Source organism: Lithobates pipiens, unplaced genomic scaffold, assembly GCF_037356315.1.
Source record: "Lithobates pipiens isolate NorthernLeopardFrog02 unplaced genomic scaffold, aLitPip1_a1.2 Scaffold_19, whole genome shotgun sequence".
Lineage (NCBI taxonomy): Eukaryota > Metazoa > Chordata > Amphibia > Anura > Ranidae > Lithobates > Lithobates pipiens.
This window is the reverse complement of record NW_027507764.1, coordinates 226133091-226709806: the sequence shown is the minus strand read 5'-3', so window position 1 is coordinate 226709806 and position 576716 is coordinate 226133091. Positions and strand designations below refer to the sequence as shown.

At 44.2% G+C, this 576716-nt stretch overlaps 1 protein-coding gene and 1 non-coding gene across 3 annotated transcripts; both read right to left on the bottom strand.

Moving 5' to 3' along the window:
• Positions 1–140160: 140160 nt before the first annotated feature.
• On the bottom strand, positions 140161–454111 carry GRB10 (growth factor receptor bound protein 10). 2 transcript variants are annotated; one of them, XM_077491758.1, is made up of 17 exons: positions 453618–454111; positions 394306–394391; positions 357615–357699; positions 315658–315874; positions 307755–307893; positions 244292–244448; positions 215713–215828; positions 212457–212531; positions 209683–209820; positions 199280–199390; positions 193354–193452; positions 189772–189843; positions 180885–181001; positions 147228–147294; positions 147055–147142; positions 143922–144015; positions 140161–141541 (listed from the first exon to the last, which is right to left on the bottom strand). In XM_077491758.1, exons 2-17 carry the CDS (start codon positions 394351–394353, stop codon positions 141395–141397), a joined length of 1770 nt encoding a protein of 589 aa, XP_077347884.1. In that variant the 5' UTR covers positions 394354–394391; positions 453618–454111; the 3' UTR covers positions 140161–141394. The 2 variants fall into 2 exon arrangements, with proteins under 2 accessions (XP_077347884.1, XP_077347885.1); XM_077491759.1 differs by lacking the exon at positions 394306–394391.
• Positions 303097–303215, bottom strand: LOC143999645 (5S ribosomal RNA). The gene has a single exon (XR_013278107.1). It is a non-coding gene; the product is annotated as a 5S ribosomal RNA (ribosomal RNA).
• Positions 454112–576716: the final 122605 nt, after the last annotated feature.

Below are 576716 nucleotides of genomic sequence, written 5' to 3'. Positions count from 1 at the left end.
CTATGACCTATTCCTGACCACTGCACTATTTATATTGTACAACAGTTTCTGATTCCTAAGTAGTCACTGATGGTGGCTCAGGACTCATGGACACGGTAATTCTCTTACCTTTCTCTTACCTTTATCACATACCTTCCCTATTTTTCTATATTTCTTTTTCTATCTGCTACCTCGTGTTTCCCTCCTCTTTCCTTTTTTTCTTCTTTTACTCTTTTTTATTGTTAACCAGTTCCCATCGGCACTATAGCCGAATGATGGCTACAGCATAGACCTTCATTGCCAGGAGGTCATCAATAGATGTCCTACCCTTTGCATGCTCCCTGCGTGTCCCCTGCAGGGCGCACGCGACGCTCGCTGTGATCCCCGAGTCCATGAGACTCGGATGATCACAGATTGGAATAAGGGGGCCGATCCCAGCCCCTTACCACGTGATCAACTGTTAGCAAATGACAGCTGTTCACATGATGTAAACAGAAGATCATTTTTTTTCTTCTCTCTCGATCACCGGCTTCTGTGTAAGGGACATCGATCCCGAAGAGGAAGAGGCACAGCCACTTCATCTGTAACCACCAGTGCCTTCTGCCAGTGCCACCTGCCAGTGCCCACCAGTGCATATCGGTGCCACCAATCTGTGTCCACCAGTGTATATCAGTGCCACCTATTAATGTCCACCAGTGGTGCCAATCAATGCCTCATCAGTGTCACCTACCAGTGCCCATCACTGCCACCCATCAGTGCCCATCACTGCCACCCATCAGTGCCAGCTATCAGTGCCAGCTATCAGTGCCACCTATTAGTGCCCTTCGGTGCCGCCTATTAATGCCCTTCAGTGCCACCTGTCAGTGCCCACCAGTTCCACTTATCAGTACCCACCAGTGCCGCCTATCGGTGCCCATCAATGCACCCTATCTGTGCCCATCAGTGCAGCTTCATCAGCGTTTGTCAATGAAGGAGAAAAATTACCTGTTTGCAAAATTTTATAAAAAATATAAAATTGTTTTGCATTTTTGTTCAAACTTTTTGGCCTTTTTTCATTTTTTTTAACAAAAAAGAAAAAACCCAGAGGTGATCAAATACCACCAAATGAAAGCTCTATTTGTGGGGAAAGAAATTATAAAATGTAATTTGGTTGTTTCGGTGTTGTATGACCGTGCAATTGTCGTTCACCGAGTGACAGCAATGAAAATTGGTCTGGGCAGGAGGGGAGTTTTAAGTGCTCAGTAAGCAAGTGGTTAATGGTTAACTAAATTGCTGACCATCCTGCTGACTTTTCTCGTTGTATTAAAAACCTTTGTTTGAAATATATATTACTGCCAGGTTGGGCACTAGAGTTGATGCCTTTTTGACTAAAGCTCACTATGTCCCAAGGCCTACGACAATTGACCCCCTTTGTATCCTAGAAGCTACAGTATTGTTGCTCTTCAGTGTTTGTAATCACCAGCTTGATTTTCTTTTCTTTTTTTTTTCTTTTTTTTGTATATCAACCACTCCTACAACATCCTTTTTTACTGTGACTCAACCCATTTATATGTCACAATCTTTGTTATGTTATACACTAGAAAGTCAAAAAAGGCAGTTTCCAATGCATAGTTTGCAATTGCAAAAAATCTGCTTGCTTTGAAGGTATCTGGTTTGCTCAAAAGTGTTGCAAAACGCTACAGTAGAAACTGTTCTGTAGAAAAAGGAGGACAGACAACTCTGAGTAGTTTTCATTATCACAAAAAAAAAAACTCCATCAGCATTTTTTACTGACAAAACATGGAAAATGTATTGGCGGAGCACAATTTTTACTGACAACCTGAAAATGACAGAACTCCTATTTAATGTAGACAATCAATATTTCAACAGTATAAACACAATATGGAAAATCGGACAATACCCATAACAAGCATTTTACCTGGATTACACTTAAATAGTCAACACAGCATGATAAATTATCAACCCCTGATATTTACAGACAGTTGTAAAAAAACACAGATTTTTACAAATTGTATATTTGCGGATGGTTGGCAACCCTGATAGAGATGCACAGTCCTTTCTGCATTCTGCATGTGACAATCTAAGCAACTCTGGCTCTGCAGCAAAATGCCACTACCCTGTTTCCCCTAAAATAAGACCTAGTGTGATTGTCGGTGATAGCTGCAATAAAAGCCCTACCCCCCAAATAAGCCCTAGTTAAAGTCCTTGTAGGTCTTCTTTTCAGGGTAGGGCTTATTTTTGAGGAAACAGAGTAGGGCTTATTTGGGTGGTAGGGCTTATATTGCAGCCAACACCGACAATCACGCTAGGTCTTATTTTAGGGGAAACAGGGTAGTAGTAGTTTTAAAATGTTGGCATCTATTTTTTATTCAAACTTCTTTGTTTCTGCAGCTGAAGAAAGTGAGGTGTATAGCCTTGCAATATATATGAAAATTATTTCTATGGTGCCATCTTGTGGCCATATTGGTTTGTAAGTGATTGCCTCTAAGAAGTGCATTACTTAATATGTATGTAAAAGCAAAAAAACAAAAAATAAAGCAGTACATATAGTAGATGTACCTTTCGCCTTTTATTTTTTTATTTTTACTTTAAACACCTTGCTGTACAGAAAACTATTGGCTGATAAGCCAGAAAATGTATTCATCCTAATTACGGCACACAGCATTTTTACAGATTTATCACCCCTATCCCCATAGAACCACATCCTGAAACATTCAAAATTTCAATATGCATATCTTAAAGTGATTCAAAAGTCAAAACACTTTTTACCTCTTACCTGAGTCCTCAATCAATCCAGAGCTGTGCATGGCTGCATCTTTTTTCTCCACTCTCTTCCTCTTCATACAGTCAATAAAATGCTGCAAGAAGAAAATGGGGGTGGGGCCAAGCCGCACTGTGTGTGTCTATGGAGCGTGGCTCCATAGACACAAATAGCTCGGGAGCAAGCACCCACTGCATGCCCCCATAGCAAGTGGCTTGCTATGGGAGCACACTGAGAAGAGGAGGAGCCAAGATCACCAAGGGGGACCCCAGAAGAGGAGGCTTGGGGCCGCTCTGTGCAAAACCATTGCACAGAGCAGGTGAGTATAACATGTTTAATATTTAATTTTTAAAAAAGTGCCTTTTTTTTAATTTACATAATCTTTATTTATTTTCATATTAATTTTACAACAAACTTTATACAGTTAAATAATCGGTTTTACAAATTAACATTTCTCTCCCCCCCCCCCCCCCCCCCTATTCCCTTCCCCCTCCCCTTTTAGAACATGGCAGGATAAGTCAGTAAGACCCTTTTTCACAGACTGTGATCGTGATTCTCCTAACATCTCATCCTTCTTATCACCTATTCACAAATTTTCTCTTTCTTTATTCCCTCGCTCATTTTCTCCTCCAACCTTTCCTACTCCCCATCCTCAGTCACTCCAAACCCTTACACTGGGTATCCCAACCTATCCAGCCATGGTTTCCACATTTTTTTAAAGTCATTATAATTTCCTCTCCATACATATACTACCTTTTCCTTCCAAACCGTCTCTGTAATTAACTGCCTCCAATCTGCTATCGATGGGGGATTTGCTGCCTGCCACCTCTGCGCTATCAGTTTTCTTGCCTGAAATATACACCTCATTACTGCTCTGTTTATACAAGCCGATCCTCCTATTCCTTCATTCAGGCCCAGCACACACATTCTGGGGTTCCCATTAACCGTCACTCTGAATATTTCACTCAAATCAGCAATAACTTCTGACCAATAGCAAAACAGTTTAGGGCACCACCAGAACATGTGTGTCAGATCCCCAGTCTCCTGACATCTTGGGCATCCATCGTCCACTCTTCACCCAAAACTAAATAATCTCTTCGGCGTGTAATATGCTCTATGTATCAGCATCAGATGTGACACCTTCTGGGCAGGCGAAACGGATATCGAGTGCCCCCCCCTCAAGTATCCTCATCCACTGCTCATCTGAAAATTTTCCTAATTCCTCCTCCCATTTCCTTCTACTTTTGAGCTTTACTGGGCTTTCTATACTCCCTTCACATATATATGGGTAAATTTCTGCTATAAAGCCTTTTACTCTGTCTTGGGAGTTTAATCTACTGTAAATGGGGGAATTACTCCAAACTGGCCCTAGTATATCAAATTGTTTCTGTAAGGCGTGTCTAATTTGTAAGTATTTATAAAATGAATTCCGCTCTCAGCGCGTTAAATGTTTTTATTGTGTTTCCTTCGTACAACTGGGCCAGCCTTTCAATCCCCCTAGTTTCCCAATCTTTATGCCTTCCGATCATTTCCATTTCCTGTAGATTCGAGTTATTCCATAGGGGGGTTTCTTTAGTCATCCCTCCCAGGCCTTTTATCGCCTTTACTGCCTTCCATACTTTTAAAACAAGTTTTATTGTGGGCATTCTATGGGGAAATGAATTTGCCTCCAAAGCCTCTACTATAGTCTTATGAGATGTCTCTATAGTCATTAATGCCGTGTTTGTTCCTCCACAAAACTCCTTACTCATCCCCAGATGCTGCAGTTGGTCAGCTAAAAAATAGCTTCTTGGATGTGGTACTGCCATTCCTCCTTTCCTTGTTGGTAACTGCAGGATTTGTAAGCCAATCCTTGAAATACCTCCTCTCCATATGAGTTATCGAAATAGTGTTTCCATTTTTTTTAAACCATTTTATGTCTATCCATATCGGAGAGTTGTGCAGCAGATACAATAACTGAGGCATCCACAGCATTTTAATCAAATTGCATCTTCCTGCGACTTTCAGATTTCTGTTTTATTTTTAAATTTAGCTATTAGTGGGACTACATTATCACTTATATACTTTTTAGGATCTCTTTGTATGTATATTCCTAGATATTTTATTTGTTCCACCACTTCCAACTGCGGGATTGCCAGAATACCTTGACTCCCTAGTGTATCTACAGGCATCAGAGCTGATTTTTCCCAATTTATAATCAATCCCGAGAAACTACCAAACTCCCCAAGGACCTTCATCCCCTGCCTGAGGGACTGCTCTGAGTCCCCCAAAAAAAGGAAAATATCATCCGCGTACAGCGCGATCTTCTCTTCCCTCAGCCCTCTTTGGAAGCCTTCCATATTAGTTTTGGATCTTATTGTGATGGCTAATGGTTCCATTGTGAGGGCAAAGTTTAGGGGTGACAATGGGCACCCCTGTCTTGTCCCTCTCTCTAATAGTATCTTATCTGAATACTCGTTATTAACCCTAATTCTAGCACTAGGGCCATTATAAAAAGTTTTTATCCATGCAATAAATGTAGAGCCAAATCCAAATTCGCTCAGTACCCGCCAGATGTATCTCCATTTTAGACTGTCAAAGGCTTTGACTACATCTAAAGCCATAATTGCCCTTTTGCCTATATTTTCTGTTGGTATCTGCAGGTTAAGGTACAGCCTTCTAATATTCATGCTGGTGGATCTGCCAGGGATAAATCCCGTTTGATCAGGATGTACCAGTCTGGAGACAATTTTATTCAATCTGGCTGCTAGTACCTTGGCTAGTATTTTAGCGTCCGTGCACAGAAGGGATATAGGTCGGTAAGATTTAGTTTCCAGGGGATCCTTCTCCTCTTTGTGCAGGACAATTATCGTTGTTTCTGTCATTGAGGTGGGCAATCTCCCTTCCTCCTTTGCCCAATTTAATACTTTGAGAAGCTCTGGAAGCAAAATTTTCCCATAATGTTTATATGTTTCCAATGGGAGACCATCTGGTCCTGGGGACTTCTGATTAGCCATTGCTGTCACTGCGGATTGAATTTCTTCTAAAGTTAATGGTGCTTCCATTATCTCTCTCTCCTCCTCAGTAAGGGCAGGAATTTTAATATTTCTAAAGAATGTATCCATTTCCTCGTCTCCCAGCGCCCCCTGCGATCTGTACAGTTTTGCATAATAGGATCTAAAAGTATCTATAATCACTGAGCTCTGTGTTGAGATTTCTCCCTTCTCTGTCCTGATCGCGGGGACGGTAGATAACGAGGAATTGGTCTTCACTAAATATGCCAGCATCCTCCCGACTCTTTCCCCCTCCCCATACGCCACTTGTTTCTGAAACAATCTTTTATTCTCAATTTTCCTAATGATCATTGCTTTATATTCCTGTTGTTTATCTAACCATATCTTTTGTTTCTCTGTGGTGGGGTTTACTACATATTCTCTTTCTGCTTCTGCTACCTCCCTTTTAACTATGTTCTCCCATTCTCTAGATGTTTTCTTAATTTTCGCTACTTGCTGAATAAGGATACCCCTAAGGTAGGCCTTTAGTGCGTCCCATATCACTCCTCTTGTGGCGGTCTCTTTATTAAACTCTATAAACTCTTCTAGCTGAGATAGCACCTTATCTGAGTCTCCAATTATCTCAAACCATACTGGGTTCATTTTCCATACTTTCGGAGGTCTTATCCCCTCTAAATTTACTGATACCGTCACCAATGAATGATCCGACAGCCCCCTAGGTTGGTATACTATTTCCCTTACTACTTGATTAGCTTCTTCATTCCCCAGAACTAAATCTATTCTTGAGTGTGAGGAGTAGGAACTTGAAAAACAGGAGTATTGTAACAAGTCCGGATTCCGAACTCTCCACAGGTCAGACAGTCCCCCTTCTTGCATAAACCTGGATAGCCGGCTCTCACCCTCCCTCTGCGTATATATTCCTGGTGAAAACCTATCCTGATTCTTATTAATAACCTCATTAAAGTCCCCCACTACTACAACTGGAATCCCAGATTTATCCACTATAAATTCCATTAGGCAGTATAACACATCCAATCTAAACTGGGGTGGAATATAAATATTTGCGAGGACATACTCCCGATTTTCAATTACACAGTGCAAGAACACGTACCGCCCCTCTTTATCAATGCTGATCTGTCGAAAGGTAAACGCAACTTCTCTTCTTACCAGCACGGCCACACCTCTTGAATAAGAGGTGTGCACTGAGTGGAACTGGGCTTGAAATTTCCTACTGTAGTTCTCCAACTTGGAGTCCTCAGTTAGATGTGTCTCCTGTAGGCAGATCAGCCCTACATCACATTTTTCGAGGGCATCAAACACCGCTGCTTTTTTAACAGGTGTACCCAACCCCCGCACGTTCCATGAACCGATATTCAAAGCTCTAGCCTGCATAGCTTAAAAGAGAGGGAAGAGAAAAGAAAAAGAGAAAAAAAAAAGGGGCAAAAGAGAGGGAGGAGAAGAGGAAATCTCAAGGTTATAATTAATGCTACTTGGCATCATGAGGAAGCTTCTCTGCACCCCAGTTAGCAGGCTGAGACATGAGGAGGGACAGGAGGAAAAAGAAGAATCCGCTCCAAATAAAAATCATAATAACTTTGTATATCCCCTCATACATTGTGATAACATTCCATCCTAAACTTCCCACCTGTGAAAAAAATGTAAGCTTTTCATATATTCTAAACCTTATTTTTAATTTATCTTCTATTTCTGTACAGACTTCATCCTTTTCCTGTGCATTATATCCCACTTTGTTCCTTATTCCCACCCCCCACCCCCCCTTACACCATTCTAGGTTACCCCTATGGGCTTTTTCTGTGACCGAAACATACCCACCCATACCTTCATACCCCCCCCCCCCTCCCACTCTCGTACCTTCTCCCTCCCCCCTCTCCCCTTAAACTCAACCTGTGTCTCAATTTCAACCCTTCTTAGTCTCATTCATATATTCCATTATACTGTGTGTATCCCACCGCAAACCAAAACATATATTGTGCTTATAATTCAAGTGCAGTGTACCCAGTTATGTCCCCATATCCAAACACTCTCTCCCTCCCCTCCCCCCCTACAAAAGGGGAGATTAGGGGGGGAGAAAAAAGAGAGAGACGGGAAGAGAAAAGAAAAAAAAGAAGAAAAAAAAAGAAAGAGAAAAAAAAAAGGAGAAAGGGGAGGTGAAGTTTTCCTCCTTCCCCTTTAACCCATCACTTCCTCATCAACCGATCCCCCCTTTCCTCCACCCAAGCTGCCACACCAGCTGGAGAATCAAAAAATAAGGTCTCTCTTAGTGCTGCGACCCGTAACCGGGCTGGATACAGCAGAGCGTATGTAACGTCTAGTTTCTGGAGTCTACGCTTGGTTTCGGTAAACTCTGCTCTGCGCCTCTGCAGATCTGGAGAAAAATCAGAGTAAAATGAAATTTTGGCCCCTTTATAAATGATGCTTCCCATTTCTCTGGCCTTACGGAGCAAAGCTGCTTTGTCTTTGTAGTTCAAAAATGCAAGTAGCATGGATCTAGGCTGCCCCCCCCCCCCCCCGGTGCGGAGTTCTAATCGGAACTCTGTGTGCCCTTTCTATTGCAAACTGTTGAGAAAAAGTCTCTCTCCCAAAGATTTCAACGAACCATCTTTCCAGAAACATAAAAAAAAAGTGCCTTTAGTAAAGCTTGAATAAAGTTGCAAACTTGCCAATCCCCTCCCACCCATTTATCTACACTACTGGCTACTGAGGCTGCACATTTAGCAGTAATTTGGAGGATTGGAGTAATTTGGAGGCAGGCTAATGCTTGATCCTCCCAAGTGGTGGTGTCTGCCATACATTTTTGGAGGCTATTTGCAAGTTCTAAAATCTAGGCATGGGCATGTTTCATCTGTTACTAAAAATAAAGCCCCCTGTAAATAAAGTTGCTTCGTACTGACCTGTCCCAGTAAAACAGTCTGTGTTTCTGAAAGCCCATGTATTACTACAGAACACTGTAGTGATGCAGAAGCTGGTAGGGGGAAATAGAGAATAGGGTGGAAAAATAGGATTTTTGCTGAAACTCAGTTTCTCTGAGTTCATTGACAGACAAAGCCTTCTTTATTCAGAACCATAGGGTTATATTGCCTCCTACAGGAGTAGGATACTAGGCAGAAAAAAGACTTGGCTACGCCCATGGGCATTCCTAGGTGATATACACCCCTCTCTCTGCTATAGGCCTTCAGTTATGTAACAAGCAGTATTAGAAGTATTAACTCCATAGAGGGGCAGGTGCTTTGTAACGACACCCCGGGTATGAAAGGGGTTAAAGCTACCGAACACTCCAATCACCCAATTAAGAAACCCATACGAATAATTCTCCCCCCCCCCCCCCCCCCAAGTATGAGACAAGGCTCTCTACGGAGGGTCAAACAGGAATCAGACTCTTATTAGAACCAGAATACATTCTTATATACAGTAGAAGAGGAGGCCCCCCTCCTGCTTATATTACTCTAACAATACAACTTTAACCAGAAACAAAATTATTATGAACTAATTAACTAACCCCTTAAAGCAGCAAAGGTGACTCCGTGCCGTCCTGAGCATTGTATGATTAGGATAATTAGGATTTCACTATAGGTCAGACTTGTCACTGAGCTTCACACATTAGTATAAACACAGGACACTTTCTCACAATAGCAGGAGCTAATTACATTTAACAGCACAAACAGTGATCTCCCCTCCTCCTCAGCCTAGTAGGCAACAAACTACAGTAGGAGTAGACTGCCCGGCTCCTACACAGTTCTAGAGGCCAATGTGATCAGCTCTCTCAACTAACATGTTGAGCTCAGAATCAAACAAACCAAGAATCGTCTTTACATATATTAAATCATAGTGTAGCGCTAAAGAACAAACTATTACATAGCAATATGTGATCATAAAATATTTTAACCAATCACAAAACTCATATAGTGTGCAAGAAATACACCTTAAGTGTATAATTCATAAGTGTATATAAAAAAAGTCCAAAGACAAAAAATAAAAAATAATAAAAGTCTCTGTATAAACGTTGATCGAATCCAAACGTGAGATAAAGGTCACCATCCACCTTCCTTAAATGAGACTAACATGCAGACACCATGTGGTATTCCCGTCACCTTTCAAGATAGAGGCTTACCAGATGTAATAGACCCACACGAATCTACACTCGGAGGGTCACACAGGCTTGTGTACTCGTATACGAGATTTTTAGACGTAGTATTTCCAGGAAAGTAGCGAATCAGACTGGATGTCTCGGCTAGTTGACAAATCCTTCAGCAGTAAAATCCAACTCAAATAGTATTGAACCCATACAAAGAGAAAATAGGGGCCACAATAGTGTAATTCCGTTTAAGAAAAATATTTAATAAAAAGGTAATAAACTTACATGTAACCAAAGAATCAAGCGCTTAGTCAGTAAAAACAGTGCTACAGCAGGAGTCCCGACGCGTTTCGTCCTCCACAGACGTCATTTGACCCCAGATGACGTCTGTGGAGGACGAAACGCGTCGGGACTCCTGCTGTAGCACTGTTTTTACTGACTAAGCGCTTGATTCTTTGGTTACATGTAAGTTTATTACCTTTTTATTAAATATTTTTCTTAAACGGAATTACACTATTGTGGCCCCTATTTTCTCTTTGTATGGGTTCAATACTATTTGAGTTGGATTTTACTGCTGAAGGATTTGTCAACTAGCCGAGACATCCAGTCTGATTCGCTACTTTCCTGGAAATACTACGTCTAAAAATCTCGTATACGAGTACACAAGCCTGTGTGACCCTCCGAGTGTAGATTCGTGTGGGTCTATTACATCTGGTAAGCCTCTATCTTGAAAGGTGACGGGAATACCACATGGTGTCTGCATGTTAGTCTCATTTAAGGAAGGTGGATGGTGACCTTTATCTCACGTTTGGATTCGATCAACGTTTATACAGAGACTTTTATTATTTTTTATTTTTTGTCTTTGGACTTTTTTTATATACACTTATGAATTATACACTTAAGGTGTATTTCTTGCACACTATATGAGTTTTGTGATTGGTTAAAATATTTTATGATCACATATTGCTATGTAATAGTTTGTTCTTTAGCGCTACACTATGATTTAATATTTGTTAATGATTCACTGTTTTATATCCTTGTGATTGTGATAGCAGCTTTGTTTTTTCTGTTTGGATAGCGCAGTGTCACAGGGTAACATCGTCTTTACATATATCCTGGCAAATATTGTGGATAAATATTACTGTCCCATTTTAAGTAATCCAAGTTATATTTTCTCAGTCATCCTGTGCTCAAGAGTGGCTCCCGTGACATGGCTCCCTCCTTGTGAAACACTCCGGCAGACCCGGCCTGATCCTTCTCGGGTCAACTTGGGGATGTCCAGAACTAGGAGGCCAGAGTGACGTCTGTTTACCGGGTCAAGCCATCAGCATTTCCATTTTGCTTACCGGGTCGGTAACAGAAGGTGAAATTGTAAGGTTGCAGGGCTAAGCTCCACCGCAGCAACCTGCCATTGTCTCCTGAGACTCGGTTAAGCCAGACCAATGGGTTGTGGTCGGTGACTAATGAAAATTCCTGTCCGTACAAGGGTTCAACTTTTTAAGGGCCCAGACCAGGGCCAAGCTCTCCTCTACTGCCGTATATCTCACTTCCCGGGGTAATAGCTTTCTGCTCAGGTATGCAACGGGGTGTTCTCCATCCTCCCCGATTAGGCTCAGCACAGCCCTCAGTCCAAATATGGAAGCGTCTGTTTGGACAAGGAAACTTTGTTAGGTACTGGGGCAACCAAGACAGGGGCATTTACAAGTGCTTGCTTGAGGGCTGGACACAGCATTATTACAGACAGCAGACATAGTCACACCAATACGCAGAGCACCCACCTGCAAAAACAATTTGGGTTGGTTCAATAGAAGATCTGAAGGAGCATGGAGAAGGAACTCAACAATGAAAAACCACACAAATTACAAATCACTCACAAGATACCACAAAGCCATCTTCATTGAAAAAAAGAACATTTCTCCAAAACCATCTAAAAAGCCATAAAACGGCCTTGAGCACTCTTCAAACTAGTCACCCAGACTATGAACCCCACCTGTTTAGAGTCAGCAGCAAACAAAACATAAGAATTCTGCAATGAGTTATCTGATTTTTTCATTGACAAAATCGCAACCATTCAGGAAATAATTCAGCAGAACATAGCAAATAACCCCACTCGGTCAGAAGAAGAAAAAAAACACACAAAGTTTCTACAACCACTGAGATTTACTCTGGTCCCAATCACCATTGACACCACCAAAACCATCATCAGAAACCTCAGAGACAGCACATCGCCAAACGACATAATTCTCACAAAACTTCTGAAAATGTACCGACATCCTGGCACCTGTCATAACATACCTCATAAACCAGTCATTCAAAGAAGGAATCGTCCCGACCTTATTCAAGCAAGGCACAATCAAACCCCTCCTAAAGAAACCTAACCTTGATCCCAAAGACCCAAACGACCGCAGACCTTTCACAAGCCTCAACACCTTCTCCAAAATGATCGAGAAAGCAGTAGTAAAACAGCTACAACTCTATCTGGACACCCATAAACTCTTGGACCCACTACAATTGGGTTTCTGCCCTTGCCATGGGACAGAAACTGCACTCCTAAAAATCTGGGACGACACCCTCAAAGCGGCAAATGACCGAGAATCATGTCTCCTGGTGCTGCTGGACCTCAGTACAGTGTTGGACACAATAGGCCACAAAACCCTGCTCACTCGTCCCACAGAAGTAGCTGGAGTTGCAGATTCAGACTTACCCTGGTTCATATTAAGGATGAGCTGAACACCCCCCTGTTCGGTTCGCACCAGAACCTGTGAACAGACCTAAACTTCGTGTGAACTTTAGAACCCTATTAAAGTCTATGGGACTCGAACGTTCACAATCTAAATTGCTAATTTTAAAGGCTAATATACAAGTTACTATCCTAAAAAGTGTTTGGGGATCCGGGTCCTACCCCAGGGGACATGGATCAATGCAAAAAAAGTTTTAAAAACGGCTGTTTTTTCAGGAGCAGTGATTTTAATAATGATTAAAGTGAAACAATAAAAGTGTAATATTCCTTTAAATTTCGTATCTGGAGGGTGTCTATAGTATGCCTGTGAAGGGGCGCATGTTTCCCGTGCTTAGAACTGTCCCTGCACAAAGTTTCATTTGTACAGGAAAAAAAGTATTTTAAAATCACTTGTGGCTATATTGTCGGCTCCCGTAATACAGAGAACACTCAATGAGTGTTCTCTGTATTAGCCGACAATTCATTCATTGATAAAAAAAAAAAAAAAAGCGTGGGGGTTCCCCTAAATTCAATTACCAGGCCCTTCAGGTCTGGTATGGATATTAAGGGAAACCCCGCATCAAATTTAAAAAAAAATGTTGACGTGGGGGTTCCCCTAAAAATCCATACCAGACCCTTTATATGAGCACGCAACCTGGCAGGCCACAGGAAAAGAGGGGGGGACAAGAGAGCGCCCCCCCTCCTGAACCGTACCAGGCCACATGCCTTCAACATTGGGAGGATGCTTTGGGGGTCTGTGACCCCTCAAAGCACCATGTCCCCATGTTGATGTAGAGAAGGGCCTCATCCCCACAACCCTGAGTGGTGGTTGTGGGGGTCTGTGGGCGGGGGGCTTATCAGAATCTGTAAGCCCCCTTTAACAAGGGGACCCCCAGATCCCGGCCCCCCCTGTTTGAAATGGTAAGGGGGTACTTTTGTACCCCTACCATTTCACAAAGAAAGTGTAAAAATGGTTAAATAAGACAAACACACTTTTGAAAAATTCCTTTATTAAAAATAAAAAATTTAAAAAAAGAATCCAGTGGTGCTAATCCACTCTTGCTATCCAGCCATGGATCTCCAGGGTCCAGCGATGGATGATCATATCCAGCGACGGGGGATCTCTCAGTCCAGCCCTGTCCATACATCTGTCTTCTGTCTCCACTGCGGAGACACTGCGGGGATCCCAGCGCTGACGTTCCTTATATTAGGAGGGTGGGGCCACCTGTCACCTGACCCCGCCCCTCTGACGCTGGTGAGGGGAGAAAGGGATTCCCTAATGACGTATGGGTAACCCGCCCCCTCTGATGTAAAGGAAACCTGCGTTACATCAGAGGGGGGCGAGGTCACTCATACGTCACTGGGGAACCCCATAGTTTTCCTCACCAGCGTCAGAGGGGGCGGGGTCAGGTGATGGGTGGCCCGCCCTCCTAATATAAGAAACGTCAGCGCTGGGATCCCCGCAGTGTCTCCGCAGTGGAGACAGAAGACGGATGTATGGACAGCGCTGGACTGAGAGATCCCCCGTCGCTGGATATGATCATCCATCGCTGGACCCCGGAGATCCATCGCTGGATAGCAAGAGTGGATTAGCACCGCTGGAATCTTTTTTTTATTTTTTTTATTTTTAATAAAGGGATTTTTCAAAAGTGTGTTTGTCTTATTTAACCATTTTTACACTTTTTTGTGAAATGGTAGGGGTACTTTTGTACCCCCTTACCATTTCAAACAGGGGGGGCGGGATCTGGAGGTCCCCTTGTTAAAGGGGGCTTCCAGATTCTGATAAGTCCCCCGCCCGCAGACCCTCACAACCACCGCTCAGGGTTGTGGGGATGAGGCCCTTCTCCACATCAACATGGGGACATGTTGCTTTGAGGGGTCACAGACCCCCAAAGCATCCTCCCAATGCTGAGGGAATGTGGCCTGGTACGGTTCAGGAGGGGGGCGTGCTCAGATAAAGGGTCTGGTATGGATATTTAGGGGGACCCCCACGTCAAATCTTTTTTTAAATTTGACACGGGGTTCCCCTTAATATCCATACCAGACCTGAAGGGCCTGGTAATTGAATTTAGATGAACCCCCACGCTTTTTTTTTTCTATCAATGAATGAATGAATTTTCGGCTAATACAGAGAACACTCATTGAGTGTTCTCTGTATTACGGGAGCCGACAATATAGCCGCAAGTGATTTTAAAAGACTTTTTTTCCTGTACAAATGACACTTTGGGCAGGGACAGTTCTAAGCACGGGAAACATGCGTTCCTTCACAGGCATACTATAGACACCCACCAGTTACGAAATTTAAAGGAATATCACACTTTTATTGTTTCACTTTAATCATTATTAAAATCACTGCTCCTGAAAAAACTTCAGTTTTTAAAACTTTTTTTTCCAATGATTCATGTCCCCTGGGGCAGGACCTGGGTCCCCAAACACTTTTTAGGCCAGTAACTTGCATATTAGCCTTTAAAATTAGCATTTTAGATTTCTCCCATAGACTTGTACAGGGTGTTCCGGCTTTTCGAATTTGCCGCGAACAGCCCAAATTGTTCACTGTTCGCTGAGCAGGCGAACAGGCAATGTTCGAGTCGAACATGAGTTCAACTCGAACTCGAAGCTCATCCCTAGTTCATATCCTTTTTAGAAAACCGATCTCAGAAAGTGAAACTAGGAACATTCACTTCGGAAGCACGAAAAATTACATGCAGAGTCCCTCAAGGATCACCCGTCACCCGTGCTCTTTAACATCCATCTCCGCCCACGCCTCAAAATCATCAGAAACCAGGATCTACTTTATCACTCCTACGCGGATGACATCCAACTCTACCTTCGCATCACCAACAAAAAAGACCAATACCAGGCCCTGGAAAACTGTCTTTCATTGATTGATGATTGGATGACGGAGAGCTCCCTTAAACTCAACGGATCTAAAACAGAACTCCTCTTCCTTCACGCAAAACAAAACAAAAACCCTGGCACGATGTCTACACCACTCACCATCCTCAGATAACCCATCACCTCTAGTACTAAAGCCAAAAGCCTCTGAGTCATCTTTCACTCAAACATGACGATGGATGCACAAATAGGATCAGTATTCAGCGGATCCCACTACCTTCTTCGCTTACTGTGTAGACTTATCCCCTTCATCCCGGAAGGAAATACAGCAGCAGTAGTTGGAACAATCGTCAGTTCCCAACTCAACTACACAAATTCCCTCTACCTAGGACTTCCAAAATACCAAATTTCACATCTACAAACCATCCAGAACACAGCAGCCAGACTGGTAACTGGAAAAAAAACCTGGGAATCAATCACCCCTTCCCTGAGGACCCTCCATTGGCTAGCCGTGAAGGATCGAGTTACATTCAAGACCCTCTGCCTCACTCACAAATATGCACAAGGAAAATCCCCGCAATACCTCTGTGACAAAATAAAGCACTACACCCCAGGTCGCACTCTCCGGTCAACTAACCAGAACCTCCTCCACATCCCCAAAACCCATTACAAATTAAAAGGCGAACAAAGGTTCGCAATACAAGGACCATGGCTATGGAATGCTCTACCCGTGGACATCTGCTCAGAGGAAAACGATCTGGCCTTCAGGAAGAAGCTCAAGGCCTATCTCTTCTGAAAACCCAGACGTACACTGGTAGCAAAAGTGCCTTGAGGCAATTTAGTCCACATATGTAGCGCTATACAAGTTATTCTTTAATTCATTCAAATGCAGTTTCACAAGCTGGAGACCACAGGACCTGCCTAGGTAAATTATTTCTCGTCAGGTCAGTCAGGGGCTTGGCGATAGAACTATAACCAGGGACAAAACGTTGGTAGTACCAAGAAGGCTAATACCTGGGTCTTAGTATGGGGTGTGGGCCAGTTTGCTACTGTCTCTACCTTGGCTGGCTCTGATGTCTGGTTACCACACCCTGCTTAGTGTCCCAGGTCCTGCACCTCCGCCATACCTAGATGGCACTTGTCTGGTTTCATGGTCAGGCCTGTGGCCCGAATCTTGTCCAGAACCACCGCTACGTGAACCAGGTGCTCCTCCCAAGACCCACTGTAGATCGCAATGTTATCCAGTTATGCACATGCAAAATCCTGCAAGCCACCGAGGAGCCTATCCACCATACATTGGAAGTTAGCTAGGGCATTTTTCATCCTGAATGGCATGACCTTAGATTGGTACAGGCCAAACGGGGTAACAAATGCCGACTTGGGGATAGCATCCTTGGCCAGGGGAATCTGCCAATAGCCCTTACACAGGTCTACTGTAGTTAAATAACGTCCCCTGGCTATATGATCTATTAGTTCGTCTACCCTGGGCATTGGGTAGGCATCAGTGGTGGTCTCCTCTAGGGATGAGCTTCGTGTTCGAGTCGAACATACGTTCGACTCGAACATCGGCTGTTCGTCCGTTCGGCGAAGCCCGAACATTTTGGTCCGTTCGCGCCAAATTCGTGTGGCGCTCACGGCCCACAATGCACTGCGATGGCGCAGTGCATTGCTGGCTCATGATTGGCCAAGCATGCACTGTGACCCCGCATGCTTGGCCAATCGCAGCGCTAGCAGTGAGGAGAGCCATGATTGGCCACAGGCAGGATGCCTGTGGCCAATCATAGCTCAGGCTGTGTAGTGCACGCCCCACACTATATAAAGCCGCCAGCGTGGCGGCCTTGTGTAGTGTGTTGGCGTCTGAAGCAGTGGGTGTTCTGTGTACCTTCAACACAGTACACACCGATCGTTTTCGGCCGATTTTCGATCTTGCTGTTGTGTAGTGGTTGTTGTCTGCGTGCCCTGACCGCAGTATACACCGCTATATTCACCTCACCTATATAGCTAGTGATCTATCTTTTATAATAGAGCTTGCAGTCAGTAGTGTTAGGAGCTTGTGCGTGCTGTCTGCGTGCTCTGTACCCAGTACATACCGCAATATCCACCTACATAGCTGTTCTCTATTTGAGCCCACTTGCCATCTGCAGGAGTTATTGGAAGTTGTGTGTGCCTCCAGCACAGCACAGTATACATCTGTATATACCCCTTTATCTCTGGTGTTCTATAATAAAGGCATCTGCAGGAGTTAGTGGGTGTTGTATGCCTCTAGCACAATATACACTACCCAACTGCTTTTTTACCCAACTCCCTTCAGGCCATTACCATGTCTGGAAGGCCAGCAGGGAGAGGCAGACAGGCGCGAGCCGATAAAAGAGGGCAAGCAGGCTCTGTGTCTAGAGACAACAGTGCTGGTCATGGACGCGGTGCATTGTCATCAGCACGTGGCCATGGGACACGCTTGTCCTTTTCGGCAGCTGGACATGTTGAGCCGCAACATGCCAACGACTTGGTAGAGTGGATGACCAAGCCCTCTTCATCCTCCTCATCCTCTCTCACCCAGTCTCAGGGTACTAGCAAAGCAGCTGCCAACCCATCGTCTTCCCTCCTCTCAATGTCATCATCAGTGACTCCTTCCCTAGACCCACCACGTCCTCCTGAGGAGTCTCCTGAACTCTTTGAGCACAGTTTTGGGTACATGCTCCAGGAGGATGCCCAGTGTTTTGTGGGCTCTGATGATGACACTCAGCTAGAGGAAGGCAGTAGCGTGAGCGCAGAGAGAGGGGATGCTCAAGAAGGACAGCAATCTGGCAGTCATGTTCCACAAGCTGCAGCATACTGCCAGGTTTGCTCCAGCGATGAAGAGGGAGGGGATGATGAGGGCACTGACTCCACGTGGGTGCCTGGAAGGAGAGAGGAGGAGGAGGAGGAGGAGGCACATGTCCAACGAGGCAGGATGCCCTCCGGGGTCCAGCTTAGGGGCAGCACACTGACTGAATCACACCGCAGAGCTCCGCCTGTGCAGGGCGCTGCCTCTGCGCGTTATTCTAAAAGTTCTTTGGTGTGAGCCTTTTTTGAGACGAGTGCATCAGATCGCACCGCTGCTATTTGCAACATATGTCTCAAGCGTAGCTCGCGTGGCCAAAACATCAGCCGCTTGGGCACCACATGCTTGACCAGACATATGTTGACCTGCCATGCAGCTCGTTGGCAAGCGTACCTCAAATACCCACACCAAAGAACAAAGCGGACCTCTCCTTGCTCCTCAACAGCTGGCATCTCCAACCCCACTAGACCTTCAGTCCACTCTGAAACCTGCTCTGAGAGGAATGAAGGTGTAGAATTAGGTGTGTCACAGCCAAGTGCTTCCGGGAACTCTGCTAGCGGTACACCCACGTCCGATTATAGCAGGCAAATGTCCCTGCCCCAGCTGCTGGACCGGCGAAAGAAGTTCACTCCCAGCCATCCACATGCCCAGCGGTTGAATGCTAGCTTGGCTAAATTGCTAGCACTTCAACTGCTGCCTTTTCAGTTGGTAGACTCGGCCCCCTTCCGTGAGTTTGTACAATGTGCGGTTCCTCAGTGGCAGGTCCCCAAACGCCACTTTTTCTCACGGAAGGCGATTCCGGCTCTCTACCGGCATGTGGAAGGCAATGTCCTTGCCTCGCTGGACAGGGCGGTCAGTGGTAAGGTGCATATTACCGCTGACTCATGGTCCAGCAGGCATGGACAGGGACGTTACCTGTCTTTCACGGCCCATTGGGTCACTCTTCTGGCAGCTGGGAAGGATGCAGGACAAGGTGCAGTAGTGTTGGAGGTTGTTCCGCCACCACGCCTCCAAAATGCTACTATTGGTTGTGACACACCTCTCTCCTCCACCCCCTCCTCTTCTTCTTCCTCCATGGCCTCTTCCAGTGCTCTGTCCTCAGAACCAGCGGTGCTTCGTAGGCGTTCCAGGGGCTACGCAAGTACGCAGGCAAAACGATGCCATGCCGTGCTTGCGCTGGTTTGTTTGGGGGACAGGAGCCACACTGGGGCGGATGTTTTGTCAGCTCTGCAAGGGCAGGCCGAGAGGTGGTTGACGCCACGCCAGCTTAAGCCAGGAATGGTGGTTTGTGACAATGGCACCAACCTCCTCTCCGCCCTCCGACAGGGACAACTGACCCATGTGCCCTGTGTAGCTCACGTCCTTAACCTGGTGGTGCAGCGGTTCTTGGGCAGGTACCCCGGCTTACAGGATGTCCTGAAGCAGGCCAAAAAAGTCTGTGTGCATTTCCGCCGATCATTTAATGCCTGTGCTCAGCTGGCTGAGCTCCAAAAGGAGTTGAACCTGCCCAAGAACCGCCTTATATGTGACATGCCCACCAGATGGAACTCAACGTTGGCCATGCTGCAGCGGCTGCACACGCAGCAGAGGGCCATCAATGAGTACCTGTGCGACTACGGCACCAGGACAGGGTCAAGGGAGCTCGGTTTTTTCTCACCACGCCATGATCACGCATCACCATGATCAGGGATGCATGCACTGTCCTGTCACCGTTTGAGGAGGCCACAAGGATGGTGAGCAGTGACAGTGCATGCATCAGTGACACTGTACCTCTTGTCCACCTCTTGGAGCATACGCTGCGTGGAATAATGGACAGGGCACTTGAGGCAGAACAGAAGCAGGAAGAGGAGGACTTCCTTGCCTCTCAAGGCCCCTTTTATCCAGACAGTGTTCCTGCTGTGCCACCCATCACACAGGAAGAGGATGAGGAGGAGGAAGAGGAGGAGGAGGATGATTGTGTCAGCATGGAGGTGGAGGCTGGCACTCAGCATCAGCAGCAGCAGCAGCAGCAGCAGCAGTCTTGTAGGGATGATTTACAGTCCCAAGAAACATGTGGACTTGTACGTGGCTGGGAGGAGGTAGCTGCGGATCATGTTGTCCTTAGTGACCCAGAGGACTCCGGACCGAATGCCTCAGCTAACCTACGCTGCATGGCCTCCCTGATCCTGCAAAGCCTGCGGAAGGATCCTCGTATTCTTCGGATCAAGGAGAGGGACCATTACTGGCTGGCCACTCTCCTTGATCCACGGTACAAGGGTAAGGTTGCCGACCTTATCTTGTCATTGCAGAGGGAGCAGAGGATGAGACATCTCCGGGAGGCCTTGCAGAAAGGTCTGTGCAACGCGTTCCCAGAGACTGGGAGGTTACAAACTCCTGGTCCTGGACAACGTGTTGCTGAGGCATCGGTCAGAAGGAGCGGTGGAGAAGGTGGCCGTCTGACTGATGCTTTCAGACAATTTTTTAGTCCGCAGCCCCAAGGAATGATCGGTTCCAGCACCCATCGCCAGCGTCTGATTTACATGGTGCAGGAATACCTAGGGGCAAGGTCAGACTTGGACACCTTTCCCACCGAAAATCCTCTGGCTTACTGGGTCTTGAGGATGGATCACTGGCCAGAGCTTGCACAGTATGCAATTGAGCTACTGGCCTGTCCTGCATCCAGCGTTCTTTCGGAACGCACCTTCAGTGCTGCTGGTGGCTTTGTTACCGATCACAGGGTGTGTTCCTGTCCACCGAATCAGTTGATCGACTGACCTTCATCAAGATGAATCAGTCTTGGATCACCCACAGCTACCAAGCACCTGAAGCTGATGTAACAGAATAATTTGTTTTGAAATATCACATCCCTTCAAGACTGCCTATGCTGATGCTGAGTGACTGTCCTGTTATGTTGATTGTCTATCCTTTTCCTCCTCCGCTGATATGTTGGAAGAACATTTCTGGTTCTGGGTGATGCCATCAGCCCAATTTTTCTGCCCCTGTTTAACAGGGGCGTTTAATTACAATTTTTGATGCAATGCTTTGCAGCAGGGCTAATTCCTGCAATAAAACTAGAGTATATGGGAGAGGTTGCAGTGTGGTGGCACCAGCACCAGTGCCTAAGGCCAAATTTTTCTGCCCCTGTTTAACAGGGACATGTAATTACAATTCTTGATATAATATTTCACAGGAGGGCCCCTTCCTGTGCCCACCCAGAGTAACGGTGAGGACTTATAGTGTTGTGGCACCAGCACCACAACCACCAAAGGTCAATTTTTCTACCACTGTTCAACAATGTAATTACAATTCTTGATATAATCGTTCACAGAAGGGCGCTCCAGCGCCCACCAAGAGTCACTTTGAGGGCTTACAATGTTGTGGCAAAATCAACACCTTGTTCCGCCATTTCTGCAGAGCATATAGGGCAGGCCCCTACTTTCAAACATCCAACTTACAAACATCTCCTACTTGCAAACGGAAGGAGCCAACAGCAAGTGAGATGAAAAAAGATGGACGACAAAACAAATTATACAGGGGTGATAACCCTTCCCTATGTTTTCCAAAAAGCTTAAAAATAGTTTTTTTGACTGGAGCTACACTTTAAAAATGTACCAGTTGAAAATTACAAACAGATTCAACTTAACACAACAAACCTACACAGTCCCTGTCTTGTTTGCACCGCCTGTATACTGCTGTTCTGAGTATATAGGGCCTGGGGGCCACACGCATTTCCTTTTTTAAATATGGGTACAGGGTTCCCCTTAATATGCGTACAAGACCCAAATAGGCTGGTAATGGGCAGGGAGGGCTACCCATGCCATTTTTCTCAATGATTTTCAACCATATTGCAGGAACCAGATATAACATTAAAACCGCAAGCAGTTTTAAATGGTGTTATTTCCGTTTAATGTCATTTTGTGCAGGGACTGTTCTAAACACAGGAAACACGTGGCACTTCACAGGCATCCTACAGACACCCCCCAGGCACCATATTTAAAGGAATATTTCACTTTTTTTTTTTTCACTTTAATCGTCATTAAAATCAGTGCTCCCGCCAAAACGGCCATTTTTAAAAACATTTTAGGCATTGACCCATGTCCCCTGGGGCAGGAGCCAGGTCCCCAAACCCTTTTTAGGACAGTATCTTGCATATTAGCCGTTAAAATTAGCACTTTTAATTTCGAACGTTCCAGTCCCATAGACTTCAATGGGGTTCTAGCGTTCGTACGAATTTGGGGTCCGTTCGAAAGTTCTGGTGCGAACCGAACCGGGGGGTGTTCGGCTCATCCCTAGTCTCCTCATTGAGTCGCCTATAGTCCACGCAGAACCGGGTAGTTCTATATTTCTTAGGCACCAGGCTACAGGCGAGGCCCAAGGGCTGTCAGAGGGCTCAATGACTCCTAACTGAATCATCTCCTGTATTTCCTTCCGCATTCCTTCTCGGACTGCTTCAGGGATATGGTAGGGGGGCTGTCGAAGGAGTTCTTGTCCAGGGGTCTCTACCTTATGCACAGCCAGGATCGTGTAGCCCAGTTTTTGGGTGAAAGTTGCCTGTTTCTCACACAGAAGCCTCTTAGCCTGTTCCTTCTTTGTGGGTCTTAACTGGTTCCCTAGCTGTAGGAGGCTAATGAGGTCAGTCTGGGGGTCTCTCTGTCGCCCGCAGCAGGGGCACATACTGCAGCAACATCCTCCTGCCTTTCCTGATACTCCTTCAGCATGTTCACATGAAAGGTTCCCTGGATTATTTAATCTGCAAAGCTGGCAACATAGGTAGTATCACATACCTGGACTACTACTTTATACAGGCCCTGCCAAGATGCCTGCATCTTGTCGGTCTTCACAGGCTTGAGCACTAAAACTTTCTGTCCAAGCTGGAAGATACGCTGTCGGGCCCCCCAATCATACCATCTCTTCCGTCTCCTCTGGGCCGCCTGGAGATTCTCCCTTACCATCAGAGACAGTTGCTCCATGTAATCCCTGAGTTCCAGAACATAGGGCCCTATGGGGGTCCCCTCCTGCTCTGTCTCTCCCTCCCAGTGTCCTCTGAGATTGAGGGGTCCACGGACCCTTCAACCCATAGAGTAACTCGAAGGGAGAGAACCCAGTAGATTCCTGGGGTACCTCTCTGTATGCAAATAACAGGCAGGAATCTCTCCCAGTCTCTGCAAGCGTCCGAAAAGGTCCTTAGCATTTGCTTTAGGGTCCCATTAAAGCGTTTGCAGAGACCATTAGTCTGGGGGTGGTAAGGTGAGCTCAGCAAGGGCTTAATATTGCACACCTTCCACAACTGCTGGGTGAGCACAGTGGTAAACTGGGTTCCCTGGTCAGAGAGAATCTCCTTAGGGCCCACTCTAGTAAATATCTTAAACAGGGCATCAGCTACTGTCTCTGCTTCAATGTTGGACATAGCTACTGCCTCTGGGTAATGGGTGGCATAGTCCACCACGGTGAGAATATACTTCTTCCTGGATGGACTAGGCCTGGCCAAGGGACCCACAATGTCAACAACTATGCGGTAAAAGGGCTCTCCATTAATAGGCATGGACATAAGTCTGGCCTTATGGTGGTCCCCTCGATTACCTACCCGTTGACATGTGTCACACGTTTTGCAGTACTGTCGCACATCCTGGTTAAAATTGGACCACAAGAATTATTCTGTGTAATTCTATGGTACCTCGTGCCCGATTCACAAAATCTCCACCTTGTATTTCTTAGGTACCACCAGCTGTCATTTCTGTGAAGGGGCTTTATTTCTCGGGGATGGCTTAGGGATCCTATACCGTCTATCCCCCACCCATTCATAAATCTCCCCATCTATTCCCCTTTCCTGAGTATCTGCCTTAGCCATATACTTGGGTAAGGCCGGGTCCTCCCGGGTTTCTCTCCCAAATGCTTCTTGGGTATCCCAGCCTAGGGGAGCCTGATCTAAGATACATGTCAGGGAAGATAGTCTTACCTGGGTTTCACCAGCAAGCGGGCCAGTTCCAACAGCACGGATCGGGTAGTCACTGGGTTGGCTTCAGCGGGGCCCATCAGGGCGTAAGCAGAAATGAGGGGAGCCAAATCATTCCCCAGCAGTACATCCGCTGGCAAATCCTTCATCACCCCCACATTCACATGTCCCAAACCAACCTCCCAATCCCGGTGAACACGGGCAACAGGTAGCCAGAAAACGGTGCCTCCTGCTACCCTTACGGCTACAGTGTCTCTGGTGTGTTGGCTCTCTGGGATGAGGTTCTTCTGTAGTAGGGTCATGGTGGCACCAGTATCACGTAGGCCATTGGCTACCTTTCCATTAACCCGGTTAGCTGCTTGTACTGAATCAGCCTCGTGCAAGAGGCCCCAATGTTCTTCCTCAACGCAGTGAGCTGCAGGCATGGATGTGGGAGGATTTCCCCCTGCTGGCTTTCTCCACAACTGGGACTGCTTGGCTGGATTCAACTGACAGTCTGGCTTTGTGTGCCCTAGAAACACCTGATGGGTTTTAAGTAGTCCTGGGAGTTGAACCTGGGCTGCTGAGAAAAAGGAGCCACTGGAGGTGGTAATGTAGGGCAGTACGCTGATCGATAATTCACCCAAGCTGTTGTCTTGACCACAGGGTTATCCAGTTTGTGGGCATCTGTGTATTCATCAGCCAGACGAGCTGCATCAGGCAGGGTGAAAGGTTTTCGGTCCCGGACCCACTCTCTGACTTCTGGGGACTGCTTGTCAAAGAAGTGCTCCAGCAGGAACAGATGCAGCACCTCTTCCCCAGATACTGCTTTGCATCCAGTGACCCAGTGGGATGCCATGTGGTGTAGACAGCATGCCCACTCTGTATGAGAGTCTCCAGTCTGCTTACTCGTCTCTCAGAACCGCCTTCAGTGTGATGGCATACCCGGTCAAAAGTGCTTCTTTTACCAGCCCGTAGTTTATAATCTCCTCGTCTGGGATGGCCCTGAACGTGTCACTGGCCCAGCCGGACAATTTCCCAGACAAAATGGTAACCCATTCCTCTGTGGACACCCGGTGTAGGGCACCGGGTGGAAATCAGAGACAACCTTTGGAAGGAATGAAGGACAAGGACGAAGCACCACCTTCTCCTTATGAATCACCAGGTAGAGCGTGCGACAGGATAGCGCCGCCAAATCTGACACCCTGCGAGCAGAAGTAATAGCCACTAACATGGGTGAAGCCTACTGACTCTCACCATGAAATGTACGCTTTCTACGTCTGATGATATACCTTCCTGGAAGTAGACTTCCTAGCTTTGAGTAGTGTCAGAATCACCGACGCAGATAAGCCCCTATTCTTCAACACCTCGCTTTCAACAGTCATACCGTTAAAGCCAGAGATGGTAAAGCAGGATGGAAGATCAGACCTTGGAATAGCAGATCCTCTTGAGAGACAAGCGCCAGGGGTCCTCTGTGACCAGACGCACCAGATCAGCATACCAGGACCCGACAAGGCCAGTCTGGGGCCACTAGAATGACCGGAATTCCTTCAGCCTCAATCCTACGCAACAGCCGTGGCAGAAGCTTGAGAGGAGGAAAGGCGTAGATCAGACGATACTGGCCCCATGGAACCACCAGAGCGACGTCCACCAGAGGGTGCCAAGACCTCCTGCCAGTTTTCCACCCCCGGAATGTGAACGACAGAGATGGCTGGAACGAAACGCTCTGCTCACCATAGAATGCCGGCTATGTCCAGGCTAGATAACACACTCCTTGTCCCTCCCTGGTGTGGCATTGTCTGACTGGATCTGTCCAGGAGCCCATGAAGTCGATCCATCCAATGATCAAGAGTCTGATCACCCGGAGTTCCAAGATGTTGATAGGTAGCCTGTATTCCTCTAGGGTCCAGTTACCCTGAGCCGAGCTCAAGACCAGGACTCCTCCCCACCCGGACAGACTGGCAGTGGTGGTGACCACTGTCCAGTACAGAGGGAAAAAGGATTTCCCCTGCTGAAGAGCTGGGGAACAAACCACCAGATCAGGGACCGTTTGGTTCCTTGACTCAGCCAAATCTGCCTGTCCAAAGACTCAGAACATTTTTCCCATTTTAACAAGATCTCCTTTTGCAGGGAAATCTTGTGGAACTGAGAAAACAGGACCGCCTTGAACGTAGACACCATCAGGCCCAGCACCCGCATGCAAGTCCGCAGGAAGACCCACCTGCTGGACAGCAGTAAGTGGGTTGCAGCCTGCAATTTGGTTCTGCTGTAAATATTTAGAACATGTTCTATTTCTAGGTCTGGCAGAATTTTTTACATAAAGGTCCAATGGGTTATACACATGATCGGAATATACGATGAAAAGCTCCCGTCTGACTTTTTCTGTTGGACATTCTTCTCGTGTGTACCCAGCATAAGAGGTTTTCATTTTTCACTTGCAGCTTTCAGAGTTTGTAAAAGACCTACCTAAAACATCCATTTTTGAAAGCATAGAACCAGTAGAATTATGAAGACCACTGAGCTTCATAAAAACACACCGTGGGGCTTAGCCCCACCCTCTGCTTCCTCCTCACTGTATTTGATTGGCTCTCATATATGTTTATCTCCTATGGACCAGACCATATTTCTGCTATGTGTCTGTTCATGAGTCTATTACTTTGTAATTACTTATGATAAAGAATTGATACATACCGTATTTATTGGCGTATAGCACTCACCCTAACTTTAAGAGGGAAGTTTCAGGGAAAAAAATTCCACAGACCCCCTGCACATTACACAGACCATCTGCACAGTACACAGACTCCCAGTACGGTACACAGCCCCCTTTCATTATAAAGCCCCCCTGCACTCCCAGGAGACCCCCAGTCTCTTGGGACAGCATTGCCAGCATACTCTAAAGTTGAGAAAACATCACTGTCAGCCTCTTCTCATACACCGCTCCTCCTGTGTCACTGTCGTAAATAAAAGCTTCTAAATACCTAAATTAATGCCATTCTTTTTTGGACAAGGTCATGTGACTGCTCTCCTCTGGTGTTTCATTAACAGTCACATGACCGCTCTCTCCTCCTCAAATCAAAAGATAAACTTGAGCAAGAGGCAAAGGGGGATGAGGAGAGTGGCCAGAAAGAGCAGCGTTAATTGGTTTCCATTTACATTGAGGGTGACACTGGAGGAGCGGTGTATGAGAAAGGACTGGCAGTAATGTTTTGTTAACATTAAAGTATGCTGGCAGTGCTGTGCCAGGGCTAGGAGAGGCAGGGCAGTCATCCTGATAGCCTCCCCCAATAGGTGGCACCTGGGGTTGACTGTCCGATCCCTTCCCCCGTTGGTAAAATAAAATATTGGCATATAACACACAGGCACAGTTTACCCTCTATTCTTGGGGAAAAAGTGAGTGTCATATGCAAATAAATGCAGTATATTGTTTTTGGGAGGGGGGGGGGGGGCAAACGGGGCTCTCTCGTGGCCCTAAAGTCCTCTGAGAATTTTCTTACATTTATTTGCATTTTAAGGGGAAAAGGAGTAAAAATCTTAAAAAATATATATTTTTTCAGGTTTGATCAGTAATATTTTGAACACAAGTACCATTAATGTGAGAAAAATAGAAATTTTATTTGGCTGCTTGTTCTATTTACTGCAACATTACAATTAGATTTTTGGTACAAAGCATGTTACAGTTTTTTTTGTATACATTTAATTTTTCTCATAGTGCATCAGCAATTTGTGGTTCTTACGGACTTAAAATAAAACAGATATACCCTAAACCATGTATTTTTAACAGTAAATCCTGAAAGGGTTAAGTAGTAAAAAAAAAAGTATGTGCTGGTTAATTAACCACTACAATACAGAGCACTTTCACCCCCTTCCTTCCCAGCCCAATTTTCAGCTTTCATCGCTCTCGCACTTTCAATGACAATTGTACAGTCATGCTACACTGTTCCCAAATGAAATTTTTGTCATTTTGTTCACACAAATAGAGCTTTATTTTGGTGGTATTTATTCACGACTCTGTTTTTTATTTTTTGTGATATAAGCGCAAAAAAAGCGGAAATTTGAAAAAAAACAATATTTTCTTTTTCTATTTTAAAAGAAATCCAATGAAATCTAATTTTGCCGTAAATTTAAGCCAAAATGTATTCTGCTACATGTTTTTGGTAAAAAAAAATTCCGTTAAGTGTATAATAATTGGTTTGTGTGATCACAGACATATGTACGCAAATGATCATGTACATATGTATGCAGGTGATCACGGACATATGTGTGCAGATAATCATTGGGACATGTGATTTTAGTGGGACATATGTGGGGGGCATGTGTTTTTATTATTTGGGGACATGTCTTTTTATTATTTGGGGACATGTGTGTTTTGGGGACATGTGTGGGGACATGTGTTTTGGGGACATGTGTTTTGGGGACATGTGTGTATTACACTAGACTAGTATCAGTGAGTAAAAAGCTGTAAAAACAGCTCATACTCACTGATCACCAGCCAGCTGCAGTGATCAGCTCTCCTCTCCTCAGCGATGACTTCCGTGTGAGGCGAGGAGAGCCGATTGCCTAGCAACCGGCTGTTTGTTTACATCACATGGCGGCTGTGATTAGACACAGCCGTCATGTGATCAGGAGGGCTAATCACAGAGCCCTCCTGCCAATCTGAGATGCGCCGTGTCCGGGTGACACAAGCGATCCCCCTCCTGATGGAGGTTCCTGAACGTCCAGTCAGAAGGAGGCGGCTCCCACCCAGCTGTTTATATACATTGGCTGGGTGGGAAGTGGTTAAGAGTTAATTCCCTGTGCACACAATAAAAAATTCTGTGTCAGCTGTAGCTCTCTCATTCACAAATCTGTCTGACAGGGAACGCAGGATATAAGATAGCTACTATTTTACTTATTTGTTGTTGTTTTGGCTCAAAATGTTACATTGAATTCTCACTGAGATTCTGTCAGAGTGAACATTCAGTGAGGAAGGCTTCTGACTAGCTCCCAGTCATAGAATCTCACGGGAGCAGAAGGAGATAAGAAAATATAAGAAAGTGCAGGGCGTACAACAGGGCTCGAGTCTTGCAGGAACACATGGGAACATCGTTCCTGTACTTTTTGCACAGCAGGAACTACGTTCCTGTTAGCAGCAGGGCTCAGTCCGGTACACAGAGTCCAGCCTGGCCGTGGCCAGTATGAGGTGTGCGACGACGACTCCTCTCTCAAAGCCCGGTCCAACTGCATGTGCAGCTCCACGCTACTTCCGGGTTTATTCACACTGGGGTCGGTGGAGCAGGAGGCAGTGGGGAGGAAGCTTCTGGCGGCAGTGCTGCGAGACCTGGCTGCTCTGGAGGGATGCAGGAGGCTGAGCCGGGAGGAGGCAGAGGGTGAGCTGTGTGAGGCATTGCTGCAGCTGCTGGGGGTAAAAGAAGGCTGGTGCACAGAGAGGTGTGTGTGTGTGTGTGTGTGTGTGATGCGGGGGTGATCTGGGTGCTGCTGTGCATGGTGTGTGCTCTGTATTATATGTTACTGGTCACACTGATCCCCCCACCCTGTCACACTGCTCCCCCTCTCCCCATCAGGCTGCTCCCCCCTCCCCGTCACGCTGCTCCCCCTCTCCCCATCAGGCTGCTCCCCCCTCCCTGTCACAATATATACTATATACACACACATTTTTTTATTTTTAAGGCGGGGGGGAATCTTGGGCGAGTTCCTAGACTTCTTTTCCCAGGACTTGATCCCTGGCGTACAAGACACATCCTGTGTACAGAGGAGGGGGTTTTATGGACGTTTGTAAGACACCCAAGGTAGGCAACTGGTTATCTCTGTTTTCCCTCCAGCACAAGATGGATGGAAAAATTGAAAAAGGACACAAATATAACAAAAGTTGCACCTATCCTGTTCTGATTGGACTTAGCAAGAGACCTGTTCACAGATCCTCTGTTGGCACTGAACGGCCATGTGAAAGGTGTAAAACGTTTATGACAATATTTAATATTTATTTATATTTATGAAGGTGTAACCTACTGTGGTAACATGTTAGTTAAGTGTTCATTGTATGACTGAAAGTTACTGTAAATTTTTACAATGAACTTTTCTTATTTGCTCCCTTTTGGCCATTTAAACTGCTTTACATATGGGAGCAGTCTAAGGAGCCTAACTCACATTCATTTATACGCATACTAGGTCAAATTTAAACAGGAGCCAATTAACCTTTAAGCGTGAATTTGGAGTGTGGAAGGAAACCAGAGTATCTGGGAAAAAACCCACACAAGTAAGCATGGTGTCAAGTTCTGGGCTGAAAAGACCATGTCCCTCAATGACTAAGCAAACCCAACGTCCTTGGATGTAGTGTCAGCTTCTATTGCAGGAATTCTGAGAACTTTTGTGAACATTAGTTGAAGATGAAACACAAATTTAGATGCTTGTAATAAGCCATCATGACTAAAGCATAAGTCTCCCTAGATTTTTTTTTTACATCTTTTCGAGAAAATGGGGGCCTGCTTCTGTAGTGGAGAAGTCCCTTTTAGATACAGTCTGAAAGATTAAAGTCAACACCAAAATGGGGCAGAGGGTAAAACCAGCCAATTCAAACTGGGATTTAAGGACGGATTCAAACTGTCACTATCAGTAGGATCTCAAAAGATGAGCATTCTCTCAACTATTGGTTTTCCTGTTATGACCAATGGCTCACAAACTTCCTCTCTAGTTGTACAAATTCAGACACACTCTGGTAGAGCCTAGGATGCTTTTTTTTGGTTTTGTTTTTTTTTTTGTTTTTTTAGGGAGCCCTAAATGACTGGAACAGCAGGCTGATCCTCCAGATGCAAGGTAGAACGTATTGCATGTATAAAATTTAAAATGTTTCAAAATGCTAACCACAACATACAAGGCCATCCACAACATCGCTCCCAGCTACATCACCAACCTCATCTGTAGATATTGCCCAAATCGTCCCCTCCCCTCCTCCCAGGACCTCCTGCTCTCTAGCTCCCTTGTTACCTGCTCTCCTTCAGGACTTCTCCAGAGCCTTTCCCATCCTCTGGATATACCGGGGCAGGGAGTTCCAATCAGCCCCTAACCTGTCCACCTTTAGGAGATTCCTTAAAACATACTCTTATGATAACTGTCCCCAAGCCACCCCCATTAAATCATTTGCTGCATCAATTACCTTTTGTACCACCCCCCCCCCCCCCCCTTTAGAATGTAAGCGCTATGAGCAGGGCCCTCCTGTCCCTTCTGTATTGAACTGTACTGTAATTGTGCTGTCCCTCCTCTACATTGAAAAGCTCTGTGTTAACTGTAGGCACTATATAAATGGTATATAAATAATAATAATTTTTTATATGTGAATGTGTGCTATGACACTGTACTCTTGTGGTTGACCAGCTTGTCAGAAGTCTCTAACAGGAGATTTGACAGCTGATCCCCAAGAGCAGTGGGTCAGAAAGAACAGGCACGCAGGCATTTAGCACGGTGGCTTCTCTGCATCCTTATAGAGTGTTTAAGGTTTGATTGGAGATGGGCTCAAAATGGTAATGATGCTCCTCCAGTTTATGGAGAATATTATAGGGAATACGTACGCAGAGTGTCATCGACAGGTTATTATTTTGTGGAGCCGTGGGTTTCAAAGTTGGCAGAGTGGACGCAGGCTATGGAGAGTCATAATACATTTTCCCTGGAAGATTAAAATTGAGGTTCATAAGAATATGATAAATGGTTTATGTCTCCGTGACGAGAATGCTTTTTCATCTTTTGGACCCGATCCTGAGTGGGACATGAGATACATGAGGAGTAGGTTTAAATTGGTTGAATGTTGCTCCTTGGCGGAAGGCAATGCCTCCACCAGAGGATAATACCAAGGGTAAGAGAAAGAAGGATAAAAAAAATAGGCAGAAAGGTAAAGTACACAACTCAGTCCTGATCCGCCACCCAGCCTTTGAGAGAACAGTATTCCCCTTTTCTCAAAAGAACTCCTTCTGTACTCCGGCATAGATGTATCCTTCTGGATATAGTCAGATCTGTCCTAGTATGGGTAAAGCTGACTTGGATGTTTTAGTTCCACAACATACATTCCCTACTGCTTCGGCCCCTCAAGAGAGACAGGATGTTCTGCCACTGGCACCTGTGGTGGTCCCACCACCACTGGACCAGGTCCAGAACCAGGAATTAAAAGATAGATGGTGGTGTTCATGCTGGCGGAGGAAAATTCTCTGACCCAGCTTAAGCACACCTAGAAATACAGCAGGAAAAAGAGTCAGATAGAAAGGTTAACTAAAATAGTTAAATGTCAAACGGAACAGGTAAAAAGAGTGAAGGACAGAGAGCTTAAAACTGGTCGTGCAGCTAAGGATGTGTGTGCCATGGGAGGGAGCACTGCTGCCTTTACTCTTAAGGGACAGGTCCCTTCTTGCACCGGACACAGATCTCAGGACCACCTGTCTAGCAGGGAAGCAGGAGAAGTTAGTGAGGAGGCACAATTGGAACCCCCTCTCCCCCCCCCCTTTTCTTTTCGGAAGGGGATTTGTTTTGAGACCTTTCTCATTGGAAAGGCACGGCTCCAATTTTTCAGACAGTATTTTTTTGTCACAGGAAGAGATTGAAGGCATCACAGCTTTGGTGCAATCTTTCCTGTGGCAGGGGATAATAATAATAATCCTGTGCCCAAGGCAGAATGGTACTTACAGATCTGTGCAGGATTTGAGAGAAATTATTAATCTTATAATACTGATAACATAGTTAAACTGACAGCCCCAATCATCCCAGATGTATCATCACTGATTGTCTCTATACCCCACAGTGCTAGAGTTTTTTTTCTCCTGTCATTTGATTTAAGTAATGTTTTTTTTCCCCATTCTTGTTGACGAGGAGACACAAGTGCTTATGATTTTTTCCTGTTTTGAAAAGACCCAGTATACCTGGGCCGATTGCCTTCAAGCTATGTTGACTCACCTGTAGTCTGCTCAATAGCGCTCCATGAGACTCTATGCTCATGTTTGGCTGAAAATTGTTCTGTCCTCCTTCAGTATATCAACGACTTACTGTTGTGCAGTCCCTTCCTGATGGTTTTTCAGTTAAACACTGTTGGTTTTATTGAATTGTCTGTGTAAAGAGAGTCATAAGGTCTCTCAATCCAAGATCCAGCTCTGTCTCTGACAGGTTGAGTATTTGGGGTTCACACTCATCCCCAGGGAACGCAAAGTAAGCTCTGTAAGGGTTACAGCTGTCATGGGAGTGGCATGCCCACTAAACAAAAGACATGCTGTCCTCTTCAGGTACGATTGGTTACTGCCGCCAATAGATACCTGACTGTTCCCGTTTTATTAAAACATACTTAGACAAAGCACTTAGAAAGAAGCTCCGGATTTAGTGACTTGGGATGATGAGAAAATACATGCATGTATAGGGTTAACAACCTGCAATGGTTATTTCCCGGGGTTGAGACTCCATTTGTATTGTTATTTGTGCACAAGGGACAATTGTACAACCATGGCAGCCCGTTCTAGCCCAAGACCTTAGGAGTAAGCTGAGATCGGTAGCTTCAATTTTTGCCAAAGTGATTCCAGTCCAAGGCATGCCGGCATGTCTGCACGCCCTAGCAGCCTGCTCCATGGGTATTGAGATGTCAGCCACGATAACTCTGTGACATGCTACACATGTACATATCCCACACCAAGTATTGTTTTTGTTTGAGTCTGAACATTCAAAATGTGGCCGTTGAGAGGCTCACTGGATATTAAGTTATTCTCCTCTCCATTGTTTGGTTTGAAGGCAGAGGTGGATGAGGTGGTAGAACAACATGACTGTATAGAAGTTATACATTCTGTGACCTCATCGAGATAGGATCTAATGTATTTAGTGTTTTTATGGGTGGTTCATGTTGCAAACTTTATAACAACATGTATTATGCAGGTTTTTGAGGGGCAACAACTAAATATTCATATAGATTCCAAATATGCTTATTGAGCACAATTCCCCATTCTGCTTTTATAAATGATCTCTTAAAAGTCATACAGTTCCCCTAACAGCTGGCCATTATTCACAGGGGCACAGGGAAGATCTTCTGTATTGATCATCACAAGGTTTGGAAATGACTCCAGATGGGGGTCATTGCCAAAAAGAGGGGAGTAGGTACACCTCAGAGGATCATGGAATGGGACGGAGGGGGGATAAGCAGCAAAGGTTTTAAATGTAGATAATTTTATAGATATTTTTGTATATAGAGAGAAATTATAGAGATGGGGCTGTCCATTGCAGATCAAGTCAGGCAATGGGCCAGCTTTCATGTCTAAGGTTAGAAAGATTAGAAATGTTACTGGAGGCACATTTGCCAGGTGGGAAATTGTGCTACCAGCAATACTAGCAGAAATAAAAAAAATGACACCTGCTGAATGAAACATCTAAGCTATCACCATTTGATGTGATTATGGGGAGAACATTTCCAATACCCTGGGCAAAAGGCCAACCTGTTTCTATGATTTGAAATTGATTCAAGAAGAGTATTGTAGAAAATTGATTCAGACTTTGAATGGCATCTTTGGTGATGTGTCTGTCTCTTCACAGGAATCAACACACCCTTTCCAACCAAGAGATGTGGTCTTGATAAAGCAACTGAATAAATTCAAGGGATCTGGATTCCCCTTTGGGCCACGAACAGCGGTCATCACAATGACAAGAACAGCAGTCCTGACAGAACAGTGTCCCCTAGTGGACCCAAGCGACCAGAGAAGAGGGTAATAAAGAGGGCTGAAGCAGGTGAAACAAGACCCCTGAAATAGCACAACAGGCAAGCCGAAAGAAGACACAGATGATGTTCTGGCTACTGTCTCCCCAAACTTCTGGGAAAACACATTGTGAGCTTAGCCTCCTGATCCTGGTGGTATTTTTGCCAACATGGATCATAACAAGCTGTTTGTATCACCCAGATGCCCATTTAGGTCTGTTTGTTTTGAGGACAATTGCAGTATGAATGAGTCAAAATTGCCCAATATACTGTACACAATGTTGCTCATGACACTATGAGCAAGTCACATCGAATGCAGAAAAGAAATGTAAAAACATGTTCAACGATTGCATCTAATCTTGCAAGGTTCTTGATTTACAAATTATTAATGATATTATTGTTTATTAGTTAAGGATTTAATAATAATTTACCATTTATGTCTTTAAATGAATTCAGATAATGATAATAATACTTTTGGATCTGTGTGAGTAAACTTCATTACCTTGATTGTATAATCATTATTGCATCTAATATGTATGTCATTTGTACATGCAATAAAATCTTTGAACAAGGAAAAACATTTTCAATAAATGGCACTTTAGGAGTACTGAGTATAGGCTCCGTGTTAAACAAAGGATAGTTTTGTGGCATGGGTGAAGAGTGCTTAAACCCACACGCAGGGAAATTTTACTTGTTTGCCTAATCACTCATGTGTCATTTTTAGTGCTAAGATACCTCATGACAAGATAGTGTAGGGAATAGTTGTGTTCCTTACTAATGCTTCTACGTGTGTGATAAATGTTACTAGAAATCCAACGTCGTATCAGTGGAAAAAGTGGAATCATACTCACCCTCTTTCTTCCTTTTTTTTATATAGAGGAGGTTAAACCCCATATGAGAGGGAAAGCTAGATGGACTGGGTCCTCCATGGTATGGCCCATAGGTTCCGATAACTTATAACCAATGGTACAGAAATTAATAATAGCTCACACATTGGTTCTTATAGCTAATACCTGAACTAGCACCTATTTGTCTAATCAAGAAATCCAAGTAACTTTACTATACCAAATGTATTTATCTGTAATCCTAGCCTTTGTAGATACGACCCTGTCTGTCAGTACACCCAGCACTGCAGAGGACATGCAGCCCCAGCCAGTCTGGGCCTGGTGACAGCTGGCAGGAGGGGAGGAGGAGGCGGGGAGGGGAATCCCATAGACAGCAGACATGGTTGTTAAGGACGCAGCGACCCCGCTGCTTAACAACCAGTAATTACCTCTATTCATTTCTTTACATTTCAGCTGTTAGCGGGGAAATCCCACTGACAGATGGAAAAAAAAAAACTAGAAGGTATCGGTTCAGGGTATCGGTAAATTTCCATGAGTACCGATACCCTTAAAAATGCTTAGTATCTGCACCGATACAGGTATCGGTGCAGCCCTAATCAGTACTTAAATGATTGTATTTGGCATAGAGAGGGAGGTAATTTCTTGTTGTACCCTGTCTACTGACCCTTGCACTCTGTGTTGCATACCCTACTACTTTGTGGCATTAATGTATCTCATTTTCTTATACTATATACACTATGCTGTGTATGTCATACCTCTGATCACTGTCCTAGGTACATTGGGCTATGACCTATTCCTGACCACTACACTATTTATATTGTACAACAGTTTCTGCTTCCTAAGTAGTCACTGAGTATGTTAAAGTTCTTCTTCAAGGTAGCATTTGTGCAGAAAAGCATATGTAATGGAAGAGTTTCATTTTCTACATATGATTACGTTGAGATTGGTACAAAACTTTTAGACTCTTGTGTGTGGCACTGTAATTAATGCTTTTTTTGGGGTGGTACAAGGACTGCGTACCGTGTACACAGTGAGTAGGTTCCAGTTTTAAGATAGCACAATTTTAATACATCTGCAATTTGTCACAGCAATCACACCTCCCAATTTTTATCATCATGCCCATGGCTCAAACCACTCTAGGAAAAAAAATTATAATCTACAGCCCTGCAGGAAGACATTTCCAAGGGGCTAACTAACCTCTGAGTAAAGTGTAGCAAAAAATACTTTTAAACCTAATTGGCTGACCTTTGATAAGAGCAATCAGCCAGGGTATCTGAAGCTGCTGTAAGAATAAATTGCCATTTGACTTGACTAAAACAGTGTCCCCTTTACTCTCAAAACAATTGTTCTGGGTCTACCTCCACTTGCATTCTCTAAAAACCAGCCAAAAAAATGTTGTCACGTATTATTACGGTGGCAAGGACTCATGGGCAAGTCACGGTAATTCTTTCTATCTTTATCACATACCTTCCCTATTTTTCTATTATATTATATTTCTTTTTCTATCTGCTACCTCTCATTCCTCTCCTCTTTCCTTTTATGATGGCAACCGTGTGGACTTACATTGCCAGGAGGCCATCAATAGATGCCCTCACCTTTGCATGCGCCCCCCTGCAGGGCACACGCAGTGCACGCTGTGACCCCCGAGTCAATGAGACTCAGGTGATCACAGTTTGGAATAAGAGGGGCGATCCCAGCCCCTTACCACTTGATCAACTGTTAGTCAATGATAGCTGATCACGTGATGTAAACAGAAGATCATTTTTTTTCTCCTCTCTCGATCACCAGCTTCTGTGTAAGGGACATTGATCCCGAAGAGGAAGAGGCACAGACCCTTCATCTGTGCCCACAAGTGCCATCTGCCAGTGCCACCTGCCAGTGCCCACCAGTGTATATTAGTGCCAAACAGTGCTGCCTATCTATGCCCATCAGTGGTGCCAATCAGTGCCACCTAGCAGTGCTGCCTATCAGTGTCACCTACCAGTGCCTGTCACTGTCCATCACTGCCACCTATCAGTGGCCATCAGTGCTAGCTATCAGTGCCACCTATCAGTGCCCTTTAGTGCCCCCCACCAGTGCCACCTATTAGTGCCCATCAGTGCAGCTTCATCAGCGTACATCAATGAAGGAGAAAAATTACCTGTTTGCAAAATTGTATAACAAAATATAAAATTGTTTTGTATTTTTGTTCAAAATTTTTGGTCTTTTTTAATTTTTTATTAACAAAAAAGAAAAAACCCAGAGGTGATCAAATACCACCAAAAAAAAAAAATGGGGAAAAAAACTCACTATGTCACAAGGCCTACGATAATTGACCGTCTTTGTATCCTAGAAGCTACAGTATGCTGTTCTTCAGTGTTTGTAATCACCAGCTTAATTTATTTGTGTATCAACTACTACAACATCCTTTTTTAAACTGTGTGACTCAACCTATTTATATGTCACACTCTGTATGTTATACACTAGAAAGTAAAAAAAAGGCAGTTTCCAATGCATAGTTTGCAATTGCACAAAATCTGCTTGCTTTGAAGGTATGCGGTTTGCTCAAAAGTGTTGCAAAGTAGAAATCGTTCTGTAGAAAAAGGAGCACAGACATATCTGAGTAGTTTTCATTATTACTAAAAAAAAGAAAACTCTCTCAGCATTTTTTAATGACAAAACATGGAAAATGTATTGGAAAGCAATATAGCAATTTTTTTACTGACAACCTGAAAACTCCTATTTAATGTAGACAATCAATATTTCAACAGTATAAACACAATATGGAAAATAGGACAATACCCATAACAAGCATTTTGCCTAGTTTACACTTAAATAGTCAACACAGCATGACAAATTATCAATCCCTTACAGAGAGTTGTAAAAACCACAGATTTTTACAAATTGTACATTTGCGGACGGTTGGCAGCCCTGATAGAGATGCACAGTCCTTTATGCATTCTGCATGTGACAATCTAAACAACTCTGGCTCTGCAGCAAAATGCCACTAGTAGTAGTTTTAAAATGTTGGTTTCTGCAGCTGAAGAAAGTGAGGCGTATAGCCTTGCAATATATATGAAAATTATTTCTATGGTGCCATCTTGTGGCCATATTGGTTTGTAAGTGCTTGCCTCTAAGCAGTGCATTGCTTAATATGTATGTGAAAACAACAACTTTAAAGACCTTGCTGTACAGAAAACTATTGGTTGATAAGCCAGAAAATGCATTCAGCTCCTAATTACAGCACACAGCATTTTTACAGATTTATCACCCCTATCCCCATAGAACCACACCACATCCTGGAACATTCCAAATTTCAACGTGCAGATCTTAAAGTAATTCAAAACATTTTTTACCTCAGTTATCCCTGCCTTAAGGTAAAAAACGTTTTACCAATTTCTGTCCCTCCACCTCCCTAAATACTTATCTGAATCCTCAATCGATCCAGAGCTGTGCATGGCTGCATCTTTTTTCTCCGCTGTCTTCCTCTTCATACAGTCAATCTAATGCTGCAAGAAGGAAACGGGGGTGAGGCCAAGCTGCACTGTGTGTGTTTATGGAGCGTGGCTCCATAGACACAAACAGCTTGGGAGGGGGCACCCACTGCATGCCCCCATAGCAAGTAGCTTGCTTTGGGAGCACACTGAGAAGAAGAGGAGCCAAGATCGCCAAGGGGTGTTTCCAGAAGAGGAGGCTTCCATTACATAACACATTACATACGTATGACATGTTTAATATTTAATAAAAAAAAAAGTGCCTTTAGTAAAGTATAAAGCATTGAATAAAGTTGCAAACTTGCCAATCCCCTCCCACCCATTTAACTACACTACTGGCTACTGAGGCTGCACATTTAGCAGTAATTTGGAGGACTGGGGTAATTTGGAGGCAGGCTAATGCTTGATCCTGTGTCAGGTACATAGCCTGTCGGCCAGATATACCATGCTTTTTATAAATTACTGTGCCTATACATAATTTATTTTGATGGCTTGTAGTTTCATGAATTGTTTTTTATATTTTTAAATAAAATTATTTTTTGTACTGGAGTGACCTACTCTAGGTGGAGGCCTTTTTTTCCCACTTTACTTACCTTTATGTGCACAATAGTATTTTCCGTGGAGTTCAAGACACTGACAACCTACATTGGATATCTTGATTGAAAGTTGGGTGTTCGACCATCTCCTTTGGAGGACCATTTGCGGTGGATTTATTTCGATGCATGACTGACTCACCACCATGGTGTGTGGGTCCACACCTTGGGGTAAGAGTACCCATTATATTTCTTTATTGAATGTACCTGTTATCTCCTTACAAGAGGTTTGCTGGTGGAAGTTGAATGACAAGTATCGACATCTCTACACCATTGTATACATTTGAAGTCCCCCTTACAGGAACTTGATTGTGTTTCATGAAGGACTGACTAATTAGTGTTGAAGAGATTTGATCGCTCTTGTGATCTTTGATTCTATGTTCAGGATACATTCCATTTTTTATGTGATTTATTACAAACTGCACAGATTTTTAATATTAACTTTTTTGATTTAATGTCATGATTTTTTTTTAACATTCATTTGTCTCACAATTATTGTTTGGTTTACTGCCACTAGTGAGTTTATATCGCAGATTGTTTATCACATCTGAATTTATGATTATCTTATATATTTGGTATTCTTCTGATGTTCACTGTCACTAGTGATTCACTTAATATAGCGCTGCATTTTTTTGTTTCTTTCACTATTTTTTTATATTTTGGTAGCGCAACTATATTTTTATTTTTTATTGATTTAATGCTTGATCCTCCCAAGTGGTGGTGTCTGCCATACATTTTTGGAGGCTATTTGCAAGTTCTAAAATCTAGGCATGGGCATGCTTCATCTGTTACTAAAAATAAAGCCCCTGTAAATAAAGTTGCTTCATACTGACCTGTCCCAGTAAAACATCCTATGGTTCTGAAAGCCAGTATTACTACAGAACACTGTAGTGATGCAGAAGCTGGTAGGGGGAAATAAAAAAAAGGGTGGGAAAATAGGATTTTTGCTCCTGAGTCCATTGACAGACACAGCCTTCTTTATTCAGAACCATAGGGTTATATTGCCCCCTACAGGAGTAGGACACTAGGCAGAAAAAAAGACTTGGCTACGCCCATGGGTGATATACACCCCTCTCTCTGCTATAGGCCTTCAGTTATGTAACAAGCAGCATTAGAAGTAGTAACAACTCCATAGAGGGGCAGGTGCTGTTGTAATGACACCCCCGAGTATGAAAGGGGTTAAAGCTACCGAACACTCCAATTAGCCGAAAAAGAAACCCATACGAATAATTCTTTCCCCCAAGTACAAGACGAGGATCTGTATGGAGGGTCAAACGGGAATCTGACTCTTTTATTAGAACCAGAATACAGTCTTATATACAGTAAAGGAGGAGGTCCCCCCTCCTGCTCATATTACTCTAACAATACAACTGTAACCAGAAACAGAATTAACATGAACTAATTAACTAACCCCTTAAAGCAGCCAATGTAACACTGTGCCCTCCTGGCCATTGTATGATTAATTAGGATTTCACTACAGGTCAGACTCGTCACCGAGCTTCACACATTTCACACAGGACACCTTCTCAAAATAGCAGGAGCTAATTACAATTAACAATACAAACAGTGATCTCCCCCCTCCTCAGCCTAGTAGGCAACAAACTATAGTAGGAGTAGACTGTTCGGCTCCTACCCCATTCTAGAGGCCAACATGTTGCATTCAGAATTTAAAAAAAAACAAGAATAGTCTTTACATATATCCTGGGAGAAATTGTAAATAAATATAACTGTCCCATTTTAAGTAATCCAAGATATATTTTCTCAGTCACCCTGTGCCCAAAAGTGACTCCCGTCACAGCTGTGTTTCAATGAACTCAGAGAAACGTATTTTACGGTAAGTCAAAAATCCTATTTTCTCATTTGTTCATTAGCAGACACAGCCTTCTTTATTCAGAAACATAGGGATATCCCAAAGCAGTGTCAAACATGAGGGGGGGGGGGGGGGGGCAGCCAACAAAAATACAGGCCAACCAGACAACCTGGAGTTCAGTGAGAACAACTGAAGCTCAACCTGAACATCAAAAATAACCCCTTCATGAGGGAAAAACCCTCCAGACCGCAGTCTGCAGAACCTTGCGGCCAAAAGATGCATTCGCAGATGCCAGCACATCCACCTTGTAAAATTTTGTGAAAGTATGCGACGACCAGGGGACCGCCTTGCAAATTTGCGTCACTGACGCCTGATGACGGAAGGCCCAAGAGGCACTCAACGCCCAAGTAGAGTGCGCCTTCTCCGGGAAGGGAGGAACCCTATCCTTGATAGAATAGACCTGAGTCACCGTCTGTCTGATCCATCTAAAAATGGTCACTGAGGAAGCAAATAGCCCCTTCTTTGGTCCGTCTGATCACGAACAGGGAGTCTGACTTCTGAAAGGACTTAGTGGCTGCCAAATACACACTGATTGCCTGTACCACATCTAAGGTGTGCAAGGCAAATTCCCTCGGATGTTGCAGCCTGGAACACGAAGAAGGCAACATAATGTCTTTATTTAAATGTAAATCAGAGACAACCTTTGGAAGGAATGAAGGACAAGAACGAAGCAACACCTTGTCCTTATGAATCACCCAGTAGAGTGTGCGACAGGATAGTGCTGCCAACTCTGACACCCTGCGAGCAGAAGTAATAGCCACCAAGAAAGCCACCTTCTGTGATCACATAAGCAGGGGAGTTTCTTGAATATTTTCAAACTAAGTCTTCTGTAGAACCAAAAGTACCAGATTCAAGTCCCACGGTGGCAAGGGAGATCGCACTGGTGGAACCACATGTCGCACTCCCCGAGTGAAGGTACGCACCAGGGAATGCAAAGCCAGGGAGCGTTGAAAGAAAACTGCAAAGGCTGACACCTGGCCCTTGACAGTACTCAAGGCCAAATATTTTTTCAATGCCCCTCTGAAGAAAAGTAAAAATTTGAGCCACCGAAAAGGAACGTGGGTGAAACACCACTGACTCACACCATGAAATGTACGCTTTCTACATCTGATGATATACCTTCCTGGAAGTAGACTTCCTAGCTTTGAGTAGTGTCGGAATCACCAACGCAGATAAGCCCCTATTACCCAGAGACGGTAAAACAGGGTGGAAGATCGGCCCTTGGGATAGCAGATCCTCCCTGAGAGGCAGCTGCCAGGGGGCCTCTGTGACCAGATGCACCAGGTCAGCGTACCAGGACCAATGAGGCCAGTCCGGGGCCACTAGAATGACCGGAATTCCTTCGGCCCCTACGCAACAGCCATGGCAGAAGCTTGAGAGGAGGAAAGGTGTAGATCCTGGCCCCACAGAGCCACCAGAGCGTCTGAGGTGTCCACCAGAGAGTGCTGAGACCTGGCAACAAACCTCTGCACCTTCCTGTTGATTTAGGATGCCATCAGATCTACCTCTGGAGATCCCCTGCATAGACAGAGCTGCTGAAATACCTCCTGATGAAGGGACCACTCCCCTTGGTCCAATACTTGGCAACTGAGGTAATCCTCCTGCCAGTTGCCCACCCCAGAAATGTGAATGGCAGAGATGGCTGGGATGAAACGCTCTGCTCACCGTAGAATGCCAGCTATGTCCAGGCTGGCTAACACACTCCTTGTTCCTCTCTTGTGGCTGACATAGGACACCCCCATGACATTGTCTGACTGGATCTGTCCAGGAGCCCCTGAAGTCGATCCGTCCAATGATCAAGAGTCTGATCACCCGGAGTTCCAAGATGTTGATAGGTAGCCTGTATTCCTCTAGGGCAGTGATGGCGAACCTTGGCACCCCAGGTGTTTTGGAACTACATTTCCCATGATGGTTGGCTACACTGCAGAGTGCATGAGCATCATGGGAAATGTAGTTCCAAAACATCTGGAGTGGCAAGGTTCGCCATCACTGCTCTAGGGTCCAGTGAGCTTAAGATGAGCTCAAGCCCAGGACTCCTCGCCACCCGGACAGACTGACAGCAGTGGTGACCACCGTCTAGTACAGAGGAAGGAAGGATTTCCCCTGCCGAAGAGCCGGGTAAAGAAGCCACCAGATCAGGGACCGTTTGGTTCCTTGACTCAGCCAAATCTGGCTGTCCAGAGACTCAGAACATTTGTCTCATTTTAGCAAGATCTCCTTTTGCAGGGATCTCATGTGGAACTAAGTGAATGGGACACCATCAGGCCCAGCACCTGCAGGCAAGTCCACAGGAAGACCCAATTGCTGGACAGCAGTAAGTGGGTTGCTGTCTGTAATTTCTGGAGTTTGCCCTGGCCCGAGCGGAATCCAGAGTCAAACCCAGTTAAACCAATTTCCAACCTGGAATCAGTGCAGACTTTTGGTAATTTATCAGCCACCCAAAATTTGCCAGACTCTGAACAGTGACCTCTATGTCGCCCCTCAGGGTCACTGGGGACTCTGCTTGCAGCAGAGGGTAATCTAGGTGGCCCAGAACAGCAATTCCCCGTTGGCGCAGCAGTGTCAGAAGCGGGGCCAGCACTTTGGTGAACCAAAAAGCGGAGGCAAGACCAAAGAGTAACGCTGCAAACTGATAATGCTCCTCTCCCACAGCAAAAGCGGAGGAACCGCTGATGCTGTGCATAAATTGGAATATGCAGGTGGAGGCAAGAAAGTCCCCCTGATGAAGAGATTCCAACACAGAGCGAATGGACTCCATTCTGAACTCTCGTACCCTCGCAGATCGGTTCAGGGCCTTGAGGTCCAGAATCGGATGTATCATACCCTCTTTTTTGGGGATCGTAAAAAGGTTTGAATAAAAGCCCTGGAAACGTTCTGACACTGGAACCGGGACAATCACCCCTTGGAGCAATAGGCCTTGCACTGCTCCCCGGAGGGCTAACAAGTGGTCCAGAGACAGATTGGACAGAAAAATTCTGGTTGGGGGGCAAGTCTGGAACTCGATCTTGTAACTAGACAGAATCAATTTGTAGACCCACTTGTCATTTATTAGAAAGGTCCACAGGCCCGGAAACTACCGAAGATGTGCCCCCACCCGGAAGGGGGGTGAGGGCACCTCTTCACCCCGAAGGAGCCTTATCTGGGGGTCTGGAGAAACCTGCTATCAGTTTTCCCAACCAGGGTCGCTTGGAGCCTCCCAAGGGGGGCTTAAAAGACTTTGAGCCTTTGTCAGTGGGGGGGACGAAAAAAACTTTCTGTGCGCCGAGAAGGAAGGACCACGCTTACGACTTGCGACTGTAGAAGAAAAGTACACTCTTAATGATCATCCAGAGTGGCCTCAAATGATCGCCTTGAAAAAGCAGATCAGTTAGGGCTTTTTTAAAGGCCTGGTCCCCAGTCCAACACTTCAGACACAATACCCATCAAAGCACTACCGCTGAAACAGACAGCTTAGAAAGCAAGGAAGCTGCGTCCAAAGAGGCACTGCAGACAAACTGCAGCCCCTGGACCAGTTGGTGCGCTAATTCAGTGAAGGCAGGAGGAAACTGGCCACCCTCCAGGTCACGGCGCAACAGCTTCGCCCACTCTGTTAGCGTTTGAGACACCAGGGCAACAGCCAAGACCATCCGAAGTGCCGAACCCGCAATAGTGAACATAGTGCGGCTCAGAGACTCTGCCTTCCTGTCAGCCGGATCTTTCAAAGGGTTTTTATTTTTGAAAAGGCACTTGCTAGTACATAGATACATTAAAAAACAGTTGTCAGCAGGGCAGTCCTGCTGCCGGGGAACAAGTATAACACAACCAGACAGTAGTGCAAACATAGGGAAAAATGACTGAAAATACAGATAGCATCCCCCACCGAGGCGGTAGGGGCCAAATGTTGAACTATAGGGTAACACCTTATTCAGTGCCCATAACTAGCATCTGTCTGGATGAGCAACCAGGAGACCCCCCCCCCCCCCGACACCACTAATAGGGATCTTGCTGGGTCAGGGCAGGGGTGCGGCCCCTCCGATCCCCCCCTCCCACATGGAATATGGAAATATGCAATCTGTCTGTATGATAAACCTGTCTTTTATCAATCTGTTGAGGTAAACAAAAGAAGAGTGATCAAGAGAGATAGAAAAGGGAAAAGAGGGACGAAAGGCGGACAGAGGGGCGGAGAAGGGGGAAGCTACTCCTGAAGAATGGTAAGAGGATGGGAAGCGAGCTCGTCCACCACTCAGTCAGAGAGAGTCGACTCTATTGTTTAGATCTTGATGTCCGGGAGGGGCCCGGGGGCACTCCCGGCAGAAGGGAAATTCCCATGTACCGGGCCCATGGATCCCACACCTTTCTAAATTTAGGAGTAGTGTCTAGCAGGATGCCTGACATTTTTTCTTGGGACATAATCCAGGATATCTTCCTCTTGGCTGTGAGGAGAGAGGGCCTGGGTTGTTTCCAAGCAGTGGCTATCGCAATTTTGGCACCTAGAAAAGTAAAGTGGGTCAGTTTCTGAGTGTTTTTAGGTAGCGAAGGAACATGAGTGTTTAGCAACGCAACTTCTGGGGCTCTGGGGAACTGGCAGCTCGTTACCCTGAAAATCATGTTAAAAATTTTGCTCCAGAACGATCTAAGCCTGGGGCATTCCCACCAAATGTGAATCATAGAGCCACGATGTTGACACCCTCTAAAACATAAAGGGTTTGCCGTGGGATAAATTTTAGCTAACTTGGAGGGAGTGAGATACCATCTAGTTATCAATTTGATGCTGGCTTCCATGAGTGAGATGTTTTGGATCCCTCGGAAGGATCTAGCCAGGGCCGTCTGCCAGGTCTCCAGACTGATAGAGGTTTGAAGGTTGGCCTCCCAAGCTGCCATATAAGGAGATTTGCCCGTTGGGCCAGTGAGGGCCGAGTAGATTACTGATATGCCACCCCTCTGCTACCCGATCCTACCACACCAGGTTTCGTATTCAGTAAAAGCGGGAGGAAGGGGCTTGTTCTTCCATAGCGAGTGTAGAAAGTGAGATATTTGCTGGAAGCGGAATCTCTCTGAGTCAGGGAGCTCCAAGTGTTCAGTACAGTGGGAGAGGGTGATTGGACCCTTGGAGGTAAAGTAATGTCCTATCCGGTATAGTCTCTTGTCTAACCACCATTTGAAGGCGAAAATATTGAGACCAGGAGGGAAATCGGGGTTGCGAAATATGTGGGCTAGGGGGCGCATTGTGGAGACCAGGGACGGCTCCCAGCAGAGAGTGTCCCACAGAGCGCAAGAATGGCATAGGGTGGGAGAGAGGATGGGCGGCCTAGTTTTGGGAGGGCACCACAATAAGTAGTCTAGTGTGAATGAGGGGACCGCTCGGCGCTCAATGGACATCCAGTCCGGCTTCTCATGTTTGGAGTAGATCATGGAGAGTTGGGCCAGACAGGCTGCAAGGTAGTATTTGTGGAGATTGGGTAGACCCAACCCACCCCTGCGTCTATGAAGGAAGAGTGTGTTTTGCGGGATACGATACCCCTTTTTACCCCATGTATACTTCAATATCTTGCTTTGCAGTGATCGGAGGTGATCCTTCCATACCGGGATAGGGAGTGGACGGAAGTAGTATAGGATTTTAGGGAGGAGAGTCATTTTGATGGAGTTAATCCGGCCAAGCCAGGATAGTTTGTGTTTGGACCATGACCGGAGGTCAACTTCCAATTGCCTGTATAGTTTGGGATAGTTATGATTATACAACATCTCAGTCTTAGGAGTAAGTGAGATGCCCAAGTATTCGATGGAGGTATCACTCCATTGGAACGGGAAGGATTGTTTAAGAGAGTTAGCTAGTTGGGTGGGGAGAGATATATTAAGTGCCACAGACTTAGAGTAGTTAACTTGTAGCCCTGAGATTTTGGCAAAGTTGTCTAGGACTCGGGATAAATTGGGCAAGGTGGTTAGGGGGGAGGTGAGGAATAGTAGTATGTTGTCAGCAAAGAGCCCACATTTGTGTGTTTGGCTGCCGCACTGGACACCTCTGATATCCGTATTGTGGTGGACTGCTATTGCTAGCGTTTCAAAAGCTATTGCAAATACGAGGGGTGAAAGAGGGCATCCTTGTCTGGTACCCCTAGTAATGGGTATTGGTGTGGAGTGGTAACCCTGAAGTCTGATTTGAGCCCTCGGGTGAGAGTAAAAAGCTTGTAATAAGCCAAGGAAGCGAGCCCCAAATCCCCACCTTTCAAAGAGCTGGAAGATGTACTGCCAGGAGACCGAGTCAAAGGCCTTCTGAATATCTAGGGAAAGAAGGAAGCCCGATTGTTTGGGTCCCCCCTCCCAATTAGACTGCAATATGGAAACAATGTCTACCGCCCTCCTTATTTGATCTGGTCCCTGCCTCCCAGGGATAAACCCAACTTGGTCCTTGTGGACGTATCGCCCGATGAGGGAAGCCAACCTATTGGTCATTACTTTCGTGAGAATTTTGAGATCATTATTAATGAGAGAGATTGGTCTGTAATTGCTGACATCTTCCAAGTTCTTATCAGGTTTAGGTATGACTAATGAATGCTGTGTTTAGGTGGGGATCTAGGGGGCTTCCATCAGCTTTGTGCTTGCCGAGATTGGCTAGGTGAGGGGCTAGAGTATTAGCAAAAGCCTTGTAATAAGGGATCGAGAGTCCGTCAGGGCCTGGAGCGGAGCCTTTGTGGAGATCCTTTATGACTCCCAGAATTTCCTCTGTCCTAATGGGGGAATCCATTATTTGTTTGTGAGTATCCGAAATAACGGGAATGGGGATACCTTCCAGAAATTGTGGAAGGAAGTTTGTTTTGGGAGGGGAAGGGCTGCTGTAAAGGGAAGTGTAGAAATCCTGAAAGGCGTTCAGTACTTTGATCGGGTTAGAGGTGGGCGGCTGACCCGCAGTTCTGATCTTAGGGAGGGTATTCAACTTGGTTCTGGGGGAGAGTCTATTGGCTAGGAGTGTGCCTATTTTGCCTGCCTGAGTGTAGAATTTATGACCGGACCAACGAATAGCTTTTTCAGCTTTACTGGTTAGGACAAGGTTGAGTTCTAATCTGGTCTTTTCGAGTAGGGAGGTGGGGACTCGAAGAGGGTCTTTTTTGTGTAGGGCTCTGAGTTTTGAGTATTCCTTTTCCAGTTTGAGAATATCTGATTGCCGTTCGCGTTTAATTTGGGTTCCCAGCTGTATGAGCTTGCCCCTGATAAATGCTTTGTGCGCCGCCCACAGAGTTTCGGGGGAAATATCTGGCGTCACATTGATGGAAAAATATTCCTGTAGTGCTTTGTCAAGTTCTGCTATTCTTGTCTGTTCAGACAGAAGAGATTCGTTTAACCTCCAATGTCTGGAGTGCCTCCCTCCCGATCCCCCGAGGAATGCCACGATTACCAGGAAGTGGTCGGAGACCACCGTGTCTGTGATGGAGGCTTTGATGACCTGGGGCAGGAGCGAAGTAGGTACAAGAATGTGGTCAATTCTCGCGTAGGATTGGTGTGGGGCTGAAAAGTGGGTAAAATCCCTCTTTGAGGGGTTTAATTCCCGCCATGTGTCAGACAAAACTGACACACAATCAATTTGGGGACCCGCAGGCTTGCTTTAGAGGGCCGGGTCAAACGAGCATGTAAGGGAGAGGATTTGTCAAGGCCTTGGTCGAAGGCAACGCTAGAGTCGCCTCCTACAATGACAGTCCCTTCTAAATGGGGGGCTAGGGTGCACAGCAGGGATTCAAAAAATTTGACTTGGCCTGTATTCGGGGCATAGTAGGAGACCAGGGAATAAAGGTGATCTTCCACAGTGCCCTTTATAAGAAGGAATCTTCCCTCCGGGTCTGCCATTTCAAAACTTTTGTTGAATTTGCACGTTTTGGCTACCAATATGGCTACCCCTTTGGTTTTAGATTCTGCGTTGGCAAGATAGAACTGGGGGAAGTGTGTGTGGAGGAACTTGGGACTAGATCAGATAGGAAGGTGCGTTTCCTGAAGTAGGATCATGTCCAGTTTCAGGGACTTATATTAATCAAGAACTTTTCTTTGTTTGATGGGGGAATTAAGGCCCTGGATATTATGGGAGGCTACCTTGAGCCTGGCGTCTGGGTGATCAGTCATGGAGCAGAGGGGGAGCCCAGCATCTAAAGACGGCCTTACTTACCCAGTTAGTGACGGAGCTCCCAGCAGCGGTAGTGGGATCCTCAGCCTGTGGTGGTCTCGTTGAGTGTAGAGCAGCATGGGTGTTCCAGTACATGCCTAGAAAATATGACAGTGTCAAACAAACAATTCGTAGAAGTAGCTTATCAAATAGGGGGGAGAGAGGAGAGGATAGGAAATGGAAAGAGAGTGCTCCTGGAGAAGGAAAGAGGAGATCGGGGCAGGAGACACCCCCCGAAGTCCTAAGAATGATCAATAACATCACCTGACCCATGAGGTCAGATGTCCCGACCCTCAGGCACCCGAGAGAGACAGAGGGTGGGGGAGGCGCGCAAGTGGTCCCTTGCAGAACCAGGGACCCCCAGACGGGATAAAACCCAATCCATTAACATAACAACAGAAAAACATGAGGCACGGCCTAACATTGTGTTTAGGTGGCTCAGAGACAGACCATTCAGAACTAAATAATAACCATTAAATGAGTCTCCAGATATGGGGTGGTTACTTGAGTCTGTAGCCCTCTGTAGTGATTTCTAAGAGTTCTTCAGGGCTTAACAGAAGGGGGAATGGGATAGGAGTGGGGTAGAGGGCAGTCCAGGGGAGGGTATGGGGGACAACAAAGCAACCAGGGGTAGGAAAGTCTGGGGCGGGGTGGAGGTGAAAGAGGTCCTAGTGAGGAGCAGGGCCCAGCAACGGTGGAGGACAGGTCTCCCGATGGATGGGGGAGAGACCTCTGGCCCTCTCCGGGACCTCGAGCGAACAGTTACAGAATGAATAGTAGAAATTCAATCATGGGTGCTTCTCAGGTAGGTGCATTGTCCTTGACTTTCTTGGCTCTTCCGGAGGTCCACAGCGGAGATTGGGGGCTGTTGGGTGTTGGCCGTTTGTGTGAGCCATGTCCAGAATTAGAAGTGTCCATGTCTGCCTCTTGAGATATATATTTCAGCCGGGTGAGAAGTTTCTCCCCCTCAGGGAATGTTGAGAAAGCGTATGTTTTCCCTTTGTCAGCGAACCGGACAGCAAAGGGGAAAGACCACTTGTATTTTATTTCTCTCTGCATTAGCACAAGCAAAAGAGGTTTCAGAGCTCTCCGCCTCTGTATGGTGGAAGGGGAGAGATCTGCAAAAATCTTTACCTGGTGACCCTGACACGTGACTTGCTGCAGAGATCTGGCTCTCTTCATTACTTCTTCCTTCACAGAAAAATGGTGGGGCTTGACAATTACGTCACGTGGGGTACCGTCCTTCTTAGGAGGGCCAAGGGTTCTATGGACCCTGTCAAGTTCCAGTTTTGGAGCTGGGATATCAGGGATTAGCTGTGTGATTAGGTCATGGACCGCTGTGGAAACATCCACTATCGATTCCGGTAGCCCATGGATTCTAATGTTGTATCTGCGTGACCTATTTTCAAGGTCATCTATGCGGGCCACAGCCAGGTCAAGTTGCTCCTGCACCGAATAAATGTGCCTGGAGTTTTGGTTGGATCTAGCAATGGTGTCCTCCATTTTGTGTTTGATCGTTTCAATCCGTGAGCCCAGGTTAATAAAGTCAGCTTTTAGTTCCCCCGTGATTTTCAGGGCAGTTTGGGAGAGTCCCTTCTCCAGCAGTTCAGAAAATTTACAGAATAAGGCATCCATGTGGGAAACTGGGTCTGTGTGAGAGACCTCATGGGTGGCCTTGGCTGCCTGGGGAGCCATGTGTGTTCCTGAGGGGGATGGGGAGAATTCCTGGAGGGTGCGTTCCAGGAGGGACACAGTGGAGGCCGGGGATGGCGTGGTGTCCTTGGGTAGGGGACCCTGAGATTGCCTGGGGTAGCATGGAGAGGTGGAAAGTCTGTTTCTGACCTGTAGTCTGCCAAGCCTGTGGAGCGGCATTCCTGGGACAGGAGCTGTGCTGCGGCGGCCATCTTGGATTTCTCCCTCTCATCCAGCGATGCGAACAGCGGGCCCAGATTTCGTTTTGCCGGTCATCCGATGGTGTACCCCGGCTCTTAGGGAAGCTATCCTTGCTGCTCGTGAAGCGTTAGGTTGGCCGTGCTGTGCGCTGGGGTCCCGTTGTTCCGTGAGGCAGCGGAGCTCTAGACGATTGCGGCCATCTTGGGAGCCTCGCGCATGCGCACCTCATGTCAGCCGGATCTTTAAAGGCAGGAGAGTCCTCAACCGGAATCATGGTGGTTTTGTTCAGCTGAGAAACTGGGGATCCACCACAGGACTCTCCTCAAAGGGATAACGCACAACGAAGCACTTTAGGATCATAAAGGGATGTTTTGGACGCTCTGATTCTTTATAGACAAACTTGTCAAACAAGGAAGGATAAGGGAACGGTCACAAGCTGCGCAAGGTGGCTTGTGAGTGCCAAAAGGGACCAGCACCTCCACCGCAGCCTCCATTTTTAAAATTTCCCGCACAGATGCAATCAGTGCGTCCACCAATGTTTTCTCCTGCGCAGCCACTGGGGCAGAGGAATCATCCTCACTGTCTGAAATATCTAGGAGCGCGGCCGCAGACCACACAGGGTGGGCCCCATCCACGGCAGCCGAATAAGATCAGGATCTGATGAGGCAGATGAAGCAGGGGAAGGCGGGGGGCGCTTCTTGCTAGTGCGATGTGCAAAAGCCACCTCCACTTGGGACCAAAGGACAAAGGACAGTGTGTCAACGGATGGCTGGGACCCAGGGGGACCTGCAGCCTCTGATAGGTGGAGAAACATGCTCCTGAGACTCCATAGGAGAGAAAAAAAGAGACCCCCACACCAAGAGTGACCACAGCAATGGGACACCCCCCACACCGGTAGCGGTACCAGATCACCAGGACACCCCACAGCAGAGAAAGGAGGAATCCCCCAGACTCACCACCCCACCAGCGTAGCGCATGCTGCCTCAGGTGTAGACCCGCACACAAGTGGTGTCTGAGGAAGAAGAAAACACAAGAGTCAGTGCCAGGTTTAAAAGGAGGAGCTTCCGCCTGCTAAAAACGCCATCCTGGCCTACACAGTAATGGCCGCCGTTGCCTGAGCCAATATATACCATTTCATGGCTGCCGAGCTACACAAACATGGCTGCTGGCCATAGGAAGTCATCAGGCACTAGGGGAAAGGATGCCAGCTACAGCAATATGGCCACCAGCCACGCTACATAGGGCTACAACAGATGCAAGCGAGAACACTGAAGCCTCCCAGGATGAGAACGAGAGAGAGGGGATCTGGGCACCGGACCTAGTGCCTCTCCCCCCTCGGTAAGCACAGCACCTGGCGGCACACCCCCAGCCCACCAGTACTCAATCCTGTCCCCCAGAATCCACCAAGGCACACTACCCCATATGGAGGGGGGAGGGGGAAAGAGGGTTACCAAGGGACCTCTAGGACCAGGAAAAGGGGACAGCGAAGAACCCACAGGACTGACTGACCCGGAGAGGGGCCCATGTCTGCAACAAAATACCCCCATGGGGAGTGGGGGACATTTACTCACCATACCAGGACAGCTCCAGACAGAACCTCCTCAGAAGGGGGGGGGGCTGTCGGCCATGAGGGACGCTGCAACTCTAGCCGAGACCCGGTCGTAAGCGGCCTCACGAAGTGTTTAACTTGCAGGGCCAGCCCCCGTCCAGTCGACCCAATGCATATCTGCGCTCTGCGTGCGCTGGGCAGACTGGGGTGACCACTGGATAGAATGTCCAGCTCGTCGCCCAGCCTGCCAGTTGATTGTAGTTCTCACTGGAAAAATCCAGGAAAAACAACAAATATAAAAATTTCCAGGACTAGAGATCCCAGCAGGGAACTAGGTCCTTACTCCTGACTAGGCAGAAAAACACTGAAGGCCTATAGCCGAGAGGGAGGTGTATATCACCTAGGACTGCCCATGGGCATAGCCAAGTCTTTTTTCTGTCTAGTGTCCTACTCCTGTAGAGGACGATATAACCCTATGGTTCTGAATAAAGAAGGCTGTGCCTGTCAATGAACGAATGAGAAATGAGAAATGCAGGTCACCCTGTTTCCCCTAAAGTTCTGCATCAGGGTATAAAAGGCCTTTTAGGCCATGCCAGAGTCCTCTGATGTGAATAGTGGTGAAGACAAGGAATGAGTGTCTCATCTGGGAGTGTGTCCAACTGGTCAGAGCTATGGAAGGGTCATTGGAAGAGACTGGTATAATGATCAAGACACGTTGATTCTACTTGGTGATGGAAGGCGAATTAACCTTTAAAATCTATACTTCTGATTTATTAATCACAAGATATGATATGGGTTAAATGAGAATTTTAAAGACGAGGAGGAAAAGCTTTAAATATAATAACATTTATTAAAAGTAGTTGAAAGTCTAGCTAACACACAAATCTCTATCTATGGTCTTACATCAAGGAAGAAAATACTAGGTTGAAATATAATATTTACATGCAGGAATACAAAGTATATTCTCTAAGACAGTGATCTACAAGCATATTTAGTTACAAGCAACACCTTTAACCATAATTACCCATCCTTACATACGTTCCACTCTTGAGGACTGGTTTCCCAAAAAAAAGACCTGTTACCTCCCCTTTGCTCTGAGTATATGCCTTCATGCTGATGCCCCATAGGCTCCCTTAACTTGATCATGATTGGAGGGCTTACTACAAAAGTCGGCCCCCTTTCATGCAAATCCTTGTGACTATTCTGGGAAGAAGATTTAATTGGATTTCCCCAGGAACTTAGCAATTGATTATGGTTGCCTCCCTTCATTTCATACCCCAGCATGGGGTCCTTTGAAGTGAGTAGGTGTGGAACAATGGAATTTGTTCTCCATGGTTGGTATCTACAAGTCTCGGCCCCGCATTGTCTGCTCTTAACAAGCACCTGGGGGGAGGCATTTTACCTGGCTTTCATAGATGCCAGCCAAATGAGATCTATTTCTAATTACAATATTTTACAGATATTAATGAAGATTTCACATAAACTCATAAGGCAACACTGTGGACTTCATATACATGAGGCAAGTAGTTCAAACTCTGTGGTGCTCCCAAGCAAAGGAGGTGTTAAGGGAAGACATTGTTTGCTGGCGTTCTACGTCTAAGTGACAACTATGTCTACTCCTGTGTAAGGCATTCCATGACAAAGAATTCTGCTAGTATGTCAAATGTGATGTCACAAAAAACTTGAAAAGCTACAGTAAAGTGCAGAAAATGTACTTTATGTGTGGACATGCCTTTATTTATGAATATTCAGGCCTTTGGAGGGGAATGTAGTGAGCACCAGCAAACTGCTAATCGCAAGCCCCCTTTACAATTCTGACGTAGTCTGATGTGAATAGTGGTGAAGACAGGGAATGAGTGTCTCATCTGGGAGTGTGTCCATCTGGGCAGAGCTATGCAAGGGTCATTGGAAGAGACTGGTATATTGATCAAGGTACCTTGATTCTACTTGGTGATGTAAGCTGAATGCTGTGGACCCTGTATACTTGAGGCAAGTGGTCCAAACTCTGTGGTGCTCCCAAGCAAAGGAGGTGTTAAGGGAAGAAATTGTGAAGTGCAGAAAATGCATTGTATGTGTGAACATTCCTTTATGAATATTCAGGCCTATGGTGGGGAATGTATCTAGCACCAACACCCTGCTAATCGCAAGCCCTCTTTATAATTCTGAGGTAGTCAGCAGGATACAACACATCCCCTATGCCAGATGTTGGGATCTAGGAGTAGACGGGAGTCAGAAGCAGGAGCGTTGGGCTCTGAGCAGTGTGTCTTTTTATCAGAATACGTCACATGTGCAGTGTGTTCATGCATGCTTGGCTCTATGTAGACATGTGCATTCGTTTTCGTCCGAATGCATTTTCGTCCGAATTTCAGCTATTTTCGTTTTCGTTTTGACAAACGATAACGAAAGCACAAAATCCGAAAAACGAAAGATCCGACATAAATAAATGCTTTATTTTCGTTTTCATTGTTACAACAGTTCGATATAGAATAGGAGATTCGACATGACTCTGACAACAATCTGTGTCTATAGAACCTGTGTTCGAATGTGCCTAACCTTACCTCTATTAGTCCAAGATTATATAGAGAAAATATTCGACAGAGAAAAAAGATTTGACAGAGAGAAAAGATTCTGCAAGATACTGTCCTAAAAAGTGTTTGGGGACCCGGGTCTTGCCCCAGGGGACATGGATCAATGCAAAAAAAAGTTTTAAAAACGGCCGTTTTTTCGGGAGCAGTGATTTTAATAATGATTAAAGTGAAACAATAAAAGTGTAATATTCCTTTAAATTTCGTAGGGGGGGGTTGTCTATAGTATGCCTGTGAAGGGGCGCATGTTTCCCGTGCTTAGAATTGTCCCTGCACAAAGTGTCATTTATGCAGGAAAAAAAGTCCTTTAAAATCACTCGCAGCTATTATGAATTGTCGGCTCCCGTAATACAGAGAACACTCATTGAAAGTCATTGATAAAAAAATAAAAAAATAAATTTAAAAAAAAAGCGTGGGGGTCCCCCAAATTCAATTACCAGGCCCTTCAGGTCTGGTATGGATATTAAGGGGAACCCTGCCTCAAATTGAAGAAAAAATTTGACGTGGGGTTCCCCCTAAAAATCCATACCAGACCCTTTATCCGAGCACGCAACCTGGCAGGCCGCAGGAAAAGAGGGGGGGACGAGAGAGCGGCCCCTCCTCCCTCCTGAACCGTACCAGGCCACATGCCCTCAACATTGGGAGGATGCTTTGTGGGTCTGTGACCCCTCAAAGCACCTTGTCCCCATGTTGATGAGGACAAGGGCCTCATCCCCACAACCCTGGCCGGTGGTTGTGGAGGTCTGCGGGCGGGGGGCTTATCAGAATCTGGAAGCCCCCTTTAACAAGGGGACCCCCAGATCCCGCCCCCCCCCCTGTTTGAAATGGTAAGGGGGTACAAAAGTACCCCTACCATTTCACAAAGAAAGTGTAAAAAATGGTTAAATAAAACAAACACACTTTTGAAAAATTCCTTTATTAAAAATAAAAAAATAAAAAAAAAAAGATTCCAGCGGCGGTAATCCACTCTTGCTATCCAGCGACGGACGGTCATCTCTCCAGCGATGTCTCATCTCATCCAGCGCAGCGAATCCATCCTTCTTCTGTCTCCTCCACAGAGACACTGCAGGCATTCCGGCGGCTGACGTTTCTTATATACGGAGGGCGGGGCCACCCGTCACCTGACCCCGCCCCCCTCTGACGCAAGGGGAAACCCGGGGTTCCCTGTGACGTATGGGTGACCCCGCACCCCTCTGATGTAACACAGGCAGGTTTCCGTTACATCAGAGGGGGCGGGGTCACCTATACGTCACGAGGAACCCCGGGTTTCCCCTTGCGTCAGAGGGGGGCGGGGTCAGGTGACGGGTGGCCCCGCCCTCCGTATATAAGAAACGCCAGCCGCCGGAATCCTTGCAGTGTCTCCTCCACGGAGACAGAATAAGGATGGATCGCTGCGCTGGATGAGATGAGACATCGCTGGAGAGATGATCGTCCGTCGCTGGATAGCAAGAGTGGATTACCGCCGCTGGAATCTTTTTTTTATTTTTTTATTTTTAATAAAGGAATTTTTCAAAAGTGTGTTTGTTTTATTTAACCATTTTTTACACTTTCCTTGTGAAATGGTAGGGGAACTTTTGTACCCCCTTACCATTTCAAACAGGGGGGGCCGGGATCTGGGGGTCCCCTTGTTAAAGGGGGCTTCCAGATTCTGATAAGCCCCCCGCCCGCAGACCTCCACAACCACCGGCCAGGGTTGTGGGGATGAGGCCCTTGTCCTCATCAACATGGGGACAAGGTGCTTTGAGGGGTCACAGACCCACAAAGCATCCTCCCAATGTTGAGGGCATGTGGCCTGGTACGGTTCAGGAGGGAGGGGGGGCCGCTCTCTCGTCCCCCCCTCTTTTCCTGCGGCCTGCCAGGTTGCGTGCTCGGATAAAGGGTCTGGTATGGATTTTTAGGGGGAACCCCACGTCAATTTTTTTTTAAATTTGACGCGGGGTTCCCCTTAATATCCATACCAGACCTGAAGGGTCTGGTTATGGATATTTAGGGGGAACCCCACGTCAAATTTTTTCTTAAATTTGAGGCAGGGTTCCCCTTAATATCCATACCAGACCTGAAGGGCCTGGTAATTGAATTTGGGGGACCCCCACGCTTTTTTTTTTAATTTATTTTTTTATTTTTTTATCAATGACTTTCAATGAGTGTTCTCTGTATTACGGGAGCCGACAATTCATAATAGCTGCGAGTGATTTTAAAGGACTTTTTTTCCTGCATAAATGACACTTTGTGCAGGGACAGTTCTAAGCATGGGAAACATGCGCCCCTTCACAGGCATACTATAGACAACCCCCCCCCCTACGAAATTTAAAGGAATATTACACTTTTATTGTTTCACTTTAATCATTATTAAAATCACTGCTCCCGAAAAAACTGCCGTTTTTAAAACTTTTTTTTGCATTGATCCATGTCCCCTGGGGCAGGAACCAGGTCCCCAAACACTTTTTAGGACAGTAACTTGCAAATTAGCCTTTAAAATGAGCACTTTAAATTTTGAACGTTGGAGTCCCATAGACTTTAATAGGGTTCTAAAGTATGCTATATACTAGCTCCGTCGAATCTTCTTTATACATTCGACAGACACCATAAGCCTTCAAAGACAGATTCGACCGTGATTCATGTGGATTTTTGGACAAATGCAATTTTTGAACGAAAAACCAAAAAAATAAAAACGAATTTCGGGAGTAACTAAATAAATTAAGTTTTCAGACGAAAACGAAATTCCGAAACAAAATATTTTACTCTGCACATGTCTAGCTCTATGTTATAGCAAAGCCTCACTCTACATGCCTCTGCTGTACAGGGAGGTTTCCCTAGATACTGGTATATGGGTAACACCAACGAGAGACTTTGCAGTTTGTCGAACCAGTACAACTGAGACCCTGGTTTTGGTATGTGTGGAGTGCAGGGAGCTAACTGGGGACTTGACACCTTGGGCTTTTTGTGGTGTTTGCAAGGCCTTCCTTTTTGAAGTTCTTCCTGGGAGTGAAGCACCATGAGAATGCAGAGGTCTGCGGGAGAATCAGGCTTTGTTTAAAAGCAGGAGGAATGCCACCTGGGATTTCTGGACCTACTGACATTGATGCCTAGACTCTATATATCGGCTATTATAGCGCAAATTCTGTTTATAGTTTGTTGTTTACACCAGTGTTAATTTTGACATCAAATTTCAATTTAGTTTTAGTTTTTGCACTAAAATGCCATTTTTGTTTTAGTCCTATTTTAGTCATCTGAATTGTTTTAGTTGTATTTTAATTGACTAAAATCCCCAATATTTTAGTCAACTAAAACTCCAGTACTTTTTAGTCAACTAAGCCCAGGTTCACACTGAGCTGCTGGAATGAAGCGGAGTTCAGCTGAACTCGCACAATTTTACTCCTGCATATCAGTCCTGATTTCGGCCACGATTTCAGAGACATCTGCACAGATGTCAATGTAAATCACAGCCCGAAATTGCAAAACGTAGTACAGAAACTACTTTCTGAAATCGGTGCAGCACCACAGATGCCGTCAATGGCACCGCGATTAGGACGGTGCCATTGACGGCAAATGCTGCCGATTTGACATACAATTTTACATGTCAAATCGCATATCAAAACGCTCCAGTGTGAACCAGGGCTAATGGGTTTAATTAAATTTGACTACATTATTTAAGCATTTATTTAGAATTGCCAAACTCATATACTCCTGGAGAAAAATAGATTATTATGTTAAAAGTTATGGTATTAAGGCTTGAACATGCACTACAGATATACACACTTTATTTAGATGTCAGTAGTACTTACCTGTAATTGGTTAAAGGTGGTTTCTAATGGTGGTTTCTAACGGTACCTATAAAAAGAAAGAAAATGTGTCAGTACTAGCAACAGTTCACGGGGACTGAAGAAAATAGGATTTTTATAACAGCTTACCTGTAAAATCCTTTTCTTTGAAGTACATCACGGGACACAGGGCCATAGATTACTATGTGGGTTATAGACCACCTTCAGGTGATGGACACTGGCACACCCTGAGACAGGAAGTCCACTCCCTATATAACCCCTCCCACTACTGGGAGTACCTCAGTTTTTGTAGTAAAGCAATACACGTGTATACCAGAAAGAAGGGAGGGACCTCTGTGTCCCGTGATGTACTTCAAAGAAAAGGATTTTACAGGTAAGCTGTTATAAAAATCCTATTTTCTTAATTGTACATCATGGGACACAGAGCTATAGTAATTACTATGTGGGATGTCCCAGAGCAATGCCAACTGAAGAGAGGGAGACAACAATATTAGGGCACCATGAGATTAGAGGATATATACTGCAGCTTGCAACAAACACACTGCACCAAAGGCAATATCCTCATGATTTTTTACATCTACCTAATAGAATCTGGTAAATGTATGGACTGAAGACCAAGTTGCGGCCTTGCAGATTTGAGCCATGGAGGCTTGGTGATGCACTGCCCACGAAGCACTAACAGCCCCTGTGGAGTGCACTTTGATTTGAAAAGGTGGAACTTTCTACTTTAAACCATATGATCAAACAATTACTTGTCAAATCCATTTAGAAATCGTAGATTTCGATGCTGCCTGTCCTCTTAAGACCTTCAGACAATACTGAGAATCTGAGCAGTCGCCTTCAAGTAGACTTTGACTGCTCTCCCCACATCAACAGAATGTAGTGACTTTTCTTCCGTAGAACCGGGTTCTGGAAGGTAGAACAATATCCTGGTTTAAATTAAAACTTGACACTACCTTCGATAAAAAGTTAGGATGAGGACGCAATACTACCTTATCCTTATGATTAATTAAACATGGCTCTTTACAAGAAAGAGCAGTAAACTCTGATACCTTTCTTGCAAAAGATATGGCTACCAGAAAAACTAGTTTCCTTGTCAAAAGGATCAAGGAAAGATGTTGTATCGACTCAAAAGGCTGTTTCTGTAATGCTGATAGAACTAAATTCAGGTCCCAAAGATTCAGGGGTGACCTAACCAGAGGATTAAGCCGTGTTACCCCCTGAATAAAACTATGAACCAAAGAATGCAAAGCAAGTGGTCATTGAAATAATACCGATAAGGCCAAGACCTGGCCTTTGATATTACTCAAGGCCAGCTTCTTTTCTAACCCCATTTGCAGAAAGACAAGGATTCTACCTATGACATACTTCCTGGGGTGCCAACCCCTGGATTCACACCAGGAGACATATGCCTTCCAGACTCTATAATATATGATTCTGGGGGCCGGCCTCCTTGCATTAACCAAGGTAGATACCACCTGACAGCCCACGCTTCTTCAGAATATGGGTCTCTATAGCCAAACCATTAAATTTAGCATTTGTAAGGTAGGATGGAATACCAGACCTGGCGAGAGAAGGTTTGGACATGGTGGTAGGGTCCATGGGTCCCCTACCTCCATCTTTATAATCTCTGCAAACCTGTCAGGGCTGGCTTAGCCCTTCCTTCTCTGGGCTGGCTGATCAGCTGTTGGCTAATTGCCAGCTCTCATCTCTCTCCACAGTTACCAGCTGTTCCTGATACTGCTCGTCTGACCTGCCTACTTAAAGCTGTCTAGCTCACTTCATCTCTGCCTTTGCCTTGGTCACATCACAAGAAACCATCTCCTGCGGTTCTGTTTAAAGACTGGCTTGATGACATCCCTTCTGACTCCTTATCCTGTTTGCTGTTGCTCCACTTGGATCCCTGACTTCTGGCCTGGCTGATTACCCGATCTGGTTATTGAACTCTGGACTGGCTGAATACTCAATCCGGTTAGTGGACTCTGGATATGCTTTGACTACATTTACTCTATTTACCTTTTTATTTTTTATTAACAAACAAGTGTGATTTAATTGTACTTCTGTCTCTGACTGGTTCATGGTGTCTTACAGTAGGCGAAGGCCATGAATTCAGAAGATACAGTCAATCCACTTGTTGGTAATATTTTTTCCAGATTGTATGAGCAAGATCACTGCATGGATCAGTTTGCAATCGTGTTACAAACACTCCTGAGTCACACGGTTAACCTGGAATCTCCCACTGTGGCTGCTCCGGTACAACCTGAGTTGCAGGCCATCACTGCTGCTGCGCCAGTCTCTGTGCAGGCACTGCCTCGAGTATTACCTCTATAAGAGGTATGTCTGGTTCCGCTCCGCTTCCCCAGCAATTTGGGGGCGATCCAGTTCAATGCAGAGGTTTTCTCAATCAGGTTGAGATGTACTTCGAGATGCTGCCCCAGGTGTTTCCCATGGACAGAAGCAAAGTAGGTTTTGTGATATCTTTGCTTTCTGAGAGAGCCTTGGCCTGGGCTACCCCTCTATGGGAGACGCAAAAACCTGCTGTCTTGAGTTACCCTGAGTTTGTGGCCTCCTTTAAAAGGGTATTTGACGTTCCTGCATGCTCCGCTTCTGCTGCCAAGTGCCTCATGTCCATCAGAGTACGAGAACTGTTGCAGACTACGCCATTGAATTCCGTACTCTGGCAGCAGAGGTTGCTTGGAACAATGAGGCCCTCGTGGCTGCTTTTTCTCATGGTCACTCAGATTCCATCAAGGATGAGATAGCAGCTCGAGATATACCTACCGAACTGGAGATCTTGATCTCGTTTGCCATCCTCATTAACTCCAGACTCAGAGAAAGACTTTCTTTTAAGTAGCGCTTGCGGAAGCCTCCTGTATGTTTGCCTCCAAGCTTTGCAGTCCCACCCGTGCCTCCCTCACCTCCCATGCCTCCTGGTACCGAGTCGGTCAGTGAAGATGAACCCATGCACCTGGGCTTCACGTGTCTCTTCGGATGAGAAAGCCTTTAGGAGGAGGGAGAGATTGTGCCTTTATTGTGGCCAGACAGGTCACATTTTAAAGTCTTGTCCTACCCATCCATGGAACACCCGAACCTTGAGGTCCTGTCATGGACAGACCTTAGGTGGCGTTGTTTCATCCCCAGTTATCCAGGATAAGCCTCTGGTTTCGGTAACCCTTTCTTGGGCTGAGTCGTCCACCGAGATACAAGCTCTAATTCACTCTGGGGCAGCAGGCCTGTTCATTGATGCTGCATTTGTTTCGCAGCACTCAATTCCGCTGCAGCTGCATGACACTCCACTTGCTATTGAGGCTCTTGACAGGAGACCTTTACAGCCTGTCCATGTGACTCATGACACGGTTCCATTGTCCATGGCCATAGGGGCTCTTCACCATGAGATAATCCAATTCCAAGTTATTTCCTCACCCAGGTTTCCGCTGGTTATTGGTTATCCTTGGTTACAGAGGCACAACCCCTCTTTTGATTAGCTCCATGCTGGGGTTCTCTCCTGGTCACCAAAATGCAGTGAGACATGCTTCCTGAAGGTATCCAAGGTCCTGTGCACCTCTTCACTCTCCTCCCTGCCGGAAGAGTACCGCGATTTTAGCGATAACGTTGACAAAGATCAAGCCGGTAGTTTGCCTCCACACCGGTCTTATGATTGTGCAGTTGACCTTCAACCTGGTGCCATACCATCCCGTGGCCAGGTTTACCCTTTGCCAGTCTTGGAGGATAAGGCCATGGAGGAGTATGTTGCAGATGCACTCTCGAGGTTTCATCCGCAAATCCTCGTCTCCTGCTGGTGCTGGTTTCTTCTTTGTGAAGAAGAGCGGTGAACTGAGACCTTGTATAGATTATAGGGGTCTCAATCGTGTCACGATTAAGAATGCCTACCCAATTCCATTAATTACAGAGTTATTTGACCGCCTCAAGGGAGCAACGGTTTCCACAAAGCTTGATTTAAGAGTGGCATACAATCTCGTGCGCATTAAGGAGGGCGACGAGCGGAAAACTGCGTTTAATACCAGAACAGGCCATTATGAGTACCTGGTAATGCCTTTTGGCCTTCGTAATGCCCGGCAGTTTTCCAGGAATTTATTAATGATGTCCTCCGAGATTTGTTGCAGTTATGTGTGGTGGTTTATCTCGATGATATCCTCATATTTTCCAAGTCCCTGGAGAGCCACCACACAGATGTCTGTCGTGTGCTTCAGAAACTAAGAGAACAATCTCTATTGTAAACTGGAGAAGTGCGAGTTCCATCGTGAACAGGTTACATTCCTGGGTTATGCCATTTCCACTACTGGTTTTTCGATGGACCCAGAGAAATTTTTAGCAGTCCTACAGTGACTTCGGCCCGTGGGTTTACATCCTCTGCAGCGTTTCCTGAGCTTTGCCAACTACTATTCATAACTTCTCGTCTCTGGTCAAGCCCCTGACTGATATGACCAGAAAGGACGGTAATCCACAGAGTTGGTCTCTGGAATCCATTAAGGCCTTCGAGACTCTCAAGGCTGCCTTTGTTTCTGCTCCTGTGTTGGCACATCCTGATCCTACCTTGCCTTTTATCCTAGAAGTTGATTCTTCTGAGACTGGAGTTGGCTCCCTTCTGTCTCAACGTCCTAACTCTGAGAGCGCTATGCATCCGTGTGGCTACTTTTCCAAGAAATTGTCACCTGCTGAGTGCAATTATAGGATTGGTGACAGAGAGCTGTTGGCGATCATTTTAGCCCTGAAAGAATGGAGACATCTCCTTGAAGGTACCACTGTGCCGGTTCTTATTGTTACTGACCATAAGAATCTTACATTCTTGTCTGAGGCCAAGTGCCTCTCTCCCAGAAGGGCGCGATGGGCTATTTTCTTGTCGAGCTTTAATTACATAGTACCGGGTAAGAATGAGACAAAGAATGTAAGCGCTGATGCCTTGTCAAGAAAATTTTCCTCCACGTCGGAGTTGGTTCCTGTTCCTGTGATTCCTCCTGATTGTATCTTGGCTACGGTTCGCACCAGTCTTCTCCTTTGGGTGACAAAATTATTGCTGCTCAGGTCCATGCTCCTCCTGAGAAACCTTGTGACCACTGCTTTGTCCCACAGAGTCTCCGTACTGCCGTGCTCCAGACTTGCCATTCTCCCAAGGCAGGTGACTATCCTGGGAAGAATCAACTCATTTGGGCCATTTCCCAACAATTCTGGTGGCCTAGTCTACGGGCTGATGTTAATGCCTTCTTAGCTGCCTGGTCCGTGTGTGCTGAGTAAGACTCCACGACACCTTCCAGTATGCCTCCTACAAGCCATACCCAATGGAGAGAGGCCCTGGACCCACCTGTCAATTGATTTAATTGTAAAGTTGCCCAACTCGCCACAGAGTGAGCCAATTAGTCCTTGGAGCAATTCCTATATTGCTATTTTTCTGACCACCATAACAACTGGTCAGACCTATAACCTTGGGCAGAGTTTGCTCACAACCGTGCCTTGAATTCTGCCTCCCAATTGTCTCCATTTATGGCGAATTGTTGTTTCCAACCTTCCATGTTGCCTGACTCGTTTGTTCCACAGAGTATTCCTGCGTTAGAGGAGCATCTCTGTGGTCTTCGTTCCACTTGGGCACAAGTCCAGGAGGCTTTGCTTCATGCTAACAATAGGTACAGACTCCATGCTGACCGCAGACGCCTGCCTGCACCTTCCTACCAGGTTGGGGACAGGGTCTGGCTGTCATCTCGCAACCTCTGACTGCATGTTCCCTCACTGAAGTTTGCACCTCGGTTTATTAGGCCTTTCCGTATCCTTCACAGGATTAACCCAGTGGCTTAGGCGTTGGACCTTCCTCCTAGTATGCGCATCACAAATGTTTCGCGTCTCTTTATTGAAACCGTTGGTCTGCAACTGATTTACCACCTCAGTGCCACATCATCACTAGAGATGGACGAAGTTCCGACGGGACGTTTCGCGAACGCGGCCGAAAGATCCCGAACCGTGAAGTTCGCGGCGGGCCCCATTGACTTCAATGGCAGGCGAACTTTAAAAACCTACAGGTCATATTTCCAGCCACAAAATAATTACTAGCTGTGCACACATAGTCCCACCACATGGCCACTGACATAACACATGTATGAAGTGAATCTCGGATAGACAACTACAAGCATTCTTTTTTTATATGTGAAATTTTGACAATTCAGGACTAGGGATGAGCCGAAAACCCCCCGGTTCGGTTCGCACCAGAACTTGCGAACGACCCCCGCGTTCGGTACGAACGTTAGAACCCCATTGAAGTCTATGGGACTCGAACGTTCGAATTGGAAAGTGCTAATTTTAACGGCTAATATGTAAGATAGTGTCCTAAAAAGGGTTTGGGGACCTGCCTCCTGCCTCAGGGGACATGGGTCACTGAAAAAAAAAGTTTTAAAAACTGCCGTTTTGGCGGGAGCACTGATTTTAATGACGATTAAAGTGAAAAAAAAAAAGTGAAATATTCCTTTAAATATGGTGCCTGGGGGGTGTCTGTAGTATGCCTGTGAAGTGCCACGTGTTTACCGTGTTTAGAACAGTCCCTGCACAAAATGACATTAAACGGAAACAACACCATTTAAAACTGCTTGCGGTTTTAATGTTATATCTGGTTCCTGCAATATGGTTGAAAATCATTGAGAAACATGGCATGGGTAGCCCTCCCTGCCCATTACCAGCCTATTTGGGTCTTGTACGCATATTAAGGGGAACCCCGTACCCATATTAAAAAAAGGAAATGCGTGTGACCCCCAGGCCCTATATACTCAGAACAGCAGTATACAGGCGGTGCAAACAAGACAGGGACTGTGTAGGTTTGTTGTGTTAAGTTGAATCTGTTTGTCATTTTCAACCGGTACATTTTTAAAGTGTAGCTCCAGTCAAAAAAACTATCTTTAAGCTTTTTGGAAAACATAGGGAAGGGTTATCACCCCTGTATAATTTGTTTTGTCGTCCATCTTTTTTCATCTCACTTGCTGCTGTCTCCTTGCGTTTGCAAGTAGGAGATGTTTGTAAGTTGGATGTTTGAAAGTAGGGGCCTGCCCTATAGTATAGCGGTATGTACTGGGTACAGAGCACGCAGACAGCACGCACTATCTCCTAACACTACTGACTGCAAGCTCCATTATTAACCACTTGTTAGCCCAATGTTTACATAAAGTGAAAGATGAAGTTATGCTGAGTAAATAGATATCAAACATGTCACTCTTCAAAATTGCACATGCCCGTGGAATGGCGCCAAACGTCGCTACTTAAAAAATCCCCATAGGCGACGCTTTAATTTTTTTTTTACTGGTTACATGTTTTGAGTTGCAGAGGAGGTCTAGGACTAGAATTATTGCTCTCGCTCTAACATTCTCGGCGATACCTCACATGTGTGGCACATGCGAGCACATGGGGACATGGGCGCTTTAATTTTTATTTTATTTTTTTATTGTTCATTTTACTTTATTTATGTTAGTTTGAATTTTTTTTCCCCAAAAATATATTTTTGATCACTTTTATTCCTATTACAAGAAATGTAAACATCCCTTGTAATAGGAATATGGGGTGACAGGTCCTCTTTACAGTGAAATCTGGGGGGTCAATATGACCCCACATCTCACCTCTAGGCTGGGAAGCCTGAAATAAAAAATAAAAAAAAGATTCTGGCTTTGATCGTACTGGCGAGTTGGTAGAAGCACCGGAGGGCGGTGAGGGGTGGGGGGCGTCTATGGCTGGGTATTTCAGGGTATCACCGAGTATGGCTGGGTATCTCTGAGTATGGCTGGGTATGGCAATTTATGGCAGGGTATTACAGAGTATTGGCGGGGTATTGGCGGGGTACTACAGAGTAATAGCAGGGTACTGCAGAGTATTGGGGGGTACTACAGAGTAATGGCAGGGTACTGCAGAGTATTGGGGGTACTGCAGAGTAATGGCGGGTACTGCAGAGTAATGGCGGGTACTGCAGAGTATTGGGGGGTACTGCAGAGTAATGGGGGTTACTGCAGAGTAATGGGGGGTACTGCAGAGTAATGGCAGGGTACTGCACTGCAGAGTAATGGCAGGGTACTGCACTGCAGAGTAATGGTAGGGTACTGCAGAGTAATGGCAGGGTACTGCAGAGTATGCACTGGTATTGCAGAGTATTGGCAGGGAATTGAGGGGTTAAATTCGGTGAGCAGCGATGTGGGCACTGCAGATGCAGCCCACATCGCTGCTGACACCGATCTCTTTCCCCTCCGCTGTACCGATCGGTACAGAGAGGGGAGGGAGGAACAGGCGTCATAACATGACGCCGGTTTGTTTCCAAGTGATCACTCCGTCATTTGACGGACCAATCACGTGGTAAACGGCCGCTATGAGCGGCCGTTTACCGTGATCCGTGATGCGACCCGGCGGTCACGGATGCTCTCGAGTGCGCACACCTCGGGGCACGCGAGAGCAGAATTCTGGGAGGCCGTTAATTAACGGCCTCTCAGAGTTAAACAACCCCCCTGAAGCCGTTAATCGGCAATGGGCAGTTAAGTGGTTAAAGCTAGATCACTAGCTATATAGGTGAGGTGAATATAGTGGTGTATACTGCGGTCAGGGCACAGACAACAACCACTACACAGCAGCAAGATAGGAAATCAGCCAAAAACGATTGGTGTGTACTGTGTTGAAGGTACACAGAACACCCACTGCTTCAGATGCTAAGTAACACACTACACGAAGCCGCCTCAAAGGCGGCCTTATATAGTGTGGGGCGTGCACTACACAGCCTGAGCTATGATTGGCCACAGGCAGGATGCCTGTGGCCAATCATGGCTCTCCTCGCTGCCGGCGCTGCGATTGGCCAAGCATGCGGGGTCACAGTGCATGCTTGGCCAATCATGGGGCAGCAATGCACTGCGCCACCGCAGTGCAATGTGGTCCGCGCGCGCGTCACTCGAATTTTGACGTGAACGGCCCAAACGTTCGGAATTCGCCGAACGGCCGAACAGCCAATGTTCGAGTCGAACGTACGTTCGACTCGAACACGAAGCTCATCCCTATTCAGGACTCAGGAGCACATGAGGGCAATGGAGGAGAGGAAAGGTCAGGGTAGGCTATGACGAGGGTGCAGGAGATGATCACCAGCACCGTGATATAGAGCACTGACACCAGCACCGTGATATAGAGCACTGACACCAGCACCGTGATATAGAGCACTGACAACAGCACCGTGATCTAGAGCACTGACAACAGCACCGTGATATAGAGCACTGACAACAGCACTGTGATATAGAGCACTGACACCAGCACCGAGATAGAGAGCACTGACAGCAGCACTGATACCAGCAACTCGCTGCTGGGCCCCAAAAATATGATACTGCTCAACCTCTTCAAACAGGAGGGTACGAGCATATAGTACGGTGTGCTTTTTTTGTACAAGGAAGTGAGCCAAATGTAGACAAAAGGTCTGTGTGCTCGATTAAATAATTTTTTTTAAAGTTTATAGAGATACATGGTCTACTGGTCACATGTGTTGAATTCCTCGGAGATCCGTGCCTCATTCATTTTCAGAAATGGGAGGTAGTCAACACTGTTGTGAGCTAGGCGAGTGCGCTTATCGGTCACGATCCCCCCTGCTGCGCTGAACGTCCTTTCAGACAGGACACTGGATGAGGGGCAAGCCAACAGTTCCATTGCACATTTGGCAAGCTCTGGCCAGAGGTTAAGCCGGCCCACCCAGTAGTCCAGGGGTTCATCACTCCTCAGAGCATCCACATTGGCCGTTAACACGATGTAGTTGGACACCTGTTGGTCTAGGCGTTCCCTGATGCTGGATCCGGATGAGACCTCTCGATGGGTCGGCTGAAAGAATGACCTCATATCAGAAGTCACCAACACATCTTCAAACCGCCCTCTTCTTGCAGGCGCTGTTCGATTGGTACTCGCAACTCTTTCTCTGTGAGTCGGAATTGCTCCTCCAACAGCGCACGCAAAAGCAGAATGCAGCATTTCTCGAAGCAAGGCCTGGAAGTGCTCCATTCTGACAGCCCTCTGTGACGGTGGTAACATTTCCGCCATTTTGTGTTTGTACCGGGGGTCTAAGTACGTTACCACCCAGTACTGGTCCTTGACCCTTATGCTTTTTATACGGGGGTCCCTGTTAAAACACTGGAGCATGAAGGCCCCCATTTGCACTAAACTGGAAGCGGTGTGGTGGCCAGGCTCCTGCTCATCATCCAGGATAATGTCGTCCTCCTCGTTCTCCTCTCCCCATCCACGCACAACAGGGATCCCAGAAAGGTTTAAAGCATGCTCTTCTTGCTCCTCCTCATCAGCCCCGGCACCATCCTCCTCTGACTCCTCTTCAGACTCCAGGAATTCATCCAGCATTGCGACTTACTCATCTTCCCGCTACTGCTCCTCCACGGCTTGATCAATGACATGACGCAATGCATGCTCCATAAAGAAGGCATAAGGTACCATGTCACTGATGGGGCTATGGCTGCGACTGACCAGTTTGGTGATCTCATCAAATGGCCACAGAAGTCTGCATGCGTCGCGCATGAGCAGCCACTGGCGTGGTGAAAAACCCCCAGCTCCCCAGAACCTGTTCTGCCGCAGAGTTCATACAGGTAGACGTTAACTGCACGTTTCTGCTGGAGCAGCCTATCAAGCATATAGAAGGTTGAGTTCCATCGCGTCAGGCAATCGAAAATAAGACGTCTGACCGGCAGATTGTGTCGCCGCTGAATGTCAGCAAGGCGAGCCATGGTCATGTAAGATCTTCTGAAATGGGCTGAGATTTTCCTTGCCTGCCGCAAGATGTCCTGGACCCCAGGGTATTTGACAACGAATCGCTGCACGACCAAGTTTAAGATGTGTGCCATGCATGACACGTGCATAATTTTTCCCTGTTTCAATGCGCTAAGCAGATTGGCACCGTTGTCACACACCACTTTACCAACTGTCAAATTGAGCGGTGTTAGCCACTGATCTGCCTGTGAACGCCAAGCTGAAAGGAGTGCTGGGCCAGGGTGGCTCTTGGCTTCCAGGCACAACAGACGCAGCACGGTATGGCAACGTCTCACCTGGCATGTCGAATAGGTTCTGGAGAGCTTGGGCGGCGCAGCGGAAGAGACGCTAGCAGCGGAAAAGGAGGAGTCAGCAGAGGAGGAGAGGGAGGAGGATGGAGTAGGAGGAGAAGGAGAAGAAGAGCAAGGCCTGCATGCAATCCGTGGCGGTAAAACCAAATCTACATGGGTGCCACGGGTTACATGCTTGACGGCCATCAGAAGGTTCACCCAGTGGGCAGTAAAAGTGATATACCTTCCCTGCCCGTGTTTGCTAGACGTGTCTGTGGTCAGATGTATCTTGGCACCGACACTGTGTGCCAGAGATACATTCACTTGCCGCTGAACATGGCCATATAGCTCTGGGATGCCCTTCTGTGAGAAATTCTTCCTTCCTGGGACCTTCCATTGTGGTGTTCCAATGGCCACACATTTTCAAAAGGCCTTCGAGTCCACCAGTTTATATGGCAGTAGTTGGCGGGCTATGAGTTCTGACAAGCCAGCCATCAACCGTTGGGCAAGAGGGTTATCCGGCGTCATCAATTTTTTACGCTCAAACATTTGGCCCACGGAAGCCTGCCTTTTTGCAGAAAAACGTGAGCTTGCCGTGATGGAAGGTGGAGTGTAGGACAATTGTGAGGAGAGAGGAGAAGGAGAAGTAGAAGACGAGGCTGGACGGTGAGAGCCTGGAGTGTGGCTTTGTGTGTTCTGTTGCTCCCACTGGACTCGTTGATGGTAGCTCATGTGCCTTCTTAAGGTGGTCGTCCCTAGGTGAGTGTTGGGCTTACCGCGACTTATGCGTTGACTGCAAAGATTGCAGATGGCAACACTATTGTCATTAGCGGACACGTTAAAAAAAAGCCCACACTGCGGAGCCATGTGCCGGCGTCCTGGGAGTGCCAGATGTGACCGTACATGCTTGATGCCTTGCTCCTGATACATTCGCATTCTGCTTTGTCCCTCCTGTGCAATGTAAGTTCTTCCTGCTTCTCCTCCCTATCTGCTGGTCCATATCTCCCTCTGAACTCCCCTCCTCTTCCTCTCTTGTGGGCACCCACGTGGCATCACTAGACACATCATCATCGACGTCACCTTCCCCACCGCTATAATTAGAGATCTCGGAGTAGGCAGCAACAGCGGGGACAAACCTCCTCCTCGCGCTGATGTGGGTACTGTCATCAGACTGCTGAGCGGCGGTTGTTGCTACCTCCTCTTCCTGATCCAATGCCAAGAGTGGCTGCGCATCTGAAATGTCTTGATATGGATCAGAAAATAATGTGACTCAAGAAGAAGGTGGTGTTGGTGGTGTTGGTGGTAGTGTCTTTGGGGGTGCACATAGCAGAGTGAAGAAGAGGGTGCAGATCGAGAGGATGAGGAGGGTGCAGAAGAGTAAGGCTGAGTGAGCCACTCAGCCAAGTCTGGTGCGTCCTTTGACGTAATCGCACGCACCTTCTGCAATTTGCCACTTTGGCTCAAGTCTGTTGCTCCTGCCCTACCCATACCACCCCTGCGGAAGGGCCTGCCTCTTCCTCTGCCTGTCATTTTTTAAACTACCCTGTGACAAAAGTCTCTAGAGATGTGCAGTATGTATGTGGAAGAAGGTATATAACAGCCCGCTTCAATCTGTTGTTTTTGGGGGCCACTGATCTATCACACCAGTTATAATACTTTTTTTTATTGCGTTTGTCGCTCTCTGTAGTATTGCTGTAGAACCACTCAGCAGTCACAATGCTGCACAGTGGAAATGCACTATACTATGCTTTCTATATGTGCAAGTATTTTATACGTGTATTACACACCTATATACTGCACACCAAATAGTACACCTATACCAGTCCTTACAAGGACCTTTGTGGACCAAGTAACTAGTGATTTGCAGACTGTACCTCAGTCCCTACACTGATAAAGGACTGCTGTAGAACAGGGCAGTAATCTGCAGCAGTGCACCACAACCCTCCAAATAGTACACCTATACCAGTCCTTACAAGGACCTTTGTGGACCAAGTAGCTAGTAATTTCCAGACTGTACCTCAGCCCCTACACTGATAAAGGACTGCTGCAGAATAGGGAAGCAATCTGCAGCAGTGCACCACAACACTATATATTGTACACCTATACCAGTCCTTACAAGGAGCTTTGTGGACCAAGTAGCTAGTGATTTGCAGACTGTACCTCAGTCCCTATACTGATAAAGGACTGCTGCAGAATAGGGAAGCAGTCAAGTATAATATTCTTTCTATATTTGGAAGAAAGTATATTATACGTGTACAATCCTATATACTGTACACCTATACCAGTCTTTAACCACTTTCAGACCGGACCATTTTGCTGGTCAAAGACCAGACCACTTTTTGCGATTCGGCACTGCGTCGCTTTAACTGACAATTGCGCGGTCGTGCGACGTGGCTCCCAAACAAAATTGACGTCCTTTTTTCCCAAAAATAGAGCTTTCTTTTGGTGGTATTTGATCACCCATGCGGTTTTTATTTTTTGCGCTATAAACAAAAATAGAGCGACAATTTTGAAAAAAACGCATTACTTTTTACTTTTTGTTATAATAAATATCCCCCAAAAATATATAAAAAAACATTTTGTTTCCCTCAGTTTAGGCCGATACGTATTCTTCTACATATTTTTGGTAAAAAAAATCGCAATAAGCGATTATTGATTGGTTTGGGCAAAAGTTATAGCGTTTACAAAATAGGGATAGTTTTATAGCATTTTTTATTAATAATTTTTTATTATTTAGTTTTTTACTAGTAATGGCGGCGATCAGCGATTTTTATTGTGACTGCGACATTGTGGGGGACCCATTGGACATTTTTGACACATTTTTGGGACCATTGTCATTTATACAGTAATCACTGCTATATAAATGCAGTGATTCCTGTGTAAATGACACTGGCAGTGAAGGGGTTAACCAGTGGGTGGCAGTGTAGGGGTTAAGTGTTCCTAGGGGTGTGTTACTAACTGTGGGGGGGGTTGGGCTTTCATTTAGTGAACACTGATCTCTGCTCCAATCACATGGAGCAGAGATCAGCGTCACTAGTTGCTAGGCAGAATGGAGAAATGCTGTTTACACGGCATTTCCTCCATTCAGCCGTCCCGTGAGACGATCGCGGGTATGCCCGTGGCGATCGAGTCCGCGGGTCCCGCGACCGGACATCACGGGGGTCCCGACTAGCGCGGGAGCGCGTCGCCAGCGGCGTGCTCCCGATGGCAGGGCGGCTTGAAGATTGGACGTACACGTACGCCAATATGCCTGGCCGTGCCATTCTGTCGACGTACATCGTCGTGCGCTGGTCGGGAACTGGTTAAAAGGACCTTTGTGGACTTAATAGTAATAGCTAGCTAGTGATTAAACTGACTGCCCCTGCTGCACACAGTGTCCTGTCCCTCCCTGCACTGACAAAAGACAGGATGCTGCAATCACCAGCACAGCAGTGCACTCAACCCTATATACTGTACTACACCTATACCATACCAGTCCTTAAAAGGACTTTTGTGGACCTAATAGCTAGCGATTTGTGTCACTACAGTCTCTCCCTGCTCCACACAGCGTCCTGTCCCTACACTGAAATAAGACAGAATGTAAAATGGCCACCAGATCAGGTCTATTTATAAGGTAGGGGGAATGTCCAACTGTCCATGTGCTGAAATGTCTCAATTGGCTGTCCTGTACCCCATGATGGATGTATCATCATGGGTCAAAGTTCTTTCACACTGTAAACACATATGTCCGCCGGGCGAACAGCGGCAATAGTCTGCTGATCGGACAAATCGCGAACACGCAAAATTTGCCGCGAAACAACCGCCGGGCGAACAGTTCGGCCATCCCTAATCCTAACCCTATTCAGGTTGAGAACCATGAGTATGAGGTACAATCCATTGACTCCCGTAGGTTCTGTGGGCACATACAGTACCTGGTGCATTGGAAGGAGTACGGTCCGGAGGAGCGCTCCTGAGTTTGATCCTCGGACATACATGCCCCTGTCCTCTTCCGTGAGTTCCATAGATGTTTTCCCTCCAAGCCCGGTGGCCCTCCGAGGGAGAGGGGTCATTGAGGAGGGGGTCTTGTCAGGGCTGGCTTAGCCCTTCCTTCTCTGGGCTGGCTGCTCAGCTGTTGGCTAATTGCCAGCTCTCATCTCTCTCCACAGTTACCAGCTATTCCTGATCCTGTTCGTCTGACCTGCCTACTTAAAGGTTTCCAGCTCACTTCATCTCTGCCTTCGCTTTGGTCACATCACAAGAAACCATCTCCTGCGGTTCTGTTTAAATACTGGCTTGCTGACATCCCTTCTGGCTCCTTATCCTGCTTGCTGTTGCTTCACTTGGATCCTTGACTTCTGGACTGGCTGACTACTCAATCCGGTTAGTGGACTCTGGCTATGCTTTGACTACGCTTACTCCATTTACCTTTTTATTTTTTATTATTAAACAAGTGTGATTTAAATTGTATTTCTGTCTCTGGTTCATGGTTTCTGACAAAACCAAGATCTCCTGGGCCACAAGAATCACCGTCTTGCCTTCCTGCTTGATACTGTGAAGAAGTCGGGGAAGCAACAGAACAGGAGGGAATCTGTGAAAACGGATTCCACGGTCATAACAAGGCATCTGTTCTGCAAGTTAGCGGATCTTTTGTTCCTGACACAAAGTTGTCGATCTTCTTGTTGAACCTGGACACAAACAGATCTATGTCCAGAACACCCATCTTTGACATACTGTCAGAAAGATATCAGGGTGAAGAGACCATTCTCCCGGGAACAACTGCTGGTGACTCAAGTAGTTTGTCTGCCAATTCTCTATTCCTCAAATGAAGACTGCCAATAGGCAAGGTACATTGTTTTCTGGCCTAGGATATTATAAGGTAAATGAGGGAACCATCTTGTTAGAAGACATCCATTTTGGGTATTGGAAAATTACTGTTAGCATGACATAGAAATCTATTGCTTAAGGTCATATGTGTTTTTTACTTGTACAATGTATTTTATCACAAGGTTAGTTATCTGTTCAGAACAGTTGGATGTGGTTAAGCTACTTCCTTTTAAGAGCAGAAGTAACTTTATGGCGTTAGACCACAGGCCTATCTTGGATTACATCTAAGAAACATTCTAAACTGTGAATATATATATTTAGCTTTTTGTTTCTAGGCAGAAATTGTTTGTACAAAAAACCATGATGACGTAGTAAAATATACTATCTTGCATATTTTATGTGGCAGTCCCTGATTGGTTAAACCACAGGGCTGTCCTTCTGTTCAAACTAAATAAAATTGTTGTGTGTGCTTCAATAGGCACATTCATTATTCACGTACAATAGCGTGTATGTGTAATGTTTTGTCCACCGGTGAAAGGGACCTCCGCTCTTCAATCCTAGCCTAGGCTACCAGGGGTATTATTAAGAAGACGAAGCACCTAACAGTTTTGGTACCAGGAGTGGGGTTCGTCTCGTCTTGCGACAGGTAAGTCACTTTACTCTTTTTTACCTGATTGGTGAATGGTGTAAACACTTACTCTGTCCAGGCGGCCGCTACGAACTTAGTTTAAAATTAAAAGAAGTAACTGTGCCTTCGCGATGAACTAGGCTGGTTCCTCGGGAGGTTAAAAGGGCTCGCAAGGAATTTATAGGTTTAGGGGAGTCCGACTAGGTTGGTCTGACTTAAAACTATTGGTGATAGTATTTTTAACACGGGAAGTAGTAGATTACGCCCGTGACAAAGGGATTGGTGGAGTGGACGCCCATTTGAAAAATTTTTTTTTTTTAAAAAAAAAGTGCACTATAAATTGATAAATGTATTGCAATACGGTTATTTCATGTCTTAAAGTATATTAAGAATATGTCTGTTTCTCTCTAGGTACACGTGTAAGTATATAGAGTATAAGTTTTAATATAGAGTATAAGGAAAATAATTGTTGTTGTTTAAATAAGTGCAGAATATGAGGAGCCCTCTTGTAGTGACATAGTATCCGCCTGCCCCCATTGCACGTTAGGTCTACTCTTCCTAAGAATAGATGACAAGTGGATTTTACTGACCACCAGACCAGGGGGGTTCTCTTGCAGACTTGGTGTAAGAGGGGTATATCCCGCCACCAGGAAAAATGTACCCTTTATCGTATATTAAGGGTGAATCTTCATAGTTTTATATAAGTCCATCTGCCCCAAAAAAGATCAGGGATCCTACTCCCAGACCAGAGACCGGATTGTTGGACAAACCGGGTGTTATCACCTGTGTCCTGCCACTAGACACACACTGCCCAGACTACTAGATGGGGAATACTGCAGCAACCCAAGCCATGGCCACCCCATCACCCTATGAATTTGTCAGTAATATGATCCCTGGCCCCCAGGTAGAACCATTTTGGACACAAGTCCGGGAAAGGTGTCAGCAATTGGGAATCCATGACCCAGGACCCCAAGGTCCTTGTTCAGAGGAAGACTGGCAAGAAGTCAGTAAAATTTGTCAGGTACATAAGCATTCTTATCCTCCCTGCAAAGGGGCTGACCCACAATACATGAAGGATTGTTTCTGTGCATGGAACAAATGCCTTGGAAAATATAGGCAATTGTGGACAGCAAGGACATTGGAAATCCCAGTGCCCTTATAGGACTGGACAGATTAGAGCAAGAGGCAGAGGCAGGGGATTTAACCCCCAGACCCGCCCACAGTATCCCCGTTATCTGCCATACCAGAACCCTCGTCAACCACTACCCCAATATCCTACACAGCCACAAATAATGCACCGAGGGAAACTCTGTTGGTATTAATGGGACACCTGTCACCCATCCCATCACTCCACCACTGACTGTAGCCACTCCAGAAGGACAGAAATTATGTACCCAAACTTTTGCCGTCTTGTCCTCATGCCCTGTGCCCCGTATGGGACGGGACCTCTTGGCACAACTGTGTATTACCATTAAGTTTAATAAAGAAGGTTCCTATACCGCTAGTTCACCATTATGTGACTTACATGGCCCTAAGCGACATGCACACAGAGGGTTCCCAAAAAGACATGCACACAGGAGTTTCTTTCTAATGATACCTTCCTCCCTTGACCATCACTCAATTTGGGCAGAAAACAAAGGTAGTGTGGGCTTTATTAATTGCACACCATATGCACCCCAAATGCGGTCAGATGCAGGGATACAATATCAAAAACAGTATCCCCTACCCCCAGAGAAAGTCAAAGGCATCTCCCCTCAAATTAATGATTACATATCAAAAGGTATCCTGAGACCAATCATCAGTCCCTGGAACACGCCCATTTACCCTGTAAAGAAGGCCAGTGGCGAGTGGAGACTCGTCCAAGACCTCAGAGCAGTAAACAAACAAGTGATTCCCCTCCCACCCCTAGTCTCAGACATCACTTTTATTTTCTCATGCATACCGGCAGACTCTCTATGCTACACAGTAATTGATTTAGCGAATGCTTTCTTTAGCATTCCCATTGCAGAGGAAGCCCAACCTATGTTTGCTTTCTCCTGGGCCGGGGGCCAACTAACCTGGCAAGGGTATGTAGACAGTCCAGCCGCCTTCTCTATGGTACTCAACGAGACTGTCAAGTCTTGGACATCTGAGCGAGGGTCGGTACTGATACAGTATGTGGACGACTTGCTCCTGTGCAGTCGAACTGCTGAAGAATGTGCGGTCGATTCAACATCACTGTTACAACACCTAGCTCACGCCGGGCATCTAGCCTCAAGGAAGAAAATACAATGGTGCCAGCCACAGGTAGAATACCTAGGGTGCATTCTAAAGGAAGGGACAAGGCTAGTGTCCCCCAAACGTGCCGCAGCCCTTCGAGCTCTCAGTCCCCCAAAAGACAAGGCCGCCCTACTCTCATTTTTGGGTGCAATTGTATATTGCCGCCAATGGATCCCTGACTGTTCTCATTGTGATAGTATCCTAAGAGAGGCTACTGGCTCGACAGCCCCTAAATTAATAGATTGGACTGAAGACAGACTACAAGCTTTTCAAGCTCTATTAAACAGTCTGTCAAATGCTCCCGCCCTAGGGTTGGTAGACTATGGTAAAGCTTTTCAACTATACTGTGTAGTCTCGGGGACCTCTTTTGCCGCCGTGCTAACACAACAGCATGGAACAGGCTACCGCCCTGTCTCCTACCTATCTAAAAAAAAACTCCCCATCCAAGTACAGGGAATGCCATTCTGTCTCCAAAATCTTGCTGCCTGTGCAATGGCTGTACAAGATGCAAACAAATTAGTGCTAGGTCACCCATTGACTCTCTATACCACTCATTCAGTCACGCATCTTATTCAGAACATGAATACCCAACATATGACCTCGCAAAGACTTAGTGGTTATGAGATAACACTGATGAACACTGATAACCTCACACTCAAATATGTGCCTGCCAGCAACCCCGCTGTGCGCCTTTTGCATTCCATGTTGCGTTTACCACATGACCCAGACATTATACATGACTGTTCGGAAAAGGTTGCTGCTATTACCAGTCCCAGACCGGATCTCACTGACACCCCTATCTCAGGTGCAGAGGATGTTTTCGTTGACGGTAGCTGCTCACGTCCCTCTGACTCCACCTTTTTAACCGGTTATGCAGTTGTTCAACTACCAGACATCGTACTGGAGGCAAAATCATTACCTCCTTCTTCAGCCCAGGTAGCAGAGTTAGAAGCCCTCACTAGGGCCTGCATTCTATTCACCGGTAAAGAGGTGAACGTCTACACAGACAGTAGATATGCTTTTGGAGTGGTGCATGATTTTGGTGTGATATGGGCCAATAGAGGTTTTAAAACAGCAGACAACAAAATAATTGCCAACTCCACACAGATTAGTGCTCTCCTCCAAGCCATTCTTCTTCCAAAAAAGGTAGCCATAATTAAAGTAAAGGCACACTCCTCTGACAGCAGTCGTGTTTCAAAAGGGAATGCTTTTGCTGACAGAGAAGCTAAAAGAGCTGCTGCCTTTTCCCCTAACCCACCTGCCCCCACAACAATGTTTTTCAAGGAACACTTCGCAGCACCTAACTTTAAAACTGTCATAGCACAGATGCAATCAATGGCCACAGAAGATGATGTCCATTTTTGGACAAAGGAAGGATTGACCAAAGACCCTGAAGGTCTTTGGTCAAAAGAGGGGAAGATCCACATGCAAGAACAAAACTATCACCCTTTGAGGTCCTCATGGGAATCCCCGCAAACATAGAATTACCCCCATTAGACCAAGACACTGATATTGACATTTATTCCCAACAGGAAATGTACGTGAAAAACCTGGTAAGTATGCTCCACGAAATAAACGAACAAGTTTCTGTCACCTTTTTTCCCTCTTCCCACAGAACCAACGCATCCCTTCATCCCTGGGGATAAAGTGCTGATCAAACAATTAGCACAAAGAAAGAGTATCGGACCGGCTTTCTCAGGACCATGGAAGGTGGAAAAGGTATCCAGGACCGCAGTGTTAACAGACCTAGGAAACACCTGGATCCACGCCAGCCGTCTTAAAAAGTGTCCCCAGCTTCCCTCGACTCCAGAGCCCCTGGCAGTGACAGAGAGCAGCAACTCCCAAGAACAAGATCTACAAGAAGTTCAGAGAGGCATAGAACAAATTTCCCTGGAAGATCCCACACCCCCTCAAAAGGACAAAACAGAGCCAACAACTGCCGGGATGAGAAACGAAGAAGAAGAACAGAACTCTTAGATAACAAATAATCAGAACTTTAAAAAAACAAAGATGCTTTCTCCATCAGTGTCAGGGAAGGCTGTATGCCTTTGGGGTAGTCTGGTACTATTTGTATTCCTGCCCACATGGTTTATAGCCAACTGTATATATCATCCAGAAGATTTAGGTCTATTAAAAGGGATATGTGGACCACCTAAGATGAATAATACCCCCGGCCAAAGACATAGTAGAAGTATTGTACCCGTTAATGAGTCACCTAAGGGACTGACTAACAAGATGTTACTACTAAAATTCAAATATAGCTATGCTCAAAAATCTGGTTTTGAGAAATGCTGGATTTGCAGCAAGCTACATCCCAGTACAGCTAGAATCCCTCTCATGGCAGTCCCCTTGAATTTTACCCCCCTCCTTAATGGAACACCCCCTATCGTCCTAACGAATGTTACTAGGACCCGTCCAAATAAAACCCTCACTTTCCAAATTATAGGTAGAAGCCACTTCCCAGACTGGTGTTTCCGACTGGGAAACACCACAGATGGAGCCGAGGTTTGCAAACAAGCAAAACTTAACATTTCAATGACATCATTTAACAGTCCTTCTTTCTTCCATACTTCAGATCCCACCCTAAATGCCACCTTTTTAGACTTTCTTAGCTCCAGTACCAAGACTACAATACACCAATTAATGTCAATACTGGTGCTCTCTGGCCTTTCTGATACTCTTAGGAACGTGTTCCATAAACGACCCCTAGCTCTAGGAAATACCATATATATATGCTGCGGCAAACTCTGTCACCCCTGGATCCCAACCAAACCCCAGGGGTGGTGTTACCTTGCAGCCCTGGTTCCTATTATGGGGGTATTAGGGGATAACAAGGGAAGTCACCTCCTTGAAGCCAGCATGCATCCTAGATATCCCCTTAGACACCGTAATAAACGAGAATTGTTTTTAGGAAAAGATATGGCCTGGGCATGGTTCCCTTCCTGGACAGGGTGGGGAATTGACCTAATGAAAAGATTAAATAATTACACTGGCATAATTGATGAGATTCTGGAGGAAAATTCTGATGACATAACCAAACTAAATCTAGAAACTAGGGCAATTAGGAAGCAACTAGAACTACATGAGTTGGCTATAGAAAGTATGAGTGCAGCCCTTACTGGCCTCTGTGAGACTACTGAGGATTATGAGTGCTGTACCTGGATTCATAATACCAGCATCGAAGTCCCAGACTACTATGACGTTATTGCTCAACACAGGGAAGAGGTAAATAAACTACAGAAAGAGGCAAGGAACATAGGAAAAAAACTGGGATCCCTTCTCGAGCAGTTTTAGTTTTGGGGGATTAATATCTTGGCTCCGAAATGCTGCCATGACAATTGTCACTGTGATTCTCTTCATTCTATTTTTATATGCCTGTTATAAGATAATCAAATGTTTATGTAAAAAGGGAAACACGGTCGCTCCGAAGGATCTGAAACTCACTTCCATTGTTAAGGATCCAACGGTATGGTATAGAAACCAAGAGCACAAGGGTTCGGAGTATGAAGCCTGTGCTATTAAATTAGAAAAGGAATGATCATTATGTAAATCACAGAATGATCAAAGGAAGGATTATAAGGTAAATGAGGGAACCATCTTGTTAGAAGACATCCATTTTGGGTATTGGAAAATTACTGTTAGCATGACATAGAAATCTATTGCTTAAGGTCATATGTGTTTTTTACTTGTACAATGTATTTTATCACAAGGTTAGTTATCTGTTCAGAACAGTTGGATGTGGTTAAGCTACTTCCTTTTAAGAGCAGAAGTAACTTTATGGCGTTAGACCACAGGCCTATCTTGGATTACATCTAAGAAACATTCTAAACTGTGAATATATATATTTAGCTTTTTGTTTCTAGGCAGAAATTGTTTGTACAAAAAACCATGATGACGTAGTAAAATATACTATCTTGCATATTTTATGTGGCAGTCCCTGATTGGTTAAACCACAGGGCTGTCCTTCTGTTCAAACTAAATAAAATTGTTGTGTGTGCTTCAATAGGCACATTCATTATTCACGTACAATAGCGTGTATGTGTAATGTTTTGTCCACCGGTGAAAGGGACCTCCGCTCTTCAATCCTAGCCTAGGCTACCAGGGGTATTATTAAGAAGACGAAGCACCTAACAGATATGATTCACCTCTCTCTGGGCCGCAAGACTTCTTTTGCCCCCTTGGTGATTGATATAGGCCACTGCTGTGGTATTGTCGGATTGGATCCCGACAGGACAATTCTGTGTCCTGAACGTCCAGGCCCTCAGGGCCAAGTGCGCTGCCCGAATCTCTAGAATATTGATAGGCAAGGTAATTTCTGATCTGGACCATTTCCCCTGGCACAGTTCACAGTTGCCTCTTCCAGGACTGCTCCCCAACCTGAAAGGCTGGCATCTGTTACTACCTTCCAGATAATTGTTAGGAAGGATTTTCCCTTCTGCAGATTCTTGGTTATCAACTGAGGCTCTGGCACACATTTAGAGACAAACACATTGAGGAATCTAAAGCTTGGACCTTCTTGTTCCAAGCCGATAGGATACTGTTTTGCAGCAGTCTCAAAGGAAACTGAGCATAAGGAACGGCCTTGAATGAAAACACCATCTTTCCCAACAACCTCATGCAAAGATGAATAAAAAGATTCTTCTTTGCCTCGACTTCCTGAATCGGCTCCCTTATGACACTGATCTTCGCCTGGAGTAAGAATACCCTCTTCTGGACTGTATCTATGATCAGACCCAAGTATTCCAATCTCCTTGATGGTTATAAGGAAGATTTCTCTAGGTTGAGAATCCAACCTAGGTATTCCAGGTAGTTGACCGTGGTGACCATACTTTGGTCTAAGCAGGCTACCTACTGGTCTATCAAGAGCAGATTGTCTAGATACGCTATGATCGTTATACCCTTGGCCCTTAATCCGTCTAGAGGAGGGGTCAGGACCTTCGTAAACACTTCAGGTGCAGTAGCTAGACTGAAAGGCAGAGCTACAAACTGGAAATGAAGATTTTCTACCTCGAACTGTAGATAAGGTATGCATCCTTGATGTTGATTGACGCCAAAAGTTTTCCTTCTTGTAGGATGGAGACTACTGATCCAATTGACTTCATGCAAAAAGAGCAGACATTCAAAAACCGGTTTAGATCTTTGACAGATGTCTGACATGTCCATTTGGTTTTGGTACCATGAAATTTTTGAATAAAACCCCAATCCCTACTCTTCTATGGGAACCCCCGATATCACCTTTTGAGACAAAAGATGGTCCAATGCTTGAAATGCTTTCTTTTTCTCTGGATCCTTGGGAACATTTGATCTGAAAAAACGAGGAAACAGGGACTCTCGGAACTCTAGTTTGTACCCTAGAGTAACTGAGGAAGCCACCCATTTGTCTTGACACTATTCCTGCCAAACCCTTGAGAACTGCAGAAGTCTTCCCCCCACTCAGGCGAGTGGGGGTGCCCGTTCATAAGGAGGCATTAGTATTTTGTTTTGTAGGTTTCCTTCCCCAGGACTTCTTTTGTCCCTAGGATTGACCCTGAGGTTTACCTCTTGAATTTGATGGTGGATGCTGTCGAGACTGCCTGGAGGCTGATACTCCTGGCACTGGGGAAGAGGCTCGTTTAAATGAAATACACTTACTCCTTTTCCTAACTGGCAAAAAGGTACTTTTCCCATTATAAATTCTTTGTATGTACTTATCCAGATCATCACCAAACAGCCATTCACCACAAAAAGGAAAATTAGCCAGGAGCTTTTTGCAGGGCTCTTCAGCTGACCAATTTTTCAACCATAGTATTCTACGCATATGTACCAGCCCAAGTGTAAAGCGTGAGGACTGGAGACTAGAATCTCTCATAGCGTCTATTGCAAAACATAACGCCCCTAGTACGTCGGCCAAATCTTGGGCCTGCTGATCAGGAATAATCTTGAGCACCTGTTTAAACTGGTCTCTCAAGAAATGACATACACCAAGTGCTGCCAGTACAGGCTGAGTCACTAAACCTGCCAGAGAAAAAGTGTATTTTAATAGGAATTCCAACTTCTTATCCATTGGATCCCTAAGCATTTGAGCATTGTCTACCGGGCAAGTCAAACTTTTAATCACAGAGGATATGGAAGCGTCAATTGCTGCACCCATTTTTTATGAAACTTTTCCTCCATAGGATAAAGTGTTGTAAGGAGGATAAAAATGCTTATCTGGGTGATCCTACTCAGAATACATAAGCTTTTGCAGCAATGAGTGGACAGGAAAAGAATACACAGCTTGGGGAGGCTTTAGCTAATCAAAACAAGAAGTATGTTTATCAACTGACTCAGTTAAGGGTAGCATAAATGAGAGATTTGAGTGATTTGCATGACTTTCAGAAGACCCTGCAACTTTCAGAAGGGAAATTACCAGATTGGCCCCAAGACTTTAGGAGAGGGAGATGGAGGAAGATGGAGGAAGTTGGGGTGGGGGGGGGGGGGGAGGAGGGAATGGAGGGAAGGGGAAGGTGGGGGTGGTAAGGGTATGATGCTAAAAGAAGTATAGGGTGTATAAAATCACAAATAGGAATGATGGTAATTTATAGTAATAATGTCATAAGGTGTATTAAGAATGATTTGATTTAATATGTATTTACATGTGATAATAGCATAATTTGCACTTTAAATATGTATAATATGGGGATGATTTGAAGTATAATAGTAAAGAAGATATTTATAATGGGTAATAATAGAATAATGCTACACTAATAATATTTTTTGTTGGACAGATTAATGTCTGCCTAACCTTAAATGATCACTAACATTGTATAAGGAGGCTCCCCCCCCTCTTCCTCCCCCCTCTCTCCTTCTTTCCTTTTCTCTCTCTCTCTTTCTTTCTTTTTTGTGGGTTTGGCAAAAATGGAACTAGAGGCAATTCGGAAAAAAACAAATACATGAATGGATAATAAGTAGATGGAATGAAGAAAAATATGGAGGAGAATATAAACAACTTGCATATGCCAAATGGTAGTAGATCTGGATCAGTAGCTTGATTACCCCCTCAATGGGGACCTCACCTTTGACTAATATAGTCAAATATAGGGAATAAGAGGTGTCATAGGGGTGGGTGGGTATATAAGTGGATGAGGTAACCGAGTGTGTGAGGGAGGGATGGGGGGGGGGGGGGTAGCGAAATAGGGTAGGTATTAAGTGATTTGTGTGTAATTATTATTATTATTTTTTATTTTTTTCTTCTTGTAATGGGAAGTGTGACATTTTGTTCTTTCAATGTAAGAGGTCTTAATTCCCCCTCTAAAAGAAATCAATTATTACATTTCCTACATAAAGAAACATTTTCGCTCAGATCACATACCCAAAATAAACAATAGAAATTATAATACATGGATACATGACACATTTTTGTATTCTAAATCAAAAGGGGTATCGATTGCGTTCCATAGGGATCTGCCAGTCCAAATATTACAAAAATATGAAGATAAGGATGGGAGATCTTTAATAATAAAGCTTATGCTATATGGAAAAAAAATTCACAATAATTAATTTGTATCTCCCTAATTATGGACAAATAGAAACTGGTGTAAAAGCCCTGTCGGACGCAATGGAGAAAGCGGAGGGAACAGTAATAGTAGGTGGTGATTTAAATTTTCTAATGGATATAAAGAGGGATACTACAAATATTCAAATGCAAAAAAAAAATAATAGTATTAGAATAAAAGAATTTAAGGACATATTGAGAAAATATCAATTCATAGATATATGGAGGGCTCAGCATCAAATGGAAAAAAACTATACATACTACTCAAATATTCATAATTCATATCACAGATTAGACTATTTTTTTTAAATAAAGATGGTTTAATGATGAAACCAATAACAAAAATAGGCGGATTTTTATGGTTGGACCATGCCCCAATATATATGGAACTTACAGTGATTGAAACAAAAAAAAAGTATGGGATATGGAGATTAAATGACAATTTAATTAAAGATAAAAAATGTGAGGTAGAAATCCAACAAGTCATAGAAGAATTTTTGATAATCCATGAAGTAGATGAAACCTCACCCCCAATTCAATGGGAAACATTAAAATGTGTGCTAAGGGGAATATTTATTAAGCACGGAGCAAGAATAAAAAAAGAAAAAATACAAAAAAAATCTCAGTTGGAATTGGAGATTAAAGAATTAGAAAGAATACATAAGATGAGTATGAAATCAAATGATAGAGTTAGATTAAAGGAAAAACAATTGGAATTGCAATCAGTGCTTGATGAAGAATCCCTTCAGATAAGAGATAAAAATAGAGCACAATGGTATAAATTTGGAAATAAATCTGGAAAATATTTAGCCAGAGCACTAAAAAAACAGCAATCCCCAAGTTATATAGAAATTTTTTTTAAATCAAATGGGGAAATGACGTATGACCCTGAAGAAATATCTGAAACTTTCCATACATATTATTATAAACTATATAATACAAAGGATGGACAGGAATATAAGGAAAATGAAGATAAGAGAGGAAATACGAAAATATGTAAAGGAAATGGCCATATTTAACTGCTCAAAAGAAAATATGGAGGGGTTAGAGGAGGAAATTACAACAGAAGAGATCCAACAGGCTATTAAAGAGCTTGCCTTGGGGAAAAGTCCAGGCCCAGATGGATATACCGCTAGATTTTATAAGACATTTAAGGATTTAATAATACCCATTCTCAAGAAAACATACAACTCCATATCTTTAGATCAGCCATTTGCGGTACAAAGTACAGAGGCCCATATTGTATAAATATTAAAACCTGAAAAAGATCAATCATTATGTAAAAATTATAGACCTATATCTTTAACAAATATAGATATAAGAATATTCTCAAAGATTTTATCTAAAAGAATATCGGCGATTATATCAAACTATATAAATCTGGAACAAACAGGATTTATGAAAGGCAGGGAAACAAGGGATAATATTAAGACATGTACATTGGTTGAATACGCTCAGAGATCTGCCATCCCTACCTGCCTATTGGCTATAGATGCCAAGAAGGCATTTGATAGGGTGGGATGGCAGTTCTTAGAGGAAGTATTGAAACAAACAGCAATGGGGCCTAAGATGCTAGGAAGGATCATGGCATTATATAAAATATCAAGGGCTAAAGTGAGAACAAATGGGATATTATCGAAGTATATAAAGATTTCAAATGGAACCCGACAAGGGTGTCCTTTAACACTAGTGATGGACGAACGTTTCGCCCGGCGGTCGTTTCGCGGCGAATTTCCGACTTTCGCCGTCCGCGGGTTCGAACGCCTTTTTCCGTCGTTCGCCCCGGCGGACTTACGTGTTTAATGTATACAAGAACTTTAACCTTTCGTGACACGTTTATCATGTGTTACAGGACAACCAATTGAGACATGACAGCTCATGGACACTTGGACATTCCCCCTAACCTATAAATACACCCGATCCGGTGGCCATTTTACATTCTTTCTTCTGTCACTGTAGGGAAAGGATCCTGTGTGGAGTAGGGACAGAGAAAACGCTAGCTATTTGGTACACAAAAGTTCTTTTCAGGACTGGTATAGGTGTTAGGTCAGCAGCCTGAGTTTCTTTTGTCAGTTTAGATAAAGGGACAGAGCGCTGTATGCTGCTATTTTAGGGACAGCTCAGCCAGATTAGTCTTTCTTCATCATCATCATCATCATCATCATTAGCTGTTACTATCAGGTCCACAAAAGAGCTGTTCCAGCTAATCGTTCCAGCCTACTCTTTTTTGCCAATTTGTATAGGGACAGGCAGGAAGCAGTGTGTCAGGCAGTGAGGATAATTTTAAAGACTTGCTGTTACTATTAGTTCCACAAAGGTTCTTTTCAGGACTGGTATCAGTGGTACGGTAATAGGCTTGTACACGTATAATATTCTTTCTTCCAAATATAGAAAGAATATTATACTTGACTGCTGCCCTTCTGCTGCAGTCTGCTAATCATTCACAACTCACTTGTTCCACAAAGCTCTTTATCAGGACTGGTAACTTGGTCTGTCTAGGGTGCTACGGTACATAGGCTTGGGTGCGGTACAGTCTGCTGTTCTGTAAGGACCGCTATCGGTCCACAATACATAGGGTTGCCGTGCACTACTGCTGACCGCTGCCCTATACTGCAGCAGTCCTTCAGCGGTATAGGGACTGACGCACAGTCTGCTAAACACTAATACACAACCTGCTTGGTCCACAAAAGTTCTTATAAGGACTGGTAACTTGGTATAGGGTGCTACGGTACATAGGCCTGAGTGCGTTACAGTCTGCTGTTCTGTAAGGACCGCTATCGGTCCACAATACATAGGGTTGACGTGCACTACTGCTGACCGCTGCCCTATACTGCAGCAGTCCTTCAGCGGTATAGGGACTGACGCACAGTCTGCTAAACACTAACACACAACCTGCTTGGTCCACAAAAGTTCTTATAAGGACTGGTAACTTGGTATAGGGTGCTACGGTACATAGGCCTGAGTGCAGTACAGTCTGCTGTTCTGTAAGGACTGCTATCGGTCCACAATACATAGGGTTGCCGTGCACTACTGCTGACCGCTGCCCTATACTGCAGCAGTCCTTCAGCGGTATAGGGACTGACGCACAGTCTGCTAAACACTAATACACAACCTGCTTGGTCCACAAAAGTTCTTATAAGGACTGGTAACTTGGTATAGGGTGCTACGGTACATAGGCCTGAGTGCAGTACAGTCTGCTGTTCTGTAAGGACCGCTATCGGTCCACAATACATAGGGTTGCCGTGCACTACTGCTGACCGCTGCCCTATACTGCAGCAGTCCTTCATTGGTATAGGGACTGACGTACAGTCTGCTAATCACTAACACACAACCTGCTTGGTCCACAAAAGTTCTTATAAGGACTGGTAACTTGGTATAGGGTGCTACGGTACATAGGCCTGAGTGCGTTACAGTCTGCTGTTCTGTAAGGACCGCTATCGGTCCACAATACATAGGGTTGCCGTGCACTACTGCTGACCGCTGCCCTATACTGCAGCAGTCCTTCAGCGGTATAGGGACTGACGCACAGTCTGCTAAACACTAACACACAACCTGCTTGGTCCACAAAAGTTTTTATAAGGACTGGTAACTTGGTATAGGGTGCTACGGTACATAGGCCTGAGTGCAGTACAGTCTGCTGTTCTGTAAGGACCGCTATCGGTCCACAATACATAGGGTTGACGTGCACTACTGCTGACCGCTGCCCTATACTGCAGCAGTCCTTCAGCGGTATAGGGACTAAGAGTTTTGTCACAGGGTGATTTAAAAAATGACAGGCAGAGGAAGAGGCAGGCCCTTCCGCAGGGGTGGTAGGGGTAGGGCAGGAGCAACAGCCTTGAGCCAAAGTGGGAAGTTGCAGAAGGTGCGTTCAATTACTTTAAAGGACGCACCAGACTTGGTTGAGTGGCTCACTCAGCCTTATTCTTCTGCACCCTCCTCATCCTCTCGATCTGCACCCTCTTCTTCACTCTCTGCTATGTGCACCCCCAAAGACACTACCACCAACAACACCACCACCACCACATACCTTCCGCTTGAGTGCAAATGGGGGCCTTCATGCTCCAGTGTTTTAATAGGGACCCCCGTATAAAAAGCATGAGGGTCAAGGACCAGTACTGGGTGGCAACGTACTTAGATCCCCGGTACAAACACAAAATGGCGGAAATGTTACCGCCGTCGCAGAGGGCTGTCAGAATGCAGCACTTCCAGGCCTTGCTTCGAGAAATGCTGCATTCTGCTTTTGCGTGCGCTGGCAGAGGAGCAATTCCCACTCCCAGAGAAGGATTTGCGGGTACCAATCCAACAGCGCCTGCAAGAAGAGGCCGGTTTGAAGATGTGTTGGTGACTTCGGATATGAGGTCATTCTTTCAGCCGACCCATCGACAGGTGTCATCCGGATCCAGCATCAGGGAACGCCTAGACCGTCAGGTGTCCGACTACATTGGGTTAACAGCCGATGTGGACGCTCTGAGGAGTGATGAACCCCTAGACTACTGGGTGGGCAGGCTTGACCTCTGGCCAGAGCTTGCCCAATTTGCAATCGAACTGTTGGCTTGCCCCTCATCCAGTGTCCTGTCCGAAAGGACGTTCAGCGCAGCAGGGGGGATTGTGACCGATAAGCGTACTCGCCTAGCTCACGACAGTGTTAACTACCTCACATTTCTAAAAATGAATGAGGCATGGATCTCGGAGGAATTCAACACATGTGATCAGTAGACCATGTATATGTCTATAAACAATTTTTGGAATCAAGCACACAGACCTTCTTAATTCATTTGGCTCACTTCCCTGACCCAAAAAAGCACACCGTACTATATGCCCCTACCCTCCTCTTTGAAGAGGTTGAGCGGTGTCATATTTCTACTGGGGCTGCTTATTATGAGGGGTTCCCACCATCCCTGTGCTGTGCTGACTTCCTCCTGGGTGTTCTTATTATGAGGGGCTCCCACCATCCCTGTGCTGTGCTGACTTCCTCCTGGGGGTTCTTATTATGAGGGGATCACACCATCCCTGTGCTGTGCTGACTTCCTCCTGGGGCTGCTTACGGTGCTGCTGTCAGCGCTGTATGTCACGGAGCTGCTGTCAGCGCTGTATGTCACGGAGCTGCTGTCAGCGCTGTATGTCACGGAGCTGCTGTCAGCGCTGTATGTCACGGAGCTGCTGTCAGCGCTGTATGTCACGGAGCTGCTGTCAGCGCTGTATGTCACGGAGCTGCTGTCAGCGCTGTATGTCACGGAGCTGCTGTCAGCGCTGTATGTCACGGAGCTGCTGTCAGCGCTGTATGTCACGGTGCTGCTGTCAGCGCTGTATGTCACGGAGCTGCTGTCAGCGCTGTATGTCACGGAGCTGCTGTCAGCGCTGTATGTCACGGAGCTGCTGTCAGCGCTGTATGTCACGGAGCTGCTGTCAGCGCTGTATGTCACGGAGCTGCTGTCAGCGCTGTATGTCACGGTGCTGCTGTCAGCGCTGTATGTCACGGAGCTGCTGTCAGCGCTGTATGTCACGGAGCTGCTGTCAGTGCTGTATGTCACGGAGCTGCTGTCAGCGCTGTATGTCACGGAGCTGCTGTCAGCGCTGTATGTCACGGAGCTGCTGTCAGCGCTGTATGTCACGGTGCTGCTGTCAGCGCTGTATGTCACGGAGCTGCTGTCAGCGCTGTATGTCACGGAGCTGCTGTCAGCGCTGTATGTCACGGAGCTGCTGTCAGCGCTGTATGTCACGGAGCTGCTGTCAGCGCTGTATGTCACGGAGCTGCTGTCAGCGCTGTATGTCACGGTGCTGATGTCAGTGCTCTGTATTACGGTGCTGCTGTCAGTGCTCTGTATCTCCTGCACCCTCTTGTTTGCCTACCCTGGTCCCTGACCTTCCCTCTCCTCCATTGCCTTCATTAGCTCCATAGTCCTGAATTGTCAGAACAATTTCCCAAATAAAAAAAAAATGCTTGTAGTTATCGATCCCAAATTCACCTCATACATGTATTATGCTATTGTCCAGGTGGTGGGACTACGTGCTACCCCCTAATAATTACCCCGTGGCCGCAAATTCGACCTAAAGGTTTGCGAAATTCGCCTCCCATTGAAGTCAATGGAGCCCGCGGCGAACGGTCGTTTTCGCGAACGTTTGTGTCCGTTCGCGTTTCGCGTTCGCGAAACGTCCCGTCGGAAGTTCGTCCATCACTATTTAACACCCCTCATATATTATGATAATGGAACATCTTATGGAAACCATAAGGATAAATAAAGATATGAAAGGGATAAAGAATACAAGATGGCTGCTTATGCAGATGATCTATTATTGTATATAACCAACCCTATAATTACAATACCAAACTTAATAAAAGAGTTTGATAGATTTGGAAAAATTTGTAACTTCAAAGTAAATTATGATAAATCTGAACTAATGAATATTACATTAGAAGAAAAAATGCAAACTGTCTTACAAAAGGATTTCCCGTTTAAATGGAAACCAGATGCGATAAAATATTTGGGAATATACATACCAAGAGATGTAAAACTTCTGCAAGATATGAATTATAATTTTGCAATTTACAAGGTAAAAAAACTCTTAGGAAAATATGATAAAATAACGTACTCATGGTTTGGGAGAATAAATATTGTAAAGATGGAAATTTATGCTGTATATTTTTCAAACTGTACCCATTATACCATCAAAAAAGATTATGAAAGATTTAAGAGAAATGGTAGAAAGTTTTCTATGGTCGCATAAGACCCCCAGAGTATGCAGAGAAGTATTAACTAGAACAAAAAATAATGGAGGACTAGCAATGCCCGATTTCCTTAAATATCTTCAAGCAGCTTCCCTAATGAGAATAATAGATTGGCAGCATAATGTAAATGATAAGCAATGCATAAAGTTAGAAGAAGATATACTAGGGGTTAAAATAAAATATCTACCATGGATAAAAATGAAGACCAGAGAAGGAAATGCCTATCTTCGTAAGAGCAACCTTAAAAATTTGGGACGATATGATAAAAAAGGTAAACTGTCATCTTTAATAGGCCCTATGACTGCATTATTTGCCAATCCTGAATTTATACCAGCCTTAAAAGATAATATATTTTTGAAATGGAAAATGGAGGAACATGAACGGATAATACAAATCTTGAAGGATGGAAAAATGCCAACACTTCAGGAATTGGGGCAAGAACATAAAAATAAATGGTTTCAGTACTTTCAACTGAAAGCATATATTGATCCAATTGTAACAACGATTAATAGACAATTAATCATATTTGAACAAATAGCAATAAATAAGGATAAAGCAAAAAAAAAAATTATCTAAGATATATAATCTATTACTTAGTACTGGTGATATTAAAAAAATAGTAGGTGTAAGAAAATGGGAGGAAGAAATGGGGAATGAGATGACAGAGAAAGAATGGGAAGAGATATTTGCAAGACTATATAAAATACCCTTAGCCACTAAATATCAGGAAAAAATTATAAAATTATATTAAGATGGTATAGAAGTCCAGTGGTCATGAATAGGGATGAGCTTCATACGACTCGAACATCGGCTGTACGCCCATTTGGCGAATTCCAAACGTTATGGGCCGTTCGCGCCAAAATCATGTGGCGCTCACGACCCACAATGCACTGCGCCATCGCAGTGCATTGCTGGCTCATGATTGGCCAAGCATGCACTGTGACCCCGCATGCTTGGCCAATCACAGCGCCGGCAGCGAGGTGAGCCATGATTGGCCACAGGCAGGATGCCTGTGGCCAATCATAGCGCAGGCTGTGTAGTACACGCCCCACACTATATAAGGCCGCCAGCGTGGCAGCCTTGTGTAGTGTGTTGGCGTCTGTAGGAGTTAGTGGGTGTTCTGTGTACCTTCAACACAGTATACACCGATCGTTATCGGCCGATTTTGCTCTTCTGTAGTGGTTATCTGCGTGCCCTGACCGCAGTTTACACCGCTATATCCACCTATATAGCTAGCTATATTTCTCTTTTTTAATAGAGCTTGCAGTCAGTTGTAGGAGATTGTGCGTGCTGTCTGCATGCTCTGAACCCAGTATACACCGCTATATCCACCTATATAGCTAACTATCTTGCTCTTTTTAAAATAGAGCTTGCAGTCAGTTGTAGGAGATTGTGCGTGCTGTCTGCGTGCCCTGAACCCAGTATACACCGTTATATCCACCCACATAGCTCTTCTCTAATTGAGCCATCTGCCATCTGCAGGAGTTAGTGGATGTTGTGTGTGCCTCCAGCACAATATACACTACCCAATTGCTGGTTTTCCCATCTCCCTTCAGGCCATTACCATGTCTGGAAGGCCAGCAAGGAGAGGCAGACAGGCGCGAGCCGATAAAAGAGGGCAAGCAGGCTCTGTGTCTAGAGACAACAGTGCTGGTCGTGGACGCGGTGCATTGTCATCATTACGTGGCCATGGGACACGTTTGTCCTTCTTTTTGGCAGCTGGACATGTTGAGCCGCAACATGCCAACGACTTGGTAGAGTGGATGACCAAGCCCTCTTCATCCTCCTCATCCTCTCTCACCCAGTCTCAGGGTACTAGCAAAGCAGCTGCCAACCCATCGTCTTCCCTCCTCTCAATGTCATCATCAGTGACTCCTTCCCTAGACCCACCACGTCCTCCTGAGGTGTCTCCTGAACTCTTTGAGCACAGTGTTGGGTACATGCTCCAGGAGGATGCCCAGTGTTTTGTAGGCTCTGATGATGATACTCAGCTAGAGGAAGGCAGTAGCGTGAATGCAGAGAGAGGAGATGCTCAAGAAGGACAGCAATCTGGCTGTCATGTTCCACAAGCTGCAGCATACTGCCAGGTTTGCTCAAGCGATGAAGAGGGAGGGGATGATAAGGGCACTGACTCCATGTGGGTGCCTGGTAGGAGAGAGGAGGAGGAGGAGGAGGAGGAGGAGGAACATGTCCAATGAGGCAGGATGCCCTCCGGGGGCCAGCTTAGGGGCGGCACACCGACTGAATCACACCGCAGAGCTCCGCCTGTGCAGGGCGCTGCCTCTGCGTGTTATTCTAAAAGGTCTTTGGTGTGGGCCTTTTTTTGAGACGAGTGCATCAGATCGCACCGCTGCTATTTGCAACATATGTCTCAAGCGTATCTCGCATGGCCAAAACATCAGCCGCTTGGGCACCACATGCTTGACCAGACATATATTGACCTGCCATGCAGCTCGTTGGCAAGCATACCTCAAAGACCCACACCAAAGAACAAAGCGGACCTCTCCTTGTTCCTCATCAGCTGGGATCTCCAACCCCACTAGACCTTCAGTCCTCTCTGAAACCTGCTCTGAGAGGAATGAAGGTGTAGAATTAGGTGTGTCACAGCCAAGTGCTTCCGGGCACTCTGCTAGCAGTACACCCACGTCCGATTATAGCAGGCAAATGTCCCTGCCCCAGCTGCTGGACCAGCGAAAGAAGTTCACTCCCAACCATCCACATGCCCAGTGGTTGAATGCTAGATTAGCTAAATTGCTAGCACTTCAACTGCTGCCTTTTCAGTTGGTAGACTCGGCCCCCTTCTGTGAGTTTGTACAATGTGCGGTTCCTCAGTGGCAGGTCCCCAAACGCCACTTTTTCTCACTGAAGGCGATTCCGGCTCTCTACCGGCATGTGGAAGGCAATGTCTTTGCCTCGCTGGACAGGAAGGTCAGCAGTAAGGTGCATATTACGGCTGACTCATGGTCCAGCAGGCATGGACAGGGACGTTACCTGTCTTTCACGGCCCATTGGGTCACTCTTCTGGCAGCTGGGAAGGATGCAGGACAAGGTGCAGTAGTGTTGGAGGTTGTTCTGCCACCACGCCTCCAAAATGCTACTATTGGTTGTGACACACCTCTCTCCTCCACCCCCTCCTCTTCTTCTTCCTCCATGGCCTCTTCCAGTGCTCTGTCCTCAGAACCAGCGGTGCTCCGTAGGCGTTCCAGGGGCTACGCAAGTACGCAGGCAAAACTATGCCATGCCGTGCTTGCGTTGGTTTGTTTGGGGGACAGGAGCCACACTGGGGCGGATGTTTTGTCAGCTCTGCAGGGGCAGGCCGAGAGGTGGTTGACGCCACGCCAGCTTAAGCCAGGAATTGTGGTTTTTGCGACAATGGCACCAACCTCCTCTCCGCCCTCCGACAGGGACAACTGACCCATGTGCCCTGTGTGGCTCACGTCCTTAACCTGGTGGTGCAGCGGTTCTTGGGCAGGTACCCGGGCTTACAGGATGTCCTGAAGCAGGCCAGGAAAGTCTGTGTGCATTTCCGCTGATCATTTAATGCCTGTTCTCGGCTGGCTGAGCTCCAAAAGAGTTGAACCTGCCCAAGAACCGCCTTATATGTGACATGTCCACCAGGTGGAACTCAACGTTGGCCATGCTGCAGCAGCTGCACACGCAGCAGAGGGCCATCAATGAGCACCTGTGCGACTACGGCACCAGGACAGGGTCAGGGGAGCTCGGTTTTTTCTCACCATGCCAGTGGGGCATGATCAGGGATGCATGCACTGTCCTTTCACCGTTTGAGGAGGCCACAAGGATGGAGAGCAGTGACAGTGCATGCATCAGTGACACTGTACCTCTTGTCCACCTCTTGGAGCATACGCTGCGTGGAATAATGGACAGGGCACTTGAGGCAGAACAGAGGCAGGAACAGGACTTCCTTGCCTCTCAAGGCCCCCTTTATCCAGACAGTGTTCCTGCTGTGCCACCCATCACACAGGAAGAGGATGAGTAGGAGGAGGAGGAGGAGGATTGCGTCAGCATGGAGGTGGAGGCTGGCACTCAGCATCAGCAGCAGTCTTGTAGGGATGATTTACAGTCCCAAGAAAACCGCGGACTTGTACGTGGCTGGGAGGGGGTAGCTGCGGATCATGTTGTCCTTAGTGACCCAGAGGACTCCGGACCAAATGCCTCAGCTAACCTACGCTGCATGGCCTCCCTGATCCTGCAAAGCCTGTGGAAGGATCCTCGTATTCTTCGGATCAAGGAGAGGGACCATTACTGGCTGGCCACTTTCCTTGATCCACGGTACAAGGGTAAGGTTGCCGACCTTATCTTGCCGTCGCAGAGGGAGCAGAGGATGAGACATCTCCGGTAGGCCTTGCAGAAAGGTCTGTGCAACGCGTTCCCAAAGACTGGGAGGTTACAAACTCCTGGTCCTGGACAACGTGTTGCTGAGGCATCGGTCAGAAGGAGTGGTGGAGAAGGTGGCCTCCCTAGGGGCAAGGTCAGACTTGGACACCTTTCCCACCAAAAATCCTCTGGCTTACTGGGTCTTGAGGATGGATCACTGGCCAGAGCTTGCACAGTATGCAATTGAGCTACTGGCCTGTCCTGCATCCAGCGTTCTTTCGGAACACACCTTCAGTGCTGCTGGTGGCTTTGTTACCGATCACAGGGTGCGCCTGTCCACCGACTCAGTTGATCGACTGGCCTTCATCAAGATGAATCAGTCTTGGATCACCCACAGCTACCAAGCACCTGAAGCTGATGTAACAGAATAATTTTTTTTGAAATATCACATCCCTTCAAGACTGCCTATGCTGATGCTGAGTGACTGTCCTGTTATGTTGATTGTCTATCCTTTTCCTCCTCCGCTGATATGTTGGAAGAACATTTTTGGTTCTGGGTGATGCCACCAGCCCAATTTTTCTGCCCCTGTTTAACAGGGGCGTTTAATTACAATTTTTGATGCAATGCTTTGCAGCAGGGCTCATTCCTGCACTACAACTAGAGTATATGGGAGAGGTTGCAGTGTCGTAGCACCAGTGCCAGCAGCCCAATTTTTCAGCCCCTGTTTAACAGGGGCATGTAATTACAATTCTTGATATAATATTTCATAGGAGGGCCCATTCCTGTGCCCACCCAGAGTAACTGTGAGGACTTATAGTGTTGTGGCACCTGCACCACAACCACCAAAGGTCAATTTTTCTACCACTGTTCAACAATGGCATGTAATTACAATTCTTGATATAATCGTTCACAGCAGGGCGCTCCAGCGCCCACCAAGAGTCACTTTGAGGGCTTACAATGTTGTGGCAAAACCAACACCTTGTTCCGCCATTTCTGCAGAGCATATAGGGCAGGCCCCTACTTTCAAACATCCAACTTACAAACATCTCCTTGCAAACGGAAGGAGCCAACAGCAAGTGAGATGAAAAAAGAAGGACGGCAAAACAAATTATACAGGGGTGATAACCCTTCCCTATGTTTTCCAAAAAGGTTAAAAATAGATTTTTTGACTGGAGCTACACTTTAAAAATGTACCAGTTGAAAATTACAAACAGATTCTACTTAGCACAACAAACCTACACAGTCCCTGTCTTGTTTGCACCGTCTGTATACTGTTGTTCTGAGTATATAGGGCCTGGGGGCCACACGTATTTCCTTTTTTAATATAGGTACGGGGTTCCCCTTAATATCCGCACAAGACCCAAAGGGGCTGGTAATGGGCAGGGAGGGCTACCCATGCCATTTTTCTCAATGATTTTCAACCATATTGCAGGAACCAGATATAACATTAAAACCGCAAGCAGTTTCAAATGACGTTATTTCCGTTAAATGTAATTTTGTGCAGGGACTGTTCTAAACACGGGAAACACATGGCACTTCACAGGCATACTATAGACACCCCCCAGGCACGATATTTAAAGGAATATTTCACTTTTTTTTTCACTTTAATCGTCATTAAAATCAGTGCTCCCGCCAAAACGGCCATTTTTAAAAACATTTTAGGCATTGACCCATGTCCCCTGGGGCAGGAGCCAGGTCCCCAAACCCTTTTTAGGACAGTATCTTGCATATTAGCAGTTAAAATTAGCACTTTTAATTTCGAACATTCGAGTCCCATAGACTTCAATGGGATTCTAACGTTCGTACTAATTTGGGGTCCGTTTGAAAGTTCTGGTGCGAACCGAACCGGGGGGTGTTCGGCTCATCCCTAGTCATGAACAGAATAAACAAAGAGAACTCTGAAACCTGTTGGAGGTGTAAGATAGAAAAAGGTACTTTAGAGCATATCTGGTATAGTTGCTGGAAGATAAGAGTATTTTGGGGTAAGGTAATAGAATTATATCAGAAGGTGACAGGTATAAGAATAAAAACAGATATAAAGACAGTATTATTCTCCCATACATTTAATAAATTAAAACAGAAGGAGATAGAATTTCTGCATCAGATGACTTCAGTAGCTAAAGCTGTAATAGCACGTAAGTGGAAAAAAGGAGAGTCCCCAACAATAACGGAGTGGAAATGTGAGATGAGCGAAATGCTTTCTATGGAGACACAAATAAGACAAGAGGGATATGTAGACAAACAAATTTCAAAGTATTTTGAAAAAATGGGAGGAATTGGGTACCTCAGGGAACTTGTAAGAATTTATGTAAGTGAGGGGGTGGGGGGATGGATGAGGTTGATTTGTTGAATGTTGTGGGGGGTTTTTTTTTTCTGTAATGAAATTTGTAATAGGGTAATTGTTGAATTTAAGTTTTTAAAATATAAAATAAAGAGAAATTTGAAACAGATTGTGAACCTGATCCCTCCGCATTTGACCCCTCAGAAGAGGAGTAGTCAGTTTGAGGGTTCTGGGGAATGAAAGGGGACCTATCGTGCTTAGTCCCACTCTGGAATGTGAATTAAAGCTGCTAACCTCTACTCCAATCCTAATATGGTTGAGGAAAAAATTTGTTCAGTAACAGACAGGAGCTTTTGTTTCACCTTCAGGTTATACTGCTGCCTACAGGAGAACAGGAACTGTGGGCCAGCGCAGGGAAATTCCTACTATGACCAGCCTCTTCAGATCTGTCAGGGGAGGATGCCATTTTAGAAATGATTTCACTGCTTGAGCAATAGTCCAGCAACTGCTATTAACATTTAGCCTGATGCTTTTAGTAAATGTGCCAAGGGAATGCCTGTGTTACCAACCTCTCACATGCCCCTTTTTGCTTGTGTCCCTCCGACAGCTTTGGCCAATAAATAGAGTTTTTAAAACCTACTCCTGCGCTGGGCATTGCCGCATGCCAATATTAATGTTTTTATAAAAATAAATATTTTATTATATCTTTTCATGTGACAACACTGAAGAAATTACACTTTGCTCCAATGCAAAGTAGTGAATGAACAGCTTGTATAACAGTGTTAATTAGCCGTCACCTCAAAATAACTCAACACACAAAAGTGAGTACACCCCTAAGTGAAAATGTCCAAATTGAGCCCAAATTGTCAATATTTTGTGTGGCCACCATTATTTTCCAGCACTGCCTTAACCATCTTGGGAATGGAGTTTACCAGAGCTTCACAGGTTGCCACTGGAGTCCTCTTCCACTCCTCCATGACGAAATCACAGAGCTGGTGGATGTTAGAGACCTTACGCTCCTCCACCTTCCATTTTAGAATTCCCCACAGATGCACAATACAGTTTAGGTCCAGAGACATACTTGTCCAGTCCGTCGACTTTACACTCAGCTTCTTTAGCAAGGCACTGGTCATCTTGGAGGTGTGTTTGGGGATGTTATGCTAAAATACTGCCCTGCAGCCCAGTCTCCGAAGGAAGGGGATCATGCTCTGCTTCACTATGTCACAGTACATGTTGGCATTCATGGTTCCCTCAAACTGTAGCTCCCCAAGTGGTGGCAGCACTCATGCAGCCCCAGACCATGACACTCCCACCCACCATGCTCGACTGTAGGCAAGGCACACTTGTCTTTGTACTCCTCACCACCACACGCTTGACACACCATCTGAACCAAATACATTTATCTTGGTCTCATCAGACCACAGGACATAGTTCCAGTAATCCATGTCCTTAGTCTGCTTGTCTTCAAACTTTTTTGGGGCTTTCTTGTGCATCATCTTTAGAAGAGGCTTCCTTATGAGACAACAGCCATGCAGACCAATTTGATGAAGTGTGCAGCATATGGTCTGAGCACTGACAGGCTGACCCCCCCCCCCCCCCCCCCCTTTCAACCTCTGCAGCAATGCTGGCAGCACTCATAAGTCTAGTTGCCAAAGACAACCTCTGGATATGATGCTGAGCACATGCACTCAACTTCTTTGGTCAACCATGGCGAGGCCTGTTCTGAGTGGAACCTTTGCTGTTAAGCTGCTGTACAGTTTTGGCCACCATGCTGCTCCTCAGTTTCAGGGTCTTGGCAATCTTCTTATAGCCTAGGTCATCTTTATGTAGAGCAACAATTCTTTTTTTTTCAGATCCTTAGAGAGTTTTTTTGCCACGAGGTGCCATGATGAACTTCCAGTGACCAGTATGAGAGAGTTAACACACCTGCTCACCATTCACGCCTGAGACCTTGTAACACTGAAGAGTCACATGACAATGGGGAGGGAAAATGGCTAATTGGGCCCAATTTGGACATTTTCACTTAGGGGTGTACACACTTTTGTTGCCAGCAGTTTAAACATTAATGGCTGTGTGTTGAGTTATTTTGAGAGGACAGCAAATTTACACTGTTATACAAGCTGTACACTCACTACTTTACATTGTAGCAACGTGTCATTTCTACAGTGTTGTCACATGAAAAGATATAATAAAATATTTGCAAAAATGTGAGGAGTGTACTCACTTTTGTGAGATACTGTACATACATACAGTATATACACACACAGCGGGTAAAATAAGTATTGAACATGTCACCATTTTTCTAAGTATATTTCTAAAGGTGGTATTGATATGACATTTTCCCCACGTTGGTAACAACCTATGCAAGCCGAAAAAAATGCATTGGAGGGGCGGAACGCCATGACGTAGACACGCTGGGAGTCTCCTCCCGCCTCATCCGGCCCCACGCCGCCTCGCTGTCCCGTCGGACGCTGTCTCGTTGCCTCGCTGCTTCGCTGCCTGTAGTTCCGGGTCACCTGGAGTGCCTGGATAGAACGGGGAGCGACGTATGATGACCGAAGGAGAGGGACACCAAGTCTGACATCTTGGAAAGCTGCTGCGGGCGAGAGCGCAGCGTTACCCCGCCGATCCGCCGCTACAAAGCTAAGTGCACCCCTCACCCTCAACCTGAAGATGTGGTGACGAGAATAGTAGATCACCTGAAAGCCCCCCTGGAGGGATAAGGAAATTACCGTAGAGGTAAGGTAAAGAATTATGCCCCAGAAAGAAGACAAGTCGGAGGTCTGAGGTAGGATAAACTCTCATAGATTTCATAGAACTCCTCCCTTATACTGCCTATTATACTGCCTGCTATCTGAGAGGAGTCACAAGAACCACTGAAGTGACTACATATGTGACCGTGTATGGGATGCCAGGAATTTACCTATCCTGCCTAACGGAGGAGGTCCATGGTTTAGCCCCTCCAAGCTGGAGTAGAAAAACATAAGCTTAAACAAGGAATGTGCAGACTATCCTGAGTGTTTAAGACATTATCCTGTTGGTGTGTCTCACATTCCCCTATATAAATAGAAAAGGATGGTGGAGTAAGGACACAGAGTATCCAAGGATAATCTCACGGGCCCAGGGTGAATAATCAGTGTTGTATCAGTGTTGTAATAGCAAATGACTGAAACTCTGTATTTGATTTAAGAGCCCACACTATAAAGAGTCAAACAGGTAAAGACCCTCAGGGGGCCGACGTTTTGTTTGACAATACCTTGAGGTGTGGAAGATAATCTTGTCATCTATAGAGGAGGATAAAGAGGGAAGGAGTAACAAACGGAGTACCTCCTGAAGGTGAACCCTCGGACTGAGACTAGACTAGGAAGAAGAACGGGACCCAGATGGGAGCGAAAGACTAGGACTGATTGGGGGGACTTAAAGAAATTATAGGAACATATAAGGAGATACAAGAACAAATAAGGATAAGGACACATAAGGACATGAAATAAACAGGAAGAAGAGAGAAGAAAAACACCGGAATGAAAGTTAAACTGACGATGGAGAAATAGGGATAGCGCTAATAATCCCAATAATTTAAATAAGTATTTGTGTGTATAGAAGATCAATAGGAAAACGGGCTTTGGCACACATAACGGAGCAGATTTGCTAACTTAGGATCCCTGTACTTGTCTCCCCCCTTACCCCCCTTACCCTCCCCCCCCCCACGATTTTACAGGTGGGGAGGTCGGGGAGTAGAGAAAGGAGTAACGGGGTGTTGGTGTAGTAGTAGCGGGTAGTAATAATATCGGGGAGGGGGATAAAGGAAAAAGGGGAGGAGAAGAGAGTGGAAAAAAGAGGAGAGGAGAAGAAAAGGGAAAAGGGAAGGGGGGAAAAAAAAAAAAAAAAAAATGAAAGGGAAAGCAAAATCAGGTAAAAATATACCGCCGGTGCCTAGTCCAGGAGGCATCCAGCGATATATGGCAAGTATGGCCAGCACAACAGAGGAGGGACAAGTTAGCCCTAAAGTAGGAACAGCTCGAAGATCAGGGGCAAATAAACAGAAGGCTACAGAAGAACTTAAAACTGGTAGAGTGAATGAGGGGAAATCGGGGGACCCGAAAGAAAGTTGTATCTCCTCACAAATTAGTACAAGAGCCCAACAAGAAAGGGTTGAACTAAGGGAGGGGGGACTAGATACCAGAGGGACAGGAAAGGGACACCCACCAACTCAGGGAGCAGAAACCCCCTCAATTAAGGAGATGTTAGAGGCAATGTTTGCTAAAATGGAGGATTCGATAAGAACGGAGATAGCAGGATTAAGGGCAGATATAGGGCAGGTCCTGGAAAGGGTAGAGGAAATAGAGGATAGATTAGATAAACAGGATGAAAGACTGGATGAGATGGCAGAACAAATGGCAACCCTCCAGAGAACAAATAAAGAACTACAGTACAGAATTGAAGATCAGGGAAATAGGGGGAGGAGGAAAAATGTCCGAATCAAAGGAATACCAGAGAACTATAATACTGAGGACCTGGGAAGCATACTTCAAAAGCTCTTTAACCCACTCTTAGAAAGGGACCCCTTGGAATCACTAAGATTAGACAGGGTCCATAGGATCCCCAGTAGAAGGGTAGCAGGGGGGGATTACCCAAGAGACGTAATAGCAAGGTTTCATTATGTAGAAGAGAAAGGGCAAATAATGGGGAAGTTGAGGACGCTTCCTGGGCTGTCCCTGGAGGGAGTAGAACTACAGGTGTTCTCGGATCTAGCCTCAGAAACCCTAAGGAGAAGGAGACTGTTAAAACCCCTAACTCAACAGATGACTGCATTGGGCATAACATATCAATGGGGCTTTCCAGCCTGTCTAAGAGGAAAAAAAGATGGTCGCTCCGCAATACTACGCTTCCCGGAGGACCTGAGGGGTTTCTGTGAAAAATTAGATATACCCCCCCCCCCCCAATTACCTGGATGGGAAGAGGATATTAAAGAAGACAGACCCGTACAAAGGAGGTTGAGATGGAGGAAGGGGAGAAGGGAGGAGCTAAATGAGGGGGACATAATTAGAAGATAACATAAGAAGTTAAAAAGAGAAGGTGGATACGGAGGGGTGGGGGGATGGCTGGGCGGAGGGCGGGGAGGGGGGGGGGAGGCTTGTAGCGGCCTACTGGTGTGAGTCCTAGAGGTAAATATGGGGAGGAGTGGACACCAAAGGGAAAAGTGTCAAGCCCATATGAACAACGCAGAAAGGGGGGTCCTCCGAATAACCTGTGAAAGGAAAAGCGTTGCGGAGGGGGGGTTGGGAGGGTCTCTTTTTTTTTTTTTGGGTGTTTTTTTTTTTTTTTTTATTCGATCCCGATCTGTCCCCCAGCAAAGGAAGGGGGAAAAAAAGAGGCTCTTTGGATCGAGCAGGTCCCTAGGCTCTTAAGAGAAATATGCAAATAATGGCTACTATTAATGTGATAACATATAATGTGAGGGGTTTAAATACAAAGGAAAAAAGATATAAAATCAATGAAGAATTGCACTTCATGAGGGGGAATGTAATTTGTTTACAGGAGACGTATATAACCAACAATTCGGGAATCAAACTGGCCTCAGCGCACTTCCCATTCTGGTACTATGGGGATTCACCATCGCCTCACTCAAGAGGAGTAGCGATTGGGTTTGACAGGTTATCAAGATTTGAAATTCAGGACCGAATAACCGATCCAGAGGGGAGGTACCTATTTATAAAGGGAAAATTGGGGACAATACAATATACAATAGCAAACGTATATGCCCCAAACAGAAACCCCGATAGATTTATCAGGAAAATATTAACAAAACTTGAGGAATTCAGAGAGGGTAAAGTGGTACTAGTAGGTGATTTAAATTGGTGCTTGGACCCAAAGATAGACAGCTCGGCAGGTGCAATAAGAGCCTCGGAACAGAGATATAAGTTAGTGACTAAAACATTGTTAAATGCCCAGCTAGTAGACGCCTGGAGGATCAGGCACCAGAAAGAGCGGGATTATACTCATTGTTCGGCAGTGCATAAAACTTATGCAAGGCTGGACTATGTCTTTATAGATCATCAATTAGTGGCCAATCTGAAAAAAGTGGAAATTAAGCCCATTACTCTATCAGATCATGCCCCTATAATAGCTCAATTAGAAATACAGGATGAGAGAGGGAAGGAAAGAATGTGGAGGATAAATGACTCCCTCCTCCAAAACCAAGATGTCAGTAGACAAATTGAAAAGGAGCTGAGGAATTTTTTTGAGCTTAATGATACAGAGGAAACATCTAGAGCGACCCTATGGGAGGCCCATAAAACAGTGATAAGAGGCAGGTTTATCGGGATTGGTGCAGGAATAAAGAAGGAAAAACAGAAAAGGAAAACCGAATTATATAGTGAGATTGAACAGCTAGAACGGACAACAAGACCTAGAGGGATCCAAGAGAGTCAGGAACTAAAAAAAAAAAAAAAGGGAGTTGGAAGAATATTTAGAGCAAGAAAAGAGAACGATGTTTTATAAGATAAATAAGGAGAGATATCAATGGGGGAATAGATCGGGCAAATGGCTGGCAAAAAGAGTAAAGGAACAGAAAAATAGGACATTTATACCTAAAATTAGAGATAAGAACGGGGAGATGAAGTTTGCCACCCCAGAAATTGCAGAGAATTTCCAGTCGTACTATAGTGCTCTATATGGGATAGGAGGAAGAAGCAGTGAGGGAGGAAATAGGAAGGAAGCTATAAGAGAATATCTTAGGAATCTCGATTTTCCAGGAGGGGAGAGGGAGGAGATGGAGGCCCTAGAGGCTCCCATCTCGATAAGAGAAGTCGAGAGAGCAATTAAGGGAATGCCACTGGGGAGTAGCCCTGGCCCAGACGGATACTCCAGTCTGTACTATAAGAGATTTCAGAATCTCTTGGTACCAAGACTGTGTGAGTACTTTAATGCAGTAGGAGAGGGTCAGAGCTTCCGCAAAGAGGCACTTCTAGCTCATATTACTTTAATTTTGAAGGAGGGAAAAGACCCAGCTGCATTAGAGAGTTATCGTCCAATTTCTCTATTGAATTCTGATATGAAGATATACGCAAAAATAATCGCTGAGAGACTGAGAGCTCTCCTCCCTGTATGGGTCCACACCGATCAGGTGGGATTCGTGCAGGGACGGGAGGGAAGGGACAACGCTGTGAAATCTATCATGCTGATCCAAGAAGCAGTTAAAGGGAAGACTCCAACAGTTCTTATGTCAGTCGACGCCGAAAAGGCCTTTGACAGGGTCGACTGGGAGTTCATGTATGAGATCCTGGTGCATAAAGGGGTGGGAGAAAGAATGATGAGATGGATTAGGGCATTGTATACTCAGCCGACTGCTAGAATAAGAGTTAACGGGTCCCTGTCTCGCCCCCTTGAATTGTTCAACGGGACGAGACAGGGATGCCCTTTGTCACCGATGTTGTTCGTCCTGAGTCTCGAACCCCTTTTGGGAGCAATTCGTAGGAACCAGGAGATCCAAGGTATCCGGGTTGGAGGGACAGAGTATAAGTTATCGGCATTTGCAGACGATGTCCTATTATATATAGTTAACCCTAAAACATCGATCCCGAGGATATTGAAAGAATTAGACTGTTATGGAAAATTATCAAATTTTAAGATAAACCTTAAAAAGACAGAAATATTAAATCTCAACTTAAATGAGGTAGAACAAAGTAACCTCGCAACAAGCTTACCCTTTAAATGGTGTAAGGGAGAACTAAACTATCTGGGGATTAAATTAACGGCACTAAGGCATAGGCTTTATGAGGCAAACTATATCCCCCTATTAAATAAAGTGAGAGGGGTAATGAAAAACATGAGGTATAAGGCAGTATCCTGGATAGGAAGAGTAAACGTAATAAAAATGATTATATTGCCAATTGTAAACTACACAATACAAATGATACCTGTCCCGGTCCCAATGAGTTTCTTTAGGAAATTCAAATCAGTGACCATGGCTTTTATATGGCCCCTGAAACGTTCGCGTATAGCATATAAAGTATTAGTGAAGGAAAAAGAAAGGGGAGGAGTAGCATTACCAGAATTCAAAAAATATTATGAGGCAATAATAATATCTAGAATAGCAGATTGGATATATAATCAGAAAGAAAAAGGTTGGGTAGACCTGGAAACAAGATTGAGTGGGGTATGTCTAGATAAAATCTTATGGATACCATCGCAGCAGCGGAATTTAGGAGTAGACACAAGCACTGTAACAAGACATACACTAAGAGTATGGGATACTATTAATAGGGTACACAAATGGACTCACAATTCACCACTAATGTCACTGTTGGACACAAATTACTTTTTGCCAGGTAAGGAGGAACGCTTATATTTCAGTAGATGGGCAAGTAAAGAGGAAATAAAACTAGGAGAAATTATTAAGGGAAATAGACTATATACATATAGGGAACTTACACACGAGTGGGGACACAAGCCCTTAGATAAGTGGAGGTATGCTCAAATATCACATTTCACTCAAAGTTTGCCACAACCACTACGGGGATTAGAGGAGTTGAGACCTCTAGAGAATTTATTCAAAGAAAGAAAGTGTTTAACTAAAAAAGTATCAAAAATATATAAAATATTAAGACACGAAGCTGATTTAGAACTTCCAACATACTTAGGGAAATGGGAAGAGGACATAGGGCCACTAAAGAATGAGGAACATAGGATAAAAATACTTAAATCAACACACTTAGTTGCAAGAGAAGTCCGCATGATAGAAATGTCTTATAAATTGATATCAAGATGGTACATGACACCCCAAAGAATACAGGAGTGCACTGGGGCAGAGCAGGCAATGTGTTGGAGGGAGTGCTCTGAAGAGGGCTCCCTAAAACACATTTGGTGGGACTGCCCGAAAATAACCCCCTACTGGAGTAAAATAGTAGAAATTATAAGTGCAGTGACAGGTATGAAAATGGAGAAAAACCCCTGGACATGCCTCTTCCATGATACGGAGTTAGGAGTAATCCAATATAGAAACACGATAGTCCCGCATCTATTGAATGCAGCCAAAGCGTTAATACCCCGGTATTGGAAATCCATACAGATACCAAAAATAACGGAATGGGTACAGAGGGTGGAGCAAACTAGGGTAATGGAAGAATCGTTAAATAAATTACAAGATATAGAGGAAGAAGGCCATGGGGTGTGGCAGCAATGGCTGACATTCTTGGAGGGGCGGGACTGCCGTGATATGATGGAGGGGTAAGGGGACAGAGAGGGGATCGAGGGGGAGGGGGGAAGGAGGGGAGCAGACACCCTTCATTCCCATAATTTTTTTTTTTTTTTTTGGGGTGGGGGAGGGAGAAGGGGAAGGGATTTAGAGGGTAAGGGGGGAAAAGGGAGGGAAGAAAGAAATGTGTATAAGTGCTGTTTTATATTTGTATAAATAAGAATCTGTTAAATAAAGAAGAAAAAGGGAAAAATAAAGACTGCCACAATGATGTTAAGTGGATCAAGCGGAATTCTGAGCGCTAAGCTGAATAGAACCCGCCGGAATAAAGTAACTGATAAACTGACTGAGATGGCAAAAAAAAAAAAAAAAACAACCTATGCAAGCCATGCAAAGAAACCAAAACAAATAAGTTCAGAAATTAAGTTATGTGTAATAAAATAGAATGACATGGAAAATTTATTGAATATGCTAACTGAAATGTTTTCAATATTTGGTACAAAATCCTTTGTTGGTAATGACAGCTTCAAGACGCTTCCTGTATGGAGAAACTAGCTGCATGCATTGTTCAGGTGTGATTTTGGCCCACTCTTGGATTGGATTCAAGTCAGGTGATTGGCTGGGCCATTCTAGCTGCTTTATTTTCTTTCTTTGAAACCAAATTAGAGTTTCTTTGGCTTTGTGTTTGGGATTATTATCTTGCTGAAATTTCTACCCTCATTTCATCTTCATTATCCCGATAGATGACAGTAGTTTTTTTTTATCAAGAATGTGTTAGTACATTTTCTATTCATCCTTCAAATATATGAAGTTTACATTACCATATTCTGAAAAACAGCCCCACACCATGATGTTCCCAGCTCCAAACGTCACAATTGCTATGGTGTTTTGGGGTGATGTGCAACGCCATTTGACCTCCAAACATGGTGTGTATTATTGCATCCAGTGAGTTCCATTTTTGTCTGTCCAGATCAAATTCTTCCAGCATTTCACAGGCTTGTCTAAATGATGTGTAGCAAACTTGAAGGCTGGATTCACACTGCTGTACAGAGTGGCTCACAGCAGGGGTCTGGTGCATCCCCGCTCTCCATTTCAGGGACGAATCAGGCCCATATTTGTGGCTGGATTCAGACCTGAAATGGACCAGAAGATGCACAGGAGGCTTCTGCAAACCGCACTGCAGCCATCCCCGAGCTGTGAGAACAGGCTCCTGACATGCGAAATGGATGCAGGGAAACCGGCATCCAATTTTCACTAGCGTGAACCCAAAATTTAACAAGCTTCAACATGCTTCTCCATCAGCAATGGAGTCTTGTGTAGTGAGCGTGTACACAGGCCATGGCGCCTTATTGCATTACTGTTTTCTTTGAAACAATTGTACCTTCTAATTCCAGGTCTTTCTGAAGCTCTCTACAGTTTGCATGGCTCTTGGGCAACTTTTCCGATAATTCGTTTCACTCCTTTGTCGGAAATCTTGTGAGGTGCACCTAATCGTGGTTAATGTGAAATTATGTTATTTCCATTTTCAGATTATGGCCTCCAACAGTGCGCACTGGAACATTCAGAACTTTAGTAATCCTGCTGTAACGAATACCATGAGTATGATTTGCAAAATTAAGGTTGCGAAGGCCTTGAGAGAGTGCTTTGCTTTTACCCATCATGAGCAGTTTGTGACACCTTGGTAATGAGGCACCTTTTTATAGGCCATCATTTTTTGACTGAAACAGCTCATCTTAATTTGCACTGACTTATAAATTTCATCTGGTGTCTTGGCTTTCCATGCCTTTTTGCACTTCCCTGTCTAAGTGTGTTCAATACTTTTTCCCTGCGTCATTCCATTTTTTTTTTTTTTTACACATAATTTAATTTCTAAACTTATTTGTTTTGGTTTCTTTGTACGTATGGAGTGCATGGGTTGTTACTGACATATGGGGAAAATTTCATGACAATAATACCTTTAGAAATATATTTACTTAGAAAAATGGTGAAGTGTTCAATACTTACTGACCTCTTACATAGTTTGGTTGAAAAAAGACAAATCCATGCAGTTCAACAAATAAAAAAAATCGAAAAAAAAAAAATCATACAATCCCATATTAGGGCTAGGCAGAACACCCCCCCTGTTCGGTTCACACCAGAACTTTCGAACATTGCGAGAGTTCATAACCAAATAACAAATCCCATTGTATGCATACAATGGTTATGGGGGTCTGGGTACTGCCCTGGGGGACACATGTCAATGATAAAAGTTTGTTAAAAAAAACAATTTTTAAAATGAGCAGTGATTTACGGATGTTTAAATTCAAATTATATGTGAATCAAGCCTAACTGAACTATAAATATATTATAGACTAAATAGACTAAACTGATCTTCTACACTGACAATAGTATAACAATAGCACACTAACTCGCTAGTATCACTGAACAGAGCCCTCTTTATCTCTCTCCATGCCAATATCGAATTGCAAATGGCCGCTATCGAAAGAATACTTTTATAGTGGGGGGTGTTTACTAAGAGCAATGAGCCATGAGTGGATAGGGTCACCATGACAGCATCCAATTATGTCTCAGAGTGCTATGTGCCCTGATTTAGCTAAAGCAAGCAGGAAGGCTAAAAAGAGGCAAATTGGATATTTCCTGGATCAACTTTACCTATCAATGTTAGTATCCAGTTATATGTACATTTAGGAAAGAATCCATGCCTTTTTAAAGCAGTCTACGGAGCTGGCCAGAACCAGCTCTTGAGGGAGTCTATTACACATTTTCACAGATCTCGCTGTGAAGAAACCTTTTCACTTTTTGGAGTTTAAATCTCTTTTCCTCTAGATGTAAAGAGTGCGCCCTTGTCCCCTGTAATGACCTATGACCTGAATAACTCACCACCAAGTTCACTATATGGACCACTTATGTATTTATACACGTTGCTCATATCCCCCCTTAATCTCCTCTTAAGAGAGAATAAATTCTGTTCCTCTAATCTTTCCTCATAGCTGAGCTCCTACATGCCTCTCATCAGTTTGGTAGCTCTATCCAGTTCTCTGATATCCCTTTTGAGAGCTGGTGCCCAAAACTGAACTGTATATTCCAGATGAGGTCTTGCTATTTATACAGGGGCAAAATTATATCTTTCTTTCTGGAGTCTATACAGATCTTAAAACAAAGAAAGGACTTTGCTCACTTTGGAAACTGCAGCTTGGCATTGCATACCATTAAGCTTATGATCTACCCAAACCCCCAGATCCTTCAACATTGATACCCCCAGTTGTACTCCCTCTGATATGCCTCATGCATGCATATTCTTAGCCCCCCAAGTGCATAACTTTACAACATTAAACCTATTCTGCCACATAGTTGCCCAATTAGAGCATTGAGGTTGGCTTGTTGGTTATTCAAAGCATAAGTCTATCTATGGGTGCCAGAAACTTGATGTCCGCCATCACAATACACAGAGAACTATGTAAACAAGGTAGATCTTCGTTTTGACAGGGTAGAGGGAGAAATGGATTTTGTGTTCCTGCAAAGCAGGGAACAAAATCCATCGCTGGCCTTAGTAAAAGCACCCAACAGTACACAAAAACACTGGCTAGGCATACAGCTAACCTATTGATCACCCTAGATGTTTAACCTCTTCCCAGCCAATGTCATTAATACAGGGACAGTGAATATTTTTAACACTAATATTGCAGTCCCACTATAAGCCACTGATTGCCCCCATTACTAGTATATAAAAAAAACAAAAAAAAAAATGAAAATTCCATGAATATATCCCATAGTTTGTACATTTTTTTTTTTTTTTTTTACCAAAAACACGTAGCATAGTATATATTGGCCTAAATGTATGAAGAAAGATGATTCAAATGTTTTTTTGGATATGTTTTATAGCAGAAAGTAAAAAAAAAAGTTAGTTTTTTTTCAAAATCGACAGTCCTTTTGTTTAAAGGGCAAAAAATAAAACACAGTGGTGCTCAAATACCACCAAAAGAAAGCTCTATTTGCAGGAAAAGACTAATTTTATTTGGGTACAGTATTGCACCACCTCGCAATTGTCAAAAAATGGCCTGGTAATAAGGGGGGGGGGGTAAATTTTCCCGCAATAAAGTGCATATATTGTTTGCTCGGAATCATTAATACATTAGCTCATAATAAAAAATGGACTTCCAGACTAAGGTAAAACCTCACAAAGTGAGGTTGACAAGGGTACCCCTAAGAGAATAAAAAAAAAAAAAAAAAGACAATATGGATCACTTCCTGACTAAAGTAAAACCACACAAAGTGAGATTGACAAGGGTACCCATAAGAAAATAAAAAATAGACCATATGGATCACCACTCAGGAGAAAGAGCGAGGAACAATGTGATAAGCCTGCCTAACCTTGGTTTATGTGAGTGCATTGGATGATTTTTTTTTCTATTCACTTAAATAATTTTACACTAGGACAATCGTACGCTTTGTTTTTGTCTTTGGTTTAGATATGCTTCTGCCCCCTGGAGGACTCCCAGAGCTGCAGCGGTCAAGTGGTTGATGAACTTTCATGTATACACAGACAGGGTTTATCAGTCAAGAAGGGATGTGTAGATCACTAGTGTTTTCTTTGTGTAATGCCACATCTTGAAACCCGAAGTCTGCTTTGAAATATTAGCCTTAGAGAGACCTTGCTGATGCAGTAAAACTATCTTGTGTCTTGTTGCTATGCTCAGTCTTGTCATGGTGTATGACCTGTGACATGAAACAGTCTTCCACAGCCTAACCTTAGTAGCAGAGTTTTGCTGTTCCTCACTCGGTTTTAAGCCTCCTACAAAGCATTAACACCTGCTTGGTATAATTGGTAAATTATACATGGACTCTAATCCTACAGCATTCCTGTCTTTGTGCAAGTGTAAGAATTGATGCTGGTTTGAAGACAAAAAGATAGGTCACACTAAATATTGATTTGATTTAGATTTTTCTCTTTCTGTTCACTCACTTTGGATTTTGTAAATTGATCACAATAATTAAAATAGATATTATTTGAGCACTTTACAGAACTTCCTCACAGCCGTCTAAATCTTTTACACAGTACTGTAAATTCGCACGAGTAATAGCCAAGGGTAATATTTAGAGCCTCCATAGTTTTCAAAATCACTTTAAGGCTGGGTTCACACTGCTGCGAGGGGAGATCCGGATGTGATTCGCACCCGCCCTGCAGTGCAAATCACATCCGATCTCCGTAGCGATGCGAGTTCAGCCATACAGATAGTATGGCTGAATTCGCATCGCTCCTGCAGCAAACTCGCACGGGACCCTTTTTTTGGTCCGCAACAGAATCCCCATGCGATCCGATTCCTGTGCGAGTCGGCAGATCGCACTGCGATATGCGGACGGATCTGGGGGTGTCATTAACATATCATTGACACTCCCAGCCGTCCGCATAGGGCAGTGTGAACTGCCGGCGGGAGTAATGCGATGCGGGAAAATGCCGCGGATTCGCGGCGTTCCCGCATCGCAGCGGTGTGAACCCGGCCTAAAGTTGGATAGTGATCCATATGTACATAGTTTTTTCAACAGCGAGGGGGTCTGAAATGTAGAACTAAAAAGGTAGGCTGTGACCTTATGGTGAGGGTCACTGGTCAGAAAACCTTTAATGGTTGGTTAAATGATGTAGGAAAGGTTCTAGTATATATGCAGAGTAACGTTGACAGCCGTATTTCATTCCATTACTGATGGAGAATGGGATTGAGCCAAAGTCATTAACTTTGACTGTTAGGAAGACATAGAGAGCCTGTATCCATAACAGAATTATGAAGAATAGTCAAATCCACTGTCAAAGGCCTTTTTAGTATCAGTGAACAGGTGTATCATAGGGACACTGGAACTACTGGTCTTAGCAATAAAATTTATGGCCCTAATCATGTCTTGAGCTTCCCTAGTTTAGATAAATAAAACTTGGTCTGCGGAGAGCTGCATGCCATAGATATTCCAAGATATGTTGACCTTTTATTCAGGCGTTGAGCCTCAACAGATCACTTTTAATAGTAAGGTTAATCGGCTGCAGCAGGCCCAGGGACAGCGGCACATTAGCTCTACTCCAAGGCATTTTCAGTCCACACGCTAAAGTCATTTGACCAGGCTACAAACCAAAGGTTTTCCCAGTACACTTACCAGATAACCAGCAAACCACACAAAATTACACCAACATGTGTTAAAATAGGTTTTAGTTGTAAAACATTTGCCAATATAAGTGAAAGGCATTGGGTCTCATCAAGCCCCCCCATATTTATATATATATATAAAAAAAAAAGTGATTTTAACCACTTCAATACTGGGCACTTAAACACCTTCCTGCCCAGACCAATTTTGAGCTTTCAGCGCTGTCGCACTTTGAATGACAATTGCGCGGTCATGCTACACTGTACCCAAATGAAATATATATTTTTTCCCACAAAAAGAGCTTTCTTTTGGTGGTATTTGATCACCTCTACGGTTTTTATTTTTTGCTAAACAAAAAAAAAACGCTAATTTTGAAAAAAAAAAAAATTTTGTTTCAGTTTCAAAACTTTGTATATAAGTTTTCTCCTTCACTGATGGGGCTACACTAATGGGCACTGATGGGCACCGATGAGGTGGCACAGATGGCCATGGATAGGCAGCATTGTATTATACTGTACTAATGGATGCTAATCAGTGCCAAACAATGCATGCCAATCAGTGATGCCCATTGTGGGCACTGACTGGAATCCCTGGTGGTCTAGGGTGGCATACCTTGTGCTGGGCATCTCTGGTGGTCCAGTGTGGGCATCCTCGGTGGGGCTGCACTGATAATCGATCAGCACAGACCCCCCCGTCACAGGAGCAGCCAATCGGCTCTTCCTATTTACACTGTGATCAGCCGTGATTGGACACGGCTGATCATGTGGTAAATAGTCTCCGTCGTAGACTCTTTACCAAGAATGTAGTCATTCTGACACCCCGCAACAACGATCGTGCGATTCGCGCCCCCAGGGCCATGCAGCGGCTCAAAATCCTGATCATGTCATATGACGTCCGGTCAGGGTTTGGAAACCACTTTGCCGCCGTGTTTCTGTTATAGGGCAGGCAGCAAGTGGTTAACTTTGTTTCCATGTCTATATAACATGGAGATGCCGAAATGACAAATATGCCAGGGGCAGTCCTGCTCAAAGGCATAGGAGGATGTGGTGAAACTAAAAACGATATGTGCATAAAGTGCAGTCCTACTGCTAATATTCGCTTTTTCATGATGGTGGATTTATCCTGGCTAAACCAAAGGCAGGCATTTTTTGTACCTTCCATTTCCCTCTGTCTGATCAATTGGGCTCTGTTCAATCTTGACCCACAAAAAGGCAGCTAAGCAATGGCAGGCATCTAATTCAATAGTGGTGTAACAAGTAATTATGCTCTGCCTTAAAAATAGCAGCTGACACAGCAAATTAGATAAATTGCAATACAAAGGAAAACAAATAGTGTAGCGCTTATAAAAACGTATAACGCAAGTTGCTATACCTAAATAAACACCACTCAAAATTATAAAGACATATACAAATTGAACACTGTAACCAGTGACAAATACCACAAGAAAAAGCCCAAAGTGACAATGTTCAGAATGTGGTTCAAAGTTCCATGTGAAATAGAAATGTATTCAAAACTGTGTAAATATCCCAACCGTGAACAGGATATATAGCTGAAGTGAGCGGTACCACCACCAAAAACTAGGAGGCTTACCATAACATTTGAACCCACAAGAGCATATGTTCTGAGTCAAACGGGTTTATGTCGTGTAAACAACCAATGGGATGAACACTGGAATCCTCGGGTGGCTGGAACAGGAACACCCGGCTGTCCTCAAAGTGGTAGATGACTATATAGGTGTATCTCAGAGGACAATAATCAAATGTCAATGGACGCAGTGAGTAGAAGAGGGAGAACAAAAAAAAAAAGGGGCCACAGAGCAATTCCGTTTAGGTACACAATAAATTTAATGAAGTTAGAAAACTTACATTTAGCAGGTTAAAATCAGCGCTTTTAAAAACAAATGGCGGCAGTGGAGTTTTGACGCATTTCATCTCCAAGGACATCTGGGTTATCCGTCCACTGCAGCCCTCCAGATATTTATAGAGGATATGTCCCCATACATGAGAGCCAAGCCCCCATTGTGTTTCCAATGATTTTGATGTTATTTCCGGCTTAGAAAGATGGCCAACTAGCGTGCATTCGACGCCTCAGTCTGGACCATGTATGATGTATTCTAAACATACTAACAATATTACTTCTGGTTTATAAACATGGCTGACCATCGTGCGTTTAACACCTCGGTATAACTATGATAAAGCGTTCCAAACCTCAACGTGAAAAAAAAAAATCAGCCAATAACAATATGCAAATCAAGCCTCGATATGAGAGGCGAATAGTAAGACGTACCTAATCCAGCAACCCCGAAGGAAGGCGCATGGTCGCATGATGTAGTCGTGCAACTCAAGAGCACAATGAGCTTGCGGTCCGAGTACCAGGAGATTAACCTGGCCTTACTGGCCCGAGAGTCTCCTGTACCCCGCTGCTAGCTCATACTTGAAAGAATGTGTAGAGATAACTCTTTAAAAACGGCTTCAGAGCAGACGCCATCTGCCGGGAGGCCGTCCCTTACTTGTTTACTCCTGTTTACCAGGAGCGTGCATCGGGGAAGTTCTGTCCTGGCCGTGTCCCTCGGACACAGCCAGTCACAGATCGCTGTAAACGGCCAATCACAGCGGCCGTTTACAGCACGATTGGCCTATCCAATGACAGATGATCTCATATGTAAACATATGAGATCATCTCTCAGTGCCGCTCTCCCTTCTCACACAGACAGCATGGGAGAAGGGAGAGATGAACGGCTGCAGCGGCCGTAAGTGGAAAGAATTTTTTATTTTATTTTTTAAAGTAAAAAAAAAATGCCATCCACCCCAGTGCCATCCTCCCCCAGTGCCACCTGTTAGTGCCATCTGTCCCCAGTGCCATCTGTCATCAGTGCCACATATTAGTGCCATCTGTCATCAGTGCCACGTATCAGTGCCATTTGTCATCAGTGCCACCTGTCAGTGTCACGTGCCATCTGTTGTCAGTGTCACGTGTCATCAATGCCACGTATTAGTGCCATCTGTCATCAGTGCCACGTGTCATTGTCCTGGTGCTCCAGGGCCTTCAAAAGTGTAATAGGTAGTCAACAAGTTAGATGTGTAACTTATGCTCCTAGAACACGTGATGGCGCTCCCTGCATGTTGGGCCTTTCTATGTGGCCAGGCTGGGAAAAAGTCCCACACATGTGGTATTGTAATACTCAGGAGTAGCAGAATTTTTTTGGGGGTGTCATTTGTGGTATACACGTGCCATGTGAGAAAAATAACCTATTACAATGACAATTTTGTGGAAAAAAAAAAAAAATCTTAAATTTTGCCAAGAATTGTGGGAAAAAAATGACAACATCAAAAAGCTCACCATGCATCTTACTAAATACCTTGGAATGTCTACTTTCCAAAAAGGGGTCATTTGGGGGGTATTTGTACTTTCCTGACTTGTTCGGGTCACAAGAAATGAGATCGGCCACCAGTACATCAGATGTGATCAATTTTGTATGACTCGCACCAGTTTGTAGACTCTCTAACTTTCACAAAGACCAAATAATATCCACTAATTTGGGTTATTTTTACCAAAGATATGTAGCAGTATAAATTGTAGCCAAAATTTATGACGAAAAATTAATAATTTGCATAATTTTGTCACAAAGAAATATGTTTTTTTTCAAAATTTTCGATGTTTTTTCATTTATAGCGAAAAAAATTAAAACCCCAGAGGTGATCAAATACCACCAAAAGAAAGCTCTATTTCTGGGGGAAAAAAAAAAGGACAAAAAATTCATTTGGGTACAGTGTTGCATGATTGAGTAATTGTCATTCAAAGTGTGAGCACTGAAAGCTGAAAATTGGTCTGGGCGGGAAGGGTGTTTAAGTGCCCAGTAAGCAAGTGGTTAATGACATTTATGAAAATTGGTTGCTAATCATCATCCACATTGTGTTCCCACACAATCTGTTTTCCCAAACAATATCAATGGAATAAAAAAAATCCCCAAAAAAAACAAAAAACAAAAAAAACAAACACATAAGCTTGCCTCTGAAGAAGCAGAGGGGCTCAGTGTAAATAAAATCGAAAACCAATGACACTATAGTTTGTGAATCAAATATATTTACCACGATGAAAATTGAAGAAAAAATTGTGTATATAATTAGACCCATCTGCATAATTCCACTGGGCACAAATGTGTAGAGTGGATGGATGGCAATAATGAAATGTGCTGAAGCACTGAAGGAAAAAAAGAAAAAAAAGAAAAAAAAAAAGAAAAACAAAAACATCCTTCTCGAAAAATAAAAGGCATTAGGCATCTGACTCAATAGTGGTTGACCCTCAACTTTTCTCAGATCTTAGGTGTCTGCTCCATGGTGTATTTCTTTGCATTACTCTCATCAGATGTCTGCAAAAAATGTTAATTTCATCCTTAGATAAAATCAACTGCATCTCTCCCACTTATCACATCTGGTCAATTCTTCATTAGCAGTAAAAATTGAAGAAAAAAAACCCCTGCAAAACAAGGGCATATTGTGCTAGTATGCATCACATACTAGCACATTATGATATACTCACCTTAGAATGCAGCCCTTCCAGCAGTGCCCACTCACTGATAAGAGGGCAGGCCTCTTCTCCCGCCCTTTCTTCTGGGATCATGGGCTCCAGCACTGAGTGGCTAGAATTGCAACGACATCACTCCCGTGCATGCTCACGGGAGCCCTCGGTTCCAGCAAGAAGCTCCGAAAGGTCCAGCACGGTATGCCAGACCTTCAGAGCTCATGCACAGCCGATGTCAGCGGCTGCATGCAGGGCAAATATCTTCAAAACTGTGCACGTTTAGGAAATAATTTTACCTACGGGTAAGCCTTATTATAGGCTTACCTGTAGGTAAATGTAAAGTGGGGTTCACAACTAGAGATGGCCTTGTGGTTCGCCCGGCGGTCGGTTTGCGTCAAATTTTGCTCGTTTGTGATTCGCCAAACCGGCAGACTTCTGGCGGTGTTCACGGCGGACATATGCATTTACATTGTGAAGAACTTTGACCCATGACACATCCATCATGGGGTACAGGACAGCCAATTGAGACATTTCAGCTCATGGACATACCTCCTAACTTATAAAAACAAATCCTGACCTGATCTGGAGGCCATTTTACATTCTGTCTTGTCAGTATAGGGAAAGGACGCTGTGTGGAGCAGGGACAGTCAGTCTAATCAAAAAGCTATTACGATTAGGTCCACAAAAGTCCTTTTAAGGACTGGTATAGTTGTACAGTATATAGGATTGTAATACACTTATAATATACTTTCTTTCACATATAGAAAATATATTATGGTGCACTGCTGTGCTGCTGAGTGCTGACCGATTGTGCAGCTGTCTTTTCTCAGTGTAGGGAGGGACAGTTTGGTGTTTGGAGCAGGGACAGTCTGCAATTCACTAGCTACTAGGTCCACAAAGGTCCTTTTAAGAACTTGTATAGGTGTACAGTATATAGGGTTGCAATACACTTAAAATATACTTTCTTTCAAATATAGAAAGCATATTATACTGCACTGCAGTGCTGTCGACTGATTCTGCAGCTGTCGTTTCTCAGTGTAGGGAGGGACAGTTTGGTTTTTGGAGCAGGGACAGTCTGCAATTCACTAGCTACTATTAGGTCCACAAAGGTCCTTTTAAGGACTGGTATAGGTGTACTACTTGGTGTGCAGTATATAGGGGTGTAATACACGTATAAAATACTTTCAAATATAGACAGCATAGTATAGTGCATTTCCACTGTGCAGCATTGTGACTGCTGAGCGGTTCTACAGCGATACTACAAAGTGACAAACGCAATTAGAAAAAAGTATAACTGGTGTGATAGACCAGTGGCCCCCCAAAACGACAGATTGAAGCGGGGTGTTCTATACATTCTTCCACATACATACTGCACTTCTCTAGAGACTTGTCACAGGGTCATTTAAAAAATGACAGGCAGATGAAGAGGCAGGCCCTTTCACAGGGGTAGGGCAGGAGCAACAGGCTTGAGACAAAGTGGCAAATTGCAGAAGGTGCGTTCGATTACATCAAAGGACGCACCAGACTTGGTTGATAACTCTATAAACAATTTATATAATCTAGCACACAGACTTTCTACCTTTGGCTCACTTCCTTGTACAAAAAAAAGCACACTGTACTATATGCCCGTACCCTCCTGTTTGAAGAGGTTAAGCGGCGTCATATTTTTGGGTGCCGCAGCAAGTTGCTGGTATCAGTGCTGGTGTCAGTGCTCTCTTTCCATCTCAGTGCTGGTGTGGTCTTAGTGTGCTGGTGTCAGTGCCCTCCGTCACGGTGATGGTGTCAGTGCCCTCCGTCACGGTGATTGTGTCAGTGCCCTCCGTCACGGTGATTGTGTCAGTGCCCTCCGTCACGGTGATTGTGTCAGTGCCCTCCGTCACGGTGATTGTGTCAGTGCCCTCCGTCACGGTGATTGTGTCAGTGCCCTCCGTCACGGTGATTGTGTCAGTGCTCAGTCCCTATCGCGGTGCTGGTTTCAGACAGTGAGGGAGATGGCAGCGGAGAAGCCAATCAGCAGGCAGTGCCAGCACCATGGCTGAGGATCAGCACTGGACTGGCACCTCCGGACCACCGCAGTGGAGCCCTGCATAGGTGGGGGTAAGGGCCGGGCAGAGGGAGGGGCTCAAGCACAGGTTGGCACACTGGCACAGGATTGCGCTGCCCTGACTGTGGCACTGATCATCTCCTGCACCCCCTTCATAGCCTGGCCTTGCCTCTCCTCCATGGCCTTCATGCGCTCCTGAATTGTCAATTTCACAGATAAAAAAGAATGCTTGTCGCTGTTGATCCCAGATTCCCCTTAATACTCTTGTTATGTCAGTGTCCATGTTGTTGGACTACGTGTGCACAGCTAGTAAGTATTGTGTCTGAAAATGACCTGGAGGTTTTTAAGGTTCACCTGCCATTAAATTCAATGGGGTCTGACGCGAACCTTGCGGTTCGCAAACTTTTGGCCACGTTCGCAAAACGTCCTGTCAGAAGTTCATTCATCACTATTCACAACCATTTTAAGAAAGCCACATCAGCTGTCATGATTTCCATTGCAAGCACATGTTGAAATCCTTTTTTCTGTGCGATTACTGCAAGTCAAAAAGCATACCAATACTGGAGGTGTCTATAGCAAGATCTGAAATGTAAAATGTATATTTTGGGAATGGGAAGTGAATGAGCTAGAATGGGTTAGTAGGGGGAAGGCTGAGCAATAGGCCTCTCCACTGTAGTACACTACCTTATTTAGTGGGAAATTCATGAGAATTAGATTAGATCTTTCAATAGTGACTGGATTAGATTTGAATACCTACCCTCCAACAAACCAAATTTTGTTATGTTTATAGGTTATATCCCTGCTTATCTAGGCCACTTGTCCTCTCACTACCTCTGATTTCTCGTGCCTCTGGAGCTTAAGAGCCACTTCCTTTGGGGGTACTTGTGTGTGCTCACTCCTAAGCCCCACTATCTGTCTATAGACAGCAGGACTTCGTTCTGCCCCCCATACCCTTGTCACTCGCTTTAACAGCAGTCGGAGCCAATCGTCCGTGCTGCCTCAGCAAAGCCGTGAGACCAAGTAGTAAGGGGAGAGAAGAGTTGCAGAAAGGCACAGCACTGGATCAAATGTGTCCGGGAAAGTAATAGGGGAGGTGAGAGGGCTATTTACCTTAATGCAAGGAATGCACAAGATATTCTCTTGCAATTCAATGTGCAACAGAGCTCAGGGTGGCAGCAGAAAACGCAGCACAATGAGCCAATCAGGTATTCTGCAGTGCTTGTATGCCAAGGAGCATGCTGGTACGAGCAATAAGCACAGCGGCAAGGATGAGCTCATTAACAGTACTGTCCAATCCCAGGTGTGTATGTGTGGTGTGGATGAAGTATTACAGCAGAGAAAAATTGGGTCTTGTTGGGCCCTTTAATTTGGTTTGCCATAGTTTTTTGCTGATCTTCTGAATAAGATCTATATATGATAGATAAAATTAACATGGTTCTTTTTTGACATGCATGGGGCTTTGCTGCACTTCCTGACTGGGTACCCTTATTGCCGTCTGTGTGGTTGGCTAGGTAACTTGTAGTAGACGTGTGATGAATATCCGGTGGAGACACCAATTTGTGTGGTTCACATTATATAAAGGACCCGCACCAAACATCTATTCATGCTCTGAAGAAACGCAAGTCTTGAGTGAAACGCCTCAGCAAAACACCATCATGCTGTGAAGTGAAGGCACAGTCTGCCAGAGACATTCCCCTACGCAACACCTCCAGATGTTCGTAGGTATGCGGAAGTGATTCCTGGATGCTAGCACGAGCCGCCAGCCGCGCAAGCTGAGCAGTGAGCATCCCTTTCTCATCTCGTGAGGATATCAACTTCTACCTTGACAGCTTGGAACGAACTGGGAACTTGGAGAGTGGTGCGCTGCATCTATATCTACTATACCCGACAGGGGAATTGATTACCTATATACACCTTCCTTACAGACATCTACTAGTCTTTCCACCAGTCCTGGTGGTATCTGTACTGTGAGCCTAGACTGTCCAATTGTGAGAATCCAGGTGGCTTCACTTGCTAAACCCCTTCCTTTATTTCAATTACCTGGATCTTCCGCTGATGTATTTAATTTCCTACATCAGGGAATGTCCCTAACATGGACCACACTCACCTATTTCCTACTGCAATTATCTGTGGAGCTGCTATTTCTCTCCTGCAGAGAAACGCACTATAATGACCTGCTCTGCTAGTATTGTGATTCATACCCTATTAGAGCCACCCCCCGTGAATTTAGTGGCCCATGCCTTGTATGGAGTGAATGCTTGTGGTAGCTACCTGTGCCTTCAAACACTGGTGGAGGTTATACCCATTATTTTTGCCAGTGTTTATGTGGGATTCTTCAATAAAAGATGTTTTGATAAACAAAAAAAAAAAAAAAAAAACAGTATTAAGTAATTCTTGGAATCTTTGCCCTTTTTTTCTACTTCTGCCCTGTCAGATGGGCTGCGCTGTGTGGCAGAGCTGTCTAAACCCCAGAATTGGATGAAGAAAATCATTTGGCAAGTAAAACTGCTTCTGTATGCCTTTTATCTGTGCATTTAGCTTTTCTTTTTGAAGTTCAACTTTAAGATCTGAAAATTTTAGGAATGTGCAATCGTAAAACCTGGCTGAGACCAAGAACAAAACAAAAAAAAAAAAAAAAAAAAAAGCAACAAGTTTCAAATACAACAAATGTGTTTATTTCTATGTTACAAGAAAGAGTTATCAGTCCCTTATTTGTACAAAAATACCTGAAAGGTTACATTTAGGTTCACAAGCAAGCAATTTAAACTATTGAGCAGTATATTGATTACATGATTTACCTTAACATTCCCTGATCACTTATTCCATATGTTACAGTCAATGAAATTTTGCATTACAACATTCTCATTGAGACAGTCATTAAAAGATCAAAATTGAAGGTTTAAAGTGGAAGTAAACTCCCCTATCGTTTTCAGCCAAGGAATCTGCCATCTTTGCATCTGTTTAATCTTAAACTGCTATGGTGCTGCACATGTGATTCGTTATGACACCAGCCAATGGATGTTTGATAGCCAATGTGCAGTTAGCATTCCCAGCATGCCTTTTTTTTAACTGTTTAAATCAATGGGTTTACTTCCACTTTAAGCAAATATCAAAAAGCACAAACCTGACAATTACTGGATTCTGTTTACATGTGACCGTGGACAAATTTTTATCACAGCTAAACAGTTGCCTACCATTTTTATTTTTTTTACTTAAAAATGCCCAAAAAGTAAACACTGAAGGCTCAGTCAATCACAAAGCTTGCAATAAGTAGGACATTTAAACCTAATCCCATTGCAAGTTTGCTTAAAGCCGACCTGTCACATACCCACAGAGAAAGCACTTTGTAGTCTAGGGCAATACCCAGAGTGGTTCGCTAGTAAGTGATATCACCGAGACTCTTGTGATTTAAAATTCACAGGGCCTTGTTTTCAGCAGCTGGTTCCTGCTGAGAAGCCTACAAACTCATGAATCAGACCACAAAATGAATTTCTCTAGTGCACATAGATGACATGTCCACTTTAAAATAAATCAAGCAAATATTAACCCCTGGAAAGGTGCATGGGTTCTCCAAACCCCCAGGTATTTAGTGCATTAAGACAAACCAAAAAAAGTAGAATTGAATGGGTACATGTCAAAAAAGGTCAAGCAAATTATTCTATACTTAAAAACAATTTTACATACACAGTTAGGTTTCTATGAACAATTCTGAAAATATATATAAAAAAAGTTTGGCATCTAACTTGATGTATTAAGGAATACTACACAACATTAAGAAACACAGAACAAATTGACAACAAATCAATCCTGAGCATCCCTTTACATACATTCATTTGATACAAAAATATTGTCCTTCAGCCCCTTGCATTCTCTTCCTGGCTGGTGTGGGGTTGTGCAGTAATGCACAAGCAAAAAAAATTAATAGTATATTAAATTAGGAAATAGTTTTTGATGAAAATATTGCACAATACCTTCCAAGGAAGCAGAGTATTTCAACAACGAGTTCAACATAAGCATAAAACAATCTTTTAGAGTAGATCATAATTTAAATGCATTGAATCCTTATCGTGTCTATAGTGACGACTATCCACATTTAAAATGATGGGCAAGTTACATTGCTCACAACTTTTTCATTAAGCCTCTGGTCATTTATACAGGCATTAAAGTTCAACCCATAAATATATTTTCAGCTTAAAGTATAACTAAAGGCAAAACATTGTTTTTCGTTTTTGGGTTTGCGATTAGAATGCGGGTCAGTTTTTATTGCTGTCTGTGTGGGAGATCCTCCCTCTTCATTTGTCCTCTTTACCATGAACATTGAAAGCAAAAAAAAAAAATCCCGAATTTTGGGTTGTCACAAGAAAAGAGGGGAAATCTTCTAATGCAGACACTAGTTTTAATGACCTGGGGTTCCCCAAAGAATTCCCTTATTTGCAGGGATTTCCTCTCACTTCTTGTTTGGCTATGGAGCAGGAAGTGAAGGTAAATCTCCCCATTGGGAAAAAAGGGCAAAAAATAAAAAAATAAAAAGCCGTTGTAGCTATTTTATCCCAAATTGAAAAAAAAAAAAAAAAGTTTTGCATATAATTCTACTTTAAAAAGTTGCAGTGTAGCAAGGAGAGATCATTCAGGGTATCATACATTAAAGAGGGGGAGCCAGCTAAAAAAAAAAAAAAAAAAAATTAAAATTTGTATTTAGACTGTCCAATGTACAGGCAGTTCCTCCAAGTTAAATACCCAATTTTTTTGCCATATTCAGGTGCGCTATATATACACACACACACTAATATTTTACACACACAGTATTAAAAAATTGGTACTGGCACACAGCACCGAGCAATCAGTCTGGGTGCATGCATAGAAGAATTGCAGTAGAAACCATGCAAAAGTAGATTTAAAAGTGTATTCCTGACATTTTGAGAGACTTATGAATTTACTTTGCTATATCAGTAAAGGCTATAAATTATATTAAATATATAGGTTTAATTTATTATAACCGTCTATACTGAAAGTTTTTCCCCTTCTATTGTTTTAACCTATGGTTAAACTTTCAAAGATTTATACTTTATCAATAGCCCACTAATAAGGTTTCTATTAAACAAAACAAAAAGCAGAGTTCTTATCCACTGTGACCAGTCAGGTTTTATTGGTTATTGGATACTATGGATAACAAAAATGTGTTTGTTCCAGTTTCCTATAATACTTTGTAATTTAAGTATAAGAAGTAACAAATAACAGACCTATAATAAGAACAATGTGTTGGTTGCCATTTCTAGCCACTTCTGAAAATGCTGGTTGTCTAATCATGCCGATTTGGTTATTAATGATGACCTGTAAAAAAAAAAAAAAAAAAAAAAAAAAAAGCAAATCCGTAATTAAATTTTCACTGGCCATGCTTACTCCAGTTTAGAAACAAGGTATTTTAGCCAGAGATAGTCAAACAGCATTTTGAGAAGGTTGTCTGCAATGACAGCTTCCTTATTTCTCTTGGCCAATTTCCTTTCAACACTTACAGGCCCACCTTTTTTGGGACACTACCTTCTAAATTTTATTTTAAAAACAGAAACCCTGACATTGGGCATGTCAAAGCATCTAAAGCACTGTTGGGCAATATGAGGCACTATAAAGAAAAAAAATCTAAAAAGAAGAATAAAATCACAATTTGACTAAACGCAAAATGCAGCTCAAAATAGTCAGTGCCAGAGTGCAACATTAACCGATTCCAGACTGCCTCGTGTACACATACTGCAGCATAATGGCACTCCTGCACGAAACCCTATATATATATATATATATATATATATATATATATATATATATATATATATATATATATATATATATATATATATATACATATACATATACATATATACATATACACACACACCGCCGGAGCACCCGCTGCACAGCAGGGGACCAGATGAGGTGGCCGATGATCGCGTGCACAAGCGCCAGCACGGGGATTTGTGTGTATAATCCCTGTGCTGCCAGAGGAGACCAATAATCCTATACAGTTAGCACACACGGAGGGAACACATTTAACCCCTTGATTGCCCCCTAGTGTTAACTCCTTCCTTACCAGTGTCATTTACATAGTAATCAGTGCATTTTTATAGCACTGATCGCTGTATAAATGTGTCAAAAGTGTCTAACCTATCTACTGCAGCACCACAAAAACAAAAATCGCAGATCACCACCATTACTAAAAAAAAAAAAAAGCCATAAATCTTTCCCATAGTTTGTAGACGCTATAACTTTTGTGCAAATCAATATACGCTTACTTTTTTAACGAAAAGATGAATATATAATCAAACTGATGAAGACTTTTTAATTTGGTGGATATAGCAAAAAAAAAAAAAAGTGCCAAACTGAAAAAGTACCTTTAGCAGTTTAAGTCCTCAAATAAAGTTTTCTTTAAAAATCATTCTAGTAATAAAAAATGTACATCTGTTAGCGATTGTTTATTCATGCTCATATTACACAAAACATAGGTCTATCCGTGGTTTTGTTGCTGAAGCATCAAAAGAGAATCTATTTCATAAAATTGTTTTCAAAAAATATAAGAGGCAAACCTAACCTACTTTGTCTTGATAGATGGCAGGCTTGTAAACAACTTTGGTCAGCTTTACCAATATAATTTTGGCTATAGAGGCCACTAGCGATAAATCGCAAGAGAATCCAGCAGGCTGGTTGTACCAAAAAGTTGAACAACTTCATACATTAGGCCTGCCTATTACAGGTCGAATCTTGGCCGGTTAAGCAGGAACTGGCCGAGATTCGAACAGTGTATTGCCATCTCTTGCATCTTCCGTTCACACATTTTAAGAGGGATTTAAAAAAGGTAAAACCTCTGTGTTTGGGGCAAACTTTCTACCAGTAATATACATGTTTTGCATTGGCAAAATGGTTCATTTAGGATGTGCAAGGCAGGCCAATAGACTGCAATTTTTTGCAAGAAATGTGCACAATTACCCCATCAACAGTGTTGACAGGAGAATCCCTCCTGCCAAGCCAATGTACTCTTCTGGCTGGGGGAAAGCTGCCCCTGCCAGGAGAAGACCGTGATTATCGCTAGTAGCCTTTTGCAATAATCTCAAGCAAATCCAAAAGGCTAGTTGTACCCAAGTTGGTTTAGTGATCAACTTTGTACATTCAGCCTGCCCATTAATGGTTCAAATCTCAACCAGTTCCTGCTGAACCAGTTGAGATTTGTATGGCCGACCACACAACTGGACAGGAAAAACTTTTGTCTTATTAGAAGTTCTTGGAAAGACCGCATACGTGTAAGGAGTGCCGAAAAAAAACTTAATAAAATTTAGTGTACAAAGTAAATTTTCCACCCATTTTGGGTAGAGCGGTGAGGGATTACAATCCACGTTGGTATTTTGTCTCTCTGCTGTCATAGGGACACAGTAAAAAACACAATTCTTCATGATAATTGTGACCCAAGCAGAAAAAAAAAAATTTAGTTATTAGAACAGGAATAGGGGAAGTTTCTTCCATTGGAGACACATGCTCTGGTGATGGTCTAAGGGCGAACGCACACATACTGCGATGACAGGCTTCTACTGCACTGTAAAACATCTGACTGCAAAGAACACAGGCAATCCATTCCCAATGCAAAGTAGCCTAGACATGCTGAATTGTATTACAGTGAACCATGCTGAATCGCATTACTATGCACGGCAGCGCAGAACATTGCCCTGCAGTACATTGCCATGAATGAAGTGTACACTTCAAAATTTGCACAAAAAAAAAAATAATTGTGCGATGCACTGAATCACACACCACACTTCCCCCTACCACAGCTGGCAATGAAGAACTACAGGAGCGGTAAAACACTCTGGCAGGTCTCTCGTGTGAATACAGCCTAAGAGAAGTTTCTCACATTCCATTGTGCCTTGAGACAGGAAGTGGGAGGTAAATCTTCCCTAATGATACACAAAAAAACCTGACAGGTGTTTAACCATTTCCTACTCTATTAGAACATTTGCAATGATCTAGTTTTCATGCATCAATTCCTAAACTGTAATAAAGATACCCATAGGTAATGCCCGATGATGCTATACCTACAAATATTGACTTAGACAAAAAAAAAAAAAAAAAAGTCAGCATAAAAGGGAACCCATAAGTTTCATAAACATTCAGGGGTCATGGTGTTGTTGCCATATTTTTGCATAGGTATCTTCTAATCTAATACTAAAGAAATTGTACCCAAATTCTAAATTCACAATAAAATGTATAGAATCTTTAATTACTCATTAGGTGCCAAAATTATGATAATTTGGTTAAGGAATTTACAATTTCTACCTAGAACATACAAGTTTTAAACCTGACCAACTTAATAGAACACCTATATTCAAGTATTTGAAACTTTCCTTTTGCCATTTGCTTATGCTTCCGACTATAAGCTTATGTCTGTATATGTACAGAGATGGAATATTTTACCTCCCGCTTTGAGGTTGTATTCAAAAAGTTAAAGTTTTCCACCATATGAAGGCATTTGATTGAGAGTATTGCCATTCATTCAGACAAATCCCTCAATAATGGCTTCTATATTTGATCATGATGCATGTCAGTGACCCAACAATGGACCTTTATCTTGGTAGAATCAGAGATCACTTTATAGTAGTAACTTAAAGTGTTACTAAACCCACAACAGTAAAATCAGTCTGTATATGCAGTAAAGCATGCTCGTTATACTCACTATGGAACCTGGAAAGGGGTTAATCCTTTGCATTGTTTATAAAGGCGGTTTGATCCTGTCTGATCCTTTTCCACTGTGAAAAAAACAAAAAACCTATTTACAGAGCCAGTGGACGGGCTGCACATGCTCAGTTTGGTGTGTATTCTATTTTTTTTCTTGGGAGGGTGCATGTAATCAGCACAGGGCCAGTCAGCTTTATCCAGACATGTCCTGATAGGATCAGTGCAGTATGAAAAGTCCTCCTACACGGTTTACCAAGTCACAAGGCTCCTATATACTGCTAATGAGAAAAGGTTTTTCACTAAAATAATTACATTTCCATGTACTATGGGAGACCAAATATAGTAAATGCAGGTTCTGGGTTTAGTAACACTTTAAAAATCAGCCACAATTCTTGGGTGAAATTAATTGAAAAGTTACAAATCTGCTGTGTGGATTGCACACATAATAAATTATTAGGGAACCAGTCTGAACAGAAGTATGGAGGCAGCTATTGCATGGCTGTTTTGCTCATCATTCCCTTCAGTACTTGGCGAGTCACTGATCTGGAGCAAGTATGCGCACTCAAATATGCGTAATAAGTAGCGAGGCAAAAGCAGCCTGGATCCTGCACCTTCAAAACAGGTCAGCAATGATCACTCACTTTCCTGGCAGATTTTGCTTTGAATTGTTGACGCTTCAGTAAACACCTCCTAAAGAAAATATCTGGTGACATTTTGAATTGTAAGATGAATAACCATTTGTTCATTTTTATTCTGTTTTGGACAAACAAGTTCCAAACAGTCCATATCATTAAAGACTTGTAAAATTGGGCTTCAGCTTTGTATAAGGCTAATCATACAGGAGGAAAATTTATTTTTTGCAACCATGGGTTGCAGATAAGAAATTTGCATGATTACATCACAGACTGCTGGTAGGGGAATCCCTCCCGCTGAGCAATTGTCTTCTCCCAGCAAGGGGAAGCGATCCTCGCTGGGTGAAGACTGTGATTATCGCTAGCGGCTATAGCAGCAGCTGGTGATAAATCATAAAGTACAGTAGGCTGGTTGTACCAAAGTTGATAGATGAACTTGGTACATTCAGCCTGCCCATTAATGATTCAAACTGTGTATGGCCAGACCAAGACTGATTCAAGTAGCTTTGGGGAAACTTTTTAAACTTCTTAGCTCCAGTTTGAGAAGGTTAAACACAGATGTGGTTGTCACTTTAAATAAGCTACCATCAGGCTTCAGGAAGTAAAAAAAAAAAAAAAAAAAGCCTAGAAAAAAAATACAGGCACCCAATTTAAGATTTTTAAGCTGCCATATTTTTTGTGTTATGCATTTATATAGACCAGATGTTCCCAAACTTAACTACCGCCCACTTTCCAGGGGGGAAAAAAAAATGCGTAACACCCCCCCCCCCAGAAATCTACCTTTAAAACTAACAAAAGACAAAAATGTATGCTTTGGTTTTTTGCATCTATATTTCTACCTAGGGGAAAGATAAAAAGGAGATTTACTTACCCGATCCTTCGCTACTCACTGAGCAAAACTGATCTCTGTAGCTCCTGCCCCTCCATGCTCTAGCAGTTTTGAGTCCCGACAAAGCCCAGAACTGTCTCCATAGCCATGCGCTGGACGTCAGGAACAGTCCACCACTGGAACAAGGGGGAGCGCTGTTTGCTGGAGGAGCTGAGGTTTGGGAAAGTAGAAGGGCTTCTCATCTTTCCTGGACTAAATAACACTTAACCCTTGCAGTGTGGGCACAGCCCCATTGAAAGGGATCTTTATTCTGCCTGGAATTGGGCTTTAACACCCATCATCAGTCTTGTCCACAGATTGGATAATAAAGTAAAGTATAACCAAACACACAAATGCAATCACCGACATGTTTTTCAAAATTTTCTAATTATACAGCGTCAACAGTTTGTGCAGCACTTTACAATGTTAGGGCAGATAGTACAGTTAAAATGCAATTTAGTATGCTTTGATTGCCCCCTTACGTTTATTCATTGTGCTCCAATTGCACCTGGCTCGTTGCAGCACTCCCCAGGGGGTGGTATTGCCCACTCTGGGGAAGCACTTAATTTATCTAAGCTTTATGCTTAACCTCTCAACACTGGAGATTAGAAGAGAGCATTAAAGTTGCCTGAAGCTGGTTGAAAACTTTACTAAAAAAAGTGGGGATTAGCATTTTTTGCAAAGTTGAAATAGTAGTTTGGACCAAGCTGGTCCAAACTATTACCTTCACTAAGATGCAGTGGTTAAAGTGCTATATAAACTGTATGTAGCCTCAGCTACACAGTAGGATGGAAAGTCCCCATCCCACACTCTAAACCAAATAGTGTTAGACTGTGCCGAGCTTCCCTTAGAATACAAAGCTCCATGTAAAGGCTTCTCCACCTTACCCAGCCAATCAGAAGCAGCTTTGTATTCATTCACAGAATACAAAGTTCCATGTGAAAGGCTGAGCGCAGTTCAGCCCAATGCAGCTCTCTCAGCCGTTGCATCTTAGTGAAGGTAATGGTTTGTATGGACCAAGAACGGTTTAAACTTCACTACAGGCTAGATATCAGCTTTAATAAAAGCTTCTACTCTTGCCCATATGTTGGTGGTTTTAAAGTGGACTCTTTGGGATTGAACAGGGAAGAATTGGACCAGTGTTTCTCAAAGCGCCCCAACAGGTCATGTTTTCAAGTTCTCCATTATTTTGCACAGTCGATTTGATCAGTTTAACTGCCTTAGTAATTACCACAGCCGTTTCATCTGAGGGAAATCCTGAAAACATGTTGGGGCGCCTTGAGGACCGGAGTTGAGAAACACTGGTCTAATGCTTCTCTGTTCTATCCCAAAGAATCTACTTTAAGACCACCTACATATGGGCAAGAGTACAAGCTTTTATTAAAGCTGATATCTAGCCTGTAGTGAAGTTTAAACCGTTCTTGATCCCTTCAAATCACTAGCTTCACTAAGATGCAGTGGCTGAGAGTGCTGCGCTCAGCCTTTCACATGAAACTTTGTATTCCATGATAAAAAGGAGAACACACACTGCATTAGACACTGGTTTTAAGTGTCCCTACCAAGATTTTCCCTCATTTCTTGTTCTTTTTACAGTGGTCCCAATAATGTTAGGAAATCTCACCAAAAAAATGCAGCAAATGTAAAAGATCCTCCCCCTTCCTCCACCATAAAAAAAGGAAACATTAGGAGTACCACTTTTAAATTCCTGAACCCACAGAAAAACATACAAGATAAATAGATAACAGACATTACAAATCTGAACTCTGGTATCCTCAAGTAGCTTTTGTCTTATTTAGAATCTTTAAACTTGAAATAAAGTTTGGTCATGTTACCATGCAAATACTGTATTTATACTAGGCCATCTACATCATGTATCATATGTAAATAAACAAAAACATAGAGCAATCATTTTTTGAACTGCAGCACACTACAGCAGTGCGCTTTTTTGGGTAGATTGGGAGGTGGTTATTTCCCCTTTAAGGATTGTGTAGCCGATGTTACACACCAAGAAGAATTCCTCCTCACTTTGTCACAGTAATAGGTGATCAGATGAAAAGTGATGGGTAATTTCTCAACTGTGAAGAACTTTTTTTTTTTTTTTTTAAGTGGTTAGGTGTTCCAATCTCAGGAATTGTTTGCACTGCTGTTTCCACATTTGTGTAATCTCCCTTGCTTTATACCAGTGTCACATAGAAAAAAGAAATCTGCACAACAGGTTCACAAACAAAATTAGTGTGAATTTGGGCATGAAGATTTTACAGACTGGCGTTCAGTTTCATATAAAAAGGCACACCAGATTTATTTTTATTACCAGGCAACACAAAAAAGTTTGAAGCCCAAGTTAAGCAAAGAAACTAATAATTTGCATCTATACACACACACACACACACTAATATATATATATATATATATATTAATATATATATAAAAATAAAACACAAGGGACATGTCATATGAACTGTAAGTTATGAGTGGTGTCCCTCGTCTTGAATCTTCTGCTTTTAGTAGAAATCTTGCAGTGTGGGGGTTAATACAGCTAGTGGGGTTGTCAGCAGCTCTCCTCAAGAGGGCTCAGCTATGCCCACCCTTTCTTCACTGAACCTCCAATCAGAAGCTGCATCACAGCTTCTATGAATGGAACATGATCTCTGCATGAGAAGGAGCGGATGAAAGATAGCCCTGCCTCCGCCATTCACAGATCCTGTGTCATTCGTAGAAGCTGTATTAAGGCTTCTATGAATGGCAGATCTGACAGGAAAAACTGGGCATAATCAAGCTCTTTGGAAGATTATGGCAGCAAGAGCTGGCATTTACGACAGCAAGATATCTACCGAAAGCAGAAGAATGACCACAAAGGACACAGCATAAAAGTTAGGTCTCTTGTGCTGATTCTTCTGTGTTAAGTTTTAGTCGAAACTTGCATGTTTCAATTGATGCCTTTCAAAGTAAAACTAGCAAACCGTTCGCAACCTGCATTGTGTTAATTGTGATCAGGTATTTCTCCTTCATACCCATTAGACCGGTCAGACCAGCTAGTTTACCGATTTGCCTTTACGGTTTTAATGACCGCAGCAAGGTGGAGCCCAACAGAATATAGCAAATAAACCTGGATCAGATCTTTTTTCCTCTCTCAATACTTAAATTGTTCTCTCAACTTACTTGTTTTTTTTCAACTTACACTGGTTATCTGTCTAATGAATACTCCCTGCTCATAGCCTCCTCTCCCGTGGTGTCAAGTTGTAGAATACCACTCACTGGTCTGTGTGAAAGCACCAATGAAAAACACACTGCTCGTCTGAAGGCTCTTATACCCAGATAATGGTATATGTCACCATCTTTCTTCTAAATGTCATTTTAACATCTCTAGCCTGGCAGTTTAACAATTCACACTTTTAGCCATGTAATTGGGGGTAGTTTTGATTTTGCACCAACAGCTATGCAGGCTAACACTCACAATGGGGTTATGCAAATAAACCCCCCACCCGTCTCCAAAGACCATGCAATTAGGAAACCTTACACTGCATACTTATTTCCAAGTTCTGGCTCTTACCAAGCAGGGGAATGTAGCACTGCTGTTTCCACACAGAAAAGTGTTCTTTCTTTGCAGTTTACTGCCAGGGTAGATGAGTTTTTGCACTGGCTGTGTGTGTAAATGGTTAACTTTTACAAAACTTTTAGCTGCAAATGCATTGTGTTTAGCCAAATTAGCAATAACAAAGTGGTATTAAAGAAATCTTGATGTAAAGAGCAATTTCATCTTACCAAAATTTGCATGATCAAAAGCGTTTTGCCCTATCATTTACATGTCCCCTTAAAATGATCCCACCACTAGAAAGTCAGCAAAACTGTATACAGAAAAACCTTGGATTGCGGGCATAAATCATTTCCAGAAACGTGAATTTCCCCATAAGAAATAATGGTAACTCGTTCCACAAGTCCTTCAGTTTATAGTCTATATAAAAAGATTATAGCAATGTGATAGATTGTGTAACCATAAAATGGCAATCCACAAATGGCTGCTTTCACAAGGGGGTTTAGAAGCAAAATCAAACAGAAGCTACAGATTATAAACAAACAAAAAAAAGAGGCGCCAAGTGTAGCAATATGCTTACATTTAATGATGGTACAACATTTAGCAACTCACATGGCTAATAAAAGAGGAACATCTAAGTATTCAGGTATCCGGGGTAAAGCTCCACAGACTATCCTCCTCACCGCCGGTTCTCACTGCCGTCAGTCTAACCATGACGGGAAGAATAGCCTGCAGTAGAGCGATCCAAAGCGAAGCTTGACGCACAGTGTGGAAGGGATGCCGTTGATGGTCTATGAAGACAGCTTTTCCCCCGGATGCCTGCATACTTGCGTGCATCTTTTAATCAACAATGTGAGTTGCTAAAAGTTGTATCTTCATTAAATGTCCCCATATTGCTACACTTAGAGGCACCTCTCTTCTCCTTTATACTCAGTTGTGACATAACGCTACTTGTAAATCAAGACATCACTTGTTTATAAAAAAACAAACAAAAAAAAAAAAACAAATACATCCATACTTTTCAAAAAATTTACTACTCTTAGCCAAATTGGAACAGCCCCCGCTTTAATTATTATGTGCGCTTATTCACATGCCATAAATTTAAAATTAAGGATTGCTGCTAATCATTTACTCTGTTTTGAAAACTCCAGCACTGAAAATAATTACTTGATTCTGTTTAACTTCTAAAAAGTTAAAAAAAAAAAAAAAATCGAGCCCGCAGGTGTAAACCCTTGTGTTTTTCAACTGAAAGCATCCTATGCATTAGGGTGAAAAAACTTCTGACACTGACCGACCCCCTAGACCAGTGATGGCAAACCTTGGCACCCCAGATGTTTTGGAACTACATTTCCCATGATCCTCATGCACTCTGTAGTGTAGATGAGCATCATGGGAAATGTAGTTCCAAAACATCTGGGGTGCCAAGGTTCGCCATCACTGCCCTAGACCCTCCGTTATACTCACCTGAGCCCATTTGTTCCCTCTGAGATGCACTTTTCCTGTCTGTTGTCTCGGCTATTGATTGGATAGATTGATAGCAGCGCAGCCATTGGCTCCCGCTGCTGTAAATCAAATCCAATGATGCGGACGCTGGGCCAAGTCCTGCATTCTGTGTGAACGTACACAGATGCAGAACAAGGAAGTGCACCCACATGGGTGTCCACCTTATGAGAGCCTTCTCCAATGTGGAGACTCAATGCAGGGGAGGAGCTACCAGCACCTCCAGAGGGAGAACCCAAAAGTCGAAGGCTTAGTGCCACTCTGTGCAGTTGATTTTGCACAGTGAATGCTAGTATGACTTTTTAAACAGAAGAGGGTTTACAACCCCTTTAAGTATATTTAATGACAAGTATTAGTAGTATAGATTAGTATGTCTATCAGTGTATGGCTCTAAGTATACATTAAATAAAAAATTTAAAACAAAAAACTGCAAATATAGATCAAAAATGTTAAGTAGGTGTAAATGTAAAGGAAGGAACAGAAAAAAAAATATGGGCCTGTTGGCAAGGTATCCAGTACTATATAAAAAGAGTTTTTAAGGGTATTGAGGTCAGGTAGAAGAATTTTAAGATAGCGGGGGTGCAAAATTAGGGTTATTCATGCAAGATATCCAGGGAAGCCATACGTCCTGGAAATTAGAATACTGGTCATAACTGTCGATAGTTCTTCCATTCTCACAAGGTTGTTTAATTCAATTATCTATTCTGTTTTTTTTCAGGGTTTACGCTTATTTTCTTTAAAGTATTGCTGTGTAAACATGAACACTGTGCGGTTTTCTCAAATTTGACTTAAAAAAATATAAATAAATTTTAAGTTCTGGGCTTTGTACTAAACTGAAAATGTAACCAACTTGTATGCTACTTGTATAACAGGCCCAATCAATCTTAATGCAACCACACTTTCGGCATTGCTAAAAATTTAATTTTAACTATACAAATTCAACATTTTGAGCAAATCTAATTAGATACATTAGCAAAACACATCAGGTCTATTTATATAGGTCTTCAGACAAGATTCACACAACTCATCCAAGATTCACACATTTTCTAACTGGATTCAAGTGGAAAAATATATGAATTCTGGGTGAAAGTTAAGTGAATATTGCATAAAAAAAAAATAAAAAAAAATTAAGCTCATTAAAATAAAAAAAGTTGGAACAGGGCACTCCAATAAGTAACTCACAAGTCTACGTGTTGAACATTTGCGCTGCACTGTACCAATTGAATTGCCTGCTTCTTGATAACATATAGCTCTATTTCATATTCCAAGCCCTGTACAGTTTGCAGTACATGGTCATTCATAGCACGTACAGTCTCTTCAAGCATGCAATATAAGATTCATAATGCAGTAATAGAGCATACTTTAGTTCCTTCTCTCAAATGCCAACTGAAATGGAAGCTACTGACCTCTGCAATGGTGTTTTGAATATTTATATCCCAGTTCAAATATGACCCAGCTATAGCCTAGTACACGGGCCGATTGCCAGAGAACATTTGGCCCATGTGTAGGGTAACCAGTGTGACAGAAGTTGGCCGTTTGGCTGTTGGCCAAGCATGCTGGAAAACCAGCAGCTCACCGTCTCCTGATCAGTGCTCTCAGCCAATGGCTGGGAGCGATAGCTGGAGCGTTCTCGTGGGGATGCCAACCCACTGTCAGAACACAATAGCACATCAGGGGAGATCGATGTACTAACATCAGATTAGTAGAGTGGCTCCGACCAGAGCTGTCAGTTTTTTTTTTTCTGTTCTACCCATAAAAAAAAACCTGATAGCATGCACTAGGCTTAAGTCCGCACACTGTGGACAAGCTTTGTTTACAGTGAATGCTACACAGGGTGGTGGTAGTTAACAGCATATCTATTCATAGAATAAAATGCTGTTTCATTGTGGTCTTTGTTTATGGTAAAAAAAAAAAGCAGTTGCTCGGTTTCCTGTAAAAATGTAAGAACACACCACACTTCAACTCTAATATACGTAATACTCAAAATCTGATTTTGTAAAAAATGTATGCCAACATTTATACCTTTGTGAAAACCATGAAAACTAATATCTCATTTCTCACTACTTTTTGTCACATTCAAAAAATTTGATATATGCCTTAGTTATATAGAATATGGCTAGTAATTTTAGTAACTTCAGCTACCAGAAGTTAAGTTGTTCATACTTCTACAGGCACATTATAGTGTGCAGAAATGCAAAAAAACAAAAAAACTGAATCATTGTTGCCCTTAGCAACCAATCTTTTTCCTTTCCAATTTGTACTAAAGCATACACAGAAGGATATTGGTTGCTATAATCAAAAGGCAATTTTATTTTTAATATGCTACCTACCTGTCTAATACAACAGATACATGATTCAAGCATTGCATTTTTATCCTAAATATACCATTGAGATAAAAGTATATCCACACATTCTTAAATGCTAAAAACTTGCCATATCACACCTGTATAGGTAGGTTAAATTGTACGGTCCAATTGTACTTCATTGAATTCTTAAAAACAAGACAGGTACTGAAAAGGAAATGTACATTTGGCAACACCAGCATACTTCACAGTACTGCCCTGGTCAATAGGTAGAAAGTACAAATTATTCCAGTTAACTGGAAAGTGTAAATGAATTGCTAGGCACTAGATACAGATGTAGAGAGGCAACAATCCACATACTTTTAACAGTCACAGTCAACATATAAACCAAGTAGAGATAAAATGTTTAAACACTCAAGAAGCTTAAATTTTAAACCTAATTTGTATCATTTTTAAACATGTGGAAAATTATAAAAACAGGAACAGTTCAAAGTTCTGTTCCAATATGAAGAAAATAGATGGCTGATGTCAAGAGTCATTGTCCAATCAGGTCAGCACACATTTATGCCTTTTCATCTCAAAGTTTCTTTTGTATGCTTTACCAGACACTTTCTCCGGTAAGAACAGCAATAACTAGCAAGAGTTGGCCTGTTTCTTGATTCCATGCTAGAGTGAGAATGCATAGTTACTAAAGTTAAAGCATTCCTAAACATGATCTAAAGCTCCCATGTATCTGGTTTCCCAGATTTTTTTTTTTTCTAACTTAGTGATAGCTTTAATTTGTATGTACCAAAATGATCAGGATAATGTAGAAATAGTCACCTGAAAACATTCATCTGACATGCTATAAAAAAGGTAAGAGCAGGATTTTTCCCCCCAGCATGACAAAGAAATCTAGGCAAACCCTTGCTCATTAAATCTTCTTTGTAAAAAGAAAAAAAACTGACCTATCCATAAAATACAAGACTTCTTGTGAATAGAGAAGGGGGAGAGGGGCAGATAAATATCAGTACAACAGCAGCAGCTCTCAGAGGCAGCACTGGAAGAATAGTTAAAGCTATACTATCTGGCAAGAATATAATTGAAATTAAGAAAGGGCAACAATCCTAAGTGGCCTACACCTTTTGGAGAGTAAACTTTTTACACAGCATACTTTAAGAAAAAAAGGTTTGTCTGGAGGTCTGCTTTAATTTAATTTTTGGTTTAGGAATTTTAGCTCAGATTTTTGGGAGCTTTAGGGTTCATGTCAAAACACTTAATAGCCAACAAGCAATAAAATGTACCAATACAGCATAGAGACTGAAAAAACTCTGGTAAAAAAATACCCTAGTCACATGATTTATTCTATTTAATTCTTGTATCAGACTTCATGAGGCATTGCTTGATAACTAAAACCAAGAGGTCTAATGTAATAAAAGCTGTAATTGTTCCAAGTCAACATGAAATGGCACACAAAGAATTGCAGGCTTTTGCTTTTTAATCAGCCAAGTGCACGGTTGTCAATGCGGTGATCAAAAATTCATAAGAAAGTTCTGCCAGTGTGCAACATGGCATTACGTTCAAATAAAAAATACTGTACATTAGAAAAGGCAAAAAACAAAAACATACATAAATCAAGTTTCTTCATTTTATATGAGGCAAATACATGGAATAAAGTAAAGACAATGTGCTCCATAATCTAAAATACAGTGTTTCTATACCATTGTTGTATAGTACAGCCGATATGTTTCAAGGAAAATTTTACTGTCATGAGTGATTCTCAAGTAACATAGCCTTGAATTGTAATTATCTGTTGCTCTTCTGTTAACAGGATTTAATGTCATAATTAAGCTCAATATTCTATAAAAACCTGTCATATGTTACAATGAAATCCCAAATGAGCATGGTCATCCCCTTTAACAGTGGTAGATTTAGGGGTGTCAAACACTGCAGAAATACAATAAAAACATGAAAAAAAAAAAAAAAAAAAAGAAAGAAAATGTATTCTAGGTAGACCTTATCACAATACCTGGCATATTCTGAATGACCTTGGCCATCGTGTCCTCTACTGTATGATAACAGTGACTTCCTGATAAACAATATAGATGACTAGACAAACTGTAGTTCAGACATTTATGCATAGTTATCACTTACAGACTCAAGCTTATTAGGACAGACGTTTAACAGCCATTTTGTTTTTGGTGAATAGAAAAAAAAAAGGGCCAAAGTAAAAAAAAAATTAAAGGGAATAGGCTTGCTTCAGATTGAGTAAGCTTTTTAAAAGATGCATGCAGGTGAAAAGGAGCACAAGCTTGTCAGAAAGTTCTTGATTGTATCTTCACCATAATTTTAGGTCGTAGCATATATAATAGTTTACCAACTGTTGGGTGATTTAAATGCCACACTCGCTCCTTTTAAAAGGCTGCAAATCATAAATCAAACAAAAACAAAACAAAAAACACAAAAAACATGAGTGCAAAAAATGTATTTCAATAAAAAAAAAAAAAAAAGTAAACGCATCAGTCTTAATGGTCAAGATTATTCCAGGGCAATAGTCCTTATTCCCACCCTTTTCTTGCTAAACTATCTTCCACTTGTAGCCAGTCAAAGACATTGTTCAGGGCTTTAATTCTGATGAGCAACCCTGCCTTAGGATATTTTCAGCTTTTTTGCATTTTAAAAAATTCCCAGTCTACAGCATGGCGGTGCATGGCTGATCTGCAAAAAACAGCCTATTGTGATAAACTGGCACCAGTTGATAAATCCAGAGTCAGAAGGTGCATGTTTAAAACACAAATCTATACCCCCCTCAAAACACAGGGCCATCCAAGCTTTACTGTTACCAAACAGTCTTTTCTTGAAGGTCATAAGGCTACTATGATGCAGTGGTGCTTGAGCTTGCAAGGCAGGACTCCTTTGTTTAGCTGATAAAACTCAACAAGCTGAATTAAATCTGTGAATTTGGTATTGCCATCATCAAGGCTAAAGAACAACTGCCCGTCATCTTCACACTGCAAACACAAAAGTTTAAGATGTAAAAATGCTTTTATTGTACAGATATTCTAAAAAGAAACAGGTCTGTTCATAAAATTCAGCAATGGCTTAGTTCTAGTACTTGAAATAGAAGAGATGAAAAAAATAAAACAAAAAAAAAAAAATAACTCTGAAGCAAAAATTGCAGTGAGGCAGGCACCATTTGGAACCAGAACAGGCCCCCTAATCTGTGTGATTAAACTGTTAAAATGATGTCCAGTTATTACTTTTTCTTTGATAGACTGGGAAAGTATTAGAACCCCTGGAAAGTTGTAGTGCTTTGCTGACCTGCATTAGAGATTTCTCCCCCCTCTTGCTGTCCCCCATGACAACGGCTTCACAAGACTGGCAGAGGAAAAAAAATCCCCAAAAGCAACAGTAAAATGGGACAGGAGTTCAAAATTCTCCCCCATACCAAGGGGGGGGGGGGGGGAGAAAATAAATAAAAAGGGAGGTCTGGAGTGGACATGACACTTTTTTTAGTGGAATGTGGCCCAAAGAATGAATTTTTACGTACTGCTACTAGTGAAATCTAAATTGGTCTCAAAATGTGGGCAAATCAACACAAGCATATGATCATGCATAATTAAAAAAGGTAACATTTGGTGAAAACTGCATTTCAAAACACTCCAGTAAATCCAGAGCTGACTAGGTAGCTGCGATTTTTTGCACATCATACCTGTCCTGCCTTCTCTGCCCTCCTATTGGTACTTAGATGATGGTCTCAGACATTAATGTGTTGGGAAAGGGAAGGGCTAAGCCAAAGGTTTAAAGAAAACGTTAACATTTGCATACAAAAACTTGAAACAGCGAGACCACTTTGTCATGCGCATCACTGAGAGGCAAATATAACTTGTCCACATAATGTAGCTCATGTGGACACTAGGCTTGCCTAAAAATCAACGGAATATATTTTTACATTTCCTGCCATTTAAATGAACATTTGTAAATTTGCATTTTTAGATAATTTTTCATGTATTCCTGCGGGGTAACTTTCTTCAGATGTATAACTGCTTTTGCAATAATCCCGATCTACATCTCATAAGGAATTGCTATATGAACAAATTACATATTTTAACACATTTTGTACATCATACTTAATATTTTTCAGTTTTTATAGCATTCTGCAGGGGTTAAGAATGTTGTCCTTACTTTGTGAGTAGAATTTATAATTTGCCCCATATAAATCTAGAATATCTCACTTTCATGTAGTCTATACATAAATTTCCTGGAGTCCAGCTTAAAAATGCAATGTCCATTTATGATTAATACACCAGTGAAAGACTTGCATGTCTTGTCCCTCTCCTCTAGACAGTTAAAACGCAGCGATGACCTAATCTTTGTTACACTTCTCTCTATTAGCATACTTATTACCCTGCAGCTCAATTAACTGCCTTGCATTGCTTCTGCACACCTGCCTCCCCCCCCTAGTTTGAGCCATGGTGTTTGGAGACTGAAAGAGGCAGAATACCACAAGTCAAATTCATATACTTTCACCGCTTACATTTGAAAAGCATTCAGTCTGGGTTTACACTGACAGGAGATTGTGATACGATCTCAATGGAGCCGGTTCATGCAACTCTGGGGCGGCTGCTGAGCAGATTGCACAGGAACCCTGTGCATCTTTTGCTCGGTTTCAGGTCCGAATTGAGGCAAACATTTGGGCCCAACTCGTCCCTGAAATGGAGAACAGGGACACACCAGACCGTTGTCAGCTGCATCCATTTTAAGTGTGAACCCAGCCTTAAAGAATGTATTAATGAATGCAGAGCCTTAATTTAAGGATGTTTTAATGAATTGGGTACTACATAAGCGTGACTTTTATATCACCTCAATTCAGTGCTAGCATCGTAGCACAGATTGATATATGGTCCTGGATGAATAACATTCCAATTTAAAATGACAGCACATAAATTTAAACAGGGAAAATAGATTCATCTGTAGGTTAGACAAAAATTTTGTCCCTGCCAAAAAGCTAGTCCTGGACATGAATAAAAACGAAAAAACGAAAAACACATGCTGGAAGATGACATGCACCGGAAATGCAAACAACTCAAGAAACAGATATGAATAGTTTTATTAAAGGCTGTTCTACTGTGATAGCTACAGTGTGGCATCTTAAACACAGACATTATAATGTGCAAATGTTTGTGCCCACCGCTTTCATATTATGATTGACAGCAGACAGTCTGCCCTCTTAGGTTCTGAAATGCAAGATTTTTTTTACTGCAAAGCAAGAAAAAAGGATTAAAAAAAAAAAAAAAACACTATTGAAAGACAATTAACACAATAGCCTAGTTATTAAAAAATACAAGAAAAATCAGAGGGGGGATGTGAAGCAATGCAAGCAATACTTACAGGTAAAATCTGGAAATGCTTTATTTTCTGGTGATGACACAGTGTTAGCGCAAACGCCTTTGGATTACTCTGACTATCTCGTATGAGAAAGAGGCTGAAAAGAATTAGGTCCAATAATTGTTTAGCAATAAATTTAAAAAAATGTCATTACAACCTAATGGTTAAAGTGCATGCAAACAATGATCTTTTGTAGATCTGTAAAGAGCTGAGAAATATTAGAACCCATGTCAGATTTTTTTTTATGTGGTCTGTGTTCCCCACAAAGATTTAGCCCTCCTGGTGACCACAGCCACAAAAAAAAAAAAAAAAGTGTGATGGCAAACCCAAAAATGTTAGTTACCAGAGCAAAAGGTTAAATATTTTAACAGACTTCTGTTGACAACTTTCTAAAGACTCATACACACGGTACGTTTGTTGGTCAACCGAGCATCTGTTTGTCAAAAGGGCGTGTGCCAGGATCTTGTCTTGCATACTAATGGTACACATTTGTTGTGCAACAAACACGAACATAGTGATGTACTGTGGAGGAATTTCAGCTCCTTTAAAGCTACTCTTTGGGCCCCCTTCTGCTAATTTTGCGTTTGGTGAGCATCAACTCCGAGCATACGTGTGTTTGTACTTTTGAGTTGTGCGACAGATTTGTGTAATGACCATCTGAAAATCAGAGACAGTTGTCCAACGAAAATTTACTAGCCTGTCATCCAACATCTGTTGGTCAAAAGGACAATTGTCAAAAGGAGTGTACTAATAGTCAGATTTTAGGACAGTCTGTCAACAGACAGCCCTCTGCCAACAATCGCATTGTGTGTACGAGGCTTAAGTCAAGCATGCTGACTTGGCCAAAATTCAAGCCATGGGCAGCTCTGCCAGCTACTGTATATATAGACACATGCAGCATCCATTGCTGCCTGAATTCCCCAAACAGTGATTGCATCTGATTGGCTGCAGTCTGTTTGGCTGACATTTTTCTTCTTTTCATCTGGCTCCCTCAATTTAGAAAGACTTGTTGAGCTAGGTAGAGCCATCCACAGATTAAATTTTGGCTAGTTCAGCAGGCATCTAACAAAAAGTAACCATGCATGGCCAGCCCAAAAGGGGAAGCTCTGCTTATCTGCCTTCTCCCCTATCCCACATTTAGCACCTTTTTGGGGGGTGCCTTGTTTTGACAGGTACCCACTCCTACTTGTGGGTGATCTCGCTATGACTCACCTCCTCCTACCCCTGCCGATGGGCCATTCACAAAATGCAGCATGCTTAGTGCATGTGCAGTAGGGAACAGATTGAAGCTGCAAGGCTTCACTACAAGGCAAGGCTTCACTACCCTTACAAGCAATGGCGGCAGCAACCCAGAGCCGATGGAATCTGCTAGGGTGAAGATACTGTAGGATCCCTGGGCAGGTAAGTTCCCTAATATTAAGTGAGCAGCTACAAATACTGTAGCTGCTGACTTAACTTTTTCTGAAGGAGCCTGTAGCTCCTCTAGGAGGAATACTATTCTCTAAAGAAAATGTCCCCCTCCTGTTAAGTCTCTGGAAAAAAAAAAAAAAAACTTGAAGGAAAATTTCCTCAAGAGGACACAGAAAAAAATTAATTTAAAGAGGATTTAATCTTTCTACCCATCTAAAGTTTTGGTTATACATAATATTAGACTAACTGCTCAAGGACTTCCCCATGTACACATACTGCAGCAGGGCAGGGCAGCCCTTTAGCATGAAATCACATACCTGCACGTCATTTTTCATTCAAGGCAGATCACCGTTCTGTGACAGAAGATAGAACTCTTGTGTTTCTGCTAAGCAGGAACACGGATCCAAGTCTTTTTACAGTACAAGCACCACCCCCACACAGTTAAAGTACTCCCTAGGGACACATTTAACCCTTTAATTTGCCCCGATGTTAACCCTTCCCCTGTCAGCGTCATTAGTACAATGACCAGCATATTTAACACTGATCAATTAGTGTATTCGTGTCACTGATGCCCAAAAAAGTGTCACTTTGTGTCTGACTTGTCCACCGCAATTCAGTCACTGATCGCCGCCATTAATAGTAAAAAATACATTAAAAAAATTCCATAATATCATCCCATAGTTTGTAGACCCTATAACTTTTGCACAAAATCAATATACGCCTATTGGGATTTTTTTTTTTACCAAAAATATGTAGCAGAATACATATTGACCTAAATTAATGAAAAAAAAAAAAAGATGAATTTTATTTGGGTACAGTGTCACACGGCCATTCAATTGTCAGTGTGCAGTGCTGTAATCACAAAAAATGGCCTGGTCATGAAGGGCATAAAACCATAGGATTTAAAGCCAATTTTAGCCTTTAATGTAAAGTAATACTCTAAGCAATTTACATTTTAGCATATAGCAGACAACTATTAGACTAATACTCTTCAAGGAACAGTAAAATAGCAATAGGTTTCTTTTGTAACAAGTTTTTTTTGTGGTGAAAGGTTATACTATCAGGTTTGTATTGCTGCCTGCCCTCACAAAGGAGTGTCACCCACTGTCTTGGGTTCAGAGTCATCTGTGCGGTGATGAGGAAAAATATTTTAGACGCTACAACTGTGCAAGTGACAATTGCCCCAGATGGTATTTGGTAAAGTGACCGAAGGAAGAATATTATATTTGTCAACAGTACTATCCTAAGAGTCCATTCACACAGGGGCAACTTTGGATCCGCCTTGAAGTCGTCCCAAGTTGCCGCAAATTGGCAACATGATAAAATCAATGTAAGTGAATGAGAGCCATCTTAACGTACACTACTGAAGTCGCTCTGACTTCAGAAAAGGTTCCTGTACTTCAATCCGACTTCTAGGAAACTTGTACCCATTGATTTCAATGGAAGTTGCTTCCAAGTCTGATCCCCTGTCTTAACTGAAGCAACTTTCCAGGAAGTAAAAATAGTTTTCCGGGTAAACCCCTCCCTCCCACAGAGCTGATTATGCGATTGGCCACTGGCAAAATCCCCTGTCCTGGAGGCAACTTCAAGTCGCCTTGTAAGTTGCCTCAAGTTGTGCTGTGATTCATACTCAAGTCGTGTCCAAGTTTCCTCCCAAAGTCTCGCTGGAAGTCGTATTGCCCCTGTGTGAATGGACTCCATGCTTTTTTGGTTTTAAAGTTCTTACCCATCCACAAGCCCTTGTTGTTTAATGATTGTTTGTGACTCTTCTCGAGATATTCTACCATGGAACCAAGGCTGTGTCCTATGAATAACTACAAAAAAACAAATGTTGTTCCAATAAAGCAGGGCAAATGTACAATTTTTACTAAATATAAAAATCAAAGTTCAGTTACTTACCTGTGCTAAGTGTAGAAGGATGAAGTGGGCTTTGGCTTCCTAAAACATTCATCCGTGAACTGCGTTTCTATAAAACAAAAGCCACAGCCTATAAGACTAAAATTACAGTAAAAAACCCCAGCAGCAATTCTGTTATATATGGCACACATGTAAAGAAATGTAAAGGTCAGGGACTACAAGCATAGACATCAAAAAGGCAAACAAAAAAATGCTTCAGGACTTTGTGCACAAAGAGGGGTATCAAAAGCCTAAGCTACATGTGCTCTTAGGAGTTTACAGAGTATACACCCCTCCTGCAGGTAAACAATCCCTCTACTGTCTTAGAGATCAAAATAAGCACAACATCTATTGCTTGTCCAGGACCCATCCCTGACATCCTTTAAATTATAGCCACCTCGGCCATATCTGCCTCTACTCTGAGGTGTGGAGGCATAAGATACCCTTACAATTTACGAGGAGACATCAGCATTTTAAAATCACCTAGGTCTAAGCTCTACCACAAAAACTATTTCTGGAGTGGACAGGAACCAAGAAGTCACTCTGGCTTTTGCTTCCTTGATTTGACTCATCCAGGTCAGGGAGCCTAAAGCCCATTTTACGGCAGCTTCCAGATTTTGCTTCAAATCCTTCACTAAAGAAATCTATTAGTACAATAAACTCCAAGTAAAAATTTCCAGGAGCAACTAGATCTGGATGTTGGCATAATGCAGCCTTAACCATCAAGAAATCCTCCTCTGCATCATCATTCAACTGAATCACTAGACTGCCTGCAATTTGTCAGGTGTGTCAGTGGTGAAGTTTAATACAAACCATCTGTAGTACTTTACTACTTCCATACCGGGCCTATTCTGGCACTCCTCTCCGACATGTAAAAAACTTTTTGCTAGAAAATTACTCAGAACACCCAAACATATGGTTTTTTAGCAGACACCTTAGGTAATAAAAGGCGGTTGTTGCGACTTTTTATGTCACACCATTTGCGCAACAATTTTTCAAACTTTTTTTAAGAAAAAAAAAGTCATGAATTAAACAAAAACAGAATTAGCCCAATTTTTTTGTATAAGTAGTTAATATGGGCTATTGGCGCTTCCTCAGGTGATTATAATTGAGCTGTTAAAGATACCGTTAGTGACCCTCACCATTTCACAAGCCTGAACTAGATCTATAGTAATAGTGCAACACTTTCCCTATTGCATATATATATATATATATATATATATATATATATATATATATATATATATATATATATATATATATATAATAAATATATAAAAACACCAATAGTGTGCACCTATCCGTATAGGCAATAGCCTCTGCTAGTGGATGATAGATTATATTTATAAAGAGAGCCTTAAATCAAGAGTCAGACATTAGAAAAATAGAAAAAATATATATATATATATAAATAGGATCCGTTGTAAAGTGCTTTGTAGATAAATCGCTGCTGAAGACGTCTGAGGAAACGCATACAGTGTCACTGCGCACACTACGTCACTTCCGGCTTGTCTGACCCGTTGAAGCTGGAACGCACTCCGCTCGCAGGGTTTCTTTTGCTAAGCCGGTTATACTATTTCAGCTAGCACTAAGGCGCTCTGGATTTTATACTTTTTAGTTTATTTTTTATTATCGTCTACTTTTTGCTAGTTTTATTTATTTTTCATCTGGCTTTTGAATAAGCAGGCCTCTGGGGGTACAATACATTTAGAGAGCAGGGAGACTAATCCCCACCTATGGACATCTATACTGGGGGGCACCAATGAAGTGGTGACACTGGCCTCTTTTCTAACACCTGTTTAACAGGGGTATAATACCAGCTTTCTCCTGGAAATATATGTATTTTGTCCCCCACTAGCTGAGGTATGGTACTGCTTTTCAAATTGGCTATATTTGATTGATTTGTGATATATTTTTATTTTTGTAATAAAATATATATATATATATATTTTTTTTTTTTTAGAGAAGTGGTCTGCAGACCCCCCTTTTTTCTGTGACCTTTATAAACCTGTTGAGCACCAACCCTATAAAGACTTTAAAATAATGTGGTAAAAGTTTTTCCCTAAAAAAGTTTTTTTGGGTATCCGACATACTATACCATGAGAGCTGTTTTTTCTCCCCTTTGAGGAACTACTACCGGGCATAGATCGGTTTTCTGCACGACGAACCAAAACCTGTTGCAGAGCGCGGAGGATACAGCCAATTGGTGGAACCCTCAATAGCAAGACGCACAGTGGAGCAGAACCTACATGCTTATAACCCCCTAGGGGGTGCGTGGATCTGGTGAGTGGGGACCCAAAAGGGGGAATGAGCACGAAAGTCACCTCTCCTGAGCCGGAATTTTGCACATTGCTGGACATTTATCAGAAGAACTATTGTGGACGGACTACCTTGATACTTTATGTAGTTTTATTTTCAACATTATTTCTTTTTTCCTTTTTTCTTCTTTTTTACACTTTTCATGTGGATAGGAAGCTCTTATGCAATTCTTAGTATAATTTTACATACATACATACTTTTTTTTCAAGCTGCTAAAAAATAGGGGGAATAAGCCCTTTTCCTATATATATATATATATATATATATATATATATATATATATATATATATATATATATATATATATATATATATATATATATATATATATATATATATATATATATATATATATTTATATATTATATCCCTCTGTTGATGTCTGCATAGGAATCACTTATCTGTGGGTTAATGATTCATGCACTTATTAGTTTAGTTTACACTAGCTATGTGTTGTGATAAGTTCACATAGGTATTGCCACCGTATTACTATTTGAGAGTCATAGGGGTAATACGTATAAGCACTAACAGTAAGGATAATTATTGATGTTTTTGGAATTTTGCTATTTTTATATATATGAGGGGAATACCTTTATAATCTAGTGGAATCAACCACATTTACCTACAAAGCACTTTACAACAGATCCTATTTATATATATTTTTTCTATTTTTCTAATGTATAACTCTTGATTTAAGGCTCTCTTTATAAATATAATCTATCATCCACTAGCAGAGGCTATTGCCTATACGGATAGGTGCACACTATTGGTGTTTCCTATATATATATATATATATACACACACACACACACACAGGCAATAGGGAAAGTGTTGCACTATTACTATAGTATATAAACCTTAGCACGGATTTTAATTAAAGCCCATGGATCTAGGGGCGGCAGCAACCTTTTTGCATTCTCTTTCTGTGCGACAGCACTTATTTCCTTCCTCATAAGTGTTTTCCTATTTATCCTGTTTCCCTCCACAAGCGCGGCTATTTCCATATAACTGTTCCAATTTTTTTGTATAATGTGAAAGATGTTACATAGAGTAAATAGATATGGAATGGCGCCAAACTTCGGTACAAAAAAAAAAAAAAAAGATTTATAATAGGTTTCATGTTTAGAGTTAGAGGTCTAGTGCTAGAATGGTTGCTCTCGCTCACGTGTCGATATCTCACGTGTAGCCTTAACAGCATTTACATACGTGGGTGGGACTTGTGCTTTTGTGCGCGAGCACACTAGGACGCTTTAAAATTGTTTATTTTTTGTAATTTTATTTTTGCACTTTGATAACTTATTCCTATTACAAGGAATGTAGACATCCTTTGTAATACAAATAGCATGACAGGTCCTTTTTAAGGAGAGATATGGGGTCTATAAGACCCCACAACTCTCCTCCAGGCTGGAAAGCATCAGATTGTAAAAAAAAAAAAAAGCAAAAAAAAACACCACACAAAATGTAATGTTTTCCAGCCAAGATCGCCGATTTGACATCTGCGGCCTGGGCCTCCGATGGTCACAGATGACTAGTGACCATCTGGTTACCGGAAAACTATATGCTCTTCATCTGGCAGCTTCTTTCTCTGGGTCCCCGATGGCACGGGAGAGCACGGGAGAGCACAGAGAAGCACCGGAGGGCAGCGGGAGGGGGTTGTCCCATTCAGTATCCTGCAAGAACGCTCAAGTGGTGGAACAGCCTCTATGATCACTCTTATGGTGCACAGGATCGGCGGCAGAAAAGAATGATATCTGAATGATGCCTGCAGCTGCAGGCATTCAGATATTCCCACTGAAAGTCAAGGTGGTCATAGGATGTACCGCGGGTGGGAAGAGGTTAAAGTACTGTAGATGCTGTCCCTTAAGGAAAAAGCAGGTCATAGCATTATTGGGCATATTTGTGCAACTGGTGCTACACCACACCTAAGCACAACATACCCCAGGTACCTTGCTTCCTCAAACCAAATTCAAATTTCATGATTAACCGTCAACTCTTCTCAGAGTCCTACACGACCTGAACCATGTAACTTATGATGCCAAGGATTAGGTTCAAGGTAGATCAATCAAAGGGGGGAGAGAATAGCAAGGCTTATGAAAGGTGGTGGGACGCATAACCCAAATAACATGCATTTGTATTGTATGCAGTATTCTTCCTGCCTTTCTTTACCAAGAGTCTTTACCAGCACCCCTTGGTAAAGTCCAGTTTAGTGATGTATTGGACTGGTCTCAACTCCATTTAGAAAATTCATCCACCCAAGGCATCGTATGTGTGTCAAACTTGGACACTTCAGAGTTTTATGGATGGCAAAGCAATATTAGACTTCAATTGCACACAATTCGGCTTGAGCAATCACTCCACAATTCTTAAAATCGACATCTAGTTCTAGTATTAGCATTTGTTCTGAGATGGGCTTTGAGCCACTGGGATGCAACATGGATTTACAGATATTCACATTTGGTTCCATGTTGTCAAATTCAATTTGTGAGACCTGGCAGGTCCTAAAGATTTGCTTGTTTCTCTTCATAAACTAACTTGCTTGCTGTGATCTGGCCAGGGTTACTAGGCACCTTCTCCCAGTCGAGAAACTTGGAACCCCAGGTTTGTACTAACCAGAGTGGACATATGTTCCTTGTGTCTCCAGGGTTTCAAGCAGTTCATGCCGTAAATTTGGTAGGGTTTTCACGTTCTAGGCTGATGTACCCTGTAGTTTACTACCTTTTCCATGACCACAAAGATACCCATTTGGCCAGAAACACTCCACCATGGGTTTTAGCAAGGCCATCAGATTCCCAACTTGAAATTGGCTAACCTGTTAACTCCTCTGTGCTTCTTGAATGCTCTAGAATGGTTTCTTCACTAAAGGCATTACATCGGCAACCCTCCTGCACCAGACAGGAGTTTTATTGCTGCGTGGTCTCATTTTTCAATGTCGCTTATTACTGAATCAAGGCATTCATAAAGTCTCCACCAATACATCAGTTTAAACTGAGGATCCTGTGGATGGGTGTGGAATCACTAATATGGCAAATTATGCAGGACGTAATCCTAAGCATTACCATCTCATTGTACAACCCACTTAAAGACTAAGCTCTTGACGGGACTACCCATCTATGGGTAATGGACCTTGGCAGCTGCCCAATTGGGAACAAATCACCTTCGCTAAAGGGTCACTCTGCTTAATCAGGATCTCCTTACAAAAAGCTGTCTTTGAGAACATATAGAACTCTTGTGCAATTGCTTTAAAAAGGAACAGACTCAGGATATCTTTTTTTTTAATTGATTACTTTTTATTGAAAAAGATTCTTTCATCAAAAATGTACCCAACAACGCAGGCGAAGTCATACACAACATGCTAGTTGTACCTGACCCGCCTGCTAAACACCCCTCCCCCCAAAACCCCATGCTACGAACACGTGCTGCTGGCCCTGGCCAACCCTATTCTTTTTTTTTTTAATTTCATAATCTTTATTCATTTTCAACATACTTTTACAAAATATAAGCAAGAAGAACATTCTCTATAGCATGTGTAGCACATATTTCTCCTTTACAAATACAATAATACTTTAGTGAGTAATAAAAACCTTTAGAAAACATTCCTATCCATGATGTGTCAATGTTTCTTCTATCTAACCCCTCTTTTCACTCATTACTCATATAATCCTCCTTCCCCTCCTACTTCCTCTCTCTCTACCCAACTTTCACCTCTCCCATACCTCATTCTGGGTATCTCATTCTATCCAGCCAGGGTTTCCACATCTTTTTAAATTCTTTAAAATATCCTCTCCTCAAATATATCACCCTCTCCTTCCATATTGTCTCCATAATTGCTATCTGCCAGTCCGCTACTGAAGGAGCATTTTTTGCTTGCCACCTTTGAGCTAACAATTTTCTTGCCTGAAACAAACATCTCAGTATTGCTTTATTGGTATGTCGCGATCTCCCTATTGCTTCACCCAGGCCCAGCACACATATCCTGGGATCCCCCCTGATCGTTACACCAAATGTTTCATTCAAGGTGATAACAATCTCTGACCAGTAGCGAAACAATTTTGGGCATCGCCAGAACATGTGAGCTAGGTCTCCAGACTCTTGACATCTAGGGCACTTATCTGCTCTACGTCCGAAACTAAACAGTCTTTTTGGTGTATAATAGGCCCTATGCAACAGCATTAAGTGTGACATCTTCTGGGCAGGCGAAACTGAGATTGAGGGCCAACCCTATTCTGGTTAGCCGGCAGGGAGATGGCAGGGCACATCAGGGACAGACTCAGGATATCTAGTTGCAAAATTGAACTACCAATATGCATCCGTGTCCTCTGGTTTACTTAACTGGATTAACCAAAAAAGCAGTCCCATTGTAATGCATAAAAATGCAATGTTGATTATGGGTAGAGGTACCAAAGGGTTTCAGAAGTGCGACACCAGAACGGTTAACTGGCAGGAAGCCCAGTATCTTATTCTTCAGCCTTCAAGCATGCCCAGCAAAACCAGTTATCCATACCTCACTACTTAGTCTCCTGGTATTCACTCGGTGCTTCATTGCGAGATAAATTGAGCACCATCAGCCTATATAGCTGAAGAACCAGCAAATACTCTATAACCTCACTGTGGATCTTGGCAATTTCATAATGAAAATTATAAACTGCAAAAAGAGGAATCCGTACAGTCCTTTCCACCTATGATGGAATACATCAACTTTGTTACCACCCCAGCCTCTTTACTATTGTCACCATTTACACAAAAAAAACAAGGTTTAACCTGCCAGGTCAGTCACTCCAAGCAGTCTTGAATGCACAAGTGTCATCATGCTGCCTGAGCTAGGAAAGTCTTGGCAGGGAGATGGTTCACAAGTACAGTACATATAAACTGCCCCTCGCAAAGGTCAAAAGCACATGGGGAAATCTTTTAAACAAAAGGACACCCTCCAGATGTCTTCACGTTACACAAGCTACTCCTGTAGTGGACATCAAAACCCAAGGCTGGAGAGCGACAGACGAGGATAATACATCACAACCTGCTCCACAATCTGGGGCATTTGGGACCTCAGTGGTGATTGATAACTCCAGCTATGCATTCTTTGTGCCTGGGCAGCAGCAGTCACCACAGCATCTCAATTTTCACTGATCATGATTACTGGTCTCACCAGGTGGGAGGTAATCTGCAATGAGAAAAAAGGGGCAAATAGGCCATCTTATGGTTCTTGGGGCCACCCCTCTCTGTAGTCCTCTCAAACAAGGTGAGGTATGCCAGGAATCAGTGCAAATCTATAAAAATAGAATTTTTGTACTCACCGTAAAACGCTTCTCTGTAATTCACCGACTGACACAGCTCCTCTCTTTAGACCATTGGGTTGTTATGCCACCTTTAGGAAAGGACTAGGCATAACATGTTAACATGTAATATAAAAAAACTCAGAACTTCTAGTTACCTTAGGTAACAACCCCATCAGCCTGCCTTGCAGTTTCAGTACGTCAACAAGCAGTATAACTTAAAGAAAAATAGGAGGGGCGGGTGCTGTGTCAGTCGGTGAATTGCAGAGAAAAGGATTTTACAGCGAGTACAAAAATCCTATTCTCTGATATTCACTGACTTACACCACTCCTCTTTAGACCATTGGGACATCCCCAAGCAGTGCCAAAATGAGGGGTGGGAAAAACAGCATAAAACTTCATCCACCATAGCATGTGGAAACTAGTATAAACTTTTACCCACAAAAAAAAAAAAAACAGGGTGTTGCTCAGAGAAGCCCTATCCTCAAAGCACACCAGAACTGCAGTAACAAATGCAACAGTGCATTTACTGAAAAGTACTGCGTTTTTTCCCCAAAAAAAACAGGAAAAAAAATGTATGTGCAATTGCAATTATACAGCCGCCTGCAAGACTTTACAGCCAAAACAGGCATCAGCCGATGCACTGACATCTACCCTGTAGAATTTTGTAAAAGTGTGAACAGACAACCAGGTCGCCGCTTCACACTTGAGCGACAGGCGCTTGATGTCGGAAGGCCCAAGACTTTCCGATTGCCCTTGTGGAGTGGGACCGCCATGTCTTTTCGGACCAGCCACCGAAACAAACTGAGCCTGACTTCCGAAATGGAGCTATGGTAGACAAATACACCCTCAGAGCCTGAACCACGTCCAGGGCATGAAGGGCCACTTCCTTAGGATGTATCAGCTTAGGACACAGATGGTAACAATGTCTTCATTGATGTGGAACGCCGAAACCACCTTCGGCAGAAAAGAAGGTCGCGGACGCAACACCACCTTATCCCTGTGGATAACCAGATAGGGTGACTTGCAAGACAAGGCCGCCAGTTCCAAAGCTGATATTTGTCCTTTAATGGTGCTTAAAGCCAATTTCTGGTCTACTCCTTGCTGTAGAAACAGCAGGATCCTGGCTATAGAAAAGGAGCGCGGATGCCACCCTTTCTCCTCACACATGGAGATGTAGGCCTTCCAGGTAAGATATGTCTTCTGGGAAGAAGATTTCTGTGCTCTCAGCATAGTTGGGATCACAGAGTCCAAAAGACCCCAGTTCAACACCTGGCTCTCAATAGCCATACCGTTAAAACCAGCATGGGGAATCGGATGTTGAGACAGGTCTTCTCGTAACGGTAGTCGCCAAGGGGCATCTGCCACCAGGCGCACTAGGTCTGCATACCAGGGGCGCTGGGGCCAATCTAGGGCAATCAGAATTACTGGAATCCCTTCGGCCTCCACTCTGCGGAGCAGACGTGGTAACATTTCCAGCAGAGGAAAGGCATAGATCAGTTGTTACTGATCCCACGGAGCCACCAGCAAGTCTGCCCAAGTATCTCTTGTCCTGGACACGAAACTTGGCACCTTCCAATTGAGACGGGAGGCCAGAAGATCCCCGTCTGGTGTGCCTCACCGCAGGCACAGTAGCCTGAACACCTCTGGATGCAATGCCCATTCTCCTGGGTCCAGATAGATTACTTAGATAGTCCGCCTGCCAGTTCTCCACTCCCGGGATGTAAATGGCTGACAGGGCAGGTACATGTCGCTCTGCCCACTGAAGGATGTGAGTGACCTCCCATGTGGCGGCCGAGTTTCTTTTTCCTTTTTAGCAATTGACGTATGCCACGGCGTTGTCTGACTGGGTCCTGATCGGACACCCTCAAACTCTTATCGACGATGTGGAGAGGCATAGCCTGATTGCTCTCAGTTCGAGCACATTGATGGGCAACTTGGATTCCTCCACCGACCAGAGGCCCTAGGTCAACTGAACTCCCATTACTCCACCCCAGCCGGATAGGCTGGCGTCCATTGTGATCACTGTCTATTTTAGAGGTAGGAACGACTTCAAGGACCGAAGTGACGGGGACCTCAGCCACCAGATCAGGAAAATCCCTGACTAACTGGCTCACCTGAATCTGCCGATCCAGAGACAACGGAGAATTGTCACATTTTGTCAAAATCTCCTTCTGCAGGACTCTGGTGTGAAACTTGGCATATGGTACTGCCTCGAAAGGAGGCCACCATGAGTCCCAGGACTCACATGCAGAAGCATAGCGACGACCACCTGTGGTTCATAAACAGTTTTACCGCAGCTCTGAGTCTGCAACTTGTCTCCATGGAAACACTCGCTTCCATGGAGTCCAGCAGTAAGCCTAGGTACTCCAAACACTGAGTTGGTACGATCACCGACTTTTTTAGGTTAAACAGCCACCCAAATTCCTGCAGGGTCTGCATGGTGATTGCCACATCCTCCTCCAACTCTGAGGCGGAAGATGCTCTCAGGAGGCAATCTAGGTATCCCACGATCTCGTTCCCATGTTGCCGCAGCAACGCCAAAACAGGAGCCAAAACCTTGGTAAAGACTCGAGGGGCTGATGTCAAACCAAAAGGGAGAGCCACAAACTGGTAGTGGGCTTCCCCAACTGCAAATCACAGAAACTTCTGATGACGAAGGCATATGGGTATGTGCAGGTACGCTTCCTGGATGTCCAAGGACACCAGAGTGCAGCGACTACTGAGCGAACAGATTCCATTCTGAACTTCCGCAAAGTAATTGAGGGCTTTTAGGTCCAAGATTGGACGTACCCCTTCCTTTTTAGGGACTACAAACAGGTTTGAGTAGAACCACTGCAAGATTCCAGAACAGGTGCTATCACCCCGCGACTCAGCAGGTCCCTTACCGCCCCCTAAAAGGGCCTCCCGGCGAGCCAGGCGTACGGGTATGCTGGAGGGGAAGAATCTGTTTTGTGGCCAAGAGAGGAACTCTATCTTGTAGCCTGAGGAAATCAGATCGCAGACCCATTGGTCGGACAGCCGAGAGGCCCACCAGGCTGCAAACTCCCGAAGGCGACCCCCCACCCATTTTGCGGGCGGGGGCAAACCTTCATGCGGTAGCACTTGTGCTTGCAGCTTTGAGGTTCCAGGGATGCTTTGGTCCTTCAGAGGTCTTCCTGTCGGGCCGGGGGACGCTTGGTCAAAGCCCCGGGCAGACGAAAAAGCAGCTTGTGAGCGGAGAAAGTTTGGCCCTTTCCTACGGCGTGGCTCCTTAGACTTCCTGGCCTGTGTGAGTAGTGTACCCTTACCACCTGTGGCATTTTTAATAATGTCAAAGGGGATCCAAAGAGCCGGTCGCCAAGGAAGGGAAGATCCGTCAGGGCTTTTTTGGATGCCTGGTCAGCAGACCAGCATTTTAACCAAATCAGGCACCTCAGCACCACTGCCAACACTAAAGCCCTGGATAACCGAGGAAGCGTATCCAGGGCTGCGTCACAAATGTACTTCAGGCCTTGCACTAGTTGGTCTGCTAGTTCCAGGCAGACAGGAGAAGCCTGTTGCTCTCCCAATTCGCGGTGCAACAGTTATGCCCACTTGGTTAGTGTCTGCGACACAAGGGTGGATGCCAGTACTAGTCACATGGTTGACCCCACAACCATAAACAAGGAACGAGCCACTGCCTCGGCCTTCCTGTCCGTGGGGTCCTTAAATGCAGGAGTCCCCTCTACCGGAATTGTTGTTACTTTGTTTAACCTGGATACTGGGGGGGTCCACAACCATTTTTTGAGAAGGCTCTCAAAGGGGCAACGCACGGCCATGTATTTGGGGACTGAAAAGGTTAGTTGCGGTCGACCCCATTCCTTGTAAATTAACTTATTTTGTTAAGTCAGATACAGGAACACCTTAGGTGAACGGGCTGGCTTACGGGACCCAAAAAGGACCGCTACATCAGCAGAGGGATCTGCTGGCTCCTGAATATTCAGGGTATCATGCACAGCAGTGATAAGTGCTCCAACAAGCGCTTTTCACGCACGGAAGCAGACGGGGACTCATCCTCACTGTCAGACCGGTCCTGGTCAGTGTCATCTGAAACGACAGCAGGGGTCACCAGCCTCAGCAGGGCCCGAGTCTGCGTCAGCTCTCCCCGGAGGACAGGGGGGGGGGGGCAGGGGCCATTTTTTTCCACCTTTGCGCCCACGCACCGCCCCCCATCTTGGCAACGAATGAAATTGAGGACCGCCGACAAAACGGTTGCAATTTCCTGAATTTTGTGGGATGAAACCCCAGTTTCCGAAGCCATGCTGACCCTACCCTGTCTGCCACCTGATGGGGACTTAGGACAGGGATGGTCCCACCCTCCTAACTGCTGCTGGCCGAGAGGCTCTTTCCCACAGGACTAACCACCCTGACTGGTTCTGTGCTGTCCAGCTAGAAGTGCCTGTGTCAACTCCCAGGTGCATAGGAGATCACACTGCTCTGTCCAGAGCTGTTGTAAATGGTGCTGAAATCGATCACATGTTCAGGCTCCAAGAAAATGGCCACCAAGCATCCAGTATAAAGGACATAAACAAAGGGAAAATGGCTGCCGAGCTACAGGAAAGCATGCTGCACAGCCAGCCAGCCCAGTCCCCCCCAGGTGAGAGCCCCCCGGAGAGCCCCTGCATATGACACACACCGCTCAGCAGCCTCATGCAGCATCCCCCACAGAAAGGGAAGATAGCGACAGGGAGAGAAGAGAGGGAGGTGAGGGACCCCTGAATCGACCTCCCAGGGAATGCCCAGCTGCTCAGCCCCACCGAAGCAGGGAGAGCTGTACTTACCAGTACTGCAAAGCTGGGAGAAAATACACAGACCCACTCTCCGATCAGTACGAGGTGGCTGCTGGCCTGGCACACTGACTCAGACATCAGTAGCCCGGCCATGTGCGTTTCCCTGGAGCATTAACGCTCACCGACCAATTCTGGAGCGGAGGCATGTCGTGGCTGACCGAGCATGGAGCTTTGGGCTACACGCCCGCTGGCCAGGCTGGGGAGACTACAAGGATAAGAGTATCCAGCCTGTCACCCAGCTGACTGTTGATAGCAGATCACAGGATCTTTAAACTTACGCAAAAAGCAAAGCTTCTGCAGAAAAAACATGGACCATTGGGCCCACCAGGGTTCTTAGGTCATTCACTAGGCAAAATAAAACTGAAGCTGCAAGGCAGGCTGAGGGGTTGTTACCTAAAGGACCACCCCTTGGGTGGAACTAGAAGCTCTGAGTTTTACATTACATGTTATGCCTAGTCCTCTCCTAAAGGTGGCGTAACAACCCAATGGTCTAAAGAGGAGCTGTGTCAGTCAGTGAATATAAGAGAAAAGGTTTTAAAAAGACAAACAAAATAGGGCTTCCTGCAGCAAACCATGTACAACAAACCAGACTCAGGACTTTTACCAATAACACTATCCAGCCAGAGAACTAAGCAGGCAGAGCTTTTAGTAGTGCTCAATTCCTCCTGACATGCTCAAAACTCCCTGTAAATTTCACATGTGCTCTCAGGAGTCCAAGTATAAATCACTACCATAGGTAAAGTAACCCTCTACTGTCCCTTAATGGGACCATAAACCAAATAAGGGGGGAGAGATTTCCTGTTCAGTAACCATGCTTTATGTGCTGTATAAGATGTATACATCTCGATATTGCAAATTGTGTGGCAAGACTGACAGGGAGAGATTAGTCAGTTGACCCATTTAATCCAACTTATTCTAGAGGCACCACCATGTGCTATCAATTCTGTATTTTCTGCTTAGTGAAAAATGTAGTACAAGGGTGTATTTATTTGGAGTTTTTTTTTTTTTTTTTTTTTTTTTTTTAACTGCCCTGTTGGTTGGAGAAGCTTTGTTGAAATATCAGGGGTTTAACCACTTCAGCCCCAGAAGATTTTACCCCCTTCCTAACCAGCGCACTTTTTTGCGTTTCGGCACTACGTCGCTTTAACTGACAATTACACAGTCTTGCAACGTTGCACCTAAACAAAATGGATGTCTTTTTTCCCCCACAAATGGAGCTTTCTTTTGGTGGTATTTGATTGCCTCTGTGGATTTATTTTTTGCGCTATAAACAAAAAAAGTGACAATTTTGAAAATATCCAACATATAAAAACCTTTTTCCTCAGTTTAGGGGGATACATATTCTAAATATTTTTGGAAAAGAGTTAGCAATACGCGTATATTGATTGGTTTGCGCAAAAGTTAAAGCATCTAGTTTTTTTTTTTTTTACTAGTAATGGTGGTGATCTGAGATTTTTACTCAGGACTGCGACATGGCGGACACAGACAATTGACATTTTTAGGACCATTGGCATTTTTACAGCGATCAATGCTATAAAATTGCATGGATTACCGTAAAAATGTCACTGGTGGTGAAGGGGTTAATCTCTAGGGGGTACTTAAGGGGTTAAGTGTTCTAGTAAGTGTTCTAGTAGGTGTTCTTTAACTGAAGGGGGGAGGGGACTGTGCAGGGGAAACAAGACGTCTATTCATAGAGACGTCTGTTCATACTCTGTATGAACAGATGATCTGTTTGTTCTCCCCTCAGGGAACCGCAACACACAGATCCTGGTTCTCGGTGTGCCTGAACGATCGCGGCGGGGCGGTGGCGATCGCGACCGGCGGGGGGCCGGTGGCGATCGCGACCGGCGGGGGGCCGGTGGCGATCGCGACCGGCGGGGGGCCGGTGGCGATCGCGACCGGCGGGGGGGCGGTGGCGATCGCGACCGGCGGGGGGGCGGTGGCGATCGCGACCGGCGGGGGGGCGGTGGCGATCGCGACCGGCGGGCACTTGCATCGGCTCCGTTGGTGAGTAGGGGGGTGTCTAGTGACCATCTATGGTACAGACATACCATGATGGCAAATCGCGCAGCCGAGCCATGTTGCCGCAGTACAACTGCACAGCTGGTTGGCATGCAGTTAAACAGTTCTTTTCAGTCTCAGCTGCATTGGACAGTGAATGAATAGGAAGCACTCACAGGCTTGCCGTTTATTAACGAAAGCATAGTAAACGGTTTACTATTCTTCAGTGATTAATGGACACAGAAGCGATTGGTACCAATTGATCACTACGTGAAAGAAAATGGCAAAAATGGTAAACAACCTTTACAACCCCCCCCCCCATCCTTAAACATCCCCCATGTACCTGCAGCAGCTGCTGGCAGGAGAGGAGGGCGCAGATACCGATCCTCCTGCAGCACAGGTGAAGGGAGAAGAGGAGAAGTCGGCAGCTGTAGCAGTGGGAGCCCCAAGAGTGGGCAGTAAGGCAGTACAACTAGGCCCCCACCCCCTTTTTTTTACCTGATGGGACCTGGGCTCAGTATAACAGAAAATTCAACTGTAAATTTAGAAATCTTTCAAGATTAGGCTTGAAAAGCTTCGTGGCGAGGGACCTTTGTTCTTAGGGCCTACAATTTCAAGATCAAGTCTGAAATGGAGACAAATTAGGGGATGAAAAACTAGGTCATGGTGGATTACCTGTTTCAACATTGGAAGGTCTAAGGCCACGTTGGAGCCTCTTCTAAGCATCTCAGCACATGGCAGAGAAATTTAACGCCATCTTTTAAATTCAACTGCGAATTGATGAACAGGCATACACAGACACACCCAGTTGTGAGCCAATGTACTGTGGAAACTTTTTTGCTAAACATTTCAACCTCTTGGATCATGCAAAGATAACTTGTTACAGTTCATTCATATGGCTTACACCGATGTCAAGGACATTTCAAATTTTAGGCAGGTACCTGCTGCTCTGGGAACATAAGCACGAATATTCGCAAAATGCGAATGCATTAGCCCTTTAAGCACTGGTGCCAAAACGGCCCATATAAAGGGCAGCAGCTGCACTAGTGCAGTGCTGCCTGATCTGCGTTGACAGTTCTGTTCCTTTGCCTGTATTGGATTCCTGTATTGACTCCTTTCCTGACCACGTATGCTTTTCTCCAGTCCTGACCTCGGCTTGCTTAGACTTTGTTATACCTGCTTATCTGCCTGATATCCTGTTGCCAACCTCTGCCTGCCGCTTATGCCATATATCTTATCTGCAATTGATCTGGCTTGTCTGACCCTGCACCAGTCTATCCTGCTCTGTCCAGTGCCTGGCGGTGCTGTCCTGCATCTGCTGTGTCTGCACCTGCTGTTCCTGATGTTCACTGCTGCTCAGTGATCCAGTCCAGTCTGGTGATTTACTGGCCACACATCTCTGCTGCCAATAGAAGACCTTGCAACTTCAGTTGTTCCTGAGCCAGGGCTGTACGAGAGGTCTCTCTGCAAGTCAGGCTCTACCACAAGGTACATGACAGCATCAGACAGCATGTCTGAACCTGCAGGAGGGACCTCTCCAATGGACAAGACCTTTCAACATCTTGCAGCCCTCACCCAAGCCGTCAAATCTCTGCAGGAAGGCTACATCCAACTGTAAGAACGTGTGCAGTCTTTGGCCACCTCTGCAAGCTTTACCACAGATCACTCTCCTGCATCAACAGACTGCTACCATACCCTCTGGTGATGCTACCACCTGAACCCAGAGCGCCTACACCTGAAAGGTTCTAAGGGGATCAAAGTAAATTCAGGGCATTCCCCAATACATGCCAGTTGTACTTTGCCCTACAGTCCTGACTTTCTCTCTGGAGTCCACCAAAGTGGGATAAATCATTTCTTTACTCCAAGGGGAACCCCAGACCTGGGCCAATGGGCTGCTTGAGGAAAATGCACATATTCATGCCATGTCACCTATTTTTTTTGTTGCGGTTCGTTGTACAGCTTGGCCATTGCATCAAACTCACAGCAGAAGCTGCTCTCCATGCGCTCCAGCAAGGCCGCAGAGTGGCTGAGGACTAGGTTATGACTTCAGATGCTGTGAGCACAGAAACAATGGAATGACAGCTCTGCAACACCAGTTCCACCCTGGACTGTCTGAAGGTCTTAGAGATGAGCTAGCCCAGGTCGGGGTACCCAATACCTTGGACTGGCCTAATCACCCTATCCAGATTGACCATTGGCTCTGTGAGCATCGGTCAGAAAGGTCAACTCAGCAGTCTGTATGGATGATGCCTTGAGTGCCAGTTCCTGCTCACTCTATGTTTACCAGTTCAGCTCCTGCCAGTTCAAGTTCTGTCAATCCTGTATCAGATGACCCCAAACCAATGCAACTCAGGTGATGCGTCCTGCTCCGTCTCCTGAACATCTACACCACCAACAGGGCAACCTTTGTCTTTATTGCGGAGAAGCCGACCACTATGTGCAGACCTGTCCTTTAAAGATGCGCAAGTGTCGTTTCCTCTGCTAACCTGTCATCTGTCTAATGCAACTCATCTAGCTCTCCTACACTCATTCCAGCTTCTGTAAGGAACAATCTCAGTCAACGCTATTGACTCTGGGGCATGCAGTTATTTTGCTGACGTAACCTTTGTTACTCAGCAGCATATTCTACTGCGACCAAAGACAAGAACTTTCTGTATACCTGGCGGATGGCTCATGTATTAAGTCAGGACTTCTCAGGAAACCCCTGCATTACCTGTTCTGTTCAGTAGGTGTTAAGAGTTGAGCCTTAATGCATCTCTTAATTCCCGTCTTGGGCTTACCTTGGCTTCAAGCCCATAATCCTGATTGGATCGCTGGAGAACTCCAATCACGCTACTGTCAAAACAGTTTTTCCAACTAATCTCGGAACACCCAAGGAGGAGAATATGCGACCAGTGTCAACTATGTGGCATGTTCACCAATGGCAGGAGCCTGGCGGATAACATGGGTGAACTAGAGATACTGTTGTACAAGGAGGATTTGGATTTTGCGGGAATTTCAAAGACCTGGTTCAACAGCTCTCATGCTTGGCTGGCAATCAAGGGTATACACTTTATCGCAAGTATAGAGGGTAAAAAAGGGGGGAGGTGAGTGCCCAACGATCAAGAATAATGTACAAGTGAATGCGAGATGAAATCACTAAGGGAGCGAGGGAGGAGGTGGAGTCCTTATAGGGTAGAGCGCCAAAGGCATGCAGTTAAGTGGAAAATACTGGGATGTATGCTATAGGGCCCCCTAATCTGAGGGAGGTAGGGAGGACAGATCGATCACAAATTGGATTAGCAGGAAGGATGGGAAGTGTTATAATGGGGGGTTTTAATTATCCAGACTGGGCAGAGGGAACCATGCATTCATTTAAGGCTCGCCAGTTCCTAAATGTCTTGCAGGACAATTTTATGGGTCAGATGGTAGATGTACCAACTAGAAATAAAGCATTACAGGATCTACTGATTACCAACAATACAGACCTGATTACGAATGTGGAAATGGGCAATTTAGGAAACAGGGATCACAGGTCAATTGGCTTCAGGATAAAATCACACAAATAGGAAACATAAGGGGAATACAAAGAATGAATTTCAAAAGGGCCAACTTCCCTAAACTACAGCTAGAAGGCATGAATTTGGATAAAATCTTAGGAACAAACACCACGGAGGAGAGATGGGTTTGGGTTAAGAGTATATTAAATAAGGGAATTAGCCAATGCATTCCATTTGGGTAATACATTTAAAAGAGCAAACAAAAGTTCTGGATGCCATAACTCCAATGTAAAAATGCATATAAAAAGCAAAGGGGAAGGCCTTCAAAAAATACAAGGGATCATCCTGAGCATTCAGACGTTATAAAGAATGCACCAAGAAATGCAAGGTTGCAATAAGCACGGCTAAGATAGAACATAAAGGACATAGCGGAGGAGAGCATAAAAAAAAATCCCATGAAATTCTTTATGTAAACAGTAAAGGAGAGGACAGATCATATTGGCCCCATACAGAATGGGGAAGGAAATCTGGTTACAGGAGATGGGGAGATGGCGAAGTTATTGAATTTATTCTTCTCCCTCTTCACAAGGGAAATCGGGCAGGACTTCAGTAACCAAAACTGCAGCGTTTATCCTCATGACACATCAGAGGAAGCACCTCCATGGTTAAAGGGGTTGTAAAGGTAAATGTTTTTTCACCTTAATGCATTCTATGCATTAAGGTTAAAAAAAACATCTGACAGTGCCTGCCCCCCCCCCCCCCCCGTTTTACTTACCTCACCCCTCGAAAGTCCCGTGCTCGTCCCCAGATGGCCTTTCCACCGTTCAGCCTGGCCGCTGATTGGCTGGAATGAATGGATGGAAAGCAGTGCAGCCATTGGCTCGCGCTGCTGTCAATCACATCCACTGACGCGGAGCGCTGGGGGGCGGGGCCGTGTGATACAGCGAGCGGCTATAGCCGCCGGCTGCATCACGGGAGGGCGCCCGCAGATGCTTCTCACCATGCGAGGGAGCTCGCATGAACGTGAGAAGCACCTGCGGGAGGAAGCCGAGACAGCCGTCGAGGGACCCCAGAAGAGCAGGTTCGGGGCCACTCTGTGCAAAACGAGCTGCACAGTGGAGGCAAGTATAACATGTTTGTTATTAAAAAAAAAAAAAATTCACTTTACAATCCCTTTAAGAGAGGACAAAATTAAAATTAGAGTTGGGAAACTCAACATTAATAAATCACCAGGACCAGAAGTAATTGCCAGACCACTATTCCTAATTTTTACTGACAGTCTGACTGGAATGGTACCAGCTGATTGGAGAAAAGCCAATGTAGCACCAAGATTTAAAAAAAAGGCCCAAAATACATCCCTGGGAATTACAGACCAGTTAGCCTATCAATAATATGTAAACTCTTGGAGGGGATAAGGGACTATATACGATATTTTAGTAATGAGAACGGTATCAGCAGTAATCAGCATGGATTCATGAAGAATCGTTCTTGCAAAACCAATCTAGTAACCTTCTATGAGGTGGTGAGTTGTCATCTAGATAAAGTAAGGCCCACAGACATGGTGTATCTGAATTTTGCAAAAGCATTTGACAGTTCCCCATAAAATGTTTACTGTACAAAATAAGGTCTGTTGGCATGGATCATAGGGCGAGTACATAGCTTGAAAACTGGCTACAAGGGCGAGTTTAGAGGGTGGTGATAAATGGAGGGGTACTTCTAATGATCAGGGGTGGGTAGCGGGGTCCCCCAGGGTTCTGTGCTGGGACCAATCCTGTTTAATTTGTTCAGAAACGACCTGGAAGATGGGATAAACAGTTTAATCTCTATTTACGGACGATACTAAGCTAAGCAGGGCAATAACTTCTCCGCAGGATGTGGAAAACTTGCAAAAAGATCTGAATTAATGGGGTAGGCAACTACATGGCAAATTAACTTCAAACGCAGAAAAAAAATGCATTTGGGTGGTAAAACTATGAATGCAATCTATACACTGGAAGGAGAACCTCTGGGGGAATCTAGGATGGAAAAAGACCTGTAGTAGATGATAGGCTTATGCAATGCCAAGCTGCTGCTAACAAAGCAAACAGAATATTGGCATGCATTTAAAAGGGGATTAATTCCAGAGAAAATGATAATTCTCCTGCTCTACAAGACTCTGGTCTGGCCACACCTAGATGCTGTCTAGTTCTGTGCACCAGTCCACAGGAAAGGTGTACTGGAAACGGAGTACAAAGGGCAAAGCTAACAAAGGGTCTGGAGAATATTAGTTATGAGGAAAGGTTGCGAGCACTGAATGTATTCTCTCTAGAGAAGAGACGCTTGAGTGGATATGATTTCAATTGACAAACACCATACTGGTGACCCCACAATAGGGATAAAACTTTTGCGAAAGGGAGTTGAACAAGGCTCGTGGCCACTCAAAATAAGGTGGTTTAAACTGTTACACAGTTAGGGACTCAATCACCTCTGGGGACAGGGATCCCTTCTCACTTGGGGACAGGGACCCCATCACTAGACCATGCTAGCTGGCATCAGCCACCCTTGGCTGTCAGGATGGGGGGGAGGAGCAGTAAAATCCAAATCTCCAGCCACATGCTACCTCAGAGTGAACTGGCTTTGTATTAGTGAAGCACCTTACACCAAGCTAAACTTGTACCATCTTATTACTAGGTTAGGATTATTATGTTCATTAGCAGGTGAATACGGCCCTTCATGCATTCAGACACTGAATCTGGCCCTTTAGTGAAAAAAGCTTGCCGACTCCTGCTCTATATGATCTGTTAGGAATCGTTGCTGTGCAGTCTTCTAGTTGCCAAAGGGTCTTACTATATATAGTTCAATTGTGAACTGAAAGATATAGGGGCATATGCATAGAAGGGAATTTACTAAACTGAAGCAAACTGAAGCTGTGCATAGGAACCAGCTTCTAACGTCAGCTTGTTCTGGTAAGCTTTGAAAACAAACTAGAAGCCAACTGATTACTATGCGCAGTTGCTCCAGATTCTGTCTGCTCTAGTCCTAATAAATTGCCCTTGTAGAATACTGTATGGTATCAGTGAGGAAACACTTAAAAGATTTTTTTTGAGGCCAACTGAACCCTCAATACTGTAATGTAGAAAGAGTGAGTGTAGCCGACTGTCAGGAAGCATGTTTTTGCAGGATTACCAAGTGAAAAAGCAAATGAATCGATCCGCTACAACGGAGGACTGGTAAGTGGAATACATCTAAATGTTTCAGGATGAGTTTATCGCCATTAGTCTGGATATCACTAAACCCGCAGTGCAGGCCTACTGGTTTTGGTGCTGAAATCCATGTGCTGCTGTACACGGACCTGCTTAAAAAAATATACTGCTCAACTGAGGCTCGATATTATTCAATTAAATTTACTACCCTAACAAGCTATACCCAAAAACACAGTCTACAGAGTTGTATTACATATAACATTCAGGGCTTGAAAGACAGTCAAGGCACCTGCCTACTGCACCATAGTGTCACATTAGTAAATGAGATTATGCTCCTAATCATGACACAATCAGCTGATTGTGTAAGGAAAAGCCATCTTCAACCTGACTTCAGGCAGCAGTGAACTCCGACACAGAAGCTGGTCTTGAGAGAGGCGTTTGTCATACTCAATTCTTTCGTATTTCAGACAGGAAGTAGAACCTCCTGTGCATAGAGTAAAGAACACACTGCTGTTAAAAGCTAGGGAAGGATACTTGTCCGACCAAGACATTAGATACAATTATTTTTAGCATAGGGGGGAAAAAAAAAAAAAAAAAAAGCGCTACATATTCCCAGCCATACAATATTGGGTACCTGCACAAAATTAAAAATACACATCCCACATCCTAGGGAGAGCTGCATGCCTTATTGCACCTTTTTTTAAATTTTTTTTTGGACTATTATGAATTTTTGTATTGCACAGCGCACTTTTTAAAGGGGCTGTTTTTTTGGTTGTCACATTTGGAACTTTCATTGTACTGCCATTTATATTTAGCACTTTATAGATTTAGCACATTCAGCGTCCATGAGGTGCACAATTCTGGTCTTTACTTTGTAAACATTCTCCTCCATGCTGTACCGGTCCCACATTGGCTCCAAGACAGAACTGAGTAATCACATAACCACTGATCACTCATCTTGGTCTGCTCTGAGTTTAAAGCAGTGAATGCCAGTCACCCCTCTGCACTCTGATCCTACAGTGGCCACTGGAATGCTAAGGAAAGGGCAGGTGCAGCTGGCTGGAGCAGATTTGACCTGGACAATTTTGTCAGGATCCTTCCACAGCCTGGAGCAGCTCTGCCCCATCAGCTGATACCAGACAATAGAACATTATCAGCTGACTCTGGGTCACAGAACAAAGTGAGTACTGTTATGACCCACAAGGGAAGAATGGCCAAACAAAACTATGTAGAAAAATCGCATTTAGTAGATGTATTGACATCTTCATTGCCACGAGCTGCCCTAATCAAGAGAGACACAGAGGTTGCCAAGAAGCGAGAGGAGATGTAAGCAGACGTAGCATGGGGAGGTAGTTTGCATGGGAGAGCTGAACCGGGTTGCTGGTCAGCTTTATCACCAAGGCATGGACAAAGTGGACCATATGAATGGAAAGTTTTCACGTAGGCATTTGAGTTCTTCCTGTGGCAGAGATATCAAGAGCTTTAGATTTGACCTTGTTCACCTCAAGGCCTGTGACCAGAGTAAACTTATCCAATATCCGAAAGAGGTTGGGCAGGGTGGTGTGAGGTGACAAACAGTAAAGCGTCACCCATAAATAAAGAAAGTTTGTGCAACATTGAGGCTACCTCCAAACCTTGGACATCTGGATTTGCTCTAATCAGGGCCACCAGAGGTTCAATAGCAAGTGCAAAAATTAAAGGAGAAAGGGCACATCCCTGCCTTGTCCCCCGTTGAATGGGGAAACTTTTCGAACAAAATCCAGCACATTTTACATAAGCTGGTGGGTATAAGGCGTTAACCCATTGGAGGAAATGTGGACCAAAGCCCCAGTGTTGTAAGATATAATGCAGGTATGGCCAAGAGACCGTATCAAATGCCTTATGTATATCGAGGGAGAGAAGGTGCATGGGTATTGTTACAGAATCTGGCAATATGTTTTAGTAGGACGACGTCGGATATTGTCTCTAGCCTGTAGTTTGGGAATAAAGCCCACATGATCTTTGTGAATCAATCCCCCAATGAGTGGATTCAGACGCAAAGCTAACATTTTGGCTAAGATTTTGATAACCACGTTTAACAAGGATATGGGCCTGTAATTGGACCAGTGTATTGTCAGTGTTAGGTTTGGGTATCAGACACGATGGCCGTCAATGTGTCTCTGCCAAATGAGTTTTGATTGAGCAGGGCATTCAATGAATTTGTGAGAAGAGGGGCTAGTGTATTCTGTTGGGGCCAGGTCTTTTATGGGGTTTCAGGGCCTTAATGGCCAAGAGTACTTTCTCAACCGAGATCGGGCTTTCCATAGATTTCCGGTTGGCGTCTGACAACGTGGGGATCGGCAAGTTGTGAAACAGTGTCTCTGCTAGCTTTTGAGGGAAGGAAACCTTAGCTTTGTATAATTTAGCCAACTTCTTAATAAACTCGGAAAGCACCTCAATTCGATTGGCAAAAGATTCTCTCACGAGCAACCCAAGGCAGACATTTTTATGGGTCCGTTCAGGATGTCGGAGGCGCAAAGCTAAGGTGGTGTCAGGTTTGTTGGCTTTGGTGTAGATATGATTGGACCTGCGGACAACATTATCTGCTGCTTCAGCTAGAAGTAGATCTAGCTCTGGGGGGGGGGGGGGGATCAAATGTCTCTGGAATAAGCTGTATCCTGGCTCTGCGGTTTGGCTTTGGAGGTAGCTTGGGGTCTTCCCCGTATTGGAGGTGCTTGGCCTGGGTTCCTTTTTGGAGCGTGCCGTGGACAGGGTTGGAGGAGTGAAGCCGTCAGGCTGCAGGAGAGGAGAGTGGCAATAGGCTGTCTTGTTCCAGCATAAGAACAGAGAAGGAGAGCCACGTCTGGTAACCTGGGCAACCGGCTGAGATCTCACGAATTCCCGCATGAGCCGGATAACGCCAGGGCTCGTGCAGATGGTCGTAATCAGTGATGCAGCAATCCCCTGAGTGGCCATCTCTGAAGCAGGAGGCTCACAGTCCAGAAGGGCCGGGCAGCGCAGGGATCTGAGGGGATAGTGGAGCCAGCTCAGTACAGCGTCTCTTCCCTGTTCTCCCCCTAGCCCCGACCATGACAAGGGGAAAAAAAAGAGGTGAGGAGCAGCTGCACCAAGAGAACATACGTAGCCAAAACACTTGATTAGCAAAGGAGAAGGGGTACCAGGCATCTGAAGCAGCGGCCAAATTGGAAAAGTTTGCGCACATTCCAGCACAATCACCGGATAAGAACACTCAGCAAGTTCAGGCGAAAATCACAGACAGGAGGAACTGGGGACAGAAGGAGCCAGGGCCAAATGTTGGTGGGACTGACTGCTGCAAAAAGTAACAAACATCTAGAGGGTGTTACGCCAGGAAATTTAAGTAAAGATGATGCTGGCTTAAATGTATTAGCTGACACTGAACCAACATTAAAATATGTACTACACGCAGTTAACGGTTGTAAAAGTTTGTCAAATAATCTGAGTGACCACTTAAATGACAAAGAAGAGCTATAACTAATGAGTCAAGAATTACAAAAAACAGCGGAGAGGATTACCACATTGGAGCAGAGAGTAAGCCAAGTGGAGGATAGCCTATTCCCAATGAAGCAGGAATTTAAAATTATCTACGAACAATTGGGTCTCTATAAAGTTAAAATGGACGAACTGAAAATAGGCCGAGATGGAACAATGTGAGGGTGGTGGGCTTACCGGAGAGGAGTGAGGGTACCTCCCCTATAGAGTTTATGGAAAAATGGCTTAAGGAAACATTTGGGAGAGAGACATTTTTTTGCGATCGAGAGAGCCCATAGAGTGCCTACTAGAACACCTTTACCAGTAAGTCGCCCTAGACCAGTAATAATGAAGATGATAAACTACAGGGATAGGCAGCCCTGTTGCAGAAAGCTAGAGAAATGGGAGATTTTTATAATGGAGCCAGGATCTCCTTATATCCAGACTACTCGCCGGAATTACAGAAACGCAGGGAAGATTTTCTAGAAATTAAGCACAGCCTGAGGAGCCTCAGAATTATATATGCTCTACTGTATCCAGCACACTTACGTATAACGGCACTACCCATTTTTTTTATACAGTTAAAGGGCCTACAAAATGGTTGGAGGACAATAAAAAAAAGAATTGTGGGTGAATGGGAAGTAGTCGGTAAATAAACTAGTCATGGATAGTAATATATCAGGATTCTCTCCTCTTGTATTTTTTTTTGAGCTGGGGGGGATAGGGGGGTTTATTAAATGAGGATGGTGGGCTTTGGGTTTGGAGCTTGTTTGGTGATAATGAATTGGGGTGGGAGGAGGGGGTGGGGGGGGGGGGGTTGTATGCAACGATTTATATGAAATTAAGAATGAAGCGCACAAATACACAGAGGAAGAGTGGAGAGGGAAAGGAATAAATGAAGAGGTCACAAATTATGTCCCTAGGGTGAGCCCAAGTAGGCTGAGGGGAGAGCTCAAAGGGTGAGCAAAATATGATAGAGGGGAGGGGTAGGGAAGAGGAGGAAAAAAATAGTATTGCCACTAAGAAGGGAAAGTCAAATGATAGAGTCATATGTATATGCCACATGTCTAGGGGAAAATAAGGTTAGAAATACAAATCGAGAATGCACAACTAGGATGGATATAAAGTTGGATATAGATAAGGCACCTAGGTATTTAAAAAAGTAGCAAAGTGGATAAGGTGTGTGGAGGGGCAAAGGCACATAGGTAAAAAAAAAGAGCTCTTTTCTTCCAAATCCATTACTCTTTCGTCATTTGGGGATACATGTTTTTTACGTTATGGTATGGTGTGTTTTTGTTATATTTATGGGGAGAAAAATGGGGTTCTCTATCCTTTGTTTTATTTGTTAAGAGATGCTTAAAGATAGGGTCTTGGAACATACGAGGGGTGGGCGATCCTGTAAAAAAAAGGCTACGGTGTTTTCAGTGATGGAATCCCAGAGGGTGGAACTGATATGCCTGCAGAAGACATCTTACAAATGATACTAAAACACAAGTTAATAAAAAAAATACATAAATCAATATCACTCAGTGCTCTCTTATTCCAGAGGAGTATATGGCTTAAGGAGGGAGTGGTGTTCTCCTGCAGGGGTGTCAGTATAGATAAACAGGGTCGCTATATTTTCTTAAGATTGTTTGATAGAGAATGAATCATTCTGGTAAACGTGTATATCCCTACCCCCTTTAAACTTGGTCTTATATTATTAAAATTTATAGAGGCTAAGGGGGATATTCCGATAATAGTTATGGGGGATTTCAATACAGTACTCAGTAGTAGCACTGATAGATTTCCACCAGGGGCTCGGATAGACAGGTCAACAGAAGGTCATCTAGGCCAATTTTTGGAAGCAGTGGGCTGGTGGGATCTATGGAGAGCTAGGAACCCGCACAGATGGCAATATTCCTGTTTTTCTGGTACACATTCTACACTTTCCCATATAGATATGGTAGTGGGCAACAGTGGTGTGCTTCGGTCAATCAAAAAAATAGAATATGGAAATCAATACTACATTTAGAGTTACCCTTGAATTGGATTCCAGAGTATGTGTGCTGGCCTCCATTGAAAAAGAAACCGGACCGGGAAATGTATTGACAATGATAGCGAGAAGCTTGAAGAAAATTGCGCAGAATTGGCAATCACGGAATCCCAACGCCGGAAGATTGGGTAGCTACTATGAACAAGTTAGTATGGATAGAAACCGTAACGTTAACCAGAGTAACCGTGGCAAGTTTGTTAGGATGTGGAAGCCCTGGCTCCAAAGGATGAATGCCACACGGGAAGTGGCAAACAGTAGGATACAATGTGAATTTGGGCCAGAGGTTTACTCTAGAAAAAGACACTATCGTGTGGCGATAGCTATTGACAAAAGGACATAAGATACAATGGTATTTTTAAGTGGGGGGGAGCTGCATTGGATAGTAGAAAATGTAAAGGTAAAGATATAATATAACATGTTCTAAATGGAAATGTGTATGACTCTGTATTTTAGTATGTTTTATTTATTTTTATTTTTTTCCAGAAAAAAAACAAAGTAGATCTAGCTCCAATTTGATCTTATCTAGGGCTATTCTATTCGCGTCGGAAGGGACTGAAACTGGAGATAATGTTAAAAGTCTGCCTCTAATTGTTGAAGTTTCAGCTTCTTGTCTCTTGAGGTATGTAGCAAGTGAAATACATTTGCCTCCAATTAATGGTTTGCGTGCCTCCCAAAGGAGGATCGGAGAGGTTTCATAGGTTGAATAAAAACACCAGTCCATCCAGTTCAACCTGAGTGTCTACAATTGTCCCTATCCCTGTACACTGCACACTCACATCAGTTCCTACCCTCAAGGAGCCCACAATCCAAGGTCCCCATTCATATACTAGGGACAATTTTGGACAGAAGCGAATTACCCTACCTGCATGTCTTTACCCTACATGCAAACTCCAGACAGGTGGTGTTGTAGTTGGGATTCTTACTGCTAGGTGAGAGTGCTAACCACTACACCACTGTGCTGCCCCCCAGGTTTCTGGTGTGTTATTGTGGTGAAGATAGTCTTTAAGGGCAAGCTGGATATCAAGGCAAAATGATTGGTTAGTTAAGTGAGCGTCGTTCATACACCAGGTTCTGTCTTTGGATTGAGGTATTAACGAAGATATGGTGGTGATCACTGCACAGTGGTCAGACCAAGTGATGGGGTGTATGTGAGAATGAATATCAGCAAAGATGCTATGGGAATAAAGATATGGTGAATCCTGGAGAAGGACTTATGGGGATTAGAGTAAAACATGTAATTTTTCTTTAAGGGGTTACATTCACTCCATGTATCTAGAAGTGAAGCCTGCTGGAGTTGTGTGCGAAGTTGTGCCGAGGGGGAAAAGTGTTCTGGAGAGTAAGGAGATTTGTTCAAATGTGGGTGGAGTACTAAATTGGAGTCGCCACACATGAACAGGATGCCTTTACAATGGGTCCCAACTACCTGCAGGTGGTGTGAGAAGAACGGATTAGGGTTAGAACTGAGGGCATAGTAGGAAGCAAAGGTGGTTTTGATATCTTGTATTAGGCCTACCAATATTGGGTAACGGCCCTCTGGGTCTCCAAATTCAGATAGTGGCGTGAGTGGCAAGGAATGGTGGAAGGCCAACAGGACCCCTCTGCTTCGAAGCCGCAGAGGCTGTAAATACCTGTATTTAGAACTAAAGAATTTGGGGGTACTCTGGACAGTACATGCTTATAGCGCAACAATACTGGCCTTATGGGATATAAATGAACAAAACACTTTAACCCGTTTGTTAAGCCCCTTAACATTTAGTGATAGGATATTTAGGGGGGCATGTATGTGGGTGGGGGGGAAGTCATTATGTGGGGACCCAGGGTGCACACGAGCCAACCAACCAAAAGTAGGAAAGGAAATGAAAGCAGAACAGAAGCAGGAAAGAGGAGAGAGAGAGAAGATAGGGAGGAAGAGTAAGGCAAATAAGTAATTGTTGCGAGACGGGAAGGACTGAATGAATGAGCAGACTGTAGCTGGATAACCGGGTAGAAATTGGGCGCACCGTAGATTGTGGGAGCAGTGACAGTTCCCCGCCGCGAACCAGGGAGATAAACAATGTAGGGTTCGACATATGAAACAATGATACACACAAGCCCATCAGTGGGGATACATAAATTTCTGAGCATAACCAGCATATATAAACATCCTTTCAGTGTACAACCAGTGGGGGAGGGGGGTGGTAAGGGAGAGAAAGCCGGGAATAGGAGGGGGAGGAGAGAAGGGGGACAGGGAAAGAGATAGGGAAGGGGGAGGGGGAAGAGAAGAGGTAGAGCCAAATCGCTTCTGGAGTTAGAATGTGTGCCTTCCCAGTAACCGTTATATATTCCATAAACCGTTAAATGCTGCTAGGACCCGGGGGGGGCGGTCAAGAGTCTAAAGCAAGATAACTTCCAGAGTGAAAAAGAGTACATACCCGGCAACAGGTATTCAGGATACAAAGGTATTCCCATAGGCTGTGGGGAACTAGCCAACCTTGTTGGTCACGATGGTCCCGCTTTGGGGTGGTCATGTAGGGGTAAGTAGCTGAGCGAGCTGGGGTGACTGCCAATGCGGTCTCTGACTGCTGAACCAAAGGGGTGAGGTGGAGAGCTTTGAGGAGACGCTGCAGTGCTTCTGGGGATGTGCAAGTGTGTTGCTGTCCCTGGTACGAAAATTGGAGGGCAAAAGGAAAACGCCAAGTAACTTCATGTTGCATCAAAATTTGCAGTTGTGGTTTCATAGCATGGCGTTTTGCAATAGTAAGAGGTGCCATATCGGTAAACAGCTGATATGAGTGGCCCTGAAATTGAAGGGCATCTTTATTGCAGGCTGCTGAGAGAAGTTATTTTTTCGTGTGGAAAAACTGCAGCTTCACAATTATATCTCGTGGTGGCCTGTCGTTGGGTGAGCACCCTTATGGGAATCCAAGGGGATAATTCCTGGAAAAGTGTGGTAGTGAATGATTGTAAATCAACCGTTTCTGGAATACTGTGGAGGCATAGATTCGATCTGCGGGAGCAATTCTCAGCATCCTCCAGGTGGGAAAGCAACATGGCATTCTCCTCCCGGAGAGCCGCTTGTTCTTGGGCATGTTCCCGCAGGGTGAGCTCCATATCATCAGCGCTAGTTTCCAGATAAGCAGCACGCTGGCCTAGTTCATGTATCTCACGCATTAATTTATTGGTGATCTGGTCCCAAGGGCTTTTTTGATCATTGCTTCCATAAGCGAGAGAAAATCTGACTGCGACATACCTGATGGAGGCAGGGTCAAAGACACTGGGATTAGGATCGGTATCCTCCTCGTCACCGCTGTGTGCTTGATCTGATCTGGCTGGTGAGCTGCTATGCTGCTGAGATAGAGCTTGGGCCTTCACTGCCATCTTGGAGGAGGCGCAGGCTAGTGCCTCTGATGGGTTTCGGCTTGGTTTTTCTGTGATGGCCCATTAGCACCATACCGGGAGGTGCATGAATGCACTGCCAGATGATCCCGGCAGGAGCAGAGCTAAGAGCGCATTTAAAGGTTATTCAGGTCCCGGAATCACAGCGGGGAATGCAGCGCTCTAACGAGGCATGTCAGTCATGTCGAGCTTCGCATATGCACCCCTTAAGACAAACTTTAATGGTCTGCTTAAGTCAGAGAGGCTTTAGTCCAAGAAGCTGTGACAGATTAACCCTCACAGCCTGGGCCACATCCAAATAGACTTTCTACTGAATAAGTGCTGCATAGGCGGTTGGAAGAAAAAATGTGCTGGTTGAGGTGAAAGGCAAAAAAACTACCTTAGGCAAGAAGTCCTGGACCCCAACACCACCTCCCCCAAATGCAAAGCCAGGAAGAATTCCTTGTAGTATAAGAGCACCTTTTTGTACACCCCAAAAGAGGAGTACTGAAAAAAGCACCACTTTAAGAACCCATAAACAGTATACAACTTTGTTGTCCGATTTCCTTTAAGAAATCAGACAAAAGGATTTGGCAAAGCCCACAGTGCATCTCTGTATTACTACATCAGTGTACCACATCCACCTGGCTTAGTCTAAAGCAATGGGAAATGTTAGAAATCAAATCCATCTCAATCCTGTGAGGCAGACAAGGATGACATTTAGGGGAGAAAGGCATAGCTCAGGTTCAATTCCAAAAGCATCCACTGCTTCCACTAGAGGATACCTGTACAAAGAATTACTTGGGAGACAAAGCCTGTGCAGTTTGTAAACCTTCTTGCCCCCCGGATTTAACATTCAGCCTCACCCACCTGTAACAAAGATCCTGGAACATCTCTGCATGTAGGAACCTGTCCCCTGTGGCCATGCTTTGTGGTCTCAGGAAGTCAACCTAAAAAATGGTCTCTGCCTTGTTAGAAAAACCGAGACCATGAAGCTATGCCCAGGACATGATCAAAACTACCAGTCTTGCCAAGACTTCGGATTCCTTCTTGACAGCAGTTGTATGCTACTGCTGTGGTGGTGTTCGACTGAATCAAGAGATTCAAACTACCAAGTTTCTCCCATCAGCCTGATGCCCAGGACTCCTCCCCAGCTGAAATCTGTCATGAGGATGTTCCAGAATATGGAAACAAAGGAAATACCACAATTCCAGAGTGTACTGCTACTTTCGTGCACAGTGCTGGATCAAGATCAGGCTGAGCTATTTGGAGGGGTAAGAGCTGATCATGTAGGGTTTTTTTTTTGGTTAATACCTAAATGCACTCAAATTAGCCTTTACAACCACTTGCTTATTGGACACCTAAACTTTCCCAGACCAATTTTCAGCTATTAGTGCTGTCACTCTGAATTGTGTGGCCATACAACAATGTACCCAAATTAAATGCTTTCTTTTCATGGCAAATGATTGTTTTATTCTTGTTTTTAAAAAAAAAAAATTAAGTAAAATACAGAACGTTTTATATTTCAATAAATTTTGCAAACAGGTAATTTTTCTCCTTCATTGATGTATGCTGATGGAGGCTACACTGAAGGGCACTGATAAGCAGCACTACTAGGTGCCACTGATTGGCACCACTGGTGGGCAATTGATAGGTGGCACAGATTGCTGGCACTTATGTACTGGTGGGCACATAACAGGCTGTTCCTCTTCAGGACCAATATCCCTTCAACAGAAGCCGGTGACTGGCTTTTTTTCTCCTCAAGCTGTCCGCGTGAGAAGAGAGAAAAAAAAAAAAATCTGATTACCGATCTTCTATTTAGAGAACGTGATCGGGCTATTATTGGCCGACAGCTGATCATGTGGTACGGGGGCCAGGATCAACCCCTTACTCCGATCTATGATCGCCCGAGTCTCATTGACTCAGTGATCAGATCCGCACTGTAGCCATCATTCAGCTATAGCACGGATCTCAAGGGATTAAGGAAAAATTTACTAACCTGTCCACACAAGAGTGTAGGGCTGAAAGCATAATCAACAAGGAGTTAAAGAAAACTGTGCTATTATTTAAAAGGACTAAGCTGCAACTCAAGGCGTTATACAATGGAGTCAGCGCGCAAACAACCCTGTGTTCTGTTCACATAAGGCAAGTCACTTGATTAGCATCTGAAAGATCAGTGCTAACCATATGTAGCACATATTATAATAAATTTCTGCAATGGCTGATTTTTGAAAAAATTAGATAACCAGGGCGGACCTTGTAAAATGAAAAAAAAAAAAAAATGATCATTCTCGGATTTAAGCTTTAAAGTGTTTTCCCACTTTTGCAGTCAAATCTGGAAAAAACCCACTATGTGCTATGTATTCACATTTACGCAGAATACCAAAAAACAAAAGAAAAAACACTATTTCTTACCTTTCGAGGCGTTTGTTCAGCATAGGCTTCAGGCTGACTGCAAGCTACTCTTTCATCATTCCTTCATTTCAAATTGTTCAGTCAGTCCCCACTGACAAGAGGAACACACCAAGTTTCCCTTCATCAACAGAATGCAGAGCCCTACTTCTAGATCTTTAACCCTTTGTTATCACAGATCACGTTCAAAATAAGTTTATAAATGAGATCTGCCAGCAGGATACAGACTGTTAAAGTGGTTGCAAACCCTTACAACACACTTCGATCTACAGGTAAGCCTAGATTAAGGCTTACCTGTAGGTCCAAGAAATATCTCCTAAACCTAAACGGTTTAGGAGATATTTGCCAAAAGACAGGCACCGCTGTCTACGGTGCATGCGCCGTAGACAGCGGCGCATAGGCACACTGAGCGCGCCACCAACGGCGATATGCCGCGCATGGCGGCTCCCGTGCGCATGTGCGGGAGTGACGTCATTGCGGCTTCACCGAATGACAGCGGCGGAGCGGCGAGACCCACCGAGAAGATGGATGCGCTAGACTACAGCGGTGACTTCGCTGGCTCCTGTGTCAGGTAAGGACACAATGGATTACTATGCGATGCATAGTAGTCCATTATGCTTTACCTTTGCAGGGAATGAAAGAGGAAGTAAACTCATCAGGGTTTACTTCCTCTTTAAATTTTCAAAATATTTTGAGTTTTTAAAAAAGAGCAATTACAATTTAAAGTAGAACTATAGGCAAAGCCTTTTTGACCATTTTGGATAAAGTAGGGAGGGTTATAACCCGTCAGATGTTTTTCTTCGCCATGTCCCCATTGCAGAGATTTTCCTTCCTTTCCATAACCGAACAGGAAGTGAGGAAATCAACACAAAAGGAATTCTTTTGGGAGCCCCAGGTCAAAAAAATAAATAAATATTTTTTCCTTTAGTTATACTTAAACCAATTTTTATTTTTTGAGCTATGTAAATGTCATTTAGCCAACATACAAGGTATTCTCAACTAGCTGCAAAAGTGGAAATACACTTTATGGCAATAATTTGTTATAGTCCACCTTTTCTACTCTGGTGGTTTTGAATAAAATCATAATTGATTGGCCCAAGACAATTGGCTGCAACCAGTTACCAGCAATGATATGAGCCAAAGCTGCAAGAATGCTTTAAAGTAGTGAGAAGAAAGGAAACATGCTGACTTCTTAAATATACCACGGCAGTTAACTGCTGGCTTGCTCTTTTGCAATCGTTTTTGTACTTCAAAAATTAGTTTTCCAGTCTTGAAATTCATAGCACAATGATGCAGGGCGACATTTACCCTCCATGCGTGACCTTCTTCGACTGCAGCACTTTGTGCTTCTAAAGGATTTTCAATAACCCTCCCTGTCTGCCCAGAGAAATCCATGGCAACTAAGCAATTTTCTGACACACTTCTCTGAAACGAAACACAAGAAGATTAAGAAAATACATTTTTGGTTACACAGACTAGCTTGCAATTATATAACTTATTACATAACACTATTTAAGAGTTCTGATCAGATGGCATTAGGCTTGTTATAATAGATTTGCTTGTGTAAGCACTTGTTGCAGTGTGTACTTTAAAATAGAAAATTAAAAAGTTACACGTGGTAGACTTTGCTTTTTAACCTCTTCCTGTTCTGATGACATGCTGTGAACATTTAACAGCATGTCCAGCTGTTACTAGGAGCCGTAGATGTTGGGCAAAATATCAGGAATCAGATTGTGTGATAATCCAATTGACCACTTCCCCATTTAGTTCTGGTGCTGACTGTTTTCACAAAGTGCACAGCACAATTAGACTCCAGGCCTTGAGGCTGCAAGCTGAAAAGAAAAATCAGGAATGGATCCGTATGGTCCATGATGGGGTCATTAACATGATTAACCAATCATGCGGATCACAGGAAAAGTGTTACAAAAAGAACAACCTATTTACAGCAGGTACAAAAAAACACTTGTTAAAATTTTTATATATATAGCCCCAAATTACCATTGGTTAGGTAATGGATGGCATTGCCACCTTTAAACACAGTGAAATAGGAGTAATTTTCTATCTACTAAATGGAAAACATTTTTTGCATTGGCTTCAGAGAGAAGGAAAAAAAAACAAAATCTCATTGGTACAGACTAATTCAATATGACTTCAATGAAACTGTAGCTGGAAACCCAAAAATGTACTTCACTAAACTTTGAAATGCAATAACTGATAGCAAAGCATATAGCATAGCATAGTGTGGTGGATATCCTAATCACCAGTTCTTGAATTGTGTGGAATGAAAAAAAATTTTTTGGAACTTTTTTGTAAAAAAAAATAAAAATAAAAAATAATGTTTTGAGCCCATTGAGGAACACAGGAAGACTTAGGGCTATCTACAGGAGAATTGGACACAAACAAAAAACACTAGCTTTGCAGCGACCAGCATTGAGAGTATGATTGGACTTGTGTCCCTCAATAGATTCTGAGAAAATCCATGTAAGAAAAAAAATAAAAAGAGTTTGTGCTTAACCAATAAAGAACGTAGGACAACTTTCAGGACATCCATAAGCAGTCAATTTGGGCAACACAGTCAAATACCAGAAGGCTCAAAAATAAATATAAATAAAAATGGGACGGACTGAAGATCAAGAAGCCGCCCGCAAGACTATGGTGGAAGCAAACCCCAAATGACGCTGCAAAGTCCACCTAGTAGAATTTGTAGATGGAAGATCAGGTAACAAACAGCCTTGCAAGCTAGCAGATAACTGCCCCAAAAAGGAAACTGTAATCACAGAAGAGTGCCTTGACAGGAAAGTGTGGAACTTGATCCTTGAGACGGTAAGCTTGGATGTCTACCTGAGCCAGCACAGATTTTTTGACATTGGTTCCTCTGACTACCAACTGGGAAACTACCATAGTGCCCATTATTTTGGAGGTGATCCACAGAGTTAAATGTACATTTCACCTATGAGAAATTCCTTGCACAACTACCAACGCCCTAAGGCTTTTTATGCCTAGTAGTCCATTTGAGATTTGTTTATCGTTACAATAATGTAGAGATCAATGTAGACCCTCTAAAGCTCCACTAGCAGAATGTGCCTTGACTAAACAGTGCTTGTTAAAACTGTTTCCTTATTCTTTTTTCCCATTGCTGTAAACTGCAAAATTCACTTTGCTGTACAGTACAGATGGCAGTACATATCCTAGATAATGCAAGCTACCTCCAATGAGTGTTGTCTAAAATTTTTGTATCATTCAATTGATATTGAATATCTTGATGGATAAAAGCAGTCTACTTCTGATTAAAAATTATTTGAAAGGATACACATTAGTGCTGCAGTCTATAGCCTGCAGCACTGATCAAGCAAAAAAAATAAAAAATCAGGGGGTTCAACAGAAGTCAATTGGTAGCCATACATGACCAGCTTTAGGGAAGAAGGTGGCTCACTGCCACCACCTTTTCCCTATGCAAAACAGTTCTTTGCACGACCAGCCCCCCCCCCCCAATGTATACAGCTGTGATGGTTACAAGGAACACCATCTTACTGGAAACATTGGAGTAGATTTGCTAAAGACAAATAGACTCTGCCATTTGCACATGTAGTTGCTCCAGAGCTTAGTAAATTATGTAAAGCTTCACTTGACAATGAATACGCAATTACATGCAAGAAAAAATAAATGCATCTTTGCTTGCATATGATTGGATGATGAAGTCAGCAGCACCTCCCCCTTACTAAGCTCTGGAGCAACTGCACTTGCAAAGGAGCTGTGGCAGTGGAGGAGCTAGAAAGACTTCCTGGACAAAAAGGTCTCTGAAACAAGCTAAAGGTCCAGAAACCTTTAAAAGGGTGCTGAAAGCCAAACACTGGTCCAGACCCAGCTATAGGTAGGAAAGGATTGGCCCTACAGAGAACTTCTAGGGTGAAAGTCTTGAGACCCACCTCAAGTCAAGTATGCCTTCCAGGTCTAAATGTGGTCTAAACCTGGGCTTCAATAGCTATGCCGTTAATGCCAGCAACCATAAAGCAGCATGGTAAAGCGATCCATGAGACATAAGAGCTGAAAGATTTTGTAGAACTCCTGGAACTTCTGCCAGGAGCCTGGCATTCTTTGGAGCGAAGCCATGATGGAAATCTTTGGAAATGCCCTTCAATGTAAGCATGTGAAGCAGATAAATATCTGTAAGAAAGGCATAAATCAGGACATACAGGTTCCATGGAGTCACCAGAGCATCTGCTGCTTCTGCAAGCAGATCCTTGTACCTAGAGAAACTTTGCAGACCAGGAGGCCCACATCCTGCTTCCCCTGTGGCACATACTGGAACACCTGTCTAGGAACTAACCGCATCATGTGGGGCTATTTCTATAAGTGAGAGCACGTCAGCGAATGCACAAAGCAACACGAGAAAAAAAACTTTGAAAACCACCAGACATCAGGTGACCTTGTTTACCCCTTCAGCTCTTTCTCCTTGTAACATGCACTCCTTTTGACAGCTCTGTCCTCTATCCTAAAACTCCCCTTCACCCATCTTCTCCCCCCAAAAGCACATACATTATAAATTATATATCTATATCTGCTGTCGGGGGGGGGGGGGGGGGGGGGAGGGAGGGGTGAGGACATAGCTTTAGGATAGAGGACAGCTGTCAAAAGGAGAGGTAGAGTGCATGTTACAAGGAGATAGCCACCCCTCACTTCTGTCCTTTCCTTATTACTGCACCCACCAACTCCTGCCAATTGTAAATCCACACACTAAAAATCTCCAAGACCCTGGGGCATGTTCCTTCATATAAATCCCACTCCCATATTACCTCCCTCACCCTCCTAACCTCTGGAAATATATCCCCAAACCCTGGGCCTCCATCATTTATCTGTACCCCATGCATCCATCACCCTGCACCCTCTAGCAGCAGCTGCAATCAACCCAATTTAGTTCCCATTTCTATTCTTCCCAAGACCAGACTCCCTTTCTCTTGTGCCCTTTGGAACTCCCACTCTGTCTGCAATAAACTCACCTCTCTCCATGACCTCTAACACTAAATCATTTAACCTACTCACCATTACCGAAACCTGGCTCCACGAATCCGACACTGCGTCTTCTGCTGCCCTATCCCATGGTGGTCTTCTCTGGACTGGCCCCACATAGCACCTTTCAGGTACTTCAGCCACCTCCCTCTCTGCCACACTCTTTTGAAGCACACTGCATTTGTCTTTTCACTCCAGTTTCACAAAGGATAGCTGTGATTTACAGGCCCCCCTGGACCAGTATTAACCTTTGATGACTTCTCTGCCTGGCTACCCTACTTTCTTCCCTCTGAAATCCCCACAATCAATCATTCTCGGGGACTTCAACATCCTTATTAATACTAACACTCCGGCCCCTTCCAAACCTCTGAGCCTAACCTCCTACTTTGACCTGAAGCAGTGGATACATGCTCCTACTCCGAAGGCAATACCCTTGACCTCGTTTTCTCTCACCTTTGCACTCCATGCAACCTCTGCAACTATCCATTCCCTCTCTGATCACCACCTTATTAGTTTCACCCTCTACCTCTCCTCCACCCCCTCTCCCTCCAATTGAATAAAAGTTTCCCACAGAAACCTACACCATCTCAACCCTTCTCTGCTATCGACAACCTCTATGACAAAATCTCACCCCTATCCTGCACCAACCTAGCCTCTTCTGTCTATAACGCTTCACTTCTAGCCTCTGGCCCCCCTCACTACACACAGAATCAGGCTCTGACCCCTTCAACCTTGGCAAACAGATACTAGAAGTCTGAAAAAACGTTGCTCATGAGAGGCTGTGGCGTAAGACTAAGTCTCAGATTTCAACCAATATAAATCTGGCCTACAAAAATACAATTCCAGCCTCCTCTCTGCCAAGCAGATCTATTTTATCACTCTCATAACTTATCATCCCGTCCCCATCAACTCTTCTCTACCTTCAACTCTTTACTTCATCCTCCGTGTTCACCCGCCAACTCACTCACTGTCCAGGAGATCATCAATCACTTCAAACAGAAGATTGATACAATTCTACTTTTTCGATACCCTCCATGCTTTACACTTCATGCCCACAGGCACAATCATTACTTCCCTCTTTCAACCCCACTATAGACAAGGTTGCTAAACTACTTTGTAATGTCCACCTTAACACCTGCCCTCCGGATTCTGTTCCCTCACAAATGCTATGTTCACCCTCTGGCTCTATGCTACACTTTCTAACCCACATCTTCAATCTCTCCCTCTCTTCTGGCATCTTCCCCAACTCCCTAAAACATGCACTCAGACTCATACTTAATCCTCCACTGGACCCATCCAATCTTAACCTATGCCCAATCTCCTTGCTCCCCTTCTTATCCAAAATACTCGACCGTCTGGTCTACAACCGACTGAGTGTCCACCTCTCTGATAATGGCCTTCTTGATCCTCTTCAGTTTGGATTTCGTCCTCAACACTGCACAGAAACTGCTCTTCTAAAACTATATCTACTAATGACCAAAACCAAGCTACACTATTCTGTAGTCCTACTCCTGGACCTCTCTGCTGCCTTTGATACGGTTGACCACCCCCTCAAACTCCACGCCTTTGGTCTTAGTGACTGTACTCTTTTTAGCCAACCACACCTTTAGCATTTCTTACAACTATACTTCCTCCTCTCCTCTTCCCTTCTGTGTTGGGATCCCCCGGGTTCTGTTCTTGGACCTCCATTTTCATTCTACACCTCCTCCCTGGGTCAAGTGATAGCCTCCCATGGCTTGCAATACCACCTCTATGCTGATGACACCCAAATATATTTCTCTACCCCTCAGCTCACTCCCTCAGTTTCCTCACGTATCATTAATTTACTATCAGATATCAGTCTGGATGTGACACCACTTCCTCAAACTCAATCTACCCAAAACCAAACTTATAATTTTTCCTCCCCCATATGCCCCTGCCCTGTCAAAATTGATGGCACAACAATAAACCCATCCCCACATGCCAAGGTTCTAGGTGTAGTCCTGGACTCTGAACTCTCCTTCAAGCAACACGTCCAATCACTTTCCAAAACCTGCCGCCTCAACCTCTGCAACATTTCCAAAATATGCCCTAACCAATGACACAACAAAGCTCTTAATTCACTCACTGGTCATCTCTCGCCACGACTACTGCAACTCCCTTCTCATTGGCTTACCTCTAGTCTATCACCTCGTCAATCAATCATGAATGCTGCTGCCAGACTCCTCCACCTTACCAATCGCTCTGTGTCTGCTAGTCCTCTCCATCCATCCCTCCACTGGCTTCCGCTCGGCCAAAGAATTTGAATCAAAATACTAACTATGTACAAAGCCATCCACAATTTCACCCCCAGCTACATCACTAGCCTAGTCTCTAAATAACAACCTACTCTTCGTTCCTCTCAAGCGCTCCTGCTCTATAGCTCCCTCGTCACCTCCTCGCATGCCCGCCTCCAGGACTGTTCCAAAGCCTCTCCAATCCTACGGAATGCCCTACCTTAATCTGTCCACTTATCTCCTACTTTGTTAGCTTTTAGATGATGATCTCTGAAAACCCTTCTCTACAGAGAAGCCTACCCTACCCACACCTATTTTCATTTTCTCCGTCAGCTCATCCCCCACAGTCATTACCTTTTGGTTCCACTTGACCCTCCCTGCTAGATTATAAGCTCCATCAAATTTTTGCACTACCAAGCCAGGACAAATAGAGCTGCTGTAAAAGAGGTTACCATCAAACCTAGGACCCCTGCAAATGTAGAGGCAATGACACTTTGGTTAGGAAGATCAGAGAGCTTTAGTCATCTGTGCAGTGATACAGAAAGGTTGGAGGTGAGAAATCAAGGTGGGTTCTAATAGCTTATTTCACACTCAAAAGGTCTACCACAGGAGGATACCAGTTTTAACAAAATCAATTGAGGAAGCGATTGTTGGTATTTCTAATCTTTGCAAATGAAGTCAACGAAGCATGAAAGAGGAAAAACAAAACAAAAACAAAAAAAAAAAACACAAACTTTATGGCTTGCTTCAGTATATAACAAATGGGGGCCAGAGACTGTACTTGAAGCAGGGGTCATCAGTTCCACCAATTTCATGGTACAGCATACTGGCTGGAGACCGACATTACTCTTGAAATATTCTTTATAGATTCCACATCTGATAAGAGTTATGCAGAGTAGTCTCATTGAACCAGTAAAGTTCAGTATGTCTTTTGCCATATTTAGTACGGGAGAGGGGATACAAATGTTCTTGGTGCCAGAATTGGCGTTGGTCTCCAGCTGTGACATTAACTCCTTACAACATTTAGTCATTTAAGCCACTTACATGGGCAGAATGGTGGGAGACATTTGCCAGCTCAAACAAAAAACGACATTCTGCCCATGTGTACGTTTGTCTTTGCGACAGAAGCCAGTCATGCATTGCTGGAAAACCAGCCGACTGACTCTCCAACAGCACTTTCAGCCAATGGCAACAATTGCTGAGCAAAGTGTTCTGGCCAGGGGGGACCAAAGATGCAAAAAAATTAGAGGAAAACAAGGCACTGTGCAGCTGAAGGGGACAAAACCAGTAAGTGTGTGCAATACCTCCACCCCCAGCAGTGATGTCACATGAATGTCTGAGGTGAGGCGACGTATTGGAGGCTACAGCACAACTATGCTCATCTGCCACCTCGCACAAAATGAGGCTGCTGTAGCCAACTCCCAAGGGTGAGTTAACATAACGGGGCACTGCCATAGCTCTGACCAAGACTAAGGCTCCTGTCACACTAGCCAACTCCAAAGTTGCATGATTTTCAGTGCAACTTTGGAGTCTGACTTTGATAAGACTTTTACACACTCTGGTACTAAAGCCGTGTCAAAGTTGGATCAAAGCAGCGCAAAAGCCTTTTCCGAATTCGCAGTGGCTTCAGTAGCATCAATTGGAAAGACTCTCAGATACGGTCCTGCAACCTGGGGTCTCAAGTCACATCCCAAGTTGCACAAGTATAAAAGGAGCCCAACAGGTCAGGCTAGTATTCTGGACAATCTGTGAAAGTGTAGCAGAATCCTGTAAAACTCAAACCAGCAAAAAATGTCACAGGAACCACCATTATACTAAATGTAGTGAGAAAACTGGCACTCGCTAGTTGACTAGAGAAAATTTTAGGATTTAAATATCCATCTTGACTATGTCAACAACCATTGAGTAAAATAATCTTTTGAACAAAAATCAGAGCTTCAGAAAATGTGTCCACTCTCCAGAGGACCCTAGCAAAAAACTGAATTAAGCTGGTAGCGGAAGGGTTTATTCCAGGCTGGCCTACAGTTTGTTTGCCAATGTCCAATTCTCCTGTATATGGCAGTGTAACCAAAAAGATGCAAGACTACGTCCCTAAAAGGATGAAACACAAAAGTTAGGTACACTGACCCTCCAAAAAAAAAAAATAAATAAATAAATAAATAAAATAAACCCAAGATGCACCAGCTATACTAAATATGCTTTACTTGGAGGTTTTTAGATGTACCATTTGAGGGTCAGTGCAAAAGTCAGAAAATCAACCATGTTAATGCAGCCAGAAAACCCATATGGACACCCATTTACTCTAGGCCCCATAAAATACCTCTACAGGAAATAAGATTCTCGCTATTTCAGAAAATAGTAGTTTAAAATATATTTGGTTTCTTTTTTAGCTCACCAATGTGCATATAATTAGGTCTACAATGACACCCAATTGAAAATTATCTTATTGTGATATGTGCCAACAAAGATGGTCAATATTTCAAATAAAACTTTCAATAACCCAAGGTAAATCATTTCAATTGTTTCACCCTCCACAAATTAAAGGCACTTTTTTGGCCGATACCATACTTATATATATCAAACCGTTCAAACTTGGGTTCCTGGTAAATCAGATATTTTTATAAAATATTTTCTGAAATGGTATTGGCCACTAAATGTGATAACTGAAATAAGCAAGCCAAGTTTGTATGTTTGCATAACATTTTTGCCTGTGTCAAAACTCAAAATTTGCCCTGGTCGAGCTTTCAAATGTTTATACATGAAGGGGTGAAAAACGACTTCCATTTACAACAAATTTTTCCCTTCTCAAACTGTTAACATATTACAGTTTAATAAAGCAGCCTTTTTCAAACTGACAAAATGTTACTGTCGCCTAAAACAATTTCAACAAAACAGTAGGCATCATACAGTTTAGCAACAGAACAAGAACCTACAGGTGCTGTGAAGTTTGTTTGCAGATTTTTCTGTTGAGGAATTCTGTAGTTCTGATAGAGCAGCACACCGTACTGTAAAAGAGGAGACATTTAAGCGGAAAATGGAACCTGCCATAACTCAACCATACCGTTTCTCATGTGATATACTTGTGCTCATAAGTTTACATACCTTGACAGAATTTATGATTTCTTGGCCATTTCTCAGAGAATCTGAACAAAAATGTTTCACTCATGGTTAGCGTTTGGTTGAAGCCTTTTATCAACCGGGTTTACTCCCTTTTAAATCATAAAGACAACAGAAACCACCCAAATTACCCTGAACAAAAGTTTTCATACCCCAGTTCTTAATACCAAGTATAGCCCCCTTTAACATCAATGACACCTTGAAGTCTTGTGGCATTTGTGGATTAGGCTTGTTTTCTCAGATTGTAAAGCTGCCCAATCCCCTTGGCAAAAAGCCTCCAGTTCCTGTAAATTCTTGGGCTGTCTTGCATGAACTGCACATTTGAGATCTCCCCAGAGTGGCTCAATGATATTAGAGGTCAGGAGACAGATGGCCACTCCAGAAACTTCACTTTATTCTGCTATTTAGCCAATGGCAGGTCGACGTGGCCTTGCGTTTTGGATCATTGTCATGTTGGAATGTCCAAGTAAGTCCCATGCACAGCTTCCTGACTGATGATTGCAAATGTTCCTCCAGTACTTTTTGATAACATACTGCATTCATATTGCCAACAAAATAGACCAAATTTTTGATTGTGTCTTTTGTAGCTCAGACATCCCCAAAACATCAGTAATCCACTGCCGTACTGTTGATCATAGGCCTTGTTGACTCCTCTCCAAATGTAGTGTTTATGGTTGTAGCCAAAAAACTAAATTGTGATCTCATCACACCATATGACTTTGTGCCAGCTTTGAGGCTCGTCTCTGTGCTGTTTGACATATTGTAAGCGGGATACTTTGTAGCATTTGCGCAATAATGGCTTTCTTCTGGCGACTCGACCAGGCAGCCAATCTTTCAAGTGCCTCCTTATTGTGCATTATATCATGTCTTGTTTTACACAGTTCAACTACCTTTTCCCACAGATCTCTTGACAATTATTTTGCTTTCCCCGTGACTCAGAATCCAAAAACATCAGTGCAGCACTGGATGAAAGATGTAAGGGTCTGTCAGGAGTCCAGAGAGGCATTGACCTTTTATACACACACCAATTACAAGCAAACCGATTACAGGTGAGGATGGTTAACTTTAATAGCCATTCAAAGCCCTTTGTGTCAACTTATGTGCATATTAGGCCAAAATCACCAGGATATGCAAACTTTTGATCAGGATCATTTGGATAGTTTGTTGACATTCTGATTTAAAAAGTAAAACATAGTTGATTAATAAATAGCTTCAGCCAAACTCTAACCATGAGTGAAAGAAAAGTTTGTGTTGTTCATAGTCTGACAAATAGTAAAAAAAAAAAAAAAATTCTGCCAGGGTATGTAAACTTATGAGCACAATTGTACACAGTGAGGGAAAATATTTGAGCCCATGCTGATTTTGTAAGTTTGCCCACTGACAAAGAAATGATCAGTCTAATTGATAGGTTTATTTTAATAGCGATAGAACAAAAAAATAAAAAATATAATAATCTTGCAAAAAGCATTTCAAAATAGTTATGAGTGAAATAAGTATTTGACTCCTTCACAAAACAGGATTTAGTAATTGGTGGCAAAACCCTTGTTGGCAATCAGAGGTCAGACTTTTTATAGTTGACCACCAGGCTTGCACACATCTCAGGAGGGATTTTGTTCCACTCCTATTTGCAGATCCTAAGTGACTAAGGTTTTGAGGCAGACGTTTTAGTTTTGAGGCTGGCTCCCTCCATACATTTTCTATGGGATTAGGGTCTGGAGACTGGCCAGGCCACTCCAGGACCTCAATGTCCTCCTTCTCAAACCACTCCTTTGTTGCCTTGGCCGTGTGTTTTGGGTCATTATGCTGGAATACCCATCCACGACCCCTTTTCTATGCGTGCTGAGGAAAGGAGGATCTCACTTAATTTTTGAAGGTACATAGCCATGTCCATCGTATCTGATGCAGTGAAGTTGTCCTGTCCCCTTAGCAGAAAAACACACAATGTTTCCATCTCCATGTTTGATGTTGGGGATGGTGTTATCGGGGTCATAGGCAGCATTCTTCCTCCTCCAAACACTGTGCGTTGCGTTGATACCAAAGAGCTTGATTTAGGGTCTCATCTGACCACAACACTTTCACGCAGTTCTCCTCTGAATCATTCAGATGTTTATTGGCAAACTTTAGACAGGCCTGTACATGTGCAGGGGGACCTTGCGGGTGCTGCAGGATTTCAGTCCTTCACTGCGTAGTGGGTTATCAATTGTTTTCTAGGAGACTATGGTCCCAGCTGTGCTGAGATAATTGACCAGATTCTCATGTAGTTCTGGGAAGTTTACTTACCATTCTCATGATCTTGGCAAGATAATGTATAGAGCCTCAGACCGAGGGGGATTAACAGTTATTTTGTGTTTCTTCCATTTGTGAATAATTGCATTTTTGAAATGAGTTTTTCTTGATATTTTTGTTCTGATGTATCTCACTTAAAATAAGCCTACCATTAAAATTAGAGGCTGGTCATTTTTGTCGGTGGGTAAAAGTCCAAAATCAGGGGATCAAATACTTTTTTTTCCCCCCTCACTTTACAGTTCAGACAATTTACACAGCCCTCTACTGTCCTTTACCAATCACCCAAAACTGAAAAAAAAAATCTTACACAATAGAAAATTGCATTGCCAATTCCTCAGAAATGTAAGCGTTAGCATAATTGTCTTGGTTTAAGTCACTAAACTAGGCGTATTTATCCAACCATCCTCCGCTATGATTAAAAATAACGGTTACTATGGTATAGGACGACTGTTACAGATTAGGGAATTGTGAAACAAAGATTTACACACAAACCCAGCACAAACTTTTAAAATCTCCGCAGGAGTGCAAGAGATTAGGGGGTCAACAGGCAAGATTGCGCTACATGTCCTCATTAACTGTACACTGTAAGTCAGAGTACTAGCAGAATCTGCAGGCTTTTAAATCAATCTATATTATGTTTTTAGGGAGGCTATTGTCATCTGTTGCTTAAATCTTTACTCATGACAATACTGGTACCTGCCTAATGACTTTCAGAACAGTTCAAATCCTTAAATTCTGTAGTTGCACTTTGCAGCATTTAGGCAGATATAAGCTTAACATTTCAGTTGTACAAAATACTTGAATTTTGTTTAATTGCGCATTAAGCTGTCTTTGTACTAGCTTCCTGCAATCTCCTGCACATCACTATTCAAACTAGAAGATGGAGTAGTTTAAAGTCTCAACAAGAAAGTGCAGAGATGATCAGTGAGCTACAGTTTGTCCTTTATCCAATCACAGCCTTGACTAAGCTGGAGTCTAAGTAAAATGGTCAGGAAACTTAAGGTGTATGATTGTGGTATATAAATTGGAAAAAACTGTCAGAACAAAAAGACATGCCTAAACCAACACTATTACCTGCTTTTTCCAGGGTATTTCTCTCATGAAAATTTTACCTTCAAAAGTCTGAATGCAGTCATCCAACATGTCCTACTTTGTTCGTCTTCTGCACACAGAAATCGCAGGTCTTTAATGTCAGTTCGGACTCTGTTGGGCTACATTAAAAAATGTCAAGGTACTATTTGAACAAGCGCTTCACTTATACAACCTCATGCTAATCATTCCCTCATATCCCCTCCAGGATGTTTGTTCCCATTTACTACCCATATATAAAGTAGTAATAGAGAAGTAATGACTTTAACCACTGCCTATTTTATAACTAGTCTTGTATAGGTTTTATTCAGATGGCCTACTACACCACCCCCCCATGCTATTGTGAACTTTGTAACTTGAGAAAATGTTATAAAAGTTAAGATTTCATCACATGTATAATAAAATTCCACAGAATTCAGACCACAATGATAAGTGATCATAGTTGACAGTACAGTAGCAAAAAAAAAAAAAAAAAAAAAAAAAAAAAAAAAGGGAAAAAAAAAAAGACCAAAAACACAACACGCATGCACAACAAGGGAAGAAACCACATGATCGTGCAGAGTTTTTCCCACTGCTTGTGAGAAAGTGCAACGCATCAAGTGGCATCCAAATTCACAGCTAAAGTGCAGGCATTGAGGATAGCAAAAAATGTAATTTACTAGAACTTACCTCAGCTACTAGGGTACCAGAGAGGAGCCCTGCGACTGGACACAATTCCTTTGTTACTAGCAAATTCTGCACTTTTAATTTTTTTTATTTCAGTTACTTGTATAGCGTAAATTTTACGCAGTGCTTTACATTCACATCAGTCCCCGCCCTCAAGGAGCTTAAAACCTAAGGTCCCCAACACACATTTATACATACTAGGGCCAATTTAGACAGAATTTGATGTCAGCATGTCTTTGGAGTGTGGGAGGAAAACAGAGTACCCACAGGAAAGCCGCACAGGGAGAACATGCAAACTCCAGGCAGATGCGTCTTAGTCAGGGTTTGAACCAGCGACCCTATTTTCTATGAGGTGAAAGTGCTAACCACTAAACCACTGTGCTGCCCAATGAAGCAATTTAAAAAAGCATAGCTATATGTTCAGCTGTAAGTAACCAACATGTCAAGAACAGATTAGCAGAAGTGCACCTCTACCAGGAGCATTAACACTATACCATTTAAATCCCATAATAGTACGAGTACACAGTGCATTCTGTGCACTGCATTTACCAGCTTCTGATCCTGCAACTCCTATGAATGAACCTGATTGTGCCCACAAGCTTTTGACAAGTAGATGAAGTCGGCCTCTGGCTGTATTTAGTATAAGCCAGCTCCAGGCAGACACCAACCACTTGCCTGCCGTTTTCAGACACAGCTAGGTCTAGTAATAGAAGTAGCACCCCTATGGAATATAATTACAGATTTAATGCATTAAAAGCAGCACATATCTAACCTTACCATTTCTTAACAGCCCTACTGCTATCCTTTAAATTATCTCAACATAAAACATCAAAAAGATGACTGATATGCAGCTCAATCTCCTGAACACTACTTTGCATCAGGTAAAGTATATGCAGTAAACTATGTAAAAATGATATTGGGACTAAATATTTTCTGTATATAAAATTTTATAAAGGTATAAGGTTAAAGTATACTCAAAAAAATAAATAAAAATAAATAAAAAAAACACACTAATGGCTATAAAATGTGCATGATCACGGCAACTCCATTGTATCTCAATTCAATAAACACACTGGTAACTGGAAGCACAATTTTATATGGACCATGTTATGCTGGCTTTTTTAGGTTGCGTTATGTTTGTCTATTGCACACATTTAACCACTTCAGCCCGGACCATTTTACTGGTCAAAGACCAGACCACTTTTTGCGATTCGGCACTGCGTCGCTTTAACTGACAATTGCGTGGTCATGCGACGTGGCTCCCAAACAAAATTGGCATCTTTTTTTCCCCACAAATAGAGCTCTTTTGGTGGCATTTGATCATCCCTGTGTTTTTTTTTTTTTTTGGCGCTAAACAAAAATAGAGCGACAATTTTGAAAAAACGCATTATCTTTTACTTTGTTATAATAAATACCCCCCAAAAATATATAAAAACGTTTTTTCCCCTCAGTTTAGGCCGATATGTATTCTTCATATTAAAAAAAAAAAAAAAAAAAAAAAATCGCAATAAGCTATTGATTGGTTTGCACAAGTTATAGCGTTTACAAAATAGGGGATAGTTTTATGGCATTTTTATTAATTTTTGTTTTTACTAGCAATGGCGGCGATCAGCGATTTTTGTGACTGCGACATTATCGCAGACACATCGGACATTTTTGGGACCATTGTCATTTATACAGCAATTGCTGCTATATAAATGCAGTGATTCCTGTGTAAATGACACTGGCAGTGAAGGGGTTAACCAGTGGTTGGCAGTGTAGGGGTTAAGTGTTCCTAGGGGTGTGTTACCAACTGTGGGGGGCTGGGCTTTCATTTAGTGAACACTGATCTCTGCTCCAATCACATGGAGCAGAGATCAGCATCATTAGTTGCTAGGCAGAATGAGGAAATGCTGTTTACAATGGTATTTCTCCATTCAGCCGCCCCGCGAGACAATTGCGGGTATGCCCGCGGCGATAGAGTCCGCGGGACCCCGCCACTGGACTTACAGGGGTCCCAACCGGCACACGAGCATGCCGCCGCCGGCAGGCTGGCGATGGCAGGGCGGCATTAAAGATTGGACGTACCTGTACGCCAATATGCCTGCCCGTGCCATTCTGCCGACATACATCGGCGTGCGCCGGTCAGGAACCGGTTAAGGGTGTGGTGAAATCACTCAGTGGTGTTTTAACAACTTGTGTTTATTGGTTATAGTGTACACATACACTTAAATTTTGACTGTTCTGATTGATGAGCAGGGACAGATTGTTATAACCAAAAAGCAATCTGAGTTGATTGAAATGATTAGTCCAACACATTCCACACTCCATTGTTTTCACTACCAGGAAACCCTTCCTCATAAATGACAGCAGTGGCAGGTGTGAAACTCGCAGCAAAGCCTGCAGGAGATGAGCAGCTATAGTATGCTACAATGAATTAAATTAAGTCTAGTTCATGCACTGATTCAGGTGAAAATTTAAGTGTATCCAACGCACTATTCCTAATGTACACGTTCCTGTAGAAATGGCCATGCATACAAGTGGGTGCTGAAGTAACCACCGGCTGGACTCCTGAATATTCAGAGCAGGGGTCTTCAAACTTTGGCCCTCCAGTTGCTCAGGCTATACAATTCTCATCATGCCTAGTCATGTCTGTGAATGTCAGATTTACAATGACTCATGGGATGTGTAGTTCCGCAACAGCTGGAGGGCCGTAGTCTGAAGATCCCAGCAGCACATCATAGATCTCCAGAATAGGTCCAAAGCTTTATTCAGCTTTCACATTGTTACAGCAAATCACAATGTTTTGGAGCCTCATAGGACCCCTTCAGGCATGTGACATGCCTGATGAAGGGGTCCTGTGAGGCTCCAAAACATTGCGATTTGCTGTAACGATCTGAATAAAGCGTTAGACAAATTCTGGATGCATGGTGTGCTGGTGACAATTCTCTTGCTTTGTTAAGTGTATGACAATTGAAAACACACCTAAAATCGTACAGGACTTTTGAAAAAAGTACTGCGGCCGGCCTGCAGACATGAACTGGCTCCATAGAAAGCCAGTTTAGTTCACATGTCATGCAAATCAGATGCGGTTCAAACCTCATCCAATTTACATACATGTGAACCAAATCCAAGGTGGTTTTATTTAAAATAAAACTCGCAATGGGTTTTCACGTACTTTAAACTTATCTGCTGTGTCACCTACCATACTTAAATTCATTGGCCAGCCCTAAATGAGTTTAGGTTTACAGAACAGAATATCTTGATGCACATTGTATTTTATCCTAAGTGCCCCAACCAGTTCGCAATCTACATAGTGCAGCCCCAAGACAATACAGTATAATGTAGCCACTGACATGAGAAAAAATAAAGTTAATTAAAATGTTGTATGCATAGCTGTGGAGTTAACTGAATAAGAATATGCCTTTAGTTAAGAACTATAAATAACTCAGTAGTTGACATGAAAGCTGCACATCAACTCATTTTCTAAAGAGTACTTTGTACCTGGAGCAGAAACTTATCTAAGTTGTCATATGAAAAGCTATGCAATGCTAATGTAGTAGACATTCTTGTATACTTCCAATTATTTACAGTGCCTTGCAAAAGTAGTCACCCACTTGGCTTTTTAGCGATTCTGTTACATTACAGCCTTTAGTTGAATTTTTTTTATCAGAATTATATGTGATGGATCAGAACACAGTAGTCTAGGTTGGTGAAGTAAAATTAGACAATTATATAGCTATTTTTTTTTCAGAAAAAAAACAAAACAAAAAAACAAAACGGATAATTGGCATGTGCTTATGTATATGTACCCCCTTTGTTATGAAGTCTTGGTGCAACCAATTACCTTCAGAAGTCAAATTAGTGAAATTATGTCCACCTGTGTGCAATCCAAGTGTCACATATCTTTCATTACATATACACACACACCTTTTTGAAAGGCCCCAGAGGCTGCAACACCTAAGCAAGAGGCACCACTAACCAAACTGCCATGAAGATTAAGGAACTCTCCAAACAAGAGACAGTGTTGTTGAGAAGTACAAGTCAGGGTTAGGTTATAAAAAAAAAAAAAATCCAAATCTTTGATTTTCCCTAGGAGCACCATCAAATCCATCATAACTAAATGGAAAGAACATGGCACAACAGCAAACCTGCCAAGAGGCAGCCACACACCAAAACTCAGACCAGGCAAAAATGGCATCAGAGAGACAGTACAGATTTAAGGTAACCCTGGAGGAGCTGCAGAGTTCCACAGCAGTGACTGGAGTATCCGTACATAGGAAGCCATGCACTCCACGGATTTCAGCTTTATGGCAGTGTGGTCAGAAGAAGCCATTACTTTCAGCAAAACACAAGATGGCACGTTTTGTGTTTGCGAAAAGGCATGTGGGAAACTCCCAAAATGTATGGAGGAAGGTGCTCTGGTCTGATGAGACTAAAATGTAACTATTTGGCCAAAGAAAATGCCATGTCTGGCTCAAACCCAACAACACATCAGCCAAAGAACACCACCCCCACAGTGAAACATGGTGGTGGCAGCATCATGCTGTGGGGATGTTTGTTTTTCAGCAGTCAGGACTGGGAAACTGGTCAGAGTTGAGGGAAAGATGGATGGTGCTAAATACAGGGATATTCTTGAGCAAAACCTGTACCACTGATTTGAGGCTAGGACGGAGATTCACTTTCCAGCAGGACAAGGACCATACATTGCTAAAGCAACACTTGAGTGGTTTAAGGGGAACATGTAAATGTGTTGGCATGGCCTAGTTAATGCCCAGACCTCAATCCAATAGAAAATCTGTGGTCAAAGATTGCTGTTCACAAGTGCAAACCATCCAACTTGAAGGAGCTGGAGCAGTTTTACAAGGAGGAATGGGCAAAAATACCAGTGGTAAGATGTGGCAAGCTCAGAGACTTATCCAAAGCAACTTGGAGCTGTGATAGCTGCAAAAGTTGACTCTATAAAGTATTGACTTTAGGGGGGTGAATAGTTATGCACATTGACTGTTATTTTGTCCTATTTGTTGTTTGCTTCACAATATTAAAAAAAAAAAAAAAAAAAACACACATTTTTAAAGTTGTGGGCATGTTCTGCAAATTGATGCAAAACCTCAAACAAGCCATGTTAATTCCAGGTTGTGAGGAAACTAAAAATGCCAAGGGGGGTGAACACAATTAAAAGGCACTGTAGCTACCTTTTATAAACACGGCACACTGAATTTAAAATTAGGCCTAATCTACAAAAATATGTTGCTTTCTAGGCCACTTTAAAATGTATTTAGGCTCTGAATAAACGTGTTTTACCTTGACACCGAATCCAAAATCTGTTGGAGAGTTATAAAGCTTCTTACAGGATATCAGTGAATAAATATTGCTATCTTCTAAGTCTGATATTCCCTGTAAATGTCTTGGCTCCTGCAAAAAAAAAAAAAGTCTCCACTGAAACACGAGATTATGCTGCTCACTGATAATTCTAAGGTATGATGAGAGCTTAACTTTTGTTCATTAACACCAGACTAGAACAGCACCCCACTGTTTTTGGAAGGAATTACGACTTTCCTCTACCTTAGGACAAAATCCTGGCTTTGTTCACTTGTTTCCAAGATAAAGAAGTCTTCTCCTTGAGATGCATAGACAGCCAGGAAGCCCTATACCACATTCTGCTTGCTTGAATATTTTCATATGGATCCAACACCTTGCTGACCACGAGTGGGAGTCGCTGGCTTAGATCATTACAGTCTACCTTATTCAAGTGCTGTTAAACAGCATGAACTCTCAGAAAGCATCAGGCTGAAACTTGCCAGAGAGGAGGAAGATTAATATTGCACAAAATGAAGTTCAAGCCCAAGCCCAACACCAATCATTCTTAAACTTTTTGGTCTGCCCTGGTCTAGTCACGTGATGCTGTGTCAGTGAATGACAGCTGCAGGGGAAAGAAGGAAGCACCAATAATGACTGTCCATGGCTCCTGTAATTCCAAGCCTTTGTTGAGCACTTCATGACACAGGGGAGCCATGGATTGCAGAATCACAACTGGACCAAGCATACAATTTTTTTACATAGGGTAGGCAGAAGAGGTAGGGGGAGGGAAAGGTTAGGAATAGGTGAAGTTAGGCTTGTTTCCAACTGGAAAAGACTTGAATTGGAATTCATTTACTAATCTTATAAAAAAAAAAAAATATATATGTATATATATATATATATAACATTTATAAATTTTAGTGAAAAACTCAATAGCAGGGAACTTTATATTGTGAATCTAAATGATGTGAAATCGTTTAGTGCAAGATACAATCAAAAATCAATCTTCAAAAACTTTTAAGAAATCAATCATCAAATAAAGAACATTAATCTGTAACTGAAATGTCCAATAAATTTGAAAAACCAAAAATCCCCTGATGACGTCAGACTTTGACGAAACGATCGTCGGGTAGCCACGCTCACCCTTTGTGCTTTTAGCATTTGTTTATTTTATTTTTTGCTAGCAATTTGTTGATTTTTAAATGATTCGTTTACTTTTGTACGACTCGGTGGAGTCATTTTTTAGCGCCTAAACCACTCGGTTGAATAAGAATAAATTTGTTCAAACTTTATCACACGATTTGGCGCACTTTTGTTTTTTGGTGATTTGCTTCGAGGCTTGCGAGAGGATCGGAGCTGATCTGGTGATTACGAAGCATTCGAGATAGTTGGTCGTTTTCCGGCTTCCTGCACCGAAACTCATATGTTCGCATCCGCGCAGACCGGTTTACGAGAGGATTCGACCCAATTCGAGGATTACGATATGTCCGAAGAGGTGGCCCGGTTCCGGCTTTCTGCATCGTAACATCTGTGTGTCTGTATCTGCGCATACCGACCGGTGATCTGGTAAGCCTCCATTCACTATTGATTTACAGAGTTGAAGGGTCCACGTGGTCAAGCACTATTTTTGTTTGAAAAAACAAGATAGACTACATTTTTGTTGTACAGTCACATGGGATATTTTACACTGTGTTGCACCATTATACACATTTTTTTGACTTTATGATTTTTGGTTTTTCAAATTTATTGGACATTTGAGTTACAGATTAATGTTCTTTATTTGATGATTGGTTTCTTGAAAGTTTTTGAAGATTGATTTTTGATTGCATCTTGCACTAAACGATTTCACATTTAGATTCACAATATACAGTTGCCTACTATTGAGTTTTTCACTAAAATTTATAAATTTTCTTAATAAGTCACATTTATACTCAGAGGTTAAGCGCTGCCCTTTTATCCTTTGTTTCGTTGTACCCAGTATCTTGGTTACACAGTGTTCAGCTGACTTTTAATTAATTTAATACATTTTTCAATTTTTTTTTTACTAAGCGCAGATTTTTTATTATATATAAAAAATTTTTTTTTTACATCACACCCGTAAAAAAAAAATCTTCAAGTACATCATGGCACATATTACCTGCTGGGTTATACTCCATTAGGTGAATGGACACTGGTAGACCAAAGGTCTTCCGACAGGAAGTGATCCAGTATATAACCCCTCCCATACAGGAAGTACTTTAGTTTTGTAGCTACCACTAAATTGGGGGGTCTCCAAGCTATGGGCATCCAGTTGTTCAGGAACTACATTTCCCATCAAATCTGAATGTCAGTTTTACAATGCCTCGTGGGACCTTTAGTTCCACAACAGCTGGAGGGCCGTAGTTTGGAGAGCCCTGTACTAAATTCTCAAAAGAGGGGAGGGAATCGCTGTGTCCCATGATGTACTCAAAGGATTTTACAAGCATTATGTAAAAATAAATTTTTTCTTTTTCATACATCATGGGACAGTCAGGCTAATATTCATTACCTGCTGGGATGTCCCAGAGCAATAACCTTGAGGGGAGGGAGACACTCTGCCAAACAATAGCCATCAGAACTTGTACGGCAGGCCACAGTATACTGCAGCCAAAAGCCGAATCCTCGGCTGCTTGAACATCCACTTTATAAAATTTTGTGAACGTATGCACTGAAGAAAAAGGGGAGAAGCCTTACAAATCTGAGCCACAAATAGCCGACGGCAAAAAGCCCAGGAGGTTCCTACACCCCTGGTAGAATGAGCTCTCACCCTAAAAAGGAGGAGCTTTAGGTTTAAGATTGACAGACCTAATTGGCAATGAAAAAGGTTTGGAAGCTGCCTGCCCCTTCTTGGGTCCTTTTGGTAAAGCAAAAAAATAAAAAAAAGGTCTGATCCTCAGATCTCCGCAGATCTAGACAGCTAAACCTTGACTGCCTGGACAACAACCAAAGAATGCGGTCTCCCTTCCGCCAAATGAGGCTGAGCGAAAAAATGCAAAATAATGTCCCGATTTAAATAAAAGGCTGACACCACCTTTGGCAAGAAGGATGCAACAGGTCGTAACACGACTCATGGTGAAGGATCAAGTATGGCCAACTCTGACACCCTTCTACCCGAGGTGATAGCCATCAGGAAGGCTAGTTTGCGTGACAGCAAGTCTAATGGAATTTCCTTAATAGATTCAAAATGGTTGTCTCTGCAACTCAGACACAGCACCAAGTTCAAGTCCCAAGGACACATAGGTGACCTAATGGGGGGGAAACAAGCAAGTTGCCCCTTGCATAAAGGTTCAGATCAGTGAATGGGAGGCTAAAGGCCTTTGGAAGAATACCGATAGGGCTGAAACCTGACCTCTGATTGTACTCAAAGCAAAAACTTGATTTCCACAGCTGACTGTAGAAAAGAGAATGCTCCCAATCACATTTCCAAGGATGACAGTTTCTGCTAGAGGATTCCTTTCTTGACACAAACTGCTGTACCTTGTTGAACCTGAACGCAAGTAGGTCGACCTCTGGCCATCCCCCAACATTGGCAAATTTCCTGAAATACCTCTAGGTGAGGGACCATTCCCCCGGGCAGAACTGCTGGCAGCTGAGATAAGCTGCTTTCCAGTTGTCTACTCCTGGGATATGGACTGCCGATATTGTTGGTACATGTCCCTCTGCCCAGGCTAGTATGTAGTTCACCTCCTTCAGAGCTGAACGACTCCTGGCACCGCCTTGGTAGTTTACATAGGCCACTGCCGTGGCACTGTCAGACTGAATCCTGATGGGGCACTCCTGAAGCTACACCATCCAGGACTGCAGGGCCAGACTTGCTACCTGTAATTCCAGGATCTTGATGAGCAGGGTCTGCTCTGCCCCTGACCATTTCCTCTGACCTGTGAGATCTTCTTGGGTCACTCCCCAGCCTGAGAGACTGGCATCTAGTCAGTCCTCTAAGTTACTGGGAGAAAGTATTTTCCCTTTTGCAGGTTCTGATCCTACAACCAGTTTAGGCTTAAGCATGCCTGAGGAGATAAGTACATTGGATAATCCAGAGCTTTTCTTCCTCTGTTCCAAGCCAACAAGATGTCTTGTTTTAAAGGCCTTGAATGGAACTGTGCATAGGGGCACTGCCTCGGAGGATACCATCCCCCTAGAAGACTCAAAGCCAAATGGAGGGTTGTCTGGTGCTCCTTACGGCTGGCAAGAATACTCTTGGTTTAGAATAAGACCTAAATCTCTTAGCCTCGAGACCAGCTCAAAGTCTGACTTTTTAGTATTTATGATCCAGGCTAAGCTTTTCAAACACCTCACTGTGTATATTATGCTCTGTTCTAGAGCCTGTACTGCATGATCTGAGCAGCAGGTCATCCAGATATCCAAGCATCAGGATCCCTTGGGCCCTTAAAAGACCTTTGTGAACACCCAGGAAGCTGGAGCAAGCGCGAAGGGTAGAGACACAAACTGAAAATGACGTTCCTCTACTGCAAAATGTAGGAACCTCTAATGTGGCTGAAAGAAAGGTACATACAAGTATGCGTCCTTTATATCGATGGAGGCTAAAAAGTCTCCCCTCTGGATTGACGTTACTACTGAGCGGACAGACTCCATCCGAAAGGACTGCATCAATAGATGCTTGTTCAGGGACCTTGGGTCCCAGTTTGGTTTCTGAACCATAAACAGGTTTGAGTAAAATCCTGTGCCCCTTTCGAACACAGGAACCTCTACAAGATACAGGTGTCCAGCCTTCAGCCAGCTTGACTGATTGTTACAATCACTGGGACACCCCACAATAGTAAAATAAAAAAAGTGTTTTACTTACCTGCCCAGGGCCACTTAGAAGCCAAGGGCCCAATCTTCCCCCTTCACGGCGGGTGCCTGTCACCTTGGACCTTCAAGGACTGGGTGCCCTTTCATGTTTAGGGTCCACTCCATTGGACCTGTACAGCCCCCTGCAGGAAATGCCTCAGGGCTGTAGTGTCCAGGATTTCCACTCTGCAGGGTCCAGCGCCCGATGGCCACGTTACAGGCAAAACCTTGCAGGATCTTGAGTCTTCTTTGTGAAGCTTGGGTACCATTTATTCAAGTATAAATGCCTGTGTCAAATGGATCCGATTGGGTCAGTCCTTTGCTTCATTTTTGGAACAGTTTGTGGGACTAGAGATCTGGAGCTTGGAAAGCTCAAAAACCGTGCCATCCACCTTGCAGACACTGGTAAACAAAAGTACTTCCTGTATGGGAGGGGTTATATAGGGGATCACTTCCTGTCTGAAGACCCATGGTATACCAGTGTCCAATCACCTAATGGAGTATAACCCAACAGGTAATCAATATTAGCCTGACTGTGTCCCATGATTTATGAAAAAGAAAAGGTCTTTAAAAACCAGGAGGATAATTTGTTACAATCACTAGTTACAGCTACATTGTGATATCTCAAAACAGCATAAGGCAAAATACCATATCTGATTGAAGCATTACTAATTATAGGGTCGCTAAACAAGATGACAATGTTTTTGAATTATGTTGGATTGTGATACATTTGAACACTTTTTGGCAAGCAGAATCTCCACATTTAAACCAACCAGAATTTCTCTCTGCACAAAGTTGCATGGCAGAATCGCCCCACTTGTGCATTGTATGCCGACAGAAAAACACACGGCTGTAAGGAACTCGCATATAAAGTTATAAGCGCAGGCAGAAAAACAGTAATTACAAGGCCACTAAGCAGTGGATATACAGTTGTGCTCATAAGTTTACATACCCTGGCAGAATTTATGATTTCTTGCCCATTTTTCAGGGAATATGAATGATAAACTTTTCACTCATGGTTAGCTTTTGGCTAAAGCCATTTGTTATCAACTGTGTTTACTCTTTAAATCATAACCACAACAAACTACCCCGATCAAAAAAGTTCACATACTCTGGTGATTTTGGCCTGATAACATGCACACAAGTTGACACAAAGGGGTTTGAATGGCTATAAAAAGGTAACCATCCTCACCTGTGATCTGATTGTAATGTGTGAGTATATAAAAAGGTCATTGAGTTTGGCTCGACAGACCCTTGCATCTTTCATCCAGTGCTGCACTGACGTTCCTGGATTCTGAGTCATGGGGAAAGCAAAAGAACTGTCAAAGCATCTGCGGGAAAAGGTAAGTAACTGTATAAAACAGGAAAGGGATATAAAAAGGTATTGAGAATGCAAATCAGCAGGGTTCAAACTAATCAAGAAGTGGAAAATTAGGGGTTCTGTTGAAACCAAACCATGGTCAGGTAGACCAACCAAAATGCCAGCCACAGCTGCTAGGAAAATTGTTTGGGATGCAAAGATAAACCCACCATTAACTTCAGGTGAAATGCAGGACTCTGAAAATGTGGTGTGGCCGTTTCAATATGCACAATAAGGAGGCACTTGAAGAAAGATGGGCTGCATGGTCAAGTTGCCAGAAGAAAGTCATTACTAGGCAAATGCCACAAAGTATCTTGCTTACAATACGCCTCAAACCTTCTGGCACCAAGTCATTTGGAGTGATGAGACCAAAAGGAGCTTTTTGGCCACAATCATAATAACACTACATTTGGAGAGGAAACAAGGCCTATATGAAAAAGGTACACCATGCCTACTGTGAAACAGATGGATCGCTGATGTTTTGGTGATGTGAGCTAAAAAAAAGGCACAGGAAATTTGGTCATAATTGATGGCAAGATGAATTCAGTATGTCATCAAAAAATACTGGAGGAACATTTGCATTCATCTGCGAGGAAGCTGCGCATGGGACGTACGTGGACATTTTAACATGACAATGATCCAAAACACAAGGCCAAGTCGACCTGTCATTGGCCATCTCAGCCTCCTGACCTCAATATTGATCATTGAGCTACTTCGGGGAGATCTCTCCAATGTGCAGTTCATGCAAGACAGCCCAAGAATTTACAGGAACAGGAGGCTTTTTGCCAAGAAGATTGGGCAGCTTTACCATCCAAGATAACGAGCCTCATCCACAAATACCACAGAAGACTTCAAGCTGTCATTGATGTTAAAAGGGGCAATACTTGGTATTAATAACTGGGGTATGTAAACGTTCGATCAGGGTCATTCGAGTAGTCTGTTGGGTTGATAAAAAAAAAATATATATATATATAATAGATAAAAACACGATTGATAATAAATGGCTTCAGCCAAACACTAACCATGAGTGAAAGAAGGGCGTTTTATCATTCATATTCTCTGAAAAATTGTCAAGTAATCAAATTCTGCAAGGGTATGTAAACTTGTGAGCACAACTGTAAATGAATTTTTGAAAAGAGGGGAATTTTGACTTGCCTGCAAACTCCATAGAGTCAAGGCCGACTTTAATCCAGGAAAAAAGGGCCAGCTGCCCAGGGCCCAGTTATTGTGGGGCCCGAAACAGCCTCTTGAGCCCCCTCCAGTGTTGCCATAGATCCGATATTCTGCTCGCCAGTGTGACACAGCTGCAGTCCTACCTCCTGCTGACAATAGTGGTTAGTTGCTAGGATCACCCAGAGTCTAGCAACAAACCACACAGCTAACTCAGACTCTGCATTCAGTGAAGAGTGAAACTTTCTCCTGCAGACCTGGCTGCTGCCACACCCGGGCCCCCCCTGCAGCTGTCAGTGGTGGTTGGTTGCTAGGACATTGATTACTGAGCATCTAGCAACCAACCACATGGTTTGTCCGGCTCTGCAACCCCCCCCCACCCCCCCCCCGACAATGTTCAATGGAGGAGCATGGGAATGCCCGACTGTCCTTCCACCCCTTTGTTAACTGGAGCATGGGGCTTCTCCCTCCAGACCTGGCTGCTGCCAGTGCCAGCTCAGTGAACTCAAGGAAAAGCTCAGATTTTGGGGGGCTCTCTGGCGACCCCCAAGGCAAGGAGAGAGGGTCCTGCACTGGCCCTCAATATCCCCATCCTCCCAAGCACTGGCCCTCAATATCCCCATCCTCCCAAGCACTGGCCCTCAATATCCCCATCCTGCCCACAGCTCAGAAGACCAATGAGTGAGCAGTAATGTGTGGTAGCCTTTAGCAACTAATCAGTGAGCTGTAACGTCTAGCAACTAGTCAGTGAGTGGTAATGTTATGCTCTAACTTTTTACAACCAATTGCAATCACTGCCTGATCTGCTGCAGTTAAATTCAGTCTAGATGCCATTGTATGTCTCAGAAGGTGGGCAGCAAAATTGCATAGCAGGGGCCCAAAAAAAAAAAAAAAAAAAAAAGTATTTGCCCAGGGTCCAATCAATATTAAAGATGGCCCTGCATAGAGTCCAGGATAGGACATGGGCAACCAATTTATACACCGTGGGTTATAGGCTTGTACCTTCAGGTGATTGGACACTAAAGCTTAGAACCCCGTCCCCTTTAACCTTACCCCACTCCGCAAGTACTCAGTTTTGTAGCAAGCAATGTGAGGAGCTTTGAAGGAGGGGGGCCCGTTTCCTGTACTGTACACGCCAAGATACAGACTTTACAGGCAAGTCAAAATTCCTTTGATCTTAATCATTCAGTACACAACATGGGCAACTTATTCATACACATGTACCCAAGCAATGAATTGTCAAGGATTGGAGGACTTATTCCCAGCCGACAGACTAGTGTTGGTAAGAACTTTACAATTGTATGGAAGGAAAGATTTTCCCACTGTTATTGAAGTGGTGATCCACAAGGACTTTGGGAGGATAGAAGCATGGGTAAGGGCCTGCTTCTCTGCAGGCAGACAAGGTTTAGTTGGAGTATTCATGAACTGAATTGAGCAAAGGGTACTGCCTCAAAAAGAGGCCACCTTTAGGCCCAGAACCCAAGCTAAATTTGACAATAAGTTGATCATCCAGCTAAGGCTTTTTTTGGACATTTGTAAGAATTGTGAGGGAGATGGATCCTTCAGGAGGTAGTCTTGATAGACTGTCACATAGGTGTTGAGTTCTGAGAAGGACAAGCAAAGATCTTTGTGAACACAGTGGTAACAGAACAAACCAAAAGGCAATGCGACAAAATTGGAGTGGTTGTCTGCTACTACAAAGAACAGAAACCGAGTGAGGTGGGTAAAAAAAAAAAAAAAAACAACATGTAGATAAGCATCTTTGATGTTCACAGATACCGAGAGTTTCCCTGGTCTCAGAGAAGTACAGACCTTGCAGATTCTATACAAAAATTTTGGAATGTGAAAACATTTGAGAAACTTCAAGTCCAGGATAGGATAGATACCCCTGTTGGGCTTTGGTAACAAACATGTTTGAGTATAATCCCAGTGTTGTGGTGGTACTGGTAAAATGACTCCGAGACAAGAGGCGGCACATAGTTTCCTGCAAATTGTACTGCCCTTGGCCTGTTCTTGGCTGATCTGGAAGCAGAAACTGGTGGCAGAGTGTTGAACTCTAATTGAAATCACATCTGGGAGGTCTGTTACCCAGAGATGCAAACTGCATGAGATGTCCCCCCCACTTAAGAGTCAGGGCACCCTTGCACTGTGAGGGCTTTAGAGAGGACTTGGTGGCATTTTAGACAAGCCTTGTGCAGAAAGGAAGGGCTGAATGTAGGTTTTTATGCTGAAGTCTGTAGCACGAGGTGCTCTGCATTTTGAGGACCTTGGAGCTCGAGAGATTTTTTTGATCATGTTGCTTGTCCTAGCCCAGTTAGCTGAATTTTGACACGCTGAAATAGCCACAAGAGCTGGTTTCAGGGCAGCGCCTTTTAGGTTAAAGAGTGCTTTGAAAATTTGTCTTAAATTTTCTGTTTGCAGAATCTTTAAAAAGGCAGAGCATCTTCAATGGGTACAGTGAGATGTTAGTTTAAGACAGATGGCAGGGGTCAACCACATAACTAGCCCACTTTTTTGCAAACTTTTTCCACTGGGTAGAGCGCAAAGATTTTTTGGGGAGTAAGAATCAGAAGATATAAAAATAAAATTAAACTAGTGAAGGTGGTTTTTCAGGGATGGAGAAAATGTCCATCACCCATAGCTATCAGGAACCTGAGGACATATGTAAGTGGGGTAAGGTTATAGGAGAGGCACCCCAAGGTGGCATGTTCTCAAAAGCTTGGAAGTGTCTAATCACCTGAAGGTAGGAGTCTAAACAATGGTGTATGAATAGGTTGCCCGTGCCTTGTACAGTACATTAGGCTATAAATATGTCATTTCGTGTCACTTTAATGTTGAAACTTGTGTTTCGGACTTTGACATCTGCCAACCTTTAACATGACTGGAATATAGAGTCAAAGCCTTATGGAGGAATTTTACACAAATGGTGCTGTAAATTGCATGCGCCAGGATAAAATGTGTTCTGGGGTAGAATAGAAAATGGTGTTTGGGGGCTGAAGGACCTTAGAGAACTGGCCTATTTTTTTACAAAACAAAAAAAAAAAAAATAGAGAAAAGAAAGCTATACCTTTGAGGTTCCTTTAGTAGAGCAATAAAGTCCAGATCTCCTCAGACAAATGAACAGTTTCTTCCATGACTTCTTTCCTACATCTTTAACATACAAGAAGCCTTGTATTTCTGGACAACTGTTGGCATTCAAAAAATTCTGTAAAACAAAAAAAATATTTGAATACAAAAGCTGGTGACAACCAGATGTTGAGTCCAATATTAGAATCAGCCCTTTTAACCCAAGCAGCTTAAAGTCTACAAAAAAGGTATGGAACACAATTACAAGGCCAGTCATAATTGGGTCTCTCTTCTAAATTAACAGTAAAGATAATGTTAGAGGCACTGAATACAAGTATGAGTTCTTACTCAAGTGCATAGGAATAAATGCACAGTCACCTGGCTGAGGAAGATTTGAGAAAAACACAGGCAATCTAGCCAGAGGCTGGATGATATAAGCACAACTACAAGCATCCTTGTCATGACCTTTTGTGCCTGAACACTTTTTTCATCTTTCTTAGGAAAGAAATGGGATTACTCAATTATGCATGCTGAAAGGTCTCTGCAACCAGTGCTTTCTATTGGTAATGGCTTGTTTTGATAAATGCTCAAAGCTTGGATTTGTTACATGTTAACCCCTTCATGCCCAAAACTAACACTTGTTGCTTACAAAAATCTATATTTTTTGCTAGAAAATTACCTAGAACCCCCAAATAGTGTTTTTTTTTTTAACAGAGCCTAGAGAATAAAAAGGAGATTGTTGCAATATTTTAATGTCACGCTGTATTTGCGCAGTGGTCTTTCAAATGCTTTTTTAGGATGAGTTACACTTTAAACGAATTAAAAACAAAAAACAGTAACGTTAGCCCAAGGTTTTGTATAATGTGAAAGATGTTATGCCGAGTAAATACCAAATATGTTAGGCTTTAAAAATTGTGCTTTTGTGGAATGGTGAAAAACTAAGGTACTTAATCTCCTTAGCCGAGGCTCATTTCTACAGTTTACACATTTAGTGTTAAAGAGATCTTGCTCTAGAATTATTGCTCCAACAATCGCAGCGATACCTCACATGTGATTTGAACACCGTTTACATTTGCAGGCGTGACTTATGCGTTTGTTTCTGCATGTAAAAACGGAAGGGCTGGGGCATAAAAAAAAAACCTGTTTTTAAATTTATTTGGATCGCTTTTATTGCTGTCACAAGGAATGTAAACATTCCTTGTGACAGTTAAGCACACAGTGCTCTTTATGGAGGAGTGGGGGTGGTCTATAAGACCCACATCCCCCCGTTGCACTTAAAAGCATTCAAAGGACCTAGTTTGGCTGTTTTGAATATTTTTTTATTTATTTTTTTTAAGTTTGGCACCTTTAAGGCTCAAATCAACAGGGAGCAGTACCAGGACATTGCTTCCGTGTTACTAGACCCGAGAACCGATAAAAGCTGATTCTGGCATTGTTTGGGTCACCAGCCGGCTGAGGTGTCGGCTGGTCTCCTGGGCCTCCCGGTGGGACGGGAGAGCTGTGAAAGGGGGCTGATTAGCAGCATTTGTTATTGCAAGAAAGCCAACTCAAAAAAAAAAGAAACATATGGTACTAGGGTGATGCCTGAAGCTCCAGGCATCACCTGCTACAACCCCTTGAATCTGAAGGCTGCATTTGTGCCAAGTCAGTGTGAAGGGGTTAAATGACAATCTATCTTTGGTTGGCTAGCCTTTTTAAACAACCTAAAACCAACTTGAAAGACCTTAAAATTGCATGTGCCCATAAAGAGCATAAAAAGAGCCTAAACCGTTTAGAGTAATGTAGATGCTCAAATTATTACTCTCCCACTGGAGTGTGCAACAATATGCAACATGTAGTTTTCATAGGCGCCCCCGACATGCATTTTATTAGTACCAAGCTTTCTTTAATGAGACCAGGGATCTAAAAGACCCGATGTGTCACCTGTCCTCTAATGAAACTAAGGTCAGAAAAAAGGCGAGGAGCGTGGCCGCATGTCGGCTCGGCTCCCTTCTCTCTACCCAGTGGCACCTGCCATGCTGGTCCCGGGATGCATGACGATATGCCACTTCTACCTGGAATACCTAGGACGCCACAGGCACATTAATGGGCAGCTGGGGTTTCATGAGACATGCGCCTCCAAGAGGAGGTCAGTGAGGGAGATGTGAACCTGAGGCTCCATAAGATTAGGGAGATCCCGCAGCAACAAAAAAGTTTTCGCACCGCTATGGACCCCCCCACACTCAGGGCACATGCAGCAAGAGACCACCCCCCAAGGACCCACTACCAGCCGGAGAAGGCCATATGTTTAGACCCAGTAGCCCATATATCTTGGAGGAAGAGGGCCTGGAAGCCCTGGCACGGCTGCCACCTGTCTCCAGTGTCATGTCAGACCAAGGGAAAATGGTCCTTGCGATGTAAGGGATCACACAAACATGGCCACCTGCCGGGAGGCCAAATCAAGGGGAAATAGCCACAGGAGTTTTTAACTGTGCCCTCTGGGACCACCCAACAGCAGGTACTGCACTCCACACCACATGAGCCCCCCCCCGGTAACATCCCCTGAGGGGGGATGGAGGGAAAAAAGCCCAGCTTACATGAGGTATTCTAAGTCTTTACTCCTGATTAGACAAAAACTGAATACCTAGAGAGCCAAGATTTCTGTTCCGCCTAGTCCTACAGAAGGTGATATAACACTATAGTCAGGATTAATGGAGCGCTGTGTCAGTCGAACTAAAGAGAAAAAGTTTTGCCTTTAGGTTCAATACCACTTTTATACCCAGGATGCATTATTACCTGCAATAAATCAGATTGGGGAATGCTACCGTTTGATTGTTGACACCAAGCAACCATCTGCTCTGGAAAGAAATTCTGAAAGAAAGGATTAAATGAATGTGTTATAATGATCCACATCAAGGCGCTATACATGGAAACAGGCGTGTATGCATACACAAATGTATTGTCATACAAGAGGCATTAAGAGCTATGACCACAATATACACATCTTTCAATGGTGAAAATAGTAATGGGCACAGTTTAAGGTTTTATAGAGTGGGATTGGGTTATAAGGGAATTCTCAAAAGGTTTGCCAGTAATTACCTGAAGGTACCAGCCTATAACAGTCTATGAATACTAAGCCTGTGTTCTGTACCGTTTTATTAAGTGAAACCTGTTTAAAGTGGTTGTAAAGGCTTTTTTTTAACCTTTTATCTATGCATGAAGGTAAAAAAGACAAAAACACAAATACTGAGCATCTGCCTCCCCAGACCACACCCCCAATACTTACCTCTAGATCCAGCGATGTCCACGAGAGCCTTGTTTCTCTGGGGACTCGTACTCCCAATTGGCTTTTGGCAGCTGCTGTCAATCACAGGCAGTGAGTCAATCAGGAGATGAGGGGGCAGGGCTGAGCCGCAGCGCCGTATTTAAATGGATACACAGAAGTGTTGGTTGGGAGCGTGCCTGCTTGGGGGCAAAGCTACTCGCTGTGGGGGCACCCGAGGATTCAGCCTCATCTGTGCAAAACCATTACACAGAGTAGGCAAGTGTAACGTGTTATTTTTAGAAAATAAAAGGCTTTAATATTACTTTCATTTCTCTCAAAGGAAACACAGTCCCATTGAAACTGAATAAGAGCAGTTCAATCTTAAACTACATGAGGGATTCATTACTGTTCAAGTGGTAAAGATGTGGCACTACCTGCCACAACCAGTGGAATCAGCAAATTAGATGCGTTTTTCAGCGAACCCAATATACAGGGATATGGAAACTGTTACACATAAAAGAACTAACAAAAGAGACAAATAAAAAAAAGGATACTTTAGATTTTCACTTTTAATTGCTCATCGAACCAATGTTCACAACTTTTCATTGCACCAGTATAAGCAAATCTGTATGTGTTGGTGTGACAAAAGAATTACATTTCTCTGGGTGTGTTCATTACAGAAAAATTTAACTTGGCACTTCAATCCACCAGACAGTGAGCTGTAGCAATGTTAAATACTTCAGAAAGTGAGGACAGTGCTTATATTGCAGTCAAGAGTCAATTTTTCTAGTGCAGATAGATAAAAGCCACCTAAATATTAATGGCTACACATCTTTTTTTTTAATGATCTACAGTATTTCATGGTTATGAAAGTAGTATCAAAAACTGATAAAAGCCGTATGAAGAATTATTCTACCATACAGGTTGACTAGTTCTTTGGAATGATGGCCACCGACTGGCAGAGATCGAACTTGCTTTTTGTGAAAGTTCTACAGATAGTAATCTGCCCAACTTCAAAGACACTGTTTGAGCCCTCAGACCTGCTGCGATACCTGCCCAGCAATAGTGTAGCAATTTGATTCTACTTTCCAAATCATAACACTCTCAAGGAGATTCAGCAAGTTGCAACTCCACTGAGGACACTCATTACTGATACCTAAAAGTAGAAACCAAAAATGTCTGACAGCATTGACTGTACTTTAGCCAATAGCAACCTTGCTATCGATTGGCAGTAAATTAGCACTCTATATAGTGCCTTGCGAAAGTATTCAACCCCCTTGGGTTTTTACCTATTTTGTTTCCTTACAGCCTTTAGTGCAATTTTTTTTTAATTTGAATTCTATGTGATGGATCAGAACACAATAGTCTAAGTAAAATTAGAAAAATAAAACTATTTTTCAGAAATAAAAAAAGTATATAATTATATTCACCCCCTTTGTTATGAAGCCCATAAAAAGCTCTGGTGCAACCAGTTACCTTCAGACGTCACATAATTAGTGAAATGTCCACCTGTGTGCAATCTAAGTGTCACATGATCTGTCATTACAAACACCTTTTTGAAAGGCGACAGAGGCTGCAACACCTGAGCAAGAGGCACCACTGCCATGAAGACCAAGGAACTCTCCAAGCAAGTCAGGGTTAGGCTATTATAAAAATATCCAAATCTGATGATCCCTAGGATCATCAGAAAATCTATCATAACCAAATTGAAAGAACATGGCACAACAGCAAACCTGCCAAGAGATGACCACACACCAAAACTCAGACCGGGCAAGGAGGGCATTAGAGAGGCAGCACAGAGACCTACGGTAACCCTGGAGGAGCTGTAGAGTTCCACAGCAGAGACTGGAGTATCTGTACATTGGATTACAATAAGCTGCACGCTCCATAGAGTTGGGCTTTATGGCAGAGTGGCCAGAAGAAAGCCATTACTTTCAGCAAAAAACAAAATGGCATGTTTTGGAGTTTGCGAAAAAGGCATGTAGGAGACTCCCAAAATGTACGGAGGGAATATATGGAAGGTACTCTGGTCTGATGAGACCAATTGAACTTTTTTGGCCAAAGAAAACACTATGTCTGGCGCAAAGTCAACACATTACATAAAGAACGCCATTCCCACAGTGAAACATGGTGGTGGCAACAGCATGCTATGGGAATGTTTTTCAGCATTCGGGACTGGGAAACTGGTCAGAGTTGAGGGAAAGATGGATGGTGCTAAATACAGGGATATTCTTGAGCAAAACCTGTACCACTCTGTATGATGAGGGTAGGACAGAGGTTCACCTTCAAGCAGGACAATGACCCCAAACAGTGCTAAAGCAACACTTGAGTTGTTTAAGGGGAACATGTAAATGTGTTGGCATGGTCTAGTCAAAGCCCAGACCTCAATCCAATAGAAAATCTGTCAGACTTAAAGATTGCTGTTCACAAGTGCAAACCATCCAACTTGAAGGAGCTGGAGCAGTTTTGCAAGGAGGAATGGGCAAAAATCCCAGTGGTAAGATGTGACCGGCTCATAGAGACTTATCCAAAGCAACTTGGAGCTGTGATGGCCACAAAAAGGCGGCTCTACAAAGTATTGCCTTATGAAGCAAACATACATCTTAAAAGTTGTGGGCATGTTCTGTAAATTAAATGATGCAAACAATCCATGTTCATTTCAGGTTGTGAGGCAACAAAACAAATGCCAAGGGGGTGAATACGTTTGAAAGGCACGGTATACTACCTGCATCAGCTATAACAAAAAAAAAAAAAAGTATATCTTCTGCAATGCTTATACCTACTCACCACAGGATTCTTGAAAAATTCATATTTTGCATAATTCTTTCTGAACAGAAATTTGCTTTCACTTGACATCATGGACTGGACTTGTACTACAAGTTCATGGTCTTCAAGGCATCTCTCTAGGGTAAAAAAAAAGACATAAATTATGAAGATTACATTTTCTTAGCATTTAATGAATTTGACAAAATAAAACTACTATTGGTTGTTGGGTATAATTATTAAAAAACTTTTTCAGGGTACATTTTGGCTAAAGAACACAAGTTATGGGGCAGTCCATCATCTAAAAGAAAAATTATTAAATGGGGAACTAGGACAAGCCAGTAGACTCCAGAAAATAAAAATGCTAACATCCTGTCATGCACACAAACAATATAAAACATTTAACTATTTTTGTGAGTTGATAAAAGTACAAAGATTTGACTAATCCAGACTTCTCTATTACAGCCTCACAACAGCCTATCTAGCAAGTATATCAATTACTTTCTTCAACTGATGTTTTGTGCCCTATTCATCTACTTGATAAACTGTCCATACCAATGGGAACCAGGCTACATCTGCCTATCCCTACATGTGTGCACCCCATAAATCCAAGCAGGCCTGATTCAAAAAGTTTACTTTCACATTCCTAAAAGGAGATCTATGGTCACAGCATACTCATTCTATCAAAAAAGTTAGTTTTGGCAATTCAACAGAAGACCACTTGAAAAATCTATTCATGTTGCGAGTGCCATCGGCCTACTGGCCATCTCTTCCCAACATCCTGGATTACCTGCATGCTTTGTAGCATCTACTCAGAAACTGAAAGTAAACAGCAAAGGACTATATATCCCACCAAGGTATCTTGCTGCCCGCAAGCAGCGATTCCTGTACTGCTTGTAGTTCAGAGGCAAGCTCTGCGAAATATGCAACAGTACCCACTGACGGCATAGTTAATGTGTCAGAACACAAGTAAATGTGGGGGGATCTCTACAAAAATTTGCAAAATTTCAAGACATTTCAATTCTTTCTAGCCTACTCCTATTTATCTGAAATACAATGTGGAAATTATAGATTTTCATATTTTGACCATAGATAAAGCAAATCCCTGGTCTAACTAGATATTTTTACAAAGGGGATGACGCAAGGGTAAAGTCCCAATCACTTTTACGGGACTCTAAAGCTGTGACCCCCCCCCCACCCCCAGATGTAAAGTGGTGGTTCTCTGACTCTAGCCCTAGACTGCAGTAAAGTACCATAACATTGACTGCAGAAAGTGATCAGCGAACCTCTTTTTTGATCCATTTGGGGAAACCCACATCTTAATCACATGCAAGGCGAGTGTGACCAGCTCTCAATGGAGCCGGTTCACACAAGTCTGGGGTGGCCACAGTCCGGATTGCAGAAGGGTCCTATCCATCTTTGGGTCTGGTTCAGGTGCAAATTTAGGTAAAAATGTACCTCAATTGCACCTGAACTGGTGAATAGGCAAACTCCGGACCCCGTGCTGTTGAACAGAGGCCACACATATGCAAACCCGGCCTTAGGTGGGCCAGAAGCGAATCAAGCAGGATCTATGCTTGATAGTGTTACCTTAGTAACATTGTACGCTGGGGAGGTGATCAGGATTTTCCTTTACATTCTATGATTGCTTATAATAGTAATGTTAGTTATAAGCAACCTTTTTATGAATGACATCCAGTCAGTGTGTACAATTGTGATGAGTGGCGATTGGCCATAGCTAATCACATGGTACAGATGGGCTGTGATTGGCCCTGTCTGTACCATGTGATCACAGATCAATACAATAGTACACATTGTTATGAATGGAAGGCATTTATTGTGAACAGTTGCCAAAGTGATGTGCTGCGATTAGTCACAATGATCACATGGTACCGGCAGTGGCCTGGTACACTGATCTGTCACCCACTGTGTCCTGTGAACACAGGTGGCAGATCGCACTGCAATGTTGCTCATGGGGCGTAATACTGCGAGATCAAAATGCCAGGACGGTACAAATACCCACTAATATTACCCCTTTTTGGAAAGTACAGTCCAAGGTATTTAAGAGGCGAGTTTTTGACGGTGTCATTTGTTATTTTCACAAGGTTTCCATTTTAACAAGTTATTTCTTAATCATTTCTTTCTACAATGCATACTTCATATTCCACCACAAAATGCATTTTGCCATTTCTAACACATCATGGGCATAGTTAGAATTAAATCCAAAAACATTCCGCTACCCCTCCTGAGTATGGTAATTTCACATGCAAGTTTTTCATAGCCTAGCCAGAGGGCCCAAAATCCAAGGAAGCACATTCTCCGGACAAATAATTCATCTACTTTCCTGACTACCCGTCACATTGAAGGCCCTGGAGCACCAGGACAGTAGAAACACCCACAAACCACATTTTGGAGAGTAAACACCTCAGGGTATTAAAGGAAGCATGGGAAGTCTTTAAGACTTCATTGTATTGCCACAAGTTTTTAGATTTTTCTTCTTTAACAAAAAGTAGTCAATTAAGCCATTTCTCATACAGCATGGGAATACTTCAAAATACACACAAAAAAAAAACATTATGCCACTTCACCTAGTACGGCGATACATGTGAGACTTTCACTGCTTAGACTGATTAGGTACCACACATTGCATCTTGTGCATCACAGACTATAAATTTGGGGGGGGGGGGGAGGGGTATGAAGGCCAAGTCCTACCCCACCATTGGTAAATTTGGGGCTCCTGCAACCTACGATTCCAGAGATGTGGGGCTCCTTGCGCAGCCTGTCAGAAGCCAAATACAGAGCAGCCACTTTAAATACAAGCTGACACTTTTTTGCAGACAGAGGATGAGCTCACAGTTTCTCTCACTTCTTGTCAGAGGCACTGAGCTCAATGAACAGCTTGGAATCTTGGACCAATGGTAAGGTACCATTGGTCCCAGCTGTCCAATAAAACATACTGCAGTGGAGGCACATGTCACTGCATTGCCATAGAAGGGGCATGTGTCTAAAAGACAAATGCTCCATTCCAGCCCAGTCCTCTTAACTACAAGCAAAGACGTGTTTATGGGTATAAGATTTACCCACAATGCCATGTTTTTCTCAGTTTGACCCCTTTCACACCGAGGCCCTTTACAGGTGCTATACCGCCTCTCCTACATCCAATGTGAAAGCCCAAGTGCTTTCACACTGGAGCGGTGCACTGGCAGGACTTCAAAAAAGGTCCTGCAAGCAGCATCTTTGAGGCACTTTAGGAGTGGTGTATACACTGCTCCTAGAGCTCCCCTATCCTTTGAAAGGAATTGACAGCAGCGCTTTTAACCCCTTTCTGGCTGCTGGGGGGGGGGTTAAAAGCGCCCCGCCAGCGTTCGTACGAGCACCGACGCTAGAGTTACCACCTCATCCCTTTAAAACCCAACACCTTTGAATTACTCCGGTTCTGAGGCCAAATTAAATGCAGATACACACAGATACATACGCAGAGTTTAATTACCACCTTAATCAGCCACAGAATCTGTGTAATTAATATGCATTCGGGTTTAAAGGGATGAGGTGGCAACCATAACTGACGCCCCCAATGTGAAAGGGCTTTTAAGAGGGAGAGTCTTTTGCGGCGGAAGAAAAAAAAAAAGTTACAAACTTTCTATATGTTATTTACTGTGAAATTACTGGTTGGAAGTTAAAACTTCAATAATTTGTCCATTAAGCCACCTGCTTAAATACAGATTTTGAAAATATAGTAAAAAATATAGTAAATTACCTTAAATAGATTTGTATATAACTTACTGTCATTAACCCCTTGCCATCCAGCCCTGACACTCCTCTCCTACATGTAAAAAATCTATTTTTGCTAGAAAAGGCCTCAGAACCCCCCAAACATCACGTCAACATGTCAAATGGTATTTGGACAGCATTTTAATGCTTTACAATTTTTTTAAAAATAAAAACAAAACAAAACAAAAAAAACAAAAAAAAACACCAACATTAGCCTGATTGTTTTCGTATAATGTGAAAGATGTTAGGCTAAGTAAATAGATATCCATCGTATCACACTTTAAAATGGTACCAAACCTCAGTACTTCTAAATCTCCATAGGCGACGCTCCAATAAAAAAAAAATTCTACAGGTTACATGCTTAGCGTTAGAGATCTAGTGCTAGGATTATTGCTCTCACTATTGCGGCGTATGTAACCTGTGTGTATCTGGCTCTGATACTAGCCAGTGCCTCACCAGCCACTGACCACACAGCATGTCCCTGGTATCTTGCAACAATGTAGTAAGTGGGATGTGCAGATGGGCCATTTAAGGGAGCAGGCAGAGGCACAATGAAACGTGTAAAGGATCAGACCAGGTAGGAGGCAGAAACACCCAGTGTTAGTACAGATGGCAGGCAGAGGCATCAGGGACATGGACTGTGGTGGCGGTGATTAAGACCAACATGACTGGGGTTGCAGCGATTAGGGACACAGCAGCGGTGATTAAAGATACTGACAGAAGTGGCATTTTACTGGTATGGCGGTGAACAGAAATAATGGCTGCCGGCACTGACCTACAGTGATAGCAGCCCAGTACTGTGATCGGTAATCGGCTTTGCAGAGCTGCATGCAGGGTGTGCGCACAAAGTGCAATTCTGGGAGGAAGCAAGAATACGTCCTTCTGAAACTAAAGACCAGAAAGTGGTGAAAAATAGCAGCCCCATGCACACACCAATGCAAACAAGCAGGTTAGGGTGTGAACATAGCAAATTGCGTGAGGCATCGCCATGAATGTCAGGCTGAGAGCAATCCGTGGCCATAATTCAGTTAACGCAAAACATTTTTAAGGCTTGATACATTGTTATCCACTTAGTCAAGGCATACAATTTTACCTAAAAAGGCATGCAAAATCTTTGCAGTAGAATTTTAGTGTACTTTCTTTACTATATGCAATTGATAAACACATGTGCACCATAAAAGACTGCAACTGCCACTATTTTTCTTCAGATTACTATATCAATTTTGGGGGTTTAGGCAACTTCTGGCTAAAAAATAGGATTTTTATAACAGCCTGTAAAATCCTTTTCTTGGAGTACATCACTGGACACAGAGCCATAGTACTTACTATGTGGGATGTCCCAGAGCAATGCTATTTGAGGGGAGGGAGACAAAAGTAGTGTGCAATCAGACCTGAAGACCTATACTACTGCCTGTAGCACACTGCACCCAAAAGGCGATATCCTCATGCCTTCTCACATCCACCTGATAGAATCTGGTGAATCTATGGACTGAAGACCAAGTTGCGATCTTGCAGATTTGAGCCATGGAGGCCTGGTGATGCACTGCCCACGAAGCACTAACAGCCCTGGTGGAGTGCGCTTTGATTTGAAAAGGTGGAACTTTCCTCTTCAACCCATAAGCTTGAATAATTACTTGCCGAATCCACCTAGCAATAGTAGATTGACACTCCGTCCTTTCAAGAACCTTCAGGCAATTCAAACAAAACATTCGATTTCCAAACCTGAGCAGTCACCTCCAAATAGATTGACCGCTCTCACTACATCCAGAGAAAGCAGTGGCTTTTCTTCCGTAAAAAAGGGTTCTAGAAAAAATGAAGGCAAATTATCCTGGTTTAGATGAAAACCTGAAACCACCTTTGGTAAAAAGCTAGGATGAGGACGCAGTACTACGCTATCCTTGTGAATGATTAAATATGGCTCTACAAGAAAGCCACCAATTCTGATACCCATCTTGCAGAGGAAATGGCTACCAGAAAAACTAGCTTCCTTGTCAAAAGGACCAAGGGAATGTCGTATTGGCTCAAAAGGTTGTTTCTGTAATGCCGACAGAACTAAATTCAAGTCCCAAGAGTTCCGAGGTGCTCTAACGGGTGGATTAAGCCACGTTACCCCTGTATAAAGCTTTGGACTAAAGAATGCAAAGCAAGCAGACATTGAAACAATACCGATAAGGCTGAGACCTGGCCCTTGATAGTACTCAAGGCCAGCTTCATTTCTAACCTCATTTTTAGAAAAGCAAGGATTCTCCCTATGACATACTTTCTGGGATGCCAACCCCTGGATTCATACCAGGAAACATATGCCTTCCAGACTAATAAATGACTCTGGAAGCTGGTTTCCTTGCATTAATCAAGTTGTATATCACTGAGCCTGAAAGACTAAGATTCTTCAGAGTGTGGGTTTCAATAGCCAAACCCTTCATTTAGTGTTTGTAAGGTAGGATGGCACACTGGTCCCTGCGATAGCAGGTCTGGATGTGGTGGTAGGGACAATGGGGGCCCTACTGCCATATTTACCATTTCTGCATACCAAGATCTTCTGGGCAATGCTGGGGCTACCAGAAGCACAACTTTTCCTGCTTGATCCTGCGAAGAAGCCATGATAGCAGCAGCATAGGAGGGAATACATAAATCAAATCAGTGGGAACCAATCCCAGTGTCACCAACGCATCTGTCCCTCATGCAAATGGATCCCTTGTTCTTGTTGTTGAACCTGGACACAAACAGATCTATGTCTGGGATCCCCCATCTTGGGCATATAGCCAGTAAGATGTAGGGGGGGGGGGGGGGGAGACCATTCCCCTGGGAACTGCTGGCGACTGAAGTAGTCCGCCTGCCAGTTCTCTACCCCTGGAAAGAAGATTGCCGATATGCACGGAACATGCTTTAATGCCCAGGTTAGGATTTGGTTTACCTCTACCTGGACTGCAAGACTTCTGGTGTCCCCTTGGCGACTGATATAAGGCACTGCTGTGGCATTGTTGGATTGGATCCTGACAGGAAAACCCTGCAACTGAATGTCCAGGCCTTTAGGGCTAGGTACGCTGCTCGAATCTCTAGAATGTTGATGGGTAAGGTTCTCTCGGTTCTGCACCAATTCTAATGGACAGTCTCTTCCAGAACTGCCCCCCAACCCGAAAGGCTGACATCTGTTACCACTTTCCAGATAACTGGTAAAGAGGATTTCCCTTTCTGCAGATACTCAAGTATCAACCACCAACTGAGGCTGACGCACTATTGGTGATAAACGCATCAGAAAATATAGCACCTGGACTTTGTTCCAGGCAAACAGGATACTGTTTTGCCGCAGTCTCTAATGACCCTGAGCATGAGGAACCACTTCAAATGAAGCCACCAACTTTCCCAACAACCTTATACAAAGGCGAATATAGAAGGACCCTTCTTCGCCCTGACTACCTGAACCAGCTCCTATATGGTGCCGATTTTTACCTGGGGTAAAAAACACAATCTTCTGGTTTGTATCTATAACCAGACCCAAGTATTCTAGTCTTCTTACTGGTTTTAAAGACAACTTCTCTAGGTTGAAGACCCAACCTGGGTATTCCAGGTAGCTGACTGGTCACCAAGCTTTGGTCTAAGAGGGCTACCGACCGGTCTATTAAGAGCAGGTTATCTAGGTAAGCTATAATTAGTTATACCCTGGGCCCTTAATCTGGTCAGGACCTTCGTAAAAATCCAAGGTGCAGTAGCTAGACTGAAAGTTAGAGCTACAACTGAAAATTAAGTTTTTCCACTTCGAAGCACAGATATTTCTGATGAGCGGGGAAAATGGTTACATGCCTGTATGCATCCTTGATACCGATTGATGACAGAAGTTCTCCTTGTAGGATGAGACTGATCGGATTGATTCCATGCGAAAAGATCAAATTTTTAGGAACCCGTTTAGATCTTTGGGATCTTGAATGGGTCCGACATCCCCATTTGGTTTTGGCACCGTGAAACTGGTTCAATAAAAGCCCAACCTCTGCTCTTCCATGGGAACTAGCGACAAAAGTCCCTCCAATGCTATCCATTGAGGAGAGACTTTTTTTCTGTGTCTTTGAGGAAACAAGGAGACAGGAATTCTCGGAACTCTAGTCTGTAACCTAGAGTTATCATGGAGACCACCCATCTGTCCTGAAAATCCTCCTGCCAGACCTTTGAGAACTGTAGCAGTCTCCCCCCCACTCAAACGAGTGGGGGCGCCCCTTCATAAAGAGACAACCTTCGTCCAATCACAGCTTACCTCCAACTTCCCGGGAGCCTGTTGGACCTCTTCAGGAATTCTGCGGGCAACATTCCCCCCACCTTTAATCCTTCCCTTTTCTGATGTGCTCAATAAGCCCCCCCCCCCCCAGCTAGTATTGTACACCCAGTTGATGGTGGTATGTTAGAACATTGTAAAATGTTAATGGTCAGAGGTTAACCTCCTTAGCGGTAATCCCGAGTCTGGCTCGGGTTGGAATTTTAATTACAATAGCGGTAACCCCGAGCCGGACTCGGGCTTGCACCGCTCGATGCAGGGGAGGACACAGGTAACGTTACTTACCTTGTCCCCTGGATCCAGCGATGTCCCCCGCGCTGTGTGATCGAGCCGTCCTGCGCTCGATTCACAGTGCCGAATGCCGCCGAGCTCCGTTCCCTGCGACGTTACGGCGCACGGGAGCGGAGAACGGCGGCAAATTCAAAAATGTAAAAAGACACAAAACACACACAGCACTGTAATCTTACAGATTACAGTGCTGTAGTAAAAAATACACACCCCCTTTGTCCCTAGTGGTTTGTGCAATGCCCTGCATGCACTTTTATATTATAAATACTGTTTTTTACTGCTTGGAATTTGGAGATTGTCCATAGCAACCAAAACATGTCCCTTTTTCATTTTTTTGGATTTGATTACATTATTGAATAATTTTTATTATTCTTTATTATATTATAAACTTTATCATACCCGGGATGTCCGCTAGACTCTGGTTTGAAGAAATTTCAGAGCGTTATTCCTAAGAATTACAGGACTACAAAATAAAATCCAGATTTCCATGCAAAATAATTGTACCGCTTTCAGCACCTTATTCCAGACTGAATCATACCGCCAGGGAGGTTAATCATTCCCTACGGGAGCGGTACATAGTTTACCACTTCAACTGTCCGTCATGTTCCTTTATAGGTCCAAGGTGTTCTGCCTTGGCTTACTGAAGGTTTTACATCCTTCAGACTTTCAAGATACTAGTGTTTTTTTTTGTTTTGTATTTTTGTTTTTCTATGTTTTACTCAGGTTAACTTTTAAATTTTTTTCAAGTTTTTATCAGGTCCTTTGACCTGTCCTGGTTCTTTCATATTGCTGCAGGTTGTAAACTCGACATACAATGTTATGTTACTAGGAAATGCTGATGTGTATATGCCTCTTCCAGACCTCTTTAGATTGGAACACTACAACCACATGTACCATGTTCGAATATCATCCGCTAATTATTTCATGAATGTATTATGGCTTTAAAAATATTTTTGTGTAATGTTAAGGGCTTGAATTCCTTAAGAATTCAAATCTTCCGGAGCTGATGTGATAATGGTTCAGGAGACGCATTTCCGCCCAGGGGGCTCATTTAAATTTGCCTCCAAGCTGTAGCCTACATTTTATGGCCTCCGATCCATCTGGGAAGGCTGGAGCGGCCATTTTGATTAAACGATCATGCCCTATACGGATCCTAGCTTCAATCCTAGACCCATGGGGTCGGTTTGTCTTCCTGAACTTCTCACATCTGAATACCTCCTTTACTTTAATATGTATGCACCTAATACGGGACAAATTGGTTTTCTCACCGGAGTATTGGATCGGCTGCGTTCCTTTTCCCAGCCTTTCGCAATCATAGGTGGGGACTTCAATATGTGCATGTCCCCTAGTAGGAATAGATGGACACTACTTCAACAAACTCCGTCCCTTCAAACTCTTAAACTATCCACCTCCTTTCGCAAACTAATCCGCTCCCACAATCTCTTTGATGCATGGAGTGTAAAACATCCCACCCATCGCCAATATACCTCCGCCCCCCTGCATAAATTATATTCTCGACTGGACCACTTTCTTTCTAATAACTGCACCCTTGCTACCCAGCATAATATCCTCAGAAATAGAGCCCATCACGTGGTCCAATCACTCCCCCATTACTTTGAATGTGGCGTGCCATACCACATCACCCAAAACTTGCCACTGGAGACTGAACTAATCTCTATTGCGACATGCTGAAACTAAGGATAGACTACTCAAGAAATTGGAGGAGGAGTTTTTCATTTCAATGTAGGCTCTATTTCAGATATATCTACTCTTTGGGAAGCCCACAAGACAATTTTTAGGGGGGGGGGGGGAGTGCATCTCAGCCAGCTCACGCCTGAAACGGGACTGTCAGGCTGCGGTCAGAGCTTGTAGCCCAGCTGCAGGAAGCGGAGGTGAGGTTACTCCGCTCCCCTACGGTGGATCGCTTGCGTGCAGTAACTGCTATTCGCAACCGCTTTAAGACTATAGACACAAATCAAATGCCAAAGTCAATGTTATGGTCTAAGCAAAAAAGTTCTACAAGTTTGCAGACAAGCCGCATAGGATGCTTGTCCACAAACTTAAGCCCCGGCCCTTTCTATCCATTCCTGATTATATATTGCAATCAGACAGCACACCAACACACTGCCCTCAGACCACGTCTGGAGTATCTAGAGACTATTATAAAACTTTACAACTGCTTGAACACTGGCACACAGATTAGACTACTTTCTATCATCTGTTCACCTCCCAAAACTGTCACCAGACCAACACGCCTCCTTAAAACCAACTTATCTCCACTGACGAACTAGCTGACTTAATTAAACATCTTCCCACACATAAAGCTCCAGGACCAGACAGGGCTTTTTTTTTCTACTCGAAACTCACTTCACAGGTACAACTCTCCTCCCATCTATCACGTCAGTTTCCTCTTAGCAATGGTACGAGAGACAGGGTTGCCTTCTATAATCATTGCTCTTTATTTTCAGTCTGGAACCCCTAGCTGTGGCTATACGGGAATTCCCGGATATTAAGGGAGTTCGCCTCCAAAACGCAGAATATAAACTATTCTTATTCACGGATGATGTTCTCCTAACTCACACCCACCCACATCCCTACCACACATTCAACACATACTATCCACTTTTAGTAGCCTCTCGGGTTTTAAAATTAATGATACTGAAACTGAAGCATTACCTATAAACATAACCCCAGCCCTATTATCTTCCCTCCAAAGCAAGTATAATTACCACTGGTGTCCTCACTCAAATACTTGGGGGTTCACCTTACTGCTTCTTATGATACTTTATATAGGGCCAACTTCCCTCCCCTGTTTTTGGAAATTAATCTCTCCCCCTATCCCCGTTGGGCCGAATTAACATCCTCAAAAGGTCTATCCTTCCTAAGTTATTATATTTGTTTGAAACTTTGCCAGTGGTGATCCCTCTGTCGCAGCTGAAATCCCTTCAAAGGAGAAGCCTTCGTTTTATCTGGAATAACGCATCCCACAGGTTGGCAGGGACAGTGGTCCTGACTCAGAGGAGTAAAGGGGGTCTGGGAGGCCCAGATTTCATCAAATACTATTATGCCTTGCACCTGAGAGTTCATACCTCCCGGACCTCCCGGAAGGCCCCAAAAAGATGGTCAGAAAAAGAAATGTGTTACAGCCCTGGTTCATCCTCGCTACATGCTCTAGCCTAGCAACATCAGATCCCCCAAAAGCTTCTACATTCATGCTTCCAGATCAGACATTTTTTCTCCACCAGATCCCCTTAGACTCTGGACAAACCAACAGACTTTGAGATCCTATGTGCTAAAGGTCCTTACGAGCCCTGAATGATCTCTACCATTTACACAATATTGCATAAAGCGGTTCCTATGACGGTAAATAGCCACCACTACATGAGGAAATGGTCTCAGATTTTACAGCACGATATCTCCCTGGTGGATTGAGGGAGCATATGGGAGCACACTTCCAGAGTCTCTCGATGTGTGACCCACAAGGAAACTGCATACAAATTCCTAATGCACTGGTACAGGACCCCAGATATTCTACATGCCCTTAACAGATTTCAAAGTAATGCTGGAGATGTGGTGGGGATGTTGGCTCTCAACATTTTTGGGATTGCCCCCTAGGCCACCAGTTCTGGCTCCAAGTCCAAAATCTGTTAGAAAACACTGGTTGGTAATCCTATTCCCCTGATGCCCATGCATTATCTGCTAGGCTTCCCTTTTCCTGGTATTTCTAAGGACTTGCATAGACTGTTCATCTTATTGGCTGTTAAAAGGGTCATCACCAGGTTATGGTTGTCCACCTCGCCACCAATACTTCCGCAATTGATCACCACTGTAGCTGACATACGTAGAATGGAACACTTGATGGCTGTAGTGGAGGGTAAGGTGCAGAAATTTTCTAAAACATGGTCAACATGGGATAAGTCTATATATGGCTCTGAAGGGATTGACCCTAGTTAGTTAAATCTGGATACATACATATCCCCGAGAGAGGGTCTGATATTTTTTTCTGTAAAGCTTTCTTTGAGGTTAAATGGTATGTTTGCAGTTTTTGTCTATAAATCCCTTGACACGGTAGAGGGTCGCTTCAATTTTTATTCTTTAGGGATGCGACCATCTCTCCCCCCACCCAAATACTTTAATCACATCGCTATATCTCTGTTCAGATTTTGTATGCCCTGTAATCAAAAGTATACCTGCACCGTCTCGAAATGTTAAGGTTTCATGTATATTTCCTCTTGTATGATGTTGGTTAAAAAAAAAAAAAAAAAAAAAAGGGGGAAGTGGGCTGTATAAGGTATATACTGACAGAAAAAAAAAAGGTTTTACTATCCAAAGTTAAAAAAAAGGGCAGAAGATTTAATAGATGGAAAGTTGAAAAGAAATGACTGAAGTTCTGCTTTACATTCACCTTCAGCACTAAAAATGTATTCCTTTAGATATCATGGCTGACATGGATGATTTTAATATGTAATCCATTTCGGAATTATGCTTAGCCATGTTTTCCGGGTATCTCATTGCATTCTGTGTGCTTGGAGCTGCTGGTCAGACACATGAACTAGCATTTCACTCTGCTCAGCTTTCTCTTCCCACTGATCTCCACACCGACTGGGGGAGGGAGAGCTTAAGACGCAGACATTTTGTTTCACTAGTCTGAAAGTGAAGCCGGTCATACATGGACCAAAATTCGGCTGGCTCAGCCGGCACCAGATAAATTTTGATATATCTGGAACAAACTGGTTGTATTCTTATGTACAACCAGCCTGTTGGAAAATGGTCTCTTGAGGAGTACTGCCAGCAATAGCCTGAAGCCTCCCTGCTGTCAGAATACAATAGTTCAGCAGGAAGATTTCCCCCATCCACACACGGTCTTGATGGGGTATAGTCATTTTCTGTCATTGATTCAACCAGTTGATAAAAAAAAAAAAAAAAAAAAAAAAAAAAAGGTATGACTCTTTGATATGCAGGGCTGATGCAAGGATTTTTGTCTGCACAGGTGAAGGTGCATTTTAAACAAGCCCCTGGCATCAGCCATGCCTCCTGAACATGTCCAACTGCTGCAAACTATCCCCACTTCTAATAAGTCTGGTTGGGCATTGGTGCAGGGTCCCTTGGTTGATTCCTGCAGCCAGATCCCTCCTCCCTCACCAGTGTAATATAAATTCTGGAGCCTACAACAGGTGCGCTAATTTAGGTCATTTACTTGCTTAGTGTCCGGGTTTAGGTCTGCCTCGAGGTGCCCAAATATCCGGAGTAGGGTGGGATTGAGGTGCCCGGTGACCTGGTTGCTAAAACTGGTGAGTGGGGTGCCAAAACCAGTGGTACAGGTGATCCGAGTGCTGAAACCAATGGCCCTGGTGGTCAGGGTGCTATAATCAGTGGTACTAGTGATCACTTTAGAGCCAGTCACTTCTCCAGCCTGTGAACCCCCCCCCCCCCCCCCGAAGACACTATGGCTTTAATTTAGGAGACTCCAGGTAACCCTGCGATAGCCTATGATACTTGGGAAAATACTGTGGTGGCGTCTCTGGTGAACCCCTCTAATCTTCTGCTATGATCCAGCAACAATCACCAGAGCAGGTTAATGATCAGAGAGTGGGGGGGTCAGCAGCTATACTGCACTCCAGTATATGAGGGTGGTGTATATTGTCCTTGCTGTCAAAGTGACAAGGAAGCAGGGGATAGGGCCAAGTCCCACTGTTTGGGGCCCCCTAAGGGGGCGTGCATGCACCACCCCCATAGGAAGCGGCTTCCTATAGGGGCACTCACTGGGGAGGAGCCAGAGTGCCAGAAAAAGCCCTGTGAAGGAGATTTAGGGGCCACTCTGCAATTCCATTGCACAGAGCAGGCAAGTATAAACTTTTACTTCGTTTACAATCAATTTAAGTCCAGTCACTGACACACTAGGGTTGATTTACAAAAACTGGCATGTGCAAAATCTGATGTAGCTCTTAAAAACCAAATCGGCTTCCAGTTTTTTTTTTTCAGTCAAAAGTTTAACTGAACAAGCTGATGTTGGAAGCCGCTTGGCTACCATGCACAGCTGCACCAGATTTTGCACTCCAGTTTTAGTAACTCAAACCCAATGCCACATTGTGCAGCTATTCACCATTCCTCCCAGTAGCATTTGAAGGTTACTCCTTTTATATAGAATGGAATCTGGGATGAGTGCAGAGAACCTCCAAAGTGAGTCTCTCAATGAGTACTTTGTGCCAGCAACTTGGCCAGGGGGTCCTGGAAGGCTCACTTCCTGCTGTGGTTCCCTGGGCTTGTAGGTATGTCTGCTTTCCAGATATGATTTCCAGGCTGTGGGCGCTCAGCCTGTACATATTTAAGGTCTGTGTTTGGAGTATTGTAGCCCCTCCAGGTATGGGGCCAGTTTATAGTCTCTCTGTAGTAAAGCGCTGCGCAAACTATTGGCACTATATAAATACTGAATAATAATAATAATAATAGTGACGTAAAGAGTTTTATATCCATTTGTCCATTTGCCAACATTTTTCTTTGGAATGGTTTGTTGATATTTTGTCAGGCCACATTGTTGGGACTGCTGTTTTATAGGAGTTTGTAGTGCTTTCATACTGGGGTATGATAGGGTTCTTCTGTACTGTGAGCAGTAAGGGAAATCTGCCCAGCTCAGACTGGCAAGCACTGTTGAGGTGCCCCAATGACTTGGAGGAGATGCTTGCAGAATTCCAGATGGAATATTTGTTGGACTGGAATCCCATTTGGATTGATCTGGTAGGCAACAGGACCCCAAAATGTCACTGCCATTAAAGCTGGCTACACTATACAATTCTATTGTACAACTTTCCTTTAGATTTACCAAAACCATAAAATAGGTCAAACCTAAACACTCAAATTATATGCTATCAAGTGGGCCCTTGCACTATATGGTTGAAGGAAATGAAAAGAAATTCAATAAAAATTGTATGTGTATCCAGCTAAAGGACTTGGGTGATTATGCTATCAAAAGATTTTAGGCAGGCTCTTAACCACTTCCTGCCCAGTCTATAGCAGAATGACGGCCGGGCGGTGGTTCATCTATCCTGACTGGGCGTCATGACGCCCTGCAGGATAATAGCCGCCGCACGCCTGTGGGGGTGCGCATTGCGGCGATCTGTGGTGTGGTGTGTCAGTCTGACACACCGCTACACCAATCCGGCGGAGGCCCTTTATCACGTGATCAGCCGTGTCCAATCACGGCTGATCAGGATTTAAACAGGAAGAGCTGGTGACCGGCTTTTCCTCATTTGCGTCTGACAGACATGAGGAGAAACGACAGGCAGCTCTCCTGATCGCGGGGAGGTCTGCGCCGTTTATCAGCACATCCCCCCTCGGATGCCCACACAAGACCACCAGGGAAGCCAACATGGGGATGGCCAGGTACATCCCCAATGGACATAGACATGTGAAAATGGCCAACATATGCCAATCGGTGTCCGCAAATGAGCACTGACTGGCACAAAAAATTAGTGATGCCCAGCAGTGCCGCCATATTAGTGACCGTCATTGAAGAAAACACTTTACAATTTTTTTTAACAAAAAACTTTAAAATTTTCAGTTTTTGTTGCTCAAAATATAAAAGTCGCAGAGGTGATCAAACACCACCAAAAGAAAGCTCTATTTGTGGGAACAAAACGATAAAATAAAGTGTGTGGGTAAAAGTGTAGCATGACCGCACAATTGTCAAAGTGCAACAGCACTGAAAGCTGAAAATTGGCTTGGGCAGGAAGGTGTACAAGTGCCTGGTATTGAAGTGGTCAAATCATATTTAGACTCCAATTGGTTCATTTCTAGGCCGAGGTATGTGCGACTGTTAGCTTCATCAAAAAGATTAATGTAAAGGAGGGGCTCTTTTTGTGTGCTTTCTTTGGAACTCCACGATTTTATTTTCTTTAGGTTGCATTTCTCCAGCACTTAGTCTTGTAGGCCTCTGTTGGTGACAGATCATCCGCTCACAGCAGAAACTTCACCTCAGTGTCATGTAAAGATAGGCCCAGGTGCTGAGGATGGCTCAAGAGCTGAAGCCAGTTCATAGATATAAAATGTTAAAGAGTTGGACTTGGACTGCAGCCCTGTGACATGCTCTGCTATTTTCACAGTAACCTTCATATTGAAGCTGTTCAGTATATAAGCTTTAGGTGATATCTGATGTTTTCCCTCATATTCCACTCCAATTGTCTGAGGAATATGCCTGGGTGCCACACAGAGATGGCTGTCGGATAGAGTGCAGCTATTTTCACCTTTGGCTCCCTTTCTCAGCTATAGAAATGAAGTCCAGGATAAAGGCAGAGAGCCCCTGGAAGTGGGCATGCCCCCCTCACTGATAGGGCACCATAACAGGAAGTGGTCTTTATCCTCCAGCACCCCATGGTCATATTGCTGGCAGAGTCAACTTCCCTTGGGTTTGTAGGTCCGTCTGTCATCCTGATTCAATTTCCAGACACTAGGTACTTAATCTGCACAGGGTCTGTGTCTTTGGGGTCCTGTAGCACCTCCAAGTACAGGGTCAGTTTATAACCGCTGTAGTGATGGGTAAAAATAGTGTTTTTTTTTGGAGTTGGTAATTTAAATTTCTCAATTTTTCTTTGGAATCGTTCATTGACTTGAGCTTTTGCCTGGTCAAATTTTTGGGAATCTGGGATGTACAAGGCAACGATTGACGCTGATAAAAAGGCACGCATGTCCTTTTAAATTGAATGGATAAAGTAAAATATTCAATTGCCAGATCGCAAAGCAAAAAAAAAAAATAAAGATACAAAACTATATAAGCAATCCACAATATACATACACATGGCAAAATATCCCACTCCCAACAGTAATGTACCTTATAAATATAAAGGGCTTAGCCATAAATAACGCAACACGTACGCATATCCCATTAAATCCATAGTGTAAATAAAATTTTAAAAACTTATGCCCAATTTATATACACCCAAAACACTAAAGATGTCTAAAATTGATAAATCCAAAAATGAAAAAAAAAATGTAGTGGTTATGTGGGTAGTAAAAAAGGGACCTATAACATTGGCCCCTTTACAAGAACATTGAATATTTAAAAAAAAAAAAAAAAAAAAAAAAAGGTGAACTAACCTGATAATCAAGCAAACAAAACACTAGAAAAAATAAAAAAACGTTGGCACATACTCAGAGGTCAGATCCTCGCGGTTCACCGATACGAGCGGCGTGCGTTCCACCAAGTACAACCGACGACCAAGCAAACCGGAAATTGCGTTTGTACATGGTGGAATGCACGCTGTTCGTAGCGGTGAACCACGAGAATCTGACAAACCTGATAAACGAGCAGCCCCAGTGCCGGGACGGGCACTGAATAATGTAAGCAGCCTTTTGGCTTTTATTTTTTAAATTTTAAACAGTATTATGCTATGGCCATTGTTTTCTCTTTTTATGCCCCGTCTGAGCCTATGAGGAGAAAGTGGTACCTTTAGATTCCATGTCATAAGTGAGCAGGCACAAACCTGCACAAGCGCAGTTTACCATCTTTTTAAAGTAGTCACCAAAATCTGGTAAGCAGATAATAAATATTACCATCACTATTGGGTGCCTGCGTGAAGAAATCTATTGTGAAGGGATCTCGAACATCTTCAGAAGATGTTACTGCATTCTGGAAATTTTATCAGTTGGAGTTTATCATAATCTCCATTTTGTGGCGTTTAGTCACCTGCAAGGACTTTCTATGCGTCTTTTATAAACATGTAAATGGGACTATATAGTTTTTTTATACTGCAATTGTTATTGTATACACATGCACGTATAGTTGTTTTGAATATTAATGTATTATCCGTTTTTGATCACTCAGAAAATTTCACTTTAATAATTTTATTAATGCCTAACTAGGGCATGCTTTTTATTTTTTCATTTAAAATCACAAGAGCGCCCCTATTGTCGCAAGTTTACAGTAAGAATTTTTTGATCCTTTCAAGAGAGCAGCTTTAAATATTAAATATTTTTCTCACTAAACTAATAAAAAAATGTTCACAAGATTAATACGAATTTTTGGCGCAGAGTTTGTTCCAGCTGTATTCACATACTCCGAGGACCCCAAGTTAGGCCCAATATTGCCACCAGAGCCCAAACCTGCCGGTCAGGACCCCCGTGAGTCTGGTCGCTGGTCACGCGGCCTATCGCTGCGGTGATACCTGCGATCGCCTCACGGGGGAGGCTGAACGGGGAGATGCCGATGTAAACAGCATCTCCCCGTTCTGCCTAGCAACAAGTGACACTGACCTCTGCTCCATATGATTGGAGAAGAGATCAGTATTCACTAACAGCCCAGTCCCCCGCAGTTAGTAACACTCCCCTAGGACACACTTAACCCCTACACTGCCACTCCCTGGTTAACCCCTTCACTGTCATTTACACAGGAATCACTGCATTTGTATAGCACCGATTGCTGTATAAATGACAATGGTCCCAAAAATGTGTCAAAAACTTCCGATGTGTCCGCCATAATGTTGCAGTCACAAAAAAAAAAAACGCTGCTCATCGCCATTACTAGTAAAAAAAATAAAATGAATAAAAATGCCATAAAATATCCCCTATTTTGTAAACACTATAAATTTTGCGCAAACCAATCAAAATCGCTTATTGCGATTTTACCAAAAATATGTAGAAGAATAAGTATCGGCCTAAACTGAGGGAATTTTTTTTTTATATTTGGGGGATATTCTAGCAAAAGTAAAAAATGTTTTCAAAATTGCCGCTCTATTTTTGTTTACAGCACAAACAACCGCAGAGGTGATCAAATACCATCAGAAGAAAGCTATTTGTGGGGGGGAAAAAAATAAAAAATAAAATAAATGGATGTCAATTTTGTTTGGGAGCCACATTGCACGGCCGGCAATTGCCAGTTAAAGTGATGCTGTGCCGAATCGCAAAAAGTGGTCTGGTCTTAAGCCAGCAAAATGGTCTGATTTGAAAGTGGTTAAAGACACTGGTCCATGCGATTCAACCTGAGCATGGAGCAGTAATTAGCCAATAGTTTTGAATCTACTCACACCAACTGCAAAAAGGAGTTCCATATACTTACCGCACAAACAGTAAAAAACAATTTACAAATTTAAGATTGAGATTCTCTACTCTGAGATTCAGAGTAGAGCGCCCATACTACCTATATTTATAACATTGGTATACTGTTCCAACTTTTTGTTGTGAGCCTGGGGTAGTGGCAGCCCTCTTATATCTACCGTTCCTTTTTGTGGCCTATCCATAGCGCAACCCCATTTTTCTGTTATTAAATTTAAGATTGAACCACTCTTGTTCAACTTGTGTGGCGAAATGTCTTTAGAGACCTTAGGCTAAAAAAAGGTTCCCCAATGATAGTGTCACCATTTAAAGACCTTTATATTGCAATCATATCTCGTCTCTTAAGAGCCTTCTCTATAGGGAGAATAAAGTTTAATGTTTGTAGCGACAACTCAGAACTAAAAAGGTCCTCTAGCCCCTTTGTTTGCGGTGCTGCCCTTGTCTGGATTTGCTGCAGTTAAACAGCATCTTTCCTCAGGGTCTGTGACCACATAATCAAGATGTGGCCAAAACCAGGATTTTTGTAAAGTGGTAGAATTATAGTTCTCTTGAATAAAGACCTTTAATGCTGGATCCTTTTCCATCTTCTATTCCCCTAGGGGTTCTCCACCTAGCAAGCAACTTTTCATATTTTCCAAGTGCGTTCCTTTACATTAAAGGTCGACCGATATATCGGCTGGCATATCGGCCGATATTTGGCGTTTAATTAATTGGCATCAGCCGATTGTGCTGTTTAAAAAGGCTGATGATATATTCAGCGCGACTTGCAAATGACTTCAGTAATAGAAGTCAATGCAAGTTGCCTGGAGTCTTGAGTGAAGCGACTTGTCTCCTCTCTGGGCAGTCTGCCAAGAAAAGATCAAAAAGATACAATGTTTACACTTGAATGAACTCAACTCAGTGTGTAGAGTTCTCAGTTTAACCATTTAAAGACAATCTTTTTTGACACTTGATGCTTACAAATAAAAATCCTGTATTTTCTTCTAGAAATTCACTTAGAACCCCCAAAACATATATATTTTTTTTAGCAGACACCCTAGGGAATAAAATAGCGGTTGTTGCAATATTTTATGTCGCACGATATTTGTGCAGCGATCTTTCAAACTCAATTTTTTTTTGGAAAAAATAGAGATTTAAAAAAAAAAAAAAAAACACATCAGTAAAGTTAGCCCATTTTTTTTTCATATATTTCATTCTAAATTATACATACAAGTGAACTGTTTGGATGTTTGTTTTGTTTAATAAATGTAAGAAATTTTCTGCATCACTTAAGGCTGCTTTCACACTAAAGCGAGCAGGTGTTGACAGTAAAACGCTGCCAGTTTTAGCGGCGCTTTACCGTCATTTTAGCGGGGCACTTATAATCCAGCTAGCGGCCCAGGAAGGGGTTAAATGTGCCCGTGAAGCACCGCTGCCAAATCGCATTGCAGGTGCTTCGGCAGCGGTGCCCATTCATTTCAATGGGCAGGAGCGGTATACACCACTCGAAAGATGCTGCTTGCAGGATTTTTTTTTTTTTTTTTAAACGTCCTGCCAGCGCATCTCCTCAGTGTGAAAGCACTCGGGGCTTCCACACAGACTGCAGGGGAGCCGTTTTGCAGGCACTTTACAGGCGCTATTTTAAAGCGCCTGAAAAACGCCCCAGTGGGAAAGGTGTCTGTTAGATTTTATGAGATGAAGGGGAAAAAAATATATAAATAATCGGCCTAACATATCGGCCCAAAAAAAAAAAAAAAAAAAAAAAAAAAAAAATCGGCATCATATATCGACCATGGCGATTTCTAAATATCGGTATCGGCCACAGAAAAACACATATCGGTCGACCTTTACTTTACATTTTTCAATATTTAACCTAATCCCCTTATAGCTGCCCACTCCTCGTTTTTAAAAAGGTCTTGTAAAGTAGCTATAGGACAACTTTTGATTTAGTCTCTGTAGAAGCTAAGAAGCCTAGTGAAACCGGTCACGTGAATTATGTGACCACAAAAACATCACCCTGAGAATTTGAAGCATGGCACTACCTGTGATGACCAACCATTGAGTTTGATGAAGCACCCCAGGACCGGAATAAGTACCCGTTCAATTTTATATTCAAGGACTAGTGACTAACAACCTAATTAGTCCGAATTATGCACTCCAAAAGACTCCACAGGAATCTTCTACAGTGCTCTACATAGACTGTGCGTCTATTTTTAGTGTGAGGAAGGGAGTCTGGGATATAGAGCGATTTTACAATCGAATACATTAATATATGAAAGAAACCTAACTTTCACCTTTTGTTCCTGACATTTGAACCTCATCTAGACCACTACTACCAGTCTCCAGCACCTTGATAAATGGCATCGGTTTAGGACGGGTGTGTGGCTGACACAGACCACGACTACAGACCAAGACAAGTCTACTTAAAACACCCTCCCCCACCCCTTTCTCTTCTATGTCTAGCACAAAAAAAAAAAAAAAAAAAAAAGTTCTCCATGACGTAAATCAGCGTAGTATACAGTAAGTATCTCCTAAATGGTACAAGGCAAATCAAAGCTGCTCTATGGTAATTATAAGCAAAACAGAAGACAAACGCAACGTTAAATCCGACAAACCCAAACCAACGTCCCCTTAAAGAGGTTGTAAAGGCAGGTGCTTTTTGATCTTAATGCATTCTATGCATTAGGATAAGCATTCTCTGCAGCTGCCCCCTCATTTACCTGAGGTCCATCCAGAGCCAGCGAAGCACGAATGAATCAGCTGTCCGGGACTCTCCCTCATTGGCAGAGACCACCGTGCCATTTGCTCACACTGCTGTCAAATTCAGTGAGTGCTGGAGGGGCAGAGCAGACAGTGGTGACCAACAGTCACCAGCTCTCTGCTCAGGGAGCTAGAACTTAGAGCCGACATGGGACAGATGCAGCATCAGACCGATTCTGCATCCACCTAGGCAAGTATGATTTTTTTTTTCCACAGAATCACTCATATCCAATTTCTAACAGGTTTTAAGGTTATTACCTGCCACTCAACTTCATTTAATAAACTACATTGGACCCTCACCTCACCCAAGGCAACAAATTTTCCTTCAACACGAATGTAGAATTCAATATATTGAACCTCACCCCTTATCCCCCCCACCCCCAACAAGCATTCGATGTACTCAAATTTGGGTTACATTTCTGTCCTTTCACTAATCTAGATAAATACAATACGATTAAAGACATTTACCTCTTTGCTAGGAATTTGACCTACAAAATTTACTTTTGATCAGGACCTACTTAGAGCCAAACCTGAAAAGGAACTTCAATAGTTCTAAACATTTCACCAGGCAGGACTTTTTAGCCATCTGTGATTTAATGCTATTAGAATTATCTATGTGGACTTGTTTTATTGCCCAGTTAATTTCTTTACCCCATACCCTTTTGTTAGTAGCATATAGCCATAACCAGAGTGCACCATATTACCCAATAGAATTATCTAGAAACTACAGTTACAGTATCCCATCTATCCACTCCACCCATATCTTTAAAGCACAGGAATTTTCAGACCTTCCTACAAATCGATCAGAAAAAAAAAAAAAAATGTGGTCTAAAATTTTTAGTTAAGTTTTAAAAAACCCAATTTATTCTTTAATATCTGTGTGCATTTGTAAATATAATGTAAACTGTCAAATGCTTATTAATGCTGCTTATCAAGAGGTTTTTTTGACAAGGATACTTACAAATATCTTAATATCCAATTTCCTAGAGAGGGGACTATGTACTAAAAAGTACACAAGGATCCAGTCCTGCCCCCTGGAAGACCTATAGTAGCGGACAGTGAACCGCTCACAGAAAACACAAGTAGCCTTATTGATGTCTCCTAATGCTCAATGTGGTGCAGTTACCATCCTACATAAGGAACACATTGGACCTTTTAAAACAGATTGAGGGACTTTGGTCCCAGTAGATGCCTCGCTTCTGACATTGGATGTGGAGGCATACTCCAGCATCTCACGATGAGGGCGTGGGGACAGTATGCACATTCCTATGATAACAAGGTGAGGCACAACGGAGGTTTAATAAATTTATACTGCCATTACAATCTTTTTTTCTTACTCAAGTTTTCCCCAGACAAGTCATGTAGATACACCAATCAAGCATTATGTAGGATGCGTTAGACATTTTTATCGTATGGACCGGCACCAATGACTATCTCCAGGCGTTTATAGACAAAAATGAATCTGAAATTTACGGACAGTAGTGATTAACACCAGATCACATTTCTGGACCTACAAATTTTCAAAGCTGTGGATAACGGTTTAGCAAATCTATTTTACAAGGAGACAGAGGGCAACATCTTTCTGTACGCCACCGGCACCTATTCGCATCATCATTACGCACAGGTATTCGGTTAAGACTTAACTGTACTCATTTGACTAAGGACCACAGCTTCGCTCTTGCCCATTACGAAGAGGTTATAGAAAGTCATTGGTGCGGAAGACATAATAAAGTGCTACAAGAACGCAACACCCTCTTATATAAAATTAAAAACGTGCGATTATAGCATGTCTATTCTAAAATTTTCAAACATGAAGTTAGAAATATTTTGTCGAATCATTGGCACCTACTATAGGAAAATCACCACCCAAGTCTGCAGAGCTTATTAGGTTGAACACATCTGTTGAAAACAGCTGATCCTAGATCTGTATCAATCAGCCTTGGACTGTCACTGAATAGTGACCTGAAGGCTCCAATAATTGTGAGGAGGGTAGAAGGTAAATGCCAGGAGGTATACATCATACAATGAAAAGATGGGACAACATAGCGCGATACCGTATAAAAAAAAAAGCCAGTTAAAAATAGAATAGAACACTCACATTTGGAAGAGTAGGAAAAAGGCATGTATATAAAAAAGAGCGATGCAAACAGAAGGTCCAACTGAAACATTTCAACTCCACGGTCATCATCTGGGGTGTGGACCCCCTGCAACAGCATCACTTATAAAGTGAAAAATTACCCCAGAACCTGCTAAATGCCAGAAATGGTTCCACATGACATCACTTCCGGTTCCTGTGTCATGATCCCGGAAGGAAATGGAAACCCACAGAGTCACACGAAGGTTACTATACCAAGCCTCGTTTTCATGATTGGAGCCTTCAAGTCACTATTCAGAGACAGTCCAAGGTCGATTGATACATATCTAAGATCAGCTGTTTCCAACAGATGTGTTCAACCCAATAAGCTCTGCAGACTTGGGTGGTGTAAGCCCCGCCAAGTCAATAAGATCTGGTAAGCCTCCCCGTTTATGGTGGTATGTTTTTCCCTTCACAGTTCATACCAGTGATTGGAATCCCCCATATGTCTAACAGGACTGCACATCTAAATCGGATTTCTTTGGACTTTATTTTGCAGTCATCATACTAGCACATTTTTCAGAAATGTTGTTGTGTTCATCCTTGTTTATTTGATGTGCTTCTGTTCAGTAGCGACACCCTAAAATTTATATATACATACACACAAATAAGATTTGACACTTCATTTGAGGGAATCCGAGGATCCAAAAAAAAGGGGGGGGGGGGTGCGCGCACACAGACCCCTCTAAAAGCTGGAGACACAATATACAATTTTTTTTGTTAGATTTCCTTTTAACTATGCAGTGCAAGGGACTGCCTGATTGCATACAAATTGAAAGTGTTTAGGTTTGACCTCATATTATATGGTTTTGGTAAATCTAAAGGGGAAAAAAAAAAAAAGTGTATAGTGTGTATCCAGTTCAAGATTCCTAATGCTCCAATAAACAGTTTAGTTTTTTGGGGTCCGTGTGAGCTTTAAATATAAAAGAAAATTTAGCCACACAGAATTTTCAAAAACAAATTCTGCATTGGTAAATGTTTCCCAGGGTAGAGCCTACCCACCTAATTTTTTTGTGGCACCCCCTTGCCCATTAGCCCAGATAATAGCATTTTAATTTAGCAGATTTCGATGGTGCTTGGCATGCAAACTTCTTTGTAGTTTGGCAGATCCCTGCAGAAATAAACCCAGGGCAGTTCATCTCATTACTGGTTTTGATTAGACCTTGTATATCCTCTTCATGACACCTTGGCTCCAAACTTGTGTACTCCCTTTTGCAAGAAGTTGCCCTACGTTGGAAAATTTGTGCCCCTCTAGGGAGCCTTCTGCCCAATGGGTTCTACTTTGGCTACCTAGGGTGCTCCCTTTTAATATGCTACACAGGAATTTCCTGGGGCCGTTCTCCTCATTTCCCCCCCCCCCCCCCATCTTCCTTAGGAATACAGTTCTCCCTCTGGGTGTCCTATCTTGACACAATACAATAGGTCTATGGATGGAGTTAGATCTTAGAACTAATTAGAGCTTCTGTCCTCCTTTAACTACCTGCATTCATTTTCCCTGGAGGTTGGGTTTCTTGGGTCCTTTACTGCACCTAGCATTGGCCCTTCTCAAGAGTCGCAGGGCCACTGTTTTTGTTCTCATTTTTAAAGAAAACTGACAGTTGGTCATTTGTGCCTCTGCTTATCCATGCTTCAGTTATAAAAGGTGCTCCTGCAGTTCAGTCTGTTGGAGTCTGTTTGCCCTTTGTTTTTTGTGCCTTTTGCTGCAATTTAGGCTGTTTTTGTTGCCTACCCCTTGATTTCAGGCATGGATCACCACCAAGCAATAAGAACTCCTGTGGCCTGTTCTATACAAAATTGCTGTACTTGTAAATGTCAAATCCCAAGTCTAGAACAGGACACTGGCCTCTCTCCTTTATGTTTTTTATTGCTTGTTAAAATTGGAGCCTCACAGAATGGGTGGCGTTATAAGGAGACATTAGGGGGGGGGGACAGTTCCCAGCAAAGCTTTTACCAGTGTCCCGTCACATAACCCCTGGTCTGAGAATCAACTATTGTGTCCTGTACACAAAATATGAAATTTACAGGTGCAACAAATTTCTTTTGCATTTGTCTTGGGTTGCCATAGACATTAGAGAACGAAACGTGCAAACAAATAGCTGACCATTTCACATTTCTGGCCAGTTTCTCCCCTAAGCAGTGATCAATTTGTGTAAGATTGGGGGGGGGAATTGCCGTTAGGCAAGTCTTGAGGCTGGATAAAAAAAAAAAAAATCCTATAGCGGTTTGTCTTTGGTGTTATTTTGGGGGGTGCGCCAATGTCCATAACTACCTTTATTGCAGTTGCATGATATTGGGTATTATGGTTTATTTGATTTTGAACATCACTGCCCTTTACATTTTTATTTACAGTCCTATTTTTAGCATTTTTTATATGAATGCTTATGTATGAAAAAAAGGTTGTGGTGCACTGTTGCTCATTAATGCACATTTTGTTATTTTAGCTTCACATATACTTTTGACTTTGTAAAAGATTAATCTAGTGAGTGTGCACATTACTTTTGAAAAGATGTGTGTGGGTTAAGGGCTATGAGCATGCACTTTTGTTTAGTGACCTGTTCACTGGACGGGAAGCACAGTGGTGATGCAAAGGGTATAGTAACCCCAGGACAGCAGAGTGCTGACACCTCACAAGTCACATTGCAGGGAAGTTGAATAATGTGTTTCAGAAAAGCCTGGAGTCAAAAAATTCTGTACATCCTAGTTACTTGTTGATATAACCGCAAAGTACAGTACATCTAAATCAAAGTGCAAATCTAATGTTAAGCCCAGCAGCAGCTGTATAGTTCCGACAGGGCCTGTAGAGCAAGGTCAGGTAGGTAATTTACTAAAATCAATTACACCAATGCTTCCGCTTTACTCCACCAAGCCTACCCCTTTTCCTCCCCTGACACCAAGCTTTCCTCACCAGCGTTGGGCATTTTGACCTCTCTATCCAGTGTCGAGCATACTTCTGTCTCCAATTCCAAATGTGAAGCTAGCAAAAACTTGATGGTTTCAGGTTTCCTTCCTTGTAACTTCCACAAACACCATCTCCCCTACTGCTAAATTTGGTCACGAAATAGTACAATGTGTACATTAAGGTTTGGTGCCTAGCTTGCTGAAGTAGGCACTGGTCCATCAGTGCCAACTCAAGCCATTATAAATACAGCTTATGTATTGTGATATTTGGCACTGCAACATGTCATTTAGGAACACATTAAGTAGAAAAAAAAAATAAAGGCAAGTGTTTACAGGATGACCAAAAAAAAAAAACACAACACTGACAAGCATGTTAAAACGAGAGCTTTTGGTTTCTCAGTGAAGTGTGCTAAATGTAACTCGAAAGTAAATATATTTTAACCAGATAAAGGTAAAGCTATTCTGTAGTTCTAAGAAAGGTCCACTGCATTCATTAATTTTATAAATTATGTTCTAGAAATATGTTCCATTTGTTCATTAAGGTTAAAAATTGCATCAGAAAAGCAGTTCAAAAACCAAAACATTGCTCTTAAATGTAATTGGAATGCAGCATTTTTACCACTAAATTTTTTTTTTTTTTTTCTTTAAGCTTTGGCGGTGTCCCCAATCCCTCTGAAGTTATAATAGACTTTAAAGCTTGCTAATTAGATTACAATTAGTTTAATCCACGCCTTAATTTGACATTCGCATTTTCACAACAGGTGACAAAAAGGAATAAAAATAAAGAACAGTTTATAGTTACAACTGAAAGGCTAAAGCAACATTATATCCCAGTTTAACTATTGAAAGATCTTTTTTTATCTACCCATTGATTGTAATAAAATTATACATCAAGGTAGTTGCTGCATATTGGATGAACACCATTTGAAAACAGTGTCATTGATTTACACAGGGCAATTGAATTGTTCTTCAACAAGGGCAGTTAAACTTTTCATGGGAATTTTCGCCATAGCTTAGCAAAAGAGGTGACGCTCTGCTGACTTCCTTCTAATCATATGCAGGCAAAAGTGCAGTTTATTTTCTTTGCCTGCGATTGGGTAGTCTCAGCAAAAAAGTAAAAGTGCATGCCAAGCTTTGAGGAAGATTTCCTTGCAAAGTGAACAGGCTGTTTGCCTCTGGTAAACGAACCCCCGACTCCATTTAAAATCGGAAAGCTCTTACAAATGCAAGGTGTGCCAATTTAGAACTATAAAACATAATCCTATATGGCAATTGCCAGAGAAAATATTGTTTCGTTAAAATGCAGTTACAGTATAGTGCATTTACAATAGTATAAAAAGTATGTTGGGCATAAAGAAAAATATAAAACCTGCACATGAGTAGGCCTAGCATGTATGCTTTGTAGAAGTCCAGTAAAACAATATAGCAGTATTATATCTTGAGCATCTTCCTTGACCATTCCCTACCTAATCCTAGGTGAGGGTGGTGCTCCACCAGCGTCCAGCTGTTATCATCCACACAATGACTTTTGTAAATCAGCAGCTGGCAGAAGTCCCTGGCTGTCATGTCTGCTAGAATCTCCACCATTTTGCTTGTCCCATCTTCACTAAAGACTTTAACAACCTGTAACATAAAGGACACACTTAATAGCTTGATGTTCTATCACAATGCATTAACAATAACCTTGCCTTGTCTTCTGCCTCACTAAGGTCATTGTGCTAAGAACATATCATGCTACCACTATGGGTGAAACTTTAGAATCCTGTGAACCAATTAAGCTGTACTATCACTTTGCGCTGCAGTAATAAGTGAATCTTGTTACTTTTTCAACTTTCAAAAAAGGCTATGTGTTTAAAAACTGGTTATATCCTTGGTATTGTGCCTATTTAAATAGTTCAACTAACAAATAAGATATATCTGATGCTATAACTAACATTTGTATAACATTTTTTTTTTTTTTATAAGGTTTAAAGAGCATCCATTGTATCACTCAGTCAAAAATTGCAACCTGAAAATTGAGCTTCACTGAATATTTTGCATTGCTAACATTTTTATATTCTTTCCTTACAAATTTCTAGACTCTTGCAATTAGGCTATGCAAATTAAAAAGCTACTCTGTCCTATGCTTACACAGCACATACTGTTCTGCTTATCCTGCAATGCACGTCTCTGTGTTATGTAATTTTCCCTTTGCAAGATCATATTTATGACATGCATGACAACTGGCACCCAGGAAAGTCTTGCACCTTTGCAGAATTCTACATCTAGCTCTAATAAAAATGCCCATATTATAAATTCACATATGTATACAAGAAGGTTGCCTAAGCTATAATGTGAAACACATGCATGCATACACAAAAAAAAAAAAAAAAGGTGTTAATTTTTATAGGATTTAAACTTGTGCACAAGGATGAGCTCAAATGGGTTAAAAATAAAGATGATATATGTACTACATACACAAATATGTAGGTGAATATACAAGTGCATATATCATATACTAATGCACTCAGTGTAGCGAGTGAAACACAAACTAATGAAGATACCATCAGAATTTTAATATGAAAAAATCTTACCTCCACTGCATGTAAAAGGCAGCAATCAGGAGAACAAGATGGCATTTTAAGTCTAGATTGCCTCTTGAAATATTTATATATTTCCTTTTTTTGCTTTCCAAGCCCCTCTTGCAGACTAAAAGCTGCACACTCAGGGTAGAATACACAGTGTCAACGGATTACTGTACTGTACCTGTCACGTAGCCAGTCTTACATGGCACTGTTCCTGGGGAAAGGCAGGCAACTCTTCCAGACCTCCTCTCAAAGGGTTACACAGTCAATCTTTTAGGTTGTGAATCAAACCACATTTTGCAGACCAATCGTAGTTCTCCTCTGACTGATGTAATCATTTCCCACACACTCTTGCAGACTTGCCAGTTTTTTTTTTTTTTAAGCATTTATAAAAAAAATTCCCACCCCAGAAAAAACATGTTTTATGACCACCCACATGTTAATATCCAAACCCCCAAGATAATAAAAAGTTCAAAGAAAGAAGGAAGAAAAAAAAAAAAAAAAGGAGGGGGGACGAATCTCTGCCAAAAGCATGCGTGTACTCTGAATCCTGATTGCCGTGCCAAACTGCACACACAATAGCCCTGCCTGGAAGCAGCTGATGTCATCCACATGCAACCTAAGCATCTAAACTTCTGGTGTGCTTGATAACTATTTCCCTTTGAGGATGGGGTCAGAAGAAAACAAAAAAGCCAGTTGATATGTATACTAAAACATAAAAAAAAAAAAAAAAAAAAAAAAAAAAAAAGAAAACAGCAGTTTAGGCTGTAGTGCCAATGAGCAAATGCAGGTACATAGTAAGGTTGAATAAAGACACCAGTCCATCCAGTTCAACCTGAGCGAGCGTCTACAATTGTCCCTATCCCTGTACATTGCACTCTCGCATTGGACCCTACTCTCAAGGAGCCCACAAGGTAGTCAATTTGCATTAACTGCTTAAGCCATTTTCCTGTACAATTTTCAACACACATGTACAGAGGGCGTTAAAGGTTTTTCCTCAAATGAATTAAGTGATATTTCATGGATAACTAAATATTTTAAAAAGTTGCACAAAAAGTGGTGCAAAAGCAAAAATTTTGCAAGCTGTAACTTTCAACTAAGATATATTCCCTTAACCACTTCAATACCAGGCACTTGCCCTCCTCCCTGCCCAAGCCAATTTTCATGCCGTTACTTTAAATGACAATTGCACCATGTATCCCTGGTCGTCTAGGGTGGCACACCTGGTGGTCCTGTGTGGTGGCCATCCCTGTTGGGGTCTGTGCTGACAGGGGGTCTGCACTGGAGAGCCGCAGATCGTCTCTCCTCTACTCATGTCTGTTAGATCGTGGTTTAGCCTGCTGGACATCATATGATGCCCAGTGAGGTTAACTTTTTGCTATAGGCCAGGCAGGCAGTGATTAAAGCAGATTAAACTGCACAGTGCTTGTGCTGTGTAATCTGTCTCTCTAAACTGTATAAAAACCTCCCTGAACCTGCCACTTCCTGTATCACCTCCCCCAGTCTACCACAAAAACCTTAGTTAGACTAACCGGTATTTCTAGGAGTCTCAGGACAGTACCTGGAGAGAGCGCAGCTCCACCCATTTTCCCAGGAAACACTGCAGTCAGTTTTCTTTATAGACCAGACACTTCCACCATGGCCTTAGTTGTTTTAGAGTACCTCCAGCCATGCTGAAATTAGATAAGCAGAACATAGCAACAACATCACATTTTATACTACTTTAGGGAGGGTAATCGGTGCTGTTCTGAAAGACTTGTAGAAATATCGTTACCGGTAAGGGTTTTCTCACCTCGTCTTTCAGGACAGCACCTGGAGATGATAAAAGAACTTACTCTAGGGTGGGACCACCGCCTGTAGGACTTTTCTGCCAAAGGACTGCTCTGATGCAGAGAGCAAATCCAATCTGTAATGGCGGGTAAAAGTGGAGAAGCTTGTCCATGTAGCCGCCTTGCAAATCCGTCCCAGAGAAGCCCCTGCCCGTTCTGCCCAGGATGCTGGGCCCCTACTCCTGCGGGAGGATCTACCCCTGAAGCTTTGTAGGCTTCACAGATTGCCATTCACAGCCACCTACCTTATGGTGCTTTTGGAAGCACCGTATCCCTTTCGTGGACCAGAGAATAGTATAAACTATGGATTTTCTAAATTCACTTGTGATCTTTAGATAATGAAGTATACATCTCCTTAGATGCAGGCTATGAAAGTCTCTTTCCCTCCTGTCAGACAGTGAAGGGCAGAAGGTCAGGAGAATTCTCCTGTGACCTGTGGAATACCTTTGAAACCTTAGGCAAAAAATCCAGGTCAGTTCTCAGCACTACCCAGTCTAGAAATACAGAACAGAAAGGTTCAATAATGGATAGGGCTTGCAATTCGCTCACCCTTCTGGCTGAAGTGACTGCCACTAAAAGTGCCAATTTAAGTGACCAGAATTTAACTGAGACTTCCTTTAGAGGCTCAAAAGGCCCCCTAGTCAGACCTTGCATGATGAGATGAGTCCCATTTTGGAAAAAACTTAAGAGGTACTGCCTTAGTTCTGGTCAGTGCCTTAAAAAAAATAAAAAAAAATTAAATAAGCGGGTCCTGGGATAATGGTCTCTCCAGGAACACCAAGAGAGCGGCTACCTGCCCCTTTAGGGTGCTAATCGCCAACTCTTTTACCATTCCTTCGTGTAGGAACTAACACGGAAACTTTCCTTGGTGAAAAAGCTTTACTTGCACACCAGGAATTAAACATTTCCATGTCTTAAAATAAATTGCAACTAATTATAGAGGCCCTTATTCTTTAGAATCTGCTCCTCCGTAACCAGGCAGCTAGTCTGAGGTGCCCGATGTTGGGATGTTGAAGGGGCCCCTGGGTTAGGTCTCTAAAGGAAGACACCAATGAGGCTCCACCGCTATCTTTTGTATAGTTGAAAACCATGTCCTCTTGGGCCAGAATGGGGCAACTAGGATCATGGTTGTAGATTCCTTCTGCAGCTTTTTAGTACTAATGGAATCATTTGGAAGGGGGGAAGGCATAGCAAAAGTGGAAGGTCCATGAATGAATGAAATACTTGTATAGCGCACAATGCGAACTGAACCGCCTCATGGTTGCGCTAGCATGTCTAGTCCTTCTGCTTGGTCTCTTCTGCTTAGGGAGAGGCAAGTCTCTACCTTTGTATTGGAGTGGGATGCGAACAGGTCTATATGGGGCGTTCACCATCTTTGTTGTTTTCTGGAATGCATCTGTATTCAGGCTCCACTCTGATTCCAATACTCTTTCCCCGCATAGGAAATCTGCGATCCGATTCAGATCTCCCTTTAGGTGTACCACCATTAGGTATGAGAGTGGATTCCGCCAAGGACAATCTAGAGGGCTGAGGCAAGCAAGATTTTGCTCCTCATGCCTCCCTGTTATATAGGCCACTGCTGTGGCATTGTCTGACAACACCAGAATGTGGTGACCCAGAACTTGGTCTCTGAACGCCCATAGTCCCAGGAGAATGGCCCTCAGCTCCCTCCAATTGGAGGATCTCCTGGCCTCCCTTGTTGTCCATGCTCCCTGGGCCATTTGCCCATCCAAATGGGCACCCCAACTACAGAAGCTTGCGTCTTGTCAGTCTTTGCTCTATGGGAAAAGTCCAAAGTAGACCCTTGTCAAAATTTGACCAATTCCTCCACCACCATAGTTTCATCTGAACTTGAGGGGGGATCTTGATAAATTTCTCTAGTGGTTCTCCGTAGGACCAATTCCTCAGAATTGTCTGCTGGAGATCCCTTGCATGGGAACGTGCCCATTGCACTGCTGGAATTGAGGACGTGAGGAGGCCTAGAACTGACATAGCTGCCCTGATTGAAATTGGTAGATTTGTCCTTTTTACTGCCTTTTGTACTTTCTATTTTTTCCTCTGAGGGAAATATTCTTTCCCGAATGGAACTGCTGGTATACCCCAGAAATGTTATTGTCTGGGACGGGATCATATTTGATTTTTCTTTGTTGATGATCCATCCGAGATTCTCCAGATGTGACTCACTTCTAGATCTTTCTCCAGTAACTCCCGTTCTGGCAAAGAGGTCGCCCAGATATGGAACTATTGATATCCCCCTTAATCTGAGGGGTGCTAGGGCCTCTGCTATAATCTTTGTAAATATCCTTGGTGAGGATGACAGGCCGAAAGGGAGGGCTCTGAATTGTAAAATGTGTTACCGAGTCCGCCATCCTTACTGCTAATCTGAGGTATTTCTGCGATGTTGGAGCTATAGGCACATGCAGGTTCGCATCCCTCAGGTCTATTGAGGGGGAAAAAAAAAAAAAAAAAAAAAAAAAAAAAAAAAGCCTGACAACAGGTTTTTTAACCACTTGCCGACCGCCGCACGACGATATACGTCGGCAGAATGGCACGGGCAGGCATATGGGCGTATATATAAGTCCCTGCCTGCCCGCGGGTGGGGGGCCCGATCGGGCCCCCCCCCCGGTGCCTGCGGCGGTCGGCATTCCTTCGAGAGCGATCCGGGATGAGGGGGCGGCCATTCATTCATGGCCACCCCCTCGCGATCGCTCTCGACGAATGGAAATCCTCCGTGACATCACTTCCTCTCCTGTAATGTAAACACAGGAGAGGAAGTGATGTATTCTCTCCTCCGTGTCGGTATTTTTCGTTCCGGCACCGAGGAGAGAGGTTCGGTGAGTTGCACCAACACACCACACATACAGTAGAACATGCCAGGCACTCACACCCCCCCTTTACCCCCCGATCACCCCCCCAATTACCCCTGCCCCCCCAGTCACAGTGACACCAATTGCTTTTTTTTTTTTTGCATTGGTGTCATTTGTGACTGTAATAACTGTTAGGGCAGTTAGGGTTAGCCCCCTTTAGTTCTAATGTACCCCCCTAACCCCCCCAATAAAGGTTTAACCCCGTGATCACCCCCCGTCGCCAGTGTCACTAAGGCTGGGTTCACATTGCAGCGGTTTGAGAACGGATGTGATTCGCACCGCACTGCAGTGCAAATCACATCCGATCTCTGTGCAATTCGAGTTCAGCCATACAGATAGTATGGCTGAATTCGTGTCGCACCCGCCACACCCGCCGCAAACTCGCACGGGACCCTTTTATTGGTCCGCAGCAGAATCGGATCGCATGGGTGTTCACACCATGCGATCCGAGTTTGCAGATCGCACTGCGATATGCAAACTGATCTGGGGGTGTCATTATTTCACTGACACTCCCAGCAGTTCGCATAGGGCAGTGTGAACTGCCGCCGGGAGGCATGCGATGCGGGAACCCGCCGCGGATTCGTGGCGTTCCCGCATCGCTCCAGTGTGAACCCAGCCTAATAAGCGATCATTTTTCTGATCGCTGTATTAGTGTCACAGGTGACGCTAGTTAGGCAGGTAGGTATTTAGGTTCGCCGCAACTTTTTATAGCGCCAGGGACCCCCATATACTACCGCATAAAGCCCCCTGATTGCCCCCTAGTTAACCCTTTCACCAGTGATCACCATATAACTGTTACAGGTGACGCTGGTTGGTTAGTTATTTTTTTATAGTTTCAGGGCACCCGCCATTTATTACCTAATAAAGGTTTAACCCCCTGATCACCCGGTGGGTGTCATTTGTGACTGTAATAACTGTTAGGGCAGTTAGGGTTAGCCTCCTTTAGTTCTAAAGGTACCCCCCTAACCCCCCAATAAAGGTTTAACCCCGTGATCACCCCCCGTCGCCAGTGTCACTAAGGCTGGGTTCACATTGCAGCGGTTTATGAGAACGAATGTGATTCGCACCGCACTGCAGTGCAAATCACATCCGATCTCTGTGCGATTCGAGTTCAGCCATACAGATAGTATGGCTGAATTCGTGTCGCACCCGCCGCAAACTCGCACGGGACCCTTTTTTGGTCCGCAGCAGAATCGGATCGCATGGGTGTTCACACCATGTGATCCGAGTTTGCAGATCGCACTGCGATATGCGAACTGATCTGGGGGTGTCATTAACATTTCACTGACACTCCCAGCAGTTCGCATAGGGCAGTGTGAACTGCCGCCGGGAGGCATGTGATGCGGGAACCCGCCGCGCATCCGTGGCGTTCCCACAACGCTCCAGTGTGAACCCAGCCTAATAAGCGATCGTTTTTCTGATCACTGTATTAGTGTCACAGGTGACGCTAGTTAGGCAGGTAGGTATTTAGGTTCGCCGCAGCTTTTTATAGCGCCAGGGACCCCCATATACTACCGCATAAAGCCCCCTGATTGCCCCCTAGTTAACCCTTTCACCAGTGATCACCATATAACTGTTACATGTGACGCTGGTTGGTTAGTTATTTTTTTTTATAGTTTCAGGGCACCCGCCATTTATTACCTAGTCTCACTAGTGTACCCCTACATTTAGGGGTGTCTACTTTCCAAAATGGGGTCATTTGGGGGGGGGTTTGTGCCATCGGCATTTTATGGCCCTCAAAACTGTAACGCCCTTAGAAAGCCTGAAGGCGGTGCTTGGTTTTCGGGGCCCCGTACGTGGCTAGGCTCCCAAAAAGTCCCACATATGTGGTATCCCCGTACTCAGGAGAAGCAGCAGAATTTATTTTGGGGTGTCATTTCACATATGCCCATGGCATGCGTGAGCAATATATCATTTAGTGACAACTTTGTAAAAAAAAAAAAAAAAAGTTTGTAATTTTCCCGCAACTTGTGGCAAAATATAAAATATTTCATGGACTCAACATGCCTCTCAGCAAATAGCTTGGGGTGTCTACTTTCTAAAATGGGGTCATTTGTGGGGGTTTTGTGCCATCTTGGCATTTTATGGCCTTCAAAACTGTAATAGGTAGTGAGGAGTGAAGTCAAATATTTACGCCCTTAGAAAACCTGAAGGCGGTTCTTGGTTTTCGGGGCCCCGTACGTGGCTAGGCTCCCAAAAAGTCCCACATATGTGGTATCCCCGTACTCAGGAGAAGCAGCAGAATTTATTTTGGGGTGTCATTTCACATATGCCCATAGCATGTGTGAGCAATATATCATTTAGTGACAACTTTGTGTAAAAAAAAAAAATTATTTTTTTGTCATTATTCAATCGCTTGAGGCAAAAAAATAAAATATTCGATGGGCTCAACATGCCACTTATCAATTTCCTTAGGGGGTCTACTTTCCAAAATGGGGTCATTTGGGGGGGTTTTGTACTGCCCTGCCATTTTAGCACCTCAAGAACTGAGATAGGCAGTCGTAAACTAAAAGCTGCGTAAATTCCAGAAAACGTACCTTAGTTTGTAGATGTGACAACTTTTGCGCAAACCAATAAATATACAGTTATTGACTTTTTTTTTACCAAAGACATGTGGCTGAATACATTTTGGCCTAAATGTATGACTAAAATTGAATTTATTGGATTTTTCTAATAACAAAAAGTAGAAAATATTTTTCTCAAAATTTGCGGTCTTTTTCCATTTATATCGCAAAAAATAAAAATCGCAGAGGCAATCAAATACCATCAAAAGAAAGCTCTATTTGTGGGAAGAAAAGGACGCAAATTTTGTTTGGGTACAACATTGCATGACCGCGCAATTACCAGTTAAAGCAGCGCAGTGCCAAATTGTAAAAAGACCTCTGGTCATTTACCAGCAAAATGGTCCGGTCTGAAAGTGGTTAATGAAAAAATTGTGCCCATCCTGAATTTTTTGCATCCGATTGATTTGTTCAGAATTTTCAGGTTTAATATTAACGGAACTTCCCTTTTGGCTTCCTTACTAGAAAGATGTGTGAATAGCACCCTTTCCCTTCCTCACCCTCTGTTGGATGAGCTCCTGAAGTAGGGTTACATAAAAGCGGCTTGGAGGGGATGGAGAGAACTCCAGTCTGTAGCCCCCTGCTATTTTGAGGACAAATGGACTGGAGTTGGCTGTCTTCCACTGTGGGAAAAAAAAAAAAGGTCTAACCTTCCTCCCACACCCGGTGACTGTCACTTTTTTTATGGTTTGGCCAGGAGGTCGGAATAGTACTCCTGACTTCCCCCTTCTTCTTTGGGACCTCCAGGGTCTTTTATACCCTGTTTCCTTCTTTTCTTCGGCCTGTCGAAAAGAATGAAAATTCTTGGCCTGTGGCATTACCTTCTTTTTTATTGGAAATGCCTTTTTCTTGTCGGCCGTTCTGTCAAGTACGGCTTTCAGATCAGGCCCAAAAATTAAGTTCCCTTCAAAAGGTAACGCACATAATTTAGCTTTTGAAGCTGTATCCCCTGCCCATGTCTTGACACATAAGGCTCTGCGAGCTTAGGTCACCAGGGCCGCGGACCTTGCAGACACCTCAATAGATTCGGCAGAGGCATCTGCCATGTACGCTAGGGCCTTCTGTAGTATAGGCAGTGTGTCTAACAGGTTCTTACAAGAAATTCCTGCTTCAATGGAAATATAATAAGCTGCCAAAGAAAAACAAGCTAACCCTTTAGCCATGATTGTTACTGCAGCTTTACCTCAGTGACTCTTCCCCACAAGTCACCATAAGCATATAATACACACTCTTAGTACCTTTTAAAACAAGGAAGAGTGGCGCAGGCTGGGGGAGGCAAGGGAGGGAGAGACAAGACCACTAGATAAAAGCACAGGGACCTCTGCCACTGCTTACCTGAGTCTGGCTGGTGTTAGTGGCTCCTGCCACCGCCATCTGTTCCTCCATATTGCCAAGGCTGTACCGGCATTCGGCTGCTTTTATTTTGCATTTTCTCTGTCCTTTCACTCCTGCGAGGACCAGAAAGCGACACCAGCTTGAGGCTGCCTACTCCCCCTGCGTTCCAGCGGCTGAAACCAGAAGCCACGTTGTGCTGCCGGAAGTACCTACCCCGGCCGGCGTGACGCACTCGCTGCCCAGGACCCGGAAGCAGCATGGAGGTGAATACGCAGAGGAGGCACTGCTTTCACTGCTGTGAAGCACTCCATTCTTCACCAGCTCACAGCACCAGTCTGAGGGTGGAACCCCCTGCAGCCTGAACCCTCGCCGGGTATGAAGGGGAGCAGACACCAAGAATCCCCCACACATAAGGGGAGATATGCTGGGCTGGCCTGAGGAAAAAAACACAACAGGTATGCCCCATACTGTCTCCACCTGGAGAGAGCGTAGCACACCCCTGGTTCCCTGCAGCGCTTCCACCATGGTCGGAGGAAACACTACAACTGAGGCCATGGTGGAAGTGTCCGGTCTATAAAGAAAACTGACTGCAGCGTTTCCTGGGAAAATGGGTGGAGCTGCGCTCTCTCCAGGTGCTGTCCTAAAAGACAAGGTGAGAAAATCAGGCCTTGCCACCATGGTCAGTGCATGTCCCACTGTCATCCGCAGCCCTGCTGCTCTCCCCTAGCTCTGTCTGTTTGCCTCCACCCCATCCTCGCTGCCATTAGTACAAATAAAAAAAAAAGTTTACAAAAATGTCACTGCCAGCCCCCCAATATAGTTAGGCCTAGCACACGGTTTAAGTATTTTATAAAAACGAGCGTTGTAAATACAGTTTTTGAGAGCGATCTTCAGGCTGATCACGTGACTCTCGGCTGGTCTCCAGGGCTACTGGGGGAGGGGCTGAGCAGCCATGTGAACTCCCCGGCTCATGTCAGAGGGGATATCCCGGCCCCTCCTGCAGAAGTCATAGATAGGATGTGAACAGTGGCCGTGAGTCATTTGACTGGCCTGAAGCTCACCCTAAACAGTCATTTACAACGCTTGTTTTTATTAAAGACTTAGCGTGTGCGATGCCAGGCTTTAATAGAGGGGCTGGCAGTTATTTGCACATGTGGGCTAACAAACCCTCTCATTTAAAGTAGGTAGTTAACCAGAAGTTAACGTGATTAGTTACAGCGCTTTAAGTGGCAAAAATCATGCTTGGTGTGCCATTAGACGTAATGGCATCTCAAATGCGTCACAATTTGCCACGATTCTGGAATCTCGGGCAGAATCGCCCGCAATTCCAAAACACCCAGGTGTGAAAGGAGCCCAAGGGCATCATTGTCATAGACTTACCTTGCATAGCAAGTGTTCCTTTCCTACTTTTAAATTAAAAAAATTTGGACAGAAATATGCTCATCTTACTATAGAATTCTCTCCGAGTTGATTAAGGGATTCCAGATTAGATATTAGGAGACAATTGGATTATATTGCTGCTTACAGGGGAATTGGACACAAAGTATCAGTCGGGCAATATAATCCCTCCCATAACCAGCATGTCTCAGTTTCAGGCAAAGCAACTCAAGATGGAAGATGGATAATGTGAAAGAGGGGAGGGATCTGTGTCCCTTAATCAACTCTGAGAAAAGTATTTTACACCAAGTAATTTTAGATGCAGGATTAAAGATAATTGGAATAAGTGAACCAGTAAACAAAAGGGTGGGCAAAAGCAAACAAAACACTGACAGGCCTTCTGTAAATAAAAAAATAAAAAAGCCCATGCATACCCCAAAGCTTGGGGCTTGTTTCAATTCACAGCTTACATCTGAAGTTGGCATCAGCTGAGGCCAAACTTCCACCAAATATAACAGGAGCATGCGGTCCAAGGTATGTTCAATCTAGGACAACAGTGCCACAAAATAATGCTTCAGAGTATTAATCTTTATTTAGGATTCAGATTTTAAGGCTGTAGTTATGTTAGCATTAGGTTAGTGTAATTTAGAAGTAGTGCAATATTTTCATTTTTTAGTTTGACTATTTATACAGCCAGTATTTATTCAATGCAGTGGTTTATTACAGTATTTCATTTTGTATTTAATTTTGTACTTCAATTCATGGTCATTGCATACATTTGTGATTGATGACATTAATGTTATTTACCCCCAAGGAAGGATTCCTTGAAGGAGAAGGTTGCTAACTCACACCCATCTTGCAAAGGTGACAGCAAAGAGGAAGATCACGTAGGAGGCAGAGAACAGAAAAAGGGCAAATCTAGAGAGAGTCAAGTGTTCATAGAGGGGGAACTGATCAAAGCCTTTGTGTATGGAATTACTCAGAATGAGGCAGGCAGCACCTGGGAGGCAATCATTAGGGCTGGAATTTGGCCACTTTATGGTCCAGACCGGATTGGAGGGGACAAAAAAATAAAATAAAAACTTCCCACATTACTACTACCTGGTTTGAATGTGATCACACTAGGGATGCAACTAACGATTATTTTCATAATCGATTAGTTGGCCGATTATTGTTTCGATTAATCGGTTACTAACTTTTTTATTTTTTATTTTATTTATTTTTTTAAATAAAGTGCTGCGATTTGCATTTACATTTTTGGCCAATTTGTTGTTGGGCAGATTAAAAAACACAAATTGTGTTATTACATGCTTTTCTGCAGCTTCTCCATTGAAGTATATTGAACCAAAAAAACAAAATGGCACCATCTTGCGTTAAAAAAAAAAAAAAGTCCTTGTCTTTTCCAAACACGCAGCAGCTGAAAAAAAAATCATGGATGTGAACATGTCCCATAGGAAACCATGTAAATGAACTGTAGTGTGTTTCTGCAGAAAGCACCAAAACAAAAAAAAAAAAAAAAAAAAAAAAAAACCCAGAGATGTGACCCAGGCCTGAGATGTTTAGTAACATAATGGGGTTTAAAAAAAAAAAAAAAAAAAAAAAAAAATTAGTACAAAGAGCAAATAATCGCAACTGTAAGCCCTTGTACACAGTCAGACATTTCGACAACAAAATCGGATTTTATCCAAAACTTGTGTTGCATACACACGGTCAGACAAAGTTGTCGGAAAATCCGATCGTACGCAACGCAACGTTATTTCGTTACGACGGGACGACGTTCAGGCTAATAGCCAATAGCTTTGGTCTAGGAATGTGATCTGGGCATGCGTGGCACTTTGTCCAATCGGAATTTTCTACAAACAATCGGACCAAGTCCGATCGGATCATGTTGTCGGAAAGTTTTATAGCCCAGCTCTAAAACTTTGTCCATCGGATATTCCGACGGAAACAGTCCGATGGAGCCCACACAGTCGGATTATCCGACAGCACGGTCCGATTGGACATTTTCCATTGGAATGTCGACCGTGTGTACAAGGGCTAAGGGGTTAATTTTTTACTATGGGACAGTGAAAGTAATATTTACAGTAGCGATTTGCTCTTTTTGTACTATAAAGGGCTAATTTTAGTTTTTTTTTAACCCCATTATGTTAGTGGCCGATTAATCGATTATGAAAATAGTAATCAGTTTTCATAATCGATTAGCTGTGGATTAATCGATTAGTTGTTTCAGCCCTAGATCACACCCCTTTAGCACCTGAAGGGACATATGGATTTGAGCACAGGTATAACTTTGTTCTACTAACTGGGATGAAATCGCCTCAGTTTCCAGTATCCAATGGTACATTTTGTAGCTTTTACAAGCATAGGAACAACTGAATCTGATCAATCCCTATTCTTTAGAACCCTTGGCTTCCACAGCCATGTCAGTAAAGCCAAATTACACAACTGGATTGTAAATCCGTCCACAGGACAGAAGATTCAGATGCTCTAGAAGAGCCTACAGAGAGTCTGCCAGGGACCTGATATAGTACTGAGTAACACACCCTCTTGATGCAATATAACTGGAATGCCTTGCATCTCAATCCAGCGGAGCAGGCAAGGAAGGAGCTGCAGAGGATGAAATGTATACATCAGAAAAAGAGCATCCACTGCCAAAGCTAAATGATCCCTGGACCTGGAAACAAGGAGAATCCCCGAGTACAGACATTGTCAACTAGAGAAGTCCACTTACCAGTTTACCCCCTAGAATGTGCATGCTAACAGGACTACCGTTCTGCCCAAGAAAATCAGGTTGGCTTTACAGAGCCACAAGACTTCTGGTTGTTGTCCGATAGTTATTGGATGGCATTGCTTAGGCACTGATTGAATCCAGGCTGAATGATCTGGACATCAAGAGGTTCAAGGAAAAGTTTGTCTATCAGGCTGGCATCCAATCAAGAATCTTCCAGACCTGGTGAAGGCAGACATTCCTGACTAAAAGGCTAGGTTTGTGAGCCACCTGGCCAAAGATATGCATTCCAGAGACAAGGCTATTTGCCTGGCACCCAGGTCAATATTGTCTCATGCAGCCATAGATTGTGTTGCAAAGCTAGTGAAATGGGGCACGCAGGACTGCCTTGAAGTAGGCCATCCTAAAGCCCAGAACTTTCATGCAACAAGGACTCCTGGACTGTAAAAGATTCAGGAGGTTTGTTTTACAGAATGAAAACTCAAGCAAACTGGCATTTAGGGAAATGCCTAGATACTACACCTGAGTCAGTTCCAGCACTAATTTCTAAAAGTTCAGAATTTAACCACTTCCCACCCAAGGTACGTCCAGGGACATCCTTGACTTTCCGGGGGTATATCCGAATGATGCCTGAGGCCACAGACATTCAGATATTGGGGTTTTCAGCCGGAAATTCCCTGCACCTTAAGATAGATCATAGCGGCTGTTCCACCGCTTGATCGTTCTAACGGGAGGTGGGAGGGGATGCTTCTACCGACTCACCGCTTCCATCGGTGAGTCGGTCACAGGATCCGCCGGCCCCCGCATAATACCATAGAGATTTCCGGCGGACCAGATCGTCCCCGGAGTCTCATTGTTCGGAGGCCAGGCGCGATGTTATGACGTCACGCCTGGCCTCTGCATTCAAAATAACGGCGCCGATTTGGCTAGGAATCCAGGATAGTTTTTTTTATTTTTATTTTAAGCTTCCCAGCCTAGAGGTGAGATAGGTCTGATCGTGCCATATTTCTATTACAAGGGATGATTACATTCTTTGTAATAGGAATAAAATCTTTTTTAATTTTTAATTTTTTTTTTAAATCTTTAACCACTTTCAGACCGGACCATTTTGCTGGTAAATGACCAGAGGTCTTTTTACACTTTGGCACTGCGCTGCTTTAACTGGTAATTGCGCGGTCATGCAATGTTGTACCCAAACAAAATTTGCGTCCTTTTCTTCCCACAAATAGAGCTTTCTTTTGATGGTATTTGATTGCCTCTGCGATTTTTATTTTTTGCGATATAAACGTAAAAAGACCGCAAATTTTGAAAAAAAATGATATTTTCTACTTTTTGTTATTAGAAAAATCCAATAAACTCAATTTTAGTCATACATTTAGGCCAAAATGTATTCAGCCACATGTCTTTGGTAAAAAAAAAGTCAATAATTGTATATTTATTGGTTTGCGCAAAAGTTGTCACATCTACAAACTAAGGTACGTTTTCTGGAATTTACGCAGCTTTTAGTTTACGACTGCCTATCTCATTTCTTGAGGTGCTAAAATGGCAGGGCAGTACAAAACCCCATTTTGGAAAGTAGACCCCCTAAGGAAATTGATAAGAGGCATGTTGAGCCCATTGAATATTTTATTTTTTTGCCTCAAGCGATTGAATAATGACAAAAAAATAATTATTTTTTTTTTTTACACAAAGTTGTCACTAAATGATATATTGCTCACACATGCTATGGGCGTATGTGAAATGACACCCCAAAATAAATTTTGCTGCTTCTCCTGAGTACGGGGATACCACATACGGGGCCCCGAAAACCAAGCACCGCCTTCAGGCTTTCTAAGGGCGTAAATTTTTGAGTTCACTTCTCACTACCTATTACAGTTTTGAAGGCCATAAAATGCCAAGATGGCACAAAACCCCCACAAATGACCCCATTTTAGAAAGTAGACACCCCAAGCTATTTGCTGAGAGGCATGTTGAGTTCATGGAATATTTTATATTTTGCCACAAGTTGCGGGAAAATTACAAACTTTTTTTTTTTTTTCACAAAGTTGTCACTAAATGATATATTGCTCATGCATGCCATGGGCATATGTGAAATGACACCCCAAAATAAATTCTGCTGCTTCTCCTGAGTACGGGGATACCACATATGTGGGACTTTTTGGGAGCCTAGCCGCGTACGGGGCCCCGAAAACCAAGCACCGCCTTCAGGCTTTCTAAGGGCGTTACAGTTTTGAAGGCCATAAAATGCCAAGATGGCACAAACCCCCCCCCAAATGACCCCATTTTGGAAAGTAGACACCCCTAAATTTAGGGGTACACTAGTGAGACTAGGTAATAAATGGCGGGTGCCCTGAAACTATAAAAAAATAACTAACCAACCAGCGTCACCTGTAACAGTTATATGGTGATCACTGGTGAAAGGGTTAACTAGGGGGCAATCAGGGGGCTTTATGCGGTAGTATATGGGGGTCCCTGGCACTATAAAAAGCTGCAGCGAACCTAAATACCTACCTGCCTAACTAGCGTCACCTGTGACACTAATACAGCGATCAGAAAAATGATCGCTTATTAGGCTGGGTTCACACTGGAGCTATGCGGGAACGCCACGAATGCGCGGCGGGTTCCCGCATCGCATGCCTCCCGGCGGCAGTTCACACTGCCCTATGCGAACTGCTGGGAGTGTCAGTGAAATGTTACTGACACCCCCAGATCAGTTCGCATATCGCAGTGCGATCTGCAAACTCGGATCGCATGGTGTGAACACCCATGCGATCCGATTCTGCTGCGGGCCAAAAAAAGGGTCCCGTGCGAATTTGCGGCGGGTGCGGCGGGTGTGGCGAATGTCTGAACTCGCATCGCACAGAGATCAGATGTGATTTGCACTGCAGTGCGGTGCGAATCACATCCGTTCTCATAAACCGCTGCAATGTGAACCCAGCCTTAGTGACACTGGCGACGGGGGGTGATCACGGGGTTAAACCTTTATTGGGGGGGTTAGGGGGGTACATTAGAACTAAAGGGGGCTAACTCTAACTGCCCTAACAGTTATTACAGTCACAAATGACACCAATGCAAAAAAAAAAAAAAAAAAAAAAAAAAAAAAAAAAAAAAATGACATTGGCGTCACTGTGACTGGGGGGCAGGGGTAATTGGGGGGGTGATCGGGGGGTAAAGGGGGGGTGTGAGTGTGCCTGGCATGTTCTACTGTGTGTGTAGAGTGTTGGTGCAACTCACCGATCCGCTCTCCTCCGTGTCGGAACGAAAAATACCGACACGGAGGAGAGAATACATCACTTCCTCTCCTGTGTTTACATTACAGGAGAGGAAGTGATGTCACGGGGGATTTCTATTCGTCGGGAGCGATCGCGAGGGGGTGGCCATGAATGAATGGCCGCCCCCTCGTCCCGGATCGCTCCCGGACGAAAACCGACCGCCGCAGGCACCGGGCGGGGGCCCGATCGGGCCCCCGACCCGCGGGAGGCAAGGGACGTACATGTAAGCCCTTATGCCTGCCCGTGCCATTCTGCCGACGTACATCGGCGTGCGGCGGTCGGCAACTGGTTAAAAAAAAAATTTCAGTGTCAAAAAAAATTAAAAAAAATACAAATAAAAATTAAAGCGCCCCTGTCCCCATGAGCTCGTACGCAGAAGCCAACGCATACGCAAGTCCCGCCCACATATGAAAACGGTGTGCAAACCACACATGTGAGGCATCACCGCGAACGTTAGAGCGAGAGCAATAATTCTAGCACTAGACCTCCTCTAACACAAAACATGTAACCAGTAAAAAAATGTAAAGCGTCGCCTATGGGGATTTTTAAATACCAAAGTTTGGCACCATTCCACGAGCGCGTACAATTTTGAAGCATAACATGTTGGGTATCGATTTACTCTGCGTATCTTCATCTATCACATTATGCAAAAAAATTGGGCTAACTTGACTGTTTTTTTTAATCATGAAATTTTTTTCTGAAAAAATGCCTTAGAAAAATTGCTGCGCAAATACCGTGTGAGATAAAAAGTTGCAACAACCGCCATTGTATTCTCTAGGGTCTTTGCTAAAAAACATATGTTTTGGTTTCTAGCAAAAAGATTAAATTTACATGTAGGAGAGAAATGTCAGAATTTGCCTGGATGCGAAGTGGTTAACTGAACCACATGAGAGACTGAACAGCTCTTTGGGAAATGGCCAACAGTCATTAACTTTGGACTTTCCACTGCACCTTGAATTAGAAAATGGTGTGCCCACAGCAAAACACAGGTAGCACTAATACTGGAAAGATGGGGACATGCAAGTAAACATCCTTTATAGCCACAGACAATACGTTTACCTGAAGGGAAAGCAATGACTGCCCTGTTGGATTCCATGCTGAAATTTTGCACTCAAATATTGACATTGAGTGCCTTCAGATCAAGAATGGAGTATCTTTTTGTCAGGAACCATAAACATGCGAGTAGACAACCCTGAACCCATTCCTGTTCTGAAACAATTGCAATGACTCCTGGAGAGAGTTGTTCCAGAGCAGTGTCAAGATCTGTTAATTGTGACATTGGCAGGACTCAACACAAAGCAGGATAGGGGCAGAGAGATTGAAACGGTTATCTCAATCAAGGACATGGTGTACAGCGAGACACTAAAAAATATATCTTTCCTTACTGAAATTAAAAATAGGTTATACTTCTGTTCAGTGCAATGGAATTGCACAGAGCAGTCCCTTACCTCCTCTTCTAGAGTTCCTCTTTCCTGCGGGTGTCCCTACAGCAAGTACTGTGCTATGGAGTACCTGTGCAGGCACTCTCCTAAACAAGGCTGTGTCCACAGGCAGGAGAGAAATGGTGGGGAGTTTTTTTTTTAACCTTAAAATAAAAGAGCGCATTAAGGCAAAAAAATAAAAAAAATAAAAATTGAAAATTTTTACTTTAGCACCACTAACCCACGCATCTGGAGACCAGTTGGACAAGCCACAGCACAACATAAAATGTAATTGCAGTACTGGTCTCTCTGGATACCCATGACAAATACAAAAGTGTTGCAGCATAATCTCCCATAGTGGAGATCCCTGGGGGGAATTCAACAGGGAGGTCCCCTACACCGGCCAGATTCACTTAAAAATTCCCAATGCAGTGCTGGTCTTGAGAGCTCCCAGTTGCAAACAGCAACCATGTAATAAGAAAAATTAAAACCCGAAGGGGAGAGGTTACACTGGCTGACAGCTTACATAGTTGGTATGAAGACAGACTCCAGACCACCTAGGTGTGCGTGTATAGTTTGTTTTTATTTAAATTTGTGACACTTCCTACTGAAACCACCAATTGTGGAAGGGCATTCCATGTCCTTACTGCTGACCGTAAAAAACAAAATCATTTAAGGTTGGATTGTTTCTTTTCCAACTTCATTAAAGTGGTCACGGGCCTTCTTGAGTGACCTGAGACTGAAGAGTTTCCTCCTAATGTTGAAAGCCGCATTAAGAGATTTGTATATCGTGACCATATCCCCTATTAAGCAATGCCTCGCCAAGGAGAATACCGTGCATCCGGAAAGTATTCGCATCGCTTTGCCTTTTCCACATTTTATGTTATAGCCCTATTCCAAAATGGATTTAATTATTTTCTCCGTACTTTATGTGATTGCAGCTGTATTACTACAATTGTGACAGAAAATTGAGTACTGTCTAATGCTTTTTTTATTTGCACCAACATACAATTTTCAGGACAAGCTTTCGCGTATGTCCCCTTCAAGGTCCTCAAGCAGTACTGATTTACACAAGCAGGATGTAAAAAAAATAAAAAAAATAAATAAAAAAAAACACACCAAAATCAATGGTAATAAAGATAGCAGCAGAGTTAGTGAGATAAGATCGAGGGAGAGCTATAGTATGGAAGGGGGATGCTAGTCACAAAGTGGGTCATAAAACTTTAGATATAGGTTTCCTTACCCATTATACTAAAATTCAGGCCATGATTTGTGTCAAAAAATTCTTAAAGGGAGTTTCAGAACTACTCAGAAAAGGAAAACCTTTGAAGAACTAAAACATTGAGGTCTTCGATAGTGTGGTCCGGTTGTGAGAAGTGATGTCCCACAGGTGTGCATAAATGGTCTTCTTTATGTTCCTTGATGGTATGTCTGCAAATTCACCCTCGCTTGCAACTTCTGTCCTGTTTCACAAACATGAGATCCTTTGCTGCACCTTTTGTATTGGATGAGGTACACATTACTGGAGGTACAGTTGTAAGATCCTATGATATTGAAGGTCCCATTTGTGTGTGACTTTTGGATAGCTTGATCTGGTTGCATAGTTTGCAGAGTTTTTTTTGTTATTTGTGACTTGATATTCAGAGTGAAGTTTCCTGCTGATTAGTTTGTGTCGGGGGTTGGGTGGTTGTCTGAAAGCCAATAATGGTGGCTGTTGGAATATTCCTTTCAGAGTTTCATCCTCTGTTATAATGGATTGTAAATCTTTGATCATCTTTTTGATCCCTTCTAGTGCTGGGTTGTATGTGGTGACTAGAGGTACTCGGTTATTTGTTTTTCTCTGTATTGGAGATTTTGATGGTTTTGGTGTTGTCTGCCAGTGTTCTGGAGAGGTTAGTCTTCTGGGTCTGAACAAATTCAGTGGTATCTGATGGCCTGGCTGTGTATGATGGCCCGTTTAATGTGTTGGGGGTGAAAACTGGAACTGTGAAGATAGCTGAAGTCAGTTTTCTGTATATCGACGTGTGAAGCTTGTGATCCCTGATGTATATACTGTAGTGTCTAGGAAGTTGACGTGTGTGTGTTTGACAAATCCATTTTTAATTTGATAGATGGGTCAAGTGTTGATCAATGAGAATTAGTGTAGATTTTCTTAATCTTCAGTCCATATCATGAAGATATCAATCGATATATTGATCTGTATGGCTTTTGTTGTATGCTGTTGAGGAATTTGTCCTCCAGGTCAGCCATAAATAAGTTTGCATATTGGAGTGCCATTTTGCTTCCCATAGCAGTACCCATACACTGGAGATAGATGTAGTTGAAAGTGAAGTAGTTGTATGTAGGAATGAATTTGATGAGCTGTGTCACATCCTCAGCAGTGTTATTGTGGTTTGTGAGGATAAGAATGACATGCCGCCAACCCATCCTTGTGAGGGATGTTACTGTATAGAGATTCAGAAAATCAGTGGTGTCTTGCAGGAAACTTGCAGTGTTCATAACTAAAGGTTTTAACATGTTTTCTACAAGGCCTGAGAGAATGTTAAGTGTATTCATACTTGTTATAATGGGTGTGCCTGGATTTCCTGTCTTGTGAATCTTGGGCAGCACGTAGAAGTCTCCAATTTCTGGATTATCCGGAATCACATTGATGAGTTCTGAATGTAGGTGGCTTGGTATTGTCGCAATGAGACCTTTTAATTGCTCAGTAAAATCCAGTTTTTGGTAGTAGTATTTGCCAGCTGCGTCTGGCCCCCTTGTATATATTTGTCTGTATCCATCACAACGACTGCTCCCCCTTTATCTGCTCGTTTGATGGTTATGGCCCGATTATTGCACGGATCATGTACAGCTCTTCGCTCCAGTGGTGAGAGGTTGTATGATATTTTATTTTGCTGGGTGGATATCAGGGATGCGACTCGCAGCTTGAAGCTGTCAATATAGGTATCCAGTTTGGGGTTGCGTCCTTGTGGAGATGTGAAGTTGCTGTTTCTTTTTGTCACCTCCTATTGTCCTAGGATTCCTTTACTGTGAAAATATTCTTTGAGCCTTAGTCTCAAAGAATTCCTCCATATGTGACCATACCTGTAAATTATCCAATTTGGTGGTTGGGCAGAATGTGAGGCTTTTGGAGAGGACTGTTTCTGGTGTAGAAAGTTAATGATTTGACACATTTATGATTCTTCGTTCCTGTTATATCCACATTTTCAGCATTTACACAAGGGATACCATGGGATTCTGGATCAGGTTTCAAGTTGCTGATGGCAGGAGTTATAGAAGTTGTGTTTGTTTTTGTTTAGGTTGTATCCAAAAGGTCTGCTCTTGGTGTAGCTTTTGGAAATTCTGCAAATACCCCAGAATGACAACGTGAAAGAAGTTTGTTCGAAAGCTTTGCAAATTTATTAAAAAGGGAAAAAAAATTAAAACAAATAAAAAATATCACACGTACACAAGTATTCACAGCCTTTACACAATACTTTGTTGAAGCACATACCTCTATTGTCTACTCTCTCCTCAGTGACACCATATCGTCCCAGTGCATAGCCTTTTGGGGCTCTTGCGATTTGCTTCTGGAGACCTTTTCCATCTTTCCCACAGTATTGTTTGGTTTGGGATACATGTCAACAGAGATTGCACTTATTTGAAATGGTTATGATTTTATGGACTATGGCCTGTGTGGGTTCATGGATTTGAGGACACCAAGTATTGTCTCTAAACCCCCGTCCATTGCTACATAGCTACCTACCTACATAGCTACCTACCTACCTACATAGCTACCTACATACATGTTTGATTAATGTTTTTAACATGACCTAAAGATTTAGAAATACTGCACCTACACAAATTGCCAAAGACTGCACATGAGGAAGGAGTCAAGCTGCTCCAAAACATGGATATGTTACTGCAACTTTTCTTTAACCACTTGCCGCCCACCCTATAGCAGATACACGGTGGCATAGTGGTTTCAAAATCCTGACCGGACGTCATATGACGTGATCAGGATTTTGAGCCGCTGCGCGCCCCCAGGGCCAATCACTGATTGACATGCATTGTTTGGCACCGATTGACATCCATTAGTACAGTATAACAATACAGTGCCACCTATCAGTGCCCATCCGTGCCCCCTCATCAGTGCCCATCAGTGAAGGAGAAAAAACTTATTACAAAGTTTTGAAACAAACCAAAAAAAAAAAAAAAAAAAAAAAATTCAAAATTTTTCGATTTTTTTTTTTATTTGTTTAGGAAAAAATAAAAACCGCAGAGGTGATCAAATACCACTAAAATAAAGCTCTATTTGTGGGAAAAAAATTATAAAAATGTCATTTGGGTACAGCGTAGCATGACCGCGCAATTGTCATTCAAAGTGCGACAGCGCTGAAAGCTAAAAATTGGTCTGGGCAGGAAGGTGTTTAAGTGCCTGGTATTGAAGTGGTTAAACACTGAATAACTTATGTGAACAAATGGTGTGGTAATATGTGCACTTTACTGTACTGTATTTTTGATAATTACATTACTACCTTTTGTAAATCAATTTGGTAAAATGAACCACTGCAATTCCAGGCACTTTAAACCCTTCCTGCCCAGGACAATTTTCAGCGCCATTACACCTTGGACAATTGTGCAGTCATGCAACATTGTATCCAAACTAAATTTTTTTCTTCCCACAAATAGAGCTCTTTTGGTGGTTGATCACTTCTGGGGTTATTTTTTGCTAAAGAAAAAAAAAAAAAAAAAAAAAATAATATATATATATATTTTAGTCAGCCATAAAAATTGTCCTCTCCAACAGTTTTTCCCCATGCGTCTCAGGAATGTGGCTATATCCAGCAGATCTTTGAACCTTTACATTTTTCACTGTGCTCATTCAAATGCTGCAAACATGTTACTGTACCCTTCCCCAGATCTGTGCCTCAATACAAATCCTGTCTTGAGGTCTACAGACAATTCCTTGGACTTCACGGCTTGGTTTGTGCTCTGACATGCCCTATTAACTGTGGGACCTTTCCAAATTATGTCCCATCTATTTACCACAGGTGGACTCCAATCAAGTTGTAGACAAAGGATGATCAGTGGAAACAGGATGCACCAGAGCTCAATTTTGAGGAGTGTCATGGCAAAGGCTGTGAATACATGATGCAATTTTCTTTTTATTTAATAAAATGTGTAAAGATTTCAAGCCTTCAACGTTGTCAATATTTGGTTTTGTTAGAATTTTGAGGAAAAGAATGAATAATCCATTTTGCAATAAGACTAACAAAAAAAGAGTGGAAAAAGTGAAGCGATGTGAAAACTTTCCAGACCTAGTTTTGTTGCCCTTCTGTGGACTCTAGTTCCAGCACATCACTCCTGATGGCTGGCTACATCTTTTTGTTCTGGTCACCAAACTAGTGTTTTATAAAGTGGTAGAATTAGTTTTATCCCTTGAGTAAATCCATTTTTAATACATGTTATTACCAAGTTTAAATCAACTAGGAATCACATATCTTTATCCATCTTAAATTCTCCCAGAGGTTCTCCCCCTAGCGTGTAGCTGCCATTCCTATTTTTAACCCCCAAGTGCATTGCTTTACATTGAACCTCATTTGCCATGTTTTTACCCACCCCTCACTAAAATAACTTCACAACAGGCTAGAGAAACATTATTATCCTGCCTAGCTTAGCATCAACACTGAGATTGAACTATTTGGACACTATCAAAAATGCTAGCAGCATTTAGAAATCTTTTAGAAGTATTGGCATTTTATTAGCCTTTTTTGCAGTACAAGGAAAAAACATAAAAACATAAAAAGTTAGAAGCATTTTAGTAGCATTTAAACACAGTTCAAAGCAAGTATCTTTCTGCTAGAAAAAGGTGAAAAGAAAAAAAAAAAGAAAAAAAAAAAAAAAAAAGCTAGTTTTTTGGCTCCTAGACAAAGCTTAAAAAATGCCAATGGCCTAAAGTAGTGAGCATAGACACAACACAGACGTCTCATCTAGGAGCAGAAAAAAAAAAAAACGCTAGTGTGCATGGAGCCTTAATCCTAACCACTAGAGTCCGGGGGTATTCCCACTTATAACTCCAGACCAATCTGAAGATGTGCATTTATCACCACTCTCCAGATCTGCCCCTGTAACCAGTTTTCTATCCAGGTACATAAAGCAAACTCACGGCAGGGACACCAAGGTCACACATTGAATGATGGTTTGAGAATGGTAGTCAGTCAGTCAGTCAATCGGAACAAAGCAACCACATACCCTCATACAGCAGAGTCAGGGGTGTATCCAGACCCGGTCCCATGGAGTGGAGGTCACCTGACTGCCAACAAATTGAGGCAATTCGTGTCTGCCAAAGCTCCGACCACAGTGTACTGTGGGTCAGGAGCAACGTGGGTATTGACACAGATGTGACTTCACAAACTGGCAGAAACACCCCAAGGCAAAGCCACTGGAAGGACAAATTGCTGGATAGGCTGGCAGCAATCACAATTACAGTTTGGTCTATATATATTTGGACACAGGCACAATTTTTGATTTTTCAAGGCATTTAACCACTTCCCACCCGGCCAATGCATATATACGGCCGGGTGGGAGCCGTCTACTCCTGATAGGACGTTCCTGAACGTCATTCAGAAGTAGCGGGATCGCGCGCGCGTGCCCGCGCAGCGGCGCGATCCCGATGTGCTCGTGTCACCCGGACACGGCACATCTGAGATCGGCAGGAGGGCTCTGTGATTGGCCCTCCTGATCACATGACGGCCGTGTCCAATCACGGCCGTCATGTGATGTAAACAAACAGCCGGTTGCTAGGCAATCGGCTCTCCTCTCCTCACACGGAAGTCATCGCTGAGGAGAGGAGAGCAGAACGCTGCAGCCGGCTGATGATCAGTGAGTATGGGCTGCTTTTTACAGATTTTTACTCACTGATCATCAGTCTAGTGTCAACACACAACACAGTACAAACACAGTCCCCACATATGTCCCCAAACCACACATGTCCCCAAAACATACATGTCCCCAAATAATAAAAAACACATGTCCCTAATAATAAAAACATGTCCCCCACATATGTCCCACTAAAATCACATGTCCCAATGATTATCTGCACACATATGTACGTGATCACCTGCACACATATGTACATGATCATTTGCGTACATATGTCCGTGATCACACAAACCAATTATTATACAGTTAACGGAATTTTTTTTACCAAAAACATGTAGCAGAATACATTTTGGCTTAAATTTATGACAAAATTTGATTTTATTGGATTTCTTTTCAAATAGAAAAAAGAAAATATTGTTTTTTTTCCAAATTTCCGCTTTTTTTGCGCTTATATCGCAAAAAATAAAAAACGGAGTCGTGAATAAATAACACCAAAATAAAGCTCTATTTGTGCGAACAAAATGATAACAATTTCATTTGGGTACAGTGTAGCATGACCGCGCAATTGTCACTGAAAGCGCGAGAGCGATGAAAGCTGAAAATTGGGCTGGGAAGGAAGGGGGTGAAAGTGACCTGTATTGTAGTGGTTAACAAAACCTACTGAAGCTATAGGTCTATATAGTGAATATGGTCTGAACGTGCACATAGGTTTAATGTGAGGGTATGTACATCCATATTTGAGGAAGGGTTAAGGAATTACAGCTCTTAAGATTAGTCACCCCCCCCCCCCCCCCCTTTTTCAAGAGATCAAAGGAATTAGACAATGGAATCAAAAGCAGTTTTATGGCCATGAAGTGTGGTCTACTCCTTTGTTATTCTGTATTAAAGCAAGTAAAAGGTCTGGATTTGATTCCAATTGTGGTATTTGCATTTGGAATCTATTGCTGTGAACCTACATCATGCATTCAAAGGAGCGGTCCATGCAAGTGAAACAGGACAATGGAAGGCTTTAAAAACAAACCCAGAGATAGCAGCAACATTAGGAGCGGCCAAACTGTAGGGTACATTCTGAGGAAATAACACGTATGAGTTCCGCAACATAAGGCCTGGACATCCATGCAAGAACAGTGGTGGATGAAAAGGGAAAGTCTTGGGTTGTTGGTACCACAACGAGAATCAGACAAAATAATATTTATATACCAATGCTGCACCTAAAATTAGTGAAAACCAATCAATACTTGATGAAAAAATATAAAGGGCAAAATAGAGCAAATACCAAAATAAATGTACAGTATTATCCTAATAAAGTGCACAATAAATCAAAAATGTCCATAATAAACAAATCTTGTATATGCTCCAACACCGTGAATTACAAAGGGTGGGTTTCAAGAATCTTGCTTTATAATATTGCTTCACCCAAAGTGATAACAAAATGCACTCACCAGATAGCATGAATTTTTTTTAGAGCGAAATCCTCAGTCCATTCCAATTATGTGTACGGGAAGCCGAATCCCAATCCAATACGCAGGTTTTAAAAATGTAGGTATCTTCACTGTATGTAACCAACTTGCAGCAAGTATGTCTGAAATGGCTCTACCACAAAGAGCAACAGAAGACAGGATGTAGTGTGATACCGCTAATTTTTAATTGCTAAAAAATAGCACTTGCATAGTCCAACATAGGATCACAAACAACCCTTCGAGGGGAAGCAGAAGCCAGCCAAATGCTGCTATATGACTGGCAGCCCAATGCGTCCCAGCTTTCCACATGGAAGTAAAGGGCTCCTAACGTTATGAGTAAGGCCTTGATTCTATGCATTCCACACTAGAGCGCGCATCAGGAAGTGGGGCACTCAACTTTAGGAGCCCTTTACTTCCGTCTGGAAAGCCAAGATTCATTGCACGTTCTGCCATAGCAGCATCTGGCTGGCTTCTGGTTCCCCTCGAGCAGACTGTTTGTGATCCTATCTGGTGAGTGCATTTTTTATCACTTCAGGTGAAGCACTTTTATAAAGAAAGATTCAAATTTGTGCCAATTCACGGTGGTGGAGCATACACAAGATTTGACCACATTTATTATGGACATCTTTGATTATTTATTGTGCACTTAATTAGGATAATATTGTACATTATTTTGGTATTTGACTTTTGTCCTTTGTGCCTTTTATATTTTCAAACAGGGGTGGATGATTACAGGATCCTTTCCATGGTAAAAAGCCCATTCACAACATCCAGACAAGTGAAGCACACTCTCCAGGAGGTGGGCATGTCATTGTCAAAGTCTACAATCAAGAAAAGCCTTCACAAGAGCAAATGCAGAGGGTTCACCACAAGGTGTAAACCATTCATAAGCCTGAATAGAAAAGTCACATTAGACTATGCAAAAAAAATAAATCTAAAAATGCCAGACCAGTTCTGGAAAAGCATTCCTTGGGCATATTACAGATTAATCTGTACCAGAATGACAGGAATAAAAAAATTAATTTGTGGAGAAGGCTTGGAACAGCTCATGATCCAAAGCACAACATGTGTAAAACATGGTGGAGGCAGTGTGATGGCATGGGGCATGCATGGCTTCCAGTGGCACTGTGTGTTTGATGCGACAGAAGCAGCCGGATGAATTCTGCATTAGAGATATACTGTCCACCCAATGCAGTAAAGTTGATTAGACAGCCCTTCACAGTACAGCTGGACAATGATTCAAAACATACTGCAGAAAAAAAAAAAAAGAAGAGGAAGATTCTGCAATGACCGAGTCAATCACCTGATCTCAACCTAGTTGAACATACATTTCACTTGCAGAAGGCAAAACAAAGGCAGAAAAACCCACAAACCTCTTAAAGCGGAGGTTCACACAAAAAAGGAACCTCCGCTTTTCAGACCCCTCCCCTGCTCCGGTGTCACAATTGGCACCTTTCAGGTGGGAGGGGGTGCAGATACCTGTATAATACAGGTATTTGAACCAACTTCGAGACATAGATATCTGCAGAATCTGCAGGTATTGATGCCACTTCCTGCCACCCCACTGTCTGCTGGGAAACACGGGTCCCAGATACAGCAGGAACCATCCGTATTGCGCAGCACGACTCGCACATGTGCAGTTGGGCACCGGGAAAGTGATGCCACAAGGCTTCGATTCCCCAACTGAAGGTGGAGGCTGCAGCACCAGAACCGAGCGACAGATCGGCTTCGGGTGCCGACATCGCAGGCACGCTGGACAGGTAAGTGTCCATATTTTAAAAGTCAGCAGCCACAGCATTTGTAGCTGCTGACTTTAAAAAATAAATAAATTGGCGGAACTCCACTTTAAGACAGCTGCAGTTAAAGAGGAACCCTGATGAGTTTACTTCCTCTTTCATTCTCTGCAAAGGTAAAGCATAATGGACTACTATGCATCGCATAGTAGTCCATTATGTGTCACTTACCCGACACAGGAGCCAGCGAAGTCACCATTGTCCCCTTAGTCCAGCGCATTTATCTTCTCAGTGGGTCTTGCTGCTCAGCCGCCGTCATTCGGCGAAGCCGCGATGACGTCGCTCCCACGCATGCGCACGGGAGCCGCCACTCACGGCATATCGCCATTGACCACGGCGCGCTGTGCGCCTCTGTCTACGGTGCATGCGCCATAGACAGCAGTGTCTGTCTTTCGGCAAATCTCCTAAACAGTGTAGGTTTAGGAGATATTTCTTGGACCTACAGTTAAGCCTTAATCTAGGCTTACCTGTAGGTCAAAGTTGGTTGTAAGGATTTACAACCACTTTAAAGCCTGGCAAAGAATCAGAAAGGAGGAAACCTAGTCTTTGGTAATGTCCACGGGTTCCAGACTTCAGGCAGTCATTGCCAGTAAAGGATTCTCAAGAAACTATTAAAATGAATGTAACCAAAATGTTCATTTGTCCAATTACATTAAAAATGGTTGCATATAATTAGAATTTGTGCTTGATATTTATATTCAAACCAGCTGAAAGCCTGCACTTCAAAATTCATTTGGATGGTTGTTTCAATTTTATTCTGGTGGCATGCAGAGCCAAAAGTATGAAAATTGTGCCTCTGTACTAGAATATATACCCCAACTGTAGATGGGCCAAAACAGCTGGTTGTCTTGACTACTTGTTTTGGTGCACACCCCTCTGTCAGGTTATGTGATAGGGAAATTCTATAGGAGGCAGGAATTGGATCAACTCCTGACCCACCCACTAAAAAAAAAAAAAAAAAAAAACCTATTATGACAACTCCCATTTAAAAAATAAATAAAAAAAAGCTTAAAGAGGCAGTGTTCACCTGCACGTTTTGTTAGAGTAAGTGTGGTGTATGTGTTGCAATGTTCTTGTAACTTGTGTGGCACATGATAAACTGGGTATAGCACATGAGAAATTGCCTGATATATACTCTTCCAGATTTATCCTTGAATGTGGTCTATTCATGTTGAATGAAGCAGCCACTTTTTTGCATAAAAAAAATACCAACTTTTATCAAAGAATGATCTAATAACAGTGCTCTTTAACCTACCAGGCTGCTCGAGTTTACTTGGTGCAATGTGTTTTAGTGTATGCACCCTTCTAAATGTAATGAGGCCAACGGTAAATGGAGGCCAAGCTTGGGTCAGATTTTAAGATGTGTCAATATTTCTTAATATGGCCAAATGGCTTTACCGTCACTACTGAAACTTGAAATAAACCTTGATTTTTTATCATAAGACAGGAGGATTCATAGAGGGAGGTGGATGGTCTGCTATACTTTTAAGGGCTCCCTCTATCAAGTCCCCAGGATAACCCTTCTCTGAATTTATTCACGTGAAGCTTACCTTGTTAAACTATCTTTGTCACAGTTCACTATACACACTTGTAGCTTTGTTAAGTCTTAGAAATACAGGGGTGCTGCATTGGGAAACCAGAATTATTTTTCCTTTTTGCTGAGCACCATCTCTCGGGCTTCTTCCACCTTTCATTTGCGGGATTGTTGGAAAACAGGAAGTGGATCTTCCCTCAACATGATATAATGTTGGGGGTCAGATAACCTATAAAGATTCAGATAATCATATTCTGAATTACTAGACTACCCCCTTCATCAACTTGTTTATGATTTCCTGATTCATCTATAAGGCGTCTCAAAGCTAAAAATTTAGTGGGAGGATAGACTGGGCTTCATTCCATGTGAGACTTTTCAAACAATGAAAGTCACTACAGGTGACCTGATATTAAGCTTCAAGAAATGGACCTTTTGACTGGGAAGGGAAAACTGAATTTAGGGTGAAAGTTAGTGTTTTGCACAGGAGGATCACACCAATTTAAAAAAAATTGGGGTGTCTAGGTGCATATACTTGCATTATCAATAGACCTCAGTTTGTGGATTAAGAGTTTATGGGATACAGTGTTAAATGCTTTGACAAAGTCTAGACACTACATCCACAGGCTTTCCTTTAGTCAGAATACAACTCACTTCCTCAGAATGTTAATAAGTCAGTCTGGCAAGAACAATCTTTCATAAATCCATGCTGGTTACTACCAACACCATTATCAGCAAATTCTTCACCCCCCCCCCCCCCAGTTTACAAACTATTGATGTTAGACTCAGTTGCTCTGTAATTAGCTGCCACCCCACACACACGGGATGGGCTAGAGACCACAGGATTAGCAGTGCGCACAGAGCAGTGCATATGATTGCAACTAACGTGCACTCAAATATCACTATAACCATTTGCCATCTACATAAGAATATCCTTTAATCCCCTGGTGCAGCTGCTCCCTTAGTGCCCTACAATCTAATGAGCAATTTTGTCCCCGAGCTACTCTAACTGCCTACACAGTGTGCATATAACACAAATAATGTGAAGAGTTAATCATTGATTGAAAAAAAAAAAAAAAAAGTCTAAATTAAATACATCCTTTCAAGTGCATTTATCCTTTTTCCTCCAATCACAACTTCTCCACCAAGATCCTTAGGAGTTAAATGGTTGGCGGCTCACTAGAAAACACTTTTGCCAAGTGTTTTTTTTTTTTTTTTAACAGGCCAGAGTTGCATAGTATTTTTTTCACTAGATGGATCCACTCCCTGATCAACAGGCTCAGTTTACTACTTTGTTTAGAGACAAGTTATCAGAAAGAAAAAAAATAAAATAAAAAAAAAACACCTTTGTGTAGCGTGTATAATTTTTAAAACAAACTATTGTGCAAACCAAACTGGTTGGCTCATCAAGAATAAAATCTTCCCAATATTCGACTATCACCTTTCCACTCCAAAAACTCATGCAGTCAATACAGTTTGCTCAGGAATGGTATAGAGAAAAGATGCAATAGTGTAGTATGCTTGCATAAACCCAAAATCCCCTAAAGCTTACTCGCAAAAATAAAGGCCAATCCAGTTTATGCCACTATCACTACTTAACATATACACCCCTTCCCTAAGTGGGTGTAAACAGCATTCGACACAAGAAAATGTTTGCGTCTCTAAACCAACCACCACAAGTGAACGCTAAAAAATGATACTCGTCAGATAAATAGGATTCCCTTCTTCAGTTAGGTCAGTCACAAAACCACTCTATAAAGTAATGGTCAACACACCTTAGCAATCCCTCCAGGTATCTCACAAACCCATGAAAGACCCACCAAAAATTTTAAAGCCGTTTGCATTTATCTGTCCAGCTTAAAGTGATTGTAAAGTAAAAAACATGTTATACTCATCTCCTCTGTGCAGTTTAGTTTTGCACAGAGCAGCCTAGATCCTCCTCTTGAGTCCTCCTTTGCTGGTCCTAGCCCCTCCCTCCTTTGAGTGCCCCTAAGCCAGCAGCTTGCTACAGGAGGCACCCAAGTCGAGTCAAAGCTCTCTGTATCCAAACACGCACGACCTCTCTCCCCTGATTGGCTGACAGTCATAGGACCCAATGGCACCGCAGCTCTGTCTCAGCCAATCAGAACTGTCCTGGATGGCTGAGGGGATCCGTGAAAAAAAAATCTCTTCAGAGAATCCTATCCTGACTCCACCCAACTAGTTTTTCTCCATCAGCACATCCCCATGTATTACCTTTTGTATTACTTGACCCTCCCTTTTAGATTGTAAGCTCCAACAAGCAGTACTCTGATTCCTAATCATTTTATTGCAACTGTCCTGTCTGCCCTAACATTGTAAAGCACTGCTCATACTGTTGACTATATAAATCCTGACTAAAATGTTCTACATCAACAGATCCCCATATTTATTAGCCTAAATCAATATAAATGCAATGTTGCTCAGATACTTAAGATCAGAAGAGAAAAAAAAAAAAAAAAAAAAAAACAGTTATAATAAGTTCCTTTCTACAACATTATGCATGTTAGAAATGTTTATGATAAATGCTGAACTACAGTTTTATGCACCAAGATCTCATCAAGAAAGACCTCAGCATCTGTATTGTCTGTTAAAGCTCCAGTGAGCCATTGCACAGCTTTGCATTGCTGAGGGATAGAATGATGGCACTAGAGGGCTTTCCAGGAAAAATCTAGGTCAGCACAGCCACCCAGATTGGATCTCCATGTGGGTAGAACTGGCAGGATGAAAGTCAGAGGTGCACTTCTTGCCAATTGTTCCAAAACCTGTCACTGCTCATTAGCAAGTAAAAGCCTGAATAAAATGTGCCCCAGAGCTAAATAAAATCTCAAAAGTTTAAAACCGGTCTCTAATCTTATGATAGCTCAAAAAAAAAAAAAACACAAAGACAGTTTCAATGTAAAAAAAAAAAAAAAAAAAATAAAAAAAAACACAAGGCAGCTTTAGCAGATTTCGATTATAGTCAAACTCAAGGAAAAACAATATAAACAGTTTACACAGCTGCTGCCGATAAAAATCACATGGCAGTTTGTGTAAACCTGAATCGTCACCGTCAGCAAGTGCCACAGTCTATTAACGGGGGATATGGTCAGAAGGTGTGGAGGGAGGACATAATGGCAATGGTGGAGGTGTACTGCGTGGGAAAACCAGGTAGACCCTTCATTAAATAAAAAACAAACAAGGGAAGGAAACTAATGCAGAGGCACAAGTAGATCACAGAGTATTTTCCCAAGTTTGCTTTTAGTCACCATGTTTCCAATATGGGGGGGGGGGGGGGGGGGGGGGGGGGGAAGAAGTTCAGTTATAATGAACCAAGTGTTTGGCATGGGTCCACGTGATTCAAATACTGTATACAGAAACATTCTAACAGCTAACTATTGAAAGCATAGATTTACAGTTACATCTGTAAAATGATTAATTTTGGGCAGCTTTTTTGTGATGTACATCCTAGTAAGAAACATGGGAGTACTACTTTCTGGTTTAGCAATATCGCTTCCTAGGTCAGAGATCCTGTTGACAGATAGCAATTCCCAATCCGTAAACAGGCTTGGAGGTGGAGAGGCGATTAATGAAAAATGTAAATCATAAGATGGAATGTACAAAATTAAAAAACATGTAAATAAAAAGCACAATTAGCAGTTAGAAGTCATATGTACTTTAATTTCTGATTCTCAAACAGATAAAAAAAATAAAATAAAAAATCACCTATTAGTCTTCCCTTGTTTTAACTTTGGACAGTGAGACTTTTCTGCCTGTAATTGCCTTATACAGCCCACTTCCTGTTTGGCAAAAAGCCTAGACTTATGACATGCACAGCTATCTCATGAGCGTTTGCCAGGAAGGGAGGGGGGTTGAGTCATAAGAGAGCCAATGAGAGCTACAGGGCGGCAGAGCTGGTGGTGTGTCTGTAAATCCAGGAAGTGAACACAGGCAGCAGGAGCAGCTTCAGCTGCCCAGTTAAAATTGTTGCAGCCAGACTCATTGGAGAGAGAATTCTGCAGCATATTTGCAAGTACAGAATCAGTTTATATAAAATATAAAAAAGTGGTTGGAGGGAAGCTTCAGACCGGCAAAGCCATTATTAAAAATGTGAGCAGACTACAATTCCTCTGCAATCACAGTAGAACTGCAGATATGATTTATATATTTCAATATAAATCTAAAAACTTAATGCAATAAGCTACATTCATTGTAGTCAGCATTGGGGTACCCAAACCCTTAGCCTGCATTCCATCTCGTAGCACCCAAGCCTCCTGCACTTCTATCCCACCTAGTGCACATGAATCAGGCCTAGAGAATGATGACCATCCTAGATGCACATAGCCAACTGTCCCTCATCTGAAGGGACAAGCTAATCGAAAGCAAAGTCCGTCACCTTCCTCCTCAGTTGACAAAGTGTTTTGATTACACCTCAAAAAAATAAAAATAAAAAAGCAGTACTAATTTAAAGTAGAACAAAAAGGCAATACTATTTGGATAGAGTAAGAGGGATATAACCCATGTCAGTTATTTGACGTGTCCCATTGTGGAGATTTCTCCTCACTTCCGGTCCCATAAGCAAAATAGGAAGTGGAAACTCCTCTAAAGTGAGGGAATCCAAGCGTCAAGCAGGGCCACCAGAGCAGTGTCCCTCCCCATTGGAAGATTTTCCCCTTTATTACCATTTAAAAAAACACTAACTTTTGACAAGAATGATAAACTGGACAAAAGACGCAAATCTTCAACAGGGGCACAGACAAAAAAGGTTATAGCTTTAGTTGCACTTTAACCTTCAAAAATGTCCTTCTACAAAGAAAAAAATAAATAAAAATGATGCAGAATAGCACTTCTTGGAACGATTTTTTTTTCTTCATATCACTTATGTTTTATGCTGAAGGAATATTACTTTAACTGGAGGCCTGGGAGTAGCATCTCCTCTGCATATATTTGTGTCAAGTGCTTGACCAATTAGGTTGGATTCACACCTATGCATTTTTAGTACTTTTTGCATTTGGCAGATTTGCACTACAGTCCAATTAACATGGTTTCCTATGGAACATGTTCTGACGTGCAAATCTGCAAAATGTAAATGGCACTACAAATGCAAAGGTGTGAATCCAGCCTTATGGCACATGCACATTGGGTTCAACAGGAGGTGCAGGACATATTGTAAAGGGATTCCATCTCATCTTGCCCAGTGCAGATAAAAGTTTGGAGCTTGTATGTACTTAAAGTGGAATTCCACCCAAAAAAAATAAAAATAAATGTATTCATGTGCATGAAAAATAAAAAATTACACTCCTCTTTAATGCCTGTTGCTTGGAGGTCCCTCATAATCTGCCTCCTTTGGCACCTGGGCTCCGGACGTCACTTCCCTCAGCGCAGGAAGGGAGATCAGCTCTTTCCCCCTCCCTCTAAGCAATCTGGGACACATCATAGGTCCCAGATAATTGCATGGGCAGCGGCACGGCTCGTACATGCGCAGTAGGTGCCTGGCTGTGCCCACAGTTACAATGCCAGCGCCGCCAAGCTGAGGGAGAGACGAGCAGGGCTTCGATCCCCCTCATCTCTGGACCCTGGGACAGGTAAATGTCCGATTATTAAAAGTCAGCAGCTGCAGTATTTGTAGTTGCTGTTTTTTTTTAAGCGGAACTCCGCTTTAAGCTTAAAGGAGTTGTAAAGGCAGACGGTTTATCTTAATGCATTCTACGCATTAAGATAAAAAGCCACATGTATAGCAGCTGCCCCAGCATCCCCTAATGCTCACAAGAGGCCCCTCTGTCCAGCAATGTCCACGATTGGCTGAGACAGCAGTGGTGCCATTGGCTGCTGCTGTCAGTCAGCTGGCCAAATGGCAGAGAGAGGGGCCTGGGCTATGAGTCTGAATGGACGCAGGGAGCTGCGACTCGGCTAGGGTGCACCCATAGCAAGCTGCTTGGTGTGGGGCACTAAACAGGAGGGAGGGGCCAGAAACACAGAAGGAACAGGTAAGGAAGGGAAAAACACCTTTACAAGCACTTTAATCAGAAAGGGAAGGAGGGCATGCATGTTAAGCATCCAGGAGGGTCGCAAACTGAGCTCTCCACTTCACCTGTACAGTATAGTGGTACTGTACAGGAAAAATCACTATACAGATTTATCACCTGCAACAATACAAAAACAGAAGTGCCTGACACTAAAGCATTCAGAAATCATAAAATACTCTACAGATGGGAAAAAACCTGACAATTTTTAATATCCAAAACAAGGCAACTTGAAGCAGGCTTCAAACTACTAAATGTTTGGCACATGGTCACCCATTGTACCCTCCATACACCATCCCCCGCTTCCCTTACCTGACAGGCATACCCAAAGCTAGAAAAAGAATAGACATGATCAAGCCTCAGTGACTATGCTACATCAGTAAAGTCCTAAATAATATGGAATATCAAAGTAGAGGTGCATGCTGGATAACCAGCATGCACCTCTCAATCTTGTGCAATTTAGCGGTGGCTGTAGCTCTGATTGTTTGGAATGTTGCCATAACGGGCAGCAACGGCGGAAGGTCCCGCCCAGTTATGACAACATGAATTGCTTACCCGAGATCGAAGCCCCCACAGCCGTCCACCACTCCAGGAGTTTCTTTTGGGTACCACAGGCTCCAGCGCTGTGATTGGCTGGAGCTGCAAAGACATCACTCCCAAGCAGGAGCCCGCCAGTAACGGCACATTTACTGAAGCAATGGCATGCATGGGCCGATGAAGTCAGCATATATAAATACAGGGGACATCACCTAAACTGTTCAGGAGATATCCAGGGTAGTTACAGGCAAGCCCTATTATAGGCTTACTTGTAGCAAAAAGTGTGTTGTAAGGGTTTATAAACACTTTAACTTGGTTCAAATGTTTGAACCCCCCCCCCCCCCCCAAACCCCCCTCTATAGCAGCTGATTAAGCCGCTCATTTTTGTACATGTTTTTGTTTCTATTACCTTTCCTCTTTAGAAGTGACCAAGTCAGTCTACATACAGTCTCAAAAAATAAAAAAAATAAAAAATAAAAATAAAAAAAAAAGCACCCTCTCCCAATGGAATCCAATCTCCACACAACTGCTGCTGAAAAAATAAAATAAATAAAAAGCCATACTCCCCAGCACCTCTAGGCTCACATGTTTTGATAAGCCACACCAATTTAAAATATCCCACAATCCAAGCTACCCTCAATTCTTTAAGATTACTACATAATTGAATGGTCAAACCTACATTCCTTCAATCTATTCCAATACCTCTAGAACAATTAGAAATGTATATTCCCCCCAACTAAAGCTAAATACCCAGATTAAGATGGACATCAATACAAACCCAGACCTCCAATTGTTAATTAAAACCCTTCAGGGAGCTCCACGAGGAAAATATGCTTTAGCAGGAACAATATGGTTTTATACAAATTGTGCATCTATTCCAGCACCAAATACAACTACTGTATCAGATTTATATAGACCAGCTCCACAAATCGCTCCCTTGAAAAAACAAGGCTATAATCAAGATTATATTCTATCAAACTAGGAAGCAAATACCAATTCTTCAAGAAAAAAAAAAAAATACATAAAATCCTAAAAAATGTGGGAACATGCCCTTGGTAAAAACGTTCTCCAACAAATGAGAACAGCCAATAAACAAATAAAGCCAACCAATGTGCCAATCATTGGGGTCTCCTACAAAAAGTAATACACAGATGGTATCTTACACCATTCAAAATCAAAATTCTCTTCCATCAAAAAGCCCAAGAAAACAAAATGTAGACGCCATATCTAATGGAATGACAAGCTACTAGAGCTTAACCTTTTGGTTTTCAGCTCAAACCACATTATTTTACTGGACCCAAGTGAATAAGCCTCATCCGCTTAGCCTTTTATTGAACTTGCTGTCCCAATTGAAGAAATTTTGTTGAAATTAATGTGAACAGTAATGCAAATCCTACAGCAGGGGTCTCCAAACTTTGTAAACAAAGGGGCAATTTATTGCCCTTCAGACTTTAGGAGGGCCAGGCTGTGCTCATTAAAAGCAGAAAAGGTCCCTACGTCTGGGGGAAAAAAAACAGTGCCTCATCTTGTGTCATTAGAAGGAATGGTATCCCATCATTAGTGTCATTGGGCCCTGTTGTCGGTTTCACTGGGAGAAATGGTGTCCTATTGTTGGTGTTATTGGGAGAAATTGTGCCCCAACATAGGCGTCAAAATAAATAAATAATAAATAAAAAAAAAGATAGGGACAGGGGTGTGGCAGGCAAGTTATGGCTTTAGAGATTCACTTAGAAACACGCTATGATTTTATATACACACACAACTTAAGAAATCTGCGACCCTAAATTCTTTATCATACATCACGGGACACAGCGTAGTCATCATAACTGGGACATCCCCAAAGAATGCTTTTGAGGGGAGAGAACCCATTATGACCAAAGAAACACAAACAGAACAGGATCTACATGCAACATCCTCCTGGGTCCCAACATTCACTTGATTAAACCTAGTGACTGTATGTATGCAGCGAAGACCAAGTAGCAGCCCTGCAAATCTGAGCCATCAATGCATGATGAACTTCCCAGGAAGCACTCTGGTAAAGTGCCCTTACTGGAAAGGCGGGGCTTTACCCCTTAAACCATACGCCTGATCACTCACTTGACGAATCCCTTGGTCAACGTACATGCTGCCGGTCCCTTCTTGCGTCTGGCAATACAAACAGAACACCAGTCTTCCGCATATGAGCCGACAGCTTCAGACTGCCACCATTAACTTTTGTAATAAGCTGAGACCAAGGCAGTCTCCACCATGTTATTGATGTGCACCTAGTAAAACCCCAGTGGATGTATAAACTAAAGACCAAATAGAAGTCTTGCACACCTGGACCACTGACACCTGATGGTGCAAGATACTTCCACACACCTGGTAGTGGATCTCTTTTCTGGGAAAAGGGATTTTGCCCTTTAAAACCATAGGCATCCTTAGTAAACTGGCAGATCTACTGCTAAACATTCAACCTGGATGCCTCCTGCCTTTCCTGGGCTCTTCTGGCTGCACAAATCAGAATTTCTGACCTGTGCCGAGAAGTAGACCCCCGAGTGTGTGAACTACCTCTAGAGTAAGTAGTGATCTTTCGCCCACCGACTCTGGGTTAGGAGAAAAATAAAGGCAAGACGCTGTCCTGATTAAACAGTAGAAACCACCCTAGGCAAAAAGATATGCATTAGGACGCAACATCACCTTATGTGAGACCAAGAACTTGCATGAAAGAACCGCCAGCGCTTACACCCCACTTAGTGAAGTGATAACCAAGGCAGCCATCTTTCGAGATAGGGGACTAAGTCCCCCCCCAATTGGTTAAAAAAAAATGACCTCTGCAAAGACAGCCAAGAAAGAATCCCAGTCCTAAGGACACAAGAGTGACCCGACATGTGGGACTACCTATGCTACAAGCTGTATGAAGTATGAATCAAGGAGCAAGAAACAATGGCCTCTGGAAAAAATGGATAGGGGTGCAAATCTCCTTTCCCCCGACTGGAGAAAGGAGGAAATGTCCCACTTCAAGGCTTCCCCCAGGAAAAAGATATTTCCAAGTCCTGTAATAGAGGTTCCCTGAAACCAGCTTCCAGGGGCTCAACAGTGTGGAGATTCAGGATGCAAGACCATCAGGTTCCGCTGGACTAGGAGTGCTCAAGGAGCAACACCCACAAGCCTTGCTAAGTCAGCATACCAAGCCCTCCTTGGCTAATGCGGCCAACATTATCAGCGTTACCACCTCCCATATTCTTCGCAAAGCATCAAATGAGTGAGAACTGGTTCCCAAGGTGTTAGCAGTGCATCTGCCCCCTATTGTCAGTGGAACTTTCGTCCCAAACACAACCTGTTTTTTGTTGTATAACTTGGAATCTAGTAGATCCACCTGCAGGAGTTCCCCTTGTCATTCTATACCTGGAATATGTACTAGTGACAGAGACAACACTTGTTGTACTGTCTCAGACAGAATGCGGTTCACCTTCCTGAGCCATGCGACTCCTCGTAGTGGATATATATGCTTGCAGAGGCATTTCCAGATTACACCTACAACTGGTTTGCCCCAACATCCAGAGCAAGGCGTACTGGCCACAAAATCAAGGATATGGATGGGTAGTCTTTTCTCCTATGGAGACCAAGTCCACTGAACAATAGCCACCTTCAAACCAACTGGAGAAGCTGTCATCAATGGTTGTCTTCCCTATCCCTTCTCCAGAATTCGGACCATCAACCATAGCTCTGCAATAGCCTGGGAACAGAGCTCTCTGGCAATCCAATGCCTGGAACTTCATGTTCCAGACAGAGAACGATCCTCTACCAAAGACCTGGAGTAAGACTGTACGAAGGGAACTTTCTACTGCAGAAATGTATCAAAGGAAAATCTGGAACAGACATTCCTGGACAAAGATTGACATATCTGTTTTCAGCAAGTCCAGCACTGGACTAGGAGCTTTTGTGAACCCTCGGAGCCGTTTCCAGCCCAAAGAGTAGAGTCACAAAAATGAACAGGTCTGCAGTACAATTTACAAACAAAAAAAAGACAGAGCATGAAGATACGCGTCATTGAGGACTATGGACCCCGAAATAGGATGTCCAGCAGCTCAACTCTAAGCTAGACCTTATGGCCCCCATTTGGTTTTGGGACTGCTATTGGTTAATGTTTTTTTAAATATTGAACCCATACCTTCTGAGCGTCAAAAGGCAAGAGACTGACTCCGTGGCAGACCCCAAAGGCCAAAAGAGGCAAACCCACCAAGCTTTTGCTGGCTAAAGATGGAGCAAAAATAAATAAATACGCACACTCAGACTGCCCTAAAAAGCAACACAGCAACCTCAGATGCCTCCCTCACAAAGGTGGGGAAAAGCATCTGGTATTGCAAGGCAGTCTTACCTCCATATACTAATCAGGCTCGATCCTGCTTAGGCTTCAATCAAAAGATCAGGCATGATCAAGGTGATGCAGCCGCAGTCCACCTGATAAATGAATGCATGAGGAAAATACTGCAATGCCAAACCCCACAGTGGCTCAGATGAATCTGACACCACTGTCCATTGGGGGGATGTGGACACCGCCAGATTAAACCTGAGAGCGGTGCACCTGCCTCTCCCAGCTGCCTCTTTCTGGAACCATTTAACTGGTATAACAGGTAAATGACATACCAACTATATTAGCCAACCTAATATACAGACCTCCAAGGATGTAGGCCTAAAAACAAAGCTGGTTTACTGCTATGCAAACCCTTACGCATGCAAGTATGCAGGTACCCAGGCATGCAGTTATGTAGGTACCCAAGTGTTCATGCATGTAGTCACAGGCAACCAAGCCCATATGCATGCATTAAAAGAAAAATTTCTAACATTAGCAACGCTAGTGTAAAAATAGCAAATATTTAAAAATATCAATGAAATTGCTTAAGAGTCCACTTCAAGTATCAGATGATGATCCACTCAGCGAAAGTCCATTAAGAGAAGGCAGGCGAGTATAAACTAGACAATCATGGAAGAATATATTAGCATCAATCCCAAGTCTCCATCACCACACAACTTGTGCCACAGCCCTGTAGGTAATCCACTTACCAGGCCCTGCTGATTAACACGCTTATCAAAAGGGATAATCGCTGTCCAATGGACACTTCATCTGTATTTTGCTCATTGCAAGCAATAGATTAAAAAATTCCATATAGTGTAATCCAGTACAATTAACTTAAAATGATCTCAAGAAAAAAAAAAAAAACTCATCATGTTTGCATGATATAAGGGCATGCAACATCAATACTATACTATGTCAGTCAGTCATTCATTCCCCTCTAACCTCACCGATTCCGCTGCGTTTCCGGGAAGGACAGACTAGGCTAAACCGACACTGTAGCTGCGTAGTAACGCGTTGATGCGCTTCTGTCACTTTCGTCAGAGGGCGTGGCTACGCAGCACAGCTCTGAACTATAAATACGCATTCAGTCAGAGGGTCACTCCTACGTGTGCTGCAGACTAATTGACAGCACACATCACCTGTCAATCTTAATTTGCATTAGACCAAGTAATTGTATATACTCTTGCATAATATTACAAATACAAAAAAACAAAACAAACAAAAACAAACAAAAACAAACAAAAACAAACAAAAACAAACAAAAACAAACAAAAACAAACAAAAACAAAACAAAAACAAAAAACAAAAACAAAAAAAAACAAAAAAAAAAACAAAAAAAAAAAACAAAAAACAAAACAAAAACAAAAACAAAAACAAAAACAAAAAATTTTTGCTATACACCACTTAAACTTTTTTGTTTATAACAGCAGAAGTATATCAACATATTACACAAGCAAATAAAGTCATCTCAAATGCTCTGCAACTAGATTATGATCGCTCAATCTAGATTGCTCAGCGTGTGGTGCCTATGCTATAGAAAAACACTATAAATCAATAACCTCAGGATGCCTGCATAGTGTTATCAGGATAAATCTACATTTACATCACCTAATGAGCACAATATTAGGTTGTAGTGAAGGTACGGTTATACTATCCCCATCTTTTCTCTGTCAAACTTCAATTATTCTAAGGGTTTGACCTAAAAATTGGAAATGTATTCCAACGGTGATAAAATAAATCACATATATGGCTTAACCTTCAATATATAGTGTTTATAATAAATTATCGTGCAACTTTATAAGATACAGTTGCTACCTGATATTAGTCATGCGACTAATAAAAAAACCACCCAAACATAATTAAAATAATCTAAAAACACTCTAATATTCAGGCATTACAATAGTATTTTATATTCCAAGACATTAAAATGGACACTAAAATTGAAAACTATTAAAAAACACAATTAAAAATTGCTAATAAAACAATTTGGATCTACAGTAACTCCACGCTCATACCCTATGGACTTCGTGTGTTAAATATATCCATTCGTCTCATATTTGGACAATTCTGACAACCGCGCCAATCTGGGTGCAATTTCTTTACACCCCAGAACTTTAGTCTGGAGGGGTCTCCTTTGTGTTTGATCTTAAAATGCACTGAGACACCAAGGTCCTTATACCCCATTTTTCGGACACCAGTTTACTTAAAGTTCAGTTGGTGCGTCCGATAAACATCAGATTGCACAGACATTGAAGTGCATATACCACATGTGTGGTCATGCATGAAAAAATCCTTAATTTTGAACACATGAGTTAGCTGTAGATTGGTATGGACTTGTCTGCACGATATACACCTTCTGCATGCAAAGAAACCCGGGTTATCCCAAAGCCTGCATGCATGTAGTCCCAGTGTCAGTGGAACTTTCGTCCCAAACACAACCTGTTTTTTGTTGTATAACTTGGAATCTAGTAGATCCACCTGCAGGAGTTCCCCTTGTCATTCTATACCTGGAATATGTACTAGTGACAGAGACAACACTTGTTGTACTGTCTCAGACAGAATGCGGTTCACCTTCCTGAGCCATGCGACTCCTCGTAGTGGATATATATGCTTGCAGAGGCATTTCCAGATTACACCTACAACTGGTTTGCCCCAACATCCAGAGCAAGGCGTACTGGCCACAAAATCAAGGATATGGATGGGTAGTCTTTTCTCCTATGGAGACCAAGTCCACTGAACAATAGCCACCTTCAAACCAACTGGAGAAGCTGTCATCAATGGTTGTCTTCCCTATCCCTTCTCCAGAATTCGGACCATCAACCATAGCTCTGCAATAGCCTGGGAACAGAGCTCTCTGGCAATCCAATGCCTGGAACTTCATGTTCCAGACAGAGAACGATCCTCTACCAAAGACCTGGAGTAAGACTGTACGAAGGGAACTTTCTACTGCAGAAATGTATCAAAGGAAAATCTGGAACAGACATTCCTGGACAAAGATTGACATATCTGTTTTCAGCAAGTCCAGCACTGGACTAGGAGCTTTTGTGAACCCTCGGAGCCGTTTCCAGCCCAAAGAGTAGAGTCACAAAAATGAACAGGTCTGCAGTACAATTTACAAACAAAAAAAAGACAGAGCATGAAGATACGCGTCATTGAGGACTATGGACCCCGAAATAGGATGTCCAGCAGCTCAACTCTAAGCTAGACCTTATGGCCCCCATTTGGTTTTGGGACTGCTATTGGTTAATGTTTTTTTAAATATTGAACCCATACCTTCTGAGCGTCAAAAGGCAAGAGACTGACTCCGTGGCAGACCCCAAAGGCCAAAAGAGGCAAACCCACCAAGCTTTTGCTGGCTAAAGATGGAGCAAAAATAAATAAATACGCACACTCAGACTGCCCTAAAAAGCAACACAGCAACCTCAGATGCCTCCCTCACAAAGGTGGGGAAAAGCATCTGGTATTGCAAGGCAGTCTTACCTCCATATACTAATCAGGCTCGATCCTGCTTAGGCTTCAATCAAAAGATCAGGCATGATCAAGGTGATGCAGCCGCAGTCCACCTGATAAATGAATGCATGAGGAAAATACTGCAATGCCAAACCCCACAGTGGCTCAGATGAATCTGACACCACTGTCCATTGGGGGGATGTGGACACCGCCAGATTAAACCTGAGAGCGGTGCACCTGCCTCTCCCAGCTGCCTCTTTCTGGAACCATTTAACTGGTATAACAGGTAAATGACATACCAACTATATTAGCCAACCTAATATACAGACCTCCAAGGATGTAGGCCTAAAAACAAAGCTGGTTTACTGCTATGCAAACCCTTACGCATGCAAGTATGCAGGTACCCAGGCATGCAGTTATGTAGGTACCCAAGTGTTCATGCATGTAGTCACAGGCAACCAAGCCCATATGCATGCATTAAAAGAAAAATTTCTAACATTAGCAACGCTAGTGTAAAAATAGCAAATATTTAAAAATATCAATGAAATTGCTTAAGAGTCCACTTCAAGTATCAGATGATGATCCACTCAGCGAAAGTCCATTAAGAGAAGGCAGGCGAGTATAAACTAGACAATCATGGAAGAATATATTAGCATCAATCCCAAGTCTCCATCACCACACAACTTGTGCCACAGCCCTGTAGGTAATCCACTTACCAGGCCCTGCTGATTAACACGCTTATCAAAAGGGATAATCGCTGTCCAATGGACACTTCATCTGTATTTTGCTCATTGCAAGCAATAGATTAAAAAATTCCATATAGTGTAATCCAGTACAATTAACTTAAAATGATCTCAAGAAAAAAAAAAAAAACTCATCATGTTTGCATGATATAAGGGCATGCAACATCAATACTATACTATGTCAGTCAGTCATTCATTCCCCTCTAACCTCACCGATTCCGCTGCGTTTCCGGGAAGGACAGACTAGGCTAAACCGACACTGTAGCTGCGTAGTAACGCGTTGATGCGCTTCTGTCACTTTCGTCAGAGGGCGTGGCTACGCAGCACAGCTCTGAACTATAAATACGCATTCAGTCAGAGGGTCACTCCTACGTGTGCTGCAGACTAATTGACAGCACACATCACCTGTCAATCTTAATTTGCATTAGACCAAGTAATTGTATATACTCTTGCATAATATTACAAATACAAAAAAACAAAACAAACAAAAACAAACAAAAACAAACAAAAACAAACAAAAACAAACAAAAACAAACAAAAACAAACAAAAACAAAACAAAAACAAAAAACAAAAACAAAAAAAAACAAAAAAAAAAACAAAAAAAAAAAACAAAAAACAAAACAAAAACAAAAACAAAAACAAAAACAAAAAATTTTTGCTATACACCACTTAAACTTTTTTGTTTATAACAGCAGAAGTATATCAACATATTACACAAGCAAATAAAGTCATCTCAAATGCTCTGCAACTAGATTATGATCGCTCAATCTAGATTGCTCAGCGTGTGGTGCCTATGCTATAGAAAAACACTATAAATCAATAACCTCAGGATGCCTGCATAGTGTTATCAGGATAAATCTACATTTACATCACCTAATGAGCACAATATTAGGTTGTAGTGAAGGTACGGTTATACTATCCCCATCTTTTCTCTGTCAAACTTCAATTATTCTAAGGGTTTGACCTAAAAATTGGAAATGTATTCCAACGGTGATAAAATAAATCACATATATGGCTTAACCTTCAATATATAGTGTTTATAATAAATTATCGTGCAACTTTATAAGATACAGTTGCTACCTGATATTAGTCATGCGACTAATAAAAAAACCACCCAAACATAATTAAAATAATCTAAAAACACTCTAATATTCAGGCATTACAATAGTATTTTATATTCCAAGACATTAAAATGGACACTAAAATTGAAAACTATTAAAAAACACAATTAAAAATTGCTAATAAAACAATTTGGATCTACAGTAACTCCACGCTCATACCCTATGGACTTCGTGTGTTAAATATATCCATTCGTCTCATATTTGGACAATTCTGACAACCGCGCCAATCTGGGTGCAATTTCTTTACACCCCAGAACTTTAGTCTGGAGGGGTCTCCTTTGTGTTTGATCTTAAAATGCACTGAGACACCAAGGTCCTTATACCCCATTTTTCGGACACCAGTTTACTTAAAGTTCAGTTGGTGCGTCCGATAAACATCAGATTGCACAGACATTGAAGTGCATATACCACATGTGTGGTCATGCATGAAAAAATCCTTAATTTTGAACACATGAGTTAGCTGTAGATTGGTATGGACTTGTCTGCACGATATACACCTTCTGCATGCAAAGAAACCCGGGTTATCCCAAAGCCTGCATGCATGTAGTCCCAGTGTCAGTGGAACTTTCGTCCCAAACACAACCTGTTTTTTGTTGTATAACTTGGAATCTAGTAGATCCACCTGCAGGAGTTCCCCTTGTCATTCTATACCTGGAATATGTACTAGTGACAGAGACAACACTTGTTGTACTGTCTCAGACAGAATGCGGTTCACCTTCCTGAGCCATGCGACTCCTCGTAGTGGATATATATGCTTGCAGAGGCATTTCCAGATTACACCTACAACTGGTTTGCCCCAACATCCAGAGCAAGGCGTACTGGCCACAAAATCAAGGATATGGATGGGTAGTCTTTTCTCCTATGGAGACCAAGTCCACTGAACAATAGCCACCTTCAAACCAACTGGAGAAGCTGTCATCAATGGTTGTCTTCCCTATCCCTTCTCCAGAATTCGGACCATCAACCATAGCTCTGCAATAGCCTGGGAACAGAGCTCTCTGGCAATCCAATGCCTGGAACTTCATGTTCCAGACAGAGAACGATCCTCTACCAAAGACCTGGAGTAAGACTGTACGAAGGGAACTTTCTACTGCAGAAATGTATCAAAGGAAAATCTGGAACAGACATTCCTGGACAAAGATTGACATATCTGTTTTCAGCAAGTCCAGCACTGGACTAGGAGCTTTTGTGAACCCTCGGAGCCGTTTCCAGCCCAAAGAGTAGAGTCACAAAAATGAACAGGTCTGCAGTACAATTTACAAACAAAAAAAAGACAGAGCATGAAGATACGCGTCATTGAGGACTATGGACCCCGAAATAGGATGTCCAGCAGCTCAACTCTAAGCTAGACCTTATGGCCCCCATTTGGTTTTGGGACTGCTATTGGTTAATGTTTTTTTAAATATTGAACCCATACCTTCTGAGCGTCAAAAGGCAAGAGACTGACTCCGTGGCAGACCCCAAAGGCCAAAAGAGGCAAACCCACCAAGCTTTTGCTGGCTAAAGATGGAGCAAAAATAAATAAATACGCACACTCAGACTGCCCTAAAAAGCAACACAGCAACCTCAGATGCCTCCCTCACAAAGGTGGGGAAAAGCATCTGGTATTGCAAGGCAGTCTTACCTCCATATACTAATCAGGCTCGATCCTGCTTAGGCTTCAATCAAAAGATCAGGCATGATCAAGGTGATGCAGCCGCAGTCCACCTGATAAATGAATGCATGAGGAAAATACTGCAATGCCAAACCCCACAGTGGCTCAGATGAATCTGACACCACTGTCCATTGGGGGGATGTGGACACCGCCAGATTAAACCTGAGAGCGGTGCACCTGCCTCTCCCAGCTGCCTCTTTCTGGAACCATTTAACTGGTATAACAGGTAAATGACATACCAACTATATTAGCCAACCTAATATACAGACCTCCAAGGATGTAGGCCTAAAAACAAAGCTGGTTTACTGCTATGCAAACCCTTACGCATGCAAGTATGCAGGTACCCAGGCATGCAGTTATGTAGGTACCCAAGTGTTCATGCATGTAGTCACAGGCAACCAAGCCCATATGCATGCATTAAAAGAAAAATTTCTAACATTAGCAACGCTAGTGTAAAAATAGCAAATATTTAAAAATATCAATGAAATTGCTTAAGAGTCCACTTCAAGTATCAGATGATGATCCACTCAGCGAAAGTCCATTAAGAGAAGGCAGGCGAGTATAAACTAGACAATCATGGAAGAATATATTAGCATCAATCCCAAGTCTCCATCACCACACAACTTGTGCCACAGCCCTGTAGGTAATCCACTTACCAGGCCCTGCTGATTAACACGCTTATCAAAAGGGATAATCGCTGTCCAATGGACACTTCATCTGTATTTTGCTCATTGCAAGCAATAGATTAAAAAATTCCATATAGTGTAATCCAGTACAATTAACTTAAAATGATCTCAAGAAAAAAAAAAAAAACTCATCATGTTTGCATGATATAAGGGCATGCAACATCAATACTATACTATGTCAGTCAGTCATTCATTCCCCTCTAACCTCACCGATTCCGCTGCGTTTCCGGGAAGGACAGACTAGGCTAAACCGACACTGTAGCTGCGTAGTAACGCGTTGATGCGCTTCTGTCACTTTCGTCAGAGGGCGTGGCTACGCAGCACAGCTCTGAACTATAAATACGCATTCAGTCAGAGGGTCACTCCTACGTGTGCTGCAGACTAATTGACAGCACACATCACCTGTCAATCTTAATTTGCATTAGACCAAGTAATTGTATATACTCTTGCATAATATTACAAATACAAAAAAACAAAACAAACAAAAACAAACAAAAACAAACAAAAACAAACAAAAACAAACAAAAACAAAACAAAAACAAAAAACAAAAACAAAAAAAAACAAAAAAAAACAAAAAAAAAAAACAAAAAACAAAACAAAAACAAAAACAAAAACAAAAACAAAAAATTTTTGCTATACACCACTTAAACTTTTTTGTTTATAACAGCAGAAGTATATCAACATATTACACAAGCAAATAAAGTCATCTCAAATGCTCTGCAACTAGATTATGATCGCTCAATCTAGATTGCTCAGCGTGTGGTGCCTATGCTATAGAAAAACACTATAAATCAATAACCTCAGGATGCCTGCATAGTGTTATCAGGATAAATCTACATTTACATCACCTAATGAGCACAATATTAGGTTGTAGTGAAGGTACGGTTATACTATCCCCATCTTTTCTCTGTCAAACTTCAATTATTCTAAGGGTTTGACCTAAAAATTGGAAATGTATTCCAACGGTGATAAAATAAATCACATATATGGCTTAACCTTCAATATATAGTGTTTATAATAAATTATCGTGCAACTTTATAAGATACAGTTGCTACCTGATATTAGTCATGCGACTAATAAAAAAACCACCCAAACATAATTAAAATAATCTAAAAACACTCTAATATTCAGGCATTACAATAGTATTTTATATTCCAAGACATTAAAATGGACACTAAAATTGAAAACTATTAAAAAACACAATTAAAAATTGCTAATAAAACAATTTGGATCTACAGTAACTCCACGCTCATACCCTATGGACTTCGTGTGTTAAATATATCCATTCGTCTCATATTTGGACAATTCTGACAACCGCGCCAATCTGGGTGCAATTTCTTTACACCCCAGAACTTTAGTCTGGAGGGGTCTCCTTTGTGTTTGATCTTAAAATGCACTGAGACACCAAGGTCCTTATACCCCATTTTTCGGACACCAGTTTACTTAAAGTTCAGTTGGTGCGTCCGATAAACATCAGATTGCACAGACATTGAAGTGCATATACCACATGTGTGGTCATGCATGAAAAAATCCTTAATTTTGAACACATGAGTTAGCTGTAGATTGGTATGGACTTGTCTGCACGATATACACCTTCTGCATGCAAAGAAACCCGGGTTATCCCAAAGCCTGCATGCATGTAGTCCCAGGTAGCCAAGCCCACATGCATGTAGTCCCAGGCAGCCAAGCCCACATGCATGTAGTCCCGTGGGGGCTTAAGAGGGCTGCGTTCCTGGGCTAGGCAGAGGGGGGGTGCAGTCGGCTCGAGTGGCTGGCCCGGGGCCACCCATGCTCATGTTTTTCCAAATGTGTACATTTAAGCATGCATTTAAGAAACAAGTTTGCATGCATGTATACTACACTGCACCTGCCTTCCAAGCAGGCAACACTTTAACCACTTCAGCCCCGGACCAATTTTCAGCGTAAGGACTAAAGGTCTTTTTACAATTTCGCACTGCACTGCTTTAACTGGTAATTGCGCAGTCATGCAATGTTGTACCCAAACGAAATTTGCGTCCTTTTCTTCCCACAAATAGATCTTTCTTTTGATGGTATTTGATTGTCTCTGCTATTTTTATTTTTTGCGATATAAATGGAAAAAGACCGAAAATTGAGAAAAAAAGATTTTCTACTTTTTGTTATAAGAAAAATCGAATAAACTCAATTTTAGTCATACATTTAGGGCAAAATTTATAGCGTCTACAAACTAGAGTACATTTTCTGGAGTTTACACAGCTTTTAATTTACAACAGCCTATCTCATTTCTTGAGGTGCTAAAATGGCAGGGCAGTACAACCCCCCCCACCCCAAATGACCCCATTTTGGAAAGTAGACACCCCAAGGAAATTGCTGAGGGGCATGTTGAGCCCATTGAATATATTTTTTGTCCCAAGTGATTGAATAATGACAAAAAAAATAAAGTTTACAAAAAGTTGTCACTAAATGATATATTGCTCACACATGCCATAGTTATATGTGGAATTGCACCCCAAAATATATTCTGCTGCTTCTCCTGAGTACGGGGATACCACATATGTGGGACTTTTTGGGAGTCTAGTCGCGTACGGCACCCTGAAATCCAATCACTGCCTTCAGGATTTCTAAGGGTGCAAATTTTTGATTTCACTCCTCACTACCCATCACAGTTTCGAAGGCCATAAAATGCCAAAATAGCACAAAACCCCCCCAAATGACCCAATTTTGGAAAGTAGACACCCCAAGCTATTTACTGAGAGGCATGTTGAGTCCATGAAATATTTTATATTTTGCCACAAGTTGCAGGAATATTACAATTTTTATTTTTTGCACAGTTGTCACTAAATGATATATTGCTCACACATGCTATGGGCATAAGTCAAATTACACCCCAAAATAAATTCTGCTGCTTCTCCCGAGTATGGGGATACCACATGTGGGGGACTTTTTGGGAGCCTATCCGCATACGGGACCCCGAAATCCAAGCACTGCCTTCCGGATTTAAATATAAAACGCTACCAAAAAAAACTGTTAGCGATCACAGGGATCAGACCTGACTCTGCGATCGCTGCAGTTGTGTTTAGTGTTTTGTAAGTGACAGTGATCAATCGATACTGCACTTGGGTGGGCTGGGCGGAGGGGCAAAACTCAGGTGCTAGCAGGTATCTGGGCTGATCCTGCCAACAATGCGTTTTTTTGGAACCATAAACTGCTGGGGACGCTAGTATAGATCTGATCAGATATTGATCTGTTCAGATTCTATACCACTACGGGAGGTGTATGCTTTGCGCGTGGGTGTTAGTGGTACTGGCACTAACCTAGAGCTGCCTGGGGCGACGCAAAAAATAACTAGCTACCTAGCAACACTAGCGACACTAATTCAGCGATCAGAAAAATGATTGCTTAGTGACACTGGCAAAAAGGGGTGAAAGGGTTAACTCTAGAGGCAATCAGGGGGTTAAACCTTTATTGGGGGGTGGTAGGGGGCTACCCTGGACCTAACACTAACACTGCCCTGACAGTTTTTTACTGTCACAACTGACACTGAATGCAGTGATCAGTAAATAAATGATCACTGCAATCAGTGACACTGACTGGGAGGGGAGGGGAGGGGGGGGTGATCGGGGGGGGTGCGTGCCTGTGTGTGCCTATGTGTTAGTGCACACTTACTGTGTCCTCTCCTCGTAGTCTCGTCAATAAGACCGCCCCGAGGAGAATGACATCACTTCCTCCCTGCCTGTTTACTATACACAGTGGGCGGAAGCTTCTCATTCGCCAGGAGCAATCGAGAGGGGAATCCCAGAAACCAACAGCTATCCCCTCATCCCGGATCGCTCCTGCAGCGAAACGGACCGCCACATCCAGCGGGAGGGGATCCGATCGGACCCCCCACCCGCTGGAAGGCGAGCACGTACATGTACGTGCTTGTGCCTGTCGGTGCCATTGCACCGACGTACATTGCCATGCGGCGGTCCTTAAGTGGTTAAAGCAAACTGCTATCCATTTAGGGATGTCTTAACTTGCAGTTGTACTGTTCCCCCAGATAAGCAGTAAATATGCAGCATATAATCATGACTTGTATGCCACACAGTTCTCCCCATAGCAAGTAACACTTTGGAGACGCCACAGCAGCCCACGGATACCAACAGTCACTGCTAACCACATGGCCACCCTTCCACTTCCTGCCTATATGAAAATAGGCCATACTGAGCAAGCCTGCATCCATCTTGGGGCTGAAGGCGAAACAGCAACCCACAGGACTAAAAAGTACACAGCATGAATAGCACACTGCCCCCAAGTGGCCACGAGAGGTCAGTCAGATCTCCCTTTTTCGCCATTCCTGCTGCAGGACTATGAACATAACAGGAGTCCAATCTTCACAGCAAGCTTTGTCATAAAAGACCTTCAGAGACTGGGTCCCCCTTAATCTGGGGTCCACACCCCTGGACTTGTATAGCACCCTGCTGGAAACCACCTTGGTCAGAACACACTGCACAGTGTTCCATTACGCATGGTCCAGCGCCATAAGGCTGCATTACAGGCAAAACCTTGAGGAATCTTCTTTCCAATGAGGCACAGGTACCATCCATTTTGGCTGACAGCTTTTTTAAAATGTATCCGATTGATTCTTAAAAGAACCAGACCTCCAAGTATGTGCCAGGAGCACATCATTGACCATTCACCTAACAGACACTGGCAAAAAAATGGAGTTACGTACCGGTAACATCCTTTTCCAGGAGTCTTTCAGGACAGCCACCTTGAGACACTGGCTCCTCCCCTCTTAGGAAACACCGCCTTCATTTTCATGATTTAAGCCTCCTCCTCCCTTCGTTCCTCAGTTCTTCCAGAGTACCTCCGGCCAACTGGGGAGACACAAGAACACGTCAAACAAATAAACTTAGTCTTACCTGACGGTCTCATGTGATGAGTTCCCGATGATCTGCAAAAAACCTGGGTGGGAACCGGTGCTGTCCTGAAAGACTCCTGGAAAAGGATGTTACCGGTACGTAACTCCATTTTTCCCCAATCGTCTTTCAGGACAGCCACCTTTGAGAGGATGAGAGTACCTTGTCTTAGGGTGGGACCTACTGCTTGCAGCACCTTGTGACCAAAGGTCTTGGTCTTTGGCTGAGAGAAGATCCAATCTATAGCGCTTCACGAACGTAGAAAACTTGAACCACGTTGCGGCTCTACAGATCTGTTCAGGAGACGCACCAGCCCACTTTGTCTGCGGAGTTGCTGCTGTCCTGGCTGAGTGCGCTTTAATTCTAACTGGAGGCTTTAATACCCCAACCCGCAAATCTGCCCAATGGCTGACCTTAACCATCTGGTTAGCGTACGTCTAAAGGCTTTGGAACCCTTCCTAGCCCTTGGAAGTAACACAAAAAGTAAATCAATCAGACTTCCTGAACTGACTTTGTGCAACCAAAATAACCACTTAAGGACCAGGCCTCTTTTTCAGATTTGGTGTTTTCACGTTTAAAACTGTTTTTTTTGCTAGAAAATTACTTAGAAAAAAAACAATATAAAATGTTTGGGAGTTCTAACACCCTAGAGAATAAAATGGCGGTCATTGAAATACTTTTTTTACACCGTATTTGCGCAGCGGTCTTACAAGCACACTTTTTTTGAAAAAATGCACTTTTTTGAATAAAAAAATAAGACAACAGTAAAATTAGCCCAATTTTTTTTTATATTGTGAAAGATAAAGTAAATTGATACCCAACATGTCACGCTTCAAAATTGCGCCCGCTCGTGGAATGGCGTCAAACTTAGCCTCAAAAATCTCCATAAGCGACATTTAAAAAATTCTACAGGTTGCATTTTTTGCGTTACAGAGGAGGTCTAGGGCTAGAATTATTGCTCTCGCTCTACCGATCGCAGCGATACCTCACATGTGTGGTTTGACCACCGTTTTCATATGCGGGCGCTACTCACGTATGCGCCCGCTTCTGTGCGCAAGCTCGTCGTGACAGGGTGTTTTTAAAAAAAAAATTTCTTCTTCTTATTTATTTTAATTGATTTTATTTTTACACTGTTTTTAAAAAAAAAAAAAAAATGGATCACTTTTATTCCTATTACAAGGAATGTAAACATCCCTTGTAATAGAAAAAAGCATGACAGGTCCTCTTAAATATGAGATCTGGGGTCAAAAAGTCCATAGATCTCATATTTGGGCTAAAATGAAAAAAAAAAAGAAAAAAATAAAAAAAAAAATAAAATCTGACATTTAAAAAAAAATATATACCTTTAAGAGGTATGGGCGGAAGTGACGTTTTGACGCCGCTTCCGCCCTGCTATGGTATAGAGACGAGTGGGGGCCATCTTAGCCTCACTTGTCTCTATGCCCAGCAGATGGAAGGACCCGATCGCCTCCGCCGCTACCGACGGCTCCGGTAAGCGGCGGAAGGTGCGGGAGGGCGGCGGGAGGGGGGGAGCACCTCTCCCGCCGCCGATAGCGGTGATCTCGCGGCGAATCTGCCGCGGAGACCACCGTTATCGTACAGAGGACCGCCGCCTGAAGAGATGGACATCTCGGTTGTGGCAGCAGCTGCTGCCGTTACCGAGATATCCCTCTTCAAAAAAATCACGTACATCCCCGTTGGGCGGTCCCCAAGTGGATAATGAAGGACACATCTTCTAATCGTCCAATAAGATGTGTTCCTGTTCTCTCACTGGTCTTGAACGAAAAATAGGCAGCATAATCTCTCGGACTCTGAGGATTAGAGACTACCATTAGGTAAAAAGGCCAGAATGGTCTTAAAAACTGAATGGTCTGGAAAGGGAGTGCCCTAACAGAAAGGGTTTCGAGTTTACTCACTTTCCTTGCCGTAGTGATCGCCACAAAAAAACAGTTTTGAGAGTAATCAACCATAACAAGCCAGATTCCAATTGCTGAAAAGGTTTTGGTTTGGTCTTTGCCTACTTAAGGCTCTAAGAACCTTACTATACCAAGGTCTGATATTAAATGCCCTTCCAGGAATACGCTAAAAGCAAAAACCTGACTCTTCAATGTTTATGGGGCTAAACCTTTATCTGCCCCTGACTGCAGGAACTCTAGAATGGCTACAAGGCTGTGCACATTGAAGGAGTTCTCTGAGCACCAGCTGTTGAACCGCCTCCATACCTTCAAGAAAATGGTCTGAGTTTCTATTTACCTGCAATTCAGAAGAGTGGCTATTAAATAGTCTGAGACCCCTTTGCCCTTCGGCAATTCCTTCTCAGTAGCCAAGCTGCAAGAATCCACCTGGGGACCGCAGATTGGACCCTGGGGAAAGGAGACACTCTTAGACCGGGAAAACCCGGGGGGTTCCACTGACAGGCCCTTCAGAATGGAGAACCACGGCCTCCTGGGCCCAAAAGGTGTGATTAGAAAACAGGTAGTAATCTCCACCTGAAAACTTCCCTGACCCTGCAGGAATCAGAACGGGAGGGGAGAAAGCATAGCACTTAGAGAAACCCTAACTCTGTGCTTTAGTGTGTCTGCTCCCGACCTCCCCTCTCCCCTGTTCATGGAACAGGAGATGGCTTCCTTTGCGTTTTCCCTTGAAAAAAAGAGGTCTATCCAAGGAATCCCCCAACTCTGGGTGATCCATTCGAAAAACCTCCTGCTTGAGAACCTGGTTGCTCTGAGGAAATCTAATATCAGAATTTGCTCTCCTTTCAAACAGATCACTGGAAAGACAGGATTTTAATATTCGGCCCATCTGAGGATGGCCTTCGCTAGGACCCATAAGGATCCGCTCCAGGAGTCCCCGTCCTGTCGACGTAAGCCACTGCCAAGGGATTGTTTCCATGACTCTTACATGAAGTCTCCAGAGAACTCTCTGAAAGGTCCTGAGAACCAGATCTACCGTTCTCAACTCCCAATTTGAGAATCTCTTAGATTCCTTCCTCTCCCAGGTACCCTGTACCAAACCGGAATCTAGGTGTGTACCCCAACCTAAGCCGTTCGTATCGGTTGTAACCACCCTGGATACTGGCAAACTCCATTCTAGGTCTTGTAACAAACGTGCTCCCTTTCCCAAAGGGACCCCTTTACCTGAGTTGGAACCGAAACCAAAAAGTCCCAAGACCCCTGACTGTGGTCCCAAACCTTCAAGATAAATAGTTTGCAGAGGACGGTAACATGACCCCGTCCACTGAACTGCTAGGAGCGTGGCTGTCAGTAAACTCAACCTGCCTGAGTTTTTGACGGTTGCCCTGGAGAAACAGTGCTTTGTCTATCTTCTGGATCTTCTCCAAGGAGGGAAGACCTTTTGTTCTGTTGAGCCCAGCACCTACCCCAGGAAGGTGACCCCCTGGTAAGGAATTTAAGTTGGGTTTCTCTAGGTTCAGAGGCCAACCCAGGCTCACCAACAGGTCTTTTGTTACCTGTGGACCCCAAATCGACTGCGCCAGAGAAGGTACAAACAGGAGAAGATCGTCAAGACACGATCACCGAGACTCCCCTGAGACGCAGGAATGCCAGAACTTCTACCATCACTTTGGTGAAGATACGAGGAGGAAAGGGATAGCCCAAAAGGGAAGCGTTTGGAACTGAAGGTGTAGCACCCCTACAGAAGTTATCACTGCCAGCCTAAGGAAACGCTGGTGGTTCTCTGCGATGGGAATATGCAGGTATGCATCCTTACTATCCATGCCCTGAAACAGTTTTGGTGGAAGAGGTGCCCTCACCCAGTGACCAAAACCAACGAAAGCCGTCTGTAGGTGACTAAGACACACAGACGCTTCAGGTTCAGGATGAGCCTGAACTTTTTCCAAAGGCTTGTGAACCACAAAAATGTGAGAATAGGAGCCCTTCCTATCTATCCTGCTGGGACCTGTATTACCACTTCCTGTTCCTCTAACTCCTGAAGAGGAAAGAAGGGCACATTTTGGCAGCTCAGTGACAAGGAGTCTCAAACAGGGGGGAGTTCTGAAAACTCCAAACGGTAACCTCTTCTGATGATCCTCATCACAAACTAATTGGAGGTGATCATCTCCCACTGGGGGAGGAAGGCCCCTTTTTATAGATTTCCTCTTAAGGGAAACGGCCTTTATCTTATCAGCCGTGCGATCTCACACTGCTTCAAGACCTGGCCAAAAACAGCAGGTCTCCAGTAAAAAAGGATTACACAGAGCTTTTGCATTGGACGCCTTGACCCCCTGCCATGTCTTCAGCCTTAAGGCCCTCCAGGCTGAGTTGGTCAGAGCCGAAGATCTTGCATACATTAGAAAGTCTCCTCTGCCGTCATTGCTTCATGCATTAATCTGGCTAAGCCGACACTTCATATTATGAGCCACCCCTGTGGCCGCTATGGCAGGCTTAGATATTTTCTTAAGAGAAAAAAACCCATGCATCCTTCAGAAGTGAGTCCATCATTTCAAACCATAGGGTCTGAAAGTATTCCCATGTCCCCGAGGACAGGTCAGTATGCCTGGACATCTGAAGAAAGGTAGCCTCTAACCTGGGAGATTCTATTCCAGACAAGAGCTTCCTCTTCCGCCCAAGAAAAAACCTTTGTTTTAATGCACCAGAAAAGAAAGGTTTTCCTTTCGGGACCCCGCCATTTCTGATGGCATCGATCAAGACGTCATGAACCGGGAACACCTGCTTCCCCCAGGCCCTAGTACATCTGATCGTGGGGTGACAATGCCTTCTTTTTCTCTTGTATGCCTAAAGTGGTATGAATAGCTCCCAAGAGCTTATCCACTTCATCCAGGGGGAAGTTTACATCGTGAGGTTCTTTTGGGTTCCCCACCCAAGCCCTCACCATCAGATTCCCTTGAGAGTCTGAGACGGCACTGTCAACTTCTTCCTCAACTTCCTCTCTGGAACCCTCTAGACTCTCCCTTAACCTGCAGGAGGAACATCCATCGGGTTAGGTGGAACACTCTGCTGTGCTGGTGAAAGAGTGCTCTGGAGCTGAGGCCACTGGAACTTTCACAGAAGCCGCCAGATATGCACCGTGTTCTGCTGCCTGTTTCCTGATGGCGCTCAAACAGGGACCTGAACCCTGAACCCTTAGGTTAAAGGTCTGACTGAGCTATCCGGTGCTTCAATACACTCTTTACCAAGTGCCCTGAACCAGGGATTCCCCCAAAGAGGCTCTATATGAAGGACGCTCCCTCCTAGAACCAAGGGGAGATTTGCTCATGTCCCCTACGGCACCTGGTATTCCCAGGCGGTCTCCCATCCAGGTACTAACCAGGCCCGACCCTGCTTAGCATCCGAGATCAGATGAGATCGAGCGCATTCAGGGTGATGTGGCCGTAGGCTTCTGAGACAGATAAAAGAGCAGCATAAAATCCTAAAAAAAGAAAACACCAGCACTACTTAAGAGGACCACCGGGAGTGCCCTCCCCTAGGATCAATCTCCATCTGGATCCCAGACGCACTGCCCTTCCCCCCCGACCACCTAGGGGGAAAAAAACACCAGTGGAGCTACTGGTTCTAAGGTAAGGGAACCCCTCGCCAGGGCTTTTACCTTTGAGTGGCTGGTGCCGTTACTCCTGGAGCTCCTGAAGCCACTGCTTCGGACATTCTCCTGTTGAGGAAGAGTGGTACGAACGTGCCTCCAAAGCTACCTGTGCAACTTAGAAGAGAGGCTGCACCAGCCGAACGCTTGGTCCTCCTTCCGTCCGCGTCCGGAACCGGAACCGGAAGACGCGGGTTCAACGAAGACGTCCGCCCCCACCAGAACCGACGTCGCCCGTCATCTGGTCCGGCCTCCAGCTCCAAGCCGACTGCAAACACAGGGGGACCTAGGACGTCCTGTTGCAGCGCCCCACTGGGCGAAAACGAATGGATGGACCTCCCTAAAACTTCCTGCTTTCCCCAAGCGAAGATTAGAGTGCGTGTAAAAAAGGTCAGTACAGAGTTCAGCTCCCCAGCCGACCGGACTGCCTATCCCGTTGAAGCACCCTCCTGCGGGCGAACGAAGGGATGAGCCTCTAAAAACTTCCTGCTTTCCCCAAGCGAAGTTTAGAGTGTATGGTCAGTACGAAAATTCAGCTTACCAGCTGGCCGGACTGCCGAAAGTAGACCGATAGACGATCGGACTGCCGAGTGGGGCCAGAGCTCCGCTCGGATAGCTTCAGTCTCTCCAACTGATTCAGCTAAGGTTCCTTAGCGGTGTCTCCCCACCGGAGGAAACACCATAACTGAGGAACGAAGGGAGGAGGAGGCTTAAATCATGAAAATGATGGCGGTGTTTCCTAAGAGGGGAGGAGCCAGTGTCTCTCAAAGGTGGCTGTCCTGAAAGACGATTGGGGAAAAATAGTACTTCCTGTGTAGGTGGTGTTATATAGGGCGAGGACTGTAATTTACCAGTAGGCAGCATATAACTGCTCCATGTCCCGTGATGTAGGATAAAGAAATATTGCTTTTTAAACATGTAGAGGGAAGAGATTACAGAGAGGAAAGTGAAGGTCCACTCTTAAAGCGCAACTACTTTACATACACATGAAACCAGACACCACGCTGACATGCACCCAGTATTCTAGAAATAAAAGTTGCAATCGCTGACCTTCTGAAATTGCTAGTTGCCTGGCTATAACAAACCCTTTAACTTTTGCATTACTGACCGTGAACGGTTATGTGTCACCGGCACATAAGTATGCAGATAGAGGAGCAGCAAAGTCAGAAGTGCTTACCTTTATACTTGTTCAAGGTCAGCAATTAAAAAGTATTGAAGTGAGTTGCGCTCAGGTTCTGGTTGCAAGCTTCTTCAGAATATGCCTGCAAAGGCAGTCTTTGTTTTGCTTGTTACACATTTTGTTTAATGCTAAATTAACTTCCACACCATTTTCACCATCCTAAAAAAAAAAAACCCACACACATTTTGGGCAAGTGACATGCAGAAGTGACTGCTCTTGATTGTTTTGTCATACTCTGCCCAAGACTCTTAAAAAAAATCCTGTATTGATATCAGTTACAAGATGAAACTTGGGTTATTGCCAGAAATAAAAAATAAAAAAAACATAATTTCTAAATATGCTAGTATTTATTTACTTTTCCTGGGGGGAAAAAAAAAAAAAAAAAAAAAACTACAACCTATGTGTGTGATATGTCAGTATTACATTGTATATCCCTGTATGCTGCAGTCGTTCAGGTGATTATCGAATAGTTTTTTTTAAACTAGCGATGCACCCCACTGAGACCACCGCCTGTGGAACGGAATTCCGCATCCTTGCCCTCTTGCAATAAAGAACCCTCTACGTAGTTTAGGGTTAGAACTTTTCTAATTTTAGGGAGTGGACACAGGTCTTATTAAACTCCCTCCCGCGAAAAAGTTTTATCCTTATTGTAGGGTTACCAGTATGGTATTTTTAAATTTAAATCATATCCCCTCTTAAGCATCTCTTCTCCAGAGAAGTTCAGTGCGCTCAACCTTTCCTCATAATATCCTCCAGACCCTTTATTAGCTTTGTTGCCCTACTTTGTACTCGCTCCATTTCCAGTACATCCTTCCTGAGGACTGGTGCCCAGAACTGGACAGCATACTGTAGATGCAGCCGGTCTAGAGAGTCTTTTAGAGTGGGAGAATTATTGTTATATTTCTGGAGTTGATCTTGTTTGATGCATGCCAATATTCTGTTTGCTTTGTTAGCAGCAGCTTGGCATTGCATGCCATTGCCGAGTCTACTAGGACCTCCAGGTCCTTTTCCATTCTAGATTCCCCCAGGAGCTTCCTCCCCAGTGTATAGACTGCATTCATATTTTTGCCACCCAAATGTATTCCACGCCAAACATTTGCCATGTACTGCATTGTAATGCTGCATTCCGATTGACAACATTCTCACAACCTTATTTGTGGCAGAGCGCATACTAGACTCTTTACAAACTATACTTTCGTACTTTAGTTCAAACAATGAATTGGTCAAAGTTTGGAGTGTGTAGTAATACCATCAGAAGAGAATTAAATATAGAAATCTACCAGTTCAGAAAATGTTTATTACAAGAAACAGATTCATCTCTGGAGAAAAGGGATGAAATGGATCCCTTTGTGGGCCAACTAACCCGTTTGTCAGATTGATTAAAATTCAGCAGGTTCCAGAAGCTGTGTAGGACAGGGGTAGGCAACCTTTGAGAGGTGGCAATCTACCAGGATAACAAGGCAGAGAGCAAAGTTCCCCGGGGTGCGGCACCCTTTAGGTTAACTAGCAAGCCCCCCCAGTGAAAATGACAGCATAGAGAGGAAAAAAAAAAAAAAAAAAAAAAAAAAAAAAAAAAAAACTTTAAAAGTTGGCTTCAGCCAGAAACTCTGCATTCACGATTATTGGGGAGTAATTGGTCACTCCCTCAAATCGGATTCCGTTCATGAAGGCAGAACATCTGGTACTGCAGGCAGACTCTCAATTGGTTTCAGGCCTGGCTTTCTGTTCTGACCAGTGTAAGTAGTAGGTAGGGCAGAGTGCAGGGAAAGTAGGGCAGTGGATGTGGGTGAGCAGGACAGGGGGGTCAGCAGAGCAATGTACAGGGGGGCTCAGGAGGGCATAGTAGAGGGGTTCAGGATGGCCCAGCATGTGATGCTTAGGAAGGCATGTGGCAGGGGGGGGCGGGGGTGCATGCCACTGGGTGCCCAAGATGACAAAAATGATTACTTCATGCAAGCTACTGTGGCAGATCTAACCATTCTAGTGCCGACTCCAGCCAACCCTCCTCTCTCATCCATGTCATACAAAAGTGCCTAGGATGGACGGAGGGCATCAGCTTGGGTGCCTCCAGACAAGAGCTAGAACCTGGCCACTGTCAGACAGCAGAGGCTTTCCCCACTCAGCAGCCCTAACCTGCCCACTGTCATTGGTTGCAGAAAGTTTCTTCACCCCAGCAGTCAGAACCACCCACTGTATAAATGGCAGAGGCTTCCCCCACCCCACAGCCACACCCATGCAGGGCATGCTGTAGGGGTGAGGAATGTCTTTGCCAGCTTTTGACAGGTTCCCAGCTTACGGCTTTTCCGCACAGCTCTGCCAGTTGCAGGTCGGCAAGTGAGGGGCAAGATTGCGATCTACCAGTCACCTGTTTTAAAGGACAACGGGTAGATTACAATCAAGACATTGCCAACCCCAGATCTAGGATGTGGAGAAGAGACTGTTTTCTAGAGCCGTTTTTGAAAAACTTGAATGCAGGAAAATAAAAAAGTTTTACTTTTATCTCTTTATTCTTCTGCTGCTCCATTTACCAGGGTATGGGACTTCTTGGTATATGGGTCAGCATGCACTTTCCACAATATAACCTTGTGTGGTAATTATTTGCTCAACACACACACACACACACACCTTAGAACAGTGGCTCTTAACTCCACTTCGCTTGACCCACTAACAGGCCAGGTTTGAAAGATAACTGAAATACATCACTATTGATATTGCAGTATTCTATTCTGCATCTCCCCAAGGTAATACTTAAAATCTGGCCTCTTAGTGGTTCCTGAGGACAGGCGTTGAGAAACACTGCCTTAGAAGCTTACAGACATTCAAAAAAGGCAAAGTTACAGAGAAGGGAAGGCAATTATGAGCTGCTGCAAGAGCCAGCATTAACCCATGTGCTATAAGGGGACAAAGTACAGTTGTCAACTTTTCCTCTACAGAAAACTGCTACAGAGTGTTTATATGCCACAATAGATTATCTAGTGAAAGGCTAGACATACTTTAAAATAAACTCCAATTGTACTCCAGGTGAGCTAGAATATTTATTCCATGAACAATGCTATCAAAACTAAAGTTTACATTTTCCACAAGGACTCACTACATATGAAAGTTGTATATCAGGAAAATATTCTGAGCCTACGCATCTTTAGTTTTGGTGATACTTACACTTCTTTTGCTGGCAGGCTGGTTTTGAGGTAATGATCCTGGTGCAAGTACTGGAGAACCTGCAGGTGTGCAAAGCTCTGGAAATGGATTTGGAATTGCTGGCAAAGACGATGTACGTGGTTGTTCCTCCTGTAGGCGTCTGCATGCAAAACAGAAAAAAAAGCCCCTCATTATAGGAGAATTAGGATGGGCTTGAACATACAGTGGGGAAATTTGATTGCCTGCAGATTTTGAAAGTTTGCCGACACAAAGAAATGAAGGGTCTGGATCATTTAACCACTTAAGGATCGGGCCTCTTAGATATGTTTACAATTTAAGTTTTTTGCTAGAAAATTGAGAACCCCCAAACACATTTTTTCTAACACCCTAGAGAATAAAATTGCAGTCATAGCATTACTTTATCGCACCATAATTTGCGCAGCGATCTTACAAGTGCACTTTTTTTGGAAAAAACACTTTGAATTAACCACTTCCCGACCAGCGCACGACGATGTACGTCGACAGCATGGCACGGGCAGGCATATTGGCGTACATGTACGTCCAATATTCGTTGCCGCCGTGTCATCGGGAGCGCGCCGCCGGCGGCGCGCTCCCGCGCTGGTCGGGACCCCCGTGAGTCCGGTCGCGGGACCCGCGGACTCGATCGCCGCGGGCATCCCCGCGATCGTCTCACGGAGCGGCCGAATGGAGGAAATGCTGTATAAACAACATTTTCCCATTCTGCCTAGCAACTAGTGACGCTGATCTCTGCTCCATGTGATTGGAGCAGAGATCAGTGTACACTAAATGAAAGCCCAACCCCCCCACAGTTAGTAACACACCCCTAGGAACACTTAACCCCTACACTGCCACCCACTGGTTAACCCTTTCACTGCCAGTGTCATTTACACAGGAATCACTGCATTTATATAGCAGTGATTACTGTATAAATGACAATGGTCCCAAAAATGTGTCAAAAATGTCCGATGGGTCCCCGACAATGTCGCAGTCACAATAAAAATCGCAGATCGTCGCCATTACTAGTAAAAAAAAAAAAAAAAAATTATTAATAAAAATGCTATAAAACTATCCCTATTTTGTAAACGCTATAACTTTTGCGCAAACCAATCAATAATCGCTTATTGCGATTTTTTTTACCAAAAATATGTAGAATACGTATCGGCCTAAACTGAGGGAAAATGTTTTTTTATATATTTTTGGGGGATATTTATTATAACAAAAAAGTAAAAAATAATGCGTTTTTTTTCAAAATTGACGCTCTATTTTTGTTTATAGCGCAAAAAATAAAAACCGCAGGGGTGATCAAATACCACCAAAAGAAAGCTCTATTTGTGGGAAAAAAAGGACGTCAATTTTGTTTGGGAGCCACGTCGCACGACCGCGCAATTGTCAGTTAAAGCGACGCAGTGCCGAATCGCAAAAAGTGGTCTGGTCTTTGACCAGCAAATTGGTCCGGTCTGAAAGTGGTTAAACAGTAAAGTTATCCCTTTTTTCATATTGTGAAAGAGGTTACGTCGAGTAAATTGGTACCAAACATGTCACCGTTCAAAATTATACCCACTCGTGGAATGGAGACTAAATTACCATTAAAAATCTCCATAGATGACAAAAAAAAAAAAAAGCCCTTTAAAGAGCTATGGGCGGAAGTGACCTTTTGACGTTGCTTCCACCCTGCAATGTCATGGAGACGGGTGGGGGGCCATCTTTCCCTCACTCATCTCCATGCACAGCCGAGAGGATTAGTTTGCCACTGCCGAAGGCTCCGGTAAGCAGCGGAGGGCACCGGAACGAGGCGCGCGCCCCCCCCCCCCCCCCCATAGCAATATTTTAGCAAATCCGCAGAGACCACTTATCTTGTAGCCAACCTCCGGCCAAACAGGATGATACCAGGGTTATGGTAGCTAGCTGCTGCCATAATAACGATATCCATCCTCAAAATAGACGTATATTGGAGGTCAGCAAGTGGTTAAAATACACCTATGATAAAAATTAGACAAACCAAAAATTGAGGGACTGCAACATTGCGGCAGACAAATCGGACCCCAAATTACACTTTTTTGGGGACCAGTGACATTACATTGATCAGTGCTCAAAAAAATAAAATAAAAAAAATAAATGCACTGATCAATGTAAAAGTGACTGGCAGGGAGGGGGTTAACACTAGGGAGCGGATTCAAGGGATTAAATGTGTTCCCTTGACGAGTTATAACTGTAGGGGGGGGGTGGGCTGCAAGGAACATGACTGCTCCCGATCACTGGGAACAGTAGATCTGTCATGTCATCTGGCAGAACAAGAATCCACTTGTTTACACTGGCAGATACCCATTCCGCCTCTGTACTACGCAATCGCAGGTCGCCGACGAACATAAAGTCCACCTGACCCGCAGAGGTGTGCAAAGAGTGTGCCACTGTACAGCTATGGCGATTCACGCGGGAGAGCCAATCTGCCACCATATAAATGACAGCAGCTGGTTGACAAGGGGTTATTGTACTTCTTGAGCCACACCTTTGTTGCCTTAGCGGTATGTTTTGGGCCCTTGTCATGCTAGAAGACCCATTTTTAGTGTTCTGGCTGAGGAAAGAAGGTTCTTATCCAAGGTTTAAAATACAATGCCCCGTCCATTGACCCCTCAATGCGGAAAAGTCAGCCTATTCCTTCAGCAGAGAAACAGCCCCAAAGCATAATGTTTCCACCTCTGTGCTTGACTGTAGGGATGGTGTTTAGGGTCAAAGTCAGCATCTCTCTTCCTCCAAAAATGCAAGGCAAAACAATGCCAAAAAACTCGATTATGGTCATCTCTCAGCACTCTCCCAATCCTCTTTAGTATTTTCATTAGACTGCAGGCCGGTCTGGACATGTGCTTTGAGGCAGACATTGTGGGCGCTGCAAGATTTCAATCTATGGCAGTGTATTGCGTTAGAGATATGGGGACTGTGGTCCCAACTGCCTTGAGATCATTCACAAGCTCCTCCCATGTAGTTCTGTGCCGATCCCTCACTTCTCTTGATCATCCTCACCCTGTGAGGTGAAATCCTTCATGGAGCTCCAGACCGAGGACGATCAATGTCTATTTTGTATTTCTTCCATTTGCAAATGGCTCCAACAGTTGTTTCCTTACCAAGCTCCTTGCATATGGTCTTGTAGCCCATTCCAACCTTTTGCAGGTCTACAATCCTGTCCCTGTTCTTTGACAGCTCTTTGATCTTGCCCACGATGGGGAGTTTGTAACGAAAGAAAAATTCTGTGGACAGGTATCTTACATATTGCAAATGGTTGTTAGGAGAACCTTCTTAGAATTGACAGGACTAATCTGTGTCCCACATGAGCACATACTGTAGCCAGTATTGTTGGTAGGGGATCAAATACTTTTTTTTACTCACTGAACTGCAACTCAATTTATAACGTGTATCATTGTTTTTTCTGGATTTTTGGTTGGTATTCTGTTTTTATCCTTTAAAATACACCTATCATTAGACCCTTCATTTCTTTGTAAGTGGGCAAATTTCCAAAACCAGTAGGGAAGAATTGTATTAACTTTCCCCACTGTAAAATATAAAAGCAAAATAAAAAAATAGTTCTTGCTAGTCAATACAAGTAGGGTATCACTATGCAACTTGCTGGAAATATGAGGACTTCTTTAAAGAAGTTATTTCACATGAATAGTGATCCCATAGATACTATCGGTACATGATGTGGATATATTCATTTTCATCTCCGTTGATTGAAACGCAGCTAAAATGACAACCTACCTGATGGAAGGTTGGATATTCTAGAATTTTTTTGAAAAAAAATACCCATACCTATTCTGAGGCAGTCAGCATATTACAGTTTTGCACATTTATAATCTAGTGTTTTTGGCAATTTTTGTAGATTCTCCCGTACAGTACATTTTGCCTGGAAAATTGATATGTGAGCTACAATTGCATAGAGGTTTGGGCCCATATTTGCGCTGATCACAACCCCCTCAGCCCCAAACCTAGGTTTTTGCATTGTAGGTTTACTTACAATAAATCCTCTGTAGCGTTTATAAAGTGGAATTCTGCTAATACTCATATGCCAGTAGAGTGTTGTAACCTTTGTTTAGCCCTGCTTCACATACTGTGGAACACATGGGCTTGTTCCTGCTTCTGGCCGACATGTATAATGCACTTCCCATTGGGAGTTGCTTGGGCATTTTGCAAGATTTCTTAAAAAACAGGCATTTTTTGCACTTGCCAAACAGATTCAACAAAAAAACGCCACCGGGACTCCGCTTTTTTTTTTTTTTTTAAAGCCAGCAGCTACAAATACTGCAGCTGCTGACTTTTAAAATAGTGACACTTACCTGTCCAGCGCGCCCGCGATGTCGGCACCCGAAGCCGATCGCTAGGTCGTCTGTCGGGTCCTGCCGCCTCCATCTTGGGTATGGGAATCAGGAAATGGAGCCTTTCGGCTTCATTTCCCGGTTCCCTACTGCGCATGCGCGAGCCGCGCGGCGCAATCCGGACGGTCCCCGCTGCCTCTGGGAACTGTGCGTTTCCCAGCAGGCAGCGGGGCACTTGCGCAAAGGGGCGGGCAGTTGCGGAAAGGGGCGTAATCTACGCCCCTTTCCGCAGACAGCTATCCCGGAAGTGGGTGCAGTTACCTGGATTATCCAGGTAACTGCACCCCCCTCCCCCCTGAAAGGTGCCAATTGTGGCGCCGGAGGGGGGGGGGGGGGGGATTCCGATGAGCGGAGGTCCATTTTAGGGTGGACCTCCGCTTTAATGCTATATTTAGCAGACCAGAAAGGTAGTAAGGATTATGATAGTTTATTGTTGAGGTTTACGTACACCATAAACATCCCAGTCTTATTTTATGACCAGGCCCTGTCAATTTACGGGACTTTTTTAGGTTTCCTCCCATTTTTGGCATACAGTAGTCAGGGACCAGAGGTTATAACATTTGGGGAAATTTTACTCTACAAAAATGGCAGTTTTATACATGTTTTTCTGCAGGGTCATGCATTTTGAAATATTTGATTTACCATCTTTAAAAAACGAAGAGCATTTTCTCAACTATACTTTTAGAGCTGCACAGACATTTGAGGTATTTTATTTATCTGACCAAGTCATATCTATAGGCTATGGCGATATTTTTATTTAACTCATCAGCCTTGCAATCAGGGCCACAGCTGGCCCACAAGAAAACCGGGAGGATTCTCCAGTGGTTCTGGACCCTGCCCGATGACACCTTCAGAAGTAAAAATTCTTTTTTTTTTTTTATAAAGTTGTAAAGGCAGAAGGTTTATCTTATGCATTAAGATAAAAAACCTTGTGTGTAGCAGCCCCCCTCATTACTTGAGCTCCTCTCTCCAGCAATATCCACGATCCCCTCAGCCACTCAGTACACGCCTCCTGATTGGAGGAGGAGAGGGAACAGGAGCCATTGGCTCCCGCAGTGGTCAGTCAAGTCAGGCAATCAGGGGAGAGGGCACAGGGACAGGTCAGGACTCTGAATGGATAAACTGAGCTCTGACTCAGCTTGGGTGACCCTATAGCAAGCTGCTGGCTGAGTGGAACTCAGGGGAGGGAGGGGCTAGGAGCAGTGAAGAGGGAACCCAAGAAAAGGCGGATCCGGGCTGCTCTGTGCAAAACCAACTGCACAAAATAGAACACTTTTTAAACAAGCCTTTACAAATCACTTTAAAAACATCTTTCCAGGGGCCCCTAATGGGAAAATAAGGTGCTCCTCAGCTCCTGCTACAACTCCTTTGAGCACAATGAGTCCTATGGTAGTTTGTTCGGACACACAGAACTGTGTGTATGAATGACAGGGCCATGTGGGCAGAGCCCAGTTGCTATCAACCCGTGAAGCTAGTATGGGGAACTTCTGCTGCCTTTAGTTATACTTTAAATGATTATTTTGCTGAAAATAGCACTTTCTACCCTCACACTGCAGTGCTCTGTACTCATTGTAAATAGTAAAAAAATCTAGAAGAAGGAAACAGTTTATTTACATCCCTTTTTGCCAATGTCATCGATTATTAGAGCTAGCCACTTTTGGGCAGATAAGGAATCCGCTTTACAATTTTGATGCAAAAGACTTGACAATAAAATTTGTTTTATTGGCTACAAGTAAAGAGTTACATTAAGGAAGAATTCAACCTTTAATCACTTCCCACAAATGGACATACCCATACGGTATCCGGTTTCAGTGGTTCTACCAGGGTCATTTTCCCTCCCATTAAGAGATGGGGATGCTCTATAATGTAAAATCTATACAGCTGCCAGATCATTTTTACAAGTTTATCCCTTTGTGAGATCTAGCTATAAAAAAAGCCAGTGATTGAGCCCGAGTTGACACAGAATTAGTGTGGAAACCTCCTTGCATGACAGGTTTGGGCTCCTCTTGTGCCTCTCATGGCTTTGTTCCCTGCATCTCCTGCCCACTCACGGTTGTCTACCCCCTAGCTGCTTCATTCATCCACTAGATACCATCCCCCAGACACCAAAAACTCACTTCTCAGGTGAGTACTCATGAAAATACTCTGCATCAATTGCAATGCATCCCTACTATTTGACATAACCTCTTATATTTTACCAATTGGGTATAATATGGAGTTTGTAAGCATTAAAAATTTTAAAATATATTTTTCCAAAAAATCAGAGATTGAAAAAAGGCTGTGCAAACATGCAACAATTTTGCAACCAACTTGCAGGTATTTGCTTTCAGAAAATATATAATTGTTTGGGGGTACCAAGTAATTATCTAGTAAAGATTTTTACATACATGTGTGACGTGTGAGATTTGGCTTGGGCAGCAAGTGGTTAAAGAAATGGCAAGAAAGTTCCCTGTTTTGGATAGCCCGGAGAGGGATTAGAACACCTTGTTTTTTGTGCCTGTGGCTCCATTAGAGAGATTTGCCATCTTCATTTGTTCTGCTTACTGTCACGATAAAAAGGACAGCAGTATATGGTGGTATTACAGCGTTTGTTATTCGTGCAGGGTTCATACTAGCCAATGCTCTGAAAGCTCTCAGTGATGGATTGCTTTTTTCCACATCCTGAATGCCTATTTTAGTGGCAAATGCCCAAAAAAAATTTGTTTATAATGGGGATATGCACTGCAAGCAAAGTTTTTTTTTTTCCCTCATGATTACATTGTAGCCCTATTGACTTGAATAGCAGTGTGACAGGTGATCCAGCTGCTGCCTGTCAACTCCCCACAATAAGATTGCTGCAGCATGTGCACAGCCTCCTCCAGTGTATTTTTAGACTTGAGGCTATAAAACTGCACCTCAACCACCTGGGTAAGTGCGGCTTAAAGCAAAACTCCAGGATTTTCAAAAAATACCCCATTACAGAGCTGATGTTTGGCCCCGTCAATTCTGATTGGCCAACCTGGCTGACAGCAGCGGGAGCCAATGGTGCCGCTGCTGTGTCTCAGCCAATGAGGGAGAGTCCTGGGAAGCCAAAACACTTATGGACATCGCTGGACAGAGAAGGAACTGCAGTATATTATATTCACACATATACCCCTCCACCCACCTTCCTCCTGACCCTACAACCCCTTTAATCTGCAGGCATTTCCCCAGTTCTTTTTGCTATATGGGGGATAAATATCTCCAACGGAACACAAATATAAATAAATATGAAGTCTTAACCCTTCCCCAGCTCAAAATGAAAAAACAAGTTTGGTCCAAGTCTACTTTAAGATTTTTACAGGGTACCTTTGTTTTATTTTTCCTTTTGTGGCAAAAAGGTCACTAAACGGAAAATTGTTCTAGATGCATTGGTCTTCAATTTTGTTAGCTGCCCCACAATTAAAAAAAAAAAAAAAAAAAAAAAAGCCGCTGCGCCAAACACTAAATATACCAGTTAAATTGGCTATGAAGACATGTCAAGACAATCCTGAATTAAACATGATCATTAGATTTACAACCTGACTGCTTGTATTTGCATTGGTTGGGAGCGTTGCATCTTCTGTCTCTGTTGCGTGGACGGAAGATTGTTGGTTCCTGAGTTTGATAGCTGGCTTTGATTAAGCTGTCCATTTTTAAGAAGTGGCACAGATTCCGATACCCTGCTACATGTAGAGTACAAACTGTCCAGAGAAGAATTCATATCATTCACAAGAGCCTCTAGGTCAACATCATCATCTAAGAGAAAAAAAGAAAATTTACCAAATGTGTCATATAAAAATAGGATTTTTATAACCGCTTAAAAGCTGTAAAAGCAATCAAAATTAACAGCTGTAAAAATCATTTTCTTGGAGTACATCATGGGACACAGAGCCCAAGTAATAACTTAATGTGTTATGGGCCACCTTCAGGTAATGGACACTCGTATACCCAATACAGGAAGTTCATTCCCCTATATAACCCCTCCTCCTTCCAGGAGTACCTGGGTTTTTTTGCAAAGCAATATACTTTAACACCATAAAGAGGTGAGGGACCCGTGCCCCATGATGCACTCCAAGAAAAGGATTTTACAGGCAAGCTGTTCTAAAAATCCTATTTTCTTTATCATACATCATGGGACACAGAGCCTAAGTAATAACATAATGGGACGTCCTATAGCAATGCTATTTGAGGGGCGGGAGAGACAACCTGAGGGCTTATACAGCTGCCTGCAGCACACTGTGCCCGAAGGAGATATCCTCATACCTCCTTACATCCACCTGATAAAATTTTGTGAATGTAATGAAGACCAAGTTGCGGCCTTGCAGATCTGAGCCATGGAGGCCTGGTGACGCACTGCTCAAGAAGCACCAACCTGGAAATGTGTTCTTTGACTTGAAAAGGAGGAATCTTTCCCCTTACATCATAAGTCTGAATTATAACTTGCCAAATCCACTTAGCGACAGTGGATTGTGATACTGCCTGTCCTTTCTTAGGACTCGCTGGCAGAATAAATAAGACATTGGTATTTCTAATCTGAGCAGTTGTCTTTAAAATTGATTTTCACTGCTCTCACCACATCAAGACAATGTAGTGACTTTTCCCTGGAACATGGTTTTGGAAAACTATGGCAGGACAATCTTTGTTCAGGTGAAAACCACTTTTGGCAAACAGGCTGGACAAGGGCGCAACACCACTCTGTCCTCATGAATGATCAAATGTGGCTCTTGAAAGAGTAGCCAATTCCGAAACCCTCCTTGCTGAGGATATAGCAACCAAGAACACAAGCTTCCTTGTCAGAAGGACTAAGGGAATATGCTGTATCGGTTCAAATGGCTGTTTTTGCAACACTGGCAAAACTAAAGTTAAAGTTCCAAGGGCTCAACAGGTGATTTAACTGGAGGATTAATCTGTGCCACCCCTTGCATGAAACTCCAGACTAAAGAATGCTTAGGAAGTGGTCTTTTAAATAAGATCGATACAACCTAACAAACTTCACATAACCAAGTGTAAAACACTGTATATCCCATTTACCCACATCATACAAAGTCCCGTCCCAGACCTGGTAATTTTGAAATAACCCTGAAAATAAAATGGGGGAAAAAAAAAAAAAAAAAAAATTTTTACAATGCCTTCTCGCAGAATTTTTTTTTTCACTAAATCAAACTCACACCTGCACTGGGAAACAGACCTTATGCAAACGTTTTCAGAAACACAATGGCAGAACGCACTCTGATCTATATATAAAGTCTACATAATGTTCCTCCCTTAGGGAACTCACCCAAAAGTTATTACGTTGGTATCCAACTCCCACTAGACTAGCGTCCTTCAACAGAAAGACCCAAGATACATGCTGGAGATGCAATAAAGATAGAGGAGATCTCTTCCACATTTTGTGGAAGTGTCCAAGCATCCAATATTCCGGATAATATCAGATATCACACACACACCACGAGGTATCACCAGCATTAGGCTTACTAAACCTAATAGAGAATATACCTCTCCTTCAGAAAAGTGAGCACCGATATTGGCAGCTAGATTAAGTCTTACCAGACTATTGAAAAGTACTCAGACCCCAACTATTGAGAACACAATCTAGTATATTTACACTACAGTTATGAAATAATGTATGCCCCCAGCAAAGGCACAATCACTAAAGCCAGATCTGACTGGCTCCCTTGGTCTCTCTGGTCGCAACAGTCCAGAGCAGCAGCTCTCTTATTTAGCATAAGAACAGAAAAAAAAAAAAAAAAAAAAATTAAGACACCGAAGGTCTTAGACGCTCTGGATATCTGCTCTTGGAAAAGAATTACTTGCTACGATTAATTCGCTAATTGTACCGTTTGTACCTATCCTATTCTCACTTTGTAAAACTAAACATGTATTTACTAAGATGTTATTCAACTAGACATTTGATTTCAATGTGTTTATGTCTTATGAAAAAAAAAAAAAAAAAAAAAAAACAAACAACAACAACAACTATTGAAATAAATAAGATCGATAAGGCCGAGAGCCTTGGCCCTTAATACCCAAGGCCAACTTCATCTCTACCCTCAATTGTAGAAAGGCAAGAATTCTGCCTCTGATATCTTCAAGGGTGCCAAATCTTGGATTTGCGCCAGGAAACATTAGCCCTCCAGACTAGTGCTGGAAGCTGGCTTCCTTGCATTAAATTAATCAGAGTAGAGATAACTGACACGGAAAGCCCACATTTCTTTAGAATGTGGGTTTCAATAGCCAAGCCCTTAAATTTAGCACTTGTAAAGTAGGATGGAACATTGGCCCCCATGAGAGCAGGTCTGGCCTTAGTGGAAAGGACCATGGAGTCTCAACTGCCATAGTTACGATTTCTAAATACCATGACCTGCTGGGCAATGTTGGTGCTACCTGAATTACCAGCTTTCTTTCCAGCTTGAAGTCATGGCAGCAACTGAATAGGGGGGTGGGGGGCTGGGAATGCAGTGAGAACCGATCCCACTGGGTCACCAATGCATCTGTTCCACATGCGAGTGGATCCCTTGTCCTGGACACAAAGTTGACTAACTTCATGTTGAATCTGGACACTAGAATATCTATGTCCGGAGTAACCCCATCTTTGGCAAACAGCCTGAAAAATGTTGGGGTGAAGAGAACATTCCGTCGGGAATAACTGCTGGTGATCTTAGTCTGCCTGCCAATTCTCTCCTCCTGGAATGAAGACTGCCGATGGGCAGAAAGGAATGTTTCCTGCCTGTTAGAATATGGTTCACCTCTCTGCGCTGAGAGACTCTTGGTGCCCCCTTGGTGATCGATATAGGCCACAGCTGTGGCATTGTCAGATTGGATCCCGACAGGTCAATCCCTTAACCTGGAAGTCCAGGCCTTCAGAGCCAGACGCACTGCCCGAATCTGTAGGATGTTGATGGGCAAGGCTTTTTCGGTTCTTGACCACTGTCCCTGGACAGTCTTCTCTAGTACTGCTCCCCAGCCTGAAAGGCTGGCATCTGTCGTTACTACTTCCCCAGATAATTGGTCTGAAGGATTTTCCTTTCAGCAGGTTCTGGAATAGTAACCCCCAACTGAGGCTTTGGGACAGCCGCATTGGCAAGTCCAAAGGTGAATTGAGGGATCTCCTTTGGACCCGACCATATGCGCCAGTTCTAGTATGGAGCCGATTTTTGTCAGAGGCAAGAAAACCTTTTTCTGGGCTGTGTATGATCAGGCCCAAATACTCCAGCTTTTTTAGCGGTTTTAAGGATGACTTCTCTAGGTTGAGAATCCAACCCAGAGACTTTCCAGGTAACAGGTTGTAATGCGTACACTTTTCTCCAAGCGAGCTATTGACTGGTCTATTAGCAATAGATCGTCTAGGTATGCCAAGACTTATGCCCTGTGCCCTTAAACTGGCTAGAGGTGGGGCCAGCACTTTTGTGAACACCCGGGGTGCTGTAGCTGGACCGAAAGGCAAGGCTACAAACTGAAAGTGCTGCTGTTCTACTTCAAAAACGCAGAAACCTTTGGTGAGCAGGAAATATAGGGACATGCAGATATGCATTCCTGATGTTGATAGATGCCAGAAGTTCTTCCTTGTAGGATAGAAACTACTGACCTGATAGACTCCATGCGAAAGCAGTGGATTTTCAGGAACGGATTTAGATTCTTTAGATGTAGAATGGGTCCGACATCACCATTTGATTTTGGTACCATAAACAGGTTTGAATAAAACCCCAAACCTTGCTCTTCTGTAGGGATCTGTATGATCATAGCACAGTAGGGCGGCACAGTGGTACTTCTGGAAGGACGACGGGTTATATAGGGGAGTGAACTTCCTGCATTGGGTATACCAGTGTCCATTACCTGAAGGTGGCCCATAACTCCTTAAATTACTTAGGCTCTGTGTCCCATGAGGTACGATAAAGAAAATGCAATGCAATTTGCCAAGGCAATTTACACAGTGCCACAAATGGGCACTTGGCAGGCACTAAAAGTGATTTAAAGTTATGAAAGCTTATACTTTTATAGTGTGTACTTGTCTCACTCCAAAGCAAAGAAGCTTGGTACACACCAAGTTTTGTTGTTCAATCCACTGGGTTGAAAAACCTGACGGCTCCAGCTGGAGCCTCTGTACTAACAATTCAGATGTTAGTACAGCAATCTTACCTGCTGAGCATTTGTGTTCTGACAGGGGAATGGCCCCCCCTACCAAAACACTCAGGGCAGCTGATCAGGAGCTGTCAGTTGCTGGTTATCCAGAAAATGGCCAAATTCTGTCGGAGTGGCTGACCTACACAAGTGACGAATGTAGGCAGTTTATTGAATCAGCTGAGGTCTCCCAACATTCAGCCCTTGTGTACAGGGCTTTAGTGTGACATCTGGCAGCCATCTGACAGTTTATGCCAACACCAGGTAATCCTGAGCTCCATCCACTATCCAGCACACAATAGGTTGTGAACAAGCACAAGTTGTGTGTGAAACTAGTCTACCAATGTTTTTGCAACGTCCCTTCTACATCCTTTGGCACCTTGACAAACTATTCGACAGAAGTTCTTAATTCCATGGTGTGCGACCAATCTTTCTGCAGAGTCAGAGTGAAGAGTCACTTCAGTGGGTGCATGCAAGAGTTTTCAACTACCTTTTAATGACGCAAGTATACAATAAGCACTTGCGAACCACCCTATAGCAGATTTACTGCTACAGAGTGGCCATTCTGTGCAATACACACACACCTCACATTTTTGTAAATATTTTATTACATCTTCTCGTGCGACAACACAGAGCCAGTTCACACAGGGGCAACCTGTGGATACAACTTCAGGTGGCCCCAAGTCGTGCGGTTGAGAAAAATCAATGGCACTGAATGGAGCCATCTTAGAGCCGGTACGCACAGGGGCAACACTACTTACAGCGCGATTTTTGGAGGCAACTTGGACACTACTTGAGCATGAATCACAGCGTGACTTACAACCCGACTAAGTCACCCCCCAGGCAAGGCGACTGTGGCCAATCACAGAATAATCAGCTTGAATGGGAATCCCACGCCAAATTTTAAATAAAAAATGGGCCCTTAGTTTCATAGTTAGGTTGAATAAAGACACCAGTCCATCCAGTTCAACCTGAGTGAGTGTCTACAATTGTCCCTATCCCTATACATTGCTATACCCACATCGGTCCCTATCCTCAAGGAGCCCACAATCCAAGGTCCCCATTCATATACTAGGGCCAATTTTGGACAGAAGCCAATTAATCTACCTGCATGTCTTTGGATTGTGGGAGGAAACCGGAGTACCCGGAGGAAACCCACGCAGGCACAGGGAGAAAATGCAAACTCTAGGCAGGTAGTGTCATGGTTGGGATTTGAACCAGTGACCTTCTTACTGCTAGGTGAGTGCTAACCACTACACCACTGTGCCGCCCATAGGTCTGGTATGGATTTTAATGGGAACCCCCATGCTGAAAAAAAAAAATGGCGTGGGGGTCCCCCCCAAAAGCCATACCAGACCCTTATCTGAGCACACAGCCCGGTCGGTCAGGAAAGGGGGTGGGGACGAATGAGTGCCCCCCCCTCCTGAACCGTACCAGGCGGCATGCCCTCAACATGGGGGGGTGCTTTCACCGCTGACCACGCCCCATGCCTAATATAAGTTGTCACGCACCTTGCACACGGCATTACATCGGGAGAGAGCATCATGTCAACATCGGAAGAAGAGAGGACAACTGAGAAGACCGGGCCATCACTAGCAAAGAGCTGGAAGATGGTGGAGGAGAGAGGTAGAAGAGGCCGGAGAGGGCAGTGGAGTCAGAAGAGACCCCTGAAGCCGGAAGACGACCCAGTGAGAGTTGACTAAATTACTTTAAAATCCTTTAGTGTGCTTTTTTGACTCTTCTTCCCCCCCCCCCCCCCCCCAGGTCAATGGGTAGAGGTATGATGTACCCCATACTCACATAGGGTGGGTGTCCAGGATCTGGATTATTATTAAAGGGGCTCCTGGATTCCAGTAAGCCCCCCACCTGCAGACTCAGACAACCAACAGCCAGGGTTGTTGGAAGAGGCCATTCGCCTCAACATGGGGACAAGGTGCTTTGGGGTGGGGGGGCCGCAAAGCACCCACCCCCATGTTGAGGGCATGCGGTCTGGTACGATTCAGGAGGGGGGGCTCACTTGTCCCCACCCCCTTTCCTGACTGGGCGGGCTGCGTGCTCGGATAAGGGTCTGGTATGGTCTGGTATGGATTTTGGGGGACCCCCACGCAGTTTTGGCATGAGGGTTCCCCTTAAAATCCATAACAGACCTAAGGGTCTGGTTTGTCCTTGGGAGGGGGAACCCATGGCAGTTTATTAGAGAGGCGACATTGTCACTTCAATATAGATGGTGATCTGACTTGGAGGCAACTTCCATTGAAATCAATGGGTGCAAGTCACCTAGAAGTTGGTTTGAAGTCATACAAGAACCTTTTGAAAATCGGAGCGACTGCTGTAGTGTACATTAATGACACTATGCTACAATGTAAGCTTGTATAAACCGTGTAAATTTGCTGCCCCCCCCCCCCCCCTCAAAATAACAGCCGTTAAGTTCTAAACTACAGGCAGGCAACAAAAGTAGGTACACCTCTAAATAAAAGTGACCAAATGGGCCCAAAGTGTCAAAATTGTGTGGCCACCATTATTTTCCAGCACTTCCTTAACCCTCTTGGGCATGGAGTTCACCAGAGCTTCACAGGTTGTCACTGGAGTCGCTCCTCCTCAACGACAGAGCTGGTGGACGTTAGAGACCTTGCAATCCTCCACCTACCACTTGATGCCCCACAAATGCTCAATAGGGTTTAGGTCTGGAGACATGTTTGGCCAGTCCATCACCTTTACCCTCAGCTTCTTTAGCAAGGCAGTGGTAGTCTTGGATGTGCATTTGGGGTCGTTACTGAGCACTGACAGGCTGACCCCCCCCCCCACCCCTTCAACCTCTGGAGCAATGCTGGCAGCAATCATACATTACTCAAAGACAACCTCTTTATATAATGCTGAGCACATGCAGGAAACTTTTGGTCAACCATGTTAGGCAACTGTTGCCCATCTCAAACCATTCTGCCGATGCACCTCTGGCCTCTGATAAGCATTTTTGTCCACACCCCCCAGCCGGTCACTGGATAGTCTTTTTGGACCATTCTAGGTAAACCCTAGAGATGGTTGTACGTGAAAATCCCAGTATATCAGCACTTTTTGAAATACTCAGACCAGCCCGTCTGACAACCATGCCACGTTCAAGAATCTCCTAAATCCCCTTTCTTCCCCATTCTGATTGCTGGGTTTGAACTTTAGCAAGTTGTCTTCCAAGTCTAAAATGCATGGAGTTACTGCAATGTGACAATTAAAAAGGTGTACCTAATAAATTGGAACGGTGTATTTAAAATTAATTTTATTCTCCTCTGCTGTCTTGCCATTTTAGCTGCCCCAATCAGGCACTTACAATTATCACTATTGTAATATTGAAATGCCAACCGTGAACCCTCTCCATTTAGTTTGTGTTTGTTTTTTGAGGACAGTTTTTAAATGCCTTTGTTCTTTAATATTTGTTCTTTAATATTTGTTGTCCATCAGGATACACTAAAGCCTTTAATATGTTCCTAAAACACTCAAATGTCTGTTGGGTTTCTAGACTTTGATCCTATTTAAAGCGTAGTAAAGTTTGCTTTTCTTGTACCTACAGGTAAGCCTATAATAAGGCTTATTGGAGTGTCTGCAAACAGTGAAGCATGGTGGTGTTGTCTTGCAAGTTTAGGGCTGCATTTCTTCATATGAAGTTGGATATTTGGTCAGGATCAATGGTGTCATCAATGCCGAGAAATATAGGCACATACTTCTCCATGTCATACCATCAGGGAGGTGTGTGTGTGATTGGCCCCAAAATTTATTCTGCAGCAGGACAATCCCAAACATACAAAGTCATTAAGCACCATCTTCAGGGTAAAGAAAAAGCCCTGGAAGTGTTGGTTTGCCCCCCCCCCAGAGCCCTGAACAGTCTATCTGGGATTACAAGAGAAAAGGTTTTAAGGCAGCCTACATCCAGAGATTTGTGGTTAGTTCTCCAAGTCGTTTGGAACATATAAAACACCCCCAACCAACACACACCTTTTATTTCTAAAAGCAATCTTGTAATGTACAGCATTCACCCACCTAAAAGAGCATTTTGCAATTAGGTTAATTGGCAACCGGTCAGTAACAACGCAGTATAAAAAGAATCTTAGGGGGCGTGGCTTGGACGGGACCCAAGATGGTTGCCTAAGACCTGATCTCCCGAAAACAGGACGAATTCTGCCTTCTGGTATTTGCAGCCACATCAGACAATGGCAAAGCCTAACAGGAGCACCTCCTGTCCCGGAGGCTAAAGGACTCCGGGACAGTCGAGTAAAAACATCCAAGCTGTTCCGCACTCAGCAGGTAAACTACGAGGCATCACAGGCCTTTATCACCGGGCTCGCGTAGGAGCGACACCGACACGCTGATGGACAGGGACAAAAGTCCGGACCATCCCTTCAGTTTGCTGGACCTGAGGAAGGATCTGCAAAAGGTTGCCATTGACTTCAAACACGCTCACCGCAGCCATAACAGATCTAAAAAGGCAGACCTCCAGCTTAACAAACGCACGCTGAAGCCATCAGGCAAGTGCAAGGGGCATACGATTCCCAGCTACCACACATTTGAGCTCCACCATCAGGTGGAAGATCGACAATAGCGGCCGCAGACACCAAGTGTGAGGGGGTCCCCAAAAGCATTACCACAGGCAATCTGGGGGAATTTTCAGTGTATGGTTTTTGTTCAGAAATGAAGTGAAAATTTCAAAACAAAATTCTTTAATTCAGCGAATGTACAAAGATTTTTCTTCTGAATATTCTCACCTGAAAATTGATCCGTGAGGCCAGCATAAGGCCCCTTTCACACTGGGGCGGTGCGGGCGTCGGCGGTAAAGCGCCGCTATTTTAGCGGCGCTTTACCGTCGTTTTAGCGGCGGTCTGCGGGCGCTAGCGGGGTGGTTTTAACCCCCGCTAGCGGCCGAAAAAGGGTTAAAACCGCCCGCAAAGCGCCGCTGCAGCGGCGCTTTGCCGGCGGTATTGCCGCGCTGTCCCATTGATTTCAATGGGTAGGAGCGGTTTAGGAGCGGTGAATACACCGCTCCAAAGATGCGGCTAGCAGGACTTTTTTCACTGTCCTGCCAGTGCACCGCTCCAGTGTGAAAGCCCTCCGGCTTTCACACTGGAGTGAAAGGGGCCGGTTTTTTTCAGGCGCTACACAGGCGCTATTTTTAGCGCTGTAACGCCTGAAAACCGCCCCAGTGTGAAAGGGGCCTAAGGCTCGGTACATACCTATGCAGTTTGCTTTTGATCTGTTTCTGCAGTGTTTTTTTGCTGTGCGTTTTGATTCTTGCGCATGTGATTTTACTGAAATTTGCGCTTTTTGCATTTTTTTTGGGCAGATTAAAAAACACAAATTGCTGCAAAAACGCATTCCATTCTTTTCCGTTGAAGTATAGTGAACCAAAAAAAGCAGTTTTGCGTTACAAGTCCCTGACCCTTTCCAAATATGCAGCGGCTGAAAAAAAGCACAGATGAATGTGTCCCATACGAAACCACGTAAATGAACTGTAGTGCGTTTCTGCAAAAAGCACCAACATACAGATGTAAACCACGTCTAAGACATCTAAGACGTTTAGTAACATAACGGGGTTAAAAAGACTAAAATTAGTACTTTATAGTACAAAAAAAGCAGATACTACTGGAAGGTGTTCATATTTTTACCGCAGAATAGTGAAAGTAATATGTACAGTAGTGATTATATTTTTGTAGGGCTCATTTTAATTTTAACCCCATTATTTTACTGGCCGATTAATCGATTATGAAAATAGTAATCGATTAATTGATTAGTTGTTTCAGGCCTAATCCCTAACCACCTTTCCCCGGTCCTTTACACTATACAAAAAAGCATGCACAGCTTTCATTTGGAAAAATAGCACCCCACGTATCAACTATTCACACCTCACACATGCCAAGAGCAAAGGCGGGATCGGATTACCTGATGTACATAAATACTATCTAGCTTGTCACTTGAACAGAGTGGTGGATTGAAGAGCTCACAGACAAAGCTTGGGTTATTCTGGAAAACTTGTTCACGGACACCTTAATACACAATCCCCTGGATGAAACCCTTGCCAGAACCTGAAAGTGCACCTTTAGTTACCTCTCAATGGCTTTCAAGAAGACTATGGGACCCTTCAAGCTACATACCCAGACCCATTGACTGTGGAGGAATCCTGATTTACCCCCGGAGAGTTTGAAATGTTCCTCTGAAGGGAATGGCCCCACGAGGAAGCACTGGCACACCAATTTTTCCACAGGGGGCGTATGTGTTCCTTTGAAGACTTGGTGTCCTCATGTACTAAAGTTTCCCTTCCGGACCTACAAACAGTTGAGGGACTTTACATCGAGACCTCTCGGCAACATAGAATAGACAGCTTACAGCCTTTCAATCCTTACACACGAGCAACTCCTCAAAGACATCTAATATACAGATACACTATTCTAGGTGACTTCTTCCCCCAGAAAGGGCGCTTCATGTTTGTCCTGGGAAGGTGACCTTCAAATGACACTTTTTGATAATTGGGAGGACATATGAGTGCATTCATAAAGGCTTGCTAAATGTAGCAATTCAAGAAACATGCAAAAAAAAAAAAAAATCGTATAGAACCCCTACTCACCTACACAAATTTCCCCCTACAATCCCTAACATTTGCTGGAGATGCAAGAAAGCAGTAGGCTTGATGCTCCATATCTGGTGGGTGTGTACTCCAATCCAACAGTTTAAGAGAAGTGCATGCCCTAACACAAATCACTACATTCGCGTTAGACTATAGCCCAGCTCAATACCTTACATCATTTCAACTACCTAGGAAACACTATTACAAATCGCTTTCCTGTGCACTGGCGATCTACAGATACACCATCCATTAGAGAATAGCTAGTCAGGATCTCCAAGATTGAGATGGTGGAATTGATCCATATTTCCCCAAGAACTTTTACATAACTTCACAACTACCTGGGCATGCTGGACTCATTTCAAATCTACTGAGAGCTACAAGTCTCATTTCCCATCCCTTGACGCAGTAGCCTGAACAATCTGTGAGACCCCATAAACATGTCCTGAATGGAGGTCGGGTCGGAGAGCGGTCCCTACCCCTCCACTCTACCTTATCCTTCACCCCTCTTTCTCTTTGTCTTACGTTATCTTCCCTTCACTCCTCTTCTCCCCTCACCCATCCCTCTCTCCTTATTTCTACACATGACTAGACCCCATAACACCAGCACTTTATACTATGACCCATAACACAAGATGGAGGCGGACCCCACTAGAATTGAAATTACTATTGTCTGGGCCTGTTGACATTGGGCTTTTAAAAGCAACAAATACTCCGATATGATTTCTTATTGCTATGTTAATGCGAGACCAATATATCTGTACGTAATAAAGTCTACCGAATAACAGTAAACCATGCCATGTTTTATGGGTTGGTTATACCATGTATCATCTCACTGTATTTAGTCATGTAACCCACTCCAAACTGATATGTTGACTGTACTGTATTATAAACGCACCTTCATTTTTCAATAATTTTTTTGTGGAAAAAAAATAATCGTAGAGAGTCAAAAAGCATTAGAAGTTACAATGTTCACCGATCTGTGAAAAGTGATTTCTAAATTGTTGAGACATCGCACAAGGTTCCTCAACATGAAAATTTCAAAGACCTGGAGAAATCTGCACAAGTGAGAAGGCCAAAAAGCTATACTGGATGCCAGTAATTTTCAGGCCTTCGGGCAGCATTGCATTAAAAAAAAAAAAAAACAGGCATGACTGTCATGGACATCACAATATGGGCTCAGAAATGCTTCCAAAGTCACTACTACCCAAAAACAAAAAGGTAGAGCTCTGATGCAAAGAAGCCATATTTGAACACGAGTCAGAAACACAGCTATCTTCTCCAAGTCAACGCTCATTCAAAATAGTCTGTTGAAAAAGTGAAAACTTATGGCCAGACAAATCAAAAAGTTTTGGAAACTATGGGCACCATGTGGGACCTTTGGCAGCACTTGGTTCAAAAGTCTGCCTCTGATTGTATGGGGGTGCATTAGTGTGCATGGAATGGGCAGCTTGCACATCTGGAAAGGCACCATCAATGCTGAAAGATATACCCAGGTTTAGCACATCATATGCTCCTATCCAGACGTTTCAGGGAAGGCCTTGCTTATTTCAGCAGGACAATACTAAACCACATACTGCAACAGAAGCATGGCTTCATTAGCATGATCATCACAGTACAGCATAGCAGTACAGACCTTTTGCCAAATAAAAAAATAAGACAAATCCCCCGGACTGTTGAGCAGTCCTAGACTAAGCAAGACTGGTACAACATTTCTCTACTAAAACTTCAGCAGCAACTGATCTTCTCATTTCTCAGATGTTTACAGAATGTCTAATGCAAGAGGGGATGCTACACCATGGCCCTGTCCCCAACAGATGTTTTGCTGCCATCAAATTCAAAAAGGACCCAATTTTAGTCTCCATTTAACATTTGATAGTTTATTGGGAAAAAAAAACACGGGTTTAGGAAATTTGCATTCTGTTTTTATACAGCGTCCCAACTTTTTTTGAATTGGGGTTGTACATATCAAAACCAATGATTCAAATTCCTAGTGGAGGCACCCATGAGAAAACTACAGAGCAGAAGGGTTAGCAGTCTGTTGTAACCAGATCACTGTAGCCAGCAGTAAGGTCACCATGCTAACAGTACACACGATCTAGTAACACTTGCTGGTACAAACTGCATGTGCAGGAAGAGAAAAAAAAAAAATCAGTGAGAAGCAAATCTTTTACTAGAGAGTATTCATTCTCCTAAAACACTAGAAATAAAACTGAAGCACAATTGGAGAGGAAGGGTGATGCAGTCTTTTTGCTGTAGGTGGCAGCATTACCTTATGTATCAGACTTGCTCATCCTGTATTACTTAATGATTAAAGGATATACAAATCCAAAATTAAAAATGCAATATATTGCAGCCTATGGTCTGTATGCAACGGCTTCCTTTAAGTCCCCCCCAACCCCCCCCTAATGCCAAGAACATTTTTCAGCAAACGTGGAACACATTTGTTGATCTTGCCAGAAGTGTAATGCCCTGTCACTTTCGGTGAGCTTTAGGCCTCATGCACACGAGACGCAGGTGAAAACTCTGCTCAAAAAAAGCTGAAACGCGCGTTTTGCCACGTTTGCATGCAGTGTTTAGCTGCGTTTAACCGCATTTAGCTGCGTTTGCATTTATAAGCGTTTATAAAGATATCATGTAGACCCTCCCCAAGCTCTCAAAGCATGTTTTTAACTATTTGCTATTTTGATCAGAGTGAGCAGCAGCATAGAGAGCAGTTGTACAATTGCCTCTCTGTGGTATATATTTTGAAATGGATCCCATATTGAATATATGTCAGGAAATGCTCCTGATGAGACAGCAACGTCGCCGCAAATTTCGCGAGAGGTCCAGAGTCAGAGCTCACCGATATTGGACCCATCCGTTGATGGGACAGCGAATGTCCATTGGATATTTCAAACATGTGCAGCTGCGTACCTACCCCGACAAGTTTTAATTTTAGCCGGATGTCCATTGTCACATTTGATTTGCTCTTAGAAAAAGTACGACCTGGTCTGACATTCGTGGACACCAATATGAGAAACAGTGTGTCACCAGAGGAACGTCTGTTGGTAACGATCAGGTATGTATATATTTATAAAATATCTATAGATGTACAGATTTTTTTTTCTCAGGCATTTTTTTTTAAATAAAGGACAAACAATAACACTAACCACTAACCACTAACCCTAACCCTACCCCTAATGTCATTCTCTGATGCAGAAAAGTGCATGACATTTTGAGACCTGACTTTGGGGCCCCCTATCTCTGGGTCACTTGGTGATAGGAACCTCAAATTTGGATATGTTGTAGTGCTAGTTCCACAGTGTTTGCATACCGAATTTGGCAATAAATGGCCCCAAGATATGGTCCCCCAAATTCGGGTCGCAAAATGTCATTCTCAGATCATATTTCTGAGTTTTCAGGTCCAAAAAATTGGGTTCCTTTAAAAACTCTTATAAATGCAAACGCGGGTGCCGCGTTTTGCATCTGAAATGTGGAAATTTTTGCGTCTGAACCCATTTTTTTTGCTTCTGGAAAAACGAGGTTAAACGCAACTGCATCAAAACGGCAAAAAACGAGACTGTGTGCATGGACACATAGGATAACATTGAATGAGTTCAGGGGCAGTTGGGGAAAAAATAAAAAAATAAAAGTGTCCAACTGCATCTAAACACGTGTTTAACAGCGTCTTGTGTGCATGAGGCCTTAGCTTTTCCTTCCTAACCATTTCCTGTAAACTACCAAGGTCTCTGCATCGTTCCACATGTAATAAAGGGGAAAAACATGTTTGTAGTCCAGGACTTGACAAAATTTGCTTTGAATTTAGGAGCCAGCTTAAAAAAGTTAGGAGCCTTTTTTTAACCAACAAATCTTACCTGTGGAACATGTAACAAAACAATTCCCAAATTTTTGGGTAATATATAAAAGCAGAGGTTGCAGCGAGTAAAAAGGGTACACAAACCTTAAACATGTCACTAACCTATATTTTCCATAGGCAATGCATTAAAAGCCCCCCTATAAAAAAAGGCCATCTCATTTTATGGTGACAGGTTCTCGGATGAGACACTGAATGTACTGTAAAATAGCTCTGCATTACATTCTTCCCCAGAAACTCAAACGGGGACTTGGAAATTACATCACTTCTGGGTCAACGACTAGAAGGGGAGGACACGTCTGCTCTCCTATGTCTATCCAGCAGCATCCGCTATGCCAGTCCCAGGCCAGCAGATGGTCAATCGGAGCCAGGGCACACAGGGGTGTGAATTCAGGCAGCAGCTCAGAAACCAGGTCAAAACATCTAGTCGCAATGGCAACCTAGCCCCTGGGGTTTGTCTAGCCTGTTGTAGTCCATATCAGAATAGCCATGGGCAGTGATGGCAAACCTTGGCACCCCAGATTTTTTTTTTGGCAGTATTTACAGCGCAGGTGAAAGCAAAAAGCTTGAAGAAAAACCAATTCAGCCACCACACCAAGGAATAGTAAGCTGCAATACACATTTTTGCCTTTCAGGACTGGACCGCTACTACTCTTTGGTGGCCAACGCTATATACAAGAACAAATTGGTGTCTGGTTAGTAATTTATCTTTATTACAGCTTTATAGAATTAGAAAACGCTCATTTGATTCCTTTATTCCTCCCCAAGCACCACCATCTACTGCATTAAAGACTCATTACGTTTGATCAGGTTCTCCACCATCAAGTCATATCAAGTCATACAAATTAAATAGAAAAAAATACTAGTATTGTGCAGTCAAAACGTGAAACACAGGCATTTCCAGTTATAACAAAGTCTTTGTAGTTCCACTTGCTTGAAAACTATGCTCACAAGTCTGGTATCATGGTATATGTGGAAGTCTGGTTTCCCTGCTTTATGCAGAATTTCAGCAACATTTTTAGGCATTAACAGTTTTTTTCAGGTCTTGCCAGGACATTTCAACTCTGTTGCAAGACCGGATATAGCCTATGCCAAACAATAACTTGCATTTTGCCATTCCTACAGCATTCCTTCAGCAAAAGGTTGAATAATGTTAATGACTAAAATGTGATAAGGGGCACAAAGCAATGCAGAGCAACAGATCCTCCTGGAACTTTATCTGCACATACCCATTTGCTTTGCCCGTTCACATTGCTTTTCTGCATGGTGGCTGAACTACCCACCCAATACATACATGTGGATCTACAGGGTTCCCCATTCTTTTTGAATAGCTAAAGGATGAAAAAAAAACACCAAAGAACAGTCGTACATCTATGCTCTGTGTGGTCAGTTTAGAAGGTGACTGGCAGGATCAACCCCAGTACTTCATCTGAAGTACATGAAAATTGAAAGTATAATTTATAAAAATACACATGTGCATACTGGTATGTATATGGGGGAGGTAGGGGGAAAAACAAAAAAACAAACACACACTACACACCTAAGTCACTAGAGCAGCGACATTGTACTGCTGTAGCTAGTGAACGTGTACAATGGTTGGCTGCTCTGATCTCACTATGTCAGTGCAGTCAGCCCATGTCTGATTACTAGCCACAGCTGTGCAAGGTCACTAGATTAGTGCATCCGGTCACACCGATTGCCACCATTAATTAGGGTAGCCAGCCAGTGTCCCCAATCACCACTGCATCAGATCAGTGTAGCCAGCAACCATGTTCCTGATTACTGCCACACCAGAACAGTATATGCCAGCAAAGTTCCAGACCACTGCCACACCAGTCCCAGTGTATGCCAACAGCACTCCAACTCCATCACCACCAGCCCAGTAGACAGTGTCACCAGACCAATCAACTGTGTTCTTGATTACCACACCAGTGAAAGCCGGAAACAGTGTTCCTGATTGCTAATACACAAGTCCCAGTGCAGCCATCAACTGTGTCCGAGCACCACCACAATAGTGCAGTGTTGCCTCTGCCTGCCATCTGTATTGCCCATATCTCTGCCTGCTACCTGGACCAATACTTCATTCGTGGACCAGGTCTGCCTTTTGCCTGAACTGACTACATTCTTGTGAGACCAGTCCCAGCCATCCAAAAAACTGCCCTCCTGAAACTACAGAAACTTGTTATTCCTTTGTTTCCTTGTTCTTTCCTCCTGTATTTCCTGGCCAATGAACACTGCATTTCTGGGGGCATCCACGTATTAATAGTCTAGGCTTGTTTGGCTTATAGAAGCAGACTGCTATAGGTGACTACACCAAGCTTTATTGACCGATTGATCCTACAGAGGTGATTACAGTATAGAGTTTGATACCATGTCCATACACAGGAGTAACAATGTGTTTGGGAGGTGAATTCTAAGCATGTTCATGCTGCGTGAAAAATATTTAAGTCATTTTCCTGCATTTTACAAAAAACACACCTTGGGGTGCTAACTGCATTAGAAGCTGCAATTCAGTGGAGGCCTCATCTGGCTGGATTGCATTATGTATCCCTTTCCTCCCCAGCCACATTGTCCTCAGCCCACTCATTTCTTATGCATCCATACTGTATTTGGGCAACCCCCTTCATTCAATGGAATTCAGTTCTTTCAATCAAGGGAGCTTCACTTCATGTGTGGGCATTACCGTAGCTTTCTGCCTTCAGGAAGAAAAGTTCAGCGCCCTTCCACAAACCATGATCTGCCTGCATTGCATAAAGAAGCAAAAAGACTTTGCAATGATACATCCGGGTCTAAAATATGGTGTTTAGTGGAAAAGGTTTTCTTCATTACTATGCAAGGCAAAAGGATTAAATCAGAGAAGGCAAAATATCGGCAGACTAAAAATGTCTGTTTTAAGTATAGGAAGCTAACATTTCAGTTGAACATATGCAACAAATGCAGACAAACTGGCTTTCTGACTGAACACGCAAGATGACATCACCCCAGTTTATGCAAAAAAATTGTAAAGACGATCTCAGTTATCTTGAAGGTTACCCTCATAACAATTAGTCTTTTGTTCAACTGTAGATGGCCTGTGAATTTAGTGAAAAAGAAATGGGTTGGCACTAAACCAAAATGTGAGAAGACCACATGGGGAAACCTCTTATTTAGGCAGTCTTTTAAACCTTCGAATTAGCAATGGTTTCAAAGAAACCAGAATCACTTCATCAGTAGTGGTCTACACATCCTATTTGCTCTAAAGGTGAATTTAAACAATATACTCATTTACCTTTCCTCACAAAGGGGTCTGTGTTTGCCTGGCACATACACATAGCATAAGTGTTGTACATAACTTACTTAGCCAAGTCTACATTTTTGTAGAATCGGTTGCCAGAAAAGCCAATACATCCAGGCTGAAAAAGTAGCATTATGTTGTGGATCACAGGCATACAGTTCGTTCTGCACTCCTGTGAATTTTTTATTTTTATTTTTTAGCAGAGAGCAGGCCAAAGCACGCTGTCAGCTGACGTCAGTCAGTCTAGGCTGGAGCAAAAATCGCAACAATATGGTCGGCTCTGCCCACAACCCTGAACTGGCACCTGGCTCAGCCTCCTAGCAAGCCAAAGCTTGAGCCACCTAGGTAAGCATGATCGGGGGGGGGGAACCCTAAACATCTAAGTAAATAATTTAGTTTTAGATGGAGTAGGAAGTATAAAGCAGCCCCTAGATTATATGGTTCAACCAGCATCAACCACTGTATAACCACTGGACGAGAATCAGGAGAACAATAGCGAATCTGATGTATAGGGGGTGGCACCCCTGCGCCCCATATGGACAGCCCACTGCTGCTTGATTACCCCTCCCACACCACTATGTGGATGGGGGAATCCTCCTTGCCGAGCCATTGTTTTGACTGTGGGGCGACTTCCCTGCTCTCAGAATACACTAATCACCATTGCAAGCTATAGCTTGCAGCAACGATCAAGTGGGGAAAATCCAACTGGGCATTTTGTACAGAAGTCAAATCTGTAGATCAATGTCTATACAACCTCTCAGACATGCATTGATTGAAGTTTTGATCTATGTATGGGCAGACTTTGGACCAGCTGCCAAGTTTGTGGTCTACCAATTAGGGAGATTCACCCAAAAGTTTAAAGTTGTCACTAGAATTATATATTAATACAGTTCTAAGCAATTCTTTACAGTCTTGAAAACCAATATTCAAGTGAAGAAAATAAAAATGTAATCGGTCAATCAATAGCTATACAGTGGGGCAAAAAAGTATTTAGTCAGCCACCAAATGTGCAAGTGCTCCCACTTAAAGAGGAGGCCTGTAATTGTCATCATAGGTGTAAACAAATCCAGACAATAAGTATTTTGTCAATATCAAAAGTTCATCAATACTTCGTTCTATATCTTTTGTTGGCAATGACAGAGGGCAAACATTTTCTGTAAGTCTTCACAAGGTTGTCACACACTGTTGCTGGTATGTTGGCCCATTCCTCCATGCAGATCTCCTCTAGTGCAGTGATGTTTTGCGGCTGTTGCTGAACACGGACTTTCAACTCCCCCCCAAAGATTTTCTATGGGGTTGAGATCTTGAGACTGGCTAGGCCACTCCAGGACCTTGAAATGCTTCTTACAAAGCCACTCGTTTGCTCAGGCAGTGTGCGTTTGGGATCACTGCCATGCTGAAAGACCCAGCCACATCTTCAATGCCCTTGCTGATGGGAGATTTGCATGCAATCTCATGCTACATAGTACCATTCATTCTTTCATGTACATGGGTCAGTCGTTCTGTTCCCTTTGCAGAGAAACAGCCCCAAAGCATTAGGTTGCCACCCCATGCTTCACAGTGGGTATGGTGTTCTTTGGTTGCAACTCAGCATATTCTCTCCTCCAAACACGAGTTGTGTTTCTACCAAACAGTTCTACATTGGTTTCATCTGACCATATGACAATAGGATGGATAAGGCTGAAATCTCAATTCTAACCCAACAAATTCTGGTCAAGTCTCAACTGTAAGAAGGCCAAAATGCAAGGTACAGTGGATATAAAAATTCTACCCACCCATGTTAAGTCAGGTTTCTATAATGGGAGAAAAAAAATTCGGAATTTTCCATTAACGTGACCCATTAACTGTACAACTAAATTTAAAAAACCTGACTGTTGGAAACACAAAAATAATGTGGTTGCACAAGTGTCCGCATCCTCTTATAACTGGGGATGTAGCTGTGTTCAGAATTAAGCACATTCAAACTCATCTTAAATATGAGTCAGTACACACCCTCCATCATTTAAAGTGTCTGATTAACCCACAAAAGTTCAGCAGTTTTAGCAGGTCTTTCCTGGCATTTTCTTAGTCACATCCTACAGCAAAAGCCATGGTCCGCAGAGAGCTTCCAAAGCATTAGAGGGATCTCATTGTCAAGTTATCAGTAAGGAGAAGGTTACAAAAGAATTTCCAAGGCATTCGATACCATGTTACACAGTGAATACTGTCAAGTGGAGAATAGGATTTTTTTGTCATACATACCTGTAAAATCCTTTTCTTTGAATAGAAGACGGGACAGTCAGGCTAAAATTCATAACCTACTGGATTATGCACCATCTCTAGATAAATGGACACTGGTAGACAATCTTAGACAGGAAGTCTGCCCCTATATAACCCCTCCCATACAGGAAGTATTCAGTTTTGTAGCAAGTACTGAACCCTCAAAAAAATAAATAAAAAAAAAATAAAGGGCGGGACCTCTGTCCCATGATGCATTGAAAGTATGATGAAAAAAATCCTATTCTCTTTATCATACATCACGGGACAGTTAGGCTAAAACTCATTACCTACTGGGATGTCCCAGAGCAATAGCCTTGAGGGGAGGGAGACGCCTTGCAACAAAAATAGGCAGACCAAAAAAAAAGCCACACACCGCAGCCTGTAGTACACTACTGAATAATAGAAAGGTGCCGCGCTTAAGACAGTTGTAAAGGCTGCTGCCTCCCCTACAATACCCCCGAAGGGAAGTTATAAATATATAATTATAACCCAAAGAAAAGGGGATAGTTGGTGCTACCTGTATACTGAAGAGTGATCACTCTTCAGTAGCTTGAGGCAATTTCAAACAATGGTAGTAAATATACAGCGAGGATAGGTCCTCTAGCTCAACCTCAAGGGTATGGGGGAGTTCAGTAGTCCACCTTTGTGCTATGAGACTAGCAACCCACAAAAACGGACCACACAGAGGAGATCCACAGCCTAGCCAAAATAGTATAAAAATTTAAACCAAAAAACTGTGCTAGTGCCCAAAGTGCTATAAAGCCCTTTTAAATACACTTATATAGTGCATAAATACCAGATCAAAATTACAAAAATCAAAGTGCAAAATCCACAAAAAATAAATAAGTGATAAACCCCCAAACATAAATGCTCCCACTCCTGTGTGGTTAAATATTCATGCTCTAACAGATTGTTGCAAGTGACTTCTACTGTTCATAAATGCTTCATAGGCGACTTGCGTGGTCCCCACTCACCAACTCCTCTAACCCCTGCAGGGGTAGTGTGCATATAGATCCACAATGTAGACTAGTGCAGGGTGTCAGCATCCACAACCCTTTAAGCAGTCTTCAGATATCCAAGCATTAAATATAATGGACCATATTTTTAATGAAAGAAAAGATTGGCTCCCATAGTGCAGTAGTCAAAATATAAGAAAAAAAATTAAACCCAACCCCCCCCCCCTCAAAAAAAGATAAATATATATGTATAAAAAATTACAGAGAACCAGGGTCCCTACAGTGAGGTGCTTTCCCCCAAAAAAGCATTAACTGATGGCTAAAAATACAGACCAGGCTGTAGGGGAGCAGCGTGCATACCAGTTGAGTACCACCCAACCGCTCTGGTATCAGAGGTCACCTGGTGTGTGATGACATCGTACGCATTTAGTCAGACGTATTCAGCAGCGAAGTCATCAGGTAACACCACCCGGTAAATAAGGTGGAGGGGCCCAAGGTCCCACAAACTTGGTCTCCGACTAAGGAGAGGCAGGGAGCCCCATGCATAACCAGCAAAGGATAAATAGGGAAAACTGAAGCAATCTTACTGCTGAACCAGTGGGAAGATTGGCATATTGGACTCGCTGTCCCTGAAATAATTCAGTACCATACAATAAGCAACAAACCTAAAACAGTGTAATTGTAAATAAAAATTATAAATCTAAATATTGAATGCATTATAGCCAAACTCCCCCTATGGGTCCAAATTAAAAACACAGGTGGCAGACAAAGCCAGATACTACCTTGTAAACATACCTCTGTTCTAAACATAATATATCGCTAAAGCATAAATAAAAATGCCCAAACCTGGACCATATGTATATATTGCTCAATTAATAGAAGGCAAAATTATGACTCATGGAAGAGAAAGAAAAAAAGACTGGAGCCTCTAAAGCGCCCCCCCGCCCACATCAAGTGGATGGGAGTGGGAATGCCCCAAACCCCCCTCCCTATGCCAGAACCTATGATGAGGAAGCCAGATCCATCAGTTAGGGTCAAATATAACCTACTCCGAAATGGAGACTGGCGGGTCATATGCCCACAGTCCCCAGAGGGAGCAGGTACCAGCTTACTACAACATACCAACTTATGGACATATGGGAAACCTCATACGCCAACTTCATTAGGGAGGTTGAGGCCAACAAGGGGGTGGGGGACTGCCTGTGTGTATACACATAAGGTGGCTGCAACAATATGAACACAGTAGTGTACCATACTCATTACTCCCAAATCATGGGTTGGCTATGAAGCAGTTGAGATCCATGTCCAGGTTGAGGCCCCTAGAAGCAAGGGACCCCAACCAATAGATCCAAGCCGTTTCATTTTGTGATAATAAAGTGGTTTCGTTTCCCCCTCTCCAGTGATCTTTGATGAGGTCAATTCCATATATTAGACCAGTAGGGTCCCTATGGTGTACCTCATCAAAATGGCGTGAGATTATGTTTTGGGAACCCCTTCCTAATTGTATTAATATGCCCTGTATGTATACACAAAGGGGGCAAGTGGTTCTACCCACATATTGCAAATGGCATGGGCATTCGATGACAAGTCACATGCGTACTGTGACATGCAAGTCCCTTAACCAATATTCTTTGTGGTCAGTCTTTGATTCAAGAGGTTTCTCTTTTGCAAGGTTTTTTTACTGTACACTCCAGATATGAAGGGTTTTTACAAATGCCAAAAATGTCTGGCATTTGTAAAAACCCTTCAAATCTGGAAAGAGTTTGCAGTGGATTAAATATATTATGGACTAGGTAATTTCAAAGAGTAGGCACTTTCCTATATACAAATTTCGGCTAGGCAAAATCTGAGATGGAGCACGATCCTCTAGTACGGGCCAGTATTTTTTCAAGATATGCTCAAAGGCTTTATACCAAGTGTTGAAGCCTGTAACGAAGGCCATATCCATTTTATTTTATTTTCTGAATGTTGGAGCACAATATTCCTATCCATATTTGCTATGTCAATCTTTAGTTTTTGCAAATGATCACGTGCTTTTTCTGGAAACTGTCAATCAGTACATCAGCCTGTAGTTTGAAATTGTCTATTGTAACAATTTTTGCGCAGCCTCAGCAGTTAGCCCTTGGGTCCATTTCCTTTGCACTTAGGGTGACAACTGGATGTTGGTATATACCCATTCCTGCAAGTTGCCTTGAAGAAAGTCCTAGTACAAAGGTTATTTCTTTTTTTTAAATCTCCAGGTCGTCAATTTTATAATCATTCCACTTTCCAGAGAAAAGGCCATGTTTACTGTTATCTAGATCTTTCAAAAAACATTCAAATGATACTGCTGTACCTTGCCATAGTATAATAAAGTCATCTATATACCTGCGGTACAGTTTAAGTTGGGGGGGGAGTTGCCTGGCATAAACATACTACTCCCACATGCTCACTCTTTGATACCCTTTATTAACTACAAAGATTATGAGGAGTTCTCTGCTATACTAGCCTCTACCATCTTCAATTTATGCAGTCTTTAATAGTTTTCACATTTATTGAAAAAGGAATACCACTCTTCGATTAGTGCCCCATCGTCTATCATTGGAGTGTATATCCCACCTTTGTCTCCTAGGGGGTCATTTTTTCAAAGGCATACATTTCCAGAGTGGCTATATCCCACCATACCCTGAGCTGTTTTTCCATGGTATGCCTTAACTGTTTCATTAGGCTATGCACATCTTGTGTATTAGCATCTTCTTGACTAAAGATGGCCCCCTAGATCAACATTCCTATTGTTCATGTAACCAAAGATGTCCATAGCTGCAGCCCAGATTTACACCCTAGGGTGATCAGATTAATGAATAAAAATAGAAAGGTGCCACGCTTGAGAGTTATAAAGGTTGCTGCCTCCCCTACAAAATCCCCAGAAGGGAAGTTCTAAATAAAAGATATGAAGGGTTTTTACAAATGGCAAAAATGTCTGGCATGTAGTCAGTAAAAAAACCTTGCAAAAGAGAAACCTGTAAAATCAAAAGACTGACCACAAAGAATATCGGATAAGGGAATTACACGTCACAGTACTTGTGACTTATGTCATTGAATGCCCATGCAATGTGCAATATGTGGGTGGAACCACTCTCCCCCTTTGTGTACACATACGGGGGCATATTAACACCATTAGGAAGGGGTTCCCCAAACAATCACACCATTTTGATCAGGTACACCATAGGGACCCTACTGGTCTAATATTTTATGGAATTGACCTCAAAGATCACTGGAGGAGGAAACAATGAAACAGCTTGGATCAGTTGTGGTCCCTTGCCCCTAGGGGAATCAACCTGGACAGAGTGCTCAACTGCTTCATAGCCAATCCATGATTTGGGAGTAATAAGAGTACGGTACACTACTGGGTTCATATTGTTGCAGCCACCTTATGTGTATACACACAGGCAGTCCCCCTTGTTAGCTTATGAGGTTTCCCATATGTCCATAAGTTGGTATGTTGTAGTAAGCTGGTACCTGCTACCTCTGGGGATTGTGGGCATATGACCCGCCAGTCTCCATGTCGGAGTATGTGGTATATTTGACCCTGATTGATCTGGCTTCCTCATCATATAGGCTCTGGCATAGGGAGGGGGGTTCGGGGCATTCCCACCCATCTGCTGGATGTAGGGGGGAGTGGTGGGGGGGGGGGGCATTATTGAGCAATATATACATATGGTCCAGGTTTGGGCATTTTTATTTGTGCCTGGATTTATGCTATATAGTGATTATGTTTATAACAGAGGTATCTGGCTTTGTCTGCCACCTGTGTTTTTAATTTGAACCCATAAGGGGAGTTTGGATATAATAGAGGATTAAATATTTAGAGATTTATATTTTATTTTCATTTACACTGCATTGTGTTTTATGTGCGCTGCTTATTGTATGGTACTGCATTATTTCAGGGACGACAAGTCCAATGTGCCAATCTTCCCACTGGTTTAGCAGTAAGATGCCTTTGGTTTTTCCCTACTTATCCTTTGCTGGATATGCATGGGACTCCCCGCCTCTTAGGATTGGCTGAGTCGGAGACCAAGTGGGTGGGACCTTGGGACACTCTCCCTTATTTACCGGGTGGTGTTTTACGTGATCACTGCTGAAGACCTCCATGATGAAACGCGTACGGCATCACGCACACCACGTGACCTCTGATAACAGAGCGGGTGGGTGGTACGCAGCTGGAACTCACGCTGCTCCCCCACAGCCTAGTCTGTATTTTTAGCCATCACTTAGAGCCTTTTTGGGGAAAAGCACCTTCCTGTATGGACCCTGGTTCCCCAATATATTTTTTATACAAATATATCTGTTTTTTCCAGTTTTTTTTATATACATTTTTTTTAAATAAAAATCTTTCGACTACTGCACTATGGGAGCCAATCTTTTCTTTGATGAGAAATATGGTCCATTATATTCATTAATGCTTGGATATCTGAAGACTGCTTAGAGGATTGTGGATGCTGACACCCTGCACTGGTCTACATTGTGGATCGACATGCACACTACCCCTGCAGGGGTTAGAGGAGTTTATGAGTGGAGACCCAAGAGGGGGAGCACGAAAGTCACCTATGAAGCTTTTATGAGCACTACAAGTAACCTATGAAGAATATTTTAACACTAGAAGTCACTTTCAACAATTAGAGCATGAACATTTAACCGCACAGGAGTGGGAGCATTTATATTTTGAGTGGAGCTATTGCTGTGTCGTTTGTTTTTTGGTGCAGAAAAACTTTTGCATTTTTCTTTTGGGGTTCATCACTTATTTCCTTTTGTGGACTTTGCACTTTTGGACAATTTCTTTATATATTTTAACAAGTAGTTTTGCGGACACCTAGGTACACACTTTGATTTTGTCATTTTGATGTTCTGGTATTTATGCACTATAGAAGTGTATTTAACAGGGCTTATAGCATGTTGGTCACATAGGCACTAGCACAGTTTAGTTGAATTTTTATAATATTCTCTTGGTTAGGATGTGGATCCCATGTGTGGGCTCAGTTTGTGGGTTGCTAGTCTCATCACGCAAGGGTGGACCACAATACCCTTGAGGTTGAGCTAAAGGACCTAGCCTCACTGTATATTTGCTACCATTGTTTGAAATTGCCTAAAGCTACTGAAGAGTCATCTAGTAGATCTCTCTTCAGTATACAGGTAGCACCAACTATGCCCTTTCTTTGGATTATAACTGTAGTACAATATGGCCAAAAGCTGAATCTTTGGCTGCTCCAACATCTACCTGTTAAAATCTTGAATGCATGAACTGGAGGCCAGCCTTACAAATCTGAGCCTCCGAGCCAGATACCAGATGGTGAAAACCCCAGGAGGTTCCTACAACCCTGGTAGAATGACCGTTCACTCTAAAGGGAGTAGCCATACGTTTCAGACCATAGGCCTGAAATGACCAACTGGTGGACCCAATTGGCAATGGAAGCTGCCTGCCCCTTCTTGGGTCCTTCTATTAAAACAATAAAGGTGAAGTCTGATCCTTGGATCTCTGTAGATCTAGACAAATAAAAATGGACATCCAAGGAAAGCAGCAGTCCATTCCGCCGAACGAGGCTGAGAGAAAAAAATAAATAAGGCAAAACAACGTCCTAATTTAAACGAAAGGCTGACACCACCTTTGGTAGGAAGGTTAGAATAGGACGCAACACCACCTTGTGTGGAAGGATTAGGTGTATGGGTCCCAACATGAAAGGGCCGGAAGGCTAGCTTGTGTGACAGCAAGACTAATTGAATTTCCTCGATGGGATCAAAAATGGTTGTTTCTGTAACAGACAGCACCAAATTTAAGTCCCCAGGACACATAGGTGACCTAATGGGGAGGGAGGCAAACAAGTTGTCCCAAAATCTGACCTCTGATTGTACTCAAAGCCAATCTTATTTCCACAGCCAACTGTAGAAAAGAGCATTCTTCTGAGAATGCCCCTTTCTGGTTTTACATGGGGGGGGGGGGGAATAAAAAAAAAAATAAAAAAAAAAAAAGGCTTCCAGACCTTATGGGCAATCTTCTTAGTTTAGCTTTCACGGCCATATGATGCCATAATCCTTCAGCACCCTGGCTTCAAAAGCCATGCCCTCACATTTAGTGACTAAATTGGAGTGGAATATAGGACCTTGAGACAGTAGATCAGGGTGGCACAGAAGTGTCCATAGCCCATCTATTAATCTCACTCTCCAGGAACTAGGGCCTTCTGAGCCAAGCTGGTGCCACCAGAACAACTGCAACCCCCTCTACGAATCCTGCACAACAAATGTGGAAGGAAAGTGATTGGGAGGGGCTAGAGAGTAGTGGCTCTATGGAACTACCAGAACATCTGGTCCGATTGCCAGAGGATCCCTTGATGGGGACAAAAACTGATGTAGGTTGTTGAACCTGGATGCCAATAGATCAACATCTGGCCATCGAACGCTGGAACATTTCACAGAACACCCTTGGGTGTTGGACCATTCCCCTGGGCAGATTAGATTTGCTGGCGGCTGAGAATCTGCCTTCCAGTTCTCTACCCCTGGGATATGGACAGTGGATAGAACACACCTCTGCCCAGGCACGATCACTGGCAGACAGTCCACGGGTCCCATGGTCACGCTGTATGTGATGGGCTGGCCCAGCCAATTAATGGGGACATACAGGTTTGCCCGCTGCTGCCATTGTACCGACATATCGGCTTGCAGAGGTCAGCATGTGGTTAAAGCAGTCCAAAAACATCGGCCTATATCAGGACAAGACAGAGTTGGGTAGAGTTTTTTGGTGGTATTTAATAGCCACTGGGGTTTTTTTCTGCGCTATAAAAAAAAGAAAGAAAAATTTTTAAAATGCATTTTTCTTCATTTGTTATAACATTTTGCGAGTTAATCATTCAGAAAGTTTGCCCAAAATGTATACGGCTATATATATTTTCGGTAAAAAAAAAAAAATTGGTGTATGTATTTGGTCTTTGTGAAAATTAGAGTCCACGAGCTATGGTGCCAATCACTGAATGGATGGATGGCAGAGCATGAATGGCTGGATGAGTATGACAGAGGGATGGCTGAGCATGGATGATGGATGAGGCTGCAATGGGCGCAGATCAGCACTGTGCAGGACTACAGATCCAGCCCACAACACCCAATCTCTCCCCTCTCACTGTGTTGATTGATACAGATAGGGAAGAGAGAAACCGGACATGCCCGTTTACAAGTGATCAGCCATTGGATGAAGTGGTCACATGGTAAAACGGGAGCTGTCAACAGCCATTTACCGTGATCCATGATGCGCCGGGTTCGGAGGTCACAGATACTCCTGTGTGCGCGCCCCAGGGGTGGGCGATTCTGGGAGGATGTCAATGGCCCGGATGCCTCTGGTCTTTCAGTGGATACAAATCTAGGGTTTTGACTAGGCTCCTCAGGAGCTACTGGTGACTAGGGCTGAAACTACTAATCGATTATGAAATGAATCGATTACTATTTTCATAATTGGCCAGTAACATAATGGGGTAAAAAAAATAAAAAAATAAAATGAGCCCTTTATAGTACAAAGAATATAATCGCTACTGTAAATATTACTTTCAAAGTAAAAAAATTAACCCCTTACAGTAGTGATTATCTGCTTTTTTTGTACTATAAAGGGCTCATTTTAGTTTTTTTAACCCCATTATGTTACCAAGTCTTAGACCTGGTTCACATCTATATGTTTATTGGTGCTTTTTTGCAGAAATGCACTACAGTTCATTTACATGGTTTCCTATGGGACACATTCACATCTGAAAGGGTCAGGGACTTTTAAACGCAAAATGGTGCTTTATTGGTTCAATATACTTCAATGGAGAAGCTGCAGAAAAGCATGTATGCATTTTGCAGCAAATTGTTTTTTAATCTGCCCAAAAAAGAATGCAAATCGCAGTAAAATCACGTGCGCAAACCACCCCCCCCCCCCAAAAAAAAAGCTGCAAAAAGCACTGCAGAAACAGATCAAATGCAAACTGCATACCTAGCCTTATGCTGGTCACACAGATCCATTTTCAGATGAGAATAGTCAGACGAAAAATCTTTGTACATTCGCTGATTGAAAGAATTTTGTTTGAAATTCACTTGTTTTTAAAAAAAAAATGTAATTTCTGAATGAAAACCACATACATTGTCTGAAAAATTCCTTTGACCAAGAAGTTCTCCATTTCCAAATTTTCCCACCACTGTGGTTGAAAATGATCACTTTGACCCACTTTTTTTAAAGGTTATTAACTGAATTAATCCAAGCAATAATCGGCCAAATAACTGATTATGAAAATAGTTGCAGCCCTACTGGTGACATAGATGTGCCCTTCCCTCTAGTGTTAGCCCTTTGCCTCTTGAAAACATTGCAAGCAACAAAAAAAAGGGAGTAACAGGGTTTAGCATTTACCCCAGAAGGGAGACCCTTTAATGGGGCTCACCAAGCCCCTATGCAACAATCCGGCTGAGCACCTTAGCCTGCCAAGTGCCAAACACCTGGGGAACTCACATGACCCAGGAAAAGGAGGAATGAACTGCTGAAGAGAAATGGTTCAGAGCTTGCTGTCCCACAGCTGTCTCTTGGAAGCACCACGTGTCAGCCACCTTGAGTTTGAATAGACTGGCTGTGTACCTCATCCTCTGCACAGCAGCTGGGTATGCACACAACAAATGTGTGGTGAAGCCACAAGCCCCATGGCCACCATGAATTTGTGCACCACATGAATCATGTGCAATGGTGAACCCCCATGTGTGGACTTCAGAAAAGCCAAGACAAGGTACTCTGACCCAGACAGCAGCTAGCCTGAAAACTCTGTGGTCACCGCCACACAGGTGTACAGCCTCTAGCTAGTTTGATGGATTGTTACAATCCCTGGGGCACCCCCACAATAAGGGGTTTTCACGTACCCCTCCAGGTGCAGGGTAGCCTTAGAAAAAGCTTTACCCATCACAGCAGGTTGTCACTTGGGACCTTCAAGGACTGGGTACACTTCATATTTTAGGGTCCCACTCCCTTGGAGCTGTACAGCACCAGGAATGTCTTAGCTCTGGGGTGTACAGGATTCCACTATGCAGGGTCCAGATCCCGAAGGTTGCGTTAGAGGCAAAATCTTGCAGAAACGTTCTGTCTATGCGAGGCTCGGGTATCTTAATTATGCTTTTATAAACGCTTTTTTCTGATCGGTCAATCCTTTGATTATAAGGAACCATTCTTGGGACTCAAGACCTGGAGCTTGAGAGCTTAAACGTGCCCATTCACCTTGCAGACTGGTAAAAAAAAAAAAAAAAAAAAAAAACTGAAGCACTTCCTGATTGAAGGTTTTCTAAAGGGGCAGACTTCCTGTCTAAGACTTTGTCTACCAATGTCCATTCACCTAGAGATGGTGTATATAGTCCAGTATATTATTAGCCTGTGTCCTGCGTGATGCATGACAGATAAAGAAATATGGCATTACAAAGAACTGCATGTCCCTCAAAAATTGATGAAAAGACTAGAAAACTGGTCAAGAGGCCTACAGCAATGTTAAAGGAGCTGCAGGAATATCTGGCAAGTACTGGCTGTGTGGTACATATGACAATGTCCCATTTTCTTCACATGTCTGGGCTATGGGGTAGAGTGGCAAGATGGAAGCCTTTTAAAGCGGGGTCACTGTCGCCAACTTTTTTTGCATCATGACAATGATTTATAGCTTTACATATATTGCTCACTTGTTCATTTTAAAAATAATTCTGCAGTCAGTTTTCGCCACAAAAACTAAGTTATAAAAGCGTATGCTGATGGTTGTCATCTTGCCTGTGGGCATGTAAAGCCCACAGGCATCCTCTTCCGAGACACTGTGCGTCTAATGGACCAGCATGCACCGCCTGTTTGAGCCAAGATCTCACGCATGCGCAGTCACCGCAATTCCAAGCGCAGTCGACAGCTCCGGTTGCCATCACAACGGGCGTCATCGTAGGAAGCCCCGTCACATTGAGATGGCAACCTAGCTGAGCAAGTAATACAAGAATCTTGCGATAACTCGTGCCAGGCTGCCGCACCGACTCCTGGGAACTATGAAAAGCTCCCAGGAGACAGTGCAGATGGAGGATATTGTGAAATAGCCACACGATCCCCATAGACAGGAAATGCACAACTTCAGAAGGAAAAAAAAAAAAACTTCCGTTTTGAAATAATGACATTCAATCCATTTTAGATATGTTAAAAATCGGGTGGAGCTCCTCTTTAAAGAAAAACATCCAAGCCCGGTTAAATTTAGCAAAAACACATCTGAAGTTTCCCAAAATCACGTGGAAATGTGTTCTGGTGTGCTGAAACCAAGGTTGAACTTTTTGGCCATAATTACCAAACTAAGTTTGGCACAAAAATACTGCACATCACCAAAAGAACACCATACCCACAGTGAAGCAGCATGCTTTGGGGCAGTTTTTCCTTCAGCTGGAACAGGGGTATTCAAGGTAGAGGGAGGTATGAACAGTTCCAAATGCCAATATTGGCACAAAACCTTCAGGCTTCTGCTAGAAAGCTGAACACCAGTATGACAATCCAAAGCATATACAGTTGCAAAAAAAAAAAAAAAGTGTGAACCCTTTTGGAAGGATATGGATTTCTGCACAAATTGTCTATTGTGACTTGGATGAAGATCAGATCACATTTTATGACCAATCACAGTCTGCTTAAAATAATAACCCAAAAAGAATTAAATGTTACCTTGTTTTTATTGAACACACCATGTAAACATTCACAGTGCAGGTGGAAAAAGTATGTGAACTCCTAGACTAATGAGATCTCCAAGAGCTAATTGGAGTGAGGTGTCAGCCAACTGGAGCCCAATCAATGAGATTGGAGGTGTTGGTAATAGCTGCGCGAGATATATTTACACACACAGTTCTGGGTTTGCTTTTCACATGAAGCATTGCCTGAGTGATGCCTCGCACAAAATGGCTCTCAGAAGACCTACGATTAAGAATTGTTGACTTGCATAAAGCTGGAAAGGTTTATAAAAGTATATCCAAAAGCCTTGCTGTTCAGTCCACAGTAAGACAAATGGTCTATAAATGGAGAAAGTTCAGCACTGCCGCTACTCTCCCTAGGAGTGTGTGTCCTGTAAAGATGACTGCAAGAGCACAGCGCAGACTGCTCAATGAGGTTAAGAAGAATCCTAGAGTGTCAGCTAAAGCCTTACAAAAGTCTCTGGCATATGCCAACATCCCTGTTTCGCAAATCTACGATACGCAAAACACTAAACAAGAATGGATTTCATGGGGAGGATAACACAGGAGGTAGCCACTGCTGTCCAAAAAAAAACAAAAAAAAAAAAAAAAACATTGCTACATGTTTAGTTTGCACAAGAGCACCTGGATGTTCCACAGCAGTACTGGCAAAATATTCTGTGGACAGATGAAACCAAAGTTGAGTTGTTTGGAAGAAACACTGGATGAAGAGGCACAGCACACCATCAAAACCTCATCCCAACTGTGAAGTATGGTGGTGGGGGCATCATGGTTTGGGGCTGCTTTGCCGCGTCAGGGCCTGGACAGATTGCCATCATCGAAGGAAAAATGAATTCCCAAGTTTATCAAGACATTTTGCAGGAGAACTTAAGGCCATCTGTCCATGAGCTAAAGCTCAGAAGATGGATGTTGCAACAGGACAACGACCCAAAGCATAGAAGTAAAACAATGGCTTAAACAGAAGAAAATACACCTTCTGGAATGGCCCAGTCAGAGTCCTGACCTGATTGATATGCTGTGGCATGACCTCAAGAAAGCAATTCACACCAGACATCCCAATAATATTGCTGAACTGAAACAGTTCTGTAAAGAGCAATGGTCAAGAATTACTCCTGACCGTTGTGCACGTCTGATCTGCAAATACAGGAAACGTTTGATTGAAGTTGTTACTGCCAAAAGGAGGGTCAGCCAGTTAAATACAAGGGTTCACCTACTTTTTCCACCTGCACTGTGAATGGTTTACATGGCGTCTTCAATAAAAACATTGTAACATTTAATTCTGTGTTTTATTAGTTTAAGCAGACTGTTTATTGTTATGACTTAGATGAAGATCAGATCACATTTTTTGACCAATCCATGCAGAAATCCATAGCATTCCAAAAAGGGTTCACTTTTTTGCAACTGTATCCAAAAAGAAAGGAATGGCTTCACAAGAAGATTAAAGTTTTGGAATGGCCCAGTCAGAGCTTTTTTAAATTGAGGTGAATCAGAATTTAAGTTGTAACAAATCAACATTTCTTAATGCCACAGATTACTAGAATGGCTACTAATCTCACTTCAGCAATAGATCAATTTGTCTGATGAAGAGCCGATGCCTCTAGAAGTGGATGATCGAGATCTTGTCTATTGTGGTCAGCTGTGAGCTTGCCTGAAAAATTAAAGTGGTTGTATGGTCAATTTTTTAACTTTTACCTGCAGGAAAGCCTATAATAAGGCTTACCTGTAGGTAAAAAAAAATATCTCCTAAACCTGTACGGTTTAGGAGATATTCCCCCTCGGTATGCGCCGCTGACTGCAGCGGCGCATGCGCACAAGGGGGTTCTCGCCGTGAAAATCCAGCAGCGCTCGTCCGGCCGGACTGAAATCTCCCGCGCGCATGCGCGGGAGTGACGATATCGCGGCTCCGGCCACTCAAAGCACCGGAGCCGCGATACCCGGAAGAGACGCCGAGGGAGCATGTCAGTGGATCGGGCCAGATGTCGGGGCCTCGTTCTAAGGTAAGTATTTCATAATGAGCTAGTATGCGGTGCATACTAGCTCATTATGCCTTTTGCTTTGCAGGTTTAAAAAAAAAAAAAAAAAAAAATGCGGGTTTACTGCCGCTTTAAGTTATCAATTCACCTGAATTAACCAACTGACAACATTCTAGGTGTATAGAAAGTATAGTACTCAGTAGGACTGTCTTGAGCAAAATGTTAAGAGCATGGCAAGTACTCTGCAAACAAATGTGGAAAGGGAAATAAAATACATAAAAAAATAATAATAATAATAATAATAATAATAATAATAATAATAATAATAATAATAATAATAATAATAATAATAATAATAATAATATGCGGGAGACCCCCCTTCTCAGAAGAGGTAGAGGAAGTCATTAAGAACATCAGGTTCTGCTCCAGGCCCGATGGTCTCCCTAACCCCTATTATAAGACATTTACCGCCACCCTGACTCCACATTTGACAAAATTTAACGCAAACACACAGGGAACGCCACTTGATCCTCCCCTAAACACGCCCGGGTTTTGTCGAGCCCTGACCTAGGATGAGGTCCATATGGAGTAGGAGGCTGAGGTGGCGGTGTAGTTGGAAGCGGCAGAGGAGGAGCACGAAGTAGCCAACGCTGGTTTTTGTTTTTCATTTTATTTTTTTAAATTAGGGTGCACCCCAAAAGGACTGAGAAAGATCAAAAATACAACAATGGCTGGGCAAGGCCGGTATACATGTCTATTCTGCACAAGGTACGGACAAGTCCTGTGGTATCCATGCCTGGTTAATTTTAATGAACGCGAGCTTGTCCACATTGGCTCTGGACAGGCGGCTGCACTTGTCTGTGATAATGCCCCCTGCCATGCTAAATACACATTCAGATAATACACTGGCTGCAGGGCAGGCCAGCACCTCCAAGGCGTAAAGGGCAAGCTCAGGCCATGTGCCCAATTTGGAAACCCAGAAGTTGAAGGGAGCAGACCCGTCATTCAGTACGTGCAGGCGTGTGCACACATACTGCCTCCTAAGATAATCCATATCAGCTGGTGGTGCTGGTTCTTGTGGTGTGCCGACAAAGCTTTTCCACATTTCGGCCATGCTAACCCTACCTTCTGAGGTGCTGGTGGTGCCCCGGCTGCATTTGCAACCTCTTCCGCCTCCTCTGCCTTCGCCTTGTGCTTCCACTGTGCCCCTGCTGTCAGGTGGGAATGCCACCAGCAACGCATCTACCAGGGTGCACTTGTACTCGCGCATTAAGGATGCTACGTTGTCCTTGTAACAGGGATCCAGCAGCGCGGCCAGCCAGTAATCAGCACCAGTTAGCACCAATTTCGCAGTCATTGCAGAGACACTGCAGCATGTAATCGCTTGTGTGCGCCAGGCTGCCCAGAGGCAACGAAAAGCTGTCTTCTGTGGGAGGTGTATAGTCTGTGTCCTCTGAACCCCCCCCCCCCCCAGCCACACACCAGTGATGGCCATGAGCTGGTCTGGGTGCTACCCTGCTGTGAACATGGTTCCTCTATCTCCTCATCCTCCAGAGCTGTGCCCTTGCTGGACAATTGTGTACCTGCCGTTTGTGCAGGAACCCACCCTCAGAGCCACTTGTGAATGACTGCCCTGAAAGCCTTGGAAATCCCTCTTCCTCCTCCCGTGCACATCCTCTTCTATAATCGCCCAAAGCAGTTTTTCAAGGAGGGATAGTACTGGGATAGTAACGCTGAGAACGGCGTCATCAGCACTGGCCATGTTGGTGGAGTACTCAAAACAGCGCAACAAGGCACACAGGTCTCGCATGGAGCCCCAGTTATTGGTGGTGAAGTGGTGCCGTTCCGCAGAGCAACTCACACTTCATTGGGACATTGTGGAGATGGTTTGTGACCCAGGTGGTAGTGTTGCTGGCAGATCCTCTGTTTGCGGGTTGGCCGGTGCCACTGTCACTACAGAGGTGGATGAAGAGGCCAAGACTACAGCAGAAGAGGAAGCAGGAGGAGCCAGAGACCTTTCTTGGTTTTTGAGGTATCCACTCCACCGCAGCTCGTGCTGTGCATTTAAATGCCTGGTCGTGCTCAGGTTGAGAATGTTTATGCCTCTCTTCAGGCTCTGATTGCACAGCGTGCAAATCATTCGTGTCTTGTCATCAGCACATTGTCTGAAGAACTGCCACACTAGGAAACTCCTTGGACCTGGCTTTAGTGTGCTCGGGTCCCTTGCTGCATTGGGCAGTAGCAGGCATACCGTCTAGGGGACAGATGCTCTGCTTTTGCACCCTGCTCCCTCTTCTGCTGTGCTGGTGGCTCTGTGCAACCGCCTCTTCCTCCAAAATACACAGGTCACCTCACCTGCATGACAGATTCCATGTGGGGGTCGAGGACCTCATCGTCCTCCACCCAGTCTTCACCCCTGGCCTCCTTGTCGGTCTGCACAATTGCAAAAGTAGCAGCAGTTGGCACCCGTGTTTCATCATCATCCGAGACGTGCTGCATTGGTCTTCCCATGTACGCCTCTTCAAACATGATTGGTTGGTCATTGGTGCACTCAATCTCTTCCACTTCTGGTGCAGGGCTAGGTGGATGGCTCTGGAAAACCCTGCTAACTCATCAAAAAGCGGAAGAGACTGCTGCATGATTTGGGGCTCAGACTGCTTGACTGATTTGCAAGGGGGTAAGGTGAAAGACCGATGGACATTGGCTGCAGGTGCCAACTCAGTGCCTCCAGTCTCCTGCTGAAAGATCAATCAGCAACCCAATCTACTATTGCCTGTACTTGTCCTGGCCTCAACATTCGTAGAGCCACATTAGGCCGGACCAAATACAGCTGCAGGCTGTCGCCTACTCACACCTGAGGAAGGCGTTTCACTTGTGCGTGTAGCTGACACAGATCGACCACGTCCTCTCCCTGCAACAGGAGCTCCACGACCAGGGCTACGTCCCTTATTTGACGTTCATATGTCTCAAATTTAGGATCTTGCCCTAAATGGGTGTTTTTTGAATAGCAGAATAGAATCATATCTACAGTGTGTCTCACACATAGATATGCAGGAAACACTGCAAAATATTTGTTTTTGCCCTAAATGGGCGTATTTAGAATAGCCGAATAGAGCAACATTATCTAAAGGGTTTATTTCACAGTAACCTATGCAGTGCTGGTGCACTGAGCTTGCATAAAATGCCCACCAACACCAACCTAACAAATGGATAAAAGTTATATTTTCTCTGGCAGTGGGCTCAGGGCAGGGTAAAAAGATTGTGCACTGCACCCACACAAGAAAATCAAGGTAGATCGCTAATTAGATTTCTGAAGCATGACTCTTAATTCTCTCCCTCAAAGCAGCAACCTTTCCCTACACTATCTAAAGCAGTGACATGCTATGTGCCTCTAGCTTATATAGCGGCTGGGTCACATGCTGCACTGGCCAATCACAGCCATGGCATTAGTAGGCATGTTGATGGGCTGCCCTGCAGCTGTTTAAAAAGCGCCATCAAACATACAGTAAGTTGTTCGGGTCCGGAAAACCCAAAAATCCACAAAAGTTTGCTCAACCCTACTCACAAACTTTCACCAAGCCATGAGGTGTCACATGACTTGAATATGCAGATTGCCGAGATCTTGATATATAAAAAGTTCCACTAGCCTTCAGCATTAGAGCACTGGAGACCAGATGCAAGACTGCGACCCTTGGGCCTGGGATCCAACATGTTTTAAAGCTTTGTTTTAATCAAAACTGATTAGGCAAAACATTGCCAGAGGTGGCCATGTCACTGTAGTCAGCAAGGACTAACTGATATGAACCACATATCCCCTATAGAGATGGGAAGAAGCTACTTCACACTGAAGGAAAAATGTAGAAAGCGCAAAAAAAAAAGAGTATAGGAGACACTAATGCACTAATGATGTACCATGAAATTCCTCACGTTTATTGAAAAAAAAAAAAAAAATTAAGGAATTGGAGGGGGATTTAAAAAAACTGATGTTCAATGTTAACAATCCAGTAAGTTTTGCCTCAGCCATGACAGCATATTTAAGAGCTCCCAGAGATTGCGTCAAACCATAGGACATGCCAGTTCTGGATAAAAAATAAAAAAAAAACACCCCCATACACCACCACACAACCTTGTGGCTTATACCTCAAGGTCTGGGAAACACTGGCAGAACCCAGTGCCTAAAGGACACATTGCAGGCAGGTTCCAGACCCTAGGAAATGTACGATTAATGAATCCCTTAAATTCTAAATAGGTCTCATCTTCTGGTCATATAGGGTCTTGTTTTACTGTCTGTTGATCACATTGTCACTTTGCTTGTTTATTGCCTGCATATTTCCACAATATGCAAAAAAAAGGCAATCCGGACAAGTCACAAATCATAGCCATTGTCAAGGCAAACTGGCCATAGGGGAAAAAACCTGAAAAGATTCTCCCATCCACGTATTTAAAAAGGGCAAAAATTTATAAACCTATGACAGGACAATTTTAAGGTCCAGTTTGAGGCCCCAACTAGGAATGATGCTCTATTGGACCGGGTAATCTCAAACCATGCAGAGCGCATTACTGATGTTCAGATAAAGGAACACCTGGGTAGCAGTGACCATGATTTCATTTGATGTCAGCTGTAAGCAAAAATCATACGTGAAAGATAAAAACCACTAAATTTCAAGAGAGCAAATTTTCCAAGGATGAGGGGCTGCTCTCCAGGACTTGGTCTTTTTGAAGAATTCCCAATTCTGTGCCCATTGATGCCAATATTCTCTCCCAGTCTGTGAGCTCACTGCAAAGTAACATACATACATACACTAGTGTCATTTAAATGTTACAAAGAATATAACAGATTATGTAAAAATTCAAAAAACGAAAGACAGATTGCAAAAGATAGGACAAACCCCCAAAAAATTCTTCAAATATATTAATAGTAAAAAGGTCAAGTCTGAGCATTTAGGCCCTTTGCAAAATCTGGAGTGGGTGACTGGGGACAAAGAAGGATAATTTATTAAATACTTTCTTCAGCTCTGTGTATACAAAGGAGCACGGGGGGAGCTCATGTCCATAATGGGAGTGGTAGTGACAGTCCTAAATCCACAATGGCTCAAAAGTGATATGGTCCAGAAATATTTGGACAGAATAAAAAGGTGGATAAAGCACCTGGACCTGATGGCATCCACCCACGGATCCAAAAAGAATTGAGCTCTGTAATTTCAAAGCCATTGTATCTAATTTTTAGGGACTCAATGACAGGAATAGTACCACTGGATTGGTGCAGGGCCAATGTGGTGCCTGTATTTAAAAAGGGAACAGTCTTTACCAAGTAACTATAGACCTGTTAGTTAGGCGCAGGGGGATCAGGAAGAAATTTTCTCCCGGCTTTAGCAAACTGGATCATGCTCTGCTGGGGGTTTTCACCTTCCCCTGGATCAACTGTGGGTATAGAATTGGGTATATGGGATTGTATGATGCCATTTTTTTGTGGTTGAACTGGATGGACTTGTGTCCATTTTCAACCACTAACTACGCAACTATATTTGAGGTGGATGAGGGGAACCCTTCCTGCTACACTGTTGTATTCTGAGAGCAAAAACTCCCCCCACCATCTGAATACACTGATCAGCATTGCAGCTTATTGGCCATTAAAGCATGCAGACTCCTAAAACTAAAATTTTATTGCATGCCATGTTTTGGCATTTCCTGGTGTTGTGGGGGCAATACATAAACTGTGCCACTATTAGGCCAATTGCACACGGATGTAATTTACCACGTTGACAAAAATTCTGGAGTAAGATGTAAATGTGAGTATGCGTAAAAGAATTGTTCATTGTCAGTGTTCCAGTATATGTGTAAAAAGGACTGCACTCAAAAAAAGATCTGTCTGTTTTTATGTCTCTGTACTCATTGTGATATTACTAATCTTTATGCAGCTGTGTGTTCAATAGACAAAAATGCATCTGTTTTCTGATGAGTAAAAAAAATATATGTTTTACCCCATGTGGAAAAGGCCTTACTCCGTTCACAAATGCAATTTGACAGGTCAAATCGCATGTCAAAAGCAGAACCTACTGCCAGCAATAAGAGCACCCTAATCGGTGAGACACCGACTTTGCAGCACCACACAGATTTCCAAACATAGTTCCTGCACTACTTTTGCAACTTTGGGGACAATTTTAATAGACATCTGTGCATAAACCCACACATTTGTCTTTCAAGTCGCCCCCGGAGTCAAACTGAAACACTGCTTTGAAATTGTGTGAGTTCATCTGAAATCTAATTTCAAAGCTGTGCTCCGTGTGAATGAGGGCTAAAACTGCATTTAAAATAAAAATGTGGTGCTTACTCAGTGCCAACAACAACAATATAAAATGCAACAGTCAAGAAAATCTTCATTAAAAAAAATAAAAACACACTGCAAAGAATTTTCTTCCTTTAATACTGCGCATTATATATTAGACTTAATATAGTTAGTATTGTTTGTTTATTAGCTCAGAGAAAGTGCCACTTTTACATTTTAGTGTGGGAACACCTTATATATGTTGCCAGCTACTCATTACTCTCCCCTTTCTATTGTTGGTTAGTGCATTAGTACCCTTATTTTACATTAAAACTTTGAATCGTTTTCTACATTGTTATACAACATTCAGTCAAAAATGTTGCTGCATCTGTCAATTGTTGATCTGCATTCAAAATTATTTTCACCAATAAATGAATCATGACATTTAAAGTATGTGGGGGGTGTGTAGTGGTAGGATGTTCAATAATCAATACGATAACTGCGCTAGGTACGCCATTGCTCACACATGCCTGCTTCTGTCATCACAACTGTTAAAGTGACAAATATATAATACCAATTTCAGTGACAAATATATAATACCAATTTCAGTGACAAATATATAATACCAATTTCAGTGACAAATATATAATACCAATTTCAGTGACAGTTTTCTTTAGGCTACAGTAATATATTCCTTCACAAGTTTTGGGAGAGTCGGCCGTCAAATCAAGCTCAGTTGCTTTTAAAGACCAGTAGATGGTGCAATGCATCTTTCCAAACATTAGAAAATTTCACTGTTAAAAATATTGAAATGTCTTTGGTGCATCTTGGCATTATACCATTATAAGTCTAGCCGAATTGCCAGTCAGTGCCTGTGCCCCATTCCAAGTGTGGGGAAACAAAGCTTCTTACAGAAAATACAAAGATAAGCTAAATATGTAGACTATACCAGTACATACAAGTATAAAAGTCTGAAAGCACTGAGTTACTACCCAATTCTTCAGGACATATTGGCAGACTGTAGACCCTAGACATGACTATTCATGCTGTAAAAGTTTCAATATTTTATATCCATTTAAAAAAACAAAAACAAAAAAACACTGATCTAAAACTTTTAGAGGTAGACGAGTAGATCAGTTTCATTTCAGGAAGAGTTAAACTAGAAGATACAGTCCTAAAACAAGCACATGCTTTGGGATGTGAAGGTTAAAATTTCTTTAAAGTAGAAAGGCTTTCACATTGACATACATGCACACACTTTATACACACAAAGACCAAATTTCCACCTGGAGGTAGCCAGAGAATGGGCTATGCAACCATTCCTTACAGGGATAACTAATCTGCACCATAACATACAGGTAGTCTGCTTCTAAAAAGCCACAAGGTGACATTTATAGCCAGATGTCCCCTGACCTGCTGTATGGAAAGTAAAATCCCGTTTTGCACTACACTTATAACATTTTACCTTTAGCACATACCTGGATTTAAGGACACATGTTTCGCTGTGTAACCAGTTTCCATCAAGCCTCTCTGTGAACAAGTTGTGGTCTGTTCCACATTAGCCTGAAAAAAATTAAAAATAAATAAATTTAATTAAATGAACCCCACAGACATTTAAGAATTTTTATTTTATTTTTTTTGACAAACACGCGCTGAATTGTGATCATGATTTTTAAAAATGATCCAGCTCTAAAAATTAGACATTTTATTGCATCATAAGTACTGTTTAGACTTCATACACCTTTTCCTTCTGTAGCCAAAGACCCGAAATTAAATCCCCACTCACTTTTTTCACTGAAAGTAAAAATATAGAAAGCATCGTATTCACCAAAAATCTTGGCACTTTGTGAATAGACTCACATGATTAGCAAAGGATCTGTGGCTATATTGAGTATTGTAAACCTAACGTGGAACTTTAGTCAGAAGCTTAAGCCTTGCTATATCATCACTTCAGGCTAGGCCCTTTTGCAGGTATAGTAAAAACTTAATTTTAAGTGCCTATACTGTTTAAAATCCAGTAATAAACGATCTCGCTCTGCACATGTTTCGTTGCTCTCCATTTTTGGGTACAGAGTTTGTAGCGGATGATCTTCTAACTGCCTTAAAGTGGAACTTCCCCCCCCTTAACTTATGTTCTTTAGCACGCAATATACATTCCGCATTAATTATGCCACCAAAATTAGTGTGTGTTGTAAATTGCCTCCAGCATTGCTCCTGTTTTTTGCTGGCGGCTGCCATTTTGCTGACGCCCAGAGCCCCTGAACAGCAGTAAATCATAAAGCACAACTAAAACACCAATTTAACAGAGAAAAAAAAAAACACCCACACACACACCATTCCTGGAATGGCAGGAATAATTCTAGTTTCATAACCTATCACATGTGCAGCATGACAGGTGGTTCAAACAGAAGCAGCTTCCTTGGGTTTAATTCTGCTTTAAGACCCCTTTCACACCGAGGCGTTTTCCCAGGCGCTACAGTGCTAAAAATAACACCTGGAAAAAAAAAAAAAACACACAAACACACCATCAGCTGCAAACGCAGTGTGAAAGCCAGAGTGCTTCCACACTGGGGCGCTGCGCTGGCAGGGCAACAAAGTCCTGCCAGCAGCTTCTTTGCAGCAGTGTAGGAGCAGAGACTACACCGCTCCTCCCCATTGAAAACAAAGGGGCAGCACTGTGATAATGTCGGCTAGCTCAAAAAACAAAGACATTTACTAGCATTTAGGCCCCTTTCACACTGAGGTGTTTTTCATGCGCTAAAGATAGCGCCTGTATAGCCCGTGGAAAAAGCAGGTCCTTTCACTCCAGTGTGAAAGCCGAAGGGCTTTCAACCGGAGCAGTGCACTGGCAGGACGGTAGAAAAAATAAAGTCCTGCTAGCCGCATCTTTGGAGGAGTGAAGGAGCGGTGCATTCACCGCCCCTACCCATTGAAATCAATGGGGCAGCGCGGCTATACCACCGGCAAAGCGTGAGCCGTTTTAAACCCTTTTTCAGCCGCTAGCAGGGGGTAAAACAGCCCCACTAGCAGACGAATACTGCTGCTAAAATTACGGTAAAGCGCAGCTAAAAATAGCTCCAAGAAATGCTTTAAGAAACTCCAAACAAAAGCTCAAAAAATAAAAAATAAATTTGCTAAACAGCCTAAAGTAGTGTGCATGGACAGTGTTATTCTATCTTCTACAAGCGTTAAAGAAAAACCAATCACAAAAAAATAAATAAAATAAAATAACGCTCATGGAGCCTTCGGCCCCTTTCACACTACCGATTCGTTCAGGTCCGCCTGTCCGTTTTTTTCAGGCGGACCTGAATGGATGCTCCATAGAGCTCTATGGAGCGGATGTCAGCAGTGACATGTCCGCTGACATCAGACCTGAAAAAAAGTGACGGAGGAAAAAGCTATTTTTCCATCCGGATCGGATGACGGACCGCAGTCCGCACCCATAGGGGAGAGCGGCGCTGTGACAGGTTCGTCCCTGCGCAGTGTGCAGAGACAGACCTGTCATCTTCCTGCTCAGAGATCGCTCCGGCGAACCCCGCTGAGCAAGCAGATATCCACGGGGCGGATCAGCACTGATCCGCACCGTGTGAAAGGACCCCAAGGCTGTCGGCAGAGTGGCCTCTGAAAATTCATCACTGCAAAAAAAAAAAAAAAAACACACCACAACTGAGCACGTGCAGAACAGGATGAGCATTACATGTTTTTAAACACTTACAGACCGCCTCACGCCGATGTAAGTCAGCAGAATGGCACAGCTGGGCACAAGCACGTACCTGTACATTGCTCTTTTAAGTGCCCAGCCGTGGGTTGGGAGCTCCGTGACCATGGGACTAGCGGACCCGATCGCCGCTCGTGTCCTGAGATCAGGTCACAGAGCTGAAGAACGAGGAGAGGTCTGTAAACAAACCTCTGCCTGTGCTTCCTAGTGTGGCTGTCACCGATTGTCTGTTCCCTGACAATCAGTGATGTCACATGCCAGGCCATGCCCCCCTTTCATAATCGATTAGTTGGCAGATTGTTTTGATTAATCGGTTAACCTTAAAAAAAAAAAAAAAAAAGTCAAATTGACGTTCATTTCCAACCACAGTGACTTCTTAGTCAAAGCAATTTTCAGACAGTATGTTTTTCGTTTAGATATTACATTCATTTTAAAAACAAGTGAAAATTTCAAACAAAATTTTCATTCAGCGAATGTACAAAGTTTTGTCTGAATATTCTCATCGGAAAATTGATCCCAGTGACCAGCATAAGGCTCGGTACTCCCCTATGCAGTTGGCTTTTTATCCGTTTCTGCAGTGCTTTTTGCGCACGTCATTTTACTGCAATTTGCATTTTTGCATTTTTTTGGGGGAAGATTAAAAAAACACAAGTTGCTGCAAAAATGCATTACATGCTTTTCTGCAGCTTCTCCGTTGAAGTATATTGAACCAATAAAGCACCATTTTGTGTTAAAAGTCCCTGACCCTTTCAGATGTGAACGTGTCCCATAGGAAATCATGTAAATGAAATGTAGCGCATTTCTGCAAAAAGCACCAAAAAACACAGATGTTAACCAGGTCTAACACGTTTAGTAACATAATGGGGTTTAAAAAAAATGAAAATTAGCCCAAAAAGATAATCACTACTGTAAGGGGTTAATTTTACCATAGAACAGTGAAAGTAATATTTACAGTAGTGATTTGCTCTTTGTACTATAAAGGGCTCATTTTAGTTATTAACCCATTATGTTACAACCCGATTAATCGATTATGAAAATAGTAATCGATTTCATAATCGATTAGTTGTTTCAGCCCTAAACTCTTTCACTGCCAGTATCCTTTACACAGGAATTAGTGCATTTAAATAGTAAACTGATTGCTGTATAAATGGCAATGGTCCCAAAAATGTCTGATATGTCCGCCATAATGTCGCAGTCAAAAAAAAAAAAAAAAAAAAAAGAATTGCTGATCGCCGCCATTACTAGTTAAAAAAATAAAATGGCTATAAAACTAGCCCCTATCTTGTAAACCCTATAACTTTTGCGCAAACCAATCGCGACTTATTTTTTACAAAAAAATACGCATCAGCCTAAACTGGGAAAAATAAAAAATGTTTATATACATTTTGGGGGATATTCTAGCAAAAATTAAAAAAAATGCTTTTTTTCTAAATTGTCGCTCTATTTTTGTTTATAGCGCAAAATATAAAAACCGCAGAGGTGATCAAATACCACCAAAAGAAAGCTCTATTTGTGAGAAAAGGGATGCCAATTTTGTTTCGAAACCACGTCGCACGACCGCAAAAAGGGGCTTGGTCCTTTGGCTGCAAATTGGTCCAGGGCTTAAGTGGTTAAACTATATGGGCCTTAATACTTTACATAGTTATACCTGCAAAAGGGGCCCACCTGATTTAGAAGAACTTCTATTTCTAGTAGAACTTCTATTTCAGACTAAAATTCCACTTTAAAGTGGTGTTCAAAAAAAAAAAAAAAAAAAATATTCCCAAAATGTGTTAACTCCCCTCTAAATGCCTGTTGCCAGAGGGTCCCTTGTAGTCAGCCTCCTTCAGTGCCTGTGCTCTGGACGTCACTTTCCCTCGGCGCAGGAAGGACTCAGCTTTGCCCCCTCCCTCCTATCAGTCATCTGTGGCATGTAACAGGTCCTAGATGACTGCGCGGCCAATCACAGCGCAGCTAGTGAATGCGCAGCCGGGTGCCCACAGTTGCAATGCCAGCGCCGCCGAGCAAAGCTTTGTTCCCGCATCGCTGGACCCTGGGACAGGTAAGTGTTCATCAGCAGCTGCAGTATTAGTAGTTTATGTAGTATCTATTTTTTTTTTCAAGGGGAACTCCTCTTTAAGACCCCTCTCACACTGGCGCCCATAGCGATGGCGGTAAAACTCAGCTATTTTACCATCGGATTTGCACCACATTTCGGCTTCTAGTGGGACGCTTTTAACCCCCACTAGTGGCCAAGAAAGGGTTAAAACTGCCTGCAATGGTGGTGGTTTGCCGGCAGTATAGCCACGCTGCCCTATTGATTTCAATAGGGAGCAGCGGTGGAGGAACGATAAAAGCTCCTTCACTGCTGGCAGGACTTCCTGACATTCTGCCAGCACACTGCTCCAGTGGGAAAGCCCTCAGGCTCTCAAACTGGCACAGCTGTTTGAGGGCAGATTGCAGGCATAATTTTTAACGCTATAGCGCCTGCATAACGCCCACAGTGTGAAAGGGGTCTTAGGCTCCATGCACACTAGCATTTGTTTTTTTTTTTACGCTCCTAGAAGTTAAAAAAAAAAAAAAAAAAAAAGTGTTATCCTATGTGTCCATGCAAACTACTTTAGCATCTAGGAGCAGAAGGGGAGAAAATGGCCTAAAGATCAAAAATTCTATGTTTGAGTTTTTTTTGGAGCACTTTTCTGGCAGAAAAAAAAAAAAAGTGATTGTTTAGTTCCACCTTATGATTTACTTCTGCTCAGGGGCTCTGGGATTCCACAAAAACAGCCTCCAGCAAGAGAAACCCAAGACAATGCTGGAAGCAATTTATGGCACACTCATTTTGTTAGCATATTAATGTGGCATGCATGTTCCTTGCTAAAGAACATAATCACGTTATGGGTAAGATTCTACTTTTACTTACCAACCCCCTTTTTAACCAGAAGAATTTAAGCGCTCACACACCTTAAACAATTAGTCATGCAACATTGTACCCAGATAAAGTTGGTCTACACACACACACACACACACACACACACAGCGTGCATCGGGGAAAATCTGTGTTGGCCGGGTACCCTGAACACAGCCAATCACAGATCGCTGTCAACGGCCAATCACAGCGGCCGTTTAGAGCGCGATTGCCGCCTCCAATGGGTGATGATCTCAAATGTAAACAAATGAGATCACCCATTGCCGAATCTGTCTCCACACACAGATAGCGTGTGAGGAGAGAGATACCGTGAGTCCAAAAAAAAAAAAAAAAAAGTGTTGTGCCCATCTGCTGCCTCATCAGTGCCCATCTGCGCCGACCCAGCAGTGCAATAAATCAGCGCCCATCTGTGCCGACCCAAACAGCGCCCATCTGTACAATCAGTGCACATCTGTGCCACCTCTGTGCTGCTTCAACAGTACACATCTGTGCCACCTCATCAGTGCACATCTGTGCCACCTCATCAGTGCAGGCTTAACCAGCAACCATGGCTAAACAAGTCTTTTCCGCCGAGGAGGCGTACCAAATTCTTTCCACGGCCGACGAGAGCAACGGGGAGCTCTCCTCTTCAGATTCCTTTTCAGATTCGGATTCTGAAGCAGACATAAAATTATGAGCCAGTCCTCAGCAGTGAAACACTGACTGAATCCGAGGAGGAAGATATCCGGCCCATCAAACGAAGGCGTTCTAGTGAGCCAGTGCCGTCCACCAGCACCGCAGTGCCCCGGCAAGAAAGGCCAAGTACCAGTGGGGTGTCATCTCAGCCCCAAAGGGTTAGGAGCCATGCCGGCCTTCCCTATGCCCTTCAGAACCCCTTGTGGCTTCCTCCTAATTCAGGAGAGGCCAATGTTCCCCCTTTCACTGTCCAGCCAGGAGTCCAGATGGACACGGAGAATTTTACCCCAATAGATTTTTAATTTAATTTTTACGGAGGATATGTTGTCGTCAATTGTGGCCCAGTGCAACCTGTATGCACAATTTATTTTGAAAAATCCGACATCTTATTATGCCCGTCCCTACGAATGGAGAGACCCAACAGTGGAGGAGTTCAAGGTTTTTTTTAGGCCTTACATTTAACATGGGACTCAAAAAAAAAAAAATCAATTGCGTATCTAGTGGTCAACCCACCCCCTCCACCACACAACGCTCTTCTCCGTGGTAATGCCCAGAACCAGGTATCAGATGATCCTGAGGTTCTTACATTTCAGCGATAATTCCCAGTGCCTTCCACAAAATGATCCAAATTACAAATTTTTCAGAAACATTCCCCAAATTGTTTACCCCGGACCAAAACATGTGTGGATGAGTCCCTTATTAAATTTAGCGGCAGGCTTAAAATGAAGCAATTTATGCCCAGCAAAAGGGCCCGCTATGGGGTGAAGGTCTACAAATTATGCAACCGAGCCACAGGGTACACATATTCATTCATAGTGTACGAAGGGAACGACACCCAGCTGCAGCCCCCTAATTGTCCAGACTACTTGGGATCCAGCGGAAAAGTTGTTTGGGACCTCATATACCCCCTATTGGATTAAGGCTACCACCTGTATGTAGATAACTTCTACACATCTCTGCCCCTGTTCCACAACCTTCACCGGAAGAGGCCAGCATGTGGCACCGTAAAAAGGAATCGGAAGGGCTTTCCTCAAAGTCTTGTGTATAAGAAGCTGCAAAAAGGAGAAACCGCAAGTCTGAGAAACAAGGAGGTTCTGGCAGTGAATTGGAGGGACAGAAGGGATGTGTATATGTTGTCTTCTATCCACAATGATACCTTCGTGGAAATCCCCAGAAGGAATGGCCCTGTAAAGAAACCAAAATGCATTTATGAATACAATTTGTTCATGGGGGGAGTCGACTTCAACGACCAAATGATGGAACCATATCTTGTCACAAGACAGACATACCATTGGTACAAAAAAGTAGCAATTTTTTTTTTCAATTGGCCATTTACAATTCCTATGTCATTTACCGCAACTCCACCCAAAACCCCAAACGTTTCTTTGGCTACCAGGAGGAAGTTTTCACTGCCCTTATTTTCCCAAACGGCCCACCAGAAAATATCCGATCAGATGTTAGTCGACTCTCCGAGCGCCACTTTCCCGATAAAATCCCTCCCAAACCAACAGGCCAAAGACGTCAAAAAAAGATGTAAGGTGTGTACCAGAGCAGGAGTCAGAAGAGACATCTTATTGTGCACAATGTCCTTCCCAACCAGGCCTCTGCATAGGCGACTGTTTTCAGCGTTACCATACTTCACTAAAAATTTATTGAAGTATGGTAAACATAATCCTCAGTTCCTGCCTTCATACACCTTCACACCCCTTATTCCACTGCCTGCTCTGTAACTGACCCTGGCTTATTTGACCACTCTTATGCCTGCCGATTCTGTACATACCGCTGCCTGATCTGGAACTGACCCTGGACTGTTTGACCACGATATTTGCCTGCCTCTTGGACTGATCTTGTATTCTGCAACTGGACTAGTGGGATTCAACACTGGGTCTCACATATGTGAGGGGCTCCAGTATAGTTTTTCTGGAAGAAGAAAACAATTTTCTTTGTTTTGGGGAGACATTAAGAAAATACGTTTGAGAGAGAGGGAATCTAGGCGGGCCAGGATACCACGTCCCAATATTAATGAATACAACAAAGAAAGAGAAAGGGCCAAATAGGGGCTGGGGGATCACCAACCCCTGGGACTTTAAAGGTATCGAATCAAAAAATGTTTGCAAAAAGAAATATATAAAATATTACAATTTTATGCATACTACACATAATTATAATTTAAACATTCATAAAACAATGATTTGACATTTGCAAGAAAAGGCACATTAAGATTAAATTCCATTTTTCACCAGACAAGAAGGATGAAAAAAAGGCAAGCTACAATCATTCTCAACATGTTTCGCCCGGGACGGGCTTCTTCAGGAAAAACTGATTGAGCAGCCACGAGGATAATATTTAAGTAGTTTAATTTCCACAATAGATCAGAGATCCATATAGTATGCAAGAAACGGAATAGTAAGGCTATAATTAGCTGCTTCAATGTGTACGTCTGGTCACTTCAATTGCAATTGAAGTGACCAGACGTACACATTGAAGCAGCTAATTATAGCCTTACTATTCCGTTTCTTGCATACTATATGGATCTCTGATCTATTGTGGAAATTAAACTACTTAAATATAATCCTTATTGATTCAACCCCACTATTAAGACTCCCAACAGGCGGAAAGTCTCTCTTGTTCTGCGATTTTATCGCTAGAATGACCATACTCTCCTTTGACAATATTTCAAACTAAATATCGCTTGATTTCTCTCTGATGTGTGGAGCATTGGCAATATCGCTTCTCGTGGCTGCTCAATCAGTTTTTCCTGAAGAAGCCCGTCCCGGGCGAAACATGTTGAGAATGATTGTAGCTTGCCTTTTTTTCATCCTTGTCTGGTGAAAAATGGAGTTTAATCTTAACCACTTCAGCTCCGGACCAATAAACACCTTAAGGACCAGAGGTCTTTTTGCAATTTCGCACTGCGCTGCTTTAACTGGTAATTGCGCGGTCATGCAATATTGCACCCAAACGAAATTTGCGTCCTTTTCTTCCCACAAATAGAGCTTTCTTTTGATGGTATTTGATTGCCTCTGCGATTTTTTTTTTTTGCGATATAAATGGAAAAAGAGCGAAAATTTTGAAAAAAAAAGATATTTTCTTCTTTTTGTTATAAGAAAAATCGAATAAACTAAATTTTAGTCATACATTGAGGGCAAAATTTATTCAGCCACATGTCTTTAGTAAAAAAAATGTCAATAAGCGTATATTTTTTGGTTTGCGCAAAAGTTATAGCGTCTACAAACTAGAGTACATTTTCTGGAATTTACACAGCTTTTAATTTATGACTGCCGATCTCATTTCTTGAGGTGCTAAAATGGCAGGGCAGTACAAATCCCCCCCAAATGACCCCATTTTGGAAAGTAGACACCCCAAGGAAATTGCTGATGGGTATGTTGAGCCCATTGAATATTTATTTTTTTGTCCTAAGGGATTGAATAATGACAAAAAAAAAAAAAAAAAAAATTTTTTTTTACAAAAAGTTGTCACTAAATGATATATTGCTCACACATGCCATGGTTATATGTGGAATTGCACCCCAAAATATATTCCGCTACTTCTCCCGAGTATGGCGATACCACGTGTGTGGGACTTTTTGGGAGTCTAGTCGCGCACGGCACCCCGAAAACCAATCACCACCTTCAGGATTTCTAAGGGTGCAAATTTTTGATTTAACTCCTCACTACCTATCACAGTTTCGAAGGCCATAAAATGCCAAAATAGCACAAAACCCTCCCAAATGACCCAATTTTGGAAAGTAGACACCCCAAGCTATTTACTGAGAGGCATGTTGAGTCCATGGAATATTTTATATTTTGCCAAAAGTTGCGGGAATATTACAAACTTTTTTTTTTTTTGCACAAAGTTGTCACTAAATGATATATTGCTCACACATGCTATGGGCAGAAGTCAAATTACACCCCAAAATAAATTCTGCTGCTTCTCCCGAGTACGGGGATACCACATGTGGGGGACTTTTTGGGAGCCTAGCCACGTACGGGACCCCGAAAACCAAGCACTGCCTTCCGGATTTGAATATAAAATGCTATAAAAAACAAACTAACCAGAGTCACCCGTAACACTTATACGGTGATCAGTGGTGAAAGGGTTAACTAGGGGCAATCAGGGGGTTCAAATTTTTATTAGGTAGTATATGGGGGTCCCTGGCGCTATATAAAAACCTGACGGGGAACCTAAATAACTAACTGGCTAACTAGCGTCACCAGTGACACTTATACTGTGATCGCTGGTGAAAGGGGGTGAAAGGGTTAACTAGCAGCAATCAGGGGGTTAAAACCATTATTGGGTAGTATATCGGGGTACCTAGCACTATAAAAACCTGGCGGTGAACCTAAAAAAATAACTAGCTACCTAGCGACACTGATGCAGCGTTCAGAAAAATTATCGCTTAGTGACACTGGCAAAAGGGGGTGAAAGGGTTAACTAGCGGCAATCAGGGGGTTAAAACCATTATTGGGTAGTATATCGGGGTACCTAGCGCTATAAAAACCTGGCGGTGAACCTAAAAAAATAACTAGCTACCTAGCGACTGTAGCGACACTAATGCAGCGATCAGAAAAACGATCGCTTAGTGACACTGGCAAAAGGGGGTGAAAGGGTTAACTAGCGGCAATCAGGGGGTTAAAAACATTATTGGGTAGTATATCGGGGTACCTAGCGATATAAAAACCTGGCGGTGAACCTAAAAAAAAATAACTAGCTACCTAGCGACCCTAGCGACACATGCAGCGATCAGAAAAATGATCGCTTAGTGACACTGGCAAAAGGGGGTGAAAGGGTTAACTCTAGGGGCAATCAGGGGGTTAAATCTTTATTGGGGGGTGATAGGGGGCTACCCTGGACCTAACACTAACTGTCCTGACAGTTTTTACTGTCACAACTGACACTGAATGCATTGATCAGTAAAGAAATGATCAATGCAATCAGTGACACTGTGACTGGGGGGGGGAGGGGGGGGCGATCGGGGGGGGGGATCGGGGGGGGTTTGTGTGCCTGTGTGTACCTACATGTCAGTGTAGTGTTGGTGCACACTTTTACTCTTCTCCTCGTAGTCCGGTCAAAAAGACCGCCCCAAGGAGAATGACATCACTTCCTCCTTCCTGTGTAAACAATACACAGGGGAGGAAGCTTCTCATTGGCCAGGAGCGATCCAGAGGGGGTGGCCGAAAACCAACGGCCATCCCCTCATCACGGAGCGCTCCTGGACCGAATCGGACCGCCGTAACCAGCGGGAGGGGGTCCGATCGGACCCCCCACCCGCTGGAAGGCACTCACGTAGATGTACGTGATTGTGCCTGCCTGTGCCATTGTGCTGACGTACAATGGCAATACGGCGGTCCTCAAGTGGTTAATGTGCCTTTTCTTGCAAATTAATGTCAAATCATTGTTTTATGAATGTTTAAATTATAATTATGTGTAGTATGAATAAAATTGTAATATTTTATATATTTCTTTTTGCAAACATTTTTTGATTCGATACCTTTAAAGTCCCAGGGGTTGGTGATCCCCCAGCCCCTATTTGGCCCTCTCTTTCTTTGTTGTAATTTTCTTTGTTTTCTTATTCCTAGATTAGGGTCTGGAGACTCGGAGGCTTCAAAGAGATTTGGGAGGGAGAAGCCTCTACCCCTATCCCCATTCTGTCCTGAACGAGGCTCTACTTCTGTCTGCTGCCTGTAGGACTTACTGCCGTCATGCCGCACTGACCACACCACAAGCACCTGCCTACTACCAGGACCAATATTTTTGGCACTGCGGACATCTCTGCACTGACCCTGGACTGTAATATGGACAGTATCCCTGCCTGCTGCCTGAAAAACTGTTCGCTGTTGCTGACCAAGTCCCTGCCTGCTGCCTGGACCAGTGATATCCTCCTGTGGACAACTGCGCTTCTAAAACCACAGGTAATCTTTTCTTTACCCTTTGCTCTGCATAATGTATTTGGGGGTGTAATTCTTGGTATGTGCAGGCTATGTGTCCCTGGAACGCCGACAGTGTTCCTTGCATGTTGCGCCTCTGTATGTGGCCAGGCTGTGTAAACGTCTCACACATGTGGTATTGCCATACTCAGGAGTAGTAGAATGTATTTTGGGGTGTTATATTTGCTATGTAAATGCTATGCGTTGGAAATATCTTATAAACGGACAACTTTGTGTAAAAAATAAAAAAAAAATAAAAAAATGCGTTTTCATTTTTCCACATTTTCCAAAAACTTCTGGAAAAAAAATGAACCATTGAAAAGACTCATTATGCCTCAGATTATACGTTGGGGTGTTAGCTTTCCAAAATGGGGTCATTTTCTGGACGTTTCCATTGCCCTGGTGTTCCAGGGCCTTCAAAACTGTAATAGGCGATTGAGAAATGAAATGTGTAATTTATGCTCTTACTTCAAAATTAGGCCTCTGTATGTGGTCAGGCTGTGTAAAAGTCTCACACATGTGGTATCGTTATACTCAGGAGGAGTAGGAGAATGTATTTTGGGGTGAGCACATTCCGTGTGGGAGAAATAAGCTATTACAATGAAATTTTGTGAAAAAAAAAATCTTAATTTTGCAAAGAATTGTGGGAAAAAATTACAACTTAAAATAACTCACCATGCCTCTTACTAAATACATTGGAATGTCTATTTTCCAAACAGGGGTCATTTGGGGGGCATTTGTACTTTCCTGGCTTGTTAGGGTCTCAAGAATGGAGATAGGCCTTAGTACATCAGATGTGATTTTTTTGCAAATCTTTATGATTTGCACCATAGCTTGTAGACTATAAATTTCACACAGATCATATAATATGCAATAATTTGGGTTATTTTTACCAAAGATGTGTAGTATAAATTGTGGCCAAAATTTATGAAGAAAAATTGCTAATTTGCTCAATTTTGTCACAGAAACGAAGAAAAATTTATTTTTCAATATTTTCGGTCTTTTTTCATTTATAGCGCAGAATAAAAAAACCGAGAGGTGATCAAATACCACCAAAAGAAAGCTCTATTGGTATGAAGAAAAGGACAAAAAAATCATTTGGTTACAGTGTTGCATGACTGAGTAATTGTCATTCAAAATGTGAGCACTGAAAGCTGAAAATTGGTCTGGGTCTGAGGGGGGTTTAAGTGCCCAGTAAGCAAGTGGTTACATTTTGTGTTTAAGTAGGATGGAATACCGGACCTTGTGAGAGGTCTGGCTGTGATGGTAGGGTCCATGGGTCCCCTACTGCCATCTTTACAATCTCTGCATACCAAGATTTCCTGTGCCCTGGTGGGGGGCCACAAGCATAGACTTCCCTTCCTGCTTGAGCCTGCAAAGTCATTGACGCAGGCAGAAATGCATAAATCAGTGAGAACCGATTCCACGGGAACAGCAAGGCATCTGTTCCGCATGCTAGCAGATCCTTTGCGACAAAGTTGTCGATCGTTGTTGAACCTGGATGCAAACAGATGTCTGGGATCCCTCATTTTTTAAACAAAGATATCAGGTGAAGGAACCATTCTCCTGAGAAAAAATAAATAAAAAAAAACTGCTGGTGACTCAGGTAGTCTGCCTATTGCCAGTCTTCATTCTAGAAATAGAAAATTGGCAGGCAAAGTTCATTGATTTCCGCCCAAGATAAGGTTCGCCCTACTCTGGGACAACTTCGTGCCTCCTTTGATTAATATAGGCCATTGCTGTGGCATTGTCGAATTGAATCCTGGCAGGACAATACCATAAGCTGAACGTTCAGGCCCTCAGGACCAAGAGCTCTGCCTGAATTTCTAAAATGTTAATGGGTAAGGCCATTTCCGATCTGGGCCACTTCTCTTGGACAATTGCCTCTTCCAGGACTGTTCCCCAACCTAAACAAAACGGTTGGCATATGTTACCACTTCCCAGGTAACAAGTATTTTTCCCTTAGATTTTTGGATATTAACCATAAACTGAGGCTCTGGCACACCAAGCCTACAGCACCTGGTATTTACCAGGCCTGACCCTCAGGGCGCCATCAGGGTAATGTGGCCATAGGCTTTGGAGTGAGACACATGGGGACTGTAGAGCATGAACCCTTTGTTCCAAGTCGATAGGATACGGTTTTGCAGCAGACTCGAATGAAACTGAGCACAAGGAACAGCCTCGAATGAAGCCACCATCTTTTCCAACAACCTCATGTAAAGCTGAAGAAATTCATCTTGCTTCAACCACCTAAATCAGTTCCTTTATGGCGCTGATCTTTGCCTGGGGTAAGACTACCCTTTCCTGGGTGTATCTATAATCAGACCCAAGTATTTTAGCCTTCATGGTTTTAAAGAAGATTTCTCCTAGGTTGAGAATCTGACCTAGATATTACAGGTAGTTGAATGTGGTGACCATACTTTGGTCTAAGCGGGCTACCAATGGGTCTATCAAGAACAGACCGACTAGGTAAACCATAATAGTTAGTTATACCTTGGGCCCTTAAGCTGGCTAGAAGAGGGGCCAGAACCTTTGTAAGCACTCAAGGTGCAGTAGCTGGACCGGAAAGCAGAGCTACACAATGAAAAAAAGATTTTTCCAGCTTGAAAAGTAGATATTACTAGTGAGCGAGGAAATGGGCATATGTGAGGTATGCACCTCTGATGTCGATTGACGCCAGAAGTTCTCCTTGTAGGAAGAAGATAATTAATTTTGATTGAGTCCATATGAAAAAAAATGAAGTTTAAATCAAAACTCCAACCTCTGTCCTTACATGGGGACCCCCATGATCACTTTTTCTCTGGATCCTTAGAAATGTTTTATCTGAGAAAAAGGCATGTCGCTGTTCACGCTGGAGTATGCCCAAAAGTCTCCTTTGTCATCCTCGATAGTGTCCACTTTGGAGTACAAGGGGGTGATCATAATCGGACTCTACTCCAGCATGAACAGCGCTGGATTTTTAGGTTAAACGCCACCTCCCCTCCTGGCCTTAATGGCACTATATAGAGCTGCAACTAATGATTAATTTGTCTGTCGACGAATCTATCGATTATTTTTTCGATTAGTCAACGACTATCTGATTTTTTTTTTTTTTTAATGAATCTAGTGGTTTTTTTTTGATTAGCTAATTAATCCTTTGGATAACCTTGAGAGTATAGCATTGGCGGGCAGAGTATCGGAGGGCAGAGTATCGGCCTGGCAGAGCATTGGGCTGGGTATGGAGGGATGGCTGCTTCCATCCGACCTCTCCCCTGCACAGATCAGTACAGAGAGGGGAGAGAGAAACCGGCGTCATGTCATGATGCCAGTTTACAAGTGATCGCTCCATCGGAGCAATCACATTGTAAACGCCTGGGTGTAGAAAGATGGCCGCCGCTTCGGAGCTAGGCCGAAGCCGCGGCCTCTCCTAAGGCCGAGACCGCTCCACGGATTGCGGCATCCGTTGCACCCCTAGGGACGGCGGCACGGAGGGGGGAGAAGAGAGGGGGGGCGGCGGCACGGAGGGGGGAGAAGAGGGGGGACGGCGGCACGGAGGGCAGCGGTAAATACTAAGCACTGCCCCCACTGACGCATCGACGACCTGCACGCACGTCAACGTATTTTCTTAGTCGACGTAGTCGATTACGTCGACGCGTCGTGGCAGCTCTAGCACTATATCATTTAGGCAATTTCTGGAGGGTTTCTCATCTGGGGGGGATGTGAATGGGAGCCCTCCGATCATTAGAGCCTGTTTGTTTTTGTGGTTTTCCATTACAACCATATCTGTTTTATGCTACATCTTCTGTTGCATTGCCTGGTCCCTTTTCCCTCATTACAATTACCCCCCCCCCACCCTTTTTTTTGCTGTCCTTCCCTCTCTGGCCGATCCCTTGGTGCTTTGTGGCACGGTGGGGTCATCCGCATCGCTCTCAACAATTTCTCCACTCGGTGCATAGGAGGCCGCTGTTGTGGCATGTTTATGCACAATTCGGCGGCCTCAGTTTACATCTGGTCACATGACCTGGACTTCCCGGTCACGGGGCCAGGGTGTGTGCGCCACGGGGCGGCTTAGCTGCTTCACTTCCCTCCTTGTGATGTCTGGTTTGTGATGCCGTTCTCCGCGACGATGGAGGGCGGGCCATTCTCGCGCCACCGCCCTGAGGGACCACCTACTGCTTTCTGTTTCCTAGAAACATTTGATCATGTGATGCCGCCCGTCACTGGATATGCGACGCCGCTTTGGGCTACCATGACAGCAGGCTGGTTGTTCCCACGCCGCCATCATGGGGACCACCCACTGCTTTTTCTCACTTCTATTTGACAGGAACATGCCATGTGACTATGCAATGCCACCTCCCACACCAATTACCAGCTCTATTTAGTTCAGGCATAGTTTCAAGGGCTCAGGACGTGAACCTTTGGATAGAGGTCGACCGATATATCGGCCGATATTTGCCGTTTTTTAATTAATCGGCATCGGCCGATTGTGCTGGTAAAAAGCCCATTGCATGCGCTTCGGCAGTGGTGCCCATTCATATCAATGGGCAGGAGTGGTGGAGGAGCGGTATACACCACTCCAAACGTGCTGCTTGCAGGACTTTTTTTTAAGATCCTGCCAGCGCATCGCCACAGTGTGAAAGCACTCGGTCTTTCACACAGACTGCAGGGGAGCCATTTTGCAGGCACTTTACAGGCGCTATTTTTAGCCCAAAAGCACCTCAAAAACACCCCAGTGGGAAAGGTGTGATAGATCAAGGGGGATTAAAAAAAAAAAAAAAAAAAAAAAAAAGGAAAAAAAAATAAATAAAATCGGCCTAACATATCGGCCCAAAAAAAAATCGGCATCATATATCGGCTATCGGCCGCCATGATTTCTAAATATCAGCATCGGCCAGAGAAAAACCCACATCGGTCGACCTCTACCTTTGGATCTAGCCCTCACATACGTATGTCGCCAAGTCAGGTATATATACTTACAGGCATGTTCTGATGGCTTTTTTGCAATTGTTCTACAATACTTTGTCTCTGATATGTTGGTCAGTTATTTTGCTCGCCTCACATAGAATATTGACAGACAACGTTGTTGCCTTTGTCCTCTTCTAGGGTTTTGGCGATTTGCAACCAGGTGATTTGTGCATATTCCGTGTTGCAAAGTCTCCAGTATAGAAATTTGTTTTTTTTCCCCCCCCTTGGTGGTGGCATGAGAACAGGTAGTTTTTTAGGTTTCTATCTTGTTATAATTTCATATTTCTGATATGTTTATCAAACTGCCTGGCTTCCAACATGTCTACGCAGTGGGTTCAGCACTTGCTGGTCTTACCCTGGATGCGATTTTCAATCATAATTATAATATTCACTCTGTAGGGCAATAGCTGTGTTGCCTTCCCTTCTGCATATAAATTATATAATATTAATAAAAAACACTTTTTTCTCTCTAGTGACCTCGCATCCTTTTGGGCTATACTCATCGACATCCCTTGTGGAGTCGTTTTGTGCGCTGTGTGAAGTTGCGTTAATTTGAACCCATTGGCTCACCTTGCCTTCTGGAGACCAGATAGAGGGTCTTTGCCTGTTGCGTCCCCCACCCCCCCCCATCCTTGCATCATTTACACTTTCTATGTCCGGCAAACATAACCTGGACACTATATTGGTTCGCGTTTCTTTTTTTCCTCTTTATGGATAATAGCCTATACTGACTGTTAGATGATTGATATGTTGATATATAAATTTCAATTTGATTTTGTTTCAATCTCAGATTTCCAGTTTCCGATTACTGTCTTGTGTGAATTATACATACCCCTGATGGAGAATTTAAGATCTCGAAACGCGTTGGGTTTTTCCCTTCGTCCACTGTAATGTGCTGTAATAGTTTGGTCTTAGCTTATTCCTGCTTTACTGTATTTCTCCTATGTTAATTGTCTGTTTTTCTCTTTTGTAAATATATGAAATTTGTATTGTAATACTGTATGTGCTGCTATAATTTTAATCAATTAAAAATTATACACGTTTTATTATATTTTGTATACCTTTTTGGCCCCTCGCCCATTTTAAAGTCCTTTTCCTAGAGGAGACAACCTGGTTTTCAAATTATCTGAGAAAACCGAGGAGACGGGAACTCCAGTTTGTACCCTGGAGCTATAGTCCCCCATTAGTCTCAAAACATTTTCCTGCCAGATCCTTGAGAACTGCAGTAGAATTTGCCTATTGATTGAACCGGCTGGTGGAAGCCGCTGTGACTGCCTGGAGGCTGATGTCTCTGGCACAAGAGAAGGAGCTGTAAAACGAAAAACACATTTACTCATTTTCTTAAATGGCAAAAGGGATGCTTTCCACTAGAATCTTTAGATGCATTATCCAAAACATCCCCAAAAAGCCATTTCACTGCAAAAAAGGAAGACTAGCCAGGAGCTTCTTACAAGATGAAATGCCCGAAAGACAGAATCGCATAGAAACTATTGCAAACAAAGCTGCCTCCTGGGCCTGCTGAGCAGGATAACCTTGAACACCTCTTTAAACTGGTCTCTCAATTAAGAAATTACTGTCAGCACAGGCTGAGACACTCAATCTGCCAGAGGGAAAAAAACAAAACAAAAAAAAGTATTCCAATAGGAATTCCACCTTTTATCCATTGGATCCCTAAGCATTTGATCATTGTCTGCCGGATAAGAAACTTATTCACAGAGGATATAGCTGCATTAATTAATTCACCCTACTTGGGTTCCTCCACCATAGGATAAAGTGAAAACTTTAGGATATTTTAAAAAACAAAAACAAAAAAAGAAAAAAAAAAAAAGCACTTATCTGGGTGAGCCTCTGATACAAAAAAAGCTTTTCCAACAATGAATGGACAGGAAAAGGCATGCACAGCCTGAGGCTTTAGTGACTCAAAACACTCAGTTAAGGGTACATAAGATTGAGGTGCAATTTCTTGCTGAATGATCACTCCACATTTAAGCTTGGAAAAGCTGATTCTCCCACATTTGACACCTCAGAAGAATCAACCTCAGCACAGTCCCCTGAGGGGATTTGTCTTCTCCTGCCCCTAGTTCCTTAGTTTGAGGAACCTGGGTAATGGAGAACCAGATGCATTTTAACCCACACTGGGATGCGATTAAAGTCATATTTTTTTATCATAAAACAGGGGCTGCAGTGTTAAAAACAGTGGCAAACATTTTATGTCCCTTGTGACAGGTCTTGGATACCTCTACTGAGCATCTCCACCAGACCTGTGTCTCCTGTCCTCCAAACGCACCCGCAGCCTGCATATTAGTCATAACCAGCCCTTATCCCCTCAAACATGACACAAGCCACATGGGTGTTGAGGGTTAAACAGAGCATAAAACTGTTTATCAAGTATCAAACACACAGTTTAGACACAGTTAGGGACAGTTGGGGACACTGCAGCCTTGTCATAGAGGGGGTAGGGGACAAGGAAGACCCAATGGAAACTTCAAACTTGTACATTCAAACAACTACAGTGGAAACACAAAGGGATTATGACAAGCAGGCAGCCCTTTACACATCCCCTGCTGGGATGAGTCTTCAGACCTTTTGTCTACATGCCATGACCCAACGCAATTAACACAGCAACAAGGAGGGGGGGGGGAAGGGATGTAGCATTAAATTATCTCAATGCCATTTTGTCACAAAGTCTCATAGCCCCATATTTTGGGAATACCGCCATCTTGTATATATGTCTTTATCAGCTAAAAGTACATGGTTTGTGGAAATATATATATTTAGCCCACCGGGTCAATAGGTTTAGGTAGCCAGGAACGACTCAAGCCCAGCCAGATACCGCATTCACCCAGTTGCGATGAACTGGCGACTCGACACAAATGTCCAGAGGTGGCATCTTCTCCAGGTGGTAGGAGACAGCAAATAGCCCTTCAAATCTCATGTTCTCTGCTGGGCCATAGTCTGTGGGTAGGAGGCGATCCCGCAGCCCCTTTCAAAACAGTGACAGTTGGTTCTGTCACAGCCCTGATTCTTACTCTGGCCAGCCACCCTCTCTCAGGGCAGGATGCCATTTGTAGAGACTAGTAGGCTTTCCAGAGCTTGAGACCCTTTTAGCTCTTTTGGAGGAATTTCAACCCCCCTCCTGACCATAGCGTGATGCACAAAGCAGTAGGTACTACCAGAAGAAATCACATCCACTGCTTGAGCAATAGCCTAGCTACTGCCATTAATGCTCAGCCTGATGCAAATAGTAAGTGTGTCAAATATGAAATACCTGTTATCACCAAAACCTCTCATGCTCTTTACTCTTATGAGTAACAATTTACAGCCAGCATAAATTGAGTTTTAAAAACCTCCCACGTTGGAAGATGCCAATGCTGCGCTAAGCCCCTCCACCACTGTCGCATCATACCCCCCATACCTGTGTTCATGTGCAAGCACGGGCCTCCGATCCAACAGGATCAGCTGCGTGAGGGAGGGATGGCATGGAGGAGACCTGGAAGCCGCTGCCGTGTAGGGGCGGTGGGGAAAAAAAAAAACGCATTTCCAATCAGTTTTAGTTCTCCCTTATACTCAGCCTCTTGAAGAGGGGGAAGAGTTCAGCTAAGGTAGGGGGGGGGGGGTGTCTGGAAGAAACCCCCCCCCAAACTTACTGAAGGTCTGCCTGCTAGTCGGAGGGGGAAGAAAAAAAGAAAAAAAAAAAAAAAAAAAAAAAAAAAAAAAAGTCTTCTGCTTCTGTGACACAGCGTGATCTCAGAGCAAAGCACGAGAAGGTATGTGCTCCATACAGCCCCCAGTGGTGACACTTATGAAATGTCTCCTTTAAAGTAAATGTCATGCTTAAGAAATTTTTAAAAAATTCCTTAGAAAAACTCCTTACCTTTTCCGCCGCAGGGTTTTCTATGGTAAAACCAACAGACCCAATCTTCACCCTTCACGATGGGTTCTGTTAAACCTTCGGGACCCTCTGGGAACCCACAATCCTGGACTTTTAAAAAGCACCCCGCTAGTAAAACTTTATGGCCTTAATACCAAAAGTACTGGATACCAGGGTCCAGCTCTTTAAAAAGAGAAGCGTTTTAGGCAGAACCATGTTTCTTCATATACACGGCCCGGGTACCATTCAATTTGGCCTAAAAGACACTGAATGGATCCAGCTGCATAGCTAACTCCATCAAGGTTTGCTCCAGAGGAGCTCAGCATAGCTTCACTCGTGACCAACACCTTAGACACTAGCGAAAAAGAAAAAAATGATACTCCCAGTAGTGGGAGGGGTTATATAGGGAGGAAACTTCCCGTTTAGGGTGTGCCAGTGTCCAGCACCTGAAGGTGGACTATAACCCACATAGTAATTACTATGACTGTCCCGTGATGTAGCATTAAAGAAAATTGACTAGTGTAGGCTCCTTGTACCCAGGTGTGTTGAGCCAGGGAGCCTCAAAGTAAAAAAACGACCTTTGTGAGAAGCCAGACAGTAGGTCCCTGCATGCCCACTCCTTCAGAACTCACTCCAGAAAGACAACAGCAAGCAAGTCTCACACTGACCTCCAGTCTAAATATCCCTTCCTATTGTGACCCCATTTGCATCTTCCTCCATCCCAAAAAAAAATAAAAAAATTAGTAGAGGCTTTCACATTAGTGTACCTAGAACTTAAAACCTATATAAAGAAAAGGTGCAGAGCCAATTCACAACTAATATGGTGAATAAATATCAGTCCATATACTGTATCTGAAATCAAATCAATGCATTTGCAATTAGTGAAAAAAAAAAAAACCCAAAGTCCTGTGAAATGAAAAGGAGATTAGAAATATCCAAAGCCTCCCCACATGGAGACAATCCTTCCAACAGAGCCTTCAGTGGTCAGCCACCCCCCTCCCCATAGAATCCACTCGAAAACCACTTAAACTCATGAAAAGCTGGCGCTGTCCGGACCCAAGTCGGCAGCAGCTTTACAAGTTTCTTCTGAAAGGGATATTGGGTTAAGGTGACCAGATTTTTTAAAATGAAATCCGGGGACTTTATTGGCAAATGGTAAACTGTTTTATAAGCATATTTTCCTCAAACGATATATGCAGTGTTTATGGAATAATTGTATGATATATACCCAATTTCTCATATTTCATCCACGGGATTAAAAAAGGTTAGGGCAGTACATATGGCAGATCGGGGCAGCATGTAGTGACAGTATATGGCAGATCGGGGCAGCATGTAGTGACAGTATATGGCAGATCGGGGCAGCATGTAGTGACAGTATATGGCAGATCGGGGCAGCATGTAGTGACAGTATATGGCAGATCGGGCAGTGTAGGGTGAAATAGTGACATCTTAGGGCAGTATGAAGTGACAGTGTGATCAGTCACTTACAGCATGGCAGGTGATGAAGATTCCTGGGCTGCTGGATCAGCCTGAGGGGAGTAGTCTGTAGGAGTGGAGGCGGCAGCCACACTGACTCCGCTCACCAACTCTGGCTGCCTCGGGAGATGGTGAACATCCCTGAGGGACAGCCTAAGTGCATTACACAACAGGGTAGTATTACAGACAGCCCCCCCCCCCCCCACACCTCTGGACTCTCTATCCCGACTGACTTTTTATATAAACTGCAAGGAAAAGGAAGGTGCAGGGCTCCCCCCCCCCCCCCCCCCATGGACTTGGTGCCCGCTCATTAAGGGTATTGTACTGGCTTAAAAGTGGCCATGCCCGACACCACCCCTGCAGTCTGGGAACAAATTTGTTCTGGGGAGAGTGTTCAGTCCCGGGACGTCTGGTCACCCTATATTGGGTGGGATCTGTACCAACAGTGGAGATTGGTCTTAAAAACAGACGTGAACACTGCTGTAAGTGCAGCAACTGAATATGGCGAGTGGATTCTATGGGGAGAAGTGATGGCTGACACCTGAACATTGTTGGAAGGATTGTCTTCACGTGGGGGAGGCTTTGGATCTTTCTAATCGCCTTTTCATTTCACTGGACTTTCTTCATTAAATAACCATAGATTTGTGATTTGTTTGTTGATACAATACTGAGATTTATTCAATGTACTGTTAGTGCGATAAATATATAGTGTCCCCAATATAATTCACAAATTGTTTGCCCATAGCTTTCTTTACAATGTGAGGGCAGACAGTACAGTTACAGCCCGATACTAGAGCTAACAAAAAAAAAAAAAAAAAAATGGATGATCTGATAGAGGAAAAAGTAGTCATTAGGTAAGGGCAGGGAAGGCTTCTCTGAAGAGAAGGGTTTTCAGGAATGTTCTAAAAGTGAACAGGAGATGGTTAAACAGGTTGGGGTAGGAAATTCCATAGGATGGGGGAGGCTTGGGAAAAGTCCTGGAGGCGAACATGGGAGGAACTGACAAGAGAGCAGGAGGTCTTTAGAGAAACAAACTATTTGGTTAGTATTTTGAGATGAGGTTAGTGATGCAGCTGAGGGCCCCCAAGTTGTGAATGGCTTTGTTAAAGTAGTTGTAAAGGCAGGAGGTTCAACTTAAAATTCCTTCTGCATGCAGAAGCCCCCTAATACTTACCTGAATCCCATCTCTAGCCAGCAATGTTCACGAGTACCTTGGCTGTCCAGGACTCTCCGATTGTCTGAGACACAGCAGAGGTGCCATTGGCTCCCACTGCTATCAAAACGTAACAACTTTATTACATTAAGTTAATATTTTTGATTTGTTGGGTGAGCAGAAGCCAGTAGAAGAATTGGCAGAGGAGTAGCAGATACTGATTGGTAGGGTGGAGTAGTCTGGCATCAGCATTTATGGACTGCAGAGGGCATAGCCCATGTAGGAGGTAAGCCAAAGGAGCAGGGAGTTGCAGTAGTTGAGGCCAGAGTTGACCAGGGAGCGAATTAGAAGATTTGTGGTGCCATTGGTTAGAGAGATGTATTTTGGAGGTGTTGTATTGTTTGAGGCGGCAAGCTTTGAAAAGTGATTGAATGTGGGGTTGAAAAGGACCGTTTAAAGCCCAGGATAACACCTAGGTATGTGGTAACAGGTTGATAGTTGTGCCAAGCAATCTTGAGATATATGTCAGAAAGGAGGCACATGGGGGAGGCAATATGAGCTCTGTTTTGGATAGAGTTTGAGGAATTGGTGTAACATCAAGGCAGATGTCCGTTATTAAAATAGCGATGCGTGAGGATTTGGGTGTCAGCATAGAAATTATATTGGAAGTCATGGGAAGCCAAACAACCCAGGGAGGGGTAAAGAATTGGAGAGGTCCTGCATTCTGTGTAAATGGACACAGATGCAGGACTCAGGAGAGCACTTCAACATGGACACTCAATGCAGGGAGGAGCAACCAGCGCCGCCATGGGAGCCCAGAAGGTGGTTCGGGGCTACTGTGCAAAACAAACTGCACAGTGGAGGCATGTATTTTTTTTATTTTAAACACACAAGGGTTTACATCCCTTTTAAGGTGCAGTGGGATAATAACCAGCAAAGAGTACCATTGTGGAGACCAGAGGAGCAGAGTTTTGAGGAGGGGGGTAATTCAAGGTGGTAGAGATCCAAAAGTAGAAGTACAGAGTAGTGACCATCGGTTTGGCTGTCAGATAGTTTGAGAGCTTTAGCAGAGCAGCAGAGGACACAATGCAGACTAAAAGGGGATAAAAGGTCATTTTCAGTGAGTGTTGGTTGTAGACTAGACACTCAAAGAATGGAGGAAAAAAGCGCAAGGAGATGGGGCATAGGTTGTCAAGACTGGTGGGGTCCAACAAGAAATTTAGGTGTGGGGGGGGGGGGGGGGTGACAAGTGCATGTTTTAGAGTTGGGGAAGATGCCAGAAATTGAAGATTTGAGTTAGAGTGTAGAATAGAGCCCGAATGGTGCCCACAATATTTGTGCTAAACCAGGCCGGTGGTTAAGTGGGTGTTAGAAAAAAAATAAGTTTAGCAACTTTGTTAATAGTAGCAGGGTTGAATGAGTACTTGTGGACATGGAATGATAAGTAGGGGGAGATATCGTACAGCTATGATCACAAAATTACATTTTTTTGGGAGATTGGTGATTTCACAGGCAGCGACTGAGGTTGTGATTGGAGGCAGCAGAGAGGGTAGAGAAGTAAAGAGTTGAAGGTAGAGAAAAGTTGATGGGGATAGGATGAGGTGGTGTTAATGAGAGAAGAGGGATAAAATAAAGCTTTATTATATGATATTTGTGGATCCTATAAGTTGTGTTACTATGCCAAATATAATAAAAATGCTGAGGCCAGAACTGACTTTTGGATCCTGTGCCAAGCACTTTAAGTATTGTAATGTTAACACCAATATGCAGGGCCGCTGATAGGGCAGTACAACCAGCCCTGTTGTACTGGGCCCGGCCAGCAGTGGGGGGGCCCCCCCAAGCAGCTTTTAACTTCTAGCTAAAAAGCTAAACTACTATATTAACCCGCACCCACTTGATTACTAAGGTGTATATAAGGAATATATATTCATTTCCTGGGCCCCATCAGGTTACCAGAGGGGCCCAGGAGGTGAAAGCAGAGGACGGACTTTTCCATTTTCGGGTGCAGGGATACAATTCCGTGCCACATGCTGCTCTCAGTATACCTGCACAAACTAAAGTTCTTCCTGCTCACTGTATGCCTCTCCGGCGGATGGATATTACTGTTATACGGCTCCCTTCATTCAGTAAGTGCTGCAGATTGAGGGACTTATCACTGAGGCAGCCGAGACAGAGCAGCAGGAGTAATCTGGGAAACAGCAGTGGTGCACAGGCTAGCAGTCCCCTGCACACACTGACAGGTCACACTATTGTAGAATGTGCAGTCCCCAGACTGTGCTCATGGTTATGATGATGATCAGGGCACAGCAGGTGCTGTATGGCTCTGTCAGTGTAACATGGCTGTTGGGTGCTGACTTTCCTGATATATGGCTATACTGCGTGTTACAGACTAACTCAGCACTGCCATAACAAAGTCAGCACCACAGTCATGTTACACAGAGCCATACAGCACCTGCTGTGCTCTGATCATAATGACCATGAGCACATAGTGAGATGCTACTTTTACACATGTGATGGGGGCAGTAAAAATATGGCCAAGCTGCATTTTTACCACCCCCAAACCACCCCTTTGATAACCCTTCACCCAAGCTTTGCAATTAGGTCCTTTTTCATGCAGATCTGATTGAAAGCTCCATGTAGGTTTAAAAAGGTATGAACTGACTTGTGTGCATTTATTTCCACCTTCCTCTGTGTCCATTCAGGTGGGGGGGGGGGGGGGGGGGAACACCACTGGAAAGAATATCCTTTTCTATTTTTCCAGACCTAAATGTGACAGATCAGAGGTAGCCTGATGTAAATGGACACAAGTCGGTGGTGTATGAAGACACAAACTGAATGGGCATGAGATGTCAAAACACTGACATCTCTCCCATTCAGATGGAGTTCTGATTGGTGGAGCGCTGTAAATGTTACATTGTACAGCTCCTGCCTCCAGACACCCCCACCCTGACAGCGTGGAGGCAGGGGCGGAACGAGGGGGCAGGGTTAAGGAGCCCCCCCCCCGTCAGGTAGGCTGTATGGGGCCCATAAAAAAAAAAAAAAAAAAAAAAATTAACAGCGGCCCTGCCAATGACCAATGCATGTTTCATTATTCAGCTTGGAGTTTACTTCCCCCCACGCTTTTCATTTTATAGCATGTTTTACCTAGATCTCTATTATACCATTGCATTTACCAGCAAATCATCAACAGTAAATATTCAGTTCCTGAAACTTGTGGCAAATAGGAGATATTTTTTTACACTGTATGATGGGATTTGCCAAGAAAATCAAAGAAAAAAAGCACTGCTGTGCAACATTTAATCTGTCTCACTAATATATAAACAAGCATTTGTCCCAAAAGTTTGACTCCTGTTACCACATTTACAACTTCCTAATGGCCTTCCTTCTGATAAGGTCATAAAGACCTCAAACATTCGCCAATTTTAGCACAAGGGTGTTTTATCATTGCGATTACAGCCAAACACTTTGACCTCACTTATGATTGCATTAGGTGTCAAGCCAGCCATATACTGTTCAAATATCAACCAGAACTGGCTGAAATTTAAACTATGTATGGGCAGGCTGATTGTACCCAAGTCAACTTGGGTACAACCAGCATGTCAGATTTTTGCATGCAATCATTGCCAGTGGTTATAGCAATATTCACCGTTTTCCCAGCAGGGACGGCTCCCTGCATCCCACCCCATTGATGGATGGGGGGGGATCCCTGGTTGCAGGAATAAAAAGAAGAATCCCATCTATGGCTGGCTTTAGAGCTTGACCATAAGCAGCTACTTTCAACCACCCCAGCACACAATTTGCCTTCAGATATAGGATTTCAGTTCACCCCAGACTATGTGTGTGCTCTGGAAAGCATGTGTCGATGCCCTGTAATGCATCACAACATACTGTAGAGCAGGTAAAAAAAATAAAAATAAACCTGTTAACAGCATTGCAGCAAAAGTTAAAAACCACATGCACACCATAGGCATTTGCAGATTGTTGCCATCTTAAGCATGCTGGTATTTGCAGTTCCATTACAGTTGGCCATACCCCAGATATCTAGATGCAATCTTTGAAAAGCGTGTTGCATTTTACACAAAAAAAACACTCCCTACACCACCTTAAACCTGGATGTGTTGCCCAATTTATTGTATGAAGCGCTGACCAATACTTAAGTTGTAAAGAATCCAAGTCAAGATTGTTAACTCATTGCACAAGAGCAGAACCGGGTTGTAAATCCTCCCATTTTCTGAGAAATCATAGAACTCAGTACAGTTTCCAGGAACAAAATCCAGCTCCTGCCAAATGTTTCTGCAATTTTCACTGAAGAGTCAGCTTGGAAAGGGACAGCTAGGCTTGACTTCAAGTTGTGAGAATGCAAATAATTTTTTTTTTTTTTTAAATTAAAGATCAAATCACGCCGAAAGGGTATTGTGTGTAAATTAAATTTAAAGATGCCTAAAAAGGTTTTAGGCCACAGCCAACATCTGTATATGCACATAATGGCAAGTATGCCTACAATGGGCATTTGGGGCAGCACAGTGGCACTTCCACCTAGTAGCACAAGGGATTTTGGTTCAAATCCCAACCATGACACTACCGTCACAGTTTGGAGTGTGGGAGGAAACCCACACAGGGAGAACATACAAAGACATGCTTGTAGGTCAGTTAACATACGATTCACTTGCCATTTCCCTTTTGAAAACATTTTTATTTCAGCCATGGAAGGTTTATTACACAGCAGCACTTGTGAGACACCAAGAGCTTACTAGAACTAGAGGACACAGTGCAATAACCAGATCCAGCAGGCTTTAAAAATGGCAATTCTAAGGCTGCAAGTTCAGAGTAACACGTACCAGCACACCACTATTGCTAAGAAGCCAAGCAGCTTGATTGAGGTTATAGCTAAAGTCAGCAGATCTGCACACTTAGTGATACCTTTTTGCAGTAACCATTAACTTTTTAAAAGCAATATTAAATTCACATTTAAAGGGGAAAAAAATAAAAAAAATGGGGTCCTTCTGACAGACCTCATTGGTCTCCAGTCATAAATGCTTCCCTCTTGTCTGTCAAGCACACCTCATTTACAATAGCCTGTATAATGCGATAATGTGACTCATTCACAAGTGACATCAAGGCCCAGCCATTCAAGCAGCTAAACAGATGGGACCCGGAAGGAAGCGCAGGCGAAGCTGGAAATGCCTGTGATCAGGAGTGATAGCACAGTATTGGAGGGCTTCCTTTGACATGCAAGTCTGTTAGTGTTAACATGCCTACTAGAGAGTAGGTTGGCTTTAGACTAGAGACCTTATATGGCGAAAGCCAATTTTGGATGGACAAGGGAATGGTTCATAGTGTTTGAGACACAAGTGGAAGAATCCCAAAAAAGGTGAGGGAATTTCCCTCTTGGAATCACTCGTTTTTTGTGATAACTGTCCCATCTATTAGTGCTCTGGTGACAAATCCGTTTTGCATTTTACCCCATACATTTAGGCCCAGTGACAGGGCACCAAGGGAGGGTCAAGAGACTCAATCTCCTCAATGTGGAAACAGCACTAAAAAGAATCAATCTAACCATTTTTAAAACTATTTTAAACTGACTATATACTTTAAGAGTCAACATTAAGTGCCTACATTTTTAGATTAAACGAATAATGCAACAAAAACAGAGGCTATGGACATAAACCCACCAACTATTTAGTGACCAGCTAACGTTTTTAATCACAAGTCTTAGCAGCTTGAATACTTATGAAGCAGTGATGCCAAGGAGCTCAGTCTGCCTGACCTTGACTTTGTTAACCACTTGGTGCCCATACTAAGTCTATTGACGTCATGGGCTTTCGGTGGTTATATCTGAATGATGCCTGAGGCCACAGACATCATTCAGATATCAGCGTTTTCAGCCGGCGATTCCCTGCACCATAAGAATGATCATAGCGGCTGTTCCACCGCTTGATCGTTCTTACGGGCGGCGGGAGGGGACGCCCCCCCTTCCCGCCACCCTCCGGTGCTTGTACCGACTCGCCGCTTCCATCGGCGAGTCGGTCACAGGATCTGCTGACCCCCGCAAGTGACCATAGAGATTTCCAGCGGTCCAGATCGTCCCCAGAGTCTATGATTGTTCAGAGGCCGGGCGCAATGTTACGACGTCACGCCCGGCCTCTGTATTCAAATTAATGGCACCGATTTGGCTAGGAGGCCAGGATCGTTTTTTTTTATTTTATACTTCTCAGCCTAGGTGAGATATGGGGTCTTATTGACCCCATATCTCACAGGAATATGGCACGATCGGACACAATTACAAGGGATGTTTACATTCCTTGTAATAGGAATAAGTCAATTTTTTTATTTATTATTTTTAACCACTTCCCGACCAGCGCACGCCAATGTACGTCAGCAGAATGGCATGGGCAGGCAAATGGGCGTACCTGTACGTCCCTTTAAAATGTGCTGCCCTGCCATCGGGAGCGCGCCGCCGGCGGCGCGCTCCAGCGCTGGTCGGGACCCCCGTGAGTCTGGTCGCGGGACCCGCGGACTCGATCGCCGCGGGCATCCCCGCGATCGTCTCACTGAGCGGCCGAAAGAAGAAATGCCGTTGTAAACAGCATTTCTCCATTCTGCCTAGCAACTAGTGACGCTGATCTCTGCTCCATGTGATTGGAGCAGAGATCAGTGTTCACTAAATTAAAGCCCAACCCCCCCGACAGTTAGTAACACACCCCTAGGAACACTTAACCCCTACACTGCCACCCACTGGTTAACCCCCTTCACTGCCAGTGTCATTTACACAGGAATCAGAGCATTTATATAGCAGTGATTACTGTATAAATGACAATGGTCCCAAAAAGGTGTCAAATGTCTGATGTGTCCGCCACAATAAAAAAAATAAAAAAAAATAAAAAATGCCATAAAACTATCCCTATTTTGTAAACGCTATAACTTTTGCACAAAGCAATCGCTTATTGCGTTTACCAAAAATATGTAGAAGAATACGTATCGGCCTAAACTGAGGGAAACAATGTTTTTTTTATATATTTTTGGGGGGATATAACAAAGTAAAAAATTAGTTTTCAAAATTGTCGCTCTATTTTTGTTTATAGCGCAAAAAATAAAACCGCAGAGGTGATCAAATACCACCAAAAGAAAGCTCCATTTGTGAGAGAAAGAAAAAAAAAAAAAAAAGGACATCAATTTTGTTTGGGAGCCACGTCGCACAACTGCGCAATTGTCAGTTAAAGCGACGCAGTGCCGAATTCGCAAAAAGTGGTCTGGTCTTTGACCAGCAAAATGGTCCGATCTGTAAGTGGTTAATTGTCAAACTAAAAAAAAAAATAAAAAAATAAAAAATGTAGAGCACCCCTGTCCCTGTGAGCTCGTACACAGAAGCGAACGCATACGCAAGTCCCGCCCACATATGAAAACTGTTAAAAACCACACATGTGAGGTATCGCCGCGAACGTTAGAGCGAGAGCAAAAATTCTAGCTCTAGACCTCCTCTGTAACCCAAAACATGTAACCAGTAAAAAAAATCTAAAGTGTCGCCTATGGGGATTTTTAAATACCAAAGTTTGGCGCCATTGCACGAGCGCGTGCAATTTTGAAGCATGACATGTTGGGTATTTACTCGGTGTATCCTTTCACATTATGCAAAAAAAATTGGGCTAACTTTACTGTTTTTTTTTGTTTTGTTTTTTTAAGCATGAAACTTTTTTTTCCTGGAAAAAAAAATCATGTTCGAAAAATTGCTGCGCAAATACCGTGCAAGATAAAAACGACCGCCATTGTATTCTCTAAGGTCTTTGCTAAAAAAACATATATAATGGTTGGGGGTTCTATGTAATTTTCTAGCCCAAAAAATTAGGAATTTTACATGTAGGAGAGAAATATCAGAATTGGCCTGGGAGCGAAGTGGTTAATGGTCCTTGCCTCATGCAGAAGGTCAGAGCTAGGTCCCTTGAGGCTTTAAACATGTGTGCAAAGGATGCCAGAGGTAACCGGTCGAATATAAACTCCTTCAGTAAATCAGCCCACATCCCTGGTCCTTCTATACCATTTTGTTGTGCAAGGACTACTTCTGAACAGCAGTCGTTCTCATAAAAATGACTTGCATCCTGCAACCTTTTTGAATTTTTAAATTAGGCTAGAAAAAAAAATATTTGCCAACGCCATTCCAGCAGTACTCCATTACTGTCATCCCCTAGAGATGGCTAACCCAAGGCACCAACTGAACTAAACCTCATGGCACATCTTGCAACTTAAAAGAACTAAAAAGTCAAAACTTTTCTGCAGGACAGGCCTATAACCCAGTGGTTTTTCAGTTGCCATCTGTGCCACTAGGGAGCATCTTTCACTTCCAAGGTCACCAGAACTAGTGTCCCCATTGGAAGATTCCCCTTTTCATGCTGCTATGGTATCCACTCAAATCTTGGTAATTTTTCCACTTCTGGCAATAAGTCAGGACAGGCCAAGTGAAAGTGACCCTCATGGTGTCAAAGACAAACCTGACCGCTATTCTTATCCCTACATGGGGACATGCAAGGAAAAAAAAAAATTTTTTTTTACTTTTAGTTTGCACATAGTTGGATGATAAAAACAGCAGAGCTTCCCCTCATTTCAGAGCTACCCCTCAGATTTATAGCAAATGCACTTCCAAGTGCATTTTCGATGCAATTTCAAGTGCACTTTGCACTTGTAGTGCAAAGGGGATTTGCCTTTCGTAAATAACCCCCTTAGTGTGTTCGTCTGAGCACCAATACACTGCCCAACAAGAATTATCTTGCCTCTGGGGGGTAGGAGAGAGGGGGGTTTAGGGGAAGGGGAGAGAGGGGGAATCCAAGCGCTGCTCAGGACTAAGGATGAGCTTGAGCGAGTTATTTGGGTATACTGTATTTATTGGCATGTAATGCGCACAGGCGTATAACACGCACCTTAATGAGGGAAGTTTCACACAAAAAAATATAAATTGTAAATAAAGAACTTTGAAGCAAAATAAGGGTCAGTCCATCAATGCAGCCTGCACATTGCCCATCAGGAGCCACACCATTGCCAATTAATGCAGCCTGACTGCACATCCTTGCTCATCTGTAGATTTGTCAGTGCTGGATTAAACAATTCCGCAATCTCTTGTGTACCCGACGATCAGTCACACACAGTCCCACCTGTGAGACAGAATAGAGGACCAATCCTGGGCCAGGAGGCAGAACTGTGTGACAGATCACCAGGAGATCGCCACTCTAATCCAGCAGTGCCCACCCCCTCCTTCCACTCAGACAGCAGGAACGAACATCTTTTGTGGCACCACACATTACCAGTGGGGCCATTTGAAACCAAAAGTAGACCGGATTTTGGACATGCCTGGTCTAAATGGGACCCTTTACATGTCCCAAGAGGCTGCGGGGCGGAGGGGTTAGGAAGACCTTCCACTCAATTGCAAAGGCAGTCAGAGCATAAACCTGTCAAACTAGGTACCCACTACCCCCTGAAAAAAAAAAAATGTAATATTTGATTGGGTGGTTTTGGGAGCTGAAGTGTAGAACATCCCTTTTTGGTGAAGTTCCACTTTAAACTACAGTAAAAAAGTTTATGTAATTTCAATTAGTTATTTTAGTAATTTAAAGTAATAAAGTCAAAAAGTTTTTTTTTTTTTTTTTTTTAAACAAACCCGGCACTCACCTGCTCTGTGCAGTGGTTTTGCCCATAGCAGCCCTGATCCTCCTCCGGTCCCCCACCAGCACTTCTGGCTCCCTCCATCCTGCCGAGTGCACCCTAGAGCAAGCAGCTCGGAATGGGGGACATGAGCAGGCATACTCCCAAGCTGTGGCTCTGCATGTCCATTCACACACAGCCATGACTCGGCCACCACCCCTCTCCACAACATTGCAGAAGGCCGCAGCGGGAGCCATTGGCTTCCACTGCTGTCAATTACAGACAGTGGGCCAATGAGGGAAAGTCCCTGGAGAGCCAATGCTCTCATGCAAAATCTCTGGAGGAAGATTAGGGTACTACACAGGTTGTTTTACCTTCATGAATTAAAAACTGTCAGCCTTTACAAATGCTTTAAATCTGCAGCTATTCAAAGAATACTAGGTGATCCTGCCATGGGGTCTTATTCAGATGCTCAGTTATTACCCCCAATATCTACATCTGTGCTCCTACATGGTTAACCTGTCAAAAGCTCTTAGTGAAAGCTAGTGTGCCATCATACATTGTGCAGGCTTATTTATTTTAACTATGGCTTTTATGATAAGTGATCAGAACAACAATGTCCAGCTGATGCTTGAGTGCTTACATGTTGACAGAAGTGGCTGTAAGATCAGCAGCCCTGAGATGCAACAAAATTAACAGATGAAAGATCAAATGAAAACAAATATCACACTTGGCACTCGTTTTCAATTATGAAGAAACCCATAGTAAGTACTGCAGACTGCAGAGCCAAAAAAAGAGAAAATTGAACTGTGGAAGCTGTGCCAAAGCAAAGAGGAACATAGGAGGGGGCAATAAAGTCCATCTTAGTAGAGGAGCAGGAAAACTGCTTCCTTGTGACCAAGCTGGCTTTCTGATGTTGACCCGATGACTAGTGGGTGAATATTTATAAACAGATAAGGTTAAGCATAGGCCCACGGAATGAATATTGCACTGCAAGTCTGGCTCAGATACAGCTTCCTCACCAGCAAGAACAGTGGTCAATCAGCACAGTAGTGACAAAGCAATTCTAGCAGTCAGAGGTACAGTGCCTTAAGCTGGCCATAGATTTGGTTCAGCAGGCTCCAGCTGAATTTCTATCAATATGTGGCCACTTCTGTTAGACTTCCCTCAATCAGGAAAGTTGGAACACTTGTATATCAGTGACCGCAGCTGCTGATCAATTTTAGACAGCGGAACTGTTTGCTGTCAGAATATAATGCCCCAGTGGGGAGATTTCCTTACTGGAGGAAGCTCACGCGATTGGTGGGCAAACCACATTGATGTGACAACTCTTCACATCATGTGGTTTGCCATCTCATACTGCTAGACATGGCTTTGCCAACCCGAGACAGACTTCAGCATTCAAGTGATCCTTGCTGAAAGCACAAGCACCGAGATAGGTCTAGAGGCCAGTAGAAGGAGCTGTGAACAGAGCATGTAGCCTTTCATTCCATAGAGACGGTCCTGACCCCTTCCTTCCCCTCCTGCTGGTGACATTTCTGCTTCAAGATGGTCAGCATGGAGCCGACAACTTTCTTTCCCTGAATCTATAGCTCTTCAGCACAACATCACACCAGAACTTTTCCCTGCTACCCAGATTGTGCAAGGAGCCTGTGGGATGCAGTAGAACTAGCTGGACTACATACTTGTGATGAGCATTTTAATACCAAGATGAATGATGACCGTTTTAATACTACACAGAGGCTCCCCCCTTGTTTCTTGACCATCTGGAATAAGTGGTGGAATTGATGGGATCCCAGGGGTGTTTTAAAGACAAGGTTGTCAATTTTAATTACCGTTATGCCATTAACCTGTTGCATAGAATCATTTTTCTATGCTAAATGTTAATAAACTTGGAGAGACTGCAGTTTGCCCATTTTTAGAACTAGTGGATTCTTCTCGAATCCTTTACAGTTTACGATTCATTGTGGTGTTCCGGGCAATATCTATATACTATTAGGCGTTGGTACTTCTGTGGCTGGCCCTATACTTAATGGACCAGCTTTGATCTTAGCCTGCTGGCTTAAAAGAAAAATTCTCATCTATGGCCAGCTATAGATTCACACAGCAGATTACAGCTACAACTCTGCATGAGCAGAAGTACACAGCTACATTTCCAGGAGAAATGCAAAACAAACAAAATACAGATAGATCTTTCAGGTTATTGCTTAGGCAAAACTGAATATTCCAGGTATGGATATTTCAGGGATGCACAATTCATATCATCCAATGCCAGGGATATGCAGTTCCAAATAGGTAGTTTTATTTTACATTTAGCCCTCCTGCAGGCAAGCAACAGTGTTTAAGACAAAAAAAAAACCCTCCTGCGCTAGGAGGCCAAGTAATAAAGAGCTGCTAGCAGGGTTCTCTTTTTTCCAAGAGCCAATGGTCGGCTCGCTTGTTAAAATACAAACCTTGTGGCTAACTAGCTGCTGGGTTGCTTTTACAAGTACGAGTACCCTCACTCCTGCCACCTTCCTTAGGTTATCCTGTCACACCAGGACACCTGATTGGCCAGCTGGTGCTTCTGCCAGCTAATCATAGAAGCAAACAGACTGGATCAACTCTGTTCACCTCATAGGGATCTGGAAGCAATGAAATTACATCACTTAGTTTCCCCAGATGTAAACTGCACCATTTTTGAAAATGAAAAGCATTTAGTCACACAGATCTTGGTGTGAACAAATGCATTACAAGGGCAGAGGTGGGAGGTCTTCAACCCCAGACTTCTCCGTAAACAGTACCGGTCACATTTATATTGGTGTCACAAGGGATGCTTACATTCCTTGGACGGCAAGAAAAGTGATCAAAAATTTAAAGAGTGTAAAAACTCTTTAAAGTGCCCTCATGCCAAGAAAAACGTGTGCATCTGTCCCACACAGCAATTGCTCCACATGTGAGGAGCCACCGCAAATGTTAGCTCATGGGCAGCAATTCTAGCACTAGCACTCCACTGTAAATCTAAAGTGGTAACCTGTAAAGGCTTTTAAAGGTTGCCTATGGATAGTAGCATTTAAGCTGTCGCCGTTGCACAGGCAATTTTAAAGCAGGGCACGTTTGGCATCAAATTACTGGCATAACATCAGCTTTTGGGTTATGTATTGTTTTATTGCATTCACATTCATGTATTCCCCCCCCAAATTTGTGTTTGGAAAACTGCTCTGCAAATACCACAACAGCCAATTTATTCTCTATATATTAAAAATATATACTGTTTGGGGGTTCTAAGAAATTTCCTAGCAAAAAATTACTGACCATTAAAGTACTAGAAAAAGCCTGGGGCCAAGTCGTTAATGGAGTAGACACCAGAGCTTGATTTGGCTGCTCAGCATGCACTTTAAGAACCCAAGTCTTTCCATGTGGGAGGATAACCTGAAGGGACAAAGTTTTTTCCTCTCATCTGTTCGCTCAGATGTACTTCTGCTGAGCGTTGAGAGCCCGACAATCCCCTTATCTGGTGAGCACCCAATCAGTGCTAGTGACACTGCAAGGTCTCTTCACTCCCTCCTAAAACAGGAGATCAGCAGCTCGAGTGCATTGTATTATCTGAAGGAATGCAAAGCATTCTATGATTGGATGAGGTGGAGGCAGGGCGGTGATGTCACAGTAATCATTTTGAATGCTCAAATTGACAATTCTGCCCATTAAAAACAAGCAATTTGAAACCTGAAACAAAAAAATAAATAAAAAAAATTGCCAAAAAACTCCAGATCAGTTGGTCACATTTTGGTAAATAAGCTGCTGAAGCACAAAAGTCAAGTCCTGCACACTGCAGTGAACTCTATTTTTTAAAAGCCAGGAGTTCTACTTTTAAAAACGTATACTTCAACATACCTGGTAATAAGGGTGTAAAAAGGCATCTGGACATCCAGATAAAGCCATCTGCTCATTGATTTAAGTTTCAAAATATCTGCAGAAACCTATGGAAAATACAACAGATATTTGAACGAGGCACATGCCTTTAATATACATACACAATTGTCGTACTATTTCAGGAAACATACAAGCAATTGCTTGCCCAATATGGTAATGAGCAAGGTATAAGCATCTTTTTTAGAACTAAAACTTCAGGCAGACATCTGAAAATATACAGCGGAAATGTGTAAAGGACGTTTCACCTGCCAACAGATCTACATTTCTAGTCAGTATTGACTCAACCCTACCACACAACAGCCAGAAAAGGACACAGCTTTGCTACAATTTAAAGCAGACGTTTAGCTTAATCCCCCCCCCCCTTACAGCTTTAAAGGCCCAACTTACCTGTAATGTCATCCCATGGCGTACAGGATGCTAGATCCTGTAGAAGTGAGTGCTGAGGTTTAATAGAGTCGGGTCTTTGGGCTGAACACAGACTATTCTGACAGGTGACCCGTTCCCCTCCTTCACTGGGGAAAGCAAGTGCATTATTTACACTGCATATTAAACACAAGTGAATGAATATGGGAGAATCTTGAAATTTTTCAAATTCCCATAGCGCGTTACATGCAGTGTAAACTATACACACTATAGAAAATCCAAAGAGCGTATAAGTACACAAAACACTGCTAGAAGTGCAAAGTCCCTTAGTCCATTGTAACTCATCTGGAGACCATCAGCAGGGTAGAGGTGGATGAGGCAACTGGATGAATTGATGGCTGAGGAGAAGGAATCAAGTTTTTAACCTCTGCAGTTCCCACAGAAGATCTGGGTAATATCGCATCAAACGAAGAAAACAGCAGGCCGCTGAGGTCCGTATCAAACAGTGGCGGCTGGTGAAGTTTTAGGATGGGGGTGCTAGGCTGCCCTTTTTGGCCTCACCCCTTATAGAATCCACCCACTCAGTCCCCTGTATTCCACCCCTAGCGTCAGGGGTATACAGTCCCAGCCTCACAGATCAGCACTGACAGCATGCTCCCCCTCCCACCCTGGGCTTGGGTCACTGACAGCACTCCCCACGGGAGGTCTGACACTTACCGCCAAGCCGTGGTGTCCTCGTGTCTCCTCCAGAGCGGTCGCTGAGATGTCCTTCGAGTCCAGCACGCGTCTCCTCTGCTCGTGCCTCCTCTTCCTAAGCATCCAAGAATCCAATAGGATTGCCTGGCACTTTGGCCAAGTTGGGAAACAGGTCTGATGATCTGCCACCCGATTGACAGGGAAACGTTATTGGGAAAACTCATTTGTCATACAATTGGGTGGGATCGGGGCGCAGAGTAATAATCAGGTGCAAAAAAAAAAAATTTAACTGCTTCCTGACCGGCTCATGTCTCTTTATAGAGGTCAGGGCAGTGCATGGAAGAATGGCACCCGAGTGAAACCCTGTATGGGTACGGAGTTCCCCTAGAGTCGCCGGAGGGCACTTGCCCGCTAGCGATCGCGTGCACAAGAGCCAGTATGGGGATTATTGCTGCATCGGAAGAGTGAGAGGGGTGAGACAAGCGTGGCTGGATTACATACAGTGAGAATCTGTTTACTCAGTGGCCTCTTTAATACAAAGTCCTGCCTCCTGGACTGGCTTTTACAACGGACAGAACTCTGGTCCAATGCTGGTCCAGGAGGCAGGACTTCCTATTACAGAGGCCGCCGCGTAAACAGGAGATTGCTGTAAGTAAGTTAATCTGATAGCTCTCGTCCTTGCGCGCCGCGACGCAAACTCCCAAAGGCGAAACAGCCCCCCCGCGTCGGGCGGGGCGAGCCTTGGGCATGTGGCAACAGATTTGCTCAAAGGTTTGTTTGGCTTGCAAAACCAGGGATGCTTTTGTCCCTCAGCAGGCACCTTGTCAGACTGGGAACGCTTACTTTCCGACCCGGGCGGATGAAAAATCCGCTTTCAAATGGAAAATGAGGACCCTTGCCTATGGCGTGGCTCCTTGCTCCCGCAGTCCAGGAAGGGCAACATACTTTCCCCCCAGTAACATTCTTAATGTCATCCAATGAGGCTCAAAATAGCCTCTCCCCCTGGAAGGGGAAATTTGCCAGTGACTTCTAAGATGGCTGGTCCAGACCAGAATTTTGCCCAAATCAGGCAACATAGCACCACAGCTGATAATGAGGCTCTAGAGAGCAAGGGGGACATATCTAAGGCTGCATCAGAGACATACTTCAGGCCCTGCCAGTTCCACGAAGACCGGGGGAATCTGTTGCTTCTCCAACTCACAGTGCAACAATTTAGCCCACTCAGTAAGTGGCCAACACCGGCCGCAATGCTGACCCCACCACCGTAATAATGGGTGGCGCTCATATGGGCGCCATCCATGAACAGTTCAGGCCTTTGTTGGTGTCTCTCCCTTTTCTAGGACTTCCCTCACTTGCATTTCTATTGGTCATGCTCGACTTAAGTTGCACTTGTTATCTTTTCTCTTGCACCACCTCTCACTATCTTGACAGGCGATGCAATGCATCCTTGAACATTCACCACACAATTTTAATAGTTACAGTTAGTCATTGGCATTATGCCTACACATTCACTGTCTGATGCTTGGACAGTCCACAGGCCCCACCCAGGATGGACATCGTGGATCACTACATCTCAGCTCCTGGGGGAGATATATGGCCCCCACTACCATGCCATCAGTACATGGATACCCTGTAAGAACTAGTTAGGGTTTTGACCCCTTGCTTTGTTTGACAATGTAAAATATATGGATCAATTAGAAATGCTCCTGACAAGCAATGTTAAGTCGCAAAACACATTGAGCCAACAGATGTCATGTTCCATCCAATCATGCGTCATTGGCATATTTTCTACTGTACCAGTTTAGAGAGCTTGGGTTTCAATTTAGTTTGGGTACAGTGTCACATGATCGTGCAATTGTCAAAAATGATGCAATGCCAAATTGTAAAAAGTGTTCTTGTCTGGACAGGGGTAAAATCTTCGAGGCCTGAAGTGGTTATTTTGATATTGATCTCAGTGCAGTGTTCATTTTAAACTATACACAAGCCTTTCTCAATGAAAGTGGGTGAGGAAGGGGCATAACCCCATTGGGAGCATGTAGCGTTTAGCCCAGAGACCCTAAGCTATCAAAGTTCAGACACCAGAAGGAGGTCTACCATGTAAGGGAGGAAACGAGGAACATAGGTTCCCTGATCTTTGCATTGAAGGAAAGCTTCTATTACATCACTTCCAGGTTCAGTCATTCGAGAGAGAGAGAGAGAGAGAGAGAGAGAGAGAGAGAGAGAGAGAGAGAGAGAGAGAGAGAGAGAGAGAGAGAGAGAGAGAGAGAGAGAGAGAGAGAGAGAGAGAGAGAGAGAGAGAGAGAGAGAGAGAGAGAGAGAGAGAGAGAGAGAGAGAGAGAGAGAGAGAGAGAGAGAGAGAGAGAGAGAGAGAGAGAGAGAGAGAGAGAGAGAGAGAGAGAGAGAGAGAGAGAGAGAGAGAGAGAGAGAGAGAGAGAGAGAGACAGAGACAGAGAGAGAGAAAGGCTTAAGCTGCAAATTGCACAGCAAATTATAATTGACTGTTGCATACCCAATGTTTGACAATTTATGAGCTGGCACTTGCAACCAATTGACATCATTTTACATACCTAAACTCACTGAAATTTGTGTACACCCAAGGTGGCCTATAAGTTTGTAATCTTCCTCCAATTAGGGAACTAATAGCTTTCTTAAAAACAAATGAATAGTGTGTGTGAATATCCAACTACAAATGTGCACGTAAAACCAGTGCACTACATGGAAGGCATTGTTGCAAACCGTAGGAGCAAAAATTCTAGGTAAATAATTGTCAACTCTAAATGGATAACCTGTAAAGGCTTTTAAAAAAAATTGTCACCTAGGGACAATTTGGAAAACTGTAGTTTTATGGGCAGTTTTAGGCCCGATTCACACCTATGCTTTTAGTGCTTTTTGCACTACATGGTTTCCTATGGCACACGTTCTGTAGTGCAAATCTGCAAAATGCATAGGTGTAAATCTGGCCTGGAGATTTAACAGGTTTGGTATCTCATTTACTTGAGGAAACTCAAGCAGAAAACACTTGTAAATCTACCAAAGTTCATTAAAATATGCATTTGGTCAACAGTAACATACAAGAACTAAAAATACATTCAATTTGAGGGACAAAAGAAGTGCAGATTGTGTGTGAAAAATGAAAATTGCTACAGTAGAAGAGTGTTTAGTGTGCGCATGGGCAAACATTTGTTTGTTGTCTTTGCATCATTAGTAATGCAAACTTCAGAACGGTTGCTTTCCAGTAAAATAATGTTTTATTTTTGGCAGCAGAAAGACAACAGCAATTTGCTATTTCTAAAAGCTTTAATCCATTAACCATTTCCCTTACAAAAAGGTCTGAATACATACAAATTATGAAGAGGGAGAGCAACTGTATACTACATCTCCAAAATATTTGGCAGACGCACACAGGATTTACAGTACAATCTGGAAAGCTTCCAGAACTCTAACCTCAGCATGAAACCTGCGTGGTAGAATAGTAGCTGCCAAGTCCTACATAAGAAGAAAACTTTACTGTCTTTTTGTTCAGGTACAATGTGTGCCATGCTGGAGAGCCAAGTAGAAAACAAACCATCTACAGCCATTAAAGTCAGCCACTGTTTGAGAGCATTGTTATGCAGTCCTAACCCATCACAAATTAAAAAGGCAACTAGACATTAAAGTGGGTCTATAGTGTATCTGAACATCACAAAAAACACATTCATCCTTACACGATCGGAATTTTCATTGGAAAAAGCTGATGGTTTACCCATCTGCATTCCAATGGAATTTCGCTCAATCTTGACTACACAGTCACACCAAATTATGATGGTCAATAACACAGCAACATACAACACGTTCGATGGCACTATTAAAAAAAAAAAAAAAAAAAAAAAAAAAGGGAAGTTTAATGCTTCTGAGCATGCGTCGGAATTGCATAAACTTGATCAAAAAATAGAAAATTTCAGACTGAAAACCTAAGAACCGGCTGTCAATCTAAAGACTGTCGGGAATGCCGACAGAAATGGGCATACACGGTCAGAAAATCCGATGAAAAGCTCCCATCAGAATGTTGCCATCGGAAATTCCGTCCGTGTGTAAGCGGCATGAGTATTCAAAGCAAACAACCCCATGCTTTCATTTTGCTGAGAAATCACTTAAAAAAAAATAAAAAAATAAATAAACCCCATACTATTATCATTGTCTCAGATAACCTAGAGGGGCTGCCTAAGGTGAAAGGAGGAGGCGCCTTGGCGGTCCCTGGGTAGGAGGACGTGGGACAGGAAGTCCCCCTCCTAATGAAGCCCCCACTCCCCCCGCCCCCCCCCCCCCCAACCAAAAAAAAATAAATTGCATGCCAAATGTGGCATGCAAGGGGGTGAGGAGTGCTTAAAGTGGAAGCTCCATTTTTTGGGTGGAACTCCACTTGAGGCTGGGTTCACACTGAAGCGATGCGGGAACGCCGCGGCGTTTTCCCACATCGCATGCCTCCCGCCGGCAGTTCACACTGCCCTATGCGGACTGCTGGGAGTGTCAGTGAAATGTTAATGATACCCCCAGATCAGTTCGCATATCGCAGTGCGATCTGCAAACTCTGACAGGAATCGGATCGCATGGTGTGAACACCCATGCGATCCGATTCTGCTGCGGACCAAAAAAAGGGTCCCGTGTGAGTTTGCGGCGGGTGCGATGCGAATTCAGCCATACTATCTGTATGGCTGAACTCGCATCGCACAGAGATCGGATGCGATTTGCAGTGCGAATCACATCCGGTTCTCGGTGCCGCAGCAGTGTGAACCCAGCCTTAAGGGCAGATGATTCATGTAGCATTTTACTCCCTGGAAGAAAACTGCCCTTAGCCCAGGCTGGAAGGTGTGCTTAGCTGAGAAAGCCCCCTCCTCCCTTACTGACATTTGCCTAGTCAGAAACCAGAAAGTAAAAAAAAAAAAAAAAAAAAGCTTAACAAGTAACCACAATATACCTTCCTATCCATTTACCAATGCTAGCAGCATAAGGATTAAAAATAGTCAAAGTTGACTGAGCGAGTGACACCCCAGTCCACTAGCCCAATCCCCACGAGCATTTTTTCCAGGCACAAAAAAAAAAAAAAAAAAAAAAAAAAAATATAGGTCAAAAACTGCAGATTTTGCTTCCACGTACAAAAACAGCACTACACTCCCTTTATAGTGACTTTAAGGGCCAGTTTACACTTGCTTCAAAACAAGACCTCGGACACTCTTTGTTAAATCTGATCAGTAAATGCTAGTCGCTAAATATAATGGTTAGCTTACAGTCAGTTTACACCCGCTTTTACTTTGTGCTTCGATGAGGCTTTGGTGGGACTTTGGTGGAGCTTTGATGGGGCTTCCAGCAAGGTTTGCCATAGACTTATTTTTGAAGTGAAGCCAAAGCAAAAAGCAGCTGTAAACAGGACTGTAAGGTCAGAGCTTTAACAAAGCCTGTCCGAAGCCCCGTTGAAGCAAGTGTAAATGAGCCCTAAATGGAAACCAAACCCTCCTGTCCTTTACAGCCAGGGAAGCTGTCATCTGCTGATCTACATTTGTCATGTGGGTATGATTACAGATCAAACATTAAGCTGGGTATATGGGTACCAAATTCAGCCAGTAGGAACCGGATTAATTTCAGTACTTTTGTAGCCCTCTCTGGTCAACAGCACCCAGTTTTACAGTTTGCAGTGCATCAAAGGGTAAATGTAGGGATCCAATGTACTTGTTGGGATTTTTACTGGAATTTAAATAGTCTGCAGTAATGAGGACAAATCTATATGCTCATCAGTTCTCAATATACTTTCTAGCAGTAGTAAGCTGGAGTGACACTTGTTAAACTGTAGGAGGCTTTTGTGGACTGACCAAGGAGTGGTAACCATCTGAAGCCTCATTTTCTTTGGATGGGAGTAGAAAAATGGTTAAAAACTGTCTGTTCCCTCCAGGGACCCACTGGAAGATGTCCCCTCCATTTCTGTTCTGGTGACAAGTTCTATTTTTCCCCGCTAGATGACAGGCATCACAAGGGCAAAGAATCTCACTAGCAGGGCTCAAGAATTGAAACCCAACCATAGCAAAAATGCTTGGTCTTTCTAAACTTTAATTACCATTTGTGCAGCTGAGGTCAGGGAACACAAGTACACTAAAATAAAACTTAAAGTCCAGCCTGAGCTCATTTGGCTGGACTTCTATGGGTCACAGGAGTGTAATTTGTTTTGCACTCCTGTGACCAGTTTTTAGCAGAGCAGGCTGAAGTCCACACTCTGCTGACGTCACAGAAATCAGTCCAGGCATAATGACAAATTCTGGATTTGGCCTGGAATGATGCCCGTCTCAGCGAGCCACTGAGAGCCTGAGACGGCCGCTCCCCACCCCTCCACAACTCGGCGCTCCAGTGAGCGCGGGGGGGGGGGGGGACCAGGTAGAGTAGAGAGCTGCCAATAAGCAGCAGCTTTGCTTGGGGAGCAGTCAGAACCAAGCGCCATCAGCAGTGTTCAATCACTCAGTTCTCAGAGGCGTCAGGCTGATACTGCATCCACCTAGGCAAGTATGGAGAGAAAAAAAAAAACCACCCACACTTTTGTAGCCCATCTGCAGGCAAAAAATAAAATAAAAAATAAAAACCTTTCCCCATGCAGTGGGGCTGTGCCGACAACATGGGTCAACTTCTATTTTTGAAGCAAGCACAAAATGTATACTCACCTGATCCACCGATCCTCCAGAAAACCACACTTTCCCATGGTCCAGCGGTGGACTATTCTCATCTATGGAGCATGCCGACATCAGAAACTGTTCATTTTCAAGACCACTTGAGCGATGGACTTGTCTTGTGCAGGAGGATCAGCGGATTAGGAGATATATCGATATCTATCGATATCTATCTATCTATCTCCTATCTATATCTCAACTTTAAGATGCCAACTCCAGTGAGTAAACACATACAAGATGGAAACCTGTCATTTTTAGTTTTGGAGGGAATCCCAGAGGATCCCAAGGGGGGCAACGGGAATAAAAGTATTCTCCAGAGGAAAAGGCTCTGGATTTAATGACTTAATGCCATGCATCCATCTGCCATTAATGAGGCGAGCTCAAATGTCCTCTTCCCTAAAATAAAAACACAGGTAACCCATGCAGTGGGTGTAATTGCCTAGAGCTCTGCTTTAAAGTGATTGTAAAGTATTTTCTGTTAAAACATATTGTACTTACCTGCCCTGTGCAATAGATTTGCACAGATCAGCCCAGATCTTCCTCTTCAGCTATCCTGGTCCCTCCCTCGTGCCCCCACGCATCCATTCAGACACAGCTGTGGCCTGGCCCTGCCCCCTTTATCACATTGGCTGACTGACAGCAGGAGCCAACAGCACCACGCTGTAGTTTCAGGCAATGAGGGGAGTCCCAAGCAGCTGAGAATCCTACTTTGATGGATAGAAAGGGGGCTCAGGTAAGTATTAAGGGTGCCGCACACAAGGCTTTTTATCTCAATGCATCCACATGGCTTGTGTATATATGAGGGGGATCTGAGCATGTGTTTTGTTCAATCTGTTGATTGAATGAAAACCTGGCAGGGTATAACCTGCATTACCAACCACCCACCTTAGGCTGAGTTCACGTTGCAGCGATGCGGGAACGCCGCAAATCCACGGCGGGTTCCCGCATCGCATGCCTCCCGGCGGCAGTTCACACTGCCCTATGCGAACTGCTGGGAGTGTCAGTGAAACGTTAATGACACCCCCAGATCAGTTCGCATATTGCAGTGCGATCTGCAAACTCGGACAGGAATCTGATCTCATGGTGTGAACACCCATGCAATCCAATTCTGCTGCGGACCAAAAAAGGGTCCTGTGCAAGTGCGATGCGAATTCAGCCATACTATCTGTATGGCTGAACTCACATCGCACAGAGATCGGATGTGATTTGCACTGCAGTGCGAATCACATCCGGTTCTCATAGCCGCAGCAGTGTGAACCCACTGCTACGAGAACCGGTTGTGATTTGCACTGCAGTGCAAATCACATCCGATCTGTGCGATGCGAGTTCAGCCATACAGATAGTATGGCTGAATTTGCATCGCACCCGCCCCAAACTCGCCCAGGACCCTTTTTTGGTCCGCAGCAGAATCGGATCGCATGGGTGTTCACACCATGCGATCAGATTCCTGTCCGAGTTTGCAGATCGCACTGCTATATGCGAACTGATCTGGGGGTGTCATTAACGTTTCACTGACACTCCCAGCAGTTCGCATAGGGTAGTGTGAACTGCCGCCGGGAGGCATGCAATGCGGGAACCCGCCGCGGATTCACGGCGTTCCCGCATCACTGCAGTGTGAACCCAGCCTAAAAGCAGAAATTGTAAGCACAACCTTCCCCACCCAGTCCATGTTAAATGGTTTCTCTCAACCTTCTAACTGCCACCTTTACTGATACAGCTTGGTCTGTTAATGTGGAACTAAACCCATAAAACGTAACCATTTCCAAAACGGGTATATTCAAGGTATGTTAATGATATCCATCACACCCGATTCTGCTCTCAAACAGGGCAACCATTTGATTGGATATGTGCAGCACTGCACATCAAACAGAAGCCTAAATGGCAGTTTAGGAGGGTTTAGTTTCTACTTTAATGCCTTCCAATTGTCCGCAGATATTCCTCACAGAAGTGGGCCTTTAGCTGTGGGGCCCCCATGTAGGTTTATCTGGTTTTGTGTTGCAGCACAGAGCCCGGGATCTCACCTGGAGCCCTGTGTCCCATAATGGTGACACAGGACTCACGGTTTTGGGTCACCCGATCGCTGTGATAGATTCATTGGCTATTACAGTAATCACTGTGCAGCCCACACTTGTGTGTGTTTTTGCACTCTGAATGGAGAGAAAAAAAAACAAACACACAGAACACACAGACACAACCCTGACCCCCATCTTCTCTTGCAGGGAGAAAGTAGCAAACAAGTGCATTTTGTCAGGGTTAGGATCAAGGTTAAATCTCACGGTCAGTATATTTTGAGCAGGATATGATATTTTGTTTTCCAGTTGGTATTAGTGCCACTGTTAGGTAGGACAAACATCATCATTTTTTATTTTAGTGCACCACCGTGTCCGGATCATGGCGTTAGTTACCCAGCTGCTGTGAGCTGCCAGGGTATCATTGTCATGATCACATGGGCAAGCAAAAACTTACAAATGGAAGCCATGATGGTTTGCCAACTGTGATGCAATTGGCCCACAGCTATTAAATGGTACCCGGGCCAATCAACACCCTGTACCATGTAAAATAGCTGTAGCAAATCACACCATCACAATAGTAAGCAGGCTGTCATGAATAAAAGTCATCACAAACTTACTTATAACTGCAATCAAAATTCTTGATCACACCCCCCCCCCCTCCTTCACTGGTGATACTGAACATTGAACTACTGATGACCATACGAAAAAAGTTAAAGCAGTGGTATACATGGTATTAAAGTAATATATCTCATAAGCCTGTACAGTTTGAGATATTCACCTTGCATGCAGCTGCCGACAGCAGCGCATGTGTTCTGAACGTCCGGCAGACGCTGCCCAAAAATCAGAGCTGCTTGCTGGAAAGAGGACTCCTGCACATGAGTCATGTCACTGCGGCTCCGGGCACACCCAGCGCTAGAGCCGCAAACCCAGAAGAAATGCAGAGGCAACATGTTAGCTCCCAGGAGGGGATGCTGGCAATTTCTAAGACATTTCATATGGAGCTAGTATGTGGTGCATTCTAGCCCACACCTTTGCCCTACAGCTTTTTTGCGGGCATACAACCGCTTTAAAAAAAAAAAAAAAAATAAAAAAAATAAATCTAATTTACACATGCATTCAGTGGCCCTGATCCACACCAGTCATAATGCTGTAATGCAATGGTGACTTACATAAGCATGCCCCCCCCCCCCCAAACTGTAAAGGAGATTGAGGAGGTGAACGCGCCCGCCTCTAGTTATTCAATCCCAAAAGACCCGTTTAAGTCACTGGCGTTCTAATTGGTCCAGTAATTTTTATTTAGACTACCACATCGCTTTCAAACAGGGCCCGTCCCTCATCCGAGAAAATATACCGTTTCCAAGAAGTCCAAGTCTTTTTATAAAAAGTTTCCTTTTGGTGACGTTTGGTAAGAATTAAATCTTACATTTTCTTAATTTCTTCTACCTTTTTAAACCACATGCCTACCATAAGCACTTTTGTAGATTTCCAACAGAGGAATGCATGCCTTTGCTGCGTCAAGAAGATGGCAAAGGACTGACTTTTTATAAGTTTTATTAGGAATATTAGATTCATGAAGTAAAAATAAAAAACACACACACACACACACACACACACACACAGTCATGAATTCTACTTTCCGTAAATTTGAGTTTGATGTAATTTTGGGCATAGCCAGAAGACATGGAGAATTGTCCCCCTATCTTCCTGGCATCTCCAGCATCGATCCAATAAAGAGGGGTATATCTTTTTGTCCGATACCATCTAGTGAGGACTTTATAGTTTGTCTCTTGTATCTTAGGGCATATAGAAGATCCCTGTGTAAGGCTAAGAATTTTTCGCCGTTGACATGCTGTAAACTTGATAATCCTCAGCTGGCATGTTCAATAACTGATATGTAGCTGACAGCGCATGGAGGCAGAGGACCCTCTGTACAATATGTCTTGTACCTGGTGAGATTCTGACTAAAACTGTCCAGGAGGTAACGAGCAGAAAGTTAATTGAAAGGCTCTCCAATGGTCCAGTATAAAAAGACCTGTTATGCCCATTAATTCTTATATCTGCCACTTATTGGCCATAAAATGTGATACCTCAAAGTGACCATTTTAACTTAATGAATAAAAAACTGGGTCCTGGACAGAATGCAGGATACCCCAATATCAGATACAGAGAAGAGTAAGTTAATGTAAGAGAATGCTTCGTAAAAAGTATTGAACATATTTGCACCATCAACCCCACTATCGGTATCGTTTAGCATTGACGAGTTACACCAAGGTGCTCTAGTAAGTAGATTACTTTTAGCGTGTTCCAATCTTGGCCATAGTAATAAGTTAGATATACATATACAATTAATCGTCTATAGTTAGAAACTCTTTAGTCAAGATTGTGATTTCTATGCAAAGAACTCTGTTCTTCTGAAGCCACAGCCATCCAAAAAAAGGGAGAAAAACTGGGCAGTCTGCCAAGAATCAAAACATTCTCAGTTTAACCCAGGTATAAACATTGTAACAATTTGTCAATGGAATAGACCAAGTGAAAAGATTTTTGTACTCACCATCAAATCCTTTTCTCTGTAATTCACCGACTGACCCAGCTTCTCTTTAGACCATTGGGTTGTTATGCCACATTCAGGAGAGGACTAGGCATTACATGTTAACATGTAATAAAACTAGAACTTTCTAGTTCCGCCCAAGGGGCGGTCCCTTAGGCAACAACCCCTCAGCATGCTACTGCAGCCTCAGTACATCAACAAGCAGTATAATGTAAAAAAAAAAAAAAAAAAATATGAGGGGCGGGTGCTGTCAGTCTGAATTACAGAGAAAAGGATTTTACGGCGAGTACAAAAAATCCTATTTTCTCTTATATTCAACAACTGACAGCTTCTCTCTTTAGACCACTGGGACGTCAGCAAGCAGTGCCAAAACGAGGGGTGGGGAAAACAGCATATTTAAAAAAATAAAATAAAAAATACAGTGCGTGGAATAACCTCCACAAAAAAACAGGGTGCTTCTCAACAGAGAAGCACTACCCTCAAACCGCACCAAAAACTGCGGTGACTAATGCAACATTTTTTTTTTTTTTTTTTTGGGGCGGGTAAAAACACAAATTGGCATATGCAATTGCAACTATATAGCCGCCTGCAAAACAGGCCAAAACAGGCATCAACCAATGCACGGATATCAACCTTGTAGAGCTCTGTAGATGTGTAGATGGACGACCAGGTTGCTGCTTTACACACTTGAGCAACAGACTGTCGGAAGGCCCAAGACATCATATTGCCCTCGTGGAGTGGGCCGTGACTAGAAAGGGGGGCCACCTGCCCCTTCAAGGCATAAAACTGGCCAAAACAGGCATCAACCAATGGTGGCCGACGAGACCGCCATGCCTTTGGACCAGCCACCGAAACAAACCGTGAGTCTGACTTCTGGAAGGCAGCCATACACCTTCAGAGCACGAACCACGTCCAGAGCATGAAGGGCCACCTCCTTAGGATTTGTCGGCTTAGGACACAGATGGTAACACAATGTCCTCAATGTGAAACGCTGAGACTACCTTTGGCAGAAAAGACAATTGCGGATGCAACACCACCTTATCCTTGCGGATAACCAGATAGGGCGACTTGCAGGACAAGACCGCCAGTTCTGAAACCCTCCTGGCCGATGCAATGGCCACTAGAAAGACCACTTTCTGGGAAAGTAAACAGGGGAAACTGAATCTGATATTTTCAAATGGCAGTTTTTGAAGCACCTATAATACCAGGTTCAGATTCCACGGGGGTAACCGTGGACACACCGGAGGAACTACATGTCGGACCCCTTGAGCAAAAGTACCCACTAGAGAGTGAGACACCAGAGGTCGCTGAAAAAGGACAGCCGAAGCTGATATTTGTCCTTAAATGGTGCTCAACGCCAATTTATGGTCCACCCCTTGCTGAAGGACCAGCAGGATCCTGGATATAGAAAAGGAGCGGACGCCATCCTTCCTCCTCACATGGAGATGTAGGCCTTCCAGGTACGATGGTATATCTTCCGAGAAGACTTCCATGCCAACATAGTTGAGGAGCCAGGGTCTGTCTGACTCTCCATAGCCATGCCGTTAAAGCCAGCGATGGTAAAGCAGGATGGAGAAGCGGACCTTGAGACAGGTCCTCTCGCAATGGCAGTCGTCAGGGAGCGTCTGCCACCAGGCGCACTAGGGCTGCGTACCAAGGACGCTGAGGCCAATCTGAGGCAACCAGGATTACTGGGATCCCCTCGGCTTCAACTCTGCGAAGCAGACATGGTAACAGTTTCAGTGGAGGAAAGGTGTAGATCAGCTGGTACTGATCGCACGGAGCCACCAGCATGTCTGCCCACAGATCTTTTGTCCTGGACATGAATCTTGGCACCAGCCGATTCAGACGGGAGGCCAGAAGATCCACATCTGGTGTGCCCCACCACAGGCACAGTAGCCTGAACACCTCCGGATGCAACGCCCATACTCCTGGGTCCAGCATCTGATGACTTGGATAGTCTGCCTGCCAGTTTTCCACTCACGGGATGTAAATGGCTGACAGGGCAGGTACATGTCGCTCTGCCCACCGAAGTATGTGAGAGTCCTCCCGTGCAGCGGCAGTTTCTTGTTCCTCCTTAGTGAGCGACATATGCCACAGCAGTGGCATTGTCTAACTGGATCCTGATCAGATGCCCTTGCATCTCATTGACCATGTGGAGAGGCATAGCCTGATCGCTCTCAGGTCGAGCAGATTGATCGGTAACCTGGACTCAGTTGACTGAGCTACCATCACTCCTCCCCAGCCGACTAGGCGGGTGTCCTTTGTAATCACTGTCCATTTCAGAGGTAGGAACGACTTCCCGGACTGAAGTACCGGGGACTTCATCCACCAGATCATGGAATCCCAGACTAACTGGCTCACCTGGCTCTGTCGATCCAGGGACAACGGAAATTTGTCCCACTTTATCAAGATCTCCATCAGGACTCTGGTGTGGAACTGGGCATATAGTACTGCCTTGGAGGCCACCATTAGTCCCAGGACTCATGCAGAAGCGCAGCGACGACCACTTGTGGTTCATCGGTTTTACCGCGGCTCTGAGAGTCCGAATGGAGAAACAATCTCGCTTCCCTGGAGTCCCGCAGCAAGCCTAGGTACTCCAAAAGCTGAGTCGGTACTATCACTGACTTTTGTTTAACAGCCACCCAAATTCTTGCAGGGTCTAGGTAACCCATACTGGAGATAACCCATGCTGTGCAGGAACTTCAAAGAAAGAAAATGCTGCTGCACAAATAGAAAACTGGGCATAGTTCACAGCATACCTTTGTTACATTGCATAAGGCACGACTATTCTAGGGGCAATTTTATCAAGAGTCATATCTCGGCTGGAACATCACTTTAAGTGTTCGATCAAGATGCCTAAAGCCATTACTACCAATAGTGTAGTGGTAGAGTTATTTTTACAGCTGGCAATATTCTTGTGTAAAAGCAATCCTAGCAGCCAATTAGCCACTGTATTGCTTTTACACAGATCTTGGTGTAATCAGATGCCTTTAGGGGGCAGACGTCTAAGACCCCCAGATGTCTCAGTAAAGTACTCACCACTGCTTATCACAAGGGGTGTTTGCCATCAAAAAAATAAATAAATAAATAAAAAGTGGCTAAAGCTGTTACAGGCATCAAGCACTAGATCATGTCGTTGGCCAGAATTTTTTATTTTTTTTAACCACTTAAGGACGGCCTTAGGCAAATATACGTCGGCAGAATGGCACAGGTACATTGCCCTTTAAGAGCCCAGCCATGGGTTGTGCATGCGGTACACTCACGACCCGGTCCTGAGCTCCGTGAGTGACCGTGGGACCCAATCGCCACCGGTGTCCCGCGATCGGGTCACAGAGCTGTAGAACGGGGAGAGGCAAGTGTAAACAAACCTCTCCCAGTGCTTCCTAGTGAGCTTGTCACTGAGTCATTGTTCCCTATGACGGGGGAGACTATCAGTGATGTCACACCAAGCCACACCCCTACAGTCAGACACACACACACACACTTCACTGCCAGTGACAATTGCACTGATAGCTGTATGCCAATGGTCCCACAAATGTATAAAAAAAAAAAAAGAAAATTGTCCACCATAATGTCGCAGATAAAAAAAAATTAAAAAAAAAAAAAGCCATAAAAAATAACTATCCCTTATTTTGTAGGACACTAACTTTTGCACAAAGCAAGCAATAAATGCTTATTGCGATTTTTACCAAATATATGTAGAAGAATACGTATCGGCCTAAACCGAGGGGAAAAAAAAAAATAAAAATAAAAAAAGTTTATATATATTTTGGGGATATTCATTATAGCAAAAAGTAAATATTGCATTTTTTTCAAATGTGTCGCTCCATTTTTGTTTATAGCGCAAAAAAAGAAAAAGGAAAAAAAAGAAAAAAAAAAGAAGAAAAAAAAAAAGAAGAAAAAAAAAAAGAAGAAAAAAAAAAAGAAAAAAAAAAAAGAAAAAAAAAAAAAAAAGACGCAGAGGTGATCAAATACCAAAAGGAAGCTTGGGAGGACGCCAATTTTGGGAGCCATGTCGCAATTGTCAGTTAAAATTATGCAGTGCCAAATTTCAAAAAGGGGCCTGGTCCTTAAGCTGCAAAATGGGCTGGGGCTTAAGTGGTTAAATTCTATTTGTTACCCCTTTTGAAAAACTGAATTACAAAAAAAAAAAAAAAAAAAAAAAAAAAAAAAAGTACCACATAAACTGGTACCTTACAGCAGGGGTTGACAAATTTGCTTGGAATCTAGGAGCCAGCTTAAAAAGTTAGGAGCCAGGTCCGTGACGGCGATTCGGACCTGTCCCTGGCCTGACATGGAGACTAGTGAGGGGAAGATAGCAGCGCCGTCGCCGCCCCCCCCCCCCCCCCCCCGTCTCCAAGTCATTGCCCATAGCTCTTAGAGGGACATTTTATTTATTTTTTTTCAAATGACATTTTTTTTTCAATTGCATTTTAGTGTAAATATGAGATCCGAGGTCTCTGACCCCAGATCTCATATTTAAGAGGACCTGTCATGCTTTTTCTATTACAAGGGATTTTTACATTCCTTGTAATAAGAATAAAAGTGACACAACATTTTTTTAAAAGAACAGTGGGCCTTGACACGCTTGATTGACCTGCCGGAGGGAATGCGGAAGGGAGAGAGGTGAGGGGAGGGGCCTGACTACGGACCTCTCGTGGGAGATGGCGGAGGCCTCGAGGAACAAGCCGGAGGAGAGCACAGTGAGAGGGTGCTCTGCTCTGGCGTAAAGAACGCACAGCCGCGCCGACCCCTGCCCCGTCCTCCCCCGCTCGAGCTCCGTCCGAGGTGTGCAATAGACCGGCGGCGGTCCTGCCGGTATAACCTCCCGCTTGGGTGAGAGCAGAGCGGGAACGCTGGAAGAGAAAAGTGTCACGGAGCCCAGGATCAAGGTAGACGGGAGGTAGGATTCCCTTCTGGAGTTAACGGCGCTTCCTTCGGATACCCCCACGAACCCACAACGATCACCGGTCTCCTCCGACAAGGATATAAGGTCAGATCTTTCCTTTCTTGGATTCTGTATTAGATGTGATTGAACATGCCAGTAGAGAAACGGAGAATAAAACAGACAGTACTATGAGATAAGAGAAGCAGTTCTGTTTAAAATCTGAATGGGACAAGGTAGTAACTCTGGCAATATAGACCCTATTTCTAAGAGACAGTAGTGTGAATACAAGAGGGTCTGGATTATCTCATCCGCCTGATGCCTTGATTTGCTCCTTCCCTATTTGTATCGGGCGATTATTGTATGTTTTTGTCAATCTCGCTCCCATGGTATATTGAAGAGATTTAAAAGGGACAGTACTACATACACCATTTTTACACGAGAATTATAATAAATACGGTAAACAAAGCTTGCAAACCTGAAGGATGGCAGGGATGGAGTAGGAGATATCTCCAGCTCAGGAACTACCTAAGACAAGAGGGGAAGGAGAAGGAAAAGGAACGAAGCGGAGAGTCGGAGGAGAGAAGGAGATACATGTTGGCAGATTGAAGTCGGGATCTAGGAATTTGTGTTCAAAGGACACTGGGCTGGTGATATGGTAACCTTGCCCCTTGATAAGGTGGTATAATTACTCCGCATTGGTGGAACAAAAGCAATTAAAAGGGACTGTACCTGTACTTATTTAAATTACCGTAATCAAGATCTCTGAAGTGTAAAAACCTAGAGGGAGTGCGGTAATAGTATAAGAGAAACCCCCAGTAAGAGAATCCCTTGAAAGGAAGATCCTGGGAAACCCTGGGGAAAAGAAAGGTAAAGGAGAACATGAAGGGGAAAAACCCTAGAACGAATGAACCTAAAAACTCAAGGGAGAGTTTGAACTCCAGCTCTATACAAAAATATTTAAGAGAAACAAGTCAAAAAAGCCCGGGACTCGAGGGAAATCAAAGAGGGGCGAGGGAGCGGAGGAAGGAGGTTGGAAAATTAGAAGGTGCAAGGGGTGACTCCTTTGGAGAAGAAGAAGATCAGGAGAGTGGAATAAGGCAGGAAGGGAGTCCCTCTCAGATACCCACAAAGGGGGAAATACAGGAAATGTTCCAGAAATTAGAAAACATAATTAAAGCGGAGATTTTAACTGTAAGGAAGGATATGGGGCATTTACTGAAGAGAGTGGAGGAAATGGAGGAACAAACAGGAAGACAGGCCAGGGAAATACTGGAATTAAAAACACAAGTAAAGAAAACGCAGGAAGCACATAGAGAGATCCGATACAAGATGGAGGAACAGGAAAATCAAAATCGAAGACAAAATCTGAGAATTAGATCACTGCCAGAACAGGGAGAAGAGCTGGGTGTAAAAATCGGAAAGATATTTAATCCCTTACTGGGAAAAGAAGGGACAGAGTTAAAGCTAGAACGTGCGCTGAGAATAAGGAAACCTCAAGGGTTGAGGGAAGAGGTCCCGAGGGATGTAATAATAAAGTTCCAGATATATGAAGAAAAGGCTAAGATCTGGAGTAAGCTCAGAGGCCTATCCCCAATTCAATACGAAGGATCAACACTACAGGTCTTTCAGGACCTGGCACCGGGAACGCTGGCACGCAGAAGAAGGCTAAAGCCTTTATTGGACCAACTGAGAAGTGCAAACATAAAATATAGTTGGGGCTTCCCAGCAGCGCTTGTAGTGCAAAAGGAGGGGAGGACGTCCAAACTTAAAACCTTGGACGAAATAGAGGACTTTTGTACCAAAATAGGAATTCCAATCCCCCTGATCCCATTAGATCCCTGGGAAGTGTAGGGACTGTGAAGTAAGGGACGGGGGAATAGTATGCTCTGAGCAGACGGTTAACTGTTTCTTTTCCTTTTTTCTCTTTTTTGATCCTCCCGATGTTAATTTGATGTTGGGGCGAGGGGGGGGGGGGGGGGAGGGGGGAGAGGAAACGCAGTCAAGGTCATACCCTAGGAGATCGGGCTAGCAGAAGGAGTAAAACTCTTCATGCAAAGCAGAGGCCTGGATTGGGCCGAGAGGGGGGAGGGAAGGGAGGGGGGGGGAGGAGGGGGGGAGAGGTTCCTGGCAGGAGAGGGGAAGGGGGTATGTAATGGATAATAAGGAAGAAAAAAAGAGGGGGTTATATGGTGAGGTATAAGGTGCAGAACAAACTTGCCCAGAGAAGGATAGGATGGCCGAGATAAAGTTTGTGTCATATAATGTCAAGGGTTTGAATTCGCCAGAAAAGAGATTTAAACTTTTAAAAGAACTCCAACAATATAAAGCTGAAATAATCTTCCTACAAGAGACTCACTTAACACAAGACACAAATGTGAAAATTTACTCCGAAAAATATCCAAATTGGATCTATGGAGATTCACCAATCAGGAGGGCCAAGGGGGTGGCAATTGGGTTTGAGAAGGATATAAAATACGAGGTGTCCGATAGGCTGACAGACCCAGAGGGGCGATACCTATTCTTAAACGGGAAAATAGGGGATAGAAAGATCACCCTAGCCAATATATACTGCCCAAATAAAAATCCAGAGAGATATATGACACAAATATTGGGGAGACTCGCGGAGTTTAAGAAAGGTGATTTAATAGTGGCAGGGGATCTTAATTTTTGCTTTAGATCCAGCCTTAAATAGTACGTCCGGTGCAAGGGGGCAGAGCGTGAGAAGTATAAAAAAAGTGAGGCTTCAGCTGAAGCGAAGCCAATTGACAGATGTATGGAGGATACAGCATGAAAAAATAAAAGATTACACGTTTTTTTCCCCAGTGCATGGGACGTACACTAGGCTGGACTATATCCTGGTCGAACATAGGCTATTGGAGTCAGTTATAGAAACAAAAATAGAAATAGCAACTTTCTCGGATCATTCCCCTGTGGCCATGAAGCTGAGGATACCCGGGATACAGAGACGCCCCTTTTCATGGAAGTTAAATGAGGAGCTCCTTTGGGATAAGAAAACGGCAGGAAAGATACAGAAAGAGATAGAGTTCTATTTCAGGACAAATGATACAGGGGAGGTGCCAGGTGCTGCCCTCTGGGAGGGCCATAAGGCTTATATTAGGGGTGCCCTCATCTCCATAGGGACCAGGAAAAAAAAAGGAAAGAAAAGAAGAGAAGGAGAAGTTAATGAGAGAGGTCCTTAGTCTGGAACAGGAGCATAAAAAGCAAGGGGGCCAACAACAAGAGACCTTCCACCGATTGATTAACAAGAAAGAGGAACTTAAGGATATATATGAGGAGGAAATGAGAAGGACATCTTTGGGCAGAGTCAGAGAAAGGTATTATGGGGAAAACAAAATAGGAAAAAATCTAGCGAGACAGGTGAAAGGTAAAAGAGGGGTTAACTTTATTGATAAAATAAAGGATAAAAACGGCAAAATGGTACACACCTCCAAGGAAATAGCAGAAGTATTCAAAAACTACTATGAAGCCTTGTATAACGTGGAAAAGAAAGGGGTACAGGGAAAAGGGCAAAAAGAGATAATGAAAGAATTCATGCGAAAAGCCAAAATACCCCACCTGAATGACGGGGAGAGGGAGGACATGGAGAGCCCCATTACGGAGGATGAAATTTATAAAGCTTTAAAAGAGACAGCCTCGGGGAAAAGCCCGGGCCCAGATGGGTTCGCAATCACGTACTATAAAAGATTCAAGGAGGTCTTAGTCCCCTACTTATGTAAATACATAAATGGAATAGGCACCGAATATGACATGGGGATGGAAACTCTGCGGGCTGTGATCTCTTTGATCCCGAAAGAGGAGAAAGATCAAACACTATGTGGTAATTATAGGCCAATCGCTCTGCTAAATACAGATGTAAAGCTATACGCTAAAGTAATAGCAGCAAGATTAAAAAGAAACATGACAAAATTGATACATCCGGATCAAGCCGGGTTTATTCCGGAGAGAGAAGGCAGGGACAATGGAATAAGGGCACTGCTCCTTATCCAAGCCTTAAAAGACAGTGGGTCCCCAGGTCTATTCCTGTCAATTGACGCTGAAAAAGCCTTTGACAGGGTAGACTGGGGACTCATGCTAGAAACATTAGAAGAGATGGGGGTGGGCCCGAGGATGTTATTTTGGATTGGGGCTCTGTATAAGAATCCACAAGCAACGGTTAAGGTCAATGGAGAATCCTCCACCCTGCTACAAATTGGTAACGGCACCAGACAGGGGTGCCCACTGTCTCCCCTGTTTGCGATTTCCCTTGAACCTTTGCTGGCAGTAATTCGTAATAACCCAGACATTAAAGGAATTAGAATAGGGGAAGAGGAGCACAAATTAGCCGCATATGCGGACGATGTGCTCTTCTTTATCACAAACCCCAGGATTACGATCCCGAACCTGTTAAAAAACACTGGAAGATTTTGGTCAGATCTCTAATCTAAAAATTAACCTAGGAAAATCCGAAGTCCTAAACATAAATATCGGTAAAATAGAAGAGGAGAGGTTACGAACACAATTTTTCTTTCCCTGGCGCAAAGAAATAAAATATCTGGGGGTCCTCCTGTCGAACACCTTAAGAAAGATATACCTGAAAAACTATATCCCTTTATTAGAGGAAATTAAGAGCGAAATAAATAAAATTTCATCTAGCCCCCTCTCATGGTTAGGTCGGATAAACGTGGTAAAAATGATCTTAGTCCCGAAGATAATTTATAAATTTCAAATGATGCCCCTCGCACTCCCGGCGATCTACTTTACAGTTTTAAAGGAAGATAATTTCGAAATTTATATGGCAAAATAAAAAACCGAGAATCTCGTATGCGGTTTTAAGAAGAGGGAAAGAACAGGGAGGAGTGGCAGCACCGGATATAAAAAGATACTACAACGCAGTAGTTTTGTCACGGGTGGTAGAGTGGGCGAAAGAGGTAAATGATAAAAGATGGGTAAGAATAGAAAACACGCTTTCTCAAACACAGTTAGGGAGAATTATTTGGAACCCGCCACAATATAGGACACTGGGATTAAATACACACAAGATTACACGACAAGTTTTTAAACTATGGGATCAAATACACACGCAGAAAAAATGGGGTCATAATTCACCTTTAATTTTTTTGAAAGATAACGCTTATTTTCCACCAGGACAAAGAGAAATAGGGGGAAACTGGATATTAAAAGATAATGCACAATTAAAAGATATTTTAGTAGAAGATAAGTTAAACACTTTTCAAGCACTAAGAGAAGACACAGAGTTAATGAGAATTGATGAATGGCGGTACCTCCAGTTACAGACATTTGTCGCAAAGCTGCCCCATCCCCTACGGAGTAAAGAAGAACTAAGACCTTTAGAACAACTATGTCAGAAGGATAAATTAACAAAAAAAAGAAAAAAAGTATCGGACTAATATATAAAATAATTTCGGGGGGGGACGAACAGGAGGAGCCATCATTTATTAAAAAAATGGGAAAAGGAACTGGGGGTACAATGCAATACTCAAATTAGAAAGAAAATACTAATATTAACTCACTACGCGGGGGGAGGGAGTAAATTGATAGAAACAAATTATAAATGCATAGCAAGATGGTATGCCACCCCTGACAAATTAACTAGGTTCAGAAATGACCAATCGCCGGAGTGTTGGCGAGGATGTAAGTCTATCGGGAGTATGGGCCATATCTGGTGGGACTGTCCCATAATCAAAGAATACTGGAAGAGGATAATTGACTTAGTAAAAGTGGTGACGGGAAAAGTAATTAGATTGGACCCATGGACGGTGCTATTCCATGGGACAGAGGAGACAATAAACCAATATAAAGCATCATTAGTCCCAATTTTACTAGATATTGCAAAAAATCTTATCCCGAGAAAATGGCGAGAGAAAGAAGGGCCCAAAATCCAGGAATGGATTCGTAGGGTATCTGAAGTACAACATATGGAAAGTGGGGAGGGAGGTGATGAGGACTTAGCCACAAAGGAGAAGAGAGATAGGAAGTGGGACCCTTGGGAAGAATTCAAAAAATCATGGCGATATGTGGAGGAAATAACACAGGAATAACATCAGGAAAGGAAAGGCTGAAGTGAGGTTTAAAGTTGTACCCCGAGGGAAAGTAACCAGGAACAGAAGGGGGGGGGGTGGGGACAGAGGAGAGCTTAGAGGGATAAGGAGAAGAGGAAGACCAAACGAGAGCTGAAACTGGACGTATCGTGGTAGGAACTGGGGGGGGTTTTCCTCTTTCTTATACCCACAATAGGACTGAAAGATAGAGGGGTAGGGGGGTGGGGGGAAAATAATGTGAAGAAGCAGGGTGAGGGATGGTAAGGGCTAAACCTAGAGGGATAGTACTGGCTAACCTGATGGTATTTTCTTTTTTATATATGTAAACGAATAAAGCATCTGAATGATAAGACTTATCAAAAAGACAAGCTACAATGATGTGAAGTGAAGACGAGGATTACTAAAATGAACGTTAAGTTGATTGGTTCCTCGCAGATAAATTCGCTGAAGTAGCTTAAAAAAAAAAAAAAAAGTTAAAGAAGAAAAAATTATTATTTTTAAACGCGCCCTGTCCTGCACGCATATAAAATCGGTGTTCGAACCACACATAGGAGGTAGCGTCGTGATCGGTAGAGCGAGAGCAATAATTCTAGCCCCAGACCTCCTCTGTAACTCAAAACGTGCAACCTGTAGAATTTTTTTAAACGTCGCCTATGGAGATTTTAACCACTTTCAGACTGGACCATTTTGCTGGTAAATGACCAGAGGTCTTTTTACACTTTGGCACTGCGCTGCTTTAACTGGTAATTGCGCGGTCATGCAATGTTGTACCCAAACAAAATTTGCGTCCTTTTCTTCCCACAAATAGAGCTTTCTTTTAATGGTATTTGATTGCCTCTGCGATTTTTATTTTTTGCGATATAAACGTAAGACCGCAAATTTTGAAAAAAAATGATATTTTCTACTTTTTGTTATTAGAAAAATCCAATAAACTCAATTTTAGTCATACATTTAGGCCAAAATGTATTCAGCCACATGTCTTTGGTAAAAAAAAAAAAAAGTCAATAATTGTATATTTATTGGTTTGCGCAAAAGTTGTCACATCTACAAACTAAGGTACGTTTTCTGGAATTTACGCAGCTTTTAGTTTACGACTGCCTATCTCATTTCTTGAGGTGCTAAAATGGCAGGGCAGTACAAAACCCCCCCCCAAATGACCCCATTTTGGAAAGTAGACCCCCTAAGGAAATTCATAAGAGGCATGTTGAGCCCATTGAATATTTTATTTTTTTGCCTCAAGCGATTGAATAATGACAAAAAAAAAAATTTTTTTTTTTTTTTTTTACACAAAGTTGTCACTAAATGATATATTGCTCACACATGCTATGGGCGTATGTGAAATGACACCCCAAAATAAATTCTGCTGCTTCTCCTGAGTACGGGGATACCACATATGTGGGACTTTTTGGGAGCCTAGCCGCGTACGGGGCCCCGAAAACCAAGCACCGCCTTCAGGCTTTCCAAGGGCGTTACAGTTTTGAAGGCCATAAAATGCCAAGATGGCACAAACCCCCCCCAAATGACCCCATTTTGGAAAGTAGACACCCCTAAATTTAGGGGTACACTAGTGAGACTAGGTAATAAATGGCGGGTGCCCTGAAACTATAAAAAAATAACTAACCAACCAGCGTCACCTGTAACAGTTATATGGTGATCACTGGTGAAAGGGTTAACTAGGGGGCAATTAGGGGGCTTTATGCGGTGGTATATGGGGGTCCCTGGCGCTATAAAAAGCTGCAGCGAACCTAAATACCTGCCTAACTAGCGTCACCTGTGACACTAATACAGCGATCAGAAAAACGATCGCTTATTAGGCTGGGTTCACACTGGAGCGATGCGGGAACGCCACGAATGCGCGGCGGGTTCCCGCATCGCATGCCTCCCGGCGGCAGTTCACACTGCCCTATGCGAACTGCTGGGAGTGTCAGTGAAATGTTACTGACACCCCCAGATCAGTTCGCATATCGCAGTGCGATCTGCAAACTCGGATCGCATGGTGTGAACACCCATGCGATCCGATTCTGCTGCGGGCCAAAAAAAGGGTCCTGTGCGAATTTGCGGCGGGTGCGGCGAATGGCTGAACTCGAATCGCACAGAGATCGGATGTGATTTGCACTGCAGTGCGGTGCGAATCACATTCGTTCTCATAAACCGCTGCAATGTGAACCCAGCCTTAGTGACACTGGCGACGGGGGGTGATCACGGGGTTAAACCTTTATTGGGGGGGTTAGGGGGGTACATTAGAACTAAAGGGGGCTAACCCTAACTGCCCTAACAGTTATTACAGTCACAAATGACACCAATGCAAAAAAAAAAAAAAAAAAATGACATTGGTGTCACTGTGACTGGGGGGCAGGGGTAATTGGGGGGGTGATCGGGGGGTAAAGGGGGGGTGTGAGTGTGCCTGGCATGTTCTACTGTGTGTGTAGAGTGTTGGTGCAACTCACCGATCCGCTCTCCTCCGTGTCGGAACGAAAAATACCGACACGGAGGAGAGAATACATCACTTCCTCTCCTGTGTTTACATTACAGGAGAGGAAGTGATGTCACCGGGGATTTCTATTCGTCGGGAGCGATCGCGAGGGGGTGGCCATGAATGAATGGCCGCCCCCTCGTCCCGGATCGCTCCCGGACGAAAACCGACCGCCGCAGGCACCGGGCGGGGGCCCAATCGGGCCCCCGACCCGCGGGAGGCAAGGGACGTACATGTATGTCCTTATGCCTGCCCGTGCCATTCTACCGACGTACATCGGCATGCGGCGGTCGGCAACTGGTTAAAGGGTAAAAGTTTGTCGCCATTCCATGAGAATTTTGAAGCGTGACATGTTGGGTATCAATTTACTCGGCGTAACATTATCTTTCACAATATAAAAAATTGGGCTAACTTTACTGTTGTCTTATTTTTTTATTAACTAAATTATTTTTCCCCAACAAAAGTGCGCTTGTAAGTCCGCTGCACAAATACGGTGTGACAGACAGTATTGCAACAACCACTATTTTATTCTCTAGGGTGTTAGAATAAAAAATATATATAATGTTTAGGGGGTTCTAAATAAAGGGAAGAGGCAGGTAATATAAAACACTCAGAGGAAGCTTCATTAGCATTGCTGGTTTGTCATACCAACGGTGACCACAAGAGGGCGCCAGATTCCATAAGGAATCATAGGACCGCAGAAGGCCTCAAAGCCGCGGCCTAAATTTTTCGGCCGCCGGCGGAATGGCCCGACGCGATCATGCTGGGGGGGTCCACAGAGACAGGATACCCCCAGCTGTGCTGCCCCAGGCGCGAGGTCGCTATTTCTAGTCGCCAATGCGACCTGGCGCCCAGGTTTTGTCGAGTCCTGCCTTACAGGTTATCTATTAGTGACAGAAAGAAAAAAAAAAAAAAACCCAAACTCACACCACTCTAAAACGCCACTCAGTCACTCAATTTGGAGAATTATGAAAGGATAGCGTGCTACTCATTTTCGATAGAGGTGTAGTTTCCACAAGAGGGTATTTTGGTACTAGGCCTAGAATACAAAGGATTCAAATATAGGGGGGCATCATGAGGGTCTTAGCATGGATGGCGTAGTCAACATGCATCAGATATGCTGCTCAAAAATAACCAGTTTTAGTGGAGGCCAAGTCAAGCCATAGTTTCCATACTTTGTCAAATTTAGCACTACACCCACGGGAGAGATATGGCTTTATCTAATGGTATTGTAGAATTGACCAGGCCTTTCCAAGAATTTAGAGGGCGTGTGATTTTTTTTTCATTTCAGCAATATTGCTTTACAGGCGTAAAAGAGCAAAAGTCCTACGAGGGTCTGAGTTGCGGTGCGCTAAATGGCCCACCAGGGCCCTGCAAGCTGACTGGTATAGTGATTGTAGGAGAAAAAAAAAAAACACCTACTGGTAACATTTTCCAGAGTCTCAGGACAGCCACCTGAGAGACCTTGGCTCCTCCCCTCTTTAGGAAACACCTGTGTCAGCTTAATAAATTTCCTCCTCCCCTGCTGCTTCTCAGTTCTTTAAGAGCACCTCCAGCCTGCTCGGGGAGACACAAGAACATATGATAATCATATCACATTCCCTGTAAAGGAAATCCTTACGTCTAAATATGGGTGGGTATCCGGCTGTCCTGAAAGACTCCGGAAGACAACATTACCGTACGTAACTTAGTTTTTTCCCCACAATCATATTTCAGGACAGCCACCTGAGAGGATAACCGAGCACTTGCTCTTAGGGTGGGATTACAGCTTGCAAGACTTTGCGCCCAAAGGCCTGATCTTCAGCCGACCATAGGTCCACTCTATAGTGCCTTACGAAAGTGGCGAAGCTGGACCATGTTGCCACTGTACAAATCTGCTCTGGCGTTGCTCCAGCTCTCTGCCTGCGACGCCACCATTGCCCTTGTGAAGTGTGCCCTGATTCCTTTGGGGGTCTGCCTACCTCCTAACTTGTAAGCCTGTTCTATGGCTTCCCTTAGCCACCTGGCTATTGTACTTCTTGAGGCTTTGTGGCCTAACTTAGCCCCTGCATATAAAACAAAGATTCTATCTTTCTAATCTCTTTAGTTGCTTCTAAATAATGTAGGATGCATCTCCTGACATCTAAACTATGGAATTTCACTTCGTTCCTGCACAGGATTAGGACAAAATGAAAGCAATACAACCTCTTGGTCTCTATGGAATCTAGAGACCACTTTAGGCAAAAAAACCTGGGTCCATCTTGAAAACTATACGATCCGGGAAAACCTGGCAAAGGGGGGGGGGGGGGTCTGATTGATAGTGCTCCCATCTCAGAGATCCTTCTGGCTGTAGTAATTGCTACCAGGAATATAGCTTTAAGCGTTAGCATCTTCAGGCTGCAATCCTTTATAGGTTCAAAGGGGGCTGCCGTCATAGTTAGCAGCACTAGCGACAAGTCCCACTTTGGAAAGGCCTTACCTTGCATAGGCCTCTGTTTGCTCACAGATTTAAAGCGGGAGTCCGCCGGGACTCCGCGTTTTTTTTTTTTAAAGTCAGCAGCTACAAATACTGCAGCTGCTGACTTTTAAAATAGTGACACTTACCTGTCCAGCGCGCCCGCGATGTCGGCACCCAAAGCCGATCTCTAGATCGACACTCGAGTGCTGCCGCCGCCATCTTGGGTATGGGAATCAGGAAATGGAGCCTTTCGGCTTCATTTCCCAGTTCCCTACTGCAAATGCGCGAGCCGCGCTGCGCAATGAGGACGGTCCCCGCTGCCTCTGGGATCTGTGTGTTTCCCAGCAGGCAGCGGGGCACTTGCGGAAGGGGGCGGGCACTTGCGGAAAGGGGCGTAATGTACGCCCCTTTCCGCAGAGAGCTAGCCCGGAAGTGGGTGCAGTTACCTGGATTATCCAGGTAACTGCACCCCCCTCCCCCCTGAAAGGTGCCAATTGTGGCGCCGGAGGGGGGGGGGAAGGAATCCGATGAGCGGAAGGTCCATTTTAGGGTGGACCTCCGCTTTAAGGAGTCTGATTACCCATGGATTAGAGGCTAGCCTCCTTTCCTGGAAAACCAATAATGCGGAGACTTGACTTTTTAATGTACTAAGGCTCAGTCCCTTGTCTATTCCACTCTGTAGAAATTCTAAAACTGCTACTGAGCTTTGGGTTTTGAGGCTGCTCTCTGCACACCACCTGCAAAAACATTTCCACACCTTCTGGTAAATGTAATGTGTCTCAACCTGCTTTTCAGCAGTGTTTCTACCAAACGGTTTGAGAACCCTTTTGCCTTTAGCAGCTGCTCCTCAGATACCAGGCGGCTAGCTTCCACCTTTCCACTTGTGGACAGTACACTGGGCCTTGGGATAACAGGTCCTCCTGGACTGGTAGCAACCAAGGGGGCTCTATGGAGAGTTCTTTGAGCATAGAGAACCATGGTCTCCTGGGCCAGTGTGGAGCTACGAGAATTAGGGATGTGTTCTCTGTACACAACTTCCTTATTACTGCTGGTATTAGCACTGGTGGGGGAAAGGCATAACATGCTGAATGCCCATTTTACTCAGGGAAAAGAATGTTTGGACTTTTATTCCCCATTTCCTTGTGATCTGGTCGAATACCTCTTGTTTTAGTATCCATTCTCCTTCCCCATTTCCTTCCTGCTGAGGAAATCTGCCACTTTGTTTAAACCCCCCTTTAAGTGGACCGCTGAGAAAGATAGAATATTTCTCTCCCCATTCCAGAATTTTTCCTGCTAAGGACCCTCCTTGTTTGTTTATGTAGGCTACTACTGACGAGTTGTCTGATCATGATGTCCTCTCAACTCTTTGGAAAAACTGAAGTGTGAGCCATACTGCCTTCAATTCTTTCCATTTGGATGACCTCCTTCCCTCTTCCTTCCCCCAAGTTCCTTGTGTTATTTGGGAGTCTAAATGTGCCCCCCCAGCCTGTGCCACTTGTGTCCGTGGTTAGGATTCGGGAGAAGGGTAGGATCCAAAGTCGCCCTTTGTTTAAATTTCCCACCCTTCACCATAAGGTCTTTTTTATTTTTGCTGGTATTATCACTTGTGTATCCAGCGACTCTTGCCTGTGGTCCCATACTTTCAATAGGAACCTCTGATGGGCGAAAATGCAGACTTGCCCACTGCACCGCTGGGATTGCGGATGTTAACCCTAGGGAAGACATTGGTCTGCATCAATCCTACTTTTTGAATTTTCTCAATTTTTCCTTGGGTAGAAAGACTGTTGTACTGAGTCTATTACATATCCCAAATACTTTATTTGTTGCGTGGGTTGTAATTTGATTTTTCCACATTTATCAACTACCCTAGACTCGCCAAGAATGACCTTGTGTATCTGAGGTCTTCTAATGCCTTCCGGGAGATTTTGCAAACAGAAGGAGGTAGTCTAAATAGGCAATGATTGATATGCCCTTTAAACGTAATGGTGCCAGGGCCTCCGCCAAGATCTTCGGAAAAATTCTGGGCGAAGAAGAAAGGCCGAAAGGCAGAGCTTGGAACTGAAGGTGTATGGTTTCGTTCCCCGTTTCTATTGCTAGCCTTAGAAACTTCCGATGACTTTGATGTATTGGCACGTGCAGGTACGCGTCCTTTAGATCCAGTGAAACCATGTAACAGTTTGGGGGTAACAGAGCCTTCACTGAGTAAATGGAATCCATTCTGAATCTTTTGTGAGTTATGGAAAGATTCAAATAGGGCTGCAACTAACGATTATTTTCATAATCGATTAATCGGCCGATTATTTTTTCGATTAATCAGATAAATAAAACCTGAAAAAGGGGAATGATACATACACACACACACATACGTGTCCCCCCAGTATAGACACATTCCTCCCCTCTCACATGGTGTCACTGCCCCACCTCCTCAGTACTCCCCTCCCCCTCTCCGGTGTGTCGGGTTTTCTCACCCCTTCATGGTGACAGCAGCTCCTCCTCGGTGTGCCAGGGTGGTGTGGGGCAGAGTCTCAGGCCGGACCCGCCACACGTGACTTGGCCAACTCCTCCAAATGGAGCAATGGGCACCCTGAAGCCGGGAGATGGATGCACGAAGGTGCAGAGCACAACTTCCAATCACGGCAGCGCTGGAAAGCAGCCCGGAGAGGGCTTAACGCTCCTGCGCTCTGCGGCGGGTCTTTCGGAAGGCTGCTGGGTAGAGGGGGAGGAGGAGCCGAAAGCAGCGCAGGCGCTTTGCTGGCGGGACGTCAGCTGGGTGGAGAATGCAAGCAGGCGTAGCTGCGTGGTCATGGACATGGTGCATGCGTAGGACACGGAAGGATACACGGGATTCTAACGGACCGACAGGGGGGGGGGGGGGAGGTGCAGACTAGGGGTGCAACGGATCAAAAAAACTCACGGATCGGATCATTCCTCGCATCAGAGTCATGGATCGGATCAATTTTCGGATCAGCAAAAAAAACACTATCCCCGCCCCCCACAGCCACATTATTTATATAAAAAGGTATAACACCATCTCCCCCCAATAAAACGCAGCTCATTACAAGCATAAAAACATAGTCAGCATATCACTGATGATTTGTGCCAAGCTCACCACCGATCAAAGTTCCTCCAAACAGACCGCCGTGATGAGTCCCGGGATGCCTATTGGCGCAAATCGTCAGTGATATGCTATGTTTTTATGCTTGTCAGATAGTGTTGTACCTTTTTATTTAAAATCAACAATGTGGCTGTGCCAAGCAAGTGGAACAGCATAGATAGGATTAGATAATAACTAACATCTAATAGATAGTAGTTAGTTATTAGGTTAGATTAGGTAATAAATGTAGTGGTACCTGCATAAAAGAAGTTTTGAATGAGGGCAGGTAAGGCATCCAGCGTGACTCCTCCAGAATTCCTAAACTTGGGCTGACAGGCTGAACGCTGTGCTGGGGGTGACGTCAGCGCGCAGCTCGCCGCCGGGTGTACCAAGATGGCCACCGGCTCTGGAGCTAGGCTGAAGCCACGGCCTTTCCTAAGGCCGCGGCCCGCTTCGCGGATCGCATGGTGCGGACCAACTAATCGATAATGAAAATTGACAACGATTTTCATTATCGATACTATCGATTAAGCGTTTCAGCCCTAGATTCAAAGGCTTGAGGTTGAGGATTGGCCTGACCTTCCCTGAAGGTTTCTGTACCCCAAAAATGTGGGAGTAAAAGCCCTGTCCTTTCACTCCTCTTGGTACCTTGCCCATTACACCTTGCTTCCTGAGGTCCTTTATGGAACTCATTAACCCTCTGTCTTTCCCTCTGTCTTTTGGCAGTTTGGTGGTGAACAGTCTGCTTGGGGGCGATCTTGAGAACTCTAGGCAGTAACCTTCCCTTATTGTCCTCAAGATAAACTGGTTGGAGGATATTTTTTCCCATTGTTAGATGAAGGCCCCCAGTCTTCCTCCTACTGAGAATTTCATTGTTTGTTGTTACGGGTCTGCTCAAGAGGACGAAAAAAAATAAAATAAAAAAAAAAGCTCCTCCGTCGCTTTTCCTCTTCTGGACACAAGGCTTCCTCTGATTGTCTGCTTTGGGTGTTGAAAAACGGGCTCTGCTATCCCCCCCCCCCCCCCCCGTCTCTTTATTCTGTTGAGGTTGACCCCAAGGTGCTTTACGCTTTAGGGGAAATGCTTTCTTTTTGTCTGCCGTGTGGTCCAGAACCTTTTCTAAACCTGGACCGAACAGCAGGTCCCCTGTAAACTGGATCCCTCATAACTTGGTCTTGGATGCGCAGTCCCCCTGCCATGTCTTTAGCCATAGGGCCCGTCTGGTAGAATTGGCTAGCGCCGAAGACCTGGCTGCCATGCGTACCAGTTCTGCCTATGCATCTGCAATATAGGCAATGCCCCATAAAAAAATAAATAAAAAAGGAGTGGGAAGAGGATAAAACCTGCTCCTTAGCAGTACCTTCCTCTATCTGTGCCTGAATACAGTTCAACCAGAATTCCATATTCTTGGCCACTACCGTAATTGCCATTGCAGGCTTCAGGCTGCCTAGGGTGGAGTCCCAAGACTTCTTCAAAAGAGCCCATTCTCTTATCCATTGGCTCGGATAAGAACCCCCATGTCCTCAAAAGCTAAATCCGTATGTCGGGACACTTGAGAGAAGGCCGCATCTAATTTTGGGGGTTTATTCCATACTGCTGACTCAGAATGGAAACCGCCTCTTTAAGGCTTTAGAAAAGAATGGCTTTCTGGATCCTGCCATTCTTTAATTGCCTCTATTAACACCTTGTGCACAGGAAAATTCTTCTTTTCCTGCTCCCCTAAGCCCTCATACATCTGATCATGCAGGGATAAGGGTTTCTTCTGCTTGTATACCTAGTGTGGTATAAATGGCTCCCAGAAGCTGATCTACCTCATCTAATGCAAGCTCGTATCAGGAGGTTTTCCTGGAATCACCTTCCAATGGCTCCTTCTGATTCCTGGGAGCCAGATGCTGCGCTATCAGGCTCGTCCTCTGCCACCTCCCTAGGGGCTATTGAAGGACCCGCACTAGTGGAGGGAAGTGCTTGAGTCTTTGGTAGCGACAGTTGCACTGGTGGAGGAGCAGTCTGCTGTTGTGGGATCTGAAAACCTTCAAAAAAGGTTTTAAAAGATTCTGGATAGTTCTTTGACAGATGCCGCTAGATCATTGCTCTGCTCAGTGGAATGTTCTTGCACTAATTTATTAATACACACCTTACATAAAGCTTTCCCCCAGGAATCTTTAAAGAGGAAGTAAACCCTGATGAGTTCACTTCCTCTTTCATTCCCTGCAAAGGCAAAGCATAATGGACTACTATGCATCGCATAGTAGTCCATTATGTGTCACTTACCTGACACAGGAGCCAGCGAAGTCACCGATGTCTCCTGTAGTCCGGCACATCCATCTTTTTGTGGGTCTCGCTGCTCCGCCGCTGTCATTAGGCGAAGCCGCGATGACGTCACGCGGTGCACACCGTCTACGGCGCATGCGGTGCCTGTCTTTCGGCAAATATCTCCCAAACCTACACGGTTTAGGAGATATTTCTTGGACCTACAGGTAAGCCTTAATCTAGGCTTACCTGTAGGTCAAAGTTGCTTGTAAGGGTTTACAACCACTTTAAGAGCGTTTCTAGAAGGGCACCTCCTCTTTGAATTATAGGAGGGCTTGGTTTTGTCTGATTTCTGAAATCAGAAGAAAAAACCCACAATTAAAACTGCAGCCTCCTACCAATGCAGGCGAGCAATACAAATCATGTGGGTTACCCTCACCAGGGACCCCATGGCCCACCCTCTGCCACCGGAGGGACCCTACCGACCCCCCCCCTTTTTGCCCATATACCCTGAATGGGGGGGGAGGGTGGGTATCTAGCGGTCTTAGGCAGGGGAGATCCACCCCAGGTTCCCCTTACTCTTCCATGGCTGGAGCTGGTCTCTGCTGGAGCAGTGTCCTTAGCCTCTGCATCCAACATTCTGGTGTCACCACCAGAGCCCCCGCTTTCACTACAGCATTCACGGCTCCTCTCCAGCCCTTGCCTAGCGCCAATTCATGTTTCGTGGCCTGAAGCCGCGATCGCGGACGTACACACCCCCTTTGCCGACGTGACGTCAACCGCCATTCAAAATACCCAGCCGATGAAGGGCTGAGGCGGCCGGGCGTGTACCTCGCTGCACCGCCGTCGGCGCTTGAACTGGCGCCCCCCCCCCCCGACCTCTAACTGCACTCAGCGATGCGGGGGCGGCAAAAGGTCAGTTTACTTGTCCTGAAAAGCAGGAGAGGCTGCTAGGACCTCTGGGTTTCCTAGGAGGAAACAAAAAAACTGAGAAGCAGCAGGGGAGGAGGAAATTAAGCTGATGCAGGCGTTTCCTAAAGAGGGGAGGAGCCAAGGTCTCAGGTGGCTGTCCTGAAAGACTATTGGGAAAAGTTATATCTCCTAAACCCAGGGGTTAACAAATTTGCTTGGAATCTGGGAGCCAGCTAAAAAAAGTTAGGAGCCAGATCTGCGCAGGCGATCTGGACCTGTCCCTGGCCTGACATGGAGACGAGTGAGGGGAAGACAGCCCCCAGCCCCCCACCTGTCTCCAAGTCATTGCCGATAGCTCTTAGGGACACTTTCGTCTAATGAGGAATTTTTTTTTAAATTGCATTTTAGTGTAAATAGGAGATGTGAGGTCTCTCTGACCCCAGATCTCATCTATAAGAGGACCCGTCATGCTTTTTTCTTTTACAAGGGATTTTTACATTCCTTGTAATAGGAATAAAAGTGACATTTTTTACTGTGCTTTATTTTTTTTCACATTTATTAAAAAAAAAAAAAAAACGTGCAACCTGTAGAATTTTTTTAAACATCGCCTATGGAGATTTTAAAGGGTAACAGTTTGTCGCCATTCCATGAGCGGGCGCAATTTTGAAGCATGACATGTTGGGTATCGATTTACTCGGCGTAACATTATCTTTATAAATAAAATTGGGTCAACATATCTTCCCAATCCTGTCTAGTTCAGGAAAGTCCACCCTCCACTTAGTGCGTCCACAAGCAGAGTTTGGGCTAGAAACTCTCCAAGCTGAGTTTTTTTTTTATCTCCTGCCTCTAAAAGCCTATGGGCCTTTTCACATGCTCTTTGCGATCAGGTCCACCTGTCAGTTTAAGCAGACCTGATTGGATGCTCCATTCAGCCCTATGGGGCAGCAGATGTGACATCTCCACTGAAACTTGCTACTATCCAATCCTGTCTGCCAAATGTGTCTGGTGGACTGCCTGTCAGTTTTCATTCAATCTACCCATAGGAGAGCAGGACTCAGACAGGTCCGTCTCAGCACAGTGAGCAGAGATGGGCCGGCAATCCGCCTGCTCAGAGGATACATTCCCTGCTGATCAAATGGACAAGCCTGTGAGAAAGAAGCCCAAGTGTGCATGTACACATGCTAACAGGGGTGTTTAGAGGAAAGACACTCAACCACACCAAAACAAGACGCCCCTAGAAGCAGCTGTAAACTCTGCAGAAAAAGTGAGTTATGCATTTGCACATGTTGCTTTGTCAATGACCACAAACAAGTGGACATGCCTACTTGAGAATGCATCCTCTTCCCCAACTCAGCATTCTTAAAATAGCATAGTTATTAATAGATCCAGCACTTCAGAAAATGTTCCTGTACTACAAGGCGACTTCTAGCCGAATTGTACCCATCGATTTCAATGGAAGTTGCCTCCAAGTCAGATCCTTATCTTAATGGATGTAATTTGGATATGACATTACAGGAAGATTACCCAGGAATGCCCTAAAGTTGCCTGGCACAGTCGTGCCTGTATTGTGAACCGACACCAAGAGGGAAGGTTGTTGCCTCAGCACAAGCTCCAAAATACTCCATTACTTCTTACAGCAGGTTAATCCAATGGACACAATACTGCTCATTTGCAAAGCATTTGTATTTGCCCAGTTTCCTTATAACCAGGGTATTGCATTAAAGGTCCAGTCAGTACAATCATGAGTGATGTTTTTACTATGACCCAGATCCTTCATACAAGAGCCCCTCCCCACCCCATCCAAATCAGTGTCAGTCCTCCCCTTTATAAATCAGAGCCCTCTTCACCACAGCACCCCCTTTTACATCACAAAACCCCCCTCATACATTAGAGCTGGGTGTGCCAAATCAATTATGCATTTTAATCAAAAGCAAGACTGCAATGCCCTGTACCTTACATTTACAGAAGTGTCCCCTAATGTCTTTTGCACATCACACCAATGCTTTATTCTCTACCTAGTCACCGCCCAACTGATCATAAACCTTTAAAGATATTAAAAGCATGCAAAGCAATTTGTACACACTAGATACACACTTCAGAGCTTTGGCACAGGAAAACCACCACTGATACAATTGTTTTTTCACCTGTGTTTTAACCATTTAAGGAACAAGCCTCTTTTTTAGATGTGTTTACAAGGTAAGTTTTTTTTGTAATTTTCTAGCAAAAAAGTATAATGTTTGGGGGTCCCAACACCCTAGAGAATAAAATGGTGGTCGTTGCAATACTTTGTCACACCATATTTTCACAGCGGTCTTACAAGCACACTTAAAAAAAACTAAGAAAAAAAAAAAAAAAAAAACAGTAAAGTTAACCCAATTGTTTTATATTGGGCAAGATAAATGTTACACTGAGTAAATGACACCCAACATGTCACACTTCAAAACTGCACCCGCTTGTGGAATGGCAGCAAACTTTTACCCTTAACCACTTCCCGACCGTCTCATGCAGATATACTGCGGCAGAAGGGCATGTACAGGCAGATTAACACATGTACGTGGCCCTTTAAGAGGCGGCTCGCAGGCACGCTAAGAGCTCTGACCGTGATCATAGGTCCCACGGACCCGATGTCTGTGGGGATACCCACATTTGTCTCAGTGAGAAAGAACGGGGAGATGCTAATGTAAACAATCTCCCTGTTCTGCCCAATGACACTGTCACTGATCCGCGATCCTTGTAGTAGGGAGCGCTGATCAGTGACATGTCCCACAGCCCCTCCCCCACAGTTAGAATCACTCCCTAGGACACACTTAACCCCCTACAGCGCCATCTAGTGGTTAATCCCTTTACTGCCAGTGACTTTAGCATTGATCGTATTGTATTAGTGCCAATGATCCCAAAAATGTGTCAGAACTGATGTGTCCGCTATAACAGTTGCAGTCACGATAAACACACCCCCCCCCCCTCCCATGAATAACCAAATATGGCTCTTTACAAGAAAGAGCAGCCAATTCTGACACCCTCCTTGCTGAGGATATAGCAATCAAAAATACCAGCTTCCTTGTCAAGAGGACTAAAGGAATATGCTGTAAGGTTCGAATGGCCGTTTTTGTAACACGGACAAAACCAAAATTTAAGTCCCAAGGGCTTAAGGGTGATCTAACTGCCAGATTAATCTGCAGTACTCCTTGCATGAAACCGTGGACTAAAGAATGCATAGCAAGCAGTCTTTGAAACAAAATTGATAAGGCCATAATAGTACTTGGGGCCAAATTCATCTCTACGCCCAACTGTAGAAAAGCAAGAATTCTGCCCATGATATATCTCCGAGGGTACCAACCCTTAGACTCACACCAGGAAACACAAGCTTTCAGGCTCTATAATATATAGCTCTAGAAGATGGCTTCCTAGCATTAATCAAAGTAGAGGTAACTGACCTGGAAAGCCCACATTTCTTCAGAATGTGGGTCTCAATAGCCAAGCCGTTAAACTTAGCGTTCATAAAGTAGAATGGAATATCAGCCCCGAGATAAGTCTGGCCTTAGAGGGAGGGGCCATGGACCCTCCACTGTCATCTTTACAATCTCTGCATACCATGACCTTCTGGGCCATGCTGGTGCTATCAGTATCACCAACTTGCTTTCTAGCTTGATCCTGCAAAGCAGCAGAGACAGCAACAGGATCGGGGAAAAGCATAGATCAGTGAAAACTGATCCCATGGGGTCACCAGCGCATCTGTTCCGTATGTGGCAAACCGCTCGAAACACTTTGGGGTGAAGAGACCATTCCCCTGGGAATAACTGCTGGCGATTTGGATAGTCCACCTGCCAATTGGCATGGGACATTCTCTTCTGCCCAAGTTAGAATCCATTTCACCTCTGAGCTGAGACTTCTGGTGCCCCCTTGGTGATTGATCTATGCCACAGCTGTGGCATTGTCTAATCGGATCCTGACAGGGAAATTCTTTAACCTGGAGGTTCAGGTCTTAGAGCCAGATACACTACATGAATCTCTAGGATGTTGATGGGTAAGGTTCTTTCGGTTCCTGACAGTCATCCTCTAGTACTGCTCCCCAGCCTGAAAGGCTGGCATCTGTCATTACTACCTTCCAGATAATTGGTCTGAAGGTTTTTTCCTTCAGCAAGTTCCGGGATAGTAACCACCAACTGAGGCTTTGGGACACTCTTGGGGACAGCCGCATTGGCAAGTCCAAAGCGAATTGAAGGATTTTTTTCTTGACCCGATCATCCTCACTAGCTCCTGTATGGAGCTGATCTTTGCAGGAGGCAAGAACACCCTCTTCTGGGCTGCGTCTGATCATGCCTAGATACTCCAGCCTCTTTAGTGGCTTTAAGGAGGACTTAAGGTTGAGAATCCAACCCAAATTTTTCAGGTAACTGCTACACCCCGTCTTAAGTGAGCCACTGACGGTCTATTAACAATAGATTGTCCAAGTCAGTCAAGACAGTTATGCCCTGTGCCCTTAACCTGGCTAGAGGTGGGGCTAGTACCTTTGTGAATACCCGAGGTGCTGTAGCAAGCCCGAAGGGCAAGGCTACAAACTGAAAATGCTTATTTTCTACCTAAAAACTCTGATGAAGAGGGAATATAGGGACATGCAGATATGCATCTGTTGATGGATGCCAGAAGTTCCCCTTGTAGGATAGAAACTACTGACTTGATTGACTCCAATCAAGGTGCAGATCCTCAGGAATTAATTTAGATTCCGTAGATCTAGAATTAGTCTGATATCTCCATTCGGCTTTGGCACCGTAAATAGGTTTGAGTGAAACCCCAAAACCTGCTCTTTGGGAATCTGTATAATCACCCCTTGAGCCAATAATCGGTCCAATGCTTGCAACAGGGATTGCCTTTTGGCCGGATCCCTGGGAATGCTTGATCTGAGAAAACTGGTAGGTGGAAACTCTTCAAATTCTAGCTTCTACCCTATGGATATAGTGGATAGAGTCCATCTGTCCTGAATTTCCCTTTGCCAGACTTCTGAGTACTTCAGAAGTCTTCCCCCCACCTTGGTGAGGGGAGATGCCTCTTCATGATGAGGCCTTGGTATTTTGCTTTGCAAACTTGTGGCCCCAGGTCCTCCTTTGTGCCTGGGTTTGACCCCGAGATCTTCCTGTAGGGTCTGGCGGCAAAGGATGCCATTGGCACTGGGGGAAGAGGTCAATTTAAACGAAAGACGTTTATCTTCTTTTGACTAGCAAAAGCGTACTCTTTCTGCTAGAAAGAGTTTGAATGTATTTATCCAAACTATCGCCAAAAAGACATTCTCCCTTAAAGGGGGAAACCAGTTAGAAGATTTTTACAAGGCATTTCAGCTGACCAACCCTTACCACCTCTCATGGGGGGGGGGGGAACTGACAGGACCCCTTCCCCACTTTGAGACAGCACGGCAGAGAAGCTAGGCCCCCCTTCCACTGCCACAGGTCCAATTCAAAAGCACATGCACAGTAGGGAGCCAGATGCGACACCAAAAGGCTTCACTACCAGGTTCCCTTACCTGCAATGCCAGCAGCTACACCTGACAGCTGATCTGAAGATCAGCTGGGGTGCCAACATCATGGGCTCCCTGGACAGGTAAGTGTCCATATAGTAAAAGTCAGCAGCTGCAGCATTTGTAGCTGCCAACTTTTACATTGGCGCACCTCTGCTTTAAGTTATGCCATTTCAATCCCATCAGAATCATCTCCCTTCCATAGGTGGTCAATTTTTAAGATTTCCCTGGAAATTTGAATACATAACCCAAGGCTGATGGCAAAAGCCAATATGAAACCCACTGGAAACAGTTCTAAGCAGAAAAGAGAATATGCACATGTCATTTACCTCCATTCCATGGTGTAAAAAAAAAAAAAAAAAAAAAAAAAAAAAGTTTTAAGTAAATGCACAAAATTGTAGCCTGGAAATGCAAAATGCACCCAGCTTGAGCCTCTCATTAAAGTGGCGTTGCCAAAAAAAAAAATAATAATTTTCAAATTCTTTAAACAAAAAAATAAATAGGAAAAAATTTTTACTCACCTCTAAATACCTGTTGCTAGGGGGTCCCTCGTAGTCTATCAAAATCAAATAAATAGCGATACGCTACCTTAAAAATAATAAATCTAAAGTGCCTAGTACTTACAATTGGGTAATGACCCCTTAATAGGTTATTTCTAAGGTGAGCAAATTACATACAAATAGACATTAGTGTAATCAGACTATTGCAGCCACAAATAATATAATAAGTGAATAGTGTCAGGTGCTAGAATTAAACCATAAAAAACATACAGAAGGTATTAAAGTGTCTAGTGCTTAGAAATTCATAAGTCCAAAGTCGCATATGCGAAGCTCAAACCAGTGCAATAATAAAGTGCAAACAGACTCCTCCCACGGCAAAAACAAACAGTAAATAAACGCATATATCAATAATGATACAAACGTGAATCACACAGTGCAACTGCAGTAACTAGAAAAAAATAAAAAATAAAGTCTATATAGAAAGGTAAAGTGACACTTATGAATCATAAGGTGCTTCTCCAGGTAGAAAGTGCCAAAGACCAGTGTATATAGACTTGTGCCTCTTCAGTGTTCAACACACATCAGGTGGAGTGGCCCCCTACTGCTGTAAGGTAAACAGCAGACAAAGAATTGCCAAACAATCCAAGCGGTGTATCCCTACTCCCGGAACATTAGTATTGTCCACACGCCAGTTGTTGATGAATCAATATTAAGGTTTCATAGGGAAAAGGAAAGGTAGGCTCCAATGGTGAAGTACATATACACTTATTTTAAAAAAAAAAAAAAAAAAAAAAAAAAAAAAAAAAATGGAGCAGTACTCAAACATAAGACAGTTTGCATATCAAAACACAGCCGAGCGTTCCGTTCGTATCCCGGGCGTCACTTCCGGTGTCCTAATTCCTCCTATTCCGACGCGTATCGTCACGTATCACGCGACTTCATCAGGGAATGAATTTTCCCAAACAATCACAGTCGGGCACCCACTGCGCATGAAGCGCAGGGCACTGATATACCGCACAGTCATCTGGGACACGCGACAGGTCCCAGATGACTGTGCGGCACGAAGGGAAGTGATGTCACCAGCCCGTGCAAGAAGGCAGACTACGGCATGCGCCGTAGACAGCGACGAGCAGGCGCACTGAGCGCGGCATCGTCAACGACAAAGATGCTGTGCTTGTTGGCTCCCGCACGCATGCGCGGGAGTGACGTCATTGCGGCTTAGCCGAATGACAGCGGCGGAGCTGCGAGACCCACCGAGAAGATGGATGCGCCGGACTACAGGGGACAGCGGCGACTTCGCTGGCTCCTGTGTCAGGTAAGTGACACATAATGGACTACTATGCGATGCATAGTAGTCCATTAGGCTTTGCCTTTGCAGGGAATGAAAGGAAGTAAACTCATCAGGGTTTACTTCCTCTTTAATGAGGCGATTGACCCCACAACTAGATACCTCTAATGCGTCAAGTAGGCCTTCAGCACTATCCAGCCTCCTTAAAATGGGAAGACTTATATGACTCATGGAGGTGCATGCATGACTTGGAGACTACACCTTTTTCTCCCAACCTCACCAGTCTTACTCTCAGATTGATCTATTAGAGACACACAGAGACAGACAGCGCCTAACTAATCCTCTTGATAACACCAATGAATTCAGCAACTTTTACACAAAACTCTACAATCTTTCGGGAACAGATCCCCTTCCACCACCTACCCAAGAGGATATATCAACTTTCTTTCTACCCCCCCCCCCCCGCCCCCCCATCTCCCCAGACCAACTTGTTCTATCTCACACATTGATCCAAAACGTATTACATAAAGCCCCGGGCCCTGACCCCAATAATTATAAAAGATTTGCCCAACCCTTAGTCCCCCATCTCTGCAACATGTATAACCAATTTGCCATCATGGGTGCAATCCATAAATAATGGATGGGGCAAAATACCATCAAATTCTTGATAAAAAAATCTGCTGCCCTCTGCCAGAAAGTCAATGGGAAAGTTTACCTTCCAACATTGCCCCTGGTCATGCACTGGTCAAATTCAGACTTTTTTGCTCCCTTTGACTATTACAACCTTGATGTATCCAGAAGAAAAGGCATTTCCCTAATATACAAGCTGCTTACCAGACCTACTCTCCTCCATACAATATTGGTCCTCTTTGCTAGACCAACCACCTACACTGGCAGAAAGCCCTCACATTACACCTATCCCACTGAATTACCCATTGGGAAATATTACAAAAGTTATTCCACAAATGGTACTTCTCCCCAGAAAGGCTGGCAAAGATATACCCAAATACCTCAACCAAGTGTTGGAGAAGCTGCAAAAATATTGGATCTCTTACACATTTGGTGGGAGTGCCTCCCTATCAGGAGATTCTGGGAAAAAGTGAAGAATCTAATCTTTTCCTTATGTGGTATATCAATCCCCATGTGCCCATGCAATCTACTCCTGGGTCTATTCCTACCTGGCCTAAACATTTACAAACTCTGGTGACTCACGTCCCAATAGCAGCAAGACAAGCTCACCAGTGCGAGAAAATGGAAACAGACATACCCTCTATTGAATGATGCCAAATACTCAAGCTACACATCTTAATGGAATTTTTTTTGCCAAAGCTAACATTTCCACAAACCAATTTACCAAAACCTGGGAACTTTGAATCACGGACTGTAGAAAAGCATCATTGTGTTAGATGTCCTTCCTTTTCTGAAGCAAGTCCTGCACCTCCCTTCCAACTCCACTTACCTACAGAAGATATCGTGATTCTCAAAAAAAAAAAAATTTTTTTATTTATATAATCTCTTCCGGCACCATGGTTGTTTCCCTTGGGTGCTCTCTTGCACAGTATTCCAACTGTTTGTCCACTACTAAGCCCTCAAGTTTTGATGCTACATGTTAGCGCTCATTCCTTGTTATCACTTGCCTCATATACACAAACACCAGGGTATGCCCAATTGGCGATGTTCTTGTATCGCTCTATTGAAATTTAATAAAGTAAAAATGCGTGGAACATGTTCCCAAAGGTGAACTTACCCTTTAAGGTAAACCTCTTTCTAGGAAGTCAAATTTCAGTTTTGGAAAAGACTCTAGGTGGCCTGCTCTTTCTTGCAGATAATTTCTAGTAGAACTGTAGCTAACCAAACTGAAGAACCAATAGACATTTTAAAAGAGACAAGCCAGATAGATATCGGTCCTGCTTCCTCTTGCAGCTCCATAGAAAAAAAAAAAAAAAAAAAAACATTGCAGCTACCCAACATGCTGAAAAAAAGTTAGAGGGTTAAGGACACTGTCACCAGGAAACGGCTTACCTGGTGCTGACAGATTAAGATAGCAGGTTAAGGTTGGAAGAAAATCACCTGGCTTTTAGGAAAAAACTCAAGACCTTCCTCTTGGATGATCAAAGCTTGCCACAGCGCCTAGAAGCGATTTGGTTCGCATTGTGCACTATACAAGTATTTCATTCAAACACTTGGACCCCCCTTCACACGAGGAGGAAAAAATAAATAAATAAATAAACACACCCCTCACGAAAACCTATTTTCATTAATATCAATGAATGGTTTCACACTGGGGCAGTGCACAGGCAGGGTGATGAAAATACACCCCTCTCCGAATAGAAAGTTTCAAAAGCCCCTGAAAAGAGACTATATTAGGGTTTATAGTGGTAGGCTGGCAAGCTAGTTTTGCAATAACCACAGCATCAGATTTACAAGGCAGCTGTGTACATTGGTCTAGCTGAAGTTTCTGGGCCATTTGTTCCCAGACACAAGGGAAAGGATAGTAGCACCCTGGATTGAGTGAGGGAGTCCCATCTCAAAACCCCAAAACCACCTGGCTGTTATTAGGGATTCTGATGATAAGCTCCCAAGGTAAAGGGAAGTACTCATTGCTTTGTTTTTCCCCTTTTTGCCACAGCCACGGGGCGCGCTTTTCGAAGCTCAGGACACACTGAAGGAGGAGAATATCAGCCAAAATCACCACCTTCCAAGTTGTTGTCCCATCTGGAGAGCTACAAAGATAGGTTGTGTGATTCACACTGCACCGGCATACATACACCTCTCCTGGGACTCAACTTTTTCAGAGGGAAAAGGGAAAAGCCAGGGCCAAATATTTAAGCCTGGCTATCCATACCCCCCCCCCCCCCCATCCTCTTCCAGGGCTCCGCAAGATGACAGACATAATAATATATATCACATTATATACATCTTCCCCAGACTGCAGGCTTGTACTGGGGAGGGAGAAAAGGTAAGGTAAAGTTCAGCCTGTCCTGACTTCCAGGATTCTTGACACCAAGAATCTGGATTTTCATACCCCCCCTTTCCCACCTCCCTTTCCAAGGGGGTTGTACTCACCAGGCCCTGACCTAGATCTGCCCATGGTAGTCGCTTTCCCTTGCTCCATGAGGTAAGCAGGGTCTTGGGCTGCTGGTAGGGCAGGTACAGCCGGCCAACTGCATTGCTCTGCTGTCCGCGCTTCTCTGGGTTGCGCTGTCGTGGAGATTCAAACAGCTTCAGCAATGGCACGCACTCCCTGCTGCCAGAGCGCTGGCGCCAACTTGGGGGCAACCTGAGAGGGAGGACAAGCCTGCAGGTTAGTTCAGCCCTCCCAGTCTTCCCTAAAACCTGTCTCAACAGGGGACCATCAGACTCTCCCTGGTGATTCGGTCTTGCAAAAAACAAAAAAAAAAAAAAAAAAAAAACATGTTGCAGTGTCCAGGAGAAACAATCAATACTGAGGATTGAGGGGAAGGGGGGAGGGGGAACTTAAAGCCGTCAAGCGATTGTGTTTGCTGTAGGGAAGGAGCCCTCATCTCAGGTGTGCCGACCCTGAAGGTGATAGGAGAAAGGTCATCCAACTAGATTTCAGACTTTCCTAGGGTGATTGTAAACGTCAGAAGGCAATAAAAATGAACAAAGCATATCCTTCTATAGTGTGTATTTGTCTCAATCAAGGAGGGGAGAAAAAAAATTAAGCTATGTTACGCACTTCAATAACATACATGTCACACTTTAAAATTGCGCAGGCCTATGACAAAATTGCGTATATTTTTCTATCCATAGGCAAGGCTTTAAAATCCTTTAGATTAGCACTGTAGATTTACAGAGGGGTCTAGTGCTAGAATTACTGCCCATGATCTGACATTCACAGTGATACCTCATATGTGGGATAATTGCTGAATGCGCACAGGACTGACATGTGAAATTACCCTTGTGTGAGCATGAGGGCCTCCACCCAAAAGGTTATCAAAAAAAAGAATGTAAAGCAACAGTGTTAAAATAAACATCCTTGTGACAGCAATAGACATGTGACAGGTACTCTTTATGGAGAGGTCTGGGGTCTCCAAGATCCCAGATTTCCCTGCCTCTACCCTTATAAGCATTCAAAAACACCTGTGTTTTTGAATGCCATCAATTTTATTTAAAAATTGCACCATTGACATCTGAGTAAACCAGAAGTGAAGTTAGGTCAATGCTTCCAGGTTACCATAGCAGAGAGTCAATCAAGGCTTCATTTGGCTGTCCAGGGGGCTTGGGGAGGCTACCTACCTCCACCCCCTGTAAAAGCAGGTCAACAGCTACTCCCTTTACCCTTCAATCCAAATATCTTTGGCTGTGCCAAGTCCCTCTATCCACCATCAGTACTGTAGTGTTCATAGCCCCAGTGACGCGTGGCAAAAGGCATGCTCATACAAAGTGCTGAGCATTAAAGGGAACCCTCATTCTGACTGTGCAAGGATGACAGTGCAATAATCAGACAGCTCCAGAAAACATTTGTTCCTTTATCTTCAGACTTCTACAGAACATATGTCAGTTATAGTGGATAAGACAGTCAGCAGATAAGTGTAAAATGTTAGGCTGGCCATACATTAGTTAGAAGGCAGTACACTGAAATTCTGAATCCTGTAGAGCAAAGCTGGAGATCTTTGGCTAGTACATATAGTGGGGGATTCCACCAAAGAGGGGGAATTGGCACTGACCACCAATGTGAAGGGGGAAGAGATTGGTGGGGGGTCCCTGTTTCCAGGAAGACGACTCATTGGCCACTGCTAAAGCCAATCACAGTCTTGCTAGCCCCACCCACCATCTGGAGGAAGATGACTCGCTTGTTTGCTTCTACCAATCTCAGAAAGAAGGGATTTCACTGACAGAAAACCAGGTGACAGTTTGCGGAATTACTATTGAGCTTCTGGGAACATTGTTGAATTTATTCCTGAACCTTTGCATCACTACTGAACCTTTAGATATGAATGGCAACCAACACTGACAATTGCAGGCAGTTTGATTCTTTAGACCATTTTTCTTTACTCCCCATTCTTCACAGGGTGGTCATTTTCAGTAATCCATCTCCCTTTACTTACTGGAACTCTGCCAGCATCTAAAGAGGGAAGCCACTGGTAATTGAAGCTGGGTACACATCCAAATGCATACTGTTTAGCAGGAACCAGCCCGATGGGCATCTTCTGTTGAACGTGCCTGCTGGAAACCACTTCCAGCATTGGTCAAATCCAATGGCTGCAACATTGATTAGTAGATTCTGACAGATTAGGGGGAAGTGAAGTCAATGTTAGAATACAAAAGGGATGTGGGGGAGATCACTGTACATCTCTTGTGCAGGGATCTGTTAGTGGGTTGAACAAAAAACTGGTTAAAGATTATAAAATTAAAAACCACCACACACTATCAAGGTTTGCCAAGGTTAGCATTAGAGTCAAGATTGGGTACAAAAAAAAAAAAGCGGCCAGGGTCAAAAAGGTCAAGGTCAGCATATTTTGGGAAGCACAAAAAAAATAAATAAAAATAAATAAAAAAAAGTAAATTGGAGTCTGTTTAAGGCTGGATTCACACCTATGCATTTTTAGTGCTTTTTGCACTACAGAACTTTTTTCATAGGACACACACACACACTTAAGACCCCCTGGTATTTACTTATATCCCCAAAAAAATGTATAACATTTTTCATCAGTTTAGGCAGATACATATTCTACATCATTTTGGAAAACCCTCATACAAAACTTACAAGTCTGGTGCCCTGCAGGGGGGGCAGCGCCCATAATAGACTGGCACTGGCTGCTCCTGGTAGGGTTTTCACATGGAGTGGACTGTCAAGCAGATCTGCCTGCTCAGTGGGGGTTCTGTCTGCTGATCCCTGCTGAGCAGGCAGAGAGGTCCGTGTCAGCTCCACTGATGCAGAGTGGACAAGGACACAGCCTGCTCTTCTACATGGGGCGGTCGGATGGAAATGGACCGCTTGTCCATTTCCATCGGATGCCATCCAATGAGATCTGCTAGATGGAGGAATGGAATCCCTAGCCATCTTTTTTTTAATTTTCATGATTTGTTTTCTTCAATATTTTACAAAAACATGCTTTGTAAAAAGTATATCCATCCGTTTCTAGTGGACTGGACCAGATGCAGGTGGGTGTAAATGGACACATGTCCATTTACATCAGCCTCTCCATAGAAGCAATGGGTGGTCCAATTTGGCCTGCCTAAAAAACAGACCCGATTGGTGGGCTTGTGTGAAATGGTTTTAAGGCCTTGTTCACACAGGGCATACAGTGTACCTCAACAGGGACACAGGTGTTCCGTGCATCTCTGCAGGCAGTCCCATTGATGTCATTTGGGATGTAGCAACTGCATGGACAGAGCCGTTGCGTCCCATATTACATCCATATAGGTCCACATGCATGTCCCTGAGCTCACACTGCCTGTGTTTGGGGTCATGTACCCACACAGATGTCAGACTGGGAACAGCAGCTATGCCTGTGCAGCCATTGCACCCCAATTGACATAATGGGACTACATGAACACCTGTGCATCCCTGTGTGGGTAAACATGGCCCCCCATGGACTTTAGTATGCAAAATGTGAATGATGCTTTAGTAGCAATTTAGCAGGAATTTTGTAAGTTACGTTTTTTGTGCAATTTGATTTTAGTGAAAACCGCAATATGATGAACATTAGCGCAATTGTCGAGCCCAAAAAATAAATAAAGAAAAATAAATCAGTAGCACTATTTCACTCCCTTGCTGCCCAAGCCAATTTTCAGTGCTGTCGCACTTTGAATGACAATTGCTTTGTCATACAACACTGTACCCAAATTACACCAACTCTTCTCCACAAAGCTCTATTTTGGTGGTATTTGATCATCTGTGGTTCAGCTCCCGAGTGATACAGCAGGCACATGGCCCCCAGGCAGCTGGGAAGCCCAGGACGTCATGACGCCCACCCAGAACGGGAGATCCCTCCTGCAGAAGTCATATGATAGTGAGCGGGATGTGAAGTGGTTAAAATGTAGCGGCTCAGCAGGGATCAATCCCTGCCAAGCAAGGGGGGTCCATCAAAATGGACAGCCCCATGTGAAAGAGGCCTAAAGTCTTTAAAAAAAAAAAAAAAAAAAAAACACTACATGTTCTACTTGTTCTGATGCAGTAGATTTAGATTTTGCACAGAGAAGCCCGGATCCAACTCTTCTCGGGTCCCTGGCTGGAGCTCCTGGCCCCTCCCTCCTGAGTGCCCCCAAAGTAATGCTATGAGGGCACCTGTGCCGAGCTGCAGCTCCGTGTGTCCATTCAGACACAGCTGTGACCCAGCCCAGATCTCTCTCCCGACTGGTTAACCGACTGATCAACAGCCATGGGAGCCAAAAGCACCACTGCTGTGTCTCAGCCAATCAGGAGGGAGAGTCTTAGACATTGCTGGACAGAGATGGGGCTCAGGTAAGTATTGGGGGGGGCCTGGGGGAGATTTCTGCACACGGGTTTTTCAATCCTAATGCATAGAATTCTATGTGAAGGAGCCCTCAGGCTTACAGCCCCTCACACCAGTGCCAACAATGAATTGACAACTGTTCCTGGAAGCAATAGAGTGCTAAAATGATATCTACCTACGGTAATTCGTTTTCTTGTCATTCTACCTCAGCTAGGCTTTATGAAAAGTACAATGGAAGTAACCCCATAGAATGCAAAACACAATTTAGCTGTACTAGAAATAGACATGCCTCATATGGGGGGGGGGATAAAAAAAAAAAAAAAAAAAAAAAAAAAAAGTATAGCAACACACACACACACACACACACACACACACACACACGTGTTAGGTGGCAGTATATCACTGGCATATTTTTATTTGTATTTAGTACAAATATACTCACTGGGAATAAAGGACTCACTGTATTTGGTGATGTAAACTTTCAGAACACCATTTTTCCTAAGCATTTCCTCCACTGAATGAGGGGTAACATTGTAGCCCCACAGCAGCAGCCCCCCCCCCCCCCCCCTTCTGTCCTCCATGAGGTACCTAGCTGTGGTTGGGTTCTCCACTTGGGTTTCTATCTGCAGGTACAAAGGTGTTGCCAGGCAGAACTGACAAAGGGACAAGCGGTCTGAGGAAAAGTGCAGACTGTGGACCTGGCACTGGTCTGTTTTGGCGGGAAAATTACTCAATGAATGAGCTTATAGGCCAGTGATGGCAAACCTTGGCACCCCAGATGTTTTGGAACTACTTTTCCCATGATGCTCATGCATTCTGCAGTGTAGTGGAGCATCATGGGAAATGTAGTTCCCAAACATCTGGGGTGCCAAGGTTCACCATCACTGTTATAGGCATTTAAAGACTTCTGTTACTGCAGCCTTTTACCACTAGATTGGGGAGCATCCCTACCCTCCCATATGGACACAGTAGGTGAGCGAATCAGGTTTATAAATAGGGTTGCTGGTTTAAGCTAAGCAAAAATATAAAAAAAAATAAAAAAGTGGCAACATGTTCTGAAAGGCTGAACCATAAACCTACCTCAGTGTTGTCCCCTAGCTAGTTTAGCATAAATTGCATATAGGTCTGTTCAGAGCAGCGCACCAGTTCACACTAATTGCACTGGAACATTGCTTCTGCACAGGAACACGCTACAGTCTGCAGACATGTGCCATTAATTCTTAATGGCATCCCTATGTATACCATGGGTGCATTCAAGGCCACCAAAATGCATAGTAAACGCACCAGGTCATTTGTTTTGGCTGCGATTTTAAAAGCTATACCTGCTGTACATTTTGCACATCCCTGTGCAGTCAGCATTGTTAAAATGAATGGCTGCTGAAAACACATGGGAAAGCACAAAAAATGCATGCACTCAGATGCACCAAGATGGCATAAACCAGCATGCAGCCAGGGTTGCCAAAAAAATAAAGGCCTCCTGTATGCAGCATGGTGCCAGTGCCTCTGCACGAATCTTTAGGGGCCCACACAAGTAGCACTCTAATGGCCCATACATACAATCAGAAAATCTGACAAATACAGTGCTATGCGATAATCGGATTATTAACAGAGCTTTCAAGAGCCAAACATGACAGTTCATCCAATTTCTCATATGATACCAGCTAGTACAATTTTCATTTAATCAGCCTGAAAAATACAATACAAATACAATACAACACAAGACATCACTTCTGTTTTAGTCGGCCCTACAAGATTTTTCTTAATTTTATTAAACTCTTCAGGTTCGATCAACTAGCATTCAAAAAATAAAAAAAAGTCTGTCCGATTTTTGGATCCCATGTATGGAGCATAAGGCTGCATTTACACTACTGCTTTTTGAATCGCTGGCAGATTAGTCGCGATTTCAAGGCAGCTACATGTGAATGACAAATCGCATTACTCCCATTTGAGCTGCCATTCATTTGAATGACACCTGAAAATGCAGTGCAGGTCTGCCACACGATAAAATTGTGCTGCAATCACAGCAACCCGCCATACGTGAAGAACATCACCCAAAAGTAGCTCTTGAATCCTTGGGTGACAGGCTTCATGCAATGCGGGTTGCCGCGATTAACAGGAGTGATTCAAATGAATGGCACCTCAAATGGGAGTCCTGCGATTATTCACACACCAGCGCTTTAAAAAATTGCGGGCAGAATTGTGGCAAATCTGCCCATGATTCAAAACAGTGAAGTGTGAATGCAGCCCAAGATCCTATATGATCAGCAGTACAACATTGGCTACAAGTCATTCAGGAGGGGGACATAGTTGCTAATTATAACACATAATATATACACCCACACAAGCCAGCCAAGCATCTGATTCACTTAAGGCCCCTTTCACACTACTGCGATTTCAAAGTTGTGCAATTTTGCCACAATTTCAGGGAATGCCTGTGTAACTTGCATCAAAGTCAGACCAAAGTAGTACAGGGACTACTTTGAAGTCAGTGTGACTTTAAGTTACAGATATGAATGGTACTCATTGGAAATCATGGGGTACGACTTGTCCTGTGACTTTGCAGTCCCAAGTTGCAGGGCAAGTCAAGGCCCGTACACACGTTAGGATTGTCCGACAAATCTTGGATGTGAGCTTGTCGGAAAGTCCGACTGTGTATACTTCATAGAACATTTGTTCTCAAGCATTTGGCAGAAATTCTGACAGCAGGTTCTCAAATTTACCAACAAGACTTGTCAGAAATTCCGACACAAAAGTCCACGCATGCTCGGAATCAAGCAGAAGTGCCGCACTGGCTATTAGACTTCATTTTTCTCAGCTCATCGTACATGTTGCACGTCACCGCGTTCTTGACGTTAAGAATTTCCGACAACATTTGTGCCACCGTGTGTATGCAAGACAAGTTTGAGCCAACATCTTCAGAAAAAAAAAAAAAACATGATTTTTGTTGTCAGAAAATCAGAATCGTGTGCACATAGGCCAACACTTGCTGCAACTGCAGCAGTGCATACATGTTATTTGTGGCTATGCATTCTAAATCTATATTATACAGGATTTATATAGCACTGACAGTTTACACAGTGCTTAATATTAGGGCAGACAGTACAATTACAATTCAATACAGGGGAAATATCTACTTACCGTATATACTCGAGTATAAGCCGAGATTTTCAGCCTCTTTTTTTGAGGCTGAAAGTGCCCCCTCGGCTTATACTCGAGTCACCGCTGTCTGACTGCTCGATCAGCGTATCGAGCAGACAGACAGCGGACATTCTAAAATTCAAAAGCCGCGCCTCCGCCTTCGCCTGTGATAGGCGGAACACTGAATTTCCCAGCAGTCAGTGTTCCGCCTATCACGGACATCCGCTCATCCTCGTACTACGGACGAGGATGAGACGATGTCCATGATAGGCGGAACACAGGCTGCTGGGAAATTCAGTGTTCCGCCTATCACAGGCGAAGGCGCGGCTTTTGAATTTTAGAATGGCCGCCGAGAAGAGCGGCGATCCTGGAAGGACGGAGGAGGCTCGGGACGGCGGCTCGGGACGGCGGCTCGGGACGGAGGCTCGGGACGGAGGCTCGGGACGGAGGCTCGGGACGGAGGCTCGGGACGGAGGTAGGCTGGACACACACACACAGGGATGGATGGATGGACACACACAGGGATGGATGGATGGATGGACGGACACACACACAGGGATGGATGGACGGACACACACACACAGGGATGGACGGACGGACACACACACACAGGGATGGACGGACGGACACACACACACAGGGATGGACGGACGGACACACACACACAGGGATGGACGGACGGACACACACACACAGGGATGGACGGACGGACACACACACACAGGGATGGACGGACGGACACACACACACAGGGATGGACGGACGGACACACACACACAGGGATGGACGGACGGACACACACACACAGGGATGGACGGACGGACACACACACACAGGGATGGACGGACGGACACACACACACAGGGATGGACGGACGGACACACACACACAGGGATGGACGGACGGACACACACACACAGGGATGGACGGACGGACACACACACACAGGGATGGACGGACGGACACACACACACAGGGATGGACGGACGGACACACACACACAGGGATGGACGGACGGACACACACACACACAGGGATGGACGGACGGACACACACACACACAGGGATGGACGGACGGACACACACACACACAGGGATGGACGGACGGACACACACACACAGGGATGGACGGACGGACACACACACACAGGGATGGACGGACACACAGGGATGGACAGCCATGTCTCACCCTCGGCTTATACACGAGTCAATAAGTTTTCCAGTTTTTTGGGGGTAAATTGGGGGCCTCGGCTTATATTCGGGTCGGCCTATACTCGAGTATATACGGTATACACACACACACAAAACATATGCATTGCAATAAAGAGGCATCAAAGTAGGTTGAGTGTTTAGCCTTTAATTTTACTTCATCCCCAGTTAGGGGCCACAGCATTGTTGGGGGGTTTAGGGAATGCATTTGCACGTTACAAAACAACCTGTTGTGCATAGAGTTGCTAAGGGAAGCCATTGGAGGTTTTTTATGAAGTGCAAACGACAAGTGCAAACGACAAGTGCAAACGACAAGTGCAAACGACAAGTGCAAACTGCACTTGGACATGCTGTAGATCTGAGGGGGACATGCAAGGAAAATAAACAGTTTAGCTTGCACGTGATTGAATGATAAAATCAGCAGAGCTTCCCCTCATTTCACATCTACTACACTTCCAAGTGCACTTGTAGTGCAAAGTGGATTTGCCTTTCATAAATAACCTTCATGGTTTCTATAATAAGCCATGAATAAAGACCTTTAATTACAATGCACAAAGCTCCCACCATCCACACATCGGTCACTTTCACTAGGTTCCATTCACACTTATACGACTCGACTTTGGATGGATGCGACTTGTCCCTCTGCAAAGTCAGACCCACTATTGCATGTAAAACATTCAGGTATGACTTTCATGCAGCTTTTTAGGGTTAACATTCAAAGTCCAAGGACCTTAAGTTACATGAAAGTTGAGCCAAAGTAGTACATGAACTGCTTTGAAGTCGCTGTGACTTCAAGTCACACTTATGAATGGTTATTGGAAAACATGGGGTACAACTTTTCCAGCAACTGATGTCCAAATTCACACAAGTGTGAATGGGGAGTAATTGTAGAGACAGGACTGGATGGCAAATAAATACCTGTGTTACAATGTGAACAGAACGTGTATTACAGTTCAGAATATAATGGAGCCAAATATATTCGAACCCTTAGAAAAATCTTACTGGCTCATATGGAAGGTAAACTATTCTTTTGACTACAGTTAGCATCTATTAGGTCACTTTCACACCAAGGTGCTTTTTTCAGGTGTTTTAGTACTAAAACCAGCACCTGTAAAGTCTCTCAAGCCACCCCAGTGTGAAAGCCCATGTAATTTCACACTGGGGTGATGCACTTGCAGGATGGGGAAAACAGTCCCGTAAGCAGCATCTTTGGGGTGGTGCAGAGTGTATACACCGCTCCCAAAACACCATGCCCATTGAATTCAATAGTCAGCGGCGCTTTGTTCCTCATTAACCTCCTTTGGGGTTAAAAGCACCCCACTACCACCAGTCAAGCGCTGCTAAAACAAGCAGCGCTTTATCACTGGGCGCTGCTCAGTGTGAAAGTGGCCTTAGACCAGCCTTTCTCAACACAGAGGAACCCTTGAAATAGTTCTCTGGTCTCAGGGAACCCCTGCTAAAAAATAGAAATCTACAACGCATGATACATTAGTGTGATGGTCAATGGGAAGAATGCTCCTCACACTTGTGGTCATTGGGAATAATTACCTCCTTACAGATGGCTAAAAAGATCAATGGTGTGAGTGGGAACTTATCTGAGAGGTAGAAATGACCCAATACTGAAGGAACCCCTAGAAACCTCTGGAGGAACCCTGGTTGAGAATCACTGCCTTAGACACTTCCAAGCACTGGCTTCAACCCAATATACATTACATACATGCTGTGGATTCAGGTTTAATACACTTTCCCACCTTCTAAAAATAAATATGTACAGTCTACCATGCTTGCTATAGCACAGTGGTTCTCAACTCCAGTCCATAAATCCCCACAACAGGTCATATTTGAGAAAGTCACTCAGGTGAAACAGCTGTGATAATTCCCAAGCTGAAATTGCTAAAGCTGCACACACACTTTATCCAGCTTGTGGGCTGAACAAACAAAAACAAACAAACAAACACAGGATTCCTTCATCCACACTATACAGCATGTGGATGGGCTAAACTTCTGCATCCATTATATTCTGACAGCCAACACTGACAGCTGTCACAGTGGCTGCATCGAATTGCAGCTGCTGTTTGCCCAACAGGGGCGTTGCTAGGGGGTGGCTATAGGCGTGAATGACAATCTCTCACCATCTGCCACAAATCAGCACTTCCTCCCTTACAGCACAGTGGAGGTCATGGGCTTCCTGCCACTTCGCCGCAAAGGCTGACAGTGGCGCATACACTCTACAGGCCCAGCGCATCCTACTGGAACAAAGGGGGGGGGGTGGGAACATCATTCCGGCTTAGTGCCGGAGTCAGCGATACCAGAAGAAACGTAGAGGGAACATGCCGGCTCCCTCAGCAGTGACAACGCATGCTGCGGGAGCTTCATTCTAAGGCAGGGATATGCAATTAGTGGACCTTCAGCTGTTGCAGAACTACAAGTCCCATGAAGCATAGCAAGAGGGACAGCCACAAGCATGACACCCAGAGGCATGATAGTACGTGTAGTTTTGCAACAGCTGGAAGCCTGCTAATTGCATATCTGTTCTGAGGCAAGCATTTCATAATGTGCTAGTATGCAATGCATACTAGCATATGCTGCCATTGTCTTGCAGGGTATATTCCAGCGGTTTAATACCGCTTTAAAGACTTAAGCAACAAGTGTCAGGTTAAAAAAATAAAAATAAATCTGTATCCTTTGCTAGAAAATTTTCTTAGAACCCCCAAACATTTTTAGCAGAGATCCTAGAGAATAAAGTGGTGGCCATTGAAATATGTTCTCACACTATTTGCGCAGCGGTCCCAAGTTTTTTTTTTTTGTTTTTTTTTTTTGGGGGGGGGGGGGATGTGAAAAATCCACCTTGATAGTGGCGTACGATCAGATGTGCTGTCAGGTGGAGATTCTGCCATCCATGCCTTTTAGCATGGATGAGGCAATTGACAGCCTGTTCAATGAGGAGAATTTACTATGGCAGCCCATACTTGAGTAAAGTATGGGCTGACATAAGCAGCAAATTGACAGAAAAATATAATATAAATATAATATAGTATAGTATAATCCCATCAAGAGAGGAAAAAAAAATTGCCTATTTTTTTGGAAACCTTCACAGAAGAGATGGGTACATAATTCATGTGTACATTTCCTAAAAAAATAAAAAGCTAAAATAAAAAATAGTACAACCATCAAGAAGATGGGCACATTTTTTATGTACTCTTCTGTGAATGTTTCTTTAATAAAACTAAAGAAATAGAGACCAATATAATGCAATAAAAACGGTTTTGTTTGAAAATTTGTCATTACACGACGGCAATATAGTTTGCTCTCATAACCGTGTATGCGATTTTATAAAAATGCATTTAAACAATTTTGCGACTGGCGTATGGCTAGCATAGCCAGGGAAGGTCTCCCCGAACGAGTGTCAGCTGGGAGTAGACTTGTAAAGCAGCTTTAATTTGAATTACCTGTACCAAAAAAGTAAAGGAATCCTGGAAAACATGATCCAGTAGCCCAAAATGGACTAGCGCCAAGAAACACCGCGTTTAGCATAAAGCTGATCAGGCGACACGAAGATCATTTAAAATGAAAAGCCCTCTTTCCATGCAACAAGCAAGACACGTTTGTTTTGAGCCTCTCCTTTCACGTGGGTTTGTATTTTTCATCGTATCGACTCACTGCTGCCAGTACCCTCCTCTCACTCCTCCCCTCTCCAGGGGTGCTGGAGAATACTTGCCAATTGGCACAGTCACTGAATTTGCTTAAAATAAACCAGTCGGTAAGATCTAGGAGACTCCCATTTGTTTTCCTTCCCCACCCTATTAAAATTCTGATGGGGGGGGAAAAAAAAAAAAAAAAAAAAAAGTCCTGAGAGTCCCAGCCCACATCTGAACTGAAGGGTGGGAGGCAAGAGTAGCATGAAAGGGGAGTTGGTGGATTATTCGTACCATGGGCCTCTAGTTCTAAATTCACACCCTCCCCAGTGTTTAATGGGATCATACACAAAAGGTCACAGTATGCGGGCATTGTGCCTGCGACTGACATGGGTGCTTGGGGTACCCCCCCTTCTAAAGTCCATTCAGAACTCTAAGGAAAGGGGGTTCCATTTTCAAAATGTACAAATTAAACACAAAAGCATCACTGGCAGTCTCAATTGTTAGGTTGGAAGTGCACCAATGCAGCTACAATCCCTTTAAGTATGGTTCTTAGAAACATTCCTGATGGATTGGGAATAGAGTTTGAGCCCCAGTTCACACTGGTGTGATGCGGGAGATGCGATTCCGGTGCGTTTCCCACATCACATAGTAATCGCACTGTGTTCATGTGATTTGCTGCAGGTGTCAGTGCAAAAAGTCGACGACACCCCAAAAAGCAGCTCACAAAATGCAGTGCATTTGCCTAAATCAGTCGCATAGGTATGAGCCCCCATGGTATCCAGTCCAAAAAAGCCAAATAAAAAGCTGCCCACACCTCCCCCCATGCAGATGTGGCACAACTTGAGCCATTGAAAATGAATGGACTCAAAATTGCACTGCACAGGAATGCGGTACGATTCACAAGCGATGCAATAGTATTAAGCCAGGCTGAAACCGATCTCATGCAGGAAATGCATTTTACACATGTAATTATGGCAGACAATATGGAAACAATGTTCCCCATAGAGGGAAGTGTGTAAATCTACTTGTCTGCTACCGAGTTAGGACCCTGACGGGAGGACATCACAGGACCACCTTGTGGGGACCTGCAGAGCCAACACTGATTTGCTACAACTGAAGCACAGAACTTTTATGAACCCCCCCCATTCTGCCCTTGGAACCCCCCAGAGTTGGTGGGTCAGTCCCTTCCACAAGAAGAGTGTAAACAAGTGAACTTCACTCTCCCCCTCTTCTCTGGTGACACAGTCAAAGCCTGAGCTCCCTCCTCCTCCTCCCCATTCCTCAGGCTCACATTGCAGATGAGGAGAGGGGGAGTGGGCAGCTCCGGGAATTTAAACCAAGACTGCTTGTGTTACAAGTAGCAAGAAGAACACATGTTGCTACACAAGCCTTAGCGCAATAATGTGAGCGGTGTGATCAGGAGCCTCCTGGATCATCTACTGCCTGGACCTCACACGTGGGGAAGATTAGTCCAGGCAGGAGGGTGTCCTCGCCATCCTCACCATCTGCTGATCGGCAAGGGGGGGATCCTTAATAAAAAAAAAAAATCAAAGATCATGAGTTGGCAGATTTGGGGGTGAGCCGCTATGTAGGGGAGATCCCCATACCAGGGTAGACAGATGTCACATGAAGTTGTGAGCAGATTGGTGAAATAAGTGGGGGATCCGGATGACATGAGTGAGGAGGGGGGCAGAGTACGTGTGTGTGTGTGTGTGTGTGTGTATATATAGAGTACTGGTGAGGGTGAGGGGGGGGGGGGGGGGTTGAGTGTGTGTGTGTGTGTGTGTCAGGGTACTGGTGTGTGGGGGGGGGGGGCGGCAGAGTGCTGGTGTGTGTGTGTGGGGGCAGAGTGCTGGTGTGTGTGTGTGTGTGTGTGTGGAGTACTGGTGAGGGGGGGCAGTGTGTGTGGGGGGGGGGGTAGAGTGAGCCCAGCACGTCCCATTTGTCTGCAAAGCCTGCACTGGCCTATGCAGGGAATCACTGGAGCGCAAGGAAACTCCACCACGAGTGATGAGTAGTTTGGCTTTGGAAAGTCTTCTCTCTCTCTCTCTCTCTCCAGCTCATCCCCCCTCCTTTTCCTCTTTGACACCCCAATAATGATCACGCCTGGCTCAGCCCCAACAATCCAGTGTCCAGCTCCCAGTACCTGCAAGGTGTCCAATGGGCCCGGGGTGTCCAATATTCCCAGAAGGCGATCGGCTACTTCTCCTCTACTTCCAGGCACTTTGTGTTACCTTCTCTCACTCAGATCCACTTAGTCCCAGAAAAGATCCATTAATCCTCGTAGAAGGGCGGTGTGCGGAGAGGCTGGCAGTGCAGTGATGGGGAGGAGAGGTTGGTTTGTATCCTGTGCACTCAGCGGTTCTGTCTATGGATTCCTGCGGCTCTTCTCCTTCTACACTCAGCTGACTCCTGTGCTCAGGATGCAATGCTGCTGCCGCCTCCCCCTGCGCTCAGCCCCAGGCCTTTTAAACCCTCCCCTCTCACAGCTCACTACTAAATCGGGAGCGAGCACAAGGGGGTGGGCACGTCACAGTGCACAGTACAGGAAGGGCAGACAAGAGGGCTGCCAGCACGAGGACAGCCCCCCTAATACTAGTACACATGATGATGGGGGGGGGACACCGGACAGACTGACACGGGCAGCACGTCACAACGGTGTGCAGAGGAGGAGACAGCACGAGCCACACAAGTAAACACAACTTATCATTGACAGCTGGGTGACAAGTCATTATAACTGAGTAGTGGCAACTCCCAAACTTTAAAGTGACGCAGGGATAGAATAACAGAATTGACATTCCTTACTTCTACTGTTATCTGTCTCCACCCCTTGTAATGACAGATGACAGCACATCTTTAACCCCGTAATGACCACAAGATTTTCCCCCTTAATGACCAGGCCATTTTTTGCAATTCGGCATTGACAATTGTGCGGTCATGCAACATTGTGCCCAAATAAAATCGACGCCCTCCCTCCACACACACACAAATAGAGATTTATTTTGGTGGTATTTGATCACCTCTGCGGTTTTTATTTTTTGCGCCACTGTCACGGAGCTCAGGACCAGGTCCCGAGTGCGCCGCCAACGGCTGGGCTCTTAAAGGGGAACGTACCTGTACATGCTTATGCCCAGCCGTGCCTTTCTGCCGACGTATATCAGCGTGAGACGGTCCTTAAGTGGTTATTTGACAATCGTGCGGTCGTGCGAAGTTGTACCCAAACAAAATTTATGACCCCCCCCCCCCCCCCCACACACACACAAATAGAGCTTTCTTTTGGTGGTATTTGATCACCTCTGCGGTTTTTAAATTTTGCGCTATAAACAAAACAAGAGAAAACAATATTTTTTTGCTTTAACCACTTAAGCCTATTTTGCAGCTAAAGGACCAGGCCCCTTTTTGCAATTTGGCACTGCGTCGCTTTAACTGACAATTGTGCAGTCGTGCCATGTGGCTCCCAAACAAAATTGGCATCCTATTTTTCCCACAAATAGAGCTTTCGTTTGGTGGCATTTGATCCCCTCTGCGGTTTTTATTTTTTGCACTATAAACAAAAATAGAGCGACAATTTTGAGAAAAATGCTATATTTTTCCTCAGTTTAGGCCAATACGCATTCTTCTACATATTATTGGTAAAAAAAACCGCAATAATCCTTTATTGATTGGTTTGCGCAAAAGTTATAGCGTCTACAAAATAAGGGATAGTTTTATGGCATTTTTATTAATAATTTTTTTTTTTACTAGTAATGGCGGCGATCAGCGATTTTTATTGTGACTGCGTCATTATGGCGGACACGTTGGCCAATTTTGACACATTTTTGGGACCGTTGTCATTAATACAGCAATCAGTGAGATTAAAAATGCATTGATTATTGTAAAAATGTCACTGGCAGTGAAGGGATTAACAATAGGGGGCAGTGTAGGGGTTAAGTGTGACCTAGGGGGCGTGGCTTGGCGTGTGACGTCACTGATCGTCGTTCCCTATGACAGGGAACAGACGATCAGTGAGGGGCTCACTAGAAAGTACGGGGAGAGGTTTCTTTACTTCAGATCTCTGACCCGATCGCAGCGATTGGGTCTCAATAAGCTTCAATATTACCACAATACACATATTTATTGAGAATACCATACATTAAAGGGTTCCAGCATTATTGTTAAGTTATTGATTAGCAAGTAGGGATGAGCTTCGTGTTCGAGTCGAACATACGTTCGACTCGAACATCGGCTTTTCGCCCGTTTGGCGAATACCGAACGTTATGGGCCGCTCGCCCCAAATTCGTGTGGCACTCACGGCCCACAATGCACTGCGCCATCGCAGTGCATTGCTGGCTCATGATTGGCCAAGCATGCGCTGTGACCCCGCATGCTTGGCCAATCACAGCGCCGGCAGCGAGGAGAGCCATGATTGGCCACAGGCAGGATGCCTGTGGCCAATCATAGCTCAGGCTGTGTAGTACACGCCCCACACTATATAAGGCCGCCAGCGCGGCGGCCTTGTGTAGTGTGTTGGCGTCTGTAGAAGTTAGTGGGTGTTCTGTGTACCTTCAACACAGTATACACCGTTCGTTATCGGCCGATTTTGCGTTCTTGCTCTTCGGTAGTGGTTGTTGTCTGCGTGCCCTGACCGCAGTATACACCATTATATCCACCTATATACCGTATTTATCGGCGTATAACACGCACTTTTTTCCCCTTAAAAGCAGGGGAAAATCGTGGGTGCGTGTTATACGCCGATCCCCCGAAAATTCTGAGCCTCTGGGCGGCTTTCAGCTGTCTTCGGCTCTTCAAGGCAACTTTCGGCCACCTTCGGCCATTATCGGCGGCTTTCGGCCATCTTTGGCCATTCTCGGCAGCTTTCGGCCGTTCTCGGCAGCTTTCGCCCGCCTTCGGCTCTTCTCAGCAGCCTTCGGCCGTTCTTGGCAGCTTTTGTCCTCCTTCGGCTCTTCTCGGCGGCTGAAAGCTAGCGAGAAGAGCCGAAGGCCCGCCGAGAACTACCGCACGCCACCGAGATACACATCCGGCTCTGTACCTCGGCGGCGGCATTTAAAAAAAATTAAAAACAAATAGCGAATAAAATAGACAAGGCTGCAATGGGGGACAAGGCTGCATAAGGCTGCAATGGGGGACAAGACTGCAATGGTGGACAAGGCTGCATAAGGCTGCAATGGTGGACAAGGCTGCATAAGGCTGCAATGGTGGATAAGGCTGCAATGGTGGACAACGCTGCAGATAACACTGATGGGCATATAAATGTAAGTTTTTTTTTTTCCCCCTTAAACTTCCCTCCTAAAAGTTTTTTTCCTTAAAATTCCCTCCTAAACTTGGGGTGCGTGTTATACGCCGGCGCGTGTTATACGCCGATAAATACGGTAGCTAGCTATCTTGCTCTTTTTTAATAGAGCTTGCAGGCAGTTGTAGGACATTGTGCGTGCTGTCTGCGGGACCTGACCGCAGTATACACCGTTATATCCACCTATATAGCTAGCTATATTGCTCTTTTTAAATAGAGCTTGCAGTCAGTTGTAGGAGATTGTGCGTGCTGTCTGCGTGCCCTGACCGCAGTATACACCTATATAGCTAGCTATCTTGCTCTTTTTAAATAGAGCTTGCAGTCAGTTGTAGGAGATTGTGTGTGCTGTCTGCGCCCTGACCGCAGTATACACCGTTATATCCACCTATATAGCTAGCTATATTGCTCTTTTTTAATAGAGCTTGCAGTCAGTTGTAGGAGATTGTGCGTGCTGTCTGTGTGCCCTGACCGCAGTGTACACCGTTATATCCACCTACATAGCTAGCTATCTTGCTCTTTTTAAATAGAGCTTGCAGTCAGTTGTAGGAGATTGTGCGTGCTGTCTGCGTGCCCTGACCGCAGTATACACCACTATATCCACCTATATAGATAGCTATCTTGCTCTTTTTAAAAAGAGCTTGCAGTCAGTTATAGGAGATTGTGCGTGCTGTCTGCGTGCCCTGACCGCAGTATACACCGTTATATCCACCTATATAGCTAGCTATATTGCTCTTTTTTAATAGAGCTTGCAGTCAGTTGTAGGAGATTCTGCGTGCCCTGACCGCAGTATACACCGCTATATCCACCTATATAGCTAGCTATCTTGCTCTTTTTAAATAGAGCTTGCAGTCAGTTGTAGGAGATTGTGCATGCTGTCAGCGCGCCCTGACCGCAGTGTACACCGTTATATCCACCTATATAGCTAGTTATATTGCTCTTTTTTAATAGAGCTTGCAGTCAGTTTTAGGAGATTGTGCGTGCTGTCTGCGTGCCCTGACCGCAGTATACACCGTTCTATCCACCTACATATCTCTTCTCTAATTGAGCCATCTGCAGGAGTTAGTGGGTGTTGTGTGTGCCTCCAGCACAATATACACTACCCAATTGCTGGTTTTCCCATCTCCCTTCAGGCCATTACCATGTCTGGAAGGCCAACAAGGAGAGGCAGACAGGCGTAAGCCGATAAAAGAGGGCAAGCAGGCTCTGTGTCTAGAGACAACAGTGCTGGTCATGGACGCGGTGCATCGTCATCATCAGCACGTGGCCATGGGACACGCTTGTCCTTCTTTTCGGCAGCTGGACATGTTGAGCCGCAACATGCCGAAGACTTGGTAGAGTGGATGACCAAGCCCTCTTCATCCTCCTCATCTTCTCTCACCCAGGCTCAGGGTACTAGCAAAGCAGCTGCCAACGCATCGTCTTCCCTCCTCTCAATGTCATCATCAGTGACTCTTTCCCTAGACCCACCACGTCCTCCTGAGGAGTCTCCTGAACTCTTTGAGCACAGTGTTGGGTACATGCTCCAGGAGGATGCCCAGTGTTTTGTAGGCTTTGATGATGATACTCAGCTAGAGGAAGGCAGTAGTGTGAGCGCAGAGAGAGGGGATGCTCAAGAAGGACAGCAATCTGGCAGTCATGTTCCACAAGCTGCAGCATACTGCCAGGTTTGCTCCAGCGATGAAGAGGGAGGGGATGATGAGGGCACTGACTCCATGTGGGTGCCTGGTAGGAGAGAGGAGGAGGAGGAGGAAGCACATGTCCAACGAGGCAGGATGCCCTCCGGGGGCCAGCTTAGAGGCAGCACACCGACTGAATCACATTGCAGAGCTCCGCCTGTGAAGGGCGCTGCCTCTGCGCGTTATTCTAAAAGTTCTTTGGTGTGGGCCTTTTTTGAGACGAGTGCATCAGATCGCACCGCTGCTATTTGCAACATATGCCTCAAGCATATCTCGCGTGGCCAAAACATCAGCCGCTTGGGCACCACATGCTTGACCAGACATATGTTGACCTGCCATGCAGCTCATTGGCAAGCGTACCTGAAAGACCCACACCAAAGAACAAAGCAGACCTCTCCTTGCTCCTCATCAGCTGGGATCTCCAACCCCACTAGACCTTCAGTCCTCTCTGAAACCTGCTCTGAGAGGAATGAAGGTGTAGAATTGGGTGTGTCCCAGCCAAGTTCTTCCGGGCACTCTGCTAGCAGTACACCCGCGTCCGATTATAGCAGGCAAATGTCCCTGCCCCCGCTGCTGGACCGTCAAAAGAAGTTCACTCCCAGCCATCCACATGCCCAGCGGTTGAATGCTAGCTTGGCTAAATTGCTAGCACTTCAACTGCTGCCTTTTCAGTCGGTAGACTCGGCCCCCTTCCGTGAGTTTGTACAATGTGCGGTTCCTTAGTGGCAGGTCCCCAAACGCCACTTTTTCTCACGGAAGGCGATTCCGGCTCTCTACCGGCATGTGGAAGGCAATGTCCTTGCCTCGCTGGACAGGACGGTCAGCGGTAAGGTGCATATTACCGCTGACTCATGGTCCAGCAGGCATGGATAGGGACGTTACCTGTCTTTCACTGCCCATTGGGTCACTCTTCTGGCAGCTGGGAAGGATGCAGGACAAGGTGCAGTAGTGTTGGAGGTTGTTCCGCCACCACGCCTCCAAAATGCTACTATTGGTTGTGACACACCTCTCTCCTCCACCCCCTCCTCTTCTTCTTCCTCCATGGCCTCTTCCAGTGCTCTGTCCTCAGAACCAGCGGTGCTCCGTAGGCGTTCCAGAGGCTACCCAAGTACGCAGGCAAAACGATGCCATGCCATGCTTGCGCTGGTTTGTTTGGGGGACAGGAACCACACTGAGGCAGATGTTTTGTCAGCTCTGCAAGGGCAGGCCGAGAGGTGGTTGACGCCACGCCAGCTTAAGCCAGGAAGGGTGGTTTGCGACAATGGCACCAACCTCCTCTCCGCCCTCCGACAGGGACAACTGACCCATGTGCCCTGTGTGGCTCACGTCCTTAACCTGGTGGTGCAGCGGTTCTTGGGCAGGTACCCGGGCTTACAGGATGTCCTGAAGCAGGCCAGGAAAGGCTGTGTGCATTTCCACCGATCATTTAATGCCTATGCTCAGCTGGCTGAGCTCCAAAAGGAGTTGAACCTGCCCAAGAACAGCCTTATATGTGACATGCCCACCAGGTGGAACTCAACGTTGGCCATGCTGCAGCGGCTGCACATGCAGCAGAGGGCCATCAATGAGTACCTGTGCGACTACGGCACCAGGTCAGGGGAGCTCGGTTTTTTCTCACCACGCCAGTGGGGCATGATCAGGGATGCATGCACTGTCCTGTCACTGTTTGAGGAGGCCACAAGGATGGGGAGCAGTGACAGTGCATGCATCGGTGACACTGTACCTCTTGTCCACCTCTTGGAGCATATGCTGCATGGAATAATGGACAGGGCACTTGAGGCAGAACAGAGGCAGGAAGAGGAGGACTTCCTTGTCTCTCAAGGCCCCCTTTATCCAGACAGTGTTCCTGCTGCACCACCCATCACACAGGAAGAGGAGGAGGAGGAGGAGGATGATTGTGTCAGCATGCAGGTGGAGGCTGGCACGCAGCAGCAGTCTTGTAGGGATGATTTACAGTCCCAAGAAACCCGTGCACTTGTACGTGGCTGGGAGGAGGTAGCTGCGGATCATGTTGTCCTTAGTGACCTAGAGGACTCCAGACCGAATGCCTCAGCTAACCTACGCTGCATGGCCTCCCTGATCCTCCAAAGCCTGCGGAAGGATCCTCGTATTCTTCGGATCAAGGAGAGGGACCATTACTGGCTGGCCACTCTCCTTGATCCACGGTACAAGGGTAAGGTTGCCGACCTTATCTTGCCATCGCAGAGGGAGCAGAGGATGAGACATATCCTGGAGGCCTTGCAGAAAGGTCTGTGCAACGCGTTCCCAGAGACTGGGAGGTTAGAAACTCCTGGTCCTGGACAACTTGTTGCTGAGGCATCAGTCAGAAGGAGCGGTGGAGAAGGTGGCCGTCTGACTGATGCGTTCAGACAATTTTTTAGTCCGTAGCCCCAAGGTATGATCGGTTCCAGCAACCATCACCAGCGTCTGATTTACATGGTGCAGGAATACCTAGGGGCAAGGTCAGACTTGGACACCTTTCCCACCAAAAATCCTCTGGCTTACTGGGTCTTGAGGATGGATCACTGGCCAGAGCTTGCACAGTATGCAATTGAGCTACTGGCCTGTCCTGCATCCAGCGTTCTTTCGGAACGCACCTTCAGTGCTGCTGGTGGCTTTGTTACCGATCACAGGGTGCGCCTGTCCACCGACTCAGTTGATCGACTGACCTTCATCAAGATGAATCAGTCTTGGATCACCACCAGCTACCAAGCACCTGAAGCTTATGTAACCGAATAATTTTTTTTGAAATATCACATCCCTTCAAGACTGCCTATGCTGATGCTGAGTGACTGTCCTGTTATGTTGATTGTCTATCCTCTTCCTCCTCCGCAGATATGTTGGAAGAACATTTTTGGTTCTGGGTGATGCCACCAGCCCAATTTTTCAGCCCCTGTTAAACAGGGGCATTTAATTAAAATTTTTGATGCAATGCTTTGCAGTAGGGCTCATTCCTGCACTACAACTAGAGTATATGGGAGAGGTTGCAGTGCCGTGGCACCAGCACCAGTGCCTAAGGCCCAATTTTTCTGCCCCTGTTTAACAGGGGCGTTTAATTACAATTTTTGATGCAATGCTTTGCAGCAGGGCTCATTCCTGCACTACAACTAGAGTATATGGGAGAGGTTGCAGTGTCGTGGCACCAGCACCAGTGCCTAAGGCCCAATTTTTCTGCCCCTGTTTAACAGGGGCGCTTAATTACAATTTTTGATGCAATGCTTTGCAGCAGGGCTCATTCCTGCACCACAACTAGAGTATATGGGAGAGGTTGCAGTGTCGTGGCACCAGCACCAGTGCCTAAGGCCCAATTTTTCTGTCCCTGTTTAACAGGGGCGTTTAATTAAAAATTTTGATGCAATGCTTTGTAGCAGGGCTCATTCCTGCACCACAACTAGAGTATATGGGAGAGGTTGCAGTGTCGTGGCACCAGTGCCTAAGGCCCAATTTTTCTGCCCCTGCTTAACAGGGGCGTTTAATTACAATTTTTGATGCAATGCTTTGCAGCAGGGCTCATTTCTGCACTACAACTAGAGTATATGGGAGAGGTTGCAGTGTCGTGGCACCAGTGCCTAAGGCCCAATTTTTCAGCCCCTGTTTAACAGGGGCATGTAATTACAATTCTTGATATAATAGTTCACAGGAGGGCCCGTTCCTGTGCCCACCCAGAGTAACTGTGAGGACTTATAGTGTTGTGGCACCAGCACCACAACCACCAAAGGTCAATTTTTCTACCACTGTTCAACAATGGCATGTAATTACAATTCTTGATATAATTGTTCACAGCAGGGCGCTCCAGCGCCCACCAAGAGTCACTTTGAGGGCTTACAATGATGTGGCAACACCAACACCTTGTTCCGCCATTTCTGCAGAGCATATAGGGCAGGCCCCTACTTTCAAACATCCAACTTACAAACGTCTCCTACTTGCAAACGGAAGGAGACAACAGAAAGTGAGATGAAAAAAGATGGACGGCAAAACAAATTATACAGGGGTGATAACCCTTCCCTATGTTTTCCAAAAAGCTTAAAAATAGATTTTTTGACTGGAGCTACACTTCAAAAATGTACCAGTTCAAAATTACACACAGATTCTACTTAACACAACAAACCTACACAGTCCCTGTCTTGTTTCACCGCCTGTATACTGCTGTTCTGAGTATATAGGGCTTGGGGGCCACACGTATTTCCTTTTTTTAATAAGGGTACGGGGTTCCCCTTAATATCCTTAAAGCGGGGTTCCACCCTAAAGTGGAACCTCCACTGATCGGATCCCTCCCCCCCTCCGGTGTCACAATTGGCACCTTTCAGGGGGGAGGGAGGTGGAGATACCTGTCAAAGACAGGTATTTACACCCACTTCCGGGCATAGACTCCCGTGGGAGTCTACGCCATTTCCTGTCCTGCCGCGCTGTCTGCTGGGACACACACGGGTCCCAGTGACAGCGCAGAGAATTCCTATTGCGCTGCGCGACTCGCGCATGCACAGTAGGGAACCTGGAAGTGAAGCCGATTTGCTTCACTTCCTGATTCCCTCACCTAGAATGGTGGCGGCAGCAGCCGAGGGCCGAGCGATCGATCGGCCTCGGCTGCCAGCATCGCTGGAACCCGGGACAGGTGAGTGTCCATTTATTAAAAGTGAGCAGCTGTAGTATTTATAGCTGCTGGCTTTTAATATTTTTTTTTTGGTGGAATCCCTCTTTAATATCCGTACAAGACCCAAAGGGGCTGGTAATGGGCAGTTTCTGTTAAATGTCATTTTGTGCAGGCACTGTTTTAAACACAGGAAACACGTGGCACTTCACAGGCATACTATAGACACCCCCCAGGCACGATATTTAAAGGAATATTTTACTTTTTTTTTTCATCGTCATTAAAATCAGTGCTCCCGCCAAAACTGACATTTTTAAAAACATTTTAGGCTTTGACCCATGTCCCCTGGGGCAGGAGCCAGGTCCCCAAACCCTTTTTAGGACAGTATCTTGCATATTAGCCATTAAAATTAGCACTTTTTATTTTGAACATTCGAGTCCCATAGACTTCAATGGGTTTCTAACGTTCGTACTAATTTGCGGTCCGTTCGAAAGTTCTGATACGAACCGAACCAGGGGGTGTTCGGCTCATCCCTATTAGCAAGGTAGCGCTGCACTTTTTTTTCTTTTATTTTTTTGTGCTGTGAGAACGCATAACAGTGCTTAGCAGCAAGCCTTTTACTCACAATATTTTTTTATTTTACCTCTAGTAGTTTATTGCAAATACTAGTGCGGTGATTACCTATTATACAATTAGGACACTGTGCTTACCTCAATGTGTTGGCCTATTATGTGCTAATAAGTCACCGTGTGCATGGGACAGCAGGCCGGAATTTTTTTTTTCCAATAACTTTTGAAATAAGACAAGAAGACAAGTGTTTGGATAATAATGGCCGCGGTTGTTTATTATTGGTTTCAAAATGTTGTACATAACTCATCAAAACTCATCCAATAAACTTAAAGCTAGCCCAGTCACTACGGCTCAGGCAGCAACACAAAATCCCCAAAAGGGGCATGTAGTACATATCACAACAAAACTCATCCAATAAACTTAAAGCTAACCTAGTCACTACGGCTCAGGTAGCACATATTTGAACACTATAATTAAAAGTCTTAATAACTTGTCCCCCTTTGCTGTTATAATTCAGTATTATTATTATTATTATTAAATATTTTTTATTTTATTATTATTATTTTTATTTATTTATTTATTTATTTATTTTTTGCAAAGGTGACTTACCACATAACAACAACCGCGACAGAATAAATTAACATAACCATACAGAATTAAAATACAATTAAATACAAATTTGTTTTATAGGGAGGGAGGGAGGGGAGAGAACACCACAGCTTTTCTTCTGAGGCGAATGAGCCCCCTCAGCGGAACCCCCTTTTTATAACCCCAAGAAAACTGGTTTAAACCAGTTCTTCCCGGGCTTTTCACATGTCATGAAGAGAGGTCACCTGTACCCCTCCTCAAAACATGTGACTAACAGCTGTTTCCCCGCTGGCCACAGGCTCTGCGGGGGAACTTGAAACTGCTGATCCAGCCGCTCTCCCATGAGGAAAAGGGGGGGCAAGAAACTGCCCTCTCCCTTTTCCTGTCATGGGACAGCAGGCCGGAATTTTTTTTTTCCAATAACTTTTGAAATAAGACAAGAAGACAAGTGTTTGGATAATAATGGCCGCGGTTGTTTATTATTGGTTTCAAAATGTTGTACATAACTCATCAAAACTCATCCAATAAACTTAAAGCTACGGCTCAGGCAGCAACACAAAATCCCCAAAAGGGCAGGAGGACCTAAGGCCAACTGCCCACAGAACCCCAACCCGCGGCCATCTCAACACAGTAACTTAAATTTACATTGAAAATATCCAAGCCAATATCAGACAGATGGATGCCATCCTGCCTGAAAAGGCCAGGGATACCCCCTTCCAGCTCAGTGTGCCTAAAGGATAGCATTCCCAAACTTGATAGCAACTTGGATACTGCCCTATTCACTCTCTTCCTGATTTTTCCAAAAGGACGTACAGAAGGATGAGAAAGCCAACTTATCCTCTGCACAATTTCTGAAAAACCACTACTGAATTGGGAAATGACAACTGTATCCTCTGTAAATCATCCCTAATCTGAAAAATAAGGTCTAAAGTTTTAAAGTAACCAATATCATTACCACCTAGATGAATAATTAAGATATCCGGAGAGGGAAAATGAAGAAGAAGCTGAGAAATAAAAGAATTTAGGTCTGACCATAACATTCCCTTCTTTCCACACCAAAAAAATCTTAAATTTAGAAGCATCCAATCCTAAATTGCAAGTATAAACTTGCTGCTGAGCTCTCAAATTCGCCCAATAAATGAAGGAGTGTCCAATCATCCACTCAATGCGAGTGTTACCTGAAATAAATCATAGCATTGCGTTAGGACGAATATAAAGCAAGTACCTATCTGACTTCCATCTACCAATTCGCTTAATAGATCTAACATCAAAACCCAGTCTAGCGGCCTCTGTTGCTGCTCCAATCCGAAAAGAATGCGACGTCAAATGTTCTTGATCTAAATTTAAGGCCTGTAAACAGCTCCTAAAAACGCATAAGAACTGATATTTAGTAAGGGGTAACCCTGATTCATGAATAAAAAACTTGGAAAACCCCAAAGGCCTAATTGAATAATATTGACGTATTAGAGCCACCGGGCAAATGCTAGTACTCATACACATATCTAAAGTTAACCAATTACCTTTACCTACCTGATCCGTTTTGGATCTGCTAATTAAAATTTTTAATGAACTTTCAAAAATAACAACTTCAGACATGTGTATGTGAACCAGCTCAGATACCCTAAGCACCGCAAAAACATGACCGAAAAGGCTGCCCGAAAAAAGAACCGATTCAAACTGAGAAAAACAAATTTTATCCGTCACGGAGCAAAGCTGACCCAGCACTAGAGGAGTGATGGGCTTCCTTGTATCAGGCCTAAAATTATTCCTTTTGTAACCTTTTAAAGCTTGTTTTATAGAGAAATACTGCATGCAAGACGGCATGTTATTTAGTTTCAAGAAAAAAGAAATTCCTGACAAAGTTTTATGTATGTATGACCAAGAATAAGTTTGTTCAAACAAAGAACCAAGAAACTTTAATAACAGTATTTCAGACACCGAACCCAACGGTTCACCTAACTTGTTTAAAAATTCTTGATACATAAACCAAGCAGACTGATATCCTGCCCAAGTAGAAGGTGCCAAAGAATTGATAATAGAGACAGAAATGGGCCTTAGACCAGGTCCCATAAATTGATTGGACAGGAGTGTCCCACTGGATCCGCCTCAGGAAATAGCTTGAAAAAATGCTCCATCTGTGAACGAGACAACGCATCCGCCAAATCATTGTCCTTACCTGGTACATGTACAGCCTTCAACCATATATTCAAACTTAAGCATTTAAATATCAGGTATCTCAAAAGGACAATGACTGGCGGAGACTTAGATGTTAAACAATTAATAGCATACATCACTCCTTTATTATCTGTTCGTATCAAAATTCTTTTATTTTGGAAGAAAGCACCCCAAATTTCAAGTGCAACAATGATAGGAAATAGTTCCAAAACGACTATATTTTAGTGTAACCCTTCATTACCCAAGAGACATGCCAGCGTTCAGCGCACTAATGCTTCTGCCAAATTGCGGCAAAGCCATGTGACCCTGCGGCATCAGTAAAGAGAAGGAAATCAGAATCAAAATGAAATCCTTCTGCCACAAAGCCCTGCCATTGAAATGAGAAAGAAACTGCCACCCAACTAGCAAGTCCTCTTTCATATCACTGGATAAACGCACATGAGAAAAGGGGGACCTTAAACCTGGAAAATACCCTACCCACTGGCATGACCCTTGAAGCAAACGCCAGAAGGCCCAAAAGAGACTGTATCTCTTTCAAGCAGGCTTTTTTCTTCCTTACCAGTTTTAACAATAAAGAGCAAATTTTTTCAATTTTTTCTTCAGGTAACCTAAACTCCATTAATTCAGTATCAACAATAATACCTAGAAATTCCAGACAAGTGGAAGGCCATATAGTCTTCTCATGAGCCAATGGGATACCAAAATGGTTGCAAACCTCAAAAAATGTCTGTAATAAGTTAGTACAAATAAAAGAATCGTGAGGGCCTTAAAATAAAAAATCGTCTAGATAATGAATTAAAAATTGAGACCCGGAAATGGCAGAAACTACCCACTCTAAAAATGAAGAGAAAGACTCAAAATAAAAACAAGACAAGGAACATAGGTAAACATTTATCAAAATAAAAGTTACCATTAAAGAAAAAACCAAGGGAATTAAAAGATGAAGGATTAATGGGAAGTAAGCGAAAAGCTGACTTGACATCCGCCTTAGCTAAAATAGCTCCCTTCCCCAATATTCTCAATTTAACTAAAGCATCTTCAAAAGAAGCATATGAAACAGATGACATGCTCTCATCAATTTGGTCATTAAGGGAATCTCCTTTAGGAAAAGATAAGTGATGAATTAGTCTAAAAGAATTCTTTTCCTTTTTGGGCACTACACCCAAAGGGGAAATCCTGAAATTTTTAAACGGAGGGAAAGAAAAGGGGCCCGCCACCCTTCCTTCTGAGATTTCAAAATTAACCTTATCTAATACTACCTGGGGAAATTCAGATACCGATTTCAAATTCTTAACTAAAGTACAACCTTGACCCTGAAAGGAAGGCAATAAAAAACCATCCCTAAAACCTTCAATGAGAAGATGCGCTTTCAACTCTGGATACACCTGAAGCCACGGGAGCATTTTTGCTATACTCACTGGTGTGTGTGCTTTTTGAAAAATTTCCAGCTTGCAAATTTGCTGCTGACATTTTATTTATTTATTTATTTTTTTTTTGAAACATTTTGAAACTGAGTGCGCTCCAGCACAAAAGGCGCATTCATGCTTGTATTTACATGAATTGGGCCATTTACACTGACTATCATTGAAGTTGAAACAAATTCCTCTTTTGTAACCGGACATGTGTTGAACTGTTGGTGCTGAAACCGGCCTAGCCACTGTTGGCCTCTGTGGCAGAAAAAGATTCAGCCAAAGGCCCACATCCTTAGCTCCCCAGTGCAATCTGGGATGAACTGATAATTTCTGACGAAAAGCTTCATCATAATTAAACCACGCCACTCCACCAAAATTTTTATATGCCTCAATTATAATATCTAAATGCTGAAATAAACCCGTACTTTTCTCAGGTGATTTTTCATCAAGCACACTTGCAAAAAATACAAAATGCTTGCAACTAGTGATGGACGAACGTTTCGCCCGGCGGTCGTTTCGCGGCGAATTTCCGACATTCGCGGTCCGCACGTTCGAACGCCTTTTTCCGTCGTTCGCCGCGGCGGACTTACGTGTTTAATGTATACAAGAACTTTAACCTTTGGTGACACGTTTATCATGTGATACAGGACAGCCAATTGAGACATGACAGCACATGGACACTTGGACATTCCCCCTAACCTATAAATACACCCGATCCGGTGGCCATTTTACATTCTTTCTTCTGTTACGATAGGGACAGGTTCCTGTGTGGAGTAGGGAGAGATAAACCACTAGCTATTTGGTACACAAAAGTTCTTTTCAGGACTGGTATAGGTGTTAGGTGTTGATAGGTTTGCTGTGCTGCTGATTCTTGCAGCAGCCTGAGTGTCTTTTGTTAGTTTAGAGAAAGGGAAAGGACGGTGTATGCTACAGGGACAGCCAGATTAGTCTTTCATCATCATCATCATCATCATCATCATTAGCTGTTACTATCAAGGTCCACAAAAGAGCTGTTCCAGTAACCACTAATCGTTCTCTTTTTTTGCCAATTTGTATAGGGACAGGAAGGAAGCAGTGTTGTCAGGCAGTGAGGGTAATTTTAAAGACTTGCTGTTATTATTAGTTCCACAAAGGTTCTTTTCAGGACTGGTATCAGTGGTACAGTAATAGGCTTGTACATGTATAATATTCTTTCTTCCAAATATAGAAAGGATATTATACTTGACTGCTGCCCTTCTGCTGCAGTCTGCTAAACATTCACAACTCACTTGTTCCACAAAAGTTCTTATAAGGACTGGTAACTTGGTATAGGGTGCTACGGTACATAGGCTTGAGTGCGGTACAGTCTGCTGTTCTGTAAGGACCGCTATCGGTCCACAATAGATAGGGTTGACGTGCACCACTGCTGACCGCTGCCCTATACTGCAGCAGTCCTTCAGCGGTATAGGGACTGACGTACAGTCTGCTAATCACTAACACACAACCTGCTTGTTCCACAAAAGTTCTTATAAGGACTGGTAACTTGGTATAGGGTGCTACGGTACATAGGCTTGAGTGCGGTACAGTCTGCTGTTCTGTAAGGACCGCTATCGGTCCACAATAGATAGGGTTGACGTGCACCACTGCTGACCGCTGCCCTATACTGCAGCAGTCCTTCAGCGGTATAGGGACTGACGTACAGTCTGCTAAACACTAATACACAACCTGCTTGGTCCACAAAAGTTCTTATAAGGACTGGTAACTTGGTATAGGGTGCTACGGTACATAGGCTTGAGTGCGGTACAGTCTGCTGTTCTGTAAGGACCGCTATAGGTCCACAATAGATAGGGTTGACGTGCACCACTGCTGACCGCTCACCTATACTGCAGCAGTCCTTCAGCGGTATAGGGACTGACGTACAGTCTGCTAATCACTAACACACAACCTGCTTGTTCCACAAAAGTTCTTATAAGGACTGGTAACTTGGTATAGGGTGCTACGGTACATAGGCTTGAGTGCGGTACAGTCTGCTGTTCTGTAAGGACCGCTATCGGTCCACAATAGATAGGGTTGACGTGCACCACTGCTGACCGCTGCCCTATACTGCAGCAGTCCTTCAGCGGTATAGGGACTGACGTACAGTCTGCTAAACACTAATACACAACCTGCTTGGTCCACAAAAGTTCTTATAAGGACTGGTAACTTGGTATAGGGTGCTACGGTACATAGGCTTGAGTGCGGTACAGTCTGCTGTTCTGTAAGGACCGCTATCGGTCCACAATAGATAGGGTTGACGTGCACCACTGCTGACCGCTCACCTATACTGCAGCAGTCCTTCAGCGGTATAGGGACTGACGTACAGTCTGCTAATCACTAACACACAACCTGCTTGTTCCACAAAAGTTCTTATAAGGACTGGTAACTTGGTATAGGGTGCTACGGTACATAGGCTTGAGTGCGGTACAGTCTGCTGTTCTGTAAGGACCGCTATCGGTCCACAATAGATAGGGTTGACGTGCACCACTGCTGACCGCTGCCCTATACTGCAGCAGTCCTTCAGCGGTATAGGGACTGACGTACAGTCTGCTAATCACTAACACACAACCTGCTTGTTCCACAAAAGTTCTTATAAGGACTGGTAACTTGGTATAGGGTGCTACGGTACATAGGCTTGAGTGCGGTACAGTCTGCTGTTCTGTAAGGACCGCTATCGGTCCACAATAGATAGGGTTGACGTGCACCACTGCTGACCGCTGCCCTATACTGCAGCAGTCCTTCAGCGGTATAGGGACTGACGTACAGTCTGCTAAACACTAATACACAACCTGCTTGGTCCACAAAAGTTCTTATAAGGACTGGTAACTTGGTATAGGGTGCTACGGTACATAGGCTTGAGTGCGGTACAGTCTGCTGTTCTGTAAGGACCGCTATAGGTCCACAATAGATAGGGTTGACGTGCACCACTGCTGACCGCTCACCTATACTGCAGCAGTCCTTCAGCGGTATAGGGACTGACGTACAGTCTGCTAATCACTAACACACAACCTGCTTGTTCCACAAAAGTTCTTATAAGGACTGGTAACTTGGTATAGGGTGCTACGGTACATAGGCTTGAGTGCGGTACAGTCTGCTGTTCTGTAAGGACCGCTATCGGTCCACAATAGATAGGGTTGACGTGCACCACTGCTGACCGCTGCCCTATACTGCAGCAGTCCTTCAGCGGTATAGGGACTGACGTACAGTCTGCTAAACACTAATACACAACCTGCTTGGTCCACAAAAGTTCTTATAAGGACTGGTAACTTGGTATAGGGTGCTACGGTACATAGGCTTGAGTGCGGTACAGTCTGCTGTTCTGTAAGGACCGCTATCGGTCCACAATAGATAGGGTTGACGTGCACCACTGCTGACCGCTCACCTATACTGCAGCAGTCCTTCAGCGGTATAGGGACTGACGTACAGTCTGCTAATCACTAACACACAACCTGCTTGTTCCACAAAAGTTCTTATAAGGACTGGTAACTTGGTATAGGGTGCTACGGTACATAGGCTTGAGTGCGGTACAGTCTGCTGTTCTGTAAGGACCGCTATCGGTCCACAATAGATAGGGTTGACGTGCACCACTGCTGACCGCTGCCCTATACTGCAGCAGTCCTTCAGCGGTATAGGGACTGACGTACAGTCTGCTAAACACTAATACACAACCTGCTTGGTCCACAAAAGTTCTTATAAGGACTGGTAACTTGGTATAGGGTGCTACGGTACATAGGCTTGAGTGCGGTACAGTCTGCTGTTCTGTAAGGACCGCTATAGGTCCACAATAGATAGGGTTGACGTGCACCACTGCTGACCGCTCACCTATACTGCAGCAGTCCTTCAGCGGTATAGGGACTGACGTACAGTCTGCTAATCACTAACACACAACCTGCTTGTTCCACAAAAGTTCTTATAAGGACTGGTAACTTGGTATAGGGTGCTACGGTACATAGGCTTGAGTGCGGTACAGTCTGCTGTTCTGTAAGGACCGCTATCGGTCCACAATAGATAGGGTTGACGTGCACCACTGCTGACCGCTGCCCTATACTGCAGCAGTCCTTCAGCGGTATAGGGACTGACGTACAGTCTGCTAAACACTAATACACAACCTGCTTGGTCCACAAAAGTTCTTATAAGGACTGGTAACTTGGTATAGGGTGCTACGGTACATAGGCTTGAGTGCGGTACAGTCTGCTGTTCTGTAAGGACCGCTATCGGTCCACAATAGATAGGGTTGACGTGCACCACTGCTGACCGCTGCCCTATACTGCAGCAGTCCTTCAGCGGTATAGGGACTGACGTACAGTCTGCTAAACACTAATACACAACCTGCTTGGTCCACAAAAGTTCTTATAAGGACTGGTAACTTGGTATAGGGTGCTACGGTACATAGGCTTGAGTGCGGTACAGTCTGCTGTTCTGTAAGGACCGCTATCGGTCCACAATAGATAGGGTTGACGTGCACCACTGCTGACCGCTGCCCTATACTGCAGCAGTCCTTCAGCGGTATAGGGACTGACGTACAGTCTGCTAAACACTAATACACAACCTGCTTGGTCCACAAAAGTTCTTATAAGGACTGGTAACTTGGTATAGGGTGCTACGGTACATAGGCTTGAGTGCGGTACAGTCTGCTGTTCTGTAAGGACCGCTATAGGTCCACAATAGATAGGGTTGACGTGCACCACTGCTGACCGCTCACCTATACTGCAGCAGTCCTTCAGCGGTATAGGGACTAAGAGTTTTGTCACAGGGTCATTTAAAAAATGACAGGCAGAGGAAGAGGCAGGCCCTTCCGCAGGGGTGGTAGGGGTAGGGCAGGAGCAACAGGCTTGAGCCAAAGTGGGAAGTTGCAGAAGGTGCGTTCAATTACTTTAAAGGATGCACCAGACTTGGTTGAGTGGCTCGCTCAGCCTTACTCTTCTGCACCCTCCTCATCCTCTCGATCTGCACCCTCTTCTTCACTCTCTGCTATGTGCACCCCCAAAGACACTACCACCAACAACACGACCACCACCACCACCACCACATACCTTCCGCTTGAGTCACTGGAATTATTTTCCGATCCATATCAAGAGGACATTTCTGATGCGCAGCCACTCTTGGTATTGGATCAGGAAGAGGAGGTAGCAACAAGCGCTACTCAGCAGTCTGACGCCAGTACCCAGATCAGCCCAAGGAGGAGGTTGGTCCCCGGTGTTGCTGCCTACTCCGAGATCTCTACTTATAGCGGTGGGGAAGGTGACGTTGATGATGACGTGTCTAGTGATGTCACGTGGGTGCCCACAAGAGAGGAAGAGGAGGGGAGTTCAGAGGGAGATATGGACCAGCAGATAGGGAGGAGAAGCAGCAATGACTTACATTGCACAGCAGGGACAAAGCAGACTGCAAATGTATCAGGAGCGAGTCATCGACCATGTACGGTCACATCTGGCGCTCCCAGGACACCGGCACATGGCTCCGCAGTGTGGGCTTTTTTTAACGTGTCCGCTGCTGACAATAGCGTTGCCATCTGCAATCTTTGCAGTCAACGCGTTAGTCGCGGTAAGCCCAATACTCACCTAGGGACGACCGCCTTAAGAAGGCACATGAGCAGCCATCACCGAGCCCAGTGGGAGCAACGGAACACACAAAGCCACACTGCAGGCTCTCACCGTCCAGCCTCGTCTTCTACTTCTCCTTCTCCTCTCTCCTCACAATTGTCCTCCACTCCACCTTCCATCACGCCAAGCTCACATTTTTCTGCAAAAAGGCAGGCTTCCGTGGGCCTAATGTTTGAGCGTAAAAAAATGATGATGCCGGATAACCCTCTTGCCCAACGGTTGGCGGCTGGCTTGTCAGAACTCATAGCCCGCCAACTACTGCCATATAAACTGGTGGACTCGGAGGCCTTTCGCAAATTTGTGGCCATTGGAACACCACAATGGAAGGTCCCAGGAAGGAAGTATTTCTCAGAGAAGGGCATCCCAGAGCTATATGGCCATGTTCAGCGGCAAGTGAATGTATCTCTGGCACACAGTGTCGGTGCCAAGATACATCTGACCACAGACACGTGGTCTAGCAAACACGGGCAGGGAAGGTATATCAGTTTTACTGCCCACTGGGTGAACCTTCTGACGGCCGTCAAGCATGTAACCCGTGGCACCCGTGTAGATTTGGTTTTACCGCCACGGATTGCATGCAGGCCTGACTCTTCTTCTCCTCCTCCTACTCCATCCTCCTCCCTCTCCTCCTCAGCTGCCTCCTCCTTTTCCGCTGCTAGCGTCTCTTCCACTGCACCGCCCAAGCTCCCCAGAACCTATTCCACATGCCAGGTGAGACGTTGCCATGCCGTGCTGCGTCTGTTGTGCCTGGAAGCAAAGAGCCACACTGGCCCGGCACTCCTTTCAGCTTTGCGTTCACAGGCAGATGAGTGGCTAACACCGCTCAATTTGACAGTTGGTAAAGTGGTGTGTGACAACGGTGCCAATCTGCTTAGCGCATTGAAACAGGGCAAAATCACGCACGTGCCGTGCATGGCACACGTCTTAAACTTGGTCGTGCAGCGATTCCTTGTCAAATACCCTGGGGTCCAGGACATCTTGCGGCAGGCAAGGAAAATCTCGGCCCATTTCAGAAGATCTTACACGGCCATGGCTCGCCTTGCTGACATTCAGCGGCGACACCATCTGCCGGTCAGACGTCTTATTTGCGATTGCCCGACGCGATGGAACTCAACCTTCTATATGCTTGATAGGCTGCTCCAGCAGAAACGTGCAGTTAACGTCTACCTGTATGAACTCTGCGAAAGAAACGGTTCTGGGGAGCTGGGTTTTTTTTCACCGCGCCAGTGGCTGCTCATGCGCGACACATGCAGACTTCTGCGGCCATTTGAGGAGATCACCAAACTGGTCAGTCGCAGCCATGGCGCCATCAGTGACATGGTACCTTATGCCTTCTTTCTGGAGCGTGCATTGCGTCGTGTCATTGATCAGGCTGTGGAGGAGCAGGAGCGGGAAGATGAGGAAGTCGCAATGCTGGATGAATTCCCAGGGGGGGCTACTCTATCTGAGACAAGTCAACAACAGGAGTCTGATGAGGAGTCAGAGGAGGATGGTGCCGGGGCGGATGAGCAGGAGCAAGAAGAGCATGCTTTAAACCTTTCTGGGATCCCTGTTGTGCGAGGATGGGGAGAGGAGAATGAAGAGGACGACATTATCCTGGATGATGAGCAGGAGCCAGGCCACCACACCGCTTCCACTTTAGTGCAAATGGGGGCCTTCATGCTCCAGTGTTTTAATAGGGACCCCCGTATAAAAAGCATGAGGGTCAAGGACCAGTACTGGGTGGCAACGTACTTAGACCCCCGGTACAAACACAAAATGGCGGAAATGTTACCGCCGTCGCAGAGGGCTGTCAGAATGCAGCACTTCCAGGCCTTGCTTCGAGAAATGCTGCATTCTGCTTTTGCGTGCGCTGGCAGAGGAGCAATTCCCACTCCCAGAGAAGGATTTGCGGGTACCAATCCAACAGCGCCTGCAAGAAGAGGCCGGTTTGAAGATGTGTTGGTGACTTCGGATATGAGGTCATTCTTTCAGCCGACCCATCGACAGGTGTCATCCGGATCCAGCATCAGGGAACGCCTAGACCGTCAGGTGTCCGACTACATTGGGTTAACGGCCGATGTGGACGCTCTGAGGAGTGATGAACCCCTAGACTACTGGGTGGGCAGGCTTGACCTCTGGCCAGAGCTTGCCCAATTTGCAATCGAACTGTTGGCTTGCCCCTCATCCAGTGTCCTGTCCGAAAGGACGTTCAGCGCAGCAGGGGGGATTGTGACCGATAAGCGTACTCGCCTAGCTCACCACAGTGTTAACTACCTCACATTTCTAAAAATGAATGAGGCATGGATCTCGGAGGAATTCAACACATGTGACCAGTAGACCATGTATATGTCTATAAACTATTTTTTTAATCAAGCACACAGACCTTCTTAATTCATTTGGCTCACTTCCTTGACCCAAAAAAGCACACCGTACTATATGCCCCTACCCTCCTCTTTGAAGAGGTTGAGCGGTGTCATATTTCTACTGGGGCTGCTTATGATATCCCTGTGCTGTGCTGACTTCCTCCTGGGGGTTCTTATTATGAAGGGATCACACTATCCCTGTGCTGTGCTGACTTCCTCCTGGGGGTTCTTATTATGAGGGGATCACACCATCCCTGTGCTGTGCTGACTTCCTCCTGGGGCTGCTTACGGTGCTGCTGTCAGTGCTGTATGTCACGGTGCTGCTGTCAGCGCTGTATGTCACGGTGCTGCTGTCAGCGCTGTATGTCACGGTGCTGCTGTCAGCGCTGTATGTCACGGTGCTGCTGTCAGCGCTGTATGTCACGGTGCTGCTGTCAGCGCTGTATGTCACGGTGCTGCTGTCAGCGCTGTATGTCACGGTGCTGCTGTCAGCGCTGTATGTCACGGTGCTGCTGTCAGCGCTGTATGTCACGGTGCTGCTGTCAGCGCTGTATGTCACGGTGCTGCTGTCAGCGCTGTATGTCACGGTGCTGCTGTCAGTGCTGTATGTCACGGTGCTGCTGTCAGCGCTGTATGTCACGGTGCTGCTGTCAGCGCTGTATGTCACGGTGCTGCTGTCAGTGCTCTGTATTACGGTGCTGCTGTCAGATGCCTCTATCACGGTGCATGTGTCATTCCGGTATGTCACGCTGCTGGTGATCATCTCCTGCACCCTCTTCTTTGCCTACCCTGGTCCCTGACCTTCCCTCTCCTCCATTGCCTTCATTAGCTCCATAGTCCTGAATTGTTAGAACAATTTCCCAAATAAAATAAAAATGCTTGTAGTTATCGATCCCAAATTCACCTCATACATGTATTATGTCATTGTCCAGATGGTGGGACTACGTTTTACCCCCTAATAATTACCACGTGGCCGCAAATTCGACATGAAGGTTTGCAAAGTTCGCCTCCCATTGAAGTCAATGGGGCCCGCGGCGAACGTTCGGTTTCGCGAACGTTTGGGTCCGTTCGCATTTCGCTTTCGCGAAACGTCCCGTCGGAAGTTCGTCCATCACTACTTGCAACCAATTATTGAGGTTTTTTGCTATAGGTCTGCTTCTATCACCATCCTCTTTCTTCTCTGACTTATTAATGAAATCTTTAGCGGAAGGGAGAAGAGACAAAATATCCAAAAATTCCCCTCGCCAAATTTTTTCTTTAACAACTGGAGATAAATGATAACCTAACGGAGAAATAACACAGGGCATGGATCCTTTAAAAAATTTCTGTCAAGTTCTGTGAACTAGCATTGCTATAAGAAATATTACTAAATTGTTCTAAATGAATTGGTAAATCCTGGGCGCCATTAGCATTAACGCCACTAGGTGGCGACCAAACTCCCATAGCTGAAACATCAGAAGCTAAAACATTATTAATAGCTGGCTGACAAATCGACTTTTGACTGGCTAATTCCTTACCTTTGTTAATAAATCCACAACCCTATTCAATAAAACATTAACAGAAGGATCAGTCATACCTGTATTACCTTGTTGTAAAGCAGGCTCACTATCAGGCCCTGCTTCACTGATATTCAGCATTGACGGTTGCCTAGGAGATGCTTGACGCTGAGGAGAGGGAGACCACTCCCTCAGAGAGGTTGCTCCGCCTCCCGTACTGCCTTCGACCCTGCCCACCGCTTCAGCCAATGGAGCTCTTCTGCTCAGCTGGCCGCTCCGCCTACCCGCTCCAAGCCTTCCCCTGCCCGCCTGCCCTCTGCTATGGTCCTGAGAAGGACCAGCTCTTTTGTGTACAGCAGGGCGCGTCGGGGTAGGAGAATAGCTCCGGCGGGGGTTGCGCTTTCATTTCGCCGCCCCATTCGACCGACCTGGGGCGGCGCTTCCTTGTTGACGCGACGTCTCCTCCTCCACACCTTCGGCATCCTCTTCACCCCGCAGCGACATCTCCCTGGCTTCCACCGCTGGCCGCTCTCTTCCTCTCTCCTCCGGACCCGGATAGCTGACAGGCGGTGTAGCTCCCACCGGAGCCTCTTGACACGCTGCGCGGGGTAATTCTGAGCACTGGCGAATCCAGGCTTCTCCGCCGTCCTCTCCCGCCCGCTCTATCAGTCGCCGAAGAAGGCTCATCTTCTGGCCACAGAAGAGGCTGTTTGTTCAGGGAATATTCCCAGAGAGAACACCACAGCTTTTCTTCTGAGGCGAATGAGCCCCCTCAGCGGAACCCCCTTTTTATAACCCCAAGAAAACTGGTTTAAACCAGTTCTTCCCGGGCTTTTCACATGTCATGAAGAGAGGTCACCTGTACCCCTCCTCAAAACATGTGACTAACAGCTGTTTCCCCGCTGGCCACAGGCTCTGCGGGGGAACTTGAAACTGCTGATCCAGCCGCTCTCCCATGAGGAAAAGGGGGGGCAAGAAACTGCCCTCTCCCTTTTCCTGTCATTCCTCTTTAAGCGGCCTCATCCACCTCCTTAGGATGCCTCTGGCGATTATCATCTGGTCACTTCTTCCACTTGTACCACTGAGAACCACAATGATCTGAATGTTCCTCCTCTGCTCAAAGGGAATAAGAACTTAACATGGTGTTTTACTTTTTAAAATACTTGGTTCTTTATTAAAATCAGACAAAAATCCCACTCACAAAAAAGTGCACAAAATTGAGAAGTGCTCCATCATAAATACCACTATATGCCAATTTGGGTACATGTCCCTTTTAAGATAGAGATCTCAGAATCACCCAGACAGCCAGTCCAGCAGCTACTTCCAGGTAGAGTGATGATGTCACTAGGCTCCAGCCTAATACTTTTGTCACCACCCACATGACTTAATACAAGGGTACAACTACAATTTTTTACTCAGTTTCACTCAGAATAGAGGGTGTGGTTTCATTGGCCTACTGTCTAGAGTGAGGATGTGTGGCCATCAGGTTCCTTCCTTTCATGCCTTGGGTTGTCTTTCTTTGGGAGAGCCCCTCACCTAGTACTAAGTTGGCTGGCTTCAGCTGGGTTTTGCCTTATGGATAGGTGGACCTTATCCCGCCAGGAGCCTTGCGCCCCAGGGTGCCAAGGAGGGGTTCTTCCTCTTCGGGAGGGGACCGGAAACACAACGTAAGTTCACATTTTTGGTTTCACTTATTGGTATTTCCTTTTTGCGTACCCACTGCAGGCTTTGAGAAGAAAAACACCAAAAACTCACAATCGTGAAAACTATGCCAGCACAATACAGCCCTCACAGCACCACCGACGGGCTTCAGCATGATTCACATTTTATGCTGGCCCTCAGCATGAGTTGCTTGTGGGAGGGACCAGCTAGAAGTAAATGAAGAGAGACCCATGCATAGTTTATTCTACAGACACAAAGGCATCTGGGATTAGTAGTTTCAATGTGCAAATGACTGTCTGCAATGCACATGCACTGCGCGCATCCACAGGTACAGTGGCAAGTAAATCAAACAGAGTCTTGTTGGGGGCGCGGAGATGAAATTATTTCTTGCTAAACCGGTATGTGAAGGTTTTTGGCACAGTTTAAGACATGTCATGGTTATACTACTGTATGATGCAGTGTGAGAGATTGATTAACAAGTATTTTTTTTTAGTGACACTTGAAATATGTCAGATGTATATATGTGAGATTATTTTTATTGCCTGGATTGTTACTGTAGTTGCAGAAAATATGGTAAAACATTGACATACTGTAGCTCAAAGTTAAAATGATACTAACTAGAGAAGTGTTAATTGTCATAAATACCGTAATTCATCCACGTAAATCGTATATATCATTCCACTGAAGTTTTTTTTTAATCCTCTAAATACCTTATTCTTGCAGCACTGTTGTGTTGTCACATGCATTTTCCCTGTTCTTTGGCATCTGCAGGTAAAAACACCCTTATGCCTCCTACACACGATCAGAAAATCGTATGGAAAATACCGCTTTCGAAGCAATCGTACAATAATCGGATCGTTAGTACAGAGCTTTTGAGAGCCTATCATGACAGTTCATCTGATATTATTCTATCGGACATGCACGAAAATGTTTTCCGTGCGATGCCAGATCATACGATTTTCATTTAATCACAACAACTATCGTTCGAAAATGCAATACAAATGCATTACAACACATGACATCACTTCTGTTTTTTTTTTTTGTTGTACGGGAATTTTCGTGACTTTAGTAAACTCATCAGATTCGATCTGAGATTAGCATGCAAAAGAAAAAAGACGATGATTCGTCCGATAATCTCATAGTGTGTACGGGCTTTAGGAGGGGCATCTACCCTGTTTCCCCAAAATAAGACCTAGCGTGATTGTCAGTGATGGCCACAATATAAGTCCTACCCCCAAATAAGCCCTACCTTGTTTTCTCGAAAATAAGCCCTACCCTGAAAATAAGACCTATAAGTAAGCCATCACCGACAATCACGCTAGGTCTTATTTTCGGGGGAAACTGGGTATGTCTGCACAGCCCTGACTAGTAATGTGTCAGTCACGTGACTAAAAAAAAACGTTTAAGGAGAGCATTCAAATTAAATTATTTATTTCTCAAAACTGTTTTATAGTTTCCAATATAATGTATGTTTATTGTACATTAAATGTGTATTTTGTGTGCATTAATATGGTGTAGGTAGAGTCAGAAATTACTGGCATTACATTTCATTTTGTTCAGATGGCATCTGCATCTATGGCTCTTTTATTTTTTTTAACTTTAAAATTATTAGCAGCAATTACATTTGATATATTTAATATTAATTTATCTTAAAACTGAGCTTTTTTGAGAGTTTTTTAGTGAATGTAATTCAATCAACATGTTCTATTCCGCCCCCATACTGCATAGTTGTCAAGATTTCCAAAACATTTATAGGGACACTTTTTTTTGGAGAAAGCCAGTGTAGGCGTAGCAGTATTGTAATTAGGGATGGGGCATCCTTTTTAGTGGGCGTGTCCGGCCAGTCAAAGTTAAACGAGCGTTGTTTAAATTACGCTAAATATTGGGCGTGGCTTAAAGGGGGTGTGATTATATAGAGTTTGTTTATACCTGCCTGTCCATAGGGATGTATGGACTTTCCTATCAGGTCTGCCTGAAAAATTAAAAGGCAGACCTGATTGGATCAGCCCTATGAAAGGGGCCTTAGCAATGGTGTCAGCAAGGAGTGAATGTGAAAAATTGGATATAAAACTGCACTGCCCAATTTCTCAGTCAGGTCAGTGGTACATAAAAACAGGAGATACCATCTTTGTCAGCTAACAGCCTATTTTTACTTCTATAAAAATGTCTAAAAGATAGAAGTACGAGTGCTGTTAGCTGACATGTAGCATTCTCCTGACTGTGAGAAATTGGCCTGTGGAGCTTTAAATCCAATTTCTCACAGTCCAGTGACTGCTGGATAAAAAAAAACCTTTACCATCAGAATCCCCCTTTACCATCAAAGCCCTCTTTTGCCAGCAGTGCAGTCTCATCAGAACAGTCTCATTAGTGCAGTCTCATCAGTGCAATCTCTTCAGAGCAGTCTCATCAGTGCTATGTCATCAGAGCAGTCTCCTCATTACAGTCTCTTCAGGGCAGTCTTGTCAGTGTAATCTCTTTATAGCAGTTCTCATCTGAGCAGTCTCATAAGTGCAATCTCATCAGAGCAGTGTCCTCAGAGCAATATTTTCAGAGCAGTCTCATCAGAGCAGTCTCATCAGAGCAATCTCATCACAGCAGTCTCTACAGAGCAGTCTCTTCAACGCATTCTCATCACAGCTGTCTCTTAAGTGCTTTTAGCTGACATGTAGCACTCTCCTGACTGTGAGAAATTTGATAGTGCAGCTTTAACCCAATTTCTAACAGTCCAGTGGCTGCTGGATAAAAAAAAAAACCTTTACCATCAGAGCTGGTCTTTACCATTCGTGCAGTCTCATCAGAACAGTCTCATCAGTGCATTGTCATCAACGCAATCTCTTCAGAGAAGTCCCATCAGTGCTATATCATCAGAGCAGTCTTGTCAGTGCAATCTCTTCAGAGCAGTCTCATCAGTGCAATGTCATCGCAGCAATCTCTTCAGTGCAGTCTCTTCAGATCAGTCTTGCCAGTGCAATCTCTTCAGAGCAGTCTCTTCAGTGCAATCTTGTCACAGCAATCTCTTCACAGCAGTCTTATCGCAGCAGTCTCTTCAGAGCAGACTCTTCAGCGCAGTTTCATTACAGCAGTCTCTTCAGAGCAGTCTCGTCAGTACAGTCTTGTCAATGCAGACCTAGTATTGAGAAGGACCTACCTCCAGCTGAGCTCCACTCACCATCCGCAGGCTCAAAAAGCAGTGCTGCCTGCTCCAGTGATCTGCTACACCCACCACTCTGTTACAACCCATGTCAGCCCTGATGTCCGTGACAGAGGCGGATTTTCAGGATTTTGCCCTGGACATGACTATAGTATAACAGATGTTACATACCTTTGCTAACCCGACCACCCCACTCCATACCCTTTTCCCCATTAAAGGAGACCACACCTTTCTGGAGTAATGATTGGCCGTAGCAGCCCTTTTATAAACAAAATCCATTAAATTAACTTATTATAAACAAACATCTGTTAAACGTCAACTGATCACGTTGGTCTATGCAGGAGATCCCCCCCCCCTCCAACCACCATTAAAATAACGATCCTCACCATGCACTGCGGTACCTTTAACTGACAAATAAGCCTCCAACTGACATGCTAGCTCGGAGACAACCAAACCACTGACCGCAGTGCACCCTTTCACCAAATTCCATCTAAACCACCGATAGAGGGAATACCACCAACAAGCCCATATCATACGATCAAGGATGCATGCACTGTCCTATCACCATTTGAGGAGGCCACGAGGATGGTGAGCAGTGACAGTGCATGCATCAGTGACACTGTACCTCTTGTCCACCTGTTGGAACACACGCTGCGTGGAATAATGGACAGGGCACTTGGGGCAGAACAGAGGCAGGAGGAGGAGGACTTCCTTGCCTCTCAAGGCCCCCTTTATCCAGACAGTGTTCCTGCTGGCCCGCCGACCAAAGGAAGAGGACGAGGAGGAGGATTATGTCAGCATGGAGGTAGAGCCTGGCACTCAGCATCAGCAGCAGTCTTTTAGGGATGATTTACATCCCCAAGAAACCCATGGACTTGTACGTGGCTAGGAGGAGGTGGCTGCAGATCATGTCATCCTTAGTGATCCAGAGGATTCCGGACCGAATGCCTCAGCTAACCTACGCTGCATGGCCTCCCTGATCCTGCAAAGCCTGCGGAAGCATCCTCGTATTCAACGGATCAAGGAGAGGGATCATTACTGGCTGGCAACTCTCCTTGATCCACGGTACAAGGGTAAGGTTGCGGACCTTATCTTGCCGTCGCACAGGGAGCAGAGGATGAGACATCTTCGGGAGGCCTTGCAGAAATGTCTGTGCAACGCGTTCACAGAGACTAGAAGGTTACAAATTCCTGGTCCTGGACCACGTGTTGCTGAGGCTTCAGTCACTCACAGAAGGAGCGGTTGAGAAGGTGGCCAGCTGACCGATGCATTCAGACAATTTTTTAGTCTGCAGCCCCAAGGTATGATCGATTCCAGCAACCATCATCAGTGTGATTTACATGGTGCAAGAATACCTAGGGGCAAGGTGAGGCTTGGACACCTTTTCCCCCCGAAAATCCTCTGGGTTACTGGGTCTTGAGGATGGATCACTGGCCAGAGCTTGCACAGTATGCAATTGAGCTACTGGCCTGTTCTGCATCCAGCGTTCTTTTAGAACACACATTCAGTGCTGCTGGAGGCTTTGTAACCGATCACAGGGTGTGCCTGTCCACCGACTTGGTTGATCGACTGACCTTCATAAAGATGAATCAATCTTGGATCACCACCAGCTACCAAGCACCTGAAGCTTATGTAACCAAAAAAATTTTTTTGAAATGTCACATCCCTTCAAGACTGCCTATGCTGATGCTGAGTGACTATCCTGTTATGCTGACTGACTATCCTCTTCCTCCTCAATGATCCTGCTTTTTTCGTCCCCTGTTTAACAGGGGCGTGTAATTACAATTTTTGATGCAATACTCTGCAGCAGGGCTCATCCCTGCGCTCCACCTAGAGTATCTGTTAGGGGTTGCACTGTTGTGGCACCAGCACCAGTGGCTAAGGCCCAATTTTTAATCCCCTGTTTAACAGGGGCATGTAATTACAATTTTTGATACAATACTTTGCAGCACGGCTCATTCCTGCTCTCCAACTAGAGTTTCTGTGAGATGTTGCAGTGTTGTGGCACCAGTGCCTAAGGCCCAATTTTTCAGCCCCTGTTTAACTAGTGCATGTAATTACAATTCTTGATATAATATTTAACAGCAGGGCCCGTTCCAGCGCCCACGAGATTAACTGTGAGGACTTACAATGTTGTGGCACCACCACCACAACCACCAAAGGCCCAATTTTTCTACCACTGTTCAACAATGGCATGTAATTACAATTCATGATATAATAGTTCATAGCAGGGCGTTTCAGTGCCTACCAAGAGTCACTTTGAGGGCTTACAGTGTTGTGGCAACATCAACACCTTAGGCCCAAATTTCTGAAGAGCATATAAGGCAGGCCCCTACTTTCAAACATCCAACTTACAAATGTCTCCTACTTGCAAACGGAAGGAGACAACAGGAAGTGAGATGAAAAAAGATGGACGGCAAAAAAAAATATACAGGGGTAAAAACCCTTCCCTATGTTTTTCAAAAAGCTTAAAAATAGATTTTTTGACTGGAGCTACACTTTAAAAATGTACCAGTTCAAAATTACAAAGAGATTCTACTTAACACAACAAACCTACACAGTCCCTGTCTTGTTTGCACAGCCTGTATACTGCAGTTCTGAGTATATAGGGCCTGGGGGCCCCACGCCTTTCCTTTTTTTTATTTGGGTACGGGGTTCCCCTTAATATCCGTACAAGACCCAAAGGGGCTGGTAATGGGCGGGGGGGGGGCTACCCATGCCATTTTTCATGATTTTCATCCATATTGCCAGAACCAGACATTACATTAAAACCGCAAGCAGTTTTAAATGACTTTTTTTATGTTTAGAAATGTCATTTTGTGCACGGACTGTTCTAAACACGGGAAACGTGTCACTTCACAGGCATACTATAGATCCCCCCCCCCCTCCGAACGATAATTAAAGGAATATTTTTTTTTTCACTTTAAGCGTCTTTAAAATCAGTGCTCCCCAAAAAAACGGCCCTTTTTAAAACTTTTTTTTGCATTGATACATGTCCCCTGGGGCAGGAGCTGGGTCCTCAAACCCATTTTAGGACAATAACTTGCATATTAGCCTTTAAAATTAGCAGTTTTGCAGTTTTCGGTCTGTTCGCAGGTTCTGGTGCAAACCGAACCGGGGGTGTTCGGCTCATCCCTAATCTCCAACAACTCTGGCCTAACATAGGACCTAAACTTTTTTGACTCCCACCGACCAATTCTTTTGACTGACTCCTCATCTAAACCCCATCTCACTGCTTCTGTCACTGCTCCTATCCTGAAGGAATGTGATGAAAATTTCATCTCACCTAGGCCCAAGGCCTTCAAGCATTTACGGAAAACCAAGATAAACTGGAATCTCGACAGCGATTCTCCGTTCTGTACTAAAAAGGAACCCCCTTCCTTCTGGACGTATCGCCAGAAAATTCTTAACTGTTGAAACTGGGCACAATGGAGAACCTGGTAGCGCAAAAACCATTATACCCTTCCCCTTCCCTTCCTGATCCATCTTTGACTTCTTCACCCGCATGGACAACCTATCCTCGCTGCAGGTGACCTCCCAAACCCCCTTCTCTTTTTTTCGAAGGGCTGACTAACTCTCCAATCCTAAATGCCCCAAAAAACGCCAGGGCAAACACAGTTCGGAACAGAACCACTTCGTAATGTGATAAATAACACGTAACTGTGCAAAGAGTCTGCTCAGTAATTTAAATGGCACCGGACGTCTATCATCCCTGTGCTGCCAACCTCTCCTACACCCCTTCACTGCCCATCCAACCCAAAAATCCTTCGTAAAATCCTGTTCCCCTTTTAATTTAAACCAAAAGGCGAGGCCCGCCAACTTTTTCCCTAGTGCGGAAACGGACACCCCTTCTTCCAAGTTCCGAGATACAAATTATATCACCATCAGCCTACGATCCCGTATGCTAACCACATCCCCTACTTGTGTCCACAGTGACTCCCATTCGGACCACACTTTGCTGTAAGCCGCCCATATCGCCTCACTCACTGACCATCTGATCCAGCCGGAGACGCGTCCAAGGCAATCTTCCATAGCCCTGGTAGACAGGGGACCAGGTGCGTGTCCACCCCAGGTGCCAATTCCCGGAACTTGTCCCACTAAAAGCGAGACAGCGCATCAGCAATGTCGTCCTCAACTCCCGGTAGGTGCACCGCATGTATAAAAACATTCAATTGCATGCGCCTTAACACCAAATGTATCAACAATCACACCACCGGCGGGGATGCCGACACTTTGTTGCTGACCTGGATCACACCCAGATTATCCCCATCAAAGCATATCTTCTGGTCCCTGAAGGATTCACCCCATAGCTCCACCGCCAGTACCACCTGAAATAGTTCCAGCAGCACCATGTTCTTCAATAACCCCCCCATTTTCCAAGAATCTGGCCATGGACCCGCACTCCATCTTCCTTGGAAAAAGGCCCAAAACCCCGTGGATCCAGCCACGTCGGTGTACAACTCTAAATCAAAGTTATTTCCCAGACCCGACATCCACAAGGCCCTCCCGTTAAATTGTTCCAAGAACAAGTGCCGTATCCGCAGGTCTTCCCTATGTTCCTTAGTCAATCGCACTAAGTGTTTGGGGGACTCCAAACACTTTGTGCGATTGGGGGACTCCAAACACTTTGTGCCAACAGCCGCCTGCAGAAAATCCTTCCCATGGGGATTATACGACACACGAAATTCAACTTCCCCAATACCGACTGTAGGGCCCTAAGTTGGACTTTATGTAAACCTACCATCCCCCAAATCTCCACCTGCAGCGCCTTCAGCTTGTCCTCCAGCAATCAACTCTCCATTGCCTCTGAGTCCAATACAATGCCCAGAAAACGAATTACCGTAGTCGGCCCTTCTGTCTTGTCTGGTGCCAATGGAATACCAAAGCGTTCTGCTATGTGTTCCAGCATTGTCAAGAGCACTGCACAGACCTCGGAGGAGGCCAGGCCTACACACAGAAAATTATCCATGTAGTGGATGGTGGACCACTAAATCAGTAATTGGTACAGCTTGGAAAGGGCCCATCGCAACCTCCTTCCGCAGTTTTGGGGTATCTATCACCACCTTCACTGGCGTCATCCCTCTTGTTCACAAACTCACCAGCCCTGTGTTGCGGGACCTGACCTTGCCGGGGGCACTATGTCCCCCTCCCCCCTCCCTCGGTGCCACCCATGCTGCAGCAGGCATGATAGCACTGGAGTTCCCAGGCTCGAACCTGCCTACCAATTCCTTCAGTCCTGCCAGGAACCCCTCTAATCCGCCATCCGCCAGGGCATGGTCATGGACCCACGTGGCCAGAGGGAGGGCAGCAGGGGGGCCCCCCACTGGTGGGAGCCCTGGGACCCAGATTCGATGCCCATACTTACTAGCCCCTCCCCGCCCTCCCTCTCTAAGTACCCCGAAGTAAAGGTGGACTTACCAGGCTGCCTGGAAGAGGTCCCACCAGCCGACGGTCCCGTCTCCACCACTGCAGGGGTTCTGTGCGGCTCTTCTCCCTCCAACATGGAGAGCTCTCCTTCCGATCGCTCCTTGATAATCATGTGAAAATGTGGAATAGACTCCCTCCAGAGGTGGTTCTGGCCAGCTCAGTAGATGGCTTTAAGAAAGGACTGGATTCTTTCCTAAATGTACATAATATAATTAGGTACTGACATTTATAGGTAAAGTTGATCCAGGGAAAACCTGATTGCCTCTCGGGGGGGGGGGGGGTCAGGAAGGGATTTTTTTCGCCTGCTGTTGCAAATTGGATCATGCTTTGCTGGGGTTTTTTGGCTTCCTCTGGATCAACTGTGGATATAGGCTTGTGTATATGGAATTGTATGATATTTTTTTATTTATTTATTTTTATGGTTGAACTAGATGTACTTGTGTCTTTTTTCAACCTAACTATGTATACGCCCACATATGACTCTATAGCCATATGGGCTGCAGAGATAAAAAAAAGAAGGAAATGAAAAGCTTAGACAGGAACTGAAAAAAGGAGCATACTCAGTAGATGGCACCAGCTGGTCTACACAATCTCAGGCTGCAATGGGGACATGGAGAAGATGGGAGGGACAGCTAAAGGCACGGTCAATCAGTTATATTTCACTTTACACAAAATGAATGCTTTAGTGGCTTTGTGAGTATGAGCACTCTGTTATATAGCATGTAATGAGAGTTTTTCATAGTTTTAGTTTAATGCTAGCTAGATTTGTGAGGGCAACAGGAAGAGAGCAGGGCAGCGTATGACGGACGGACGCACTCTGACCACGGTGGTCAGGGCAGAGTAGCCCTGGTTATCCTGGTCAATAAAGAGAGGGGCATACAGGAAGTGACAGGTTTGGGGAGTTTTTTTTACAGTTTAGAGGGGGCAGATTACACAGCACAAGCACTGTGCTGTTTAATCTGCTTTAAGGAACCAGGATCTGTATTTGGGGGGGGGGGGTTAACAAACACTTAAAGAATATTGTCTCTTCTTTTACAGGGCCACTTAACATATCATTAATAAACAATATCAAAATTAAATATTTTACCTGTGTACATTTTTTAATTTGCTAATTTGTTAATTAACGAATTATACTTTCTATATAAAACATTGCGATGATATTGATATTCTGACGGGCAAAGTTACGGGTAGTATCATAGCTTGCCACTACCCCCATCCCTCACACATTCCTATTAATCCATCACTATGGCCTCGGGGACCAGTAGAAATATGCAGCAAGTTGGAAGGGGCGATTACGCTTTGTCAGTATTGCAAAAGCTTTGCCTGTCTGAACTAACAGAGAATTCAACTATGAAGGCTAGGATTTGGAGGCTGCTGCATGTGATCACACCTCCAGGGGCCTACAATTAAAGAATCTCTTTCTGATGTTTACAGAAACCTCTACCAAATGTGAAACATCTGCCAAATTTTAGCTGCATGTTGAGTTAGGCTCGGTTCACACAGTGGGCGGCACGACTTGCAGCTCTGCGACCTGCACACGATCATCGGCGACTTGCAAAACGACTTCTGTATAGAAGTCAATGCAAGTCGCCCGAAGTCGCCGCAAAAGTAGTACAGGAACCTTTTTTCTAAGTCGGAGCGACTTGAGTCGCTCCTATTAGAACGGTTCCATAGTACAGAACAGAGCGCGACTTGTCAGGCGGCGAAGTCGCCTGGACAAGTTGCCCCTGTGTGAACAGAGCCTAAAGGAGTAGTACATCTAAAACAGCTGAGCAAGCTATGAAAGTGCTGCTTCATCAACATGCTTTGGAAATTAAAAGTAATCCAGGGTTGCTCAACTCATGGCCTGTGGGCTGAGCCCTCTGATGTGGTCCATGACCTCAAACCAGGGAAGCGCACACCCATGCTCTGGGATGGCGGGTTGGCAAGCCTAGCTCACGATCAATGGATTACAGACCCGCTATCCCAAAGCATCAGAGTGCATATTGTTTTGCACCCGCAGCGGAGGAAACAGGAAATGCATAAGTATAAGCGTCCGCTCCTGTCCCAGGCGGAGTGATACCAAATGCACTTGGCCTTGGACCTTTCTAGCAGCCTGGAGAGCGATGCCAGCAAAAGCTTGACAAGGAAAAGGTCAGTGTATTAAACATGACATACACTGCACTTTTGCAATGGGCATATTAACACTTCTAAAAAATGGTTATTAGGCTTCTTTCATACTGATCCACAGGTGCGGTGCTGTACACCTGCAGGTTAGGTGCACTGAGCCATAGACTCCTATGATATCCTGAATGCAGAAATTTTGGTGCACTTTCAGAAAGTTCACCACACCCTCAAGATGTAAGATACATCCCCATACACACTATTAGCTTTTCTGCAGATTTTTGTCTTCAGATTTACCAAAACCATATAATATGAATTCAAACCTTAAAGCGGAGGTCCACCCTAAAATGGACCTCCGCTCATCGGAATCCCCCCCCTCCGGCGCCACAATCGGCACCTTTCAGGGGGGAGGGGGGTGCAGTTACCTGGATAATCCAGGTAACTGCACCCACTTCCGGGCTAGCTCTCTGCGGAAAGGGGCGTACGTTACGCCCCTTTCCGCAAGCGCTCGCCCCCTTCAGCAAGTGCCCCGCTGCCTGCTGGGAAACACACAGCTCCCAGAGGCAGCGGGGACCGTCTGGATTGCGCCGCGCGGCTCGCGCATGCGCAGTAGGGAACCGGGAAATGAAGCCGAAAGGCTCCATTTCCTGATTCCCATACCCAAGATGGCGGCGGCAGGACCTGACAGACGAGCGAGCGATCGGCTTCGGGTGCCGACATCGCGGGCGCGCTGGACAGGTAAGTGTCACTATTTAAAAGTCAGCAGCTGCAGTATTTGTAGCTGCTGGCTTTTAAAAAAAAAAAAAAACGCGGAGTCCCGGTGGACTCCCGCTTTAAGGCCGCGTACACACGGGCGGATTGTCTGCCCAACTAAGTTCGGCAGACAATCCGACAGACAGTCCGTTCAAAATTTGCATGAACGGACTTGACCACACACGATGAGCAGACAGTCCGCTGAAAGCGTGCGCGATGACGTCTACAGCACGTACGACGGGACTAGAAAAACGACGTCCTATACACTGCAATGCAACCTTCGGCCGTGTAAATCCTTTCTGAGCATGCGCCATACTTAGTCCGTCCAACTTGCCAACACACGAGCGGACTGTCCGCAGAAACCAAGTTTGGACGGACAAAACCAAGTTTGAACGGACTGTCTTACGGAAATTCCGTAAGACTTTGTTCGTCAGATTGTCCGCTGAAAAAGTCCGCTGAAGCCCACACACGAGCGGATTGTCCGCTGAAACACTGTTCAGTGGACTAAGTTGGACAGACAATCCGCCCGTGTGTACGCGGCCTAAGGCTACTTTCACACTGAAGCACTTTACAGGGGCTACAGCATATACCGCCTGTAAAGAGTCTCTTCTTTCTCTCCAGTGTGAATGCTTGAGTGCTTTCACACTGGAGCAGTGCTCTTGCAGGACGGTAAAAAAAAATCTTGCAAGCAGCATCTTTGCAGTGCTGTAGGAGCGGTGTATATACTGCTCCTGAAGTGCCCCTGCCCATTGAAATCAATGGGACAGCGAAGGCAAAGCCGGCAGTTTTAACCCTTTATTGGCCGCTAGCAAGGGCTAAAAGTGCCCCGCTAGTGGTCGAATGGCGCAGCTAAAACAAAGGTAAAGCGCTTTACCTCCAACGCCCGCCCGTCCCAGTGTGAAAGTAGCCTAAGGCCGCGTACACACGCGCGGACTGTTCGCCCAACTTTGTCCGTCCAACAGTTTCGGCAAACAGTCCGCTCAAACTTAGCATGGACGGACATGCCCACACACGACGAACGAACAGTTTGCTGAAACCGTGCGCGATGACGTGAACGGCACGTACGACGGGGCGAAAAATACGACGTCCTATACACTGCATTATAGCTTTCGGCGTGAAAATCCTTTCTGAGCATGCGCGCAACTTTGTTTGACGAACAAGCCTACACACAGGCGGACTGTTCGCTCAAACAAGGTTTCAGCGGACAGTTTTTCGGAATTTCCGAAAAACCTTGTCCGTCCAACTGTCCGCTGAAACTGTCCGCTGAAAGCCCACACACGAGCGGACTGTCCGCCCAAACACTGTTCAGCGGACAAAGTTGGGCGAACAGTCCGCCCGTGTGTACGCGGCCTTAGAGTTTCAATTGGTATGCAATCAGGCAGGCCCTTGCACTCCATAGTTTTGGTAAATCTGAAGACAAAAATATGCAGAAAATCTAATAGTGTGTATGGGGCTTAAGGCTTCATACACACGGTTTGATTGTTGTACGACCAAGCGTCTGATTTTTGGCAAAAACGCGTATGCAGGATTTTGTCTAGCATACTAACTATCCGCAAATTGTCGTTTGACAAACACAAACGTAGTGACGTACTATGAGAGTATAAAGAGGAAGTTAATTTCTCAAGCGCCACCCTTTGGGCCCCTTCTGCTAATTTTATGTTAGTAGAAGTTTGGTGAGCGTTGATGTGCGAATTCCAGATCGTACAAAACAAATGCCTTTTAAAATACATTTGGCTTAACTACATCAGTATCACCAGCAAAGCAGCTTCATTATTATCCTATTAAAGAAGATGATATTGTGCGGTGCATTTTGACATTTCATCAATTGCCGTGCCACGAATGTTAATTCTAGATTACGAGCGGTAGTTTACAAGACCAAACTCTTTTGGCTCGTATCTTGATTCCGAGCATGCATGTTTGTACTTTTGATTCTTGTGTGATGATTTCTGTACTGATGATCTGAAAATCAGATGTTGAGTTCACATCCGACAAAAATTTTATAGCATGCACATCCAGCTTTTGTCTGACGAAAAAGTAAAATCGCTGTCGAAAGCACTGTACTATAACGTTCTGGAAATCTTCAGAAAACAAACTTCCCATTCTGATTTTCGTATCGTGTGTACGAGGCCTAAGTCTATGACTCAGTGCAGCTAACCCACAGGAAAGCTGCAGGTGCACTGTGCTGCACCAGCACATCAGTGTGAAAACAGCCTCATAGGGTTCTCAGGACAGTAAGGGATCATTTACATATTTGTGGATGGGGGGGTGGTAAAATCCCATAGTTCATTGTGTCCCAGGACCGGTTACCACATCACTTCACTCTTCAAAAGGTTCAGCAACCCGATGTAATCTTTAATGACAGAGGTACTGTGTATAAACTTTAGGCAAAAAGCCAGACAAATATAGGAAATATGCAATTTAGTGCAGTTATATACTCACTAAAACATATTAATCACTTAAAGAGGAAGTAAACCCTGATGGGTTTACTTCCTCTTTCATTCCCTGCAAAGGCAAAGCATAATGGACTACTATGCATCGCATAGTAGCCCATTATGTATCACTTACCTGACACAGGAGCCAGCGAAGTCACCGCTGTCCCCTGTAGTCCGTCGCATCCATCTTGCTGGTGGCGTCTCGCAGCTCCGCCGCTGTCATTCGGCGAAGCCGCGATGACGTCACTCCCGCACATGCGCACGGGAGTCGACATGCGCAGCAGCTCCATTCTTGGAAATGCCGCGCTCAGTGCGCCTGCGCGCCGCTGTCTACGGCGCATGCGCCGTAGACAGCGGTGCCCGTTTTCGGGCAAATATCTCCTAAACCATATAGGTTTAGGAGATATTGCTTGGACCTACAGGTAAGCCTTAATCTAGGCTTACCTGTAGGTCAAAGTGGTTTGTAAGGGTTTACAACCACTTTAAGCCCTGGACCATTTGGTTGCCTAAAGACCAGAGAACTTTTTACAATTTGGCACTGCGCTGGTTTAACCGGTAATTGCACGGTCATGCAATGTTGTACCCAAACTAAATGTGTGTTCTTTTTTTCCACAAATAGAGCTTTCTTTTGATGATATTTGATTGCCACTGTTATTTTAATTTTTTGCGATATAAACAGAAAACGGCCAAAAATTTTGAAAACTTTTCATTATAAGAAAAATCCAATAAACTCAATTTTAGTCATACATTTAGGCCAAAATGTATTCAGCCTCGTGTCTTTGGTAAAAAAAATGTCAATAAACATACCGTATTTATCGCCGTATAACACGCACTTTTTTCCCCTTAAAATCAGGGGAAAATCGTGGGTGCGTGCTATACGCCGATCTCCCGCTGATTGTGAGGAAAGGAGCGAGTAGAGCCAAGATACAGAAAGCCGAGTGTACTTCGGCTAGACTCGGCTCCTCTCGCAGTCCCGCCCACCTCCACTGATTGCGAGAGGAGCGAGCACCGCCGACATACAGAAAACCGAGTGTACTTCGGCTAGACTCGGCTCCTCTTGCAGTCACACCCCTGACTGTGAGCAGAGCCGAGTCTAGCCGAAGTACACTGGGCTTTCTGTATGTTGTCGGCGTTCGCTCCTCTCGCAATCAGTGGAGGTGGGCGGGAATGTGAGCAGAGCCGAGTCTAGCCAAAGTACACTCGGCTTTGTGTATCTCGCTCCTCTCCACTCAGTCAGTGCCAATTTTAAATCAGGGCAATGCTGCATCTAGACTAGCAATGTTGCAAAGGCACTGGGCAAGGCTGGAAAGGCACTGAGCAAGGCGGCACTGGGCAAGGCTGCAGATGGACACTGGACAAGGCTGCAATGATGGACAAGGCTGCATATGGACACTGATAAGACTGCATTGTTGGGCATTTAAATGTAAGTTTTTTTCCTTAAACTTCCCTCCTAAAAGTTTTTTTTCTTAATATTCCCACCTAAACTTGGGGTGCATGTTATACGATGGGGCGTGTTATATGCCGATAAATACGGTATTTATTGGTTTGCGCAAAAGTTATAGCATTTTACAAACTAGGGTACATTTTCTGGAATATATACAGCTATTAGTTTATGACTGCCTCTTATTTCTTGAGGTGCTAAAATGGCAGGGCACTACAAACCCCCCCCATGACCCCATTTTGGAAAGTAGACGCCCCAAGGAAATTGCTAAGAGGCATGTTAACCCCCGTGAATATTTCATTTGTTTGTCCCAAGTGATTGAATAATGACAAAAAAAGAAAAAAGTTGTCATTAATGATATATTGCTCAAACATGCCATGGTTATATGTGGAAATGCACCCCAAAATACATTTGCTTCTTCTCCTGAGTACAGGGATACCACATGTGTGGGAATTTTTGGGAGCCTAGCCTCGAACAGGGCCCCGAAAACCAAGCACCGCCTTCAGGATTTCTAAGGGCGTAAATTGTTGATTTCACTCCTCACTACCTATCACAGTTTCGAAGGCCATAAAATGCCAAGATAGCACAAAACCCGCACCAAATGGCTCCATTTTGGAAAGCAGACACCCCAAGCTATTTGCAGAGAGGCATGGTGAGTATTTTGCAGCTCTCATTTGTTTTTGAAAATTAAGAAAGATATATATATATATATATATATATATATATATATATATATATATTTCAATTTTCAAAACTTTATGACAAAAAGCGAGATCTGCAAAATACTCATCATACCTCTCAGCAAATATCTTGGGGTGTCTACTTTCCAAAATGGGATCATTTGGGGGGGAGGGGTTTGTGCCACCTGGGCATTCCATAGCCTCCGAAAGTGTGATAGGCAGTGAGGAGTGAAATCAAAAATTTACACCCTTAGAAAGCCTGAAGGCAGTGCTTGGTTTTCGGGGTCCCATACGCGGCTAGGCTCCCAAAAAGTCTCACACATGTGGTATCCCCGTACTCAGGAGAAGCAGCAGAATGTATTTTTGGGTGTAATTTCACATATGCCAATGGCATGTTTGAGCAATATATCTTTTAGTGATGACTTTGTGAAAAAAAAATAGTCTGTTTCCTGCAACTTGTGTCAAAATATAAAATATTCCTTGGACTTGACATGCCTCTCAGCAAATAGCTCATGGTGTCTACTTTCCAAAATTTTGAACTGTCCTGGCATTTTATGCACAACATTTAGAAGCTTATGTCACACATCACCCACTCTTCTAACCACTTGAAGACAAAGCCCTTTCTGGCACCTTTTGTTTACATGAAAAAATTATTTATTTTTGCAAGAAAATTACTTTGAACCTCCAAACATTATATATTTGTTTAAAGCAAAGGCCCTACAGATTAAAATGGTGGGTGTTTCCTTTTTTGTCACACAGTATTTCACATAGTATTTGCACAGCACTAGCATGCATTTAATTTTTTTTAATGCACTAAAACACACTATATTGCCCAAAGTTTTGATGAAAAAAAAAGATGATCTTATAAACACGGTCAGAAATTCCGACCGAAAAAGTCTGATCAGATTACGTTGTCGGAAAATCCGATCGTGTGTGGGCTCTATCAGACTTTTTCGGCAAAAATTTGAGAGCTGGATCTAAAATTTTTCTGATCGTGTGTAGAGAATTCCGACGCACAAGTGCCACGCCTGCTCAGAAAAAATTTGGGGACGAAAGCTATTGGCTACTGGCCTTTACGTAGTCCCGTCCTAGGTTTTGTACGTCACCTCGTTCTGAACGATCGGATTTTCCGACAACTTTGTGCGACCGTGTGTATGCAAGACAAGTTTTGGCCAAAATCCGTCAAAAAAATCTGACAGATTTTGTGGTCGGAATGTTCGACCGTGTGTATGGGGCATTAGGCTGAGTACATGGATACCAAACACGACATGCTTTAAAATTATGCACAAACGTGCAGTGGTGACAAACTACATACATTTTAAAAAGCCTTTACAGGTTACCACTTTAGATTTACAGAGGAGGTCTACTACTAAAATTACTGCCCTCGATCTGACCTTCGCGGTCAGTACCGTCTGGAAACAGAAGGGCTCTGACGATCTCTTCCTGGAAGTTAAGAAAGGATCCAGTCCATCCTGAAGCTCTGTATAGCACATGAGCGTTCAGCAAAGCCAATTGAAATAAGTATACAGACACTTTTTCGTACCAGCATCTGGCCTTAGGGGCAATTATGTACGGCGCCAACAACTGGTCGTTGGGGTTTACCGCTCCCATATTTTGGTTATATTTGTGGACACAGAGGGTTTTTTTCACAACACCAGTCGCCGTTGGAATTTGGACCGCCGTGTCTGCGTGAAGGGAGGACAGAACGGAAACATTTTTATTATCCTTCCACTTCACAGCGAGCAAATTACACTCGAAGCAGGCTCTCTCCCCCAGCTTAAGACAGGAATCTACAAGCCACTGGGATAAGCCCCGGTGATTAGGTCTCACAGTGCCACATGTGCCAATCTGATGATCAAACAAGTGACTAAAAAGTGGCACGCTCGTGTAATAATTGTCCACATACAAATGGTACCCCTTTCCGAATATCACCAGTGACACCAAGTTCCACACAATCTTGCCACCGCTCCCTATGTAATCTAGGTAGTTCTCCATCTCTACGTGACTATCTCTTCCCTCGTACATCTTAAAACTATATGTATAGCCCCGTTGCCTTGTCAGAGTTTATACATCTTGACCCCATATCTGGCACGCTTGCTGGGAAGATACTGTTTGAAAGACAAGCAGCCAGAAAATGTAATCAGGGACTTATCAATGCAGACAACTTGATCGGGAGTAAACAAAGCTGCAAAACGTTCCTGAAAGTGGAAATAAACCCATCGATTTAAACAGTTTAAGAAAAATGGCATGCCGGGAATGCTAACTGCACATTGGCTGTGCTCTCAACCAAACTGTCAAACCACCCAATGGCTGGTGTCATAACGGATCACATGTGAAGCACCGTGGCAACTGAAGATTAAACAGAGGCAAAGATGGCAGCTTCCATGGATGAAAATGATAGGGGAGTTTACTTCCACTTAAAAGTGGTTTACGAGGGGCTCGAATTTTGTACAGCCGATCGTATCCAGGGTCTCCACGAAGATGACAGAGTTCATTTTCGTTGAAGTGCATGAATATCAAGATCTGCTTGTATTGTGCCCTAGCCATGGAGGCAGAAAACACGGGTATATGGTAAATTGGGTCAATGGACCAATATGACCACAACATACTCATTTTAACTATGCCCATGTAAAGGGATAGGCCCAGAAAGGTCTTAAATTTGGAAACCGTAATTGGTTTCCAGTCTCTGGCAAGGGACAACTGGGGATTAGCGGCGATGAATTGACCAACATACATATTACTTTGGTCCACAATAAATCTATAGAGATTGTCCGTAATAAACAGCGAATAAAAATTAAGTGATGTAAAATCAACTGTTTCCACCTGAATTCCGGGTTGGCCAGTGAATGGGGGAAGTATGGGTGCTGCAGAAGTGGTGGGCTCCCAATCAGGATTGGCGAATTCTGCAGGAAGGACACTATGGGCACAACGGGCCTGTCTTTGTCTTCTTGGTGGCAGTGGGACACTACTTGTGCTTGCCACCTCGCCAGCTTGAACTGCACGTATCGGACTCGCCACATCACCATGTGATACTGCAGTGCTGGATGTACGACCGGGGTTTACTAGGTTGCTGGTGCTTGCCAGTTCACCAGAAGGATGAGCGGCACTAGTACTACTCTGCTCCGTACGAGAGACCTGCGGTTCTTGCACCTCAACAACAGCAGAAGAACGGGTTTGGGTACGCCTGACCTTGGCAGGGACCACAACTCCGACGTCAGAGCTATCTGTCATGGAGGCACTGTCGTCTATAGTATTGTATTCTGAGCCTGAATCTGACAGATGAGTGACTTGCTCTTCACTATCTGTCATGCTCAGAAACATGTAGGCCTCTTCACTAGTGTACCTTCGATTTGCTAGTTTGGGCTCTAAATTTACTGGTACATAGGGATGAGCTTCGAGTTTGAGTCGAACTCATGTTTGACTCGAACATTGCCTGTTGGCTTGTTCGGCGAACAGTAAACAATTTGGGGTGTTTGCGGCAAATTTGAAAAGCCGTGGAACACCCTGTACAAGTCTATGGGAGAAATCTAAAGTGCTATTTTAAAGGCTAATATGCAAGTTATTGTCCTAAAATGTTTAGGGACCCAGGTCCTGCCCCAGGGGACATGTATCAATGCAAAAAAAGTTTTAAAAAGGGCAGTTTTTTTCGGGAGCCATGATTTTAATAATGCTTAAAGTGAAACAATAAAAGTGTAATATTCCTTTAAATTTTGTAACTGGGGGGTGTCTATAGTATGCCTGTGAAGGGGCGCATGTTTCCCGTGCTTATAACTGTCCCTGCACAAAGTGAAAAAAAGTCATTTAAAATCACGCACGGCTATAATGAATTGTCGGCTCCCCGTAATACAGAAAACAGTCATTGAAAGTCTGATAAAAAAAAAAGGTGTGGGGTTCCCACAAATTCAATTACCAGGCCCTTCAGGTCTGGTATGGATATTTAGGGGAACCCCGTGTCAAATTAAAAAAAAAAATGATGTGGGGTTCCCCCTAAATATCCATACCAGACCCTTAAGGTCTGGTATGGATTTTAAGGAAAACTCCACGCCAAATTTAAAAAAAATGGCTGGAGTTTCCCCTAAAAATCCATACCAGACCCTTTATCTGAGCATGCAACCTGGCAGGCCGCAGGAAAAGATGGGGGGACGAGAGAGCGCCCCCCTCCTGAACCATACCAGGCCACATGCCCTCAACATTGGGAGGATGCTTTGGGGGTCTGTGACCCCTTAAAGCACCTTGTCCCCATGTTGATGAGGATTAAAAATAATTAAAAAATAAAAATTAAAAAAAGATTCCAGCGGTGGTAATAAACTCTTGCTATCCAGCAACGGATGATCATCTCTCCGGGGTCCAGCAATGGCTGATCTGATCCAGCGACTGGTGATCTCTCCCTCCAGTGCAGCACAGTCCATCCATCCTCTGTCTCCACTTACAGAGACACTGCAGGGATCCTGGCAGCCTGACATTTCTTATATGAGGAGGGATGGGCCACCCGTCACCTGACCCTGCCCCCCTCTGACGCAAGTGGGAAAGCCTGGCTTCCCCAATGACGTGTGGGTGGCCACGCCCCCTTCTGATGTAACAGGAACCTGCGTTACATCAGAGGGGAGCGGGGTCACCCACACAAAAGCATTATTAAAATCACTGCTCCTGAAAAAAACGGCCGTTTTTAAAACTTTTTTCTGCATTGATACATGTCCCCAATGGCAGGTCCCAGGTCCCCAAACACTTTTTAGGACAATAACTTGCATATTAGCTTTTAAAATTAGCACTTTCGATTTTGAACGTTCGAGTCCCATAGACTTTAATAGGGTTCTAAAGTCCACACAAAATTTAGGTCTGTTCGCAGCCGCAGGTTCTGGTGTGAACCGAACCGGCCGGGGTTCGGCTCAACCTTACTGGTACACTAGTGAGACTTGCAGGAAAAAAAAGCTCCTAGGCTGTCAGCAACTGTATCGAACACTACCAAAAAAACTGTTAGTGATCGCAGGGATCAGGCAGTTATGTGGTTAGTGTTTTGTAAGTGACAGCGATCGATCGATACTGCACTTGGGTGGGCAAAATGCAGGTGCTAGCAGGTATCTGGGCTGATTCCGTTAACACTGTGTTTTTGGGAACTGCTGGGGATGCTAGTATAGATCTGATCAGATCAGATATTGATCCATTCAGATACTATACCACTAAGGAGGTGTATGCTGCATGCGTGGATGTTAGTGCTATTGGCACTAATCTGACACTGTCTGGGGCAACGCAGACCCTGACTGACCCTAAAAACCTAACTGATATCACCCGCCGGGCAATCAGGGGGGTTAAACCTTTATTTGTAATTAACAGCGGGTGCCTTGATGCTATAAAAAACAAACAAACTAACTAGTGTCACCCGTAACACTTATACGGTGATCACTGGTGACGGGGTGAAAAGGTTAACTAGGGGCAATCAGGGGGTTAAAAGCTTTATTGGGTAGTATATTGGGATACCCGACGCTATAAAAAGCTGACGGTGAACCTAAATGACTAACTGACTACCTAGCGTCACCCGTGACACTAATACGGCGATCAGAAAAAAGATCGATTAGTGACACTGGTGACAGGGGCTGAAAGAGTTAACTAAGGGGTGATCAAGGGGTTAAACCTTTATTGGGGGGTTAGGGAGGTATCCTAGACCTAAAGGGGCCTACCACTAACTGCCCTAACACTTGTTACAGTCACAAATGACACCAAATGCAGTGATCAGTTAAAAAATAAACACTGCAATCGGTGACACTGTGACTGGGGGTGCAGGGGTTAACTGGTGGGGTGAACGGGGGTTGATTGGGACATGATTTATGTGCCTATGTGTACTGGTGTCAGTGGTCTTTTGGTGCAATTCACTTTTCACGTCCTCTCTCCGCGGCTCCCGAACGAAAAAGGAAGCACGAGGAGAGATTACATCACTTCCTCTGACCTGTGTTTACATTTCACAGGCAGAGGAAAAAGCCCATTCGTCAGGAGCGATCGCAAGGGGGTGGCCATGAATCAGTGGCCTTCCCCTCAGCACGGACCACTCCTGGAATGAAGCTGACCATCGCAGGCACCGGAGGGGTGCCCAATCGGGGTCCCCCCGCTGGGAGGCAAGGACGTACAGGTAGGCCCATATGCCTGCCTGTGCCATTCTGTCGACTCACACTGAGATACTAAGACCCCTTTCACACTGGGGCAGCGGCCCCATTTGCTGTAAAGAGCTGCTTGTTTTAGTGGTACTTTACCGCTGTTTAAGCGGCGCTTTTTGGTTGCTAGCTGAGCGTTTCAAACCCCAAAGAAGGGGTTAAAAACGCCCACGTTGCGGTGCTTCTGAAGTGCTGCCCATTCATTCTAATGAGCAAAGCATTTTGGGAGCGCTAAATACAGAGCTCCCATCCAGCCCCAAAGATGCTGCTTGCAGGACTTTTCAAAACGTCCCACAAGCAAACCGCCCGAGTGTGAAAAGTCACACTTGAATGAATGGGAGTCAGTTTCAGGCGCTTAGCAGAGGCTGTTTCCAGCGCTGAAGCGCCTAAAAGCCACCCCAATGTGAAAGGGGTCTAAGGATTAGCGCTCTTAGCTCTCTGCTGTATATATTAATATTATTATTCACGATTTATATATCGCTAACAGTTTACGCAGCACTTGTATGGAGGGGGGGGACGACAACACAATTACAGTACAGTACAATACAAAAGGTACAGGAGGGCCCTGCTCATAGAGCTTATATTCTAAAGGGAAGGGGTGGTGGTACAAAAGGTAATGGCTGCAGAGAATGATTTGATGGGGGTGGCTCGGGGACAGTTAGGTGGGTGTGGGATAGGCTTCCCTAAATAAATGAGTTTTCAGGGAACTCCTAAAGGTGGACAGGGTAGGGGCTGAGCGGACAGACTGGGGCAGGGAGTTCCAGAGGATGGGAGAGGCTCTGGAGAAGTCTTGAAGGCGAGCATAAGAGGAGGTAACAAGAGAGCTAGAAAGCAGGAGGTCCTTGGAGGAGCGGAGGGGACGATTTGGGCGATATCTGCAGATGAGGTTGGTGATATAGATGGGGGCGATGTTGTGGATGGCTTTGTATGTTATGGTTAGCATTTTGAATTTTACACGGTGGGGTAGGGAAAGCCAGTGAAGGGATTGGCAGAGAGGGGCAGCAGTCACGGAACGATTAGTGAGGTGTATTAGTCTAGCAGCGGCATTCATAATAGACTGAAGGGGGGGATAGCCTGCTTAAGGGTAGGCCATTAAGGAGAGAGTTGCAGTAGTCAAGGCGGGAAATAATCAAGGAGTGAACGAGTTGCTTTGTGGTGTCATTAGTCAGGAAGGGTCGAATTCTGGAGATTTTGCGGAGGTGAAGGCGGCAGGATTTAGCCAGTGATTGGATGGGGCGGGGGCTGAAGGAGAGGTCAGAGTCAAGGATTACACCCAGGACCCTGGCATGTGTGGAGGGACCAATGGTTGTGTGTTGATATTAATGGTGAAGTCACGGGGGGGGGGGGATCATGAAGGAGGAAATATAACAAGCTCAGTTTTAGAAAGTTTGAGTTTGAGGAAGAGGTGTGACATCCATACTGATATGTTATTCAGTAAGTTGGAGATCTGTGAGGAGATTGAGGGGGTGAGTTGAGGAGTGGAGAGATAGATCTGGGTGTTGTCGGCATAGAAGTGGTATTGGAAACCATGGGAGTTTATCAACTGGCCCAGGGAAGAGGTATAGAGCGAGAATAGGAGGGGCCCAAGGACAGAACCTTGGGGTACCCCAATAGAAAGAGGAAGGGGAGCAGAGGAGATGGAGTTGTAAGTGACACTGAAAGTGCGCTGAGATAGGTAGGAGGAAAACCAGGATAAAGCAGAATTGCAGAGGCCAAGGGAGTGTAATTTGCTGAGGAGGAGCAGGTGGTCAGCTGTGTCAAAGGCAGCAGAGAGGTCTAAAAGTATGAGTATGGAGTAGTGGCCGTTGGTTTTAGCAGTTAGTAGGTCATTGGTGAGTTTTAGTAGGGCAGTTTCAGTAGAATGTTTTGGGCGGAAGCCAGACTGTAGGGGGTCGAGAAGGTTGTTGTCCATGAGGTAGCGACTCATTTGGTCATGGACCAGGCGTTCGATGAGCTTGGAGGCAAACGGGAGCAGGGAGATGGGTCTTAAGTTGTTCAAACAGGTGAGGTCTAGTGAAGGTTTTTTGAGTATGGGGGTAACCAGTGCATGTTTGAGCAGGGAAGGAAAGGTGTCGGAGGAGAGGGAGAGGTTGAAGATGTGGGTTAGGGAATTAAGAATAGAGTGGTAAGGTGGTAGCAGTAATTGTGAGGGGACAGGGTCCAGGGAGCAGGTAGTGAGGTGGGCCATGGAGAGAAGTTTATTAACTTCGTCTGTGGTAACTGGGCAAAAAGAGGAGAGTATTGAGCGTGGTGTTGGCCCTGTTGTGTTGGGTAGGGGAGGAAGTTGAATGCTGGATATCTCCTTGAGAATTGTGTCAATTTTGCTATTGAAATGGTTGGCAATCTGTTGAGCGGTAAGCAAGTTGGTGGGTGGGGCAGTGGGTGGTGAAGTAAGGAATTAAGGGTAGAAAAGAGTTGACGAGGTTTGGATGAGAGGGTTTTGATGAGAGTGTTGTAATAGGTTTTCTAGCAGCATAGAGGCAGGAGTTGTATTTGAGAAGGGCAGATTTGTAGAGAGTAAAATCTTGCAGGGACTTCGATTTATGCCACGCTCGCTCAAGAGCACGGCTGTGTCTCTTAAGACTTCTGGTGTCGTCCGTTTGCAAAGGGTTGTGGCAGACAGGGCCTTATGGGACACAGACAACATAAAATGCTGTTAGTATGACGGGAAATTAGGGGAATTATCTAATGGAGACCCAGATATTAGTAAAAACCTAAAAGAAGTTCTAATCCTAACCTACTGCATAATCACAAAAACCTGAAAAAACTACACCTTGAATATGCAAACTGCAACCTGCATAGGTGTGAACCAGACCTAAAGGACTACATTATTGTAGCATCCATTTAGCTCCCAGATAATTTTAACATGGAATTAAGATACAGTACTGGTCAGGCTGCATTGATGGGCCCTGATGAGGCTGCATTGCTGGGCGCTGATTAAGCTGCATTGCTGGGCACTGGTGAGGCTGCATTGCTGGGCGCTGGTTAAGCTGCATTGCTGGGCACTGGTGAGGCCACATTGCTGGTCACTGATGAGGCTGCATTGCTGGTCACTGATGAGGCTGCATTGATGGGCACTGGTAAGGCTGCATTTGCTGGGCACTGGTGAGGGTGCATTGCTGGGGGCTGCATTGCTGGGCACTGGTGAGGCTGCATTGCTGGGCACTGGTGAGGCTGCATTGCTGGGCACTGGTGAGCCTGCATTGCTGGGCACTGGTGAGACTGAATTAATGAGCTCGGGTGAGGCTGCATTGGATGGGCACTGGTAAGGCTGCATTGCTGAGTGCTGCATTGCTGGGCACTGGTTAAGCTGCATTGCTGGGCACTGGTTAAGCTGCATTGCTGGGTACTGGTTAAGCTGCATTGCTGGGCACTGATGAGGCTGCATAGATGGGCACTGGTGAGGCTTCCTTGCTGGGCACTGGCATGGCTGCATTGCTGGGCACTGGTCAGGCTGCATTGCTGGACACTGGTCAGGCTGCATAAATTGGCATTTAGGAGGCTGCACTGCTGGGCACTGGTTAAGCTGAATTGCTGGGCACTGGTGAGGCTGCATTGGATGGGCACTGGTGAGGTTGCATTGGGAGGGCACTGGTCAGGCTGCATTGGATGGGCACTGGTGAGGCTACATAGATGGGCACTGGTGAGACTGCATCGATGGGCTCTAGTAAGGCTGCATTGCTGGGCACTGGTAAGGCTGCATTGGATGGCCACTGGTGAGGCTGAATTGCTGGCACTGGTGAGGCTGCATTGCTGGTCACTGGTGAGGCTGCGTAGATGGGCTCTGATGAGGCTACATTGGTGGACACTGGTGAGCTGAGCCCTGCATTCTTTATGTAGTACACTCCTGGGCCCTGCACTCTGTTTTTTCTGTACCTTATCTTCATAACATTTGGTAGTCATAGCTCAAAAAATCTCTCAAAAGAAGTATCTTTTTTTAGCTCATTGACAAAATGTGAGAAAAAATGTGTATATCCTACAATCATTCCATAAACACATATCACATACGCTGCATATATAATTTGAGGAAAATATGCTTATAAAATAGTTTACCATTTGCCAATAAAAAAAAATTCCCGGATTTCATTTTAAAAATCTGATCACCTTAAATTAAGAGGGAAAAGTCTCACGCATAAAATCTTACAAATAACACTTTCATATTTCCTTCTATCCTTAAAACACCAATAAAAGCAGATTTAAAAATCTGATTTATAAAACTGAATATTAAATTGAATAAGATCTGACTACTAATCTATTAATCTTCTAAAGCAGCCTTTCTCAACGGGGGCTCCTACAGAGGTTCCCAAATGTTCCTTGAGCAATGAGCAATTTCTGACTCTCAGATGAATTTATTAGCTATATCTTCTATTAACATTCATCCCTATGATGAAGGAGTGGGGTGCAGGGCGAAGCTCCATTGTCTGTATCTATGGTCAGCAGGACTAGGGAGAGAGCCCACATGAGTACCCCTCTACAAAGTGACTGGCTGGGGGGGGGGTGGGGGGGCACTTAAGAGGGGAAGGCACCAGGAGTGCCAGCGGGGGATCGAAGAAGATGAGGATTTGGGTTGCTCTGTGCAAAAGCATTGCACACAACAGGAAAGTATGACATGTTTATTATTTAAAGAAAAACCTAAACTTTTAATATCACTTCAACCACTTGCCTACTAGGCCAATTTTGACCTTTCTCTCCTACATTATTACATGTAAAAATCATACTACATACTACATCATACTACATGTAAAAATCATAAGTTTTTTGCTAGAAAATAACACAGAGCCCCTAGAGAATAAAATGGCGGTCCTTGCAACTTTTAATCTCGCATGGTATTTGCACAGCAATTTTTCAAACGCATTTTGTTTAAAAAAAAAAGTTTCATGCATTAAAAAACAAACAGTTTAGTTAGCCCAATTTTTTGCATAATGTGAAAGATGATGTTACGCTGAATAAATAGATACCTAACATGTCACACTTCAAAATTGCACACGCTCGTGGAATGGCGCCAAACTTCGGCTCCTTAAAAATCCTCATAGGTGATGCTTTCAAATTTATTACAGGTTACATGTTTTGAGTCACAGACGGAGGTCTAGTGCTAGAATTATTGCTCTCACTCTAACGTTCGTGGGGATACCTCACATATGTTGTTTTTAATGTTGTTTACATATGTGGGCGCAACTTACGTATGCGTTCACTTCTGCTTCTGCGAGCGAGCACGCGGGGACAGGGGCACTTTATTATTATTTTCTTTGTTAATTTTACTTTATTTTTCTAGTTTGATGCTTTCTTTTTCCATTTTTTTTTGATTACTTTTATTCCTATCACTAGGAATGTAAACATCCCTTGTAATAGGAATAGTGCATGACAGGACCTCTTTACAAAGAGATCTGGGGTCAATAAGTCCCCAGATCTCTAGGCTGAAAAGCCTGAAATAAAAAATATAAAAAAAAAGATCTTGGCTTCCCAGATGAGGCAGCAGCATTTTTTCAAATGCAGAGGTCAGGCGTGACATCATAACATCGCGCCGGGACTCCAAACGATCATAGAGACCACAGGGACCATCTAGCCTGCCCGAAATCTCTATGGTCAACATCCGCTGCCTGTCGGTTCCTTCTCCTGTTCACCAAAGCAGGGGCGAGCTGGGAGAAGCACCAGAGGGCGGTGGAAGGGGGGAGGTTTCCCCCCGCCGCCTATAAGAACGATTAAGCGTCTCAGGGAAACACTGGCTGAAAAAGAAGATACAGTATCTCACAAAAGTGAGTACACCTCTTACATTTTTGTAAATGTTTTATTATACCTTTTCCTGTGACAACACTGAAGAAATGTCACTTTTCTACAATGTAGTGTATAGTGAGTGTACAGCTTGTATAACAGTGTAAATTTGCTGCCCCCTCAAAATAACTCAATACACAGCCATTATTGTCTGAACCAATGACAACAAAAGTGAATACACCCCTAAGTCAAAATGTCCAAATTAGGCCCAAAGTGTGAATATTTTGTGTGCCCACCATTATTTTCCAGCACTGCCTTAACCCTCTTGGGCATGGAGTTCACCAGAGCTTTACAGGTTGCCACTGGAGTCCTCTTCCGCTCCTCCATGACGACATCACGGAGCTGGTGGAGACCTTGCGCTCTTCCATCTTCTATTTGAGGATGCCTCACAGATGCTCAGGGGTTGTCTTGGATGTGTGTTTGGGGTCATTATCATGTTCGAATACTGCCCTGCCGCCTAGTCTACGAAGGGAGGGGATCATGCTCTGTTTCAGTATGTCACAGTACATGTTGGCATTCATGATTCCCTTAATAAACTATAGCTCCCCAGTGCCAGCAGCATTCATGCAGCCCCAGACAATTACGCTCCAACCACCGTGCTTGACTGTAGGCAAGACATACTGGTCTTTGTACTCCTCACCTGGTTGCCGCCACACACGCTTGACACCATCTGAACCAAATAAGTTCATCTTGGTCTCATCAGACCACAGGACATGGTTCCAGTAATCCATATTCTTAGTCTGCTTGTCCTTAGATAACTGTTTGCGGGTTTTCTTGTACATCATCTTTAGAGGAGGCTTCTTTCTGAGATGACAACCATGCAGACCAATCTGATTCAATGTGCAGCGCATTGTCTGAGAACTGACAGGCTGACCCCCCACCCCTTCAACCTCTGCAGCAATGCTGGCAGCACTCATACGTGTATTTCCCAAAGACAACCTCTGTATATGATGCTGAGCATGTGCACTCAACTTCTTTGGTCGACCATGGCAAGGCCTGTTCAGAGTGGAACCTGTCCTGTTAAGCCACTGTATGGTCTTGGCCACCATGCTGCAGCTCAGTTTCGGGTCTTGGCAATCTTCTTAGCGTAGGCCATCTTCATGTAGAGCAACAATTCTTTTTTTCAGATCCTCAGAGAGTTCTTTGCCATAAGGTACCATGTTGAACTTCCAGTGACCAGTATGAGAAAGTGAGAGCGATGACACCAAATTTAACACACCTGCTCCCCATTCACACCTGAGCCCTCTAGGCTTTTACATTGGAGAGACAGCAGCGGCTCTTTCAGGGGACTTTGCAGATGCTATTTTTAGCATTATAGCACCTGCAAAGTGCCCCAGGGTGAAAGGGGCCTTACGAGACACGTGACATCGGGGAGGGAAAATGGCTAATTCGGCCCAATTTGGAAAATTTCGCTTAGGGGTGCACTCACTTTTGTTACCATTATACAGGCTGTTCACTACTTTACATTGTAGCAAAGTGAAATTTCTTCAGTGTTGTCACATGAAAAGATATAATAAAATATTTACAAAAATGTGAGGGGTGTACTCATTTTTGTGAGATACTGTATCTGAATGATGCCTGTAACTGCAGGCATCATTCAGATATCACCACTCAAATCCGACAACGTTGGGTGGGCAGGCGGGAAGTGGTTAAGGTAAAAAATGTCCCTCTATTTGTGTCTCCCCCTCACCCCCTATATACTTACCAGAGCTCGGTCTCAATCCGGCGCTTTGCCCCTCTGCATAGTCTCTCTCCTCTCTCTTTGCTTACAGAGGCATTTGCTGCTGCTGTCAATCAAGTGCTGTGAGCAAAGAGCAGGGCTGAGCCGTGCTGTGTGTGTCAAAAGATACATACAGCTCAGCTGGGAATCTAGCCCGAAGGTGCGCCACTGTAAGAAGCACAGAGAAGAGGAGGTGCCTAGAGTGCTAGTGGGGGACCCAAGAAGAGGGGGTTCAGGGCCACTCAGTACAGTAACATTGCACAGAGCAGGTAAGTATAGAATGTTTATAATTTTAATAATAAAAAAATTAATTAAGCTTTACAATCACTTTAAGTCTTCCTCTTATAATCTCTTGCAATAAAAAGCCTTCACACAGGTGATTATTTGCATACATCAGATTCCTTTGGAGAGTCATGCGCACTGGAGGACACAAGAGGGGGATGATAAGAGACTTGCCACTCTAGGCTTTTACTGCAATGTGTGAAGCATGCACACTTGCATACCACAGGGTGCATACAGGTATGTCCACCCACGCAGATGTCAAATTAGGAGCAGCAGCTTTGTCCCAATTAACATCAATGGGAATTCCTGCATGGGGATACACAAAACACCAGTGCATCCCTGTGCGGGTAAACACGGCCCTCCATGCGCATATGCTTTTGCATGCCTTGTGTGAATATCACTTTAATTTATCGAGTTTTACTTTTTTAAGACATTAACAATCACACATCAAGTTTTATATCTTAAGCCCCATACACACTATCAGATTTTCTGCAGATTTTTTCCTTCAGATTTACCAAAACCATATAATATGAGGTCAAACCTTAGGAGTTTCAATTTGTATGCAATCAGGCAGGCCCTTGCACTACATGGTTTTGGTAAATCTGAAGACAAAAATCAGCAGAAAATCTGATAGTGTGTATGAGGCTTTAGAAACAATACAATTACAAGTCAATTCATCTACATCTTACAGTAAAGTTACAAATATCTGTTTATATGGATCCTATAAGTAGAGTTTTTTTTTTTTTACACAGATGTGACCAATATGAACACAAAAGGTGTGGGAAAAACTTGAGCTGCACAGATGGGGTTTTAATATTATAGATATCAGAAAGAATTACGCTCTGTTTGCCATAAAGCTTTTAAACTAATACTGCAGTAGCCTTTTGTTTATTTAGGTCTGTTTGCTTGTTCATTTATTTTCTTTGTAAGGTTGTGTATTTTGACAGCTGAAAACTACCTTTGTTACATTTAGTACTGATCTGCACAGTGTGATAATTCATGAGCGTATGTTCCTCAGTTGATTTGGAACATAACGCTTTGCTCCTGTTCCTCCCAATAATGTACTACGGAGACCTGTGCTTTTTATGCAGATCCTAGTTTCCTGGCTGTGATCCTCTTTCTTGAGGCTGGGTACACAATGGGGTTTATTTACTAAAGCTGGAAAGTGCAAAATCAGTCTCACTTCTGCTTAGAAACCAATCAGCTTCCAGGTTTTATTGCCAAAGCGTAATTGAACAAGCTGAGCCTAGAAGCTGATTGGTTTCTCTGCAGAAGTGAGGCTGATCTTGCACTCTCCAGCTTTAGTAAATAAACCCTATTATCTTCACATGCGGCTCACAGCAGGGGGTCCGGTGCGTCCCGTTCACCGTTTCAGGTCCAATTTCAGCCTGAATTTTTGGCTGAATTCGGACCTGAAACGGACAAAAAAACGCACAGGACTCCTGTGCAAATTCGCAGCAGAGCCGCAGTGGAGATATGTGAACCACCTCCATAGAGAGTCAGTCAAAATCTCCTGCTATTGTGGATTGGATGCGGAGAACCCAGCCTTAGATCAGAGTTCACTATTAAAGGATACGTTCACTTTTTAGAAGAAATAAATAAATGCACATTTCTTTGCAGGTAATGTAAATTAATGACATGGCCGTGTGGGCGGAGCCCCGCATGGCTGCGCAGTTTTCAAAAAGTGACAGCTAGTGCGGGGAACTTCTCCTTGTACTGCTGTTACAGGGAGTGCGGGGATCGGGCATCGGCTGCATCATTGGGAAGGTTACATGTTCCACCCTAAAAACAGGTAGAGCATATATAACATGTTCCCTAAGGTAAACTTATCCTTTAAAGCCTAAGTACAGCCAAAATAAAAAACAGAAAAATCAGCAACATGAACATTACTTACATCTGTTAGCTAAAAACTTCCTCCACCCATGAGCCCTCCCCACCCCTCCCCACCACCACAATCTTCCAGTGCAGCAGTTAGTAATATAACTAAGAGATTGTCACAAGCTCTCATCAAGACACCTTCCTGCTCCATTCATAGATGCCATACTACAGCTTTTATGAGTGCAACACATTCTTAGGGCTCTTTCACACTACCGCTCTGTTCAGGTCCGATTGTCAGTTTTTCAGGCGGACCTGAACGGATGCTCCATAGAGGTCTATAGAGCGCCGGATGTCAGCGGTGACATGTCCGCTGAAATCCGACCCGCTCCGATCCGAAAAAGTGTGACGGAGGAAAAACCAATTTTTTCCATCTGTCATTGGATTGGATGACGACGGACACCGTGGTCCGTCGTCATCCGATCTCCCATAGGAGATAGCGGCGATCTGACAGGTCCGTCCCTGCGCAGTGTGCAGAGACGGACCTGTCCTTTGCTCAGCCGGGATCGCCGGAGCAAACCCCACTGAGCAAGTGGATATCCATGGGGATCATCACTGATCTGCCCCGTGTGGAAGGACCCTAAGAAGGGAGGATGGGCAGATGATTGATAGGTCCACCCACAACATTCATAGGTCAAGTTTAATTTATAGAAGCTGTACTACAGCTTCTTTTACTGGAGTCGCTGAACGAAAATGACAGACATAGGCCTACTTGGGCTCTCTTGTTGAGAGCCTGTAACAGCTCTTAAAGTGGTTATAAAACCTTTACAACCATTTTTTACTACAGGAAAGCCTATAATAAGGCTTACCTGTAGCTACCCCGGATATCTCCTAAACCTGCACGGTTTAGGAGATATTCCCTGTATCAGCCTGTGCCGACATCATTGGCACATGCACACTGAAGCAACGGCACATTCTTGCCCTTGCTTCAGCTAGTGTGCTGTTACCCGCGGCTCGCAGACATGTGAGGGAGTGACATCATCGCAACTCAGGCCAATCACAGCGCCGAAGCCTGCGATACCCGGAAGTAACTTCGGGAGCGATGTCGCTGGCCGGACCAGTGTATGAGGACCACTGCGGGTGCTTTGATCTAAGGTGAGTATTTCTTGTGTGAGTATGCCTTTGTCTTGCATGTTTTTTATTTTTTTTGTTAGTGGGTTAAACACCACTGCACCAGAAGATTAAAATGCTGGTATGGTGGCATGGAAAGAAGAGGATTTCATAAAAAAATACAGTTGGGGCTCTCTTACATGACAGTACTGCAGTGAAATGCTTTTCAGAGGGTGGTACAGCAGTGGCTGACAGGCGTTTAGAAGGCGCTGCTGCCACCTCCTAAATTACAGTTTTTTTCTTTTTGTTTATTTTATACTTTTAGGCCTTATGCCGCGTACACACGACCGCACTTTCCGGCAGAAAAGGTCAGACGGAATGATTCCGATCGAGTGTGGGCTTCATCTGACTTTTTTCTTCAAAAATTCAGATGGACCTAGAAATAGAACATGTTTCAAATCTTTCCGACGGAATCTCTATCGGGAAAACCGTTTGTCTGTATGCTGGTCCGACGGACCAAATACGACGCAAGGGCAGCTATTGGCTACTGCCTATTGAACTTCCTTTTCTAGTCCCGTTGTACGCCATCGCGTTAGAAACAAACTGACTTTGGTGTGATCGTGTGTGGGCAAGTCAGTTCGGTCGGAAGTCAGACGAAACTCAGTCGGGAAGACCGCCGGACCTTCTCTGACGGAGAGTCTGGTCGTGCGTTATGCACACTGCATCTCAAAAATGCCTGTTTTACATATGTTTGACATTTGTTTTGATCTCTGCCTCTGACCACCTATCCATGTTAATCTTTGTGTCCATGCACACATAGGTATTTAGAAGCAGGAGCGCTTTGAGGCAAAAAAAAAATCACTTGTGCATTCTGAAGAGCTGCATTTGGGCTGAAAAATGCACAAACATGCATAAATATTTATGCATTTATGCGTATTCGCACGTTAAAACATTCTGATGACCAAAATAAATGTAAGTGGTTGTAAACCAAAGAAAGTTTTTTATTTTAAAGCGGTTCTCCACCCTAAAGTGGAAGTTCCGCTAATCTGATCCCTCCCCCCCCTCCGGTGCCACAATCGGCACCTTTCAGGGGGGAGGGGGGTGCAGTTACCTGGATAATCCAGGTATCTGCACCCACTTCCGGGACAGACCGCCGCAGACCCCCGCAGATGCTCCGCCCCCCCTGTTGTGTTCTGGGAAACACACAGTTCCCAGGACACAGCGGGGACCAGAAGAGACGCGCAGCCCGACTCGCGCATGCGCAGTAGGGAACCAGGCAGTGAAGCCGCAACGCTTCACTTTCCGATTCCCTGACAGAGGATGTCGGCGGGGGCAGCAGAGAGACGAGCGATCGCTCGTCATCTGCCGCCGAGATCGCTGGACCCTGGGACAGGTAAGTGTCAATTTATTAAAAGTCAGCAGCTGCAATATTAGTAGCTGCTGGCTTTTAATATTTTTTTTTTAGTTGCAGAACCGTTTTAATGCATGGGACAGTACAGAGTAGCTAATAATAAATAAATGAAACTGACACACAGTATATTTGGTCATAAATGGCCACGGTGTTTATTCAAGGGGTAACCCAAATTAGCTACATTCACATTAACTAAAAAATCAGCTTTCAGCATAGAATTAAATTTCAAAATTAACAAAATGATCCAATACCAGATCTCAATCACCATGTCCTTCCAGACTTATACTGGAAGACGAACCCCCACTGAATATCACCGTGACTAAACAATCATAAAAATAGGGAGGGGGGGTGGGAGCGCAAACTGGTCCTCTTCAGGTGGCTGTGCAGCTGAGGTAGCGTCCGGCTTATATAAGCAGTCATAGGCGCGAAGAAACAGCCCGCCAAATTCCTCCAATGATGGCTTGTTGCTAAGGGATATTGCACCAATAGCCCTGCTGAGAGAAAGGAGAGAAAATGCACAGGCAAAGAGCCCTCTGCCCTGTCCCATGCGGGCCCCCGGTTAATGCCGGGGACCGAACATGGGACAGTACAGAGTAGCTAATAATAAATAAATGAAACTGACACACAGTATATTTGGTCATAAATGGCCACGGTGTTTATTCAAGGGGTAACCCAAATTAGCTACATTCACATTAACTAAAAAATCAGCTTTCAGCATAGAATTACATTTCAAAATTAACAAAATGATCCAATACCAAATCTCAATCACCATGTCCTTCCAGACTTATACTGGAAGACGAACCCCACCGGCCGAAGCCAATTGTGAAACAAAACGCTGAGGCCCCCCCAACACCGTGGCTTTCTCTATCATATTCTGCAAACCTACATTGAAAATGTCCAGACCTATGTCCGACAAATGTACCAAGTCTGATCTATAGAGACCTGAGATAAAACCTTCCAACTCAACGTGGCGATAGGATAAGTTATTGGAAGAAACCAAAAAATTATGAATGGTCCTATTTAAGCGTCTACGAATCTTGTCTAGATAAAACAAATTGCTAGAGGGGGACCAAAGTAACCTAGGAATCATCTCAGAAAAAGCGATAATTGCGGATGGAAAAAGGACCTTAAACGAAAAGAGATCCTGTTTCATCTCACATAAAAGATTCCAAGTTTTAACTTTACCAATATCATTTGCCCCAGCGTGGATTATTAATAGATCCGGGCTGGGCCAAACATTATTTAAATAAATTAATTAATTTCTTACATCTTTCCAACGTAACCCCCTAACACCATGCCAAAAGATTTGCAAAGCATGAACCTTAAAACCCAAAGTCTTTTCGAAATTCCGTGCTTCGGCTCTTTTGTAGGCCCAATGAATAAATGAATGGCCTATAATCCAGACCTTGAACCTAGGAAAATCTGAAAAGAAACTTAATTAGTAACTAACTCAGGTCGAATGTAAGACTTATATCTAACACTGTCCCAACGACCCAACCTCTGAACCTCCTCAGAAGAAAAACCCATAGAGTTAGCAGCAGTGGCAGCCCCTATTCTGAAGGAGTGAGATGAGAAATAAAAGCCTGACAAACCAAGGGTTTTTAGACAAGAAGAAAGGACAGAAGAAAATTGATAACGAGTAAGAGGAGACAGGTCATTGTGAATAAAGAATGACCCGTGAAAGAAAGGTCTAAAGGCGATAAAATTTAAATTATTTTGGACCGGGCAGATAGGAATATACCCTGCCCGACCCAACTTAATCATGCGTCCCTTACCAACCTGATCGGTTTTTGATCTTCTGATGCATATAGTGATAGAATCTGAAGAAACAAACACATCACTATCTAACAGGATAGCGCATGAAGACTTATTTGAGGCGGAAAACTCACCCAGCCGTAAAGCGCCAAAAAATGCCAAAGAAAAAGCTGCATTAAATAATAAAATTTCATAAGGGGAATAGCATACTGAAGGCAAAGTCTGAATTAATTTAACCAAAAGATCAATAGAAATGGGTCTCCTACCATCTCTAACCAAATGGGAACGCCTAAAACCTTTCAATACCTGACGTACTGTATAGAAAGAAGACAAGGCCGGAAGGTCAAAAAATTTTAGAAAGAAGGAAACCCTGGCCAAAATTTTATGTATAGAAGCTGCACTAAGGTTAGAATGGATTAAAAAAGTAACAAAAGACAGAGCTGTGTAAGCATTACAACTGGCAATACTTAAATTGTATGTAGAGCAGAAACTATCCCATCTCGACCATGCTCGCAGATAGTCCTCCCATGTTCTCAGTGAAACAGAGTTCTTTAAATTGGCGGAGATTAATCCCAAATCAAGCCCCAGAGGAATTCCGGGCATTGGGAGCCAATTGGGTCTGCCTCCGGAGCCAATTCGCAGAACCTGGAAAACTGAAGACGAGATAACGAGTCTGCAATGCTATTGCTTACACCTGGTAAATGTTTAGCCTTAAGCCAAATATTATATTTCATACAATGGAGAACTAAGAAACGAAGCAATTTGATTACAAAATCAGACTTAGAAGATAAACAATTAATCGCGAATAGGACACCTTTATTATCCGTGTGAATTAAAACTCTCCGATTTTTAAACAAATCACACCAAATAACTACCGCCACCACTACTGGGAATAATTCTAACAAGACTAGGTTACGCGCAATGTCAGGAATCCTCCAAGATGTGTGCCACTTTGAAGCACACCAATGACCTGCCAGGAAGGCACCAAAGCCTATAGAACCTGAAGCGTCGGTAAAAAGGCCTAGTTCAAAATCGTCTATAAATTCTTTCTGCCATACCGTTGATCCATTAAAACCTAACAAGAACTCATCCCATACCTTTAAATCATCTTTAATGGCTTTTGACATGGTAACATGAGAAAAAGGATTTTTTAAATCCTTTGTAGCCCTAGCAAAACGGCGAGAAAAAATCCTAGCTACCGGAATTACTCTTGCAGCGAAAGCAAACAAGCCTAATAGAGATTGGACATCTTTAAGCAGAACTCTCCGTCTAGATAGAAAAGAGGATATTAGCGACCTAATCTTGAAAAGCTTTGATGGAGGCAATCTGAATTCCATGGCATTTGAATCAATGACAATGCCCAAAAATTCCAGACTAGTAGATGGAAACACTGTCTTCTCCTGGGCAAGGGGAATGCCAAAATTTTCACAAATATCAAAGAAGGCTGACAAAGAATCAGAGCAAACAGAACATTCAGGTGGACCTATGAAAAGAAAATCATCTAGATAATGAATATAACCAGCACCGGGATGCACCACAGACACTACCCATTGAAGAAAAGAAGAAAAAGCCTCAAAGTAAAAACAAGATAAGGAGAAGCCCATTGGCATACATTTATCAAAATAAAAATATCCGTTAAAATGAAAACCTAGAGAACTAAAGCCTTGCGGGTGTACTGGGAGTAAACGAAATGCAGACTTAATATCCGCCTTGGCCATTAATGAATTCCTTCCAAAATGCTCAAGGAGAACCAAGGCCTCATCGAAAGAAGCATACGTAACTGAAGAATCGAAATCAGCAACCTCATCATTAAGAGACTCGCCAGCAGGGTATGAAAAATGATGTATTAGGCGAAAAGAGCCTGGCTCTTTTTTGGGAACTACGCCCAATGGAGAAATTCTGAAGTTGGAGAAAGGGGGTGAGAAGAACGGACCCGCAATCCTGCCCTCTGTTAGTTCTTTCTCAATTTTAACCCTAACAACCTCTGGGTGTGAAAAGACCGAACGCAAATTGTCCACTAACTTACAACCAGACCCAGAAAAACCAGGGACTAAAAAAACATGCTTGAAGCCGCTATAAAGCAGCTCCGCCATCCTGGTGTTTGGATACATTTCTAGCCAAGGAAGCATGTTTGACAATTTCACCGTTGTCTGTGCCTTTTGAAAACCCATCCCTGGATTGAGGCTGACCTGACATGGCAGAGGCCTTTCGATAACATCTACAAGCCGGGTGTGACCCTGTACAATATGAGCACTCGTGTTTGTATCTACAGTTGGCCAGAAATCTGCATTGTCCTTCATTGAATGCAAAGCAGAAACCTTTGCGAAATGAATTATTAGTTAAGTTGGGTGCTTTGAATTGCACCTGCGGTTTTGGAGGCAACATCAGATTTAACCAAAGGCCAACGTCTTTCACACCCCAACGTAGAGAAGGGTGTACCGCCAGCTTCTGCCTGAAATTCTCATCATAATGAAACCATGAAATACCCCCGAAATGCCTAAAGGCCTCAGCAACAATGTCTAGATGTTGAAATAGCCCAGAACATTTTTCTGGAAATTTTTCACCCATAACTGAAGCGAAAATACAGAATGCTTGAAGCCAATTCTGGAATGTTCTAGGTACTGCTCTCCTTCTATCTTCTTCTGAACGCTCCTCTGATTTCTTATCTAATTTAGAAAGAAATTCTTTAGAAGAAGGCAGGAGGGATAATAAATCAACAAATTCTCCTCTCCAAATTTTCTCCTTAACTGAGGAAGACAAGTGGAAACCTAACGGGGAGATTTCGCACGGAAGCGCCTCTTTCATACAAGCTTCTGCTACTTGACAAGGTGTATTATTACAAGAACTAGGCTGTAAAAGACCACCAGTATTCACTAAAATGCTCTGAGTTCTTAAAGGGTTAAACTGTTTCTCCATAGGAATAGTAACATTACCCTGCGAACGCATAGCGTTCCAGACAGGGCCAACCTTTAAAGCATCCGCAGTGACTGACTGCTGCAATCCAGTACCATCTTGATAAGCACCAATATTTTGTGCACCTGAAGCAAGCAAAGGCTGCACATCTTCCCTTACACCAATAGGGGGAGCAGTACTGATATTCAAATGATTAACAGGATTTTGTAATATCGCTCCAGAATACTGAGCACCTGACACTGCACCAGAATACTGTGCACCTGGCTGCAAATTATAGGAAAAAGTACCAGAAGACTGTACACCTGACATAGTATTAATAGGAGCACCAGCAGGCTGTGTCTCCTGAGCTGCACCAAATAAATGTGCCCCTTGTAAGGTACCAGAAGGCAGTGCCTCCTGTACAGGGATAGTTGTTTGAACTGAAACATTGTTTAATTGCTGTCTATTCTGAAAAGAACTGCCAGCGCTTGCAAACAGAGCCCTGGCAATGAGAGAGGGAGAGGGAGATCCTTGTTCCCCTTCTGACAGGCTAGTAAAAGCATTTGCTAATGAATTAAGGATAACAATTAACCACTTTCAGACCGGACCATTTTGCTGGTAAATGACCAGAGGTCTTTTTACACTTTGGCACTGCGCTGCTTTAACTGGTAATTGCGCGGTCATGCAATGTTGTACCCAAACAAAATTTGCGTCCTTTTCTTCCCACAAATAGAGCTTTCTTTTGATGGTATTTGATTGCCTCTGCGATTTTTATTTTTTGCGATATAAACGTAAAAAGACCGCAAATTTTGAAAAAAAATGATATTTTCTACTTTTTGTTATTAGAAAAATCCAATAAACTCAATTTTAGTCATACATTTAGGCCAAAATGTATTCAGCCACATGTCTTTGGTAAAAAAAAAGTCAATAATTGTATATTTATTGGTTTGCGCAAAAGTTGTCACATCTACAAACTAAGGTACGTTTTCTGCAATTTACGCAGCTTTTAGTTTACGACTGCCTATCTCATTTCTTGAGGTGCTAAAATGGCAGGGCAGTACAAAACCCCCCCAAATGACCCCATTTTGGAAAGTAGACCCCCTAAGGAAATTGATAAGAGGCATGTTGAGCCCATTGAATATTTTATTTTTTTGCCTCAAGCGATTGAATAATGACAAAAAAAAAAATTTTTTTTTTTTTTTACACAAAGTTGTCACTAAATGATATATTGCTCACACATGCTATGGGCGTATGTGAAATAACACCCCAAAATAAATTCTGCTGCTTCTCCTGAGTACGGGGATACCACATATGTGGGACTTTTTGGGAGCCTAGCCGCGTACGGGGCCCCGAAAACCAAGCACCGCCTTCAGGCTTTCTAAGGGCGTACATTTTTGAGTTCACTTCTCACTACCTATTACAGTTTTGAAGGCCATAAAATGCCAAGATGGCACAAAACCCCCACAAATGACCCCATTTTAGAAAGTAGACACCCCAAGCTATTTGCTGAGAGGCATGTTGAGTTCATGGAATATTTTATATTTTGCCACAAGTTGCGGGAAAATTACAAACTTTTTTTTTTTTTTTTTTTTTTTCACAAAGTTGTCACTAAATGATATATTGCTCACACATGCCATGGGCATATGTGAAATGACACCCCAAAATAAATTCTGCTGCTTCTCCTGAGTACGGGGATACCACATATGTGGGACTTTTTGGGAGCCTAGCCGCGTACGGGGCCCCGAAAACCAAGCACCGCCTTCAGGCTTTCTAAGGGCGTAAATTTTTGAGTTCACTTCTCACTACCTATTACAGTTTTGAAGGCCATAAAATGCCAAGATGGCACAAAACCCCCACAAATGACCCCATTTTAGAAAGTAGACACCCCAAGCTATTTGCTGAGAGGCATGTTGAGTCCATGGAATATTTTATATTTTGCCACAAGTTGCGGGAAAATTACAAACTTTTTTTTTTTTTTTTTTTTTTTCACAAAGTTGTCACTAAATGATATATTGCTCACGCATGCCATGGGCATATGTGAAATGACACCCCAAAATAAATTCTGCTGCTTCTCCTGAGTACGGGGATACCACATATGTGGGACTTTTTGGGAGCCTAGCCGCGTACGGGGCCCCGAAAACCAAGCACCGCCTTCAGGCTTTCTAAGGGCGTTACAGTTTTGAAGGCCATAAAATGCCAAGATGGCACAAACCCCCCCCAAATGACCCCATTTTGGAAAGTAGACACCCCTAAATTTAGGGGTACACTAGTGAGACTAGGTAATAAATGGCGGGTGCCCTGAAACTATAAAAAAATAACTAACCAACCAGCGTCACCTGTAACAGTTATATGGTGATCACTGGTGAAAGGGTTAACTAGGGGGCAATCAGGGGGCTTTATGCGGTAGTATATGGGGGTCCCTGGCGCTATAAAAAGCTGCGGCGAACCTAAATACCTACCTGCCTAACTAGCGTCACCTGTGACACTAATACAGCGATCAGAAAAACGATCGCTTATTAGGCTGGGTTCACACTGGAGCGATGCGGGAACGCCACGAATGCGCGGCGGGTTCCCGCATCGCATGCCTCCCGGCGGCAGTTCACACTGCCCTATGCGAACTGCTGGGAGTGTCAGTGAAATGTTACTGACACCCCCAGATCAGTTCGCATATCGCAGTGCGATCTGCAAACTCGGATCGCATGGTGTGAACACCCATGCGATCCGATTCTGCTGCGGGCCAAAAAAAGGGTCCCGTGCGAATTTGCGGCGGGTGCGGCGGGTGTGGCGGGTGCGGCGGGTGCGGCGAATGGCTGAACTCGAATCGCACAGAGATCGGATGTGATTTGCACTGCAGTGCGGTGCGAATCACATCCGTTCTCATAAACCGCTGCAATGTGAACCCAGCCTTAGTGACACTGGCGACGGGGGGTGATCACGGGGTTAAACCTTTATTGGGGGGGTTAGGGGGGTACCTTAGAACTAAAGGGGGCTAACCCTAACTGCCCTAACAGTTATTAGTCACAAATGACACCCGCCGGGTGATCAGGGGGTTAAACCTTTATTAGGTAATAAATGGTGGGTGCCCTGAAACTATAAAAAATAACTAACCAACCAGCGTCACCTGTAACAGTTATATGGTGATCACTGGTGAAAGGGTTAACTAGGGGGCAATCAGGGGGCTTTATGCGGTAGTATATGGGGGTCCCTGGCGCTATAAAAAGCTGCGGCGAACCTAAATACCTACCTGCCTAACTAGCGTCACCTGTGACACTAATACGGCGATCAGAAAAATGATCGCTTATTAGGCTGGGTTCACACTGGAGCGATGCGGAAACGCCGCAAATCCGCGGCGGGTTCCCGCATCGCATGCCTCCCGGCGGCAGTTCACACTGCCCTATGCGAACTGCTGGGAGTGTCAGTGAAATGTTACTGACACCCCCAGATCAGTTCGCATATCGCAGTGCGATCTGCAAACTCGGATCGCATGGTGTGAACACCCATGCGATCCGATTCTGCTGCGGGCCAAAAAAAGGGTCCCGTGCGAATTTGCGGTGGGTGCGGCGGGTGTGGCGGGTGCGGCGGGTGCGGCGAATGGCTGAACTCGAATCGCACAGAGATCGGATGTGATTTGCACTGCAGTGCGGTGCGAATCACATTCGTTCTCATAAACCGCTGCAATGTGAACCCAGCCTTAGTGACACTGGCGACGGGGGGTGATCACGGGGTTAAACCTTTATTGGGGGGGTTAGGGGGGTACATTAGAACTAAAGGGGGCTAACTCTAACTGCCCTAACAGTTATTACAGTCACAAATGACACCAATGCAAAAAAAAAAAAAAAAAAAAAAAAAATGACATTGGTGTCACTGTGACTGGGGGGCAGGGGTAATTGGGGGGGTGATCGGGGGGTAAAGGGGGGGTGTGAGTGTGCCTGGCATGTTCTACTGTGTGTGTAGAGTGTTGGTGCAACTCACCGATCCGCTCTCCTCCGTGTCGGAACGGAAAATACCGACACGGAGGAGAGAATACATCACTTCCTCTCCTGTGTTTACATTACAGGAGAGGAAGTGATGTCACGGGGGATTCCTATTCGTCGGGAGCGATCGCGAGGGGGTGGCCATGAACGAATGGCCGTCCCCTCGTCCGGGATCGCTCCCGCACGAATACCGACCGCCGCAGGCACCGGGCGGGGGCCCGATCGGGCCCCCGACCCGCGGGAGGCAAGGGACGTACATGTACGCCAATATGCCTGCCCGTGCCATGCTATCGACGTACATCGTCGTGCGGCGGTCGGCAACTGGTTAAGTCAGGTAAAGAAGAAACAGGATTCTCACCAGGCGGAATATCTGACACAGCATTCTGTCCCAAAGGAGCTGCAGCGCTGGTTTCTGGAATGGAGGATGAGGAGGATAAAGTTGCAGCATCTTTAAGATACCTGGAACGAGAAGTAGAAGTGAAAGAATCTTCCTTAGAATAAGGAACAGCAGGGGCTGCCGACTTTTTCTGCTTCTTTCCTTTTCCTACAGGTGTGCGGGAGTTGCCAGCTGAAGGAGAATTCCTGTGTTCCTCCATAATGTTCGGCATGGGCGTCAGACAGGCAGGGAGAGAAGAAAAAGCAGGAGGGTCTTCAGCTAAGCAGTGCCTCAGCCACTCCTCACCGCCGGAGCTTTCTGCTTTTTCCAGAAGCTGACGAAGGAGAGACTCCATTCTAACTGTACACCTGAGCGCAAACTGGTCCTCTTCAGGTGGCTGTGCAGCTGAGGTAGCGTCCGGCTTATATAAGCAGTCATAGGCGCGAAGAAACAGCCCGCCAAATTCCTCCAATGACGGCTTGTTGCTAAGGGATATTGCACCAATAGCCCTGCTGAGAGAAAGGAGAGAAAATGCACAGGCAAAGAGCCCTCTGCCCTGTCCCATGCGGGCCCCCGGTTAATGCCGGGGACCGAACATTCTGTGCATTAAGGTAAAAACCCTTCTGTGTTCCGCTGTCTCTCTAGACCCTCCTATAATTACCTTAGCCCAATCTCGATGCAGCTGGTGGTGGACCTGAGAAGAGGAGGAAAGGGGCTGTTCTGTCTGTCTGACTTCCCTAAGACCCCTTTCACACTGAGGCACTTTATCGCTTTTTTTTGCGGGTCGTTTTAACCCTTTTTCCTCCGCTAGCAGGGGTAAAAAGCGCCCCGCTAGCGGCCAAAAACCCCCGCAGAAACAACAGTAAAGCACCGCTAAAAATATCGGTGCTTTACCACCGACAGCGCCGACACCCCAGTGTGAAAGGGGCCTTAGGTGTTTCAGAGAGTGTGTTGCTATTCATGGATTCACAGGCACAGGAACAGGGGGGTCCAACGTGTCAAGCAGTTCTTTTGGGGTCTGTCACATCATCACTCCCACTGGTGAATTGGTGGCGGTGCTTCTGATAAAATTGCCAGTCACCACACATCCTATAGTGCTGGAAAAACGTTATGGTTTTCCAAACCATTTACTGTATGAGGAGACTGGAGAAGGTTTACCTGGGAACATTTTGCTGCCTTTTATGACCACTCTATATCTGAGGGTCATAACCATCTTGTAAGACTTTTTTCACATGCAAAAAAAAGAAAAAAGAAATGGCCCCCAAAATCCATATCACATCCTTATCTGAGAATGCAGAAGGAGGGGTACAAGCATGTCCCGCTTCCTGAACTATATCAGGCCACATTCTCTCAATGCAGGGGAGGGCTAGTTTGCCGGGGGAACCCCCTTCAAATGAATGAGCATGAGGTACATAGTATCCTTACAAATTCCCCAAAAAATTACTAGTGTAAGTAATCACAGAACACAGTTTCTGACAAGTCCTTTATTTAAAAAAATGTCCCTTGATGTGGATCCATCGTCAATCACGTCCAGTGATGTAGGTCCACGTCAATCAAGATGAATGACGGGCGCCAACCTACACCAAAAAAAAGCCTGCTGAACCGGACTGCTCCTGTCACTCCTCGGCACTAAATGTCATTGCTGGTTCTCCCCGCCGCTAAAGTAAACAAAGTTATTTCAAGGGTTCCTTTATTTTAAAGAAGTTAAGAGAAGCTGTGTTTTAAAAACGACATTTAAAATAAACAAAGGGGCGGGGCCATCCAGTGACATCATCTGATGACCCCATCCCCTTATGATGATGCAAAAATGCTGTTTTTTATTTTCCTTGCATGTCCCCCTCAGATCTACAGCGACTGCACTTCCAAGTGCTCTTGCAGAAAAAAAAAAAAGCAGAAAGCTGGAATCCATTGTTTAGATAATAACACGGGCCAAGAATTTTATCATTTAATTTACTTACCCGATCTTCTCACGGGGAGATGCCAATGTAAACAGCATCTCCCCGTTCTGCCTAGCAACAAGTGACACTGATCTCTGCTCCCTGTGATTGGAGCAGAGATCAGCACACAGCCCAGCCCCCCCCCCCACAGTTAGTAACAAGCCCCCAGGACACACTTAACCCCTACACTGCCACCACTTGGTTAACCCCTTCACTGCCAGTGTCATTTACACAGGAATCAGTGCATTTGTATAGCAGTGATTGCTGTATAAATGACAATGGTCCCAAAAATGTGTCAAAAATGTCTGATGTGTCAATGTGCTGATTATCAGTACAGATCCCCCCCCCCCCCCGACAGGGAGAGCCGTCGATCGGCTCTCCCTGTCAGCACGAACCAAGGAATTCCATTTACTGGCACTTCCTGGTTCATGCGATGATCAGCTGTGATTGGTCACAGCTAATCATGTGATAAATAAGAAGCCTCTGTCAGAAGCTTCTTACCACAATTGGAGATGCGGCGTGTCAGACTGTCACGCCACACCACGTGCCAGCATATTATCCTGCTGGACGTGATATGATGCTCAGTCAGGATAACTGAACCACTTACCGGCCATCAATCTGCTATAGGCAGGGCGGGAAGTGGTTAAAGTGATTGTAAAATCTTGTTTTTTTTCCTATAAAAATAACAAACATGTTATACTTACCTGCTCTGTTGCAGTGGATTTGCACAAAGCAGCCTCAATCCTCCTCTTCTCGGGTCCCTCTTCTGTGATCCTGCCCCCCCCTCCTGTTCAGTGCCCCACAGCAAACAATTTGCTATGGGGGCATCCAAAAAGAGTCACAACTCCGTGTGTCCATTCAGACACGAGCCCCCACCCAGCCCTGTCCCCTCTTTACCCTGATTAGCTAGTTGACCTTGATAGACAGCAGCGGCAGCCGGTGGTGCTGCTGCTGTGTCTCAGCCAATCAGGAGGGAGGATCTCAGACAGCTGAGAAACTGGTGGAATCACTTGACAGAGAGGGACCTCTCTGTAAGTATTAGGGGGGCTGAGGGGGACTTCCTGCACACAGAAGGCTTTTTATAAAAAAACCTTCTGACTTTGCAACCACTTTAAGAGCCCTTCCACACCGGGGCCACCTGTGTGTTTGCGGTAAAGCGCCGCTCGATTTAGCACCGTTTTTTCACCACTTTTTTGGCCACTAGCGGGGCGCTTTTAACCCCAAAAAAGGGGATTAAAATCTCCCGTGTTGCGATGCTTCCGAAACGCTTTTCAGACACGTGGGAAATGCTGCCCATTCATTGCAATGGGCAGGGGCATCTTGGGAGCGTTCCCAAACCGCCCCAAAGATGCTTCCTGCAGGACTTTTTCTAGGCACCACCCCATTGTGAAAGCACCCATTGCAATGATTGAGAGGCGGTTTTCAGATGCTTTACAGGCGTTATTTCTAGCGCTAAAACGCCTGAAAGCTGCCTCAGTGTGAAAGGGGTCCAAATATCAACTAGAAATGTTTTCCTAATTTAAAAACATTATTTTTTTTCTATTAAATAGTAAACATATTCTTCTCATATTTTATGATTGTTAATAAACTGTAAGATAAATACTTGTCATTACTAATGTCCCTCCATCTTTCCTAAAGTAAAAACACCTAATGATCATGCTTGTTTTTATACCAGAAGGCACTGAAGCCATTTGATCAGCATACAACCAGGCAACTGACATTTTCAAAAAAGAGAGGTCTGCAACGTGAGCCTCCATGTTTCTTTAGTACAAATTTTGTTTAAAGAAAACTTTTTCTGATATGTGAATCCACTTACTCACAACAAGTATACAAGTTAGGATTTCTGACTTTTCTCTTCTGATCTGCATAATGGTTTTAGGTCAGTGCCTCAGAAAGTACTCAAGTCAGCAGGACATCATATGAGCCAGGCAATTAGCATTTTTAGAAGAAACTTAGCAAAGTCAGCCACTGTTTCTCCTAATAAAAGGACAGAACATATACTGTATATAAGCAGCTTACCACTAGGGGGAGTGAAATAAAAGGAGTACATGGTTATAGCTTGTAAAAGCATGGAAATGAATGAACATGGAGTTACCATCGATAGTGCCAGGACATTTTGTGGACTTCATCTGATGGTGCAACAGGAATCTAAAATAAAAACACAGCATACAGTGTATTTTTAGGTCACATAGCTGTCTGCAGTTTATTTTCACAATATTAGTTGTTGTTTCTCGCAAGTCCAGACATCTGTTGATTCTCATTTATGAGTATATGTAAATACTAATAGATCTGATTTCATCATAGCAGTCCTCACTGCAAGTAGGAAAAATGCAATGGACCCTGTCCGTGTTGTACCAGCCAGGAACTTTTTTCAGTGAAGATTACACACACACACGCAAAGCTCACTGATGTTTAGGCAGTGTGTGAACTGAACATTGATAGCAGGCATGGGATGATCATGCACCCCTCTAGATGTGTGTTGCAGCCCGGAGCCAGAGAGATCCGGCTGCCACAGGATGGTTGATGTGTACCCAGGTTTCCAACGGGTAGAAACCCAGGCACATGTGTCCAACCCCGGACTGTCCAGGTCAAAACCGGACAGGTGGCAACCCTAACACACACCCCAAAACAGAAGAGAACATAGAACTGTTTCAGGTGTACTTTCCCTTTTTCAAGATCACGTGTGAAATTTTAAAAAGTGTAGATGCCTACAAATCCAAACAGAGCCAATCCAAGCAGAGCTGTATTTTGGGATCGCTGCAATTCACCATAGCAAAAGACCAATCGCAGCGATCACAAATGTTAAAAAGTGTGGTGTTTACATCTGTGAGTCCTCCCCTTCCCCTCACAACAGAAAAACGGGAGGAAAGAGAAACTAATGAATGAATGAGTGATTCATTATTTCCAGATCACAGATCAGCTGCATTAGCAGATTCATGTAACTATTTTAACATTTTCACCTCCCCTCCTTTCTTACACGTTTGATCTCTAGCCTGTCTCTTCAGTGAACTGTGTATTAAAATGGCATTTAACCCAAAAGCAAAAATGGAATTTCTTTATCATACATCACAGGACACAGAGTAAGGCTATTATTCAATACTTGCTGGGTTATATACACCATCTCTAGGTTAATGGACACTGGTAAACAAAGTCTTAAAGAGGAAGTAAACCCTGATGAGTTTACTTCCTCTTTCATTCCCTGCAAAGGCAAAGCATAATGGACTACTATGCATCGCATAGTAGCCCATTATGTGTCACTTACCTGACACATGAGCCAGCGAAGTCGCTGCTGTCCCCTGTAGTCCGCCGCATCCATCTTGTTGGTGGGGTCTCGCAGCTCCACCGCTGTCATTCGACGAAGCCGCGATGACGTCACTCCCGCGCATGCGCACAGGAGCCGGCACGCGCGGCAGCTCCGTCGCTGAGAATGCCGCGCTCAGTGCGTAGACAGCGGTGCCTGTTTTCGGGCAAATATCTCCTAAACCATATAAGTTTAGGAGATATTTCTTGGACCTACAGGTAAGCCTTAATCTAGGCTTAACTGTAGGTCAAAGTGGTTTGTAAGGGTTTACAACTACTTTAAGCCTCGTACACACAATCGGATTTTCCGACGGGAAATGTGTGATGACAGTATGTTGACGGAAAATCTCACCGTTTGTACGCTCCATTGGACAATTGTCGAATTTTCTGCGGAAAATGTTGGATGGCAGGCTTTAAAATTTTCCACTGACAAATGTCTTGTTGGATTTTACGAGTGTGTGTACACAAGTCCGTCGGACAAAATTCCAAAGTACAAACACCCATGCTCGGAAGCAAGGACGAGCCAGAAGCAGTCGGTCTTGTAAACTAGCGTTCGTAATGGAGAATTAACATTCGTGATGCGGCAAAGTAGGAAATCTCGAAATGCAGCGCACAAATCTCTTCTTTATTTAATGGGATAATAATAAAGCTGCTTTGCTGGTGATGCTGATGGAGGGATGACAAACAAATTTATAAAGGCTTTTTTTTTTATTTTAGTGATATCAAGAAAAATTCTAATATGCTTGTTATTTTATTTTTTTTGGTGCAAGTTACCACAACACCATTATCCCGTAGTTTTTAAGATCAAAGATACAATTAGGTTGGTGTCCCTTGTTTATTTTACATTGTATTTTTTTTTGTTTACAAAGAGTTTTTATTCAATGAATGTAAAAATGAGTACAACAGTAGCGTCAGAACGGATTTTGTATACAGTGTGAGATAAAGTTTACATATACAGAATGGGATATAAAAGGTTATTAGGTATAGAAATTGGTCTGAAAGAGTAAGAAGCAAAACAAAAACTGAGGGGTGGAAGTTTGGAAAACATGCAAGGCATTTATAGTAGTGATGTGTTCCAATGTTTCCATTTAGCATCAAATAATTGCATAGTGTCGAATAAGATATGGTGGATGCGTTCAGATAATTTAATAGTCTCCATTCTTGACAAGACTTGTGCCCAAGGAAGAGATGGAGAACGCCAGTTAAAAGCAATAACCCAGTGGATCGCTATAAAGAGTGTGTAAATAAGCTTTCTACAGTGTTTTGGTATATTAGGGATGGAAGAAAAACATAGGCAGGTTTGCATCGTAAAGATAATAGGACGGCCTACTATGGAGGAGACCACGGCCGAGGCTTTCTGCCATATTGGGGAAAGGCGGCTACAGCTCCAAAAGATATGTGGTAGTGTGCCTGTTTCGTTGCATCCACGGAAGCAAAGTGGGGAAACTGCAGGATAAATCGAATGGATTTTTGCAGGGGTCATGTACCATCTCATATGTAATTTAACAGCGGTTTCACGTATCGAGTAAGATATTGTACTTTTGACCATGTTGGACAGCATTTTCTGCCAATCAGATGGACTAAATGATAAGCCCATATCTGTTTCCCATTTGAGTATTGGTTTGGTTTTATCATCTATTGTGGTCTCCATAAGTGAGCGATATAAGATAGAAATTATGCCTCTATCTCTAGGGGAGTGAGAGCAAATACGTTCAAAGCAGGTACATTGTAGGCGTGAGTCTAAGGGGCCTCTAGATTGAAAAAATTGTTTAATTAACGTGTAATTATGTAGTTGTGAGGAAGGAAGTTTGTATTGCATTTGTATTTGAGGAAAAGACTTAAAGTGAGATCCTGTTAAAAAGCACTGGAGTGTGTTTAGATTAGCCCTTCGCCAAAGAAAAAACTGTGAGGAGTCATGGAACGCTTGGGGAAACTCAGGGTCTCCCAGATATGACAGTAAGGGTGAGATAGAGGAGGCTAGATGGAATTTCTTTCTATAGAGTGACCATAAATATAAGGATTGATAGATGATTGTATTGCGAGAGGTGAAACAACTGGGTTTGATTGAATTAGACCATAGCAATCCTGAGGGTAGGAAAGGAAAGATGGAGTTGCTTTCAAATTTAAGCCAAGGGATATCGGCTGGAGGGCTATGCCATTGAGCCGATTGGGCTAGTCTGGCGGATAAATAGTAAAGCCATAAATTTGGAAGTCCTAGGCCTCCCACATGAAGAGGTCTGTATAGCAAGGATTTGTGGAATCTGGGCTTTTTATGGTGCCAAATAAATTTGTTGATGTCTCTTTGAATAGAGTCTATGTATGTTTTTGTGATATAAATAGGTAGGGATCTAAAAAAAAAGAGTAATTTTGGCAATATAGCCATCTTAATGGCTGTGACCCTGCCAAGAAATGAGATATGATACTTATCCCAAGTAAGTAGAAGCGATCTAATTTTTGTAACTACCGGGTGATAATTTGCTTGGAGCAAAGTTTTAAAATCAGGGGTAAGTTGAATACCTAGGTAGCGAAACGTTTGGGTGCACCGAGCAAAGGGGAAGAGGCGTTGTAATGATAAGGCCAAGTCGTTAGGGATGTTAATGGGCATAGCTGAGCATTTGGATAAATTAACTCCTAACCCTGAGATAGAGAAAAAAGAATCTAACAGAGTAGTCAAGTTGGGGAGCGCAATTAAGGGGTTGGTTATAAAAAGAAGTACATTGTCAGCATATAGGCTTATTTTGAATTCGTCTGGGCCTTTGTGATAACCTTGAATGTTAGTGTTACCTTTAATGGCACGGGCTAGGGGCTCTATTGCTAGAGCAAAGAGGAGGGGGGATAAAGGGCATCCCTGCCTTGTGCCTCTCTGCAGTGGGAAAAATTAGGAGTTATTACCTGGCAATTTGATTCTAGTTTGGGGTTCCCTATATAAGGCGTGGAAGCCGTGTAAGAATTCGCCAGAGATACCGAATTTGGGTAATAGGTGGTCTAAGTAGGACCAGCTGACGCTGTCAAATGCCTTGTGAACGTCAAGACTAAGCAGGAGTGTTTGGTTCGAGTTAAGATTGGCATCCTGGATTATGTTGGTGACCAAGCGAATATTGTCGGTAATTTGTCTGCCTGGAATAAATCCGGTTTGGTCAGGTGAGATGAGAGAAGATATAACAGCAGCCAACCTGTTGGCTAACAACTTACCGAAAATCTTCAAATCGTTGTTAATCACTGATATTGGGCGAAAATTTTGGGGGCGAGTATGGTCTTTGTGGGGTTTGGGGATAAGGGACATGTTGGCTAATAACATTTCTGTAGGGAAGTCATTACCCTTTAATACATGATTATATAGAGAGGTCAGTTTGGGAGATAGGATGTGTGCACATTTTTTGTAGTAAGAGGCTGAGTATCCGTCGGGGCCTGGCGCAGTAGAAGTTTTAAGTGATTTGATAAGCGTCAAGATCTCTAGCTCTGTGCATGGGGCATTTAATGCCTCTATTTGTTGAGGTGACAAAGATGGCAGTGAGAGGTTGGAGAACCAAGATTGGGAGGAAGGGTCCTTAGTAGAAGAGGGAGCAGCATAAAGTTTTTCATAATAATCTACAAAGATTCTAAATATATCTTCAGGGTGTGTAACCAGGGAGCCTGTGGAGTTACGGAGTTTGTAATTGTGAGTCGGTTTAACCGTTTGATTGAGTTTGCGAGCAAACATTGTAGAAGCAGTATTACTGTAAAGGAGGAACTTAGCTTTAGCCCAACGTAGGGATTTTTCTGTTTTGTCAGATAATAAAAGGTCTAAGGTTTGTTTTTTGCTATTTATTTGCTGTAATAAGTCAGGGGTGGGTGATTGGTTGTAACGATTGTAAAGTTTATCAAGTGTTTTAGTAAGTGATTTGAGTTCCAACAACCTAGCCTTATTCTTCTTGGAGGCTATGTTGATGAGATGACCACGCATCACTGCTTTGTGGGCAGTCCAGAGAGAACCAGGTTGAGTGTCTGGTAGTTGATTCTCATTAAAGTAGTTATGGAGATGTGTTGTGAGATTCTCCACAGTTAACGTATCAGTTAACAGGGAGTCATTCAGTCTCCAGGTGTGAGTGGTGGGCTTAAGACCTAATCTAGAGATGCTGAAAGCCACAATTTGATGGTCTGACCATGGGCAGACATGTATGTCAGCATTGGTGGAATTTGCAAGAACTAAAGGAGTACAGAAGATGTAGTCTATGCGGGCTGAGCTATCATGTGGATGAGAATAGAAAGTGTATGATTTACAACCGATATTGTGTGCTCGCCATGCGTCTAAAAGTTGATGTGTGTTTAAACTATGTGTGAGTGATTTAGGGAAGGCCTTGGAGGAAGGGGTAACACTGCTTCTGTCAAGGGTGGGGTGTGCTGTTAGATTAAAGTCGCCACCTACTATCATATGAGGAGATATGTACCTATCAAGAATGGTAAAAAATTGTTGAAAAAAAGTTGCTTGTGCGACATTTGGGGCGTAAACAGAGGCAATTGTTGTGGTACGGCCTTGCAGTTTGCCTTGTAGAATTATAAATCTGCTACCAGGGTCTCTATAAATATGTTCGGGGTCAAAAAATAGAGAGTTTTTAATGAATATGGCCACTCCACGAGACTTGGAAGAATAAGAGGATACAAAAAATTGTTTAAATGATTTATCAAAGTAATGTGGGTGGTTATCGGTTGAAAAATGGGTCTCTTGGAGGAGGAGGATATCAGCTCCCAGGCTTTTATATTGATAAAAGGCTTTTTTGCGTTTTTGTGGTAGGTTAAAGCCTTGAACATTATGTGATAAAATTTTTAAAGCCATTGATAAAATATCAACACTTTGACTAGGATATCATAGGCAAGATAGAGGGGGATTGCGTATCGTGGAGAGACCATAAGCAGAATGCATACATAGTGACAGAAATAATGACCAAATCCATGTGTTAGTATTTTACAAGTAACCGTCTGATCGACTATAACATACTGAATATTTAAATGAGTGTAAACAGAACAAAATGATGTGACCAAGTTTTCTAGCATCATTGAAAAAATCTGAGAAGAGAAAAGACCCGGGGAAAAAAAGTGGATCAATGAGGGGCCAAAAAAAAGGCCGGATCTCTTCCTTATTAATCTGAAGGCAATGGGGTCATAAGAAAAAAAAATCTTAATGACCAAAAAATTCAAAATAACCATGGACAATACGTCCAATATCAGCCAGTGGATCCAGAAAAAGGAGGATGCCAGTGGCTGATAGGGGGGCATAACAGCGGACGAGGGGAGACCAGTCGCCCAACAGGACTACAGTAACAAACTTAAAAGTGCATAGGTGTAAGAAGGCCATCCCCATTTTGTGGATATAAAAGGCGAGAGGGGTGGAGAAAGAGGTGGACACTCAGGGGGGGGGGGGCTTTGGGGGGCAGGGGGGGTAAGGGGGACAGAGGGGGGTAGGAGGGAAAACCCAATGTTCAGCCATAGACCTAGAGACCGGTCATAGAGGACAGATTGAAATGTTAAGTGGTGAACAAATAGGCTAAGTGGCCAACGGCAAGTGGGTAAAAAGTAGCTGTTGGATTAAAGTTTGAGTTCGTGAAGAGCAAAAACTTGAGGGAAATGATGATTCAGGCTGGCTTGTCACGGAGGGATTGGCGCCAACTACCTTGACCACGGCGTGAAGAAGGTGTGTTCCAGATAGGACTGGGTGCCGGTGTAGAAGGGCGGCGGTTTGGAGTGTTCGGTTCCATGAGGCCCAGCTTAATCAGTATCTCCTTTCCTTCTGTTGCGTTGTATGCTGTATATGTTGAACCATTATGAGGTATCGTAAGTTTAAACGGGAATCCCCATCTGTAGTGGATCCTAGCAGCTTGTAGTACAGAGGTGACTTCTTTTATCTTACGTCTACGGTCTAATGTAGCTTGGGAGATATCTGGATAGATTTGAATTTTGTTTCCCTCCAATTCAATATTGGTGGAATTTCTTGCCGAGCGCAGGATTTCTTCCTTAGTTAAATAGTATTTGAGGCACAGAATAATGTCTCGAGGCGGTTTGTCTGCGGGAGGTTTGGGGCGGAGAGCCCTGTGTATCCTGTCGCATGTGAACGCTGAAGAAGGGGTAGTGGGGAGAAGAGATAGAAATATTTTAATGGCCGCCGCAGTAAGGTCGGTGACAGTTTTGGGAATGCCACACAAACGAAGGTTATTTCTGCGGTTACGATTGTCGAGGTCCTCGACCTGTGATTGAACCATGTGAAAGTTGTCGGCAAGGGCTTCGTATTCTTTACGAAGATCCGCATGCGCTAGTGCCAACTCATCGTGTTTGGTTTCTAGGATATCCGTTCGGTTGCCTAGGTTCGTGATTTCCAATGATAAAGTGTTCGTAGCTTTATGCAGCTCTGATTGGAAAGTCCCGGCTAACTTTTCATACATGGATGTCAGGCTATCTTCCAAATCTGTTTTAGTGAGATGTGCGGGGCACTCACCATCATCCTGGACAGGAGAGGAGATTCCAGGGCAGACCTCCGGAGATAAAGCGGATCGCCGTGCCTGGGCGCCATCTTTAGTCATGCTTGTTCTGGGAGTTGTGCGGAGGAGGTAAGTTGAAAGCGACCCTTGCGGCTTGTTGTTTTTCAGTTTTTTGCGGGACGGCATACACCCGGAGTTCCCGCAGGGGTGTCTGGCAATTTTGGCAAGATTTTTTTTTAAAAGGTGTTTATTTTAAGATATTTTTGAACATACAGACAGCATATAAGGCAAACAGTACATAAGTCAAGGAGTCTCCCTCCAGAGGTGAATACAGAGGCAACAATAAAGACGCCTCGTTGGAGTAAACCAAACTGCTACCATTATATGCAAAAACACAGAGAAACCCCAACAAAACAAAGCCACGACAACAGACATGCCAACATTCGCGCACACACACCCATCACACTCACACCTGTCACTGTCCCCCTATGCAGTATCATTTCAACATAAATAGCTGCCATATAAGGTCACACAGTAACAATTTACCACCCTGTTTCGTTCCCCCCCCCCCATACCAGGGACCACCATCCACAAAGCCCAAACCTCCGGCCCTACCCCCGCAGCCCCCCCAGGGGGTCCTGCGAGGACAGGACCGTCCCCCAAAATGAACCAGAAACATCCAACCATGGTTGCCACACCTTATGGAACTTTTTCAAGCAAGCTCTGTGTTTATACACTATTTTAAATTTAGGGAGTTCACCATTAATAATACCATACAGGGATTGAATTTTGGGAGGAACATTGTCTTTCCAGTGCAATAAGATCACTTTACGTGCATAAAATAAAATGGTATGCAGAAGAGTCCGTTTTGACGCCCTGTGGACAAAGTCATTCAATATACCCAGCAGCCCCACCTCAGGGGTTTGAGGCACCGGGAGAGCAAGATGATCATCAAAAAATGTAAACAGGTCCGTCCAATACACATTTAGTCCAGGACAACTCCAAAACATATGAAATAGATCAGCATTATCGTGAGTACATCTAGGACACAAGGCATCAGTTCTCAAACCCATTCTAGCCAGTCTAGCCGGTGTGTAGTGCAGCTGATGAATAAACTTAAACTGAACATATTGGTCGGAAGTGCTGATAATATCCTGGAAGCAGGTTTCAGTAGTTTCCTCCCACCCCTCCTCTACCAGGGCAGGTATCAAACGCTTCCACTTCACAAAGGAATTACAAAATGGGTCTGCTCCTGCCCTGGAAAGGTGATCATAAAAAGTTGTAACCTGTTTAGTAAGATCCGGGTAAGACATTAGGTCCTCCATAGGGGACTCCTGAAGCTCTATGTGCAAGGAACCAAACTGCGCCCTAATGGCATGTCTAAGAAGTAGATACTTGTAGAAAAATTTGTTATCTATTGAGAAGGTACCCCGTAAGTTTTCAAAGGATTCAAACTCATTTCCCTTGATGATGTGGGACAGGCGCAGAACATGCAGCCTAGCCCACCATTGGGAGTCCGGGTGCCCCTGTAGTTCAGGTACACTGGGATTGTCCCATATCGGTGTTTGTGGTGACCTGCCCGGGGTAGAAATAGAAAGAAGTTTCTCTCCCTCTCTCCAGGCCAGTAGACCCACCTCCATAGGGGAGAATCTAGAGCATCTAGAATGTAGGGCTCTGTGCAGCACGTCATTAACCGAGTCAAACGGGGCATGAAGGATTGACATGAGAATGGCGGAGGGGGGCTGGGGGTTGGAATGCAACCAATCATATATATATGTCAGTTGGGAGGCAAGGAAATATTTGCCTAGGTTCGGGTGGGCCAGGCCTCCTTTCGATTTAGGGGATTGTAAAGATGTCTTGGCAAATCGCGGATGGGAGTTTTGCCAGATAAAGGAGGACACACTGGATTCTATGTTCATAAATACCTTTTTTGGGAGATAGACCGGGGCAGCTCGAAAACAGTATAGAAATTTTGGGAGGAATATCATCTTAAAGATGTTAATACGACCTATTAAGTTGAGAGGGAGAGTTGCCCACGCTTGAAGTCTGTCAACCATCTGTTTTGTGATTGGGGTAATATTCAAGGCTTCATATTTGGGGAGCTCATTATGTATCTGAATGCCCAGATATTTAAATGACTGGGACGTCTAAAGTTTAGACGCGGTCAAGTAATCATAGGAGCAGCGCGGGCCGATGGGGAAAGCTATCGACTTGTCCCAACCTACCCTCAGACCAGACACATCACCAAATTCCTCAACCACCCGCATGAGACCATGAAAAGAGCCTTCCTTACCATCCAAATAAATCAAGGCACCATCTGCATACAAAGATATCTTTTCCTCCAGTAATCCTACTCGGATGCCCCCTATCCCCGAAGCCTGCCGCACCGCCAGGGCCAGGGGCTCTATGGCGATGGCGAACAGGAGCGGGGACAGGGGACACCCTTGTCTAGTCCCCCTAAACAGCCGAAATGGTGATGAGACATCTCTATTAGTTCTCACCCTCGCACTCGGCTTAGCGTATAGCAGGCGGACCCATTTTGTAAATAGTGGGCCAAAGCCCATGTTAGCCATTGTCTCCCACAAAAATGACCAACGCACCGTATCAAATGCCTTTAACACATCTAAGGACAGTACCAAACCACTTTGTTTATCCCTACATGCTCTATGGATATGTAGATATAATCTGCGTATATTGTCAAAAGTGCTACGTCCAGGCATAAACCCAGCCTGATCTGGCGAGATTAATGAGAGTATAACCTTTTGCAACCGAAGAGCCAATATCTTGGCCAAAATTTTTGCGTCGTGGTTTAGGAGGGAGATAGGACGGTAGGACTCACATAGCAATTTGTTCTTGCCCGGCTTGGGCAAGACCACTATCAGGGCTTCATTCATGGAGTCAGGAAGAGATCCCATGTTCAAAGACGCTCTGTACGTAAGGAGTAGCTTAGGGGCTACCAATTCAGTATAGGTCTGGTACCACGCCGAAGGGATACCGTCGAGGCCGGGGGCCTTCGAAGGCGGTAGGGAACCTATCGCTGCCTCCACCTCCTCAAGAGTAATCTCCTGCTCAAGGAGGTCTAGCTGGGCCTCCTCCAGTCCAGGAAACACCAACGACGAGAAAAAACCCTGAAATGTAGCCTCCGATGGGGGCACTGGATCGTCATAAAGTTTGCTGTAGTATGAGGTAAATGCCTGATTTATCGCCCCCGGGTCTTCAGTAGTAGAACCATTGGGCAGTTGTACGGCAGAGATGGAACTATCCAGATAATCCGTATGAGCGAGGAAGGCTAACAGCCTCCCATTCTTACCCCCGTGTTCGTGTAGTTTTGCTGTCAGGTGTAGTTGTTGTATTTTAGTCGTGTCCACAAGATGTAACTGTAACAGCTTGTGGGCATTCGTCAGGTCACCTCGAGTGGTCTCAGTCGGGTTGAGTATATGTCTACGTTTAGCCTCCTCAAGGGAACGTTCGAGATCCAGTTGTTGGGCCCTCCCCACTCGTCTATGATGCTTAATACGGGATATGTACGATCCGCGCAGTACCGCCTTAAAGGCATCCCAGGTAGGTCCTGCTGCCGTGGTGCCAGTGTTCGTGGACCAATAGTCTGACATATCTGAGGGAATGGCCTCTTGTATCCCCGGTGTGGACACCCACAAGGGACTAAGTTTCCACACCCTAAATGAAGGGCAGTGCCCCAGGGAAAGGGTAACCTGCAGTAGTGAGTGATCCGAAACTGTTTGAGAGATATATTTAATCGCCCTGACGACCGGCAGGAAACTCCCGGTGGCCAATGCATAGTCTAGTCTGGACAAAGAGCCATACGTTTTGGATTGACATGAGAATACCTTTACCCCCGGGAATTTCCAACGCCAAATATCAACATATCCATAGGCCTCACACCATTTACTAAACATTCTTGATTCGCTTCCATGTGGTTTCAACCGATCCAGATCAGGCTGTAGCACCGAGTTGAAATCACCCACAATAAACGTAGGGCAAACAGGTAACAGTGACAACTTAGTACTCAGATCGGAGAATACCGTGGCCGTGGCTGGCGGAGGAACATAAATTGTGACCAGAATGACAGGAGTTCTTAGCACCGTGGCATGTAACACTAAAAATTGACCCCCGGGGTCCGAGACCACCTGATGGCACTCAAACTGTAACCCCTTGCGTATTAAGATGGCCACCCCACGAGCATAGTTGGAGTAAGTGGAATGAAAGTTGTGAGCCACCCAACACTTTTTTAACGAAAGGATTTTTGAGCCCACCAGATGAGTCTCCTGCAGACAAAGAATATGCGGGTGCAGTCGTTTAATCTGCTCAAACACCAATGCACGTTTAAATTTAGAATTTAGCCCCCGAACATTCCAGGAGCATATGTTTACCTCAGCCATGTACGGCTGGGAATAGTGTACAAGAACGTGAACAAGCGGGTGTAGCCCGCCCAGGAACCCCAAAACCATCCCTCACCAGACAGCCAGAGCCACAGTACCTCCAGGGGGACAGGTGACACAGACATACTCCCATCCATCCACACACCACACACATCTCACCCATACAACAGACAACAAATAAAGGGCTGCCAAGTAGCAGCAACAACCCTGCCCTGCTCCCACGGAAATGGAGCGGGCTTGTACCCAAAACTGGGGCCATGCGTGGGGCGCATGGCCTGATAGCCATGCAATTATCCACAACTAGATAACCTCACCACAATGTGGCTCAAAATCGTTCTGCCTGGAGCAGCTCCCAGGTACTCATCCAAAAAATGGAGGAGAAAAAGAGTCCCGCAACATAAAAAAATAAATCTGGTTAGTCCCAACATGTTTCAATAAGAGCAGCAGAGACCCGCCTCCCTGACCGAGGCAGTTGCAAAAAAGAAAAAAGGGGGGGCAAAGAAGAAAATAGAATGATAACCATCCAGGCCATTATCCTTCAGGTAGGATCTTGAGGGGGTTGGGGCAGGGATTCCCACCATGCAAGGACGTTCTTGGGTGACTGGAAGAAAAGAACCTTCTCCTGATAGACAATACGTAGGGTAGCCGGGAATATCATAGAATACTTCACTGCGTGTTCTCTCAGCTTGCGTTTAACAGACTGGAATTGCGCCCGTTGGTTGCGAACCGCCACAGAATAATCCGGATACAGTGACACAGCAGCATTATTGATCTTCAAGCTGCCTTTCACTCTGGCCGCCCGCAGTATAGCATCTCTGTCTCTGTAGTTCAGCAACCTAATTACCATGGTACGTGGCGGATTGCCCGCGGGGAGAGGTCTGCCCGGGACTCTGTGAGCCCGTTCTATCACAAAGCAGGGGGACAGGGTGTCACGGCCAAATTCTTGCTCAAGCCAACTTTCCAGAAAGGCCACTGGGTCAGACCCCTCTACCCGCTCAGGAAGGCCCACCAGCCTCAGGTTGTTACGTCTGAGGCGGTTCTCGAGGTCGTCCATCTTGTTTTCCAGGGAGGCAATTTTACCCCCCGCCGTATTAAGTTTAGGCCAGATAGGGTCAACTGCATCCTCCAAGTCACTAATACGTTTCTCAGTCTCATCCACCCTTCCGCGTATTTTCTGAACATCCTGTCTCAGCAATGTAAAGTCACTTCTTATTTCAGCCACAGTCCCCATTAGAGCCACATGGTTTACCTTAATGGTGTGCAGCACATCGGCAAGCGTCGGATCCCGGCCGCTCCCCTCCGCCTCCTCTCCCTCCGAGATCTGCGACTCCAGGATCGGGGGGTCCGGATGTCCCGGGGAGGACGGCGGAGAGGATTCCCCAAAGAGATCCGGCGTGGAGGCCGGAGAATCACAGTGCTCCGCGGTGGTGGTCCGGCGGCCATCTTGGCCCGAGCGTGTGTGCGCAGACATTCGCGCCGGCGGCTGCCTTCTGTGTTTGCCCATCCGCCGATATCACCTGCCAGGGAAGCGGGGGGGTCCTCCGGTGCAGTAGGTGTCTTTCGGTCGGCGATTGGTGCGGGATTAACCCAGGATGGAGCAGGATTGTAGCGGGAGAAGACGGAGCTGCTCAGAAAGACGTCCGCTCACATGACCACATAGGCCACGCCCCCAATTTTGGTAAGATTTAGTGGGATATTAGCCCTCTGGGAAGGTGAGAAGTCTCCGTGCCTCTGGAGCTCTCTCTATAGACGTCCGCTCTCCATCACGCCGCGCATGCGCCCCTACATTGTATTTTTTAACCAGTTGCCTACTGGGCACTTAAACACCCTTCCTGCCCAGACCAATTTTCAGCTTTCGGTGCTCTCACACTTTGAATGACAATTACTCAGTCATGCAACACTGTACCCAAATGAATTTGGTGTCCTTTTTTTCCCCACAAATAAAGCTTTCTTTTGGTGGTATTTGATCACCTCTGGGGTTTTTATTTTTTGAGCTATAAATGAAAAAAGACCGAAAATTGTGAAAAAAAACGCATATTTCTTTGTTTCTGTGACAAAATTATGCAAATTATTAATTTTTCTTCATAAATTTTGGCCACAATTTATACTGCTACATATGTTTGGTAAAAATAACCCAAATTAGTGGATATTATTTGGTCTTTGAGAAAGTTAGAGAGTCTACAAACTGTGGTGCGAATCATACAAAATTGATCACATTTGATGTACTGGTGGACTATCTCACTTCTTGCAACCCGAACAAGCCAGGAAAGTACAAATACCCCCCAAATGACCCCTTTTTTGAAAGTAGACATTCCAAGGTATTTAGTAAGAGGCATGGTGAGCTTTTTGATGTTGTCATTTTTTCCCACAATTCTTTGCAAAATTAAGATTTTTTTTTTTTTTTCACAAAATTGTCATTGTAATAGGTTATTTCTCTCACGTGGCATGTGTATACCACAAATGACATCCCCAAAAAATTCTGCTATTCCTCCTGAGTATTACAATACCGCATGTGTGGGACTTTTTCACAGCCTGGCCACATAGAGAGGCCCAACATGCAGGGAGCGTCGTCACATGTTCTAGGAGCATAAATTACACGTCTAACTTGTTGACTACCTATTACAATTTTGAAGGCCCTGGAGCACCAGGACAAGACACATGGCACTGATGACAGATGGCACTGATATGTGGCACTGATGACACTTATACGTGGCACTGATGACAGATGGCACTAATATGTGGCACTGATGACAGAGGGCACTTATAAGTGGCACTGATGACAGATGGCACTTATACGTGGCACTGATGACACGTGGCACTAATACGTGGCACTGATGACGGATGGCACTAATACATGGCTCTGATGACAGATGGCACTAATACGTGGCACCGATGACAGATGGCACTAATACGTGGCACCGATGACGCATGACACTGATGACAGATGGCACTGATAAGTGGCATTGATGACACGTGACACTGACAACAGATGGCACGTGACACTGGCAGGTGGCACTGATACGTGGCACTGATGACAGATGGCACGAATATGTGGCACTGATGACAGATGGCACTATGTGGCACTGATGGCACGGGGCACTGATGACAGATGGCACTTATACGTGGCACTGATGACAGATGGCACTGGGGACAAATGGCACTGACAACAGGTGGCATTGGCGACAGATAGCACTAACAGGTGGCACTGGGAACAGATAGCACTAACAGGTGACACATAGAGAGGCCCAACATGCAGGGAGCGCCGTCACATGTTCTAGGAGCATAAATTACACATCTAACTTGTTGACTATCTATTACACTTTTGAAGGCCCTGGAGCACCAGGACAATGACACGTGGCACTGATGACAAATGCCACTGATACGTGGCACTGATGACAAATGCCACTGATACGTGGCACTGATGACACTTATACATGGCACTGATGACACGTGGCACTGATGACAGATGGCACTAATATGTGGCACTGATGACAGATGGCACTTATACGTGGCACTGATGACAAATGGCACTTATACGTGGCACTGATGACACGTGGCACTAATGCGTGGCACTGATGACAGATGGCACTAATACGTGGCTCTGATGACAGGTGGCACTAATATGTGGCACCGATGACAGATGGCACTAATACCTGGCACCGATGACGCATGACACTGATGACAGATGGCACTGATAAGTGGCATTGATGACACGTGACACTGACAACAGATGGCACGTGACACTGACAGGTGGCACTGATACGTGGCACTGATGACAGATGGCACTAATATGTGGCACTGATGACAGATGGCACTATGTGGCACTGATGACACGTGGCACTGATGACAGATGGCACTGGGGACAAATGGCACTGACAACAGGTGGCATTGGGGACAGATATCACTAACAGGTGGCTCTGGGAACAGATAGAACTAACAGGTGGCACTGGGGGCAGGTGGCTCTGGGGAGGATGGCACTGGGCGAGGATGGCACTGGGTGAGGATGGCACTGGGGCGGATGGCACTGGGGGAGGATGGCACTGGGGCGGATGGCACTTTTTTTTCCTTTTTTTTTAACTTACGGCCTCTGCAGCCGTTGATCTCTCCCTTCTCAGACGATGTCTGTGTGAGGAGGGAGAGCGGCGCTGAGAGATGATCTCATATGTTTACATATGAGATCATCTCTCATTGGACACGCTGATCGCGCTGTAAACGGCTGCTGTGATTGGCTGTTTACAGCGATCTGTGACTGGCTGTGTCCGAGGGACACGGCCAGCACAGAACTTCTGCGATGCGCGCTTGCGGCGCCGCGCATTGCGGAAGTAAACAGGAGGCCGTCCAGGGACGGCCTCCCGGCAGTTAGTGTCCGCTCTGTAGCTGTCTTTTGGCTATAGGGCGGGCGCGAAGCGGTTAAAATGTAACTGCTTAATCCCAAACTGCCATTTGAAGTAAAACACATAGCCGAGTATTATTCTCCAATTTTTTTTTATTGTGTATTAAAAAAAGAAAACAAATAAAATTAGACATGCTATCTGCCAATAGAACTTAACCAAAAGGTGCATTCTATGCATCCAGAAATCAAATCATTATTCAAACAAAAAATAAAAGCCTCATGCATGTGCTCCCGCAGCAAAGGCATATGACATAATTGGTCACGATTAATAAAGCAAACAATTTTTGGGCCAGGGAATCCTCATCGTCCTGTTCCTGGACTGGACTTGGGTCAAAGTAATAACTCCAAGGCCAATAATAAATAACACGTTATCTCCTCCGATTCCACAACATGTCTGGTTGATGAATGGCTGTTCAGAAACAAACTGAAAAGTGCAAAATGAAAAGCGCGAATCAACACTCTCCAAACTTCTACTAACACGAAATTAGCAGAAGGAGCCCAAAGGGTGGCGCTAAAGAGCTGAAAAACCACGTAGTACGTCACTACATTTGTGTTTGTTGGCCGACAATTATGTGCTGTTTGTATGCAAGACAAGTTTGGGGCCAACTCCCTTCGGACAAATGTCCGAGGTTTTGTCTGTGGAAAAGTCGATCATGTGTATGAGGCTTTAGACAGGAAGTCAGCCCCTATATTACCCCTCCCATACAGGAAGTACTTCAGTTATTTTACCAGTGTCTGCAAGGTGGATGGGCACATTTGTTTGAGCTCTCTAGAGCTCTAGATCTATAGTCCCAAAAAGGTTCTTAAATGAATCAAGGGATTGACCGATCGCATCAATTTGAAAAAAAGCTTTTATGCTTAAATAAATGGTACAGAGCCTCGCAAAGAAGACACAAGGATTCTGCAAGGTTTTGCATGCTATGCAACTATTGGGTGCTGGACCCTGCATAGAGGAATCCTGGACACCACAGAGCTAAGGCATTTCTGCAGGGTGCTGTACAGGTCCAAGGAAGTGGTCCCTAAAACATGAAAGTTTATGCAGTCCTTGAAGGTTGCCAAGTGACGGAACCTGCTGCGATGGGTGAAGATTGGGCTCTTAGTTTCTAAGGCCGTCCTGAGCCTGGATGGGTAATTGAAACCCACTTATTTACCTCTTGTGGGGTGCCCCAAGTGATTGTAACAATCTGTCAAACTAGCTAGAGGCTGTACACCTGGGAGGTGGTGACCACAGGGGAAGTTTTAGGCTAGCTGCTGTGTTTTGAGTAGGAGTGCCTTTTCTCAGTGGTGTACCAACGGGTGGAGGGGCAGTCTGCCCTGGGTGTCACGCATGCTGCCTGTGCCCGGCTCCCTGCTGTCACCATTTCACCTACAGAAGGCAGGGGGTGCTGGACACAGGCAGCAGCAGCAGTGCTGTGAAAGTCAGAGCAGGGAGAGGTCAGCTGTGACGGTGCGGGGGTGCCCGTGTGCAGACCTTACCTGGATGACTGACACCCAGGGCCGGTCACCGGACTCACTCTGCACCCGTCACAGCCAAGGGAGAGAGTCAGTGAGCGGCACTGACTAGAGGATGGGGGGAAACTCCCGGACTTAACTTTTCAAGTTAACCAGTAGGTGATTGGTTGCTAGGTGGTCCTAGAAACCAATCATTAGTTTGTTAATATGAAAATTTTACTTCAGCAGTTCCTGCCCTCTGTTCTTTGCTGCTGTGTCTCCAGCTTATGCAACAAAATAGCATAGCGCTAATCTATCCAGAACACATATTAATATGCTCAAACAACAAAAAAATCTAAAAGTAACACCCGTGACAGTGAAACTTTGATTGTTCACAAAAAGTGAATATTCATATACATATAGAGTCCTTGTAAGGAATCATCCATGCAAAATAATATAATCAAAAGTCCAAATGATAAGACAGTTCGATCAGATGGTAGATGCCCCAATAAACAAGGCGATGTAATCTCACTGGGTCTTGAATGGATCTCAAGGGAATGGAAGTTATATTGGAAGATAAAACACTCTTACCAGAAATGTTGGATACAAGTACCATATGGCAATGTATCATACGAGCTTGTAGCGCTCCAAGTGTTAGCGCAGGAGGGAAACCCGAACCAGGCTGAATCCAGACGGTCAGAACCAAAGGACACCCATCCTGAAGGCAGCACTTAATCCACGCCACTGGCCTTACGATGGCAGGAGTCCGATGCGATATGCCCAAAATAGCTCAGTATGTATCCGATAACTTATTTAACCTATTCAGAACCGGAAGATTTGGTTGCTGAATGACCAAGCCATTTTTTGAGATTCGGCACTGCGTCGCTTTAACTGACAATTGCACAGTTGTGCGATGCTGCACCCAAATAAAATTGACGTCCTTTTTTCCCCCCACAAAGAGCTTTCTTTTGGTGGTATTTGATCGCCTCTGAAGTTTTTATTTTTTGTGCATTAAAGCCAAGCTTTCAGTGAATAACTCTCTCGTCTGCATTGAATGCTTCCAGAGCTCTGAAAGAATTCTACTGATTGTCCAGGTCTAAGCAGAATTAACCCTTACAGGCATGCTGCGAATGATGGATATCACAGTTGCTTGTGCTCCCAAGTTAAACTGTCAGGCCATCAAATGTCTGGTGTCATAACTGATCACATGTGCAACACCATGAGAACTGAGTACAGGAACCCACCGGCGGCCGCACCGCACTCAACACTACTACTTTCACGAGAACTGAGTACAAATTTTTGTCACAATTATTGGGAAAATTAAGAAGGTAAATAATTTTCCTTTCACAATTTTTACATGCTGTCACCAGTGCAGTACAGCATCATAGTATGACTGGTGTGACAGTGATCAGGGATACTGACTATTCACAGTATGTTAAAAATAAATAAATACATTTTTTTTTTTTCATATTTTCATCAGAGTGGTTTAGTGCCACCATAGGGACACTGTTTTACTCTGGGGGTCTACTCGGAGGGGGGGGGGGGGTGAACAGAGATTTTTTTTTTGTTTTACAAATGCTTTTACAATGATAATCACTGTAACAGCAATGTTTTCAACTGTCATGAATGAGTTACATTCATAACAGCTGTGATTTTATAGTGATCTGTGATTGGCTACAGCTAATCACATGGTTCAGGGTGCTGTGATTGGCCCATGTGATAGCTCTTTGTGGACATTGTGATCAGGTGGTCGCACACCGGCCGGCTACCACAATCCCAAAGCAAATGTACTGCGGTCAGGCAGCAAGTGGTTAAAATGACAACTTTATGAAAAAAAACCCTCCCACATTTTAATTACTTTCTTCATTTTCCAAAATACTGTGACGAAAGCATACAACTTCACAAAACTCACAATGCCTTATACGAAATACCTTGGAGTGTCTACCTTCTAAAAAGGGGTATTGGAGATGTTTGCACTGTCCTGCCCTGCCATTTTAGGGCCTCAAGAATGGGACAGGCAGTCAGAACACAAGGGTTGATAAATTTCATGTATACAGTATGGGGTTATAGACTGTGCACCTTGCAAGTGCAGTTGCACTCGTTTGCCCCAGAGCTTAGTAAATCTGGTGAAGCTCTGCTGATTTCCATCATCCAATCATGTGCAAGAAAAATGCTATTTTTCTAATTTTTCTTGCACATGGTTGAATATTCTTTACAAAGAGTAACTATACCACACTGACAAAGAAAACTTTGTGCAACGTACAATGCATGTACAATACAAGTCTATTTGCCTTCAGTAAATCAACCCCTATATATTGCTAGGACAGTGCTAGGCCCAGCAAGGTGAGAGTTTAACAAACTGGTATAGAGGTGACGCATGACTCTCAAAGATCTAGTTTGAAATTTGAGAGCAGACAAAACTGTGTCTTAAGTTTTGGATTTGGTAGTTCGGGGTATGGACTTAGAGCTTGAAGGTTCCAAAGCATCTTGGGTGGGATGGAACCTTCAGTCCTGTGTCAGGGCTTTGCTAGATGCCTACAGCCTGTGTGAGTGCACAAGTGGGCAGGATCATCATAAACTAGATCTAAGCATAGCTCAGTGCAGCTGCTGCCATTCAGACACAAAGCCTTTGTGTGCAGATAGTGGTGTACTCCAGCCAGGAGGGGTGACCTTCTCGGGAGACAAGACCCTATGTTGGGGGGACTTCTTGCCCATAGGACTGGGAAAGTCAGGACAGCTACGTGGGTCCAGAGAGACTGAGAAAGCTGAGGTGATTAGTGAGTCCACAGAGGGGCCTGGATAAAGTCCTGTGCTCCTGAGAAGTGGGAAAGCCTGGGGTGCTGGGAAAACCCTATCCAGAGCCCAGGAGTAGGGTCCGTGCAGTCAATGGCTGCAAGCATATGTTGAGCTAACCTAAGGAGCCCATGGTCTGGGAGACTGGAGTGAACAGCGGGGTGGATGACAGGAGAGCCACGTGGCTCAGCATTTTCGTTGAACATTGTTTTGTGTGAACCTAAATCCCCCCTCATGGGAAACTTTGTTTAACTTTTTACTTTGCCTTTCATTTTTTTTTTATATATTTATTGGGTTTTGCGCAATACAGTGGTATAACACATAGTACATAGTATCTACAAAGCAGGTACACGTAGATTCTCTATTCAATAAAAGAGTTTTAAACTTAAGTAGGGGGAGGGGAGGGGGATCAGTAAATCACATTTACCATCATGACAGTAGTACAACAATGTAGTGCCTATAAAGGCTGTACCTTACACCTTAGTACCTTCAGGAGTGGAAGCAACGTTTGGATATGATTAACTAGTGATCTCATAAATTGGTCTAGTTATGACCATGAAACTAAATGATGATACTGCTTTTAGGTAAAATAGAGTCATAGACATGACAGGTAGGTTAATTGGCTTCTGTCCAAAATTAACCCTAGTATATGAATGGGGACCTTGGATTGTGGGCTCCTTGAGGGTAGGGACCTATGTGAGTGTGCAATGTACAGGGATAGGGACAATTGTAGACACTCACTCAGGTTGAACTGGATGGACTGGTGTCTTTATTCAACCTTGCTAACTATGTGTCAGTAACCATGAAACAGACTGAGACAGAAGTACAATCAAATCACACTTGTTTATTAATAAAAATAAAAAGGTAAATATAAAAAGTGTAGTCAAGCATAGCCAGAGTCCTGTAGCCAGATCGGGTAGTCAGCCAGTCCAAAGTTCATTAACCAGAGTGGGTAATCAGCCAGGCCAGAAGTCAGGGATCCAAGGAGAGCAACCGAAAGCAGGATAAGAAGCCAGGAGGGATGTCAGGAAGCCAGTCTTGAAACAAACAGCAGGAGATGGTTCCCTGTGATGTGACCAACGCGAAGGCAAGTGAAAAAGTGAGCAGGAAGGCTTTAAATAGGCAGGTCAGATGAGCATCATTGGGAACAGCTGGTAACTGTGGAAAGAGAAGAGAGCTGGCAATTAGCCGACAGCTGAGCGGCCAGCCCAGAGGAGGAAGGGCTAAGCCAGCCCTGACACTATGTAACTATGTAACATCAACGAGCATTGTGGGACTACGGATGTCCTATGGTGGTAGAAAGGTAGAGGGGTCAGAAACGTTGGATATTTTGAGGTTGCCAAGTGAATTAATAACATCTTTCTTTAAGTACCAGTCCGTGAAACAGCATGGTTGCATTATGTCTTGTATTGTTTTTTGAGTGAATGTGGCCTCCATATATTTACTCCATCTCTTGTAGAAGCTTGAAGTAGAATGAAAGTTCAGTGTAATGGTGTCCAATCTCTCCAAGTGAAAGAGTGATGTCATAGCTTTTTTAACTGCCGGTAGATCCAGTGAGACATAATATTCCTACAGGCAACCAAAAGACAAAAATGAGCCCATTGTGAAATATTTAGTAGGCCCATTGTTGATAAAGAGGATGATGGTGGTGTGTAACCAAACAGGCATAGAAGACAGTCTTTCAGTATCTATGTTTTGTTTATTTTTCTGATGAAGGCTATCACAGAATTCCAGTAGGTAGTGATAGCCGTGCATTCCCAGAGGCAGTGGAGCAGTGTGGGGCAAGGTAAGGAGCACCAGGGGAATTGCGCTTCAGTTGGGTCTGCCTTGTTGAAGCGGAACGGGTAATAAGCCCTGTGAATGATCTTAACCACTTGCCGACCGCCGCACGACGATGTACGTCGACAGAATGGCACGGGCAGGCATAAGGGCTTACATGTACGTCCTTGCCTGCCCGCCGGTCGGGGGCCCGATCGGGCCCCCGCCTGGTACCTGCGGCGGTCGGTATTCGTTCGGGAGCGATCCCGGACGAGGGGACGGCCATTCATTCATGGCCACCCCCTCGCGATCGCTCCCGACGAATGAAAATGTCCCGTGACATCACTTCCTCTCCTGTAATGTAAACACAGGAGAGGAAGTGATGTATTCTCTCCTCCGTGTCGGTATTTTTCGTTCCGGCACCGAGGAGAGAGCATCGGTGAGTTGCACAAGCACTACACTACACAGTAGAACATGCCAGGCACACTCACACCCCCCCTTTACCCCCCGATCACCCCCCAATTACCCCTGCCCCCCCAGTCACAGTGACACCAATTGCTTTATTTTTTTTTTTTTTTGCATTGGTGACATTTGTGACTGTAATAACTGTTAGGGCAGTTAGGGTTAGCCCCCTTTAGTTCTAATGTGCCCCCCTAACCCCCCCAATAAAGGTTTAACCCCGTGATCACCCCCCCTCGCCAGTGTCACTAAGGCTGGGTTCACATTGCAGCGGTTTATGAGAACGAATGTGATTCGCACCGCACTGCAGTGCAAATCACATCCGATCTCTGTGCGATTCGAGTTCAGCCATACAGATAGTATGGCTGAATTCGTGTCGCACCCGCCGCACCCGCCGCAAATTCGCACGGGACCCTTTTTTTGGCCCGCAGCAGAATCGGATCGCATGGGTGTTCACACCATGCGATCCGAGTTTGCAGATTGCACTGCGATATGCGAACTGATCTGGGGGTGTCATTAACATTTCACTGACACTCCCAGCAGTTCGCATAGGGCAGTGTGAACTGCCGCCGGGAGGCATGCGATGCGGGAACCCGCCGCAGATTCATGGCGTTCCCGCATCGCTCCAGTGTGAACCCAGCCTAATAAGCGATCGTTTTTCTGATCGCTGTATTAGTGTCACAGGTGACGCTAGTTAGGCAGGTAGGTATTTAGGTTCGCCGCAGCTTTTTATAGCGCCAGGGACCCCCATATACTACCGCATAAACCCCCCTGATTTCCCCCTAGTTAACCCTTTCACCAGTGATCACCATATAACTGTTACAGGTGACGCTGGTTGGTTAGTTATTTTTTTATAGTTTCAGGGCACCCGCCATTTATTACCTAATAAAGGTTTAACCCCCTGATCACCCGGTGGGTGTCATTTGTGACTGTAATAACTGTTAGGGCAGTTAGGGTTAGCCCCCTTTAGTTCTAAGGTACCCCCCTAACCCCCCCAATAAAGGTTTAACCCCGTGATCACCCCCCGTCGCCAGTGTCACTAAGGCTGGGTTCACATTGCAGCGGTTTATGAGAACGGATGTGATTCGCACCGCACTGCAGTGCAAATCACATCCGATCTCTGTGCGATTCGAGTTCAGCCATACAGATAGTATGGCTGAATTTGTGTCGCACCCGCCGCACCCGCCGCAAACTCGCACGGGACCCTTTTTTTGGTCCGCAGCAGAATCGGATCGCATGGGTGTTCACACCATGCGATCTGAGTTTGCAGATCGCACTGCGATATGCGAACTGATCTGGGGGTGTCATTAACATTTCACTGACACTCCCAGCAGTTCGCATAGGGCAGTGTGAACTGCCGCCGGGAGGCATGTGATGCGGGAACCCGCCGCGCATTCGTGGCGTTCCCACATCGCTCCAGTGTGAACCCAGCCTAATAAGCGATCGTTTTTCTGATCACTGTATTAGTGTCACAGGTGACGCTAGTTAGGCAGGTAGGTATTTAGGTTCGCCGCAGCTTTTTATAGCGCCAGGGACCCCCATATACTACTGCATAAAGCCCCCTGATTGCCCCCTAGTTAACCCTTTCACCAGTGATCACCATATAACTGTTACAGGTGACGCTGGTTGGTTAGTTATTTTTTTTATAGTTTCAGGGCACCCGCCATTTATTACCTAGTCTCACTAGTGTACCCCTAAATTTAGGGGTGTCTACTTTCCAAAATGGGGTCATTTGGGGGGGGTTTGTGCCATCTTGGCATTTTATGGCCTTCAAAACTGTAACGCCCTTAGAAAGCCTGAAGGCGGTGCTTGGTTTTCGGGGCCCCGTACGCGGCTAGGCTCCCAAAAAGTCCCACATATGTGGTATCCCCGTACTCAGGAGAAGCAGCAGAATTTATTTTGGGGTGTCATTTCACATATGCCCATGGCATGCGTGAGCAATATATCATTTAGTGACAACTTTGTGAAAAAAAAAAAAAAAAGTTTGTAATTTTCCCGCAACTTGTGGCAAAATATAAAATATTCAATGGACTCAACATGCCTCTCAGCAAATAGCTTGGGGTGTCTACTTTCTAAAATGGGGTCATTTGTGGGGGTTTTGTGCCATCTTGGCATTTTATGGCCTTCAAAACTGTAATAGGTAGTGAGGAGTGAAGTCAAATATTTACGCCCTTAGAAAACCTGAAGGCGGTTCTTGGTTTTCGGGGCCCCGTACGTGGCTAGGCTCCCAAAAAGTCCCACATATGTGGTATCCCCGTACTCAGGAGAAGCAGCAGAATTTATTTTGGGGTGTCATTTCACATATGCCCATAGCATGTGTGAGCAATATATCATTTAGTGACAACTTTGTGAAAAAAAAATAAAAAAAAATTAAAGTTTGTAATTTTCCCGTAACTTGTGGCAAAATATAAAATATTCAATGGACTCAAAATGCCTCTCAGCAAATAGCTTGGGGTGTCTACTTTCTAAAATGGGGTCATTTGTGGGGGTTTTGTGCCATCTTGGCATTTTATGGCCTTCAAAACTGTAATAGGTAGTGAGAAGTGAAATCAAAAATTTACGCCCTTAGAAAGCCTGAAGGCGGTGCTTGGTTTTCGGGGCCCCGTACGCGGCTAGGCTCCCAAAAAGTCCCACATATGTGGTATCCCCGTACTCAGGAGAAGCAGCAGAATTTATTTTGGGGTGTCATTTCACATATGCCCATAGCATGTGTGAGCAATATATCATTTAGTGACAACTTTGTGTAAAAAAAATAAATAAATTATTTTTTGTCATTATTCAATCGCTTGAGGCAAAAAAATTAAATATTCAATGGGCTCAACATGCCACTTATCAATTTCCTTAGGGTGTCTACTTTCCAAAATGGGGTCATTTGGGGGGGTTTTGTACTGCCCTGCCATTTTAGCACCTCAAGAAATGAGATAGGCAGTCGTAAACTAAAAGTTGCGTAAATTCCAGAAAACGTACCTTAGTTTGTAGATGTGACAACTTTTGCGCAAACCAATAAATATACAATTATTGACTTTTTTTTTACCAAAGACATGTGGCTGAATACATTTTGGCCTAAATGTATGACTAAAATTGAGTTTATTGGATTTTTCTAATAACAAAAAGTAGAAAATATCATTTTTTTTCAAAATTTGCAGTCTTTTTATGTTTATATCGCAAAAAATAAAAATCGCAGAGGCAATCAAATACCATCAAAAGAAAGCTCTATTTGTGGGAAGAAAAGGACGCAAATTTTGTTTGGGTACAACATTGCATGACCGCGCAATTACCAGTTAAAGCAGCGCAGTGCCAAATTGTAAAAAGACCTCTGGTCATTTACCAGCAAAATGGTCCGGTCTGAAGGTGGTTAAACTGTGTTTCAAGACATGTTTCTGAGGCAGTAAGCTTGCGGACATGTCTGTATCCCTTTGTCATTCATTATGTTAGACCATTTTTGGAATGGTTTGAGATGGTATTTTTGTGATTGGTTTTGGATGAGGTAGGAGTAGATACTGGAGATGGAATAGTCATCCCTCTGAAGTACGGTGTCAATGAAGGACATTTGAAGGGGATAGGACTTAGGTCCACAGCAAGATCTTAGATAGTCGGTGAGTTGATGGTAAAAAAAAGATATGTGTCGGTGGCAATGAGAATTCCCGCAGCAAAGTTTGGAAAGGTTTAAATTCACCAGGTTTGTCATGGTACATGGAGGTTATTCTCGTGAGACCCTTGGCTTGCCACTGATTAAAAGCTTTGTGCAGAGCGGATGGGAGAAACATAGGGTTCCCTTGGATTGGTAGGTGGCGTGAGATACTAGATGGTAGTCCCAGTAATTTCCGGACCTCTCTCCAGGCGATGACTGTATCCCCGAAGAGTACACTTGACTTGAGGTGAGGTGGCAGAATATTAGGATTAGAGTGAAGGATGGCTGAAAGGGCATATGGGGAGGCCATAGTATCTTCGAGTACAGTATTGGAATATTTAGACTTTCCAGCCAGCCAATCTAGGGCCTGTCTATGTAGGCATGAGAGGTTATAAAAACATATATTGGGTAGTCTTGGCCCGCCTTCACCTTTTGGGAGACATCATTTTTGTAGCGCAATGCGTGTTTTTTTGCAAGACCATAGAAAGGCAGTTAACGATTTTTTGTACATCAGAGTGTCTCAGTAAAAGAGGTATGGTCTGCATTGGATAAAGCAGGTGCGCAAATGGCACTATTTTAAAAAGGTGGCATCTCCCAAAGAGTGAGAGAGGGAGAGCTGTCCAAACTCCTTCACAATTTTGGTTATAAAGGGGGGATATTTAAGTAGCTATAGAGAAGAGGGCTCACGTCCTATACGAATACCCAAGTTTGTGATGTGTTGGGTTGCCAGGGCAAGCAGTGATAGATGCCTCCATTTAATACACACGCGTGGATGGAGTACTATAATTTCGCTTTTGTCAAAATGTATTCAAAAGCCAGAGCATAGTCGAAAGGCCGCAAAAAAAGTTCTTGGAATCTGTTGAAGTCGGATAGGGGGTTCATAGAGAATAGCAGTATAACAGAGCGGAACTGAGAATTTGGTTACCCAAGTTGATGCCACTAACCCTGTTAGGAGAATTCAGTATTCTAGATAGGGGCTCAATGGCAATGTTGAACAGCAAAGGGGATAGGGGGCATCCCTGTCTTGTTCCCTTTGCTAAGGGGATTGTGTCAGAGACAAAGTCAGGGGTGACAAGGCGTGCAATTGGTGAAGTATACATTTGTATTAAAAATCGCATAATTGGACCCGAAAATTCGAATTGCTCCATTACTTTGAAAAGCCAGGACAAACTGATGTTGTCAAAGGTTTTTTCAGCATCAAGTGACATAATAGCGACGTCTTAGTAAGGGTGTGTTTTAGCGTATTCTAGAGCCATCAAAACCTTGCGAATGTTCAGGGTGGCTGATCGTCCTAGAACAAAACTAGATTGGGCTGGGTGTAGTAGAGAGGGGAGTAGGGGAGCTAAGCGCAATGCAATGATTTTAGATTTGGATTTTGACATCAATGTTAATTAGTGAAATTGAGCAGTATGGGCCTGGTAGTAGGGGATTTTTGCCTTTTTTGGATGCCAATTTAATGTGTGCCTGCGTCCCTGTAGGGAGATGGGGACCCCATCCCACATGGCCGAGTAAACATGTTTCAGGGTGTCAGGGATAAAGCCGTTTGTTATTTTATAGAATTAAACCGTATAACCATCTGGGCCTGGGGGTTTGGCCGATGCAATGGATTTGATCATCAGCCAGATGTTGTCAATGGTGATAGGAGCATTGAGCGCCTCCAAGTGGGTACTTTGAAGTTTGGGCAGACGTATCTTGGCTAGCAGAGCTTCTGCTGTAGGTTGGTCAGTTAGGTCAGCTGCATACAGATTTGTGTAGTACTCCGCAAGTAGTTTGCTAATTTCTCAGGGTAGAGATATGGGTGGGACGTCTTGGTCCCAAACATAGTTTAGCCAGTAGTTTGCCTGCCCTGTTACCAAACTTATGGAAATGTAGAGTAAAGTACGATGTTTTGGCTGCTTCCTGTTGCTCTACCCAAGCCACATCCGCCTGGAGATGCTTCAAGTGTCTAAGGATTGACATGCGCTTACTTGGAGAGCGAAGCCCCTTAATGTTCCATGAGACCATCTTTAGGTGATTCCAATCGGTTGAAGAGGCCATGTCTGGAAATGAGAAATGTAGTGGGTTGGAGGCTTGCAATGGAGCCTCCCTGCAGGCCCTATATCATCCATCTGAGAGTCACCAAAGTATTGTAGGTCTCCTGAAGGCATAGGTATAAAACAGGTAAACATAAGGTTTACATAATCTAAACTAAGATAAATAAAGAACAGCAATATAGCAGATTTTTGGTTAAACAAACACTTAAAATATATTGTAGACTCCACTTTTTTCCACATGAGGTTCAATTACCTATCATATCTCCTCTCAGTCGCTAGCTCCTCTCCTAGGGGCAGGGTGTGGGCTATGGGGAGTGAGGGAAGGAAGGAAAGGAGTGGAATGGGTAATGGGCAGTAGGGAAGGATAGTCAGAGGGTTGAAGATTAGGGAAGGAGCATATCAGAGCTGGTCGATGAGGTAGGCTCAGAGGAGTGAAAGCTCATTCCTCAGAGGGGCGTGGATTTGACTAGCCACAGGAGCCTTTAGAGTGACCCCAAAAGCGAATAACATAGGACCTTAATGTTAACAGAAACAGCTAACTAGCAATCACATAAAAGTTGAGCAACAGACTGGCACAGTGATTGCATCAGAAAGTACAGTCAAGAGAAAATAATAATAAAAATAAAGAGAAAAAAAAATAGGGGGGTAATAGTACGCTTCCTCCATGCATGGCCGGTGATGGTGAGTGTTTGAGGCCCTTCGGCGATTCCCAGAGCGGTCCTCTTGGTGGGTGAAGCGACTGCGTTTATATGGAGGCTTGGTTGGGCTCTGTTGTTGTTTAGGTGGTGCGGTTGGGGAGGTCGCTGATGTTGATGATGAGCCCTCTGCAGAGTTGCTGTATTCCATCTCGGTGTCCAGAGCATTTATGTAGTTTTTCCCTTGGTCTGGTGTGGTAAGTGAGGTGTTCTCCTTCATGCGTTTGGATGTGGAGGATAGCTAGGTAAGCTAGGGAGAACCGGATTTGGTTGTTGTGCAGAGTTTAGCAGATCCGCGAAAACGCTTTTCATCACCTCCATGGAGTAGTCTGCAAAGAACAGATTTCTGCACGATGGTATTCTTGTCAGCATAGTTAATATTAGAGGTCGACCGATATATCGGCATCGGCCGATTGAGCTGATAAAAAGGCAGATTTAGAACTACAGCGCGACTTGGAAATTACTTCTGTAATAGAAGTCAATGCAAGTTGCCTGAGTCTTCATAGAAGCGACTTGTTTCCTCTCTGGGCAGTCTGCCAAGAAAAGAGCAAAAAGATACAATGTTTACACTTGAATGAATGAACTCAACTCAGTGTGTAGAGTTCTCAGTTTAACCATTTAAAGACTAAATCTTTTCTGACACTTGTTGCTTACAAGTAAAAATCCTGCCAGAAAATCACTTAGACCCCCAAAAAATGTTATATATATTTTTTTTAGCAGAGACCCTAGGGAATAAAATAGCAGTTGTTGCAATATTTTATGTCACACGGCATTTGTGCAGAGGTCTTTCACATGCAATTTATTGGGGAAAAAAAATACACTAAATGATAAAAAAAAAAAACCTAAAACAGTAAAGTTAGCCCATTTTTTTTTTTCACCCAAAAGTTTTGACTACCTGTTTTTATTTTATAGGCTGCTTTCACACTGGAGTGGGCAGGCGTTGATGGTAAAATGCTGCTAGTCTTAGCAGCGCTTTACCATCATTTTAGCGGGGCTATTTGGCTGCTAGTGGGGCGCATATAATCCAGCTAGCGGCCAAAGAAGAGGTTAAATGCGCCCGTGAAGCACCGCTACCAAATCGCATTGCATGCGCTTCGGCAGTGGTGCCCATTAATATCAATGGGCAAGAGTGGTGGAGGAGCGGTATACACCACTCCAAACGTGCTGCTTGCAGGACTTTTTTTTTTAACATCCTGCCAGCGCATTGCCTCAGTGTGAAAGCACTTTGTCTTTCACACAGACTGCAGGGGAGCCGTTTTTCGGGCACTTTACAGGCGCTATTTTTAGCCCAAAAGCGCCTAAAAAAATGCCCCAGTGAGAAAGGTGTCTGTGTTAGGTTTTATGAGATGAAGGGGGATAAAAAAAAAAAAAAATAAAAAAAATCGGCCTAACATATCGGCCCAAAAAAATCGGCATCATATATCGGCCATCGGCCGCCATGATTTCTAAATATCGGCATCGGCCAGAGAAAAACCCATATCAGTCGACCTCTAGTTAAGATACCTTCCTATGACATGGCGAGGTTTGGCGCGACTTTTTGAGTATTGACCAATGCAGTGGCGTAACTAGAACCTTCAGGGCCCCGATGCAAGAAACCATAAAGGGCCCCCCTGAACCCCAGCCAGGGCCCTTCCCTCCGAGTCCGGCGGTGGAACTCCAGGGCGTGGTCACAGGTATGACCTTTGTGAGCCCTGTAGTTCCACCACTGGTATCAGTAGTTTTTTTTTATTATTATTTTTTAAATTTTTAGGTGCCCCATTGGGGGACTGTCCCTAGGCAGGATGGGGTCCCCGTCCCCAGAAGAGATGAGGTCCTATTCTCCAGGGCAGATGAAGTTACTGCCCCCAGGTGAGAAGGGGTCCCTGTCCCCAGGGGAGGAGGGGGTCCCTGTCCCCACGTGAGAAGGGGTCCCTGTCCCCAGGGGGAGATGGAGGGGGTATGTAATGGTGTGTGGGGGATGAGGTCCTCTCACTCACCATGACCAAGCTGTAGGCTGCGCACTCATCCATGTTGGCCTGGGCTCCATCCAGTGTGCTGGACGGGCGATCAGCATATCTCCCAGAAAGACTTCATCATCTGTGTATGACGGGGGAGGAGGGGGGGCTAGCAGACAAGCCTACAGTGTCCTCCGGGGAGCTCTCATAGGGCTGCACTGCATCTGTGTGCTTAAAGATTGTTTACCTGGGAGAAGTATGCAGTGCAGTGTGGGCCGGACTCGGGGGGCTGGACTCTGGCTGGGGAGAACAGACATCGGACTGAACGGCAATGCATGGAGCAGGAGAGGGGTACTCTGAGGAGCCGGCCGAGGACACAGGTCATGCGGGGAATGCACAACTAAAGAGCAGCCAGTGCGATAGTCGAGCATGGAGCTCTGCTAGTCACCCTCCACCTCCAGCCACCCGTGTGCATGGTGCACTGGTACCCCTAGCTGCCTATGCTGCTGCCAGCCATATGTAGAGGGGGCTGCATGGGCCCCCTGCATCACAGGGCCCGGTTGCGGTCGCAACTGCTGCACCCCCTATAGTTACGCCCCTGGACCAATGCGGTGTGCCATTCAATAGTGCAGGGTATGCGGAGGCCCAGTTGCTCAGAGATGATTTTGGTGCAGATTTTCGTGAGCTGGGTAGTGGATACTGATTCTGGCAGCCCAATTATGTGCAAATTGTTCCTTTTTGGAATAATTTTCCAAATCGTCGAATTTGTTTGAGATATCCATGTTTGTGGCAATTATGCGTGCCATCATAGCTGAGGTGGCTGTGGATTCATCTTCTAAGGAGGAGATTCTTCCTCCACATGTGTGAGTCTCTGTGCTTGTGCCTCTATATGGAGCTGTTCCAGTCCTCTGTGCACTGCTGCATCTACAGTGGCCGTTAGTGTGGGGCCCAGCAGTGTTACCACTGCTTTTGCTATGCCAGCAGGGGAGGCAGGATCTGCGTCTTTCGGTTCTGGGGCTAAGGGAGACTGTGGGTAAGTCTGCAGGGGGTTTTGCGGAGGATACCACTCGGGCATATGATTGCTCTACAAAGCGATTCATGTGTACCCACAAGATAGCAGGGGCGGAGGGGGGGTCTCCCCGAAGCAGTGGCCGGGTTAGAAGCCTGATATTGTGAGGAGCACTGCAGGAGTTGGGGATATCTACCTCCTCTTCGTGTAGCGGCATCGGAACCCGGCCTTTCATTTAATAAAAGTGGGCTGCCGAGCCCTTAACTCAGGGGTAGGCAACCCCCAGCACTGGTGCCGCAAGCGGCATACGAAGCTTCTTTTGCTGGCACTCGACTCCCTCCCCTTCAGCAGAGCAGTGCAGGGAAGTGTCAGTGAGACACTAATGCATTTCAGAGTTCCCCACACCGCAGCTGAACTGAAGGGGAGGCACTGTGCCTCCACACATTGTAAAAGATGGGAAACAGTGTTTGGTTCTCTAACTTTGCTGTATTGTCCGCTTTTGTGATGGAGAAGAGATTGGGTGCAGTTCTGCTGGGGGGGGTCCCTGTTTCCAGGAGGAGGAAGACTGTCATTGACCACTGCTAAAGCCAATCACAGTCCTGCAGCCCCGTTCACCATCTGGAGGAAGATGACTTGCTTGGTTGCCACTACCACTCTCAGAAAGAAGGCATTTCACTGACTGAGAAAACCACAATCAGATGACAGTTTGTGGAAACACTGTTGAGCTTGTGGGAACTTTGAATTGAACTTTTAATGAAATGTCTCCTTTAAAAAAAGAAGTAAATGTTGTCATGCCTAAGAGTCACCACTAGTGGCTGTATAGAGCATGTACCCTCTCATGCTTTCCTCCACGCTGTGTCAGGAAGAAGCAGGCTTTTTCCTCCAGCTAGCAGGCAGACCTCCGGTAATTTTCAGGGGGTTTTCTTCCACCAGACACCCCCCCCCCCCCCGGACAAAGCTCTCCCCCTCTGCCTGGAAAGGGAAAAGCTAAAAATGATTAGCATGCCGCTCCATTTTCCTACCGCCCCTGCACGGTGGCTTGTCTAGGTCTCCTCTTTGCCATCCCTCCCTCACACACAAGCCGATCCCGTTGCATTGGAGGCCCGTGCTCATGCGGGAAAATTCACTTTTGAAAGAGTGAGGGGGGGGGCATGATGTGATGGTAGGGGCGGGGCTTAGCATGGTATTGGCATCCTCCAACGCCTATCGTGGGAGTGTGCTAAAAAGCTACATTTTTGCTGCTGCAAGTTGTCGGAGAGACACAAGAGCAAAGAGGGGCATTTATCAGGTTTGGTGACACAGGTATTCCTATTGACACATTTACTATTCACATCAGGCTGAGCATTAATAGCAGCAGCAGTGGCTGGACTATTGCTCAAGCAGTGGATGCAATCCTTCTGGTAGTACCTCTGCTTTTGTGCATGGGGCTATGGTCAGAAGGGGGGCTAGCACCCCAAAAAAGGGCTTAAGAAGGACTTCTTCAGCCGTAAAAAAAAGCCTAGAACCATCTCTAAAAAAATGGCATCCTCCCCTGACGGTTCTGAGGTGGCTGGTCGGAGTGAGCTATCAGGGCCGTCAGGTGTTGCAACTGCTTTCAACACTGCAGCCCCTGTCTATATTACTGAAGAGTTTTTTTCCTCAACCTTATTAGGATTGGAGCAGAAAATTGATGCTTTATTCACATCCTAGAATAGGACTAAACGCAATAGGTCCCCTTCCATTGCCCAGGACCCTTAAACTGAGGAACCTGGGGCGGGAGATGATACATTTCTCTCAGGGAACCAGGAAGAGGCTGATTGTTGCTCTTCTGAAGGGTCAAATATGGAAGAATCGGGTTCACAATCTGAAAGATTGATGGTACAATCTCTTACTAAATTGGTCCGCTCCACACTTTTCCTATCCATTCCTTGTTGAGAAAGCTTATGTATTCTGAGTGGGATCACCCAGATAAACAGTTTTTTCCTCCAAAAAGGTTTTCAACACTTTATCCTTTGGAGGAAGAATTTAATAAGAAATGGGGGATGTTGGAAATTGACGCTGCTATATCCTCTGTGAATAAAAACGACTTGTGCGGTAAACAATGCTCAAATGCTGAAGGATCCAATGGATAAGAAGTTGGAATTCCTATTAAAAAACACTTTTTCTCTGGCAGGTTCAGTGACTCAGCCTGCACTGCCAGCTAGTGATGGCCGAACGGTTCGCCCGGCGGTCGTTTCGCGGCGAATTTCCGACATTCGCGGTCCGCACGTTCGAACGCCTTTTTCCGTCGTTCGCCGCGGCGGACTTACGTGTTTAATGTATACAAGAACTTTAACCTTTGGTGACACGTTTATCATGTGATACAGGACAGCCAATTGAGACATGACAGCACATGGACACTTGTACATTCCCCCTAACCTATAAATACACCCGATCCGGTGGCCATTTTACATTCTTTCTTCTGTTACGATAGGGACAGGTTCCTGTGTGGAGTAGGGAGAGATAAACCACTAGCTATTTGGTACACAAAAGTTCTTTTCAGGACTGGTATAGGTGTTAGGTGTTGATAGGTTTGCTGTGCTGCTGATTCTTGCAGCAGCCTGAGTGTCTTTTGTTAGTTTAGAGAAAGGGAAAGGACGGTGTATGCTACAGGGACAGCCAGATTAGTCTTTCATCATCATCATCATCATCATCATCATTAGCTGTTACTATCAAGGTCCACAAAAGAGCTGTTCCAGTAACCACTAATCGTTCTCTTTTTTTGCCAATTTGTATAGGGACAGGAAGGAAGCAGTGTTGTCAGGCAGTGAGGGTAATTTTAAAGACTTGCTGTTATTATTAGTTCCACAAAGGTTCTTTTCAGGACTGGTATCAGTGGTACAGTAATAGGCTTGTACATGTATAATATTCTTTCTTCCAAATATAGAAAGGATATTATACTTGACTGCTGCCCTTCTGCTGCAGTCTGCTAAACATTCACAACTCACTTGTTCCACAAAAGTTCTTATAAGGACTGGTAACTTGGTATAGGGTGCTACGGTACATAGGCTTGAGTGCGGTACAGTCTGCTGTTCTGTAAGGACCGCTATCGGTCCACAATAGATAGGGTTGACGTGCACCACTGCTGACCGCTGCCCTATACTGCAGCAGTCCTTCAGCGGTATAGGGACTGACGTACAGTCTGCTAATCACTAACACACAACCTGCTTGTTCCACAAAAGTTCTTATAAGGACTGGTAACTTGGTATAGGGTGCTACGGTACATAGGCTTGAGTGCGGTACAGTCTGCTGTTCTGTAAGGACCGCTATCGGTCCACAATAGATAGGGTTGACGTGCACCACTGCTGACCGCTGCCCTATACTGCAGCAGTCCTTCAGCGGTATAGGGACTGACGTACAGTCTGCTAAACACTAATACACAACCTGCTTGGTCCACAAAAGTTCTTATAAGGACTGGTAACTTGGTATAGGGTGCTACGGTACATAGGCTTGAGTGCGGTACAGTCTGCTGTTCTGTAAGGACCGCTATCGGTCCACAATAGATAGGGTTGACGTGCACCACTGCTGACCGCTGCCCTATACTGCAGCAGTCCTTCAGCGGTATAGGGACTGACGTACAGTCTGCTAATCACTAACACACAACCTGCTTGTTCCACAAAAGTTCTTATAAGGACTGGTAACTTGGTATAGGGTGCTACGGTACATAGGCTTGAGTGCGGTACAGTCTGCTGTTCTGTAAGGACCGCTATCGGTCCACAATAGATAGGGTTGACGTGCACCACTGCTGACCGCTGCCCTATACTGCAGCAGTCCTTCAGCGGTATAGGGACTGACGTACAGTCTGCTAAACACTAATACACAACCTGCTTGGTCCACAAAAGTTCTTATAAGGACTGGTAACTTGGTATAGGGTGCTACGGTACATAGGCTTGAGTGCGGTACAGTCTGCTGTTCTGTAAGGACCGCTATCGGTCCACAATAGATAGGGTTGACGTGCACCACTGCTGACCGCTGCCCTATACTGCAGCAGTCCTTCAGCGGTATAGGGACTGACGTACAGTCTGCTAATCACTAACACACAACCTGCTTGTTCCACAAAAGTTCTTATAAGGACTGGTAACTTGGTATAGGGTGCTACGGTACATAGGCTTGAGTGCGGTACAGTCTGCTGTTCTGTAAGGACCGCTATCGGTCCACAATAGATAGGGTTGACGTGCACCACTGCTGACCGCTGCCCTATACTGCAGCAGTCCTTCAGCGGTATAGGGACTGACGTACAGTCTGCTAAACACTAATACACAACCTGCTTGGTCCACAAAAGTTCTTATAAGGACTGGTAACTTGGTATAGGGTGCTACGGTACATAGGCTTGAGTGCGGTACAGTCTGCTGTTCTGTAAGGACCGCTATCGGTCCACAATAGATAGGGTTGACGTGCACCACTGCTGACCGCTGCCCTATACTGCAGCAGTCCTTCAGCGGTATAGGGACTGACGTACAGTCTGCTAATCACTAACACACAACCTGCTTGTTCCACAAAAGTTCTTATAAGGACTGGTAACTTGGTATAGGGTGCTACGGTACATAGGCTTGAGTGCGGTACAGTCTGCTGTTCTGTAAGGACCGCTATCGGTCCACAATAGATAGGGTTGACGTGCACCACTGCTGACCGCTGCCCTATACTGCAGCAGTCCTTCAGCGGTATAGGGACTGACGTACAGTCTGCTAAACACTAATACACAACCTGCTTGGTCCACAAAAGTTCTTATAAGGACTGGTAACTTGGTATAGGGTGCTACGGTACATAGGCTTGAGTGCGGTACAGTCTGCTGTTCTGTAAGGACCGCTATCGGTCCACAATAGATAGGGTTGACGTGCACCACTGCTGACCGCTGCCCTATACTGCAGCAGTCCTTCAGCGGTATAGGGACTGACGTACAGTCTGCTAATCACTAACACACAACCTGCTTGTTCCACAAAAGTTCTTATAAGGACTGGTAACTTGGTATAGGGTGCTACGGTACATAGGCTTGAGTGCGGTACAGTCTGCTGTTCTGTAAGGACCGCTATCGGTCCACAATAGATAGGGTTGACGTGCACCACTGCTGACCGCTGCCCTATACTGCAGCAGTCCTTCATCGGTATAGGGACTAAGAGTTTTGTCACAGGGTCATTTAAAAAATGACAGGCAGAGGAAGAGGCAGGCCCTTCCGCAGGGGTGGTAGGGGTAGGGCAGGAGCAACAGGCTTGAGCCAAAGTGGGAAGTTGCAGAAGGTGCGTTCAATTACTTTAAAGGATGCACCAGACTTGGTTGAGTGGCTCGCTCAGCCTTACTCTTCTGCACCCTCCTCATCCTCTCGATCTGCACCCTCTTCTTCACTCTCTGCTATGTGCACCCCCAAAGACACTACCACCAACAACACGACCACCACCACCACCACCACATACCTTCCGCTTGAGTCACTGGAATTATTTTCCGATCCATATCAAGAGGACATTTCTGATGCGCAGCCACTCTTGGTATTGGATCAGGAAGAGGAGGTAGCAACAAGCGCTACTCAGCAGTCTGACGCCAGTACCCAGATCAGCCCAAGGAGGAGGTTGGTCCCCGGTGTTGCTGCCTACTCCGAGATCTCTACTTATAGCGGTGGGGAAGGTGACGTTGATGATGACGTGTCTAGTGATGTCACGTGGGTGCCCACAAGAGAGGAAGAGGAGGGGAGTTCAGAGGGAGATATGGACCAGCAGATAGGGAGGAGAAGCAGCAATGACTTACATTGCACAGCAGGGACAAAGCAGACTGCAAATGTATCAGGAGCGAGTCATCGACCATGTACGGTCACATCTGGCGCTCCCAGGACACCGGCACATGGCTCCGCAGTGTGGGCTTTTTTTAACGTGTCCGCTGCTGACAATAGCGTTGCCATCTGCAATCTTTGCAGTCAACGCGTTAGTCGCGGTAAGCCCAATACTCACCTAGGGACGACCGCCTTAAGAAGGCACATGAGCAGCCATCACCGAGCCCAGTGGGAGCAACGGAACACACAAAGCCACACTGCAGGCTCTCACCGTCCAGCCTCGTCTTCTACTTCTCCTTCTCCTCTCTCCTCACAATTGTCCTCCACTCCACCTTCCATCACGCCAAGCTCACATTTTTCTGCAAAAAGGCAGGCTTCCGTGGGCCTAATGTTTGAGCGTAAAAAAATGATGACGCCGGATAACCCTCTTGCCCAACGGTTGGCGGCTGGCTTGTCAGAACTCATAGCCCGCCAACTACTGCCATATAAACTGGTGGACTCGGAGGCCTTTCGCAAATTTGTGGCCATTGGAACACCACAATGGAAGGTCCCAGGAAGGAAGTATTTCTCAGAGAAGGGCATCCCAGAGCTATATGGCCATGTTCAGCGGCAAGTGAATGTATCTCTGGCACACAGTGTCGGTGCCAAGATACATCTGACCACAGACACGTGGTCTAGCAAACACGGGCAGGGAAGGTATATCAGTTTTACTGCCCACTGGGTGAACCTTCTGACGGCCGTCAAGCATGTAACCCGTGGCACCCGTGTAGATTTGGTTTTACCGCCACGGATTGCATGCAGGCCTGACTCTTCTTCTCCTCCTCCTACTCCATCCTCCTCCCTCTCCTCCTCAGCTGCCTCCTCCTTTTCCGCTGCTAGCGTCTCTTCCACTGCACCGCCCAAGCTCCCCAGAACCTATTCCACATGCCAGGTGAGACGTTGCCATGCCGTGCTGCGTCTGTTGTGCCTGGAAGCAAAGAGCCACACTGGCCCGGCACTCCTTTCAGCTTTGCGTTCACAGGCAGATGAGTGGCTAACACCGCTCAATTTGACAGTTGGTAAAGTGGTGTGTGACAACGGTGCCAATCTGCTTAGCGCATTGAAACAGGGCAAAATCACGCACGTGCCGTGCATGGCACACGTCTTAAACTTGGTCGTGCAGCGATTCCTTGTCAAATACCCTGGGGTCCAGGACATCTTGCGGCAGGCAAGGAAAATCTCGGCCCATTTCAGAAGATCTTACACGGCCATGGCTCGCCTTGCTGACATTCAGCGGCGACACCATCTGCCGGTCAGACGTCTTATTTGCGATTGCCCGACGCGATGGAACTCAACCTTCTATATGCTTGATAGGCTGCTCCAGCAGAAACGTGCAGTTAACGTCTACCTGTATGAACTCTGCGAAAGAAACGGTTCTGGGGAGCTGGGTTTTTTTTCACCGCGCCAGTGGCTGCTCATGCGCGACACATGCAGACTTCTGCGGCCATTTGAGGAGATCACCAAACTGGTCAGTCGCAGCCATGGCGCCATCAGTGACATGGTACCTTATGCCTTCTTTCTGGAGCGTGCATTGCGTCGTGTCATTGATCAGGCTGTGGAGGAGCAGGAGCGGGAAGATGAGGAAGTCGCAATGCTGGATGAATTCCCAGGGGGGGCTACTCTATCTGAGACAAGTCAACAACAGGAGTCTGATGAGGAGTCAGAGGAGGATGGTGCCGGGGCGGATGAGCAGGAGCAAGAAGAGCATGCTTTAAACCTTTCTGGGATCCCTGTTGTGCGAGGATGGGGAGAGGAGAATGAAGAGGACGACATTATCCTGGATGATGAGCAGGAGCCAGGCCACCACACCGCTTCCACTTTAGTGCAAATGGGGGCCTTCATGCTCCAGTGTTTTAATAGGGACCCCCGTATAAAAAGCATGAGGGTCAAGGACCAGTACTGGGTGGCAACGTACTTAGACCCCCGGTACAAACACAAAATGGCGGAAATGTTACCGCCGTCGCAGAGGGCTGTCAGAATGCAGCACTTCCAGGCCTTGCTTCGAGAAATGCTGCATTCTGCTTTTGCGTGCGCTTGCAGAGGAGCAATTCCCACTCCCAGAGAAGGATTTGCGGGTACCAATCCAACAGCGCCTGCAAGAAGAGGCCGGTTTGAAGATGTGTTGGTGACTTCGGATATGAGGTCATTCTTTCAGCCGACCCATCGACAGGTGTCATCCGGATCCAGCATCAGGGAACGCCTAGACCGTCAGGTGTCCGACTACATTGGGTTAACGGCCGATGTGGACGCTCTGAGGAGTGATGAACCCCTAGACTACTGGGTGGGCAGGCTTGACCTCTGGCCAGAGCTTGCCCAATTTGCAATCGAACTGTTGGCTTGCCCCTCATCCAGTGTCCTGTCCGAAAGGACGTTCAGCGCAGCAGGGGGGATTGTGACCGATAAGCGTACTCGCCTAGCTCACCACAGTGTTAACTACCTCACATTTCTAAAAATGAATGAGGCATGGATCTCGGAGGAATTCAACACATGTGACCAGTAGACCATGTATATGTCTATAAACAATTTTTTTAATCAAGCACACAGACCTTCTTAATTCATTTGGCTCACTTCCTTGACCCAAAAAAGCACACCGTACTATATGCCCCTACCCTCCTCTTTGAAGAGGTTGAGCGGTGTCATATTTCTACTGGGGCTGCTTATGATATCCCTGTGCTGTGCTGACTTCCTCCTGGGGGTTCTTATTATGAAGGGATCACACTATCCCTGTGCTGTGCTGACTTCCTCCTGGGGGTTCTTATTATGAGGGGATCACACCATCCCTGTGCTGTGCTGACTTCCTCCTGGGGCTGCTTACGGTGCTGCTGTCAGCGCTGTATGTCACGGTGCTGCTGTCAGCGCCGTATGTCACGGTGCTGCTGTCAGCGCCGTATGTCACGGTGCTGCTGTCAGCGCCGTATGTCACGGTGCTGCTGTCAGCGCCGTATGTCACGGTGCTGCTGTCAGCGCCGTATGTCACGGTGCTGCTGTCAGCGCCGTATGTCACGGTGCTGCTGTCAGCGCCGTATGTCACGGTGCTGCTGTCAGCGCCGTATGTCACGGTGCTGCTGTCAGCGCCGTATGTCACGGTGCTGCTGTCAGCGCTGTATGTCACGGTGCTGCTGTCAGCGCTGTATGTCACGGTGCTGCTGTCAGCGCTGTATGTCACGGTGCTGCTGTCAGCGCTGTATGTCACGGTGCTGCTGTCAGCGCTGTATGTCACGGTGCTGCTGTCAGCGCTGTATGTCACGGTGCTGCTGTCAGTGCTCTGTATTACGGTGCTGCTGTCAGATGCCTCTATCACGGTGCATGTGTCATTCCGGTATGTCACGCTGCTGGTGATCATCTCCTGCACCCTCTTCTTTGCCTACCCTGGTCCCTGACCTTCCCTCTCCTCCATTGCCTTCATTAGCTCCATAGTCCTGAATTGTTAGAACAATTTCCCAAATAAAATAAAAATGCTTGTAGTTATCGATCCCAAATTCACCTCATACATGTATTATGTCATTGTCCAGATGGTGGGACTACGTTTTACCCCCTAATAATTACCACGTGGCCGCAAATTCGACATGAAGGTTTGCAAAGTTCGCCTCCCATTGAAGTCAATGGGGCCCGCGGCGAACGTTCGGTTTCGCGAACGTTTGGGTCCGTTCGCATTTCGCGTTCGCGAAACGTCCCGTCGGAAGTTCGTCCATCACTACTGCCAGCAATCAGTGTATGTCAATCCTTAAGAGACCAGTTTAAACAGGTGCTCAAGATTATTCCTGATCAGCAGGCCCAAGATTTGTCCGGGATACCATGGGTGTTATATTTTGCAATAGACACTATGAGAGATTCTATTCTCCAGGCCTCACGACTTACGCTTGGGCTGGTGTATATGCGTAGAGTACTATGGTTGAAAAATTGGTCAGCCGAAGCATTATACAAAAAGCTTCTGGCTAGTTTTCCATTTTGCGGTGAATGGCTGTTTGGCGATGATCTGTATAAATACATCCAAAGAATTTCTAATGGGAAAAGTTCCCTTTTGCCAGGTAAGAAAAGGCATAAGCGTTTTTCTTTTAAACAAGTTTCTTCTCCAGTACCAGGGGCATGAGCCTCCACCATCAAGTTCAAGATGTAAACCTCAGGGTCAATCCCTGCGGAAGGAAACCTACAAAGCAAAACACTTAGCCCTTGTACACACGGTCGGAGAATCCCTCGGAATGTGTCCTATCGGACCGTGTTGTTGGATAATCCGACTGTGTGTGGTATGCATCGGACTGATTCCGTCTGAATATCCGTCGGACCCAATTTTCCAACTTGTTGGAAATATTTCCCGACCAACTGGGCCGATCGGACATACTCCGATCATGTGTAGAGAGTTTTGCATTTTGCATTTTGCAGTCACGCATGCTCAGATCAAATTCCTACATCAAAGCTATTGGCTACTAGCCTGAATGTAGTCCCATCGTAACGAAATTACGTCATCATGTTCTGAAAGATCGGATTTTTCGACAACTTTGTCCGACCGTGTGTATGCAACAGTTTCGGACAAGATCCAACGGACAAAATCTGACAGACAAAATCCGACGGATTTGGTTGTCGAAATCTCCGACTGTGTGTACAGGGGCTAAAACCTCCTTATGAAGGGGCGCCCCCGCTCGCTCGAGTGGGGGGAAGAGTTCTGCAGTTCTCAAGGGTCTGGCAGGAAGAGTGTTAAGACAAATGGGTGGCTTCCTCAATAACTCTAGGGTACAAACTAGAGTTCCGAGAGTCCCTGTCTACTAGTTTTCCCAGAGCAAACGTTCCCAAAGATCCAGAGAAAAATAAATCTATCTTTCAAGCATTGGACCATCTTTTGTCTCAAATGGTAATATTAGTAGTCCCCATGGAAGAGCAGGGATTAGGGTTTTATTCAAACCTTTTCACGGTACCAAAACCAAACGGGGATGTCAGACCCATTCTAGATCTCAAAGATCTAAACCGGTTTTTGAATATCCGCTCTTTTCGCATGGAGTCAATCCGATCAGTAGTCTCCATTCTACAAGGTGGAGAACTTCTAGCGTAAATCGACATCAAGGATGCTTATCTCCACGTACCTATTTTTCCTATTCACCAGAAATATCTATGATTTGAGATAGAACATATTCATTTTCAGTTTGTAGCTCTGCCTTTCGGTCTAGCTACTGCACCCCGAATGTTTACAAAGGTCCTGGCTCCCCCTTTAGCCAGATTAAGGTCTCAAGGTATAACGATTTTTTGCTTACTTAGACGATCTACTCTTGATAGACCAGTCGGTAGCCTGCTTAGACCAAAGTTTGGTCACCACAGTCAGCTACCTGCAATACCTAGGTTGGATTCTCAACCTAGAGAAATCTTCCTTAAAGCCATCAAGGAGATTGGAATACTTGGGTCTGAGCATAGATCCAGCTCAGAAAAGTGCATTCTTGCCCAAGGCAAAGATCAGTTCCATAAGGGAACTGATTCAGGTGGTCAAAGCAAAGAAGAATCATTCTATTGGACTTTGCATGAGATTGTTGGGAAAGATGGTGGCTTCATTCGAGGCTGTTCCTTATGCTCAAATTAATTTGAGGCTACTGCAACAGTGTACTATTGACTTAGAACAGGAAGGTCCAAGCTCTAGACTTCCCAATGCGTTTATCCCCAAAGGTGTTTGATAGCCAAGACTCTGTAGAAAGTAAAATCCTTCCTACCAGTTACCTGGAAGGTGATAACAACAGTTGCCAGCCTTCTGGGCTGGGGTGCAGTCCTGGAAGAAGCGTCTGTCCAAGGGAAATGGTGCAAATCAGAAATGACCTTGCCCATCAAAATTCTAGAGATTCGGGCAGCACACCTGACCCTGAAGGCTTGGACGGTCAGATTACAGAATTGTCCTATCAGGATCCAATCTAACAATGCCACAGCAGTGGCCTATATCAATCACCAAGGGGGCACAAGAATTTTTGTGGCCCAGAGAGAAATTAATCATATCCTTGCTTTGGCAGAAAACAATATACCTTGCCTATCAGCAGTCTTCATTCCAGGAATAGAGAATTGGCAGGCGGACTACTTGAGTTACCAGCAGTTGCTCCTGGGAAAATAATCTCTTCATCCCGACATTTTTCTGGCAATATGTTAAAAAAATTGGGAATTCCGGACATGGATCTCTTTGTGTCCAGGTTCAACAAAAAGATTGACAATTTTGTGTCAAGGACAAAGGATACACTGGCACATGGAACAGGTGCCTTGGTGTTCCCGTGGAATCAGTTTTCACTGATTTATGCATTCCCTCCTGTTCTGCTGCTTCCATGACTTCTTCGCAGGATCAAGCAGGAAGGGAAGGCAGTGACTCTTGTGGCCCAGGAGATCTTGGTATGCAGAAATCATAAAGATGGCGGTAGGGGCTCTATGGACCCTACCACCGTGGCCAGACCTTCTATCGCAAGGTCCGGTATTCCATCCTACCTTACAAACGCTAAATTTAATGGTTTGGCTATTGAAAACCGCATTCTGAAGAAGCGTGGGCTGTCAGATTCAGTGGTGTCTACTCTGGTTAATGCAAGGAAGCCAGCCTCCAGAGTCATTTATTATAGAGTCTGGAAGGCATATGTCTCCTGGTGTGAATCCAGGGGTTGGCACCCCAGGAAGTATGTCATAGGTAGAATCCTTGACTTTATACAGATGGGATTAGAAATTAAGCTGGTCTTGAGTACTATCAAGGGCCAGGTATCAGCTTTATCTGTATTTTTTTAGTGACCACTTGCTTCGCACTCTTTGGTTCGTAGCTTTATTCAGGGGGTAACGCGACTTAATAATCCGGTTAAGTCTCTTCCGAAGCTTTCGGCCTTAAATTTAGTCCTGTTGGTATTACAGAAACAGCCATTTGAGCTGATACGACATATTCCCTTGGTCCTTTTGACAAGGAAACACATTTTTCTGGTAGCCATATCTTCTGCAAGAAGGGTATCAGAGTTGGCTGCTCTTTCTTGTAAAAAGACATATTTAATTATGCACAAGGATAAGGTTGTATTACATCCTCATCCTAATTTTCTACCTTAAGGTAGTATCAGGTTTTCATTTAAACCAGGTGATTGTTCTACCTTCATTTTTCCTAGAACCCTGTTCTGCGGAAGAAAAGTCATTACATTCTCTTGATGTGCTGAGAGCAGTCAAGGTCAAGTTTTTAAAAAACGGATGCTTTGTTTGTGTTGCCTTAAGGTCCTAAGAGAGGACAGGCAGCATCGAAATCTACTATTTCTAAATGGATTCGTCAAGTAATTGTTCAAGCTTATGGATTAAAGAGAAAACTTCCACCTTTTCATATTAAAGCGCACTCCACTAGGGCTGTTAGTTCTTCCTGGGCAGTGCATCACCAAGCCTCCATGGCTCAAATCTTTAAGGCCGCAACTTGGTCTTCAGTCCATACATTTACCAGATTCTATCAAGTAGATGTAAAAGGTCATGAAGATATCGCCTTTGGGAGCAGTGTACTGCAGGCGGCAGTATAAGTCCTCTGGTCTCTTGATGCCCTACATTTGTTGTGTCTCCCTCCCTTCAGTTGGCATTGCTATGGGACATCCCACCCACATAGTAACTACTATGGCTCTGTGTCCTGTGATGTACGATAAGAAAATAGGATATATTTATATATATATATATATATATATATATATATATATAAGCACATATCGCGGGACACAGATGTCCCTCCCTTCTTTCTGGTATACACGTGTATTGCTTTGCTACAAAAACTGAGGCATTCCCAGCAGTGGGAGAGGGTATATAGGGAGTGTATTTCCTGTCTTAGGGTGTGCCAGTGTCCATCATCTGAAGGTAGCCTATAACCCACATAGTAACTACTATGGCTCTGTGTCCCAAAATGTTCTTCAAAGAAAAGCATTTTACAGGTAAGCTGTTATAAAAATCCTATTTTTCTCAGCTGCTGGGGACCAACTTATGATTCTGCACACAGGCCCACTGCTTTCAGTGCCCCTGACCTGAGCTCATCATTGCACATCCATTCCATATGCTTGTATGTGACATCACATACATCGCATACATCACGTACAAGCACGTAGGCTGGATGCAAGAGGTGGTTCAGCAGGAGGAGTGTGCCAGGACAGGTAGATGTGTCTCCTCTCTGCTCTGCATATCACTCATATCATAGATGAGAAGGGTACAGTGGTGGGGAAAATGAGCAAGAGGGGTTCAGAGGTGGGACAGATAAGCAGGAGGGTACTGCCATGAGGCAGATGTGCAGGGAGGTACAGTGGTGGAAGAGATGAGAAGGGGGTTAAGCAATGAGACAGAAGAGCAAAGAAGTACAGTGATGAGGCAGATGAGCAGGGGGGTTCAGTGTCGGGGCAGATGAGCAGATAGGTTCAGCTTTGGGCCAGAGGAGCAGGGGGGTTCAGTGTTGGGGCAGATGAGCAAGGGGGTTCAGTGTTGGGCCAGGTAAGCAGGGTGGTTTAGTGTTGGGGCAGATGAAAAGGGGGTTCAGTGGTGGGACAGAAAAGCAGGGGGTAGAGCAGCGAGGCAAATGTGAAAGGAGGTGTATTGGTGGGACAGATGAGCAAGGGGTTACAGTAGTGGTGCAGGAGAGCAGAGGGAACAGAGGTGAGACATATGTGCAGGAAGTACACTGGTGGGGCAGATGAGAAAGCGGGTTACAGTGGTGGGGCAGATGAGTAGATGGGTTCAGTGTTAGGACAGATGAGAAGGTGATTCAGTAGTGAGACAGAAGTGCCTGGGAATACTGAGGTGGAGCAGATGTACAGGGGGGTAAATTGATGTGGCAGATGAGCAGAGGGGTTGCGGTGGTGGGGCAGAAGAGCAAGGGGGTACAGTGGTGGGGCAGATGTGCAGGAGGTACAGTGGTAGGAGGGATGAGAAGGGGGTTCAGTGGTGGGACAGAAAAGCAGAGTGGGAACAATGATGGGGCAGATGAGCAGGGGGTTACAGTGTTGGGCCAGATGAGTAGGGGGTTCAGTGGTGGGAAAGATGAGCAGGGGGGTTCAGTGTTGGGGCAGAGGAGGAAGGAGGTATATTGGTGGGGCAGATGAGCAGGGGGTTACAGCAGTGGGGCAGATGAGCAGGGGGGTACAGAGCTGGGACAGATGTGCAGAGGGGTGCAGCAGTGAAATAAGGTACATTGGTGGAACACATGAGCAGGGGGTTACAGTGGTGGGGCAGAAGAGCAGGGGGTAAATTGGTGAGACAGATGTGCAGGAGGTACAGCGGTGGGACAGATGAGAAAGGAGATTACAGTGGTGGGGCAGATGAGAAACAGGGTTACAGTGGTGGGGCAGATAAGCAAGGGGTTACAGTGGTAGGACAGAAGAACAGGGTGGTACAGTGGTGGGACAAAAGAGTAGGGTTGTACAGTGGTAGGATAGAAGAGCAGGGGGTTACAGTGGCGGGGCAGATGAGAAAGGGATTACACTGGTGGGGCAGATGAGCAGATAAGTTCAGTGTTAGGACAGATGAAAAGATGGTTTAGCTGTGAGACAGAAGAGCATGGGAGTACAGTGGTGTAGCATATATGCAGGGAGGTACAGTGGTAGGGCAGATGAGAAAGGGGGAACATTGGTAGGGCAGATAAGCAGGGCGTTACAGTGGTGGGGCAGATAAGCAGGGTGTTACAGTCCGCTCGTGTGTGGGCTTCAGCGGACAGTCTGACGAACAAAGTTTTTCGGAATTTCCATAAGACTGTCCGCTGAAACTTGGTTTGAGCGGACAGTCCGCTCGTGTGTAGGCTTGTTCGGCAAACTAAGTCTCGCGCATGCTCAGAAAGAATTTACACGGCGAAGGTTGCATTGCAGTGTATCGGACGCCGAATTTCTCGTCCCGTCGTACGTGCCGTTCACGTCATCGCGCAAGTTTTCAGCGGACTGTTCGTTCGTCGTGTGTGGTCAAGTCCGCTCATGCAAATTTTGAACGGACTGTTTGTCAAACTGTTTGACGAACCTAGTTGGGCGGACAGTCCGCCCGTGTGTACGCGGCCTAACAGTCACATGACACTGGGAGGGAAAATGGCTAATTGGTCCCAATTTGGACATTTTTAGTTAGGGGTATACTCACTTTTGTTGTTAGCAATTTAGACATTAATGGCTAATATTACACTGTTATACAAGCTGTACACTCACTACTTTAAATTGTAGCAAAGTGTAATTTGTTCAGTGTTGTCACATGAAAAGAAAATATTTACAAAAATGTGAGGGGTGTACTCACTTTTGTGAGGTACTGTGTGTGTGTGTGTATGTATATATATATATATATATATATATATATATATATATATATATATATATATATATAGTATATAAAGTGTGTGTTTGTGTATATATATATATATATATATATATATATATATATATATATATATATATATATATACAGTGTTACATGATCAAGTAATTGTCAGTCAAAATATCACAGTGCTGAAAATTTAAACATGGCGTACACAGGAAGGGGGGTTACCATGTTAGTCTTCAAGCGGTTAAAGTGGTTAAGCCCACAATGGTAAAATCAGTCTGTATATGAAGTAAAGCATGCTTGTTATACTCACTGTGGAACCTGAGGGGTTAATCCTTTGTATTGTGAAAAGGCTGCTGATCCTTCTCTTCTCTTCTTTTACTGTGCCCAATCCATCTGCTGAATGTACAGAGCCATAAGAGGCACTCTGCACATGCTCTTTTTGGTGTGTATTGCTAGAGAGGTTTTTTTTTTTTGGTCGGGTGTATATGATTAGCACAGGGCCAATCAGCACTGTCCAGACAGAGAGTCAGGGGTCATGCAGCCTAATAGGACAGTCACAGGAGAATGAAAACTCTTACTGCAAGCTTTAACCAGTGCTCAGCCAGACACTGATAGAAGTCATAAGTACCTTGAGAAAAGTATTTAGCAGTTTATATTTACTAAAATAATTGCATTTTCATGTACTGTGGGAGACCAGTTCTAGTGAATGCAGGGTCTTGAATTTAGTAACAGTTTAAGAAAAGGTGAAAAATATTTAAGAAGTGTAATGCCCTCTAAACAGATGCATCAGCTTCAAATCTCAGGGGCTGTTCCCAATACTTCATAAAAAGCACTAGCAGCAGATCATATTGTTGAACAATAATTTTTCTTCACAGATTGTGGTGATGATCAGCAGGGCCGTCTTTAAGGCAGCGCAAAAGGGGCATCTGCCCTGGGCCCTGTCATTGTTGTGGGGCCCAAAGCAGCTGCCTCATACTTGCCAACTATCCCAGTTTAAATTCCCTTGTCCCTTAAAGTTTTAGTCCCGTGCTGAGTCCTGATATCTCAGTGTGAAGTGCTGGTACTAATGCTGCCCAGCTTTGCCCTATTGTTGTGTTCAGATGACTCACCTGCAGACCCCGTGTGTACATGTAAATAACCGCCATTCATATGTAAATAGCGGCAGCATTCATAAGTAAATAGCTGCGGCTGGCTGCATTGATATGTAAATAAAGGCGGAATTCATATGTATATTGGGCCCCCCTGCAGTGAGGAGATGATGTGCTGTGACCTCTAGCAACCAATCAGTGAGCAGTATTACTGTACAGTAATCTCTAGCAACCAATTAACAAGCAGACATCATTTGCTGTATCCTCTAGCAACTAATCGGTGAGCCGTAATGTGTACTGTAACTTCTAGCAACCAGTCAGTAAGTAATGATATGCTGTAACCACTGGCAACCAATCACAATTGCTGCCTGATCTGATACAGTAAACTGAATTTAAGTCTTGCTGCTATTTATTTTATGTCTCATCGCAGGTGGAGACTGAAATTGCATGGGGGCCCAAGAAAAGTTTTGCCCAGGGTCCAATCAATGTTAAAGACAGCCCTGATGATCAGCAGGTTTAGACAATGTTGCTTTTGAGCCAGTAAATTGCTAAATACTCCACCTGTTCGGCCTCATATGAAAGCATTTTTTCTGCATGATCAGTCTCTACATGTTTACTTGCAATGTTTCTCTTTAACATGTGCTCTTCATACTCCACCTTGCTACATTTGCTACAAAACACTGCTCCTTATCACATTGTATTTTTTTTATTTAACCACTTGCTTACTGGGCACTTAAACCCCCCTCCTGCCCAGACCAATTTTCAGCTTTCAGCGCTGATGCATTTTGAATGACAATTGGGCAGCCATACAACACTGTACCCAAATGAAATGTTTATAATTTTTTTCCCACAAATAGAGCTTTCTTTTGGTGGTATTTAATTACAGCTGAGAGTTTTATTTTTTGCTAAACAAACAAAAAAAGATGCAAAAAAAAAAAAAAAAATCATGTTTAATAGTTTGTTATAAAATTTAGCAAACAGGTAATTTTTCTCCTTCATTGAAATGCACTGATAGGTGGCGCTGGTGGGCACTGATAGGCACAGATAAATAAGGCAGTACTGATGGGCACAGATAAGGCGGCACTGATGGGCAAAGATGGGCACAGATAAGATGGTACGGATGGGTGGCACGGATGGGTGGCACGGATGGGCACTGATAGGTACCACTGATAGATGGGACTGATGGGCACTGATAGGTGGCACTGATGGGCGTAACTGATGGGCACTGATGGGCAC

Bases quoted from the DNA above. Each gene is read 5' to 3' on its own strand.
- GRB10 (XM_077491758.1), bottom strand. From the start codon at position 394,353: ATGGCTTTATCTGGATGTCCAGATGCCTTTTTACACCCTTATTACCAG. The intron at 147,295-180,884 runs GTAAATGTCGCC...TTTGTTTTATAG, and splicing joins AAGAAGGTCACGCATGGAGG to AAACGCAGTTCACGGATGAA. The intron at 141,542-143,921 runs GTAAGTATTGCT...TTGTGTTTGCAG, and splicing joins AGCATTTCCAGATTTTACCT to TGTGAAGATGACGGGCAGTT.